The sequence below is a fragment of the Tenrec ecaudatus genome, chromosome 17, assembly GCF_050624435.1.
Source record: "Tenrec ecaudatus isolate mTenEca1 chromosome 17, mTenEca1.hap1, whole genome shotgun sequence".
In the NCBI taxonomy this organism is placed as follows: domain Eukaryota; kingdom Metazoa; phylum Chordata; class Mammalia; order Afrosoricida; family Tenrecidae; genus Tenrec; species Tenrec ecaudatus.
In genome coordinates this window covers 9,416,258-9,992,973 of record NC_134546.1, presented here as the reverse complement: position 1 = coordinate 9,992,973, position 576,716 = coordinate 9,416,258, and the positions used below count along the sequence as shown (strand labels likewise).

Genomic DNA, 576,716 nt, shown 5'->3' with positions numbered 1-576,716 from the left:
CAAAAACTGGAAAAGAAAAACACCGTTATTTTCTTTCCATTTTCCCACAAACTGATTTTAAATTTTAAGTTTTTTTGACACATAATTCACATATTATACAATCCAGTCATTTAAATATATTTTTAAGTTGTGAAATATCACCACAGCCAATTTTATATTTATTTCATCCCTTTATTCATTATTACTTGCTCCCCATTTCCCCCTCAACCTTCCCTACAATACCCTAAGAAACTTAATCCAGCTACTGTCCCTATAGATTTGCCTATCCTGAATTTCAAATAAAGAAAAATATTATTTTAAAAAACAATAAAAAATAAAAGATAAAAACATCAGTTGAAAAATAAGCAGAAAATACTAAACATTCGAATGAATTTAAAATGAGTAAAAAGGGAGATCAAATGAGGTGTTAAATTTCAGTCTAATCACATCTACTTTAATTCACTTTCCAATGCCCCCTATCTGAAAGTGAGGGTAGGCACATCCCTGGTCAGTGGTCAGAGGGAATATACTGGAGGCTTAACTTATGTGGGGGGCACAGTTTCATCCTTTTTTCTCAAAGGGGCGAGTGAGTAGGCTTGAACCACAGACCTTGTAGTTAGCAAGCCAGTACTTGGCACACTGCACAAGGATTCCTTTCAGTATAGTACTCTTCTTTTGTCTTTAAAAAAAAAAAAAGAAAATACAAAATAAACCCACTGCCATCAGGTCAATTCCAGCGCATAGTGACCCCATATAGGGTTTCTGAGATTCAGAATCTTCTTTTGCCCACAGAGTGACTGATAGATTTGAACCATTTACCTCGGGATTAACAACTCAACACTTTAACCCACTGTGCTCCCAAGACTTCCTCAAGGCACTCAGCTAATAGAGACATTGATGTATCAGTTTAGGTCTTAGCCAGAAATAGGAGGCATTCTTAAAGCACTATGATTCAAGGGAAGGAGGTCTTATTTTGTTAGTTTGTTTCTATAATCTATGAGACCATTTCTTAAGCCTTAAAAGGAAGGAAGACAACACAAAGACAGAGAAACATCATCCCGATGGGGTCAAAATGGTTACATTTTGCACAAGATGATCACCTGAGAACACAGATGGGTTTGATAAGAATTCTGTAGTAAACTAGGGCTGAAGGTGTTCCCAGGCCCCACAAGAAGCAAGTCCTGTAGAAGCTACTTGATTGTCAAAGGAATGACAGCCAACCCAAGGCGACCTTACTCTCTTCTCTCCCCACTGGCTGCTGCCAGGCTCCCCATTGGCAAAGGCCAACAGGCAGCCAGAGGTCAGAGAGCTGCTGGGAAAGGGCGGAGTGTGATGAAGAGGGACACAAGGATTTGAGAGTCTGCCTGGTAACCAAAACCCATGCTTTATGCTCAGAGCTTTAAGGATGAAGCAGCTGCTCTGGCAGGAGCCTGACATGATGAGGATCCTGCCCACTGAAACGAACACAAGCCCAGCCACACACACTCAAAAGAAATTGAGGACATTGTCTTAATGCACAAATCGCATAAAGGAGTCAGAGTGCAAAAAGATAAAAAGAAATTTGCCCACCAACTCCAGAGACAACCATCAGTAATGATCTCTTGTGCGGTATCCTTTCAGATATTTTCTGTGCATATAAATGCAGATAGATTAGGTTCTTGTCAGTGTGAATACAATTAACATCCCATATTCATATTAGCATGAATAAAATTCCTCGTCTTATTCACTTACAAAAAACATATTTTGGAGATCATTTTATATAAGGCATATCAATCTTATCTTTATTTTTATCATTTTATTGGGGGTTCTTACAAATCTTACAACATTCCATGCATCAATTGTATCAAGTCTATTTGTACATATGTTGCCATCATCATTTCCAAAACATTTTCTACTTGCATTGTGTTGTACCTAATAGCAATTCTTCTGCATTTGATCCCTTTGTGACCAGTATATGAATATTCCATTGAAAATATTCTTGGAAAGAATGAGAGAAGGGTTTTTTGTTTTGTTTTGTTTTGTTTTCAGAATCATACTCCCATCCTGGTTTCCTGCCTCCAGTCCTGACTGACTCCGCCCACTTGGGACCTGGAATGCCCACTTTGTGTTTCTAATTTATTTCCAGAATGTGGGGCGGTTCCTCCTATTTTCTAGTACGGCTATGTATCTTAAATGTCTTCTTTCTCTATAATTTTCTATGATTGCCAGGCACAGTTCCCTGGTCCCACAAAGTGTGAAGTTAAGGTGCCATGCACAATGCTTTTGGACTGGGATTTGAAACTCAAAAGCTCTGGTGGAGGACCCACAGCAGGCCCCACCCTCTGTGACAGAGAGCTTGCATACAAATATGTCTCCCTCTTCAGGGAGTTTATAATCTTGTCGGTGAGATAAAGACATGCTCAATAGTTGGCGAGGCTTGGGAGGGCTGTTTTGTTTATCTGGAGACCAGGAGTAAGGAGGCGATTGTGGAGATCACCTGTGTTAAGTAACACCCAGGCTAATGCACACGCCCACACATATGATTTTTTGAAGTCATCCATGTTAAAATTGGCCTCCTTCAGGACACTCAGTAGAGTATTTAGATGTGCACCTTTTAAAAATTTACTCACTTTTAACATTCTAATGTATTTGATTGATTGCTGGACCTGTCTCACCTGCTAGGAATGCTGCAAATAAGAGTCTCTTTCATATCATTAGTCTTACTGAATTAGTTAGAACACCTAGAAACAAGACAATTGTCTCAGGTGTGAGCAGTTAATGCAGACTGTTCATTCTCTCTCTCTCTCTCTCTCTCTCTCTCTCTCTCTCTCTCTCTCTCTCTCTCTCTCTCTCTCTCTCTCTCTCTCTCTTTCTCTCTCTCTCTCTCTCTCAAATCTACGACCTCTGAATCTACGACCTCTCAAGTCAGATCACAGCTTGCTGCCCCGGAACAGAAGAGAAGGTCAGGAGCCAACAAGTGGAGGGACGTGAACTGGCAAGGCGGGGATGGGAGAGAGATTTCCCTCCGTGTTTAGCATACTGATACAACAAAGAACAGCAATAACCATATTTGGATCTGATAAATTAGGCTGTAGGTTCTTTGGAAAAGAGTTACTGTCATGGGAACACCCAGGGGCCAATTCTACCCTGTCCTACAGGGTCGCTATGAGTCAGCATCAACTCTGTGGCACTGAGGTTTATTATTGATTTGGAAAAGATTTCATATATCCATCTAATCCTCAGGGTGTCAGCTGTGAAATTCCTATTCCTAGGTTCCCCTCCCCCTCTACCATCCCCCCCCCCTTGCCAGTTCACGTCCCTCCACTTGTTGGCTCCTGACCTTCTCTTCTGTTCCAGGGCAGCAAGCTGTGATCTGACTTGAGAGGTCCTAGATTCAGAAGTGAAGATGGGGCTGATCTGAGTCGTGTCAGACCTGGACCTCAATCAGTGGCAAGTAATTGCACTTTCCTCTGAACTCAGCATTTTATTTAGATTCTGAAAATGACAGTCTTAAAAACACAAATGCCCTGTATTATATCATATGACCTTCTAGTGTACACGTTCCTTGAGTGAGGACTCTCCATGCCTGATATATTTTTGTATTTTTGAAAAGCTTTACCAGTTTAAATGACACCAAGAAGCCCTTTAATAAATAGGTGACTATTAATAGGTGAATGTGATCTATAGAGTTGCTCACTCCTCTCTTCAGCCAAGGCCCTGCCTAGCCAGGCCCCCACTTCTTTTCTGTATTGATAATAATGCTATTATTATCCTCAGTGGCACAGAAAGGTGAAGTAGCCCATCTGGGAACAACCCGAGGCAGAATTTGAACCCAGGCACTTGGAACCCAAGAGTTCTTCGTGCAGTACCCAAAACACCAATGCTCAATAACCACCCCCTTCTTAATGTTAGTCTTCAGCCTCGTTCTCTTGTGAAACACACTCAGACACCACATCCACTGCTAAATTCCTCCAGAAGACTTGTTCCTATGTTGGTTCTGCGGACGAGCCCAGCAGTCCTTTGCAGAGTAAAGGCATGGTTGAGAAGCTAGGGAAACATGGTCAGACAGAAATACAGTCACATATGTATATCATATTATATATACATATATATGTATTCTTATGAAATTACTACTCTATATTTTTACTTTGCCTCTACCCCTATTGCTTTCAAGAGAGAGAGTGGAAAATCCTTACTAACCAAAAAAAGAGTTGTCATGATCTGTAATGATCTATAATGACGAATTATCCACATGAAATATTTTCAACTTTGGAATGAAATTAGAGAATCCAATCACTTGTTGCCCACAGTCATGGCCTGACTGATGAGTTTGGTGTCTCAGTGGGTAGTTAGGGAAAGGGCCACAGATGTTCCCCTCATTAACTGGGTGCTGAAAATTCACTTACATTCTAGAAATATATAAGGAAGGTTCAAAAGTTCATGTGAAGATTGAATTAAAAGATAATGAAAATGGTCTACAAACTTTTTGAGGTCCCCTGGTATAGACTCATCCTAAGAACACTTAATACTTTTCATTTGTGACAGCAAATACAACTTGTTTGGTTATGTACTTGATATTTTGTATCTTAATTCATTCAACAAACACTGAGGGCCTACGATGTGCCAGGTGCTTGTGTAAGTGCTTGGGATACGCTAATGCACAGTTCGGTAATGGTTTTGGTGTTGGAAATCACATTGTAAACCTATCAGTTGAAAGCTAGGTGTTTGTATCCAAGGGTAACTCTTGGAATTTTATGACGACACCAAATCAGGCACTTTTCATTTTCAGATTTCAAACAAGTCCTATGTGCCACAGTCCCAGCAGGTGGGAAGGTCCACTCTTAGGACACTTAGGACTCTGTTTTAGGAGATCCTATCATCACTCTAGAGAAAGCTAAGAAGCCAAGTTCATCTGAATTGTGGCTCTAAATCTTTTCACGATCAAGGACCCTTTTAAATAAATAAAAACATTGTGTTGCTTGATATGAATTCCATAAATTAAATGTCAATGGATTTGTTTTCTCCTACACATACCATTTCTGATTCTCTAGCTGTTGTTGTTATTGTTAGGTGCTGTAGCGTCCGCTCTGATTCAGAGTGCCTGATATTCAAAACTCTGCCCGGTCATCCACCATCCTCACAATGTTGCACTGGTTGAATGCATCGTTGCAGCCATGTGTCAACACAATGATGTCTCTTTCTAGGAACTGGTCTCTCCTGATATGTCTCGCCATCCTTGCCTCTAAGGAGTCTTCTGGCTGTACTTCTTCTAAGACAGGTGTGTTTCTTCTTTTGGCAGTCCTTGGGACTTTCAATATTCTTTGCCAGCACCATCATTCAAATGCATGGATTCTTTTTCTGACTTCTTTATTCAATATCCAACTTTCACTTGCAAATGAGGTGACTGAAAATACCATGGCTTCAGAGAGGCATTCCTTAGTCCTTGGTGACATACTTGTCTTTCAGCACATTAAAGACGGCTTGAGCTGTAGATGTATGCACTGTAACATGGCCTTTGATTTCCTCACTGCTGTTTCCAAGAGCATCCATAGATCCAAACATAATGAAGATGTTGGCGACTTTAATCTTTTCTTCATTTATCATGATGCTCTCTATTGACACAGTTGTAAGGATTTGGATTTTCTTTACCATAGTGGTCTTTGACTTTTATCAGCAAGTGCTTCAAGTCCTTACTTTCATCAAGCAGAGGTATGTCATTTGCATGTCTTTGACTGTTAATAAGCCTTCCTCCAATCCTAGTGCCACGTTCTTCATATAGACCAGCTTCTCATATTATTTTTCCCCATACAAATTAAGTAAGTATGGTGAAAGGATCCAACCTTGTATCCCCTTGTCCTGTTCAAATGACTGCCTTTTGGTCCGTATATAGGCTCCACAGGAGTAAAGGCAGTGTTCTGGAGTTCCCATTCTTCAAAATGTTATCCGTAGTTTGTTATGATTCAAACACCCAAATGCCTTTAGAGTCAGTAAAACACAAATAAACATCTGATATTCTCTTTCATTCGCGTTCCATTTAACATCAGCAATACTACCTTATTCCATGTCCTCTCCTGAATCTGGCCTGACTTTTTGGCAGCCCGGCCAATGTGCTACTGCAGCAGTTTTTAAATTATCTTCAGTAAATTCTTATTTTCATGTGATATAGATGGTATCTTTAGATAATTTATGCATACTTTTGACTCCCCTTTGTTAGGTTGAGTTCTTCAGAGAAGCAAACCCAGGACGCTTATGTATGTACATCAAGAGGGATGTTTATCTCAGGAAAAGAATTTATATGAGGAGTGTGACTCCCAGAGCTGCAGAGAGGCTAACCCAGTCTGGCTCATTTCCGTAGTTCAGTCGCTGGACTAAAGGCCCTTCCTGGCTCATGCAGTTGCTTGGCCAAGGAGCCAAGGATCATGGAACCAAGGGCCAAGATCAGGTGGTGACTGTGGTGACTGTGGAGCCTGCTAAGGTGCCTTACGGCAGGCTGCAGGCAGGGGCAAGTGGCAGGCCATATTGGGCAAGGCTAAGTCGGCAGCAACCAGGAGCTCACAGTGGTAAAAAGAAAGCCTCATGGCATTCACTTTCATCTATATCCAGTGAGCCACACTCTGAAGGCATCAGCAGGCTGTGACTCTGGGGAAGCCCCCTACCAAACTGCAACAGGTTGACACTAACCCATCACATCTTTCATTGCAATAGGCACAAACATGGATCTCTTCCAGTTGGCTGGCCAGGTAGCTGTCTTCCAAATTTCTTGGTATAGAGAGTGAATGCTTCCAGTGCTTCATGACCTTGTTGAAATATTTCAATTGGTGTTCCATCAATGCCTAGAGCCTGGTCCTCCTGTAAGTACCAGAAAATCTCTAGCAACCTACCATGTATACCTACCATGTGTAAGCCGAGTTTTTCAGCACATTTTTAATGCAGTTTTTGTGGTTAAAAATAGGTGTCTCCCCTGAGATGCTCACCTTCCCGACATGATCGCTGAAGACAAAGCGGGTGCATAAGTGAATGTGGTAAAGAAAGCTGATGGTGCCCTGCTATTAAAAGATATAGCTTGTGGAGTCTTAAAGACTTGAAGATAAACATGCGGTGATCTAGCTCAGAAGCAACAAAGCCCACAAGGAAAAAGCACGCCAGCCTGTGTGACCATGTGGTATTGATGGGATAAGGTATCAGGCATCAAAGACCAAGAGCAAAAACTCATAATGTGAGTGAGTAGGGGGTAGTGCGGAGTGGAGGTCTAAAGCCAATCTGTAAGCAATTGAACATCTCCTTACTGAAGTGTAGTGGGAGAAGATGGGCCAGTCAGGGTACAGTATAGCACCGATGAAACATACACCTTTCCTCTGGTTCTTTAATGCTTCCCCACCACCACCCCCACTATCATGACCCTAATTCTACCTTACAAATCTGGCTAGACCAGAGCATGTACATGTGTATAGATAAGAGCTGGAAAAACACAGGAAATATAGGAAAGATAAACTCCTTGGAATCAATATTGAGAGTAGCCATACTAGGATAGGGAGAGGAAGGTGGGGGAGAAATGGGGAACCGATCACTATGACCTATCTATAACCCCCTCCCAGAGCGATGGACAACAGACAAGGGGGTGGGGGGAGACATCAGACAGTTCAAGACATGAACAAATAATAATTTATAAATTATCAAAGGTGCCGCTGCTGATATTCAGGTTGGCTTATACCCAAGTATATATGATATATATTTGTATATCTGTATCTACATTATCTATCTGCATATACATATACATATGTATACACATAATACACATAGGTGCATATGTGTATATTTATATATGTAGATGTATATATACACAGATATATATGTATATATTAGGTAGCAAGATAGGGAGTTGTTCCTCTACATACCTAGAGGTCCCCTACATGAAGTTGGAAGCCGATAAAGGGCATGCACAAATTCAAGCCCTTGAGCCAGGAAGGTGGTATACCTTGGTGGGCCCCAAACTAGGCCAGGTGGGCTTAATCCAGCCAATGGGATCAACCAGTACAGTGGACCATACCTCCCAGCCACAGGCTCCCCAAAAGCTGGAACCTGGAGATGACCGCCTTCTTTTCCAGCTGCTCCTCTGAGGTCCTGCACGGCAGGGCTGCAGTTCGTGCGGTCTCTCTCTCTGGACTCAGGCCACTACGTTTGTGCTCAGTGCCATGCTTGTGTTCAGTTACTGTGACGCCCGGAACTTCTGTCCTTTAGTTTAAAACCCCCACTTGGATCTCAAACTAGGCTTTGGCGCGAATTCTTTCTTGTGCAAAGCCAAAGACCGAGGTATTTCCCACCCGAGGAATCTAACATATGCGTGTATATGTACATGAATGTGTATGTGTATATTCGAAGAGGACTATAGAACTGGAAAACACACGTGGGCATGTTAGATTCCTCGCGTGGGAAATATCTCGGTCCTTGACTCCGCAAGAGAAAGAATTCATGCCGAAGCCTGGTTTGTGAATCAAGTGAGTTTTTATAAAGAATAAAAGAAGTTTCAGGTTTTCCACAGGCCCCCTCGGGGCACTTCACACTCACACTGGAGTCCTGAGGCAGAGAAATCACAGCACAGCTGGCTGAGGAGCAGCTGGGAAAGAGCGGGGTGGGCTCCCATTTCTGGCTTTTCAGGGCCCTCTGCTGGGAGGCATGGTGGACGGTACTGGTTGACCCCATTGGCCGGATGAAGCCCACCTGGCCTAGATTGCAGCCCACCCTGGTGTAGTGGCTTCCTGGCTCCAGGGCCTGAATTGCCGCATGCCCTTTAGCCTTTATTGGCTTCCAGCTTCCTAGGCATGGATGGGAACAACCCCCTATCCGACTACCTAACAGGCTCAGGTCATATTTTAATCAGTACCCTGATATTGTGCCAACTCTGCCATCCCATAAAGCCCTAGTTTTGGGTGGGTAAAAGGTAGCGTGTGATTAGGGGGGTGAGGCTGCTGAAAAGATGGTGGTGGTCTTAGTCATGTGAGGCTTTTAAGCTGGCCCTGAACGGCAATCACAGTAGAATTTGGTCGGGGAAAAAATTCATCAAAGCTGAAAATCAAACCACTCGAATAAATATTTAAAATTCTTCCTTCTTTTCCAACATCCCATACTTGGCTGTTGTCTGAGATACCTGGCCTCAGCTCCTAACTAAATATTGCCACCAGATGGACATAAGCTCTGCCCTTAACTCTCAGATTTGGTTCCTCCTCCTGGATCTCATCTTGGTTTGACCTCTGCAATAAGGGTTTGCAAGACTGACTCTGTAACCCACTCACGATGCTTCCCTCCATGTTCAGCAGGACATGTTTCCCCATTACCTACCTTTGTTACTCATCAGACACACCCTTCATGTAGCAGGCTGCCAAGTCCCGGTTTCATAAGACACGACCCAGGGAGTTACCATTAATCCTCCATGTAGCTCCTGCGGCCTAAAAGCCACTACTATTTCTCCAGAATTAATCTTAAAAGGATGGATAGGCTTGGGGGTAATGTGGAAGTCGATTCCCCCTGGGGAGATACTGGACACCCTCCTTTCATCCTGAAGATTTTTTACACTGGTTTGAAGGCTTGGGGTTTATATTATTTTAAAAACTGCATTTCAGATGTACTGTTGAGATAGATTCTTTTTATTTCCTTCCTGAGAAAATCCTGTTATTATTTTTTTATCTTTGCTTTCCAGACAATGATGATGTTTTTTATTTTCTTCAAAATGAACCGAACGAAAATTTTCCTTTGGAAATAAATTCCATCATACTTTATTCCCTGTTTCCTAGGTCATGTGTTTTTCCGAATGACTCAATAACTAGCTGAGAACTCTGTTAGCAGCTCCAAAGGATGATGCACTATCATTCTCCTTAAAGCCAAAAAGCTGAGCTAATTCTTTCAGGCCTGAGGTTCTTACTGTCAAATGATAAAAACTGAGTGTGTTGCATGATTTTGGACTGATCAGCAGACTTATCGCAACAACCCAGCCCTCTGCTACACCCAAAAGAATTTCCAGAGACTTCATATTTCAATCACTATAACCTCTAAACTGTAAAAACCATAATATGAGTGTCATGAAAATTATTTGTTATTCAAAAATGTATGTTTAGCATCTTGTGTTTGTACAGACTGGGTGGCGTCATCGGTTAAATGCTGGGTTGGTAACCTCAAGGTCAGCAGTTGGAAACCACCAGCTGCTCCGTGGGAGAAAGATGAGGCTTTCTGCTCCCAGAAAGTCATATTGGCTCAGAAACCCATGGGGGTGGTTTCATTTTGTCCTGGAGGGTAACTATGAGTCAGAAAATGCCAAGTAGCTAGGTCCACACAGGTAGCAGAGCCATAGTGTTTGCCTCTGTATAGGCAGAAGTCCTGGAAGGGAATGCCACATTAGCCCTGGATGTGTTGACAGTTCCCCTCTTCAAAGAAGGTTTGGGTTTGTTCAAAGTCTAGGAGTTTCAGATACAACAAAAGGATGAGGATTGCCACAGGGTTTAGACCGTGTAGTTTTCTCACACCAACCTGTGTCTTGTTGCAGAAATGGGCAATCTATTGCCTGGTCTTGGATCAGCAGCCAGCCTATTGCTTCTAGTCCATCCCCTGAACGAGTTTACCCTGACTCAGGAGTCTTAACCCATCTTTCACATCTGGCAACTACCCTACCAGCATATTCTGGTAGCCCCGTGCCCTTTCATTTCTTGTGACTTACACAGCCTCATATGCCACAGACTCCAAACTTTGAGGACAATGAATTCCCCAGGACCTCACACAACTGCCACTAGAAGAGGCAACATTGGACCACAATTCTGACAAGATCAAAATGAAAGTCAGAATGAAACCAAAACAGGACAAAATGAAGCTAGAATCCTTTAATAATTCTCAAAGAGGTCAACACAGGAAGGATGAGCTCAACATTTGAGAGGAGTTCAGCCCAACCAAATCCCAAACATTTGTGGAAGTGGCTCTTTCAACAGGCAGGTGCTGATACCAGCACTCCCGTTTTCCTTTCTGTTGGGGCTGCTGAAGAGAAGGCTCCTTCAAAACCCCTCCTACCGACTCACCAAGTTCACTGGGGCTTCCGTTAAACTTAAAGAATTTCTGGAAGGAACAAAACAATCCAGGATTGGGTAGTACGTTGTGAGGATTTACCAAAGTACTGCGATGAGCGTACATTTCCACCAAGCTTAAATAGAGCCGTGATCTGCATGGTCGGCAGTTCAAAACCACCAGCAGCTCCTTGGGAGAAAGACTGGCTTTTCTACTCCAGTATACAATTACAGTCTTAGAAACCCACAGGGGGTCACTATGGTTTGGTTTGGTAAAAGCAGAGGGTCGAGGAACTTACAAATCTGATTGGCATTGACAAATCCATGCTTTCATAGGCACAAGACAATGGAAAGACCTCTTGAAATTATTTTGCTAATCATAAAGTTAGAGTTTGACAGCTTAGTTTATGGATCTTTCCAGAGGCAGCCTGAAGGGATGCTCTTCCATGGAGCATAATGTGAGAAGAAGCGGGGAGGTACTGGGTGCTTGTAGGTTTCCTGAGGTACGCGAATGAGCTGCTCAGAATAAGCAATAAACAGAAAACCTTTTAAACGGAGCCTGGCTTGCATCTTTGGCAGAAGCCTTTCCTTGTACCAAGTACTTCATTCTTTTGAGTTCTTTCCCAGTATTTAAAAAAAAAAAGAAGAAGGAAATGGGGGGATGTCAATTTGATTAAAACATCAAATTGCTATCAGAATGAAATTAGAAGATTATGTTCCTTCACAGAGTGCTTGCATATTATCACAATATATTAACTGGGCTTCCAAATGTGGGCAGCCTATATTAAAAGGCTGAGCATGAAATTGGCAATTAAAATAAAAATGCGCTGCCATTAAGTCAGTTCTGTCTCACAGTGACCCTATTGGGCAGAGCTTCCAAAGCTGTAAAACTTGACAGGATCAGAGAGCCTCATCTTTCACCTGCAGAGCAGCTGGTAGATTTGAACTGCTGACCTTGCAGTTAGAAGCCTGATTTATAATTCAATATGCTACCAGGGCTCCTTGACTGACAATAAAATACCCTGAAATCCTAATTCCAGAGTTATTGCTGGTTCACTGTGGGTCCTAAGTCGTCCATTGCTGCTTCTTTGCCTCGTTCAACCCTTTGCTCTGTTAGAATGTCAAAGTAGAATAAGAGCCACTTGAGGAATTCTTGGTTAGAGCATCAGTTTTAATACTTTCTAATAAAGTAATTGGAGGGCAGGGGATCAATTGTTTCTCTTTGCTTTCTGCCCGTCCCTCTATTCATACTCTCAAGCAAGGGACTGTAAGTCCAAAGAACAAAAATGATTGTCCTTGGAAGAAAGTAGATGAGCAATTGAAATATAGCCTGATGTTTTTATATTTTTATCCAGATAATAAAAGCGACCTGGTGGTGTCGTTCTTTGTGGTCCTAAAAGGGTCCTTGGGAGCCAGAATAAACTTGAGGGCAGTGAGGTGGGTTTTTTTTTTTTTGGGGGGGGGGCGGAGTTTACCCTAGTATGATAACACAGTTCTTTTCTAACATTAGGCTGCCCAGTCATCTAGATGATTGTAGTTGACAATAGAGTGCTTTATAATGGGGAGAAGAACATCACAAAGTTAATCTGATGGACTTGAAGAAAAATAGTAATGGTGAAGCTCCTTTTCTTCATAGCACAGAAAATGCATGCGGAGTGAAGATGAGCTTCCTGCAGGGAGCTTCAACTGCTTGAAAGATTGTTTCATCGAAGAGAATGGCTTTGCTCCTTATCCTCACTGAGGTTAGGACGAGCAAGCAATCGGGAAGGAATTACATCAGTTACAGTGAAATCTGTACAGGCAGTGAGGTCTTAAAGATACTCGAAAGAGAGTCATTTTCTCTAAGAAGAAGAAAGATCTTGAAGCATTACAACTATCCCAGAGCTGCTCAGGCCTCAGGGAACATAAAGCCCATACACTTCCCAGAACAAAGGTTGCCCACATGAGTGTGAAATGTCTCCTGATGATTCGGCATCCGCCCTTAGTGTCTTATTGCAGTCTCTTTCGATGCCTGCAGCCAAGAATTTCCCAATGCCAACACATTAGCTGTCACTGGGCTCATCTCCTCTTTCCTCTGGGAAGGGGAAACAGCTGATGGTGGGTCACCCATGTGATGCCATTCGGCTGTTAAATTCCTCTGCCATTGTTTCCCTCTTCCTTCCCAGCACTCACCGGGTCTGTTTCCCAAAGCCTCAATGATTTCTTTTGCCCCCTCTGATGACAGGATGAACGCCTGACCACCCCCCACCCCCCTACCCTGAGAATTAGAGAATTCTTGGGTTTATCTTTACACTAAGAGTTTAAATGTAACAGAACAGCTGAGCAAAAGCAGGTTATTTTTCTTCAGCAGATCACCAATCGCAAGATTTCCTTTCATAAAAACCAGCATATCAATTTTCTATTGAAAATACATTTTAGTGAAGCATGAGAGAACAATTAATCCCAGCTCTGTGGCTGTCAGAGAGATGAATGGCTTTTCTATTTTGAAATAGTTGCCAACAGATATGAGAAGCCGAGTATAATGTTCTATCCTTGGTGAGCTGTCAGGCTTTTCTTTATGAATCTGGGCTGCTACAGGCAGCTAACGTCGGTCGCTTCCCATTGTCAGGAGCGCTTGCAAATAGCTGTGACTCTCACTGTGACTTAGTAGATCCGATGGCCTAGGACTGAGTCATAGCCCGAGTTGCACAGTCGTTGGTGTGGGGTACATCATGTTCTACATTTCTCGTCTGAAACAGAAAACCTACAGCATCACGGAGCACAGACCCGCTGAACCTCAAAGCAGAGATTTCTAAAGAACCAAAGGGGGCAGGTCAGGGAAGGACAGTGAAGGTCTTTCAGCTAACTGACCCCTGCTCCTGCACAGACAGAACCAGAATATGCTCTGGGCAGCAACAGCAAAACATAATACACAGTCTCCCTACACTGTCAGGAGAAGAGACCTCAAATCAGTCCCCAACCTTAGTTAAGATGTCATCATGGTGTGCTTTCGGTCGGGGGGTAGGGGTTGGGGAGGGTGTTGTGTTTTGGTTTGGATTTTTGAGACGCTCACACTCAGCACCGATCTATTGCCCCTTGGCTGTGTTGCTACTATGCTCAAGCCTAATTAAGAAAATTGCTTTACGTGAACAAGCCAATTCTAATGAGATTTATTCTGAAGAAACCCTGCAAAAACAGTCTAAGGTTAGCAAAGCTCTGTTTGTGTTCCTTTCTTCCTGCAGGCAGGAGGATCAACACTTTGAATCTTTGACTAATTTTAGCAAGCTAATTACCATTTAATTATCACTTAGGGAGACATCTGCCTATTTTCTCAGAAACTGCTCCTCTGTCGTGGACGAAATTGTTCTCAAAACTAATCTAATTTGCCTATTATAGAAATCGACTAGACTTGAAAACAACCACAAAATTCATGCTGTCAGTTCCATTTTCTAAATGCTCCTTTAGACACTGCCTTTGGGGACTGGCATTGAAGTTGGAGGGAGGCCCTGGCTGATGTACATAACCCTATCCTGCAGTGACAGTGGCAGGCAATGGAGGACACAATTCACCCCCTCTTTAACCCCATGTTTGACCAAGCCATAGTGGCCACAGTGCATGATGGGATTACAACCATAGCATAGTTACAGTAGAATAAACTAGAAATAAAATCCTACTCTTTGTTGGAAGTTTTGTGCAAACGAGTGTAGTCCAGATAATGTGCTCAAATGGCAGAGCCAGAGAATGAGCTCATCCATCATGCATCTTGCCGTGTTGTAATTCGGAGTCGCTCTTCAGAATGACAGCGTTCTTATGGTCCCAGCAGTGTGGTTGCCAGAGAGAGAATCTCTAGACAGCCCGAATCAGAGGAACGGTTCCTTGGCTGCTAGTACACGCTGTCTATAATAGTCCAACCCTGATCCCTGACATTACGCTGCCCAGGTCACATGATTTTGCAGAAGATGACTTCAGGTTTAAGTGGAAAGGTCAAAAGAGGACAGGGAGGCAGGGCAATTTGGAACGACGCAACTGGGAGCTTGGGCCAGATGGCAAAAGAAACAGTCCAGGGGGAACAGACCACGTGAAAGGTCACCGTCTGCAAGCTGAGAAAGATCCCTCTCTGACGCTGGTTGTCAGGTGTCACTGAGTCCGTTCTAATTCCTCACCCTATGCAGAGCACAGCCCAGCCTTAATGAGCGCTCACAGACTCCTGAGCAGAGAGAGAGAGAGAAATGCCTGTGGAGGAACAAATTTCCTCAAGTGGAAATTTGACCCCCGTGATACATAATTGGTAGTAGCAACAGGAGAGAGCCTGACCCTTCATGCTTCTAATACATTCAGGCAGATTTGTCTCGTAGCAGAATTTATATTCAGATATTACATCTTAATCTCTCTCTTTATCCCAGGTTCTCATCTTAAAGCATTAGGCTAGTTAGACACTGAAAGTTGATTAATATTCTCCAAGGACATATGAAAGTAGTCCATATTCATGTCTCAGTAATTTATCTGCTTGAGCTCATGCAAAACTCCTAATAAATTATTTTTTATATTTAATAAACCATCGGGAGATGCAGCTGACCAGCCTGGCTCCACATGAAGAGGAGATTATGCTTTCAGCTGCACCTAGGCCCTTCCTTCTCCACAGAGCGGAGGGCAAGTTCTTGGCCAACAGGCAGGCTCGCATAACTAATGAGAGTTAGTTTGGCCCCTAATGAGATCCTAAATCACACTGAGGCAAAATAGGAGTGAGAGTGTCACATCAACCCAGGAAACCCCTCCAAATGATTTGTCTCTAGCACAGGGGAAGTGAATTGCAGGAATCTCAATGAAGAAAAAAAATCTATAAATGTTGTCATATCCACCTCATTCTACATTCTGATCTCGGCAGTGTCGGGGAGTTTTGTGGAAGGGCAAGCCTAGCTTCTCCTGTGTAGACATCCCAAGGTCAGGAATGCATTGAAGCTTCTATCAGTTAGCTTCTATCATAGGGTTTACTTAATCCTTGAGAAGTCATGTGTGTCACCCATATGTTCCCAGCTCCCTACTCTGTGACCATAGTAGGAAATATCCTTCCATTTTCTACCAAGATTATCAAGATTAACTACATTTTAAATTTACTGGTAATAATCCACATACACTCAAACCGAGTTCTTTCATGTTTTTTTGTCTGACCTTCTCTGCTCGATGCTTTTACCTTCAGGAAGGCCCTCCTCTGATGGGCCCAACACTCCTCCCTGCTGCCTATTGTTCTAAAGAGAGAAAAACTATCCCCTCTGGGTCCAAAAAGAATAGCCGACTTCCTGCTTATTGGTGGGGCAAGAATGCAGATGCAATGCTTTCAGCCCTATCAATGTTTTCTTAGGTGCCATCAAGTTGATTCCAACTCATAGTGACTCTATACACACAACACAATGAAGCAGGGCTTCATTCTACACCATCCTCGCAACTGTTCTTACGTTTTAGCCCATTACTGCAGCCATTGCGACAATCTGTCTAGTGTGATGTCCCTTTTCAAGTATGATGTCTTTGTTTCAAGGACTAGTCCCCCCTGATAACATGTCCAAAGTATATGAGACAAAATCCCACCATCCTTCCTTCTAAGGATCATCTGGTTGTACTTCCAAGATGAAATTGTTTGTTCTGGCAGTTCATGATCTTGCAATACCTCATCCAACACCATAAATCAGATGCATCGATTTTTTCTGAGATATTTGATTCTGAGATATTCACTGTACAGTTTTCACATATGAAGCAATTGAAAATACCATGGCTTGGGTAAGTGCACCTTAATCATTAGAGTAATACCTTTGCTCTTTAACACTCTAAAGAAGTCTTGTGCAGCAGATTTGCCTAAGGCAACATGCCATTTAAGTTCTTGACTGCTACTCCTGTGAGCATTTATTGTGGAACCAATTAAAATGAAACCTTGACTATTCAAATTTTTCCCCACTTATTATGATGTTGTCTATTGGTCAGTTGTGAGAATTTTAAAAAAAATATTGAGTTGTGATCTATATGGAAGACCGTAGTCTTCCATCTTCATTAGCAAGTGCCTCGAGTCCTCCTCAAGTCAGTAAACTAAGTTGTGCCATCTGCATGTCACCAGGTGTTGAAGAGGCTTCTTCAGATCTCAAGTCCTCATTCTTCTCCATATATTTGAGCTTCTCCAATGATTTGCTCAGAACATACATTGGATAAATCTTTATGCACATCTTTCCTGATTTTAAGCAATGCAGTCTCCCCTTGTTCTGTTCACACGATTGTCTCTTGGTCTCTGTGTAGATTCTATATGAGCACAATTAAGTGTTCCGGATCAATGTGACCACAGAAAAGACCGAAGCGCCCTAACTTTGGGAAGTATGGCAACATTACACCATTTGAACTTGCATGATTGGGGCTAAGGGATACCCACTGGTCTGTTTCTTTGAAAAGCACACGTGTTCCCACCATCAGCCACCGTGGGAAGTAAATAAACCCCAAGGAGGATATAAATTTAAAGTATGGGCTGAAGAAGGAGGAACCTCACCTTTCTCTGAATTGTAAACCCATTTGGTCTTGAACGCTAGTTCTGATAGGAAGAGACGTACTCAATGTAATTGAGAAAAGTTTAGTAAAGGACTATTTTCAAAAACATGGTCAGGATTGCAGAAATCAACAAAGGATAATGCAAATGTCTGAGTCCACAATGGGAGCTGTTACCACCTGTACGTTTCCAGGGGGGAAGTGGTATGTGTGGAAAGAGGGGTTTATCAGAATGCAGAAGGTATGTTGAGAGCTGTTGTGTTGTTGATAGGTGCTGTCCAGAGGGTAGGGTCGGGCACAGCAGGTGGACAAGGCTTTCTCCTGCAGAGCAGCCGGATGGGGTCTAACAGCAAGCCTTTGGTTAGCCGCAACTGTTCAAGTGTGTGGATATCACCGGGGCTTCTTGTCAAGAGACTTCTGCAGATAGCTTCATCCAATCCGGAATTCTCTACCTCTCTTCTCCACATTCCAAGCTCCTGCCACATGACGCTCCCCACTCTCACAGACCCAAACCAACCAGACCAGCCTGCCAGGGCCCGAGCAGGGAGAGACGAGTGTCAGAGAATGCCGTATGTCAGTGGAAGAATGTCCTCAGTAGACTGATATGCCTGATTTCTGCCTCTTCTTTTCACAGTATGCTCTCTATCACGACTTTCACAGACCCACGAGCCCTGGGCGTTTGTGTCAGTCTTCACGCAGCAGCAGCCTTTCTCTCTAGACCTGAGCTCCTGCTAACGACCTTTCCCAGTTTCCTTAAAGTAACTAAAACGGCAGTCGCTGAAACTGCCTGCTTTATTCTAGAAGCAAGAAGCCGAAGGTAAGAATGAAAAAAATGTGCAAATGCAATATTGCGCACTTTAGGAATACTAAAGTTAACGTGAAATTTAGGATGAAAGAAATTACAGCACTGTCTCAAATTTAGAGGTAGTTCATTATTATTAGAACACCACGAATTCTAAACCACCACTCATTACAGGTTTGGGGATGAGGTAGTTAGTTAATTGTGCCAACCTGGCCAATAAGCACATGTGAGATTAACTGAAGGGAGGAGGGATAAATGGCTCAGTGACCCTCACCTTTCTAGTTTTCGGGTCTCTTGTTTTGTGATGGTCGCACCAGGGTGTGGCTGCCTTAGCCAGTTCCCTGATTTAGCTTGCAAGGCTCACTTCCTGCATGACATCCCCAAGGAGAAGCCACATGGACCTGGCCCCAAGCAGCCCTGGGTGCTGGAGCAGCCATGTGGAGACCCCTTGCTGAGATGCTTACACATTCACTGATTCGGCTTTCCTTTTGCAGTTGGCTTCATAGTGTCTGTTTTGTGAGATGGCAGAGGACTTTGTGGATTGGTGCTGGACATATGGGTTAATGTGTTAATGTTGGACTTGTGGGCTTTGGCAGTACTGGGTTGGGATTTTCTCTTGATTTTCACTTAACCTTTATATAAAACTCTCTCTTATAAATGAGTTTCTGTGGATTTGTTTCTCTAAAGTACCCAGACTAACACAGGGGGGGATAGACATTTTATAACTTTTAATATACTTTTGATGATTCAAAATTAACTGGGAGTGTGCTGTGTAGCCAAATCAAATGGCACTCGTGACTAGAAATGAAATGTGCATGGAACTAATCTCCAAATAAAATTCTAATTGTGATAATATCAACAAATCCTGAAAAGTAGGTGAGAGTGAGGATGGAACAGAAGGGGCAAGGCAGCTAGATCTATCATTTATTCATTGTGAATACCATATTACTCAAGTATAAGCTGACCTGAATATCAGTCAAGGCATCTAATTTTACCACAAAAACTGCATTAAAAATGTGCTGAAAACCTTGGCTTATACACGAGTATATATGGTAGATAGTTATTGCTCTAGGGTTGATTTAAAAACATAGGCTTGAACATGTAAGGGTAAGATTGACCAATACAAGGAGAGAAATAAAAACTTTTTAAATACTAGATGAAGTCTAAATAGAATGAGACTTACCATCAAACAAAATCTAAGAAAGGAAAAAGATTGCAGCAAGAAAACAAAATATAACAGTAGGAAGACCACATTTCTTCCAAATTACTCTTCTATAATTCATCTTTGGCTGCTCTCGATCACTCCATCTGTGCAGGTGATCTACTCAGATTTGACCTTGGCATTGTCGCTGACCTTAGCCATTCCCACCGCCACCCCTTGAGCCTGTAGTAATGCAAAAACTTTCATACAGCATCTCTTACCTACATCTCGCTCACAGCAATCACGGTAGTGAGGTCACACCCAGGACCAAAAGCCTTCTGGAACTACTTACCAAATAACATCCACTCTTCTTACTTAGTTTTTGACACCTGCTACAATATAAATAAATCCGCTTTGGACAAGAGGAGCCCAGGAGGCATGATGGGTGGCTAACTGCAAGGTCAGCAATTCGAAACCATGGGTCGTTCTGAGAGGAAAAGATGTGGCTTTCTACTCCCGTAAAGAGTTAGTCTCAGAAACTTACAGGGGCAGTTCAGCCCTGTCCTATAGGGTCGTTGTGAGTCAGCATGGACTCGATGGCAGTGGGTTTGGTTTGGTTTGGGTCTTGGGAAGATGATAGCCAGGATGTTCCCCTGAAAGGAGGGTAGCAAGACTCAATCTTGCAGACTTTGGACATGTTATCTGAAGAAACCAGCCCCTGGAAAGGGACGTGATATTTGGCAACAGGTCAGCACAAAAAGAAGATGCTGAATGGAGAAGGACTGACACACTGGCTGCAACAGTGTAACAAATGTAACAACAATCCCAAAGATGGTGACAGAATGGGCAAGGTTTTTGTTCTGTTGTACTATGGGGTTACTGTGAGTCAAAACTGATTCTACATTATTGCTTCTCAATCTTCCTAATGCCATGGACCCTTTAATACAGTTCCTCATGTTGAGGTGAGCCCCACCCAACCATAAAATTATTTTCGTTGCTACTTCATCACTGTCATTTTCCTACTGTTATGAATCGGGCAATCCCTGTAAAAGGGTTCTTTGACCCCCCCCAAAGGGGTCACAACCCACAGGTTGAGAACCACTGTTCTAACACAGCATAATAGGACCCCAGATAACTGTGCTTCTTTAATTTTAAGACTCATTACTTAAAAACATTTAATCCAACTCCGCCATCAGAATATATGTTATGATTGATTGAAATCATGGCATCTCAGGGTCAATATAGGTCGTGTTCCTGGTTTGCCTTCATTATATTATGGATTTCCGGTGGCTCTGACTCTGAGCAACCTTACGCACAACAGAATGAACAGTTGCCCAGTTCTTTGCCATCCTCACAATCTGTCCCAGGTGTGAGCCCATTGTTGCAAACACCGTGCCAATCTCTCATTGAAGGCCTTCGTTTTGTTGACCCTTGGCTTTACGAAGCCTGATGAATCCAGGAGCTGGCCCCTCCTGATAACATATCCAACACACATGAGACATAGTCTTATGTTTTCTCGATCCCATCTCACCATCGTTGATTCTGAGCAGGATTCTGGGTTTACTGCTTCCGACACTGTGTATTTGTTCTTCTGGCAGTCCCTGGCACATTTGATATTCTTCACCAACTCCATAATTCAAAGACATCGCTCCTTCTTTGGCGTTCCTTATTCCCTCTCCAGCTTCGACTTGTGCGTTAGGCTATTCCAAACACCATCATTTGGAGCAGGGGCACTTTAGTCATGCTTGCTCTTTCACTCCTAAGAGTGATCTTTTGTAGGAAACGGTCTCATGCAATAGAGTGAGTCCTTGACTGTTGCTTCTCAGAACGTGGCGTGTGGATCCAAGTGAAATGAAATACTTGAAAACTTCAAATGTTTCTCCACTTGGTTTAATGTTATTCTTTTCTTTATGTTGAGTAATCTACTGAGGACTGCAGTTTGCTCTGCACCGAAAGCACTGCAAGGCTTTTTCACTTTCAGCATGCATAGTTGTGTCATCTGTATATTGCAGGTGGTTAATGAATGTTCCTCCGGTTTCTTAGATCATTTGCTCAGCATACAAATTGAATAAATTTGGTTTCTCGCGTGGAAAATACCTCGGCTCTTGGCTTCCCACATGTAAAAACTCACGCAGAAGCCTGGTCTGTGATCCAAGTGAGTTTTTATAAAGGACGGAAGAAGTTGCAGGTTTTACAGTCATGGGACTGCACACCCACACGTGGTAGCCTGAGGTGAGAGAGACTGCAGCCCAGCCAAGGGGAATGGCGAGGAAGATGAACAAGGGACCGGCAGTCTCAATATTTGGAGCCTTTGGCTGGGAGCCGTGGTTGAAGGGATCAGTTGACCCCTTTGGCGGAATTAAGCCCACCTGGGCCTAGTTTGGGCCATGCAGGTGTACTTACCGCCCACCTGGCTCAGGCTTGAATTGGCACGTGCCCAGCAGTCTTTATGGTAGGCTGAGGCTCACCTGGTTCTCCACAGCAACCTCCTGTAGTGGTCTTCTAGGCATGGAGAGGGACAACCCCCCTGTCCCTAGCCTTCCACCTAACACAAGCTTTTTCTAATTTCAGACCATGCAGTATCCTTGTGTCCTAGTCAAATGACTGTCTCTTGGTGTATGCGCAAGTTCCGCACAACCACAATGAAGTGTTCTGGAATTCCCATTCTTTGCAATAGTTGTGACACACACAATGGTTGTGACACACATAGTTGAATGCCTTGCATAGTCAATAAGACACAAGTAAACATCTTTCTGGTATTGTCTAATTTCAGCCAAGATCCATCTGATACCAGCAATGACATCCCTCATTCCTTGACCGCTTCTCAGTCTGGCAGTTCCCCATTGTTGTTCTGCTGCAACTGCTGTTTAAATTGTTTCCGTGGACATTTTACTGTGACTGTGACACCGGAGCCAGTTAACTCGGTCCTTGCCAAAACCTGTTGTAGTTTATTAGTGGCTCTGTATTAAACCTAATTTCCTCTTCCTTTATGTAATGGCACCCACAATGGAATGGCTGCAAGGGGCGGTTGTGTAATTGAGGGGTAAAATGAAAGAGACATCAGACAAGCTATGGCATGTAATTGCTCGCCTCCCAGACAGCCATGATCTCAGCAGCCAGGTCTGTGCAGAGAGAGAATATCTTTCTAACCCAGGCTTGTATACACTTAGGTGGCACGCAAGCCCCCTAGTTACAGGAAGCCACATGCGTAACAGGAAGGGGTTGTAAACTAGGCATAAGTGCGAGAGGAAGGGAAAGGAGGTAGGGGTGTCCAAGTAATAGGCAGGGGAGGCACTGGGGGCACACATGTGATAAGATGGGTGACCCTAGATTCAAGATGGCAGCCTAATCTTGGCCCTCCCTGAGTTGGCTTGACCTTGTCTTTGGGCTCTTTTCCAGGGGAATAATCCACTATCCTTATCAACAGGGAGTGGGCCCCACCTAGGGTGGGACAGACAATAGGGTCTGATTGTTCTAGATCAGTGTTTTTCAACCTTCCTAATGCGGTGACCCTTTAATATAGCTTCTCATGTTGTGGTGAACCCCCCAACCCTGAAATTATTTTTGTTGCTATATCATAACTGTAATTTTGTTACTGTTATAAATAGTAATGTAAAATTCTGATATACAGGATGTATTTTAATTGTTACAAATTCAACATAATTAAACATAATTAAAGCATAGCGGTTAATCACAAACAATATGTAATTATATATTGTGAAATATCTATATGTTTTTCGATGGTCTTTGGTGACCCCTTTGAAAGGGTCGCTCTACCCCCAAAGGGGTCTCAACCCACAGACCGCCAACAAGTTCAAAAGAAAACGTTTTATTTCCTGCACAGGGACCGTCAGCCCTCTTGAGAGGATACTGACATCACCTGTTTACTTTTCCAATAGTTTTTATACTATTGCAACGTGCAGGTTCGCAAGCAGAGTACAGAAGCAGGATATTGCGGTTAGCCATTCTTAGTCAAACAATAACTGCTCTCATCGTTCTTCCAAGCTTTCTGAACATACATTTCCTTTGGCACATTCCTGCGCTTGTCAGCACAGCCTGCCTTTCTAATATCAGCTAGTTCATTTATAGTTCATGATGGCTTCTGTCAGCTCAAAATGGCTTGACTCTTGTCAAGGCTGTTTAAGATTTTCCTAGAGCTACTACATAGATGGCTGATAACCCTTAGGGAGATAACCTCCAAGCTATTGACCTCCAAGTGTCTAATCAGTTGACCACGTGTTAGCAAGCCGCATCTTAGGTTTGGCATGTAATATGGGGGCAACCTGGGGAATGACTTTTCTGTGCCCCACAATGGCGACTCTCATGGTCTTTCTCCCTTTTAAGTTAGCTAATTCTCTGGCTTTAGGCAATGTACCAGCTCTAACCTTTCTTTATCTGGCTATCCTAAACTTTCACTTCATTTTCTTTGATTTCCTGTTCCCTAAAAACTTCACCTCCCTCAATAAATCTATTAATTAAAGGTTTCACTCTGTCTCTTGTCTATGAAAGACCTTACGATAAAGATGAGTTAAAGAACCAAAGGGGAGAGACGTGCTCAAGATTTCTCAAATTGAAAGAATGTGGGGGGGGGGGAGATCAAGACTCAAGTTATTGAGGGACTCAATGGGTAAAATATTGAATGATACAGGAAGTATTAAAAGAAGATAGAAAGAATGTACACTCGCTGCTTCAAAAAGAATATTCAACAATGTTAAGCGGTAGCTTATGATCAAGAACTGATGTTAGTGAAGGAAGAAGTCCAGCTATTATCTCCAAAAGTGGAGTCCTTGTCCTGGTGATTGAGTCCAGCCAATAATCACCCCACACCTAAGAGGGACAGATATATATGGCAAAGTCCTTAGTGTTTCCTCATTTATAATTTCATGGTGTTTTTATATTCAGATTTTTCTCTTATAAATGCTCATTACAGATTACATACAAGTGGGTTCTAATGTTGGCAAGGAGAAGGGTTGACAATAATAAGGAAATACAACAGGGGAAAATTTAGTTTCTCATTTATGTGTCAAATGCTGGCCAGCCATTGACTGGTTAACTTTTACTGTCTTTCCACACATCAGTAGGCTCAAGAGGTCATGGGTTAATTAGCAAATAAAGATTCCAGTTAACACTCCTATGCTTTGGTCTTTGCTGGAGTTGAAGTGGGGCTGATAATGGGTAGACTCATTGTTCCAGGTTAGAATGACTTACATTACAAAGGTTCCCAGTTTATGGTCTGTGACCTTCATACAGCCTTCTGTGGAGGCCTTGGGGAAAAACAAAGATTCAGGAATTGACAAAACACCAGTTGAAATATTTCAACAAACAAATGCAGCACAAGAGACTCTTACGAGTCAGTGCCAAGAAATTTGGAAGACAGCAATCTGGCCAACTGATTGGAAGAAATTGCTATTCGTAACAATTTCAAAGAGAAGTTACCTAAATAGAATGCAAAAATCATTGAACAATATCATTAATATCATATACCAATAAAATTTTGCTGAAGATAATTGCAGAAGTACAGAGTGCTTCAAAAATGTTGTGGGAAAACTGAATTAGCCGATCATTGGATTTTTCCAGAACTTTTTGAAATGCCTTTGTACATTGACAGGGAGCTGCTGAAAGTCCAAACTAGATTTAGAACAGGACATGGTATGAGGGGAATCACTGTTGACGTCGGATCTTGGTTGAAAGCAAAGAATACCAGAAAGCTGTTTACTCATATTTTATCAACTGTGCAAAGGCATTCAAATGTGCAGATCATAGAAGGATAATCCCACACTTCCTTATGTGCTTAACTTATATATAGACCAAGAGGTGATCATTTGAACTTGGCGAGAGGATACTTACTCTATGGTTGAAAATCAGATAAAGTGTGTTCTAAGGTTATATCCTTTCATCATACTTACTCATTTGTATGCTGAGCCAATAATCTGAGAAGCTGTACTGCATGAAGAAGAATATGGCATCAAGATTGGAGGAAGCCCCACTGACAGCCTGCAATATGCAGATGACACAACTTTGCTCGCTGCAAAAGACCTCTTTAGATTTTAAAGAGCAAAGATGTCTCTTGGTTCACTAAAGTGTCAAACGCAAGCCATGACCATTTTCAATTTTTGAACATGCATGTGAAATCTGAACAGTGACTAAGGAGGGCTGAAGAAAACTCGATGCCTTTGAATTATGGTGTTGGCAAAGAATATTGAATGTCCCAGGGGCTGCCAGGAGATTAAATAAGTGTTGGAAGAAGTATAGCCAGAATGCACATTGGAAACGAGCATGACAAGACTATGTTGGGACATGTTCTCAAGAGGGATCGATTCTGGCCAGAAGTGGAAGTTCACAGAAGCTTCGTTAAGTAGAAGGTCCGTGAAAAAGAAGACCCTCAGTAAAATGTATCCACAGCGTGGCTCAAACAGAGCAACAATTATGGGGATGGCACAGGACCAGACAGGATTTGGTGCTGTTCCACATAGGGTCATTGGGAGTCCACACCAATTTGCTGGTCCTGGACAACAGGAGTGGCTGCTATGTGGGCACAACCGATTGTTCCTTTTACTGGGAGCAGCCATTCGTTGGAAAGGCCAACCTCCGAAAACTGTAGCTGTATAATCTCCAGCTCTGACACCTTGACGTTTCTCGAAAGGGTCAAGGTATGAGGAACTCTAGAGCCTTCATTGTATTCCTCAAGAATCTCAAGAACTCCTCCACAGGAGCTTACAGAGAGAAATGGGATATAGCCCTGTATTTTCCAGCCTGGAAAAGAAGGCTACTTCATGATCTGTAGCACATTTCCCACCCCCCACCCCCCCATCACAACTACTCTGGAACGCTTTGAGGTTATATGTACGCATATTTGATGTGACACATTCACAGGAACTTCTCCCAGCAAACTTCAATGGCCACAAGAAGGTAAAAAGTTTATTGAAGTGTGCTCTTGCTATAGCATTCTGTGACTATACTGAAAAGGGCTTGGAAAGTTCTGCAGAGTTCTGCTTCCTAGGGTAAAATCCACTTTCTAGAAAGACCTCTGTTATCCAACTTTCCCCTAGGCTTTAGTCTCTATCACCAGAGGGAATAAGTTGGCCCAATTCTGAGGTCCCTGCCCGTTTAGACATCACAGCCAATATCAGCTCTGTGCCATACTCAGCTCTCATGTCCCACACATTGGTTTTATGCATTAATAAGATTGAAGATCACTGTTCTCTTATGCAAAAAGCTTAGCATACTGTGATCTGGGTCTGTCCTCTGAAAGCTTTCCACAGGATGCACTTGCTCTCCATCATCACAGCAGGAGACTTTGCATAAAGGTCAGGATTGTTGAGCTGATTCTGTCCAAAGAAACGGGATTTTAAAAAATGTTTATCTTATTAAGAAAGTCACAAGTGCTTATTATAGAAACCGTTTAAAATCATACCCTTAGAGGGCATGTTTCCTTACCATCATTTTTCTCTGGATCTATAGCCATATTATTTTTTAAATGTTTCTTTGAAATTGTACATTTCAAATGTCTTTTATTTATTTGAGCTTGCTTTTCTGCCTTAATAATATTGGAATATCATGATCATGTCCTTTGTTATTATGTAATAGCCACATACAATCTAGAACCATCCTATCTAGATTTGAATCAAGCTCATGAATGTATAAGCCATCACTCTGTCACTCACTGTGTGCCCTTGAGGATGTCACTTAATGGAAAGATGTACTCCATATCCCATTCCTGAAAAGTGGTATAATGATTCCTGCTTCATGGGGCTGTTGTGGTCAACATTTGCAAGGTAGTTGGCATGGAGTCTCGCTTGAAAGAAGAGTTTTATAGTGTCTACAGAACCTATAAATACAGAGAGAATCTACAGCTATTGTGATAGTTGAATCTTTTTGTGCCAACACGGCACCTGTAAGATATGGGTGGGGTTTACCTTGTCAATCAGGTTGCAGCTTGATGACCTCATTTGGAGGTGCCACTGAGATAAGTGGCTATCTGGAGGCAGGCCATGCTGAGACCTGCCAGAGCTCTGTGATGCTTCCACCGCCATTGGATCCACAAGAGTTTTCACTGGCCAGTGTGTGATCTTCCTGCATTCTGCATCATTGCATGTGGCTTTGTGAGTCTGAAGAGGGACTTATGGACTAGTGTCAGACTTATGGACTTGATCTAGACTGGGATGTTTGCTTAATGTATAATTACTTCTTGTGGTATAGCTCTCTCTTACACATATATGAGTGTCTCTGGATTTGTTCCTCAAGTCAACCCTGCCTAACACGTTATGGTACCTGGGGAGTGGGGTACTAGAGAAACAAATCATGAAGATGGACAGTGGAGGCTTGCCTGATCTCTGTCTGCCCTGTGGTAGTTTTTCTTCTTTGGCTAGCCAGGGGCCAGATAGGCTCACACTGTTTACTCAAACTATTTTCTGTAAAGAATATAGGAAGTTAAAGGTTTAATTCTTTTCATTGGTTGTTGCCTTTGGTTTTACCTGTCTTAAATGGTGAAAATGAACACGTTAAGTGTAAATATTGAGCTCAGGGGGTGAAATCTCCCTCTCAAACTTCTCTGAGACCATGCTGCCTAGTCAAAATGACTGACAGGAAGCCCCGCCCTGGTTTGATGCAGCCAGAGGTGTAAGCCCATATTGCATGGGAACGGGATAGTTTAGAAAAGGATTGCATTTGACTGTTTTAAGAATTGTGCTTAGGATCTAGCTGTCCTAAAATCACAATAGAATCACGGTACTCAACTGCATCAGTACAAGACAGAATCAGATTTCAACGTGAAATGTCAAGAAAATTTTGCACCTGAGCTCAAACAAAGCATTGGAATCAGACCCAACGCACATGATTTTTGTAAACAAAAGCAGTTCGAGTCTCCGTCACTTGGCCTTAGTTGGTGTTGTTAGTATGTGTTTAAACCTTTTGTGGCTGTGTTCCAAGCATTTTGCTATACTTTTCTTAGTTTTTTGTGGCTTTCTGTACTGTTTTCAGATAAAACGCATGGGTCCTAAGGAAGAGGTTTTTTTAAAAAAAGAATCGTCATGATAGGAACTCGTTACTCGTGTCATTGTTGTTGATGATGATAATTTAGTAAATCCTTTTAGAAAACAGTTAAGGAAACGCCAACAGTAGACCACATTAGACAGATTCTTTTTTAGAGAAAGCCAGCCAGGTCCTGGTGAAAAAAGGCAAAGAAGGGGGGAAAAATCCTGAAAAGCAGCTACCAGTTGATTTTTTGGAAGGGGATCCCCTTTCAAACAACGACTCTCTCTCCAAACCTCCTCTCCACATCCGTGTCCACAGATCCAGATCCTCATCAGTTTCAAGATGTGGACATACTGTAGTTTCAAACAATTTTAAAAGTTGTTTCTTGTTTAAATTATATTCTTTAACTCTGAACTTATTTACTTTGAAATTTCTATGTAAAATTTTGTATAAAAAGGCAAGGTTAGGGTAAAAACTCGGTGATTGAGAATGAATTCATCCTTTTTGTTATTATGGGAAAAATTGATTCAGAACTTGACTGCATCGCATCTCAATGCTTCTTCTTGAGCGGTTTACTGCTTCTTCTCCAATGGATTAGCGTTGAGGTCTGGGGTTCTACTGTATATTGACTTCTTCTACTTATTTTATTGATATAATGTGTAATAAAAATGCTGGAGGACTAAGAAAGAGAAAATAAAAGAAAAAATGATTATTGGGAAGTATGAAAACAGAGTTTATTAGCCACTGCCTCCAGCCATTAAGTTGAATCTTTAAATGGATATAGGGCATGCCTGCAAAGAAGATTCTGAAAAGATCAGCCCCACCCAGTACCTGAGTGTTCCATACATTTGCATTTGAAAAGATTTGCTGAAAGAGCTGTTGGTAGACTGAAGAAGAAAAAGGAGCCATTTGGGTCTTTTAAAATTTTGAACTAGGGGTTTGTGCCTGAAGGTAGAAAATTTTAGAGCCATGAAGAAACTCTCTTCTCTAGGACTGAACTTTAAAGAGAGCCTGTGGGCAGCCTGAAAAGCCTGTAGGTGACCACCTGGGTCCACTTGTTGAGTGGAAGTAGGAGAAAAGCAGCAACAGAGAGACAGGTTGAGTTTGGCCACTGACACTCATGGACCTGGTTCACAGGGACTAGAGGCAAAGATGAGCAGGTTGGCTGCTCTGAAGCTTAGAGATTTGTGTGGAACTTGATCCTATGGCATGACCTAGCCCAAGGAGGTTAGGATTGTTGAGAATTTGTGACAGGGCCCATGGTCAAAAAGGCAAGGTGGCAAATGGGCACCCTGGTGAAGCTAAGCGAGGCATCCCGCACTGAAATGACCATAACCCAGTCAGATGAAGATAAGATTTTTGAGCCTGTGAATTAGTGCATATTGTTATTTACTTTATGGACAGCCTATATCAATTTGACTTTGCTTATGGATGTAGACTCACAAGGTTCCAACTGGAATAAAGATTCTCCACATCAAAGAACATGCTTGTATGCTCATAGCACTGGGTTGATGTATATGGACAGTAAGAAATTGGATACCCAAGACAGGGAGGATAAAGACATGAAGTGGCTGGCTTACAAACTTTCATAGTTGGGAGAATGTGTAGATTTATAAGATTAAGATGTAGGTGTTCACATAACTGCAGTTGTTAGGAATAGAATCTTTTTGTTTTGTTCACTGATAGAGTATTATGTATAAATGGGGCTAGCACATTTTTGGTTGTATGCATTTTAATTTTATCCTGTTTGGTGTAAATATGATGTTACTATTGCCCTTGTATTAAAAATTATATATGGATAAGGAATTGTGTAAAGGTGCCAAGTTGGCAAGGGGTAGACTGTGATAGTTAGGGTTTTTTTTGTGTGTGCCAACATGGCACCCGTAAAGAAGATATGTGTAGAGTTTAACCTGTCAATCAGGTTGCATCTTGATTACCTCATTTGGTCATCAAGTGGCTCTCTGGAGGCAGGCCACTCTCTCTCTCTCTGCCTTCACCTACCTGTTGGTGAACCATGTTGAGAGAGCTCTGTGATGCTTCCACCACCATTGGAGCCACAAGACTTTTCATCCACCGGTCTGTGATCTCCTTGCATTTTGCATCATTGCATGTGGCTGTGTGTCTGAAGAGGGACTTATGGACTAGTATCAGACTTATGGACTTGATCTGGAATGGGCTGAGATGTTTGCTTGATGTATAATTATCAAGTTGACATGAAAGTATGTAACTACCAAATACATATATAAACAAATTCACTGCCATTGAGTGAATTCCAACTCACAGCAACTCTATAAGACGAGTAGAACTGCCCCTGTGGGTTTCTGAGACTGTAAACTTGAAAAGATCAGAAAGCCTCACTTTTCTCCTGTGGAATGGTTGGTGGTTTAGAACAGTTGAGCATGTGGGTTATCAGTCCAATGTTCCTTAGCCGATCTATAGGTTGAGGAGATTCTAGACCTAGAAGGACTGCATAGCGCAATGAGGACAAAGTTATGTCAGTGCAAACACTGTCCATGAGCAACCCTTGTTAGGGCGACAGTGACTCATAAGATGACTTATATAATCACCTACTTCAGGGTATAGGTCAAATGCCTAGTTTTTACTGTGTTTTTATATGCATCATTCATTAACCTCCAGCTTCATCCTCAGCCATTCCTGGGAAAAATTGCATAACCTGATCATATCTTGGAGGACCCAGCCCTCCCTGAACTTTGGAGGTATGACTTCAGTAGGTTACTTGGAGGAGGCTCAGAGTTTCAAGACTCTTCACTGCTCGCTTCTTGCCTCACTCGCAAGAAAGATGTCAGGCGAGGGATGAAATTCAGACGTATCAAGAGAAAAAGTTTGAACAGAAAGAGTAAGTTTATTGAGGGGATATTTTGCAAATGAAGTCCAAAAGACACTTAGCTAGTTTAAAAGAGCTGGCAAAGCATAAAGTTGGACCATATATTTGACGACTGGCAGACTCCCCACCAAAGGCTGGCTCTCTGCTATTGGCTGGTTCTCTGTAGCACCCCTCCTCCTTTCAGGTATGCATATTCTGTCATTCTATCACCCGGGACCCCAGACTTCATGCCGTGTGCTCTTGCCTGAGACCCCAAATTTAAGAGTCTATTCAGTCATTGTTGGGGCTGTGTGAACATCCTATCTTTCTTCCCTGGGCCATTCGTGATCTCAGATATCTCTGGTCTCTTCCATTGGTAAGGAAATGCCTCCTATTCTGCCCTGAACCTGCCTTTGTGCTGGTTAGGCGTGTGCAGAAGCCTTTCTCCATTCTCCAGTTTAAGATTCCTGCCAGTTTCTTTCCCTATATCACCTCTTCTCCCCTTTGCATTTTCTGATCAGCTAACATTCCCCACCTCCACCCACATCCCCAAGGGGCTGGCAATTGAGGGGCAACGATAATCCTTCTGTAACTACTTCTTAGAGAACATGGACGTAGAGCTGAGCTGTTTTGGATGGCCCCGCTTCTGTTCCCTGACTGGGTGAGGGCATGAAGGGAGACCATGCCGCAGGGAGCTGGTAGCAGCTTGACCTAGTGGGCTGAGCAGCAGACCGGAGTATGATGGCTGGGACAGAGCAGACAAAGGCATTAAAACATGAGGTCCTCAAAGAAGGAGGAGAATCATGGAGGTCAGGGGGCCCACGCAAGGTAGTAACCAGGAACCCTGTGACCCCATATATGACTGGGAGTTCCATCCGTGTGCAGCTTGGGCCTTCAGTGCTGGTACTCATGCAGGAACGGGCAAATGTGGCCGGTTTGGTTATGCAGATGCGGCATTCCTTGAGCACACAGACTCTGCGTGGAGAACTGTTGCTAGGGAATGCATTGATCTGAACCTTCATCGTGGGTAATGAATCGTGAAGTTGGGGTGAACAGAACAAAGGTTACCATACATTGTTCCTGCAGAGACCAGGGTAATGGTTCCAGCAGAGGCACCCATCATTCCTGGCAGATCACTGATCCCTAATAGAAGGCAGTGTCCTGGCCCTGCTCCTGATGAAGGGAATGGGCATGAGGGTGGTGGCATTAGCAACAGACATAGGCACAGCATACCCGGAGTGCAAAGCCCTGTCCAGTTGGCTGGTAGACATTGATAAGCAGAGATGCCACAGACAACATAAATTCCCTCTTGGGGAGGGGGCATTCCGATGTGTGGTATGTGTTGGAGTGGGTCTTCCTCCTCTGGCCCAACCCAGAGGTCTGTTTCCAAAACGCAAAGGAGGCTGCAGTTAGAGGGCGGGAGAAGGGAGTGGTGCAGTGAGAGGAGTTGTCGTGTCAACATTCCCCAAACATGACATGCAGGGTAGCGTCCATGAAAGCTTTTACTTATGAGCTGCAAGAAATCAGGGAGCAATGATCCATTCTAATGCTTCCCAGTTAGCGTCTGCCATCAGGGGTACACGTGCGCACCCTAGAGGCCTGCCTTGGCAAAACCATTCAGTGTCATTCTGAGATGATGCTTAAGGGAGGGGAGAAGGGGTGGGTCAACTCCTGACAGAGGATCAGGGAGAAAGGAAAACTTCCCACTGACAAAAAAATGCATGTCCGCCTTAGCCTTGCAGGGTAATCGCTTAGGGTTCTGACTGGACAGCCATTTGTGAAAGCGGAGTAGAGACAAAGAGGGGCCTGGACTTGAAGGACAGTGCCAGTATCAACCAGCCCTCCCTTCTTTGTGGTGGATACTTCTATATCCTGATGTCCAGATGGGGTGGAGTAACACATGAATCCTTATCTGACCCAAAGTCCAAAGGGGACTGGCCATGCTTCCCCAGACAGGCCTAGGGCCTCTAATCATATCCAGCATGAGTCGTTGTAAGAGATGTTTGCCAGCAAATGAACTGCTGACTGTAGTGGGGCAATCAAAGGCGATTTAGCTGATGTAGGCACCATGCAAAGTAACAAGAAAATCATCGGATAGGTTAGACTCGTCTGGCCTTTGAAAAAATACTCGCAGGTCTTCCAGTGGCCCAGTGATTGCCCTTGAGCGCATCATTTCAGTTTGTGCAGGTGGGCAGGTTTCCCTCCGGAATGGTGGATCCTCTGGTCATTCCTGAGACTGGGAAGTGTGACTGTAAAGGCCCTCTCCAGCACTGGGAGAGTTGAGATACTGGATCTACTAGGATACAGGAAAAAAAAAAAAAAAAGGTATCATTTAAGTCCAGGACAGAAAACCACTGTGTTTGGAAGGGGATCTGACCCAGAATAGTGCCGGGGTTTGGCACCACGGAGCGCACAGGAATGACTGCCTCATTAATTACCCTGAAATCTGGAACCATCTGGTGGTTTCCACCCTCTTTCCTAACTGCAGGATTGGAGTCTTAAAGGGAACATTGCAGATTAGTAGCAGTTTATGCTTCAGGAGTGTGTTGACAATTCCCTTCAATCCTTCTCTGGCTTCAGGGTGGATAGGGTATTGTCTCCTGTTAGGGAAAGAGGATCTTTGCGTCTGTGTTAGTCTGAGTACTTTAGAGAAACAAATCCACAGAAGTTCATGTATAAGAAAGAGTTTTATATAAAGGTTAAGTGCACATCAAGAAAACATCCCAGCCCATTGCTGCCCAAGCCCTCATGTTCAACATTAACCCATATGTCCAACACCAATCCACAGAGTCCTCCTCCATCTCATAAAACACACACAATGACACCGACTGCAGGAGGAAAGCCGAGTCAGTGAACGTGTAAGCATCTCAGCGCTGGCAGGTGTCTCCACATGGCTGCTCCAGCACCCAGGGCTGCATTGGGATAGGTCCATGTGGCTTCTCCTCAGGGGTGTCTTACAGGAAGTGAGCCTTGCCAGCTGAAGCAGGGAACTGGCTAAGGCAGCTGCACCTTGGTCTGACCATCACAAAGCAAGAGACCTGCGAACTAGAAAGGTGAGACTCACCTAGCCATCTATCCCTCCACCCTTCAATTAACCCCACATGAGTTTATCAGTCAGGTTGACACAATTAACTAACTCAGAGTTTAATCATAATAGGTTGGGCATAAAGCGCCCTCCTTGGAATTCCAGTTGTCCATACCTGAGTGTTAAGCTGGTCATTCTTATCTATTGTAATTTGACTTAATTCTCTTTGACAAATAATGCCCTATATGGGACAAATGGTCTTGGGGATTAGGTATTGCTGCTGCTCCCATGGATAAATACTATTTTGGATATGTGCAGCCTTGGCAAACAAACAGTCAAGGCCTTCCCTCTACTCCCCTCACTCTCAGAAGTGGTTAAAGCCTCTGGAAAGATTAGATTAACATCTTTCTAAGACAAGTCAAAGGTTAGGGTTATCTTCCTCTATTCCTTAGTAAACTTGCTGGGGTCATTTGTAAAACTCCCTAGTTTGTCTTTAATGTTTATTAAGTCCTGTGTGGGAACAGGGCTTGCACCCAAATTATGCCACCTGGTCCTGGGGTTTCTCTTAAAGGAAAAAGCTGAGGATACCTGGCCTTGGGCAACAGCTTAGGCTCTACCTGCCTCGCAGTCTTGCTTTTCCTGGGACATAAATACTCTGGATTAGGATGTGTTAGCTCTGGAGCTAAAGGAGCTCTTGGCTCTTGGGGTCTCACATGGGGAAACTGGGAGCAGGCTTCTCTTGGGTTTTGAATTATTTTTTTCCCAAAGTCTGCGAGAAGGCAGCATCATTTTACCATTCTTTCACAGAGCTGTGAAAACCTGTATAGGAAGGACCCCTGTCAATTTCCCTTGCGTTGTGCAAAGCAAGCCTAGTTGTAAAATGGTCTCATAATTTAGACTACCATTTTCTTTTCTCTTTTTTTTGGCCAGGAGAAAGCAGCTTTATTTTCAGTGTCAGGCTGGGGAGTGGCCGGGCCCCAGGCAACTAGCGGGGCACAGCACAGAGCTGGAAGGGGGCTGGGGACACCATGAGGGCATAGACACCATGGTCGCTGGGCAGGGGTTGTCCGGGGAGGGCACCGAGAAGCTGAAGCGCTGCAGGAGGCGGGTGAAGAAGAGGTAGACTACCATTTTCAAGCATACTTTCCCAACTGTTTAATTTATACTGAGGCCAAGGTGTGTTGCAAAAGAATGTAAGTCTGTTTCTCTTTAGAGTCTGAGGATCAAATTTGTCCCAGTTTTTAAGAATCCATCCAAAGGCGTATGTGAAGGTACTATGTTTTGGTTTCCCATCTGAAAAAGAGCAGAGAAGATGATAGAGATCTCTAGCGCTCTTGACTTCTCTACTATGTTAAAAGTAATCTTCTTGGAAAGAGCAGCCTCTCCCCAAACTGGGCTTCCAGAATTAACCAGGCCATCCTGGGTAGCTCCCTCCTCACCTCACCTCTTACTCCCAGAAGGAAACTATTACAATACCTCCTCACAGAGTGAAGAGCCTTAGCCCCGATCTACTGCTAATTCCTTGGAGGTATGGGAGTAAGTGAAGAGAGATGACAGGTCAGAAGACCTCTTGCATAACTTCTGGGATTTACAGAGTGCCAACGCAGTAAAGAGGATAATTCTCATAAGACCCAACTTGGTATCCTGGCTTTATTTGTCTGAAACTTGTGGGGGGGAAATCCTACATCTCTTTACAAATAGTTTCTGGCTGCTTTCACTAACTCAGTTCTGATTAGCAGCAACACTGTAGGGCCAGACAGACCTGCAAAAGCTCATGAGAGTACCAAGCCTCATCCTGATACCATGGAGTGGCTAGTGGTCCCAAACGGCTGACTTCACCGTTCCCAAAACATAGCTCACTAATCCACCAGGGCTCCTCACCTATGGTAAACAGACAAGCACCCCAATCGATAGAAAGGGTATATCTTAAGTGAAGGCCAAACCCATGAGTGTCCCTTCCCCTACCACTTAACAAAACACAACACATTGTACATGCATCCTACAGGATGTACAAAATTGTAGATAGAGCTGCCAAGGATTAAGAGAAGACGGTAGTGTGGCCAGAGCTGTCTGAGGAGCTGGGTTAGGATCAAGGGAAGCAGAGACACTCTGAGGTGGCTAAATGAATACTAACTCCTCCCCCCCCCCCACTTAGCATATTTCAGAGACAGAAGCTAGTGACATTGTAGACTGGGTCTGTGTTCTGTTTGTGAATAAGACTGCCAGAAAATGTCACTTTTCCGGTGAATAAGTTTGCAGACAAAGGCAAACCACATTCACAAAAGTCAGTGGGAGTTGTCTTGTTTTGGTTTTTTAAGGCACATCTTTCTCCCTGGCTCATGAAGGAACAGACCCGCCATCTATGTCCATGCTGACACAGCAATAGCACCTCTACTCTCTGCATTTAGATGATGGTGCTGGTGAAGCCTCTTGAAGGCTCCAGGGACTGCCAAAAGAATCAACACATCTATCTTGGAAGAAGTACAACCAGAATCTCCTTGGGAACAAAGATGCAAAGGCTTCATCTCATATACTTTGGATATGTCAGGAGAGACCAGTCCCTGGAGAGACTCACCATGGTTTGGTAAAGTGGGGCATTGAAAAAGAGGAAGACCTTCAACAAGATGGACTGACACAGTGGGGGCATCAGTGGGCACAGGCATCAGAACAACGGCGAGGTTGGCACAGGGCTAGGCGGTGTTTCCTTCTGTTGTGCATGGGTCGCCAGGAGTCAAAAGTGCCTTGAAAGCACCTAACAACAACAACAACGCTCTCTGTCTGCATATATCTTCTTTGGTTTTCTTCCCTTTAGATTTTTCCTTCCCTCCCTCTCTTCTTGCTCTTTCTGCTTTAGTTCTACTTCTACACACACACACACACACACACACACACACAAATCCTCTTCTTCTGGTTTAATTATCTGCTTACACTTTTATCTTGCCTCACTTGCTATCTCTTTCTGTGAGTCCCTCTCCTACTGAAATATACTTCCAGGTTAGCTACTGATCCTCTTAAAATAAATTTATTTTAAGTCTATTGATCCTCTTAAAATACATTTTTCTATTACAGTGATACCTTGGTTGTAGAATGGCTTGAAGTTTGAACTTACCACTACTTGAACAGCAAAGTTTGGGGAGGGGGTGTGGAGACAAACAAACAAACCTGCTTGTTATCTGTAACTTTGTTTGATAGTCAAACTGAAAAATCTGACTTGAGAAAAACGGTACAGGCTGAGAGTGCATCACTGTGTCAAGATTCTCATGACAGACACAAAGGGGTGATGCTTCAGTGTAAGCACTGCTCTTGCTGAGACAACACATACTGCTAGTTTTAGTGCATCAACACACTCATCGTTGTGCTGTTACTGTTTGTTTGCACTTTATATAAAATGCCGTAGCCATGTCTCAAGAGAATGTTAGTGACAGTAAAGCTAAGAGGAAAACCCCTGGGAATCATGGGCGGGTTAAAGAAAGAAATCATTGTTGGAGACATGGCTAAGTCCACATGATCAACAGTTTGGGGGCCAGGGGATGTGATTAAAGTGGCTAAGTGTAGGGAAAGTTGTGAAATTGTTAACCATGAAACAAAGATCTCAGACCATCAAAGAGGTTGAAAAGTTACTGTGAATTTGGATAAACCAGAAATAACTTATGGCAATAGTGTGTTCAAGACAGTGATAAGCAGGAAGGCTAGAAGTTTGCATAGTAAATTTATAAGTGTAAAGTTCTGGACCTCAGAGCCAATTATTTAGTTTTCCATTATTTCTTATGGGAAAAATATGTTTGGTTCTCAAACTTTTCAGTGTTCAAACATGAATTTGGAATGAATTGAGTTTGTATTTTTTGTATTTTTGTCTATCAAGATGGACCTTTATGAAAACTATTATTGTTTTTATTTTATTCTCTCGCTTCCCCCCCCCCCACCTTTCCCACTTACCCCTCATTTCTCCACCATGTCTTCTGGCTCCTATTAGACTCCTCCCCCAAACTCAAAAGAGCTTCCTCCTATGACTCAACGCAGCAGCTAGTCACGGATAATGACCGCACCACAGGGCCATCAAGACAACGATGAACGGCGGTACACCCAAAAAGTCAAGAAAAACACACCCAAACAACTGAAAAGCACCCCAACTCAATGGAGAACTGTGAAAAAGGAACCCCAAATTAGGCAACAAGGTGAAAAATCCTGAGGAGTATAACCACCCCCTTACTTGTACATTTTTAAAAACCACATTGAGAGAGGAGGTTTAACTTCAGCTGAAGTCAGTTTTTCATAATGCAGGGAAGAAGGAAAAGCCGGACCAGTCTCTGCTATATAACATTGTTCTGTGGTCACTCCAAATCAACAGACACTTACAAGAGTGCATAGTGACCATTACTGAAAATTCAAGCCAAGAGGCCCTGGGGGGCAGGCGTATGTCTAGATCAGAGAAGGCAATCACACTTCTGTTGGTGGGTCAACCAGGTAGGGAAACCTGTCATTGGCAAAAATGCTTAACATTACTTAATATAGACACCAAGAGAATACACCCAGCATTCTGTTCCTAATGGACGCTTTTGACCTAACTTTTGTTCAGCCTTTGATGACCCGGGCCAAGTGCTATAGACAATTGAGACTAGATTCCATCGTTTTGAGGTGCACAACATCTTTCAGAGGCCACAGCAGAGGATCAGATTTGGAAGCCCCACCAGTAAACTTGTTTTTACCTTAAACTCACCTGTGGCAGGTTTAAGGAACTGAAATACTTTCTCAGACTTCAGGCTGAACCGCCCTAGTGTGAGAAGAGGCACATGACCGCTATCCCAAGGTGATGGAATTGGCGCTCATTGGACCTTGGTTCAGACCTCTTGCTTTGAAGGTACCCAATGAGTGGTTGCCCAGGACCGCCCTACATTTCCTATGTTCGTGCTCTCTTTTATTTTTGAGGACATGCCTTAATGTAGCAGCCATGGTTCTGCCTTGGTGCATGAGTGTTAGTGAAAGTTTTGCCCTGTCTCCCACCTTCATTTTTAGGTGAATGGTACCCAGATATTTAAGCTTTTAATCTATACAAGTCTGCTTATATAATTTCCTTTTCTCAACAGTGTTTTGGATTCTATACCATTGGCTAAATTAATGTCACCATGGATAGAATTACCTGATACCCCAGGAAGTTGATTGATAATGTTCTCTTTCATAAAATGATGATGATGATCTCTAAAGTGAGCCAGAGACGTATATGAGCCATAGTATATACGAATGGATTTTGAGCCTGTACTTAATCTTTGCCTTAATCTAAGAATAATTCATTCTTTATGACATGACTTTGCTCTGTACTTGTCCTCATGAAGAGATCACTGGAGATGTGGGTGCGAAAGCAAAATGTGGTGAAGAAATCAGATGGTCCCTAGCTACCAGAAAGAATAACACTTGGATTTTAAAGGCTGTTTTAAAACAAGCAGCCATCTAAAGCAGCTGTCAACTAAGTCCACATGGAAGCAGCACACCAGCCTGTGTGGCTTCAGGATTGCAAATAATAAAATTCATAGCCCAAAGAGAGAAACAGTATTAGAGCTTACAGACACCTGGTTTCCGAGAGCTGGTCGGGATGGTAGGGAAAGCCCCACATGGATTAAGCCTCAGGTGAATCCCCTCTGCTCATAGACCTGGGATGTGGATAGCCTTGGTATCAGAGAACATTGTGATGTGAATTATGAAAAATTTAGTTAGGTTAAAATGTAACACCTTATCATTTGATCTCCCTTTTGAACTATTTTAAAGTTATTTCCTGCTTTCTTTTCAATTAAGGTTTAACTCTGCTTTACTTGGTCATTGTTTTGTTTCTTTGGGGTTTTTTTGTCTTTATGTTAGTTTTTTTCTGTATAGGAAATCCAAGATAGGGAAATTTATAGAGAAAGTAATTGGATTAAACATTTCCTAAGGCAATGATTCTCAACCTTCCTAATGCTTCATCCCTTTAATAATCCCTCATGTTGTGGTGACCCCCAGCCATAGAACTATTTTTGTTGCTACTTCATTACTGTAATTTTACTAGTTATGAATCATCATGTAAATATCTGATATGCACAATGTATTTCATTGTTTCAAATTGAACATAATTATAGCATAGTGATAAATCACACAACAATATGTAATTATATATTGTGCAATATTTATTTCTAATGACAAAGAAATGAAATGTTGTCTTGAAGCAAGGTATAGCATGGGTAAGTCTTCACACCAGGTACTCGTATGTGGGCGCATCTGCATGTGGGCGGACCCTCCTGGAGACGCGTACAGGAGCGAAGTCTCAGTTCCTAAAACCATCGGAAATCTGTATTTTCTGATGGTCTTAGGCGACCCCTTGTGAAAGGGTCGTTTGACTCCCAGGTTGAGAACCGAACCGCTGTGCTAAGGGCATGGTAGGGGAGGTTGGGGGGAAACGGGGAGCCAACAGTGAGGACGAGAACGAAGAAAACGTTCGGGAATGGATTGTGGTGACGACTGCACAACTCTTACTGCGATGGAACTATTGGATGATAGGTGAATTCTGTGCCAATAAAATCTTTTTTTATTAACCTCAAAATCACAAAAAGCCCCCAAAATCACAAAAGAGACTGGGCTTTCTGGTTGGAAGGAGGCAGGGGCACCTTGAGACAGTGACCCTTTGTCTTTCTCCGGGTCTGGAACGGAACTCACCCACGTGGCTCACTTTTCAGCCACACAATAGACAGATTTATCGGGTGAACTCTGAGATGCGTACACCTAGAAGCAAAGGCTGTATGAGCTCAAAGGGCCGCGTTCGCCTGCCCGGCAAGTTCAGGAAGGCTGGGAAAGCAGGCGGGTAGGAACAGGAAGCCTAGGAGGAAGTGAGATAAGTAGTGGAAACTTGCAGAGCTGCAGTCAGTGAGCTGAAGCCGAAGGTGTTCACGTGCTTGAATGTAAACCCGATGATCTGCTCTGTGGACCTTCACCGAATTCGGTGTACATTTGATTTATCTTTTAGAACTCCATTTCAGTTCCTTTTCTGTGCTTCCTTCTCTTAAAGGTGGAGCGCTTCTGCTAAAACTATTTAGATTAACAAGTAGGCTCTGCCTGTACCAGGAATCAAATCCCAGAGGCTCTGTGTCGTGACGCATTTTCAGTGTACAGAGATGAGTGAAACTACTTCCTGCTTTCCCAGCAGCTTCAAAGTCCTGATTTAGGAACCCGCTTTATTTGGAGTAAAATTTCCAAATCAAATTAAAAATTAAATTTAATATCCTTTCAGTTAAACAATAAGTACATGTCCTACAATGCTCACAGAGAAGGAAGTGTGTGGGGGGCGGGGGGTGGCATCCATATGAAAGAAGAATCTCTCAGAATCTACTCTGGGAATTCCAGCTCTGAATTCTGATCCCCCTCATTTTTCACTGCTTCGTATCCCTAGGCAACTCGCTTCAATGTTTACTTTTCACACACTTAACTGAATTGTCTAAATTGTGATGATTGCGTAATCTCTGTGCTTTGGTTTCCTGATCTGAAAATTAGAGGTGGGGAGTGGTGGGAGGCGGGTAACAGTGGTATCTGCTTCACAGGGTTCTTTTAAACGAAATCATTTACACTTGTACAGTGCCTAAAACAGCGTGCTCAGCACATAGCAAGCACTCAACAATCATCAGCTATCTGAATAAATGACTAAAACAAGGTGGTTGTAATTAATAATGGTTATATTGTATATTGGTTATATTGAAACTGTAATTATAAAATAACATGTGAGGGGCATCAACAAGTTCAATCATTAGGGGGCTTCAACAAGTCAACAGAAACATGGAATTGAAAGATAGTAACATTTTCCCTAAGAGTCCTGGTAGCGTAGTGGTTAAGCGTTGGACTGCTAACTGCAGTCAGCAGTTCAAAGCCAACCAGGCCCTCCGTGGGAGAGAGGAGGTGCTTTCTCATCTCTTAAAGAGCCACAGTCTCAGACACGCACAGGGGCCTTTCTACCCCATCCTATAGGGTCTCTATGAGTCGGCATTGACTCGGTGGCAGTGAGTTTGGTTTTGGGCTTTTAACATTTTCCCTGGAACTTTTTGAAGCTCCCTTGTGTTTAAGAGTGAAGGGATAGGAGTGCATCTCTTTGAGCTGTAAAGCATTGTGCGAGTATTTCTTTCCCAGAGAGATTTTTCCCCCTAGAATATTGATAATATTATATATTACTTCAAAACCAAACCAAAACTCACTGCCTTCGAGTCAATTCTGACTCACAGGGACCCTATCAGACTGTGGAACTATCCCTGCGGGTTTCCCAAATTGTAACTCTTTACGGGAATAGAAAGCCTTGTCTTTCTTCCTCGGAGAAACTAGTGGTTTCTTGTGGGAATCCCAATGGCTAGCAGCAGAATGAGTAAACACCACACTATCTGGGCTGCTCTGTACGACTAACTTTGTACTTTTTAATTTAAAAAAAAGTAAGACCTGTTTAAAGGAGATTTTTGTTTCCCATCTTTTTTAACTGTTTTTTTAAAAAACTGACTTATAATTCACATATCACATAAGAATACATTAGTTCAAACATATTAAGAAGAATTGTACAATCATCAAAAAAACAGAGTTTAGGACTCTAATTTCCCTAGACAGCACATTTATTTTATATCTGGATAAATAATATTTGTGGATATTCCTGAGCTAGATTTTCATTGTTTGGGAGGTTGTACTTGAAAATGGAAATTCATTACAAACAACCTGTTCTTGATATTTGTGTGGTGAGTTACTTTTGTGTGTGTGTGGGTGAACTTAAAGTAGAAGCTGGCAATAACAGTTTTATGATGAACATCTTGTAAAGTATTTGCTTCTGAAAATTCGTCAAAACCTTTAACCTGCTTAGCAAGTTAACAAGTTAAATATTTTTAATACCATTCAAATTTTTATGGTTAAAAAGCAAACAATTCTCATACTATCATACCCGTGGTGTCTCTCTCTCTCTCTCTCTCTCTCTCTCTCTCTCTCTCTCTCTCTCTCTCTCTCTCTCTCTCTCTCTCTCTCTCTCTCTCTCTCTCTCTCTCTCTCTCTCTCTCTCTCTCTCTCTCTCTCTCTCTCTCTCTCTCTCTCTCTCTCTCTCTCTCACACACACCAGTGTAAAAAGATAAACACAGGTGCAAGTCTTCAATCATTTCAAGTATTTTTGTTTTGCTTTTGTTGCTCAGTGGAGCCATCTGCTGGCCATAGGTGTGTTTTAGAGACTATGTCTCAGTACATGTAAAAGTTCTTATCTGAAAATATAGGTGAAGTCTCTAGGAAGATCAAATATTCCATAGAGGTAGGAATTTGTGACCAACCAAAACATGCATACAGTGTTCTTCTAGATATTGATACTGAGAGCAATGTGGTATAGTATAATAGAGAAAACAATTAGGCCTAGAAAATGGCCAATTCCTATTTTTGGAAATTGTTTTATTCATTTTCAAACTTGCAGCTGATCTACGAGGGGAACACATGCACTGTCGTCTTAAAAATGAATAACAAAGTAAACGAAAACCAGCGGCAGAGTCAACATCACTTTTTCTGCCCAAACTTGTGAACCCAACCGATCCCAAAAGAAATCCTGATTCCCAGGAAAATAGTATTTTTTAAAAACCAAACTCACTGTCATCGAGTTGATTCCGAAGCAGAGAGACCCTTTCCAGGCTTTACAAGGCTGTAACTATTTACCTGAGCAGACAGCCTCATCTTTCTCCCGTGGAGCAGTTGGTGAACTGTCAGCTGCGGGTACCCATTGTGAGGTATGATTGTTTGCATTGGTTGCTTATTATAACGCTAAAATGCTATATATTTGTAGGTTATTCATATACCATGATTCCCCCCGATTTGATGTATAGTACTGGAGTTCTGCAGGTGCCATGGGCCAGGTATTGGGCTGCTTTCTGCCAAGGACCAGCAGCTCCCAGGAGCAAGATGAAGTGTTCTAGTTCCATACAGAGTTACAGTCTGGCAACCCCACAGAGGCAGGTCTGTCCTGTCCCACCAGGCTGCTAGGAGTGGGAATCTGCTCCACATGGAGGCAGTGAGACTGAGGGTGGGTGAGGGTGTTTCCACGACGTCCAGTGTGTGGATCATAACAAACGAGGACTAGCATTGCAAACAGTGGGATTCCAGAACACTTCCTGGTGGTTGGGCTGGACCAAGAGGTAATCCTTCCCACAGAAATGAGGAGATGCTGCATGGCTTGTTCTTGGGGTGTGGGGGGAAAGACCCCAAATTCAAATATATTTCATCAAGATCCCTTTATTAAGTCTTAAGCAGGACAAAAAGAAGACAAAGAGAAAAATGAATCATCAGCATGAGAGAGGCCATGAGCATGAGGTTAACATGGTGTCCAAAGGATTCACAGCCACAGTGCCAATTACATAGAATGTGGAAAACAAAGGAAATTGTCTCCAAATCATCCTGGTGGCAAATCGTACCAGGCTGCATTATGGAAACCGGAACGGGACCGTGACTGTGTCAGAAGAGGACTGCAGATTAGAAAAGCCCACAAGGGTTTTCCTAGGGTCCTCTGACCACCTTGGTCAGGATATGGCTCATGACCACACCATCCTGGTACCCAGTTTCCATCAAGGGCACACCCAGGTCAGCCTCCGAGGGCAAGCTCCAGGGTAGTCGAAGCAATCCACTTTGAAACATTTTTAATCCACTTTATCTGAGAGCAAAGGATTTTATTCATTGTTGGTCAATGATGGGGGCAGGGTGCTGTAAGATAGATGTGGTGCTGATTGTGCAATTCCCCCTTGATATGATCGAATGATTAAACTATTTGATGGTATGATACTTAAATTGTGTGCCAATAAAACTGTTGAATAAATAAATAAAAGATTTTAAAGAAAAAAAAGACAGAAAGAACTCAACGAAGGCTGATTTAGGGATTTAGGTCTCCCATTGTAAACCACACTCCTCCACAAACTTCACTCATTCACTGCCATCAACTCTCAGCGAGCCTACCAAACAGAGTAGAAGTGCCCCTGAGTTTTTGAGACAACAAATCATTAAGGGAATAGAAAGCCTCTTCTTTCTCCTGCAGGGTGGCTGGTGGGCTCCAACTGCTGACCTTGAGGTCTGTAGCCCAGGGTGAAACCTAGTGCTCAGAATTTAGCCTAATGCAGGGATAAAATCAAGGAAAGGTGTGCATCAAGGTGGTATTCATTCACCAGATTTTTTCAATCAGTCTCCCCAGCTAATAATCCTAGAAAACAAACTCCACCAGGATTGAAGAAGGCCCATTAGTAACCTACATAGGCACCCTTGCTTGCTGAAAGAGGACTTGAAGCATTTACTGATGACAATCAAAAACATCAGTCTGCAGTATGGATTACCCTTCAACGTAAAGCACGTAGAAGTCCTGGCAACTAGGACAACAGGCAGCATTATGATAAACAGAAAAACAAACAAACAAAACAACAGCATGTAAACTGTCAAGGATTTTTTTTTGTAACTTGGACCCACAGTCAATGCTCATGGAAGCAGCAGTTACAAAACTAAGCAATGTATTGCATTGGGCAAACATGCTGCACCAAATCTCTTTAAAGAGCTAAAGAACAAAGATGCTTGCCTTGGGGGGTAACCTATGTCTGACCCAAGCCATACTATTTTCAATCACCTCATATACAAGCAAAAGCTTTGGATTATGGTGCTGAGGAAGAATATTGAATACCATGGTCAGCCAGAAGAATGGACAGCTCTGTCTGGAAAGAAGTACAGCCAGACTGCTTCTCAGAAGCAAGGGCGGTGAGACTTCTCACATACTTTGGACATGGTGTCAGAAGAGAGAGGATGTCATGCTTGGTGACATGGAGGGTCAGTGAAAAAGGGGCAGACCCTAGACAAGATGGAATGATATAGCAGTGGCAACCATGAGCTAAAACAGCAGTTGCCAGCACAGCCCAGGATCAGGGAGCATTTCGCTCTGTTGTACATAAGTGAGTCGGAGCTGACTCAATGTCACCTACCAACAACAGTTGTGTTTCTGTGCCCAGTCTCTCTTATCATATCATATGTGTTCCTCGATGTAACTTATCTGGGTAGATATTTCTATGAATTCCAATCGTTTGTTCTTAACAACTCTGCAATGACATCCTGACAGAGAATTTTTACACACGTTCATAATTAGTACCTTAGAACACTGTGCTCAGAACAGTTAAATCCATGCGAGTAATGCTTAAAGTTTTTGCTGTGTGCTTCCACAATGCCGGGGCTCAGAGGGATGCTGCCCGGGTGTGCAAAGAGCCGAGCTCAATATTCAGGTCAGTGCCCGTCACTCGACCTCAGTGTGTCTCACTTTCCTCATCTGAAAAGTTATGCTAATGAGAATTTAACAAAACCTCTTTAAAGGGTTAAAGAGCAGAGGTGTCATTTTGAGGGTTAAGCCATTTTAAACGAGCTTTTACCTTTCAAACGAGTTTTACAAATGATTTCTCCCTAACCAGCTTCATTGGAAATTGCTTTGCAGATGAAGTCAAAGGACCTTCTGGAAGCACTTGGAGTGATGCAAAACAGACTCCACAAGAGGAAGGGCCAGATGGTCCACCTCTTGGCAGTCTATGGCTCAAGCCTCCTTCCGTCAAAGGGATTTTGTGGTACTTACATAATCATTTGTCAATTTGAGGATGAAGAGTGTAGGGGTGGAGTCTAACCTCAATCAGATCATAACCAATCAGACCTCTGTGTGGGCATAGCCTTCTCCTGAGAATTCTAGGAAATCCAGTATTTTCCTCCTTGGAGGCAGGATAGACTCTCACTCACTACTTCTCTCCGTGGGAGACATTGCAGCTGACAAGACACATGGAACTACCCTAATGCCCTGAGCTGGACAAGCCACATGGATGCAACCAGACCTCTGAAGATGGAGAAGCCACAGAGAGACCCCTGCCAGTGCTGCGATGCTTACAACACCACTGGACCCAAAAACTTTCTACCCACTGGATTGTAATCGTCCTGCATTTGGGCTTCATTGCATGCGTTTCTTGAGTCTGAAGAGGACTTTATAGATTGGTATCGGACATATGGGCTAAAAGCAGACTTACGGCCTCGGACAGGACTTGGTTGGGATGTTTTCTTAATGTACAATTGCTCTTATATATAAACACACGTATGTGTGTCCATGGATTTGTGGCTCTAGTCCACCTGGACTGACACAGATCTGATTCACACTCATGCTCCTGTTCTTGACATCTTTGAGCACTATTCTAGGGTTTCCAATAATGTCTGAATGCAAAGGTGAGAGGTTCATGCAGTAGTGGCATACTGCTCACCTCTTTTGTTAACTTCTCTTTGAAAGTCTGGGTTAGTCATCTTGTAATGGTTTTTTCATGAATTTTATTGTTGCTTCCATATAGTAGCCGCCTCCCCCCCCACACACACAAACACAAAATAAAACCCACTTCCATCAAGCCAATCCTGACACAGAGGGAGTCTATGGGACAGAGCAGAACTGTTGCTTCCAGTTTCCAAGGCTGTGCATCCTCACAGGAGCAGACTGCATCCTCTTTTTCCCATTGAGTGCAGGTTGGATTTGAAGTGGCCCGATGGTACCATCAGTGCTCCTTTCAGTGCAGGGCAGAGTGCTGATACCATCAATTGACCCCTTTGACATCGAAGACCGAATAGAACCAAGCAATTTCTGGGAATCTTTATTTTGTATAGGAGAATGGGTGGTGCGGTGGCCATTACATCATCTCATGTCAACTTGATAAATAGAACCATAGGCGTGGAGGCTAGCCTGTCAATCAGGTCACAAGGTAACACCCACCAGGAGGATTCTGGGAAGATCCTCTTTTTCTCCGGTGAGGAGGGCCATACTTGCCCTCTGCGTTTCCCTTTTCTGTTGAATAGAAATACTAAGGGGTTGCTTTAGAAGCCATGTGGAGACCTGCACCAGAGTTGAGATGCTTCCACCACCACAGGATCCATAAGACTTTCTACCCACTGGCCTCTGGACTTCCTGCATTTGTCATCATTGCATACATACATTGAGTGTATCTTAAGAGGAATTCATAAACTAAACATCAGACTTATGGGCTAATATTGAACTTATGGACTTGAGCTGGGCTGGGATGTTTTATTGATGCATAATTGCTTCTTGATAGAAAGTTCTCTCGTAGACATACATGAGAATCTCTGGATTTGTTTCTTTAGTCAACCCGGACTAACACAGTTGCTAACCCAAAAGTCCGTGGTTCAAACTCACCAGCTGTTCTGCAGGAGAAAGATATGGCAGTCTGCTTTTGGATAAAACTTCAGCCTTGGCAACCCAATGGGGCAACTCTGCTCTGCCTGTAGGTTTGCTATGAGTTGGAATTGACACCACAGCCCCAGCCCCGGGAGTTTCATTTGGTTTTACTTGTCCTGACACTGAGCAGCTGCATGAGTAATTCTGAATTAGCCAATAAGCACAAGACTGTTAGGGGAAGATGCTGGGTCATAACTACTTTTTAAAAGTGCCTTTCAGTGGATAAAATAGCACTGATGCCTCATTTCCTTCCTGAAGTTAGAAGTTTGGGCCAGATGATTTCAGTTCTGTGAATGCTTCTGCTTTTTGAAGAAAAGTGTATAGAGAAAAACAGAGCAGCTGTTCAGAATACCTTGGGTGGTTTTTAAGACCTATGATGTTGCTTCGAACACGCAACACGGATTGCTTTTCTACTTTCCACAAAGTCCTAGCACAGGCGTGAGCGTGGCTTATAAGTAATCAGTCTGGAAGAAGAAGATGAAAGAAAACCCATTTATTGGGAGATATGCTCTTTGCAGGCAACATGTCCTCTCAGCTGTATGTGAATTCTACACACAGGTTTGACAAACAGCAAATAAACCAATCACAAATGGAAGAATGAGGCCTAAGGAAGCTATGAAGAAGCTCCAGGTCTGGCTGGCCAAGAGCCAGTGACTGGCTGTTCAGCACCTATAGCCATCTTTGGGTTTGTTAGTCACCCCGCGATTCTACTCCTAGGTATATACCCTAAAAAATGAAAAGCAGGGACTCAGCAGATACTTGTCCACCACTGTTCACAGCATCATTCACAACAGCCAGGAACTAGAACAGCCCAAGGGACCATCTGGGGGTGATGTCACCCACTTTGGGAAACTCTGGACAGCAACATTTCTCCTTGGCCGGCAGCCAAGTCTCTCTTTCAGGTCCTCAGTCTCTCAGCTCCATGGTGGTTTGACTGTCGCCTCTGTAGGCCAGGAAGACTGCTGCTCCAGCTCACAGTCTCCCTGCTTGGCCTTTTGTCTCCGCTCCATGGTCTTCTCTTTGGCTCCATGGTCTTCTGCTCGGCTCCATGGTCTTCTGTTCGGCTCCATGGTCTTCTGCTCGGCTCCATGGTCTTCTGTTCGGCTCCATGGTCTTCCCTTCTGCTCCATGGTCTTCCGTTCGGCTCCATGGTCTTCTCTTCTGCTCCGTGGTCTTTGTGCTGAAATTGGTGTCTCTTGCCTCGGCCTCTGCCACTTTAGGCAGAGAAATATCTCAAACATGCTCTGCTAGTGGCTCGTCTTCCTTGATGGTCCCTCAGATTCTGTCTGTTCTTGCTTCGGAGATAGCTCTCTTATAGCCAAGAGAATGACAATTGAACTGACCAATCCCCTCTGTGAGTGTTTCACACAACTTATTTGCATAGTCCCACCCAGTCATTTGGTGGGAGTTACAATGACATGGATAGAATTGATAAATTAAGAAATTTCATTGGACATCCTCTCATAGAAGGGTCACAAGGAAGGGACGAGTCAGCCTGGGTGCAGTGTAGCACCAACAAAACACACAACATTCCTCTAGTTCTTTAATGCTTCCTCTCCTGACTATCATGACCCCAGTTCCACCTTACAAATTCAGCTAGACCGGAGCATGTACTCTAGTACAGATCAGAGCCCTCAACACACAGAATTCAGGTCAGATAAACCACTCAGGAAAAATAATGGGAGTAGTGATACCATGAAGGGGAAGGTGGTGGAGAGAGGGAGAACTGATGATGGCAATGCTCAATGTATAACCCCACAGCCCCCCAGGAGGCCGAACAACAGAAAAGTGGGTGAAGGGAGATATCAGACAGTGTAAGATATAATAATTTATAATTTATCAAGGGTTCATGAAGGTGGGAGGGTGTGGGAGGGAGGGGAGAAAAGAGGAGCTGATACCAAGGGCTAAGGTAGAAAGAAAATGTTTTGTAAATGATGATGGCAACATATGTACAAATGTGTTTGATAAAATTGATGTACGGATTGTTAAAAGAACTGAAAGAGCCCGCCGTAAAATGATTTATAAAAAAAGAAAGAAAGAAATTTCAATTCACCCCAAAACTTAAACATGGGTGAAACTTGAGGGCATGTTGAATAAAATTAAGTCAGACAAGAAAGAACAAAAATGGTGTGACCCTACTTATATGCAAAGCCCAGAATTGGCAGGTGCCGAGATAAAAGTTGATTTGTGACTACCGTGAGCAAGTGCAAGGGTATTGCTTACAAGATGCTGAGCTTGTGTTATGAGCGATATAAAAATGATTGAAATGGATAGTGCTAATTGCTGAGAGTAATTAGTGTTACTGAATTTCACAGATCCAAATGATTGAAATGACAAACATTTTGTTAGGTGATTTCATGAAAATACTGATTATGGATACTGATGTTTCAAGAGGTGATTAGGTCATGGCAGGTTGTATTCGCTGAGCTCCACTGCAGAAAACAGAAACTAGCTCTTTTCATAGGAAGATGATTAATACATTGACTTAGAAACCCCAAAAGCTTCAAAGTCCCTGAGGAAATTGTTGGCTTCATGTGCACTCGGCTGCTGCCACCACCACTGCTGGCTCTAGAGCTACCCCGAGTCTCTTAAAATAGGCACGCTCTGCATCAGATCCATCACTGCTCGTGAAGCTAGTGACTTATCACTGAAATCTTGGCACAGAAAAAGCCAGTGCTTCCCTGCCTGGCTGTGGTTACCAGCAGAAAAGAGCAAAAGACACAGCAGAAAGGCATTCACCTCCCTCCTGTGTACCGTCCAGATTAGACACAAATGCATCTGATTCACAAAAGCTAAATCCTATAGGGTCATAGCTGGGGAAAGTGGTTTCCTACTTTCCAATGTCAGCAATGCAACAGAGTTCACGAAAAGAAATGTGGAATGGATATTCTGTGATCCCATTGACCTTATTGACCCTGCAGATCAGGGGCCAGGCTGGTGCTGTGGTTGAGCACTCCCCTGCTAACTGAAAGAGGGTTTAGTCTTTGGGTTGAGCGGCTTCACATGTGTGATCTGTTCCCCTCCTCCAGGGGCACATGAGGAATCCTGGTGGTGCCTTCCAGGAAGCATCGCTCAGCCTTTCTAACTCACCAGCTGCTCCGCGGGAGGGAGATGCAGCAGTCTGCTCTGGTCAAAATGCGCAGCCACTGAAAGCCTACTGAGGAATTGATTTGAGATCCGTAGCTTTGTTTTGGGGGGGCAGGTCAATCATTGGAGGCCCCCTTTGATGTGATTGAACGATTGAACTGTTCCGTTGTCTGCTGTGTGAATGATGTGCCAATGAAACTGTTGGAGGAAAAAAAAATCCAAGAAAAGAATTGGAGGTCAAATTCTCTCTTGGAGTAGGTTTAACCAGAATGCTCTTTAAAGATGAGTTTGGCAAGACTTTGTCTCACACACTTTGGACATTTCTTCAGGAAGGGTCTGTCCCAGAAGAACATCATGCTTGGGAAGGGAAATACCGTCAACGAGATGGATTGACACAGGGGCTTGCAAGTGTGAGCTCAAACAGAAGCAATGGCTAGAGTGGGTGGACGTTGCTGTTGTGTATAGAGTCGCTCAGAATCAGAACTAACCCAAGAGCACCTAACAACAGCAAAAACGGGGCATTAACATGTGACGAGGTGCAGGATATTAATGTAGTCTCCAAGTACGCAAACGCAGATAGCTGAGTAGGTAGAACAGGGTCACTGTGAGCAGGAACCGACTTCATGGCCCTTGACAACAACTGACAGAGGCTGAAGATGGATGTAAACGTTCCATCGGTTCCCTGGCTCTTCTTGCAATTTGAGATGCTCTGTGGTAGTTACACAATTTCATGTCAACTTAATCAAAGAATGCAAGGGTGGAGTTCAGCCTGTCAATCAGGTCACAACCTGAAGATGCCTCCTTGTGGGTGTGGCCCAATCATGAGACTTCCGGGAACTTTCTCTCTTCCTCCCTGGAGACGGGACACACACACTCTCTCTGTTTCACCTTCCTGTTGAGGAACCATGTGGAGACCTGTGCCTGCGCCTATTTGCTTCCATGGGTATTGGATCCACAAGACTTTTCACCCACCGATCTGTGATCTAACTGCATTCTGCATCATTGCATGTGTTGCGTGAGTCTGAAGAGGAATTTATGGTCTGGTATTGGACATATGGACTAAAATATCAGACTTAAGGACTTGATCTGAACTGGGTTGGTATGTTTTCTCAATATGCAATTGTCCTATGATATAAAGTTCTCTCTCACACGTATATGAGTGTCTCTGGGTTTGTTTCTCTTGTCAACCTGGCCTAACTCATGCCCTTATAAAATAGCTCTAGCCAGTAAGGTGTAAGCAGATATTTGAGTATAAGATTCAAAAACGTATTGGAGTAAATCAGTGGATGGACGCAGCCTTTTGTCTCCTCTCTTCCTGCCTAGAATTGAATGAAGGAGCCCTTGGAAGATAATATAGAGACTGGCTCTTATCTTAAAAACTGAACATTAGCGAGGGTTCAATTTGCAATGAGAAAATTTATAGATAAAAAAGATGGATGTAATTGGAGCACAGAGGACCCTCCAATATAGGCACTCCAGGGCCCCTACCTTTATTAGAGATTTACCATATATGCGTGAGTAGAAGCCAGGTTTTTCAGCACAGTTTAAATGCAGTTTTTGTGGTAAAATTAGGTGCCTTGACTGATATTCGAGTTGGGTTATACTCGAGTATATACAGTAAATACCTTTCCTGCATGTAGCCTGTAACTCATGACAGGATTACACAGTGAGACGGTTCACAATTCTTTGAAGGTTTACAAAGAATCATGAACACATCAGCCAAGTTATTCACAGATGGGAGGGGAGGATAAGGTTGGAAACATGAAGTAACTGATAAGTTTGCAGACTGCTGCCTTCTGCAGCTTTAGTCAGGGAACAGGAGGCAAGTATCCATTTATCCCAGGCAGACAGACAGCCCAACTATTGCTTCGTCAGCTCCCATGACTGAGCCATCAGCATTCTCCCATGGCCATGAACGTGGAAGGTGGTGGTCCTCTTCTGTTTGCCTAAGGAGCAAACAGCTTTAGCCTCGCAAGCTCTAATGACAGAGTTCTGATCAATAGGTTGCTAACAGAAAGCTTGGTAGTTTTAACCTATCAGCTATTTTGAGAAAGACGTGACAGACTACTTCCTTTAAGATGTACAGTCTTAGGACCCTCACGGAGCAGCCCTACCCTGTCCTATAGAATTACTATGAGTCAGAATCAGCTGAACACAGAGGAAAGTAGTGGCTGGAATTAGAAGGTAATACAGAGACGCCCAGTCATTTTTTGCTTATAAGAATGAAAACCAACAAAGAACATTGGAGTAGAAAGATAGAAAAACATTCTACTAATAAGGTTGGAATGGAAAAATTGATTGGGCAGCTGCACATCTTCCAATTATCTACCTTAAATGTCATATTTTCTGAGAAAACTAACCTCCTGAGCTTTGGGGGTCTTTTTCATAGCTCCTAAATATAATTGAGGGCTCAGGCGTTTTCTGTCATTCTACACCAACATTGTTGGTTTGTTGGCTTTCATCTTTATTAAACAAATGAGCCCGGTTGTTGGTCCAAACACACCAACCACTCCATGAGAGAAAGGTAAATCTTTCTACTTCTGTAAAGATTTGCAGTCTCAAACCATCAGCAGCAATTCTTTGCTGTCTGATAGTCACTAGGAGTCCAAATCAATTCCATGTTGATTTGGTTTGGGGTTGAGTATTATTGGGTAACCACAGGAATAGGATGATTATGAAAATCAAATGGTGTAACTGATGCGAGAATGGGGATTTGATGATTCGGTGGTAGGTTTCTCATCATCCATGACAATGTACTATATATTCAGTTACCACTCGTCTGTCATTGGAAGCTTACGTGTGGCGACCATGCTAAAAGTAGGTTTCAGCAGCAGCTCAAGACTAAGATTGGTGAGAAAGGAAAATCCACCAAAGAGGAGCCTATGGGTTTTAATAGTCCCTTCCACAACTGATTGATTATGGGGATGGCACAGGACTAAGGTGGCCATTGGCCAGGAAGCAACCCAACAGCAGCTACTAACAGCATGTAAAAATGTTTTTTAAGGACAAAATGTACCATAAAAAATATTTGAAACATCAAGATATATACTCAGCAAGATGTATGTGTCAAAATTCATGCAGAGTCACCCACATACTTACCCTATATATTGCTTTTTGAGCCTTCTTGAATTCCCATATTTATATTCTGTTGGTGAATTCCCTTTCATATCTCCCTGAGTGACAACTTCTCTCACTTAATAGTTGTCTAGAGATGCCCTTATTTTACTTCATTTTTATGAATATCTTCACTGGGTGTATAATTCTAGATTGGTATAATTTTCTTTCAGCAAGGTATCACTCCATTTCTCCTGACATTTATTTTTATGTTGAGAACTCAGCTGCCAGTTTAATTTTATTGTGTTCTGCTCTTTGCAGGTAATATGTCTTTTATTCTCTAGGTGCTTTTAAGAGGTTTTTGTGATTTTTTTTCTTTCCTTTCTGTGTCTTTGAATTTTAGTAGTTTTGCTCTGATGTGCATAGGTGTGGTTTTGGGTGGCAGGTTGTACTTTTTTTCTTCCTTGTAATTTTTTTTTCTTCTTTTACATTTTATTAGGGACTCAAACAACTCTTACCACAATCCATACATATACATACATCAATTGTATAAAGCACATCCATACATTCCCTGCCCCAATCATTCTCAAGGCATTTGCTCTCCACTTAAGCCCCTTGCATCAGGTCCTCTTTTTCCCCCCCTCCCTCCCCATTCCCCCCTCCCTCATATGCCCTTGGTAATTTATACCTCGTTATTTTTTCATATCTTGCCCTATCCGGAGTCTCCCTTCCCCCCTTCTCTGCTGTCCCTCTCCCAGGGAAGAGGTCACATGTGGATCCTTGTAATCAGTTCCCCCTTTCCAACCCACTCACCCTCCACTCTCCCAGCATCGTCCCTCACACCCTTGGTCCTGAATCTTCCTTGTAATTTTTGTTTGTTTGTTTTTCTAGCCGTCGAGCAGCATGGACATATGATTCAAACTCTCTCATCAGTTTTGGAAAATGTTCAGTCAGTATTTGCTTCTGCCCCATTCTATCTCTTACTTTCTCTGTGGAACCAATTGCTTATGTATTAGAATGTTCACAATAGCATTCATCTCTGACTGTCTGTATTTTTCATTTCTCTGTGACTGTCAACTTCAATTATCAAATTCTCTTCTGAATTGTCTTCCAATTCACCAATCCTTTTCTCGTTTTCTGTTAAAACCGTGTGAACTAAAAAACTCACAGCCACTGACTCATAGCAACCCTGGAAGACAGGATTGAAATACCCCCGTGAATTTCCAAGACTGGAACTTTCTGCAGGAGTAGAAAGCCCTGTCTGTATTTCATGGAATGCCTGGTAGTTTCGAACTGCTGACCTTGTAGTTAGCAGCCTGATGCATAACCCATAAGTTGAGTTTCAAATTTTGGTTGCAACTTTCCATTTGATTTTTAAATAGTTTCTAGTTCTTTATCAAAATTCTTCTTGTTATTTAATTCCTTGGTCATTTTACTAGGTTTATTTTTCAGCTGATAATTTGAATATCTACATCTTTCATGGATATATTTCTATTATTTACTATATTCTTGGTTGGCTAAGTCTTCTCTTCTTGTTTGCCTTGTTGTTTTTATGTTGATGAGCATTGTGTATGAAAAACTAGAGAGAATTTGTGACCCTGGATGATGTGATCTTTTCCACACAGGATTTATTTTTGCTCTGAAGAGAACTAGGCTAGCAGCAAATAGTCTAATCCAACACAATATTGGAACTAGTAAGTGTTTTCAGTTCTTGTAAGGCCATACTTCTCAGCCTTTGATACACAATAGAATAACTTAGGACGATCCTTTTAATGCAGGTGCCTGCACTCTACTGCGAAGATCTCATTCTATTGGTCTGGAGTGTAGCCTTGCTGTGTGTGTGTGTGTGTGTGTGTGCGTGCGCGCTCGCTCACAACTTTGTTAAAGCTTTATTCTGAAGTAATTGTCCTTGTACAGGTGATTGCAAAGGAATGTACTGGGACAATCCCATACACCCTCCTCACAAAGCTCCCCTGCTAAATGCCAGCATCACACACAACCATGGTGCAACAGCAAAACCAAGAAATTGACCTTGACATAAACCAAATCTAAATCTAAATGTATTTAGATTTCAGCAATTATGTGGGTATTCACTGGTCTCTCTCTATAGTTCTATGAAATTTTGGCACATAAATTGTCTGACATAATCACCATTACTATTGTGATACTCAGTTATACTATATACTGTATATACTTGAATATAAGCTGACTCAAATATCAGCCGAGCCACCTAATTTTACCACAAAAACCGCATTAAAAATACGCTGAAAAACCCGGCTTATACTCGAGCATTTATGGTAATTCCCTCGTAATAGCCCCTTTTTAGCCACTCCTAGTCCTCCCTTCCCTCCCTAGCCCCAGGCAACCACCAAACTGTTCTCCATCTATAATAGTTATTTCATGATTGTCATATTAATGCAGCCAGACAGAATATAGCCCTTGACAGTGACTCTTTTTACTCCATACAATTCCCTGTATATATTTTTAAATTACGGGCTATTGCTATCTCTTCAAAGCAACCTATGTAATTATAATGTACACCCAAGTTACCACAGATGTGGGCTAGGTTGGTTCTAGTTCATGGTTACTAAATTTCAAACAAAAGCCTGGGGAGTTTTCCAGGAGCACTCCGTCTTGGTAGGTTTTTTCCAGCCCACCTATCTTCCCCAAACTCATGCTAAAGTTCTGTGCACTCAACCATAGCTTTCCCTTGCAGGGGCCGCACATGCCTTGAGGGAAAAGGGCGCCACATGCTGAACAACCTTCTCTAGGCTTTTTTTGGATCCTCGCCTGCCTGGCAAATTCTTACTGTCTTGGCTGTCTTTTGATGCCTTTGAACAGATGTTTATTTTATATTTATCCATCTTATGTAATTGTTATCAGTGCCGGGATTAGGTTAAAATAGCCTAGTCAGCTATTGCCAGAGGAAGAACTGTACTGAATAATATATTATATATTAATATATATTATATAATGATATATATATATATAAATAAATGAAAACATTGGATCTTTCCATGCCGCCAGAATGGTGCACATAAATGTCATGGCTGACGCTCTCAAGAGCATCAGTAATGCTGACAAGAAAGACAAATGCCAAGTTCTTATCAGGCCGTGCTCCAAAGTCATTGTCTGGGTTCTAACTGATGATGAAGTTCGGTTACCTTGGCAAATTTGAAATCATTGATCACAGAGCTGGGAAAACTGGAGTGCACCTCACGGGCAGATTCAACAAGTGTGAGTGACCAGCCCTAGATCTGACGTGCAGCTCCAAGATCTAGAGAAGTGGCCGAATAACCTGCTCCCGTCCCGCCAGTTTGCTTTCATGGTGGTGACGACCTCCGCCCTCATCGTGGACCACGAGAAAGCCAGGAGAAAACACACGGAGTAAAACCCTGGGCTTCTTGTACTAGGGATGTAATGCATCAAAACAAATGAAACGCCTAATGGACAAAAAATAAAATAAAACAATGGGGCTAGACTAGTAGAAGACAAAAGCCCACTGCTATTGAATCCAACGCAGAGACCCTGTAGGGCAGAGTAGAACTGCCCCCTAGGATTCTGATGACTGTCAGTCTTTACAGAAACAGATGGCCACCTCTTTCTTCTGTGGAGTGACCGTGGGTTCCAACCACTGACCTCTCAGCTAGAAGCCAAGCATGTTAACCACTGCATGAGAGGCATGAGGGAAAGTTAGTTGTTGTTGATAGATTCTGTTTTTAATATTTTAATTAAAATATAAAGGTTTTAATACTTGTTGTATTCAAATTATAAATTGGTCTGTGCTATATTGGACAGTGCCTTGATGTTAAAGCAAGTTTTCCATTTATGTTATCATAACATTCTATGTAATCAAGTGATCTCATTCTGTCTGCCTGGCCTTCAAAGCGAAGATGGCTATTTCCTAAGGAAGACAAAAAAAAAAAGTCAATTGAGTTTTCCAAATGAGTTCCTAAACGCGTAGTAGAAATAATGGGCTGGAAATCTTCTGATCTGCAAGATTTCATTCTTGTTAAAAGAGATGATTTACGTTCATTTCCACGCTAGACTCAAATAGCAAAAGCCAGACGTGAAGAATTAAGCACAGTTCATAATAAAACTAGACTAGAAAAGAATGCATGCTCACGTATAATAGCTGTCTTTTTGTCAAAGGGAACAAACAAAAGGAGGAAGGAAGGAAAGAGAGTTTGGACAGCTGTCAAGGATGGGAGATTCGAGAAGGGAACAAACAAAGCATAGACTCTGCTTTAGAATCATTCCCCAATCTGCTCCCCTGGATGAGCCACCCACCTAGAGTTAAGACCCAGATGGAGAGCATGTGATAGAAGCATCCAGAAAAACGTGGGGGAATCCCAGCCAAAGAGACTGTAGAACTCTTACTATAGAAATCCTAACTCCAATGACTTGACCAGGTTTCTGGAACCCACTGCCTGCGTGGTAGATGAGGTAAGTCTGTTGACCAGAGTGATGAGCAGGCAGATGGACCAAAGGGACGGTCTTCGTTATCCAGCAGTGGCATGACAGAAATATCACAAGTCGGCGACTTTAATAAATAAACATTTACGCTCTCGCAGTTTCTCAGTGTAGGGACTCTGGGTCCAAGTGATGTGTTCTGCTCCTGGCTCTTCTTGCTGGGTGGTCATCAGGTTCTTCCTTCTCTGTTCACTTCCATCTTCTTTTATCTCCTATAAGATAGAAGGTGATTCTGGCCACACCACACAGAAACTCCCTTTGTATCTAATCGGGCCTCTGATCTGAGTAAAGGTGTTGTAGTCCAACCTCAATCACCTTATCATGCCATGCCATGTAGGATCATTATAGTAATTGCCGAATTGCATCCCTACATAATTGCTAAACCACTGAAAACCATGGTTCAGAGTGTTGTTGACACATTATTTTAAGGGGGAGGGGCACACAATTCAATCTATGACAAGGGGCATTTGGCAGAGAGCCAAAGAAATCTAGGGTAGGTTTCAGAAGGCTCTCCAAGGCCAGTGGGGGTGGGTGGTAGAACCAGTTATACAATGATGTCGCAGAGGCTAGCACAACAACAAGATGCCCTGCCCAAGGCCAGGGCCTCTAAGTAAATTAGCTGACATCTGCCCCCTTGCAGAAAAGTGGGTAGATTCAGCTCTTGTTGTTGTTAATTGGCATTGAATTGGTTCTGAGTTGGCGATCTGTATGTGCAGAGCAGAACTGCTCTATTGAGTTTGCAAGCCTGTGGCCTTTCAGTCAGTTTCTAGTTCTGCCTCCTGAGACACCTCTCAGTGGTTTTGAAGCACCAACTTTTTGACGAATAACCAAGAACTTACCCACTTGTACTACCCAGGGTCTCCACCTCAGAGTTATGAGTTTGAGGTTTGGGGAGGTTTTTTTGGTAAATATTTGATCAACAATAAGATCATAGATTTCATCAAATATGTACCCAAAAGAAATACAGTGATATATCAGTTGTTAAACTCATTCCAAATTCATGTTCGAATGTCAAAAAGTTGGAGAATTGAACACATTTTTTTTCACAAAAGAAATCATGGAAAAGCCAAATAATTGCTTCTAAAGACTTCAAGATCACACTTATAAGTTCACTATGGAGGCTTTTGGTCTTCTCACATATCACTGTCTTGGAGACCCTATGCCCATCGAGTTGTTAACAGTAACTTTGCAACCTCTTCAATCATCTAGATCCGTTGTTTCATGCTTAACGATTTCACACCATTCACTACATAAGACACTTTAATCACGTTTTTTTTAAAGTGTTGATAATGTCAACTTGGTCATATTGTAGTCAGCCAATAAAACAAACAAGTGACAACCTGACTTAAATTTCGCAATGATTTCTTTCTTTAATTGGATCGTAGTTCTCACAGTTTTCTTCTTCGTTTTACTGCTGATATCACTAACTTGGTTTGGAGCCACTGAGAGTATATTTTATGCAATTTCTTTATGTGCAAAGACAAGCACAATGACGGATAGTTTAACACACTAACACAAGCACTCTATGGGGGTCTGAGCGAGAGTGGCATTAAGGTTGAAGCGTCGTCCTTTTATATCCAAGGGGAGGCTTAACTTGTGGTTGGCCCACTATTGGTTCATACAGGTTGAGATAGGTAACGTTTATTGTGCCAGCATGGCTAGTGAACACATGTGGGATCAACTGAAGGGCTTGGCGAGCCTCGCCTCTCTTGTCTCTCGCTCTTTGATCACCAGACCAGTGTGTGGCTGCCTTGCTTGTTCTTTGCCTCTATTTGCAAGCTACACTACCTGTGGGACTCCTAACCTGTGGACTATGCCACTGTAATTTGATGTTCCTTCAAAACCTGCTTCACCACACAATTAGAATTTACATCTCTTGAGCTGGGGACTTTCAGACCCTGTCATCTGGCAGACTGTTGGTGACCTACCTGCCTTGCTGTTTGCTGCCTGTGCCCAGAGAGCTTGAATTGCTCTACAGAGGACTGACTACCTGGCAGCCCTGAAGACTTGAAGGACTGCCAGTGTCTCACAACTGCCTCATGGGAGTGAGTTGCACTGAGCCATTTGTACTGCTTTATAGATTAATTAACTGTTAATTAATTAGCTGTTTGTTTCTATCTATCTAATTATTAGCATTCTGGTTTTGTTTCTCTAGAGAACCCTGTCTAACATACAGGTTTTTACAAGTCAGATTTTCAGCTGTACTCTTGAGCAAAGTCACAAAAATGGAAAGTTTGAGCATGGAGCCATTGGCAAGCGAGGTCTCACTGTAGTCTTAAACCAAACTGGCTGAGTTGAAGTGAAGCAGCAGGATTTCTAGCATCAAAGAAAATGAAAAACCAAGAACCCAATGGAACGTAGGGATAGCATTTCTGTTCTGTTAAACCACTGGGATACTCTTCATGATTCTGCATCTTTACCTCTGGTAGGAAAATGTGATGTTGTCAGGAGAGACCAGTCCCTGGAGAAGGACATCATGGTTGGTAATGTGGAGGGTCAGTGAAAGAGAGGAAGGCCCTGGGGGAGCAGGATTGACACAGTGGCTGCCTCACTGGGCTCAAGCATAACAATTGTGAGAGTAATGCAGGACCACACTGTTACATTTATTAAAAACTGAAGGCATGGCTGTAGGCTGCACTCTGAGAAAACAGTTCTGCTTTATTTTTATATGGATTTATGATGAGATGTGCAAGTATCCAATTTTCTGATGGATCAAGTGAGAATGTCCAGAATCTGCAGCAATGGCCGGACAGATACGGCTCCCCTCATATCATTCCAAACTGGCTTCTTCACACAAAGGAGATCGTTCAAAGTCAAGTGCTTTTGGAAGAACTGGAGAGCAGGTACTCGTTGCCTTGCTTAGGTTAAGCCCTTTCTGTCTAGTGGAATTTGAACACTAAAACCAAGCGTTATGCCTGGAAAAGTGGTCATCTGCTTCCCCATAGAGATGGACTAAGGGAGTATCCACAGCTAAAGTCAAACCCTCTCCCCAGAAAGCTCATCCACTTGACCCACAAAGTCATACCCAAACACAGTGAAGATTCTCCAAATGTAACTGAGCAAGCATGGGCAGGGCGTCAAAAAAACATTGGTAATGGGGCTGGGATTTCCTGCTCCTGCTAATGTCTAATTGAGTTAGTCTGGGTTCTCCTCTGAGAAGCAGGCATGAAGTTGATATCAAACAGACATGGATTTGCTTTGGTGTGGGGGTGGGGGAACAACCTGTAGTAGAAAATCAGGAGGGAGATTTAAAAAAAGGATTTGGAGAGCCATCAGTTCACCGCATAAGTCTGACTTAGGTAAGAAGGCAAGAGAGAAAGAAGATGAAAGGACCCTGCCTTGTCATTTAGTGCAAAGAAGGTTCAGCAAGGCTGCTGGGGAGTTCTTGAGTCAAAATAGCTATCAGAAGCTCCCTATGTCTCTTGAATGCGAGCTTGCCTTAGATCCATACTGCACTCAGTGAGTGTCTGGGAGCAGCCTTTGGGAAGAAATATGTTGATGGATTTCAGAGTACAGGAGGTAGGACCTTGCTGCATTAGGCTCCCAGTAGTTGGCGATCTAATTGGCACATTCTCACAGCTACATGGGGATGTTGCTTTTGTCAGGTGTTAGGCGACGTTTGCGTCGGCACCAATTCACTGTGACCCAGTCTAGGGCAGAAGCAGCATTGCCTCATCACGAGAATGCTGCCAGCTGAGGGAAGAGAATCCCAACTGCCCTCCTGGGCACTTTGAAGATGACTGCTGTTAGTTGCTATGGGCTACTGTAGTTGCCCTAAAAATCTCAGCGCGGAACCTGAGAGAGGATGGGAATAAAGGTCCCATCTGGGCAGTGGGTTTTGCCTCTGTCACTCCTGGTGGCACAGCACTTAGGTGAGTGTGTAGCAGTGCTAACAACACCTTTTATTGGTTCCTCGGTGACATTTTCATGCTTTTAATTTCCCTATTTCTCCTGTTCCTAGTCTCCTTTCTTTTTTTTTTGTTCCTCCATATTTTTTTTTCTTTCTCTCTCCTTTCCCATTTTACCTTCGGTTTGCCTAACATCTCCTAGAGGTGGCTGACCCTGCCTGTTTACAATGTTCACACAGTCCAAAGGTCAGTGAGATTACTAGCTCAAGACGCCGTTTCTGATCAGAACCCAAACCTTGATGTAAGTTGATGCAGGGGCCAATGAGAACATAGTCTCCAGCAACTGTGGGTGCTCTATCACTTTCCCCTCTGTCAGAGCTACTTTTTATTTTCTGTTTTTCACATCATCTCTGGCCTGGCTCTCCTTCACATACACTCAGTCCCACCCAAGCAGGACCAGACTTGGCATTCGAACTCAGGAGGTTTGAAATAACACAGAAGTCACTTTTCCAGTGCAGTTGGTTCTGGTACTTGCCACTTCCTAAGCTGGACCGGTCTAACATTTTTTTTTCATGGTTCAAACTCTAGTCAAGGATCAGGTATATTCTCCATGGCAGCCATCCATGGGAATGTCAGCAGAGGGGAATGGGCCATGTAGCCATTGCTAAGGCAAGGTCAGACAGGACTGGTGTGCAGCAAGGTCAGACCTGGAGCAGAACCGCAGAGAAAGGTTTGGCAGTATAAACTCCAGGCCTCATGAAAGAACATTCAGAGACTCAAGATTCGTAAACCACCGTCAAATTAGGGCCTTTAAACAGCTGTTCCTCTGGGCGAGAGCAATGGGCCTCTCTGCCCCGGGCCAAGTCTTATGTCCCCACCATCACACGCCGCGCCCTCTGTGACTGAGAGATCAGAGACACTCGGGTGGAGATGGAGTTACGCATTGGGCTGCGATCTGCAGTTGGAAACTACCAGCCGCTCTTCAGAAGAGCGACAGGGTTCATAGTTGCGGTCTCAGGAACTCATAGGGGGCAGTTCTTCCTGCACACGATAGGGCAGCGATGAGTTGGAAACAACTTGATGGCAGAATTTGTATGTTTGGGTTTAGCGTGTAGTAACTTTAGTACCCATTTATGACTCGTGGCAATAATGCCTAATTTATTTTCACCATGGTCTTTACTAACTATACCTCATTTAATCCTCACAGCCGACCTTACTGGGTAGGTACCATTATCACCCCCTTTTTACAGTGGAGAAACATGAGGTTTGCAGAAGTTCGGAGCTTGCTTGGACTCGCACGGAATGGAGGCTCCACCAAGCGCCTGTGCACAGGGTGGCCATTTCCAACGCTCAGAAAAGGAGCAGCAGCGTCTCAAACCTGGCAGAGCTGGCATGCTATAACACAGTGCCAAGTGTTTGAGCTTTTTAAATGCATAGAACAAGAGGAAATACATATTTTTTAATTAAAAGTTAAACCAAGTTGAATCAGATTGTTTAAGTTGCATTTACACATAAAGATATGGTGTTTTTAGATTAAGTATTGCTTTGCACTCACTGCGCTCTTCTTTATTTCAGGCCACATTTCACTCTTATTTTCTAGAGTTTCAGTGGAAGGGCGAGAGAACAGAATCCTAATCTTTTGCCCAGCGTGGATCTTGGGAAACCATGATCTACTGCTTGGGTAACCATTATCTACTTCCAACCAGGAAAGTACACACATGGTCGCTGACCTATGAGTCCTGGAGAAATGTACCAACTAACTGCCAAGTTTTGAGACTTTGAGGTCATTATATGCTCTTGACCAGGGACTGGCCAAAGGGTATTGGCACCAGTTTCCACGGGCTAGGCTTTCTCTTTTGAGGAAGGCAGGTGATTATAGAAAGAAACTAGTATCGCTAAGATCATACCGCTACCAATTTAAGGGTGATACCCTAAAACTCTCTGCCTATTAGAACCACTACTGCTCTAAGTGAAGGCCGATGTCTAGGCGAAGGAGGAGTGCCCTGGGGGAAACACCTGAGGAGGCGGGGCGCTAGCGCAGGAGCAGTGCTGGGAGAAACGTACAAGTGTGGTTCAAAAGCGCTGGAAAATGCTCCCTTATCTCTGAACTCTATTTTCCCATGAGATTTTGAAGTGCCCTTACAATGCAAGCCACAAGGATGAGCCATATCTGAATTTTTATCATCTGCATGATTCCATTTAGATACTATCCCAAAGCACATCCAAGGCAACTACCGTGTTAGCAGTCAGGACAGTTAGGATCTTTAGGAAGGGTGGGACATTTGGGGTATGGGAAAGATTTTCTTTCTTGATCTGGGAGATGGGTATACAGGTTTTTTTCGGTCGCACGCACAATTTTAAGTCCTCTAACAGCTGGATGATTTCAAACTTTTTGTGGTGAATTGGGTGAAAGTTTACAGAGCAAATAATTTTCTCACTCAGCCACTCATACATATTTTGTTTCATGTCACTGATGGCAATTCCTACAATACAACATCTCTGTCTCACTTCTCCCATTTCCTATTTGCATTCCTTTCTTTCCTCACTCTACTGCCTTTAACTTGCCCTTGGGCAAATGCTCTCCTTTTGTTTTCAAATGGGCAGTAGCTCTCAGAAGTTCACATCTCCCTAGTGTCATTTTTCCCTCTATAGATCTGCCTATTGTTTGACTGAAAACTGAAACACGGGATGAGTTTATTTGCAGACCTGCAGGGTGAATAAGGCCATATTCTCAGGGCTTGATCCAGTTTCTCTGACCAGTAAGCCTGGTCTTTTTTATGATTTTGAGTTTTGTTCCACATGTTTCTCCCACTCTGCCCAGGAATTTCTCACATGATCCTTTTCAAAGCAATTGGTAGTGGTAGCAAGGCAGCATCTAGTTTGTCTGCTCTCAGGGTAATGGAAGCTGAGATCCATGCGGCTCATGGGACTAATTGTTACCACATATCTTTGACTTTCTTCAGTCTTCCTTGCTCTAATGGGGAGAGACCAATAGTTTACCTTATATGACCATTCACAAGCTTTGAAGACCCTTGTTGCTTTTCACCAAAGTAGGATGTAGAACCTTGTCTTTGTGGACTATGTTATATCAGTTACCTTGATATTCCCTCAAGATCATGGTCCAGCGCCTGCCCCCACCCCCAGAAGAATTTGTTTCAAAGGACAACATTGAATCTGCAGCTCCAAGAGAGGGACATATCTGATCGGAGCACACGGGAAGGGGGAGGAGGAGAGAGTGGAGCACATTCTGGCCCACCAGGCCCTGAGGATCATGACCCCAATTAGAGCAGCCAGTCCACAGAGAGGACCACATGGCCAGCCCCACTATGAGACATGACATCCCTCACTGACCTATGGCCCTGCAGGGGCCGGAGACACAGTGTGGGAATTGCGCCCGACCTGACCTCACCACACCGAGGCAAAGCACTGGGGGAGTGCAGCGGAACAGCAAGGGAATGGAGCGGCAAGGTCCCCACGGAATGCTGAAAGTGGACTTTGGGGCCAGGGCGTGGTGCCCCAACAGACTGGACTGGAAAACACTCCTAAAGGCCAACAAACAATCCTTGAAATAACTACAAGCATTTTTTTCTTGATGTGTTGTGTTTTGTTCTTTGTCAGTGGTTTGTTGTTGTTTTGTTATATACTGTTGTTTTGTTTTCCTCTGTCTTGTTTTTGTGCATGTCATTATCTCCACAGGTCTGTCTAAATAAGATAGGCTGGATGAACTTTCTGGAGTAAAAACAATGGGACCGACAGTTCCGGGGGACATGGGATAGGGGGATAAGGTAGTGGTGTTAACAAGCCCAGGGACAAGGGAATAACAAGGGATCCAAATTGGTGATGAGGTGGGAGTGGCAGGCCTGGTAGGGAATGATTAAGGGTAAGGTAATGAAGAGGTATAGCTGTAACCCAAGTGGGGTCGGAGCATGATAGTGGGGCAGGAGGAAATTCAAGGGAAATAGAGGAAAGAGCTAGGAGGCAAAGAGCATTTATAAAGGTCTAGACAAAGACATGTACATATGCAAATATATATGAGGATGGGGAAAGAGATCTATGTACCTATATTTATAGGTTTAGTATTAAGATGGCGGAAGGACCTAGGGCCTCTACTCAAGCACTCCCTCAATGCATGAATACTTTCTTCTATTAAATTGGCATTCTGTGATGCTCACTCTCCCGACACAACAGCTGAAGCCAAAGCGGGTGAGTAAGCAAATGTGGTGAAGAAGGCTGATAGTGCCTGGCTATCAAAAGAGATAGCGTCTGGGGTCTTAAAGGCTTGAAGATAAACAAGTGGCCAACTAGCTCAGAAGCAACAAAGCAAACATGGAAGAACACCCCAGCCTGTGTGATCACGTGGTTCCAAAGGGATCAGTTATCAGGCATCAAAGAACAAAAAATCATATCATTGGCTGCACACCTCCATGATACGATCACCGAGGACAAACGGGTGCATAAGCAAATGTGGCGAAGAAAGCTGATGGTGCCCGGCTATCAAAAGAGCTAGTGTCTGGGGTCTTAAAGGCTTGAAGGTGAACAAGTAGCCATCTAGCTCAGAAGCAACAAAGCCCACATGGAAAAAGCACACCAGCCTGTGTGATCACGAGGTGTCAAAGGGATCAGATATAAGTCATCATCAGAAAAAAAAATCTTACCATAGTGAATGAAGGGGGAGACCTAAAGCCTATTTGTTGGCCGCTGGAGATCCCCTCACAGAGGGGTCTAGGTGAGGAGATAAGTCAGTCAGGGTGCGATGTAGCACCGATGAAGAATACAGCTTTCCTCCAGTTCCTAAATGCTTCCTCCCTACCAACTACCATGATCCAAATTCTACCTTGAAATCCTGGATAGAGCAAAGGATGTACACTGGTGCAGATAGGAGCTGGAGGCACAGGGAATCCAGGGCGGATGATATCTCCAGACCAGGGGTGTGAGGGGCAATACTGGGAGGGTAGATGGTGAGTGGGTTGGAAAGAAGGAACCGATTACAAGGATCTACATGTGACCTCCTCCCTGGGGACAGACAACAGAAAAGGGGGTGAAGGGTGACCTGGGACAGGGCAAGATATGACAAAATAATAATTTATAAATTATCAAGGGCTCATGAGGGAGGGGGGAGCGGGGAGGGAGGGGGAAAAAAAGAGGACCTGATGCAAAGGGCTTACATGGAGAGCAAATGCTTTGAAATTGATGAGGGCAAAGAATGTACAGATGTGTTTTACACAATTGATGTATGTATGGATTGTGATCAGAGTTGTATGAGTTCCTAATAAAATGTTTTATTTTAAAAAAGATCATGGTCCAGAGCCCCAGACCCCAGTAACTCATTCCCTCAAGATTTTTGGTTATGATTAAGAACTTTTCATAACTTTGCCCTCCATTTGCTCTTAATATATTCAAGGATGTTTTTAAAGTACATATGTAGAAGTATCCCTTATGAAACTTTTATAGCTATATCTATATATATTCATGAGTATACATACATAATCTCATTCTCCTTCCCACATCTGTTAAGCTATATAACTATCTATGTATCCACTCATTGATTATTGTTATTACTGTTATTGCATATAATAAGTACAACCAGAATACTTCTTAGAAGGTACAAGGGTGAGATTTTATCACACATACTTGGGATAGGTCATAAGGAAGAACCAATCCCTGAAGGGCATCATGCTTGGTAAAGCAGCCCATCAGTGCAAAAGAAGACGATTCTCAGTGAAACAGCTCCTATCACCTTCGTTGCTTGCACTCCTCCCAGTGTCTTTGTTTGCCTTGATCATTTCTAACCTGAGTCCCCCCTGTATTGCCCACTGTTTTCTCCTTCCCCAGGTAAATATGTGTCTGCCTTCTAGTTAGTGATTTCCCCTCCCTTCCACTCCGCCCTCTGGGAACCATCAAACAGTTTTTGTTTTGTTTTCTGTGAAAACCTTTTCTTGACTTTTTACAAGAGTGGTCTCATGCAATATTATCTTTCCCCAATGGCCTTATTTCACCAGCAGACTTCCCTCTGGGTTCTACCATATCAGGATGTGTTTCTCCGACTTGTTACTCCTTAACATTTAACAACCATATTTGAAGAAGTATAAAACTGAGTAGTAAAATTGATTATTCAGCAAAGTTGTTTTTCATAATACATTTTATTTTATCCAATATATTCATAATACTACAGTTTTAACAAGTAGCCAATATGGGTTATTAATGAGGTACCTTACTTTTAAAAATCAGATCCTTTGCAGTGTAAGATATGACAAAATAATAATTTATAAATTATTGAGGGTTTGTGAGGGAGGAGGGTGTCCCAACCCATGGGAACTTCAGCGCGGACTCTGGAGGAGGGAGTGGGAATTGGGAGGACAAGAGACATGAGAAATGGAGACAAGACAATATCCTGATCAAATCTCATTTATTGAGTAAAAAGCTACAGCTGGGGAAAATAAATAAAAGTGTTTTTTAGCAAATTGTAACAATTTTTCTGGAGGATAAATATTGTTCACCAATCCACAAAATCCAGCAAATGCTAATTCCCATGAATCACAACTTTCCCATAACCAAGAAATTTGGGGTCTGTCATAGGGTATGACTATAGAATTAGGGTCTTTTCCAAAATATATAATGGACTCAGATCGACCTTTCACCACTAATTCAGCTATGTCTTCAAAATAAGGTTTTAGAGCTCTTTTTCTTGAAGAAGGTAAATATACCCACAATAATGGTCCTTCCTGCCATAACACACCAGTAGGTATGTGAGGAGTGGGCAAGATGTAAAAATACCAAGGTTTACCATAATTAATGTACATAATTTGTTGTTCTTGAATACATAAATTTACTAAATTTAAAGTTTGTTCTGTTAAAGGGGAAATTTCCCGAGTAGAATTTGGATCAGGATCTCCTTTTAAAATATCAAATAAAGGCTTAAGCTCTCCAGTACTTATTTTTAAATATGGTCTAAGTCAATTAATATCTCCTAATAATTTTTGAAAATCATTTAAGTTTGTAAGTGATCTTTTCTTATTTCTGTCTTCTGGGATTTAACAAAACCTTTTTGTAAAATATGTAAACCATGCCTTTTTAATGCTTCTCATCATAAGTCAAAAATAAAGAGAACTATATTTTGGTCCCTATGAGCCATCAAAATATCATCCATGTAGAGTATGATATACACCGATGGTTCAGAGGTTCTTACTGACTTTATAGCTGTAGCTACAAACTTCTGACATAAGGTGACGCTATTAGACATTCTCTGAGGTAAAACCTTCCACTGATAACGTTCCATAGGTTTTAAAAAAATTAACACTAGGAACACTAAAAGCAAATCTTTTATAATCTTTGGGGTCCAAGGGAATGGTGTAAAAACAATCTTTTAAATCTATAATGTTCTTTTATGTACTGGCTAGAATAGCAGAGGAGGAAGCGAACCCAGGCTGCAGGGCTTCCATAAATTCCATAGTATCATTAATCCTCCTTCACTGTTTTTCCTTGCAAAGCAGCTGCTATAGCAAGCCCCTGAGTAAAGGAAGGTTCAGTGTCTGAGCATAGTCTGATATAATCAAACAAGTTGCCCTTTTTTCTAAAAGGTCTCAGCACTGCCTGGCAGGCAGTATTTGCATTTTTAGAAGCCAATTGTTTAATTTTTTAATACAATTCCTGATTTGAATTAGACAAAGGGATAAAAAATTAGCACATACTTAAAGGTTATATAGTCTAGAAATGATGTCAATATTTTCCTTGAGAGAGTAGTTTTGTTGGTATAATTATATTTTAAATACTCAAAAAAGACTTAACTTCAAGCAGTAATAAACACAAGCAAAAGTGAGTTTATCCTTAAACTAAACATTAAAAAAACCTCTCCGTACATACAAGTGAAAGTATGTAATACACACACATGCGCGCGCACGCACACACACACACACACACTTTGTTCACAAAAACAGCTTATATCTGCTGTATTTTGAAAACTCTCAGGAAACTCTGATTTCCACAAGTAATCTCCTCCTTACATACATGCTTGACCCAGCTGTTTCTAGTCTCCTGCCCAAAACACATTCTCTCCTATCGCTACTTCTACTAACTCCATAGTAAAATGAGCCACCAGGACCATATTGAGAACAAGCAGATTTTGAATCCTTTAGAGTTTTGAATGGAATAGGGCGAACATTCACCCCTGTCTTTGAGCATTTTGGGTCCTAACTGGGTAGCACCCTGAAATTCCTAAATCTACTCCCTGTTCTGTTGCTAATGATTCATACTCTTGCTCCCAGGCTAATGCCTTTGTTTCATCCCAGCAGGACTCCTGAGTCTCAACTCTCAGGCTGATGCTTCTTGCAGTGGCAAAAATTCCTAAGTCCTCATCATAATAATGTACTGACTCATCCTCTAACTGCTCCCCATCGCCAGGACCAAGGGATTCCTTCTGCTCGCTTTCAAAGCCTTCAAGGTTACGTTTCAGCAGCTTCAGCTGTGGAGGGGGAGGTGCAGAAGGAACTTTTCTTTCAATTTTGTTTGAGCATGCAAACGAATTATTCTCACCCCAGAGTCCCTCGTGCTTAGGATCCAGGCTATCCCTAACTAAATTCCACAGACTAAACGTGTCTATGGGAACCTTATTAGGTCCATTAGCAGTATAGTAATCTTTCAACCGTTGCCCTATTTTTTGCCAAGTTACAATATTTACAGTTCTGTCCTCAGGAAACCAAGGAAATATCTTAACCACAAAATCTAAAAACTTCTCTAATCTTTGGTACCTTACTTTTGTTCCTCTAACTTTTAATATATTTTGAAGCATATTTGCATACATACATTTACTAGAAATCTGTCCCATAATCTATTACTCCCAACTTTTCACCACTTACCCTTAATTTTCTCTGTAAAGATTCATGGCCTTGCTACTCATTGGTGTCCGTCACAGGATCCTCGGTTTTCAATCACAACTTTTAACCTTTACTTCTCGTGTCTTTAAAGCCTCTTTCAATTGTTTCACATAAATCTGATGCTGGCTTAATTCTTGTCCCATATTCAGGTGCTTTTACTCACTTTCAGTCTCGGCGCGGCAGGCTCCCGCTGTAGCCAAAGGATTTTTCTTTCACTTTTACTCGCCGGCCTCCTTTTGCACCTTCTTCCTCACGGTATCCCTCGTTGAGCGCCAGATGTCCCGACCTGCGGGAACGTCAATGTTGACCCTGGAGGAGGGAGTGGGAATTGGGGGGACAATAGACACGAGAAATGGAGACAAGACAGTATCCTGATCAAGTCTCATTTATTGAGTAAAAAGCTACAGCTTATATGGGGAAGAAAGGAGGGAGCAGGATGCAGGTGCTTATCTAAAGAACATCACACCATGTTTCCTTAAGCTTTACAGGCTGGGTACTTCCCAGGAATGCTGACCACAGAACAGAATCGTATAGACAGATAGAGACTTCCTTATCTATGTCTGGCAAGCTAAATGTGTCAAACACAGCTGTAGTGCTCTGTCACGTTGGTTGGGGTGGAACAATACCCAGAGTTCAGGCTAATAAATTCCAAGTAATGACCGGGCCTCATGGCTCCAGACAGGAGGGAACGGGGGGTGGGGGGGAAATGAGGAGCCAATGGCAGGGCTTACGTGGACAGCAAATGTTTTGAGAATGATTAGGGTAACGAATGTACAAATGTGCTTTATGGAATTGATGTATGTATGGATTGTGATAAATAAGAGTTGTAGGAGCTCCCAATAAAATAATTGAAAAAAAAGAAAGCTTAAAAAAATTTTAAAATTAGGTCCTTTGAAACCCAGCATGTATTTACTTACAGTACATTTCAATATAGATTAGTCTCATTTCAACATATTGTTATTGGTATCCATGCAACTGTAGAGTCCTAGTGAGTGGATTAACCTTGATGTTTCCAAGGTCTGTGATGTGCTGCACAGTTACTCAGTTCTCGCCACATTTTTTCCCATCTGGTCTCAGATCGAAATCCTTCACTCACTGTCTTTTGTTTAGCATAGAGCTACTTTTATCAGGAGGGAAAAACAATCCCCAAATCACTGTGCTAATGCTTCTGTTGTCAGGGATCATCATTGACATCATTGAAAAACAAAGCTTAAGTCTTAACAATAAAATGCATAATCCACTAGTGGTTTTCATTTTATGCATCTAAAGATTTATCTCAAGAACAACACTACATTTTCATGTATAGATATGTATCTATAGTCAAAGAAAAAACTATCCCATCAGTTCTGTGGTGAAGTGAAATTGCTTAGTATGGCTCTTTTGTAATTAGAAAGAATTCTTTTATAATTCCTTTATCATTAGAAAGAATTCTTTCTAATTCCCACCCAGTGAATTGATGGAAGCGTGTAAATAGGTATCGTGGACTCTAACTCTGGGACTGGTCAGCTTTGCCATTCTGCAGGTATGAAGAGTGGGCATTTCAGAAGCAGGAAGAGGCATCCCATGGTCAACAAGAAAAACGAACCACCCAGCAAAGCAGGTACAAGATCCCTGGCTGAAGTACCAAAGGCAGCAGAGGTCCAGAGGCTGTAGCACCAAGACCATGAGACAGAGCAGAGGAGCCATGAATGAGACCAGAATGGTGTGTTTCTAGGCCCACAGAATAAGGCAGAGGCTAAGGGCCCATGTGGCTGAGAGGCAAAGCACCAGGCCGAGACGAGGGTATGGACGAAAGAACTACAGCCTCCTCTTTTTGTAACCTATTAGCATCGCTAAAAAACTTCCCTAATAAAATGTAAAAGAAGAAAAGAGGAGAAAAAAAATGATTAGGGCAAAGACCGTACAGATGTGCTTTATACAATTGATGTATGTATATGTATGAACTGTGATAAGAATTGTATGAGCCCCAATAAATTGTTAAAATTAAAAAAAAAAACTTCGTAATTGTGCTGTGAGCTCTGTGTGACCACCTGTGTTAGTCTGGGTAGACTAGAGAAACAAATCCACAGAAACTCATATGTATAGAAGAGAGAGTTTTATATAAAGGGTAAGTGCACATTAAGAAAGCATCCCAACCCAGACCAGTCCAATGCCATAAGTCCAACATTAGCCCCTATGTCCGACACTGATCTACAAAGTCCTCCTCAAACTGACAAAACACACGCAATGACACCAAATGCAGGAGGAAAACTGAATCAGTGAGTGTGTAAGCATCTCAGCGCTGGCAGGGGTCTCCATGTGGCTGTTCCAGTACCCAGGCCTACATTGGGGTAGGTACATGTGGCTTCTCCTCAGGGATGTCTTGCAGGAAGTGAGCCTTGTCGGCTGAAGCAGGGAACTAGCTAAGACAACTGCACCCTGGTCTGGTCATCAGACAGCAAGAGACCAGAGAACTAGAAAGGCGAGACTCACCGAGCCATTTCTCTCTCCACCCTTCAATTAATCTCACATGTGTTTATTGGCCAGGTTGGCACACCTCTGCAATGACTTATTGAACTGAGCAGAGAAGTCAAGTGTTATGGGAGGGATAGCTTGGGTCCGAATAGGGTAAAGAAGAATGGAGGGTGGATTTTCTTTTGTGGTAGAAAGTTGTTTCCTTGTGAAGGGTGTGGAGGTACACTACACGTTTCCTTGGCTGGACTAAAGCAAAATCCTGAAAAGCTGGCCAGAGAACAATGTGAACTGAAACATTCCATCCTGCGATTGTTAAAGGATTGGTTTATTTGGACGGAGAGATAATTTTGTGTTGTCTTTTTGTTTCCTGAGGATCCTGAAATAGAAATGCTGTAGCTAAAGGAATAGTGGAAGAAGGGGTGCTAGAGAAAGTGAGAGACAACCCCTGAGTTGCAGAGAGAGAGGACCAGGGAGGGCAGAGATGCCCTGGTTGGGGGACTGGGCCGTGGGCTTTAGGAATGGATACTTGACAGCTCATTGTAGGTTGTGTCCTATTATATGCTATTGTTGCCATCTACCTATAACCCCTAAATCCTAAAAAGAAAAACAACCAACGTGTTAGTCAGCATAATTTAATATCAGACTTGGGTTAGCCTTCCCTGGCGTTGGGAAACCAGGTTTGGAAACCAAGAAAACTAGCGAGAGAGCTTAGCATCCTGGAGAAGCATTAATCAGAGAAAAGGTATGTCAGGTGGTAGTCTTGGATGGAGTTCACAATCTGTGGACATCCCCTAGGAACCCTAGAAATCTACAGGAAAAGGGCTGAGTTTCTCGCTACATACTGTGGGCTCAAAATATTTGTGAAAAAATTAAATGAGAAGGTAATGGGTGTCTAGAAAGGCAAATAACCTTGCCCTCAGACAGAACACATTGGAAAGTGGATTAATTCAGATATAGTTAAGTTAAAATTTCATATTTTATCATTTATTTTCCTTTTGACTTCTTAATTTGTTCTAATACATTCTGCTTTCTTTTGGATTGATCAGTGTGTGTGTGTGTGTGTGTGTGTGTGTGTGTGTGTGTGTTATTTTGTTGTAGTTTTGGGGTTCTTTTTCTTTGTATCAAATCCAGGATAGGCAAATCTATGGAAACAGTAACGAGATTCATAATTCCTTGGTGTCATAACAGGAGAGGTTGGGGGGATGTGCAGAGCTAATAATGTGTACAAGACTGAAGAAAATGTTCTAAAAATTGATTGAGGTGATAATTGTACAACCCTTAATATAATTAAATCACTGAATTATATGACATTTGAATTATATGTCAATAAAGTATAGAGCTTGGGGGAAATAAATAAAGCAAAATGTTTAAGTTATAGTTTTAAAAGATCAGTAAAAAAACAAAATGTAGAAAATGGGGGGAGTAATTTTCCACAGAAACTTTGAAGCTTGCTCATATCCTATTAGAGTAACAAAGGAATGGAGACATCTAGTTGCACTAGGCTGAAATCCAGAGGGTTCAGCGATGTATGAAGTGAAGCCAGCAGCTCTTCTAGGGCTGTCACGGAACCGATCCAAGGACAGTCTCCCTGCTCCTCCCCACCCTTCACCTGACCTTGAGAAAGATACGCACAGAGGAAGAATAAGCGTATTGTAGTTTCATGGGAAGAAAATCTCAGGGAGGGACCACCAGAAAGTGTCCTAACTGATCTGGGTGTGTATAATCTAACCCCATCCCCACCCCCGGCAAAGTAACTGGAAAACCAAACAACAAACCCTACCAGCGACTAGCTGTTCTTGTTAAGATGCAAGCAATGCGTCATTTCAGTGTTCTAGCTACTGAGCCAACAGTCAGGGTTGTTTGTTCAGGCTTTCCTGTCACTCTATTTGCAGTGTGAAGCGCTCGCTTCTCCCGGACACCTCGGTCAGCTCTGTCCTTCCCTGGAGGGCAAGTCCATCACCAGCTTCATCCCATGGTGAGTCCACCGATATGTAAACATCACTGGCCAAATCTTGGATACAGCCAAGTTGGTGAAAGACCACACACAAAACTAGACCACACATAAAAAAGAGGTCTCTTTTCTGAACAACTTGCTGGAGGTGTAATGGACATACACTAAATACATTGCACTAACTGAAAGTGTGTTAGTGGTTAACTGTGCCATTGTGTAAAGTGTGTTATTTGTGTCATTGTTAATGACACAAATCTACGCTCCTGAAACCCTTACTGTCATCAGGACAGGTACCCCATGTTTTAACAGAGATTCAGGGATGTTTCCAGGAGTTGGCTTCTTCTTTTTTAAATCATTTTATTGGGGGCTGATACAACTCTTATCACAACCCATACATCTATCCATTGTGTCAAGCACATTTGTACATTTGTTGCATCATTCTCAAATCATTTGCTTTCTACTTGAGCCCTTGGTATAAGCTCCTCATTTTTCCCTTCTCTTCCCATCTCCCCTCCCTCATGAACCCTTGATAATTTATAAATTATTATTATTTTGTCATGTCTTACACTGTCCGATGTCTCCCTTCACCCACTTTTCTGTTGACCATCCCCCAGGGAGGGGGTTATATGTAGATCCTTGTGATCAATTCCCCCTTTCTACTCCACCTTCTCCTTATCCACCTGGTATTGCTACTCTCATTATTGGTCCTGAGGAGTTTATCTGTCCTGGATTCCCTGTGTTTCCAGTTCCTATCTGTACCAGTGTACATCCTCTGGTCTAGCCAGATTTGTAAGGTAGAATTGGGATCATGATAGTGGGGAGGTAGTGGGGAGGAAGCATTAAAGAACTAGAGGAAAATTGTGTGTTTCATCATTGCTATACTGCACCCTGACTGGCTTGTCTCTCCCCCGCAACCATTAAAAAAGGGAATGTCCAGTTGCCTACAGATTGGCTTTGGGTCTCCACTCTGCATTCCCTCATTCACAATTATATGATTTTTTGTTCTTTGGAGATGGTTTCTTCTAGTCAAGGATCTTGTTCAATGAAATAAGTGTCCTAACTTTGGAATGAGAAGCCTCTGTGCTGTGACTATTTAAGCTCAGGATTGGGTGGATCTGTTGGGTTCTGTCAGTGGGCATTTTGATTCCAGTGGCAATTCTCTCTAGTCTGCTACAGAGAATGTCCCACTCTGTGGGGGCGCTGAGTGTGGACACAGTCACACAAGATAGGATTCCTGGTAGGGTCCCAACATGCTTATTAGCATGGGCTCTCACGCTATTAAGAAGATGGATGTGGTGTGGTAGTAACAGGAGGAGAAATGGAAAAAGGGCCAGAGCTGAGAAAGCGTGGCAGTCGTTGGAACTTCAAAAGGCCCCAGCAGGTCAGGCGGCCCCCCCTCCAGGAGAATCGGTCATTAGCATGCAGGATGGAACTGTTTTCAACCTATTGATGGGAACAGGAAATGTGGTCCTGCAGGCACAGGTGAGGAATGACTTCACCAAAGCAATAGGGGAGTTCAAAAGGAAAGAAAACATTTCTTTCAGATCGGTGTGTGATACCTACATAGGAAACCAATTCCATGTTCTTGGGAGTCTTTGCTTCCAGAGGGTCTCTGTTTCTGATAAGGAGCAACTGGCCTTGGCCAAGAGAAATGAAGACACATTAGCCAAGGCGATGACACCGACCTGCTAAATCCCAGCTCCTTCCCGCTGTACCGCTCCAAAGCTCGCTTTGAATGTGCAGTTATTTGAGCGTTTGTGTTTGTGGGCAGAGGAGAGGAAACAGCATTGCATGCTGCAGGAGTAAAAGTGTCTGAAGGGCTCTCGTACTCATTTGAATAATATTAATGTTCAGGAGGGAACCATGGAAAGCTCCTTAGTATCTAAAATTACCTTCATGTTGGAACACAGTAGCTTCCGTGTAATTTCATGGAGTGGCAGTCACCATGGCAACACCGGCGCATGTTACGCAGCTGTCTGCCCAAAGCCAGGGGTTGTTTTAGAAATCCCCCATTCCTCAGCTGGCCTGAGAAATCATACCACCAAACCCTTACACTTCTGCTTACACCATCCGTGCTTGGTTAAGCCGCACAAGGGTCTGTTTCCCTCGAAATCTCCAATCCTCTTCCACAGGGAATTATCTGTGCTAATTCCTCCCATGTCTTCCCTGAGTCCATCCCCATGGAAATGTCTATAATCTGTGTCTACCAGCATCATGCCATTGAAGTTGTCCTTGTCAGATCTCCAGTAACCTCTGAGTTGCTAAATCCCACTTTGTTTTCAGCCCTCATCCCTTTGACCTTACGGCAGCAATTAATCGCTGACCACCAATCCTTCCTACCTACCTAGGAGTTGCTCTTGGGTCAGTCTGTGTGTGCAGGCTAGACCTGTGCTCCGTGGGTCTTCAGTGAATGGGCTTTTGGAAGTAGATCACCAGAATTTTCTTCTGAGACGCCCCTGGACGAACTCAAATCTCCAATCCTTTGGTTAGCAGCTGAGCGTGTTAACAGTATACACCACCCAGGGACGCCCCGCCATTCCTTAGAGCCTCTTCTCCCAGGGCCTTGCATTGAGAAAGTATTTCCTTTGATTGCCTGCCAGCTCTCCGATAATTTTTCCCCCTATTCCTGTTTTAGTCTCTTCCTTAGAAGTATTTCCTACAATTCCATCATCGTTCCCTCCCAGCAGAGTCTAATAGAGTACAAGTTTGGTTATTCGATCTCTGTACGGAGTGACATTGGGCAATGTATTTCATTATTCTGTGATTTCATCTCTCCAATGCTCAGCACATAGTCATCAATACATGCCTGCTAGAATTAATGCTTTCTCGCACCACCTCTTTTCATGTCCATGAATCCTCTCTCAAAATTTCAGCTTCTGCTCTTATATTGGACATTTCTCCTTCCTTTGGACCATACTTAATACCTTTCTCCATTTTAAAAGCCTCTGTCTCCTACTACAGGCACCAAATTGATAGTCACCTTTACAACTCCCCTGACGTTAAGACACTGGCCCTTGTTTTAGGCCCCACTACTCAGGGACCCCTCCTGGGAAGCATTAGACTGCTAACTGCAGGTTGGGCGATTCTAACTCACCAGCCGCCCTGTGGGAGAAAGATGAGGCTACCTGCGCCCAGAAAGTTTACAGCCTCAAAACTCTTATGTGGGGTCCCTGTGGGTTGGAATCAAGCTGATGGCAGAGGGTTGGGTTTGGGTGCAGTGTGTTAGACCCACACGGGACTGAACTGAGAACTAGTGAAGGGAACTGGGTCTCTTGGGGAAGCCTCTGTTGGGGGTAGAACAGCAGGGTCAGTGTTGCCAGCAGTAAAGAGCAGAGGTCAGTGGAAGCACCCAATGCCATGTGATGTCAGTGTGGGTGGCCCCCTCCTGCAGTGTGATGTAAGGGTTGTTTCTGGCCACCGAGTCTCATCTTGGTAGAGATTCCGTGAACCATCGCTTCATGATCTTGAATAACATGTTTTCCTGCTTAAACTAACCAGGGTGGTTGCGGTGGTTTGCAGCCAAACACTCGGATGGATTCAGCTTTGGTTTTGATGCCCGTTTCTTTTTTTTTTTTTTTTGGCAGTTTAAAAACCTTTATTAGAGAATCAGCCACTAGTTTTCATCCACGTTGACGGTCTGTAGGTTTTTGAAAGTGGTGATGGGCATGTAGGTGACCAGTGTGTAGAGCTTGTTTGGGGAATCTTCATCCTTGTTTCGTTTCCTGGACAACCGCACACGGATGCGGTACGGGACGTTCCTGATTCCTTTGGCCCACACAGCTTTGTTGAGCCTGGTGTCGATTCGTACATCTGGTGTCCCCATCTCCTTCATGGCAAACTTCCGAATCTCCTTGAGCGCCCGAGGGGCACGCTTCTTGAAGCCCACGCCATGGATACGCTTGTGAATGTTGATGGTGTATTCCCTGGTCACGACCTCGTTGATGGCCGAACGGCCCTTCTTCTTCTCACCGCCCTTCTTCGCGGGAGCCATAGCGCCGGGACCAGGCTGGAAAGGAGTGATGCCCGTTTCTATACGATGACTCTCAAATCTTATATACCAAGACCTCTGCAGCCTTTACAGAGGGTTTCCTCGGGACCTCTCCCCCTGGATGTTCTAAAAACGACCTGGAGAAAAGCATGGGTAGAACCAAACTTAAAAGAACGATCATTTCAAACCCCCTAAAGCGTATTTTCTTAGTTAGTGGGATTGCCCCATGCCCACATGCCCCTGAAGTAGGACTGGGGTGAGTGTTGACATAAGAGGCAAATGCCCTGCCAATTTCACACACTGGGGTTCCTATAGAAAGCAATAAAAAATGCAGGAAGTTAACAACATAATTATTAATTAAAATTCCAGTTCTAGTTGTTCTGTTATAGCCTTAGAACCACAAATATTTTTACCAAGCTAGAAAGTACAAGCTGTTATTACAACATCCAGTTACTCTATAACCTCTCCTCAAATGTTTTGGTCACACAGCACACAATTTAGAAACCTCAGTCACTCTAGCCTACCCCCTCCTTCCCCCGCCCTTGTCCCTCAGGCAGCATTCAGTCACCAAGTCTGATCCTAAATCTCACCTACAAATATCAGAACCTCCCTCGGGTCCTTTCTCCATTTCTGTTGCCATGTGTCAGACAATCCTCCTCTGCCGTATGATTCGATTTCTTTTCCCTCTCTCCTCCCTCAATCTGGGGCAGGCTTGGAGCAGACACATAGAAGTCTCTCTTAGTTTCCTTCCAGTGAGAGACTCCACCGGGGAACAGGCTTTGGGCGATCATATGGTCTCACGACTCTTTCTGGTCCAAGTATGAACAGAACCTTTAAAGAATTTGGCATCATCATTTTGGATAAAATTATATAGGAGAACTATTAGTTAATAGTGAAAAATCTTATCTAGTTACCACACAGATTTTTTACTCTCCCAACTGCAGAAATTATATAGAAGATTATAAGAAAAGCCCCAGAAAGCAGTCAGTAGATTGCTGAACTGAGTTGTGACCCAGAAAATGACCAAATGAAAACGCACATGATGTACTACAATCAGAGATGCTGTTCACCTCCCTCTGGTGGTAGAGTGGTTACGCACTGGGCTGCGATTCACTTGGTCGGCAGTACTAAACCACCCGCAGCTCCTTGGGAGAAAGACTGAGCCTTTTCCTCCCGCCAACACAGGGCAGTGGGTCTGTTCTTTGGTTTGGTTCACCTGGGGTATCTTGTGGCTAGTGCATATTTGGTCTCTCAACAGCATCGGCATCTGTGGGGAAAGGTTTGCCAGGCCATGTAATGTCGTATAAAGATGGGATGTTGATATCCTACTAATGAATGGAAATGTTGGGAGGTAACTTTAACTGGATACTTACTATTGGGATGCAAATCTCCATGAATATTTGCACATTTCTGCACTACCTGAGCTCCCTGATCAAGGAGCACTGGCTTGATGGCATGACGAGCCTGCCTTGGATCGCTCTGGAAAGAGGTAGAGGTTTAACTACCCTGGGACTATGTGCCTCGCTCCCCAAAGGTGTTTGCTCTTTCGTTCCCTTTCCCTCTCCCTTTCAAATCTCCCTCTCTCTTTCTGGAGAGGCTAAGCAGATCTTCTAGAAGCCTCATGTACAGCTACAAGTCTCATACCTCTGAGGTTCCTCTTCTATCGTACAAAGATGTTATCTGTTCTGGGTGACATTACGCTTTCACCATGTCATCCTGTGGGAACTGGGACCAGTGGGAAAGTGCTGTGTGAATGCTAACTGGTCTGTTCTCTGGCCTAGAGAGCTCTTTTTTAAGTCAGTACATACATATGACATATAGCAATATGTAGCCCTCACATAACCTCAAGTCAGGGGATGTCTGGATAGGTGCATAGCTTAGTTCTTAAAGATAGTACTTTACCTCCTACTTTGATGAGTAGTGACCGGGACCTTACAGAAGCCTACAAGCCCCATCTAAGATATAATTATTTGTCTCTTCACATCCAGAGCAAAGAAGAGTGAAGAAAATCAAGGATTTAAGAAACCAATTAGTCCAAAGAACTAATGAGTCACACAAACCTCTTCTATCCTGATAGCAGAAGAACTAGATGGTACCTGATACCACCATCAATTACTCTGGTCCAGATCACAGTAGAGTGTCCTGCTCAGAGTGAGAGAAAAATGTAGAACAAAATTCAAATTCATAAAAATGACCAGACTTCCTCCCAACCCTGTGGATATCTCTCATAATATCCTTGAAAAGTGGTATTCCGTCTGTGTTTAGCATTTGTATGTTTATGCAGTTATTGTACATTTCTGGATCAGAATAAAACCAGTTGCTACTCTTTGTTTTCCTCTTCTTTATACAAAATTCACCTTAAACTGTTTCTTAGTTTGAGCTATCATATTCTAAATTAGTTTTACAATGTAATAAATAATGTTTACTAATTAAAAAAAATGAGTAGGGAACCAGTGGAGAGGTCTGGGAGGCTGGCCCCAGCACCAAAAATTAAGTGGATTCCTGCCCCTCCCCCAAGAAGAATTTGTTTCAAAGGACGACATTGATTCTGCAGCTCCAGGAGATGGACATATCTGATCAGAGCACATGGGAGCAGATGAAGGGGGAGGAGGAGAGAGTGGAGCACAGCCTGGTCCACCAGGCCGTGAGGATGATGTTCCTGATTAGAGCAGCCAGTCCACAGAGAGAACAACATGGCTGGCCCCACTATGATACATGATGCCCCTCAGTGACCAAGGGCGATACAGGGGACAGCACCGGAGACACAGTGTGGGAATTGCACCTGACCTGATCCCACCACACTGAGGCAAAGCACTGGGGGAGTGCATTGGAACAGCAAGGGAATGGAGTGGCAAGGTCCCCAGGGAATGCTGAAAGTGGACTTTGGGGCCAGGGCGTGGTGCCCCAACAGACTGGACTGGAAAACACTCCTAAGGGCCAACAAACGATCCTTGAACAAACTACAAAAAAAAAAAAAAAAAGACTTGATTTACCAGTCCCATAGAGACTGGTGGAACTGCAGCCAAACAAGAGCCAACCTATGAACAAAATCATCTACGAGAGACATGCTCTTGAGAACATTTAACCAGATGAGGGTGGAAAGACACACATTGTATTAGTCTTTTAATATAAACTATTCAGAATAGGTAAATCCCTTCAAACTTCTAGTATGCTTGTAAATTGGTCATTGGGGGCTGGGGTGAGGAGGAGAAATACGGCACAGCTGCGTAATGAAGCGAGGGTTGTTGTTGAACTACATCGAGGCGATAGTGGCACAGCATGGTGATTGTATGAAATACAATTGTGTTGTCATCTTTAGGGTGGTTACGTTTATGTTACGTGAATTTCACCTCCTTTTTTAAAAAAAGAAAGGAAAATGTCTCAAGTAGTATAAACGATTCTTGACACTTTTCAGTGGGACAGCTGGAGTTCAGAAAAGTAGCTGTTTGCCCAAAGTCAATATGGTGGGTAGCAGAGTCGGCTTGCAAATACAACATTCAACACTAATGTATAGGCACTTTGTGTCCTAATATGTTGCACTCTGCTTCCTTGTTATGACTCATAACACGTTGATGTTGTTAGGTACCTAAGAGTTGTTGTTGTCGTTGTTAAATGCCCAAGAGTTGGTTCTGACCCATAGCGACCTTGTGCACAACAGAATGAAGCTTTGCCCGGTCCTGCACCATCCTCACAACTGGTTCTCGGCTTGAGCCCATTGGTACATCGCAGTGTCAATCCATCTTGTTGAGGACCTTCCTCTTTTCTGCTGCCTCTGTTCTTTACCAAGCATGAGGTCCTCCTCAAGGGACTGGTGTCTCGTGACAACAAATCCAAAGTACGTGAGACTAAGTCTCAACCTCCTTCCCCTAAGAGCATTATGGCCATACTTCTTCCACAACAAATTTGTTTGTTCTTCTGGCACTCCATGGTACTTTTAACGCGCAATTCCAATGCATTGATTTTCCTTCGGTCATCTTAGTCTTCCTTAGTTATCCAACTTTCACAAGCGTATGGAATTCACATGCAATTGAAAATACTATGGCTTGAGTCGGGAGCACCTTAGCCCTCAAAGTAAACTCCCTGGTTTTCAGTGCTCCAAAGAGGTCTTAGGTGGCACGTGTATCCAATGCAGTGCGTCTTTTTATCTCTTCGCTACTGCTTCTGTGAGCTCTGATTGTAGCTCCAAGCAAGATAACACCTTTGATAAGGTCAATTTTTCTTCATGTGCCATGATTCATCTTCTTGTTCACTCCCACTGCCATCTACTCAATGTTGACTCACAATGACCTCCCATGGGTTTCTGAGACTGTAACTTACAAGAGTAGAAAGCCCAGTCTTTCTCCCGTGGTTGTTTTTCTACTCTCTGACTCATGGAAGCCTTATATATAACAGAATAAAGCATTCCCTGGTCCTGCCCCAGCTCCATGATTTCTGCTACGTTGGAGCCCATTCTGATGTGTTTGTGTCTGTGTCATTGAGAAAGGAGCACTGGAGGTGCCGTGGTTCTGCGTGGGCTGCGATCTGCATGGTCTGCAGTTTGAAACCACCAGCAGCTCTGCAAGAGAAAGACTGGGCTTTCTGCTCCCATTATCAATCACAGTCTCAGAAACCCACTGGAGTAGGTTGCTCTGAGTCAGGAGGGACTGGATGGCAGAGAGTGTTTGGATCCCACGGAAGGTTGTTCTCAGTTTTGCTGACCTTCTGCTGAACCAACCCGATGTCCTTCTTCAGTGAGTAACCTTTCCTGATGACTCCTCCTAGGTTAGCAAGACAAAGCCTCACCATTTGTGCCTCAAAGGACCCTTCCGCTAGCTGTGTTTCTTCTAGGACAGATTTTACAAGAGATTAGAAAAAAACACCATGAAAAAAAAAAACACCATGAAAAAGCAGATGTGGCTCTACCATTTAATGAGGCGATGAAGGAGAAGAAGCATTAAATAAAGCAACAGGGAGTTTCTGAAATGTCCCCCAACAATCCTCCACTCCAGGCTCTCAGGCCCTAATAGAATCCTATCTCCTTGTGTGTGGGCTGGACCTAGTGAATGACTTCTAATAAGTAGAACACTGTACCGGGATGGGCTATCACTTCTGGGATTGTATTATAAAAGACTACGGCTGCCTCCTTGCTAACTGTCTCTCTCCCTGGGGCCCTCCCTCTCTTAGTGGCACTCTCTTTTTGATCCTCTTGTTTGCTTGGCACCGTGATCCAAGATGCTTGATGGAAAGATCCATGTCACAGGGAAGCCAACAGACACAACAGCATCAAGAAACAATCCCAGCCCTGCGAGGAAGTGAATCTGCAACAAACATTTTTAGTGATCTTGAGAGAAAATTCTTCCTCGTTGAGTCCTTACAGGAGAGACATTCCTCAAATAATATTTTGATTGCAGCCTTATGAGAGACCATCTTGCCTGTGCCAGATGCCTGACCCATAGAAACTGGGAGATAATAAACGTGTGCTGTTTTAAGCAGCTAAGTATTGAGATGATTCAATACACAGAAATAAATAGCTGGGGGAGCTAGGGGGGAAATGAGGAGCTGATACCAAGGGCTCAACTAGAAAGCAAATGTTTTGAGAATGATGATGGCAACAAATGTACAAATGTGCTTGACACAATGGATGGATGGATTGTGATAAGAGTTGTATGAACCTCCAATAAAATAATTTTTTAAAGAAAGAAATAGCTCATAGTCACATATATGAATATATAACTAAAATGGTGATAAGTGTTATGAAGTAAGAGTAAAGGATAGAATGAGAGATTACAACTGGGTTTCCTACATTACATTTAGGTGTACAGTTTCCTCACTAAATGGAATTGAGTTTCATTAACTCTAAGTAGTTAGATGGTTTTAAGTAGAGATATTCAAGGAAATTGTTTCAGTAATAATTTAAACATGAAAATATTCTGTCTATGAAGAGGTTTCATTAAACTCAACTCCTGGACCTTTTAAAAATACTGAACATTATATTCAAAACCAACTATTTATTTGATACAATGAATCTTTGTTAAGTCTGATCAACTCTGACTATGCCATTGAAGCACAGAAGTAGAGAGAGAATAGGTCAGAATTTGCTATTGCATCTGGGGCCTATTCAGGAAGCTTTAGGTTTGGAGGCACCAGCTTCACAGCATCAGACAAAGAAATGTGTCTTAGGGGGATGATGAACTAGGAGGTTGAACTAGGAAGCTCAAGACCAGCTGGAATTGACACCGTTATTTTCCCATGCTCACATCGCTTCTCTTTTCCTCATGACACCATCACATCCCTGCTCTTCTCCCCTTCTGTGCAGTGTTTCCAGAGCTACCAGTCACAGGGTTTGGAATTCCCTTAGCCCTAAGGAATAGGTCCAATCAGACTCCTTCCATGGAATTTTTCAACCCAAAGCTGACAGAGGGGCTTCTCTCTTTGCTCTTTGGTTCGTGAATTCTAAGAATACAATCCCACATGAACCAGCAAGGTTCGGGCAGGGGATCCCAGGAACTTTGACTTCCAGCCCTGACTTAAACTGATCAAGGATTTTTTTTTTAACATTACATTAAAAAAAAGGAAAAAGAGGGGAAATGTAGACAAATTAACTCCCAAATATCCAAGCTATAGCTTATTACACTGCTAGAGGAAATGGCTGTATTCACCTTTGGAGGCTGGAACGCTTAAGTTATATTAAAAAAATCCAAAAACACATCTTTCAGTGGGTCTCTGGTTGTGAAAAGGTTAATCTAAAAGGAGATGGAAGACATTATTGTGTATGGCATGATTATTTTTGAAAGGCTGTCTTTATTAGGGCCAAAGCGATGTATCTGTAAAGTTATAGAGATTGTCAGGATGATTGGAATTGCTGTATTCTTCAGCGAGAAGTTGGAGTCCTGACCATGAGGACACAAACTGGCCCTACAACACACTCTGACCAGGAGACTGAGCATAATTCATATAAAGGGCCATTAGTGGATACAGTGAAAATTCCTAAGTCTATATTCAGTTGTATCTAATTGGTTTTTTTTCCTTTTTCTTCTAGGCATTACCATTTCTTCCTGTCCTAAAAGTCTCAGTCCACTCTGGTTAGCCATAATAGCCTCTCTTCTTTTGGTGAAGAAGTTCATCCACTTGAACTGGCATTGTCAGCAGCAGCCCAGATGGATGCAGGAGTTGTGGAGAGGGTCGCTGAAACAAAGGAAGCCGTGGATTCAAGAAATCTGGCCTGCTAAGGTAATCGACTAGATTAGTTCACACATGTGCACCCTGCCAGAACGTCCAAGAAATGCTCAGACCAGGAAATCTGATAAACCAGTAGACATCATGCCATCACACAGGGGAAGAGATTCTATCAATTGTTATTTGGGCATTTAAAGGAAGGATGGGCAAACTTTAGGAATGACTAGATTACATGCATTTTCTGACTTGTTCATAATGTGTTGATTTTATAAACAACTGTATGAAAAAAATTATAAATTATCATGGGTGAGGGAGGGAAGGTGGGAGAGGGAGGGGAAAATGAGGAGCTGATACCAAAGGCTCAAGTAGAAAGAAAATACTTTGAGAATGATGATGGCAACAAATGTACAAATGTGCTTGACACAATGGATGCATGTATGGATTGTGATAAGAGTTGTACAAGCCCCCAATAAAATGATTTTAAAAAAAGAAAAAGAAAAATTAGGACAATAAAAATAGAAATCTTTAAAAGAAAGAAAGAAAGAAACAACTCTAAATGGTATTGCCAAAGGCCTCTTTTGATCAAAATACATAGTTCGCTCTCTTTTGAATAGCTCACCGTTTTCTATTCTCTGCTGTCGATGTTATCTAACTCACTCCTTTCTGGACCCAAGTGACCTCTCGGCACGGTCAGCGCAGATCGGGGTCACGCATCACTGGAATGGCCTGGCAGGGTACAAAGATGCCCACGAGCGCACAGATCCCTGAAGGACTTTTTTACCCTGTGTTTTTCTGGAACGCATTCTGACTATCCAGGGCGAAGTTGATCTGCACTTTGGACCCTCCTCTGGCACTATTGCAGGGTGTATATGAGGCAACTCACCCCATGCTGTTTAAAACACATACCAGGCTCTCTTTTTTTTTGCCAACCATCAAAATCAGAAATCATGTGAAGTAAGAATGAGTAAATGGACATGTATAAACCATTCAGGACTATGGAAGTAGAATGGGGTGTCCAACGACTCTGGACCGTAAGGTTTTTGAAGTGGGAAAAACTCAAAAATTACAAACTGTCTTTTATCGTCTAGAATGTTGCGGCTGTTAGGTGCCGTCCAGTTGGTTCCAGAAGCACAGGGCAAAGCACTGCCCTGTCCTGTGCCATCCTTATATAGCCGTTGTCATGACTGAGCCCGTGGCTGCAGTCACTTGTCCAGGGTCCTCCTCCTGCTTGCTGCCCCTCAACTTTATCAGGCATGATGGCCTTTTCCAGGGACTGGTCTCCCCTGTTAAGACGACTGAAGTATGCGACATCTGCCCTTCAAGGAACATCCCTGCTGTGCATCTTCTCAGTCAGATCTGTTTGCTGTCTTGGCAGTGCGTGAGGCTTTCGGTATTCTTTGTCAGCACCGCCATTCAATTTCATAGTTCAATCCTTCCTCGTCTTCCTTACTTAATGTCCAACTTTCACATGCCTACGAAGCGACTGAAAATACCGTGGCCTGGGTCAGGTGCGCCTGAGTCCTCAAAGCGACGCTCTTCCTCTTCGACAATTTAAAGAGTTCTTGTGCTGTGGATTTACCCGGCGCATTGCATTGTTTGATTTCTTGGCTGCTGCTTCCATGAGCCTTGCTTGTGAATCCAAGCAAGATGACATCCTTGACAACGTCGGTCTTTTCTGTTTGTCACGGTGTTCTCTACTGATCTGGTTGTGAGGCTTTGGATTTCTTTACCTTGAGATGTCACCCTCACTTTCAGCAAGCAAGGTGGTGTCATCTGCACATTGCAAGTGTTTCATAAGTTTTCCTCCCATCTTGATGCCTCATTCTTCTTCATATACTTCAGCTTACATGTCGACAAAGTTTCTCCTTTGCTTTCATAGTAAATGGCATCATCCCAGCTGCTCAGGCCAATCAACCTCTACTCAGCCCCCATCTCTTCCATCCCACTTCCAACCCATCTGTCAAACCTAGAACTCCACCTTAAAAATACAAGTGAACACCATAGAACAAGCCCTTAATTCACATATCCTCTTTGTTTTTATAGTTCCTGGTTTCTAATACCGAAATCACAGATGTGCTTATCTATCTCTTGAGACAACTTTGGGCAACTACGTGTATATAGGAACTTCCATGTATACATTCCCAAAAATTCCGGATAGAACGGTGTATGGGAAAGTCTTGAGTTATATTTTAACTATAATTCATCAAAGTTACATGAAGTTTTTTTTTTAGGAGGTCACTGATGGTCAGCCACGTGTTACTGAGTGCCCTCTTGAGTGGTGTTGACAATAGGAGAGCAGTACAGTGCCACTCGGTGTCAGTCCTTCAGTTCCCTTTAGACACTTACTTCTAGTGCATCACCACAGCGGGTCTGATCATTTCCTCAAATGGCCCTTTCTTCACCCAACTTGACCCAACCTACCTTCTGCAACTCATGACAAATCAGACCTGCTTTAATTCACTCTCCTCTGCCGTACTTGAACTCCTTCAGGCTTCCAACCTGGCAGGTAGCAATAGTTCATTGCAGGTCATAGCCTAGTAATTGTTACTGAAAACAATTTGCCTGCAGGTCTTTTACAAAAGGTTCTATTGTCACATGTTATTTGTCCAAATGCATTGTGTGTTAGTCCAGGTAAACTAGAGAACCAAATTCATAGAGACTCAGATGTGAATAAAAAAGTGGGTTATATACAAGAGAAACTGTACATTCAGAAAGTATCCCAACCCAGTCCAGTACAAGCCCATAAGTCCGATATTAGCCCATATATCCGATACCAATCTACAAAGTCCTCCTCAGTCTTATGAAACACATGCAATGATGCCAAATTCAGGATGATTACAGGCTAGTGTGTAGAAAGTCTTCGGATCCAGTGGCGTTGTAAGCATCTCCACGCTACCAGGGGTTTCTATGTGGCTTCTCTGACCCAGAGGTCAGCATCAGGGTAGGGCCACGTGGCTTCTCCTCAGAGATATCTCACAGGGAGTCAGCAGAGAGAGATAGTGTCTCCCACCTCCAAGAAGGAATACCAGATTTCCCAGAATTCTCAGGAGAAGACAATGCCCACACTAAGGACTCATTGGCTATGATCTGATTGACAGACTAGACTCCACCTCTACACTTTTAATCCTCGAATTAACAAAAAACTATATTAACTACCACACATTGTAAATAAAATCTTTTTGTTATAATGTTCAAACTGTAGAGTCCATTGTTTATAAATCAAATTACTAGATTGCATGCAAGAATAGTGTTAATCTTTTGAAGATCAGGAAGTGATGTTTTAAGCACTTAAAATCCTAACATAGTTTAATACTGATAGCAAGACATCTCATTGTGTTATAATTTTCTTTAAGAAATTGCCTTGGGCATCAAATGTACAAATGTGCTTTACACAATTGATGTATGCATGGATTGTGATAAGAGTTGTATGATCCCCCAATAAAATTATTAAAAAAAGAAATTGCCTTGGGCATCTAAGACCCAGAATAAAGCCATACCCAAGGTGAATGGGGGAAGTCGGGCATGGACTGGAGACCCAATGCCCATCTGTAGACAATTGGACATCCCTTCACAGAGGGGTCACAGGGAAGAGATGAGATAGTCAGGGTGCAGTATAGCACCGATAAAACACACTACTTTCCTCTAGCTCTTTGGTGCTTCCTTCTCCCTACTATCATGACCTCAACTCTACCTTACAAATTGGATTAGACCAGAAGATGTACACTGCTACAGATAAGAACCTGAACATAGGGAATCCAGGCTAGTAAACCCCTAAGGGTCAACAAGGAGAGTAGAGATACCAAGAGGATTAGGTGAGGGGAGGGGGAAAACGGGGGAGTGATCACAGGGATCAATCTAGAACTTCCTCCCAGGGGTTGAATAACAGAAAAGTGGGTGAGGGGTGACAGAAGTTGACGTAAGATATGGAAAAAATAATCTATAATTTATCAAGGGTTCGTGAGGGAGAGTGGGTGAGGGAAGGAGGGGGAAGAAGTGGGAGTTGATATCAGGGGCTCAAATGGGAAGAGAATGCTTTGAAAATGATGATGGTGGCATATGTGCAAATGTGCTTGACACACTGGAAGAATGTATGGATTGTGATAAGAGATATAAGAGTCCCCCATAAAAGTATTTTTTTGTGTCCTTTAGTCATTTATTTAAGTGCAACCATCCAGGAGGGAGTTTAGATCTTGTTGAAAGCAGCCACATCCATGAACTGCACATAGTCTTCAAAAGCAGTTATCTGTTCTTCCAGCATATCTGTACCGACTTTGTCATCTTCAACTACACACTGTATTTGAAGTTTTTTAATTCCATACCCCACCGGAATGAGCTTGGATGAGCCCCAGACCAAGCCGTCTGCTTGAATGCTTCTGACGCACTCTTCCAATTTTGCCATATCGGTCTCATCGTCCCACGGTTTCACATCGAGTAAGATGGAGGACTTGGCAACAAGGGCTGGTTTCTTGGCTCTCTGTGACTCACACTGTGCAAGGCTTTCTTCTCTCAGCCTCTTTGCTTCTTCACTTTCCTCCTCATCATAAGATCCAAAGAGATCAATGTCGTAGTCATCCTTATTGTCTGCACCGCCACTCCCTGTGGTGTCTTCCACATTAGTAGGGCCATACTTGCCCAAAGCTTTCTTTACTCCTGGCAAACTGGCCTTTTCCTTTTCGTACGACTTGATGTGATTATACCAACATAGGGCATGATACAAGTCAGCGGGTGGAGGGCCGGAGATTGCTTCAAACACCGCCACATCTGCTTGCGATGGCACATACCCCTCGATGTAGCTCATGTCGGCCAGGTAGTCATTGAGCACCTGAAGGCCAGCAGGGCTCTTCAAGTCTCTGAAACCCATGGTGCCGGCTGGACCAGGTGGGCGGCAGCGGAGGGAACGGCAGAACGCTAGGAGATGGGACAAAAAGGGCCGCGAAAGGCCAATAAAAGTATTTTTAAAAACGCAAAAAGCCCTAGTTAGGATATGAATGGTACTATGGGCTGTAAACATTCTGACCCTTAGGTCCACAGAGACTCAGAACAAGTGAAACTAGAAGTTAATTATCAGAATAATTTTTCCATTTTTCATATTATGGTGTCTGGATGACTTATTATTTTACTCTGGAAAACTTTACTTTTAAATGATCTACTTACTACCCATATTGTTGCAGCTCAACTTCTAGCATGCAATAATGCATTATTCATAACAATTTGCCTTCATTGTTGTGGCCTTTATTCTAAACTGTGGGATTGAAAACAACCCAATTCATGCTCTCATTTCAAAATATGCAAAGACAATCATGTTCATTACAGACAGAAACAAATACCCACCTCTTTTCAAGAAGAATGTTTAAATCACTCCAAATGTTACACTCACGTTCCTAAGTACCATGAAAGCCAGCAGAGTAGACAGTCACATACATATTTAAGAAGCACATATATATTTCTTTCCCCATGAGGGATTTCACTTTCTTCCTTTTCTTCCACAGCATGAAAGCCAGGAGGTCCTGAATCTGAGTGGACTGCACTGCCAGCCCACAGTAGGAATTTGATTCATGTTTGTTTGAATAAGTAAACCTAACATATGGAGGAAAAAATTGTTCTCTCAAAAGTGAAGCAGAATTTAAAATGTGGACATAGATTTCAGTAATCCCAGAATAAATGCAAACCAAAGGGAAGTAGAAGATGACCACCTATTCTCTGCATCAGTAATAATTAAACATCTGGCATGCCAAAAAAGAAATTGCCTTGGTCATGTCCATATGTAAATATATTTATATATGAGGATGGGGAAATATATCTATGTGCATATATTTATAGGTTTAGTATTAAGGTAGCAGATGGACATTGGGCCTCCACTCAAGTACTCCCTTAATGCAAGAACACTTTGTTCTATTAAACTGACATTCCATGATGCTCACCTTCCTGACATGATTGCTGAAGACAAATGGGTGCATAAGCAAATGTGGTGAGGAAAGCTGATAGTGCCCTGCTATCAAAAGATACAGCGTCTGGGGTCTTAAAGGCTTGAAGATAAACAAGCAGCCATCTAGCTGAGAAGCAGCAAAGCCCACATAGAAGACGCACACCAACTTGTGTGATCATGAGGTGTCGATGGAATCAGGTATCAGGCATCAAAAAACCAAGAATCATATCATTGGGAATGGGGGGTGGTGAGTGTGGAGTGGGGAACCAAAGCCCATCTGTAGGTAGCACAGAAGAGTTGCAGGGAGGAGATGAGCCAGTCAGAGTGCAGTACAGCAACGATGAAACACACAACTTTCCTCTAGTTCTTTAAAGCTTCCCCCCGCCCCCCACTATCATGATCCCAATTCTACCTTACAAATCCAGCTAGACCAGAGGATGTACACTGGTACAGATAGGAATGGGAACGCAGGGAATCCAGGGCAGATGATCCCTTCAGGACCAATGGTGAGATTGGCGATTCCAGCAGGGTGGAGGGAAGCTAGGGTAGAAAGGGGGAACCAATTACAAGGATCTCCATATAATCCCCTCCCTGGGGCATGGACAAAACAAAAAAGTGGGTAAAAGGAAATGTCGGGCAGTGTAAGATATGATAAAATAATAATCATTTATAAATTATCAAAGGTTCATGAGGGATAGGGGAGGGAAGGGAGAGGGGGAAATGAGCTGACACCAAGGGCTCAAGTATAAAGCAAATGTTTTGAGAATAATGATGGCAACAAATGTAGAAATGTCCTTGACACAATGGATGGATGGATGAATTGTGATAGGAGTTGTACGAGCCCCCAATAAAATTATTTCAAAACAAAGCAAACCCAAAAAGAAATTGCCAGGGGTGTGGGTTGAAACAACTTTACTTGCTAAAATTAAAGAGGACTTCAAACACTTACTGATGAAGATCAAACTCTTCAGTGTGGATTACACTTTCATATAAAGAAAATAAAAGTCTTGAGAACTGAACTAATAAATGACAACATGGTAAACAGAAAAAAATTGACATCAAAGACTTCATTTAACTTAAATCCACATTCAACACCCGTGGAAGTGACCGTCAGGGAGTCAAATGACACTTTGAATTGAATGTAAATATCTCCGTGACCTCTTGGAAAATCAGCTGGAACCAATCTCCTTAAACTATTAAAAAGCAAAGATGCCACTTGAAGGACTTCAGTGTACCAGGCCCAAGCCAGGGAATTTCCCATTGTTGCATATGCATGCAAAAGCTGGATATTGAATAAGGAAGGCAGAAGAATTGATGCTTTTGAATTTGGGCAAAGGAGAAAAGACAGTACTATTAAATGTGCCATGGGCTGTTAGAATGAACCTTAGACAGGAAGGTGGCAAGACTTTGTCTTATTATGCACTTGGAATAGGTCACCAGGAGGGACCAGATCCTAGAGAATAACATCATGCTTAGTAAAGCACAGGGTTAGCCAAAAAGAGGAAGACCTTTAACAGCATGGAGTGGCATAGTTACTACAATAATAGGCTCAGACATAGGAATATTTGTGAGGAGGTACAGCCCTGGGTGGTATTGCGTTCTATTATATGAAGGGGCTTCGAAAAGTTCATGGAAAGTGGAATTAAAAGATAATGAAAAATTCCCACAAACTTTAAAAAATTCCCTGGGAGCGATGGTGGTGTCGTGGTTACTAGTGAGGCTGCTCTCCACGTGGTTGGCAGTTCAAAACCACCAGCAGCTCCACGGGAGAAAGACTGGGCTTTCTACTTCCATCAACAGTAACAGTCTTGGAAACCCACAGAGGGTCAACTGTGAGTTAGCATTGTCTCATGGCAGTGAGGCTGTGCATAGAGTTAATTATGAGTCACGGTTCACTCACAGGCACCTGCCAACTGTAACAATGGATCAACAGGAGTCCCATTGTACACCTGGCTGCTAAGTAAAAAAAAAAAAACCAAAAAAAAAACCACATTGGAAACTCCATTTAAACAGTTCCCCAGAAGAAAGAGCTCATGATCTATTTTCAAAAAGCCAGCCATCAAACCCTGCAGGTCATCGTTCTATTCTGACACTCACGGGGCCCCCATGGGTAGGGATAACCTTGACAGCAATGGTGGTGGTAGTGGGTGGGTTGGTAAGAAATGTGTTATCATTTTTTCTAGTTCACAAACAGTGGAGAATAAGTTCTTGCTGTCTTTGTGCAGACTGTTTGATTTGGGGGAATACATTGCTGACATTAAGTAAGTGGAAAACACTTTCCACTGATATAGTTCCAATCTGTTCCCTTCCAGCCTCTGTTCTTGTCATGGCCATGGTTTCTTGCCTAAAAGATTATAATTGTCTTCTAACGGGTCTGCTTTCACCCTGCTTTCCTCTTCCCCAGAGTCTCGTCTCCCTAGAACAACCAGAGTGACTTTTTAAAATGTAATTCAACCCAGAACTTGTTAAAAACTGTCCGCGATAACTCCCAACCATATTTAAAATAAATCAGCCCTTACCATGGCTTGAAAGTCCCCATATCATCAAGCTTCCCCTATCTCCCAAGTGCAGTTTTCAGCACTGTCACCAAGTTTCTATTTGCCCTTTCACATCTCTCTGCAAGCCTTCCTCCTTTCTAGTTGTTTGTGGTCTTTGTCTCCTCAACCTAGGAAGCTCATCAGACTCTATTTGGGGTTCTCCTTCCTGAGCCCTCGATCAGCAAATTACCCCCAGAAAGGGAGCCAGGACAATCACGGGGCACATCCTCTTGCATTAACCTTTTCTTGGGCATCACAGCGCTGCCATTGCCCATTATTCAACACTGAAAACTATTGTTTTGTTTTTTGTCTAATTACCTTTTTTTTTTACATCGAGTGAGGGAAATGAAGACCTGTAGAGGTTACTCCTTTTACAGATCACAGTGTTACATTCAAGCTCTATTGTCAGACTTATAATTATCTGTGTACTGTTTGGCTGAGAGCAGTAGGAACCCAGGTCTGTAGCCCATGCTGAATTAGACATGGTTCTTAAATCAGGTGGTACGGGCAGTTTCTCCTGTGTACAGCTAGGAAACTTGATCTTTAGAGCTAATAGAATCCCACCTCTAAATCCCTCTCTCTCCGGGCTCTTGTAGTTGCTATCCTCTCTAGTCTATCAAAACTATTTTCTCAAAGAGTCTAATACAGTTTAACAAAGTTCAGGCCGCAACTAAAGGAAGGGAAGCTTCAGTGGCAGGATAGTTCAGCAGATGGTAGAGATTTTGAGGCAGACAGGGGAGCCATCTGGTGGGTTCTTTCTACATAGTTGCTTGGTTAGAGATACAGAGACCCTCTTGATTTCAAGTGATTCCTTCCTTCCTTCAAATAAAAACACACCTTTGTTTCTTTGGATTGAGCTCTGCTTCTGCTGAGGGCTTTTCTGCTTCTGAGTAAAAGTTCAAGTGTTTGAATTTCACAAGGATTTATGAATTGCATAAGTCTTGTGATCTTTAACCGGGACACATGCTCATCCTGAGTATGTGCCACCCAAGTTGCTGGATACCACGTGCCAAGTGCTTTACTTAACTGGAGTGTGTGTGTGTGTGTGTGTGTGTGTGTGTTGAGGAGGGCAATTTTTAGCAGACTCATGCTCTGTCCTCTTCCTTGTCCTTGTCAGACCTTCAAGGAAGCAACTATGAAAATTCTATGCCAGTGACCGTGTGAAAAATCATTGGGGTCATTTTCATAATTTTCACAACAAATGACCCTAAAACTTCCAGCACTGAATTCACTGGTTGACTAGACTAGAGGCCGGCAAAATTTTGAGACAGGAGAGCCAATCCTGTCCCTCCTCACAGTTTAAAAATTATTCCAAAACCATAAATATATTTTTACAAATAAATGAAATCACCATTATATGAATAAAATCTTTCCATGTTTTTCCATTTTGCTTCAGAGTGACATGTACATACCTAAAGAGCTGCCATCGGCAGACCCCTGGGCTAGACTAGGGGTTTGTTTGCTCTCTATCTCCCCATGGAACCAAGGCATATTCGGCAGTTTATAATCCATGAAGAAAGTTATTAAAGCTTCAGAAACATATATCCAGATCATAAACTTGTAAAAAATGTCAACCTGAAACAAATATTGTGCTTATGCTTACCCGTTTTATCCATTCTTCATGACAGGTCACACACCACTTCCTATAAGAAACCTTCTCTGAAATCCCTAGCCCAAAGTGATTTCTCCTGTCTTCAACTTAGCACTTGCCATATGTTACCTTTATTTTAGAAAGTATGTCTTCTACCCACTAATAGAAAAAAATATTGAATGATGGAGGAATAAGCAAAGAAGGTAGAAGGAAAGAATTGGTTAGTGCACAGCCATTTCAAGAGGAAGCCTGTGGTCAAGAAGCTATGGTATTGAAGGAAGACAGTCAAAGTGAACTAGAGACTTTGGCAAAGAGCAAGACGTCGGGACCTGATAGACTATCAGTTGAGATGTTTCAATAAATGGACGCAATGTTGGAAGCAGAAGAGAACCATATTTGTGCCCATTCCAAAGAAAGGTGACTCAAGAGAATGTGGAACTTATCTAACAAGATGGTTAATATCACACGACAATAAAATTTTGATGAAGATAATTAAAAACTGCTGCAGTTGTACACCGACAGGGAGCTGCCAGAAATTCAAACCATATTCAGAAGAGTACAGTGAACTGGCAGATGCTCAGGATGGATTCAGAAGAGGGCATGGGATGAGGGCTTTTATTGCTGACGTCATATGGATCTTGGCTGAAAGCAGGGAATACCAGAAAGATGCTTACTTGTGTTATATTGACTATGCTAAGACATTTGACTGTGTGGATCATAGCAAACTATGGATTACATTTACAAGAATGGGAATTCCAGAACACTTCATTGTGCTCATGTGGAACTTGTACATGGAACACGAGATAGACCTTTTTTCCCCCTCACAAATAACAATTTCATTAAAATTCAGCCACCAACTTCAGTTCTCTTCAGTACCATAGAAAAACATCAGTCCCAGGCTAGGCAGCAGGGCTGGGCAGAGAGGAATGGGGTGGGGCTGGGCAGACAAGCCTACAACTGCAAGGAGTGTTCCTTACACAGAGGGCTTACTGATACCCCCCCACCCACACCCCCACGCTAGGAATCTGGGTGATCTACTTAGTCAGGTCTTCCCCCAGGAGTCCCCACGTTGGTGACACAGAGATGTCACATATGTACAGTGAGGTCCAGCTGCTTCACTGGTCCAGTAGTCGGAGTTCTTGATCAGCCAGTGGAGGGTCCCTCCGTTTGTGCAGTAGCTCAGCGTCACTTCTGTTCATTTCTTGGTGACAAGCCAGAAGGAGAGGGTTTCCTTTGGGATTGCTGTGCCCCTGAGGCTGAGTGGGGAAAGGGGACGCGGGGAGCGGAAAATCCCAATTTCCAAGGAGAGATTTCTGCGCTCTCTCCTGTTAGTGGTGACTCCGACATGAAAAGGTCTTTTGTTTGGCTGGACTTCTGAAGCATCTCCAGGCCCTGGCAGTTCTCCTGCAGAATTTGCCACGTGGACTGAAAGCCTCCCAGCAAGCAGCAGAGGTCCGTCTGCCTGAAATCCTGGGGCTCTTCACGTTGCTGGCAGGTCTCAGAGCCTCCCCAGGCTGCCCCAGGGACATGGGAGAGGGTCTCTCCATCCTTGAGTCCCAGGTCTATGTTCTGGGAGCAGGGGTAGCCCCCCACCCAGCTCCTCAGCTCAGTGAGCTGGACAGAGGAGCCCCCTGTCCAGCATGTCCACTGCATTCCTCAGCTGGGGGGGAGGGAGGGGAGACGGGAGCGGGGGCGGGGGGGGGGCGGGGGGTGGAGTCTGGGTTGAGGTCACAGGACTGCAGGAAGCCGGGCGCAATTTCGCAGAAGAGGGAGCTGTGGGTCTCCTTGATGGTCCACTGGCGCCAGTGTGTGTTGTGGTTGGCGCTGGTGCAGGCACAGAAGGGTCCCAGGGTCTGGAGGTGTGCCGGCCTGGGCTGGTGGCTGTGGGGGAGCAGGTGAGGCCCGGCCTGCTGCACATGTCGTTGTCCTCCTTGCTGCAGGCGGGCCGGCGGGAGCCCTGGTGCTGCTGGGGCAGTAGCTGATTTGGTGGCAGTCCCATTCTGCTGGCCGTTTTTTCTTCGGTGACCTCGGACTTACCTCCGGTTCTTCACTTTGTCTGCAGGGTTTCGATCTCGGGGTTGACATGCAGCTTGTGGTCGTTCCAGGCCCGCAGGAACTTGTACCTGAGCCGGTCACACCGGACCGCGTCTGTTCTCTAGAATGTAGCACCAGTATGTCCCTTTCATAGGCCTGCCCCCCCCCACCCCCGCCACCCCCAGCGTCTTGGTCATGTGGTCATGCTGATCTTGGCGGGCAGGGCAGTGGGGCAGTGGGGAGTGCCGGGGGCAGAGGGGGCAGGGATTGCTGCCTGGTAAGGTTGCAGGGCTGGGGCACATCCTCCGGGCCCACGTGGGACACCCCACCCTCCAACTCAACGGCCCCCAGTGTATGGAGCTGTTCCTGGCCTTGGACTTTTTCTTTTTTAATACTTTTATTGGAGGCTCTTATATCTCTTATCACAATCCATACATTCCTCCAATGTGTTAAGTACATTTGCACATATGCTGCCATCATCATTTCCAAAGCATTCTCTTCCCACTTGAGCCCCTGATATCAGCTCCCCATTTCTTCCCACTCCCTCCCCCGCCTGCCCTCCCTCATGAACCCTTGATAAGTTAGAGATTATTTTTTCCATATCTTACATCAACCTCTCTTGCCTCTTACCGGCTTTTCCCTTATTCATCCCCCTGGGAGGGAGTTCTAGATTGATCCTTGTGATTGGTTCCCCCTTTCTCCCCCACCCCCCACCCCCTAATCCTCCTGGTATCTCTACTCAACTTGTTGGCTGTGAGGGGTTTATCTATCCTGGGTTCCCTGTGTTTTGACCTCTTGTCTGTAGCAGTGTGCATGCTCTGGTCTAATCCGATTTGTAAGGTAGAATTGAGGTCATGGTAGTGGGGGGAAGGAAGCACTAAAGAGCTAGAGGAAGGTTGTGCGTTTCATCAGTGCTGTACTGCACCCTGACTGGCTCATCTCTTCCTGTGACCCCTCTGTGAGGGGATGTCCTATTGTCTACAGATGGGCATTGGGTCTCTACTCCATGCCTCACCCCATTCACCTTGGGTGTGGCTTTATTCTGGGTTTAGATGCCTGATACCTGATCCCATTGACGGGGAGGTGAACAAAAGAAATATGGACAGTGAAGAAGGAAGGCCAAAGAAAAATTTATGGCTTTGAATTATGGTGTTGGTGAAGAATACCGAATATAACATGGACTGCCAGAACAAACAAATATATCTTGGAAGAAAAACCTCTTACCGTACATACTCATGTATAAACCAAGTTTTTCAGCACATTTTTAATGTAGTTTTTATGGTAAAATTAGGTGCCTTGGCTGATAGTCGGGTCTGCTTACACTCGAGTATATACGATATGTCTTAGAAATGAGAATAGTGTGGAATGTCATCACACCTGCTTTGACCATGTGGGACCAGTCGCTGGATAAGGACATCATTTTGGGGACAGTGAAGGATCAGCATTAAAATAAAAAGGAGGATGACCCTAATGGGGTAGATTAACACAGTGTCACCATTGCTTTCCAGCAGAATCAGCACCGTACCACAGGGGGAGGGCTGGGTAGTTTTGTTCTGCTCTGCATAGGGTAGCTGTGAGTCAGAACTTACTCAGAGGCACTTAACAACACCTCCAAATATTTATTGTTTGTATTTAGACACACGTTAACATTCTAATGAAGCGGCTAAAATTACGATTCACTGTTGTGGCTTTAAAGAGAGAAAAATATTTCTTACACAATATTGGGGAGATACTAAGCAATCCCAGCCAGCAAGGTGATTTTGCTCCCCGTGGCCAGAAAGAAAGGACCTATATTGTTTTTGTTACTTCAAAAGTGTTGTCTTTGTCTGATCATACTCCCATAGTTTTATCTAGGTTTTCGTGAGAAATTTCCAGAACTCTGTTAGAACAAGCCCTCTGGATTACAGCCAGTTCCACACACCCAACTTGGAAAGGCATTTTGCAAAGTATTTGAAAGTATGTTTTTCTCCCACCAACAATGCTACCACTGTGATCACGTGGCTTTGCACCATAGCAATTTGACGGCTCCAGGGCCTGTACCGCCTAGTCTACACGAGGTCTGGTTTCTTTTCCATTCTCTCATCCTCCCTGTGTTCCCAAAGTTGGCGATACTGCACCCATTTGGGCTACTAGAAATATCCAGGAGGACTAACAAGAGGTCTGGTTTCTTTTCCATTCTCTCATCCTCCCTGTGTTCCCAAAGTTGGCGATCCTGCACCCATTTGGGCTACTAGAAATATCCAGGAGGACTAACAAAAGCAGAAGCCTTCATTTAATCCTGGATTGTGGGCCATACTACAAAGTTCTTAATGTCCAGGGGAACACTGGGTTGTTGGTGTGTTTGTTTGTTTTTTGCAGGAAAGACTAAGTATGTTTGGGAACCTATGGGCTATCTTGATATTGGTTTGTAGAAATTCAAAGAGAGGAGTCAGCTATTGTTGAATATGAAGTTTTTATGTCTTCATGGTGGATTGATCCCTTTGTATTATTAATATTCCCTTGTTACGTCTGGTGCCCATTCATCTGTCAATTTGTTGTGCTGTGGTGGTTTGTGTGTTGCTATCATGCTGGAAGATATGTCCATAGTATTTCAAATACCAGCAGGCTTATCCCTGGTGAACAGGTTTCAATGGAACTGCCAGACTATGAACAGATTATGAAGAAGAAATAGGCCGTCCACTTGTGAGGGATTAACTGCTGAAAATCTTATGAATTGCAGCAGAACATTGTCAGATATCATGCCAGAAGATGAAACTCTTAGATTGGAAGGCACTCAAAATACAATTGGGGAAGAGCTGCCTCCTCAAGGTAGAGTCAACCGTAGTAATGTGGATGGAGCAAAGCTATTGCGATCTTTGTTTGCTGATAATGCACAAATCAAAGTGAGGAGGGATACTTGTAAACATTCATTAATGGAATATATAGAATATGAATCTTTGAAAATTGGAATTCTTCAAAAATTAAATAGAATAAATAAAGATCGATATCCTGTGATATATAATGAGCTGAAATGGAGTAGTAGTGAGCATTTTGAATCTAACAATCATGTGGTTTACTCTTCTGGGAGTTGAAAACTCAAGAGAAATGGCATGCTGTTTGTGACAGGATGATATCTATACACCTTTAAGGAAGACCAGTTGATACAACTATCAATCAAACATATGCAACCACCACTAAGACAGTGTTGAAGAAATTCAAGAATTCTACCAACTTCTTCAATCTGGAATTGACCAAGCATGGAATGAAGAAACAGTGATAATTCTTGGTGATTGGAAGGAAAAGTTGGAAACAAGGAAAGCTCAAAAGTTGGAAAATATAGCCTTGGTGATAGAAACAGAGGTGGACATCACTGGATAGACTTTTGCTAGACCAACTTTGTCATTGCAAATATGTATTTCAACAACACAAATGGTGGCTATATACATGGGCCTTGCCAGATGGAATGCACAGTAATCAAACTGAATACATCTGTGGAAAGTGACAAGGAGCTCTGGTAGTATAGTGGTCATGAACTGGGCTTCTAACTGCAAGGTGTGCAGTTCAATACCACCAGCTGCTCTCATGGAGAAACAGAGGGCTTTCTATTCCCAAAAGTAACATTCTCAGAAGCTCACAGGGGCAGTTCTACCCTGAGCTAGAGGGTCGCTGTAAGTTGGCATTGACTTGATGGCAGTGAGTGGGAAGAGACAAACAGAAAGCTCAAGTTCATCAGTGGAAACAAGGCCAGTCAATGACTGTGAGACGATCATCAATTGCTTATGTAGTCACTCAGGTTAAAGCTGAAGAAAATGAAAACTAGACGAGGGCCAAAATATGACGTTGAATATATTCCACCCGAATTTAGAGACTATCTCACTTTGAACACTATTGACTGGAAATTTGATGCATTTGTGGGATGAAATCAAGAATATCACACATGAAGAAAGAAAAAGGTCATTAAAAAGACAGGAAATAAAGAAAAGGCCAAAGTGAATGTCAGAGGAGACTCGGAAACTTGCTCTTGAAGGTAGAGCAGCTATGGATTTCAACTCAATGCACAGAAAACAAAAACTCTCACAATTGGACCAAAAATACAATATCGTGATAAATAGAGAAAATATTGAAGTTGTCAAGGGTTTCATTTTACTTGGATCCACAGTGAAGGCTCATGGCAGCAGTCATCAAGAAACCAAAAAGCATATTGCATCGGAAAGGCTGTTGCACAAAACCTCTTTAAACTGCTAAGAACAAAGATCTCACTTTGAGGACTCAGCTATGCCTGAATGTTGCATCTTCACATGCCTCAGATGCACGTGAACGTTGGACATTGCACAAGGTAGACTGAAACGGAATTGAATTATGAAATAGAATCCCGATGCTAGCAAAGAGTATCGAAAGTGCCAAGGACTGCCAAAAGAACAAACAAAATTGTCTTGGAAGAAGTACAGCCAGAACACTCCTTAAAGGCATGACTGGTGAGACTTTGTCTTCCATTGTTTGGGAAGGTTGTCAGGAGAGCCCAGCCCCTGGAGAAGGACATCGTGCTTGGGAAAGCGGAGGGGCAGTGAAAGAGGAGAGCCCTTCAACAAGAGAGACTGAAAGCATTATCCAAAAACAAGGCTCTGTGGATTGATGGAATACCAATTGCAATGGTTCCGTAAGCTGATGAAGCCCTGGAAGCATTCACCCATCTATGCCAAGAAACTTGGAAGACGGCTAGTTGGCCAAATGAATAAAAGAGATCCATGTTTGTGCCCATTCCAAAGAAACATGACCCAACAGAATGCTTAAATTACAGAACAATATCATTGATTTCAAATGCAAGTAAAATTTTGCTGACAATCAACTAACAATGGTTGCAACAGCCAGAGATTCAGATTCAGAAAAGGACATGGAACAAGGGATGTCATTGCTGATGTCAGATGACTCTTGGCTGAAAGAAGAGAATATCAGAGGGATGCCCACTTGTGTTGTATTGACTCTGCCAAGGCATTCATCTGTGTGGATCATAACAAACTATGGATAACCTTGAGAGTAATGGGAATTCCAGAACACTTCACTTTGCTCCTGGGGAAATTATATGTGACTCAAGAGGCAGTTGTGCAAATAGAACAAGAGAGTACAGCATGGTTTAAAATCAGGAAAGGTGTGTGACAGGGTTCCTCTTGCCATATTTGTTCAATCTGTATTCTGAGTAAATCACAAAAGCTGGCTTATCTGAAGAACATGGCATTAGGATTGAAAGAAGGCTTATTAATAACCTGTGATATGCCGATGACACAACCTTGCTAGCTGAAAATGAGGAGGACTTGAGCATTGTCTGATGAAGAACAAGGATTGCAGCCTTCAATATGGATTATAATTCAATATAAAGAAGATCAAAATACAACTGGAACAAGAAATAATATGATAATGGAGAAAAGTTTGGAGTTGTCAGGGATTTTGTCTTGCTTGGATCCATAATCAATGCTATGGAAGCAGCAGTCAAGCGGTCAAAAGATGGGTGGCATTAGCTAAATCTGTTGCACAAGACCTCTTTAGAATATTGGAAAGCAACGATGTTACTTTGAGGACTAAGGTGTGCCTGCCCCATGTCATGGTATTTTCCGTTGTCTCCTGTGCATGTTAAAGTTGGACCTTGGATAAAGAAGACAGAGAGAAATAGAGGCCCTTGGATTGTGGCGCTAGAGAAGAATATTGAAAGTGCCACGGATGCGAAAAGGACAAACTGATCCATCTTGGAAGGATGACCAGAGTGTCCCTGAGAGGCAAGGATGGCCACACCTCATCTTACAGACTTTTCCCATGTTGTCAGGGAGACCAGACCCTAGAGAAGGATATCACGTGTGGTAGAGAGGCAGTGACAACGAGGAAGTCCCTTAAGTAGATGGGTTGACCTTGCTGGTGCAACAATGGGCTCAAGCATAGGAACAACTGTGAGAATGGCTCAGGACCCAGCAATGGTTCCTTGTGTTGTGCTCAAGGTTGCAATGGGTCAGAACAGAGGCAATGCGCCTAACAATGACAACAACATAAATTGTATTTGAATTTGGATTTCTTTTCTCACCTTGAACAGACAAAAAGGGCAACATTTGCCCTGAATGAAAAGTAAGACTGCAGGGAAGGAGAGGGAAACCGGAAGTGGAAGTGGGAGGTCCAGGGAGGGATTGGAGAGAGCTCTAAAACCCTGCAGGGCTTAGACCCAGTACTGTGGCATGATTTGTGCATGCATTTTGGGTTGGAATCTAGTTTGCTAGGTGAATTTTCACCAACAGGACAATAATATATTTCATCAGGTACTAAGCATAATGTTAGACATTGCTAGAGAATATAAAATACAGGTCCTGCCTTTTAGGAGTTAAGATGTAGAACTATGCAAAGTAAATAATTCTGGCAGTTTTTACTCAAAAGGACACAATGTTGTGAGGCCACATACGACTGCGATCAAATGAATTAAATTTACCGAACATTTTATGGGTGGTTTGAGGAGAAGCAATCACTCTCTCGAGATGGTGAGACCTGGGAAGTGGGAAGACGACAGATAGATGGAGAAAAGGGGGGAGTGGGCATTCCACGTCTTGAAATTACAGACTTCCAAGGAAGGAAGTTGTTTGGGTAATTTTCTTTGATGATCGAGCTACCCATGATCTAGCATACTGATGCCAGCTTACAACTCTTTTCTGTCCTTCATTGCCTTTTTCTTCTTTCCTAAATGACTACCCAAAAGACATGGATTTGAGAACTGCAAAGGTAGTCATGCAATTGAAAGGTCAGAATCTATAGAAAATCCTCCTGTGAGATATGCTAGTGGTCCTGTTAATTTTACATATTAACATGGATCCGGGTTGAAATAGACCCTCTTTACAACATGCAATTTACAACCAATTTGCCACCAAGTGATTATCCCTCTTTTATCACGAGTAGCTAACATTTTAAAAAATGGTTCTCAGAAAGGGACATGCAGAATGGCATTGACTACCGCCCAAGTGTAGTGCATGAGAAATTGTTTCAGGATGCTCAAAGATCAGCATGCAAAGGATGAAGATGAAGATAATCATGATCCACATGATCACTGCAGTATACAGGTTGTTTTGTTTTTGTTTTTAGGGGAGAGAATAGGAATAAACAACTGGGCAATTGGATTCTTAAGAATAAATTAGTGACCAAGTTCAATGGGACTGTCACTGTGGAAGGGGCACACTGAAGTCCATTTCCACCTACACTGCAGATCATACTATTAAATCCAGAGATGCAGTTTCTCCCTAAGAAGCAAAAATACCAGCCCCACCTTCCTAGTTTTACACTCAGCTGGCTGAGTTTCCATTATAAGCACTTCCTTGAGCATTGGGGGGATCTTCTTCTCAACAGGATGTTGGTGTTGGGCAGACAAGAAAATTGGTGCCATTTTCAACTCAAAGGTGGTTGTATTTGCATAAGCTCCTCTTTCATTTAAATCTGTCTTAAGCCTCACGATTTAATAGCTGTAATGCCAAATACATTTTTAAAACATGAGAGAGACTGTAAGAGAAAACAACCAACAAATAACAGTTTTAACAAACTACATTTCTTTATTTTTTTAAATATATTGTTTGGTTTAGAAGCAGTGTGGTTTTCAAAGTACTTGCTTATATTTTCCGGAAGGATGCAGATATAAAAATGTACATATATACATTTTTTATCTTTGAAAAAGAATAAGAAGGAATGTGGTCCTAATTTCTTCCTCAGAGTACAGTCTAGTTATTTTGATGTTTTTTTAAATCCATGCATAATAAGTTCAAGATAACTCTGAAAAATGTTGAGTTTCATAGCTGAGTTGGAAGTCTATATTATCACTCCAACAAATCCAAAGAACTTGAATTTGGATTCAAAATCCAGTAAATGACTTCTTCCCAATGAACATGGATAACTGTTAGCTTTGGATTGCAAAAGCATGGTCAGTGTGGCACCTCCACACTCCCTAGGCCGCCGCCCCCCCCCCCCCCCCCAGTGTCATATGCAAGAATTGATTGTTTTGAATGGCTTAGTGGGGAATTCTTAAACCCTCCTCTCCTGGTGAGGCTGTAATCCTGGACACAGCTCAGCCTCAGAGGACCTGCCAGTCAAAGCAGGCTCAGTAAGAGGTCCTGGTTCCCATCTATTTCCCAGTTTATTTGTGTTTCCATTTACTCAAGGCCTGTTTTTACTCTTGTGTCTGCTCAAAAATGATTTGCTTGCTTGCTTTTTTTTCAAAACAAAAAACTTTAAAGAGTTTCATCATTAGTATAATTCATTTTTTTAAAAATCAGAGAAATTTTATTGAGTTATCTCAAAGATTTTATTTTTATATATTTTTTCACATGCTCACTAATATCCCTATGTTCATTTTTTATGATTATTCTATGTAGGGAATGCTATGGTTAAGAAATTCTCCCATCTAAGAAGGGAATTGAGCAAATGGCTTTTTTCCAGCAAGCATAAGCAAAATGATCAACTAACTGCCATTATTGGCAATACCAAAGCACTAGAGTCTTAAAATTATATTTATGTAATATTGATTTTTCTTATTATAAGCTCAAGACATAAGGAGTCACACATTAAAATTTTTGTTTTTGCATGAAAAAAAATCACCACATATCAAGCATCAAAGAACAAAAAATCAAATCATTGTGAATGAGAGGGAGTACAGATTGGGGACCCAAGACCCATCTGTAGGCAACTGGACTTCCCCTTACAAAAGGGTCGGGGGGCGGAAACGAGCCAGTCAGGGTGCAGCGTAGTAATGATGAAACATACAGCTTTCCTCTAGTTCCTAAATGCTTCCTCCCCACTCACTATCATGATCCCAATTCTACCTTACAAATCTGGCTAGACCAGAGGATGCACACTGGTACAGATAGGAACTGGAAAGGCAGGGAATCCAGGGTGGATGTTCCCTTCAGGACCAGTGGTGAGAGTGGCAATACCGGGAGGGTGTAAGGAGGGTGGGGTGGAAATGGGAAACTGATTGCAAGGATCTACATATAACCTCCACCCTGGGGGATAGACAACAGAAAAGTGGGTGAAGGGAGACGTAAGAAAGTATAAGATATGACAAAATAATAATAATTTATAAATTATCAAGGGTTCATGAGGGAGGGGGAAGTGGGGAAGGAGGGGAAAAATGAGTGGCTGATACCAAGGGCTCAAGTAGAAAGCAAATGTTTTGAGAATGATGAAGGCAACAAATGTACAAATGTGCTTGACACAATGGATGGATATATGGATTGTGATAAGAGTTGTATGAGCCCCAATAAAATGGTTTAAAAAAATTCACCGTGATAAATTTTCCCTAGACTAGTCTGGTACCTAAAAGGGCGCCTGGTGGCATAGTGATTACATTGGCCTGTGATCCGAGAGGTCAACAGTTTGCAAATCTGTAGCCACTCCTGGGGGAGAAAGACAGGGCTTTCTACTCTGGTTGAGAGTTACAGTTTTGGAAACTCACAGGGCCAGTTCCACCCTGTCCTATTGGGTCGCCATGATGGCAGTGCACGAAGAGAGTCTGGTACCATAGCAATGAATTAAGTGATTTTCTTCTATCATTGAACACAATGTGAGCAGCGAAGTAACACTTAGGTTTCCCTTTATCTGAGCCTAGCCCAATCCTATATGGTCTTATTGTTAGCTGCCACTCAGTCAGCCTCCAACTCATGAAAGCTCCCCTGACACATGTGTAGCACCATACGGATACACAAGCCTCCACTGACAGATGACAGGTAATTGCATCGAGGTGTTGGACCTGGATCTTCTTCACGGAAGGCACTAACCCCCCACTGCCCTTGTCAAAGTTGATTCTAACGCAGAGGGTCCAAGTGCCACAGAGCAAAACTACAAACCCTTTGTGTCACTCAGTACTCCACTGTTGTTAGTTACCATAGAGTTGGTTCCAGTGTGTGTGTATGTGTGTGTGGAATAGAATGCGCCCAAGGTTTTGAAGGCTGTGTCTTTTGGAAAGCAGACCACCAGGCCTGCCTTCGGAGACCCTTCTGAGTGGGTTTTGAACCACCAACTTTTGGGCTAGTTGAGAAGTTCACTGTGCTCACCACTTAGAAACTCCAGCTGCCTCCCTGGTAGATAGGAATGATTACACCTGGGATGGCTAATAATGTCAATCCAGCTCACCAGAAAAGTGCCAGGTATGTTTTGTGTTGTGTAGCGGTTAGAAGGTATTTTTCAAAGTGTGGGTCAAGCGGACTTCTGGGAAGTCCGACATGCAGACCAGATGTCTGAGTATAATCTCAGCCTGGTAAGGTGGAGGTTCAGCATGGACTTGCTTCTGCCTACCTCACCAACTCTTGCTTTGAGCCCTATTACAAAGAGTTCTCTTGGCATTGGGATTAGGTGTGAGCTGTTAACTACAGGGTCCATGGTTCATATCTACTAGACTCTTCTTGGGTGCAGGATGAGGCTGACTACTCTGTAGTAAGATTTACAGTCTCAGAAACTCTGTCTAGAAATCGCTCTGCAATGGAATGGACTTAATGGCAGTGAGTTTAATTTGGTTTGGGTATCCCAGCTCTAGTTTGAGCCAGATTCATGGATCTTTTCTTTTCTGAAACAGGAGTACTCTCCTGTCTCAAGACTTTTCCATTTATTCTTCTCTTCATCTGGGGACTGAGGAAGGAGCCTCTCCTCCCCTCTTATTCTTCAGATCTTAGCTTTACATAACAGCCCCTCATAAAGACTTAGCGAGCCACCAACTAAAATACAAACTCAGACCTAATGAGAAGAGACTTTGTTCTAAATGATCACTGCCAGAGGTTTGGGGGACAAAAGGGACAATGCCTTGATGATATCATCTTTAAACATCTCAAGGATTAGGCCAAGGGTTTTTTTATTATTAAAAAAACAAACAATGCCATTGAATAAATTACTACTGCTGGTGAACTTGTTTGGTAGTCCCTGGATAGTGCAATCATTTTATGTTTAACTTTAAAAACTAGCCTACAAGGGGTCATTGGATCAGGTATCAGGTATCATCAGAACAAAAAATCTTACCATAGTGAATGAGTGGGGGAGTGCAGAGTGGAGACTCAAAGCCCATTTGTAGGCCACTGGACATCCCCTCACAGAAGGGTCTTGGGGAGGAGATGAGACAGTCAGGGTACGATGTAGCAACGATGAAAAATACAACTTTCCTCTAGTTCCTAAATGCTTCCTCCCCCCACCTCCGACTGTCATGATCCGAACCCTACCTTGCAAGTCTGACTAGACCAGAGGATGTACACTGGTACAGATGGGAACTGGAAACCCAGGGAAGCCAGGACGGATGATCCCCTCAGGACCAGTGGTCTGAGTGGCGATACTGGGAGGGAATAGGAAGGGTGGGTTGGAAAGGGGGAACCTATTTCAAGGATCTACATGTAACCTCCTCCTGGGGGGACATACAACAGAAAAGTGGGGGAAGGGAGACATGGGACAGAACAAGATATGACAAAATAATAATTTATAAATTATTAAGGGTTCATGAGGGACAGGGGAGTGGGGAGGGAGCGGAAAATGAGGATCTGATGCCAGGGGTATAGGTGGAGAGCAAATGTTTTGAGAATAATGAGGGCAATGAATGTACAAATGTGCTTCACACAATTGATGTATGGATTGTAATAGGAGTTGTATGAGTCCCTAATAAAATGATTTTAAAAAAAACCCCAAAAAACTAGCCTAAATGTTGGTGTCTTGAACCCATCCTGTGGCTGAAAGGCTGCTTCCACCATGTGCTTCTGCTGTCTTTCCGTTGCAGAACTGGATTGCTCCACCGGGCTGTCTGGCTGTCATATGTTACAGAAGTAGATGAAGAGGCCTTTCTTTTAGTCACCATGAAGTTCCTTTATAGGGAGAAGGAAACTAGGCTAGAACAGATCAGTGGGAGGAGATGGGCTGTGTACAATCGGACAGTAGACCAGGGCATGTTCAACACGGCGGCCAGTCTATTTTCAAGAGGAGGTGGTGAGGAGGGGTTGCATATTGACTCCGGCTGAGGTGGGATCAAAGTTCAGGGTCTTCGGGGAAGGAGAGAAGCTTAACCCCAGTTTGGTTAATAAGTATTTAGTGCCTCTTGACAGTTCAGCTACTCACTTTATGAGGGAAAGAATGGGAACCTGAGGGTCTGTGTTTGGCTTTGTTACAGTCAGCAAGGCAGGATCCTGTCAAGGGGGAAGGGCGGTTCTTTGCAGCAAGCTGTTACCTGAAACACAAGCCCGCACCACACCCATTGCCACGGAGACACTATGGGACGGAGTGGAATTGACACGCGGTGTTTCTCAGGATGTCGTCTTTCTGGCACCAACTATCAAGTCTTTCTTCCACTGAGAAGCTGGTAGTTTTGAACCACCAGCCTTTCAGTTAGCATTCCAGGGTTTATCTACAAAACCACCAGGGCTCCTTAGAATACAAAGAAAAGAGGAGCTTTAAAAAACAAAAAAACAAAACAACTACTTTCTGCTGTTTTCCAGGTACATAGATATAAACTTCACGTTTGTCAGAAACATCGCTACCTAAGTAAATCCTCAACTCTCATTAACTCTGCAGTTTCTTTCAAAGAATTTATTGTACTTTTAAGCGTATTGCTACTTACTTTTCACTAACATTTCCTCCTGTAGATTGCATGTTCAATCTGAAGTTCTATCTACAGATAAAAGTCTTTACTGTCCCCGGGACTAGCATGGTGCCTGGCACAGACTAATCTTTCTCTGTTGAATAAATTAATAAACAGGAGGCTCAGAGTGACTTTATGCTGAAGCCCCTCAGCTCCAGGCTGATGATGGTATTACTGCCAAGCCAGCTGCCAGCCTGAGTGAGTTGGCAAGGCTGGGAATTCAGCCCTGGACTGAAACAAAGAGGATTGTTCTCAGGACACAAACCAAGAGGAAAAAAACAGGAGTACAAAATGATGCAGATAGAGATCATGAGTAGTATTCATGGTATATATCCTATCTCTTAAATGTACAGCATTAAAATCGAGAGTTTGTTAAAGTTCATCAGAAGTCAGTAAGACAGGGAGGCTTGATTGAGGGTATAATGTTGGTGCTCTGCCCAGATGCCTTTTAGCCTACTATGACTCTTCTGTACAGGTTCTTTGTCATTTCCACCCAACAAAGGACATGAGCTTGTAAATAATTCGTGATGAGTCTAACTTGGGGATTGGTCAGTTTTACCGCTCTGCTGGGTTTAAGAGTGAGCCATCTCAGAAACATGCAGAGGGAAGGTCATGACCATCAAGAAGGAAGAGCCACAGCAGGTCCCTGCTTCAAATGTTGGAGGCTTCAGCACTGAGCTCATGAGGCAGAGCACCAGGTTTCCCAGCCCATGCAACAAGACACCACCAAGAGACACACGGCTGATAGGCCAATGACCTATCAACACCCAGAGAGAGACATACCTGCCAGTATGACTGAGAAGAGGCCTTGCAGAGAAGGGAGGGGCGGAGAACTGTATCCTTAACAAATTTAATCCATTAGCTTCCCTAATAAACTCCCATAATTGTGAGTATTGTCTGTGAGTTCTATGTGGCCATTGCAATGGATTGTTCAATCAAGCAGAGGAGTAGGCTATTATGGGAGGGATGGTTGGTGTTAGCATAGGGGAAAGGCAATTGAAGGTTGGAGGCATGTCTTGACTTATGGCAAGTGCCCTTGGGCTGGTGTGGCGTTGTCTTCTCTTTCCCCCTTGTTTAACCAGAGGAGGTCTGATATGGCCCTCAACCACTTATACATCCACCCGCTAACCTCACAGTTCCCAAACTTGGCTGATAATTATAATGTTCTGGGGATCTGTGAAAATGTACATTACTAGGCTCCTCCCTCTAGAGATTCTGATTTGTTAAGTTTCAAATGGTGCCCAGGGATCTGTATTTTCACCAAATCCCCAGGTGATTCCAAAAATCTGTCCCTTGCTTCCGTGAGGAACTCCCAGGCTTGACCATGGCGAAGGATCCTGGCAGAATGCACGCTTCCTTGTTCCTCTTCTTTACCTCTGGTCGTTCCTTTTGGCAATTTCTCTTGGGAATATTGACTTAATAAATTATTAGCACCAGCATTCCAATCCTCACCTTCTGCAGAACTAGTCCTAACAGAGCAGATCAATAACTCCTTGGATTTTTTTCCTTGATAAATACATCTGTAAGGATAGCTAGAGATGCAGAAAAATGCAGACCACGCAGGAAAGAAATGTAAGAGCAAAGGACAGGGAAACATTCGAGTGAACCTTAGCTGTTCCAGTTGTTACCACGTCCAGAGTGGAGGGTATGCAAAGGCAGGAAATGACAAGCAAAGGTGGGCTTGGGAAGTGTCACTCGATGGATGCATGATCACGACAGATTTTGAGGTGATGCTTGGGAGTTTTTTTAAAAGGAACTCAATAGAAAATTGATGTCTTACTATGTGTTTTATATTTATCTTCACAGAAGTCTTGAGATATGATTATTTTGTCCACTGGGTAGATTTAGGAATCACAGCTTAGAAAGGTTATTGAAGAACAATTGAAAGAAGAGCTAGAACCAGGATCTACATTTGTGATCGCCTCATTTCCAAGCCCATGATTGGTCTGTTCATCAGAAAACAGAAGTCAAATTTCACCCTTAAACAACTCACTCTGGGGGGTGCAAATTGTTTCAGGCTCCATGCTCCTAGCACTTCTATTTCATTCTTTCATGATCTGTGATCTAAGGAGTTCCAAAACATACTCACTGGTGTCCAGTCAATTCCGACTCATAGTGACCCTGTTGGGCAGGGTCTAACTACCCGCCCCTGTGGGTTTCCAGGACTGTAAGTGGTTACAGGAGTAGAAAGCCTTAGCTTTCTCCATTGGAGAGACTGGTGGTTTCAAACTGCTGACTTTGTGGGTTGCAGCTCAATGCTAAGTAACGACTACTTCACCAGGAGTTGGGTGAGTTTACTTAAGAAAACCACACAACAGGCTAATTTACACAAATGTATGATTAGACATTCGTTTAATTTTATTGATATCATCTTCTAGTTGTACCTCCTTGTGACTCTTATACAGACTTTCTTTTAAATTCTACATGAACTTACTCTATTTTCATGCTTTCAGTTAGCTTCAAATGTTTGAATCGTTTGTGTTCTTCACTTGTAGCCTACACAAAGTGAAGCGAATGTAATGAAAGAAGCCAACCGGAAGCTTGCTTTTAAAATGTCCTTCCTCCTCTAGATTTCTAGTTTCCCTCTAAGACTCTAAGACAGAGTTTTCTTTTTTGTGTGTCAGGTAAAGGTTTACAGAGCCAATCAGCTGTCATTCAACAATTTATCCACATTTTGTTTCGTACCTTTGATTACGATCCTCACTTATCCACTTCTGAATTGTTTCCTGCTTTTCCATTCCTCCTCCTTTTGAACTTGGTCCTCAGTTAAATGCTGCTCTTTTGATCTCAAATAGTTGAGTGTGTGCACCTTTCCCATGTTTTTGTTCTTGTGTATAGACCTCTTGCTTGACTGAAAATGGAGCCTTGTGGGTGTATTCATTTCCAGCCCAGAAGGGTGATGAAGGGCTAGTGTTGGTGGTTCCACTAATATGTCTTGTCTTTGTCTTTTATGAATTTGGGTTTTCTTCCACATTTTCTCCCATTCTATCCAGAACCTTCTACTGTGATCCTTTGCAGAGACACCATCCAGTCCTTCTGGGCTCAGGGTGGTGGAGACTGTTCACTTGGTCCATGAGCAAGTTCAGTGCACCTCTGATTTTCTCTGTACATCTTTGCTCTGGACGGAGGACACCAATTAATAGTTGCCCTTTATAAGGGAAGTATGGGTAAGGTGCTAACAAAAAAAGCAACTGGTAAAAGAGAAATGAGCAGATACCAAGGGCTCAAGTAGAAAGAAAACGTTTTGAAAATGATGGCAACAGATAAAACTGTGCTTGACACAATGGGTGGCTGTATGGATGGTGATGAGATGTACGAGTCCCCAATAAAATGATTTTAAAAGGAGAGAGAGAACTGTACTTTGCAAAGTTCCAGTGTCAAGTATTTTGATAGCTCTAGTTGGGTACGAGCTGTAATGCTAACTGCAAGGTCAGTGGTTCAAACCCATCAGTTGCCCTGTGGGATAAAGAACGGGCTATCTGTTCCTTTAAAGCCTCAGAAACCCTAAATACTTGCTAAGTTGGAATCAACCCGATGGTATGGTTTTTGGTTTTAGTCCTGGTATAGAAGAATTTGGAACAGATAACGCAATACTGGGAACTTTTCTTTAGAAACAATATTTTTTATCAATTCTATTTGAAAATTTTGTTTCTAAAAATTTACAGCTTTGGAAACCCACAAGGGCAGTTCTACACTAGACAGTACCCTAAACTCAAAGGCGCGCTGGCAGTAACAGGCGATTAAGCCCTTAACTGCTAACCAAAAGGGTCAAACCCAACACCTGCTTCACAGGAGAAAGATGTAAGCCTGTCTCCATATAGATTCATGGCCTTAGAAACCTCATGAGGTGGTTTTACTGTTTTACTGTTCTGACTTGGAGCCAGAATTTGACCTGAGGGCAATGGATTTGGTGGTTTCTAGAAATTTTGTGCAGGACTCTTGGTAGCACACTGGTTCAGGGCTTAATTAACTGAAAGGTATGGGGTTCAACCCCACCAGCTCCTTTGGGAGGCAGATGTGACAATCTGCTTCCAGATTGTAGCCTCAGCAACCCTGAGGCAGCTCTACTGTCCGATAGGGTTACTGAGTCAGAATCAACCGATGTTCGTGGGTTTTTGGTTTTGCAGACCATGATGCAAAGATGCCAATCTGCCCTCACCAATGACCATTTCTGATAAGCTCATATTGAGACCAGTTAGCACTAACAGACATTTCTGCGGGACTGGCTAGTGGTTAGTGGTCTTTTATCTGTCATAGATCACCTCAAGGGAAGCCTATCATCTTTTCATCTATCATGAAAAATGACTATCATTTCATCTGATGGCATGAAACTTAACAAGTATTATCTGTGCTGAGCTGGTTCCGAATCAGTGCCTGCTCCTGCGTCGCCCTCACACGCGCTCTTGATATCTACAGCCTATTTTGTCCTGACCCAAGCCATGGTGGCTTTCAATTGCCTCATAGGCACGTGAAAGTTGGACACTGAATAAAGACCGAAGAATTGATGCATTTGAATGGAAGTCTGGAGAGTAACATTGGCAGTACCATGGGCACACTTGATCTATTTGGAAGAAGTATGCCAGAATGCTCCTGAAAGGCGAGGATGGTGAGACTTGATCACACATTCATGTGCTGTCAGGAAAGACCAGTTCCTAAAGGACATGTTTGTTAACCTAGAGGAGCAGCCGGGGAAAAAAAGGCCCTCAAGGAGTTTAATTGACACAGTGACTGCGTGGATGGGCTCAAGCACAGGGCCCACTGAGGATGGCCCAGGCCCTGGCAGTGTTCGTTGTTGTACACAGGGCTGCTACGAACTTGATGGGATCCAACAACCTATTTAATAACCAGTGTTTAAACTACTTACAAAGCAAGAACCTTTAAGATAGGTATTTAACTGCATAGTGTAGATTGTGTAAAAATATGCCGAATGAAATAGATTCATGATCCCAAGGTAGAGTTTACAGTTCTATTTAAAAAGAGAGATCCAGGCTTTAACTTGTAACAGTTTTCACCATCGCCTTTGCCTGGGCTTATTTGAAAATACCAAACCAGGCACTCTCCTGCCGCCACCTCCCAGGCATGGCCCAGGGCTCCGCTGCACTATGGCAGCAGCACGACACAGCACCCTGGACTTCTCGCTCTGCGCCAAAGCAGTTGGCGAAACCGTTCTCAAAGGCCTGCAGTCCATTTTCCAAGAGCAGGGAATGACCGAGTCGGTGCACACCTGGCAGGACCATGGTACTTAGCAACCTACACCAACAAAAATGGCAGCTTTGCCAATTTGAGAATTTACCCCCACGGACTGGTATTGCTGGACATTCAGAGCTACGACAGTGATGCACACGGCAACCAAGAACTTGACAGGCTTCTGAACAAAATAGAACGAATGAAAGAACTGAATCAGGAAAGTTCTGCGAGGGTGAAGTGATTACCCACCCATTGTTCGAGGGGGCCCATCGACAGATATTGGCCCACTGCCGACGGGCGCCTGGTGGAGTATGACATCGATAAGGTGGTGTATGATGAAGATTCACCTTATCAGAACATTAAAATTCTACACTCGAAGCAATTTGGAGACATTCTCACCCTCAGCGGAGATGTCAATTTGGCAGTGACTTGGCGTACACCCCGGCCATTATAGGCAGTGGAAAAGATTACACTGGCAAAGATGCCCTGATTCTGGGCGGTGGAGATGGGGGCATCTTATGCGAAACAGTGAAACTGAAACCAAAGATGGTCACGATGGTAGATATCCTTTGTTGTGGGATAGACAAGTCCTCCAACGGCGTCCTTGTATTGTCTTCCTTCTTTTGTCTTAGGGCTTAGATTAATGCCACTACAGACGTATAGCCCAACGTTTTCTAGAGACTGCCTTGTCTTTCCACTTAGGCTGTGTGTGTTCACCAAGAGGCAGATATATGGTAGCCAAAGATTAAAGTACACGTAGCCTTGACACCGTGACTACTGCTCAGTGATGGCTTTAGTGGCCTTCCTAAGCCATTTCATGTGAAGAAAAAAAATGCCGTTTTGAGGGTCTTCATTGGAAAATATAAAATATCTCATTCTTTTTTTCTTTCAATTTATGGTACTCCATATAGTATTACAGAACTTTTATGTTTGTCTGAAGAGAAAAAAAAAAGTAAAAACCAAACCAAACCAACTCCTTAGTTAAGTTTGGACGTGTGTTATTTTGTTTTCTGATGGGAAAATAGTCAGAAATACTAGGTAGAGTCTGAGTCATTTTCATTTGAATATATATTTTTATTTAGAATGCAACACTGATACCATGATGATAAACGGTCACAAATCTGTGTCAAGAACACGTGATCCCTAAAATGTGAATTTTTTTTCTCCCTACAAGTACTTTAAGTATAGCTTTATTATTACTTGGTACTACAGTCAAAGACGACATTTAGCTTCCTCAGCTTTGGGGCATTTAGTAACATGATGATTGTCTAGTCAGGCAGTGGCAAGAAATTCAAAAGCACTTTCTTTTTCTTCTGTCAGTTCCTTTGCAGTAAGATCCATCTTCTCACGTGAGAAGTCATTGATATGGAGACCCTCAACAATCTTCCAGGTCTTATTCTGTTTAAAAAATAAACGCAAATAGAGCCATTTACAATTAAACTAGAGGTGAATGCCCAGTAGGGTGCAACTTAAATGGTAGTAAAATCTAGGTTTATCTGAAGCAGAATTCATATCCAAACCTTAATTAACTTAATGGATAAGTGAAAAACACTCAACGCTTGAACATAGAGCACGCTGAATCTAGGAAAAGCCATTAAATAAGGTTTTAATTGGTGAGCAAAATAACTATTTCACAGGTATAATAAAGAGACAGTACTTAAATCCACAGCTTCATTCAGAAATAAAAGTACTAAAAGCAACTGTGTGGGGCAGGGGGGACTAGGGGCAACGGGGCTTTCTACTCCCATAAGCTGTTAGTTTCAGAAACTCACAGGGCAGTTCTACCCTGCCCTCAAGGGTCGCTATGTGTCGGCATGGACTAGATGGCAATGCATTCGGTTTGGTTTGGAGCTTTACGGGGAAGAAGTGAAGCTTGCTTTCCAGGTTAATTTCAGCATTTTAGTCACCTGTAATTGCACGTCACATAATTGCAAAGCTGAGAAACCTGTCTTCCACATACACCTGAAGCTCAGGCACATACCTAATTTAGCCAAGGGACCACCTGCTAGGCTAAGTTACACCAGCTTCCTTAAGAAAAACATGTAACTACTTTTCTATAAGGGAGAAAAAGCCCAAAGCCCCCTCCTTACCTTGATGACGACGGGGAATGAGTAGAGCAGATCGTCAGGGACACCATAGGAGTTTCCATCAGAGATGATTCCCATGGACACAAACTCGCCCTGAAAACCACAGTAGTAGACATTCTCCCAGTGCACCACAACTTGCTTACAAGGACAAATGACTCCGGAACTAACAGACTTAGACCTGGTGACACTCTTGTGCGTGCACACCTTTGTAAGGGTGTAAGGAAACATCACCAGGGACAGGAGAAATTTCACGGCTATTACCCCATTGCACCTTCAACCCACAAGTGAAGCAGGCAGGAAAAATACAACCCTCACTTATTTGTGAGAAGTTGTGGCTCAACATAGGCTTTTAGGAATAAAACAGTCACCACGATCATGTGCCAGGCTCTGGGCTACATGGTTTTCATATATTATCACAATGAAGCCCACAATGCTCTGAGGAAACAGATCAGAGGGATAAGCAGCTTTTCCACGGTTCTTGGGCTGTAGGCAGCTGAGATGGAACGTGAGAATAACCTGCATGCCTGAGAGTAGCCTCTGCCAATCACCGAGTGCTCACCTCTGGGGTTCCAAACCAGATGTCCCTGATGTGGTCACCAATGGCTTTCGCCGCTGACATCGCACTGGACAGCTTCCGAGCTTTGATGACAGCGGCGCCTCGCTGCTGCACGGTCTGGGGTGAGGCAGACAGAGGCAGAGCATCACTTGATATGACAGAATTTTTCATTCCAAGCTGATTTGGGGATGGGGGCTAGGGCTGTGACCACAGAGTAATGCGCTCCCTCCAAAATGATGCAATCACCCAATGTCAGCCTCACTAGCCTCTTCCCAATATACTGGCCAGAGAAAACGAGTCACCCCCACACCAGAAGTCTACCACCCCACCCTTCACACAAGAAATGCATCTCTGTGGAAAGATCATCGAGGGCGAGGGCCCACGCTCATTGTTCCACTTGGACACTCCTTAGGGATTTGCACACAACGGATGAGGCGGGTCAGTCAGATCAGACCACTGCTGGCTCACTATGAGAGAACCCTCGCAACCTCTAGGCCTGCCCTCCTGGAGGAGCCTCGCCAGTCAGTGGGGTGGGGGGCGGAGGGCCAGCTCGAGAGGTCTGTATGTTGTGTTGTTATGGGGCCAACTGGTCTTCTTACCGAGACAAAGTCTCCCTTGAGCCAGCTGTCATTTTTCAGCGCTTCGTAAACACCGACTTCCTTTCCTTGCACCTTCACCTTGGCATGGTTGGCATCTGGATACTGAGTCGAGGAGTGGTTCCCCCAGATGATGACATTCTTTACGTCTCGAGCAGTCACGCCAAGTTTAAGAGCAAGCTAGGTAAGTTAAAACAGGCTTTAGACAGAAGCTTTATTTCAAATTGCGACATGTTTTTGTCCTTAACGCAAAATAAAAATCCCACCGGGGACTCTCAGGAAAAAGCAGCTTAGCAAATGTCAAGTCTTTTCGCCTTCCCGGCACCTCAGAGCTGAACAGTTTCAGAAATACCTTCCCAGACTTTTTGAGGCCCCCTCAGATAATCAATTCCCAGTCAAGGAAGAAGTGTTTATTTATTAAAAAAATTTTTTTTCTAGCTGAGATCTTTCATCATCTTCCAGTAAAAGTACCTTTTTTCTTCAAAGGAATTAAGGTCTTTCCTAAGAAACAGGACTGGCCTCCCAGACCCATCAGTGATGAGGGCAGTGGTCCAAAGCACTGGGGAAAGGAAGGTATGGCTGGTGCCGGACGTTGTGGCGACTCCAGAGGGTTCCATGACCACCTCAAGTTTGAGAAAGCCTGGGAACCTTGCCTGATTGAGCAGCATGGCCTCTGAGCTTTGAATGGCCCTTGGGATTGTTGTCAATTTTTCTTACCCCTTGGAGCTTGGCCGACTTAACTAACTTCTTGACATGTTTAGCTGAGACTCCAAGGGGTAAGAAACATTTATAGGAATTAATATTTGGCTCTTAAGTGAACTACTTAATATTAAACATGGAAACAGTATCAAAAAGATATAAAAGTTAAAAATTCACATTTGAAAGGGAAAAATGAAGCAGAATTTCACACACACCGAAAAAGCCCAGCTCCCTGTTTCAATAGTGTTCTCCGCATTTGACAAAAATAAATTACAAACCATCTTGGAAATCATACAAGTGGTATGACTGGTGCTAACCACTAGAGGAAGGGAACATTAAGCAAGTACATTTAATTAGCTTCTTGAACGTGAGAGAAAAGGCTGTAGCGTGCAATATCCCAAAGATTGAAATTAGCATTCTTCTTACTTGAGCCATAGCTCTGTTATGATCCAGACGAGTCAAGCAACTGAAGTTCTCCTTGGGGATGGATGGGGCTGACTTCATGGCAGTCAGGCAGTTGGTATTGGCTGGGTTGCCCACAACGATAACCTAGGGGGCAGGGGAGGGGCAGAAGAGTTATAGCCAGTGTACAGATTGACAAAACCGTCTTAGAATATGACTTAAAACCATGAACTACTTGCGTACGTGCTGAACGTGCAGTGTTATCAGCGTACACTCAAAGTTGTGGTTGATTTGCTAGTTCTTGGCCTGACTGTGGACAGTAAAGGGTTCTTTAGTTCAGCCACCATTACTTACAGGAGCCGCTTCCCAGGGGGCAATGCCCACGAGCGAAGGGCCGCGGCTCGCCATTTTGCTGCATGCCAAGACAGAGAGAGGATTTGTGTGCTTGTCACAAAAGATAAGCCACATGCGTGTCTAACTCAGACTTTGAATTCACTTGCGGAATTTTCACTTTTCTAACAGTGGTATGCAAGAGATGAAAGTTCTAATTGAGCAACTTACTTTAGGGATATGATTTGCCTCAATGAGTTAACAGTGTTTAAGTTTGCCCTATCTTAAGAATCACTTGGCAGATTAGTGAAAATACAGTTTATCAGGGCCCTGTTGCCCCAAACTTCCTATTGAATCAATCTTTATAGGAGAAAAAGCACGTTGGGATATATGTCTTTTAATCCTAAAAGACATTGGAATATGGATTGCGCCTTTCAGGCCCTGAAAATCTTTTTAAAAACCCAAAACAAAAATAAAAGAAAAACCCTTATTTTCAAATATCGTATGTAGTTGTGTATAAGCCGAGTTTTCCAGCACATTTTTAATGCAGTTTTTGTGGTGAAATGAGGTACCTCAGCCAATATTCGGGATAGCTTATATTCAAGTATATACGGTAATTTCCAACAGACACTCTACAAGTACATTAAAAAGGGCTGGCTTCTAAATCTCCTTCCCGTGGACTGTTTACTTTCCTCTCTAGTTCTGTGTGTGTGGGCGCGCTTGAGAGTAAGCTGCAGACATGCCATTCCACTGCCCCTGAAGACGCCAGTGTCTGTGGATTACCGTATAAGCAGTACTACCATTCTAAGCAGCCTGGGTTTTACGAGTCCAAAACCACTTTAGAATTTGTTCTAAGCAATCTGTAGACTCATACTCAACTCATTTCTATTATTTTCTAGTTAGCAATTACCAGAGAATAAAAGCTAACTACTTAAAATGAAGTCCGCAGAATGGGATTGGTGGGCGGTGTAAGGTAGGTGACTTTTCCACCTAAAACAGAACTTTAAATACTAACAAACATTCCATAAAGTAGAGCGCTGGTCACCTTAACTGACTTCTTTGCATATTTATCCAAGGCTGTCCCCTGGGATTTGAAGATTTTCACATTTGCTTTCAGCAGGTCTTTCCTCTCCATGCCCTCCCTTCTTGGCATGGAGCCCACGAGAACGGCCACATCCAGGTCTTTGAAGGCGACCTCCTCCTTGTCAGTTGTAATGATATCTAGGAGCAGGGCACAGAACAAGCAGAGCTACTCAAACACCTGTGCCTGAGGTTTGCTATTTCAGACTGATTCTACCAATTACTTCTTCCACTAGGTAGTAGCAAGCATTCACCTTTCTATCAAATTAATAGACGTTGTAGGAGTCTAAGAACAAAAACTTTTACATGTTGGTGTACATAGTCTATACACATACATACAAGCTTGTGGAAAATTGAGATTGATCATGGACTTTTCCTACAAACTTTTGGAAGCCCCTTCGTATTACCCACCGCAGCAATAGAAATGCCAATAAATTAATTTTGCTTTTGTATTTCAATAATGATCACGATTTCAAAAAACTCGACAGCTATCTTTCCATAATCATATGTAATGCAAGGCATGTGATACTCTTCAAGCCATAGTTGTTACCCATATTAATTACCACAGATCACACAAAATAGCAACCAAGTCACCTAATCTCTAAATTACCGTTACTTTAAGGCTGTAACACATGAAAAACAAGTGTTCACTGAGGAGTTTTGTGTCAGGGATTAAGGCTGAAATTTATATGCATTTTCAAGCTCAAGCTTTCCATTATGCAGATGAAGACACTGAGGTATAGAGTTGACCGAGCTGTCACTAAAAGCTCGTGAAGCTGTAATATGGCCCAGGTCAGTTCAGAGTTTAGGGCTATACCGCAGTAAGTATTAGTCCATTAAACACACACCCCGTGCTTTCTGCATAAAGAATATATATCATCTCTTGCACTCTCTCCCGGATACTGAAAGGCCGTGATGTGGGTCCAGCTTTCTCAGTGGTAAAGTTTTAAGGCAGCGGAACTTGAACAGACACATGCAAAAACACCATCTGGGGGAACAACAATCTATTTTGCTCCTCCTTGGCACCCATCTTCACTTGCTGACTCTGTCAGAGTCACAGCTGTCCCCCAAGGTCAAGCCGAGTATAATTTGGGCCCAGTAGGGACAGCGGGGGTGAAAACTCAAAGTGAGAAAGAAATGTAAGTGGGAGACAGGAACAAAGAGAAAGCTGCTTGGGACAGAGTGGTGGTAAAGAGCCAGCAGGACAGCCGTAGCAGAGTAAGGTATTCATTTTCTACACAACCAAATGCTGTCCATAAGAGATTTTTGTGACTGTCTATTGAACAGCTTTATGGCTCCTCTTGGAAGTGCACATATATTATTGCTTTGTGCAGACTTTTCAGATTGCATTTACAATCAATCTCTATCAAAAGATAAAGACCACACATGAAGGCAATACCCAGAGAAAAAAGAGCCCAATTCATTTGTAACTTGACTTATCTTTTAATTAAGTCTTTCAATCAAATGATATTAAAAACATTTGTTCAACAGTTCACTGATTTTCAAAGGTGCTTTTGCTGAATTCTAGGGGGCTTTCTCAGAGTATGAGGTGTAAGAGGGTAAGGATTTCACATTTCCTCGCAATGGGAAGGCTACAGAGAGGAGCTGACCGATTTCTGGCCTCAGTGCAGTTTTACAGCTCCAGACACCATTGGAAAAGATGCTTCTGCTCCCATGTGAACAGACTATGTAGCATTCAATGTAGACAGCTCCAGGGGTGTAACTCCTGTGCAATAGTACACCCAACATTGCTCAATATTATACTGAACACAGAAATTCAAGTGTGCAAGTATTTTGGGGGGAAAATGTATAGCTGTTTGTTTGCCTGGCACTGGCTAATTCTGGCCTTTATCTTTACATATTCTTGGTAAACAACTTATCAGTTATAGTTAAAAAAAATCCCAAAACAAAGTCATTTTATCAAATCGCTAAGTCAGAGGCAGATAAACCATTCTAATGTTAAAAGCCGAGTTTTTACAAAGTGCTAAGTACTGTCAGATCCTTCCCCCTCCACCCCCTCTTCCCCCCGGCACTCACCTTTTAGGAGGGGAAGTGCACAGTCTTGCAGCTCCATCAGGACACCCTCCAGGACCCCCATCATGGGGGGGATATCCAACAGCACGAGGATCAGGGGCTGCCAAGTAGCAAGGACAGCACCTGTCAGTGTAGGCTACGCCACTGAGTCACAGAGTTTTTGTTTATTGTGTATGTTTCCAACTGTATGTACAGTTCCAGTGGTGATCCACAGTAAGTACTGTGCGTGACTACTGAAGGGCCCATGCATCCAGCACAGCACCTCCCAGGGGGAGGAATGGCAGCCAACCAGCGATGGCATGCTGGCAGGCACAGTGCGAGAAACCAGCCACACGGAAACCTGAAGGCAGTCATGGGGGAAAACATCAAATTCAAGCAGCATGCCCCAGCTTGCTCTAGATGCCAATAGCTGCCTATCTGGCTTCAGCTCATGAAAAGCTAAGTGTCCAGAATGAGGAAAGAGCATAAGTGAACAAATAAATATATATAGAAAAACTGTAGACCGTCATGTCCATGCACAGCAATCACAGCTACTGAATTGGGCCAGGAGGGTGGGTGCCTGCTTCCTATCAGAAAGCAGAATTGCCTGTTTGGGGCAATCTGAGGCTTAAGACCATGCTTTACGAAGTTAGCACTAATGCAGTAACTCTCTATCCCACCGAACAGCCCCGCCTCTAATGAGAACTCCCTCTGACACCCCTGTCCGATGTACCAAGTAAACTGAACCAGTCAGTGGAATAGTTCTGCTTTGCAACGCGTTTTCAAGGCCTTGTGGGGTGCACACAAAGGCTTTGCCAGCTTCTACTGAGGGCAATTTGCCTATTACATTTATTGAGATTAGCCATTCCATTGCCGTTTTTGTAACGTGTTTGCAATTCTAATTCTCCCTCTAATAACAAAGGAATTACAGATAGTTGCTCCTACCTGGTCTTTACCAAAAACCGCGCCATTTCCAATGCTGTACAGCAGGGAGTATGCAATCTGACCCGCCGCTCCAGTCACCAGCACTCTGATTGGTTCCGACTGCAATGAAAGAATGCCAGTAACATTTTAACACCACAAGGAGAACGAATAAGCCCTTGCTGAGTGGATGCAGGTTTCTGGTGAGCCCGCATGTGTCCAGTAGAGCTGAGCTCCACTGAGGTTTCAGGGATTGATTTTGGGAGAAGTGCTTTGCCAGGCCTTTCCTGTGCTTTGTGTCGAGGTATAGCTGAACCACCAACTTTTCAGTTAGAAGCGGAGTACTTAACTGTGTCACCCATGGACTCCAACATCTTATTACAGATTACTCTTCTACCCAGAGATATTTGGGATTTTTCCCTAAGAAGACAACCACATGTTAACATTCGTGAACATTTTTAAAGTCTCTTTAGCATGTAGCTCAGCAGAAAGCTTTCTCATCGCCTTGTCCCAGGGAAGAAAGCACGCACAAATCAACAGAACTTCTTTTGGATGATGCAAACTTTGGCTGCAGATTTAGGTGTGTTACTTAACTCAGGGAGCTAAAAATGCTATCCTGAATTTGCTTACATAATCTTGTCCACATTACGGGGGAATATTTTACCACTAAAATAGAACCAAGGAAGTTGCTAATGAACATTATGTGGTGATAGTTTATTACAGAGCAAATCCTGGAGGACACGTAAAACCCAAACGTAAGGCAACTGAGCTGAATCTGACTCACAGTGACCCTAGACAGGGCTTCTAAGCTGTAATCTTTACAGGAGCAGATAGCCTCATTTTTCTCCTGGGGAGTGGCTGGTGGGTTTGAACTGCCAATCTTTTTGTAAGCAGTCCAGTGCTTACCTAACCACCAGGGCTTCTCTGGCAGCCAGCCACTAATGTCTTATAACTCCTATTCTGTCACCCACCTTCTCATCTGCTGAATAGAATCCTTTACGGGTAGGACGAATTTAACAGTGAGTTTCTATGCACATTGAAGTAGTTTTACCAAAGCAATTATTCTTCAATTTAGCTGTTTTAATTAATGTGATAGCTAATATTAATAGTAATATCTAAAAGCAGGGTAGTTTTAAGGGCTGAAGCATAGAAAGCACGAGACCCATAGGTTCCCTGTAGCACAGACTGTGACTATCTTCAAAAGACCCTGATAGACAGTGGTTTACCATAAAAGCCCTGGTGGTCTGGTGGTTACATATAGGGTTGATCAGCAGTTTGAAACTACCAGTACTCAGCAGGGGGAAGGCAGCGTTCTACGGTTTTACCCACAGGACACTTCTACTGTTCTTACAGGGTTGCTACGAGTTGGCATTCACTGGATGGTACTGAGTTTGGTTTCAGTGTTTTTGTTTCATCTCCACTAGACTGTGAAATTCCTTGGAAAGTAATATCCCTTTGCCTCAAATTTGGACTCGGACACACTGCTCAGCAAATATTTGCTGCATGAGTGATGGTAAGGTGACAAGGAAAACAGCAAACAATAAAAAACCAACAGATGCTACTTTGCTAAAAAGAAAATGGGATACAATAAATATTAATCTTGAAAGGTTTAACCTCTCAGAAAGTTAGGTAGATAAATGGTTAGAAAAGATGAGTGCCCCCCTAAAAAAAGAAAGACGAATGTCGTCAGTTTTAGGGACTAAAAAGATGTGCAAGTCTATCAGTCCTGAGTGAAGGGGCTGTGGTCAACTGATGAACGGCTGCTAATTCCACCTCAGCAGTTTGTGTACCTTTGGGCAAACTATTTTCACAGGCAGGCAAGTCAATCTTTTGAAGCATGGTTTGAAGATAAAACAGACAAGGAAGTGCTTCCTTTGTTGTTGTTTTTCATCTTTCTTTCCACTGCAGTTGCAAAGCAGCAGGGTGCGAGAACCCCCCTGGCTTCTCACAATGTTACAGTGTGAACACAGGTTACTATTCTTTGCTCAGATCTCTGGGCAGTTAGTTTGCCAAGATCCGAAGCACGAATGTCTTTGCTCTTGGCAGGGCACTAATGACCTTCCTACAGATGCAAGCTCTCTGCTTTGCGCATGTGCTAAAATCTCAGTGGTTAAAGCTTAAGTCCACATTCTTGTCCTGTTATGCCACAGCAAGACTCAAGCCTTTTTACCATGCTATTTCTGTAACAGAAAAGACATGCAGTTATCATTTGGATTCCTTTATCCCAGTCATTCTTGTATGACTCCCAATGGGCACCATCAAGGAATTCACCCCTTAAAAAAACCCCACAATGCTTTGAATTGATTTTCAAAAGACAGCTGACTATTCTCAACCTCAGTGCTGCCCCTACAGTCTCTCAAAGGGAAGGAGGGGTGAACCATTTGAGCAGCCAAGCAAGAGAAGGGCTGCGGATCATGCGGAGTGTCCATGTTATCTGTAGTGGGGTGACCTTCCAGAGGCCGAGGCTGGCACTGACCGAAAGTGCAGCAAATGCAACACAGGAATCAGGGACCCCAGGACTTCTGTGACCTTGGGAAAGTCATGGGACCTCACCAAATCACATTTTAATGTTAGGGAAAATAATCTCCATATTCCCTTCTAGTTTTAGAATCCCCAGAGTTTGCAGGCAAGGAATAAATGCTGATAACAGTTGAGTTTGTTTTTGCAGTAAGAACTTATTACTTAAAATTGTCCCAACCTGTGGGAACTTCAACGTGGACCCTGGAGGGGAGGAGTGGGACTTGGGGGGACAAGAGACAGGGGAAATGGAGACAATAGCCGGATCAAGTCTCATTTATTGAACAAAGGTTACAGCTTATATGGGCCAGGGAAAGGGAAACACTCGTTGCACATGTAAATTAGGCTACTTTGGTGATGGACCAACCAGGGAGTTCGGGGGAGCGCGCCCTGCCCGTGGGTCAGTAACGGCTTACAGTCTTCAACCAGGTATGCGAAGTGGCATGTTATGCAAATCAAGTGCAGGCGCTAGATAGGGCGAAGACAATCTTTTACCCAATCAAGGGGAAGCAGCATATAGGTGCTTATCTAAAGAACATCACACCATGTTTGCTTAAGCTTTACAGGCTGGGTACTTTCTGGGACTGCTGACCACTAAACAGAATCATACAGACAGATAGGGACTTCCTTATCTATGGCTGGCAAGCTAAGTACATCAAACACAGGTGCAGTGCTCTGTCACGTAGGCTGGGGTGGAAGAATACCCAGAGCTCAGGCTAATAAATTCCAAGTAATGGCCGGGCCTCATGGCTCCGGACAGGTCCCAATAAATTCCAAGTAATGGCCGGGCCTCATTGTTCAGGACAGAAAATAAAGTGGATTTTCAGAATGCTTTGATTTGGGGTCTGTGTGACACAATATGGTAAAATGGAGTGTGTGGAACCCTTGGGCCATACCATATTGAGTAGCAAGAAACAATCCACATTCTCTTTCCAAATCAAAACCAAAACCATTGCCATCAAGTATGAGATTGTACATCTCCACAGGAGCAAACAGCCCCATCTTTCTTAAGAGAAGCAGCTGATGAGTTTGAACTGCCAATTTGGGGATCAGTAGTCTAGTAAAAGGGCCATAATGGCGCCTCCTCATTGTCTCTGGGCTTCAATAATTTCGTGATTTTAAGATTTGAAGTGGAGACCTTTAAAGATCTCATTTGTTTCTAAAATAATAAAGCCTAAGGTTTTCTGGTAAGATCTTCTTTCTTGCTAAAATTAGGGGAGAACCCACTGAAACCATTTATAATTATCTAACGAACACAAAGGAAACCTAAATTTAACACAGGGCCTCCTTGTAAAGGTGGAGGAAGTCAAGCATTGCCTTGAAAGCATGCATTTTCAGGTTCTGAGAAATTTCCAATTCATTTACATTTCCCCTCGCTCCATCCATAGTATGAGACAATGGAGGAATGATAGTCCAAATAAATACAAACACTGCAACAATCTTCTCTCAGTCTGAAGTCAAAGGTCACCTTCAAACTGTGTGCAGATTATGCCTACGTCAGAGTCTCCCCACCACCCCCACCTTCTCCCTTTCAGTAGAGACAAGGAGAGCCAGATCTCACAGGCAAGATGGTTACATTATATTACACTTCAAAGTCGTGCTCCTGGAATTCACGACATCAGTAAAGAGTATCTGCACTAGATAGATAGCTCGTGATGTGGTCGTTCCAAAAATAAATAAATATATAAAACCCCGGCTTTGCAAAAAATTAACGAATAGGTTTAAAATAACAGTTTGCGAAATTAGATATGGCGGAAACACATCTCCAAACGCAGATCGTAATCTACAGCACCTGGTAAGCGCTACCTTTACGGGCTCTGGCCTTCTGCTTCCAAGGACTTTGTGAGAAAAAACAACAACTAATATAAAACATGGTAGGCTTAAGGCACGGCAAAAGAAGTGCAGACCTCCCCTGCCCCAAGTATCAAACCCAACGTCCTGAGGAGGAGACCCGCAGGCTCGTTTCTCCCTGCCACGCAACAGAACTGAAATCAAGCTTCTCCAGCTGCAGTGAGATCTCCAGAATCCTTCGAAGAGTCCCCCAGATGGAAATGAATCCCTTTCCAATTACTAGGTCACTGCGACCGTCCCCAGAGAATGAACAGGAGACTCCCAAGGCTCCGCTCTTCCAAGAGCGCGAAGGGTCACGCCTTGCACAACTGCCTCCCCAAAGCACTTCAGTGCGAGAAATGCCAGAGAAGAACCCGTGCACAAAAGGTGGGCAAGAGCCAGAGGCTCACACTCACCATGATTGGGGACGGCGAGGGCATTTTTCCACCTGCACAACCAGCCGCCGGGAGCCAGGTCACCTCTACCACCGAAGCGTCTGGAGGAGCGTGAGCGGTGTGAAGGAAGGAAGGTCTCGGCTCCTGACCGCGGCGCCTTCTGGGCACTGTAGTTTACGCGGCCGTGGTTCTGGCGCAGTCTTCGAAGGACTTCTGACCCGCAGTAAACTACACTTCCCGAAATGCTGTATTCCTCCGCCCTTCTTCCTGCGCCGTTCATCTATTGCAAAATAGTCCCCGCAGGCGAGGACGTCTTCTGTGATTGGAGGACGATGATCAGCCGGCGGTTTGGGCTCAGGAGGAAAAGTCTTGCCTGAAGGCGCCCATCTGTAGGCGGAACGGGAGGGGTGTGTAACTGGAGGGAGGAAAGACGAACAGCATCTGTTAGTAATTACCCACTTGCACGTAATTGAGACGTTTAGGCTCCACCGAGGTGTAAGAAATAAAGAGGACTTCCGCTGCGTAAAGCTTACTCGACCCGGAAGCAAATCCGAAAAAAAACCAACCCTTGAACCTGTATTCACTCTGTAGGGGCGGGGGAATTAATGAGCCAGGAAGCCTGGACGGCTTCACCTGTTGCTAAGCGACGAGGCTAGAGAGCGCGGACTAGTCGGCACCCGGGAGCACCTGAGGAACTCTGGCAGAAGCGCCTGCTTCAAGGCCTAGAAGGACCAGAAAACGCGCTGCGCCGTGCTGGATCCTGGGGAATCCTCCATCCTGGGCATCATCCAATAACGACTTAAGGGGGGTTGCAGAGCTGCCCCTCTGAAGCGACCTGGGACTGTTCGTCTTCCCATTTCGGAGGTAGGCTCGAGGGCAAAGGGGCTTCTTTTAACCGTAGAGCTGGGTTTGGAGTTTTTTTTTTTAATAAACTGAAGCTCATCTAGCTGGCTGGGTGACAGCTACGACGTAGGGTTGCAAGCGTGATGCTTTGAGTGTGGTACCCTGACAGTTACGTCCCTTCGCTCTAAGTTGCAGCTTTTCCAAAGTTACATCAAACTTGTTTCTGGAACATCTGCTTTGTGGGATGTGAGAGCCTCGAATCTAATTTTTTCTCTAAACTATGTGAATATTGTCACTTTTGTTTATTCTTTTTTTGGAAATTGGATCCACTGTAGACCATCCTGATCTTTAAGTCATGCCAAACTTGAATTTGCCATGGTCTACGACTCCAGCTGATTAGATAGGAGACACTGGGACAAGAGGCTCAGCTGCTACAACACTGTAGGAGGTTTTTCTTTTGAATGTATACCTCCCACGAGACTTGTGCACACACACTGAAATCCTGTTTCATCTGAGTAGTAGTAGAAGGAAGGTATGATGCTAGCGTTGTGGGTGAAACATTGGACTGCTAGCTAAAAGATTCGTGGTTCAAACCCACCAGCCACCCTGTGTGAGAAAGATGAGGCTATTTGCGCCCCCAGCCTCGGAAACCTTATATCAAGCTTTGGCGATGTATTAGATATCATCGGTAAGAATTGTTCCATTATTACTGGTCAATGAATACTGGGTGATATGTCCCCCCACCCCTTCAGTTTTACATCCAAATTTTCTATTGTGAGAAAAGCAATGACTTGTTTTCCTGCTTGTTATGTCAATAGCATTTGTCATAACTGGTGACAGACTTTAAAAATTACTGTGGTAACGTAAGCCGCACAGAGTTTTCTGTTCTAAACAATTTTAAAGGTACAATTCAGTGGCATTAATGATACTCAGCATATTATGCTACTATTGTTAACCACTTCCAAAAGTTTCACTTCAACCCAAACAAAATCTCAGCACCTCTTCAGCAATAATTCCCATTCCCTCATCCCACCAGCCCATAGCAGAACCCAAATAAACTCACTGCCATTGAGTGGGTTCCAACACATAGCAACCCTATACAAGGGTTTGAGACTGGAAATCATTACCAGAGCAGCCAGCCTCGTCTTTCTCACGGAGTGGCTGGTGGGTAACCACTGCCAAAAATTGTGATTACCAGTGCAACGCCTAACCCACAGCATCACCAGGGCTACTTCTCCACCAGTCTGTCAAAAAAGGACATGTAGGAGGGAGCTTCTGAAAGTCTGTGGGAAAAAAATGCCATTGTCTTTCAATTCTTTTGTTTCCACAAACTTTTTGAAGACCCCTATTACATGGTCCCATTTAATGCGAAAGTCTAGATTAAGCAAATTGTCTTTGAAACTCCCTCATATTTGTCCTTTGGAGACAGGTGTATTTTATTCAGCATGATGTTTTCAAGGTTGTAATAGCATTTGTCAAAAGTTCATTTCTCTTTAAGGCTGAATAATGTTCTTTTGCAGGTGTTTGTTACATGTTATTTACCCATTCATCCACGTATGGGCTTGGGTTATGTTCATCTTTGGCTCTTGTGAATGAGACTGCAGTGAACAAGGGTGTGCATGTATCTGTGGAAGTGTTTTCTTTCAAATATTTTGGGTATGTATATCTAGGCTGGAATTGTCAGGTCACATGTACTATGCTTACATTTTTGAGGAAATGACAAACTTGCTTCTCATCAGGGCTGCACCGGTTTATATTCCCGTCAGGAATGCACCAGATTCCAGTTGCTCCACATCTTCACAAGGAATTGTTACTTTCGGTCTTCCTTCTAATGGTCTGAGGTGGTGTTTCGCTGGCTGTTAACCTAAAGGTTGGCAGCTTGAACTCCCACACGATGCAATGGGAGAAAGGTCTGGAGATTTGTTCTCGTCAAGATTAGTCTCAGGAAAACCATAAGGAGCAGTTCTACTCTGTAGTTGCTGTGACTTAGAATAGATTGAATGGCAACAGGGGTAGGAAGAAGGAGTCTATTCTGGTTGAATTGCTACTTTGTCACCAAACAAACCAAAAGGTTTGCATCCACCCAGAGGTCTGCACCACAAAATCCTGATGATTTGCTTCCCCTACATCAGCTATTGAAAACCCAGTTCTTTTTCATCTTTTCTTTCTTTTTTCCCAAGACTCTGAGCCCAGTTCTATTGTGACACACAGGGGCCACCATGAACAAGTATTTTAATACCTAAGGACCTTGGCCACCACTTTTCTGCCAGTTTGTGGTACTGTGGTGGCTTGCGTGTTGCTGTGACGCTGGAAGCTATACTACTGGCATCTCAAATACCAGCAGGGTCACGCAAGGTGAACAGGTTTTTGTGGAGCTTCCAGACTCAGAGCAGAGTATGAAGAAGGAATAGGCTGCCCCCCTCTGAGTGATTAGCTCATGAAACCCTTTTGAAGAGCTAGGAAACATTGCGAGATGTAGTGTGGGAAGATGAGCCCTTCAGGTTGGAAGGCACTCGGAAGACCACTGACGAAAAGCTGCCTCCCCCAAGTAGAGTCACCCTCAAAGGTGTGGACAGAGTAAAGCTCTTGGACGCTCGTTTACTGATGAACATGACTGAAAATGAGGAGAATCAGTTGCAAATATCTATTTATAATTAGACTGTGGACTGTATGAAATGGGGATCCAGAAAAATGGAACATTGTCCAAAATGAAGTGAAATGCACACATATCCATATCCTAGGCGTTAGTGGGCTGAAATGGATTCATAATGATCATTTTTGAATCAGATAACCTCCGGTTTACTATGCCAGGAATGACAAGGCCAAGACAGATAGCGTCATGAATTCATCATCAAAAAGAACATTTCACAGTCTATCTTGAAGTACAGTGCTGTTGATAGGCTAATAATAGCTATCCACCTACAAAGACTAGTTAATGCAACTATTAAAACTTACACACTGACCCTAAAGCTAGAGATATGAGATGTCTAGCAGTTTGTGATACTGATAGACAGGGTCCTCCCAGGCAAGAAGAAGCCCATTTTTGTCTTAATCATTGTCTTTTTTTCGGGGGCGTGGGTCATCACTACTCTAGAAGAACCCAATTAACAATAGCAGTGTGCCTACAGATGTTTATGGAAAAATAGAATTAAAAGGCAGTGGACTTTTCCCACGTATTTTTTTAAGCCCCCTGTCTTTAACATTGCAGTTTTAGATCTGGAACCAGACACCATCAGCAAACTGGTTGAGAAAGCAGAATCCATGCCTGTGTGGCCCTGGGCAACATCTGTGCCCTCTGTTGTGCTGGCATTCTCTGAGTAGATAGAAAAGCATGTGTCATGTGGTGGTCTGGAGAAAAGCATGTGTCATGTGGTGGTCTGGAGAAAAGCATGTGTCATATGGTGGTCTGGAGATAAGCTCAGACCCTACTGATTGCCAACCCACTGCCAGAGAGTTGATGCTGGCTCACAGTGACCCTATTGGACAGGGTAGAACTGCCCCTGTGAGTTTCTGAGACTGTAACTGCTAATGGGAATAGAAAATCCCTCTTTCTCCTGAGAAGCGGCTGATGGTTTCATACCATTGACCTTGTGCATCACAGCCTCTACCCCACCAGGGATGACTTGACCCTACTGATCGTGGGAGTGAAAATGGAGAGGTTTCCTTGTGGTGTCTGTCTATTCAATATGTACAGCAGGTCTATACTCATAGGTACTTTTTAATGAATTATTACAATGTATGTTTTATTTGTATATGCGTGTATGAGTTCTTTTAACAAATCTGATAGGATTTATAATATTTTTAGTTTGGTTAAACAAACATGCCTTATATAAATCAAATTTCAAAATAATTGCCATTTTCAAGGAGAGGAAAGAATGGGATGTTCTGAGGAAAAACCCCAAGGGGGCTTTAATAAGTTGGTGTGTAGAGAAAATGCAGATATTCCTATACATATATGTACACATACATGCTTTAAATTTTGGGCTTTTTTTTAAAAAGCTAAGACTGTGTTTCAATTCATTTATTATATTTTTCCTATGTGTTCTCTATCCAGGTTAAGAAAGAACATTATTAGTCTCTTATTGAAAATTATGTGCTTGTAGATACATGCAAGCATACCTATGTGACTGTGCATGTCACACACACACACACACACACACACACACACCAGACTTCAAAATTTTGAGGAAAGATAGAATAAAAAGATAGTGGTAATGGATAGATGTATGGATTGTGATAAGAGTTGTATGAGCCCCCAATAAAACGATTAAAAAAAAAAAGAACCTTACAAGATCAGAAAGAGAAAAAGATAGTGGTATTTTCCCACAAACTTTTGTAAGCCCTTTGATATTCACTCTTGTGTATATAGATATATTTTGATATTTAAAAAAGAATGTCACGGGAAGAACAACAGAAACCATGGGGGAAGGGAGACAGCGGTCAGTGTAAGATATGAAAATAATAATAATTTATAATCTATCAAGGGACCACGAGTTTGGGGAGAGCAGATGATACCAAGGGCTCAATAGAAAGTAAATGTCTAGAAAAGAATGATGGCAACCTATGTACAAATATGCCTGACACAATTGACGTATGGATTGTTATAAGAGTTGGAAGAGCCCCCAATAAAATGATCTTTTAATTTAAAAAGGCAATAAGAAAGAAAAGAATGTCACATGACTTATTTAATGCTAAAATATCAGTAAATGTTTCATCCTAGAGATTATGTAAATTTCTTGTGTCACTGCAAATGGCTTTGCTTCACTGCCATTAAGCCCTGGTGGCATAGTGAGTTACACATTGGGCTGCTAAACCCATGGTCAGCAGTTTGAAACCACTGGCTGCTCTGTGGGAGAAAGATGAGGCTTTCTACTCCCATAAAGATTTAAAGTCTTGGAAACCCATAGGGACAGTCCTACTTTGCCCTATAGTGTTGACATGATAATTTTCCTGCAAATGTGCCTAAGTATGCCCGTTGTTTAAAAAGAAATGTGCATGTTGAATTTGAAATGGTTCAATTTATGGTTCATGAGAGGTGAAGGGCATGAGAAGATCTAGACTTTGGGCAGTAAAGAGAGGCATAGTGCAGGGGCAGCGTAGGAGGAGTGGGAGATGAAGAAATGAATGTGTAAAATGATAACATGCAAAATGGTAACATACAACAGATAACATTCTGAAGTGAAGGCTACAGGCAAGAGGGGAAATCTCATCAAACATGTTCATCTACATAATCTGTCTTATACGATAGCCAAGTTACTGCTGTTTCTCAGATATGCCCTGCTTATCTATATTTTCATATAGGCTTTATCCCCAACTTGCAGTCTCATCCCCTAGGTCTGCCTGTTGAAATCTTGGCCATTCCACCTGGCTCTCTGCAAATGCTTCAGCTTTTATAAAGCCCTTTCCACACTTGAAGAATTTTATTAACCTTTGTGGAGGGGAAATTTCAACCACACATAGAACAGTCAGAAGTTTCTCAGTCTAACATCCATCATTAGCAATTAGCATGTTGCCCCTTTTTACTTATGTATTTTGAATATTACACAGCAAGTTGGGCCCTCATTCAACAACTTTTGTACAAGTTCTTCTGTGACAGTGGTTATAATTTTCAGTGTCAGCCTTCCCATTCTTCCCATTCTGTGTGTTCCGTTTCCTTTGACCTTGTTCCCCTTCCTCTCCTTGCCTTCTCACATTTGTTTTTCGATAACTGCTGACCGTTCAGTCTCATTTACTTAATTGTTTATCAGAGCACATGTGATAGTGTTTGTTTCATAAGTCAGTCTATTATTTTTCTGAAATATGACTCCAAGAAATAGCTTCTGTGCCAAGTTCAGTGGGTAGCTCAGAGCAATAGTTCCAGGGATTTCGCTTGTCTCTATTGACTCGGTAAGTCTGGCCTTTTGTAGGAACTGAATTTGTGTGTGTGTGTGTGTGTGTGTGTGTGTGGCTAAAGAATTATGTACAGGTGCCAAGGAACTGAATTTTGTTCTACATCTTTCTCTACTTCTATCCAGGACCTTCTAGGTCAGCAGTTCTCAACCTGTGGGTCACAACCCCTTTGGGGGTCGAACAACCCTTTCACAGGGGTCGCCCGATTCATAGCAGTAGCAAAATGACAGTTAAGAAGTAGCACTGAAAGGAATGCTATGGTTTTGGGGCTCACCACCATATGAGGAACGATCAAGGGTCACGGCATTCGGAAGGCTGAGAACCACTGACTGAAGAAGCTGTGTGGCTCCTATGGGCTGTGATTTGGCCTGTGGACTAATTTCTCCTTTGAGTCTTTGGCTTTCTTCATTTGCGTTTGCACCTGTGAGCAGTGACGGACTCTCTTTGCTTTTAAATTTAGCTCCCTGCTTATCCCTCCCTGTTGCATTAAAGAAAAAATACAGAAAAGTTGAAAGCATGGTATCGTGAATATTCTTCATAGAACTTAATAGTTCGCTCAGGAGACAACTATACTGGCTATTTGTAAATTTCATGTGAAGAATTTTCTCGAGAGGAGGAGAAGGTAGGTAATAACTACTAACTGGGGCACAGGGGCTCCTCAGCTTTAGAACAACAGCTGTTACCTTCAACACGCTCAGTAGCGGCACCATCCAGTGATGGCCTCATGGCAAACAAGGCCGTTACTTGTTCATGGAGGCTGTTAGCCACACCTTCCCTGTACTACTCCTGGCCCTTCCTCTGTTTCTTTAGGCGAATGGAGACCACCTGCCTTGCTTTGGACGGCTGCTTGCAAGTTTTTAGAACCCCAGTAGGAGGTAGAACAGAAGCATGAAACATGTGATTAGGCCAATAACATGTTTAAGAACTGGAATGTCCCATGAAGCCATGACCCTAAACCTCCAAACCAAGGACCAAATCTTCTGAGGTATTCACCTGTCCATAACTGGTCTCCGCTGCTGCTGTTTTTTGCTTTTAAAAATCATTGTAAATATATCTGTAATTCAGTTTTTGCCAGTTCAGCTCTTTACAGATGTGCATCTTATTAAGAGCAGTTAGAATTGGCTGTGAAATCCAACCCTTAATAAATGTGATTTTTTTCCCCCCATCACAATTAACACCCCTTCCTATTTTCCCTTGCTTTTGCCCCTGGCAATTGCCAATAAACTTTGGTCTCTATACATTTGCTTCTTATTTTTATCTAAGAAAAGTCACGCAATGTTTGCTCTTTCGTGAATGGGTTATGTAATTCATTATAATGTATTCTAGCTCAGTCTACATTGTAGCATTATCAAGAGGGCATTTTGCATTAAGTAGCAATGGATATGGGTTCCAGTTTCTCCACAGTCTCATCAACTTTTTGTTTTTTTGTTTGCTTGTATTTAAAGCTTAGCCATCCTGGGAGTGAAATGCTATCTTGTGGTTTTGATTAGCTATCTCTCTGATGACAAATGAAGCTGAGCATCTTTTCATATGTTTGGTAGCCATTTAGATACCTATCATATCTTTGGTTAAATATGTATTTAGGTTCGTTGCCCATTTTATGATTGGGTTGTATTTTTATTGTTAAGTTGTCACAGTTATATATATATTGGATTCTTGTAGGACATATTATTTCCAAAGATATTCTCCTAGTTAATAACTGTCTTTTCACTTTTTTTTGGTAAAGTATTTTGCCAAGTGAAAGTTTTTCATTTTTATTATATCTCATATTTTTGCCTTTTGATTTCTATGCTTTTGCTATTATATTAGATAATTTACCGTTGAAAGTTATTCCCAACAATAATGCTCTTGATCTTTCTTGTAAGTATTTTGTGGTTTTAGTGTCCCTATATATGTATGGCATGAGGCATGGATCCGGTTTCATTTTTCTCTTTTGGGACTCCAGTTCTCCTAGAACCATTTATTTTTATTTTTTTGAATTGGACAATGTTTAGTTGTGTATATATCTATATATATTTAGGGTTCTTTTTCTTTTAAAATCATTTTATTAGGGGCTCATGCAACTCTTATCACAATCCATACATACATCAATTGTGTAAAGCACATTTGTATAATCATTTCCCTCATCGTTCTCAAAACATTTGCTCTCCACTTAAGCCCTTGGCATCAGCTCCTCATTCCCCCCACTCCCTGCTCCCCCTTTTCTCATGAACCCTTGATTGTCCCGACCTGCAGGAACTTCAACGGGAACCCTGGAGGGGGTAGTGGGAATTGGGAGGACAGAGACTTGGGAAATGGAGACAAGACAATAGCCTGATCAAGTCTTGTTTATTGAGTGGAAAGTTACAGTTTATATAGGCCAGGGAAAGGGAAACAAGCCACAGATGTTTCCCTGAGAACAATAGTGGGGGAAGCAAGTTGCAGATGTTTCCCTGAGAACAATAGTGGGGGAAGCAAGATGCAGGTGCTTATATATAATCATTACACACATGTTTACCCAAGGTTGCGAGCAGAGTTCGTTCTGGGAATAGTGACTGCAGAACAGAATCGTACAGACAGATAGGGACTTCCTTACCTATGTCTGGCAAGCTAAGTACATCAAACACAGGTGCAGTGCTCTGTCATGTAGGCTGGGGTGGAAGAATACCCAGAGCTCAGGCTAATAAATTCCAAGTAATGGCCAGGCCTCATGGCTCCGGACACTTGATAATTTATAAATTATTATTTTGTCATATCTTGCACCATCTGACGTCTCCCCTCACCCACTTTTCTGTTGTCCGTCCCCCAGGGAGGAGGTTATATGTAGATTCTTGTAATCGTCCTAGAACCATTTATTGAAGAGGCTCTTTCACCCCACCAAATAGACCCTTGAACTTTTAATTATGTTCCACTGGTCTAATTAACTGTTATACCCATAATACCAGGATGTATCGATTAGTGTAACTATGTAATATAATTTAAAATTACAGAGTGTGAGTCTTCTTTCTTCTTTTAACATTGCTCTAGCTATTCTTGGCCTCTTGGCTTGTGTTGAACGTATAGAGTATGACTGACATCTTAACAATATTCCCACCCATTTATTTAAGCCCCCTTCCAGCAGTACTTTATGTTTCATTGTCTAAAGCCTCACAATTCTTGTTAGTTTATTCCGAGGTATTTTATTCCTTAGATGCTATTGTAATTGATTTCCCTCTTTAATTCTGATGAGAAGGTTGATTTTGTTTGAGGTTACTGTTTATTAATTTCTGAAGTTTAAAACAATCTGACCTATCTTGAAATTGGTGTGATTTCTTCTCCATTTGGAAGTTTGATAACTATACTATTTATTCCCTCCTTTTACTTCATAATTTTCTTCACTTACAAGTTGTTATCTCTGGTTTTCTGTTTTTAGTCTGGATTTCTATTTGCTGTTTTTGTATGGTTTCTAAATTTTCATCTCTCTTCTTAGTTTGTTTTTGTAGCATTTTCCAGAATCCTTTTAAAGTTTTACCGGTAGCATTTTCCATCTTCTTTCAATCCATGGGAAGGATTTGATAGCCATTTTCTTGCTTACCAGGTAGTTCTAATCGCCCAGGGAGGTGTTTTGCTGTATATTTTGGTCACTTGTTTTTCTTTCTGTGAGCAAACAGGAATGGTCTGTTGTGTCTGAGACATTGTAGCACTGTTGTATTAATTGATGAATGTGTGCTGGTGTGCGCTTAGGCACTCACCACCTGCCTCCTGTGAGCACGTGTGCATTTCTCTGTTCCCTGCTCCTGGAGCACAGTGGAGGGAGGATCTAGCTGTTCTCTGCTGCCTATGAGAGATCAGGTGGTAACCTTTACCCAGTGAGTAGGCTGCCCGAGATACAAGTGTGGCTGGGCTGTGTGAGCATGACTTTTGTCTCCAGTCAGGTGGGAGCCAAAGAAGCAAAGCAAAACAAGACAAAAAAACTTGCAAAAAGAAAACAATAAAGAGGAAGAAGAAGAAGGAAAAAAAAAAACAAGCAAGGGAAAGCAAGCAAACAACAGCAAGAGAAAAAATAAAAGAAAAAGGATAAAATACTTTGCTTTCATATATTTTCAGTGTTTCTACTAAAACCTAAAGACAACTTACTTGCTCATTCAGTTTACAATTTTAGATAAAATATTACCTTCTAATATAATTGACAAAGATAATTATCAGTATCAAACCAATAGCCAAACAAAATTGACTTGTTTTATGTCAGAAAAACTTACTTCTTTTTAAAATGCATAGTAATTCGTCACTACTCATTTTTTAAATCATTTATTGGGGGCTTCTACAACACTTATCACAATCTATCCATCATGTCAAGTACATTTGTTGCCATCATCATCGCAAAACATCTGCTTTCTGCTTGAGCCCTTGGTTTAGTTCCTCATTTTCCCCCTCTGACCCCATTCCCCCATCCCTGATGAACCCTTGATAGTTTACAAGTCATTATTATTTTGTCATATCTTACACTGTCCGACGTCTCCCTTCACCCACTTTTCTGTTGTCTTTCCTCCAGAGAGGAGGTTATATGTAGATCCTTGTAATTGGTTCCCCCTTTCTACCCCACCTTTGCTCCACCCTTTCGGTATCGCCACTCTCACCACTGGCCCTGAGGGGTTCATCTGTTCTGGATTCCTTGTGTTTCCAGTTCCCATCTGTACCAGAGTACATCCTCCGGTCTAGTCAGATTTGTAAGGTAGAATTGGGATCATGATAATTGGGGGTGGGGGTGGGGATGAAGGAAGTATTTAGGAACTAGAGGAAAGTTGTATGTTTCATCGTTGCTACACTACACCGACTGGCTCGTCTCCTCCTCGCGACCCTTCAGTAAGGGGATGTCCAGTTTCCCACAAATGGCCTTTGGGTCCCCACTCTCATTCACAATGATGTGATTTTTATTCCTTAATGCTTGATACCTGATCCCTTTGACACCTCGTGATCTCACAGGCTGGTGTACTTCTTCCATAGTGGGCTTTGTTGCTCCTGAGCTAGGTGGCTTCTTGTTTACCTTTAAGCCTTTAAGACCCCTATGCTATATCTTTAGATAACAAGCAGCTTTCTTCACCACATATGCTTATGCACACATTTGTCTTCAGTGATTGTATTGGGAAGGTGAGCATCACGGAATGCCAGTTTAATAGAACAAAGTGTTCTTGCACTGATGGGAGTAACTGAGTGGTGGCCCAATGTCCATCTACTACCTTAGTACTAAACCTATAAATATATGCACATAGATTTATCTCCTCATTATAAATAAATATATTTACATATGTACATGCCTGTATTTAGACATCTACAAATACCCTTTACCTCCTAACTCTTTCCTCTGTTTCCTTTTACTTTCCTCTTGTCCCACTATCATGCTCAGCCTTCATTTGGGTTTCAGCATTTCCTCTTGGTTACATTACCCTCGCTCAAACCCTACCAGGCCTCTTACATCCTCTTTGCCATCAATTTTGGATCACTTCTTATTTCCTTGTACCTGGGTTTGTCATCAATACTCATTTTGAAGAATATTATCAAGCTGCTGAGAAATGAACTGTGAGATGTGTTTACAAACAGTAAGCTCAAGATAAAAATGCTATGCAGATGAAGAGATCAATGAAGATGTGGGTGCAAGGTGTGGTGAAGAAACCAGATAGTGCCCTGGGGTCTTCAGGGCTTGTCTTCCAACAAGCAGCCCTCTAAGCGAGGTGTCAGCTAAGCCCACATGGAAGAAGCACACCAGCCTGTGTGATCAAAGGATTATAAATAATAAAATCCAAATCTGAAGGAGGGAACGATATCAGAGTTTAAGATATCGATATCAGAGCTTAATGATATCTGGACATAAGGTTTGCAGAAGGCTATAGATGACCATGAACACCCAAGAAATCATTTGCAGGGTCCCCACCATGATTTAAGCCCTGGTGAAGCCCCTCTGACCACAGTTGAGGGATGTGAATAACCATGTTACCAGACAGAGAGCATTGTAAAGTTGATTATGGTGGTTGTAGTTAGGTTAATATGAAACACTTTTATAATTTGATCTCCCTTTTGACTCATTTTAAAGTTGTTTCAGCGTTTAATATTTTCTCCTTTATTTTTGATGAAAGTTTTTCTTTGTTTTATTTTGACGTTGTTGTCAGGCCTTGTTCTTGTTTGTGTCTTGTATGATTTCTGTATATGTAATCCAGGGTGGGTAAATCAATAGGGACAGTAACTGGGTTGATAATTGACTGGGAGCATATCAGGGGAGGTTGGGTAGAAATGGAGAACTGACAACAATGAATATGAGATGATGTTCTGAAATCGATTGTAGTAATGATTGCACAAATCTTCTTAATATGATTGAATAAGTAAATTGTATGATACAAGAAGTGGATACCAATGAAACTGTTACAAAGTAGTACACAAAAAGTAGCACCTGGGGGAGGAGTGGGAGAAATGAGCTGATATCAAGGGCTCAAGTAGAAAGAAAATGTTTTGAAAATGATGATGGCAACCTGTACAAATGTGCTTGACACAATGGATGTATGTATGGATTGTGATAAGAGTTGTATGAGCTCCCAATAAAATGATTTTTAAAAACCCCAAATAAACCAGCACCTTGGCTTTTAAAAAAAGAAGCAGGGATAATAAAACACCAATTTTAAAACAACATAAAATAATGATAATACTGTTTCTCACTATTAAACTCATAATAAAGTGATTAAAATGGGCCTAAAACGAAAAGAGGAATATATGATAGAAAGGAAGACATTCCTTCTGTTGATGAGTATATAGATGAACATCAAGGTCAACGATACTGAGCTTTTGAACGTTAAGACTTATGTATTTAAAAACAAAAACCAAAACCCATTGCCATCAAAACCCACTGCCATCATATGCCAACTCATAGAAAAGCCCCTTTGGGTATCTGATACTTCTAAATCTCTCTGGGAGCAGACAGTCTGCCTCATCTTTCTCTCACAGAGCAGCTGATGGGTTTGAACTACTGACCTTGTGGTTAGTAGTTCAGTGGGTAATTTGATATGCCATCAGGACTCCTTCGAGAATCATGAATATGAAAGAGAAATACATTGTTTTGTTAGACTCTGTAGACTTCACATTCAAACTTTTCTGATGATATTAGTGTTTCTGGAGGAAAGTATGAATTTCTAAAAGCTAATTGGGCCAACAGCTAGCCTAATAAAAATACTAATATTTTTTATTAATAGAAAATAGAAGCCATGTTAGAAAATCAAGATAGAGTATATTATGGAATAAATATTTCATTACATGATTGACTATAATCAGTGTGGCTCACATTAATTTTTTCCCCTTATTTTTATTGGGGGCTCTTACATCTCTTATAACAATCCATACATTCATCCAGTGTGTTAAGCACATTTGCACATATGCTGCCATCATCATTTTCAAAGCATTCTCTTCCCACTTGACCCCCTGATATCAGCTCCCCATTTCTTTCCCCCCTCCCCCCCTCACGAATGCTTGATAAGTTATAGATTATTATTTTCATATCTTACATCGTCCCCTATCACCCTCACCCACTTTTCTGTTATTCATCCCCCTGGGAGGGGGTTCTAGATTGATTCTAGTGATCAATTGCTCCTTTCTCCCTCCCACCCTCCCCTAATCCTCCTGGTATCTCTACTCTCCTTGTTAGCCCTGAGGGGTTTATTGATCCTGGATTCCCTGTGTTTCAGGCTCTTATCTGTAGCAGTGTGCATGCTCTGGTCTAATCCAATTTGTAAGGCAGAATTGAGGTCATGATAGTGGGGGGAAGGAAGCCCAAAGAACTAGAGGAAAATTACGTGTTTCATCTGTGCTATACTGCACCCTGAGTGCCTCATCTCTTCGCTGTGACCCTTCTGTGAGGGGATGTCTAATTGTCTACAGATGGGAATTGGGTCTCCACTCCATGCCTGTCCCACCCATTCACATTGGGCATGATTTTGATCTGGGTCTTAGATGCCTGATACCTGATCTCATCGACACTTCATGATTACACAAGCTGTTGTGCTTCCATGCGGGCTTTGTTGCTTCTCAGCTAGATGGCCACTTGTTTATCTTCAAGCCTTTTAAGACTCCAGATGCTGTGTCTTTTGATGGCCGGGCACCATCAGCTTTCTTCATCACATTTGCTTATGCACCCGTTTTGTCTTCAGCGATCGTGTTGGGAAGGTGAGCATCACAGAATGCTGAATTGTTAGAACAAAGTGTTCTTGTGTTGAAGGAGTAATTTAGTCAAGGCCCAATCGCATTAATTTCTTACTGAAGATTGACCATAGCACCTGGGATGTTGGTTCCCCTCCCTTTCCTGCCATTCTCTTGGGGAGAAACCAGTTTGCTGTCCCTTTCTCTTACAGAGGACAAAACCGAAAAACTAAACTCACTGACACAGAGTCAACTCTTACTCATAACAACTGTATAGGACAGTTAGAGCTGTTCTTGGTGTTTCCTGCAGGAGCGGACTGCCTCCTTTCTCCTGTGGAGCCACCGGCTGGTGGGTTCCAACTGCTGGCTTCATGATTAGCAGCCCAACCGGTAACCCGGTCCATCACCGGGATTGAGAGTGAAGACCAAACCACTCACTGCCCGAGAAGTGACCCGATAGGAGAGGGTAGAACTACTCCTGGGAGTGTCCTTGACTGTAACACACATACATTCTCTTTTAGAATAAGCACCTGTAATACATGTGCCAGGATGGGAAGATTTATTAGCTTGTTTGAGCTTTGATTTTCCTCTGGTAGATGTCCAGCTCCTTCCAGTCTAGCCACACTGGCCTGGCCTCAAAGCGATAAGCCAAGAAGCTTTCCCGCTGGAACTGTACCTCCAGAAGTCTGCTGATTTTTACATCCTTTTTCCTTTCATCATATTTCTTATGAATTTTCATGGATCGCTTTTTATTTAATACCATTTACTCTTCAGGAGTCAGTTTAGGGCCCCTTTTTCCGAGCCAAGGACAGTACATGGTGGCAGGACCGGGTGCTGTCAATGAGCACGATGCAGTTCTTCACCAGCGTCTCGGGCCCGACCATTTCCGTGTTGGATGTGTTGTAGACAACAAAGATGATTCTTGTTTTGCGGGTACCACACTTGGCACCCCAGGGGCAGTTCCCTACATCCAGCCTCAGGGCCTGGTACTTGTTGCCCCAATCTTAGTGTTGGCAGCAGGGCATTCAGCATTTACTTCCACTTCTTGTGGGAGGGCATTCTCTTGCCCCCTCCGCTCCCTCCCCATGTCTTGCGGCGCTTGTGCCAGTGATCCAGAGAGATGCTTATCTTCGCTGACTGGAAAGAACCTGCAAAGCCTCACGGTCCAGTTTTTGTCGACTGTTATTCTTTGACAGAGTAGAAAGCCCCATCTTTCTCCTGAGAAGCAGCTGGTGGTTTCAAACTGCTGACCTTGTTGGTTGGGTTTGCCACCAGAGCCCCAGAGAGTAGGGGTACATTATTTTTCAAAGACTGTTCTCTGAGTTTTACTTTCTACCCTGAGCACTTACTAAAAATTTCTCCCACAGTTCTCCTGAGTTTTCCTAGCAGCTGCTAAATGAGTAAGAGGTTCTCCCATGTTACTGTTTTTAAAAATCTCATGATTTCTCCCCTCAATATAAAACCAAATTAATAGAGCGAGAGTTTTCATAACCAGCGTCCTCACTGTATTTGCACAAGACACTTGTTCCATACTTCAGGAACACCACAAGCACGACATATATGTCCAGCCTTGTTCTCTTTAGAGTGAATTGCTCTTATAAATCAGATTACGGAACACATTAGCAATAATTAGTTTATACATTGTCTTTCATAGGTAATATAATACATTGCCAGAAAGGATTTTTGGTCAGGTAGGCGTATCAGTACATTTTAAACCATACAAATAATAAGGTTTTCTTCTCTTCTTAGCCTCCTTGGAGAACTTTGCCTGGTAATGACTGATGTCAGGTATCACAGTATGTCATTGCACTTTCATTGTGAGTTGGACGTTCCAGGTGGTTTCTGAATTCATTGTTAACATTTGTTTTTGTCAGGGCAACAAACAATAGAGCATTAAACTGTCATGCTCCCTTTAGAGATGTACTTACAATTTTTTTGTCAGCTCAGCATTATTCAGGTAATGTTTAATTCAGATTGCAGAAAATATCTGAAATACCAGTATAACAACATCCAACTGAGAACATTAAAGGAGCATTAAATTTCAAATCCCTGAAATAGAATGTTGGCTTCTGCAGCCCTAGGAATTTTGGAGCTCCAAAGATCTTAAAACACGTCTACTGTATATAATTATTTAACCTCATGTTAAATTTACCTCTAGCTTATATAAAATTGGTATGCATCTAGTAAAACGTCATTCACCTTGGTGTTTTCTTTGGTGAAGTACAGTTAAACTTTAAAGCTCTTTTATGTAACATTTTTGTTATAATCTGATTCTTTTTTGAAAAAACAAAGTAACATTTAGAAAGCAATCTAGCAATGCCTTTGCAATTAGTTTAAGTGGCTGTGTGGTTAGAAATAAATGCATTACTATAACACCCATGTAGTTAATATATAGCCATGTCAGATAATATAGTGTGATTAAAAATAGGACAATTTTGAAAACAAGATTATAATAGATGAAATGAATCAGAGGTCAAATTATTATAAACATTTTAAAGTTAAATTTTGTTTAGGGTCAGCGAAAAAGAGGAAGACCCTCACGGGTTGGATGGACACAGTGGCTGCCCCAGGGGCTCCAATATTAACAATGACTGTGAGGGTGGAGCCAGGCTCAGCAGTGCTGCTTGCTGTTTGTTTCAACTGTGAGTCACCACCAACCTGGAGTCACCTAACAACAAAAACACACAGTTAGTTAACTACACAAATGAAAAAGGTTAGGCTTAAAAAAAATCATTTTATTGGGGGCTCACACAACTCTTATCACAATCCATACATCCATCCATTGTGTCAAGCACATTTGTTGACAACATCTGTTGCCATCATCTTTCTCAAAACATTTGCTTTCTAGTTGAGCCCTTGGTATCAGCTCATCATTTTCCCCTTCCCTCCCCACTTTCCCGTCTCTCATGAACCCCCAGTAATTTATAAATTATTATTTTGTCATATCTTATACTGTCTGATGTCTCCCTTCACCCACTTTTCTGTTGTCCATCCCCCAGGAAGGAGGTTATATGTAGATCTTTATAGTCAGTTTCCACTTCAACCCCCCCTCACTCCACCCTCCTGGTACCGTTAGGCTTTTAAAAAATACAATAATAATATTGGGTATCTTAGAAATTATTTTGATGGTTTAGATGGCAGGGAGAACATTTTTGAAGGTATTGTGAAATAAGCTCCAAAATGAACATTCAGTATTTAAAATGTGATTATTATATTCACTTCAGTTTGGGTCTTAAAGCTAGTAATTCCAAAATCAAAGTTTAGTTATGGCCAAACCAAAATAGTGCTTGTAATTTAATTTAAGATTATAGCCAGAGTGAGAGCTACTTTATGACTATTTCTTATTATTTTTGTACATCCACCATTATTCACATCCCCACAGATTCAGTAATAGAATATTTCATTACAGCTTTCAAGAACAGTGAAGTTCAGTATTCCTGACAGGATGAAAGTTGTCAAGTTGCCTTTACTTGTCTAGAGGTGGAATTGGGCAGTCTGTTGCTTGGACCTCCCATTTAAACTTTATTTTAATTGGATAAAACCTTATTTTTTTTGGATTCTTTGTGATAATCCATGTTTCCAAGAGTATAAGCTTTGTAACTGACTTTTTTTTTAATATACTATCTCCACTGTACTTTGAGAAAGTTCCTTTAAGCCTTAGTTTATCAGTAAAATGGGGATAATAATCTTGGGTGCCCATAAAGTCTGGGAATGTGAATAGATAGAAATATAGTTTATTGATGTTAAATACACAGTTAATGTTCAATGATATTACATAATTTGTCCAAATTTTTGTTTTCCATTAACCTTAAATAGTTCCGTGTTCTAAACTGTATTCCAGACATTGAACAAAGTGGAGTTCCCCCCACTTAGTTTTATTGGCATAAAATTCACATATTCTACAATTCAAGAGTTCATTCACATGAAGAAGAGTTGTACAATCATCACCAAGTTAATTTTAGAACATTTTCTTCATTCTTGTCCTCTGTATTCCAGTTCCCCATTGCCCTCCAGCCTCCCCTGTCATACTGCCAGTGAGCCGTTACTGCGTTACTGTGGGTACTGTCTGTGGATCTACCTAGCGTGGGTCTCACAGACAGAAACCCATTCAAAACAAAACCAAGCAACAATAAGAAAGTAAAACAGATAAAATCTTCAATTGAAAGGAAGCAGAAAATATTTAAAAACTACAATAAATTAAAAGGGATCACAAGGGAGATCACATGATCGGTGCTCACTTTTAACCTACTGCATCTTCAACAGTGAATCTAATTTAATACTTATAATAACTCATGAAATACTAGTGTCAAGATTTTTCAGTTACAAGTAAGATATTACTAGTTGGGTACATGATAAGGAGTTTTTCTCTTACATTATGCAGAAGCCCAGAAGTAAGGTGGGTCTGGTGACTCAACTATTGAGGAAAAATCTACAACAATGGGAGACTTTGAAAAGATGCCCGAGGCAATTAAGATCCCCTTCATGATTACAAACTGTCCTTATTGTCCTTTTTGTTGCTAGGAAGGAACCCCATTTAAGAAGTCTTCACCAATCTCCACCTTTTCCCTTGCCTAGTAATCCTGTTGGGTGGCAGGGCCGTGGTGGTGGGGAGAGACATTATTTCCTCAGTGTTTCATGTTCCTTCAGCATATTTCTAGGAAAGGAGTCAGCAAAGGTCAACACATGCTATAGCTCCTATAGAGCAGTGATACATTGTATTTAAAATGACAGTTTATTCAACAAATTAGATTCCCATCAAACAATCTTCACACAGATTATTCAGTGATATTGATCACACTTTCCATAATGTGGCCTCGTTCTCATCTGTTTCCTTGTGGTCCTGTCAGTTCCAGCACTCTGGTTCCTTGGCCGTCATCTTTTCATCTGTGCTTGAGAGGAATCTTTGCCCATGGTTCATGTAGACTTTTTTGTCTGGATGAGTAGAGATCAACAGGTGTGTTTCAGATGGCCACTCAGGCCCCAGATACCACTCACCAAGCTAGGAAGTGGAACATAACTTTAAGAACCATGTAATGCTAGTTGGCCAAGATGCCCCAGGAAACCACTCCTGCATGTTTGGTTATACTTGAGAATTGTCTGTAACTGTGCACCCTGTGTCATTGTATGTATGAATATACATGTATATCGTCACATAGATGCATATACATGTACATAACACACAAAGGGATCCTGGTGGTGCAATGGATTAAGCATTGGGCTACTAACTGCAAAGTCAGTGGTTCAAACCCACCAGTCAGTCTTTGGAAGAAAGTGAAGCAAACTGTTTCCATAAATATTTACAGTCTTAGTAATCCTATGGAGCATGATAGAATTTTGCAAAACTAAGGACTTCTTCGTGACACAGATGACAACTATGCCCATGGACTTCTACAGATGGAAGATACAGAAATCATATGGACTACATCTGTGGGAAGAGGCAATGGAGAAACTTAATGCAGGCAGCTAAAGTGAGGTCAGGCTGACTATGAAATTGACCATCCACTTGCTCATATGTAAGTTCAGGTTGAAGAAAAAGAAAATTAAAAGAAGTCTGTGAGGGGAATCCAGCCCCTAACACATCATCACGGGTCTGGTAGGCACAATTATACAGCGATAATAAGTAAAGATTATAGTAAAGTCATAGAGAGCATGATAGATAGAAGAGAGATTGAAATAATGGAGTCGGACACAATTCATGGTAGCAATGCTCACCTCAGCCACACTTGTTGGTCCATGTGGAGAGAGAGAGATATTTAATGCTAACCAAGGCTTTTATATTTTCTGGGGACATGTAAGTCCCCTAATTACAGGTGAAGACATACGTCACAGGAAAGGGTTGTGCTATAGGTAATACAGTAATGGGAGGGGGGTGATCTAGGGGCATCCATGCAAAAGGAAGAGGAGGGATTGGGGTACACATGTCGCAAGATGGGCGGATCTTAGATTCAAGATGGCAGCCTAACTTTGGATGTCACTGAGCCTGTTTGACCTCTTCCCTGGCTCACTATGGAGACCATTATCAGTAGGATGTGAACTCCACCTACAGGAACCAAATTGAGGCTGCAAGCCTTTAGGGAGAAATAGCCCATTGTCCTTAACAGCAGGGAACAGGTCCTACCTAGTTTGGCAACTGACTGTCTTCAGGGAGGATGTCTCTAAGCATCTGACCTCTCCCCCTTCTCCCCCCATGTGTTAGCAAAAAGTCTCTAATGTTTGGCATGTCTTTGGGGGAGACAAAGCTGGGGAAAAGTCTCTTTATAATCCCACAGAAGCCCACAGAGCAAAAATATAACCTTGATCTTATCTTACCTGAATTTTGAAAACATCTCCAGAACAGATTTGACCCAATGAAAATTAATCATAGACAATATGATGAGCTATGGGATGACATCAAGAACATCATACACGAAGAAAGCAAAGGTCATTAAAGACAGGAAAGAAAGAAAAAATTAAAAGTGAATGTCAGAAGGGACTCTGAATGGCTCTTAATCTCAGAGTACCTAAGGCAAACGGAAGAAATAATGACGTCAATGGATTGCACAGAAAATTTGAAAGGGCAGCTCAGGAAGACAAAGTAAAGTATTATGATGAAATAGCAAAGCCCTGTAGTCAGAAAACCAAAAAGACAAGAACATACTCAGCATATTTTTAAGCTTAAAAGAATTGAAGAAAAATTCAAGCACTCACTTGTGCTAAGAAATTTGGAAGATAGCTAACTTTTTGCAACAACACAAACAGCAAACATACTTGTGGAGCAGTGACCAAGAGGAGAGCTCTCGACAAGGTGAATTGGCACAGTGGCTGCAACGGTGGGCTCGGACATAACAGCAGTTGTAAGACTGGTGCAAGTTTTGTTCTGGTGGCCATAGGGCTGCTATGAGTAGATGATCCTGAAAGGCGCCTGACAACAACAAATACCTCATTTGGAAATAGGTTTTTCTTTTGTTAACGAAGTGATACCAGAGTTGGGTGGGTCCTAAGCCGTATCACTTCTGAGTTATAAAGAGAACAGAACAGGCACAGAGTCATACAGCAGAAAGAAACCACATGAAGATAGACACACCAGGACGATTTGTTTGTAACCCACGGTTGCTAGAAGCTACGGGAAGCTAAATTAGAGAAAGAAGGTACTCCCAGAGCAGCGGTTCTCCACCTGTGGGTCGTGACCCATTTGGTGGACCTCTTTTATAGGGGTCACCTGATTCATAACATTAGCAAAATTACAGTTGTGAAGTAGCAACAAACATAATTTTATGATGGGGGGCTCGCTGCAACATGAGGAACTTGCAGAATTCGGAAGGATGAGAACCACTGCCCTGTGGCCACACCCTGAGTTCAGATTTCGAGGGTTGCTGTAAGACTCAACTCGATGACACCAGGTTTCATTGTTGTCTTCTTAAACTCGGAGAAAGCACATTTCTGTCTTTAAAGCAATCCAGTTGGGGCACGTTTTGTTACGATTGCGCTAGTTAACTGCTGTAACAGCACACAGCCGCCATCACAATCCACCTTCAGGACTACACCACTGCACATCGAGTGTGAAGTCCTAATCCTTCTGCTTCTATCCTCTTGATCATCGCGTTAATATTGTGATAAGTTTTGCTTTATAATTCTCCTACTACGTTGTGGCCATGATTTTTCAAGGCACAGTACTATTTCTTTTCGTGGACTATCTTGTAGCTGGCTGTTCTCATAGTGGTGTCGGTACAGAGTGGTGACCCTGCAGTGGTTACTGTGGGTATAGTTTGCAGTAGGTGATAGCTACATCTTAATTCTTCATCCTGCCAGAGCTAAGCCCTGCTCTCTGTGTACGAGGCATAAACTTAAGTGATTTACTTTCTGAATAGTTTTCAGAATATTCATGTTGTGATATTTATTTAAATATATTTTAAATAATGATAATGCTGAACTTTGGCATAAAGCCAAGACAAAGGTTTACAATTGTTTAATACCTGTGTCATTTCACTAAAATTAGCACAAAACTATAACTGTTCATCAAACCTACCCTAAAATTGGGCCTAATTAGTAGGTATAATATAATCCAGTCTTATATTTTTCTGTTGTTTCAGCAGCAGCATTTAGTGTCTTTTTTAAGGAGCTACTCAGCGCTTCTGTGTAGGTCAGCTCGATACCTCCCCCTAGGGGGGTGCTGGAGTGATGCAGGGGAGGGGGCTGCAGAAGCAGATAACCTGCACTTTGTCCTGGATTATGGGCTATATAGAACAAAAGAGTTTCATTGCCTGGGAGGGACATTAGGTCAAATGCGTTTGGGAACTTGTGCTGCTCTGATGGTAATGTGCAGTTTTGCCCTTGAAAACATCCTGTGTTGGATGATACCTTCAGGACCAGGGGTGAGAGGGAGAGTGGGTTGGAAAGAGGGAACCGATTACAAGGATCTACATGTGATCTCCTCCCTGGGGGACGGACAACAGAAAAGGGGGTGAAGGGAGACGTCAGACAGGGCAAGATATGACAAAATAATAACTTATAAATTATCAAGGGCTCATGAGGGAAGGGGGAGCGGGGAGGGAGGAAAAAAAAAAAGAGGACCTGATGCAAAGGGCTTAAGTGGAGCACAAGCTTTGAAAACGATGAGGGCAATGAATGTACAGATGTGCTTTACACAATTGATGTATGTATGGATTGTGATAAGAGTTGTATGAGTCCCTAATAAAATGTTTTTAAAAAAATCCTGTGTTGAGTATCGCATGTTCATGTGTTCTTGCTATTTAATATGTCTAGGATATTAATAACTAATTGTTTAAAGTACAATATTTAGGTTGATTCCATGTATAATTAAAAAATTTAAATACATTAACATTTCACAACATAGTCTATGATTGGGATTAGGACTGTTTGTGTTTGCTGTTCAGATAATCAGTATAATATTTGCTGTTTGGATAAAATTCCGTTTTTCATATCAACTATATTTGTTTAAAATTTTAGAGGGTATGTGCTGGGGAGCTTGGGAAATTTGTACTAAATGCAAAATTGTTTGATTATTTTCAGATATTGAAAATGTTAAGCATTTGGGGGGGAATCTCACAGACTCATCTGACTACTAGATTTTGTTGGTTTCCATCCTTTAATTATATTTCTTTTTCCTGTCATAACTAAAACAGTAGATCACACATCATCTCCTCCATGGTGCTTGAAATGGGATAAAGGCAGGAAAAGCGAAATGATATGCTTTCTTAGCTCTTCTCAAGAGGTCATAAAACGATCCTATTTTCTTTGAGTAGACTCTCCCAAATGATAAACTTATTTCACAAGAGGAAACATCTTTATTTTAAAGTACAGTACTTTCCTTACACATTGTGTGAATTGTTAAGTGTGTTGACATTTAAAAAGCTGTCTGACTGAAGCAACTATGTACAACAAGCCCAGGCCAGCCAGAACCACTCGGGGGAAGGATATAGATTTACTGAGGTTGAAACTAGTAGAAGGCAAGATTACTCTAGAGACATGAAGTCTGGGTTTTGGCTTCAGGAAATATCATTTTTGAAATCACTCTCTAGGTAGGATTAAATATAAAAATTTAAAATATGTATCTCACATGAATTAAGTTACCCTTCTGAATAGAACTTATGGGCAAAGCATCTTCAAAAAGCACTGTTTGAAGTTGCTTTAAGAGTGTCTGAAACATAACTGTCGAGCGGCCTTATAGTCAAGGTTTAAAAAGAACATGGTTTCCCCTGGGTTCGAACATCGAATTTTATCATAATAAATTGCCTGTGATGAAGCTATTAACTGATGATGGTGAACCAGTTTCTAGTTGAAAATAATAGCATCACTACTGTATTTAAAATAAAAATAAATTATTGGTGTTAAAATATAAATTACATTCCTCAGCGTAATGTGTGACTAGGTAAAGAGTGGGATTTGTAGTTGTTTTTCGGATTTGTTCTAAATGATGGAAATGACCACCTTAATGTTAGGACCATTGTAATTTTTACACACCCTTGATGTTGCTGTCCAATCAGCCCCCAACGCATGGTGACCCTACCACAGACTGCGGTGAGCTATTGGGTTTTCCCTGGCTGATTTTCAGAAGACCATTAGGCTCTTCCACTGAAACCTTTAACCATCACAGACCGGTGCGGGCTGCACCTGAGAAGCTTTGGTGGGAAATGAACTTGGGTCTCCCACATAGAAGGTGAGAATGCTCTCACTGAACCACTATGAACTGTTTCTACTCAGACTCAACCAAACACCCTGTCATCCAGTCTGCTCCCATTCATAGTAACCCTGTAGGGGTCCTAATCTTGTCTACGCGATGTGACCTTATGGTTGAGAGCAGCAATGTCTAGGATATATGTAATGTAGAGAAATAACCATTACATCAATGTCTTCAGTCTGTTTAGTTATACAACTGTCTTTCTTGTCAGCATTCTTTGGCTATATTTTTGAAGGTTGTGTTAAAGAACTCAGAGTTGGACTTGATGCGATGGTAGTGAGGTGTTTTTGTTTTTTCATGGTGTAACAGGAGGCTGTCTGCCCCTGTAACCTCAGGAACCCTAGACAGATAGGGTCACTATGAGTAAGAATCAATTCCATCGCAGTGGGTTTTCATTTGGGATGGCACAACAGTTAAGCATTCAACTGATAGCTAAGAGGTTCAAGGTTCAACCCCATCTAGGGGTACCCCAGGAGGAAGACGTGGATATCTGCTAAAATAAAAAAAACCATACACAACTGTCTTGGAAGAAGTATAGCCAGGATGCTCCTTAGAATGAGGATGAAGAGACTTCATCTCCTGTACTCTGAACTTGTTGTCAGGAGAGACCAGTCCTTAGAAAGGGCCCCCGTGCTTGGTAAAATAGACGGGCAGTGTGAAAGAGGAAGACTCTCGATGAGATGAGCTGACACAGAGACTGCAACAATGAGCTCACACCTGGCCATTGTGAGTGTAGAGAAGGACCAGGCACTGTTTCCTTCTGCTGTATGCAGGGTCACTATGAGGTGGCACCTACTCCGTGGTACCTAAAAGCAACAACAGGAAGTGCTTTTCAGAAACCAGGCACAGCCTTCTGGTAGAAGCAATTGTCATTGCTTCATTGTTTTTAAAAAGTGAGAGCTTAGTCTATCATATTTTAAGTTGGGCATAACTTTAACTCCAAAATAATTAGGAACACTGAACCCAGAAAGATACAAGAAGACAAGAATGTCCTAAGAGGGAGCTTCAAGAAGTCCTTGAAAAAAATACATTGTCTCATAATTCCATTTTTCCACAAACTTTTTTTGAAGACCCCTAATATTTTTTATAACACCTTTTATAAAAATTCATAATAATTAATTAGAAATACTGTACCAAATAGGTTAGACATAGTGCACCAAGTAGTACAATGGCCGATTTAATATTTGGTTCCCCTAAAGCCACATGGCCTTCTTATTTGGTGGAATAGAAAGTATGATTGACCCCAGGCTCTCAGACTCCTAAAAGGATATCTTCAGGCTGAAGGAAATGTAGCAGATGCAAAGTTGAATCTTTAGGATGGAATGGAGCTCACTGGAATGGTAAATATGTGGGTACATAGTTTTACTTCTCTCAATTAAAAAATACTTATGATGGTTTAAGGTAAAAATTCTAATATTGCCTTGCTCTGTTTATGGCATATGTAAATCTGTAGTACATATAACTCACTACTGTGCAGTCAGTGATGACTTGTAGTGACCCCCTATGGGTTTCCAAGATGATAACTATATATGGGAGTATAAAGCCCAGTCTTTCTCCCATGGAGCTGCTGGTGGTTTTGAACTGCTGGCTATGCAGATTGCAGCCGAATATGTAACCACACCACCACCAGGGCTCCTTGTAATATATATAGTGATTATAATATCAAGTTTGAGAGGGAAGATTACAGGATTCCTGAATTTAACATAAAGTGGAATAGTATGTACTCTTAGGAGACGGAAAAGTGAAGGAATGTGTGTTATTATTCCTAGAACAATCCTTAAAAAATAACTCAGAGAGGGATTTAAAATATGAAATCAGCTGCTTTCAATACGCTGACCATACAGCTGAATCCATATTTCAAAGAAGAGTTACTATGATTGATTTGAATGATCAGATATTCAAACAGAAGATAACTTTTAAATGGTAGGATAAATAAAGCTAGCAGCCTATAAAGGTACTGAAATCATTCAGAAACTCCCTAGTAAGAAATAAATAGCTCACACTTATTGCGTTTCCCTTATGTGTTAAGCACTGTGTTAAACTCTTTACATATATTGTCCTATTTTTACAAGCATTTATAGGGCAGTGGCTATTATTATTTTCATTTTACAGAAGAGGGAAGGAGATAGAGAGGTGTTAAATTTAAAATTAAGTCCCACAGCTACCTGCTAATCACCAAGGCCAGCAGTTCCAAATTCCCAGCAGCTCCTCTGGAGAAAGATGAGACTTTCTACTTGTGTAAAGCGTTACAGTCTCGGAAACCCACAGGGGCAGTTCTACCCGGCGTGAGGCAAACGAAAAGACCATGGCTTGGCTCAGGTGCACCATACTCATCAAAGTTACAGATTCACTTTTTTAGATTTTTAAAGACATCTTTTGCAGTATTTTTCTTCTTTTTATTATGAAATACCAAAAATCTTCCAAATCCCATTTCTATTGTCTTCAATATATGGGTGTCCCAAATCAATTCCAGGGCCAGATAGCACCTCTTACAATATGACGGGGCTTCAAAAAATTCATGGTGAAATGGAATGAATATATAATGGAATTTTACTAGAAAACTATAGTTTACAGCAGGACTAGGAAATATGAGGGAAAAGTTAGGGTGGCAGAGAAGAACCAGGCTACTCCTTGATAGGAAAGGAAATGAAAATTTATTGGCTATTTTTTGGTTATCAGGCTCATAACATTCTGCACATTTTTATCCTCTGCCATTTTCCTTGATGATATGCAATTATATTTTCCAACTTTCCTTTTTAAAATAATAAAGCACTTTCCTTTTAAAAAATCATTTTATTGGGGGCTCGTACAACCCTTACCACAATCCATACATCCGTCCATTGTGTCAAGCACATTTGTACCTTTGTTGCATCTTCATTCTCAAAACATTTGCTTTCTATTTGAGCCCTTGGTATCAGTCCTCATTTTTGCCCCTCTCTCCCCGCTCCCCCTTCCCTCATGAACCCTTGATAATTTATAAGTTATTATTTTGTCATATCTTACACTGTCCAACGTCTCCCTTCACCCACTTTTCTGTTGTCCATCCCCCAGGGAGGAGGTTATATGTAGATCCTTGTAATTGAGTCCCCCTTTCTACTCCACCTTCCCTCCAGCCTGCCGGAATCGCCAATCTTACCATTGGTCCTGAAGGGATCATCTGTCCTGGATTCCCTGTGTTTCCCATTCCTATCTGTACCAGTGTACATCCTGTCATCTAGCCAGATGTGTAAGGTAGAATTGGGATCATGATAATGGGGGAGAGAGGGAGGAAGCATTTAAGAACTAGAGGAAAGTTGCATTTAAATGCAGAAAGCAGATAAAAATTTGATGTGCATAGATGTTTATGTATGTTCATGTTTATACTGCATCAAGTCAATGAGATTAATCATGCTTTGATCAAAGCTAATTTGAAAATGAGGGTTATAGATTGCAATTGTGATCTTTGTCTCAGTACACAGTGATTTCTGAGGTGTTTTTAGTTGCTTAATGTTGAGAATAAGTAGTGGGAAATGGCCCTACTAGTAGACAAGGGATGGTATCAGAGATACAACCACATTTCCACCCCTTTTCCTTCGGTCTCTCGCATGGTTATGACTAATAGACACCTGGCATGGAAGACTTGTGAGATGGTCTAGAAGGTGTTTCTGAACTGCCCACGCTATAGTACGGCACACCCCACCTCAAGCCCTCCTCTTTTTTTCCTTCTGGCTTTAACAAATTTATTTTCTCAAATTTAGGTAGCTACAAGTCCAGATTCAGAGTGCTGGCTCTAGAGGGAAGGCCGTTTTCTCTCTGTCAGCTCTGTGATAAGGTCCTTGTCTTCTTTCAACAAATGTGGGCCTGGAGTCCCTTGGAGATCTCTGTCTGCCTCAGCATCAATCTTCCCCTTTTCCTAAGAAGTTTGCAGTGCTCTCTGTCCCAAGAATAGTCGGTCTCTATCAGGTAGCTCTTTTGGGGAGATTCTAACTGAAATGAAAATATGCTTGCAAGCCTCCTCTATCAAGATAGAGCAGATACCAAAGACATGAGAAATTTTAGGGGCAATTGCTACTAGCCAAATGATTGATGGTTCAAACTTACCAGCCACTCTGTGGGAGAAAGATGTGCTGGTGTGCGTCCATAAAGATGTCAGTCTAGGAAATCCTGTGGCGCAGTTCTACTCTGTTCTAAAGGGTAACTGTAAGTTGGAGCCCACTCAGCTGCAATGGATTTTGTTTGTTTGTTTTTTAATCAGCAAATAGGTTGTGCTAGATTTGCTTGTTTTTAATTTTAAAACCAGGATTTTTGCTCCTGTATATGGGTGATGAGTTTAACCCATCTATCCCTTGCCCCACATGAGTTAGCAAATGTTTGCAATAAGAAAATTGGGTGTGGGCTGCCAGTATCAAAGGTATAGGGGGAAGAAGTATAAGGTCAGAGGACATTTGCAATCTTTAGACTCTCCCATCTGGTTTTGACACACGATATTGCTTCTTTGAAACTTCTCCCTCTAATTGGATCTTGTTTTTCACCCTCTCTTTGGTGACGTAATCTGGATCAGCCAGATGTAGACACATGTAAAATGATACACAACATAAATGAAGCATAAAGGCAAAAGTCAAAGGAATGCAAGTATACCATTCACTCCGCTGAAGAGCCAATGCTTTGGAAAGCAGTTATGGGGTCCTCCCTAATGTCGTTCTCCTTATCCACTTACGATAGCCACGGTCCCAAGTTTTTACTTCATCATTCTCATGCATTTCTCCATATATTTCTTATTTAAATCCTAAAAAGTATGTTCTTTAGTTGGAATCATTTAAAAAAATTTATAAATGGAACACTACTATAGGTCTTTCTGCAGGTTGCTTCTTAACATTTTGAGAATCATCTATGTTGTTATACACTTTATCCTTTATTCATGATCTGTATTCCATATGAATGAACTTTAGGTCTTGTCCAATTTTTTAGTCTCGCAAATGTTTTTATTAGTTGCCGCCAAGTGGATGACAGTGAGTGAGTGAGTGAGTGAGTGAGACTCTGCTGCACGATGTGCCTTCCCCTGTGTCCCCGCTAACCGAGAGACTCATGAAGTGCAGTGCTCTTTAGAGAAGGGAATTCTTCGGAAACCTACTCAGTGCTTTTCATGGTTAGAGATTTCTTCATTTTTCCTAAGTGAGTTATATTACCGTGGAACTTGTTTCCTTATAGTTTAGGGAGGACAGTGGTTGGACCAGCTCTGAGATTTCTGTGCAGTATTGGGAGTGTTATTTAACTCTCCAGCTCTCACTTAATTTTGATATTTGTAAGTTTATATTATGTAAAGCCCCTGAAATATGATAGATACTTAATAAATGTAAGTTATCATTATTATTCAAAATGGAGAATGCTAACATGATGTTTTTTGGGAAACCCGTTTGTACACTTGAATTCCATAATCTCCACTCCTATCCACCTCAAAGCTTAGCATCTGATTTTTCATCCATATTTTATCTAAATGAATTATATCAAATTTCTGTTTGGCTTTGTTTTGTTTCTAAATAAACAACTACTTGGTACCTTGTGTGTTCATGCTAGGCAAATCAGCCTGGTTCCTGTCCTTAAGAGACTACTAGGGGAGAGAGAACTAAAATAAACGTGTATTCAAATACTGGGTCTCAAAGGATAACTAGCACAATGAAAGGAAAGAGCAAGGACTCTGGCGGTAGCAGAGGTAAAAGATGTTCAGCTTAAAGGTTGAGGGAAAAGCCCCTTTGAGCAACTGATAGTTGAACGGAAACAAAAGCAATGGAGGGAGAAGAGTGCTTCCTCTAGAGAGTTTCATGGGTGCAAGATAAGCTGCTGTGATGTGTCAAGGGTAGGAATGAGTGTTGAGGACTAAGAGCCTGGAGAATCTGGAGCTAACAAGCACGGTGGGAGAAGCTGGAGAGAGATGTATAGGTCTTGTTGCACAAAAAAAGGGCAAACAGAAGGCATTGAAATATTTTAGGTTAGAGAGGGGCAGGATCCATCTTAAAGGATCTTACGGTAGTGCAGAGAATATGGTGAATGTAGATTAATTAGTAAGCTTTTCAGGTTGTTAGGGTGGCAGATCAGATGATGGTAACAGTGGCAGTAAAGAGAACTGGGCATTTAGAAATAGAATAGGCAGGCCTCCGTGATGGTTGTTTATACCCGTATTAGTGGTGAGAGAGATTCACAATAGAAGTCAGTGCCTTTTTAAAATATAGATTTAGCAATGTAGGATTGATAGAGGGGGTGAACAACTTAGTCTGCTGTTAATAAAATTACTAGAAATAAAACATAATTCAAGATTTAGTTTTTAAAAAATCTGAACTATAACAACTGCTCCCTTGCAATAAAAATATTTTTTTAATACATAGCTATCAGGAAAAAACTTCTGGGTTTTTGGGTTCCCCCTCATATGTAGGTCTAGGATAAAGCCGAAGAAAATTAAAACAAGGCCAAATTAGGACATTTAGTTTACGCCACTTGAATTTCAAGAACATCTCAAGTAGAGATTTAACTCATTGAACACTAATGACAGAAGACCTGACGAGCTGTGAGAGGACATCAAGAACATCATCCATGAAAGAAGCAAAAGGTCATTCAAAAGACAGGAAACAAAGATAAAGATCCAAGTGGATGTCAGAAGTGGATGTTACTCTGAAACTCACTCTAATTCTAGAATGGCTAATGCAAATGGAAGAAATGATGAAGTCAAGGGATTGAATATAAAACTTTAAAGAGCAGCTTGAGAAGACAAAGCCAAATATTATGATGAAATGTGCAAAGACCTAGAGTTAGAAAACCAACAGGGAAGAACATGCTGAGCTTAGCTTAAACTGAAACAACTGCAGAAAAAGTTCAAGCCTACAGCTGCAATATTGAAAGATTTTATGGACAAAATATTGATTGATGCAGGAAGCATCAAAAGGCAATAGAAAGAATACACAGACTCACTGCATCCAAAAGAACTAGTTGACATTCCACCAGTTCAAGAGGTAGCATATGAGCAAGAACCAATGGTGCTGCAGGAAGAAATTCAAGCTGCGCTGAAGCCATTAGCCAAAAGCAAAGCTCCGGGAATTGGTGGAATACCCAGTGAAATGTTTCAACAAGCTGATAAAGCACTGGAAGGATTCATTTGTCTATGCTAGAAAGTTTGGAAGACAGCTCCTCGGCCAACTGACTGGAAGAGATCCATATTGGTGCCCATTCCAAAAAAGGAGACCCAACACAATGCTCATATTGAAGGACAATATCATTGATATGCACACAAGTAAACTTTTGCTGAAGATCATCCAACAACTGTTGTAGTGGTACATTGACAGGGAGCTGTCAGAGATTCACACTGGGTTCAGAAGAGAATGTGGAACGAGACAAATCAGTACTGACATCAGATGGATCTTGGCTGAAAGCAAAGAATACCGGAAAGATGTTTACTTGAGTTTTATTCCACAACATTTGATTGTGTGGGTCATAACTAACTGTGGAAAACTTTGAGAAGGATGGGACTTCCAGAACACGTCCCTGTTCTCATGAGGAACTTACCTGAATCTGGAAGCAGTTGTGCAAATGGAACAATAAGGAAAAGTGCGACAGGGTTGTATCCTCTCAGCATTCTTATTCAATCTGCATGCTGAGAAAATCATCCGAGAAGCTGACTTATATGAAGAAGAATGTGGTATCAGGATTGGAGGAAGGCTTATTAACAATCTGCAATATGCAGATGACACAACCTCCTGATAGTGAGGAGGACTGGAGACACTTGATGAAGATGAAGGATTGCAGCCCCAGTATGGATTACAACTCAATGTAAAGAAGATCAGAATTCTCACAACTGGACCAATAGGTAACATTGTAATAAATGGAGAAAAGATTGAAGTTGTAAAGGATTTTGTCTCCCTTGGAGATACAATCAATGCTCATGGAAGTAGCAGTCACGACAAGTTGCATTAGATAAATCTGTTGGACAAGATTTCTTTAGAATATTGAAAAGTAAGGATGTTACTTTGAGGACTAAAGTGTACCTGACCCAAACATGGTATTTTCAATGGTCTCAAATGCTTGTGAAAGTTAGACATTGAATAAAGAAGACAGAAGAAGTGATGCATTTAAATGCTGGAGAGGAGTACTATGGACTGCTAGCAGGACAAACCAATCTGTCTTGGAAGAGGTATGACCAGAGTGCCCCGTAGAGGCAAGGATGGTGAGACTTTGTGCAGCATACGTTGAACATGTCAGGAGGAACCAGTCCCTGGAGAAATACATCATATTTGGTAAAGTAGAGGGGCAGTGAAGAAGAAGGGGGCTCTCCAGGAGATGGACTGACACAGTGGCTGCAACAGTGGGCTCAAGCACAGGAACAATGGTGAGGCTGGCGCACGAAGGGGCAGTGCTTTGTGTGTTGTGCACAGGGTCGCTATGGGTTGGAACCGACTGCATGGCACATAATAATCAAACAAACATGAATTGGAATAGACTCAATAGCAATGTTTTTTGTTTTGTTTTGACTGTCCTTAAAATGCTAGTCCATCTAAAAACTATTCTTTTATGTGGGATATTCTTCCTGTAAATTTGTTGTCAAACTAATGATTTGGGAAAATATTCACTTGAGTTTAGTTAAAAATTTTATATAAGCCCTGACCTCAATTTTTCCCCCATATGGCCAAAAAAGTATCCCTATTTTTGGAAGGCACCCTAATGAGCCCAAGACAAGTAATACTCAGAGAACTTGTCCTTAGCCATCCACTGATTAAACATGTTTTGTTTGGAATAAACTCAGGTATGTATAATGCAACCCTATTACCAGTACTTTATTACTTAACTTGCATATTAATCCATGCTTTTCTTAAAGTAGGAGAACTCTAATGGTGTAATACTCCCATGTTGGGCTTCTAATTACAAGGTCAGCAGTTTGAACCCTCCAGCTACTCCATGGGAGAAAGATGAGGCTTTCTGTCTCATTAAGATTACAGCCTTGGAAACCCAGAGGGACAGTTCTGTTCTGTTCTGCAGGTCACTGTGAGTACAAGTTAACTCAATGGCAGTTGAGTTTGAGTTCTTTTAAACGCAGTTGTATTTTCAGTCCTGCATTTATAGTAACAAGTACATAGGATTCCTACTGTAGAAATCCACAGTACTCACCTCCACACCTCTGTTTTCAAACAAACTCCTGTAAGCTTTCAGGGTTGCACTTTTTAATGGTAGTATTTTAACATTTAGTAATCATCCCATGTTCAGCCTGTTCATGGTCTTCGTGCTTTAGGAGAAATTCTATCCCATTTTGTTTTTGTCATTGTACACATAACATGTCTTTTTGGCCTATAACTGCATACATACACTAAATTCTGGATTGTGTTAGCTACTCTTAAAGCACTGGTTCTCAACCTCTGGGTCACGACCCCTTTGGGGGTCGAACGACCCTTTCACAGGAGTTGACCGATTCATAACAGTATCAAACTTACAGTTATGAAGTAGCAATGAAAATAATTGTATGGTTGGGAGGGGGGCTCACCACATCATGAGGAACTGCGCGGCATTAGGAAGGTGGAGAACCACTGTCTTAAAGGGACTTTGACTAGGCCTCTTATTTCCTTTTTGGTTTATGAGATCCTTGGTAGTGTCTTCAGCTTATCATCAATGCTCTGGCTAAAAATAGTTAACCCTGGACTCTGAACCCTTTGTTAAAAATAACAAATGGTATTTCCTTTTGAATAGCTCTTGTCCATTGATGACACTTAGCAAGGTCAGTGTCACCAGTGTTTATCCACCTCATGGGTGTGTTTTAAAGGAACCCTAAGAGTTTCTAAGTGTTATCATTCCTTGACTGGATTATTTAAAAATATGTGTTCCTTAATATCTTACTGGTTTTACTATATTTTTCTAGTTGTTGTAAAAGTTAGCATCATAGGTATATAATTGTCAGCTTTGACAGTCTCTGTCTCAATGGATTTTGCTAATTTTTAGGCCCATTTCCAAGTTTGTGTGTGTGTTTGTCTTAATAAAAAAGAGTTTTTCAGAATAGTAACTATTAACCAACTCTTTTAACACCCAGAATGTCTTCATTGAACATTTGGTTTTTAATATATCTAACCAGTTAAATTCTCTTTAATAGAGAGCCCCTTGTTCATTTGCACTCAAATTTCTTTTTTTTTCTTTTCCTTCTTGCATTTCATTTTTTTCTTTTTTTAGATTTTATTAGGGACTCATACAACTCTTATCACAATCCATACATATACATACATCAATTGTATAAAGCACATCCATACATTCCCCGCCCCAATCATTCTCAAAGCATTTGCTCTCCACTTAAGCCCTTTGCATCAGGTGCTCTTTCTTTTGCACTCAAATTTCTACCCTCAGAGTATTACATGTCTTTTTTTCTTCTCCCAGTTTTCTTTTTTTTGAGAAAAAAAATCACTTATCTCACGAGTGGGTACAAGTTGTCTTGTTCATTATGGTTGTCTGCATTTCCCAGCTACTATTTCTTTTTCAATTACTAGAGCTACATTTGAGATTTCACAAGTTAAGAAAAAGTAGAGAGTGTCCCCAAAGTCCTAGTGCAGTTTTAAACTTTAATAACTTCAGGAGTGTATGTGGTACAAACTTATTAAAACCGTCCATTATTTTAAAGTTTAGTAACTTAAATGTTTTTTATGCATATATAGTTTTGTGAATTCTTTTTTTAATCAGAAAATTATTTTAATAGTTATAAAACATTTTTTACACAATCAGTATAAAATAGTAATTGATAGCTCCGTAATTATCAGGATTACTCATGGTTGAGGTCTTGGCTAAGTGGGTCTGATATCAACAAAAGTCTTGGACTGTTGGCTCAGAAATCACTCTAGGAAGCCCACCCTGCTGATGTCTGCCGTGCTTAGCTCTTGTGAGATGGCCCGGTCCTTTAACAAGCAGTCTCTCTCTTTCTCTATTCTTTCTTTGGAGGCTTGAAGTGAATTCGGCAGCGTTCATTAAACACCTTCCAGCTCCTGTCATTTACTACTTCTTCAACATTCAGCTCTAACTGCATCCATTTCAACTTTGTCTGTTCTTTTCTAAGTTGCTTTAATAACGTTAAATCATCCAAATTCTTTTCTCTCTCTTCTCGGAGGTTTGTTACTACTGCTGAGGTCTGAGCTACACAGTTTTTTATGACTCTGTCCCTACTGGAATGAGCGACCATCAACGACTCATAGAGTTGTTTACAGGTTTGGCTGGCATCAATTTTTCCCTGCAAATGAAGCTGTTGGAACCGTAGTGTTTAATTCATGTACTATTCTGTCATCAATCGTCCTCATCTCCTTGAGTAATTCCTGGAACTCGGCGAACTCCTCGCAGTTCACACCGCCACTGGGCGCCGCCATATTGGACGAGCGCGAGGCCTCGTGTGAATTCTTAGTAACAGATTTTTGTTTTAATTTTTTGTTTTAGTCCTTCTGATCAAGTCTACAATTACTACTGTAAAAGGAAATTCATTTCTATTATAAAAGGTTCCGCATAGACATTTAATTCGTAACTGGATGAAAAATTTAAGGACACTAGGCATAGTTCTTGCCAAGCCTGTGTCTCGGAGATGACAAGCAGAGAGACTGTGGCTGAAATGGAGAGGGCATTGGCATGGAGTCCCCAAAACATACTCTGTGCATCTGCTGAGTTGGCTATTCCAAAAACCACAGGGCACAGAATTCTAACAGTGAAACTCCAAAACATGCCTACAATATGTTCAAATTCAAGAAGTTAGACCTCTGTTAACTAATGAAGTAAAAAACCCAAAACTCCAATCATATTCAGGACACTCTGACCTTTCATAGTGAAGCACCTTTTCACATACATGGTAATGTCCTTCACAGCTGCCGTGCTTGGTGTATGGAGAATCTTGGGAAGTTTGGCCACGCAAGATTCCCTAAAAGCTAATGGCTGCTGTGCCATTGAGGAACCTTGCTCTGTTGACCGCCTCTTTTTTTGGGGGGGAGGGGAAGACTTAACTCTCATATCATAAAGTTCGCCTTTTTAAAGTGTACAATTCAGTGGTTTTTAATACACTCAGAAAGTTGTGCAAACCAGGGAATCCAGGGTGGATGATACCTTCAGGACCAGGGCTGTGAGGGGTGATACTGGGAGGGTAGAGGGTGAATGGGTTGGAAAGAGGAACCGATTACAAGGATCTACATGTGACCTCCTCTCTGGGGGACGGACAACAGAAAAGGGGGTGAAGGGAGACGCCGGATAAGGCAAGATATGACAAAATAATAATTTATAAATTATCAAGGGCTCATGAGAGGGGGAAGCGGGGAGGGAGAGGAAAAAAGAGGACTTGATGCAAAGGGCTTAAGTGGAGAGCAAATGCTTTGAAAATGATTAGGGAAAAGCATGTACAGATGTGCTTTATACAATTGATGTATGTGTGGATTATGATGAGTTGTATGAATCCCTAATTTAAAAAAAAGAAAGTTGTGCAACCACTACTGTTATCTAATTCAGAATGTTTTCATCATCTCAAGAAGAAATATCAAATATATTACCAGTCACTCCTCTCTCCCCCACCCCAGTACCTAGTAACCATTCATCTACTTTTGATCTGTGGTTTTACTTAGTCTCACATTTCATATAAGCAGAATCATACAATATGTATCCTTTGATCCTTACATTTTTTGTGAACTTTATTATTATTATTATTAAAAGATCAGTTTATTGGGGGTACTTACAGCTCTTATAACAATCCATACATCAGGTGTACCAAGTATACTTGTATATATGTTGTCATTATTTTCTAGACGTTTACTTTATATTGAGCCCTTGGTATCAGCTCCTTTTATCCCTCCCCTCATGACCCCTTGATAAATTATAAAATATTATTTTCATATCTTACACTGACTGCTGTCTCCCTCTATGGTTTCTGTTGTTGACCCTTAGTTTTGAGGAGTTTAACTTAGCAATACTAAAAATAAAAAAAATTAACTTCATACTGCAGAATTTACACCTGTGAAATAATATCATGTCAACAAATGGAATACCTGTCACTGTAGATTGCATGTGGATGACATTTTCTAGAGGATACTTCCTTGGGCTAGTCACTAGGTTTAAAAACATTTGACTTACCAGTCCCTGTTCAGGGGGGAAAAAATTTACTCAGCATTCCCCTGGGGTAATTAAAAACCTTGTACTTTAGCCCATAATCTAGGATAAAGTTTAGGTATCTGCTTTTGCAGCTCGCCTGGATCGCCCCAGCACCCTTCAGGGGATGATGATATTGCCTACTTGGGGGAAAGAACATTGGGCTGGGATCATTAGAAGTCTTGCTTGTCTTTCTCTGTCTCCATTGCCTGTTTTTGTGAGATTATGCCAAAACTTGTGTATTCACTAAAGTTATGGGCTTAAGACTAGAATTAAAAGGAACTTTTTCAGTTAACAAATCAGTAAATATGTAGGTGTGAGCATGTGTATATGTATTTTACTTGTACATGTGTTTCCTAACTCTGACCCCTGAGAGGATGTAGAAACAGTGGCAGTTTAGAAGCAGCAAACACACTGGGACTAAGATCTTGATTTCTAAGTACCAGTGTATGCACATCTTATTTTATTGAGCGCCACAGGAATTGCACTTTTGTTTTACAAATTAGAGGTTTGGGCAGCCTGGCTTAGGAGTGAACAAGTTTTTCAGTGCCATTTTTCAAACAGCATGTGTTCAGTCCATGTCTCTGTGCCATATTTGGCAATTCTCACAGTATTTCAAACTTTTTAGTAAGGCTATTGCATACTTGATAAACTGTCATGTAGTATAAACATTTTAAAAATAGTTTTATTGGTATATACTTCACACAATTTAATCATTCAATCATAGTATGAAGAGTTGTACAGTCATCACCAGAAATCAATTTCAGAACATTTCTTCTGTACTCAGTGTTGTCAGCTCCGTGACCTCCCGTGTCACACTCTTAGGTAATTATTAACACAGTTATTCCTCTATAGATATACCCATTCTGGATTTCATATACAGAAAATCATACAAAGCACAAACAGGAAGTGAACAAAATCCCTCAAAAACAATGACAAAATAAAACTGAGACAAACCTCAGTAGAAAAAAAGAAAACAGTAAAAACTGAAACAACCCTAAGAGGGGTTCAGAAGGCAGTCAAATGATAGGGCATTCATTCCATTTTAACCCAGCTACATGTGCCATGGACATCCAATTGCCTCTGTCTCACAGCAAGGTCACTCACACCCCTCGACTCTAGTCAGAGGGGTGCCACCAGAGCCTTAGACCATGTGGAGACCCTGCCATTGGATTTTGGGCTTCCACTGTCATCCCCAGCCTTCTACAAACTGGGTGCTCTTAATTCAAGCTCCGATACCATTTCCTCCTTTGGATTTAGATGTTATTATTTAGAATCATTGGATCACACTGGTTCGTGTACTTCTTCCATATGGACTTAGTGGACACGTAACTTAGAGGGCTGTTTGTTTAAAGACTATCCTGGAAGACCTAGAGCCTATTCTCCCTTATAGCTGGATACCATCTGATTTCTTTACCACCCTTTGCAGTAGCACGCATATTTCAGTGATCTCTTCAGGAAGGCAAATCCAGAGTAGGGCCATGTCATAAGATCTAATTGTTTTTAGAATGGGGCTAGATTTAAGTGTGAGTCCCAAATCCATTCATATATCTATGGTTTATGTATATCTCTAGTTCACTTTAGAGACATTATTATCATTTTATAATAGAGAACATTAGAAACCATCTCCTGGAGCATAAGGTAATTCTATTCATACTGTCATTAACTTAGCCAAAAGTATAGAACTTAAAACATTGTTGGCCTTAAAGCATTATCTTTGAAGAGTTTCCCGGTTTGTTTGTATTTTTAATGCCGTTTTGTGTTAAGATTTTTTGTTAATTCAGAGAAAGACTGAGAAAATAGACTTTTAAAACATTTTTTCTTTTTGTGATCATTGCGTATGATTCTTTTTCCTATTAGTTTCACATTTCTCTTTTGTGCAAAAACTAAGGTTGACATCTGGCTTTGGCAATCATTGTATGTTTGATTTACTAGCGTGGGGAATAGCTTACAATGCTGTTTAGTATGCATGGTGTATTGGTGATTTTTAAACTGTGTGCTAACTGCAATAAATTATATGAACTGGAAAAAAAACACCATTGAGAAAAATAAATCATACAAGTATAGATTGACTTCAGGCCACAATACATGAAATGTTGACTTGAAATACATGAAATGTTGACTTGTACAGATTAAAGTCTTCCGTGACTGGAAGGACACTATTTGCACAAATAATAAAAGTTGGTGCTGGGACCAAAATTTCAAACATACTCATTCACATAGGCAAAACTGTGCCTACCAGAATAATATATGCCCTAAGAAAGCAAGAAAATATTAAAATAATAAATATATGGTAGTCCTGGGCCACCATTCATTGGACACCCTCAAAGCAAGAGATCTGAACCAAAGTCTAACCACCCCACTCCAAAACCTTGGGATAGCAGTCATCTGCTTCTCACAACCTTAAGGGTGGTTAAGCCTTTAGGTCAAGGGAATATGTCAGTTCCTTAACTCTGCGACAGGTGAGTGTGAGGCAAAGCCTAGTTGAATTAGGGGAGTTTCTACAGCTAATCCTTTTGTGGCCTACAAAGGATGTTGTGTGCCTTGAAGAACAGATTATAAGGCCCTACTAGTCAATAGCACATGATCTGGGTCACCAAGGACTGGGTCAAAAGTGTCCAATTAGGATCATACCACAGGGAGTATTCTCTCGTTGGGTTCTATTTAAGTATGGTTAAGTGGTTTTTCCCAATGGGAAGTTGCTCCACCCCGTTGACCCACCAACAGAAGTGTACACGCCTTGTCTGAGACATAATGCCCCACTCCCCTCATCTTTTCTTGAATTATTAGTAAGGTTTGCATATCACTGTGGTAGGCCTGCCTGTTCATTTGAGGTGACTTTAGCCCAGTGCTGCATGGCAGCGACTGAGTGAGCTTCTCCCTCTCCCATATCTTGAGAAACTGACCCCAGCTGAGGTGAGGGCTCCTCTGTTGAAGTGGTTTTTAAGATCTACATATAAAAGGCTAGTGGGCACTAGGCAGTCTCTCTACCTTGTTGTGTGGGAGACTGGATTAGAAGATTACCTGACCAGAGAGCAGACGCCTGCCTTCATTGTAGTGCAGTGGGCTCATACAGTATGTGTCCTTTTGTGATTGGCCAACTTCACTCAGCACAATGGTTTCTAGGTCCCTCCATGCCATGAGGTGTTTCATGGTTTCGATGCTGTATTTTTAGGGATGCATAGTATTCCATTTCTTTATCCCATTTTTTACTAATGGGCATTTGGGCTGTTTCCAGCTTTTTGCTATTGTGAACTTGTGCTGCAATGAACATGGGAGAGCATACGTCTGTCATGTTCTGTCTCTTACTTTGGGGTTCATGCCTAGTAAAGTATTGCTGGGTCCTGTGGTATTTCTATGTCCAGTTGTTTTGGTGGCACCATATTCCTTTCCACAATGGTTGCCAAGAGTTAGAAGCCCACCAGCATTGGATAAGAGTTCCAATCTCCTTGAACCCTTTGCAGCTTTTGTTATGTTCATGTTTGAACTTGGGCTATCATTGTGGGTGCAAGGTGACATCTCATCATCGCATCTCCCGGATGGCTAGTGATCATGAGCATTTGCACTATTTTTTCCCAAAAATGTAGAACCCAAATCTAATGGAGGCAATATCAGAAAAATCCACATTAAAGAATATTTTACAAAACATGTGGTCTTTAGAAATATCAGCACCACAAAAGACAATGAAAGACTGAGGAAATGTTTCAATTTGAAGAAAACCAAAAAGACTTAGCAAAAAAATAATTGCAAATCACAATCTTGGATTGGACCCTGAATAACTTTGAAACACTTGATGAAATTTAAATTCCGTTTCTGGTTTAAACAGTAATATTGGGATGATTATTGGGATGATGTTAACTTCATGATTTGATGGTGGCACTGTTGTTATGGAGAAGAATGTTTAAGATTTTAGGAAATATACACAAGTATTGAGGGGTGATGAAGCATCATGTCTGCAATGGTTTAGAAAAATATGTATATGCATACGAGTGTGATTGGATTGTTAAGAGAATGTTAGGGCAGATATGGAAAAATCCTAACAATTGGGGAGACTTGGATTAGGTATTTGTGAGTTGCTGGTACCGTTATTGCAACATTCCATTAATTTAAACTTAGTAATGTTTTTAATGTTCTGTTTTCTTCTAAAGTCGAGTATCCTTATGATCTAACTTAAAATAAGTATCCCACTTATAAAGAAAAAAAGTTTTTAAAGGCTCACACTAATATGAGTTTGAATGTTTGCATAAAATGAATTAATGGAAAAGTGTGCTTGTTATAAGGCTTACATGGGACTTAAAAAAAAGAAGCTGACCATCCCAAATTCATACATTATTTCTAAACAGAGCAGAATTAAGGAAAAACCGTGTCCTGGAGGACAAAACACCTCCAGTCTTCATCCCCTGACCTAACCAAGCAACAGGCCTTGCAGCAACTTCAAAGCTGCCAAAAGAACTGGCTCTGACATGTACCGAGATTGGGGTAGGAGTGGGGGGTACTTCCACACCTTTGAAATGAATGCTTAGTCTCTTAGAAAAATGAAAGGAAAAGGGCGCATCATATTTCATAAGTAGAGTTTAGCAGTTGAAGTCATTCACATTATTCATTTGTGGTCTTGTTACTTGGAAAAACCGGATACAATTCAGTCAAGCCCACTTCTTTTTTTTAAACAGTTTTATTAGCATTTCATGCAAATATCACACAATTCAATATTTCAGTCCTGTCAAGAAGAGTTGTACAGTCCTCACCACTATCAATTTTAGAACATTTTCTTCTTTTTTTCATGGTTAAATCTCTTTTAAAATGAGTTTTGTAATCGCCCTCAGTTCTTGTGCTCCCTCCCCCTCCCACATACATGGTTAGCTCCCTTAATCTTCTGACCCTCCCTATGTCCCACCCCTACCCCGACCTATCCTATTAAAAGCCTTGTGTCAGTTCTTATCTCTGTGCATTTTTTTTGTGCTTCACAAACTGGAAATTCCTACAAAAACAATAAAAAACAAACTCAATTGTTAAGGATAAAAGTAATAATACAAAGATAAAAATACAAATCATGTAAGAAAGAAAAGACCACCATGAATATTTAAAAGGCAAGAAAAGAAATTCTTGTCATGGAACAAGCAAGGAGTACTTGCACCTTGAACAATTTAAGGTTGGGTGAAGAGGGAGGTCAACTGACCAAGTATTCAGTTCAGTCCAGCATACTCAAGTTTACAATGATCTCTAGCTGATATTAAACTGTCTGAGACCCTTGCCTGTGGCTAGGGGGATCTGCCAGCGGCTTAATCTGACTGGATACTCTGCAGATGGGTTCTGGCTTCCCACTGCCCTCGACATAGCCTTTGACAAATTGGGTATTCTCAACTTAGGCTCTGATACCTTTCCCTTCTTCATATTTGGAGTTTGTTATTATTGTCTTTGGATCACACAAGTTGGTGTGCTTCTTCCATGTGGACTTAGTTGACTCCTGGCCTATTGCTGCTTGTTTGAATACAAGCCATAAAGACCCCAGACACTATTCTGATTGATAGCCAGGCACCATCTGCTTTCTTTACCACACTTTGCTTTAGCACCCTTATCTTCAGTGATCATTTCATGGAGGTGAGTAGGGAGCAGGATCAGGTAATCAGAATGAACTGTTCTTGGATTGGGGCTACAGTTAAGTGGGGCCCCAGAATCCATCTTCTTGTCCCTGGGATACATGTGGCTCAGGTTTACTTTGGCAGTCATATTCTGGCAAATTCAAACCCCCATAAGACCAACTACCCCCACAACAGCAACAAACCAAGTAGCAGCCAACAGAACACAAAAACAAAAAGAGGCATCGAGGTAAGAAATAAGCATTGAAGTACTAAACTATGGTGATTCTGGTTCTTTCCATTGGACACCCACCAAACTGGGGGTTTCCCCCAAGGTCCAGTGACTATCACTTCCACAGGCTGGGGGAGGGTCACTCTCTTTCCTCTCCCATTCAAGTACCCCAGTCCTCAGTCCAAAGGTGCAGACACCTTTGAGGCAGGCCTCAGTTCATTCTTCCAGGCCTCTATGGTAAGTCCTTCTGGTATAGCCTCTGGGTTATGTCCTGCTGCCCACAAGGTTCATTCTACTCTTTTGCCCCCTCATGGTGGTGTGGGGAGAATCAAAACCTTACAAAATATTCATTGCGAGTGTCAGTGAACGTCTGTTTGATGCTTTCTTGTCAGTGGTGTGAGGTCCAGGCAGGTTAAACCTTATTCCACACCCCTTGTGTGGTCCTTGGATTTTCTACTGGCCTTTCTTTTCAATTTGTCTCAACTTCGTTGCTTTGTAGGAATCTTCTTCCTTAGTTGCATTTGTCTTTATTTTGTCTTTACTCTTATTTTGGTTCTATTTACATGGGATCCTCTCACCTTTATTTATCCTGTTTGCAATGTTTATTATTCATCTGACAAAACAAACATCCTGGGCTCCTCCATATCGTCCATGATATCGTTGCGTTCATGCTAGTAATCTTAGAGCACATTTGTTAATGCCTATTACTTGACATTGAATTTCTAGTAAGCCTTTTGTATTTTTGTCTTACCTTTTGAGTGTATATCCTTTGTTTTCTTAAGAAATTTATGAATGGCAAAAGATAGCAACTGTATCTACACCTAATTTTCTGGCCATATCTATCTGGATCTTTTTCTAATGAATTATATTTTTATATACACAAAGTGCTTATACTTTAAGCACTTGTTATCTAATATGGATATAAACCTTTTAAAACTTGACATTTTCTTGCTTGCCTAGAATCTATTTAGAATTAAATTAAAATAATTTTTTAATGCATTCTCACTCAAAACTCAGTGCCATTGAGTTGATTCCAACTCATAGCGACCCCAACCAAAGGTCAGGGTTGAACTTCCTCTGTGAGCTTCCAAGACTCTAACTGTTTACAGGAGTAGAAATCTCTTCTTTCTCCCATGGATCAGCTGGTGGTTCCAAACTGATGACCTAATGGTTAGCAGGCCAATGTGTAACCACTACTCCACCAGGCACCTTTAATGTATTGAATTAGGTATATTTTTTATATTGGTATTAACTGAGGGAGGAGGGAAGGAAAAGGACATGCCCACCCAAAGGCTTCATTGGCTGTGACCTTATTGACAGGCTAGACTCCACCCTTTTGCAAGTTGACAGATTGTGTAACTGCCACAAACCACCCCTTGTCTACTTGACACTTTTACACAACTCTTTAGCCATATATAATTTTTAAACAAAACAATAATAAAATCTTATCTGTACCTAACAGAATAAAACTAAAATGTATACAATTCTATATATGCCAAAGACTCATTTAAACATAACATTCTATAAGTGAACAACACAATATTCTATGCCTAAAAATTATAGTTAAGTAACACCTACACCATAATCCTATGAATATATTCCTATTAATATATTCTCCTACATATGAAAGCTTGCAAGCCAGCTACTTCATGCCTTTATCCACCCAATTTTGGGTATCCAATTTCTATACTGCCCACTTACATCAACCCAGTGCTCTGAGGAGACAATCATATTCTTTGATATAAAGAATCTTCATTCCAGTTGGAACCTTGTGAAGTCTGCATCCATAATCAAAGTCAAATCAGGATGGGCCATTCATAAAGTCAGCAGCAATATGCACCAGTTCAAAGGCTCAAAACGCTGAGTTCTGGTTAGCTGAATGTGGCCTGCTTCACTGAGCCTCATCAGAGTGCCCACTGGTTGCCTTGCCTTTAGACCATGACCCTATCACAAATTCTTAATAATCCCAGCTCCCTTGGGCTAGGTCATGCCAGAGGCTCAGGTTTCACAAAACTCTGTGAACTTCAGACCATCCAACCTACTCTTATCTTCTCCCCTAGTTCCTAAAAACCAAGTCCACTGGTGTCAGTGGCCAGACTCAACCTGTCTCTTCATTGCTGCATTTCTCCCACTTCCACTCAACAAGTGGATCCAGGTGGTCACCTAGCAAGCATTTCAGCCCGTCCATAGGCTCCCTTTAAGAGTTCAGTCCTAGAGCGGAGAGAATGATGTTCTTGATGTCCTCCCACAGCTCATCAGGTCTTCTGCCACTGTTGTTCAGTGTATCAAATCTCTTCTTGAAATGTTCTCAACATTTAAGTGGGATAGATTCAATGTCGTATTTTGAGTCATGTGAACTTGTTTTAATTTTCTTCAGTTTTATCCTGAAGTTACATATAAGTTACATATAAGGTATATAATGTTCATGGATTTTAGAAAATGTACACATGGTTTCCAGATGTCTGACTCTTCCAGCTCATCAGGTCTTCTGCCACTGTTGTTCAGTGTATCAAATCTCTTCTTGAAATGTTCTCAACATTTAAGTGGGATAGATTCAATGTCGTATTTTGAGTCATGTGAACTTGTTTTAATTTTCTTCAGTTTTATCCTGAAGTTACATATAAGTTACATATAAGGTATATAATGTTCATGGATTTTAGAAAATGTACACATGGTTTCCAGATGTCTGACTCTTCCAGTTGAGTTTTGAGTCTTTTGATAGAATTTCAGAAGCCTTTCAGAGTTTTCATGTACAGAGATTGAACTATTTTACATTCCCACTAGTGTTGTGTTATGGTTCTGGTGTTATTTTCCGTGCTTTTGATGACAAATGTGTGTGAAGTAGTACCTGACCTCATCAACACCTCATGATCACACAGGCTGGTGTGCTTCATCCATGTGGGCTTTGTTGCTTCTCAGCTAGATGGCCGCTTGTTTACCTTCAAGCCTTTAAGACCCCAGACGCTATATCTTTTGATAACTGGGCACCATCAGCTTTCTTCACCACTTTTGCTTATGCACCCATCTGTCTTCAGCGATTATATAAGGGAGGTGAGCACACAATGGTAAGGTTTTTTTGTTCTTTGATGCCTGATAACTGATACCTTTAGCACCTTGACAGTAACTCTTAAGGGAATAGAAATCCCCATCTTTCTCCGAGAGCAGCTGGTTGTTTCTATCACAGACCAACACTAACAACTACACCTCCAGGACTCCTTGTCATCACACTAAGGGTGAGTTAATTAATGTTTGACCCGTATGGCTGTGATTGATGCTATAAATAGCCAATGACCCTTGGAAGAAAGAAGTTCCCCAGTCCTGCAAGGTAGAATTGCCCTTGTGGGTTTACAAGACTGAAACTCTTTTTAAAAAAAAAATAATTTATTTATTTATTTATTTTACATTTTATTAGGGGCTCATACAACTCTTATCACAATCCATACATATACATATACATACATCAATTGTATAAAGCACATCCGTACATTCTTTGCCCTAATCATTTTCTTTTTTTTTTAAAATCTTTTTATTGGGGCTCATAAGGCTCTTATCACAATCTGTACATACATCAATTGAGCAAAGCACCCTTATACATTCATTGCACTCGTCACTCTCATAATTCACCTTCCACTTGGGTTCCTGGAATCAGCTCGGTTTCCCTTTTTTTCCCCCCATCCCCCTCCCTCCCCGATCCCACCCCTGGTCCCTTGATAGTTTATAAATAATTATTATATCTTATCTTACACTCCCCGGCGTCTCCCCTCACCCGCCTCCCCCTTGCCAATCTCCCAGAGAGGAGGTTACACATAGATCTCCGAGATCGGTTCTCCCGTTCTACATGCCCTTCCCTCCTGGTGTCGCCACTCCCACCGCTGGTGTTGAAGGGTTCGTCTGTCCTAGATTCCCTGTGCCTCCAGATCCCCACTGCACCGCTGTACATCCTCTGGTACAACCAGGTCCGCAAGGCAAGGTAGGATTGGGGTCATGATGATTGGGAGGGGAGGAAGCGTTCAGGAACTAGAGGAAGGTTTTGAGTTTCATTGTTGTTACACTGAACCCTGAGTGGCCCATCTCCTCCTCACTACCCCTCTGGAAGGGGTGTTCAGCTCTCTACAGGTGGGCATTGGGTCCCCATCATGCACTCCCCCTCTTTCACGGTGATGTGATTCTCACCACCACCCCACCTTTGATGTTGGAGACCTGGTCTCCTCTGTCCTTCATGGTCACCTGTGTTGGTGTGCTGCTTCCGTGTGGGCTCGGTTGCTTCTGGGCTAGATGGCCGCTTGTTTGCTTTCAAGCCTTTAAGTCCCCAGACGCTATATCTCTCAGTAGCCAGGCACCATCCGCCTTCTTCACCACACTTGCTTATGCACACTTTCGTCTTCAGCCATTATGTGAGGAAGGTGATCACACAATGATTGTTTTTGTTCCTTTGTATCTGCTACATGGTCCATTCAACACCTTGTATTCGCTTAGGCCGTGTGCTTCTTCTCTGTGGGCTTTGTTGCGTCTGAGCTAGATGGCCGCTTATTTGCCTTCAAGCCTTTAAGACCCCAGACGCTATATCTTTTTTTGATAGCCGGGCACCATCAGCTTTCTTCACCACATTTGCTTACACACACGGCTGTCTTCAGTGATCATGTCGGGAAGATGGGTATCCTGCAATGGCTGCTTAGCAGGGCGAGGTGCTATTGTATTGGGGGATTATGCATGAGGAGGCCCAATGTCCATCTGCTACCCTACTACTGAACCTATAAATATATGCATATAAATCTATTGCCCCCATAATCATAAATATATTTACATATGTACATGTCTGTATTTAGGCTTCTCTGTATGCACTTTGCCTCCTACTCCTTTCCTCTATTTCCTTTCACTTTCCTTCCGACCCATTACCATGTTTGGCCTTCATTCTGGATTCAGTAGTTCCTCTCAGTTACCTTGTTCTTGGTCACTCCCTTCCAGTCCTCCCCTCCCCTCCCTCCTCTGGTTTTGAACCATTCGCTGTTCCCTTGTTCCTGTGTTGGGCGACACCTCCTCCCTTCCCCTACCTCCCACGCTCTCATGTCCCTCCAGGACCGTTGGTCCTGTTGTTTTCTTCTCTCATTATTTGTCCAGCCTATCTTGTCTAGGTGGACCTGCTGACATAGTAATATGTGCATACAAATGGATATGACTTTGACTGCACCCAAGTGGCCCATAAGAACATGGCTTTGACAGAAGCAACATCGACACGCTGATAAGCAGAAAAGCCACTAACATACAAAATTTACAAGGTAAAAAACAAAACAAATTAAAAAAGACTAAGCAAAAGGATAGCAAATATTAAAAGAAAAATTGCTAGTAGTTCAAGGTCCTTTCATTGGCCTTTAGACCATCCTTTATACTCCCTCGGGCTCCCTTTGCTCTGCTTCCTCCGCTGCTCCATTGCATGCCCCCAGTGTTTGCCTCAGTGTGGCAGGGTCAGCTCAGTCGCCCATCCCCCATTGTGTCTCAGGTGCTGTCCCATGTAGGGCCATGTGTTGGTGCAGGATGTCGTATCTCGTAGTGTGGTCAGCTGAATGGTCCTCTCTGTATGACGGGCCCTTCTAGCTGGTCTATTGACTTTGGGCTTGGTGGACCCAGGTGTACTCCATTACGTCCTTTCTCCTTCTTTTGTTTCAGCTTCCTTCTGGATGTGGTGTGGTGGGTCAGTTCCTTTCCCACTGCAGACGATCTATTTTTGTTTTCTGTGGTATTCCCTTCGAGTGTGGGGGTCAGCCTAATTCTGGTTTGGGCCGGCTTGTCATCCAGCCTCTTTGTGTAGACCTCTGTACTTTGCGTTGCCCTCCTTGTTTGGTGTGTCGTGTTGGGGTCCGTATGCATGTTCCAGATCTGTGGGGACACAACCGATACTCTCCCCCGGGTGGGTTAGTACCCTGCCCCGCCCCCATACCATCCATTCAGATTCTCCCCCTCCCGGTTCTCCCTCTCCCTACCCCACTACTCCTTCTTTATGCTGGGCTCTCATGTACCTCCCTAGGTGTGGCCTGTCCTCCCTCCAACTATCTATGCTTCCTCCCATTTATTGTGGGATGGATGTTTATTCTTCTATTTCTGTCATGCTGATTGTACTTACCTCAGGGGACTCATGTTGTACCTGTCCCTTTGGGTCTGGCTTACCTCGCTTAACATAATTCCTTCCAGCTCTTCCCATGAAATAACGTGTCTCATGTGCTCATCGGTGCTTTTCAGTGCTGCATAATACTCCATTGTGTGTATGTGCCAAAGTTTGCTAATCCACTCGTCTATCGATGGAAACTTAGGCTGTTTCCAAGTCTTTGCTATTGTGAATTGTGCCGCAATAAACATTGGAGCGCATATGACTGGTCGTGTTTTATTTGCTGCTTCAACTGGGTATATGCCCAGTAGAGGGATGGCTGGGTCATAAGGTAGATCAATTTCCATTTTCTTTAGGTATCGCCAGATTGCTTTCCACAGTGGCTGTACAAATCTGCACGACCACCAGCAGTGGAGGAGGGTTCCTACTTCACCACAGCCCCTCCAACACTTGTTGCTCTCTGATTTACTGATCTGGGCTAGCCTCAGGGGTGTTAGGTGGTATCTCATGGTTGTTTTGATTTGCATTTCTCTTATGGCAAGGGACTTCGAGCACTTTCTCATATATTTATTGGCCATATTGATGATCTCTCTAGTGAAAGTTCTTCTCATTTCTTTTGCCCACTTCCTTAGGGGGCTAACTGTTTTCCTCTTTTTGCAGGTCACGATGGTGTTGTAGATTTTAGTAATGAGCCCTTTGTCTGACGTGTCATTACTAAAAATCTTCTCCCAAGACTGAAGCTCTTTATGGGAGTAGAAAGTGTCATCTTTCTCTTGTGGAGCAGCTGGTGGTTTCGAAGTAACTTTTTGGTTCTCAGCCCAGCACATAACCGACCATGCCATCAGGGTGCACTTAAATGTCTAAATCTATTTTTTAGAGGTATCACAGGATACCTTACGAGATCTGAGAAGGCATAATGATAGAGACCTAATGCTATAAAATGAAACATAAACGCTAGCAAAAGCAGATTTGATGTCATCCTTCAGTTGCTTAAGTAGGGGGAGCCTTGACTAGTTTTCAATTTGGACTGAAATTTTTATAATTTTCATTTTCCTCCTGCCCCTTCCCTGGCTTGCTCTCTCTTTCTCCCTTTCCACCCCCGCCCCCTCATACATGCACACACACACACACACACGCACACGCACGCGCGCGTTCACTCACTCACTCTTACACATTTTAACACTTAGGACTACTATGCTAAGCCAAATGATATTTGGCTCTCTCCTGGCTTTCAGCACTAGAGGTTGGCAAGTTGGGTAACTGGTATACTTACAGCCAGGGAATTCTGAAATCCACAACCATGACACTCTGCTGCTAGGAAGGGAAAAGGAGTGACTGTCCCAGGTCTCTATAATGAATCCTAAGGTTTCTCAAAGGGATTTGAGTACCTTTCTGTTCCACCTGGGTTTTCCTCTTTCTCTTCAGCCGATTTTAACCTGTAAAGGCAGTGCTGATTATAGTGATTCAAGTGACCACTTTATCATTAGTGTCTGAAAACCACGTAGAGCAGTGATAATGACTTGTAATCGTGTGTGCTTTTAAGTAACTGCCAGGTTAATATTAGGAATTTGATAGAAGTATGGCTTTGTTATTCATGGATACACATTTAAAGAAGTTATTGCTCAATACCATGACAGGATCCTTCACTTTTAAAAACCTGAGAATTGTTCAGTTAGGAAATTACAGCGGTTACGCCTTTCCTTATCTCCAGCTGAATAGCCTTACGGTGTGTCTTGGGATCAATGACAGCAACAATAGCCTATGCTCTTGCCCTCAGCAAGTCAAAGGAGTCATTCCCACTCCCCCACTCTCCTTTGTCTCTGTTGAATTTGATATTTAAACATTCTAAAATTAAAAAGGAATTCCTTTTAAAGTAATATGTACCTAGTTGAAGCACATTTGAAATACGTATTATTCACATTCATCAAAGCACATTTAGAATTTTTAAATAAAAAATGTTATTTAATTAAAATAAAAATTTTAAATGTACCTCAAGATGCTAAGTCTTTGTGTGTTAATTAAGGTAGTAGGTTAAAGTTTGGTTGATTGATGTCTGGTGGTGCTTTGTTGATGATAGTGGTGGTTTTGTGTTTTGTTTTAGCACATGGAGAAAGCTTTACTTAATGGGTAGAATTATTGCCTTGTAAACACTAGGTGGTGCAATTGTGCAAGGACCACACATATAATGAAGTATGCAACTCCCCCTCTCTCCCCCCAGCAACCCCCCTTGGAAGACATGAGGATTAAATTAAAATTCAGGCTGAGAAAACTCTGGGAATAAGAGTTCGCTCAAAAGATTAAAATAGAGTAGATGAATTGGGTCCTCCTATTAATTGCTCTGAGAATCAAATGGGGATGAACCTACCTTGTGATTTTGAACACAAAGGTCTCAAGGTATCTGTATATTGTTTATATTGCATTTTTTAGCTATAAAAAATCTGGTTCCATCTGGTTTTCTACAAATATTTAAATATTGAATTGCTGATTTCATGTAATTAAACAGGCTTACATTCTATTATTTCAAACCATTCTAAAAATGCCCTAGGAGTTGAGTAATTATCTGTAATATTATATTTCATCTTATCAAGTAATTGTTGATCAGTTAAAACTTGAAAAGTAGCTTTCCTCTTGGCACTTTTTGTCTTCTATTATCTGTTTTAAATGAGTCTTGCATTCCTATGTTAGTTTAGGTTATTAAATTATTAAATTGAGTCAGTTTCTATGATGAAAAATAATAATTATTGATTGACACATATTAAAGTAAGGAGAGTAAAGAAATGACAAGATTTCTTAATGGATAGTGACTTTAAAGCCATAGTCTTCATCCTGAAAAGGTTTTGTTTCGATTTTTTAGTATTTTTTAACTTTAAAGTTATTTTCCAATTTGAGATACAGTCCTTTCTGGAAATTAAAAAGAAAGAAAATAATTTGGGTCTCCGTGCAACTTAGTGATTAATATAGTTTTGGTTATGCTCACTTTTAAATGGTTCTAAATATTTTGAAAAGCACAGAATGAGATTCTCTCATCATTTAAAACATCCAGAGATAATCACAGAAAAGTCAGAATCAATTGAAGCGCTTCAGTAGGCTATCATACGCAGAATTACACACACTCTGTGTATAGTTCTAATGCACTGTTTTCTTTCTGTGAATCAGTTCTCTTTTATCGCACACAGAGTCATACAAAATTGATTTTATGCTTGACTAAGGTACCAAAACATCTTAGAGCTTTAAAATAGTTTTTTGCACCTACTTTCTGTATACAAATAACTACAAAAATTATAACATTTTTAGAAATTGAGATTTATGTTTTTTGAAATTTTTTCCCTTTACATTTTATGATTTCTAGCTTATAGTACTAGTTTTTCTTTGACTTTTTAAAAATAATTTTCTATTTTGAATAATATTGTTTCATTACTTAAGAATAAATGATATATTGCACATTTATTTCAGATTATGTTCAAGTTTCTCTGTAAAGTGTGATGCCAGTTAGACTATTACCAGTAATTAACAAAGCATGTTTGAATCGAATTTTTCTTCTGTTTGTGAAACAAAGACGTGTGTGCACAGAGTCACAAACATGCAACCACATATACATATCGGTGACGGTTTGGGATTGTAAACAATCAAGCCATTCCTCATGGCTTATTTGGTGATACATATTTTCATTTTTCATTTACTTTCAATTCTCATAGAAACTTTGGGAATATAAAGTAATTAATATCTCATTTTAAATATATATTTTTAATATTTGCATGTAAGGACATTTTCGATTAAATAGAAACAATTTATGGAATTGAGAAATCACCATTTTTGTAGTAGTTGACGGCTTTTATACAACGACTTGCTGCGCTTGCAGATATATCCATTATCACAATTGTCAGTGTTTAATGGTACCCACGTTAGCTACATTAGCTAGGGAGCTGACTCGCCATGAAAGTGGGAGTAACCTCTAACCTCGGAAATCATTCTTTTAAGAGGTTTGAAACATTAGTGATAGGAAATTTGAATTGCTCTTGCAGCTGCAGTGTTTGTTCTGTGAATACTTAATTTAGTTTAGAGCTATACTTTTCCTTCCAAATCTGCCAGTCTTTAAGAAGCATCAAATTCACTTCAGGAAGGGGGAAAAATGCTTCCTTCCCAGGCTGTATTATTCCATGTGGTAGTCAGGCTTCAAACAATTTCATTTAGGTAACACAGATAGTCTCAAGAACGGAAGCTTCACATTTGACACGCTCTGTTAAATATGTAGCTCATTCTAACCTCGTCCACGATATTGCTAGGCAGGCACTTATTTTTGATAATCCTTTTAATGACTATAACTCAACTTCTTAGTAACGTAGAAGACTGGTAGAGTGTAGAGTGTTTTATGTATATATTTATATGAACAAATGTATGTATATATATTATGTGAATTTGCTTATATAAAGAGTTTGGATTTTGAACTTACACATATATTTAGGTACCAATTTACTTAGGTATTTAAAAATAAACTCTCCAAGCGTTATGTGTGGTGCGCGAGGTGGTATGCCTAGCACATGCATTAAATGAATGAGATTACTATGGTTAATTCTCATGTGCTGACTGAAAATTTAGCCCAAAGAGATTTAAAAGTGACATTAAAAAAGCAACGTGGTCTCATTAGTTTCAAGTTATTAACTAGTATCTATGCCATTGACTTCTCATGACTTATACCCTTTTACCCTTAACATTTAATAATGGATTTCTTTGGTCAGAGTACAGGAAAGAAAAGAAAAAAGCAGGACAGAAAGCCAGCATTGCTGCTTTTAGTACCAACTGAGGCAAAATTAAATCATTTCTTAAATATTTTAATATTGGCTGTTTGATTTTTTCCATATGCTAATATGGTTAGTATGGTTGGGGGAAAGATACTAGAGAAGGGAGGGGAAAAACCTGAAGTACGTTTTCTTTTCAGTGTTATGCAGCTTAAGAATAATATCGGGAAAAAAACATGTAAAAGGTACTTTATTTCACACAGTACTGCATTATAATTCCTGACAGGAAGGACTGTTTATTTGCATGTAGTTTTAAAAAATAACTCAGTATCACTGAAACTCACTTGGGTTAAAATATTTCATAAAACAAAATTAGGCCTATTCTTAACTATAAATGATGATGTTTTAATTAGGGAAATGAAGTAGATGTGATTCACTCTTGTTATTTTCTATTGTGTATTTTACATAAGCAATAAAGTAGAAAGATGATATTAGCATATGTATTTTAAAAATACAGTCTTACAGGTATTTTCTGATTTACCACTAGCATTTCTTTATGCGTGAGGGCTCAGGGGTCAAGCACGGAGCCTATTCCTTAACTGACTGTCAGAGCGGGCATCTGAATGAACAAGCTGCTCTCTTTTTGGGGGACAGAACATACCCAACGATCTGCTGTTAAGATGAACGTCCTCACAGATTTCCTGAATTCCTGCCTGTTTTACAGTCTCAGAACCCCCAGGGATCAGTTCTACTCTGTCCGATAGGGTCACTGAGTTGAAGTCAACTGGGGGCCAGTGGGGTAGGGGTTCATGCATTAGATTAATTTTATTTTCACTAACTCATATACTCTGACTTTATATGAATTTAATAACCAAATTGTAACAGAAAAATAGAATCCCTTTGATGTTTTAGAAGAATGTTGACAAACGACAAATAAGTATATGTCTACTCATTGTTTACAAAAATAGCTCATAAATACTCTTCTTAGGAGAGAAAACGTGTTTCTTCTGTTTCCAGTACAATTGTACAGACTCCCTTTTAGCTTCCTCTTAATAGTAATTCAGAAAATGTTTCAGTATAGTTTGTAGCTGTCTAATATTTTTAAAAAATCAACGAATTCTCATTACAGAGCTCCTGGAATATAATCCTTTAATAGAATTGCTTGGTTTTTTTTTAGAGTGCCAATGAAAATGATGAGATTATTAGATCATTCAGGTATGCTATACATAACACAAGAAATCATATTAATGTCTATATACCTGCCCACCATCCTACCTGTCTAAATAAATAAATGACAATACTTCCTAGGATTATTAATCCGTATTTCTTGATTGCCTCTAAGCAACAGTGTAATTACTGGAAAGAAATGCTTCTGGAGTATACTTAGAGTAGTTAATATGGATTAACCAAAGTTGTATAAAAATTTTTTAAAAACCCTGAAACAAACAAAACAAAAACCCAACAAACTTTAACTATCATTCATGGTGCAGTAGTAATTGCGTACTCTGTTCATTGTCACATACACTCCTATGGCAACAGCTTTGGTGATGTGAAAGCGTTCTGTCTGCTCTCACCCTGTAACCATGTACAGTGTTTACTTTGGCTCTTAACAATTCATCAAGTTGCAACTAGATATACAGTTTTCCACTTAAGTGTATATGGAGAGTGAACTCTCCAAGTAGACAACAAATACTGATTTTCAAAACGTACTACACCGTTGGGGCATTTATTACTTTTCCTGCAATACTATTTTTGCTGTTATGTTTTCTTTAAACATTTTAGGAACTGCTATTGCGATAATATTCCATAACTGTATGTTAAACTTCTAGGATTTGGGTTCAAGCACTGCAAAGGGGAAGATGAGAATGTGTCTGAGAAATAGACACGAGGCTGTGAATGCTAATGGCTGGCATTGTGTTGTTTTGAGACCGTCTGCATTAGCCACAGCTATTTTACAACTGATCACACGAGATTTTTCAAAGAAAAAATAAAAGTGACTGATTTCCAAGAATACATGGTTTTTCTTGTTTCCTCATTAAAAATGATAGCATTCAAACTCTCAGAACCAGTAGTCAGTGAAATTCTATCAGGCTAGTTTCATCTCTTCTGCTACCTTTATTACTTAAAAAAATAAAATAAAAAGCAAGCCCTTGTAGCGGCTGAGGTCTTGTCAGTTTGAAAATGCATGTCAAAATAATATGTGCTTTAAAATATCTTCCTTGAATGATACATGAATGAATGTTTTTAAAAGTGGTGTCGACATTAGTGATTTTGATAGTTGATAGCTGTAAAGAAAATATACAGGGTGATGTCGTGCATTTGAAGCAGACTTATGTTAATAATATATGCTGGGATAGGTGGAGTATGGAAATCAATGACCTAGCTGGGCAACCTTGCTTGTATGCATTTCTCTCCCTTAGAATGCCCAAAACAATTTGTCAAAGGCAAGTTTTCTGTTGTAAAGTGGTGGCTCAGAATATTTAAAAGTGTTAAAAGCTCTAGACTCAAATAGAGTATAGCATTTTAATTCTATGCATTTCTTAGCACTCCTTCTTTCCCTACCCTACAGTATTAATGAACCAATTTATATGTAGTGAGTCCGTTTTTGACATCTTATTTGGGATTACATATAATTCATTTTATAGCTCCACATTTAAGAAAACTTTTTGTTGTGATTTAGGCAGTGGTCTACAGAGCAGATCATCAATTTCATGTCCACAATTCACACACATTTTGTTACATCTCGTTGAATGCAGCCACTCAATTGAGAAGATTTATCACACATGCTCCCTATGTTTCCTGTTTTCATTGCTCTTTTTTATTTCACCCTTCGGAATTTTGTCCTTGGGTGAGTGCTGCCCTTCTATTTATTTATTTATATATTTTTTGGGCACTTAAAAAAATCATTTTATTAGGGGCTCATACAACTCTTTTTTTAAAAAACATTTTATTAGGGGCTCATACAACTCTTATCACAGTCCATACATATACATACATCAATTGTATAAAGCACATCTGTACATTCTTTGCCCCAATCATTTTTTTTTCTCCTCTTTTCTTTTTTTACATTTTATTAGGGACTCATACAACTCTTATCACAATCCATACATATACATACATCAATTGTATAAAGCACATCCATACATTCCCTGCCCCAATCATTCTCAAAGCATTTGCTCTCCACTTAAGCCCCTTTGCATCAGGTCCTCTTTTTTTCCCCCTCCCTCCCCACTCCCCGCTCCGTCATGTGCCCTTGGTAATTTATACATTGTTATTTTGTCATATCTTCCCCTTTCCAGAGTCTCCCTTCCCCCCCTTCTCTGCCATCCCTCTCCCAGGGAGGAGGTCACATGTGGATCCTTGTAATCAGTTCCCCATTTCCAACCCACTTACCCTCTACTCTCCCAGCATCGCCCCTCTCACCCCTGGTCCTGAAGGTATCATCCACCCTGGATTCCTTGTACCTCCAGCCCCCATATGCACCAGTGTACAACCTCTGCCCTATCCAGTCCTGCAAGGTAGAATTCGGATCATGGTAGTTGGGGGGAGGAAGCATCCAGGATCTGAGGGAAAGGTGTGTTCTTCATCGGTACTACATCGCACCCTGACTGACCCATCTCCTCTCCTAAACCCCTCTGTGAGGGGATCTCCAGTGGCCGACACTTGGGCCTTGGGTCTCCACTTTGCACTTCCCCCTTCATTCAATATGGTGTATATATATATATATATATATATAAATAATATATACACACACATATACACACACATATATACATATACACATATATCTAATTTTTTTGCATGATGCCTTATATATGCTGCCCTTTTAATCTCAAGTACTTGATTAGTCTAAAGTGTTAGTACCACTAGTGTTACTGCCCCCCTTATCAACTTGTCTTTAATTTGGCTGAAATTTGAGCCATGGAGATGAGTCTGTTCCAGACTAAGTATCTCACTAAAGACTGTAGTCTCAGAGGTTCCACCATGCTGTCTCATCATTAACCATGATATCTTTTATGATTTTTGGTTTGTTTTACATTTTTCTCTCACTCTCTCCAGAACCTTCTAATGGGACCCCTTTCAGAGTAGCTGGTAGTAGTAGCTGGGCACCATCTCGTTCTTCTGATATTTTCTATGCCTTAGGATGCTCATGGTCTTTGGGGGCAACAGAAAATAAATAGTTGATGAATGTTTTATTGGAAATACAAAATACTCGGAAAGTTCTTATATTGGGATTGGGTTTGCTCATCTATTCAAAATGGTACCTGGTGTCGGGAGAACTTACTAGAAAGCATTTTGTCTAATTTGAGGTCCAAGCATACACAGTGGTTGCCCAAGGGAAGAGTTGGAAAAGAAAGGGAAATGGGGAGTAGCCTAAGAGTGCTTCAGATGGAACAACGTGTACAAAGCAAAGAGGAACTCGAGAGCAGGCATGGCACAGGGAACTGTGCTCAGAGGCTAGGGTCAACCTTTTCATGCAACAGCATGGTGTCTCAGCAGAACTGTATTCCTGGTACAGTTCTGGGGAGCTGTTATGGCTTTTCAGAGGAGTGATGTAGCTATTGTTACTGTTTGGGAAGATTGCCCTTACCTTAGTGTGGAGAATGGATCAGAGGAAGTCAGAGCAGAGGCAATGATAGCAAGGACTTTTTGAGTAATAAAGTGATGTGTGTGTGTGTGTGTGTGTGTGTGTGTGTGTGTGTGGTGGGGGGATATACTTTGATAATAGCAGCAGGGATTGATGAGAAGTAGGAGAAATTGCAACTCATTAGTAACAGCAATAGACTTGGCAGTTGACTGGATATAGAGGTTTGTGGGAGAAGTCATGGTAAAGGTGGCACTCAAGTTTCTGACGTGGGTAACTAGATGCTTCTGTTCTGTGTGACTAGAACCATGGCAGTAGTCTGAAAGCAAAGAATATGTATTCAGTGTTAGAAATGGTGAACTTGAACTTAGTCTGGAATATAGTGTCAAGGTGGCCAGTAGGCAAGTGGTATAGAGCCAGATGCTCAGAGATGGAAATTAGACACCAGGAGCACCTGCATGTGGGTGGTAACTGAATGACGGCAGTAGATGAGTTGCTTTGGAGGGAGAGTGTAAAGAGATGAGAGAGAGAGAGATCTCAAATAGAACCCTGAGGAACCTTAAGACACTTAAAAGATGAACCAAGGAAGAAGAACGAGTTAAAATACTGAGAATAAGCAGTTTGAGAGATTTACTCAGTGCCATGGAGTAAATTCCAGCTCCTATTGATCCTATCTGATAGAGCAGATCTGCACTATAGGAGGAGAAGGAAGGGTGCAGTGTCCCTGAAACTCAAGGGTGAGCACAGTTCAGAAGGTAGTAGGCAGCTGCAGTAGAAACATAACCACAGTAGATCGTGCACACTATAGGGAAAGTACAGTAAGGGGCTATGTGTGTTCAGATGAAGAAGAGATTCACTCTGGCTAGGAAACAGGAATGGTCCACTGAGGTGATGGGATCTAAAAATGACCTCAATGGAGCTGTGGAATGGCTGTAAACATTCTAGGGCAAGGGAACTACACGTCAAAGGCGCCATAATTACAGAGGTGGCACGGTGATGCCATCACAGAGGAGTTCTAGGGACTGTGTTGAAATTAGGGCTAGAAAGTTGATGAAGAAAATGATTAAGGCCTGGTTAAAACTTTATCTGTGTCAATGGGAAATCATAGCTGGCTTTTACAAGATGACTCATACAGTATTAGTTGTTCTCTGATTAGGTTAATCAATCAGTAGGATGTACTGAAGTAGAGGAAGTTTTTAAGAGCGTTTAAATCAGGAATAGAGTAGAGGACCTGAATTAACAAATTAACATCCATGAGGACAAAATTAACATCAACTGGGCAAAAAGTCAACTGAATTTCTCTGCTGGTACATGGGACAGATTGGAGAGGGAGCATTTATTTCTAGTTTGCCTTCTTTCCTATTTCCAAATATTTATTTTCCAAACCATTCAGACCCCCCCTTCACCTTTCATTAGATAGCAATAAGTCATCCAGCTTAAATTGCTTCACCTTTTCCCTCTCTCTCCACCACATTATCAAGAAGTGGAAGGAGACTGAGATTTTTCCTACTTGTAAACTAACACGTTAGACTGCCTAACTTCATGGCTGCTGATATAAAACATGAAACCTCAGAGTGAGAGATGAAGGACAATTTATTACTCATATAAATAGAGTTGCCAGAACACCAACATTTTGCATTGATTTCCCTAACCCTGGTTACCACAGGGTGAGATGAAGAGGTCCAGACACTGGTGTATGCAGTTGATTGCATTACTGAAGGGGAGCCTGGAGCTCAAGGGGACCAGACTTTTTCTAATGGGCAGTAGGCAGGAGGGACAGATGACTTTTGTTATACTGGACTGTTATTGTGCCTGTTCTTTGCTCCATAATGGACACTTATCTCTATTTGTCAAGACTGTTTGATGTCCTTGAAAAGACCGCCTATATATGGCTAACAGCCTCTCGTGATTTGTATTTCTGCGCAAATGTCACTTCTTCCTAAAAGTCTTCTCCAACAGTGCCCATGTGAAAGAGTTCCAGCTCAGTTTCTGCCAATCATCACAGTAGTGTGAGAAACCCATGGAGAATTTCCTCCCAGTGCCTCAAAACATTATTATCCTTATCCTTTCTTCATTCCCATCTCTCTCAGAAATAAAAGTAATTTAGCTTTATAGCTACCCCTCCACCTTTGTTGGTGATTCTATTCTGTCTTGCTTTTTCTAGACTCTTGCTTCCTTGGCTATATCTTCTCTTCACATACTTCTATTCCTCAAATATCTATTAAATAGTTATTATATGACAGATATTGAGGATGCACATAGAGAAAATTATACAGAGTCCTATTTTTTGTGTTTGTGCTAGACCAGATATTCAGAAAAATAAGCAAAGAAGTAATCACAATAAACTTAGTTTGGATAAACTTAGTGGGTGATAGGGAGGGAAAGGGATCTTGGGAGTAAATAAGAGGACAAGAGGTGGGCGGAGGGAGGGAGCACTAGAACCAATCGTGATTGCACACCTCATTTTAAAGGCTGTTTAACAATGGGGGGGGGGTCGGAGGGGATGCTCTAAGATTGATGTGGTGATTATACAGTTCCCCTTGATATGATTGAATGATTGAACTGTTCAATGGTATTATATGTAAATTACATGCCAATAAAACTATTGGGAAAAGAAAAAAAACTGAAACAATGATGGGCACAAACTGGGATGGAGCTATTTTATTTATTTATTTATATTTATTTATTTAATTTTAACAGTTTTATTGACATAATTCATGTACCATACCACTCAATGGTTTAAATATGTTAAAAGAATTTGGCAGTCACCAAATACCACAATCAATTTTATAACATTTTCTTCATTTTTGTATCCATTATTATTATTAGCTCCCCACTACTCTGCAACCTCCCCTGCCATAACCCTAATGTCTCTCTATTTTTATCTACCCTGGATTTCATATAAGAAAATCATTTTTTAAAATCATTTTACTGGGGGCTCGTACAACTCTTATCACAATCCATCCATCCATCCATTGTGTCAAGCACATTTGTACGTTTGCTGCCATCATCATTCTCAAAACGTAAGTAAAATAAAATAAACATAAAGAAAATAATTAAAAAAATAAAACACAGAGAAACCTTAATCTAAGAGAAAGCAGAAGATTTTAGAAATCAGAACAAGTTGAAAATAGGTCAAAGGGCAAAACAAATCATTAATATGTTAAATAAGAACCTAATTGCATCTATAGTAATCCACTTGGATGGAACTCTTTTAGGTAGGGGTTGTTGGAAGAGACTTTTAGAAAGAAGTGGCATTTGCACAGAAGTACAAACCATGAGGTCCATGATGTAAAGACCACAGAGAGGAGATTTTCAAGAAAGGAGAACAGCAAATAAAAAGATTCTGAAGCAGAAATGAGTTTGGCATTTTTTTTCAAGGAACAGAAAGAAAGCTTGTTTTGTGTGTCTGGGGTATAATGAATTAAATGGAAAATGATAAAAGATGAGTTTAAAGAGGTAGGTGGCTGAATTTTATTCCCCCACCTTTAACCTCTGTTAATTCATTGTAACTTTCCCTTTAATATGCAAATATTCTAACACCTCCAACTTTTAAAGAGAAAATTAAATATATGCCTGTACTTCTCTTTCTAGTTCCTTGGACGTGGTGGGGAAAAGATTACAGAATAATTTATCAACATAAATGGGCCACAAAAAAAGTCTGCCATCGGGAATTAGGAGGAATTTCTAAGAGACAGAAAGCAAAAGGCATGAGATTAATTTGGAAAATGACAACCCAGAATGTACACAAGAGGAAACAACTGAATTATCGTAGAGCCTCAGCAACTTTGGGTTCTTGATGTAGATGTTGTTAGTTGCCACTGAGTTCCTTCTGACTCATGGAGACCACATGGTCAGACCGCCTGCCAGCAGGCCCAGTAGCTTTGTTTGCTAGGCCAGTGCCTTTCCAATGCAAATTGCCAGGCTTGTCCTCTGAAGGGGCTCTGAGTGGGTTTGAGAGAGAGAAAGAGATGGAGTGAAGGAAAGTGGGGTAAGATAAATGCTGAGACACATGAAGACTTCCAAAGAAATAGGAAGCAGATGCTAAAGAGACAAGGACCTTCCTTCAGAACCAGTAAGAGAGGAAGCCTCCCCCTCAAGCCAACACTCTGAATTCAGTCTTCTAGTCTACTAAACTCTGAGAAATAGATTTGTTTGTTAATACTTTCTACTGGCAGTAGTTCTGGTACATTATCACTAGATAACCAAGGTCGAAGGTGGTGCCTGAAGAGTGGTGCTGGTCTATCAGATACCCACCGTGGGGGAGCTGTTTTGGAGTTGGGTAATGGGTAGAGCCTGGAAGAACCCTCATGGTTCAGTGGGTTTAGTGTTGGGCCAATAACTGACAGGCCAGCTGATCGAATCCATCAAGCAGCTCCTTGGGAGAAAGATGACAGTTAGCTTCCCAAACCCTAAAGGGCGGTTATGTTCTGCCCTGTAGCATCACAATGAATCATAGTTGACTCGATGGCTTAAGAAACTGTTGGGAGATTTATGAAGGTCAAAGACAGTTCTGGTGCGGGCTAATAAGGCAGTGAGGAAGCCTGTAGAGAAAGTCAAAGTCTCTGTCATCTTTGAATAAAATGTGAATACAATAGAGAGTTGCTAGAAAGGTGGACATCAACTGTATCTCTAGCGAGGCTTTTAAAGAAAATTATGAACATACAATAAAATGATGGAGGAAGAGGATATTTTTTATATGTTGGAAAAGAACTTGGCTGCGTTATGCTCAAATGTTTCGTGGAAGGTAGAATTTGTCCATGAAAACAATGGATATCTAGCTGAGGAGATTTCTAAGCAAGATCGTAAAGGAGTTGTGTGGTTTCTTCTGGTCATTTACAGTAAAATTTGAGAGGAAAGAGATGGACTTAAAAATAAACTGTGCAAAATGAAAGCGGAACTTATGGACTTGGGAAATCCTGTTGAATTAATAAGGACAGATGCCTTAAAGCAGTGGTCTCCACCTTCCTCATGCCACCGCCCTTTCTTACATGTCCTCATGTGGTGGGGACCCCCAACCATAACATTATTTTTGTTACTACCTCATAATTGTGATTTTGCTACTGTTAAGAATCGTCATGTAAATATATGATATGCAGGATGTATTTTCACTGTTACAAACTGAATATCATTAAAGCATATTGATTAATCACAAAACAATATGTAATTATACATTGTGAAATATTTCTAATTACATATAAATGAAATTTTTTCTTGAAGCATGGTGTAGCATGGGTAACAACAATCTTCACGCCAGGTATTCGTATGTGGACATATCTGCATGTGGGCGGACCCACCTGGAGATGGATAGAGGAACGGTGTCTCGTTTCCTAAGACCATCCAAAATATGTGTTTTCCAATGGTCTTAGGTGGCCCCTGTGAAAGCTCATTTGACCCTCCCAAAGGGGTCGCGACCCGCAGGTTGAGAACCGCTGCCTTAGATTGTTCCTCAAGGACTGAGTACAGGATTGTTTAAGAGATTAAGCTTGTCACTGACGGACCTAACCAACCCATCGATTTAGATGGAAAGGAATAGAGACAGGAAAGGACAGAATGCGCTCTCTGTCTCTTGAAACTCTACAGGCTCTACAGCTGCAAATACATGTACTCAATGTAGGTCTTCACTTATAAATATGTTGCAGCCATGTGTACTCATTATTGTAGGTCTTTGTAAATATGACTGACAAGCCAAAGATCATCAACCATTTAAGAAAAATGTTAGCATAAAAAAGAGCCAACATGAACAGACAACTGGTTATAGATGAAATATTTAATTCAAGCAACAGAAGAACACATCAAATATATCCTCATCAATAATTTTTGAGGGATTCCAGAAAACAATGGAACATGAACAGATCACTATCAGGATGAAGTAAGATATAGATATCAAATCGTATTTTTAATTTCATAGCTCTCTTTTAGAAGAAGTACAGCCAGAATGCTTTTCAGAAGTGAGAATGACAAGGCTTTGTTTCAGGTACTTTGGGCATGTTTTCTGGAGAGACCAGTTCTTTGAGAAGGGCAGCTTGCTTGGTAAAGTAGAAGGTTAGTGTAAAAGAAGACACTCAACAAGATGGATCAACACAGTGGCTGCAACAGTGGACTAAAGCATAGCCTTAATTGTGAGACTGGCACAGGAAGAAGCAGTGTTTAGTTCTCTTGATCATAGATAGGGGCGCTTTGAGTCCAAACTGACTCAACTGCACCTAACAACAACAATATATATGAAGGACAGACTAGAAGAATAGATCTAGCTACAGACTGAAATAGTAATCTGGAGCAGAAAACCAAATATTCACAGACTCTGAGCCAAAAGATAAAATGTGAGAGAAATGTTGAGACTCAGAAGGTCAATTTCAGGCTATGCAATAGGATTAGGCAGTAAGAAGGAAAGACTCCCCCTGCCCCCACATCCAACCATCTGGCCTTAGAGAACTTTTGGCACTGCTGGTTGGATTGGGGCCCCCAGACCTGTTTCAACCAGAACATCTCAACTTTTACAAGTTTCATATTTTAAAATGGTTTGCAAGATTTTAAGCAAAAGAGTGCCAAAAAAAGAGTTTGAAATAAATTGATCTGTGGGATAAAGTCCAGGCTGTTGCATTTTATCCAAGGCAAATGATGTGGGAGAGGTAAGTCCAGGGCTGACGCACACTGGGGCAGTCAGTCAGTGTAAGGACTTTAGGAGCTATGTAATGAGAAAGTTTAGAAGAACTTTAGATAAAGTATTCTAATTTATATTTTGACCTTTTAACTCTGCATTATGAATTGGTTGAAGTTTAACAGAGCAAATCAGTGTTCCATTCAATAATCCATACACATTTGTTTCATGATTGCAATTTCCATCATGTAACATCCCTTCTCCCCTTTCCTCCCTGCAGTTCCTAGTAACATTCCTCCTTTTTCCCAACCCCTGAACTTGGTTCTTGGGCAAATGCTGCTCTTTTGATATCAAATGTTTGATTATTTGGAAGAATTTGTACTTCCTTAGTGTTACTGTGCTCTCTCTCCATGGATCTCTCTAGTCTGTGACTAAAGTTTGAGGAATGGGCTGTTAAATTTCCAGACCTGAAAGGTGACTGAGGGCCATTGTCTGTGGAGTTTCACGAGTCTATCCCATCAGTAAGCCGAATGTTTTGTTTGTTTTTTTTAACAGTTATTGGCATCCAGTTGACATATCATACTATTCAGCAGTTCAGTCACATTGAAAAGAGATGTACAGTCATCACCACAATCAGTTTTAAACCATTTCCTTCATTCTCTACTCATCGTTATTAGCTCCCTATTTCCCGCAATCCCCCCAACAGACTGCCAAAGAATCAGTAATCCAGTGACTGTCCTATAGATTTATCTATCCTGGATTTCATAAACAGAAAAACATGGTTTGTAATGGTTTGTTCCACATTTTCCCCTCATTCTATCTAAGATCTTCTACTGTGATTTCTTTCTGGGTATGTAGCAGTGATACGTTCGCTTCTTCTGTTTTCAGAGTAGTTGAGACTGCGATTTGTGTGATCCATAAAATATAGGCTAACAGTTTTTTTGTGGGAAAAATTTGTAGGGGCTTAAAAGTTTATATGGAGAGCTAATTCAACTACCCTGATGGTGTAGTGGTTATGAGTAGGGCTTCAATCCGCAGAGTCAGTAGTTTGAAACCACCAGCAGCTCTGAGGGAGAAAGACTGGGCTTTGTACTCCCCCCAAACAGTCACAGACGCGGAAACGCACAGGGGGTCACTATGAGTCAGCAGTGAGTCAATGGCAGTGAGTGTTTTTTTTCCGTTTGGGTGGAATATGATGATGACCTGGACTGGGGGCGCAGTATGAGTAGTGATGGAAAGAAGCAGGAAAATGGGATCTATTTTAGAAGAAGTAGAGCCAAGAGGGAATAAAGACACGGATGTGGTAGTGAGAAAGACTGAAAACATGGAGGCTTTAGGTTGTTTCCTTCCTCTTGCCCTCTCTCTTCCCTCGCTTTCTTTTACAATTTCAATAGTAAGCATTTCTGTGTAGTCGTGTATTTGAGTAGGGAAAGCAGTTGGTGATAGACTAGGACGCTGGATGTCCTATGGAGTTTGTTATTATGAGATTTTTATCCACATTCAAAGCTTGGTCCTAACATATTTAAAGAACATGAGTGAAACAACATCAGACATTTACAAAATTGTTTTATATACCCTACAGTGAGCGAAGTGTGTTGTGGCAAAATCATGTGCTGGAATTAAATAGGTTTGCATTACAAGTATAAGTCTATTACTTTCCTAATTTATAACATGTGGAGATGACTACATGGTATGGGTGTTGTAAAGTCTAAATGAGAAAATGCACATAGCACACTAAGCACACAGTAGGTGCTCTATGATTAACCAAGAAGAAAGTGTTCTCTTTTCTGGATCAAACATAAAATGAGTAACACTATCAGCTTACAGATTTTCTTAATTTGTGGAGGCTTGGAAATACTTCTGAATAAGTGTAATTTCTACAGGCAAATCACATTTGCATTCTTATGGGTATAATGGGTGGTTTAAATTAGAGAGAGAAATTTAACAACACCCAAAGGGACCCTGGTAATACAGTGGTTAAGCAATTGGCTGCTAACTGAAAGGTCAGCTGTTTGGGCCTATCAGCCACTGTGGGAGACAGCTGTGACAATCTGTGAAGACCTGCAGTCTTCGGAACCCTATGACGTGGTTCTACATGGGGGGTGTGGAGGGGGGGCGGCGGCGACGGAGGCGACGACTCACAGGCGGATTCCGCAGAATGATCAGTATGTTTTATTAATCCCCAGAACTTTGAAATTTCACAATGACAAGCCTAAGGGTTGACTATTTTGTAATTCACTTTTTTGGGGTAATTGATTAGTATTTCTTTGACCTGGAAACTCCTGTTGTAGGAAATGTTCTCATAATATTTCTTTGTTCATTTCTTTCCTTCCATAATTTTTGTTTTCTTCATCAGATGTTGAATGGTCTGGCTGGACCTTTTTATTTCTTTGCTGTTGTTTACATTTTTGTCTGTTAGAATGTGTTTCTTTTTATTTTCTAGGAAAGATACTGTCTTCTAACGCTTCTTTTGAAGGTTTTATGGCAGACTCTTCTATTTTATTTCCAAGAGTTCCTGTTACTATCTTTTTGGTATCACTCTCCCATTCACAGTGGCCTTTGTCTCTAAAGAAGTTACTCTCAGGGCTAATATTCATTTTTATTCTATGGTGAAAGGGGGGTAATTGCCCAGATGTGCTGGCAGGAAAGGGCACCTAGATGCCCAGTATTATTTATGCAGGTTTTCATACAGGCCTCTTGTTTTCCGCCCTAGACACAGCCATTGCTTCAAGAGTACCTCGTACCTCCAGTTTCTGAGCCTTTTTAGGATTCCAAAACAGCTTTTGGGCTGCCACCACATACCCCTGCTAGGCATTTAGTTTTCGCCAATCTATTGTCAGCTAACTCTTGCCCACCTGGTCTCACCTTTCAAAATTGTATTGATATCCTGTTATCTTGCCTCTTATTCTCTTTGTCTAATGAGTTAGTCTTTTTTTTGGTTGTGTTCTTAATCATTTTAGTAAGGAGTAAATTTAGCTACATGTGTTTAATCCATCTTTATTGGAACAATTCACTATTCAGGACATTATATATGTTGCCAGGTCATTTGTAATTGTTCATGTTACCAAAAAACAAACAAACAAACAAACCAAGTGTATTGGACAGGGTTCTCTAGAAAGACAAACCAGATTGCTAGTAATTATATATAAATATATTTATAAAGATAGATATATAATTCAAGAAATAAACCATTAAATAATATACAGATAGATAATACAAGAAATTAACAGTTAAATTATAAAGCAGTGAGACACTAGCAGTCCTTCAAGTTTTGAGAGCTGCCAGTTGCCAGACCCCTTCTGTAGAGAGAGCTGGGCTATATAAACCCAGGCAGCAAACAGCAAGGCAGGTCCCCAACTGTCATCAACTGTCAGTCCCCAGCTCCAGAGATGAACATTCCAATCGTGTGGGCTTAAAGGGACCTCAATTTACAGCGACACAGTCCACAGGCTAGGCATCCCACAGGTAGTGTACCCCTTTAAACTGAGGCACAGAACAACCAAGGTGAGGCTCACCGAGCCATTTATCCCTCTGCCCTTCAGTTAATCCTACTTGTGTTTATCGGCCAGGCTGGCACAATAAACTATAGCACCAAGTAAGTCAATCCATTGACATATGCCCTATCCCTTGACTTTCTTTCTTTTTTTTAAATCGTTTTACTAGGGGCTTATACATATCTTATCCCAATCCATATATACATCAATTATGTAAAGCATGTTTGTACATTTATTGCCCTCATAATTCTCAAAACATTTGCTCTCCACTTAAGAACCTGAATCCCTTGACTTTCATTTGCCATTGATTAGCACCCCTGGTAGTGGTTACTTGTTGGGTTGCTTATCACAAGGTCAGCAGTTTGAAACCACCAGCCACTCTATGAGAGAAAGATGAGCCTTTCTATTCCAGCGACGCGTTACAGTCTAGGAAACTCACAGTTCTATTCACTTTGCAGTTTAGATCACTTTGAGTCCGAACAAACTCAGTGGCAGTGAGAGATTTAATAAGGTATTCTTGATTTAAAAGCAAGTTCTGAGGGGAAAATAGTTTATATTAAATATATATGTTGGTTATAAGATATATACAGTCTCAGAAGTAATTAAGTCGAGCAACGATCATTTTACCCATGGCCATCAGCCAGTTCCAGCTGTCGTTGTTGTTCCGTGCCACCAAGTGGGCTCCAACTCAGAGCAACCCTGTCAACAGCCTGCTCCTGTGCTGTTCTCACAATTGTTGTGTTTGAGCCCATTGCTGCAGCTCCTGTGCCAGTCCACCTGCTGGAGGGTTTTCCTCTTTTTTTTTAACCGACTCCTTGTTTTACCAAGCATGACATTCTTTTCCAAGGACTGGCGTCTCTTAACATGACCAGAGTACCTGAGATGAAGTCTTACCACCCTTGCTTCCAAGGAGCATTCTGGCTGTACTTCTTCCAAGACAGAGTTGTTTGTTCTTTTGGCAGCATGGTACCATCAGTTTTCTACACCAGCACCATAATCCAAACACACTGATTCTTCTTCAGTCTTACTTAATCAGTGTCCAGTTTTCATATGCATGTGAGATGATTGAAAACACCCTGGTTTGGGTCAGTGCAATTTAATCCTCTAAGTAGTATCCTTGCTCTTCAGCATTTAAAGGTGTTGGGTGGCAGATTTTCCCGATGCAGTCAGTTGTTCTTGAGTGCTGCTTTTATGAGCACTGATTGTGGGGTCTGAGTAAAATGACATCTTTGGTAACTTCCGTCTTTTATTCACTTATTGGGATCCACTTGTGAGGATTTTTGTTTTCTTTACATTGCACTGCAGTCCATTCAGAAGGCTACATACAGTCTTTCCATCAGCACATGCTTCAGGTCACCCTCACTTCCAGTAAGCAAGGTTGTGCCATTTCTTTATTGAAGGTTGTTAATGAGCCTTCTTCCAACTCTGATGTCATATTCTTTTTCGTATAGTCCAGCTTCTCAAATTATTTGCTCAGTATACAGCATGGATATGCATAGTAAAAAGATACAGCTCTGGTGCATGCTGCCCCTGACTTTACACCATGCAGTACAACGACTGCCTCTTGATCGCTGTTCAGGCGCCACGTGAGCACAAGGAGGCGCTCTGGAATTCCCGTTCTTCTGGAGGTCCTTCGGTTGGCTGTGGCGCACACAGTGAGGTGCCTCGGCATGGTCAATGAGACACTGGTAAGCATCTCTCTAGTGTCTTGTGCTTTCAGCCAAGTGCCATCTGACACCAGCCAGGGTATCCTTCATTCCACAATTTCTGAATCAGGTTTGACTTTCTGGCAGCCTCTTCGTGTACTGCTGCAGCCGCTTTTACATTGTCTTCGGCAAACTTGATTTGCAGGCAGTATTGATTATATTGCTCAATGATATTATCCAATAATTCCAACTCGTGAATGAACCTTTGTAGAAAAGCATTTGATGGCTTTGAACCACAGAACTTGAGGCACCACCAGGGCTCCTTAATCAGCATCCTATAATTAGGAAAACATAGTAAATACATGTGATTGGATGGTGTGCTAGCCGTTCATTTTCTTTGACTAGGTGCCAGTTTGTACTTTCTATTGAGATTGAGAGTGTATTACTTGCAAGAATTAATAATTTTTCTTTTCTCTATATATTTTTTTGTTCTGGACATGATTTTCTTTGCTGTGCTCTAATGTAATTGTGCTTTGTTTGTTGGTCCTCCTCCACATTTCTAAGTTTAGGACTCCTCTAGGGCAAATACTTGTTTTTCCTTCCACATATCCGGAATGCCTAGTACAGCGCCTGGTCTGGTGGTTGGCACTGAGTATGCGCTCCATAATGTATGTAGCGTTAACGAAAACAATCCTTAGGAGGGGGAATCATGTTCAGTAAACCTAAAATCATTATAACTATTTTCTTGCTTAGGCAATACTGAAATTAGCATACTGATAGTTCTGAAAAGGGAAAATGACAGTCATTGAATCATTATTATGTGCTATATATTTCTAAATATGTTATCCTACTCAATTCTCAATAACTTGTAGAGCATAGGAATCATTAAAAATTTAATCTATTATCTTTCTGGTAAGTCATAATTCTAATCTAAATCTTTCTTGTATTGATTTCTAAATATTGGGTACTAACTTCCTATTGCATTGGAGAATTCTAACATTTTAAGCCCTGATGATGTATCCCTGTGTTAATCTATTAAGGTGAAATTGATCCATTCTCAAGGGGCCCGGGGGGGGGGGTTAATAATAGTTTTCATTTCAATAATAAAAGGCTATTCTTTGTTGGGTTATCTACTTAGGTTCTCCATTCAAACATTGAAACAAAATACCACAAGTATTGTAGCAGTAAGAACACTGTGGCACACCATTCAGGAAAGAAACTAAGAGAGAAGACCAAAGCACAATCTAGATCATTCATTGCAGAATTATTATACATGGCTATTAACATTTTATGAAAAACTTGTCTTAGATATAGAGGAGATGAAAATTTCAGGAGTAAGTACCAAAAAAATAGGCTAGTCAAAATCAAGTAAAGCTTCTCAAAACAAAGACCCTAATTTGTCCAACCATAAAACATTAATAATTTGTGTTGGAGCATACAGAAATCAGCTAAGCAGATAGTACAGAAGTTCTAAGTGTCTAAGAAATACTACTTTTACATCTAGACTTTGTTATTGTTTTAGAGACATCAGTATACTTAGGGACGGTTGCTTTAGTAGTTGAAAATAATCCTTAAATAATATTCCAAAAAATTATCCTAAGAGTAAAATAAATTAAAATCAAAGTTGGCCAGAAAATAGATTCCATCTGCATGTATCACCATGGATAAATTATAGAAGTCTAAACTGACACCTGTCTCAGGAGGGGACACAGAAACATGACCAGAAGGGGCCTTTTAGTGCTGTTTACGACCACGCACCATACTCATCCTAACTGCCCCACTAACAAAGGAACCGGACTTTACCTCCAGTTAAAAGTGCTTTTAACTCTCTATGCCTCAGTTTCCACATTGCTAAACTAAAGGGTTTAGGATCAGAGTTGATTCGTGGGTGGGGTAGGGTGAAACTTATAGACGCTGGAGGAATTGTCATTCCCTGCCCAGAAAATGCTTGTATGCATGTAGATGATACACAGGCATGCACGTACACGCACAATTTAGTATATCGTTTCAGGGGGTTACTGTGAAGATTAAATGACGTAATGAGTATTAGATGTATTTTGTAGACACTTAACAATGTTACTTGCCCTTGACTTCCCCCACGGCTGGGCGTGTTCTTTAGCTTCTTAGTTCTTTTAGAAGCCGCAGAAAGGCGTTCCTTAACTCTCTTTCAGGAAAGACAGATTTTAAAATTCAACTATCAAGTTGCGAGAGATATTCCACTTTTTCATAAGAAGCAGTTTCTTTCAACGGTTTTTATTTTTTCTTGAGGAGGGGTGGCTATCTGTCATCAAAGTGTTGACAAGTGAAATTTGACAAGGTAAGGTGGTATGGCTTCAGGCCACCTAAAAAATTGTCCCTGTCTTCCCAACTTGAAGAGAAAGGATCTCTTTTTTTTCCTTTAAAACTTTTTGCCCAATTCACAACAGTCTTTGATTTATATGCTTTTTAAAGCAGTAACTCCAATTTGACAAATTACTTCAGCATTTAAGCATTGGTTAAGATAAGAGCATTTCAGTGTTCGCTCGTCCTTAGCTCTTCAGGAATTATTCCTGAAATTCAGTTTATTTTTCCTTCAAAGTCACATTTCTATCTATTCAAGTATAGCAACTGTATTTATGGACTTATAATCTAAAATTAATTACCGTTATCACATTGCCAACATTTCTGTTTTTCTCATCTTTTCACTGTTGTGATTAAGGTAGTCAATTCTAAAACAGAATTAAGTCCACATTTTTGAAGATCAGAAAGGTAGGTAAATGTGTTGGGTGGGGGTGGTAACAGAAGATGATTATTATTTGCTTATTATGCAAGTATATCCCCCCCCCAAAATGCTAATATAAACCATTGCAATTATGTTGCATGGTCATGGGGAAACACCCACCTCAACTAAATACAAGTCTCTTTGAAATAATGGAAATTTGTGGGTAGCAAAATATTTAAATTGAACATCAGCAAACAAGATGTTTGTATTAATAGGAACCTAGAAAATGGCTATGTAAAGGTCAGCACTGATCTTTAAATATGAATGAAATTTAATTTGTTGCATATAATGAGTCGAATGAAGAAGAGGAAGCAGGCCACAATGAAGAAGCTATTGATAAACTGTTTAAATGTCAAAACTGCTTACAGCACAGAAAATGTTAAATTGACAAGATCTATTTAACTAAGTGAATTAAACAGTTTGAATAATGCCCTTGAGGATTACTTCCCAAATTTATAGGTATAAAAGGAGATTTATAAAGATTTCCGCCAGAATTTATTTCAGGGAAGTGAAGGGACTTTTCTTTCAAGGCATAGAATTTCTTCTACTCTCTAGTAAGAATGCTGCACAGGTTCACTTGGACACAGTACTCAGAAGTCTTTTGTTTGACCCAGAGATACTGTCCTCTGACCAGTGGTTAGCAGTCATGAGGAACTACCTTCTGGCCACGGGGTTTAGATCTCCTTGGGATTTTTGCCCTGCACCAGTGGAATTGAGTCCACACAACTTTCTGTTTAATGTAATGCCCAGCTTTTTCCTAGACCAGTGCTCTAACTCTTGAACTATGGGGACCATGCCCTGCTTTTTAAAGACGTAGTAGATTCTACATTCTTTTATTTCCTTCACATATAAAGTTGATGAAAATTATTTCTAGGGGAGTATTTCCAATGTACATAGCAAAGGATTAACTTCATTAATACACAAAAGAGAGATAAAGAAGTCAGTAGAAAGATGGGCTAAAGGTCTCATGGGAAGCTGACTGCCCTGTCTTTGTCCCATGGAGTGGCTGATGGGTTGGAACCACCAACTTCTCAGTTAGCAGATGAGTGCTCAACCTCTGTGCCACCAGAGTTTCTTGGTGATTTATAAAAGAAACAAAATTGCTAAAAAAATACATCCTCAGGTAGCAACTTAGTCAATTGGCATAACAGTTCACAAAAACAGTGATCTACATCCTAGTTTGGTGAGTAGTGTATGGAGTGGAAAAAGCTTGCAAGCTGCCATCTAAGACAAGTATACTGGTGTCACCACACATGGAACAAAAGACAAGGAGGGAAATCAAAAGCACAATGATCAAACTAGTCCAGGGGGCAAAGAGCTCACACCAACCACAGCCTCTTCTCACCTGAAACCAGGAGAAAGAGGTGGTACCTGGCCAATTTGACCAGGGACATGATAGAAGGTCTGGGATTGAATGGACAAAATTGTCTAACAAAGTTTCACATTTCTGACAAAGGCCAGACCTACTAGACCAGTAAAGACAGACTACCAGAACTCTGGGACTATTGCCCTACAGTGCCCTCGGGACTTGGATTCGAAGTTATCTCTTCAGGTTGTTTTAGCCTTAACAATAGGTTGCTTTAGGAAATGTACAGTCTCCCCCAGGAGTGAGGCACTCCTGTGGAGCACACATGGGGTCACCAGGGGTGACTTTGGCTGGATGGCAACTTGTTTGGTGTGGTTATCAAAACATGGGGCGTGCATTTGTATTTTCAGAGTAGTAATATTTTTAAGAGGACCCCTGGTAAAGGCTGACTATTTGAACCCACCAGCTGCTCTGTCCCTTCTGTAATGATGGACATTACACAAGTGGGATCAAGGCGGGACAGCTCTAATCTGCCCTGTAAGGCCGCTATGAGTCAGAATCGGGTAGACTGCAGTGGGTTATTATTTGTAAGGCAGACGTTATAAACAGAAGACTGTTCATTAAGTAAGCTATGATTGCGATGCAATCCAACATCTTGCAGCTGTTTACAAAAACAGCAGTGAGATAGATCTGTGTATGTCAACAGTGAGACTACCCATCCATGTTATGGTGTTCATTGGCGGGGAAAGCTGCTGTACATAGAGCAACCTGTCTTCAAAATGAATTATTGTGAATTGAGAGTTAATACATACATCATTCCATAGTTCAATCACATCAAGCAGTACTGTTAAATTGCTACCACAATCAGTTTCCAAACCTTCTTTTTCCTTCTAGACTCATTGACATCATCTCCCTTGTTCCCCACCCCCCCCCATTGTATGCCTCCCCCCACTCACTCCCCGAAACGCTTATTTCTCTATAGGTTCATCAGCCCTGATGAACATCCTGTCTTTACAGATATACAAAACACGTCAGTATGGATGTGGGCATATTGCAAGCATTTCAAGGCCGTCAGGAGGCCACATGCCATTGCTGTGCAGTGGCTCGCTTTGGAGTGGGAAGGGTCACTTGAGAACTGTACATCTTCCTTTGAACACTTCTGTATTGTGTGTAGTTCATAAAATAATAAGCACACTAGTCATTATAATTTCAAAGCCAAGGAAGAAACAAAAGACCAGAGAGAGGACCTAATGTGTTTAAATTTTTCTTTCTTCATTTTATCTACCCCTGTAGGTATTAATAGGTGTGTGTGTATGTGTGTGTGTTTTAATGGACTTTGATATACAATATTTTTAATGTACTGTTTTATGGTTTTGTGTGTTGCTTATATAATTTAATTGCTTTGCGTTATATGCTAAATGTAAAAATAATAATTTAAGGTATTACCTTTTGTCATGTTTAAATACTTGCAATGGATGCTAATTAGCAAGTAAATATGCCCTAATTTTTACACATAACATTTAGTTTGATAAGGTGCCCCAAACTTCTGAACTGATGTAGATTATGCTATGAGTTATGACTTGTGTTATAGGAAAATCCAAGACTTATACTGTATCTTAGAATGAGCTTAGTTTTATAGTTAACCTTTTAATAATAAAATTTGAAAGTTAATGTTACTAAGGGAGATAGAACATTTATTTGCTAGGTACTGTTTGCATCAAATTAAAGGATAAAATTTTCAGCATTATGTGCAATTAATTGTGTAATACCTGCTAATAATGCTCAGCACTTTTCATCTTCAAAGCATTTGACAACATTCATTAATCCTTACAGCATTCCTACAAATATAGGTCAATATCATTATCCCTATTTTTGCAGATGGGGAAATTGAGGCAGAGAGGTTAAATAATTTGGAGTAAGTTTGACACAGCAGGATTAGAACGTAGGCATTTTTGGCTCGGAGCCCAGCATTGAGAACAGTAGGGCCACACCTTTTTTCCCCAGCCACTTAATCTTTGCCTTCTTGATAAAGCATTATTTCTCATTAGACCAGATTGAGGTCATCTCTCTATCAAAAGGTAAAATCACGAAGTTTGGTGACTGTAGGAGGACTGACACTAACAGCAAGCAAGCTTTATTCTTGCCCACACTCTTCTGTATTGTCCTGATCCTTCTTTCTCTTACAATTGGAGAAGCTCTCAAATGTCGGACCTTCACTGTATTTTTTCCTACTGAGACTTTATTCAGTGCCTTTCTTTTCCTTTAGAAAATTCCCAAATGGTTTGTACCACTTGGGCCCCCTTTCTTTCTTTCTAGTTAACAATTAGACACATCTACCCTGATGTTTCCCTTGTACCTCAAAGTTCCACTGTGTCAATAATTCCACTTACTAACATTAGCAGACTCAACGCCTCTTCTAGACTAACCTGTTTCTGTATATTTCACTCCAAGTCCTGCCTTTGAAATTAGGATAAACCAGGTGGGAACAAGTCTGGGTAAGGGGTTCTTGGGAACCAGGCGTGGCCAGAGTGAAGAAGCTGAATCACAGTCGAAGGAAGAGGAGGAGCCAGAGTTTCAAACTGAGAAGCAAGGCGGACATGTAACAGCATCCAGGTCACTGGCTAGGAAGATGGAGGCAGTTGTGAACAGAGAGACTGCACTAGTCCCTACTCTCTACTGGGCACAGCATGATGGAGACCTGCTTGCTCCATGGGGCCAAGGTCAAGGCAAGAGCCACTCTCTTTGCAGTAGCCAGATCGCCCTCCATTAGTGATCATTCAGAATTCTTCTTTCTTCCTCACTTCCACAATTCATCAGTTTCACCCCTCCCACCTCCCCGCCATACACCGTTGATTCTTTCTTCAAAAGATCATTTGACTGAAGGGTAGTTTACATTCCTGCTTCATGTTCATCATCCCATTTCCAGTCCTCATTACTGACCATCAGCCTCACACATTGTCCTGCTGGCTCTCCAACAGGTTGCTTCCATCCGGTCTTCTTTCCCGACTCTATCCCAGCCTCCCCCATCAGTTGGTTCATCTGACTAAAAGGAGCTTCAAAAAAGTTTGTGAGAAAACAGAATTAAAAAATAGTGGAAGTTTTCCCATGAACTTTTTGAAGCCCCTATGTACAAGTCAGAAAGTTTTGGTTTTTAAAAATTATTCCTCATGAGCTGCCTTGTAAATAAGTGACTAACATTTCAGTGTAGTGTTTCCTAGTGTGGCCCTGAATCTTATTCACCAATCCAAATTACTTATTATTCCTCAAATAAGCTTTGCATCTTTATGCCCAGTTTAGGATTTTTCTTGTTGTCTCTCTCACTGACATCTTGTGTCCACTACTTTATATGATCATTTATTTATTTTCAAACCTGAACATTTACTGACAATCTATCTGTAGTCCTTTGTTACTAAATAAGCACTTACTACAAATTCTTTCTTTTTTAAATTTTGTTTTTTAAATATCTAAACTGGATTATGAAATATTTGCTAGTAGAGATCTTGTTTTTTTAAGAAAAAATTGTATTGGAGTTCTGGTGGTATAGTGGGTTATATATTGTACTGCTACCCTCAAGGTCAGCAGTCCAAACTCACCAGGAGTTCCAAGGGAGAAAGATGAGGTTTTCTACTCTGCAAAGAGTTACAGCCTCGGAAACTCAGGGGAACTTCTACTTTGCCCTTTGGGTTTGCTCTGAAGCCAAATCAACTTGAAGGCAATGATTTTGTTTGGTTTTTAGAGATCTTATTTTATAAACCTTTGTATTTGCGACCTACAGTAAAATGCCTTGCACATAAAGTGCTTAACGTGTTTGTGATGTTGAATGGTTACTGAAATAACACAGAGCTCTCTAAGACACAAAAGACTCAAAATGTTCCTTAGTCTCAGCATTTTATTATAAATTCAGCCCAAGACTAAGTTCTTCTTATTTGGAAATTCCTTCATCCTTTTGCACAAAATGTATCCTTTCGTAATTGTTTTAGTGTTGAATATTTTTTAAATGCTTAATTTTGGTAACATAGAATTGATTAAATGTGTTCATATATAAACTCAAGTTTTAATATAATACGATGTTGGAGACATTGAACAAGTTACTGTGAGGAATTTCTTCTTTTATGCACTTTAAAAATTATCTAATGATTACAACAACTAATATAACTAGTCAGTGATTTTTCATGCTATATATTTATTTATTTTTAAAAATAATTTTATTGGGGGCTCGTACGACTCTTATCAGAATCCATACATCCATACATCCACTGTCTCAAGCACTTTTGTACATTTGTTGCCATCATCATTCTCAAAATATTTGCTTTCCACTTGAGCCCTTGGTGTCAGCTCCTCATTTTTTCCCCTTCCCTCTCTGCAGTCCCTGATGGACCCTGATAATTTATAAATTATTATTATTTTGTCATAGTTTACACTGTCCGACATGGTCTTTATTTTTGTATATGTGGATAAATACTCATCAGAAAGTAACTTAGTAACACATTGGTGTGAGGTGCCATTGAGTTGGCTCTGACTCGGAGCCTGGAACGAAACATTATCCATCCTCACAATTGTTCCTCTGCTTGCGCCTGTTGTTGCAGCTGCTGTGTCTATGCATCTTGCCAAGGCCCTTCTTCTGTTTGCTGCCCCTCCATTTTAACAAGCAGGATCTCCTTCTCCAGGGATTGGTCTCTCTTGACAACATGTCCACATATATTTTGTAATTTATACCCAAGTTAGTTTCTCTTAGTTAAAAAACAAAACTTTTATTAGGACTTAATTCACTTTATCATACAATTCAATAGGTTCCCTTAGGCTCCCCTTGAGCTTTTTTTGTTTTTGTTTTGCTAAGATACATCTATTTAAGTGCCTCACTGATGCCATCGTGTCATCTGTCTTTGCTATAACTGCAGCAGTGCCTTCTTTTTGTTATTTCTCCCTCATCCCTCATTGTGTTTACGACATGAGTCGCCCTCAAGCTTCCTACCCTTCCCCAAATAGCTGACTTAGAAGCCGAGAAGATTGCTTGCTATACATTTCACTCCCGTGGCAGAAGACAGCGTTTCTGCAGATTTATTGAGTAACTCACTGCCACTGAGTCATTCATGACTCGTAGTACCTCTACAGGGCAGGGTCGAACTGCACCTGTGGGGTTCCAAGACTAACTCGATGGGAGTGGAAAGTACAGTGGAGTGGCAGGAAGTTTTGAACTGCTGATCTTCCTGTTAGCGGCCCAACTTGTAACCCAGTATGCCAGGAGGGTTCCAATTTAGTAACTGGTCATCTACATTGAGAGATTCAGTGACTAGTAGTCTCTAAATATAAAACAGTGTCCACTCTCCTATAGAAGACAGTCAAAGTGTTAACAAACCACGGGCCTTAGTGCAATTGTTTCTGTTTTGCCCCTTACTTTCTCCAAGCGTGGTCTCTATGGTCACAGTGATCCCTAAGGCTAATAAATATCGCTTACTAGAATGTAACTCATTTTGTAGAAAAGGCTTGTCCTTTGAAATATTCAAAAAATAAAAGTGGAGAACAGGAGTCCCTCATCTCTATTCTCAAAACTCTGGATTTGGGCTATCATACCATAAAGAGCAATTATCCTAAATTTAGGTTGAGCCTAGTTTAAAGAATGCTTCTTTCCTATTCTCATGGAGACCGAGTGTCTGAAAAATGAACTTAGTATCTAGTGGAAAGCCCTTATCAACTACCTCATAAATTTGAGTTTTAAAAGTTGAAAAGATTTACAATGACTGAAAAAGTAAATTATAGGCAATTAAAATTTTTTGGTATAGGTTTGATCTTTCTCGGTCTTTAATTTGAAGAATCCTTTTCCCTATTCCACATTTACATGGACAATTGCTTATGTGTATTTGTATTTCATTTATTCATGCATTGATTCAGTCCCCCCCCCCCCCCTTTTTCTCCTGTGCTTCACCACGGTTCTGCAGCTTCTGCCTCTGTTCTTGCTTTCAGCCATGCAAGTTGAGTTTTAAGCTCCAAAGAAATGCACCAGGGGCAGTGAGTGGAGTACCTTGACTCCTTCTCAGCCCCCCGCCCCCATACTTTGTGAGGCCCTTCTGAATAATTTCACTACTTTTCCAATTCCTGCCCACACCCCTTCTTGAGATACAGAATACAGCATTCTTCTGAAATTCTTCTCTTCCCTCCTTTAAAATAACTATTTGTGCACTAATACAGTATTTGAATAATACAAGCTCAGTCTTGACTACTTCCTCCAGGCAGATTTTTTAAACTGGGAAACGACTTGTCTTCTTTTTAATTGGTGCCATTCTTAAGTAAGATGCTAGATGTTTAAAGGTCTGCATCTTTCAAAAAGTCTGCACAATGTAAAGCTGGCAATACATCCTGAGGAGTAAAAAGGGAATGGATTTGGTCCCCTGCCCCCAGCCCCCACTCCTCTAGTTATTATTTTCAATTTTGCAGATGCATTTACATATTCCATTAATTTTCTTTAATTTAAAAATGTATTTTCCTAGCAGCTATTTGACATATAGGGGGAAATAACATATTTCACAATTTTTACCCCGTATTGCTAATAGCTGACCTTTTGCAAAGTCCCCTCTGTAATCATGTGTATTTTCAGGTGTCTGCAAGAGTTGTCAGGAGCCCTGCTGGCTTTGTGGGTTACATGTTGGGCTACCAATCTCAGGGTTGGCTGTTCAAACCCACCAACTGCTCTGAGGAAGAAAGGCGATGTGCTATGCACTGAGCTGAGCTGCTAGCCACAAGGTCAACTGTTCAAATTACCAACTGCTCTGCGGGAGAAAGATGTGGCTGTATGCTCCTGTAAAGAACTAAAGGCTATGTAACCCACAGGGGCAGTTCTACTCTGTTATATATAGGGTCATTCGAGTCAGAATTGACCTGATGGCAGTGAGAGAATGAGTGAGTCATAAGTGCCTTCTGACACATAAATCCTATAAATTACTGGGCCATCGGCCCGTTCTGGGCACAAAGTTTGCTGAAGCCTGTGGATAACAGTGAGTCCCCACATGGATTAAGCCTCCCCTGAATTCCTTCTAACTATTAACTGGGAAGGAACCCCAGTGGCTTAGTGGCTATGCGGATGTTCACAGAGAGGGCAGCAGTTTGAATCCACCAGTGCCTCTGTGGCAGAAAGAAGGACTTTCTGTTCCTTTGTCTTGGAAACAGGCAGTGCTCCTTGCCCTGCAGGGTCTCTAAGAGTCAGCAGTCTACTACATGGCAGTGTGATTATTCACTGGTTATGTAAATAGTCTTGCCCTCAGGCAGAATACATTTTAGACGGTGAATTACTACCACTCCCCTAACCAGCCCAGGCAGGGGTAGCCTCCCTTGGGGCTTGCCTGGGTGTGTCCTTCATGGAGATTGTGGCACTGGGGTCAAATAATCGTGAGTCATGCCCTGACTGCCCTGATTGGAGGGCCCCAGATCTATCTTGTAAGCTCTTCTGTCTAGCATAATGTACCTGTCTCAGTCATGTTCCCATTCCTGTTTCTGTAGACGCCCCTGCGATGGTGGTGGATTGATCTGTTGCCAATCATGCTTCTCTAACAGTTTCCTCTGCCTTCCCGTGTCCTATTTAGGCCATCCGTTCTCTGTAAACCCTTGAACACCTTTATGACCTTGTGCTAATGGTCTCCTCCATGCAGATGATTCACACAGATGACATATCTTTGTCCTGCTTAAGACAAAGCTCTGTTTAATGTTCTCCTTACATTATATTTGAGATTTGGGGTCTCTTTTGTACTCTAAAACAGCGTGGTGTAGGGACCACTGCATGACCATCATGCCTCCTTTTGCTGGGGGTGGACCTGTTTGGTCTGGTTATCACCAGTCCCCCTGAGTACACGAATCCCACCAGCTGCCAGTTCTGACAGCTTCCTGTTGGACACCACCACCTGCAGTCACACACCGCTCCCCCACAGTTATACTACAGTCTCCCTTGGGGGCCACAAAGGAGACTATAATGAAAACTGAGAGGAGAAAGTTCTTTCTTGTTGTCCCCTAGTTTGTGGTGGGAAGGCAGAACAGGAGAGCATTTTGAGAAATACCTTCTTCATTTATTATCAGTTCTCTCACCACCTCTGGGACCAAACGTGAGTCCTTAGATGCTGAATTGGTAGACAAGCCTGAGTCACAGACTCTACACCATGTTATCCTCACAGTTTCTCCTTGTGTCCATCAGAAAGGCTTTGATCAGGTCTCTGTAAACATTGGTTGCCATTATGACTTTGTGCTGATGTTGTCCTCATGCAGATGCATTTGAAACCTTTGACAAAGCACATCTTGCTTGCTTTCCCCCGAAACCACAGCCTCTGAGTGGATTGGGACTTCCAAACATAGTAGAGATATGGGCAGTGAACCTATCCATTTTTCAACTGAAAACACTTTCTACCTCTTAGTAAATAGCCAAGGAATTTTAGACAAAAATGCATTGTTATCAGGGGAAAGATTTGGAAAATGTCTTATTGCTTAATGGACGTAAATGAAGTAAAATGACTTCAAACAATAGTCTTTTTGGTATATAAATAGAAGTGTAGGTCTTTGGGCTTCATCTATAAAACTTTAAATTTGATTTGCACAATAAAACCTTTTTATGGACAGTTAAACTTCAGGCTGGTTTCCACCCCCCCCACACACATTATATGAATCTATTAACGATTGACTAAACAAACATAAAATTGAAGGATTTTCTAGTAGTCTAGAAATTGATGGCAGCATTGGAGGTCGTATGCACCTGTTTTACCACTTCCTTTTATCTTTATTTTAAATAAAATACTAGATCACTTGCATCCCAAGGCCAAATCCAAATTGACTGCAATTGAGCCATTTCTGACTTCTGCACATGACCTCCCACAGAGGAGTGGGGAATGCCTTTGGGCTGTACCAGGCCTACCATCACGGACCTCACCAAAGAGAAGCAGTTCCAGCCATCTGATTGGGAGTGAGCTCATTAAATGTTGGACCAAATCTAGCAGGGTGACTTTAAAGTTGGCCGTTCCATAGGGCCCATGCCCCACCGTGCTATATAGGGATTTGAGGATGCTAAGTGTTTACAAAAGCAAGACAGCCTCATCTTTCTCCCAAAGTGACTGAAGGGTTTGAATGGCTGACCTTGCAGTCAGTAATCCAAAGCTTATCCAGTAGCCACCAAGGCTCCCCATCACCTTTTGAGTAGAACATTTCCATATACTGCTGCCTTTCCTTCATAAAACAGACACTAAGAGCCTTTTCACTCATGCACTCACTCACTTCACAGAAATCGTATGGTGCAAGGTCAGACATAATGCTTATTACTGTTGCAGCAGCAAGAGCAGTGGTAAGGTACTTGAGTAAAGTGAAAACAAAACCGACTGCCCTGGAGGCTACTTCAAGCATAGCAGCCCACGTCAGGTTTCTGAGGCTGCAGATCCTTCCGAGAACAGACAGTCTCATCTTTTTCCTCTGGGGTGGCTGATGAGTTTGAACCGCCAACCTTGTGGTTAACAGTCCGATGCTTATCCTGTAGCATCACCAGGGGGCTAGACCAATCTGCTGCCATCGAGTCCCTTCTTACTCATAGCAACTTTATATAGGGTTTCTGAGATGGAAGTACACAGCCTCAGCTTTCTTCTGCAGGTGGGAACTGAGGTACCTTCAAAATAATCCGGAGGATGCTACTTTATTATTGTGCCCATTTGATAGCCGGGGGAACTGAGAAGTAATTAATTTTTCTACACTAGCTAATAATTAGAGATCTCAGGATAAGAAACTGGCGCTAGAGTCTAGAATCCACACATTAAGCTACACGGATGCAAAATAAACACTTCACTGCTTATTTTGAAAAAGGAAAAACATTTCAGAACTCACCCAAATGGGTATGGTACAGTTTATTTAATCTAATAAGTAGTCCAGCCTCTTGAAAAGGGTAACTATGAAGTAATAATTTTGAAAGAAGCCTCATAAAGTGAACAGAATGCAAGTCCAAAAAGAGCTGCTTTAGACACAGTCTGAGTAATGGCATCCCCACTCGGGTGCTAGATGACAGCGCTGACAGATAGCGTTCAGTTGGAAAAGCGACTAATGAGCGTAATTGCCCTCTTGCCCTACTACTCGCTGATAACTGCGTGCCACCCTCTCCCAGAGCCGTGCCACCCATCAGCTCTCCTCCTCCACTCCTCTGGACAGTGGGAGCCAGCTTTGGGTTTGGGCAGAGCGCATTTCCCCCTTTAAGTTCTCTTTGAACAAGGAGGGGAAGTGAATTAAGACTAATGTGAATTTTACCCTTGTTATGACAAGCTGTCTCAGTCTGTGTGAATCTGAGTAGACTACAGAAACAAATTCATGCCGTCATATGTGTATAGGAAAGAGCTTTACGTACAAGAGCAGTTGAATATTGAGAAAACATCCCAGCCCAGCCCAGATCAAGTTCATAAGTCCGATATTAGCCCTTATATCCGATACCAGTCTATAAAAGTCCTCTTCAAGTGCACCAGCAGTTTCCCGAGAGAAAGATGAGGCTGTGTGCTTACGTAAAGGGTGGCAGCCCTCAGAAGCCCTGTGCTGTAGCGGCGCCACGACTTGAAATCGGCTTAACGGTCGTGGATTTGGGCTGTAGGGCAAGAAAGAGCGCACAGCTGCAGAGAGTGACGGCGATGGGATGAAGAATGTGTTTTGAGTAGTGGTTGATTCAGAGATAGGACAACTCTCCATGACATTGCATAATAGGCTGGGCTTCAAAGATAGCAGCGCCCACTCAAAGATTACGGCCCAATGTGCTGCTTTGAATATATGTGACTCTCTACTGTCCTGCCACTAATCTAGTCTCTGCTTGAGCTTCCTGACAGGGCTTACCATGCCTCTCCTGATCTCCCATTCCAGGACTTCAGCCTGTCATGTACCCTCTTCTGGTTATGGAAATAAGTCACAGAAATGGAAAAATCCCCATCTGTTCTGATTTCTCTCCATTGGCCATGATAGAGCTAGTTTGATGTCCTGCATTGGAGGGCAAGTAGGAGATGCCCATAAGTCAGTCATTCGTAATCCAAGGACTGACTGTGGTTTAAATTACTCTGTGATTGCTAATATGTAATACTAAAACAACAACAATGACAAAACGACACAACAAAAACCCAACTCACTGCCATTGAGTCAATGCTGACTCATAACAACTCCTAGTGTTTCCAACACCAATTGTTTGATGGGAGTTGTGTCGAACTTCCCAGCCTAACGTATGACCACTACACCACCAGGACGTCATATATGAGGGTTAGTAAAGCAATATTGCTCTTAGGAGCCCAGTGTATGCTGTTGGTAGGTGGGCCTGGCTTGTAGCAGCCCTGTTTATCGCAGCAGGAAACACTGCCTTTTCTCTCACCGTCCTCACCGTTGTTAGGCTTGAAGTTTGTATTAGACTACAAAAGAGACCTCAATCTCAAATTAATTCAAAAACAACATTTATTAAATCTTTTATTAATTAAAAAATCATTTTATTGGGGGCTCTTACAGCTCTTATAACAATTCATACACCAATTGTATCAAGCATGTTTGTACATAATGTTGCCATCATTCTTTTCTAAACATTTACTTTCTATTTGCACCCTTGGTATCAGCTCCTCTTTTTTCCCTCCCCCCCCCGACCCTCATGACCCCTTTATAAATTATTATTATTTTCATATCTTACACCGACCGCTGTCTCCTTTCCCCCACAGTTTCTGTTGTTCGTCCCCCTGGGTGGGGATGTGTCAATCATTGAGATTGGTTCCCCTTTCCTTCCCACCTCTCCCCATCTTTCCTCTACCCTCTTTTTTAATTTTTAAGATGTATCTTTTTTTTCCTTTTTTTAAAACATTTTATTAGGGACTCATACAACTCTTATCACAATCCATACATATACATACATCAATTATATAAAGCACATCCATACATTCCCTGCCCCAATCATTCTCAAAGCATTTGCTCTCCACTTAAGCCCTTTGCATCAAGTCCTCTTTTTTCCCCTACCTCCCCGTCTCCCCTCCTTCATGAGCCCTTGATAATTTATAAATTATTATTTTGTCATATCTTGCCCTATCTGGCGTCTCCCTACACCCCCTTTTCTGTTGTCCATCCCCCAGGGAGGAGGTCACATGTAGATCCTTGTAATCAGTTCCCTTTTTCGAAACCCACTCACCCTCTACCCTCCCAGTATCGCCCCTCACACCCCTGGTCCTGAAGGTATCATCCACCCTGGATTCCCTGTGCCTCCAGCTCCTGTCTGCACCAGTATACAACCTCTGCTCTATCCAAACTTGCAAGGTAGAATTCGGATCATGGTAGTAGGGAGGAAGCATTTAGGAACTAGAGGAAAGCTGTATTCTTCATCGGTGCTATGTCGCACCCTGACTGACTCATCTCCTCCTCTAGACCCCTCTGTGAGGGGATCTCCATTAGCTGACAAATGGGCTTTGGGCCTCCACTCTGCATGCCCCCTTCATTCACTATGGTAAGATTTTTTTTGATGATGCCTTATACCTGATCCCTTTGACACCTCGTGATCACACAGGCTGGTGTGCTTCTTCCATGTGGGCTTTGTTGCTTCTGAGCTAGATGGCCGCTTGTTCACCTGCAAGCCTTTAAGACCCCAGACACTATCTCTTTTGATAGCCGGGCACCATCAGCTTTCTTCACCACATTTGCTTGTTCACCCGCTTTGGCTTCAGCGGTTGTGTCAGGAGGGTGAGCATCATAGAATGCCAATTTAATAGAAGAAAGTATTCATGCATTGAGGGAGTGCTTGAGTAGAGGTCCAAGGTCCTTCCGCCACCTTAATACTAAACCTATAACTGTAGACACATAGATCTATTTCCCTATCCTCATATGTATATTTGCATATGTACATGTCTTTGTCTAGACCTCTATAAATGCCCTTTGCCTCATAGCTCTTTCCTCTATTTCCCTTGACTTTCCTCCTGCCCCACTATCATGCTCCGTTCCCTCCTGGGTTACAGCGATACCTCTTTGTTACGTTACCTTACCCTTGATCATTCCCTACCAGGCCTGCCACTCCCACCTCACCACCAATTTGGATCCCATGTTGTTCCCTTGTCCCAGGGTTTGTTAATACCACTTCCTTACCCCCCCCACCTCCCCTTATCCCATGTTCCCCCAGAACTGTCGGTCCCATTGTTTTTCCTCCAGATAGTTCATCCATCCTCTACCCTCTTGGTATCACTACTCCCATTCCTTTTCCTGGATTAAGTCTTCAAGAGACAAGGATAACACAAAGACACAGACACATCCTCCATTAGCAAGAAGTCAAAATGGTGTTCAAGGATTCTCAGTTGGGGCACTACTAGAAAATAGGGCCAAGATCAAAGTGAATGGTTATACACTCCTGATAAGTAGCCTCTCACAACATCACAATTAGAGTTGGGACTACAGAACCAGGGATGAGCCATGATTGTTACATTGGGACCATACATTGTTAGATAGGAGGACTAATAATATTGGTCCAATACTATCTGACCAAGGCAGTCAGGGCACAACTGCGAGGGCACGAGTCATGAGCATGCGATCCCCTGTGCTATCCCCAGTACAGTGAATTCTATCAAGGATACACCCAGGCAAGCCCCTAAGAGAGACTCCCTCCCTGGGCTGGCTGCAGGGGATGGAGATAATCAACTTTCCAGTGAATTCTACCTTAGGCCAACATTATTTACATCTTTGGTTAATGATAAAAAAATTCAATGGAAGCTTAATCTGTGTGGAGACTCTGCAAATGAATTTTGGGCTGTCACTGCCATCCTTAGCCTTTTGCAAACCAAGATGCTGCGAGTACAGGTTTAAGCTCTACTAAAGGTTTTCAGTATATCTGACAATGTCCCACTGCTACTCAGTGGCTGATTCCTCAAAAAGACACAGGCTATTCCTTATTCCTTCTTCATAGACTGTCCTTAGTCTGAAAGTTCATATGTGCATGGGTTTTATTTGAAACAAAACATGATTAAACATGCTTTTACCATCACTGGATGGCTACAGACGCATTCTCTCAGAAACACACTTGCCTCACTCTGGTGAGAATGCTGTACAAACGAGAGCCCAATCCAACGAGTGACTTCCACAGGGATTTGCTGGGCCAGTTCAGTTGAAGGCCTAGGGGCTGGCTCAAAGGCTATGATGACTGCTTTTTAGGAAAGCCACAGAAATCTTGGTATCGTTTGTCAAGGGACACAGGGCAATCATAAGGGTTTATTACGATGAAATTTTAAGAAAATGTAAAGCCGCCTTGGTGGATAAAAAGGCCAAGAGCCTTGTGCTGAGGAGTTTTCCTCCCCCATCACAACAATGCGCTTGCTTATTCATCGAGGATACAGGGGTGTCCTATGAGAATTTCACTGGGAAACTTTACACTCACTCTGCTATGCCCTGATCTTGCCCCCAAGGCATCTTTTTGTTTCTCAAACTCAATAGATATTGAAAAGGAACACAGTTTGAGTTCCTTAAAATTTGAGCCTCTAAATTGCTGTTTTGATAGGATATAAATGGAAAAGCACAGAATTACTAGGGAAGGATTAGAGAGATAGAAATACTGCCTTCAGAAGTTTAGAGACACATAGATGGAGAATATGTCATAAAGCAGTAGCTTAAAAAATAAAAAAAGCAGTAACTGCACATTTTGATATTTTTGTGTACTAAAGGTTTCCATGATTCTGTAATGACATTATTTTACTGAACCTCACATAATATTTTCTTACATACTATAGTACTCTAGTGCTCTTTAGCAACGAGGATGGTGAGACATGGTCTGACGTCGTGTGGGTGTATGTTATCTGGAAAGACCAGTCCCTGGACCAGGGCATCATGGTTGGGACAGTGGAGAGTATCGGTGAAAAGGAGGGAGACTCTCCATGAGGTGCACTGACACAGTGGGCACAGGCACACTGAAGATGACGCGCCCGTCAGTGTTTTTCCTCCTGTTGTGCTCAGGATCACTGTGAGCTGGTTCAGTGGCACCTAACAACATAGTGTACATAGTGTAGTAGATATATTTCCAAGCAAATATCCGAAAGTTATATAGGTTCCTTTCAGAGATTTTCAAAATGTAATTAAAAAAAATCTGTTTCAGATAGACCTTCTCCCAATCAACCCAAATAAAAAAAGTTCTACGTTATAGAAACATCTCAATTGTATCAATCACTGGAATCCTATTATCAAAACTCTGAGGAAACATAAGATGTACATTTTCACTGCCTTTTAAAAATAATGCATTTAGAGTAGAATATTGGCACTGTCATGGCATGCGGATAAACAAGCTGATCTACATGCTAATGTGGTTTCACACAGTTTACTTTTAAGTAAATGTGTTTCTTATTATAGTAACTCTATACCATTTACCTTACAAATTCAATTTTAATTAGCCTGTTAGTAGATGAGAAATGATGTATATTTGTTTTTCATATTAAAAATACACCCAAAATGTGTTTGTACATCATAACTATTTAACAGATGCTTCCTTTCCTTAAAAATATGCATTAAAAATACTTATATTCTAAATAATTCTAAATATGGTCAGAGCCTTAAAAACTAAGCATATGCTATTCAAAACCTAAAAATATATATCCTTACTATCACATTTTTTCAGTGTGATAACATACAAAATCTAAAAAAAATGATATATTTTTTATTTTATAGAATTTATATTTAGAAGGGTAACCAAGGATACATTGAAATATATTTATTTTAATGAGCCATACCTCAAATACCAGAAGTGGCAAATATCTCTTTCTACTACTTTTAAGGGATTGTTTATTTTATTGGTAATAGAAGATTATTCATTGGTACCTCTCTTTAATTCTTTTTAAACAGGACAGAAATTCCTTCTGCCGTCAGATGTCTTTCTGCTTGACTGAACTGCACCTGTGGTCATTGAAGAATACTTTACACATTGCAGGTAAAAAAGTTCCGGATTACTTTCAATGTTCTTCAAGTATAAGTTACAACATTATACGTTGTACTAGTGATTCTTTTAAGTAAATGTGTTTATTATTGTAGTAACTTTATACCATTCAACTTGAAAATTTTCTTCAGTGACAGGGACTGTATTCATACTTAATGAAACATTCCTTGTTAGAAAATATTTCTTTTTAGTCACTCTGATTAACTTATTTTTCTAGCGTGAATTAGAATTTCAGTTTTGAAAGTGAACTGTGAAAATTAAATTATGTATTGTATTTGTTTTTGCTGCTGATAAACATTTATTAAACTTTCTCCTGTGATTGTTTACAGTAAATTATTCGTATTCATAAGCATTTATAGGCTAGCTAATGATGGAGGCCTTTCAATTGATATTAAAGTAGTATTTTAAAAACCAACATTTTATACATACAAGTAGATGTACTGCTGTTTTCATGAGTTTTGAATTTTACATTGTTCTTGCGACAGTAATTCGTGTTTTATAGTGCTTAGTAATACAGTGTACATTTTATTCGGAAATGCATTTATTTCAAAATCATTTCTTCTTTATTTTTCAAAAGCAACTCTTACAGTATTTAAGAAATTTACTCTATACCTCTGCTAAGAAAATGATTTATCTTGCAAACTAATGTTTGTTTTATAAAAAATGTGACTCCTTAAGATTTTTCCAACATTTTTTGGCCAATTTTATTATAATCATCACTTACCCCAGATGCACTTCCTTTTTTTTTAAACCATTACACGTTAACAAACCAAAACCAAACTCAGTCCCATCGAGTCATTGCTGCCTCACGGCGACCCCCTGTGGGTTTCCAAGTCTGTAACCGTTTACAGGAGTAGAAAGCCCAGTCTTTCTCCGATGGAGCTGCTGGTGGTTTGGAACTGCCAACCATACGGATTGCAGCCCAACTCATAGCCACAAAGGGTGATCTCTTTTACCCTGTTTGTTTTCTGTCATGAGCCTCCGTTCCATACCACATACAGAAAGAGAGGAAGCACTACAAGGATTTCAACCAACGCCACGATACAGAGAAATCCAAATTCACTGCCATGATGCCGCCTCATAGCAACCCCGTAAGGGTAGAACCACCCCTGTGCGTTTCCAAGACTAACTCTTTACGGGAGTAGAAAGTCCCGTCTTTCTCCCGTTAAGTGACTGGTGATATTGAACCTCTGACATTTCTGTTAGGGGATCAATTCGTAACCACTATGCCATGATGTCTGTCCTGACTGGACAGTTTCCAAGATGACTTCAGATATGTATAATTTGGTTGTAGATAGAATTGATCCTGATAGGAACCGTGATCCTTAAAGCAAGTCTGCAGAGTCGATGCTAGTGAATTTTCATTCCTGAACACCATCCTAGTGCTGTCCAGTGCTGCCGCTTTTCCAATGACCCCCTGGCACATCTGCATGCCATCAACTGGCCGGCAATGGGTTTCATTCATGTACACAGAGCTTCTACCTAGCTTCCTAGGGCCTCACATTTAATAGTCACAGATAAGTGAGTGATGTCTCCAAGAAGAAAGAGAACAACACAAATGAGTGGATAAAAGGGTCTCTGAAAAATAAAAAACAGTGAATGGAGCCCTCATGGTATAATGGTTGCACATCAAGGTGCTAACAGTTGGTGGAAGCATCAGACACTAGGATTTCAACTCTGGTAAAGACTAACAGCCTTGGAAACCCACAAAGGGCAGTTCTACTCTGTCATATAGGGTCTCTATGAGATGGAATCAATTAGATGGTAGCGAGTTTGGGGCTTGGAAGAAACAATTCACAGAAAGAAAAATGCAAGAATAGTTTAAATAAAGCAACCGATGAACAGAACATGACCTCTTGAAAATTAAAACTCCATAGTAGAAAAATAATTAATTCAAAATAGTAATATAATTATAAAGCAAGAATATATCACTGCTATTAAACACATAAATTGGCCTAACTACTTTAGAATACAACTTGACACTGTTTAGTTAAATTGGCTAGGGGCTGGTGCCAGCCACAGTGGTCATGCGCGGGGCTGCAAACTGCCAGGCTAGCCGTTCAAAGCCACAGATGGTCCACAGGAGAAAGACTGGTCTTCCTAACTCTAGCTAAACATTACAGTCTTTGAAACTCACAGGGGCGGTCTACCCTCTATGGTTGCTATGAGCCAGAAAAGACGTGATGGCAGTGAGAGAGAGTATGATGGACCACCGTGTGTCTCTCTCTCACACTGTGGTGGCCTGGTGTTGCTGTGATGCTGGAAGCTATACCACTACTATTTGAAATACCAGCAGGGTACCTATGTTGAACAGCTCTCAGGAGTTTCCAGAGTAGGACAGACTGGGAAAGAGGACTTCCTGATCTACTTATGACAAACAGGCCCCTGAAAACATTACAAATTGTCATGGGACATTGTCTCATAGGGTACTGAGAGATGAACCCTTCAGAGTGGAAGGAAATAAATATGCAGTTGGAGAAGAGGTGTCTCCTCAAAGTAGAGTCAGCCTTCATGATGTGGGTGGTGTAAATCTTTCAGGACCTTGATTTGCTAATGTGGCATGACTCATATGAATCCAGGAAAATTATAAGTCATCAAAAATGCAAAGAATGCATAAAGATCGTGTATCCTAGACATTTGTGAATGGAAATGATTATGATGATTTTGAATTGGACAAACATTGGACCTACTATACCAGGAATGGCAAATTCAAGAGGAATGATACATTCATTGTCAAAAAGAAAATTTTAAGATCTACCCTAGAGTACAATGCTGTCAATGATAATATCCACATGCCAACTAGAAAAACTGGTTAATATGACTCTGATTCAAATATATGTACTTATTACTAATGCCAAAGATGGGGAAATTTAGAATATTTACCAACTTTTGCAGTCTGTAATTGATCAAACATGCAATCACTACACACTGACAATTACTGGTGATGAAAATGTGAAAGTTGGAAACAAAGCTGAAGGATCATTAACTGGAAACTACTGACTTGGTAACAGAAACAACCTCTGACATTACACGATAGAAGTTTGCAAGTCCAATAGTGTGTTCATTGAAAATGTGTGTTCCTAACCTATGGTATGAACCTTTCTAGGTATAATACATAGAATTAAAGTGACTGCATCTGTGGGAAGAAGTGTTGGAAAAGCTCAATATCATGGGTCAGAATAAGGCCAAGGACTGACTGTGTAAGCTTCAGTTGAAACTGAAGACAATTAAAGCAAGTCTGTGAGAGCCTAAGTATAGCTCTGAATCTATCCCACCTGAATTTAGATACCATCTCAAACATAGACTTGGCTCACTGAAGACCAGTTAAGTAGTGGGAGGACATCATACATGAAGATAGCAAAAGGTCATTAAAAAGACAGGAAAGAAAGAAACATCCAAACTGGATGTCAGGAGAGACTTTATTCTATTGAACGTAGACTAGCTGAAGCAAATGGAAGAAGTGATGAAGTGAAAGAGCTGAACGGGTATCAAGGAGAGCCTCAAGAAGACAGGTATGGCCATGAAATGTGCAAAGGCATGGACTTAAAGAGCTGGAAGGGAAGAATACGCTCAACATTTTTAAAACTGAATGAGCTATAAGAAAAAATGGAATATTCGGCTTGCAATATGGAAATTGAAGTATTGTCTGGGCAGAGTGATGAATGGTATAAGAAGCATCAGAAGGAGCTAGAAGTAATATCAGTCAATGCACCAAAAACAAACAACCCCATGCCAACATTCAGCCATTTCAGGAGATTACATTATACAGACTACCTTTTGCGCCCAGAATCCTCTTACTGTTTTCTTTATTGAATTACCTCATGTTTGTATTCTTCAACAATATATTATTTAATTTTTGTCTCCTGAAATTCCCATTCTTCCCAATATTATCTATAATTTGGTATGATCCATGCAGTAGAATGTATTTGCCTTTCAATAAAATTCAGGTTAACCTCTTTCTGGTATTCTCTGCTTTCAATCAAGATCCATCTGACATCAGAAATGATGCCCCTCATTCCATGCCCTCTTCTGAATCCATCTTGAAAATCTGGAAGTTCACTGTCAGTGTACTGCTGCAACAGGTTTTGAACGATCTTCAGTATAATTTTGCTTTTTTGTGATATTAATTTGTGATATTAATGATGTTCATAATTTTTGCCTTCTATTGAATCACTTTGCCTTGAAATGGGCACAGATCTGGATCTCTTCCAGTTGGTTGGCCAGGTGACTTCCACATTTATTGGCATAAACCAGTGAGTGCTTGTAGCATTGCATCCGTTTGTTGACACATCTCAACTGGTATTCCATGAATTCCTGCACCCTGGTTTTTAACAGTGTCTTTGTGTAGTTTGAACTTCTTCAGGAACTATGAGTTCTTGATACATGCTTCCTTATTCAATGTCCAACACCCAGAGGAGACCATTGAGGATGCTATTAGCTTGAGTCACCTTAATCTTCAAAGTTTGACAGCCTTGCTCTTCAAATTTAAAGTGTTCTTGTGCAGAGGACTTGCTCAATTAAATACGTTGTTTGATTTCTTGACTGCTGCTTCCATGAGTACTTATTGTGGATCTACACAAGATGGAATCCTTGACAACTTCAATCTTTGCTCCATTTGTGATGATGTTGCTCCATTTACCATTTATGTTTTTGGTTGAATGCAAACTGTTTGTACTCCCAGCCACCCCCCACCATAAAGAGAGAGAATAAAATGTCTTTATTAGTAGCTATCTATGAATAGTGGAAGTTTGGTTCCTTTCTCTTTTTGTGTTTTTATTATTTACTAAATTTCCTGTAATGAACATACATTATTTTTTATAACGAGGAAAACAACTATGTTGAAAATTCAAATATGATAGAAAAAACGAAAACTGCAACAAAACACATGTGAAAACTAAGGAACGAAGAATACTAGAGGGCCAGACTGGGAACTCCACATTGAACTCATACTTTCAGAAAAAGCAGCAGAGAGGACAGGTGGAAATTGTCAACGAATTATTACTATAGCCTATTACTATAGCCTATTCACACAGTGAATGGATAAAGGCTCATGTGAAATTTCAGAACATCAAATCCCAAACCTTTATTACAAAGAGTTAGACTCAGGTTGGCCTCGATCTTTTCAACATTAGCACTGAACATGATGAGACCACAGATGGATGTCTTTGAAAATCAGAGGGAAATTATTCCCCAACTAATATTCTCTTCCCAGCCAGCTCATAAAATAAACTCTCACAAAATTTACCTCCCTATGAGATAATCCCCGTGTTACCAAATGGTATGGTATGGCATGGCATGGCATGGCATGGTATGGCATGGCATGGTATGGTATGGTATGCTACGCATGTTGTATTATAGACCAATAATTTTGTAGGATGTTGGTTGATTTGGATTTTATGAAGTTTCCTCACAAATAGCTGTGGGTTATGTATGTTTGACAGGAGTATCCCAGAAGAGATCCTGTGTTCTCAATGCGCCCATTTGTCACTTTACTGATGATGTTCATGAGTCCTTCATCAAGGTGGTGTCTGCTATGCATCTTCACTGGAAATTTGCACTTCCCCTTGATCATTAATAAACATGTTGTAGGGAGGTATCTTGAAACTGCAAAGAACTTGTCCCTCATCCAACTTTAAAGACATTATTTATTTATTTATTTAATTTCTGTGGACTCAGGTTTTCTATTTTATCCTTTGGTCATATACGCCATTGCTAGCCTAATTTATTTTGATGTTTGAACTTGATGTGGAAAATGGAACCCCCGTCAAACAGTTTTCACTGTCTTTTTGATATGCCCCTGTCAGTATCTAAGCACATCCATGCTTTTTCGTACAACAGATGTTTGGGCTCCTATTATACTTTCCCTGCCTCTCTCCCAGGGTTCAGCTACTTGTCTGAGAAGCATGGCGAGTTTCAAGGGACAGTGGACTCAAGCAAAACTGTGCTCATTGCCATTGCTGTACCACTGCACGCAGGCCCTCCGAGGGCAGAGCAGAGGGAAGATGAGTATGTGTACATGTGCACACACATTTATCCCACAGCCAGTTCTATATCTATAGGTGTATATTGAAAAATAGGGATTCAAACTGGTACCTCCAGTTCTAATCTTCCACCATAAGGTTCATTCTCATTTCCTCCCTTTCTGTATCTGTATTTCTCAAGCTCTGGGACATCCACGACTACATTACCTTTAATTAATTTACTTACTTAATCCATCACCCTATATGCAATCTATCTCCCGTCTCTGCTGCTACTCCCTCTTCTGGATGGGTACCAGGCCTGCCTCACCCGAGTTCTGGCACAACATGCTGGGCTACCATGATATGTGCTTATCCTACTCACCGTGGTCACAAATGCCCTCTCACTCGGCTGTGATACTACAGCCACACCAGCCAGCTCTCTGCGTGAACACTTCACTCATCCTGCTTGGGCCCTGACACTTGTGTGGAGCAGTTGTCCTCTGCCAATAGCCTTCTCATCCTGCTTGGGTGTGGTAGCCTCACTGTGGGCCGGTAGGTCCAACAGGGCACAGAGTCCCTGTGATAGTCGTAGTTCTAGTCTAGATTTGTGGTCATTCAGACACAATGCAAAAATGGATAGACTGATAGCCTGGAGTGTTGTAGGGTTTTTCCTGTGCACCCACTGCCTTTGGTTCTCCGAGATAAAAAAATAACAAGACAGTGTTTTATTCAAATAAACAGATGTACTCAAAGAGTCTATTTTAAAATGTAAACAGTGATTCTAAGGTGTATTTCAAACTACAAATGTTAATTTTAGTGGTTCTGATAATCACCTCCCAACTCAAGAAATTAAATATCATCAGTACCGTGGATGTGCCCTTTCCCAATAATTCCTTGTTAAATATAATATATATTATGTAAAACTTACATGTACCAATTAATGGCATGATGAATAAACTAAGCTTCAACAAATATACATGATTGGTTATTTTGAAAAACAAAATTTATAAAGTTAGTTATGGGAGCAATACAGTTTTTGGAATTATCTTTCAATTTAGAAACCTTGGAACCGTCGGACACTAGGGGGCAGTCTGCACTGCTTCCCCTTCTTTAGAAACAGCTGTGTCCTTGTGTCAGTAACTGAAAAATATTTGCATAGAAGGAAATCAATGTTACTTCCACGAAAGATATTTCATTATTCCTGGATATGGAGAAAACAGGCAGAATTATTTTGTTTTACTGTTTACTGTCAGAACAAGTTCCTTAGTTAAATTGCTCTTAACCTCTGACAAGTCTGTCCTTGCTTCTAATGGTTGCTCCTGCAAAGAATCCAAATTTGAATGGATTTAAAAGCTTTTTGAATCGAAATTCATTTTAGATAGTTTATCCATATTTCCCCTTAATCTTCCCTATTCATTCTTGTATATTTTCCCCAATAGGATGAACCCTACAACCCTGAGCTGAATCAGAGAGGGCCGAGAACACCTAGAGCATTTTCTTCCATCCACAGATTCCTTTTGGTTTTGCTTAGCCATCATTTCTTTCTTTTTAATTAAATCATTTTATTGGGGGCTCGTACAACTTATCACAATCCATACATAAATCCATTGTATCAAGCACATTTGTACGTTTGTTGCCATCATCATTCTCAAAACATTTGCTTTCTGCTTGAGCCCTTGGAATCAGTTTCTCATTTTCCCCCCTCCTTCCCTTCTGCCCCCTCCCTCATGAACCCTAAAATTTATAAATTATTATTATTTTGTCATATCTTACACTATCCAACGTCTCCCTTCACCCACCTTTCTGTTGTCCATCCCGCAGGGAGGAGGGTATGTGTAAATCCTTGTAATTGGTTCCCCCTTTCTATCCGACCTTCCCTCCGACCTTCCCTCCACCCTCCGGGTATCACCACTGGTCCTGAAGGGATCATCCCTCCTGGATTCCCTGTGTTTCCAATTCCTATCTGTAGCAGTGTACATCCTCTGTGCTAGCCAGATGTGTAAGGTAGAATTGGGATCATGATAGTGGGGGGAGGAAGCACTTAAGAACTAGAGGAAAGTATGTTTCATTGTTGCTACCCTGCGCCCTGACAGGCTCGTCTCCTCCCCGTGACCCTTCTGTATGGGGGTGTTTCTTCTAATCATTTAAGAGGAAGTATGGAAGAGAAAATATGACCTTTGATGCCAGTGTTTTATTAACAGGTTCCTCATTCCATTATAGTACATTTTTTTCTTACTATATTGACACACTCTCTAGTACCTGCCTATCTCTAGAACTGTTGAAACTATCTCCAGAGGCTTCTGAGCGGTTTTATTTCCAGCAGCATAAAAAGATTGTTTCCATCCTGCCCCCGCCTCTACAATTAAGGATGGACTGGCTTCTCATTCTCCTGAACTTACGACATTTTGATGTCATTCCTTCCTTTCTTCAGACAGAGACATCGGGATTTACCAGTATTATGACAAGAAAGACCCCCCAGGTAAGCTGTTACACTAAACTAATGTTTTATAAATGCAATGTTCCAAAGCTAGGAAACGTCAGGAAAGCCACTTCAATTCTTTAGAAAAATGCCGAGTTTAACATCTGTTCTGTCTAAAATTAAGTGATATTGAGAAGATGTTGTAGAAGAACATGAAAATTGTCATTTTTCTGCTGATTGGGCTGGTAACTGGGCAATCTATTCCCATTTCTTTACCAGTGTCCCAGTAGAGGGCATTGTTAATACATGGGTCCCCCTGGTGCTGGCCTCCTGGATCCTCATCTGATATCTGAAATAGGCATTTCTGAGTGAATGATCAATTTTCTTTATCTGATTAATCCTGTTAATCTTAGAAGTTTCATGATGGGCCAAAAGGTCTTTCTAGCTAGAGTTACTTCCTGTTTTGGTCTCTGCTGAAGTGGGGCTTGTGTGGGCATCCTGTGGCTGAGCTGGGTGGTTAATAGGCTGCCTTCATGGTTCTGATGACAGACTGAAGCAGCTTCTCTTCTGGGCTCGGTTGCAGTTGCCTTCCCTATCTGATGAGATTGGAAGCTGAGGATATTGGCCCACCTGTTGACCTACATAAGCCTTTCACTGCAAATTTAGGAACCTTCTCTGTGACAGGAAAACATCCAAATTAAGACAGATTTTCCACCCGCCACCTTTTAATGAATGTTGCATGATTTATTTTAGTATGTCTAATTACTTGTTTAAATAAAAACTATACGGTGATATCATAAAAATAATTCCATGTTTTTCCCTTCTTCTCCCCCCACCCTCCCCCCACCAACCAGTGACAGAACATGGTCACTTAGAAGCAAAGCAGAAGCTGGCAGAATGTAAGCTTACTTGAAAAATTTTCTTTAACTATTTTATTAAACAGAATTTTCATATCCCTCAAGTTTGTTATTGACATTCTTTCTGCACTAATAGAAAACCCTATTCCCCACCAAATGTTTCATCATTACAAAACCTATTAAGTATATAAACTTATATGCTTATCTATTTGGTAGGTCTTTCTAATTTAGACGATTAAAACCTCTCCTCTGAAAAAAAAACCAAAAACCTCTGCTCTGTTATTTTTTGGTCAGATGTATGCTCATGTAGCATACATTTCCTTAATGAACTGTGTATATATTGCTTAGCACATTTTGTTAACATTTTAAATCCAAACTTTGCCTAAAATATAAGTTTACCCAATTTAAGAAAATAATATTTGTAATTATTAGTGTTAGCATTTTATTTCCTTTAGTCTTTTTTTTTGTTCCCAGATATATAAGTATGTTATATATGTAATACGGTTACTATGTAATATGATCTTAATGAACTTAAATTTAGATATAGTTAAAACTTTATTTGGGACATAGTTGCAACTGAAACATTACTTTTCTCTTGTTGTAAATGGTCAAACAGACATGTTTAATTTTTTAAAGGACTGGATTTTAGCCACAGCACAGATTTTAAATTTGCATATAATCTCTAAATATTTATTATAAATTATGCTGATGGAACCAAATTAGATGCTGACATATGATAAATAGCAATTACACTATAAAATGTTAATGTATATTTATTGCATTTGTTATGTATGCTCACACACATGCTATAACTTATTTAGAATGATTTTTATGATGAAACAGTTTAACATTCTATTAATTGTTTTTAGGCAGAGCTGACTTTGTTTTTGGCTAATATTGGGAATATATTAAATGCTTTTCTCAGTTAAATTAATTTAATACAAAATGAAGGCTTATCATCATTGAATTGTTATGTATATTTCAGAGAAAAGTATTTAAAATAAAAAGTGCCTGATTAGTTAAAATTTGGAGTTCCTTAAGATTTTTTTTAAATGTGAGTTTGATTTTTAACTTTGTGTGTGCACATGTATATTATTTCCTTCTTCATTTACTCATTTACTTCTGAGAATTTTAAGGTCTGAGAAAGGCATTTGCCAAATTTGGGATTTCTTTTGGATTGAATGTTCAATTATTTACATCCAATAGCTATCAGAAGATAGTATAGAGAGGTCACTCACTGCCAAGTGTTTGATTCACAGACCTAGGAAACTTTCCCAGGGAATCTCAGAGTCTTGCTGGTTGTCATCATAAAATTATGATCAGGAGATTATCTCGTGGTAACAATCCTGTTCCTATGACAAAGCCTTTCAAAAGGCTGTCATCTGTTGATAGAAGTGAAGCCCACTTCCTCTCAATTATGAAGGTGTTTTATTTTAATCTTCCTAAGTCGCACTGCTAAGTAGAGTTTCCTTTTTAAGTCATGTTTAACTAACTGTAATACACGTTCTATTTGCCAGCACGAGATTATCCTTGGACACTCAAAAACAGGCGCCCAGAAAAGCTTCGAGACTCGCTCAAGGAGCTGGAGGTAAGTTTCAAAAATGGCAACAAACGAATCTGTTTTAAAACATCTTTCACCAGCTTTAATTTTTATAAAGGATCAGCTCTCATGGCGATGATAGCTTTGCTTTTGTCCAGCAAGGAGTTCAAAACAGTTGCATCTTTGTGTGGCATGCTGATGTTTTTTTTTGCTTGCAAACCAGAAGCACTTTAACTGATAATGGTAATGTGTACAGCCAACTACACTCTCTCTTTCTCTGTTGTCCTCCAGGAGCTGATGCAAAGTAGTCAGTGTGTGCTGAGCAAATGGAAGAACAAATGTGTCTGTCAGGTAAAAATGGTTTAACAAGCTTTTGCAGTGTTTGGCCAATGATGCTGAAATATGCAGTAATTGGTATTTTTGTGTTGGGATAGGGAAGGGACGGAACTTTTTAAAGGAGCATATGTTTCATAGTTTGAATTCTAGTCATTCTGGAGATGACAGACAACCAGACAGCCACTGGCTACCTTATTAATCAGTATAGTTGTACTGACACTTGCTAAACACAAGCAAACATCTTTTCAGCTGTTATTTTTTTGTTCGAATGTTGTCTGAAAGTTGTGTAAGGTATTTCTGAGATAGATATAATTATGTTAATGCAGATGAAACCTCATGACAAAAGATTGTGTGGCATGCCTCACTGCTGTTTGGGAATACCATGCTTGTGGATCTCAACAAGCAGACTAGAGGTGGATCTAATATGACAAGATGTTTGGTCTTAAAGTCTTTGAATCCTCTAATCCTTGCTGTCTAATATGGTAGCCACTAGTCATATGTAGATATTTAAATAAAAATGCAAGCTAAATAAGGTGAAAGATATATTTTTCACAGACAATAAAATATATAAAAAAGAAAACATTTTTGAAAATTAATACAATGGAAAATCTAGTTTCTCAGTTATACTTCTCACATTTTAATTGCTCAGTAGCCTTAAGTTAAAGTTTTAGACTGTGCAGACAGAACATATCTATCATATGAAAAATTTCCATCACAGGATTCTACTGGAATCCAGAATACAGACAGGGTGAACTAATATTGAATGGGCCTTGATTCAGAACATAATAAGAATCTAATTATTGTCCATTGATCACAACATACTGGATTAATGCCTTAATGTTTCTGACAGGTTTACGAAATACAATTTTCCTGGAAAACTTGTACTTGCCTAAGCTACAAAGAACCATCATAAGCTGGTCTATTCAACAAGTCCCGGAGTGGTGCAACTGGTTTGCACTTGACTACTAACCTAAAGGGCGATTAGCTCAAACGTGCCCAGTGGTGTCACATAAGAAAGGCCTGGTACTTTGCTTCCATAATGATTACAGCCTTAACCCAGTTGGATGGCAACTGCTTCCTTCCAGCCCCTCCTCCTAGTCTGTCTGTGTATGTTCTATCCATAAGTGTACTTAAAGTTGCGTCGGCATAGTAATAATTACTACAGTTTTATGGGACTGCATTTTTGGTATCAATTTAAATTTTTATTTGTGTATAATATGATTTATTTTAGAGCTAACCATTAATATTTGTACTTTAGGCTAATAGTTCTATTTATGAATCTATAATATCAAATTTATAGTAATTATAAACATATGTTAACCTACCATTTGAATATAGACTACCATTTTAGTGGACTCTAGTTTTTTCCCCAGGAAATAGTTAAGTGGTGAGTTATTAGTCCAGAGGTTGGCAATTAGAGTCCACTCCAAAGTACCTTGGGAGAAAGACCTAGGGAAAGATCGCATCCACGGAAAACTTTATGCAATTTCTAATCGGAAACCCCCGGTGTCTCTCTGAGTTAGAGAGCAAACTTGGTGGCAATTGATCGTTTTCGTTCAATTTTTTGTTTAAACAAGGCTGACTTTACTTGTGGAGGTAACCACTCAGCTCCCTCTCCAGAGGCACAGAATAACTATCGTCCAGGCTTGGGAAAAAAGACAAGGTTTCTACTTCCATAGAGTTGCAGTCTCCGAAACCCAATGGGGGCAGTTCTCCCCTGTCCTGTGGGGACCCTATAAGTTGGAATTGACTTGACAGCAATGAGATTTTATTATTATTAATATTATTATTCTTTATTTTATTAATATTATCAGAACTATAATACTTCTTAAATTCCTATTAGACACTACTCAAAAAATGGGATTATAAAAACGTGAACTGCTTGCATAAAAATATGTTTTAGAGTTTAATCCAAAATAAGCTCCAGAAGTTTCAAATGCAGTGCAACAAAAAGGATCACTTTAATGCCATTCCTCACCTTAAAAACAGGCTCAAGATTGTTTTACTGGAGGGCAAGCCTGCCGCCTATAGTAAGGGGTGTGTCGCTGGGCTTCCACTCTGAGCACCACACAGGGTAAGTTGGAACATGTCGAGCTTCTTAAAATATGCAATGGAGAATCCCAATAGGTAATCTTTTTTTGATAGACTTTATTACATCTTCATTTAATAAGCAAGTGTGTAGGGGGAACGTGTAGAGGGATATGTCCCTTTGTTGAGTTAAGTCAACCCAGAAAAGGAATTTCATGATACATGGTAAGACTTGTACTTTGCAGCAATACGACTCTACCCTTTCCATAGGCTTGCGTGCCAGTGAGCCTGCTATTAATGTCCATCCCTGTGTATATTTTGCCATATTATGTATTTTGTGTCATTGAACAATAAGATATTAGTAAAGCAGACTTCTCAATACCAGCATGTTTGTCACATGATCTATTTTAATAAAGGAGTCCTGGTGGTGGAGCGGGTTACATATTGGGCTATTAATCACAAGGTCAGCAGTTTGAACCTACTAGCCACTCCATGGGAGAAAAATGAGGCTTTCTGCTCCTGTAAATATTTATAGTCTCGCATACTACCAAATTTAATAACAAAACCCCCATGCAGCAGAAGACAAAGTAGATGACGGAGGCCTACTAAAAATAAGACTCCTATGTACATCGAAAGACTTCACCAAAAGAGAACCTGTAGACAAGGGGAAATTTTGAGCCATCTATAGAAAACTACAGCATCTCAATAAGAAAAAGACAAATAATCCAATTTTGAAAGTAGACAGAGGACAAAAATAGTTCACCAAAGAAGACAACCATGAAGAAGTGCTCTCTATAGCCAACCATCGGAGATGCAAATCCAAACAATGATGAGATTGAACTTTACACTGGCATTGACAGCCAAGTTCATGAAAACAGCAAATAGCAAATGGTGGAGATGGTGTGGAGGGGCTGCCACCCTCAGAGGGGGCTGTAAGACTATGAAACCACCGTGGTGCTTCCTCACCCAGCTGAGAATAGAAATGGCAGGTGACCCAGGAGTTCCTTCACTTGGTATATACACAAAAGAATGCAGAGCCAAAGCACAAACACATAAATGTGCACCTATGTTTACTGCAGCACTGCTCACAACAGGGCTGCTATGAGTCAGAATATGTCAGGAAATTTGGAAGACTGCTACTTGGAAAACTGACTGGAAGAGCTCCATATTTATACCCATTCCAAAGAAAGGTGACCCAAACAGAATGCTCACACTATAGAACATTGATACACATGCAAGTAAAAATATTGCTGAAGATCACCCAACAACGACTGCAGCAGTACAGTGACAGGGAGCTGCCAGAAATTCAAGTTCGATTCAGAAGAGGATTGGAACAAGGGATATCAAAGCTGAAGTTAGATGGATCTTGGCTGAAAATAGAGAACACCAGAAAGATATTTACTTGTGTTTTATTGACTCTGCCAAGGTATTGGACTGTGTGGACCATAGCTAACTGTGGATAGCCTTGAAAATAATAGAAATTCCAGAATACATCATTGTATTTATGTGGAAACTGTACATGGATCAAGAGCCAATTGTGTGAACAGAACAAGGGAATAAAGGTTTACAATCAGAAAAGTTGTGTGTCAAGTTGTATCATCTTACCATACTTAACTCAATCTGTATGCTGAACAAATCATCAGAGAAGCTGGATTATATGAAAAAGAATGTGACATCAGGATGGAGGAAGGCTGACTAACATTTGTGATACGCAGATGACACAGCTTTACTTGCTAAGAGTGAGAAGGACCAGAAGCACTTGCTGATGAAGGTCAAGGATGGCAGCCTGCAGTGTAGATTACAACTCAATGCAAAGAAGGCCACAATCCTCACAAGTGGACCAGTAGGTAACATTCTATAAAAGGTGAAAAGAAAGATACTAAGGATTGTGTCTTGCTTGAATCCATAATCAGTGCTCCTAGAAACAATAGTCAAGAGATCAGATGACACATTGCATTGGGCAAATCATCTGCACAAGACCTCTTTAAAGTGTTGGAAAGCAAGAATGTTGCCTTGAGGACTAAGGTGCATGAGGACTAAGCCATGAGATTTTCTTTTCTTTTTTGTTAAATCACTTTATTGGGGGCTCGTTCAATTCTTATCACAATCCATACATACATCCATTGTGTCAAGAACATATGTACATTTGTTGCCATCATCATTCTTAAAACATTTGCCTTCTACTTGCTGCTATTTCCCCCTGCCATGAGATTTTCAATTGCTCATACATATGTGAAAGTTGGGCATTGAATAAGGAAGATGAAGAAGAATGGATACATTTGAATTATGGTGCTGGCAAAGAAAATTGAACAATTAATCTATTTTAGAGGAAGTAAAGTTAGAATGCTCCTTAGAGGAAAAGATGGTGAGACTTAGTCTTGAGTACTTTGGACATGTTATCAGGAGAGACATGTCCCTGGAGAAGGCCATCATGCTTGATAAAAGTGGGAAGCAAAAAGAAGAAAGACCTTCAACAGGATGGATCGACAAAATAGCTACATCGATGGGCTCAAACATAAGAATCACTGTGAGGATGGCTCAGGTCCGGGCAGCGTTTTGTTCTGTTGTACAGAGGGCTGCTCTGAGTTGGAACCAACTCAATGGCACCTATCAACAAAAACAGGAACCAGAGCGGAGTCAGCGCATAGTGGGTTATTTCAACAGATACCCTGACGTGCACTCGCCAGCCCGTGTTAGCCACCCCTGTCCATCAGAGGACATCTAGATCCACATGGCGCTATCAGGGCCCTCCTAATATTACCCATCCACGCTTCACTTGCTCGAGAGGAGTCAGCTAGATCTTCCAAAAAGACTTTGTATATTCCGTTCTTATAGATCCTTCTAAAAATTTAGCTTGAATATAAAATTTTCTTCCTTAAATGGCAGCAGTTGACCAAAAATAATGTCATACAACTTTAATTTTTCAAAACTATTTTATTAGGATATAATCCACATATTGTACAGTTCAATAGTTCTATCTTATCAGAAGAGATGTACAATCTTTACCACTTTCAGTTTTGGAATTTTCCTTCCTTCTTTGGACTCCTTGCTATTAGCTTCTCATTTCCCCCTAAACCTCCCTGCTATACTCCCAAGATGTTCTAGAACTTTTAGAAAAGAAGTGAAACAAAATCCTTCAGCATCTCAGTGCTGAAACATCTAATCTCTTAAGTTTTTTAATTTGGCCATTCCACAACTAACATAGATCTCATATCCCCAAAGAAATGATAAATTTAGGACTTGTGGAATTTATTTTCGTTAACGCCCCTTTAAGGAGCTCATTTCTTTCTTTCTTTCTTTCTTTCTTTCTTTCTTTCTTTCTTTCTTTCTTTCTTTCTTTTCTTTTCTTTCTTTCTTTCGCCACACAGCAGGTTTATTGATCAGTGAAGTCAGAGTCCACTGAGGACGGTCCCCCAGCAGGTCTACACTCTAGAAAGGGGGAGAGTACTAAACTTTTAAGGAGCTGATTCCTTCCAAAATTCCAGTTGTTTCAGAATTAGCAGCTGTGACAACATAAGGGGTTCAGGGGATGCAGTCCGATCTCAAATCATCCGTTTAGTCAGCCAATGACTATTTATAGGTTGTCCTCACTCTCAAAGCTTGGTTAATGCTGTTGCTCTGTAACCCGTATATTGTATTGTTGTAAATATAATTCCCTCGCTTGTAAATTCAGAACAGTTTACAAGTAGAACTTTACCTGTGCAGATGTTGGGGGAAGAATTATTTTTGGTAGGTTTTCTGATTATGACTATATCTAGTTTGAGATGCATTAAAAGATAGGAAAGGTAATTCAGAATTTTAGTTTTGCTAGCTACTAAATGCATGTCTCATTTTGAGGGTCCCTACATAATTTTATTAATAGAGCTTTAAAACCTCCTGCCTTGAATATCTTATTTTACAGACTGTTACAGACTGTTCTTAGGGAAGCATAGTTTTAAAACACTTTTAATTTGTTCAGCCTGTGATGGGACTTACAAATTCCTCAGATTATTGTTTCAAGTCAGATTTATATTACATAATTAAAAACAGTATTATCATTAAGCATAAGTACAACTTTGTATATGTTGATTTTTAGATCGTAGTGCTTGAATCATGCATGTATATTTAAAGACTGTCTCTTATAAAAGTATGTAATGTTAGTTTCACTTTCGCTTATTCCTATAACATATTCTGTGCTACCAGGCACACATTTTAAAAGGCAAGAAAATATAGTACCCTGTTTCAATTCCTATAATGAATTACTTGACAAGCAAAACTCGAAGTTATCTTCCGGTTCTATTGCAGATAATTTATGACCTTATGGAACTCTTGTTGGCACGGTTTTCTAGCTTCTGGAATTAATAGCATCAACACCTGATCTTGCCTATCATCAAATTCTGTGAAAATCAATATGATGTCTCCCGAAAATAACAATAGACAAACCATGGTTTTATGGTACAACCATTAAGAATGGCATATATCGACATAGTATTTATTGGCTGCTCCCCATGGAGGCTCTGTAGGAGTCACTAAGAAGATCCAGCCTTGTGCAAAGTCTCTGGAATAGTCTAGTCATGGAGAGTAGACACATGAACCACTAGGACACTAATGATCGCTAAGTTACATGACACCAAATAAAAAGATAGTAGCAGCTAGAGAAAACAGATTAATGTAATCCACAATAGTTAAACATTTTTGAGAAGTTACAACTTTACATAGACTTTAAAGGATATGTAAAATTGGGTTAGGCTAAATGGAAAGATATCCCACCAAAAAGGAATTAAATTAACTCAGGTAATCAAGTAAGAGTCTATGTGGCAGTGAGGAGATGGGCTCGTGATTCAGATGATTCAGTCTGAACAACCAAGTGGTAAATTTGAAAGATAACCTGTTATACTAGGCATTGATAATATATCTTGTAACACTATAAATACTTTTAGAAAAGACAAGTGCTTTATAAAAATTAGAAGAATTTTTAAAAATTAGAAGAATTAGCAGTAGGATGTAAGATAAAGCATGCGAACAGGGGCAGTAAAATCATTTCAGAGTATTAGTACCGCGATGCTACGGTATAAAGAATGTTGAAAAGGCAGCAAAGAAATTTACAACAATAGGTAGAAATTTCCATTTGGGCTATGTTACATGTGAAGCAACCAAATAATCAAATTATGTTATTCGTGGCAATGTGGAACTGGAGCTAAAGGCTGGAGCTGGGATGATGATATTAAACCATTGGGTGGGTGGCCTTATGAGAGGAGTCAAAGGTTCTTTCATTTAGGGGACAATAAGAGAAAATCGAGCCACCAAATGAAACAGTGATGAGGAATTGTAGAAATGTTTGTTTCCCTAAAGATCAGAGGATTGAGAAACAAGGGGGCCTGAAGAAAGGCTAGAAGCATCCTTTGTTCCCTGTTTGAATATTTAACTACTAAGTCTCACTATTGTCATCACCAAGCTATCAACAGGCATTTACTGAAGCCCAATAATAAACCCAACTTCACATAAGAAAAAACATAAGAGCCAAACTCACTGCCATGCCATCGATTCTGACTCATAGTAATCCCATAGGACAGAGCAGACCTGCCCCTGTCGGTTTCTGAGACTGTCCCTCTTTACGGGACTCACTGTGCCACCAGGGCGCCTGTCTTTAGGAGCCATGGAGTTGGTTCTATCTCGCAGTGACCCTGTGTACACAGAATGAAACGCTCCTTAGTCCGGTGCCATTCTCACAGTTGTTCTTACATGTGAGTCCGTGCTTACAGCCCCTGTGTCAGTCTAGCTTGTGGAGGGCCGTCCTCGTTTTGGCTGCCCCTCTGCTTTACCGAACATGTTATCCTTTTCTAGAGACTGGGCATGTTACACTGGGCTTTCTTTATATTAAGGACCATCAGAAATATTGTGGTCTACGGAATCCCTGTCTTCAAGGGCTGACTTTAAATTTTCTGAGAAGCAAAATTAGCAAACAAAGTTAAAGAATAATAGATTAAGTGCTAAATTGCTTTGTCAATCTCACTGCCATCGAGTCCATTCCGATTCCTATGGTTATCAAAATATAAGTAACGTTTTCTGAACTGGTACAGATTGGAGTCATCGGTTAAGATTTCCTAGAGGAGATTGGATTTAAGGTGGGCTTTGATGAGAGGTTATAACTGGAAGAAACAGGAAGGGAAAGGAGGATATTATTGATGGTTAAGAAAAGTGTTTACAGAAGACATATGCCTACTCCTTACTTACTGTCTTGTTACCTAACATTTGTGTTTACAACACAGTCTGCTGCACAAGACCTGTTTAGAGTATTGAGAAGCAAGGACATTCCTTTGAGGAATAAGATACACCTGACACAGCCATTGTATTTTCAGTTGTCTCATATGCATGTCAACGTTGGACAGAAGGAAGACGGAAGAAGAAGTGATGCACATGAATGGTGGAGCTGGAGAAGAATATTGAAAGTACCATGGACTTCCAAAAGAATGCACCGATCTGGCTTGGAAGAAGTATGGCCACAGTGCTCCTTTAGAGGCAAGGATGGCAAGATTTCACCCTACACATTTTGGATGTGTTATCAGGAGAGACCAATCCCCGGAGAAGGACATCATTCTTGGTAAAGCAGAGCAGCAGTGAAAAAGAGGAAGGCCCTCAAGGAGCTGGCTGCAACCTTGGGCTCGAGCATAACAGGAGCAATTGTGAGGATGATGCAGGACCGGGCAGTGTGTCATTCCGCTGTACACAGGGCCACTGTGGGCAGGAGTAACTCTGGCACCAAGAACAACAACAAATGAAGACACAATGAAGACTGAAGAGAATGGATGCGTTTGAATTACAGTTTTCACTAAGAATGTGGTAAAGAGACTGCCAGAAGAACAAACAAATGCGTCTTGGCAGAAGTACAGGGAGGATGCCTCTTGGAGGCGAGGATGGCAAGACTCTCCCTCATGTGCTTTGGACAGTGTTATCAGGGACAACCAGCCTCTGGGGAAAAGATGGCTTGCTTGGTAAAGTAGCAGATTAGCCAATAAGAGGAAGACCTTCAATAAGATGGAGTGACACAGTGGCTGCAGCAGTGGACTCAAAGAAAATTCTGAGAATGGCGTAGGCCCCAGTAGTGTTTTGTTTGTTGTACGTAAGGTCGTTATGAGTCGGAACCAACCCACCACCTAAGAACAGATAGTTCTTAAAAGATCATAGTGCTTAAGGCGAAACCTTTTGTACTAATTGAGCTAAATTATTGTTTGGTTTTAAGATGCTTTCAGGAGATATGTTTTGGTTCAGACTTTAAAGATGCACTCAGAGTAATACCTGCAGGTGTTTATCCACCCTCCATAGTTAAAGAAATTATGGAGCCCGCGAGAATTTGACCTTCTGTTCTGCCTTTCCTCCTTTTATGAGGATTATTTTATGCCATCTATGATCAAAATGTTCAGCTCTGGTAGCTGGGCGCCATTTAGTTCTTCTGGTCTCACGGCAAAGGAGGCAGTTATTCATGGAGACAATTAACCACACATTCTATTTGCTTCTCCTATTCCTGGCTCTCGTACTTCCTCTGTGGCTCCAGTGAAGAAAGACCAATTACTGTGCCTCGAGTAAAAGCTTGCAAGTTTTGTTCGTAAGACCTTAGGCACAGCTAAGTAGGAGAAAGAACAGGAACACCACCTGTTATTAGGCCAGTTGACCGAGAGGTCATGGGAACCAAAGCCCCACGTGAGCTGTTTGGTTTTACATAAGCAGCCACAGCCCTACTCGTTTTTTGTTGTTAATGGTAGTGGGACAGGAGGAAAGCGTAAGGAAATAGAGGAAAGGAGTAGGAGGCAAAGGGCATACACAGAAGCCTAAATACAGACATGTACATATGTAAATATATATATGATTATGGGGGAAATAGACCTATGCGCATATATTTATAGGTTCAGTAGTAGGGTAGCAGGTGGACATTGGGCCTCCTCGCACACACTCCCTCAATACAATAGCACCTTGCTCAGCTAAACGGTCATTCCATAATGCCCACCTTCCCGACATGATCGCTGAAGACAGACATGTGCATAAGCAAACATGGTGAAGAGAGCTGATGGTGCCCGGCTGTCAAAAAGATATAGCATTTGGGGTCTTAAAGGCTTGAAGGCAAACAAGCGGCCATCTAACTCGGAAGCAACAAAGCCCACAGAGAAGAAGCACACAAGCCTGTGTGAACACGTGTTGAAGAGATCAAGTAGCAGACACCAAAGAACAAAACTCATCATTGTGTGATCACCTTCCCCACATAAATGCTGAAGACGAATGTTTGCATAAATAAGTGTGGTGAGGAAGGCTGATGGTCCCCGGCTATCGAGAGATAAAGCGTCTGGGGTCTTAAAGGCTTGAAAGTAATCAAGCGACCATCTAGCCCAGAAGCAACAAAGCCCACATGGAAGCAGCACACCAACATGTGTGATCATGAAGGGCCGAGGGGACCAGGTTTCAAGCACCAAAGGCTGGGGGGGGGGGATCATATCATCGTGAATGAGGGTAGTGCGTGTTGGGGACCCAATGCCCATCTATAGACAACTGGACATCCCTTGCAGAGGGGGAGTGGGGAGGAGATGAGTCACTCAGGGCTCAGTGTAGCAATAATGAAACTCACAACCTTCCTCTAGTTCTTAAACGCTTCCTCCCCCCAACTATCATGATCCCAGTTCTACCTTGCAAACCTGGTTAGACCAGAGGATGCACAGTGGTGCAGATGGGAACTGGAAACACAGGGAATCTAGGATAGATGGACCCCTCAGGACCAGCGGTGAGAGTGGCGATACCGGGAGGGAAGGGGAGGTCGAAAGGGGGAACTGATCTTGGGGATCTACATATAACCTCCTCTCTGGGGGATGGGCAACAGAAAGGTGGGTGAAGAGAGACGCCAGGCAGTGTAAGATAAGATAAAATAATAATTTATAAATTATTAAGGGTTCACGAGGGAGGGGGTGGGAGGGAGGGGGAGGGAAAAAGGGAAATGAACTGATTCCATCAACCCAAGCGGAAAGCGAATTTTGAGAATGATGAGGGCAGCGAATGTACAAGTGTGCTTGACACAATGGATATATATATATATACATTCGTTGCCCTCATCATTCTCAAAACATTTGCTTTCTGCTTCAGCCCTTGGCATCAGCTTCTCATTTTTCCTCTCCCTCCCCGCTCCCCACTCCCCACTCCCTCATGAACCCTTGATAATTTATAAATTATTATTTTGTCATATCTTACACTGTCTGACATCTCCCTTCATCCACTTTCCTGTTGTCTGTCTAGGAGGAGGTTATATATATATCCTTGTAATCTGTTTCCCCTTTCCACCCCACCCTCCCTCTACCCTCTAGTATCGCCACTTTCAGCACTGGTCCTGAAGGGATCATCTGTCCAGGATTACCTGTGTTTACAGTTTCTATCTGTACCAGTGTACATCCTCTGGTCTAGCCGGATTTATAAGGTAGAATTGGGATCATGATAGTTGTGGCAGGGGTGGGGAGGGAAGGAAGCATTTAGGAACTAGAGGAAAGTTGTATATTTCATCGTTGCTACACTTCCCCATGACTGGCTCATCTCCTCCCTGCAACCTTTCTGTAAGGGGATATCTACTTGCCTACAGATGAGTCTTGGGTCCCCAGTCTGTGCTCCCCCTCATTTACAATGTTTGATTTTTTTGTTCTTTGATGCCTGATACCCGATCCCTTTGACACATTGTGATCACACAGGCTGGTGTTCTTCTTCCACGTGGGCTTTGTTGATTTTCAGCTAGATGGCAGCTTGTTTACCTTCAAGCCTTTAAGACCCCAGACATCATATTCTTTGATAGCCGGGCATTATCACCTTTCTTCACTACATTTGCTTATGTACCCATTTGTCTTCAGCAATCATGTTGGGAAGGTGAACATCATGGAATGCCAGTTTAGTTAATATATTTTATTGAAAATATATCTACCAAATGACTTTTGCCTCTTCAACTCTTTGCATGTGTACAACTTATTGAAAACAATGACTATAATTGGTTGTAGAACACTCACTTTAATTAATCTGAGATTTCTATCACTGTCCCTTTTCCCTTCCCTCCTACCCCTGATAACCAATAAGAAACTTTGGTCTCTATACATTTTCTTTTTCTTATCTTCTTACTTAAGTGAGGTCATGAAATACAGACCCCATTGGGATTGCTTTTTTTCCTTGTTGGCTAAGCGTTATTCCATTGTATGTACGTTCCACATTTTGTTTATCCGTTTTGTTTATCCAGAGCCCTCTCTGGGTGTTTCAGTTTCTTCTACCATTTAGCTACTGTGAATGTGCTGCGGTGAAGTGCGGCATGCAAATCTCAGTGTGAGTCTCTGTTCTCAAGTCTTTTAGGTTTAGACCAAGGAGTGGAATTGCCACATTGAACACTGATGAGATTTTTCGTTTGTTGAGGAACCACTGTACTACTTTCCACAATGGTCGTAGCATTTTGTGTTCCCACTAGCAGTGGGGAAGGGTTCAAATTTCACCACGTCCTTGCCAACATTAGTTAGTTCTTGTTTTGTTTTTACCTTAGCCATCTTAGTGGGGGTGAAATGGTATCTCATCGTGGCTTTGATGTGTGTCTTGTTGGTGGCTAATGATGCTGAGCATTTTTCACGTTTCTGCTGCCCATCTAAGTGCCCATGTTCTCTTTGGTGATATGTCTTTCCAAGTTCTTTGCCCCTTTTGTGATTGTGTTATTTATCTATTTGTTAAGTTGTCAATATTATATAGATATTTAAATTAGATTATTGTCACATGTATGGTTTTTGAGGCTTTTCTCCCAGTTGATAGCTTGCCTTTCACCTTTTTTGGGTAGTCTTTTGATGAATAAAATCTTTCAATGTTAATTTTTACATATGATGTGAAGCAATGATTGAATATGTTTTTAACTAACAGTTAAATACTGTATATACTTGAGTATAAGCTGACCGAATATCAGCCGAGGCACCTAATTTTACCACAAAAACTGCATTTAAAATGTGCCGAAAAACTTGGTTTATACTCGAGTATATATGGTAATACTATACGCCGGGCAATGGCTTAAGTGCTTTACTATTAACTCATTTTCATTCCTCATGGGAGGAACACTCACTTTACTCCCCATAACCTTATGCATTGATTACTATAATTTCTGCTTAGAGATGGGATACAAATTGCACACCTAGTAAGTCATGGAAGGATTAAAACCCGGGTAGGTTGGCCTCACAGTTCATGTCTTTGGCCAAAAACTCTTGATTTTCAGCCAAACATAGCCCCATAGAAATATTATATCAGTAAATATGCTTCTGATCATAATGACATATGGAAAACACAAGTTTTCTCATATAACAAGTTTATTAAGGTCATGTGGTTATTTTCTTATCTTCTTACAATGTTAAATTATGGTAAAGGAATAAAAAAGATATACATTTGTAGAATAATGAGCTAGTTCTCCCTCACTGCCATCCAGTCGATGCTGACTCCTAAGGACCCTGAAGGACTGGGTAGAACTGCCCCTGTGGGTTTCCGGGAATCTAACTGTTTATGGGCATAGAAAGCCCTGTGTTTCTCCAGAGGAGCGACTGGTGATTTCAAACTGCCAACCTTGTAGTTAGCAGCCTAACATGTAACCACTGCACTTCTTACCATGGTTAAGTAGGAGTTATTAATCAAATTTTGAAAGTCTTAAAATCAGATGGTTAAGTAGTAACTGACATGGTAGGATAGAGAATTTACTGACATCTGATTGGTTGTAGCAACAGTGAATGCTTTCTAACTTCACCCTCACAAAGACACAGATCACAGAGGCACCAGGTACAGAATGAGAGGTGAAGGAGAAAGAAGAGGACATCTCAAGAACTTGCACGAAGAACAAATGAAATGGGAATTATTTTCTGGAGACACCAAATCATAGGGCTCCTGGAACTGTAGACATGAAACAAAATAGAAGAAATGGTGTGACACAACTGAACATAAGGGGGCGAAGTAAACATCTGTATCTTTCCCACCTCCTCCCTCCCCCAGCAAAAATACTTCCGTCTCTGCTTAACTTGTTTACAAGACCTTTTCTGGAGAAAAGGTACAAAAAGCAATTTGCCTTTTTGTCTAGATTACTTAGAGCCCCAAGAATAGGGGCTCATGTGGGGGCCTAATCCTGACCGAGCCTCAGGAGGTATGACATAATTTATCATGGCCATCTGATGCTGCAGTTAAAAGTGTGGGGCCCTGAAGTTTGGGTGCAGCTTCCTGGTTGGTGACCAGGCCTGAGAGAGGGCAGTGTGTCTCCTCTTGGGCTTAGAAGCTGTGCGCCATGGCCCCTCACAGACCCCACACTGTACCTCTCTTCTTTAACATCTCTGTGTTGTGCACTGACAGCGGTGAGGGAGGGAACACGCAGTAAGGCTGCCTTGTTTGGCCTGGTCTTGCAAGTTTCCACTTTCAACATGATGCCGTCTTAGCACTTTGCCATTGCTCTCAATTGTTGGATAATGTTTGAATTTCACTTCCCTGGAACTGGTTCCAACTTTCACAAGCTTTACTATATAAGAAGTCCTCTCCAGGTTTCCATTACTTTTGATTCCATTTCTTCATGAACTTTCTGAAGCCTGTTCGTATTAAAGCTATTATAGGAGGTCCCTTGTTTCCTGTAAACTCAATGAGTTGTTTCAATGAATTTTAAGACCCAAAAGAATAGTGGGCGAGGGGTGGTGGGACTGGTGAATGGCACAAAATAGAGTGAATCATGTAGATCCCCAACCTTTCAACTACTGTTCTGAAGGGGTAGGGGAAACCCGAGGTTTGGGACTGGGTGGTCTGAAGTGAATGAAGTAATGTGCACTCCCAAGCTTGCAGCCAGTACCTGCTGACTCAACCCTTGGGGGCTGTGGATAAGAGAGAGAAGGAGGGCCCCACTCGAGTGAAGTAGAGGGAGTCATGTGGGTGCCCAGCTCAAAGTTGGTACTACGGACCCAGCCCTGAATTTGATGCGTGGGCATCTGGGATCCAAACTGAACAGGGAAGGGAAGCTGCTGTTTTCTCAGGATGCAGTTGGAGTGTGGAGTAAGATATATTCATTAGAAAATAATTTGGCATCAGAAGTTACCTTCCCTGGACTAGTTCATACAACCCCAGAGCAAAGCCAAAGAATACTGATATTTGGTAAGCCTCTTTGTAAAGCACAGCATACTGACCTTCCTTACAGGGAGGCCCAAATAAAGGAAGCCCAACTATAAGCTTCCAATCAGTTTTTCCCTGGCTCACTTTTAAATGAGAAAAGAAAGTCAGAATCTCATTTTTTTCCCCAGGAAAATTTTCACTCTGTAAGTCTGTGGTCTGTAAACTTGAAGCTAAAACAAAAAGATAATAAAAATAATTTGGGGTAATGCAATACTAACCTAGATTATAATAAATTAAATTAATACCCACAGAAAAAGAAATGGAACTGCTAGATTTTGAAGCAAAAATAAGATGCTCAAAAAGAAGAAGAACCAAGAAACAAAAGGTGGAAATTTAAACTTTGGAATTTATAAATTGACATTGCGCTGAGTGAGGTTAGTCAATCACAAAAGGAGCAAAAGAAACAGAATTTGATGTTTACTAAGTATGAGAAGGGCAAGCAATAAAAGGTTTCCCTGTCTCTCACTGCCGTTAAGTCATTTCCCACTCACAGCAGCCCTTGAGGACCAGGTAGAACTGTCCCTGTGGGTTCCCAAGACTGTAACTCTATGTGAGTAGAAAGCCTCATCCTAAGTAGACAATATTAACTGAGTGAAAGGAAAGATAAATTACTATTAAGAAGAGTGGTTCTCAACCTTCCTAATGCCACAACCCTTCGATGTAATTCCTCATATTGTGGTAACCCTCCAACCATAACATGACTTTCATTGCTATTTCATCACTGTAATTTTGCTACTGCTATGAATCAGGCAGCCCCTGTGAAAGGATCATTCGACCCTTAAAGGGATTGCAACCCACAGGTTGAGAACCACTGATCACGAGTGAGATGGGGGAGAAAATGGGAGGGACCACAGGGCTAAGCACTGGAAGGATTGCTAAGTTGTTTACTGTAAAAAATGATGATCTGATATGTAAACCCCACCTAATTCCCAATAAAAAGTTAAATTATAACATTGATATCCTAAATAGAAAAACATTAATGGAAAGATTAGACTATGTAGGACAAAAGGCAATGTACTGATCAACAGGTGATAGAAAAGAAAATTAGAGTGTCTCACTACAAAATTTAGTCTCTAATAATAATAAAAAAAATTTAGAAAGAAAAGAAAAAAAGAAATTTCCCAGGACTGGGAGATGCATGTTTACAGTAATGAAATAACCCAGATATTCTAAACAAACAATAGCAAGTAATATTTTGTGAACTTCAGAAAACCAAAGGTAGGGAGGTAATCTAAACAGCATTTATAGAGAAGGAAGAAAGAGAGGGAGGGGAAGCATGATACATACAAAGGTTGGGAATCAAAATTATATCAAACTTCTCAAAAGTAGTAAAAGGCGAGAGACAACAAGAATATTTTATCAATATCCTAAAGGAAAGTAATTTTCAACCTAGAATTCTAAGTTACCTCTCAAGTAAAGACACTGTTAGACTGAATGGCTCTCGGAAACATTTGCTTGCTATGAACTTTCCCCAGGAAGCAATTAGAGGACGTGTTACCTTAAAACATCACAATAAACCAAGAAACAAAATTTTCAGCACCTCAGAAGCAGGAATTCCAACCCAGAAGAGTCGGAAACGAAGCCTTAGAATGATAAGTGTTCCTGAGACTGGAGAGTAACTCATCCAAAATGGCATTGGGTACAAGAGTTTCCAGGAGCGGTGTTGGGAGTAAAGAAACATCAGATTATCTGGTGTGTTTGAATGCAGGGAAAATTTTTATTGAGAAGCTACTGGAGAATTCAGGAAGAATTTGTGATAGTTACGTAAAAAATACGAAGTAAATTAAACACAGGGTAGTTATTATCTCCAGGGGAGAAAAAAAACCAAACTTGTACAGGAAAGAAAACATCCTAACTCAATACATAGCTCAGAGGAAACACTCTGTAGCTGCTATAATGTGAACAATTCATAGAAATGTAATGCAAAACTCTAATTTCTCTAAGGACAAGGAACTATAAAGTGAGGAAATAAGATATCATATAAGAGATTAAACCCTACAGTAATAGAAGTCTGGGTAATGATTAACTTAAGAAATAACACATATTGAAGGCATTGCTAGTTGCTTGCTCAGTGTACATTTTTCCTTATGATTGGCTGGGCCAGTGCATCTCGAGTATAATCACCATGCATCTGCCAGTGGAGGCTTTCATGTTTCTAGGATGCCGAACAGGTTTCAGCAGATCTGAGGAAAAGTCTGGTAATCTTTTTTGGATTGATAGCCCTATGGATCACACTGATTATGAGGACGGTACAGAGTCCCTGGGCAATGTCTCGGTCTGTTGTGCAGGGGCTCACTGTGAATCAGGGCCACCTTGACAGCAGCAGCAGCAACATGTATCAGGTCTTCGTTTCTCTTCGTGGGTGGGTAATATTCCACTGTATGTAGGTGTCTATATGTGGACATCCATATCATGGTGTATTTGCAGATTCATTTGTTGACGGACATTTTGATTGTTGCTACCTCTAGACAATGGTAAAAAGTGTTACGATACACATTAGTGGATGAGTTTCTGTCTGCATTCCTGCTTTCAGTTCTTTTGTGTGTATACCTAGGGTTGGGATTGCTATTCAGCCATGTGTTCATGTGTTTGACGAGCTGTCAAAATATCTATAGTGTTTCACATTCCCACCAGTAATGGATGAGGGTTCTAGTTCTTTCATATCTTCACCAATACCCATTTTCCATTTTTTGTTGTTTGGTTTTTGATCACTGCCATTCTAATGGGAGTGAGGTGGTTTCTCATTATGGTTTTCATTTGCATCTACCTAAAGACTAATAAAAAAAGGCGCCTTGGTGGCACACTGGGCTATGCTTTGGCCTGCTAACCCCAATGTTAGCCCTTCTAAGTCATCAGCCATGCTGTGGACAAAGATGAGGTTTTCTGCTCCTATAGAGGTTTTCAGCCTCGGAAACCCCAAGGGGCATTTCTATTCTGTCCTAAGGGGTCTCTGAGGGTCAGAATTGCCTCGATGCAGTGAGTTTGGTTGGTTAGAATGACCAGTGAAGGAACCCTGCTGGTGCAGTGGCTCAGTGCTTAGCTGCTAATTGGACTCACCAGTCACTCCCCAGCACAAAGATGTGGCAGCCTGCTTCTGTAAACGCTGACAGCCTTAAAAACCTGGTGAAGGCACTTCTGCTCTGTTCTATGGGGCTTCTCTGAGCCGAGATCCACTTAATGATAACGGGGTAGAGACTGATGACACTAAGCATCTTTTCACATGCAGGTCATTTGAATATCCTCTTTCCTAAAATGTCTGTTCAAGTCCTTTGCTATTTTTAAAAATTATTATTGTGATGTTTGTCTTATTTGTTGTAAAGTTACATGGCTTACTTTTAGACCATTCTGGCTATTGTAGTAGGAAAGAAATGGAAGCGGATAAAGAATCAAAGCAAGGAGATGTGTTGAAAGGCAAAACAAGGGGGTGGCTTTGATTGGATGGTATTGGTCAAGGAGGTGAGAAGTGGTCAGATTGGGGGTATCCTTTGAGTGTTGAGATGTTAGCATTTGCTGATAGGATCAAACGTGGGATACAGAAGAAATTTATTTGCACCTGGACGAATGGAATTACTATTTACTGAGATGGGGGATATTGGGAAGATCTAGTTTAGGGTAACTATCAGGAGCTCCTAGTAAACCAAAGTCAGTGGTTTAAACCCTCCAGCTGCTCTGGGAGAGAAAGGTGAGGCTGCTCAAAACCCTCTGGAGCAATTCTCCTCCGTCCTCTAGGGTCACTGTGAGTCAGGAACAAGTCCGTGGCAGTGGCTTTAGAATTGAAATCAGGAACTCAAGAAGGCTTGATAGTACAGTGCTTAAGATTCAGCTTCTAACAACAATATCGGCCCTTTGAACCCACCCAGTAGCTTTGCAGCACAAAATATCTAGTAATATGTATTCATTATGATTACAACCTAGAAAACCCATGGACCAGTTCTACTCTGTCACATTGAGTGACTCTGAGTTTGAGTTGACTCAGCAGCACCTAACAACAACATCGGGTGCTCAACTTTGATCATGCGAAATTGGAAATGCTCGTTAGATAACAGAGTTGATTGTAGACATTTGTTGTTGTTAAGTGCCTTCGAGATGTTCTGATTCATGGCAACCCTCTGCACAACAAAATGACACACTGCCTGGTCCTGCGCCATCCTCACAATTGTGCCTATGCTTGAGCCCATTGGTGCAGCTACTGTTTCGGTCCATCTCATTGAGGGCCTCCCTCTTTTAAAAAAAAAAAAAACATTTTATTAGGGGCTCATACAACTCTTATCACAATCCATACCTATACATACATCAGTTGTATAAAGCACATCTGTACATTCCTTGCCCTAATCATTTTATTTTCTTTTTTAACATTTTATTAGGGGCTCATACAACTCTTATCACAATCCATACATATGCATGCATCAATTGTATAAAGCACATCCGTACATTCTTTACCCTAATCATTTTCAAAGCATCTGCTCTCCACCCAAGTCCTTTGCATCAAGTCCTCTTTTTTTCCCCTCCCTCCCCGCTCCCCCCTCCCTTGTGAGCCCTTGATAATTTATAGATTGTTATTTTGTCATGGCCTCCCTCTTTTTTACTGTCCATCCACTTCACCAAGCACGATGTCTGTCTCCAAAGACTGGCATCTCCTGACAGTGTGTCCAAAGTATGTGAGATGAAGTCTTGTTATCCTCTCTCTAAGAAGCACTCTGGTCACACTCCTTCCAAGACTTGTCAGTTTGTCTGTCTAATAGTCCATAGTACTTCCAATATTTTTCTCCAGAAGCACAACACAAATGCATCTATTTTTCTTTGGTCTTCTTTATTCAGTGTCCAACTTTCACATGTATTTGAGGTTTGAAAATACTAAGGCTTCTGTCAGGCGTACCTTACTACTCAAAGGAACATCCTTGCTTTTAAACACCTTGAAGGTGTCTTGTGCAGTAGATTTATCCAATGTAACGTGGTTTGGGATCTCATGAATACTGAGCATTGATTGTGGATCCAAGCAGGGCAAAATCCTTGGCAACTTCAATCTTTAATCGATTTACCATGATGTTACCTGTTGTTCCAGTTGTGATCATTTTAGTCTTCTTTACATTGAGTTGCAATCCACTCTGAAGGCTGAACTACTTGATCCTCATCAGCAAGTGCTTCAAGTTCTCCTCCCTTTCAGCAAGCAAGGTTATGTCATTTGCATAATGCAGGTTGTTAAATCTTACTCCAATCCAGATGCCACACTCTCCTTCCTATAATTCAGCTTCTCTGATGATTTGCTCAGCATAAAGATGGAATAACTATGGTGAGAGGGTACAATTGAATAAGTTTGGTAAGAGGACACAACCCTGTCACGCAACTTTTCTCATTTTATACCATGCAGTATTCTCTTGTTCTGTCTGCACAACTGCATCTTGGTCCATGTACAAGTTCTTTAGGAGCACAATGAAGTGTTCTGGAAATTCCATTCTTCTCAAGGTTATCCATAGTTTGTTATGATCCACATAATCAAATACCTTGGCATATACAATAACACAGTAACTAAGACACATCTCTGGTATTATTTTATTTGAACCAAATCTATCTGACATCAACGATAATATCCCTTGTAACCTGCTGCTTCTGAATCTGGCCTGAACCTCGGCCATTCCCTGTAATGTACTGCTGCAACCACTGTTAGATGATCTTCAGCAAAAATTTTACTTGCATGTTATATCAATAATATTATTCTTTAGGGGCAATAATTTGAGCATTCTTTGGAATGGGTATAAATATTGATCTCTTCCAGTCAGTTGGTCAAGTAGCTGGCTTCCAAATTTCCTGGCATAGACTGCTTCTAGTGCTTCATCAGCTGGTTGAAACATTTCATTTGCTATTCATTCCAACAATTCCTGAAGCCTTGGTTTTGCTTAATGCTTTCTGTGCAACTTGGATTTCTTTCAGCACCATTGGTTCTTGCTCATATGCTATCTCTTGAAATGGTAGAATATCTACTAGTTCTTTTGGGTACAATAACTGTATTCTTTCTATATCCCCCCATTTTACTGGGGGCTTTTATAGCTCTTTCATACATATATAACTCCATTGTAGCAAACACATCTGTACATATGTTGTCATCATCTTTTTCAAAACATTTTCTTCCTACTTGAGCCCCTGGCAGCAGTTCCTCATTTTTCTCCCTCCCTCCCTCCCCATTGTCCCCTTGATAATTTATAAATTATGCTCTTTTTTTTCCTGTCTTACACTGACCACTGTCTCATTTCACCCACTTTTCTGCTGTCCGTGCCCCTGGGAGGGGGGCCATATGTTGATTATTGTGATCGGTTCCCCCTTACTGTCCATACCCCCACCTTACCCTCCTAGTATCCTTGCTCCTCTTATTGGTCCTAAGGGTTTATCTTTTCTGGAGACGCTGTGTTGCCAGCTCTTGTCTGTACCAGTCAGTGTAGGTGTTCTGGTCTAGCCAGATCGGTCAGGCAGAATTAGGTCGCGGGAGGGGGTGAGGTGGGAGAGGGACATCAGTGAATGGAGCATGGTGTGTGCTTCCTGTGATGCTTCCTGAGTCATTCAGCATTCGCTCTAGGAGCTTTCACGATCACAACTCAGGCTTGACTTTGTCTTGCCGTTCTTCAGTTTCACATGTGCTGAGCATGTTCTTCCTAACTCTAGATCTTTGCACATTTCATTACAGTGAAACCTCAGTAGTCAAACTCAATTCGTTCCAAATTTGAATTTGAACACAGAAAAGTTTGAGAATTTAACATATTTTCTCCAAAAGAAATAATGGAAAACCAAATAAATGGTTCTGAGGTTCAAAAATTATACTTATGATTTCACTATGGAGGCTTTTAGCTCTCTTGAATATCACTGTCTTGCAAACACTATCACCATTGAGTTGTTTCTGCTTTATCCAAATTAACAGTGACTTTTAACCTCTTTGATGGTCTGGGTTCTTTGTTTTGTATTTAACGATTTAATACCTTTTGCTACACAAGCTGCTTTCATCACATTCCCTCTCCCCCAAAATGTTAATGTCTACTTCTCAGTCTTTCACTGCCATCGAGTCACTGACTCATAGTAACCCCCACTATCATGACCCCAATCCTCCCTTTCACTGTGGACTAGGCCAAAGCATGTACACAGGTACAGATAAAAGCTCAGGATACACTGAAGTAAGCTTCGAGAGCAAAAGGGGCATAGGGGAAAAGCTACTATACGCATACTTTCCTCGGGTAAGATCAGGTCCTACGGCAGGAGCCAGACCCAATCCAGGGATACATATGGCAGTCAACTGAAAAAGAGGGGAAAAGAAAAATGATAGGTAGTGGGGGATGGGGCACACACAGGAAAGATTCTATGGGGGTGAAGAAGCCTCAAGGAACAAGTGGAGCATTGTGTGTTTCATTGGCGCTGTACTTCACCCTGGTTGACTAACCCTTCCTTGCAACCCTTCTGGGAAGGGACGTCCCATTATCTACAGATGGGTTTTGAGTCTCTGCTCCGATCCCCCTCATTCTCAATAATAAGTTTTTTTGTTTGTTTTGGGTCTTCTGATGCCTGTTACCCTATCCCATCAACACCTCATGATTGCACAGGCTGGTGTACTTCTTCCATGTGGGCTTATTGCTTCTCTGCTAGATGGCTGCTTGTTTGACTTCAAGCTTTTAAGACCCCAGACACTCTATCTTTTGATAATCGAGCACCATCAGCTTTATTAACCACATTTGCATGTGCACTCATTTTGTCTTCACCGATCGTGCTGGGAGGGTGAACATCACAGCTTGTTAGAACAGCTTGTTAGAGTGTTCTTGCATTGAGGGAGGATTTGAGCAGAGGCCCAAAGTCTCCACTTCCTCGATGCATTGCCAAATAAATATATATATACTTATACTAACACCTCTATTTTTATGAATAATATATTTACATAACTGCACACCTATGTTTATACCTCTATCTAAAGCTTTGCTTCCTAGATCTTTCCTGTTTCTCTTTACCTCGCTCCTTTCTCACCATCACACTTGTCCTTCTTCTGCCTCTTAGTGATTCCTCTCAGCTAGATTGCTGTTGCTCCAACACCCCAAAGGATCCCTAAGTGCTCCTCATTGTTGATTTTAATTTCCTAGTCGTTGCCCTGTCTGTGGCGTTGTTTGCTTACTGCTCCAGTCTCCCACCTGGTCCCTCTGGAACCATCAGTCCCATTGCTTTTTTCTTGAACTTGTTTCCCATGACTATCTTATGTAGCTAGGCAAACCAACAATAACGTAGACATGAATTATCTTTTTTGGCAATGAATGTCATGCCATTCCTTTTGACTGTGTCATTCCCAGCATTGTAAATCATAGGATTGTTTTATTCCAAATGTCTAACACCAGTCAAAGAAGTCTCCTGGTGGACAAAAGTGAGTCAGGAGGCTCTGTTGTTCCCCCGGAGAGTGTGGTCTCCGGACGCCCTCAGTCTACCATGCATGCCAGCCTCAGTTTCTCTAGAAGGAGGTCTCAGCTGTGGCTTTTCATGGCCATTACATCCACACAGATATCGATTTTTAAAGTGTGTGTGTGTGTGTGTGCACTTGCATATACACACAAATCTCTGGACTAGAGTAATCTTAATATTCAGCTAACAAGTTTAACACAATGCCCTCATAATTATTCTTTCTTAACCAAATAGCTAATTTCTTTCCAGGAAAAAGGCACTGAAAAACTATATTGTATCTTGACTATTTCAATGCAAAGTTTGCTGCACTCTGAAAATCTAGTACTGTATTAATAGTTTACCCTTTAGAATGTAGTGAGATATAAACTGAGTTTTGGAATGTGTTCATGACAAAAAGAAAAATTACCTTCTCCATAATAATAGATCATTGTATCATCCATTGACATATCCTTCCTGTTCTGTTCATAAATAGTTCTTTCTTCTATTAATTGCTTTCTTTTTTTAAAAAAAAAAATTGCTTTCTTTTTTTTTTTTTGCTTTCATTTTAAACCATTTTCTTAAAAGAAACTCATAGTTCTCTGCTTTCGCCTTTGGCATTCGTGTCTAATAATGTTTTGGAAGCTTCAAAGTATTTTACTACAAAGAAAGTCAATTCAGAACTATGGATTTCCCGATGATATTCAGCTATAGCTAATAGACGTGCAACTCCAAATGGATCCGAAGTTAAGTGATTTCATTCTTTTTGACGTTCTCTTGTGTTTTACAAAGAAGAAACAAGCACATTCCAAACATTCTTCTCTTTTTGAAAAAGAGAATGAAATTTCACTTCCATAGCTAGCTAATGAGAAGACTCAATGTTTTATATTTGAACATTTTATTGGGCTTTTTAAACGTGGAAACTTAAGCTAGGACGTACTGCAAAGGTATAACTTTGTGTTAGATGCATAGATTAGAATAAGTGAGAAAGAAATGTGTGTATAAACTAAGCATCTATGGTTGGGTGTAGGAGCCCAAGAATGTTATAATCCTGATATATGAAGTATGTTATATACATACCAACATATCTGATAAAGAAAATACATCAAGTCCTTTTGGCAATTTATGCTTTTATAACTTATGTCTGTTGTTAAAAAAAATTAACTCACACTATTAAGTGAGTAGATATACTACTTCTCAAGTGGCTGTGAATTTTCAAGCATATATTGTATTTGTATTATATGCAAAATGTTCACAGCGGCTCTCTGAAAAAAGAGAACCTACCTATCCATAGTAGACTCCTAGGTTGAAGGATGAGTCTTCAGTTCCCACTGAGTGATAAGCATGTTGTTAAGTGCCATCGAGCCAGTTCTGACTCATAAAGACCCCTGTACACTGAGTGACACACTGCCAGCCTCACAGTCTTATGTTTGAGTCCACTGCTGCAGCAGCCATGTCAGTCCATCTTGCCCTTTGCTGCCGCTGTACTAAGCATGATGTTCTACTTCAGGGACTTTTCTTTCCTGACATGTCCCACCTATGTGAGACAAAGTTTTGCCATCCTTGCCTCTAAGGAGCATTCTGTCTGTACATCTCTAAGACAGATTTGTTCTTTTTGCCAGTCCACGATACCGTCAACATTCCTCACCAGCTCCATAATTCAAACACATCGACGCTTCTTGGTTCTTCCTTACACAGTGTCCAACTCTCACACACACATGTTGTGCATAGGGTCGTTATGATTCAGAACCAACCTGAGGCACCCGACAACAACGAGGGTGTCATGAGCCCAGGAAGTTTGGGAAGCTCAGCTAGACTTTCGATCCCATTCCTTTTGTCCTTCTCAGGAATATATTTATTTATGGAATTATTTTTCTTCAGTGGATTTTAAGTTACATTTACATAATAATAAGGAACTCTGGATGGAGCCCTGGTGGCGTAGTGGCTATGCATTGATCTGCGATCTGCAAGGTTTGAAGTTCAAAACCACTATCTGCTCCACAAGAGAAAGACTGGGCTTTCTACTCCTGTAAATAGTTAATCTCAGGAACTCAAAGGGGCAGTTCTACCCTGTCATATAGGGTCCCAGTGAGTTGGCATCGACTCGCTGATAATGAGGGGGTTTGTTTGTTTGTTTTAAGGCTCTCTGATGGCATAATTACTCATTGGGCTGCTAACTGCAAGGTTGGAGGTTGAGACCCACCAGTTGCTCCTTGCCAGAAAGATGAAGCTAGACCTAGTAAAATAGAATTAATACAGATATCTATTTAAAATAGTAAGTCTAATGTTATGGAGCCATTATGAGTAGGGACAGATTTGCTGGCAGTGTTGGTTTTTAAAGTCTGACAATGACCTGAGTATAAGAAGTAAGACATGAAACTCTTAGAAGAAAATATAGATGTAGTATATCAATACCTTATTTTTGCCAATAGATTCTCAGAAATTATACCAAAGACAAGCAACATAGATAATAAATATGGAGCTTACTCTAAAATTTTATACATCAAAGGAAAAAGAAAGCCCACAAAAGTGGGAGAAAATATTTGATATTCATGACAGTACCTCCCCAAATGGATTTTTTCCAAAGTCATGTATTTAAGATTTTTTACAAAATAACCGTATCACCTTCAAAGTACTCTCCATTATACTTAATACATTTGTCAAATCTGCTATTCCATTCTTGGTGACATTTTTCAAAATCATCTGTTTGGATGGCTGACAGCACCTCCTTCCTTTTATTCTTCATCTCTTCTACATCTTCAAATTGCTGTCCTTTCATGTTCCTCTTTGTTTGTGAAACATAAATTCACAAGGAGTGAAGTCAGGTGAGTCAGATGGGGTGGGGGTGGGGGTGGCAAGAGAGGCATACTGGATTTTTTGCCAAAAACTGGCCCACTGAGATGGCTGTGTGAGCAGGTGCATTGTTGTGGTGGCAAAACCAGTCCTTCGTATACTCTAATCAGGCCTTTTTGTCACACACTGTTAACCAACCTTTGCAGAACCTCTAAATAGAAAGCTTGATGAACAGTCTGACCTGGTGGAACGAACTCCAAATGCACTATGAGTGGACGTTTTCATCCATTTTGGAAGTTGACAGACATCCAAAATGAGATTGGTCATCAATCCACGTTTTACTTCTTTTAAAACGAGAAAATCACTTGTACACTTGAGTTTTCCCATAGTGCTGTCCTTGTAAGCTATGTTCAACATCACAACAGTTTCTGTGGAATTTTTCCCGATCAAGAAACAAATTAACAAATTTCACAGCCACTGTTAAGCCGGCTATCACAAAAAAAATGCTTGAGCAAAACTGCTTTTACAAAAAAATTCACTGTGACCAGAGAGAACCTTCCCAGGCAACGCCACTGGGTGCACTACCTCAGAGCAACTTGCTAAATGCTCACCTAGCAGGGAAAATGGGTACTATGAAAGCTCTGCTCAGCCTAGCACAATACCATTTTTTGTGGGGGGGGTACCCTCTGGTATGTCAAACCAAAGTTTAATATCCAGTACACATAAAATACTCCCATAACTCATCCACAGAAAAGAAAAAAATTCCAACCCAGTTACAAAATTGGCAAAGGAACACAAATAGACATTTCTCCAAAGAGTACAAATGTCCACTAAGAACATGAAAACATGTGCGAAGTCATTCATCTTCAGAGTAGATAGATGTCAGGTAGTGGTGCTGTACAGCTTTTCATGTTCTGCTTGCTATTTTATATCTTCTTTGGAGAAATGTCTATTCAGGTTCCATGCCCATCTTTGGATTGAACTGTTTGTTTTTTCTTGTTAAATTGTATATATTCTGGGTATTAAATACTTGCATGATATATAGCACAGGTCACCAAAATTTTCTTCCGGTATGTAGATTATCCCAGAAGGAGGCCTGGTGTTGTGGTGGTTACCTGTTGGGCTGCGATCTGTAAGTCCAGCAGTTCAAAACCACAGCCACTCCTTGGGAGAAAGGTGGGGTTTGCCAGTAAACAGTCTCAGAAACTCACAGGGGCAGTTCTACACCACCCTTTAGAGTCATTATGAATCAGCAATGACTCAATGGTAAGGAGTAATGAGTATATAATAGGTTGTCTCTTTACCTTTTTAATAAAGTATTTTTTAAACTTTTTATTGTTAATTGAGAGTTTGCATTTCAGATCATTAGTTTTATATTCAACAATTTAAATTACTTAGCAGGCCTTGCAGTAGCTTGCCCTCCCCCTATTCCTGCCCCTCCCCCCACTTCTTTATCTTGTGGAATATTATCTTTCCCTCTTCCCAGGTTAACACTTGGCCGCCCTCTAGCCTGTTGCTTCCCCTACCCTCCTTTCCCCTCCCACCCCTCTGGCAGCTCTAAAAATCTGTTTCTTTGAAATGAAAACTTTTGTCTTGATTTTTTCTTTTATAACAGTGGTATCATACAATATTTTCCCTTTTGTGGCTGCCTAACTGCACTCTGCATAATGTTTTTCAAATCCATCTGTGCCATGAGGTGCTCCACAGTTTCATCGTTTTTCTTTGTCACTGCAAAGTCTATTATGAGTATGTACCAAAGTGTATTTCTCCATACTTCACTGATGTTTCCATCTTTTGGCTATTGTGAATAGTGCTGCAGTGAACATGAGTCTACAGGTATCTGTTTGTGTGTTGGCTCTTGTTTCTTTTGGGTATATGCTAGGTGAAGGAATAGCTGGATCATATGGTATTTCTGTTCCCAGTTGTTTGAGGAAGCACTGTATGAATTTCTAAGGTGGCGACACAATTTTACGGTCTCGCCCCTAAGGGTTCTAATCTCTCCACACCCTCTCCAGCATTCGTTATTTTCTGGTTGGTTTGTTTTGTTTCGCTTTGCTAGTATGGCTGCTGTAGAATGACACTGAGCATCTCTTTCATTATTGCTGGCCATCTGGATGTCTTCTTTGGTGAACTGTTTATTCAGTCCTCTGCCTTTTTTTAAATTGGATGATCTGTCTTTTTCTTGTTGAGATCTTGCAGTTTTCTATAGATTGCCAACTTTTGCCCTCAGTCTGTAGGCTCTCTTTTTACTATGTTGATGTGCAGAAGTTTCTTATTTTAGGAGATTCCACTCATCTATTCTGTCTTCTTCTGTGTATGTTTTTCATTTTGTATGGTAGTGTGTCTAGGCCGTATATTAGGGACCTTGCGTTTATTCCTATTTTCCCATTGACAATTTTTATAGTTTTAGAGTTTATCTTTAGTTCTCTAACACACCTTGAGTTCATTTTTTTGTATGTGGAGTGTGGTGTGGATGCTATTTCATTCTTCTACAAACAGAATTCCAATTTTTGCGAACACTGTTTGTTGAGGAGACTGTCTCTTCCCCATTCAGTGTGTCTTGGTCCTTTTTCAAAAGTCAGTTCTCTGAAGGTGGATGCGTTTATTTCTAGGTTCTCTACTCTGCTCTATTGGTCAAGGATTTGTCATTGAACCAATGGGAGATTGGTTCGACAATGAAGGCTGCGTGGTGGGTCGTGGGGTCAGGAAGTGAGAGGCCTCCTGCTTTGTTCTCTTTAGTGCTTTACTTGTTCTGGGTCTCTTTCTTCTCCATATAAAGTTGATTATTAGTTTTTCAATTTCTTTAAGGGATAGTGCTGGAATTTGGATTGGAATTGCATTATATTTGTAGATTGCTTTGGGTAGCATTGACATTTTCACGATGCTAAATCTTCTGATCCCTGAACATGGAACATTCTTCCATTTTTGTAGGTCTCTTTTGGTTTCTTGTAGTTGTTCTGTCTCCAGGTCCTTTGTTACTTTGGTTAGGTTTATTGCTAAGTATTTTATTTTTTGAGTGACTACTATAATTAGTATTATTATCTTGATTTTCCCTTTCATAATTCTCTTCCTTAATATACTGGAACCCAATGGATTTTGTTTATGTTGATGCTGCACCTTGCTAAGCTGCTGAATCTTTCATTTTAACAAATTTCTTGTGGAGTCTCTGGGGTTTTCTATTTATAGAATCATGTCATTTGAAATTAGAGTTGGAGTTTTATATAGTCTTTGCCATTTTGGATGCCTTTGATTTCTTTTGGCTGTCTAATAGCGCCAGGTAAGACGTCCAGCCCAATATTGAATGAGAGTAGCAGTCTTCTTGCGTTCCCCTTTACAAGGCAGAGCGTCCCATTTACCCTGCTGCGTTTTGTGCAGGTGCTCTTCTTTGAGTTCAGGAAATTCCCTTCTGTTTCTATTTTGCTTAGTGTCTAAGTCAAGAATTGGTGTTGGATTTTGTCAAATGTCTTTTCTGAATCAATTGATAGGATCATGTAGTTTTCCCCCCTTTGTTTCATTTATAAACCTCTGTCTAAGTTGCTGCTTTTTACCAGTAATACAGTCCTTTGATGTACAGAAGTTTTCATTATGATGACATACCACTAATCTATTTTGTCTTTTGCAATTTAAGAATCCATAATTGAAGATGTAAGTTCTCTTCTGTTTTCTTCCAAGACTTTTATAGTGTTAGGTAGTTTTGATCTATTTTAAGTTCGTTTATATATCTATAGTGTGAGATATATAAGTCAAACCTCATTAAACTGATTATCCCAGAACCTTTCATTAAATAGATTTTTCCCCTCTATGGGATACTTTGCACTCTTGTAAAGATTGACCATAGATGTGTATGTTCATCTCTGAACTCTTGGAGTCTTTTCTGCTTTCTTGTCTTTTTATTGACCTTTTACTTTATGTATCAAGTTTGTTATATCATCCACAGCTTATCAGGCATTCTGTCATTAGTTTTTAATTTTTCAATCTGTTCTTGAAATGTTCTCGAAAACCAGGTGCGGTATATGCAAAGTCATCTTTTGGCTCGCATGGACTTATTTTAAGTTTTTAAGCTTCACCATGAACTTGCCTATGAGCAATCAGTGATCTATTACACAGCCCACTCCTTGCCTTGGCTGGCTGATTATATTGAACTTCTCTATCATCTCTCTCTCTCTTAAAAAATTTTTTTTACTTTTCTTTGTGGAATATAACATATACAAAGAGAAACATACTCTCTACAGTTGCACAGGCCATTGCATCAGAACAGTGCGAGTATCCCAGTAAATCCACTCCCCCATGTGATTCTTCTTCTTCTTCATTCCCCTCCCTCTATAACCCGTACCTGGTCTCATCATAGTTCTTAAAATCTTTTTCCTTGCGTGTGAAAATTCATTTTTCTTCCTTTTTATAATGGTATCATGAAATATTTATATTTATGAAATTGACTATGTTTGCTGAGTATGGTGACCTGTTCTGTCTATGACATCAGGTGTTTGACAGACTTGTCATTATTTTTAAAGAATTTATAATATTCCATTGTTTGTATATACCACAGTCTGTTCCTCCATTCCTTTACAGATGGGGTTTTGATGGTTTCTATCGTTTTGCTATTGTAGAATCTGCTGTAATAAGCAGTGGTGTGCATATGTCTGTTCGTGATTTGTTCTTTATTTGTTCAGGGGATATACCAAATAGAGAATATTGCAGGATCGTGTGGTATTTGTGTTTGCATTTGTTTAAGGAGGCGCCATACTGTTTTCCATAGTGGTTGTACTAGTCTGCAATCCTCCCTGCAATGTACGAGTGCGCCGGTCACTCCAAAGCAACAATGATTATTAGTTCACCGGCTTTTGTGGGTTGGCTGGGCTCCACTGGGCAGTTGTCCTGCTCATCTGTTTTGGTGTCTCGCAGGAAACTGCAGTCGACGGGACTGGAGTCCTGGAGTCTCCACTGGGCTGCAGCCCATGAAAGTAGCTTCTTCACTCACATGTCTGTGCCTTGGTGCTTCATTTATCATCTTCTCTTCCCACAGATATAATCCATTTATTCCTTGTGTTCCATCTGGTTAAATCCATGTGTACAGTCACTGTTTATATTATTGAAAATTAAATATTTGGAATGAAGAAGTTGTTGGTCTTGCAAAGTTCTATCATGCTATCTCCAGCTTCATTTCTGTCATCAAAACCATGTTTTCCAACTACCGTACCTTCCTCTTTAGTTCCAACTTTTGTATTTCAATCACCAGTAATTAACAATGCATCTTGATGTTATGTTTGGCCAATTTCAGACTGAAGAAGTTGATATCACTTTTCAATTTCTTCATCATTAACTTTAGTGATTGGTGTTTAAATTTGAATGTTTTTGTTAACTACTCTTGGTTGTAGGCATATAGATAACATTCTCTCACCGTTCATCTGTCAGTGATGGCTTGGATTCTCTCATCACTCTTTAGGTGTATTGTGATGACTGGCATTGATTCTGGAAGCTATGCTACTGGTATTTCAAATAGTAACAAGGCCATCATGGTGAATAGGTTAGCTTTCAAACCACAAACAGACTACAAAGAATAACTAGGTTGTCCAATTATGAGGAATTAGCCACCGACAACCTTATGTGTAATTGTAGAACATTGTAAAATACAGTGCTGGAAGATGAGGGCATGATGTTGGTAGGCTCTCAAAACAACTGGGGATGAGCTGCCTCCTCAAAATAGAGTCAAACTTAATGATGTGGATGAAGGAAGGCTTTCAGGACCTTCATTTGTTTATGGTACATGATTCAAAATGAGAAAGAACAGCCAGAAACACTCCTCAGTAACCAGGATGTGGAATGTATGGAATGTGAATCTAGGAAAATTGGAAAGCATTAACAATGAAACACAATGCACAAAGATCGATGTCCTGAGCATTAGTGAGTGGAAATAGACTGGTATTGGCCATTTTAAATTAGACAATCTTATCATTTACTGAGCGGGGAACAAGAAATTCAAGAGAAATGGCATCACATTTCAAGATCTTTTGTGAAGAACAATGCAATAGGAATCTTTTTTTAGTAAGAAATTAGTAGAAGATAGGCCAGCCACTTTAGTGTTCTATTTGTGTAAATATTATCTATTCTGTTATATGTGCAAAAGTCTCTTTAAATCATTGAATAATGATCACATTTATTGCTAGATATTTTAAGAGCATCTTCTTTACTTTTGAAAAGTTATAAATACAAATAATCACAAAAAGTAAAAATCACCCATAATCTAAATTTTTAACAAATTATAAGACAGTTAAGATTCTTACTCTCCAGTTGTTCTTTATATTTCCCTGAAGTCCCCATGGTTAGTGTTTGGTGCATTAAGAAAAGATACTTTATTGAATTTATACAAACGATTCCTATATATAAGAATATGCTACAAAATCATAAAAATATGTATTAGGCAAAACTAAGAAAATAAGAAACTATTTTTTCTTGGCCCATCCTCCATACAAGGCTATGTATGCACTAACAGTGGTGTTTTCATTTTTTTTCACCTTTTCCCAAATAACTATCCACTCTTGGGTCTACACATGTCAAAATGGCAGTTTTGACATCCTCAAGGGACTCAAACTGCTCCTTTTGTATGTTTTCTGGATTTTGAGGACAAAAAGAGAATCTGAAATGACAAGAACAGGAATACCCAGTTGAGGGATGGGTTGTGATACGAGCTGTACGAGCCCCCCAATAAAATGATTTTTAAAAAGAGCAGGAATACCAGGAGGAGGTTTCCTAGTGAAGTCTTATAGCACAGCTCTTGTTCCCTTGGAGGGTGAGTAGATGCATTACAATGGAAATGAATAAATATTGTGCAACTTTCCTGGTCTTTTTCTCACCAATGCAGTTTTCAGTTTTCAATTTTTAAAAAAAATGTCTTCATAAGAAGTCCCCTGATTATCTTCTGTAACTCAAGAAAAATCTATCAAAATGGTCCCCAGAATAGTTACTGTAACCTCCTGAGCTGAATGCTCTGTCTTGAATTCATCTTTGAAGTGTCCCTGACTTTCCTTAAAATGCTTAATTAATTTAAAAATGGCTATATTTACTAACTGTTATTTTATGTGGGACAACATTCCCTTAAACTTGTTCCATGACTTCAAGAATTTGGGAAGGTGTCCACTTGCATTTTATTAAAAACTTGATATTAATCCTGATCTCAAAGTAACTTTTCCCAAGGGGGTGAGTGTGTAGTGGTAACATTTTCTTAATTAGGACCTAATAAAATTAAGACAAGTTTACAAGGTAGGGGGGTGGCTTCAAAAATTTCAAGGACAAATAGGATTAAAAACTAATGGAGTTTTCCCATGAATTCCTTTGAAACCTCCTCCTATTACTGAGACTACTTGTCTGCAGCCATCCACAGGTCACAGACCCTCAGTGGCCATCCACTGATCACAAAGGCATACTTAAATATGCATGTATTAATGGAACCATAGTAACAATATTTTTTATTTTATCTTTTGCAAATAAAAACATATCACACTCACTTCATAACCCCAACAAAATGGAATTGTGCTATTCATATATGTCTGCAAGTTTCTTATTAAAATTTCTCCCTCAGTTAATATATCTTGGACTTAGGCAGAAATTTTCAGCCTAATATCTGTTAACTAAACATATCTGTTTATGTATCTCCATTTGTTTTCTTGTACTAATAATGTGCACAATAAAATTGATTTACTGAGTTGAGCAGTGATTTATTAATTCTCAGTGTGAGATGTATGTGGCACCATATACCTTGCTCATTTGTGTAAGGCCTTCCCACCTGATGAATAGATTACCCAAGAGACTAAAGTATAGATAAGAAGGCTGATGGGTGAGCATAGAATTAGAACAAAAGCAAGGAGCTATTCTCACAGGATATTTCTATCAGGTTAAGGTAGCTCTGACTTTCCCTGAGGCTCGGACTATCTTGACAGCTGGCATTGTTCATTTACGTCATTGCCCTGAACATGGTTGAAGACATGCCGAGCAGGCTCCCATGGGGATCCTGATTTGGAGGACTGTGCACTTACCCCTACTGTGCATGGAATACCTGACCAGTCTTCATTCGTGAGAGAAGAGAGCTGGCTGGTCACATTCCCCTTCTTTATATGAGGAAAATAATTCTTAAAATTTTGGAAGTCCTCCTATTTGCCTGACAGAGACATGGAAAACACCTTTATCTACACGGCTAGTACTCTCTTCAAGCCAGCCTAGGTGAGGCTGACTAATGAATAGAGTTTGTAGCAGCCAAAAGTCTCCAGACATTGCCAAATGTCCCCAGGGCCCAGAATCACCTCTGACTGAGAACAACTGGTTTCAAGGGAGAGTGAAGAAATAACTAAGGAAAGAAAGAAACAGAATGGAGTATTGCATGAAACTCAGCTGAAAAGCAAAATGTAAGAATATTCGTTTATAGCAACAGGTGAAATAGCATAGGATTTGTCACCAGTAGATTTGTCTTGATTCCCCACTAATTATAAGAGCTTTACCAAGATGGTGTAGTGGTTACTCGTTGGCTGTGATCCACAAGATCAGAAGTTTGAAACTCCTACCTGTCCTTGGGAGATAAAAGCAAATTCACAAACCAGACCCACTGCCGTTAGGTCAGTGCTCACAGTCATGGGTATTGATTGTGGATCCAAGTGACATGAAATCCTTGACAACCTCAGTCTCTTCTACATTTATCACCATCCAATTTTTAGGATTTTTGTTTTCTTTATGTTGAAGTGTCATCTGTACTGAAGGTTGTAGACTTGAATCTTCATCAGTAAAAGCTTTAAGTCCAGGTTCCTTTCAACAAGCAAGGTTTTGTCATCTCCAAATGGTAAGTGGTTAATGAATCATCCTCTACTTTTGATGGAGCTTTGGGGATATTTTGCTCAGCACCTCAAGAACAAATAAACTCACTGCCATTGAGTTGATTCCAACTCATAGAGACATGACAAGACAGGATAGAACTGTCCCTGTGGGTTTCTGAAACTAACTCTTTACAGGAGTAGAAAACCTTGTTGTTCTCCCCCAGCAGTTTCGAACTGCTGGCTTTGTGGTTATCAGCCAACTGGTAACCACTACGTCACCAGGATTCCTTGTTCAGCATTGATATTGAATAAATGTAGTGAAAGAAAGGATGTATGCTTTGACTTTAAATCATAGAGTATCACTTTAATCGGACTCTTTGATTATGTGTGTACAGGTTCTGCATGATGAATTGTTCTGTAAGTACCATTCTTCCTTTTGTTATATATAATTTTCTTGTGATCCACATAGTTTATTGCCTTTACATAGCCAATGTAACACAGATAACCATCTTTCTTGTATTCTTTGCTTTTGGTCAAGATCTACCTGATATCCCCAGTGACAAACAATACTTATACCATACCTTCTTCTGAATCTGGCTTAAATTTCTGGCAGTTCCCTGTTTTCTTAGTGTGGGTTCTCTATAGAAGCAAAACCAAAACCAGTGGAGCTTGTATATGTATATATCTCAAAGAGATGGTTCATGTAGTTGTTGAGGATGGCCACTTTCTCGTCTCTGGTCAAATGTGGTTAAAGTCTTCTCTTGATTCACTTGGCTGCTTGGAGTGATGAATCTAAGATCAGTAGGTCAGATGGCTTCAAAGGCCAGCACATTCAAAGTTAGCAGGTAAGATAATAGTAGGACACAGACTCAAGTTCAAAGAACCAAAGGTCAAATGATGAGCCAGATGCAGGATCCAGATCTACTTAAAAGCAAGTAAGCTTTGCCAAAGCATCTACATAGAGTGGAAGCAAGTTATATTCCGGGGGAAACTACCATTCAGTTGACTGACTGCTCATAGAAGAGTTGGACAGATATGCAACATCATGATACATACAGAGAAAATTGAAGTTGTCAAGTATTTAATTTTGCTTTATCTACAACCAATGACCATGGAAACAGCAGTCAAGATGTCAAATGGCATACTGCATTAGGCAAATGTGCTGCACAAGACCTCTTTAAAGTGTTAAAAAGCTAAGATGCACGTAACCTAAGTCATGGCATTTTTAATTGCCTCATATGCTTGCAAAAGCTGGACTGGCCTTGGATTTCTGTCTGTGCCTTGGACTCAGCTTCAGGCTGTGGGTATTTGCGCACTCACCCCCCAGGTCTCTGAGGAGATCAGATTACCCTCTTTTCTATTGCCCTGAGTGGTGGGTGGGGGTGGGTAAGGTGCTTCTCGAAGAAGTGCCCCCTTAAAGGGACAGGAGCCTTTGCTGGGGTCCTACCTAGTCTGAGAACCTTGTGGGAACAGGGGGGCTCGCTGTATTTACAGAGGCGAAACATTCCCGAGGGACCCGGGTTAGTGGATGCGCAGACCAGGGGGGAGAGCACAAAAGTAACGTTTGGAAAGTTCTTCATTTGGTCATAATTCAGTGTTTGATGGCACAAGCCTGAAAAACAGGTTATTGGACCACGAATAAATTACTTGAACCTTAAAAAAAAAAAAAAAGCTGGACTGATGAAAAGAAGATCAAAGAAGATTTTAATTATGGCACTATAGAGGAATGGACAAGTTTGCCTTGGAACAAATTTACCAGAGTACTCTATAGAAGCAAGGGTGGGAGGCTTTTTCTCACATCTTTTGGACATGCTTTCAGGGTATTAAAAAAATACCTATTTATTTCTTGTCCTTCTGTTTCTTATTCTTAAGTCAATTTCTTGTACTGAGTCAATTAAATGTTATAAGTAATTTTAAAACTGTGATCACTTTTGTGTCTCTAACAGGTTTTTCTGTATACATAAATGTTTTCTGAGTGAAGAAAGAAATTACAAAAAAACCCCAACATGTTTCCTCTCTTCCAGCAGGTTATCGTTTAAAATGAACAGTGACCCTGCTTCTCATTATAGAGTTCTCTGCTGTAAAATTGTTTGCCTGTCAATTTTAAGGGTTTCTCTTCAATTCATCCTATGGCTCAGTAGTGGCAGAATGGGATTTAAGAAGGTCAAAGGCAGATAGCATTACGATGCTCCTGGGCCTCAAGGAAATTGACTCTCTAATACTTTAAATGCTTTCTCAAGAATTTCCTAGAATGCCCCTCAAGTATCATTCTACCTAGCTGTTTCTCTGCATTGTAGTGTTTCGCACGTGCTGTCTCTCACATGCCTCCGAATGACCTTATTGGATTGGTCTTGACTGTCTGCCCATGATTTAATTCTTAAATCACGGGTTAAACCTGTCGCCCATTGTTGATTTTTAGTGCTGATTCTACGTGCTTTTCCTTTTTATTTCTGTTAAGGTTTAATATTAATCACACAATTGGGGAGATTAACATCATGAGACTATTGAATTCAGTGGAATTGTGATCGCCATTTAAAAGTGGCTCTCACAATTATTTTGTATCAGTTTTTCTTAAGTACTTGAGTTCACGTGTGGGGAATATATACTGATATATATTCATTCAACCATTTCAGTTGTGTTGTGGTGTCTTATATGTTTCTGTGATGTCAGATTTGCCTCTGGTATTTCAATACCACCCAGGTGTCAAGCATGGGAGACAGCTCTCTGCAGAGCTTCCAGACTAAGACAGACTAGGAAGGAGGGCTGGCAATTTCCTTCTGATACAATGGTCCAGTGGAAACCTTATAGATACCAGCAGAACATTGTCTGATATAGTGCCAAAAGATGAACCCTCTGGGTGGAAGACATTCAAAATACAGCTAGGGAAGGGATGGTTCCTCAAAGTAGAGTGACCTTGATGATGTAGATGGAATGAGCTTTCAGGATCTTCATTTGCTAGTGTAACAAGACTCAAACTGAGAAGAAAGTGCTGCAAGCATCCAGTATAGTTGGATATAGAGTCTATGAAGTAGGAATCTAGGAAAATTCGAAGTTACCAAAAATGAAACGAAACACATGAAGGTCAACAGTCTAGGCATCAATGAGCTGAAATGGACTAATAGTGGCCATTTGAGCTGGAAAATCATTTGGCCTTCTATGGCCATTAAAAAAAATTGGAATACCTATCCTGAAGGACAGTGTTGAGGTCAGATAATATCCATGTACCTTCAAGAAAGGCCAGTTAATAGGACTGGGATTCAAACTTATACATCAACTCTTAGTACAAAAGTGAAGAAATTGAAGATTTTTTTACCAACTTCTTCAGTCTTTAACGGATCAAACATGTAATCAGAATGCACTGATAATTTCTAGTTATTGGAATGTAAAAGTTGGGAACAAAGAGGAAAAAGTCAGCAGTTGAAAATTTTGGCCTCTGATAGAAATGAGGTTGGAGATTTCATGACAGAATTTGGTAAGACCTATAACTGACTTGGTCATTGAACACACATGAAGAAAGCAAAGGTCATTAAAAAGATAGGAAAGAGAGAGAAGATTAAAGTGGATGACAGAAGAGACTCAAACTTGCTTTTGAACAGAAAGTAGCTAAAGTGAATGGAAGAAACAGTGAATGAAAAGAGCTGGGCAGAAGTTTGCAAAGGGCTGCTCAAGAAGACAAAGTTTTATAATGCAACGTGCAAAGCCTGGAGTTTAGGAAACAAAAGGGAAGATCACCTGGCATTTTTCAAGCTGAAAGAATTGAATAAAAAGCTCAAACATGCAATTTCAAGAACAGATTTCTATGGATAAAATATTGACTAATGCATAAAGCATCAAAAGAAGTTGCAATACTCTACCAAAATAATTAGTCAACATTCAGCTATGTGAGGCAGTAGCATATGACCAAGAGACAGTGCCACTGAAGGAAGACGTCTAAGCTGCAGTGAAAGCATAGGAGGAAAACCAGGCTTCAGAACTGGATGAATCCCAATGGAAAATGCTTCAATGGATGCATAGCATTGATATGATAGCTACAGTGCTGGAGGTCTTTACTCATCCATGCCAAGAAATTTGGAAGACAATTACATGGCCAACCAACTGCAAGAGATCCATATTTGTGCCCTTTCCAAATAAAGGTGACCTAACACGATTCAGAAATGATTGGACAGTATAGTCAATATCATATCCAAGTAAATTCTTGCTGAAGAGAATTTAAAAATGATTGCAGTGATAATTAATAAAGAATTGCAAGAAATTCAAGCTGGATTTTAAAAAGGATTTGGAATGGGGGATATCATTGTTGTTTTCAAATGGATTTTGGCTGAAAGCAGAGGATATCCGAAAGTTGTGTACCTATTTTATTGACTTTGTTTTTAGGAAGTAGTCCTAATACCCTGACTAAAATCTAAGGCAATTGACTGTGTGGATTATAATGAATCATAGCTAATATTGGGAAGAGTAGGAATTCCAGGACATTACATGTTCTTTTTTTTCTTTCGTAACAAGAATGTAGACTTTCTTTTTTTTATTTGAGTGATAGACCTATCTTGTTTCCTTACTATTTTCATATGGTTTATTATATAACATCTTAATATAAGTACAAAGATTTGGACTTGTAAACATTAAACCTTTTATTTAGTTCATGAACACAATCATATCAAACTTGAAAATCTGAAATTTCCTGTTATGATGGAATTCATCAATGATTTGCTTATGATTTTCTGGAATCTTTTAATGTTGTAATGACATAAAACTTAAATCATTAGATACCGTAACATGAAACCAATGCTACTCAAAACTTAGCCAACAATTTTTTTGCATGAAAATTACCCAAGGTACATATTCTGGAACCATACTTCAGATTTACTGATTACAATCTGGGTTAGGCCCCAACAATATGGACTTTTACCAAAGTGCCTGGGCAATTTTATGCACAATAACATTGAGAAGTAATGCACTAAATACTAGCAATCTCTTACCTAATATGTTGTGATATTTCCTTTCCTAAATTGCTTCTCTGATTACAATCAAGCATCTTTGTTACATCTGTAGTTTTGTATTGAAAGCAATAAAATGGCAAGCTGGTAACTATCTTATCTATTTTTTACATGTAAACTTTACATAGACCAAGAGGCAGTCATTGGAATAGAACAATGGGATACTGTGTGATTTAAAATCAGGAAAGGTATGTTTCAAAGTTGTATCCTTTTACCATATTTATCCAACCTGTATGCCAAGCAAATAGAAAAGCTGTACTATGCAAATAAAAAGGTAGCATCGAGAATGAATATTCATTAACTACTTGCAATATGCAGATGACACAATCTTGCTTTATGAAAGCAAAAAAGACTTGAAGCACTTATTGATAAACTTCAAAGAAGACAACTGTCTACATGAATTACACCTCAATATAAAGACCCACAACTATTCTTATAACTGGGCCAATAAGCAACATTGTGATAAGTAAACCATTTGAAGTTATCCAGAATTTCGTTTTTCTTGGAATCACAATCAACCTGCATGCATGAAACAGTCAAGAAATCATAGGACCTAAAATTTGCTGCAGAAGATCCCTTCAATGTGATGAAGAGCGAGGATGTCACTTTGAGCACTAAGGTGCCTGACACCTTAGTTTTTTTGCCTCGTATACAGGCAACTGCTGAACAGTGGCTACAATAGAAGAATTGATGCCTTTGGATGATGGTGTTGGTGAAGAATATGTAATGTTCTATATAGGCTGCCAGAAGAATGAACTAATCTTTCTTGTAAGAAATATAGCCAGAATGCACCTCAGAATCATGGGTGGCAAGACTTGCACATATAATTAGGAGGGACTAGTCCTTGGATAAGGACATCATGCTTTTTTTTGTTTTTTTAATTGTTCACTTGCTTTTCATTTTTTTTTTTTTTTGCTTTTTCATCTATTCTTTTTTTAAAAAATCAATTTATTGGGGCTCATACAACTCTTATCACAATATATACATACATCAATTGAGTAAAGCACCCTTATACATTCGTTGCCCTCATCATTCTTTAAATTTGCCTTCCACTTGGGTTCCTGGAATCAGCTCATTTTCCTTTTTTCCTTCCCCCTCCCTCATGAACCCTTAGTAATTTATAAATTATTTTATCTTATCTTACACTGCCCGGCATCTCCCTTCACCCACTTTCCTGTTGCCCATCCCACAGAGAGGAGGTTATATGTAGATCCCCAAGATTGGTTCCCCCTTTCCACGCCCCCCCTTCCCATCCAGTGTTGCCACTCTCACCATTGGTCCTGAGGGGTTCATCTGTCCTAGATTCCCTGTGTTTCCAGTTCCCAACTGTACCGCTGTGAATCCTCTGGTCTAGCCAGGTTTGCAAGGTAGAATTGGGATCATGATAGTTGAGGGGAGGAAGCATTTAAGAAACAGAGGAAGGTTGTGAGTTTCATTATTGCTACACTGAACCCTGAGTGACTCATCTCCTCCCCAATACCCCTCTGCAAGGGATGTCCAATTGTCTACAGATGGGCATTGGGTCCCCATCATGCACTCCTCTCATTCACGATGATATGATTTTTTTCCTCCCGCCTTTGGTGCTTGAAACCTGGTCCCCTCAGCCTTTCATGATCACATATGTTGGTGTGCTGCTTCCATGTGGGCTTTGTTGCTTCTAGGCTAGATGGCCGCTTGTTTACTTTCAAGCCTTTAAGTCCCCAGATGCTATATCTCTCGATAGCTGGGCACCATCAGCCTTCTTCACCACACTTACTTATGCACACATTCGTCTTCAGCGTTTATGTGGGGAAGGTGATCACAAAATAATGGTTTTTGTTCCTTGGCGTCTGCTACTTGATCCCTTCAACACCTCGTGTTCACTTAGGCTCGTGTATTTCTTCTTGGTGGGCTTTGTTGCTTCCGAGCTAGATGGCTGCTTGTTTGCCTTCAAGCCTTTAAGACGCAAGATGCTATATCTTTTTGATAGCCGGGCACCATCAGCTCTCTTCACCACGTTTGCTTATGCACATGTCTGTCTTCAGTGATCATGTCAGGAAGGTGGGTATCATGGAATAACCGTTTAGCTGAGCAAGGTGCTATTGTATTGATGGAGTGTGTGCAAGGAGGCCCAATCCCCACCTGCTACCCTACTACTGAACCTGTAAATATATGCACATAGGTCTATTTCCCCCATAATCATAAATACATTTACATATGTACATGTCTGTATTTAGGCTTCTATGTATGCCCTTTGCCTCCAACTCCTTTCCTCTATTTCCTTATGCTTTCCTCCTGTCCCAGTACCATGTTCAGCCTTCATTCTGGTTTCAGTAATTCCTCTGTTAACTTGCCATTGGTCACTCCCTACCAGTCCTCCCATCCCCTCCCTGGCTCTGGTTTTAAACCACTCATTTTTCCCTTGTCCCTGTGTTGGCCAACACCTCCTCCCTTCCCCTACCTCCCACACTCTCATGTTCCTCTGGGACTGTTGGTCCTGTTATTTTCTTCTCACATTGTTTGTCCAGCCTATCTTATCTAGGTGGACCTGCAATCATAGTAATAGGTGCATAGAAATGTGGATGGCTTTGACAGCACCAAAGTGGCACATAAGAACATGGCGTTGACACTAGCAACACTGACATGCTAACAAACAAAAAAGCTACTGACCTACAAAATTTAAAAGAAGAGGGGAAAAAAAGAAACAAAAAGACAGAAAAACAACAACAACCTGTTAGTAGTTCAAGGTCTGTTTGTTGACCTTTAGGAGTGTTTTCCGGATGAATCTGATGGAGTGCCACGTCCTGGCCCCAAAGTCCATCCTTTATACTCCCTTGGGACCTCCTTGCTTTGCTTCCCCAGCCGCTCCATTGCATGCCCCCAGTGTTTTGCCTCAGTGTGGTAGGGTCAGCTCAGTCGCACATCCCACACTGTGTCTCAGGGACTATATGGTCCTCTCTGTACATTGGGCCCTTCGAGCCGTGTTATCGTCCTCTGAGCTTGGTGGGCCAGGTATACTCCGCTCCGTTCTTCCTCCTTCCTTTGCTTCAACTTCCTTATGGGTGTGGGGTCGTAGGTCAGGTCCTTTCCCACACCAGATGATCTATTTTCATTTTCTGTGGTACTCCCTTCGATTGTGGGGGTCGGGCTAATTCTGGTTGGGGCTGGTGCCTGGTCCAGTATCTTTGTGTATTCCTCTGTGCTTTATGTTGCCCTCCTGGTTTGGTGTGTCATGGTGGGATCGTATGCATGTTCTACTTCTGTGGGTTCATAACCAATACTTTCCCCCGGGTGGGTTAGTGCCCTGTTCCCCCCATGACATCCACTCGGTTTCTCCCTACCCCGCTTTTCCCTCCACCTGCCCCACTTCCGCTTCTTTATGTTGGGCTCTCATGTACCTCCCTAGGTGTGGCCTGCCCTCTCTCCAACTGTCTATGCTTCTACCTGTTTATTGCAGATGGATATTTATTCTTCTATTTCTGGCATGCTGATTGTACTTACCTCAGGGGACTCATGCTATACCTGACCTTTTGAGTTTGGCTTACCTTGCTTAACATAATTCCTTCCAGCTCTTCCAATGAAACAACGTGTTTAATGTGATCGGCTGTGCTTTTCAGTGCTGCACAGTACTCCATTGTGTTTATGTCCCAAAGTTTACTAATCCACTCATCTATCGATGGAAACTTAGGGTGTTTTCAAATCTCTGCGATTGTGAATTGTGCTGCAATAAACATTGGAGTACATATGGCTGGTCGTGTTTTATTTGTTGCTTCTACCGGGAATATGCCCATTATTGGGATGACTGGGTCATAAGGTAGATCAATTTCCATTTTCTTTAAGTATTGCCAGATTGCTTTCCACAGTGGCTGTACAAATCTACACGACCACCAGCAGTGGAGGAGGGTTCCTACTTCACCACAGCCCCTCCAATACTTGTTGCTCTCTGATTTGCTGATTTGGGCTAGCCTCAGGGGTGTTAAGTGGTATCTCATGGTTGTTTTGATTTGCATTTATCTTATGGCTAATGACCTAGAACACTTTCTCATATGCATATTGACCATATGGGTCTCCTCCCTAGTGAAAGTTCTTTTCAGTTCTTTTCCCCACTCCCTAGGGGTTTAACTGTCTTCCTCTTTTTGCCGGTCATGATAGTGTTGTAGATTTTAGTAATGAGCCCTTTGTCCGATGTGTCATTACTAAAAAATCCTTTCCCAGTCTGTGGGTTGTCTTTGTCACCCTCTTGGTGAAGTCTTTCGAGGTATACAGGTGCTTTATTCTTAATAAATCCCATTTGTTGATTTCCAGTTCACCTGTGTGTGTACCCGTCCCTATTGCAGTGAGCCTATGAGTTCCCTGGGCCAGTGCTTTGAGGTTAGTCCCAATTCCCTCCTTGATGGTCATGATGGTTTGGGGTTTAACTTCTAGGTCTGTGATCCATCTTGAGTTCATTCTTGTGCATGAGGTGAGGTAAACATCTTGTTTCATCTTTCTATACGTGGATATCCATTGTTTCCAGCACCACTTGTTAAAAAGGGTATCTGCTTCCCGCTTGATGGTTTTGGGACACTTGGCGAAGATCAGTTGTCTATTTGCTGATGATTTTACTCTTGGGCTTTCTATTCTTTTCCACTGGGTTGAGTGTCTGTCGTTGTGCCAGTACCATGCTGTTTTGACCACTGTAGCTGTGTAATAGGCATTAAAATCGGGTAAGGCAAGTCCTCCAAGTGTGTCCTTCTTCTTGAGGAATTCTCTGCTAATTCTGGGTTTCTTCCCTCTCCATATGAAATTGTTGGTCAGTTTTCCCAATTCTTTGAAGAAGATTGATGGTATTTGAATTGGCATAGCATTGAACTTGTAAAGTGCTTTATGTAGGACTGTCATCTTTACTATGTTGAGCCTTCCAATTCATGAGCAGGGAAGGTTCTTGCATTCGTAAAGGTCATTTTTGGTTTCCTGTAGTAGGGTTTTATAGTTTTCCTTATATAGGTCTTTAGCATTTTTTGTTAAATATATTCCTAGGTATTTCAGTTTGTTCTTAGCTACTGTGAAGGCTACTTCCTTCTTAATCCCCTCTTCCATGGCCCTGTCCGATGTGTATAGCAAACCTACCGACCTCTGTTTATTGATCTTGTTATCCTGCTACTCTTCCATATTCCTCTATTGCTGTAAGTACTCCAGCTGTGGAACTTTTGGGGTTTTCAATGTACTGGATCATGTCGTCTGCAAATATAGTTTTACCTCCTCCTTTCCCATTTGGATCCTTTGATGTCCTTCTGCTATCTTATGTTGTTAGCTAGAACCTCCAAAAAATGATATTGAATAGAAGTTGGGACAGGGGGCATCCTTGTCTTGTACCCCTTTTCAGTGGGATTATTCTTGTCTTTTCTCCATTGACTATGATGTTGGCCTTTGGTCTTTCATAGATAGCTTGTATAAACTTGAGGAACTTACCTTCTAATCCTATCTTCATGAGTATCTTGATCAGGAATGGGTGGTGGATGTTGTCAAATGCTTTTTCTGCATCTATGGATATTATCATATGGTTTTTATTCTTTTTCTTTTCGATGTGATGTATAATATTGATGGATTTTCAGATTTTAAACCATCCCTGCCTCCCTGGGATGAATCCTACCTGGTCGTGGTACATGATATGTTTTATATACTTTTGTATTCTATTGACCAATATTTTGTTAAGGATTTTTGCATCTATGTTCATTAGAGATATTGGTCTGTAATTCTCTATACCTGTGGGGTCTTTGCCCTGTTTGGGTATCAAAGTAATGCTGGCTTAGTAAAATGAGTTTGGGGAGTTTGCTGTCCTCTTCTATGTTGTGGAATACTTTCTGGAGGATCGGTGTCAACTCTTCCCTGAATGTTTGGTAGAATTCTACTGTGAAGCCATCAAGCCCTGGAGTATTTTTTGTTGGTAGGTTTTTGATGACCCTCTCTATTCCTTTTTTCACTGTGGTTTTGTTGAGGTTCTTGAACTCTGTCTGAGATCATCTAGGGAGGGACTGTTTTTCCAAATATTTATCCATGTCTTCCAGGTTTCTGAATTCATTAGAATACAAACCTTCATAGTACTTTGTGATTATCCTTTTAATCTCATTGGAGTCTGTTGTTATTGCTCCTCTCTCATCCCTCATCCTGGCTATTGATATTTGCTCCTTTCTATATTTGGTAAGCTTTGCCAGAGGACTGCCAATTTTGTTAATTCTTTCGTAGAACCAGCTTTTAGCTTTTAGCTGCATTATCTTTTGCATTGTTCTCTTCCCACTGGTTTAACTCTGCCCTGATTTTTATTATTTCTTTTCTTTTGGTATTGGAGGGGTTGTTCTGCTGAGTCTGTTCTAGTTGTTGGAGGTTTTCTGTTAACGTATCTGTCATACGCCTTTCTTCTTTTTTCATGTATGCATTTAATGATATCAAGCTACCTCTGATAACTGCCTTTGCGGTGTCCCAGAAGTTTTGATACGCTGTATGCTCATTCTCGTTAGCTTCTAGAAACTTCCTAATATCCTCTCTGACCTGGGCCTGTACCCATTCATGTCGCAGGAGATTGTTGTTCATTCTCCAGTTGGTTGCCCTTGCTTTTCTGGATGCCCTCTTATGAATCTCCAGCTGTATGGCATGGTGATCTGAGGAAGATGTCTGGATAATATCTATGTGTTTGAATTTACTCAGGCTGGACTTGTGTCCCAGCATGTCGTCTATTCTTGAAAAAGATCCGTGTGGATTTGAAAAGAATGTGAAACCCTTTGCTTTTGGATGGAAAGCTCTATAGATGTCTATCAGGCCCTGTTGCCTAATTACATTGTTTAGCTCTCTGACCTGTTGGCTGAGTTTCTTTCCCAGTGACCTGTCTTTCTATGATTGTGGAGTGTTAAAGTCACCCACTATGATTGTTGATTCCGTGATATTTTCTGTCATCTTTTTAATAGTTTGACAAAATTCACCACACCATTATTAGGAGCGTAAATATTCAATATGCTAATTGCTTCCTGGTTTACTGAACCTTTGAGCATTATGTAGTGTCCCTCTTTGTCTCTTTTTATGGTTTGGATCTTGAGGTCCATTTTGTCAGAGTTTAAGATAGCCAACCCTGCCTTTTTGGAGTTACTATTTGATTGGTAAACTTTCTGCCAACCCTTTCTTCTTAGCATATTCTTGTCTGTGTGCTTACGACGTGTCTCTTTCAGGCAACAGATTGATGGATTATGTTTTCTGAGCGAGTCCTCAAGCCTTTTTCTTTTAATGTATGAATTGAGTCCATTGGAATTCAGAGTTATTATCACTATCTGTGGATTCATAGTTACCATTCCCTGTTTTGTGTTTTGGGTCTTTACCTATCTCCCTTCATGTCAGTGTGCTATGTTTGAGTGGAGAGTTTCTATCTTGTCCTCTTTTCCATCTGAGACCCTGTTATCCTGGTAATTGTTGCTGGCATGTTGGCTTCTAGATGGAGATGGCCTATATGGTGGTCTCCTGGTTATTCTTGGTGGAGGTTGATCCTCTGGCCATAGTGAGTCAGCCAGTATATTCCGCTTGGTCGGGTGCCTTGCAGAATATTCTTTGAGTCTTTCCTTGTCCTGGAAGACCCTTATCTCATCATCTAACTTAATGGATAACTTGTCAGGGTACAGGATTCTTGGGGAGGCATTTTTTTTCTTTCAGCTTTTGGAAGATCTTGCTCCATTCTCTCTTCCTCTTCATGGTATCTGATAGGTCTGAGCATATTCTTCCCTTTGCTCCTTTGTATTTGACTCTCTTCCTTTCTCTTGCTGCTCGTAAAATTTTCTCTTTTTCCTCTAAGGTGGATATTTTTACTATTATATGTCTTGGCGTGTTCTTCTTGGGATTTATTCTAGCTGGTGTCCATTCTGCTTCCTGTATGAGTGTCTGGTTCTCCCTTGTTAGGATGGGAAAGTTTTCTTCCAGAAATTCCTTTTCTATCTTGGCTGTTGACTTGTGTGTTGTGTTGTGCTCCGGCAGACTGATTATTCGAATATTATTCCTCTTCATAGCATCTGTCATTGATCTCAGGCTGTCTTCTGTTTCCTATAATTTTCCTATGTGACTGTCTTTCTCGCTTGCTTAGGTCTGTTTGAATGTCCTCGAGATCACTGATATGGTTCTCTGCCTCCTCATGCCTAATCATAAATTCTTTGACCTTGTGTGTGGCTTCTGCTACCTCCTCTGTTAGCTCCTGCAGTTCCCTTTGGTGGGTGGATTCCATACCCTCTAATGTGAACTTCATCCCCTTTATTGTGGACTTCATATTGTGGTTGCTTCCCTTAGCTCCTGTATTGCTCCGAGCAGACTTCTGAAGATTTCCTTCTGTGGAAGATCTGTATCTGTTTTTTCTATGAGAGGCATTGGCTCTGCTACTATTCTTCATCTCTATTTTTGTTTGGAGTCATGTGGTCTGTTGATTTTTCCTTGATCCTTTCATAGGCCCCATGCTTCTGGGAGGCCAGGGTAACCTTATCTGTGTTACTGTTAAAGATTCTTTCAGGCAACTGCCTGTGACCTACTATAAGAATGAGTCAGAATGCTGTGTAGGCAGAGTTCCTTGACGTCTTAGTGACCTGCAGTGGTGAGATGTTTCAGCAACTTGAGTGGGAGCTAGAGCCTCAACAAGTGCCCTCAGGCTGCTTTGACCTGGTTTGTCAGGGTACTCTTAGCAGCCCTTTTTTTGGTTTAGTAATAACATTTTTTTAAAGGTTAAATATTTTTAAATAATTTAAAAAATATTGGGCAGAAAAAGAAAAAATGGAGAGAGGGGAAGAAGGAGAAAGTATAAAAGAGGAGAGAAAAGAAGTGATAACAGAAGTGGAAGAAGAAAAAAAAAGAGACAGAAGGAGAACCTACAGACAAGGGGCAGAAGAGAAGTACTAGCAATAATGAAAAAGGAGGAAGAGAGAAGAGAGAAAGACAACGCAGAAAGTAAAAGAAAGAAAAGAGAAAAACCAGCGTGAGATAAAAGATGTATAGATGTATATACATAAAATTTCCCCTTCTTTTCCCTCTAAGCTCTGGTGATGCCTAATAGAACGTGGAGGTGGGGGAAGCCTCGCTGTCACAGGACATGGTGCTGATTTGGGGTCTGGTGCCGGGGTATGTGGGGGGTGTGGGTAATGCTCTTCAGATCAGCAAGCCTGCCCAGGTCCCTGCAGGCCTGTAGATTTGAGCCTGTGGGCAGAGGCTACACAGGCAGGAGCAGCCTCCCAACGACGGGCCTCCTGCACCGGCAGGAAAAGGCTGGGGCGCTGCAGGTGCTGAGAGCGGCCCAGGCCGCAGCGAAGGACTGGCTGACACCGGGGACCCCACAGGGCCCCTCGGTGGTGAGCGCCGGCTGGAACACTCAGACGGCTCCGGCAGGGACTGAAAAGTCGTGTCCTAAGCTCCCTAGCAGGCTAGGGCGTTTATTGCGTAATCCACTGGCCCTGTGAGCGGCATCGGCAGGCTCCACAGCGAAGTGGTGAGCAGGATCGGACAGCACAGCTCTTGTGGGAAACTGCGGCAATGGCGCTTGTCCTCCACCCAGGCTCAGAGTTCAGAACCACTGACTGCTGGAATCCCCGCAGCGCACCGGGGAGGGCAATGCCACTCCCAAAGGAGTGGAGAACCCTGTCCTTCGTGTTCCTAGTAGGCAGGGGCACCCACTGTTGCGCCTGGCGCTGTCAACGCTGGAAGGGGCGCCCTCAGCAGGCAGACTCAGCGCCCCGGGCCGGGACTACAGGTCTCCGCATGCCCGCCTGAAGTGGCTCCAGCAGAAGCGCTGTGTCGGGGGTAGCAGTTGGATGGGCTATGGTGCGGCTTGCGCCACCAGGAAGTGCTCAGCGTAGATTCCCTGGCCGGGAGTGGAGCGGGCCTAGGCTGAAGGGGGTGGTTGGCGGTGCAAACAGAGTGCCGGTAGGAGGTCCCAGGCAGCAATGGGATGGATGGTCCCCCGTGGGAGTCGCTAGGCAGCCCCCAATGGCCTGCAGGTCAGTTTCCCAAGCCTTGGATGAATGGAGGGTAGGACTCAGGCCCAAGGGCAGATCGCTGCCGTTGGGAGAGGAGAACCGTGGGAAGCTTCCCTTCCTAGTGGGGTCCCATGTGTGGGCAGCTGCTGAGGGGGTACCATGACCGCTGCGCGTGTCTTGAAAGGGCAGGCAAGCGACTCTGGGCTCGGGTCTGGGGATGGAATGGGGCTATAGCTAGTCGCAGCCACTATGGCGGCAGCCTACTGATCCGAGATGTCCCACGAACCAGGTTCTCCATCGCCAAGGCCCCTGCTCAGGACAAATACGTGGGGTGAGGGTGGAGTGCTGTCCCGGGGGGGAATATTTCACTTACCAGACTCCTACCCCTCGGCTACCTGGACTCCAAACCGCTTTGTTTGAAAGAGCTCTCAGAGTATGCGGGTCCCCTGGTCCGCCATCTTCCCAGAATCGGACATCATGCTTTTTATATTGTCAGTGAAAAAGAGGAAGACCCTCAATGAGATGGGCTGACATAGTCACTTCAGCAATGAGCTTATTAAATGTGTCAACGATTGTGAGGCTGACATGGGTTTGAGCAGTGTTTCACCATGAAAAGAACTGATTTAGCACTTAACTAAAACAAAACTTTTAAGAAGCAGTCATCTGTAGTGACTAAACCTCCACTGGTCTTGTTCAAACCTGTATCCTTAGCAACTAGCGTAGAATAGGCACTGTATTGTTTGAAGGAGCCCTGGTGAATTGTGCTGCCCACTATAAAGTCAACAGTTCGAACTCACCAGCCACTTTGTAGAGGAAGAAGGAGGCTTTCTTCTCCTGTAAAGATTTACAGCCTCGGAAACCCACAGGGACATTTCTACTCTGCCCTATTGGACAGTGAGTTCTGATATTGTTTGACTTACTGAATGTGTGAGATTCATATTCTTATGGTTGTTTATGTTTTGAGTGGACTAATGATGCTATATGAGGTTTAAAAAAATCATTTTATTGGGGGCTCGTACAACTCTTATCACAATCCATACACACATCCATGGTGTCAAGCACATTTGTTGCCATCATCATTCTCAAAACATTTGCTTTCTACTTGAGCCCTTGATATCAGTCCTCATTTTCCCCCTTCCCTCCCGTTCCCTCCTCCCTCATGAACCCTTGATAATTTATAAATTATTATTATTTTGTCATACCTTACACTGTCCAATGTCTCCCTTCACCTACTTTTCTGCTGTCCATCCCCCAGGGAGGAGGTTATATGTAAATCCTTGTAATCGGTTCCCCCTTTTTACTCTACCTTCCTTCCACCCTCCTGGTATCGCCACTCTCACCACTGGTCCTGAAGGGATCATCTATCCTGGATTCTCTGTGTTTCCAGTTCCTATCTGTACCAGTGTACATCCTCTGGTCCAGCCAGATCATGATAGTGGGGGAGAGGGGGCAGGGGAGAGAGGAAACATTTAAGAACTAGAGGACTGTAGGCCTCTCACTTATTGAGGTGTGTCTTTGATACCAATACTTGGAAATGTTATGCTACAGGTGGTGGTATAAAAATCCATTTATTAAATTTATTCATTTATATTCTCACTCAAAAAATGGCATAAGGCCTGTGGTGCCTTTACCAACCTGTGAGTCCATAGCTAAGTTACCCACCAAGATTCTGTTTCAGGTGTTAGGGGTACCTCTAGGCCACAGGGCACGTAGAGAGCTGAAACAATAGACCTACTTAGATCTTAATGACTACCTAAGCTGTGTTTTAACAAGAGAGGTAGCTCTGAACTTTTAACAACTCTAAAGGTTGGAATGCCCTAACATTCATCTTTGGGACCTCTTTTTTCTTTCCACTCATTTCTTAAGAAAAGCTTTTCTAGTGGCATAATATTAAATACTTCCTTTACATTGCTTGTGACCCACCAAATATATCTTCAGCCTCCCCTCTTATAACTTGAGTATGTTCACAAGTGTCATCAGTTAACAGGTCCAAGAAGAAACTCTTGATTCCTTGCCATCTAAATTGGCTTCTCTCCAGTGTTCCCTAAGGACTTTGCTTGCACAATGGTTAAGTGCTGGGAACTGAACGTTCCGCAGTTGCAACTTCCCTCGAGTGACTCCAGTGGAGAAATGCCTGGCGACCTGCTGCTGTAAAACTTGCAGCTCAGTAACCCCTATGAGGCAGTTCTGCTTTGTCACATGTGCTTGCTACAAGTTGACATCAATTCAAGGGTTCCCAGTGACAACAACAACAACTTCTGTTGTTTATCTCAGTAAACCCAGTGTCTCAGGCCAAAAACCTTTGGGCCAGTCTCTTCTCCAAACTTATTATTGTGAATTAGGTGAAGGTTTATAGAGCAGGTAATCGGTTTCACATTCAACAACTCATCAAACCTCCCATTGTCTTGCCCTGATTCCATCATTTTCCACCCATCTCTTTCTTGTTGAATATAGTCTTGCCCTTCACCCAAGTTAACCTCTAGTCAGTATTGGGAAATGTTATGCTTACCCACAGGCTGTGGTGTAAAGATGTGTTTATTAGTTTAATTTATTTATACCATATTATTCCAAAAATTGGCAGAAGGCCTGTGATGCATTTGCTATCTTAGGAGCTAATAGCCAAGTTCCCTTTCCATCCCTTCCCCACCCACCCCGATGACCATTAAAAGTCTGTTGCTTTTAAGTGGGTGTTAACAAACCCAGGGACAAGGGAACAACAAGTGATCTAAAATTGATGGCAGGGAGGGTATAGGATGCCTGGTAGGGCTTCATAAAGAGGCAATGTAACCGAGAGAAATTACTGAAATTCAAATGAACATTGAACATGATAGTGGGACAAGAGGAAAGTAAAAGGAAACAGAGGAAAGAACTAGGAGGCAAAGCGCATTCATAGAGGTCTAAATGACAGGCATGTTCAATGTAAATATATTTAAATATGATGATAGGGAAATAGATCTATGTACATATATTCATAGGTTTAATATTAAGGTGGCAGATGGACATTGGTTCTCTACTCAAGTACTCCCTCAATGCAAGAACACTTTGTTCTAATAACCTGGCATTCCATGCTGCTCACCTTCCCAACTCTATCGCTGAAGACAAAATGGGTCCATAAGCAAATGTGGTGAAGAAAGCAGATGGTGCCTAGCTATCAAAAGATATAGCATCTGGAGTCTTAAAGACTTTAAGATAAACAAGCGGTTAGCTAGCTAAGAAGCAATAAAGTCCACGTGGAAGAAACACACCAGCCTGTGTGATCATGAGGTGTTGGCAAAATCAGGTATCAGGCATCAAAGACCCAGACAAAAAAATCATATCATTGTGAATGAGGGGCAGTGTGGCATGGAGACCCAAAGCCCATATGTAGACAATTGGACATCCCTTTACAGAATGGTCGCATGGAGGAGATGAACCAGCCAGGGTGCAGTATAGCACCGTTGAAACATACAACTTTCCTCTAGTTCTTTAATGCTTCCTACCCTCCACTATCATGAACTCAGTTCTACCTTTCAAATCTGGCTATACCAGAGCATGTACACGGGTACAGAAAAGAGCTGGAAACACAGGCAATCCAGGACAGATAAACCCCTCAGGACCAATATTGAGAATAGAAATACCAGGAGGGTAAGGGAAAATGGGGGTGGGAGGGGAAACTGATCACAATGATCTACATATAACCCCTGCCCTGGAGGATGGAAAACAGAAAAGTGGGTGAAGGGAGATATTAGTCAAATATATGACAAAATAATAATAATTTATAAATTATCCAGGGTTCATGAGAGAGGGAGTATGGGGAAAATGAGGAGCTGATACCAAGGGCTCAAGTAGAAAGACAATGTTTTGACAATGATGATGGCAACAAATGTACAAATGACCTTGACACAATGGATGGATGGATTGAATAAGAGTTGTATGAGCCCAAATAAAATGATGCAAAAAAAAAGTCTGTTGCTTTTAGTGTGGAAACTTTTCCTTGATTATTATTTTTTATAAACATAATCTCATACAGTATGTTCCCTTTTGTGATTGCCTAATTCCACTTACCATGATGTCTTCCAGGTTCATCCATGCCATGATGCGGCTAACAAGTTCTTTGTTAGTCTTTAAGCATGTGTGGTACTCCAGTATGTGTCTATCCCCGTGTATACATTCCTGCATGGATGGGCAATCAGACTGCTTCCTTTTGGCTATTGTGGATAGTGCTGCAATGAACATGGTTCCATGTATATTTGTGTTATGGCTTGGATTTCTTTAGGTTATATACTAAATAGATGGATTGGTAGATCAAATGGAATATCCACCCCCAATGATTTGAGGGAGCACCACATTGCTTGGTTGTACCATTTTACATCCCCACTAGGAGTGTATGAGGGTTTCCATCCGTGCATACCCTCTCCAGGATTTGTTGTTTTCTGTTTTGTTTTATGTAACTGTGCTATCAATGCTGAGGTGAGGTAGTATCTCATTGATGTTTTGATTTGCATCTCCCAGATGGCTAGTGAGCTTTTATCCCTTTTTCTTCTTCATGTGTTTGTCAGCCATTCGCTTGTCATTTTTTTTGGTGAACTGTCTGCTCATGTCTTTTGTCCACTTTTAAATTCAATTATTTGCCTGTTTCTTGTTGAGGTTTTGAAGTTTTTCATAAATTTTAGACGGTGGTTCCTTATCTGATATATTGCTTTGGGCCAATCTTGACTTTGTTCTTCCTCTTGTAAGCCACATCCAATCTTCAGCAAGTCCTAGTCAATATTTCTTCAAGATACATTTCAAGTCTGTCCACATATCATATCCTTCACAATTACCCTTCTGGTTCATCATTTTCTGTCACCTGCACCATTGCACCAAGCTCCTCATGGTCTTGCTTCAACTCCTGCCCTCCTGCCTGAACATTCTGTTAACAGAGTAGCCAGAGGGTTCTCTTTAGAACATACAGAGGCTATCATTTTCCTCTACGTAAATCCCACTGGCTTCTCATCCACAAGAGCCAACCGCAGCTGGCTCCTGACCACCTCTCTGACTTCCTTCCCTCCAAATAGCCCTTCACTCGCTGTCCTCTGGCTCCACTGGCTTTGCTGCTCCTCAGTCATTCGGGGCACATTCAAGCTTCAGAGTTTTTTGCACCTGATGTTTTCTCTGCCTAAAATTCTCTTTCTCTAGATATTCATGGGAGGAGCCTTGGTGGTGTAGTGGTTTTGCTTGGGCAGCGTTTCCAAAAGTTGGTGTTTTGAAAACACCGGCTGCTCCGCAGGAGAAAGATGGGGCTTTCCACTCCTTTTAACAGTTGTGTTCTTGGAAACCCACAATGGGGTCGCTGTGAGTTGGCACCAACTTGATGGCAATGAGATATTCATGTGACTTGCTCCTTTACTCAAATTTCATTGGAGAGTCTTAAAATAGCATCTCCCTAGTATCACCCTCACTGTACTTTATGTTTCTCCAGATGGTTTGTTCTAGTAAAACTGTGTATTTATTTGCTGTGCCCACCTTCAAATAGATGTTGTATGAAGACTAAAGAACCCTGATGGCTTAGTACAGTACGTACATGGCGGACTGCTAAGCACGCGGTGGGCAATTTAGAACCACCAGCTGCTCGGGAGAGAGCTGAGGCGTTCTACTCACATAAGAAGTTCAGAGCCTTGGAAACCAACAGGGGCAGTTTCTGCTCTGCCCCATAGACTCTCTACGAGTCGGAATCGACTTGATGGCAGTGCGTTTAGTTTGGGACAAGGGTGCTGAGGGCAGGGGCATTGTCTGCTCTGTTCACTGTTGTATCTCCAGCACTGAGAGCTAGATTATACAGGGTTCCAAATCTACATCTGTTCCCTGAATGTAGGGATCTGTGCCCGCACCTTCCTGTGTGGGCACATAGTCCTCAAATCACTCCTGCTGTCTCCACACTGTCGGTCTGTGATTGTCACAGCACACCCTCCTATTGCACTTCAACATTTACCTTCCCCTTCTAGTCCTTTCCAGCCGATGTTCCATCCTGGCACACTCCTGGGTGGCCTTCCTGTGTCCACCATACAAAATTTTCATTTAGAGTTCATTTCATAGCATGATAACTACTTTTGTGTAGAAAAAGCAGTTTCAACTATGATAACTGGCTCTATCTGGTAAGAACAGAATATAATAATAAAGGAATTAGAGGGTTAGACACATTAAATCCCAAAGTTTGGAGGAAATTGCCAGTGTCTTTAAGAAGATGTTAAATCATCACAAATGGAGAAAGTTAAAGTGGGGGGAAATGACTTTTTCTTGATTATACCTCACCTGGAGTCTGGTAAGTTCAATCTAAGCACAGAAATGTATCTGTTTAGAGATGGCAAACAATATGGTGAGAGACTGTCTTCCAAGTAATGGTTGAATCACAACAATAATTATAATTCACCCTTAACCATGTTCCAGACATTGTTCCAAATACTTTTTGTGGTTATTTATTTATGGTAATCTCCATCCTATGAAGCATAAGTGTTGTCTCCATCTCTCATATGAGCAAATATGAAAGGTAGTTCCTTCCGGGTCCCATGGGTAGTAAGTGGTAGAGCCCATGCTGATTGGTTGTTACCTTCCACAATCTAGAAGAGAATGCTGTGGAATAAAGCAAAAGCTACTGGCAGGTTTCTTAGGAGGCAGCGGTAGTCTCAAACTCAGACTTACCAAAAGACCGTAAACCAAAACCCACTGCCACAAGAGTTGATTCTCACTCACAGTCAGCCGACATATGGTTTCCAAGAACATACATTTGATGAGTAGAGCAGTTTATTTTTCTCCTGCAAAGTGGCAGGTGGGTTTGAACCGCCAATCTTGTGGGGAGCAACCCAACCTCATACTTATGTGTCTCTAGTACCTTAAAGAGAAGAGTAAAAATACTTTATTGAACTTATTTGCTTGTATTATTTGCTTGTATTTCACCTCTATTAACCTATTTTAAGAATTATTTTTTATTTACTCTTGGACCACCAAATTTAGATTAGGGCTTGGCATAGAATTGATCTGCATTTTTCACTGAATGAAAGAAAAGTGAATGTAAGTGGTCCTTAATTTGATTATAACTGTACAAGGGTAGAACAGTTTTCTGTGAAGTTCTGAGCTTCTGGTCATTGGCAGTATTCAAATACTGACTGCATGAATGCTCGAAGGATGTCCCAGAAAGGGCTCTCTTGCCATGTGGAAGTGGAAGATTTGACTCATTGCCTTCCAACTATGTAATATCTGATCTTATGCTAAGGCAGTAATGGTTCTCCAGGTATTTACTCAGCACCTCTTCTGTGCCTGGCATTAAAGCTAAAAGCTAAAAGTGGTCGAGCCAGAATCCATAGGAGCTAGGAGACAATGGATAATTAAGAAAAGAAGTGCATAATAATGTAGGTGCAAAATTTTAGTACATAAAAATACATAGGATAGGAACAATTGTAGAGATGTTTTGCATAAAAGAGAATTGGGATTTGGAAAAGGTGTGGGTGGGGTGGGGTGGAGTTATTAAAATGAAGGATGATCCTGAGCTTGTCTGCCGAGGAGAGGGAATTTGGGGAGTGAAGACCGTATGCTATGGTGGAATTACACCCCCCAAAAAAGTAAGTATTTGCCATCCATGTACGTTGTAGAGCTGGGTGTAATTCAGCAGAGATTAATCTGTGAAGTATTTTGGAGCTCTTGGAACAAGTGCACCTTCCTTATTAATCTCCAAACCAATAAAGATGACTCAGTTTTTCCCCCTCGCTCTCTTAGGGCACCAGCAGGAAATGGGACAGCCCATGAAGCCTTGCATTTCACGGGGCAAGGGAGCTTTCAGGGGACTAGGACAAGGATTCTAACCTTTGTGTACAAAAAGGCCCTTCAGTTTCCTTTCTGACTCATGGCCCTGTACTCCATTAGGGGGAAGGGTGGTCTTTCTGTGCATTTTCCTGGCCCTCTCCTGCTGCTCGATTTTCACACAAGTCCTAATACGTCTTGACACAGAATCCTCCTCTCTAGCTGGGACATGATGTCCAGGTGGGTGGGGGATTCCCCTGCTATGTTTGAAATCATAGTTGTCTTTGGATTTGGCTGGCATGTTCATGATTAGTTTACTGACAATTGAGTTGGTTTCCCCAACCCCTTTTTATACCATATGCTGTTCTGTGATTCATCAGCTTTGAGTCTCTTGCCTTGAAGGTGAAACTATTTCTTCCAATGTTGCTATTTCATAATCTCATAGATAACAAGCATATGCATATGCATAGTTCTTTCAGATGTTTTAAACATTTGGAGATGAATGAATTGTGCTGCTACAAATGGAGGGGCCCAGCAGAAAAGAAGTCATAACTGTGTTACCAGTTATCTTCTGCAGGAGATGGGGTGGATATTGATAGTGATAAGAGCCTGGACACTTTACTGTCTTCTCTATCTCCTTGTTTCTGGTATATCTATTTATGTTTTTTACACTGTTAACAGTTTATCTTAATTGCCCTGATTATATTAGACCAATTAAGAACTTTATTTTTGGACCTATGTGAAGTTTAAATTCCAAATCAACCCTAACACTAGCTGTTTATATTGTAATGGTTGCAACTCTCCTATATTTAATGTGTGACAATGGCTGTTCAAACCTCAAGAAATATTATTTTATTTTTTACATAAATAGTAAACTTAAGATCTCATAAAAGAACACACTATGTTTTCTGGATCCAAAACAAAGCCGTCATTTTTTAATGGTTATTTTCTAGTAATTAGAAGATTAGATTCCTAATTAATATGGACTCAATTCTGTTTCTGTATGTACCCAAACCGAAATCTCTACTGTCAAGTCAATTCCAACTCTTAGTAACTCTGCAGGCCCGAGAAGTGCCCTTGCTTCGTGACTGCAAGTCTTCCTGGGGGCCGTGGCCATATCTCTCTCCGTGGAGTGGCCGGTGGGTTCAAACGACCATGTTGGTTTCAGCCGAGTGTTTGGACCACTGTACCGTCAGAGCTGTGTTTGTTTCTGTGTGTAAGTGGCATTCCTCAGTGCACTTAGTACCTCCTTTTACTCAGAATGGCAACGATGAAGGAAATGTTATCATTTCTTTAATGAATACCTGCATACATTATATGCTTAGAGAGATTATTTTGAACAGTCTCATTTTCTGCACCTCCCTCCCCTTCCCCCCCCCCCCCCAATCCCTTTTACCTTGTTTTAGCTCCTCTTTGGTTCAGGTGTGCTGGTGTCCCTAAGTCTTTCTGGACCGCAGCTGGAGAAAGTGCTGATTGACAGAAGCCTGGTGGGGAAGCTCATCTCAGACACCATCAGTGATGGTAATTACCCCCATTGTGCAGACAAATTGCCTACATTAACAGTGGAGCAGGAGAAATAGTGTGTCAAAAGGTAGACTAAGTATTACCACTGGGGACTTGCAAGCACAACAAGTAATTGCTTGTAATAGCATAGTTACCACCCTTGGGACCAATACAAGTTTTGACTAATATTTAATATCAAAGTTTTTGTCATGTCAAGCATTAGGCTTAGTCTCTGAGTGTTTTCAACACTTTAAAAAGGGGAATTTTAAAAAATGTATTTCAAAAGCAGTTGATTGTGTTTGTGTGTTTGTGTATGTGTGTACCTCCAGAATGTGTTCCCTGTTGTTGACATTTCAGATACTTTTGCATGCAAATGGATTTTGAATGCATACCACAAGCATGTCTGTCAACACAGTCATGAGAAAAACTCTACTTTGGCCACAGGATGATTTTTAAAATTTTTAAAGTTTATTTTATTTTAACTTTTACTTAACCCTTTATTGACATGAAATATGGCCTCAGGCTTTCGATTGATTTAAGCCAAGGCAGGGCCTTCTATCAGCCACCTTGACTTTCCCTCAGCCACTTTGATCAAACAACATGGTTTCTTCAAGAGAGGTTTAAGGGGTGTTTTTGCCCCCTTAGTTTAAATTTACATTTATTGCCATCTTATTATCTATCTATCTATCTAGCCATCTTAGACAGAATTAACCAAAGATAACTTCTAGGAATTAAAACATTAACTTTCCTTGGAATTTTTAAAAATCATTTTATTGGGGGCTCGTATAACTCTTATCACAATTCATACATCCATCCACTGTGTCAAGCACATTTGTACATTTGTTGCCCTCATCCTTCTAAAAACATTTGCTTTCTACTTGAGCCCTTGGTCTCAGCTCCTCATTTTATCCACTTCCTCATGAACCCTTGATAATATATAATTATTATTTTGTCATGTCTTACACTGTCTGACATTTCCCTTCACCCAATTTTCTGTTGTCCATCCCCCAGGAAGGAGGTTATTTATAGATTCTTATAATCCATTCCCCCTTTCTACCCCACCTTCCCTCACCTTCCTGATATGGCCACTCTCATCACTGGTCCTGAAGGGTTCATCTGTCCTGGATTCCCTGTGTTTCCAGTTCCTATCTGCACCAGCCAGATTTGTAAGGTAGAATTGGAATCATGATAGTCGTGGGGAGGAAGCATTAAGGAACTAGAGGAAAGCTGTATTTTTCATTGTTGCTACACTGAGCCCTGACTGGCTCTTCTCCTCCCTGCAACCCTTCTATAAAGGGATGCACAAGATGATTTTCTGTCACCAAAGAGCCACCCAAACCGATGAATAGCAATTTTTGAGAGACCTTAGTCTGTATTTTCAACATATACAAAATCAGGGCCGCATGTACTGACATAACCTGGATTCTATCAGGTGTCGCCACCATCAGTTTAGAATTGGGACACAGCACCAAATGAAAAAGATTGTATGCCAGTTATTGGGAAGGAAGGGTACTGACATAAAGACTGTGCTGTGTGGCAGCATAACTATTTCAGTGAATCCAAAGAAACCTTAAAAGGTTCAGTTATTTCCAATTTATGGATGAAGAAACTAGAGCTGAGATACTAGAGAACCTGCCAAGGAAAATGACTGAGCTGGGATTTGAAACTAGGTGTGTTAATCTGGGTACTTTAGAGAAACAAATCCACAGAAACTCATGTATAAGAGAGAGTTTTATATTAAAGTTGAGTGCGCATCAAGAAAACACCCCAACCCAGTGCAGGCCAAGCCCACAAGTCCAACATTAACCCGTATGTCCAACACGAATCCACAGTCCTCCATCTCACAAAACACACACACAATGATGCCTTCTTCAGGAGGAAAGTCAAGTCAGTGAACGTGTAAGCATCTCAGCGCTGGCAGGGGTCTCCACATCGCTGCTCCTGCACCCAGGGCTGCATTGGGGTAGGTCCATATGGCTTTTCTTCAGGGATGTCTTGCAGGAAGTGAGCCTTTTAAGCTAAAGCAGGGAACTGGCTAAGGTAGCTCCACCCTGGTCCAACCATCAGAAAGCAAGAGATCAGAGAACTAGAAAGGTGAGGCTCACTGAGCCATTTATCCGCCCACCCTTCAATTAACCCCACATGTGTTTATTGGCCAGGTTGGCACAATAAACTAACTACCTCACCAGGTTTGGGCCTGCAAAGCCCATTTTCCGTACACTACACTGAATTTTTGAGATAATGTTCTTTTATGCATGGTAAAAAGGTGCAGGAACAGATTGTGCTATCTTGAAAGGTGGGCAGTTGTCAGTATCTTAAATTGAATAATCAAAGGACAGAACTGAGGTGAGAATAAAGAAGCTTGCCATTGCTGTGTGCTCCTACTTGTTAGCCACCTTGGGGTGAACCAGGCACAATCAGACTCTGCCGGGGGGCTGTGATTAGCAACAGTACAGATGGTAATAAACGGGGATAGGTTGTCAGGATGCCACTTCCTCTTCCTTGCAGCTGTGTGGTGTTAAGGAAGTGCCGCCCCCCCCCCCCATGCCCGTGAGAGAGGGTCCATGTCTGTATGTCTTGTATTCATGTGACACAGAAAATAGTGGCTGTGATGGTTTTGTCATGTTGGTGCTCCTCCCTGAGCCAGAAAAGGAGACTCCCAGCACGGTTCGTGTCTCTGAGTTCTCTTTTTCTATGATTCTTTTATTTAGACCCCAAATAATACACTCTCATGGGACCTTAATACCAATGTGCTTGCTTTCATGGCGGCATCCAGATTATCTCTTAATTGTGCATGTAGCTCCTCCACTGGTCCCTGCTTGCATGGCCAGGGGTGTAGAGTAAAGAAGACATATAAAACCGACAATGTATACAGTTTTAATACTAGCAACAATATAAAGCATTTCTCAAATTCCCTTGAAGTGATTTTGCCAACTGGATTCAAGAAAATCCCTTTATGTAATCCATGAATGTTACCTCGACTTGTGTGTTCCAGAAGAAGTAAAGCGACATAGTGTTTTTATTAATCTTCATTATAAAATACTAATTTACATAATGTACCTACTGGGCATAAAATGCTTTATTTCATTTCACGTGTATGTCCTCAAAAGAAGGTACATTGATGTAAATGTTTAAATTATTTTTTAAAATGACTTAGGTACAGAACACTAATCTGTATTCCCTAATAAATCCAATTTATTCTCACCTGGTTTGTGCCATATAAACACAGGATCAAATACTACACACAAATAAAAGTCAATGTTTCCATCTCTACATTCAGGTGTGAGATAGTCTTTAGTTTATGTTTTCTTAGGCCTGGTTCCCCAAGTGTTCCATCTGCTTATTGTCCCCAAGAATGTGGAAATGGTCACAATCAAATCTATGTAGGATTAGATTGATGATGATTCTTTTCTCCTAATTTTCTTTAATATTCTGGTCAGAAGTTGTGGGAATTAGGAGACTTCAATGGTTTCCATGTACTATAATATGAAAATAGCTTTTTATACACTAGTGGGGGTAAAATATGTGAATTATTATTTTCCTGGTAATTTGGTAATATGAAATTCTCACTAAATAATTGTTTTTCAGCTCTTCTCACAGACAGTTTTATCATCTTATCATTTCTGGCACAAAGCAAACTGTGTTTTATTCAGTTTGCCAAGAAGATCGGTTCTCCAGATGTAAATAAAAGACTGGAAAAACTGTCAGCCATGGATTATAAGGTACAGATTTCAAGTGACAGAGTGTAGCATTCAATACTGAAGTATGCTAAAATATCACAAGTTGGTGTTATATTCATTATTCTTAATAGCGCTGGATTTCAGAAAAACCAGAGTTGTTGTAGTATTACATTTGACTCACTGGAAACAGTAACCAATCTGAGAGTCTTTTTCATTCTCACGATGGAGGTCTAACACTGGAGTGTTTGACGGTGTTTATAGAAAAAACACACAAAAGAGGCAAGTTATAGTTTTGAAAATGGTTTTCTCGCTAGTGGCAGTAGGCACACTATTCTCATTCTCCTAACACCCCATGTCGTCTCTGTCCAGGTAGGAATAGCTGTTCTGGTTCCATTTCACAAGGAAGAAAGAAGGAAGAAGGCGCTTTCAAAGGTTAATAGAAAAGTGTAATCAACAAGGACTACCTACTTGCCCCACTCCTGGCCCCCACCCCCCATATCTGGAGAAAATGCAGAGAAACCATCTCTTCCACTTGTGGTCTCACCCCTCACTAGCTCCACGCCATTTGTCTACTTGTATCTGAGACTTTGCATCTGCTGGGGCAAGATGTAGATTTTAAATGAAGTGTTTTAAGTTTTGCCACATTACATTTTACCTTGCTTGGAAGACATACTCTGTGCTAGGATGAGGATCTAATACATTTTCCAGGCTGTTTCAGTTCAAGGCCTCTTTTCAGCGATGACTTGTGTTTGCAAGATTGATCCAGCCTCTGTGACGTGGATTTGAGACAGTTCACTGTTCACTGGGAACAGAGCTGATACACAGCTCCCTTCAAAAAAGATACACACATATGCCAGACAGAGAGAATCTATAGGAGGGGCAAAGGTTTTTAGAAGCCAGCTTTGTGGCTTGAAACGTGTGTGTGTGTGTGTGTGTGTGTTTGGGGGAAAGTAGTATTTAGCCTAACTATTTTCCCTTTGGGATTATGTCTCATTATGTGGTAGTGACATGCAGAAGATTTCATTTTATTTAGTAGAAACATTTCTTATTTAAAAGAAAGATTTTTTTAATATCAAAGAAAATATACCCAATAAGCTTTTCATTGTGGAAATAACTGAAACCTTTTTTTGTCTCTCAGCTTTGTGGAGCTTTTATAAAAATCTGTGTAATATTGATTTTCTTTCCTTGGAAATCACTGGTTCATATGAATTTTATTTAGGTGTTAGCCTTCCTAATCGGGTGCTGTCAGAATGGCTGACGATAGATTGATTTGAAAAGCGATCTGTTTATCTATTTACTGGTATTGGTCTTTAACATGCACCAATATGCATTAACTTAAGCCATTTAAAGTAAATATTTTTAGTAACAAAAACAATTTTATGACCGATTTCTCCATTTCAAATGTGATGGATAGCTTGGTGTAAAATCCTCTCGTCTGAAGAAGAGTAATAACCCTTTAGTAGGAATAGAGCTAAATGGTCAGATGTTGTCTTTTCTTAGAAACTAACTAGAAAATAGACCTGATATTGGGGTCCTTACACTTCACGTCAGGCAGTTAGTTACTACCTGCTCACGTATTCTTTCTGCCTTCAGATTTAGAAACTTCAGGACATAGCCGTTCTACGTTGTTTTTATAAATTAGAGAAGTAACTCATTGTCTTTTGTAAAACACAAAAGATTTGATTGGATTTTCTGATTTGGTATTTAAAATGCACTTCTCTAATACTTACTTGCAATTATCATTTGTCCATAGGCAGGATATTTTAGAAGCTTGTTCATTTCACTTGCCCATTGGCCATCATGATAAAGTACTGATGCCATTATTACTCATAGGAACCATGGCATTTCAGGTAACATAAATAGTTTGCGTTATGCAAAGATGGAAGATGTCAGTTGCTAGTTTTCACTCTTATTTTTCTATCCAGAAATTTTGTACGAAACCTATTTAGGTGTCAAGTAGGATATCGTAATGTATGTGTTTTTTCAGGATTTACCCATCTAATTGTGGTACTGCCCTCAAACAAACACATGGCTTGTTCCAATATTGATAGTGGGAGTCGAAATATAAAAATTTACACTTGAGAGCTTAAGTACTTCTGTTATTGTCCATTTGGATTTTAAAACAAGGAAGTGGTACAGACGACTGTCATTCTGCTTTCCTGTGCAACAACACCATGCTTTAATTCTCTCATAATGAAATAATTTTGACAGCGCAAATTGTAGAGTAAAAATTCTGAAACGACTGAGCTTTCACACATTTACCCGTCTACCTTTTAAAAAATCCAATTCCATTTATTTAACAGCGAAGGGAAGTGCAAGGAGTTAACTGTTTACCGTGAGAGAACAACACTGGTAATTACTTTGATTTCAGTTCCTTGTGATGAGCATTCAGAGGATGAAGAGGTCAATAATATGATGGCCATGCAAATAGAAAAGGGTTCCTTTTGACCATATTTTTTTAAAAAGCAGAGGATTATTAAAGCATTAACCTTGATTTTAATGGCCTTGGTTGAGTGGTGAGATCACAATTTGGATGAGCCTGATTATTTACTAAATACAATACATAAATGCAACGGGTTCTTAACACCCAATGCACTCTGGCATTATCGCATTACTGCCATCCTTTGTTGCCTTGCAGACAGGAATATGAAAGCAATCTGTCATGTAGTGAGACTGGCTCCAGAAGCATTTCTCTGATAAGAAGACCCCCTGCCCTTTGCTAGTGTCTGGTCCAGTAGGCTTAGCCATGCGCTTAATCCCCAGAAAGTGGTTCGATTATTGCTGACCAGCAATGGCAAGATAGTTTGTTTTTTTTTTTTTAATTCCAAGCTATCAACCTTCCATTAATTCCTTAAGCAGAAATACGGTGCAATCTATATTTCCTTGGCATGTGTCACCCAGATGGTGCCGTGCTTATGTTTTCAAATAGCCAGGTTCCAAAATAACATAGTTTGAATAATAAATTCTACAAATCCTTCCTAAGAAAGAGAGGCATAATTCTCTGAAGCTGCCTAGACTTTTCCGCATGATGCTGTGGCTTATCCCTTTTATGCAGAATATATGTGCATATGTCTCATATATTCCTTAAAGAAATATTTGCCTCAAGGTGCTGTCAGTCGTTCGTGTGTTATGTCTTAAACAGTATTCAGACACTCTTGGTCAGCAGTACAGAACTTGTCATTTAATACCGCTGGTCTGAAGTCTGGTGTAGCTCGATGCTGTCGGACAACCACGACTGTACGTTTTGGTATTGATTGGATGTACTCGAGCCAATTCCTCCCTGACTTACATGTCTCCTTTTCTCCTCCTCTGATAAAAATGGAAAGAGTTTCGAACATACATCTTTTTTATACATGTGTCAAATGAATTGGGTAAATTCTGACATCTCCCTAGGAACATATTTAATGTGCATTATTTACTTGCATTTGTCTCCACTTACAGACCTTCTCAATTTTGTCATATTGGGGGAGATTTTTGCATCTTTTAAGAGAAATGCTTTTCTTGTTTTTAACCCATTTTCTTAATTTTCACCTGTTAGATTTCCTATTATGAGATACCTGGTCCCATGAATAGGACAATCAAGCGACATCTAGCCATCAGCTGTACCCAGGACACAGTGCTTTGCTGGTGGCCCCTGGACACTGATGGTGCTTGGCCTTGGACCCCCATTTCTTCCGAGAAGGACAGAGCCAACCTACTGCTCCTGGGTCACGCTCAGGGGAGACTGGAGGTAAAACTAAAACAAATGTACACATTATAAGGAGGAGCCAGTGGAATAAGATGATGACTATTTTCTATCCTGAAATAAAGTTTGAAAAGTAAATTTTCAAACTGAATCCCACCCCAACCCCCCATAAAACACTCAAAGAAAAGGCAGTGCCATCTACAATGGGATGTGAAAAAGAACCCTATCTGTAGCTGCCCGGGCAGTTCTGAGGCTGGGTGGGGAGCACAGGGTGCGAACCCTCACTTGGCCACTCTTTGCCCTCGGGCAACTCCTCGTTTGAAAAGGGACCCCTGAAAACAACTGAGTTGATCCGCCATTGGGAGAAATGGCTGCACGCAGTGAACCCCAAACCACTGCTCATGATTGTGATTCATACAGTCCTCATCGTGAGTACTATCCTTCTTGTTTGCTCAGGATTCCATGCTTGCTAAGACGTTGTTATCAGTCAACCTCTTCACACTTCCATCAGCCAGCTCACAAACTACAGTCACCAGCCTATTCTTTGCAAGACCTTGAGGTGTCAAGCCATGGCTGGGACAGGAATACACGTCTGGAGAGGCCGTACAGCGGTGATCTCACTGCAGGAGCCAGTCTAGGGCTGGAGCACCGAAGGGATAAATCTAGGGGGTGAGGACAATGTGTCCAGGCTGTGTACTCCCAGCCGTGACTCTGTCATGCATCTTTATGTGTGAACTTTCATGTAGTCTCCGCTTCCGCAGTACTGTGACTATGAACGTCTGTTTTCTCTTGAGTGAGCCGTGGGAGGGAGCATCTTAAAGGAGCTCCTTTCTCCCGCTTTCTCATCCCCTTTAGTTCCGACCTACATAAAATAAGATGTTCCTGTCTTTGCTCCAAGCCTATTATCTTTTAGTTGTTAAGGAGTTTTTCCTAGAATTATTATTCTGAGATACAGTGACTCATTCTTGGCTTTCTGTAGCCCTGCATACCTCTTCTGTTTCCATAAACTTTGAGGATGCCTTTTAAGACTGACTAGTCTTTCTTGGAAACTATTTTCTTTGGAAATCCTCTCCGACTCCTATAGATACTGTAGTTTCCTTTTGCTGGAACTTTCCCAATTCTGCCGCCATGACTAAAACCACCCGGACTCTCTGTTAGTGCTCACAGTGGTTTTGTGAAGTTACGGCAGTTCTATTTCTTACTCTTCTTCATGCCCATCACCTTGTTTCCCTTCAGTTCCGAAACTCACTGAGCAAAAACCACTTCATCAAAGTGATGTATTGTAGCAAAGCGTATTAGGTAGAATTCAATGAAGTGTTCTGTCCTATAACACAAGTACAGATAGATTCAACCATAAGTTATACTTACCCAATGTCCTTTTATTGAAAAAGAATGCATTACATGAAATGTGCACTTTCCTCAGTGGGTGCCATGAAGGCCTACATGCCCTGGTGTCATCTAGATCATGGACCTAGGAGCTGGACAGACCTGGTTTTACCTATTGGGTGGACCACACAGACTAAAACCTGTGAGAACCACAACTCGACAGGACTGCCTTGTTTTTCCAGATCTTGAAAGTCCTCTGCCTTTGACAGCATATCACTCTCTATTAACAAGCCTGCCTTCCAAACACCGAACCAGTGTACCTTCTCTGGCAGGTTCCCATCTGACACAGACTCTACAGGTTTTACTATATTAACTGTGTTGACCTTAATCAAGCCTGATCGCTGTAACTTTCTGCCTGCTTCTAGTTAATCCTCTGATCTTGGATGAGTCACTTACTTTCTCTAGCTTTTGTTTCCTATTTTTTAAAACAATGAGTTTATACCAAAACCGTGGAAACCAGGTTCCTGCCATGGAGTTGATTCTGACCCATAGCAGCCTATGAGATGGGGTAGAACTGCCCCTGTGGGTTTCCAAGACTGTGACTCTCTAGGGAGCAGAAAGCCTCATCTTTCTAAACACGTACCCCATTACAACACCAGATCTCCTTGGATTTAAACCAGGTAAGTGTTTATCTGAATATTGAAGGAAAGATCTAATTTAGCATTGCCCTGCTCAAATGCTGAAAGGAAATCTGAAGTCAAACACAGCATGACCCAGAAAAGCCACCGTGATTGACCCTGACCTACCTTTCCCGTGCTTTTCTTTCCGTACACAAATCATTGGTTTAACCAAGTACATTTACTCCCTATCTCATTATATACCATCCCCTCCATGCCTGTGAGAATATGTTTCTACCCAAAGGGACCTTCCTTCTCTCTTTCCACATCGTTCAGTAATTATTGAGCGTGAGCACTGTGTAGTATGCTGGGGATTCAGAGATGATTAAGAAACCGTCTTTGCAAACAGATATGAACTTAGTTCCGTGAGCTAATGAGGTAATAGTGCTATGAGTAGAATGGGAGAGTAAGTCGATATGGTAACTATTGCTGCCAGGGTTCCGGTTCATGCATGGCGTACACCAAACATGTCTCTGGGGTCAGGGCTGGCTGCAGACAGGTTCTTTGCGTAACACACTTGACTTAGTCTCATTAGGGTTCCTTCAAAAAAGATCCAATCCAACAGTGGCTTCAGAGGGAACCTGCTGGGGCCAGTTCAATTCAAAGCAAAGAGGTCAGCTCAGAAGTTTATAGAGACTGTTTTTGGGGATGGCAAAGAGATCATCTTACTAGAGTTTCTTGAAGGACACAAAAAGGCCACTTCAAAAATGTAAAACTCACTGCTATGAAGCTGATTCTTACTTATAGTGACCCTGTGGGGCAGGGCGAAACTGCCCTGTGGGTTTCAGCAACAGTAACTCTTTTTTCAACACAGGGATGTGCTATGAAGAAATTTTAAGAAGACATAATACAGCATTGGTGGGGAGAAGAGATCATGAAAGTGACACCAAGAAATTTTTTTCATCCTGGTAATGCATTGCTCATTCTTTAAAGGCCAACCTATGAGAATTTTAGGGAGAAACTTTCACCTTCTGTTCTGCAGCCCTTCGGACTGTATTTTGTCCCTAAAACTCAACATTAAAAGGAACAGGATTTGAAACTCTTGAGGTGAGGGATAGATGAGTGCAGAATTCTTGAAGGAAGGGCTCGAGACATAGACACACCTCTTTCAGAAGTGTTTGGACTTAGATGAAGGCTAAGTCAAGAAACAGTAGCTTCTCATTTTGATATTCCTGTGTAATAAAGATTTCTATTTTTTGATAACAATACTTTTTTATGCATCTGCATTTAGTTAGCTATAGTGGGAGCCAGTGGTGAGTGGTTGATTCTCCTCTAGAGAGATGGTACTGTTTTGTTAGGTGCCATTGAGTTGGCTCCAGCCCACAGTGACCCTGTACACAGAAGAATGAAACGCTGCAAGGTCTTGTGCCATCCTCACTATTGTCCCAATGCCTGAACCCATTGCTACAGCCACGAGTCAATCCACCTTGTTGAGGGCCTTCCTCTCCTGTGCTACCCCTCCACTTTCCCTCTCCAGACACTGACCTTTCTTGACAGCATGTCTAAAGGATGTAAGATCAAGTCTTGCCATGCTTGCCTCTGAGGAACACTCTGGCCTTACTTCTCCCAACACAGATCTGTTTGTCCTTTTAGCAGCCCATAGTAGTTTCAATATTCTTTTCCAGCACCACAATTCAAATGCATCTCTTCTCTGCTTTTCCTTATTCAGTGTCCAACTTTCACAGGCACATGAGGCAATGGAGAATACCATCACTTGAGTCAAGTGCACCTTAGTCCTCAAAGTAACATCCTTGCTCTTCAATACTCTAAAGAGGTCTTGTGCAGCAGATTTGCCTAATGAAACTTGTCTTTTGATCACTTGACTGCTGCTTCCATGAGCATCGTTTGTGGATCCAAGTAAGACAAAAGCTTTGACAACTTCAAACTTTTCTCCATTTATCTTGTTGTTACCTATTGTTCCAATTGTGAGGACTTTGGTCTTATTTACATTGAGTTATAATCCATACCGAAGGCTACAATCCTTGATCTTCATTAGCAAGTGCTCCAATTCCTTCTCACTTTCAGCAGGCAGACATGTTATCTGTATACATCAGGTTGTTAGTAAGCCTTCCTCTAATCCTGATGCCCATGTTCTTCATGTAATCCAGCTTCTCTGATGATTTGCTCAGTATACAGATTGGGTAAGCATGGTAAGTGGAAACAACCCTGATGCCAACCTTTCCTCAATTTAAACTATGCAGTAAGCCCTCGTACTGTTTGCACAATTGTCTGTTGATCCGTGTGCAAGTTCCTTGGGAGAACAGTGAAGAGTTCTGGGAATCCCATCCTTCTCAAAGTGACCCACAGTGACCCATAGCCAACGAAACACAAGTCAACATCTTTCTGGAATTCTCTGCTTTGAGCAATGATTTCCTTGTTCTATGTCCTCTTCTGAATTCAACCTGAACTTCTGGCAGTTCCCTATCAATGTACTGCTGCAACCGTTGTTGGATGATCGTCAGCAAAATTTTACTTGGGTGTAATATCAATGATATTGTTCTACAGTTTGAGCATTCTGTTGGGTCACCCTTCTTTTGAATGGGCATAAATATAGATCTCTTTCAGTCAGTTGGCTAAATAGCTGTCTCCAAAATGTCCTGGTGTAGTCTAGTGAATGCCTCCAGTGCTTCTTCAGCTTTCTGGACCATCGCAATGGGTAGACCATCCATTTCTGGAACCATGTTTTGGCTAGTGCACTCAGTGCAGTTCAAACTTCTTCCTTCAGCACCACTGGTTCTCGCTCATATGCTACCTCCTGAAATGGTGGGATGCTGGCTAGTTCTTTCTGGTACAGTGACTCTGGGTGTTCTTTCCATCTTCTCTTGATAGTACTGAGATGTACTAGAACTCAACTGGTATTGAATGATGATTAAAATGGCTTATAATACATTCAAATATTAGGTTGGTCACAATTTTACTTTTAATATTCTCTTTAGTTTTGACATGAAGCCTATCCTAGTTATGTAGTAGTGTGATTTGCTTTTTCTTTCCCACCATCCTGAATATAGTTGATAAAACTCATTCATAAAATATCTTTGTGTGCTATCTTTTAAGGAGGGTAGATTTTTCATCACTGATGTAATTTTTTAAGGACTGTTTGTTTTAGAGGATTTTATTTTTTTCTTGAGTTGTTTTCCATAATGTGTGTTTCTAGAAAAGTATCCATTTTCTATAAATATTTGAGTCTATTTTCATAAAATTGTGTATGATACTTGCACATGACTTTTCACTCACCAAGGACTGCAGAGGCAATGCCCCCTTTTCAATGCTGAGATATAAAGACATATCCTTCATTTAAGGGGGAAGTAGCTTTTGTCTTAGGGTTTGGTCCTCTAGTTATTCTTTCAAAATTAACTCTTTGGAAACATTTGTGTAGATTTATTCTTCAGATTCTCATGTGAACTTCAGTATGCAAAAGGTGAATGTTTTTTGGAAGAAATATCTAGGGGAATTGTTGTTTTTCCTTTTGTGGAAGAAAACAGTTGTCTTCAACTATGAATTATAATAAATGTTTTAAAAACCCGGCATTAAAACCACAAGTCTTTTAGAACAGTGTTCAGGCAATTCTCTTTTTATTTATTTATTTCTTTTCTTTAGTAGCCAATGAACTTCTAACTGACCATCAGAATGAAAGATGCACTGTGCTGTTAAACTCCAACTACAACAATAGCAACCCTCTAAGGAGAAAATGTAATCTTGGAACCTATTAAACTATTCAGTTATTTAAAAAAGCATTTCCTATCCAGGTTCAATCAGAAAAGATATGCTTTTCTTTGACCGGTTGCAGAATTCCAGAGCAGTGGTTTCTAGAACAGGTCACACGCACTCGAGTACCTGAGGAGTGTTAAAGAGGGGCATTCACACCAGTTACATTCGAGTCGGAAGTCGTGAGAGGAGATGGCACCTGTATTTTTTAAAGGTTCTCCAGGTGAGTCTCATATTCACCCAAGTTAAGAACCATACTTTACAGCAAACTTCAAAAAATAAAAATTGTATGATGGTCTTTTTTCTTTTCTTTTTTTACTTGTATAACAGACCACGGAGAAGATAAAACCCACAAACTGAACCAAATGTGAGTTTTACTAGCAGATTTTAACTAGATAATTGCCTTACTGAGCAGCTTTGCAACAAATAAATAAAGGACACAGACATGAGCTCTCTGACTGCACTGTCTTTCAGAGGATGACTTTTTTAAACATAAAACTCATTACTTTATTTGTTTTACTTCATCTGTGTTCTTGAGGTTACCTGTGGATATTGTATCTATGTGATGGGCAGATAATGGTGATGGTGGATAATGATTATTTTAAAAATTTAAATCATTTTATTGGGGGCTCGTACAACTCTTATCACAATCCATCCATCCATCCATTGTGTCAAGCACATTTGTACATTTGTTGTCATCATCATTCTAAAAACATTTACTTTCTACTTGAGCCCTTGGTATCAGCTCCTCTTTTTATCCCATCCCTCTATGCTCCCCCCTTGAGCCCTTGAAAATTTATAAATTATTATTATTTTGTCATGTCTTACACTGTCTGATGGGATAACCATTTTTAAAGTTTATTTTATTGATATTAGAAAACTACAAGTCTCAGGGCATATCTTCATTAGAAGCTCCAAGCAGAGACAGTGCTGTAATCTAGGAAAAAAAAAATTTTAAACATAGATAGTAGTTAGTGTACAGAAAAAAATGTTTACTAAGTAAATTCATGTAAAATAAATTTTAATGTTTATTGTGTAGATGACCACATAGACTATGGTAGTCATTCTCATTTGAATTTCTACATTCTCTTCATATTTCCTTTTGGAAAGTCATGACCATCTTTCAGGACTAATTTTACTTATTGTCTGTCGATAATGTGATAACACACAACTTTCCCTTCCCTTTGCTTTTGTACTTGAGCAGGTATCTTAACTTTTTAGTTGCAATGGATTTCATAATGCTTTCTGAGTATGGTGCTAATTCAAGGTATCGCACTCACAAAAAACACCTGAATTTAATAGCCAAATTAATAAAGACCACATAAACAGAGCTATCGATCTTTTTTAGATTTTATATTTCTTTTTAAAAATTTAATAAATAATTTTATTGGGGGTGCTTACAGCTCTTATAACAATCTATATATCCACACTTGTGCATATGTTGCCATCATCTTTTCAAACTGTCATGAACCCTTGATAAATTATAAATTATTATTATTTTCATATCTTACACTGTTTGCTATTTCTCTTCACTCATATTTCTGTTGTTCCTCCTCCATGGGGTGGAGGGTGGTGTTATACATCCATCATTGTGATCATTTCCCCCTTTCCCTTCCCTCATGGTGTCGCTACTCCCATTATTGGTCCTAAGGGGTATCTGTCCTGGATTCCATGTGTCGAGAGCTCTTATCTGTACCAGTGTACATATTCTGATCTAGCCGGATTTGTAACTTAGAACCGGGGTCATGATAGTGGGGGTAGGAAGTTTTAAAGAACTAGAGCAGTGGTTCTCAACCTGTGGGTTGCGACCCCTTTGGAAGCCAAACGACCCTTTGACGGGGGTTGCCCAATTCATAATAGTAGCAAAATTATAGTTATGAAGTAGCAATGAAAATAATCTTATGGTTGCGGGGGGAGGTCACCACAACATGAGGAACTATATTAGGAAGGTTGACAACCTCTGAGCTAGAGGAATGTAGTATGTTTCCTCAGTGCTATACTGCATCCTGGTTGGCTCATCCCTTCCTTGTGGCCCTTCTGTTAAGGGGACGTCCCATTGTCTACAGATGGGCTTTGGGTCTCCACTCCAACCCTCCTTGTTTGCACAATATGATTGTTTGTTTGGGGTCTTCTGATGCTTGATGCCTGATCGTGTCAACACCTCGTGATCACACAGGCTGGTGTGCTTCTTCCATGTGGGCTTTGTTGTTTTCCAGATAGATCACCACTTGTTTATCTCAAGCCTTTAGCTATTAATCTTTTAAAACTTCTGTCATGAGTTAAGGTTTTGCCATGAGTTAACCTTCAAAATTTTTGTGATGTGTTCGCTTTGATAAGCTCACAGAGATCATTTACTCATAGTAATTATAACCGTTTTTTGCAATGATTAGCATGCATGTCAACAATTGGGAAAGTTAAAAATGTGAAATTTTTAAGATAGCGTAATTTGAAAAAGAAGCCTTCAAGAAAGCATTATAAATCCATTCAACTTAAATGCCAAAATAAGAGGTTAAAAGAATTGCGACTAGGGTTGCAGTTTATACATGCATGAGTTTATCCCCCAAAAAATATGTATCCTGGGTTCAGCAGATGGCTACAAACAAATTCTCTCAGAAATACACTTATCTTAATCTTGTTAGGGGGTATCTTCAAAGAATTTTAGAAATTTATGGTGACTTTTTGGGGGGATTCTGGAAGAATCATGATAATTTTTCTCAAAGGACCCAGGATAATCACCTGGACTTCTTCTGAGGAAGTTTTAGGAAACTGTAAAATTGCATCGGTGAGAGAAAAGGCTAAGAAAGTTATGCAGAAGAATCATTTTCCATCACAACAGTATACCTGCTCAATCTTTGAGGGTCAAAAGGACTGTCCCATGAGGATATCATTGGGAAACTTTACCCCACCTACCCTAAACCCTTCAGAATTCTGAAGAATAATCACAGGGGCTTCTTCTGAAGAAGTTTTAGGAAATGATAAAATTGCATTGGTGAGGAAAAAAAGGCTAAGAAAGTTATGCACAAGAGAATATGAAAATAGCAACCACATGGTAGTCTTCAGTTGCCATTTATTGGAAACCCTTAAAGTTGGAGCTTTGAACCAAAGTCCAATGACTTCCAAATCTATAGCCTTGAGATCGCAGTCATCCACTTCTTCTCAACTAGGCAATCTCAGCCTTAAGTCTGTGGAAGTGTATGAAATCCACGACAGGTCAAGTTAGAGAGACAGTAATGGGATTAATAGTGTCTTAGGGTTGTGGGGAATTAGGGAGCTCATAATAATGAGTTCAAGTGTGAAGAAGATGTTCTAAAATTGATTGTGGTCATAAATACACAACTCTTTTAAATATGTTTTAAACATTGAATTGTAGTATATATGAATTATATGTTAATAAAACTGTTTCCAGTCTTTACAACCTTAAAAACCCACAGGGCAGTGCTACTCCACCCATAGGGCCATTATGAGTTAGACTCCATTTGGTGCAGTGAGTCTCATTTGGTTTGGTCTTGAGTTATGGTTTTTAGTATGCATTCCCTTGATTTGGTTTTCTTCTTCATTTTAGCCATATTTTGAATTTCCTTCTTTGTCACTTTCTCTCAAATCCTTTCTTTCATTCTCCATTTCTCTTTGATTTAATAAAATCTCTTCCTTTCAAACCTCTTTCTTCTCTTCAGGCATCATCTGTTCCATTCTACTTCAGCCTTCATTTCTGAAATATTTTCTTTTATTTTTAATTATTCTGAGTTCTGCCACCTCATTTTTGGGTTCTTACGATTCTGATTTACGTTCTTTCATTTCTTGAATAATTTTCTTAATGTTTTTATTAATTCATATTGAAATAGTATGTTACAGTTTTAAGCTGTTTTATGTGCCTGTCTTTCTGGCATGCTTTTGTTCTTTGTTAGGAATGTTGTGTCTTGGTTTCCCCTTCTTACATTAACTTTGATATACTCTTCATATGTTTGTGTTGCTTGGTCTCAAATTAGTCTGTTTGAACCTTTAGAAGGAGGGTGGTTCAGGCTAACTTTTCTAACATCACAGAGCCACCTCTTCTGTGGTTCCCATGTACTATGCATGAAAAATGTTTGGCAGCTTGCATTCTGAAATTTCCTTCCCATGTTGATCTGGGCATTCTCTTTGCTTTCTTCCCTTCTTGTCTCGATCCCCCTCTCAGCACTTTTGCTTCCATGTGGGGCCCTGTCCAGGACAGAGCTCCGACTGCTCGAGCTCTTCCAGTGCTTCCTACCACAGGCCTGCTACCCTCCCCTGAGATTCTGTGGCCACAAGTCTTCTCTGCCCCAGGAGCCTCTCTTAAATTGGCCCTCCGTGCTTTCCAGTGAACACCTGCTGAGTATTTTGAAATTCTCTAGGTAAGAAAAAATTTTAAATCATTTTATTGGGGCTCATACAACTCATCACAATCCATACATCCATCCATTGTGTAAAGCACACTTACACATTCGTTGCCCTCATCATTCTCAAAATTCGCCTTCCGCTTGGGTTCCTAGAATCAGCTCCTCATTTTCCTTTTTCCCCTCCCCCTCCCTCATGAACCCTTAATAATTTATAAATTATTATTTTATCTTATCTTACACTGCCCGGCATCTCCCTTCACCCACTTTTCTGTTGCCCATCCCACAGAGAGGAGGTTACACATAGATCCCCGTGATCAGTTCCCCCTTTCTAGCCCCCCTTCCCTCCCAGTGTCACCACACTCACCGTTGGTCCTCTGGGGTTCATCTGTCCTAGATTCCTGTGTTTCTAGTTCCCATCTATACCGCTGTGTATCCTCTGGGCTAACCAGGTTTGTAAGGTAGAATTGGGATCATGAAAGTTGGGGGGAGGAAGCGTTTAAGAACTAGAGGAAGGTTGTGAGTTTCATTATTGCTACACTGAACCCTGAGTGACTCATCTCCTCCCCACTACCCCTCTGCAAGGGATGTCCAGTTGTCTACAGATGGGCATTGGGTCCCCATCACGCACTCCCCTCATTCACGATGATATGATTTTTTCCTCCCGCCTTTGGTGCTTGAAACCTGGTCCCCTTGGCCTTTCATGATCACACATGTTGGTGTGCTGCTTCCATGTGGGCTTTGTTGCTTCTAGGCTAGATGGCCGCTAGTTTACTTTCAAGCTTTTTAAGTCCCTGGATGCTATATCTCTCAATAGCCAGGCACCATCAGCCTTCTTCACCACGCTTACTTTTAGGTGTGTTCACAACCCAAAACAGCTTCCTTCTGTTTTCTTCTATACAAATGCAGGGATCGGGGCTATTGCTGGCTTCTTCTTACCTGCTTCTATCGAGGTTCACTGAGAAACTTGTCACCTACTTCTGTTTCAGATGTCACCCTTGGGTTTGTTGTTTTTGCTGGGGATTCAGAAAGATTTGAAGACTATGTATCCACCACCACTAACAGGTCAGAATCAGGCCTGCTGTGATTCTGGTGATGGCAAACACCTGTAGTTTCAAACAGCTCTTCCGTGTGTGGCATTGACACTACAGTGGGTTGTTCTGTAGGCCGCAGGATTTTCCTCATAGAAACATATCGGTTGCTAACTTCCACATACGAAAGCATATGCATAAGGAACCATTTATATTTCCTAGCAGGTATGCCAAGGAGCCCTGGTTGAGTGGTGGGTTATTCTCCGGGCTGCCAACAGCAAGTTTGGTCGATCAACCCCACCAGCCATTTTGCAGGAAAAAGAAGAGGCTTTCTGTTCCCCTAAGGATTTCCAGCCTGGGAAACTCAAAGGGGGCAGTTCTACTTGGCTGTGAGCCAATGGCAGTGAGTTCGGTCTGTTTTTTGAGTAGATCAATCTGTCTCCTTTTTAACTTTTATACTGTTTACAAATGGCAGATTGTGGAAAGCTGTCAATTAATTAGATAAAATATATTTGAGCACACTTGTCATTTATTGTTTCAATAAGCAGAGATGTGGAACAACAGATCACTGGCATCCACTCTTGAGAGGACAGCTAATTAGTAAACCATGGTGCAGGGAGCCTGGTGGCTAGTGGTTGCATGTTGAGCTGCAAACTGCAAGGTCGACAATTCTAAACCACCAGCTGCTCCCTGGGAGAAAGACTGGGCTTTCTACTCCCATAAGCAGTGAACAGTTTCGGAAACTCACAGGGCAGTTCCACCCTGTCCTATTGGGTCACTGATTTGGCATCAACTCTATGGCAATGAGTTTGGTTTTGGTTTGTTGGAAAGCAACTTGGCCATAGCCAATATGATTGAAGGTGTGAGTCTTCATTTGTACTAATTAGACACCTACATACAGTAGAGTAGTGCCTGCAGCAGTGTGTACAATAACAACAAAATTAGGAACTGCTTAAATAACCACCAGTAGGAGGAGAATGTGGTGGATTCCAAGGGCAGGCTGCTACTAAATGAATGAAATAAAGGAATTACCGCATGATTAAACCCTGAAAACATAAACTGACCACACAAATCACAGCTTGGCACAGTGTCATCATGTTCACAGAAAAAATTTAACACATCCAAGGCAATGCTGTGGGCTGGTCAGGGATCTAGACTGACATCAGGACTGATAAACAGAATTAGCAACTAAGTTGTTTAGAGAGGGTGGAAGGTTATGGGTTCTGAAAAGCATCACTTGTATCAGTGGTATTTTATTTCTTAAAAAAAAAATTTAAATCTAAGCAAGAAGATAGATAGTATTCCAAAAAGTTGGTTTGCACATTTATAATTTTTTTTCTACTTCTGTGTATATTTTGAAGGTTTCATATTAAGAAAGTATAGATAAAGCATATCCTTTGTTTCCTGTTCCTAACATTTTCTACCCAAAAACTCCAAACCAAACTCACTGCCACTGCACTGATTCTGGCTCATAGCGACCCTACAGGAAAGGGTAGAACTGTCCGTCCCCCCCACCCCCCACCTGTGGGTTTTGGAGACTGTTTCATGTCTTTCTTCTGAGGAGCCAGCTGGTGGTTTTGGAGGGAGAAAGTCCAGATTTCTGAATGAGTTCTCCTGGTGCTAAGCTCAGAGCCTTAGATAGCTTCATAGTCTTTAACTGATCTGGCCACCCACTGGTGAAAACCTTCAGTCCAGAAAAGACTACTCATCAAAAAAGTGTCCCTGAAAAAGAGTTATAGCAAGTATCCTCTTTAGCTGGCAACACGACGATGACAGTGTTGGCGGTAGAATCTGGAGCTGTCTCCAAGTCTTGGTGATTGCCGGCCAGCATTCTTGTGCTTCTTAAATGTAAGGGATCTCCCAGGGAGGAGAAGACACCGCCCTCACTGAGCATACCCTCTCTGCTGTGTGCTAGCCCTGCGTTTATGCCTCGTGGACAAATCCTGCCTACTTTTCAAATTTAGCTTTTTAAGACTAAAAATAAAATAATCTCTGTGATGCTTTTCCCCCCGAGTACTTCCAATTTTACAGATGATGGATTTAAACTTGACTGAAATATTTCACCTTAGGAATGATACTACCAGCTTGCCTCCTTTTGAAACTGGGGAGTTTCATTCCTTTGTGGGTTTTCCTTTATCTTCTCTGCGGCTTTTTTAGATGAAAGGTTTTCAGTTCTCATCAATTCTTTATCACATAAAAAACTAAAACCCACTGCTATCAAGTTTGTACCAATTCCTAGCAATCATTTAAAAGATTTCCAAAGCAGGAAATATGTACAGAAGTAGACAACCTCATCTTTTTCCCGAGGAGAAGCTAGTTAATTACTGGTTTGAACCACTCACCTTGTGGTTAGCAGCCAGTACTTAACCCACAGGGCTACCAGGACCCTTCTTTATTACATTTTAAAAAAGAACCAAAAGAACCATGACCATCTACTAATGGCCTGGCATAACAAGCACCCTTCATTGGCCATAACTCACATTGCCCACCCTTCGATTTAGCTAGCACCCCGGCCCATGATTCTGGTCTCTCCTCTCTGTGCCTCCCTTTGCAGGCTGCTAACCGCATGGGGGTGTTCCCTACCTTCCCGCTGGCTCTGTGGGAGAAAGTGGAGGCTATCTGCTCTGCCCCCGTCAAGAGGGACCACCTCAGCAACACTATAGAGCAGTGGTTCTCAACCCGAGTCCTTCCAGGAGCAAAATGACAGTGATGAAGTTGCAACACAAATCATGTTATGGTTGGGGGTCACCCACCACACGAGGAACTGTAGGAAAGGGTCGTGGCATGAGGAAGGTTGAGAACCACTGCTACAGAGGGTCGCCATGTGTCAAAATAGGCCCAACAGCAACGGGTGTTGTTTCGTCTGTTTTCTTGCCCTGCTGGTTATAATGTGCCTGGTTGTTCACCAAAAGGTCAATTGTGGAGACCCATCAGCCAGATTGCAGGCGAATGCTGCATTCTATTTTGGGGAACATTGTAGTCGTAGAAACTCTATGGGGACATTCTGCCCTGTCCAGTATGGTCACTGTGAGGCAAAATTGATCTGACAGCAATAGGTTGCTGTTTGGGTCACTGTCTTTAGAAGGAGCCCTGCTGGTGCTGGGATTACGTGCTTTGCTGTTAAAGGAACGTTGCTGGTTCCAACTCTGCCAGTGGCTCCGTAGGAGGAAAGATCATCTGCTGTCTGCTCCCAGAAAGATTGTTGTTTTTGTTGTTAGGTGACGTCGGGTCAGTTCCAACCCACAGCTACATTACGTACAACAGAACAAAACCCTGCCCAGTCCTGCGCCATCTCACGTGTTCTCCCATTGTTGCAGCTGCTGTATCACTCCATCTTGCCAAGGATCTTTCCTCATTTTTTTCTGCTCCTCTGCTTTCCCAAGCATGATGTCCTTTTCCAGGGACTAGTCTCTCCTGACAGCACGTCCCAGTGTGTTTCACCATCGTTGCATCAAAGAAGCATGCTGGGTATACTTCTTTTAAGACAGTGTGGGTTTGGTAATCTGTGCTCCTTTCAATGTTCTTTGCCAAAACCATCATTCAAATCCATTGATTCTTCTTTGGTCTTCCTTATTCAATGTCCAACTTTGTTGTGGAGATGAAGTATTTGAAAATGCCATGGTTTGGGTCAAGAACACCCAGGTCCTCAAAGCAGCATCTTTGCTTTTCCACATTTTAAAGAGGTTTTGTGCCGTGGATTTACCCAATGTAACACATCTTTAGATCTGCTGACTGCTGCTTCCATGAGCATTGATTGTGATCCAAGTAAGATGAAATACTTAATAACTTCAATCTTTTCTCCATTTACCATTGGTCTAATTCTGAGGATTTTGGTTTTCTTTACATCGAGTTTTAATCCATATTGAAGGCTGCAATCCTTGATCTTCATCAAGTGCTTCAAGTCCTCCTCACTTTCATTAAGCAAGGTCGTGTCATCTACATATCACAGGTTGTTAATAAACCTCCCTCCAATCTTGATGCTGCATTCTTCTTCACCGAGTCCAGCTTCTCTAATTATATGCTCAACATACAGCTTACTTGCTCAGCATAAAGATTACAGATAAGGACACTTTATGGCCCAGTTCTGTTCTGGTACGGGGATCACCATGAGTCAGAATCAACTAGAGAGCACATAGCAACAAGAATATTGTCCAAAGTATGAACATTTCAGGGTTTCATACTTTTTTAATCTATGTAGGCTGCCAGAGGAGGGCAAAAGGAGAAGAGCATTCCTTTCACCCAGGGACCTCTCGGGCCGGCCATGTTCTATTCCAAGCTGCTACTTTCCTGAGAGGGCACTAGTTGGTCCCTTGGAAGAGGGAATCATCTTGGACCAGGGTTTCATACTTGAAGCAGGTCATGCCACATTATCTGTCTCTTCCCCCCCCCCTTCCCCTAATTAGCTATTCTGTTTCCCCACTGAAGGAGACTTGGTGGCCTGGTGGGTTATGCCTTGGCTAGGCCAGCAGTTCAAACTTCCAGCTGCCTGTGGAAGAGAAATGGGGCCTTCCACTCCCATAAAGAGTTATAGTTTCAGAAACCACAGGGGCAGTTCTACGCTGTCCCGGCTATGCATGGCTTTGGGTCTGCAGCGACTCAGTGGCGGCCAGTGTGGCTCTTCCCCTTCTCGCTTTTTGCCTGTTCACTCTGCTCCTTTTATTCCATTCTCAGCCACAAGCAGTTCCACCTGAGTTGCCAACCACCAGGTTCTAAAACTTAAGGTCTGTTTAGGAATCCTTAAAGGAGCTTTAGATATCAGAATTCACCAAATCTGAGGAGTCCCTGAACTGAAGATAGGATTAAGACCAAGCACCTAGTGAAGGAAGGGGACTCTTGACCTTGAAGTCTGCAGAGGATGATGGGGGCAGGCCTCATGGAAGGTGACCATCATCTTGACTGATTACATGAGTGTCAGCCACCTGGGCCATGTCACTGGGTTTCCTCTCTCTCTCCTGCTTTCCTCCAGGGCATTGCCACTTAATATTCCTCCCTTCATCACACACCATATTTTTGGTGCCACTATCTCATCATCATATCCTGGCCTGGATAATCTCACCATGAGTTCTTCAATCTCTGCTCATTTTGGAAGGGAAAGCTGCCTGCGTAAATATGAAGTGTCTTAGTAGGTGCAAGTTTGGGTTTTTTAAAGTCTGTACTACTACTTTGCATTTCTCCCATTAACTACTTAAATAGATTTAATGTTTCAGCTTTTGGTTTTAAGTGTGACACTACCAGGGCGTCTTACAGCTAGAAAACATGTTAACACACTTTTCTTTCATAAAGTCTTTCAGCCAATAGGACATGGTTTAAAAAAAAAAAGTTTAAAGGCTGCTGAAATCCAAGATGTAACATTTTGCTTTGGTTTTCTTGCTCCACGACTTTAGCAGTTTCCTAAAAGAATTAAAGGACTGGATTTTCTTCCCCTGCATCTCATTTTTCTTACCCTGCTCCTCATACATAGTTATGCAATGGGCTGCTAACTGCAAGATCAGGAGTTCAAAACCACTCCTCACGCGAGAGATAAGGTTTTCTACTCCTCTAAAATTTATAGTCTCCAAACCCACCGCTGTAGTTCTACTGTGTCCAGTAGGCTCCCGATGACCCAGAATGGACTTGACGGGACTGAGTTCAGTTTGGGTTTTTGGACACCTCATTGTTATTACTGTATCTCATCTTTACTAATGACGATTGCCCTGCTTTGCGATACGAAATTACTTACATCAGCCGTTCAGCTGAACTCTCAGTCCTCTTTTCCTTTATATTTTAAAAAAAGCAAAACCTTAACATCATGTTTCAGTAGCATCTCAGTACATTCCTTGATTGAGCTAAAAGCTTGCCCTAAGGATCTGTTCGTTGTCAAATTATTTGTAAGCTTGTTCTGTGTACAGATTTACTGTCACTGTGTCCTTGTTCTGGCTCCTTGTTGTATTTTGTTAAAGTACATGATCCATTTATTGTGACAGAGGACATATTTGTTGTTTTCGTAGACTGAACTCTTTATTTTAGTCATGGGGGTTATCTTAAAAAAAATCACTTCATTTTGAATTTAAATAAATTTGATTAATCCTGCAATGAAGTATGAAATTTGTGCTTGTCTTTAAAATGTACTCAATCAATGGTGTTTACTTAGCCACTAAGCCAAGTACAGTGCTAATATTGTAAATCAGATCAATTTAAAATCAACTCCCCAGCTTTAGCTTGTCTGTGATTTGAGTTGCTTTCTAAACATGCCCGTCTGAAACTAAATATCAGCTTTGTATTATGAATAACCAAATTTAGTTTTTATTTAGTATCCATATCTTCCATCCATTTTGTTACCTGTTTCCTTACCTCGGTATCCAGATCTTTCTCCTCAGAAATTACTGTTCGGAGAGGCTAACCCCCCAAGACCACAGAGCTCTCTATTGATAAAATTCACTGCCATCAAGTACATTCTGTCTCACACTGACCCCCAAGGAGCAGCTGGTGGGTTGGAATCAGAGATTTTTCAGTTAGCAGCTGGGTCACTGCACCACCAAGTCTCCTTCAGTTGTCCCAAATAAGGGTTCCAGCCCGCGTGTGTGCTGCTCCCACTGTTCAGCGCTGCTCGTGGTTGTTAGTCAGGGCAAACCCAGCTTGGAATTAAATTCTGAACCCAAGCATGTGAATTACGGGTTAGTTAGTTCAGGTATTTTGGATGTTCCCTAATAACTCATGCCATTCTACTTGGGGTCATGTAAGTTGACATAGGAGCCATGGTGGCATAGTGGATTCTGAGCAGAGCTGCTAACCACCAGGTCAGCAATGTGAAACCAGCCACTTTGTGGGAGAATGATGAGGCATTCTGTTCCTTTAAAGATTTAAACCCACATTCCAAAGTCACTGCCACGAGTCACTTCCAACTCATAACAATGCTATAGGACAAAGTAGGACTGTCCCTGTGGCTTTCCCAGACTGTACAGTTTTAGGGAATAGAAAGTCTCATCTTCCTCTCAAGGACTGACTGGTGATTTTGAATTGCTGACCTTGCAGCTAGCAGCCCAAGGTCTACCCAACTACCCCACCCGGGCTTCTCAGAAACCACAGGGGCAGTTCTGCTCTGTCCTAAAGGGTCACTCGGAGTCAGAATCAACTCGCTGGCAGTAAGTCGGTTGTTGTTGTTGTTTTTCGATTCTTAACATGATACAATTGTCAAAAGAATACATGTAATGTCACAAGAGAAATTTTCCTTTTCTCTTCTATAAGCAGATACAAAAGCTAGCAATGCTGTTTTGCATTTTGATAATTTTTGTATTGAGAAGACAGTATTTTTTTGTTGGGCTCATCTTCAAAATTTAAATACACACACACACTTGGGGGGTACCCACCACAAAAAAAACCCCAATAAAAGCTTTGCTAGGCAAGCAACGAGAAACTCACTCTGAGTTGATACACTCAGTGGCATTGCCTGGGAAGATTCTCTCTGGTCACAGTGAATTTTTTCGTAAAAGCAGTTTCACTCAAACCTCATTTTTTGTGATGGCCAATTTAAGAGACCAGCATGTGGCAGTGAAATTATTTCCTGCTCAGAAACTGTTGTGAAAGTGAACACCGTTCACAAGGATGGCGACAGGGAAAAAAACTCAAGTGTGCTAGTAGTTCTCTCATTTCAAAAAAGGTGAACTGTCCGTTGATGACAAACTTTTGTTCAGCTTACAGTAAACACGAGGCATACAAGCAGAAGTCAGAACCAAAGAGAGGGCAAGCTTGTAGGTGAGGTGGTGGCTGAGGTGGGGCAGGAGAGGGAGCTGGAGAGCAGCTGGCCTGGAGGTTGTTCCACGGCCTCTATAGCTAGCAGGACCAGAGTATGACTTTACAGAGGAAGAGCGGAGACGCCTGACACAGGACATGGGCAAAGTGATGGAGCTGGTGGGCAGTGCAGCTCTCCCCTAGAACTCAGAGTATGAGTCAGGGTTCTGGAGGGAGTATCACTGTAAGAATTTCCAAGTTAGACCACAGCCCCACCCCAAACCTTTGCTCAAAACATGCTTCCCGTTTCTTAATTAGAGAACAGGCCAGTCCTTATAACCTCCTAAGAAGAAGTCCTGGAGCTCGGTGGTTAAGCACCCCGCCGCTCATCAAAAAATTCCATGCTTCCAACCCACCAGCTGCTACACGGGCGAAAGAGGTGGCCGTCTGCTTCTGCAGATCTCAGCCTTGGGAAGCCAGGGCGGCGGGGCTCCCTCTGCCCTATACGGCCACCATGAGGGGGAAACACTCAATGGTGGTGGACTGGGGAATATTTTTTGCTTTATAGTTCCAGGAACCCTGGAACCACAGTGCCTCCACAGCTCACCCCTCACTTCCTTCGGATCCCTGTTGTCCGAGAGGCCTCTCCTGGCTCGCTGTCAGTCACCCTGCCACACCGCTCTCCCTTCCCTTGCTTAGTTTCCTTCATAGTCTGACCCCTGGCGTCCGCTCTACTTGCTTGTTTGTTGCCTGGTCCTCCGCGGCGTAGAGGATGTGTTTGCTCCACTAGGACACTGCCTGGTCCATGACTGGTAATCAGACATTGGTTAGTCAAAAGGAAAATCTAGAACAGAGAGATGGCTGTGAGGGAAGGCAGGGGCTGATTTGGGGTGCTATAGGATCTTGGTTTCCAGGCCGGGAAATAAGGAAGTTCATCCGTCACTGGGTAGCATTGAAGGGTTGAACAGGTTAGTGGGAGTGGAAGCATCTCATTTCAGGAAGATTAGTTTGGCAATGATATGCAGGATGGCTATTTTTCAAAAAGATGTTGACCCGTGTGAGTTCTCCACCCCCACCCCCAAATCCAGCAATCTGGAACATTGCTCTGTGTGCTTTGTTTCTTTTAAAATACCTTTGCATTTTGAAGTAGTTTGGCTTACAAGAAATTGCTAAAACCAAACAGCAAATTCTTTTCATGTACTCGCTCCTTAAACAAGTGGACTCACTGCCATCAGGCCCATTCTGACGGGTAGCAGCCCTGTGAATCTCCGTGACTGTCAATCTTTACAGGAGGAGAAAGCCCCATCTTTCTCCTGAGGAACAGCTGGTGGGTGCGAACTCCTGACTTTGTGGTCAGCCCCCCAACTTGTAACCCACTATGCTCCTAGGGCTCCTGATTCGTTGTCCCTAGCATCCCCAAATGGTCATGCCATACATAACCAGAGTGCACCATCAAAATCAGGATAATGGCCTGCGGACAAGATCATTAACTCAAGTACCTTTTTTTTCTTCTTCAGATTTCATTAAATTTTATATGTACTTTGTGTGTGTCAACTGTATAGTTTTATGGTATTTTATCATGCATGTACATAGTTGTGGTTGAATCTATTCAGAGACTAGAACTGCACTCAAGAGGGTTTTCAAGGATATTGACTCAGAAAGCCAATCGCCAGACCTTACTTCAGAAGCACATCTGGGTAGGTTTGAACTGCCAACCTTCCGTTAGTGCAGCACGTACCCTTTTTCTTTTTAATGCTTCTGTATCAGATTTTGATGTTTTTGACAAAGTAAGTATTAGAAAATCCCTTTTCTAAAACTGCTTCCCAGGTTCTGGGTCCCCCTTCATTGTCATAAGAATAAGCTGAATAGCTCCTCTCTCTCTGTTTCCCAGCCTGTGAGTTTCTTGTAGGTAGGTAACTGTTCCTTTGTACACAAAACATGCTGTGAACTTTCATTTTACCAGTACTGACAAGTCTTATTATTTACCAGGCCCTCATTTTACATTTCATTCTTCTAACTAGTATATTTCCATTATTATATTTCCCATTTAATCGTGTGTCTACTTAATAACCCTTCATGTCCTTTCTGATAGTAAAATATTCTACAAGACTACTAACCCCCCAAATCAAACCAAACCTATTGCCCTCAAGTTAATTTCAACACATGGTGACCATTTATAGAGTCTCAGAGGCTGTAAATCTTTATGGACACAAACAGCCTCATCTTTCGCCCAAGGCGTGGGTGGTGGGTCTGAGCCTCTGACCTTGCAGTTAGTTTCCTGAGAATGCCACTAGGGCTCCTAGACCATTCACAGAGTTCTGAAATTGCCTTTGCGAACTCATTACTACTAATTAGAAATACTTTGCCCATGATTTCAGGATTGGTAAGGGTGATAGAAAAAAAAGATTAACTAAATTGATTCAAGCCTTTTATTGATGCTTTAAAAAAATCTAACTTCTGATTTTTGAGATATTTGCTAAGCACATTATTTTCCTAAACATTCATATCATTAATTTGTAACTGTTGTGGGGCATGCCTCTTCTGATTCTAGTGGCTTGCAGAATAGTATCAGCAGTGCTTTATGTGCTGTAGGCCTCTATGTGCTGAGCACACACCTACAGGCCGCCGATGTTTATGGTGGTCCTTGGTGGTCCGCAGTAGGGAGCCAGATGAGTGTGCAGACCTATGGACGAGGATGACAAATGAAGAAAAACAGACCTTCTCTGAATCTACGTGATGCATGTCTTACAGGTCCTGAGTTCTACCCGCACCGAGTGGAACCCACTGGATGCTCGCTTCGGCACCAAGCAGCCTTATCAGCTGCTCACAGTAGAGTGCTCCCTCCGTGGAGACAGTGAGCCCATGGTGGACAGCTGTGTTTATGAGTGTGTTCAGAACAAGATCCAGTGTATGTCGGTCACCAGGATCCCACTGAGATCCAAGGCCATCAGTTGCTGCAGGGATGTTACTGAAGACAAACTGATCTTGGGCTGTGAAGATGCTTCGGTTGTTCTTTACGAAACTCACCGGGGAGTGACGCTCTTGGTCCAGGCGGAAGTTTTGCCGTCATTAATAAGCTGCCACCCAAGCGGCGCCATCCTGATAGTTGGCAGCAACCAAGGGGGCCTGCAAATTTTTGATATGGCTCTGTCCCCTATTAACATACAGCTCTTGGCTGAAGATCGCGTACCCAGGGCAACGCTGCCATTCAGTAAATACTTTGATGTCTCCAGCAGTCTGGTTCAAATGCAGTGGATTACCCCTCAGGTGCTTTCGTGGAAGCCTGAGAGTGGGTGCACTTACAATCTCCTGTTCCTTAGGTTTGACCGAGGACCGCTGGGTGTGCTTTGGTTTAAATTTGGTAAGTCAAGGAAGTTGGTGAGTGAGTGAAGTGTTTATGGTTCTGACATAATTAAAGTAATAAAACTGTTCTGGGAATGCAGTCCTTCTATTTGCATACTTACTCCCACACAGATGCTTGTCCTTCAAATATGTCATACACGAGAGTTTGTGGAAAACTCCATTATCTTTACATTCTATTTATCCATGAATGTTTTGAATCAGGCTCTGGGGATGGTTTTCTCAATGCAGAGGGAACCTTAGATATTAGAGGCTCTGTGAACTGCAGGCATTTGTCCATTGCCATGATTAAAAATCCAGAAGTTTCAAACTTGCTACTTTCCAAAACAAAGAGCCTTAAAAAAAAAAAACCCAACTTCTAAACACCTCCCCCAAGCCCCCAAATCCAGTAAGTTAAACATTTTTGAGTTGGAGGAATATAATGCTTTTTCTGAAAATAAGTGAATTCTCAGATTGAAATTATGCAAGGAAGGAAAAGCAAATAGTTCAAATTCACTGCAACTATTTGTAATTTTTGTTTGTGGCTCTTTACCTTTTAGATAAAAATATTCAGAAAATATCATGAAATCGGAAAAGTGTACATTAATATTGCCCATTTCAACCAGTATACTTTTAAAATGAAAATCATGGTGTATTTGTCTCATGTAAACTTATGTTTTGCATTATTGGCTGCACCTTGAGATATGTGATATTATTTTCATGCTTTTATATAATTTAGCATTCTTGAGAGAACCTCACATAAGTTTAAAAAAGATTTCAACTCAGGCACATGACAGCTACTTGAAAACATAGAAAAGGAAATGCATTTTAAACTCCTTATTGGATTTGACTCTGAGGTATAGAGTTTGATGTATTTCATGAAATTATAGTATTTGTTAAATAATGGCCAATTTACTATTTGTTTTTCATCGTTTTTTAATGGATCCCCTTTCCTCTAAAGTTGATCACATGGGGGGTGGGATCCAGTAAAAATGATTGGATTAACCTGGAAGATACAATGGATGTAATGTGAGGGCAGTGTTCTTTCCACTTCATAGAAATGCAGCTGAATCTATTCATAATCTTAATGTTGTCTAAGAAAAACTGTTTTAAATCTCATTTATTATGAGATAATCCAGTTCTACTTTGCCCAACTTCATGTTTAACAGTTGTATGTCTCCATACGCAACACTAATTAAAGTGGATGTTTGATGTTTCATGTGTCTGTTAAGACACACACAGACACACGTGCTTGAGAATGTGCATGCATGTGCACATGTGCGTGCGCAAGAGTGCACCCCCTCCCCACCTCTAAATTACCCATTTACCTGTCAAACAGAAGGCTGCCTGGCCACATATACCTAGCTTTTCTGTAGTCTTCCCTTGTGGATCTACTCACAACAGCTTTGCAAAAAGCACAGCTTTCTCTCCCTATCTCTAGCAGTTTGCTTTCTCACTAAAGTAAACAGGCTCTCCCTTGTAGGGATTTAGAGGGCTTCCTGCTAATTGCCAGCTTGTAAACTTAATTGGACTGTCTCCCTGGGCACTGTTCCTAAATCAATTAGGCAATGAGTTGGCTGTCACCTCCTTTTTCCAAGAAGGTCTTCTGGAAGAGAATTAGCCAATAGAAGTCAAGCATTCAAATGAAAAGGTGGTAACTCCTGCAACTGACATTTTATCACTCAAGTTTTACTTTTAACATGACTTTTAACTTTAACAGGATTGAGAACATTTATAGTCCTATGGGCTCTTTCTTGAAGATCTCAATATGGAGGGCGTTTCCAACAGTCATTTATAAATTTGTGTTTCTCATTTTTAATTTATTATAAGATTGATGTGTATTACAAATGATGTATTTTTCCTTAGATGAGTAGATGCTTTGGAATAGTTGATTCCACTAGTAGCTCTTTCTTTCTTTGAAGAAAACCCTGTTTAAAGAACAGATTTTCTTAGGATGTGCTCAAATACATCCAAGAAATTTTAATATACTTCTTGAATTAACACAGTGCTGATTCTGGGCATCCATGTGGAATTTTCATGTATAATTCAAGTGGCTGCATATATAAACAGGTAGTTGCATGTGTTGTTTCCCCACCAGAGAGAATTTATTAGATTTTTTTTCCAGATGCTTGTTATGCAAGCCTTTGGAAAATTTGACATAAAAGGTGTAGCCTACAGTTTAGGAAACTGAGAGACATAGATCATAGTTTAAAATAGAATGCTGTCACATATCAACATGTCAGCAGCTGGTGCCCATATGCTGAGAGTGTTGGAATTTGACTCTCCGATGAGGTCTGTTATTGTCACGTTGAAGAAGAACTGTTCCAGGGCTGGAGCTTCCATTCTTCATCCTGACTGGTGGTGGCACAAGGCATGGTCACAGGGGCATTAAAAGTCCCCGCCACTGTTCTTAGACAGACACCGAAAACAGCCTGTCCTCCTGAGGAGGGCGCTGGAGGTCAAGAGGTACTGTGTTCTGGAAGACAGTCATATTGTCACACACATAAGACTGAGACTTAATTTAAGAGGAGGCCCTAATTATCCCGACTGATTAGAGCACTTCCAGTGTCTCCTTTACCTTTTCTGACCACACCTGCTCTCTTCAAACTCACCTGCTTCTCAACAGAGGAGGCCACCTTTTTCATTAGAACATTCTTAGATTCATCTGCTCCTCACCACCCCACCCATCACCCAGCCAACCAATCACTGATCTAGCTCTTACTATTTCTCAAAATTGTTTCAACTACTCTATAGATCCTGTACATTTTTATATAAAGTTTGGAGCTAGCTTATCCATTCCTATAAAAAAAAACACCTGGCAAAATTTCGATTGCTAGTGAATCCAATTAGATGTACAACCTATAGATGACTTTGGAGAGGGATGAGATCTAGTCTTCCAATTCATGACTATGATATCTCTCCCCATTTACTTACATCTTCTTTCATTTCTCTCAGCAATGTGCTGGAAAATTTAAATATAAAGATCTTGTACATACTTGGTTAAATTTGTTTCTAAGACTTTCCTGCACTAGGGTGCTATTACAATTAGTATTTTTAAATTGTAGAAGTAAAATTTTAAAATACTGACCAGGTGTCTTGACCAGGGTATCGTGAAACCCTGTTACACCCATGTCTTTGTACTAGGAATTTTTTTTACTTCTTCGGAATTTTCTACACAGATGATCAGGAAAGCTACACATTTTCTTATCCAATCTGTATTCTTTTAATTTATCTTCCTTTATTGCACTGGCCAGAACCACTGTTGAATATATGAGGTAAGAAGATCTTGTACTATGTTGTGTGAGTTCCCGTCCATTCCAAGATTTTGGAGATACATTTTCTTCAGTGGATGTTATCAAATGCGTTCTCTGCAGTTACTGAAATCACTCTACAGTGAAACCTGTGAGAGCAGGGACGTTGGCAAGGACGGCCATGTTTTCCGCCTTTGACAAGGTGTGGCCCTACCACTTTTCTTTTGCAACTTTTCATGGAGATGATGTAAGTTTTCTTTCTCTGCCACGTTTCTCCCTTACACAGGTTCTGGCCTTTGCAGATTTTACTTATGTAAATAAAGTATACACACTCACAATATATATGTACTCAATGCATAGATAGATATTTTTTCTATTTCTTTATGGTAAATGGTGAATTTTATTGATTCGTTTGGATTTTATATGTTTAAACAACCTGGATTTCTGGGAGAAATCTTACTGCTTCCTGACTTCTTATCCTTTTTGCATGTTGCTAGATTTGCTAATACTTTGTTAAAGATTCTTGCATCTCTATATGAGAGAGTATACACTGGTCCTTAGTTTCTTTTCTCCTGTGTTTCTCTGTTTTGGGTATCAGTGCAAAGCCTTAAAAAATGTTTTTCAAGTTTTCCAGTATACTTTCCTCACATTCTCTGGAAATGTCTTATAGATTTGATGCTATTTCTTCCTTAATGTTTGATAAAACTTACTAGTTATGTCATCTGGACCTGCAGGTGTGTGTATGTGTGTGTGTGAATGCACACATTGCACACTATTCTATTATGGTCAGAAAACACAGTCTATATGATTTCAAGACATTGGAATATATTGAGTCTTCTTGTTATTACCCAATATGTTCTCTGTCTTACATGTGCACATAAAAAGAATGTTAGATGGAGTGTTTTACAAATGTCAGTTAGGACTGATTGGTTGATAGTGTTTAAGACTTATATCCTAATTGATTTCTATTAATATCTTTTCTCAACTAGTGAGAGAAAAGGGCTGAAATTTTCCATTATAATTATAAATTTTACTTTCTCTCCTTTTTGTCAATCTTTGCTTTATGTATTTTAGAACTCTGTTATTAAGTACCTCTAGAATTGTTGTTTTTCAGTCTGCCTTGTTATTAGGGTATAGAATTATAAGTTAATTTACTTTTATTTCAGTACAGTAAAAATGCCTGTCTTAGTTATCTAGTGCTGCTACAACATAAATACCACAAGTGGATGGCTAAGAGGCTAGGTCCAAATTCAGGGTGCTGCTGGAGAGGTAGGCTTCTCAGTCAACTAGCTTTGGAGGAAGGGCCTTGTCTCCGGGGCTTCCATGTGTTCTGGCATCAGTCTCTCCCTGGGTCCAGGGGGGTGTTCTCCACACAAGAACCCCGGGTCTAATGGACGCACTCAGTTCCCAGTTCTTCTTTCTTGTTGGTAGTCAGGTTCCTCCTCCTCCATTGCTCACTTCTCTGTGCTGTGTTAGATAAAAGGTGAAGCAGACCACTCCTTAGGGGAAATTCCCATGACTTTGGATCAGGCATGTGACATGAGTAACTCAACTCACTGCTGTAGAGTCGATTCTGACTCAGAACAATTTTATAGGACTGAATAGAACTACCTCTGTGGGTTTCTGAGGCTGTAAATCTTGACCGGAGAAGAAAGCCTCATCTTTCTCCTGAGGAGTGGCTGGTAGTTTCAAGCTGCTGACCTTGCAGCTAGCAGCCCAGTGCATAACCCACGACATTACCAAGGGTCCCATTACCTGAGTTAGAAAAATCAAACTCACTGCTGTGGAGTCAATGCCAACTCACAGTGACCCTGTAAGAGAGGGAAGAATTGCCCCTCTGCGTTTCTGAGACTGTGACTGCCTATGGGGGTAGGAAGTCCGGTCTTTCTCCCTCCGAGCAGGCTGGTTTCGAACTGCCTGCTTCTCAACAAATGCGTTCACATTCCTGCTAAAGATGTAGAGACAGACAGCAGATTTTTGGTAGTTTCTGTGGCCCGCAAAAGTCCTACATGAGTTACTGTGTGCTGCCAAGGAACTTTGATTTACGAGGACTTCCAGTGCCGACTGCAAGCTCTGGGGGCATTTGGACTGTAGCTTTTGTTGATTTTACTGACACCAAGAGAAGAGGTAACTTTTACTGCTCTGTATAATTAGGGCAATTCTCCAGATTCTCTATCAAGTTGAGTCCTGTCAGATACTAGCAGAAGTCCTCATTTTGCGGTGACTGACGTTAGTCTAAATGATCTTAGCCTATCTCTTATAAGCGTATATATGTGAATCTAATAGATATGTTATCGATATACTTAAGAATGGAAACCTGCAGCTGTGAGGATAATGACAGTAATAAAAAGAACACTTGCAGTCATGTTTTGCAGTGCTTTGTAGCTTGCAGTGTAATTTCAGATACCTTCCCTCAGTCTGGTTAACAGTTGTTTGTGCTGAGAAGTTTCGCAGTCTCAATTCCGGAAACACGTTTGATTGAAGAAAATAAGACTTGTAGTCCACCATTTCATAATATTTAAAAATTAAAATCTACTTAAAAGTCTTAGTACTTATTGCCATTTAATTATGAAAATGGTTGGTTTAAGAAGAAGCTAGCCAACTTAAAAAAAAATAAAGTGAAACCAGACCGGGGCGCCCTCCTCTTTGTTTTGTGCTCTTGGTCTTCTAAGATTAGTAGTGGATTTTCTTAAATAGAGTCGTGAATGTGTTTATATTGAACCAAGATACTTGGCTGCAAGTGTTTGCTGTGAAGGGGTCAGTTACTTCAGTAGAGGAGAACAAGCTGGCATGTGTGACTATCAAGAGACTTCCTTCAGAGCTCAGTGAGAAAACAGTCTTCAAAGCATTCATATAATCACATCATTATTCATGATATTTATCATGGTACTTTCCTCCCTATTCTAATGAATCCATTTTAAGAGTTAATTGCATGGGACTGAAGACGAGGTATGCTGGTGGCATAGTGGTTAAAAGTTGGGCTGCAGACTGAAAGGCCAGCAGTTCAAAACCACCAGCTTGACCTTGGAAGAAAGATGAGGCTTTCTGCTTCTGAAAATGCTTTTAAAACTTGAAAACCAACCAGGGCAGCTCTACTATGCCCTATAGGGCCATTCTGAATCAGAATCAACTCGATGGTAGTGAGTTTAGCTTTTGAGTTTAGAAGTCTGGGTGCAACTTAGAACTAATGACCCTGTCAACAGGACTTGTGCTAGCTCAAAACTTTGTCTTCAGATGTCTGGAAGATAGGCCTAGATGACCGACAAGAAACACAGGGTTAGCGTTTGTTATTCACCTAAAAAGACCATCCTGTGGTGTGTGTAAGTGTGTTTTCCCTCTTAGTTTAGGCAATTTTGTTATGTGTTATGTAAATGAATTAAGTGCTGAAGGATAAACATAAACTAGATGGAAGTGGTAGGTGGCGTTTGAAATGAACATTTAGTCACAGTCATGTCACCTGTGCCCCCAAATAGCCCACCTTTTTGCACTGTTGCAAGACGTGAATGGTTTTTACTTTATGGAAAAGTTAACTCTGTTGTTGTTATTTTACTTTTTATTAGAAAGGTTGACATGATTTTACATTTGGGTGGCAGGTATCTTGGCCCAAGGCCAGCTGAGCCTGGCGGACATTATCTTCCAGTACATTCACTGTGACGAGATCTGTGAGGCTGTCAGCATCCTGAGCAGCATGAACTGGGACGCCGTGGGCCCGCAGTGCTTTGTGGCCCTCAGTGCCATTGTAAACCATCTCCTTCGACAAAAGCTCACTCCAGAAAGAGAAGGTCAGACTTAAATAGATTTTTTGAATGGCTTGTGTATATGTGTGTGTGTGTATATGTGTGTGTGTATATGTGTGTGTATATGTGTGTGTGTATATACATGTAAAAAAGTAGGTACATGAAGTACATTTTTATCATAACAGTTTTTTATGTTTAGTTAAGTTTTGGAATTATGTTATCAAAGATTAAATGACCAAAATATTAATAATGCTATATTAAAATAGAAATGAATACTTGTATTTGTCAACAGAGAGCAACTTTCCTGTATATGGTTATGTTGGAGCTCACAATACACTCATTGTACATTTGAGGCTAAGCTCGTGTGTGGAAGATGCTCAGATTTCAAACTTTGATCAGGAATTTCATGTTCTCACTGGAGTCTGGTCGACAAAAGACTGCAAACAAAGATCCTTATTGCTCCTTCACTTTACACAGCAACATATTTCTCTTAGACTGTAAGCCTTCCACCCAGACAATAGTCCTTTCCATTCACTTAAAATACGTTTTTTGGTGTGTGCCAGATTTGCAGTCCAGGCTGCTCCTTCTTTTGTTTCAGCTCTCCCAACTTGAAACTTGCCCTCATTCCAAGAGCAGCACGATAAATATTTAATGTTAGCTGAATGTGCTTTTTGGATGTCGCCCAGCTCATCTGTGAACATTCCAGTGTTTCACCAACGGAGAAAGACTGACTGGGCACTGTGATTGGTCCACAGCAGTTATTCATTGAATATGAGTTGAAAATAAAAATTAAGAGACCACTCCATCCAAGATTTGAGGGGACTATGTAGCACCTTAATATTTCTTGCTGCGCAGTTATCCCAATTAATTAGTTCTTAGTATTGTATGGCCTCGAAATGGGGTACATACCCTGCTCCAACAAAAGAAAGAACATCTGAGATGGTCTACACTATGTAAACTTTCAGTGGAAGAAACAGGGAGAAAATAAAAGACTGGTTCTCTCTGGGGCCACTGAGGAATTGTGAGCACCCTAGTGAACCTATGTTGTAAGATGATTGTGTTGTAAGAAAGATTATTATGGACTTCACAAATGGGAGTTATCAGATTTCTGCCTCAGTAAAAGATACTTTAAGGAGAACCTACAGGGGAGATAGAGAAATAAAAAGCTTGTATGAGGCTAGGCTATTAAATTTTTTTTTAAGTTGGCATGATGCTGGGTTATCAGAATATATACGTTTTAAGTGGGTATGTCCCCATTGCCCTCCTACCCCCACCCCCACCCCACCCCACCTAACCACCCCATGTGACTGCACAACACATGTCTAAACATTCCGCATTCTTCTCTGTTGAGAGTTACTCTGTCTGCCTCGCAAATTTGACATGGTAATTTGTTTTCCTTTTATTAGTGGGCCCCAGTGAGCTCTTTTATTTGTGGCAGTGTTGTGCTTATCTTTGAGATCTTCATTTCTGCCTTAAACATCAAGCTGGGCTATCTAATGAATCTATATCACTGTGCCGGGAGTTATGAGTAGTCCATGTCGGCTTCGACATTTCAGATGTGAGGAACATGCTGTCAGGAAAACTAGCAACGGCAAAAGCATCAGGCTGGTTTTCACAATAGCATTGCTGTATTCAATTTTAATCCAAATTGACTGCTGCTTTGAAAGAAAATACCCCTAAAGTTCATCTTACTTTGCTGTCTAGATTTTAGATTAAAAAAAGAAAGAAATTACCAACAGCTTAGCCAAGTCCATAGCAATTACTCTGATGAGGTGGTTAATATTTTCAAACCCAAATATGCCTAAAACGAAGAGCTCGGCTGTGAGGAATTGTTTATTCGGTCCATTGCAAGTAGCCTAAAACAAAAAAGAAAGAAACCAGTGAGGTCTTACTGGGAACTGTGGTGTTCTCATGCATACTCATACTCTCTCCCTATGGTAATGACTTAACTTCCAGGCATTTCTGGGAAGAAGCACAGCCCCATAGGTATCTCTTGGTATAATTGCCAAGTGGCAATGTGAGCCTTTCCGCCTCTCTCATCTAAGAATGGTACCTGAGATGCCAGGTATTTAATGTGGCCACAATCTCCTGCCCACTCTGGTTTATCAAAACCTGCTCTCCAACCTTTCGTGTGTAGAAAGGTGCCAGGTGGTTGACAATAGCTAGCATGCCATCCTCTCCATGAGTATTAGTTTGCTTTCACGACGGGACAAAACCAGCATCTTGTTGATTAAAACAGGACTGAGGGAAAATCAAGGGAATGCTGCTATTGATTTTATAAAATAATAGAGTTACTCTAATCGGGCTACTTTTGCCTTTCTTCCTTTTAAAACATTTCTGCTCTCCTGATTGGGATTCACATTAAGGAAAGGTTGGGTTTTTTTCCCTCAGCTAAAAGGTGCAAATGCTGAGCACAATGTGAGTTGCTTTTATGGGAAATACTAGTTCAAACTGTGCTTCTCGGATGAGTCACCATTTTAATTACCCGTTTGTGGTGAGAGGTTGGTTCATTATGGATTTCTTCAGTTTTGACAGCTTTTCGTTGCTCAGAGTCATTGTCAGCTTTGCCTCAAGTGAAAGTTTACACACAGGTTTATTTTTGTACCATCTGTCATATTTTAATTTCATCTTTCCTGCAACAAGCTCACATTTCATCTGAGTTGGAAAAACCTGACTGACTGCAAACATGAGTATTCTGTTGTAATTGAAGGAGTCCCTCTTGTCTCCGTGCTGTTTTGTTTGAATTCCACAGCACAGCTAGAGGCAAGCCTTGGAACTTTCTATGCTCCGACAAGACCACTCCTGGATACGACGATCCTGGAATATAGAGACCCAATCAGCAAATGTGCAAGGAGATTCTTCCACCACTTGCTCAGGTGAATGCTACCTTCGGATTGATTAGTGTCGAACTAATTATCTATTGTAGAAGCCATCTTCTTTAAATAGAATGTTCCAGAATATGGTTATTCATTCTCCAATAGCCCATCCCCTAAAGGCAAGGACAATCTCTTGAAAGTCTTTATTTAATTAGTTCTCTCTTTCTCTGTAACTTATTTTAGAAGCATATAATTGAATATTGTTCAGAGCTTTTCCATCATCACTTGAATATAATTGTCCCTTTATTATGATAGCAGAAAGACTAGCTATGTAAAGTAAATTTTCAAATATAAACTTGATCCACTCCTAGCACTAGAGAAATACTGTAATTTTAAATGAAGCTAAAAACATGATTGTCATTGGCTTGCTTTACTTTGAGAATTGCTGGGGGAAGATCGGTCCATTGTCCTGTAATATAAAGTGACAAGTTGCTTACCTCCACTGTGTCTCATTTTCGCCTCCTTAAATGAGTGTGATACATTCCTTAAACTCTAGTGGTTACATGGAAGAATGAGATACTAATGTCAGGAACTTACTCTGAGGAAAATATTGTAGAAGTTGAGGGCCAAATATCTACAGCATATCCCGTTTCTATAAAGTTTGAAAGCAAGATGGATGGATGGGCAGCTAGTTAGTTTAGGGATACGAATGTAGTAATACTATAAATAAAAGGAAAAATGATTCGTGCACAATTTAGGATAGTCTGGGGTGAGTGTTGAGAAATCCAGGAACAGGCACATGGGAGTCTCAGTGGTATTAGTAATGTCCCATTTTTTAATATGAGCGGGCTCTCTTCAAGAGTCCTTTAGATTGCTCTTCTTTTAATTGTATGTGTACATTTTGTTTAGTTTTGTCTGTTACAAATTTTACAACAAAAATAATAGAAATTTCAACTCCAGATAGCTAAAGAGAAGTACATCAACAAATCTACTGTATTTTATTTTATTAATAATATAATCTGACAAAGTATTTTACTCTTTCAAAGATGTTCATGTAAATTTCTCCTTTTTATGTAGAACAACCCTGTTAAAGGGCTACTGTCATTGACAAACGGATAAACGGATAAACTGAGGCAAGGTTAAGAGGCTTCCTTGGCTCCAATAGCAAGCTACTGGTGATGCCAGGTCTTAATCCTGATTCCTGATTGCCAGCTCCTGTTCTTTTCTGGCGGTTTTTTTTCTAGATTTTTTTGGTGTCATATTTATTTAGAACTTGGGTCTTTGCTCTCATTTGCCACTATTTTGGCTTCTCTGTAACTAGATAAAATTAATAAATCCATCTCCTGCCAAAAGAGTCCGAAAAGATAACACTAGTGAAATGGATGCAGAGGGCCCTTCTGGCCAGTGACCCCTGCTGTCCCTGTGGCCACACTCCTTTTATGGAGCAATCTGTTTCTGTACAACTATCCCCCAGACGCCCCTCTTCGACTGCCACACACTCTGCCACCGTGCAAGCTCTCGTTCATTGAGCTTTCTCAGAAGCAGTTTTTGAGTTCTTATCACCTGGAGGGCAATCTTTGGCAAGGTGATTATTCTTATTGTTTTTATTTGACTAAAGCTTTTTGCACAAGGTTACAACCGTAATAGGATGCTTTTCATCAAAGTATACTAGCTTTTTCCTGGTTTGTTTGGTTTTTTTTTGACTGTTTTACTACTGGGTCAGTTATAATGAGTTTTTATTTGTTCTTCTTTTAACAATAGACTGTACTTAGCATGGACCCTTGCTGGCACAGTGCTTACAAGCCTGGCTGCTAACCGAAAGGTCAGCAGTTTGAACCCACTCCCTAGCTGCCCCACCTGAGCAAGCCGCAGCAGCCCACCTCTGTAAAGACCTCTCTGCTCCGAGCCTGTGCAGCACTTGTGCGCTGTCCAATAGCATTGCTATAAATCAGGATCAGTTAAATGGCAGTGGATTTGTTTGTGGGCTCTTTTTCGGGGTGTATGGAGTACACATATATCCGTACCAAGGACACTCTGGTGGTGTAGTGGTTACGAGTCGGACTGTGACCCACATGGGTGGCAGTTTGAAAACACCGCCAGCTCCGAGGGAGAAAGGCTGGACTTTCTGTTTCTATGCACAGGTACAGTCCTGGAAACCCACTGGGGGTCTCTGTGAGTCAGCAGTGACTCAATGGCAGTGAACTTTTTGAAAATACCTATCACTATGAAAAAGGAAAATGAAATAAGACAGTTTAAGTTAGACCAATTCTTCTTCTTTATTTTTTTTAACCTGCTTCCAGGAAAGCCTCCTGCTCAGAAAGAACAAGCCAAGTGTCTTTATGTATTTGTGTGCCGCTAGGATTACATTACCCCCTGCACTTTTGCTAGCAAATTCTTTACTACTCTGGAAAAGTTATTAAATAGTACAATAAATTCTAAAGGGTAAGACCAGCACAGAAAATTTTAAATGAAAATGCATCCTAATTTCATTTTTACTGGTTAATACCATTTAGATATTTAGAGGATTCTCTTTAAATTTGCTTGGGTTGTGTGTGTGTGTGTGTGTGTGTGTGTGCGTGTGTGTGTGTTGTGTGAAGCAAAGGACTGATGAAGATCTTCAGTCCTGAAAATTTTAATGTGTTCACATGGACTTTAGGTTAAATTCAAGGACAAAAATGTGGCTTCTGGAAAATGAATTCTCTGTTATTGCTAGTATGTATACTCTTAATATCGAAGTAGCTCCGATGGTACAGTAGGGTAAGCCTCCGGCTAGAAACCACAAAGTTAGTTGTTCAAATCCACCAGCCACTCTATGGGGAAAGGGTGAGGCAGCTTTGCTAAATTAAGTTTCGTAAACCCATTGCCACTGAGTAGATTTGAACTCACAGCAACTTATTGGGCAGAGTAGAACTAACTGCTGCTGAGAGTTTCCAAGGCTGTGAATCTTTATGGGCGCAGACAGCCTTAGGTTTCTCCTGTGAAGATAAGACGCCTTCAACTTAGGTCCTTGAGGTGAGCTGGCCAATATATGTAACTCATTACTCCACTAGACAGTGATTTAGTTACCTATCTGACTCTATGAAATTGAATCATTTTCCAAAACTTCGGAGTAGGGAAGTATTACAAGAAGTAATAGTGTTGCGGTTATGCATTGGGCTATGATCCTCATGGTCAGCAGTTCAAAACTACCAGCTCTCCTCAGGAGAAAGACTGGGCTTTCTACTCCCATAACTGGTTAGTCTTGGAAAGCCACAGGGTGTCACTATATGAGTCCGCATTGACTTGATGGTAGTGAGTTTGAGTTGTTTTGTTTTTGAGTGCTTTATTATAAATGTATAAAAACTATAATCCCCCCCCCTATGATGAGTCAATCATAGTGACCCTATGTAGGTTGTCTGAGAAGAATCTTTATAGAAGCAGAAAGCCACGTCGTTCTCCAAGAGAATGTCTGGTGGGCTTGCCTTGTGGTAAGCAGCCTAGTATTCGCCCTCCATTGCCACCACTGTGGTTGGTTCCAACTCATAGTGACCTCGGGACAGCGGAGCAAAGCCCTGCCTGGTCCTGCAGCAGCCGTGTGGTTATTCTGTTTGAGCCCATTGTTGAAGCCACTACTGGCCATCTTTCTTGTCAAGAGTCTTCCTCTTTTTTTCTGTCCCTCTACTTTACCAAGCATGGTGTCCTTTTGCAGGGACTAGTCTCTCCTGACAACACGTCCACAGGACATAAAATGAAGTCTTGCCAACCTCACTTCTTAGGAATATTCTGGCTTTACTTAATAAGAACTCCTAATATTGATTAAATAAAATTTAAAACTTTAAAAATGAGCATGCCATTTATAGAAACTTCCTTTACTAATAGAACTATAAAATATTAATGACTAATCTATTTTAATTTTATTTTTCCCTTTTGGTTATAGAACTGTTGTTTTCTGACTTAAATGTTGTTATGTGATTGTGGCACAGTAATGCTTTCTAAATGCTTATAAAATCGTAAGAAAAATGTTTGAACAGGCAGCTTTATTGCCTAGAAAGAAAATATTGTATTTATGCTGAAGTATTTATGGGGAATTATACAGATGCCTGCCTTTGCAATTAAACAAAGAAGATTGATGAATTGATGAATGGTAGAAGGGCAGATAGATAGATCAGTATATGATAAAACAATCATAAAATGATAATTGTAGAATACAGGTGGTGTACAAACACTCTTTCATCTTTGTTGTATGTTTTAAAATTTCTATACTAAGATGTTGGATAAGATGTATATATGTTACTTTGGAGCCAATATTTATACTTAAACTTTAGAAGAAAAGGTGGTGTTTTGGAAGTGGTTCTTGGCTGTGCAAGATATATATATATGTGTGTGTGTGTGTGTGTTTTATAACTAAACTGTTTTATAACTAAAAGACTTGTTAAACACTTTGATTTCAAAACAGCTTACTTAGTGATTCTTTCTAGTAATTGACCATATATAGTCAATAAGACAAATGAAAGTATTTAAAATAATGGATTTTTTTTTTAATTAAGGAAATTTGCAGGGGGGGGGGGAAGCCCTTAGCAACACCTAAAATGCTGGATAATATATTAAAAATATTTGTGTAAAGCATGGTTGAACTGGCAGGAAGCTAAGAGAAACAATCAGAAGTTGAAATGACAAAGGTGCTTGATTCCACAAGAATAAGCAAACTAGAAATTTGCCTTAAGGTCATCTGCTGACGCCTGGCAGAGAGGCCCTTTGTTTATAAAAGCTGTATGCTCAGAGGTGGGAGACAAAGCCGAGGGCTCAGGCTGAGAGGGAGTATGGATCAGAGCTCACCACAGGAATCTGGCACCCTTGGAGGGCACCGGGCTCGCTGAACAAGCTGCAAGGAAGGAAGGTCTGAGATGTGAGAAAAAACTGTGGACAGAAAATAGTCACCCAAAAAAGTTACAAACTTATTGCAATCTAGACAAGAATTGATTGTATAAAATATTAAAAATAGCATCTAATTCGAAGGACTTAAAAATTAAGAGAAAATCGAATCATGAACCACAGCAAGATATACATTAGAAGGGGAGTGAAGAGAGTTAGGGTTTTATAACCCACCCACTCTTGCCAACTTTATTTCGACTCACAGTAATGCTGCAGGGAAGAACAGAACTTCCCATGGGGCTCTAAGGCTGAGAGCCTTTCTGGAAGCAGACTGACATCTCTTCTCCGTCGAGAGGCTGGTAGGTTTACACCACTCACTTACAGGGTAGCAGGGGAGCACTTAACAACTGCCTTGCCAGGTCTCCTTAAATCATGAAAATATTTTTATATTGTCCAAGAAGGTGATAAACATACAACTTTGTTCTAGATTTTAGGAAGTAAAATACACATGGTAGGCTTTCTAGGGCACATTACTAAAGGAATTAGAAATATAGAGTACATAGTTTGCAAACAAGTAAAAGAAAATGTTCAATGAAGAAAAGAAAAGTAACAGAAAAGAGATAAGAACTGGAGAAGGGATACAGTAGAAGGTGAATATGAAAAAAACAAACAAACCCTTGAAAAAGTAAATATACAATGAGGTAGTATAAATGAATCCAAAACAGTCAATAATCATCTTCTATGTAAGTGGGCTAAATCTTTCACTTGCTAAGATTGTTAGGGCAGATTTGTATTGAAGTACAACTAAGTCTTGTTTATAATGAACATTTAAAACATAGTATATTTAGAAGCTAAAGAATAGAAAGGAATTTTGTCTGAAAGAGGTACTCCAAAGGAAAATGTATTAGGGGGCTTCAAAAAGGCTAGAAACTTTTTAAACCTCCTTTTATCATTACAGTAATATTATACAAATAATCTTGAAAGTAAGATCACTAGGGGAGATCAGTAGAGATAAAATATAATTTACTAGGAATATACAGCTATATTAAATGATGTAGCCCAGTGTCAAACTACATCAAATGAAAATTGACAAATCCATCATAGTGAAAAGATTTTTAACTCTTTGTTTATGGTAATCAATAGATTACACAAATACAATATTGGTAAGTAAATACAGTATTTGAATAACACATTCAAAATGTGTGAGATAAGTGGATATGCATAGTGTATAATATCCAGTAATTATAAACTATATGTTCATCATAAACCTTCTTGAATTAATCATATTCTATTGGTTCCCAAACTTTCTGGCCTACCACCCCCTTTTCAGAAACCAAACCAAACCAAAAAAAACCCCCTACTCAGTACCCCCTTGTTAATGAAAAATGTTCATACTAGAACCCGTAATTGAGGATTAAATGTAGGTCTCTGCTCTTGCAGCTTCCCAGTAGGTTCCAGCACCCCCAGGGGGCAGGTAGTACAACCCACTTTGGGAAACTTTGCTCTCTAGACTAGAACATCTCTAAAAGTTTCAAGTAATGAGTTTGATTTCTTCAACTATGAATTACAACTTTAGGTTCTACATTACCAAGCACTGTTAGAGCCAGGAATATAGAAAGGGCAAAGCAGTACACCACCAACCCCTGCTCCCCCACCCCCAAAAGTGTAGAGTTGTAGAACTGGCATCCCAGTAAAGAAAGCAATGCACGAGTTAGGAAGTATAATAAACAGTAAATCAGGTAGAAAAGTGTACCACGAAGGAGAACAAAGCAGGGTCAGGGCCTAGAGAGGCTTCGGTGGCAAGGTGAGTGAAGTGCAGTTTAAAACAAGGTGGTCACGGCCGTCTTGACGTTGTTGGGGATCCACTCCACGAAGTAGCTGCTGCTGTTCTTGTTCTGCACGTTGAGCACCTGCTAGCCCACCTCCTTCATGGACATGCGGCCCGGAAGTCGGCCGTGGCGCGGGTCGCAGGCAGCCATCAGGTTCTTGGCGTCGAACATCTGCTGGGTGAGCCCGGGCGCGGTACTGCTGGCCGCCCCGGCTGGTCAGCGGCGCGAAGCCCGGCATGAAGAAGTGCAGGGGTGGGAAGGGCACCGTGTTGACGGCCAGCTTGCACAGGTGTCAAGATGTCAGCCATCTCTGAGCACTTCACCACCATGTCCCCGCGCAAGGCCTTCCTGCACCGGACACGGGCGAGGGCAGGGACGAGATGGAGTTCCTAAACGAGCTTTATATATCCCAGCAAGGAGGCTATTTGACTGGAAGCGAGTAAGTAAAAGACAGAATGATGCGACATGGGTCGGGAGGCATCAGGTGGCTAGATCAGGGAGGGATTTCACAGCCGTTTGTAAGGGAGTTGGATTTCCCGTCTTGGATACTAGGGAGAGTCCCTGGATGATCTTGGGAAGAGGCATGGCAGGATCAGTGGGATGGTGTGTTGAGAATAGTCTGGAGGAGGTCAGAGGCAAGGAAACCGGTTGGGAGGCCATGGCAATAATCGGATCAAAAATTATAGCTGTTTTAGAGAAATTTGGCAGCAAAAGGGATGAGTACAGATTGATTGGATTTTGGACCTAGTTAGGAAGTTTTGCTGACAAGGGTTGTTGTTATAAAGAGATGTACGTCAAAAATGTCTTCAAGAATTTTCACCTGTACAATTAGGAAAATGGAGTTGACATTGACAGGACTTTATAGATTTCAGATACACTAGCTATGTGAGAAGAAAAATCAGGTGTATGGTTTTGAAAATGTCCAATTTGAGTGAGGAACAGGGAGAAGAATTCTGGATAGTTATAAAAGGAAATACATAGTTTTAAATGCTGCTTATATTAGAAAATAGAATAAAAATGAATAGGCCAGGAAATTTATAAATGTCGTTAAAGTCAGAAAAAGTAGAAGGAAAGCAATAATAAACATCAGAGATTAATATACCAAAGCAAAAATACAAAAAGGACTAATTGACATGACTAAGAGGACTTGATGCAAAGGGCTTAAGTGGAGAGCAAATGCTTTGAAAATGATTAGGGCAAAGAATGTACAGATGTGCTTTATACAATTGATATATGTACATGTATGGATTGTGATAAGAGTTGTATGAGCCCCTAATAAAAAGTTTTAAAAAATAAAAATAGAAAAAGAATTCAATATTATAGAGGTGGATCTAATAGATTCTCTGGATTTTTAAAAATTTAAATAAAAGAAATGGTATTAACAATTATATGGTAACAAACTTGGAAAATTTAGGTTAAATAGAAAATTACTTAGGAAAACAAAAATGGCCATAGCTGACTAAAGAAGAAATGGAAGACTTGAATAGCCCTAGACTAGCGTCTTTAAAGAGTTTAAGGTACTATTTAATATTTTTTCCCCACAAAGTAAACTTTGTCCTAGTTGTTTTGAACAAGTGAAGTTCTATAACATTTCAAGAAATAGTTAATTCTATATTCCTATTTTTCTGTTTAACTAGGCCTGTTTATTTTGTTAGACCAGTATAATGCTGCTACTAAAACCATATAAGAACAGTACAAGAATAGAAATGACAGGCTGCACTAATACATGAACATGGATGCAATAGTTCCAGGTTAACTATGAATACACAATTCAGTTTATATAAAACTATGGAAGGTACAGAAAGCCTATATATCACAACTAAGTTAGTTTTTATGCAGGAATTTAAAGTTGCTTCAACATTAAAATTATATTAAATATGTACAACATTAAGAGTCTAAAGAATTACTTTTACAAACTGAGAAAAGGAATTCTTAAATTTGATTAAAGATATCTTTAAAAAATAAAATATATAACCTAAAACACACCAGACCCAGTGGGAAAATGTTAAGATGTGTTTTAGAAAGCAAGATAAAACTAAGGATGGAAATTATCACAATTTATATTCAACATTGTACTAGAGGACCTAGGTAAAACAATTAGAAGCATAACAAATGGACTGAAATACAACTATTATTGTTTACAGATATGATGACATAAAATGCAAACAATTATGAAAATGAATAAGAAATGTAACAAGGTTGCTAAATATTAAGATCTAGATGTTAAATTGAGGGGCCCTGCTGGCAGAGTGGTTGAGCATTGGGCTGTGATCCATAAAGTCAGTGGTTCGAAACCACCAGCCGCTCAATGGAAGAAAGCTGGGACTTCCAGCCCTGGTAAAGAGTGACAGTGTCAGAAACCCACGGCAGCAGTCTTACCCTGTGCTATAGAGTCACTCACTGAGTCACCATCAACTTGAAGACAGTGAATGTGTTTGCTTGTTGTTTTACTATGTTAAATTCATTTGTACTTCTAATTTACCAACATTTAGAAAATGCGATTTTATTTCATTTTTGTGTGAAAATATACATACTTGAGTAATTAATTTTTCCATATATCATTTTTGTTTAAGGGGTGAAGTGAGGGTATGCTTTTTACTTGTTTTCCCATGTGAGTAGCAAGCTGTCCCAGACTAATGCTCATTCATTTGCAAAAACAGCTCCTTCACATATATTTCACTATATGAGCAGGGCCTGTCTAGAGCTCCTTATTCTCATCTACTAGTCAACTTATCTATGACTGCATGAGTACCGTACTGTGATCATAACTAAGGCTTTAAAATAGAAAGCTGTACTTAGTATGCCACATTCTTTTGCTTGGTTTTTCTTCTCAGCAGTCTCAGCTATTTTTAAACCTTTGCTCTTTCATAGAATTTTTTAGAATAACCTTGTCATATATCATAAAAATCTCAAAAAAAACCCAACTAAAATAAATAAATAAAAATCTCATTGGGATTGTAAATGGAACTGCATTGAGTCTCTGAATTAGTTTTTACTGACTTTTTGACTACCTTAATCTTTTTATTTTCTTAGTCACAGTTATATCTTTTTTATTTAAATTTAAATAAATATTTTATTAGATTTTCCCTATGTACTTTCATACTATAGAAAATACTATTTTAAATTATATTTTCTCATTACAAGTTTTCCAGTTTTGCTTTTTCTCCCTTCAAAGCTCCAGTTCTTTTGTTTTTTATATCAAGCACATTTATACATAGTTGCCACAATGAATTTCCAAATATTATCAGCTATTCTTTTTTCCCTTCCCTCCCCCACTCTCCCACCCTCATGGACTCCTAATAAATTATAATTGTTTTCGTATCTTACACCACCCGCTACCTCCTTTTGTCCGTGTTATTGTTCATCCCCCTGTGGGGGGGGGAGTTATATGTCATTGTAGTCAGTTCCCCATTTATCCCTTTCTTCCCAGTGCCTTCCCCCAATAATCACGGTATATTGCCACTCCCACTGCTGTTTCTGAGGGGTTTATTTGTGCTGGATTCCATTGGTCGTGAGCTCATATCTGTTCCAGTGTACATGCTCCAGTCTAGCCGGATTTGTGTGGTAGAACTGGGCTTCTACCTTGATAGTGGGGGCAAGGAAGCATCAAAGAACTAGATGAATATTGTGTTTCATCAGTGCTGTCCTGCACCCTGGCTGTCTCACTCTTTCCTTGTGATGCTTCAGGGAGGGAATGCCGACTATCCACAAATAGGTTTTGGGTCTCCACTCCTACCTCCATCATTTGTATCGATGTATTTGTTTGTTTGGGATCTTCTGATGCCTGATCCTTATCACATCTACACCTCATGATCACACAGGCTGGTGTGGTTCTTCCATATGGGCTTTGTTGCTTCCCTGCTAGATACTTCCCTACTAGCTTCAAGCCATTAAGATCCCAGATGCTATATCTTTTAATAGCAAGGCACCATCAACTTTCTTCACCACATTTGCTTATGCACCCATTTTGTCTTCAGCAATCATGTCAGGAAGGTGAGCATCACAGAATGACAGGTTCTTGCATTGAGGGAGTACTTGAGTAGAGACCCAATGCCCATCTGCTATCTTACTGCTTAACGTTTAAATATATGTACACAGACCTATATTCCTATCATTTTATGTTAATAGATTTACATATACACATGCCTAAATTTATGCCTCGATAAATATCTTTTGCCTCTTAGTTCCTTTCTCTATTTCTTTTTACTTTCCACCTGTCCCACTATCATGTCCAACCTTTATTTGACTCTCAGTACTTTCTCTCTGCTACATTGCACTTGATCCAACCCCATCAGGCACCCCAAGCCCTCCTTGCCATCGGTTTTAGATATCTTACTGTTCCCTGTCCTTGAGTTTGTTGGCTACCTCCTCCCGTTCTCCCAATCCTCCTCTCCCACCTCCCGCCAGAGCTAACAACCCTGTTATTTTATCCTCATGCTGTATGGATAGTCATGAGAAAAAGAAATAAAAAAGATTAAAAGAGGGAAAACAACACACACACACACACACACCACACACCACACACCACCCCCCCCCCCAACCCTATAAGTAGTTCCAGGTCTGTCTGCTGATCCTTCTGAATGTTTTCCAATCTGGTATAGTGAAGTGCCACTCCCTGCCCACCAATTCCAAGGTCTATTTTGGGGATTCCTTGCATATTTCATTGTTTTGCTCCCCTTGTTCTGCTGTGCTCCCTTTGTGTTTTGCTGCGGTGTGGGGGGATGGGGGGGTGGGCGCGGGGGGTGCTCAGAGCAGGCATAGTTCCCACATTATCTTTAGTACTGTCCCCTGAAGCTCTGCGGGTCAGTGAGGGGACATCCTGTCTCATGGTGGAGCCAGCCCCACCGTCCTCTCTTGCATTGGCGGCTCCATTTGGCTGCTCCGAGCAGAATGTCATCCTCCCCTTGGAGGCTTGGTGGGCCAGGTTGCGGTTCTCTCTGTCTCTCTCTCTTTCTCCCTCTCTCCCTCTTAGTTTGCGCCTGTGTGGTCTGGGCAGACCCACCACTCTCCCCTGGTTGTTTCTTCAGTGCCGTCCTCTGAAATGTATTCTTCTGAGGATGCGGTCCACATAGCCAACAGGACTGGGCCTGGCTCCGCAGACCTTTCTGTTAGTTTCCTGCTTCGTGCCAGTATGTTGTCCTTGTGGCTCTGCGTTCCAGGTTGCAAAGCTCAAGTTTTATCTTTGGCAAAATGATAGTAGTTTTCTTTGAAGGCATTTCCTTTAGCCATCTCTATGTGCCTTAGCAGTAATCTTTCCCAGGACCTGGGAGGTTCTCGAGGAGCACTGTTGGCATAATTGTTATTAATTGGGCTATTACCCACATGGTCCAAAGTTCAAAAGCACCAGCTGCTCCATGGGAGAAACATGAAGCGTTTATTTCTGTAAAGAGTTAGTCTCAGAAACCCACAGGGTCAGTTCTACCCTGTCCTGTAAGGTTACTATGAGTTGGCATCAACTCAGTGGCAGTGACTTTGAAATTTGGAGGAGGTTCTTGAGATGCAGTCAATTAATATGACCCTTCTAGCCATACTTCCTTTTGTGATGTATATAATTCCTTAGGTGGTATATATAATTCTGAACTCTATGTCTGTAACTATAATCCCATTCTGGAGGGAATTCTCTGCTATGCCACATGGAGCCACACTGATGGCAGCCACAGCCCTGGAGATGTGTCCACTGCCATTGGAACCACAGGATTTTCCACCCACTGGCCTGTGATCTTCCTGCATTCAGTATCGTTGCATATGCTGCATGAGTTTGAAGAGGAATTCATGAGCTAATATCAGACTTATGGACTCATATTGAACTTACAGACTTGATCTGGACTTGACTGGGATGTTTTCTCAATACACAATTGCTCATTGATATAAAGCTCTCTTAAGCACATATGGATGTCTCTGGCTTGGTTTCTGTAGTCTACCCGGACAACACATCGAGCATATTTACTGCAAAAGACCTCTTTAATGTTCTCAAAAGCCATTTTGATGACCAAGGTACAACTAAACCAAGCAGTGGTCTGTATCATTGCCTCATGTTGCATGGGAAAGCTGGACAATGAAAAAAGAAAACATGGAAAGGATTGATGCTTTCATATTGTCGTGCTGGTAGAGAATACTGACAACACATGGACTTCCAGAAGAAATAAAAGGAGAATGCGCCTTGTCAGGAAAGATGATAAGATTCCAGCTTGCTTACTTTGACCCATCATCGGGAAAAACCTGTCTCTAGAAAAGGCCATCGCTATGGTAATGTGGAGGGTTAGTAAAATGGAAAGCCCTCCATGAGATGACTGACGCATCACCACACGGTCCTCTCACACACACAGAGTCATGAGTGTAGTGCAGGATTGGACAGTTTCTCTTTCTCTTATACTACTACTGCCAGTCAGGGCCTACTTAACGGCACTAACGACTCCAGGTACAAAGGGGATTGAAAAAGTTCATGGAAATATTCCTATTTTCCCATGAACTTTTTATGTTATATCCTGAGACCAAATTTCCTTAAGTGGATTACCCAATTTGCAATCATTCGTGTTTTTAAGTTCTTGGTTGTCGTTGCTGTTGTAACTTGACCTTAATCAGTAAGTGCTTCAAGTCATCTTCATTTCTGGCAGAGATGGTTGCGGCGTCTGCATATCACAGACGGATAATGAGTCTTCCTCCAATCCTGATGCCGAATTCTTCTTCAGAAGTTTGGCTTCTCGGATCATTTGCTCAGTATACAGACTGAAATAGTTTCTTAAAGCCTTGAATTTTAAGTATATGAAGTTGGCTACCTTGCTGCTTTAAATATTCTTTCTTTGACTTTTCATTGTTATGGATTGAATAAGTCCCAAAATATGTGTCCACTTGGCTGGGCTGATTCCCAGTGGGTGGGCAGTTATGTAGCACTGCAACCTTCCCCATGATGTCCAATCAGTATAAGCAGATTAGGGGAGTAGGCAACATCCTTATTCAGGTCAGAGACTTGATTGAACGCAAGGACAACTGGCCTGGAGTGTTGTGGCCCGCATCACCTTTATCAAGCAAGAGATAAACAGAGCGAGAAGCAAGCACAGAAGACCTCCTACCGCCAAGAAAGTGGAGCGGAAGTGGAGCACATGCTTTGGACTCCGGCCAACATATTCTGAAAGGAGACAAGGATCTTCCCCAAGAACGAAGAGAGAGAGGAAGGTTTCCCTCAGAGCCGGCGCTCTGAATTTGGCCATCCTAAGCGTTCAGAAAATGAACTTATGTTGGTTCAAGTCACCCGCCTGTGGTAGTTCTGTTGTAGCAGCACTAGATAACTTAGATAAAGGTGGTGCTTGCCTACACTAACTGTGTATGTGGGGTATTTGTATTTATGTGTGACTTATGTGATCTGTGCTTGTTAAAGCTAAGAGCTTTATAAACATGGTCACGTTTAATCCTCACATTCCAATGTGTAAGGCTATCTTATCCTTGTTTTACAGATGAGGAAACTGAGACTTAGAGAGATTAAGTAATTTGTTCTACAGCACACACACTATGTGGCAGAACCAGAATCGCAACTTGTGTTCATCTGGCCTCACACCCCATGTTCTTCACCATCACACCACTGTAGAAGGAGCCCCGGCGGCAGATCTAGCATTTCTCTTTGCTCGAGGTCTTTGACAAAGCGTTCTGAAAACTGACCAGGATGAGCATCATCTACATGCAAGAGCCTCCTACAAACAGGAAGGTTTTGTTGGAAACTACAGCTGGAGATACTGACAGACTTGTGGGCAAAAGCACCGAAAGCTTGCAGAAATACTATTCAGCTTTATTTGGAAGCTCATGACAACGCCCATTTTCTCAGAGCACTGCCTGGTTTTATAGTCCAAGGGGGAGACCCAAGCACAGGAACCGGTGGAGATGCTATCTGTGGGGCCCCATTAACAGATGAATTTCACTCTCAGTTGCATTTTAATCATGAGGACTGGATGCCACGGCAAATGGCAGCCAATTTTGTTTTGATTTTGTTTGTTTGTTATCACACTGGGTCGAGCAGATAAACTTAACAAAAAGCACAGCATCTTCGGCAGGGTGACGGGCACACAGACTATATAACATGATGCGACTGACAGAAGTAGACATTGATGATGAAGAAAGACCACGTCATCCACACAAAATTAAAAAGTGACATCATTCCAAGGGAAATGAAACAGCCAAAGAAAGAGAAAATGTAGGAGGAAGTAAAGAAATAAAAACCCCAAGGCACACAAACGTTCTTACTTTACTCTCATGGGGAACAAGAAGAGGAGGAAGTAATTGGAGTTAGTCAGAGTGTGAAGGGAAAAAGCAGACGTAGTCCTGACCTGCTTAAGGATGATCCCCACCCCAGTTCTGCCCCGCTGTTGGAAGGGACCTCCATGCGGCAGGAGATTCAGAGGGAGATGGAGACGATGCAGATAGAGTCGATGACTATATGGATGGTGATGAGAAGAACCTGATGAAAGAAAGAATCGGGGAAAAAACAAAAAACAAAACGTAAGGACCCCAGTGCAAATGCTACACGGAGGAGTGGAGGAGAAATCGGTGAGTCGCAGTGAAGAGCTCCGTAAAGCGGCGAGACAAACGAAGCCAGAACTCTTAGCAGCAAAACAAAGAAAAGTAGAAAACGCAGCCAAGCCAGCCGAGGACAGACATGAAGAGGAAGAAGCTGCTCCAGATGGGGCTGTCACAGAACACAGAAAAGAAGAGTCAAAAAGACGAAGCTTTGAGGAAACAACAGACAAAAAAGGAAACTTCCCGGGATGAGCAGACTTTACTCTGCTAAACCGGTTTCAGTCTGAACTCACTCAAGCCTTCGCTGAAACCCCTGAAAGTGGGACTTCTGGAACACAAGTAGAAGACGACGAAGGACGGGCATCACACGGATTTCAGTTGGAGGGGAGAAGCAGAAGAGTGAAAGATGCAAGCGTGCGAGACTCAGACACACCTGACATGGATGGTCCTCGAGCCCAAGCTCCCGAGAGGAGGAAGAAAGAAGACGAAGTGCGAGCAATGGCGATTAGAATGAGCTGGAAATGTGCCTGCAATAAGCGGCCTTCAAGGCCCTGTTGTTCCCAACAGAGCATCACTTTGGGGTGTGAAATATTTTTTTAACTTGTCTAGCTTGAGAAAAAAATATGTTATCTTTGTTTGTAAATTGCGGCACTGCGTTAGCAAATGCCTTTGGTTGCTGGCTGGTGCTCATTTTTTCCCTAACTGACCTTTTCTATTACTAAGTCTGAAATGAAATCACCTTGCTTCCAAAGGACGTGTTAACCATTTCCAGGCTGTGCAAGCCTTTTGGTGTCTTTTAACCATAAAATACGTGAAGGCGTCCTTTTCAGCTTTTGTAAGCTCTTCAGAAAAAGAGAATTTCGGACTACCCTCACCTCGTCAGCATTCTGCTACCATAGTGCTAACTTAAGTATAATTTTTTAAACTATTTAATATTTTTTAAAAGATTATAGGCTTGGAAACCAATTCAGACTCTGTCCTGAAGAGTCTCCGAGTCAGAATCAACTCAACAACTGTGGGTTTGGTTTTGGTTGCCTTTGAGGTGATAGCCCTGCTGTTGAGAAAACTTATTTTACTAAGAATGCTTCCTTTTAACATAATTTTTTTTTAAAAAACTCTCAAAATTAGTAGGAGAGGCCTGTTTTTTTTGGGGGGGGGAGGGGGAAATCACAGAGCAGATGAGAATTCCTTGTACTTTCAAGGTTCGTCGGGATCCTTTTGACCCTGGGTTCTATGGCCCTATGTTTCTCAGGCTTCTTCAAGTAGAAAATCCTTAAGTAGTTCCATCGACTTCCCTTTTTCTGTTTCGTGGGTTCTGATTTCTTCAATTCAAAGTGAGCATCCATGGTGGCATATCAGTGACAAACCAAGAAGAATGGCTATATAGTGTAGTCTCAAATAATGTACAGCAGGGTTACTCTGACATCGTTAAAATATTTGTCATCACATCGGGCTTCACAATCCAACTCATAGCAACTGGACAGGGCAGAGTAGCCCCCCCACTCCCCCAACGTGAGTTTCCAAGACTGAATCTTGCTGTGTCTACATAGTCCTTACGTAGTGCTAGGATAACAGACTGCTGACGGGGAGTGGTCCTCCAGTTCCTTTACTGAAGAGGTTTACATACTTGTGGCCTGTGGGTTCTAGCCTAACCTTTTGGTCACAGTATTGCCCAAAGTGGGTAATACTGCCCCAGGAGGGGTGAGGGGCTGCTAGACTGACCAGCGGTTGGGAGCCTGCACAAGCAGACACCTACACTTTATCCTGCATTCTGGGCAATAGTACAAAAGTTTTTCATGGCCAAGGGGGCACCAAGTAATTTTTTTTTCCTGAAAAAGTGAGAGTAGGCCAAATCAATTTGAGTATCTAGGAAGCTATTGAGTGCTTTACCCACTGTGCCACCTGGGCTCCTTGGCACAACCATTTGTGTCATTCAGATGAGCTTCCTGAATCCCTCTAGTAGGATGTGACCATTGATTAGAATGTAGCTATTGGAGAGCTCTCTGAAGTCAGCACCCTAGCTGCATCAACTCACGTCACCAGATCAGCCATGAGGTGCTGACTTCAAATGTGTGCTAGCTGGCTATTAAAAATACTTAAATACTTGCAGAGACTCTAAGGAAATACTCCCCTCACCAATCTCCCCTCCCCCCTCCCCCCTTCCTTGCTGTTCAAGACACTGCATGCCTTGAGACCTTTACTTTGACTACAAATGCTAAGGCTGATAATACAAAAAAGAGTCAGCAAACTAGAACCTCCCTCCTGTTTTTGAGAAGGGAGCGTCATGGGACCACAGCCAAGCCTTTTGTTTGTGCCGTGTTTATGACTGCTTTAGTGCCACAGTGGCAAAGCTGAATAGTTCTGATATGGCCCCACGAGCCAAAAAATGTTTATTATCTGGCCCTTCACAGAGAAAGTTGCTGACCCTTGATATAAATTGATGACAAGAGATACCTATAGTTGTTTGGAACATGCAACCTGAATGCAGAAGAAAAGGGGAGAAACACAGACAAGTCCCATTTGTGTCAATTACTTTGAACAAGGGTTGTTCTTTTCTTTGTAAATGGACTTCATGGCACAAAAAGTTGGGAGTTCCAATACTCTATAATACTAATAATATGGGAATGAGGGAATTTTGGCACACTGAACATAATAGAGATGACACACGACCTAGGTGTGTCCTCACAGTGGTGGATTTGGCCCACGGCTGAGAACACTAAGCTCCTGTGCGTCAGTAGGCAGTGGAAGATGGTGACAGGTTATAAAGAGCTTCCAGCAGTGTTGAAGAAATGCCAAAAAGACCTTTCTGCCTACCAGGCTCTGGATGCTTATTTGAATAGCAGTAATCCTCAAAGTTAAGACATAGCTACCCTCTTTCTGAAATAAATTATTTTTATTTAGAGGTTATTATAGATTTATATACAGTTGTAAGAAATAATAGAAGGCGCGCATAACACCCATTACCTAGTTTCCCCATTGGTAACTCTTGCAAGACTGTACAAGATCACTTGGTCAGGGTACTGGGTTAGGACAGGCAAGATACAGAGTTCCCATCATCTTGAAGATCCTTCCTGTTTCCCTCTGAATAGCCACACCCACCACCTCCTGCTCTCTTCCCTCCTTAGCCAACAGCAGCCATTCATCTAGTTCCTTTTTTTCTTTCATTTCAAGAACACTATGTAAATGAAATCATATGTATTTACCCTTGACTTTTCCCCATGCAACCTACTTCTCGAAAGACCTCCAGTTAAGGGGAAGAATGACTGAAAATGCTTTGAGGACCCTGGGGCGGGGAGTGTCTTTGGTGGTATGCACGGAATGGGCCACATTGACCCTGGTTTCTGGGTACATCCTGGGGATGCAGGCCGGGTGCCATGGAAATATGGGACACTGAATCCTGGATCTTCAAGGTGCACAGTATGCTACAGAGGCTGCATCAGTGAGATCCCATGCGGAAATTCCACTGGGTCAACTGGACTCTACCCTATGCACACTTGTAACCTGAGAACTTAAGTTGGAAAATACATAGTGTCTGAGGAATCGGCAAAGCTGCACCAAGATTGTTGAGCTGTTGGTAGACGGACAAGCATGATCTTGCTACATCGATGCCCTAGAGTTTTATGAAGATATTTATTATCCTGGCAAACCTGTGAGTGACATTCTCAATGATTGTCATTGTAAATTTTCCTGACAATTATCCCCCATTGTTTGTGTAACTATAGTCCAGCCACGAAAGGATTGATTCTGTACTGGTGAATAATTCAATTACGGTGATATGGAGTTAGTCTACATGGGCCCAATATCCTTCTCTCAATTCCAGGGGCTAATCAGAAATACTATTAACAGAAGATTGTGATGCCCCGGGGGAATGATTGATTGGACTCTCTACCACAAATTAACAAGGAGGTTTTGAAAGGGAACCAAAGGAAGATAAACAAAAAAACATAGATGCAGGAATGGGTTTAGGGCTTACACTAAATGCTAGCCCCAACTTAGAACAAGGTCTTAAATCATGGCCGTGCTTTATACTCGCCCTCAGGAAGGGACCATAGAAGATAATGGGTGCTATAGCACAATGTGGCAAAGAAATTAGATGGTGCCCAGCTATCAGATAAATAGCCTATGGGGTCTTAAAGGCTTATATCCAAACAAGCACCCATCTAAGAGAGATGACAACTAAGTCCACATGGCAGAAGCATACTATCATCAGTCACCAAAGGAAGAGCACACCATCATCAGTCACCAGAGGCTTGTAAATCATATAATCTGAAGTCGAAGGAGGGATTAGTATCAGAGCCTAAATTATGAGACCCCCGTATGCAGAAGGTTATGGATGACAGTGGAAACCCAAGATTCATTTGTGGGAACTACATAGGAAATAAGCCTCTGATGAATTCCCTCTATCCACAACGAGGGATGGGAGGAAAGTAGTTACTAGAGAGAGTGCATTGGAGAGATGAATATAGAAGATCGAAGGCATAAATCTGACTTGAACAGTTAACCACCTCTGATGCACACTGGATCTGATCTGGTTTTCAATGTTTTCTGTATTTTTATATTTATTTGATTGTTTTTTCATATTAGTGTGTGTCTCAGGGGTCTTATATCATTGGGGTCGGGTCACCATTTTGAAGTTGTGTTACAGGTTTTTCTGTTTTTCAGTATATGAAATCCAGGATTGATGAGCCTATAGGGACAGCAAGTGGAATAAGAGGTTGGGGTGGGGCCAGGTAAAAGGAAGATGATGTCAAGGAGTCCAGGAAGAAAAAGAATGTTCGTATAAACAAGAAGCCATCTAGCTCAGATGCAACAAAGCCTACATGGAAGAATCACATCAGCCTGTGTGACCATGAGGTGGCGCAGGGATCAGGTATCAGGTATCAAAGAACAGAAAATCATATCATTGTAAATGAGGGTGAGTGCAGAGTGGAGACCCAAAGCTCATCTGTAGGCAACTGGAAACTCTCTTACAGAAGGGTCATGGGGAGGAGACGAGCCATTCAGGGTGCAGGGTAGCAACAATGAAACATACAACTTTCTTCTAGTTCTTAAATGCTTCCTCCCCACCCCCACTATCATGATCCCAATTCTACCTTACAAATCCGGCTAGACCAGAGGATGTACACTGGTACAGATAGGAACTGGAAACACAGGAAATCCAGGACAGATGATCCCTTCAGGACCAGTGTGGTAAGAGTAGCGAGAGTGGGAGGGTAGAGGGAAGGTGGGGTAGAAAGGGAACCAATCACAAGGATCTACATATAATCTCCTCCCTGTGGATGTACAACAGAAAGGTGGGTGAAGGGAGATGTTGGACAATGTAAGATATGACAAAATAACAATGATCTACAAATTATCAAGGGTTAATAAGGGAGGGGGAAAAATGAGCTGATATCAAGGGCTCAGTAGAATGATGATGGTAATGTACAAATGTGCTTGACATAATGGATGTATATATGGATTGTGATAAGAATTATACAAACCCCCAATAAAATGATTAAAAAAATGTTTGGAATTGATTGTGGTACCAAGGGTACAATTCTGCTTGATGTGATTGAACTGTATGTAGAATGATAAGATATGTGTATTAACTCCCAATTAATAATGAATTGTAAGAAATAATAATGACTGAATCAAATGAATCTTGGCATTTTAAATACAATTAGTACCTTTAAAGAATAATTCTTCTGAATGTGAATGTCAAACATTGAAATTTTTCCAATTTGACATTTTTACCCCTTTTGCCACTAATTGACTTCTTGCAAAATGTAAAATTAATATGACTATGTTTTAAATATTTAAACAGATTGAATAATTTGTTTTATTAAATTGTCCAAATTTATGTGAAAAAAAATTTACCATTTTGGTAAATCAGATGTCCAGTTTTACTCTGCCCGACAGGATTGCTATTAGTCAAATAGACTGGATGGTGGTGACTTTGGTATGTCACTGTATTTGAGGTGAGGTTTTTTTTTTTTTAATCATTTTATTGGGGACTCATACAACTCCTGTCACCATCCATCCATACATCCATTGTGTGTCAAGCACATTTGTACATTTGTTGCCCTCGTCATTCTTGAAACATTTGCTTTCTACTTGAGCCCTTGGTATCAGCACTTCACATTTTCCCTCCCCCTCCCACTCCCGCCTCCCTCATGAACCCTTCATAATTTATAAGTTATTATTATTTTGTCATATATTACACTGTCTGATGTCTCCCTTCACCTACTTTTCTGTTGTCCACCCCCCAGGGAGGAGGTTATATGTATATCCTTGTAATTGGTTCCCCCTTTCTACCCCACCTTACCTCTACCCTCCCACTATCGCACTCTCACCACTGGTCCTGAAGGGATCATCTGTCCTGGATTTCCTGTGTTTCCAGTTCCTATCTGTACCAGTGTACATCCTTTGGTCTAGCTAGATTTATAAGGTAGAATTAGGATCATGATAGTGGGGGGTGGGTTGGGGGAGGAAGCATTTAAGAACTAGAGGAAAGTTGTATGTTTTATTGCTGCTACACTGCACCCTGACTGGCTCATCTCTTCTTTGAAACCCTTCTGTAAGGGGATGTCTACATGTCTACAGATGGGTTTTGGGTCCCCAATCTGCTCTCCCTCATTCACAATGATATGATGTTTTGGTTCTTTGATGCCTGATACGTGATTCCTTCAACACCTGGTGATCACGCAGGCCGGTGTGCTTCTTCCATGTGGGCTTTGTTGCTTCTGAGCTAGATGGCTGCTTGTTTACCTTCAAGCCTTTAAGACCCCAGATTCTATATCTTTTGATAGCCGAGCACCATCAGGTTTCTTCACCACATTTGCTTATGCACACATTTGTCTTCAGTGATCATGTTGGGAAGTTACCATCACGGAATACCAGTTTAATAGAACAAAGTGTTCTTGCATTGAGGGAGTACTTGAGTGGAGGCCCAATGTCCATCTGCTACCTTTATACTAAACCTATAAATAGATGGACATAGATCTATTTCCCCATCATTATATATAATTATATTACATATGTACATGCCTGTATTTAGACCTCTATAAATACCCTTTGCCTCCTAGTTCTTTCCTCTATTTTCTTTGAGTTTCCTCTTATCCCACTATCATGCTCAGACTTCCTTTGGGTTTCAGTAATTCTTCTCGGTTACATTGCCCTTGATCAATCCCCACCAGGCTTCTTATACCTTTAGGAGTGTTTTCTGGTCAAGTCTGATGGGGTGCCAGGCCCTGGCCCCAAAGTCTATTTTTGGGACTCCCTCGGGCCTCTCTTGCTCTGTTCCCCTTGCTGTTTTGTTGCACGCCCTTAGTGTTTTGCCTTGATGTTGTGGAGTCAGATGGGGCGCAATTCTCACACTGTGTCTCCAGTGTTGTCCCCTGTAGGGCTAAGGGTCAGTGAGGGATGTCGTGTCTCTTATTGGGCTGGCCATATAGTCCTCTGTGCATTGGCTGCTCTGAGCAGGGATATTGTCCTCAAGGATTGGTGGGCCAGGATGTGCTCCACTCTCTCTTCCTCCCCCTTCATTTGCTCCCGTGTGCTCTGGTCAGACATGTCTCTTTCCGTGAGCTGTAGTAGCTTCTGTGCTGTCTTCTGAAGTAAATTCTTCTGGGGGGAGGGGCAGCTAGCTGTCCACATAGTTGAGATTGGGGCTGGGCTTGAGATGAGTTTTTATAATTAACATATAACATACAACATGAGTTATCTTTTTTAATTCACTTTGTCAATCTCTCTTTTACTTGGTGTGTTTATGCCACTTTTATTTAATATGATTATTAATACATAGGGCTTAAGTCTACAATCTTTTCTTTAGTTCTTTTCCTTTCTATTTCTTGGTTTTCTGTTTTCCTATGGGTTCCTTAAACATTTTAAAATTTATATTCGAGTGATCTAGATTGGTTTATTGAGATAAAATTCATAAAATATAAAATTCCCCATTTAAGGAATTTTCAAGTGTACATTTCAGTGCCTTGGTATATTTCCCATACCCATGATCTACTTCCAGAACATATTCTTTACCAGAAAAAGAATCCCCACAGTCATTAAGCAGTCATTTCTCATTCCTCCTCCTTCCTGGTCCCTTGAACCCACTAAATTGCCTTTTGCTTCTATAGATTTACCTATTTTGAACACTTCATACAAACAGAGTAATATATAATGTAGTCTTTGTATCTTTATTTTTTACTTAGCCTGTTTTTAAAAGAATAGTCCATGTTACAGCATGTATCAGTACTTAATTCCTTTTCATGACTAAGTGGTATTTCATTATATGGAGATAACGTTATGTTTATTCATTCACCAGTCGATAGAGCTTTATTTTCATATTGTGTCATTTATGAACAATGCTTGTATAAAGTTCATGTAAGATATCAGTTTTCTTGGGTACATAACTAAAAGTAGAATTGTTGGATCATATGATGGAAGAAATTCAAGCTGCACTGAAAGCATTAGCCAAAATCAAGACTCCAGGAATTATTGGAATACCAACTGAAATGTTCAACAAGCCGATGCAGCACTGGAAGCACTTACTCATTTATGCCAGGAAATTTCTAAGACAGCTACTGTGACTGGAGGAGATCCACATTTGTACCCATTGCAAAGAAAGGTGACCTGAAAGAATGCTCTACTATGAACAATATCATTGATATAATATGCAGGTAAAATTTTGCTAAAGATCATCCAACAACAGTTGCAGCAATACCTTGACAGATAACTGCCAGAGGTAAGGCCAGATTCGGAAGAGGATGTGAAACAAGGGATATCATTGCTGATGTCAGATGGATCTGGGGTTAAAACAGAGAATCTCAAAAAGATGTTTTCCTGGATTTTACTGACTATGAAAAGGCCTTTGACTGTGGATCATAATACACCCTGAATAACCTTGTGAAGAATGAGAGCTCCAGAACACAGCATTGTGCTCATGCGGAGCCTATGCACGGATCAAGAGGCAGTTGTGCCAACAGAGCCAGAGAATACTGCATGGTTTAAACTCAGAAAAGGTGCGTGATGAGGTTGTATTGGTTCCATCTGTATGCTCAGCAAATGAAGAAGAATGTGGCATCAGGACTGGAGGAAGCCTTATTAACAACCTGTGATAGGCAGATGACACAGCATTGCTTGCTGAAAGTGAGGACTTGAAGCACTTACTGATGAAGATCAAGGACGACAGCCTTCAGTGTGCACTGTGACTCATTATACAGAAGAACAAAAGGATAAAAGGTGGAAACTGTCAAGGATTTTTTCTTGCTTGGATCCACAATCAAGGCTCCTGGAAGCAGCAGTCAAAAGATCAAACAATGTTGCATTGGGTAAATCTGCAACACAATATCTCTTTAGAATATTAAAAAGCAAGGATATTACTTTGATGACTAAGGTGCACCTGACCCAAGCCATAGTATTCTCCATTGTCTAGTATGCATGTGAACGTTGGACATTGAGTAAGGAAGACTGAAGAAGATTTGATGCCTTTGAATTGTGCTGGCTAGGAATACGGAAAAGAACCATGGCCTGCTAAAAGCACAAGCTGATCTGTCTTGGAAGAAGGCTGGGCAGAGTGCTCCTTAAGGCAAGGATGGCAAGACTTCATCTTACATACTTTGGATATATTGTCAGGGGACTGCAGTCCCTGAAGAAGGACATCATGCTTGGTCAAATGGAGGAGTAGCAAGAAAGTGGAAGGCCCTCAATAAGATGGATTGACAGTGACTGCCACGGTGGGATCACACATAGGAACAATTTAAGATGGGTTCAGGGCTATGTAGCATTTCATTTTGTTGTATATAGAGTTTCTATGGGTTGGAAACCAATTCCATGGAACCTAACAACAGCAACAATAATATAGTAGCCCTGTGTTTAACCACGTAAGAATCTGCCAGACTGAAGATAAGGGTACTAAGCAAAGTGTGGGGAAGGAATCAGAATTGTGTCTGGGGTCTTAAAGGCTTGTATTCAAACAGTCATCTAAGTGAGGAGTCAATTAAGCCCACATGGAAGAAGCACACCAGTTTGTGTGATCCAAAGATGACAATAACAAGATCCAAATATGGCGAAGGGAAAAGTTTCAGAGTTTAAGTTGTGAACACCCAATTTATAGAAGGCTCTGGAGGACAGTTGGGAGCCCCAAACCCATCTGCAGAGTATCCAGTCAGATTAAGCCAGCCTCTGGCAGATGCCCTCAAGCCACAGGTAAGGATCTCGTACAGCTTAACTATCAGAGATCATTGTAAACCTTATTAAGCTGGATTGAACTTGATACTTGGTCAGTTGACCTCCCTCTTCACCCAACCTGGATTTGTCCTAGGCTGAAGTTTTTCTTGCTTGTTCCATGACAAAAACTTCTTCCCTGACATTTTAAATATTGATGGTGGTCTTTGTATACAATTATTATTTTATCCTTACCATATTATTTTGTTTATGTTTTTTATTGTTTCTGTTCGGTTTCCCAGTTTGTGAAACACAGAAGGAGTATATTCACAGAGATAATAACTGAAGCAAGGGTTAATAGGGTCGGAGGGGTTGGGAGAGGGAGATAGGAGGTGACGAGATTTGGGGCGCAAACAATGAATGCCAGAGTGGGAGGGAGCACTAGAATGGATTATGATTATGCAACTCATTTTAAAAGCGATTTAACCATACAAGTATATGATATGTGGATATTATATCAAGAAAACCTGGGGGGGGTGAACAACCAGATTTGACCAATGGTTAGCATAGGTGAAGGGGAAAGGGTTGTTGCATAGGGGGAATTGAGTTTATGTCACTGGTGGTAGAATAATTTGGTAAAGGATCTCAATAGTGGCTGTAAAGCACAAAGAAGATAATCAGTAACACTGTTCTATACAAGTAGAAGTAGTGGAATTAGAGAATGTTCTGTTGTGTATTTTTGACAGAACTAGAAAAAAATACATGAATAACAATGATTATAAGGAAGAAGAAAGTGTTCTATAATTGAATATGATGACAATTGGACAACTCTTCTTGATATGATTGAATTACAGAATTGTATGACATGTGGATAAAGTACTAATAAAATCATGAAAAAAAAACACGCCAAATGGCCAGACTGTTTTTCTCTCCAAATCCTTGCCAGCACTAAATATCTGACTGTGTTACTGTAGCAATGCGTGTAGGAGGGTAAGTAAATTACATTGTGACTAGGGTTCCAATTCATTAACAATATGTCTCTCTGATCAGTGAATAGCCCCAGACAAGCTCTCTCTGTAGTACATGCAGGGCCCTGAATTCTTTACTTTGGCACTTCTAGCGAAAGTCTCTAACTCCACCAAACAACCTTTCTGGCCTGGGTCTGGTAAGAAGGTGTGGGGAGATCAAGATAAGATTCACCTGTTAGTAATTGTGGACCAGATTCCCGGCATTCCAGCCTGCTTAATATAAAATGAGCCCTCAGAAGCAGGAGGAGGGACCTTACTACCAGCAAGAACCAGGGTTGGGGTGTTTCCGGTCAACCTTAGTTCCCTGCCCAGTGCATTTCCTGGATCCAAGAAACAGCAGTGGAGCAGCAGCAGAACCAGGAGCCAGAGCACGCCACAGAGTGGTGGACTTCCCACCCCACGCAGCAAGTAAGGCTGAGTGCTGTTGTGCAGGAGGCTAGCTTGTGGAGTGGGGTGCCTCAGCACTGACCCAGAGGGCTGAATTTGCTGACTCACGGAGGTGAATGCCCTCAGGTTGAGGCTTCCAGTGGCGTGAGGTTTGCCCCTGTGGGCATTTATGAGCAGACCTGGAAGAACTCTGTAACCTGTCCTGATAAACAACTACCCTGAGCATTTCTCCTGGCATTACAGCTGGTTAACTTCCTTAACAAAGTCTTTAATCGTGACTTTTGTCTGTGAGTTCTGTGTAGCCATTGCAATGGACATTAGAACCCAGAAAGGTAAAATAGGGAACATTAAGACAACTCCGACTTTTGTCCTAGTCTTGTTAGGGTGCCTTCAGAAACATCCAATCAAAGCCCTGGCTTCTGGGAGGGTCTGCAGAGTCAATTAATTCCAAGACAGAGAAATCAGCTCATAAAGTTATGGCAAGAATTTTTTGAGATTTCAAAGGGTTAGTAGTTTTGATAGTTTATTATATTTTTGGAAGGACATAGGATGATCGTGGGGGCTTTTAGAAAAGTGAAAATTGAATTGATAAGAAAAAGGCCAGGAAAACTGTGCGGAAAAAAATTTTTTTTCTATCAAAAAAAGTCAGCTGATGAGTCTTTGCGAATAGCAAGGTTGCCCCATCCACCATACAACTCTGGTCTTTCCCATTCAAACTTATATTTATTTCTCAAACAAACAAACAAAAAACATTCAAAAGAAGCATAATAAAACCACCTTCTTTTTCAGTTAGCAAATTTTAGTTATTTGAAGTGCTATGTTTTGTACACATTCATGCAGAACAGAAGCACAGCATTTTCTCGTCTCTTATGCTATTAGGACAGTTTTCTCCTTAGAGAACTTTTTATGTATGATTTTTTTTTTGTCTCTATCTGCTCCAGAGTCCCAGTGAGACGATGTTCCCCTTGATAGTGTCCCACATCATTCTTGGGCTCTCTCCGGAGTCCCTTTTGTTGTTGTTGTTTTTTTATGGTTTCTCATCGGTTGTAGTTAATGGAATTGTTTTCAGACTCACTAATTCAGCTCCATTTCTTTGATTCTATTTCTCTGTTCTTTTACACTGTTGTCTACTTCTGTTATCTTATTATTTATCTTCTAGAATTCTATTTGGTGTAGGGTTGCTAGTCTGTTTTCCTTCCACTGTTCTTGCGAACAAATCTTCAATCTATTGTAAATACCTGAACTTTCGGAATTTGATTTCTGGTAGTCTCAGGGCCTTTTCTGCAGACTACTCCTTTGGATTGTGTGTTGTTTGTGCCTGATTTTCTTGGGGGTGGGGGTGGGGGTGGGGGCAAGGGTGGTGTGTACCATGATTGACTGCTGGTTCAGAAGCATTGTAGCATAGCTTCTTCTGTTGTAAGGACTGCTGGTTGATGTAGGATGCCTGCAGAGTTCCTTGCCAGGCGGAGGTGGGGAAGACCTCTTGATGTTACCCACACCCCCAACCCCCTTGTGGTAGAGGGTTTCATATATTAGTTAGCCATCTTGAACCGGAAGCCAAAATTACTTGTTGACATACAAGATGCAGATTCTTTGGAGAAAGGTTAGAGAGGTGGAATAAATCTAGATAGAGGATATGCCAAGCTTCCCATCTCGAAACTTTTGTTTAATAAAGGTTCCTATGATTTTGTAGCAATACCTCCATATGCAGGTGGGCTTCAAAAATTTTGTGGGAAATGGAATTAAAAGATAATGGAATTTTCCCACAAACTTTTAAAAACCCTCTCATGTGAAGTGATAGTTCATTGTGGCTTCGATATGCATTTTCCTAAAGACTAATGTTAGGCAGCTTTTCATTTGCTTTCTAGCCATTTATATATCTTTTTTGAGAAATGTTCAATTTCTCTACCCATTTTAATTGGGCCTTTTGTGTGTTATTGAGTTGCAAGTATATGTTTACATTTTCTAGGGGAAAAAGTCCTAATCTGATACACAAATTTGAATATTTTCTCCTGTCTTATGGATTATCTTTTCACTTTATCTGATGGTGTTAATGTGCAAGTTAATTTTTTTTTTCTTTTTTCTTTTTTAAACATTTTATTAGGGGCTCATACAACTTTTATCACAATCCATACATATACATACATCAATTGTATAAAGTACATCTGTACATTCTTTGCCCTAATCATTTTCTTTTTTTTTCCTTTTCTTTTTTTACATTTTATTAGGGGCTCATACAACTTTTATCACAATCCATACATATACATACATACATACATCAATTGTATAAAGCACATCTGCACATACCCTGCCCCAATCATTCTCAAAGCATTTGCTCTCCACTTAAGTCCTTTGCATGAGGTCCTCTTTTTTTAAGTTTTTAATTTTTATGAAATCCAGTTTATCTCGTTTTTTTTTGTTGCTTGCGTTTTTAGTGTCACATTTAAGAAACCTTCACCTGTTTCAAGGTCACAAAGATTTAACTTCTGTTTCTAAGAGTTTTATAGTTTTAGCTTTTACATTTAGCTCTTCATCCATGTTGACTTAATTTTTGTACATGATATGATAGGGTCAAAATTAATTTTTGTATGGAGATCCAAGATTTGTTTTTAAAAATATAATCTTTAAAAAATATATAATTTGTTTTAAAAATATAAAATATATATATGTTATATATAAATATAACACTGAATGTTTTGGGTACCCTTACTAAAAATAAGTTAGCATATACTTGTGGATTCTCAATTTTATTCCATTGATCTGTATGATTATCCTTCTGCTAGTATTATATCCTATTTTGATTACTATCTTTTTAAAATCATTTTATTGGGGGCTTATACAACTCTTATCACAATCCATACATCCATCCATTGTGTCAAGTACATCTGTACATTTATTGCCATCATAATTCTCAAAACATTTGCTTTCTACCTGAGCCCTTGTTATCAGTTCCTCATTTTTCCCCTTTCCTCCCCATCACCCCTCCCTCACGAACCCTTGATAATTTATAAATTATTAGTTTTTTTCATGTCTTACACTGTCTGACATCTCCCTTCATCCACTTTTCTGTTGTTCATCCCAGGGAGAGGATTATGTGTAGATCCTTGTGATCTGTTCTCCCTGTCCAGCCCACCTTCCCTCCCCCCTCCCCCCAGTATCACTACTTTCACCACTCTCACCACTGGTCCTGAGGGGTTCCCTCTGTCCTGGATTACCCATGTTTCCAGTTCCTATCTGTACCAGTGTACATCCTCTGGTCTAGCCAGATTTGTAAGGTAGACTTTGGGTCATGATAGTGGCGGGAAGGAAGCATTAAAGAACTAGAGGAAAGTTGTATGTTTTGTTGGTGCTATACTATACCCTGAATGGCTAGTCTCTTCCTTGTGACCCTTCTGTGAGGGGATGTCTAGATGTCTACAGATGGGCTTTAGGTCTCCACTCCACCCTCTCCCTCATCCACATTGATAAAATTTTTTTGTTCTGGGTCTTTGAGGCCTGATACCCGATCCCATCAACACCTCATGATCACATGCGCTGGTGTGCTTTGTTGCTTCTTAGCTTATTTATCTTCAATCCTTTAAGATCCCAGATGCTGTATCTTTTGATAACCAGACACCATCAGCTTTCTTCACCCCATTTGCTTATGCACCCATTTTGTCTTCAGTGATCCTGTCAGGAAGATGAGCATCACAGAATGCCCAGTTACTAAAGTGTTCTTGCATTAAGGGGAGTACTTGAGTAGAGGCCCAATGTCTGTCTGCTACCTTGATACTTAACATATAAATATATGAACATAGATGTATTTACCTATCCTTATATATAAATATATTTACATGTGTATGTGCCTATATTTAGACCTCTATAAATGTCCTTTGCTTCCTGGTTCTTTCCTCCATTTCCTTTTATGTACTTTCCTCTTGGCCCACTATCATGTTCAACCTTCATTTGGCTTTCAGTAATTCCTCTCGGTTACATTGCCCTTGATCAGACTCCCCAGGCATCCTACACCCTCTTTGCCATCAATTTTAGATCACTTGTTGCTCCCTTGCCCCTGGGTTTGTTGGCATCCCTCATTCCTTTCTCCCATTTCCCTTTCTCCCATGTCTCCGTAGAATCATCGGTCCCGTTGAAAAAAACATTAGTTCGATCAACAATTTGTTTCTTATGTCCAGGCAAGAAGCCCTGTAAAGATGAGCTTGCCTGCTTCCTAAAAGAGTTAGTTTCAGAATCCCAATGGGACAGTTTTACTCTGGCCAGTAGGGCTGCTATGAATAGGGAGCAACTCAATAATCATGAATTTGGCTATTTTGGTGCCAGGCATGGAGGCAGGTGTGAAGAATACAGCTCAAAGCTATACATTGTTTCTACTCAGCACGTAGAATGGCCATTAGTGGTCAGTGGTCAGTGTCCGGATTTTCTTATTTATACATTTCTCATAATCATTAACTTGGCCACAATATAGTACTGCTTAATATTGAAGTTTTTTTTTTGATGATCCATTATTTAAGTATAAGGTCCTGGTGGTGCAGTGGGTTAAGCTAACCTGCTAGCTCCTCCATGGGGTAGGTGAAGCTGTCTGTTCCCACGAAGATTTCCAGTTTCTGAAACCCTAAGGAACAGACCTACTCCGTCCTACAGGGTTGCTGACTCAATGGAAGTGAGATGTAAATCTTTCTGAGCTATTCCTAGTGCAGTTAATTTCCTTTTCAGACACTCAACTATGGTGAACTTTGATCCTTTCTAATCACATACAGGTGATTAAGCTCAACTTACATTCCCCTGTCTTTCCATTTCTTCTGTCTTGAAAACAAACAAAACCAACTTTACTAAGCTCTGCTAGAGAATTGGAGGAGGGACCCTAATTTAACAGATTTCCTAAATCCCATCCCCGACCATTAAAGTGGCTGAGATATCCCACCAAGACCATTGCAATTTATCATGAGAATTAGCTTTATTCTAAATCAAAGCTGTGACCTGCATTCCTAGAGCAGACTGGGTGTAGTCACTCTGACTGGTTTGTTCTAGAAAACCTGGCTTTCTTGTTAGGTTTCAATGATCCTCAGCCTAAAAGACCTACAGCTGGAATGGAAGAAACTGTTGAGGAAGATGGAAATCAAGAACGGGATCTGGTGGCTGGGTGGGCATCAAAGAAGTGTGGACAACAGGTGTCAGGGCCTGCCACCAGCATTTTAGTTAACATCTCTTTACTGCCTGTGCCTGTGTTCCGAGATAAAGGGAGACCACTGAGAAGCAGCTGAATAGTCAGAGGTTAGTAAATCATGAAGGTTTTTCGTGGGAGGAGGAAATAATGGAACTTATTCACTGTATGTAGACATAGAAGGGAAATCAGCCTTAAAATGATACATTTGGTGTAAAGTTTGAGGGTATTTAAAGCTCTTTGGGTATCAGTGAAATGGAAAGAATATAGACAATGGAACTTGAAAGTCAAAAGTGTTTGGGCCAGGGAGTGGAAGCTGCTTTCTTAACTGGCTCTATTGGATGGATACACTTTGGCGCAAGGCCTCCAGTAGGCAGAGGCTTCAGCTGTCAGATACTGAGCACTTACATTTCCCTGAATCATCAGGACAGAACTCACTCCAAGACAGGCTTCTGTTATGCGACCCTTAGTGCTAAGGTTTCATTTTGTGTTGCATTGCTTTTTAAGGAAAGATTCTTAGGAATGCTTTCATGGGTGTTATTTCTCTTGCATGTGAGATAAGTGTTATTGTATGAAGTACAACTTAAAGAGCTATCACACAAACTAGGAACCGAGATGAATATTGTGTAAATTAAAATGCAGTCATGATTTGAAAAAGAGAAATACTTTATACTTTTTAATAAAAAGAGCTAGTACCTTAGCCAGTTTTCATTGGTTGAATGTGCACTGACCAACTAGGCAGTAGCCAAACAGCTAAACCCACTGCTAAAAAGTCAATTCCATTTCAGTGAGCCTTTAGGAACCAGTTAGAAATGCAGGTAGCAGTCCAATGCTTAACCCAGTACACCACCCAATGGATTCTCACTTATAATGACCCAATACACGGTTCTGAGACTGTGCGTCCTAATGGCAGTAGACACCTCCTCATTCTCTCACTGGTGGATTTGAACCACCAACCTTATAATTAGCCACCCAGAGCCTAACCCACAGTGCCACTACGGCTGTAGCAGGAAGCAGTACTTCATTTTATTTTTCATGAAGCAATTTTTATTTCATGTTAAACCCTCCTGTGTGTGTGTTCCCTCCCCCCTATCCCTCGCCTCATTCCCACCCCCATCCCTGGCTGCCTCATAGTCATCAAAGTCTTATCTATTGGTGGATAAACCACATTTTTTCCTTTCACTTGTGACACTGGTGGTATTAAATGTTTGCTTTGTAAGATTGAATGAGTTTGCTAAGCATAATGTTCCCTAGTTTTGTCCAAATGTTGGGGTGTTTAAGAGCATGACCATGGTTTTTGACCGAGGCCTAACATTCCATAGAGTGAATGTCCCAGAGCTTGTTAATCCATTCCTCTATCGTTGGAATTTTGGGGGGTTTCCATATTTTTGCTATTGTCGAAATTCCTGCAATAAACATAGGTTTAAATGTATCTGCCCTGTTCTTAATTTCTTTGGGGTACATACACATAGAAAGATTGCTAGCTCATAAGGTAGTTGGGTGTGCATTTGTTTAAGGGAGTGTCATACTGATGTCCCTCTGACTGTACAATTGTACAGTTCCACCAGCAGTGTAAAAACCTTACTATCTCTCCACATCCTCTCCAGTATTTTTCAGTTTTTGTTTTATTGAAGTTTGATAATAGTTCATGTAGATACCCTTATAAAGAATTGCTGCTACCTTCCAAAGTAAGCAGTTTGTCACTTCAGGCTGGTGACTGCCAGCCCTCTCGTGGTGGGAGGCTAGGTTCCGGGTCTCGCCGCTTTCCCACCTTCGCAGTCTCTTACTCCAGGCTTGCTTTTGAACCCAGATTAGATCAAGAACACTGAACCATGTTCAGGCTTCCAGCTGCTGTCTTTTCAAGTACTATTTTCTATGAGCCGCCAAATGTATTCAGCCAATAATTAAACATCTGTTCCATTTGTACTTTGTTGTAGTACAAAAAGTGTCGCTTCTAATGTGTCAGCAATGGTTTCATGTTGATTTCTGAAGCACATGTATTTCCATATATTAAGTTGTCAGTAATGATCCTATAAAGTAGGTTGGACTAGAAGATTATATTGTTTTCATCTTTTAGATTAGAAATAGGAAGCATGTGAAAATGTTAAGTATTCACACCAAGTCAGCATCTTTTTAAAGTAAATATAGACACTTAGCATTTTCTATAATTTCAACATACTTAATTACTTAGTCAAATTTCAGAGTAGGAAAGGAGGAAATGCCTTTAAAGGTATATAAATTGGTTATTTGCATTTGTGTAAGAAAACAAAGCATTATGGAAGCCTCATACATTTCCTCCTTATGCCTTATATAATACTATCCAACTGCTGAGAAATTCCCAAAGCTTTAATAGATCCCTACACAAAATAAGCGTCAAACTTAGGGCCAAAATGCAGCAGACAGACAAAGCTACTCGTTCTACCACAATTGCTCAATGTGCCTTATACAGTAGACCCTTGATCATCTCTGGGGTAAGGGGCACCAGCCTCCCTCCCAGATGACCTGCCAACTTCACTAATAAAGCCCTTAACCACGAATTTTGTCTGTGAGTCCTGTGCGGCTGTGGCAATGAAGTACCAAACCCAGCACAGATAGTGTCATGAGGGGAACTGCTGGTGTCAGAATAGGTGAAGAAGAATGGTGGAGGCAGTACATGTCTGACCCTGACCTTGTGGCCGTAGGGAAGCCACCTTCCATGCCATTTATGTAAGTACATAGACTCATGGAACAGTCAAGAAATAAATTCAGTCAAGAAATAAATTCATCCACTGACAAACACCTGGTCTTTGACAAAGGGCCAAGAAACATGAATTGGGAAAGAGAGCGCCCCTTTAACCAATGGTGCAGGGAAAATCAGATCTCCCATCTATGGGAGAATGAAACAGGACCCAGACCTCAGCCCACATACAAAAGCAAACTCAAAATGAAACAGAGAACTAAATGTCAATCCCAAAGTTATAAAGATCAATGAGAAAATGGGCAAAACTTAAGGACCCTACTGCAGAGCATAGGAAACACACAGACTAAGAAAAACAAGCGATGACTGAGACCTACTAAAAAGAAGACACTTAGGTAATCAAAATAAGTCACCCAAAGAGTAAAAGGTAACCTGGGGTGGGGGGATCGCTAGCAGTCATACAACAGATAAGGGACTAATCTTTCCAAATTACAGAGAACTGCAATACCTCAATAAAAAAAATTTTAAAGAACCAATTAAAAAGTGGACAAAGGACTTGAACAGGCAGTTCACTCCAAATGTCATCCTTTCACATGGTATATATGAAAAAAATGCTCACAATCATTAACCCCAAGAGATGCAAATCAAAACAATGATATCACCTTACACCAACAATGACAGTCCAACCTAAATAACAAAAGCTGGTGGGTTGGTAAATATGTACAGTCATTGTGGGAAGTGTTCTGGCGCCATCTCAAAAAGCTGGGATAGAAACTCCACACGAGCCAACAATACTTTTTACCCTAAAGAACACGAACAGACATATGCACTCCCAGGTCCTTGGCAGCATTGATCACGACAGCAAGAAGCTGGAGGCACCGCTCAAACACCCTATCAGAAGAACAGCTAGAGAGACCATGGAGCATACACCCAATGGTGGAATACTATGGGTCACTGAAATCAATCATAGTTCTAGATCATTCATGCAATTTAGACTAGATCATTTAAAATACTACTACCTTCTGGAATTCTAGCGTTGCAGTTAAAGTTTACTTTTCATTTGAAACAATTTTCTAGTTATCACTTAGTTGTGGGGTCTTACATTTCATCTCGTCAAACTTGCATTCAAGTCCAAACCACTAATCAAGCCCTCTGGTTCCCCCGCTGCTCCCACTCCCACCCCTTCCCTTCCCCACGCCTCGCAGGCCGCTGTCCTCTATTCCTCCCATGTCAACACCAGCCCATTGCCCCATCCTTCCTTTCGCAGCCTAGTCATTCACAGACACATTTAATATGAATGATCAACACATAGAAACATTCTTTCCTTTTAGATTTCTTTTTCCAGGCGTTTTAATAAAAATACAGTGGGATTGTTTGTTTCAAGTTTATAGGAATATTCTACTTTAACTACTTTGAGTTTTGATAGTTTGTATATTTTGAGGAATGGGTCGGTTTCTTGTAAATTGTTGATTTTATAAGTGTACTATAAAGGTATCTGCATCCCCTTGAGCTTTAGCTGGATCCCTCAGATTTTAATATTTATTAATTTGATATACTTACTCAATGTGAATGTTATAATCCCAGATAATATGTGCTACATTAATATAAATCTGGCTACTCAAAAGACATTAGCTTTATAATTATTTAAGCAAGGTCAGTTTTCTCTTATTTGGTTTTTATATTTCCACCTAAAATTAATGTTAGAGAACATCTTTTTAGTGGGAAGTAAACAGATGGTGTAAGTACAACTGATTAATTCTTTTTTGGGTAACTCTTTCCCATCCCTCTCCTAATCCTTTGACTTCCAATCTAGAGGAGGCTAAGCTTCCTTTGGCTTCAGAGAAGTTAGACTGTACAGTGTTCTGTTGTATCCGGCTTCTTTCACTCGGCGTATCGTGTTTTCAAAGTTTATCCATGCATTGGCATGTAGCACAACTTCATTTTGCTCCATACCTGACCAGTGCTTTGTTGTGTGACCTGCATAGTTTGTTTACCCATCCATCTGTTGAGGAGCACTTAAAAATTGTTCCCATCTTTTAGACACCGTGAATAACTCCAGTGAGCATTACTGTACATGTGCTCTTTTTTAATACCTTGAGTATATTCCCAGGAGTAGAATCAATAGGTCATATATCTTCAGCTTTTTTAGACACTTCCAAACATTTTCAACAGCATCTGTTTGTTATTCCTCCCAGCACTGCACGAACATTCTGATTTCTCCACATTCATGCCAACACTTGTTTTCTGTCTTGTTTTGTTCAGTCATTCCTGTTGAGTGTGATGTGGTATTGCATTGTAGTTTTGATTTTCAGTTCCCTTATGAGTAAATACTTTCAGCATCTCTTCTTGGTCTTGTTGGTTATTTGTATATCTTCTTTGGTGAGATGTCTTTTCGTGCCTTTTGCACATCCTTTCATTGGATTATTAACCTTTTTTTTGAGTTTTAAGACTTCCTCTTAAAATCTGGACTTCAAACCCTGACCCAATGTATGGTTTTTATCCTTTTTTCAGTGTACAAGTCTTTCAACTTCCTGGTTAAAATTCTATCAATTTATTTTCTAGATATTGTAAATGTAATTGTTTTCTTAATTTCCTTTACATATTGATTGCTGCTGGTATATAGAAACAAGTGACTTTTGTGTGTAGATCTTTTCTTTCTTGTGCAGTTTCTCTGGTTAGAACTTCCAATACAGGATTGAATGGCAGTGGTGAAAGCAAGCATCCTTGGCTTATTCCCAATCTTGGGAAACTTTTCGGCCTGTCACCATTGAGTTTGATGGTTGTTGTAGGTTTTTCATAAATGCCTTTTGTCATGTTGAAGTATTCCCCTCCTGGTCATTGTTCGCTGGGAATTTTAATCACGAAAGAGTGTTGCTCTTTATCAAATGCCTTTTCAGTGTCAACTGGGATTTTTGTGTCTTCTTCCTTTATTTTAGTAATGTGGTCTATTAAACCTCATGCACAGGTATTAACCATACCTGTCAGGGGAACCTCCTTGTTACTGTGATCCTGAACATGTTTCAGTGGAGCTTCCAGACCAAAGCAGGCTAGGAAAGGCAGGCCTCGTGACTGATACGTATCAGTCAATACAAAACCTATGGATCACTATAGTTCAATCTACAACTGATCATGGAGAAAGCGAAGGACCAGGTAACATTTTGTTCTTTACATGGACTTGCCAGGTGTCAGGCTGACACAGCAGCTACCGATAACAACGTTTTCAAGGTTCTCCCATATTATAGTGTGTACATCTTATATTTTTATGTGGAATAAGTAGCATCGTATGAACATAGACCACATTTTGTTTATCCACTCATCTGCTGATGGACACTTGGGTGGTTTCCACTTTTTGACTATTGTGAATAAGGCTACAGTGAATATTGGTATACTGCTTGTGTGATTGTTGAGAACTTTAGACTGTTTGTCAGATTTCTGACCAGGTTAGTTGACAGAGTTAGCTCTGATAGAGTTCCTTCTGACAGGTTTAGTTTCTTTTTGATGTTCTAGGATGAGAGAGCACAGCTTCTTATGCCACCTAATCAATGGCGTCATTCCCCCACATGAGAACTAAGATAATAAAAAAGATAGGAATTTTGATTGGGGTAGTTTATGTGACCATATGCATTTGTCTAGTGCAGTGGTTCTCAACCTTCCTAATGCCTCTATCCTTTAATACAGTTCCTCATGTGGTGGTGACGCCCCCCCCAACCATAAAATTATTTTCCCTGCTACTTCATAACTGTCATTTTGATACTATTATGAATCGGGTGACCCCTGTGAAAGGGTCGTTCAACCCCCAAAGGGGTTGTGACCCACAGGTTGAGAACTGCTGGTCCAGTGCCTCAAATTCTTAATCTAAAATTCTTCCTCAATAAAGCTGTTAGCCGTCCCATCAGCTGGATGTCACACTGTGGTGGCTTGTGTGTCGCTGTGATGCTGGAAGCTGTGCCACTGGCACTTCAAATACCAGCAGGGTCGCCCCTATTGAACAGGTTTCAGATGAGCTTCCAGACGAAGAAGAGACTAGGGAGAAGGAATGGGTGGCCCACGTCGGAAAGATCCCACACTGCAAACCTTATGGGTAGCTGCAGAGTGTTGTGGCAACAGCGCCCAAAGATGATGAGCCCCTCAGATTGCAAGGCACTCGAAATAGGACTGGGCAGGAGCTGCTTCCGACCTTGGTGAAGTGAGTAGAACACAGCTTTTGGAACCTCCACGTGCTGATGGAGCACAGCTCAAAATGTGACGAGACCGCTGTCTACCTTCATAAGTGCTCCAAAGGTGCTGTGTACACGTATAAGTCTAGGAAAGCTAGGAGTGGAAACTGGAACGCAGAAAGCTCAATATCCGAAGCATTAATGAATGTTTTCTCTCACGTCATCTCTCAGCTTAGGATTCCTACTCGTTAAAAGGACTTTGGCTGATTCATTGTTTTTATTTTTATTTGGGGAGGTGGGTGGAGAATACAGTCCCTGGTGGTTTCTTTACTTTCGTTCCATCACCCAGTGATACAGCGGTTCTCCACTTGTGAGTCGAAAGACCCTTTGGCAGGGGTCGCCCGACTCATAACATTAGCAAAATGACAGTGATGAAGTAACAATGAAAATAATGTTATGGTTGGGGGTCACCAATGCATGAGGAAGTGTATGAAAGCGTCACAGCATTAGGAAGGTTGAGACCAACTGCTTATTTTATGTTTTGGTTCATCAGCTGTCTACTTTGACGGTCCCCTTGGTACTTCATGATAATGTCTGTCGTTACCTTCCCTTAGAATAAAGACTGCATCCTTACTTATCCCTCCGAATCCTACTGTGTCTATATTCAATTGATTGTTTACATAGTTGCTAAATTGATATAATAGTAAACATGTTAGACATGTTAAATTTGAAATGCTTAGAAATAAGATTTTTGGAGCTCAGGAGAGAAATGGGTCCTAGAAATGTCGATGGGTGAACTGTTGATATAAGGTATAGCTTCCCAAACTCACTTGGCCTACTGCTCCCTTGTTGGGGAAAAAAAACGAAGAAGAAAATAGTCGGTGCCCCTGACAATCAATGAAAAACATTTGTACTGTAACCTATAATCCAGAATAAAGTGTAGGCATCTGCTTTTTCAGGCCCTTGGATCATTCCAGCACCTTCGGGAGTGCAGTCATTTCCTATTCTGGGAAACACCGACACACCGTATGTGTGAGTGGTTAAGATCATTGGGGACATTGGAGTGGGTGAATAGTAGTATAAAAGAAATTAAAGGATTAGGCAGAGCAAATGAAGTAGGAAAAGAGACTAAGAAGATACAATCTAAGAAATTGGAGGGGGGAAAACAGTCTCCACAGGCAAGGTAGGAGAGAGAGGTGCAAGGAAAATCAGTTTTCATCATCAGAGGCAGCCACAGGGCCCACACGATGAGGATGGGCGAAAGACAAATACCTGTAGGTTCTATCATCAGAAGATGAATGATTGTCATTGCCAGAATGGTTCCCGTGGAGTGAGAAAGAAGGCACAATGGCAGCAAACACATGGACAAGTTGCCTAACGTGCCAATGCTCCCCCCTCCTCGGTACATCCCGCTTTCTTTGACTGTAGAATTAACTGCTACGCTCTGCAGAAGGATGCTTTTCACTCACAAACTAAAACTGGCTTCGAAGCTCTGATAGGCCTGAAGGATTGGGGTAGACACTGCAGATACTAGTCAGAAGGCCAAGGAAAGACACAGTGTAACTGTCCCCACAGAAAATATGGAATTGGTACAAATTGTACAAATGTAATGTTAGCAAGCCTTTGTTTTAGCTATTGCACTATGAAATTTAACAATGGTTAAATATTCTATACATATTCTTTCAAATCTCTATTACACTTTCCACCACCGTATAATGCTGTGTGCTATATGGGGGAGAGAACAGAGAACAACTTGGTTATTAACCTTGATTTTAGAATCAGAAAGCCTGATCATTGTATCTCTGTCAGCTCAGCAATTGAACAAAATAAAAGTCCCTTGCCTTTCAAAGCCCTGTGCATCAGATGTGTGCATCAGACGCTTTTCTCCCAAGCCTCATGCAAGTGCTATTAATTTGAACTGGTGCTTACCCACATGTCTGCCTAAAATGAAACTCTCACAAAGAAAAATCTCAAGATCTTACTTTGGGAAAAGAGACTACAATTGTGGAAAAAGTACAAAAGAACTTAAAAAAAATTAACATCCATTTCTATTGTCCCTTAACAACAACCTAGGATATATTTTTCAAAAACACCGAGAAGAGAGTTTTGTACGAATGCAACATTGGATTCACCTTTTTTCTAAGAAACACAAAATATATAATTATATGATTTAACAGCTTTAGTCCTTCTATATTCCTCGTACTTTTGACATATAAGTCACAGTAAAGTAGGAAGTTGTCAGAGAAACATGCTCTAAGCCAATGGTTCTCAACCTGTGGGTCGCGATCCATTTGGGGATCAAACAACCCTTTCACATGGGTTACCCGATTCATAACAGTCACAAAATTACAGTTATGAAGTAGCAATGAAAATCATTTTATGGTTGGGGGGTCACCACAACATGAACTGTATTAAAAAGTCATGGCATTAGGAAAGTTGAGAACCACTGCTCTAAGCTGTCTCCTCCCTACAGTCAGCTGTGTCCATGCCAGGCCATGCTTAAGACTCCGTGTGCCCTGTACTTAGCTCTGCTGATGATTCCTACCTAGAAAGAAGACTGCAGCAGGCTCAGTCACAGCTGTTTAAAAATATTATTTCATATCACAAGAACAGGAACAAAAATGTGAAAGTATGGTACACAAACAGCTCTCTCTTTTTATATAGTTTCATACATAACTAATAAATACCATTTCTTTTTGTCCTGGTAGGTACCAGCGATTTGAAAAGGCATTTCTCTTAGCGGTTGACATTGGTGCCCGTGACCTGTTTATGGTGAGTCATTCCTAGAGCTGAATTTGTGCCTTCAGTTCTAAGGCTGAGCAAGTTGTCAGCTTTTGTGCCCATGCAAAAGGGTTAGTGTCATTTCCAGCCTTAGACACATGGTGGGGCAGGCATCCCTCCATCTTGGCTTGCAGCTACGCCTCCGTGGAAACTGGTCAATGACCATCTAGTATTTTTTGACATTTTCCTTGCCAGAGCCCAAATGATTTTTTTATGTTTTCTAAGAAGAATTTCTAATTCTTGAACTCTTCTCATCATGTGCCTTGATATGAGAAGATGACATCTTTCTCTCTAGTAAGCTTAAATGTCTTTCTAATCCATTCCCTGAAGAAGTACCGCTGCCGAAGCCAGGCCAGGGCAGAACTTATGTATGAATCTTAAATATGCTCAGTTTGTTCGTTAGATTTTGGTGAGAATAAATTCCGGCTGTTCTCACATGCAGAGAGGACCCAGGAAGTTATACACATAGGTGCACTGATGTCCTCTCATGTATGAACTATGGAAAAGTGCAGTCGACCCGCTCCTTACAGGTCCTTGGGTTCTACACCCTGGTCTGCTGTAGCATCGGGTACCCCAGTGCAAAGGCTGGGTTTCTTTTTCTTTTTTAGCCACCTGCGTATCTGGAACTGGGGCAGACAGTCTTAGCCATGCCTACACCAAATAAAGCCCTCTCTCGCAAGTGTGCACACTCCCATTCTCAAAAACACACTGGCCTGACATGGCCCAGGCAACGCACTTCTCTGCTGCTCCCTGTCGGTATCAGTGTGCCGTGCTTGCTGTGGTGTTGAACTGTCGTGGGTAGATCCCAGCTGATTCAAACTTGCAGTATTTCAAACTCCCTGATGATTCTTTTGGTACAAGTGACAAAATTAGGGACCTCGTGCACCAAAATTGGCTCGATGGCAACTAATGGTGGTGCCACTTTGCTGGTTTGAATGGAAGCACCCACAGAAGGCTGAGTTTCTTTGCTGGTTTCCCAGCACATTATGCCCGTGCTGGATGCCACTGATGTCATAGAAACAAAAGTCCAGTGCTTCTTGAAAACAAGAAACACTGTGGGAAGATTTTACACCCAAATCTTTTGCCAGCAACGGCATTTTGTGGGTTAAATCAAGCTTTGCTGTTGTAGATGTTTGATATATAAAGTCTAAATTCAATTCAACACCAGTTGTGTTTCCATTGATCATGAAAAACAACAAAACTTAATTTCTTTCAAAAGTAGGAATTTGTGTTATTTGCCGTCTGTTTTGTTGTCTCGTTGAGCAACAGGTTAGTATATAAAGGGAAGGTATTACTAGTATCCTTAAAATCTTAGTAGACATCATAGTGTCTAAAATTTAATTTCACTACTTCTTATATTATTCCCCCCCCACCCAACCTAGTGACTTGCTCTCCTCCAAGCCTCTCTCTCCCACATTACAAGTAAAACCGACTTTTAAAAACAAGCATGGTTTTCCTACAGCTGTCCCTCGACATAAATTTTCAACATTAGAGAAATACAAAAAAAGTTCATTAAAAGTAGAATTGAAAAATAGTGGAATTTTCCCATGAGATTTTTGAAGGGCCCTGAAGTTGCTCTTTTTGAGCACCTATTAAATGCTGCCCTGTGTGCTTTAGAGCCTTGTGTCCCCATCCCACCACTCTCCAGTTTATGGAGACGGGCCCTGGGCTTTCTAAAAGCAAATTCCCCAGTCTACACAGCTGGACCTAGTGTTGTACTCTGAAAAATCAACCAGTGAAAATCTTCCTGGTCATGACAGTCTGACCCTGAGGGGTTTTTCCACGAGCTGGGGCTGACTGAGTGGCTGCTGGTGACAACCACACAGACAGGCCAGTCAGTGCCAGGATTTTAAACCCATAACACACCAAGAACACCTATGATCTACGTTCTAGACTTGCTTTTTTGCAAATAAATAGTAAGACTTAATCTTGAATGTTTCCTGTGGAAAGCACCTAAGTGGATTATAAAGAACATTATCTTAGTCACAAATAAAGCTAATCGAATAAATAAATTTTGAGCGAACACTGGAGAGAAAAGCCCAAATAAGTAAGCAAGTTCTTTCAGGCAGGCCCGCAGGATATGTTTGGAACAGAACCACAAGTTAGAGAGCCACTTATTCAGTTCTCTCAGCAGAAGGATATTTGTAGATAATCATGTTTAAGAACTGAACACCCTGGTTCCTAGAAGCCGTCAAGTCCGTTTTAACTCATAATGACCTCCTGTTGCATACAAGGGGACAAAATATTTGTCCCTTCTGTGCCAATGTTTGATGAGTCCATTGTTCTGCTGCTATCCATAAGGTTTCAAAGGCTCATTCCTCAGAAATAGATCACGTCTTCCTTCTTCCTAGCTGTCTTAGTCTGGAAGTTTCGCTGGGACCTGCTCACCAGGGATGACCCTGTGCTTCGGGGAATCCCGATGGCAGTTTCCAGCATCACAGCCGCATAAACGTTACCGTCGTGTGAAAGGTGGCAAAGCTGAATAGGGCTTGCCTGAGCGATGCTGCGACCCTTAAGATGTGTGCATGTGTGTGCGCGTGTGTGTGCGCGTATGTGATCTTTCTAAAAACTGGTGATGTTACCTGCTTTATCTTTCCAGCTTGCTGCGCATTTAAAACAATGAGCTCTTGCATTATAACAGTGGTGGTGGCATTTTGCAGTGTGCTTATACCATGCTGTGTTAGTCCGGGTGGACTAGAGAAACATGCATGGAGACACACATGTGTATAAGGGAGAGGTTTATATACAAAAAGAACTGAACATTCAGAAAGCAGCCCAGCCCAGTCCAAGTCCATAAGTCCAACACCAAACCATAAAGTCCTCTTTAGACTCACGAAATACATGCAATGATGCTGACTGCAGGATGATCACAGGCCAGTGGGCAGAAAGTCTCTGGATGCAGTGGCGTTGTAAGCAGCTGACTGCAGGATGATCACAGGCCAGTGGGCAGAAAGTCTCTGGATGCAGTGGCGTTGTAAGCATCTCAGCGCAGGCAGGGCTCTCTACGTGGCTACTCCGGCTTCAGAGATCTGGTTGCATCAGGGAAGGTCCATGTGGCTTCTCCAACTGAGGGCACTAGTGTATTTCCATGTGTCTTGTCAGCTGCAGTGTCTCCCAGGGAGTGACAGAGAGAGAGACACGTGTCTCCCGCCTCCAAGGAGGAAGTACCAGATTTCCCAGAATTCTCAGGAGAAGGCCATGCCCACAAAGAGGCCTCACTGGCTATGGTCTGATTGACAAGCTAGACTCCACCCCTAGACTCTTCATCCTCTAATTGACAAATGATTGTATATCTACCACGCATGCGCACAGAGAAATGTACAACTCCCAAATGCACCCTTCAGAAAAGTTACACCCGCGTGTAAGCACCACCCAGGACAAAATCTAGAGTAAGCCAAAGCCCCAGAAATCCTTCCTGTCCCCTCCCAATAGTCAGCCCCCGTAGCAAAGAACTGTGAGCACTGTTTGTACTAGTAACATACGAGTTAGGTGACTTTTAACTGGTTTTAACCTCATCACAGTATCCTTTTGTATCAGGCTTCTTTTAATAATGTGAGATTTATCCGTGACGTTGTCTGTAGCAATAGTTCAATTAACTTTAATGGCCTTGTACACAGGTACAGATAAGACACATGGAATCCAGGTCAGATAAAAACCTCAGAAACAGAAATGGGAGTAGTGATACCAGGAGGGGAGCGGGGAGGTAGGGAGAGGAGGAGAGGAAGGGGGAACCGATTCCAGTGATCGCCACCACCACCCCAGGGGGACGAACAACAGAAACCATGAGGGAAGAGAAATGGCGATTGGTATAAGATATGAAAATAATAATAATTTATAATTTATCAAGGGGTCACAAGGATGGGAGGGGGAAGGGAAGGAAAAAAAGAGGAGCTCGTAACGGGTTCAAATAGAAGTAAATGTTCAGTAATGATGGCAGCATACGTAAAAATGTGCTTGATACACTTGGATGGATTGTTATAAGAGCTGTAAGAGTCCCCAATAAAATGATCTCTTAAAAAATTAAAACTTTAATGACTATATAGTAGTCAAATTGTTTGAATATGTGATCATATATTTTTCCCTTTTCTGTTGATGGACACTAGGGTGGTTCCTATTTTTACTGTTTTGGATAAGGTTCCTTTGAATATTTTTGTATATGGTGGCATAGTAGGTTATGCATTTGGGCTGCTAACCACAAGGCCAGCAGTTCAAAACCAACAACCCACTCCGCAGGAAAAAAAGATGAGGTTTTCTATTTCTATAAAGATTTACAGCCCTGGAAATTCGTGGAGACAGCTTGACCCAGTTCTATGGGGCTACGATGAGCTCAAATCAACAGATCGTATTGAGGGTTTTGAGTATGTCTTTTATGTACATATACATGTGCATGTAAATATGTACTTCTCCAGGTAGGATCAAGATGAAGAATAACTGGATAATAGTGTGATCATGTTTGAATCTAGTAGACACTGGCAAATTGTTTTTCAAAGTAATTATGCTAATTTAATTTTCAAACAGTGCAGGAGAATTTCCATTGATCATATTCTATATAATATTAGTACTGCTAGGATTTTTATTTCTAGCTGTTTTGGTGGGTGTGTAATCTTGTTCTTTGGCTGTATTAATTTCCATTTTCCTGAAGATACCTTTTTATATTTCCATAGTTGTTTATGATTCATTTTAATACATGTATTCAACTCTTTTTTATTAGTTTAGATTTAATGCATCTAACATATTCCATATTTCAATCACCTCAAGTAGAATTGTACAATTGCTACCACACTTTCCAATCATTCTTTATCTACGTGGACTCCTTGACATTGTCTCCCATTTACCCCACCTCCACCACTGTAGGCTCCACACCAAACCCCTTATTCTACTTGCTGTCCCTATCTTGGGTTTCACATACTGGAAAAATGGAAAAGCATATGATACAGCTTCAAGGGGGTGATCTTCATTGACATAACTCCTGAGAGATATACTCTACTATGAATAAACAACACCCCCCAAAACAACCAAATAAAACAAAACCCCCAAATCCAGAAAATTTTGGGAACCAGATCAGGTCCAGCATGCATCATACAGAGGAAGTACTGACAAAATGTTTTCAGGTTAGATTTATGCCTTTGATCTTCCAAGCACTCTGATTAGTAACCACTTTCCTCCCATCCCTCAATTTTAGACAGAGTTTTCTAGAGCAGTGGTTCTCAACCTTCCTAATGCCGTGACCCTTTATACAGTTGATGTGGTGACCCCCACAACCATAAAATTATTTTCATTGTTCCTTCATCACTGTAATTTTGCTACTGTTATGAATTGTGGGACCTTTGTGAAAAGGGGTCACGACCCACAGGTTGAGAACCTCTGCTCTAGAGGCTTATTCTCTATAGTTCCACAAACGAATCTTGGGCTCCCTCTGTCATCCATCGCCTTCCGCACACTGGATTCTCACAGTTTAGGCTCTGATCCTGATCCCGCCTTCGACTTCGGGTTAGATGGATTCCAATCCTTCGGTGACTGATGATGGTGTGCTGCTTCCATGTGGACTTAGTTGACATCTCTCTTAGATGGCTGCTTGTTTGGAGACCAGACGCTGCTTTATCTGATAGCTGGGCACCATCCTTTGTCACATTTTGCTATATGTGTTACTTCCCTGAGGACGAGTATCTAGCTGGGCCATGATGTAAAAACTAGTTGTTCATAAGTAGGAGCTAGGATTTTGTGGAAGCCCAAAACCCATTCCTGGATCTATGCCCCTTTTTTTTTTAATTTTCTGTAAGTTGGGAGTTAATACCTATGTCATATTATTCCATAGTTCAATCATGTCAAACAGAATTGTACATTAACTTCCATAATCTGTCTCCAAACATACATTTACTTCCTGGACTCCTTGATATCTCCCCTTTATCTCCCCCACCCCTCAAAATCCCAACCCAAACCCTGTTCTATAGGCTTGTGTTCTCCCTATAGGCTCAACGTCCCTGGACTTCATTTACTGGAAACCAGAAACAACCACTTTAAGAGGGTGACCCCCGCAGTGGTGCTGCACCTCTGAGATACACCCTAATACGAACAAGCATAATCAGCAGCACAGCCTTCACAGGTGGCCAGAATAATAAGTAGCTTAAGACAGCATACAGGGCATTGATGCAGCAAGGCCTTGCTTGTCTGCTAACCAATAGAACACCACTCTTAGTACAGCTGCCTTCTGCTCCCTCAGACACCACGTGTTTTCCAGTTTAAGTCCTCAGGGTACAAGTGCATCCGAGGTAGAATCCAGTTCACCCTGGGGAGTTCCCTCTAGAGCATACAATGTGCCCTGAGAGCCAGGATTCAGTGTGCTAGAGGGCCATGACACCCGGCCTGGGCTCCCGGAATACTTCCAGATGCCCTAGTTCAAGGTTGCCTACCTGCTGCACACCACCAAAGACACTCCCCTTCTAATACCCCCCAAAGCATCCTCAGTCACTCCTCCCCCTACCTGGAGGTCAGCCCTCCTTCCCCTCCCCCCAACAGACGTGCACCTGTGTGCCCCCAAAAGTGACTGTTCTCACTCCCCTCTCCTGTGCTGCCTCTCCCATCAGTAAAGCTTCGTTCCTCTGCCAGGGCCACCTCCCTCTCTGAGGGACCTCGCCCCAGATCTGCAGGGCAGCCACTCAGCAGACAGCATCCCCTCCACTTGGACCATTGGATCCCCGCTGTCCTGAGCCGCCCTCCAGTCAAGTGACCTACACTATAATTCCCAGGAGTGGATGACATGTGGTTCATTGGCACTGGTCCAGCTCTTTACAAGGGTGTCTGGTCCCCAGCCAGAACTGGATGCCCTGCAAGCTTGAGCTTGTGCCCGTTCTGCCTTTTCCTACTGCAGTGGACTCAGACAGTATCTATCCTTTGGTGCTTGACTAACTTTACTCACCGTAATGAACCCTTCACATCTTGAGGTGTTTCATGGTATCATCACTGTTTTTCTGGGATGCATAGTATTCCATTGTGTGTCTATACCAGGGTTTTTCAATCTACTGTTCTATTGATGGGAATTTAGGCTGTTTCCAGCTTCTGATTATTGCGAACTGTGCTGCGATGAACATGAGGAGCAAACGTCTGTTCATGATCTGTTTCTTTCTTTTGGGTATATGCCCAGTACTGGTATTGCTGGATCACATGGTAGTTCGTTGCCATCTGTTTAGGTTTGCTATATCTATCACCTTCCATAGTGCCTGCACGTACTTACAGGTCCACCAGATAAGAGTTCCTATCTCACCACACCCTCCTCAACATTTGTTCTCAGTTTGTTTTTTTTAATTAGGCTACAGTTAGGGCCTTAGGTGGTATCTCACTGTTTTCACTTGCATTTTGGGTGTTTTGTAGTCATTCGAGTGGCATCCTTTGTGAATTGTTGGTTCAGGCCTTTACCCACCTCTCAGAGGGCTATTCATTTTTTTCTTGTAGTAAACGTAAAATTCTGTAGATTTTAGTAATTAGTCCTTTGTTATATCGTTGCTAAATAGTCTTTCTCAGTCTGTGGGTACTCTCTGTGTACTCTTTTAATGAAGTCTTTTGTATGCATGAGTGTTTCATTTTTAATAGGTCCACTTATCTAATTTATCTTCCCCTGAGTGTGTTTCCTTTGTCATTTGTGGCAGCCTGAGCGGTTCCTGCACTAGGGTCCCAGTGCTCTCACTGATGATCCAGAAAGCTTTGGGGTTTACCTTTAGGGCTTTGATCTACCTTGAGTTTGTTTTTCTGCATGGAATGAGTGATACATGAATCTTTTTCTTTTTCTGCAAGTGGATACCCAGCCTTTCCAATGCCATTTATTGAAGACGGCATCTGCTTCCCATTTAATGTGTGGGCCTTTGCCAAAAATCAGTTGTCTGTATGGGGATGTTGTTATTTCTTGGTTGTCTGTCCTGATCTGTTGGTCCAAGTATCTGTCATTATACCAATACCAGGCTGTTTTGACAACTGTGGCTGTAGAGTAAGTTTTGAGGTCAGGTAGTGCAAGACCACTTACTGTGTTCTTGAGGAGTTCTTGACTATCCTGGGCGTATTCCCGTTGCATATGAAGTTGGTTGTCAGTTTTTCCATATTTTTTTGAAGAATTGTGCTGGAATTTGGATCGTGATTTCATTAAATTGTTTGATTGCTTTTGGTAGTATTGACATTTTCACAATATTGATTCTTATGGAATATACTTCCATTTGTGTAGATCCCTTAGGTTTCTTGTAGTAATGTTCTGTCGTTTTCTTCATATAGGTTTTTTGGTTATGTTTATTCGTGGGTGTTTCAGCTTCTGTGAGGCTATTGTGAATGGAAATGATTCCTTGATATCTTTTTCTGAGTTCCTATCACTGGTATCTAGGACTCCTGCTTGGTAATCTTGTGTCCTGCTATCCTACTAAACTCTTTTGTTTCCAGCAATCCTATTGTGGACCCCTTCGGATTCTCAATATATAAAATCATATTGTCTGCAAATAGCAAAAGTTTCACTTCTTTTTAGCTAATTGTACACCCTTGATATCTTGCCGTTGTCTCATGGCATTGGCTAGGACTTCCAGCACAATGTCGAATAGAAGTGGGGAGAAGGGACATCCTTGTCAAGTCTCCTCATCCCATGGAAATATTTTCAGCTATTCTCCATTGACTGTCAAATTGGCAATGGGATTTTCATATATGATTTTCATTGTACTGAGGATTTTCCCTTCTAACCCTGTCATCTTGAGAGTCTCTATTAGGAATGGGTGTTAGATGTTATCAAATGCTTTTTTTTTGCATCAATTGATATGCTTATATGGTCCTTGACCTTTTCCTTGTTAATGTGGTGGATTATGTTAATTGTTCTTGAATGTTAAACCATTCCTGCATCCCTAGTATGACTCCCACTTAGTTGTGATGTATTTTTTTTTATATTTGTTGGATTCTATTAGCAAAATTTTGTTAAGGACTTTTGCATCAATTTTCATGAGAGACGTCACATCAGTCTATCATTCTCTGTCCTTCTGGGGTCTTTGCCTGGTTTCGCTATCAGGGTTGTGTTGGCATCATAGAATGAGTTTGGGAGTTTGTTGTCCCTCCTTACGTTCTGGAAAGGTTAGTGTAGGATTGGTGTCAGCTCTTCTCTGAATGCTTGGCAGAATTCTCCTGTGAAGCCATCTGGACCAGGGCTTGATGACCTTATGTACTTATTCTTTTGCTATGGGTCTGTTCAAGTTCTTAATGCTCATATGTGTTAATTTGGGGAGATAGTGACTTTCCAGATATTTTTCATGTTCTGCAAATGATTGAATTTGTTGGAATACACTCTTTTGTAGTATTCTGTAATTAATCTTTTTTATTTCATTAGGGTCTATTGTGACTTCCCCTGTTTCATCCCTAATTCTAGATATTGATATATCTGGCCTTTATTTTCCTTCAAGATTACTAGCAGTTTGTCGATTTTGTTGATCCTTTCAGAGATTTAGTTCTATTGTTTATCTGTTTTCCAGTTAATTTATCCCCCACTCTAACATTTATTGTTTCTTTTCTTTTGCTTTTCTTATGTTGTTGGCTCTGGTCAAGCTGCTGGAGTTGCTGTGCTTAAGTGCTGACCATAATTCGCTCCTCTTTTTTCATGTGTGCATTTATTGCAATAAAGTGACCTCTGATAACTGCCTTTGCATCCTGTAGTTGTGGATATGTTGTATTGTCATTCTCGTTGGTTTTTAGGAGTTTCCTAATTTCCTCTCTGATTTGGGCTATTTACCCCTTCTTTTTTGAGAAGTGTATTATTCAGTTTCCAAGTGTTTGTCTTTGTTTTCTTATGCTTTCTACTGTTGATTTTCAGCTTCTTTTTTTTTTTTGGTGGGGTGGGGGTGGGTTCACAATTTATTTCTGACACCCACGACCTTCCTGCACCAGCACAGGCAACACCACATCTTTTCCATTAAGTACTCCCTCTATCCAGGATTCATGCCATCAGAAGTTCTTGGAGATGACGCCATCTGCCTTTGCCAGCCAGAGGATGGAATCATCGGACTCACCCATCCTGCGGATAGCCCTACAGATAGTGTAGGTCTTAAACTGGCTGATGAACCTGCCGGTAACCTTTTCAACCTTGGCCACGTTCATCTGGATGGATGCGTGGTCCTTGGTGCCGACGATGCAGTTGCTGGCAGAGCATTTTTGAGGCATGTATATTTCCATGAACTCGCTGGCATCATTCTGCATGTTGGGGCCGGGCCTGAGGACATCAAGCCCAGTGCGAGCAGAGAAAGGCTGATTTTCAGCTTTATGGCACTGTGGTCGGAGAAGATGGTTTCAATAAACTCTGTGTTTGAATTTTCTCAATTTTGCCTAGGGTCCCAGCATGTGGTTTATTTTTGAATATGAGACATGTGCATTGGAGAAGAATGTGTATTTTCTTGCTGCTGGTTAGAGAGCTCTGAAAATGCCTAGGAGGTGTAGTTGTTCAATTTTGTTGTGCAGCTCTTCAGTTTCTTTATTGAGTTTCTTACCTGTTGAGCTATCATTCTTTGAGAGTGGTTTGTTGAAATCACCTACTATAATTGTTGATCCAGTGACTTCTCTTGTCATCTCTTTGACAATTTGGTTGGATCTTACATTGGGCACATATATTTTTATTATGTTTATGGGTTCTTGGTCTATTGATCCCTTGAGCATTATGTAATGCCCATTCTTACATCTTATATCATGTACCTTGAGGTCTATTTTGTCAGAGATTAGTATTGCCACCCTCCTTTTTGTTTTCTTTTGCCATTAGTTTGGTAAATTGTTAGCCATCCTTTGACTCTCAGTCTATTTTTGTCTGTGAGTTTGAGATGTGTCTCTTGAAGACAGCAAATTGATTAATTTTTTTGTCTAATCCAGTCTACTACTCTTTGTCTTTTAATGGGTATATTTAAACCATTAACATTCTGTGTAATTAAATCTAAATGAAGATTAGTTGCTGTCAGCTCATACTATTTGTGTTTATTATTTTCTTTTCTTCTATGTAGGGGTGTGTGTGTGTGTGTGTGTGTGTGTGTGTGTGTGTGTGTGTGTGTGGTTTCTGCATTGGATCTGTAATGCTTGGGGTACTGTTTTCAGTGTATTGGTTTCTGAGTGGTGTTACATCCGGTGGTGGTTTCATATTTGTGTGCTGCAGTTGTTTTCTGTCCATAAAGAACCGGAGATTATTTCTTGCAATGCTGGTTTTGTTTTAACGAATTCCCTGAATGTTTCCTTATTTGAGAAAACTTTACTTCTTCAATTTGATGGAGAGCTTTGCTGGAAAAAAGATTCTTGGATTGCAGTTGTTGTTTATCAAATTTCAGAATACATTGCTCCAGTGTCTTCTTACTTGTGTGGTCTTTGTGGAGAGGCCTGAGCTTATTCTTATCTGTTCACCTTTACATGTGACTGCTGTTTTCTCTGTAGCTGCTCTCATGATTTTCTCCTTTTCTTTGAAATCAGATACTGTGGTTCTATATGTCTTAATGTGATTTGTTTTATTTGGTGGATGGGGGGAGGCGGGGGAAGGCTAAAATAACTTGTGTTCTCTATGCTTCCTGAATGGTTCTCTTTTGTGATCTTAGGGAAATTTTCTTCCAAGAAATCTTACTATTTTAACTGTAGGCGTATTTATTTCTTTTTGTTTAGGCATGCCAATAATTTGAAGATTGTTTTACTTGATGGAATCCCACATCATCCTAAGGCTTTTTTCAGATTCTTCTGCATTCTTGTTTTTCTCGTTTGCTGTTTTCTACTTGGTTATCTTCAGGATCACTCATTTGGTTTTGTATTCCATTCTGTTGTTGAGATAATTTGCTGTTTTCTTCTTCCTGCTACGTCATTCCTAACTACTGGATTTCCCTTCAGTGTGACGATTTTAGTATCTCTCTATTTTCATTAGTTTTCAGTATTGATCCCCTAATTTTGTGTATGGCACTAAACAATAATAGTCTCATGCATTCTTTCTCTGGCAGTTCAAGAGCTGCTTCTTTTGTATAAACAACTGCGTTTGGGTCATCTTCAGTAATTGACTTTTATTTCTTTAGATTTTTTTTATGGTAGCTGCTTGTTGGCTGTTTGTGTGACATCTTGATTGAGCTGAAGGTGGTACATAGTCTTCTGGGATGAGTGGGGAAGAGGAGCTGGCTCTTTAGGGGAGAATCATACAGGTGCTCTAAAACACATTGAGTGTAGGTGAGGTGTGAGTGTTAGTTGGGTTAGTAGGTGAATTAGGGTATATGTGCTCAGGATAGGTTTTAAGTGGAGGTATTAATAATAGGAAACCTTCCCATTAAGAATAGTAATTTTTATTGAGTTGTATAAGAGGATATGGGAGATGCAATTTTACTTGGTAAGTTCAAGAAGAGAGAGAGAGAGAAAGAGAGAGAGAGAGAGAGAGAGAGAGAGAGAGAGAGAGTGTGTGTGTGTGTAGGGAGCAGGTTCCAGAGGTTATGGTGGTTAGGGTAAGTGAGGGATATATTAAATCTACCAGAGTCTCTTATCGACCTTGTATATGATGTAAGGAGAGTGCAGTCTTTTCCTTATTGTGCTTATAACAGAGGATTCCTGCACAACTCAGAACTATCACTCTTTACATATTGTCCTAGAGTGGAAATGGACTATTAATAGTGGATACCCCACGAAAGAGGGGCTTCCATTCAGAGGGTAATCTGGTAATGGACTGTGGACTGTGTTCCGCAGGGCACCTAGCCTGTGGGGCAAAGCTGCATAGAAACCTGAATATGCTGGGTTCTGGTTCCTCTGATGGGGTAAGGAGTTTTGTGTTTCTTTTCTCAAAAGAAAATTAGTAGCAAATATAACAACTTCCTGGAGCCCACTATACTGCAGTGTCCAGCCATGCCTCTGTCTTCCTGGTGCCTGTGTCAGATCCCCTCCACCTAGCTGGGGCTCTCTATGTGCAGAACCCACCCCCACCCCCCTGCCACTAGGAGAGGGAGCTGGACCATCACCAAGTATTACCCCTAATGTAAGGTGACCAGATTTTAACATTGGTAAAGTGGGACACCATTGAGAAAACTCAGATCCTGGTGAAATAGCCACATGGCAGCCGAAAACCATATACCTACCATAGCTTGTCGTGCATTCTTTCCAAAAATTTGGACTTTTTAAAAAAACGTCACGGGATGTGGGAAAAATTGATAAAAATCGGGACTGTCCTGCCAAAAGCGAGATGACGTCTGGTCACCTTGCCCTAATATGAACTCTACTCTGTAGGCTGCCACAGGTTCCAGCTTCTAGGGTCTCCAGGAGTCTATTTGGGCTTCTGTGGGATGCCCCCAAGGGATAGACTGCCCTGGGCCATCTCCCCTCACTGGTGAGCCACCAACTGGGGGGTCGGCAGGGGGTGAGGCGGTGTGTGAAGAGGCCAAGAGTTCCTGCCCACAGACAAGGGAAGCAGAGCACAGGCAGGTGCTGTGAAAGGGGAACACGTGCATGATGAGCAGGGCTGTGCTCTCCGTGGGAAAACCAACAAAAGAACCCCAGGGCACTGTGAGACCCAGCCTCACACTCCAGTTCCCCAAGGTGGCCTCCTCACCCATAAATCTGACGATCACTCAGTGAGCGCTGTACGTGGGCGATCATACACTGGTGCCATCATCCTGGAAGTCCTCATGAAAATCCCTTTCAGTGACTCCGTATGCTCTTCTCTGTGTGGAGAGTGTGCTACTCCGTCACCCTCCTCCATTGGCACTCTCCTGTGGCTCTATTAAAATTTTTTGCCTACTTTTTTATTGGGCTTTCCAGCTTTTAATTATTGAATTTTGTAGGAGTTATTGATAATGTACTAATTCATATCAATAATGTATACACATTTTGTTGTCGTTAGGTGTTATCAAGTTGGTTCTAAGTGATCGGGACCTTATGTACAAGAAAACAGTGTCCCATCCTTCCTCACCTTCAAATGGCTATCATGTGGGAGCCCATTCTTGCAGCGACTCTGTCACTCTCTTTCCTTGGGGCCTTCTTCGCTTTCATTGACCTACACATGATGTCCTTTCCAGTCACTGGTGTCTCCTGATCACATTTCCAAATTACTTGAGATAAAGTCTTATTGTTCTCCCTTCCGAGGTATATCTTGGCTGCACTTATCCCAAGGCAGACTTGTTTGTTCCTTTGGCAGGACACAGTACTCTCATTATTCTTTGTCAGCGCTGTAATTCAGATGCACCGATTCTTCTTCAGTATAATTTATTCAGTGTCCAACTTGCAAGTTTGTATCAGGTGATTGAAAATAGCATGGGATGGGCTAGACACATATTAGTCCTGAAAATTACATCCTTGCTCTTCAACATTTTAAAAAGGTCTTGTCCAGCAGATTTCCCCAGTGCAGTATGTTACCTTGTTTCTTGACTGTGGCTTTCAAAAGAATTTAATACAGGGTAATTTAAAAGTATGCCACAACGCCACGATTTTGTTAGATACGATCAACTTGGGTCCAACTCATAGAGACCCTATATACACTGCCCAGTTCTGTGATACTTTCCCAATTGTGCTTATGTCTGAGTCCATTAATACAGTCATGCGTCAATCCATCTTGTCAAAGGTCTTCCTTATTTTTACTGCCCTATTGCTTCACTATGCCTGATGGCTTTCACTAGGGACTGGTCTCTCCCGACATGTCCTACATATGTGAGATGAAGTTTTGCCATCTGTGCTTCAAAGAGGCATTCTGTCTGTACTTCTTCCAAGAAAGATTTGTTTGTTCATTTGGCAATCCATGGTGCATTTTTTAATTCGTTATTTTTATTTTTTAACAGTTTTATTGGTACTTCATCCACATATCATGCAATTTAGTAGTTCAATCATATCAAGAAACGTTATATAATCATTACCACACTCAATTTTAGAACATTTTCTTCCTCCTTGAACTCCTTATAAAATGGTATATTTAATATTCTTCACAAGTCCTGTAATTCAAATGCACCAATTCTTCAATCTTACTTATTCATTGTCTAATTTTCACATGTATATGAGCCAATGGAAAATACCATGACTTGGGTGAGGTGCACATTAGTCCTCAAAGGAACAATTTGTTTTCAAATCCCTTAAAGAGTTCTTGGGCAGCAGATTTACCCTATTTAGTGTGTCATATGATCTCTTGACTGCTGCTTCCACGAGAAGTGATTGTGGATCCAAACATGACAAAATCCTTGACAATCAACCTTTTCTCCATTTATAATGATGTTACCTATTAGTCCAATGGTGTAGATTTTTTGTATTCTTGGCATTGATTTATAATCCATATTGAAAGCTGTGATCTTTGATCTTCATCAACAAGTGCTTCAAGTCTTCACTTTCAGGAAACAAGCAAGGTTATGTCATTTGTATATCACAGGCTGTTAATAAGCCTTCCTCCAATCCTGATATTACATTCTTTTTCAAAGATGCCAGCTTCTCTGATTATTTGCTCAGCATACAGATTAAGTATGGCGAGAAGATGGAACTCTGACACTCACCTTTTAAAAATTTTAAATGGTGCAGAATAGCGTTGTTCTGTTTGCACAACTACCTTCTGATCACTGTACATGTTCTGCATGAGCACAATGTAGTGTTCTGGGATTCTTATTCTTCTAAAGCAACGGTTCTCAACCTGTGGGTCTTGACCCCTTTGGGGGTTAAATGACCCTTTCACAGCGGTTGCCCAATTCATCACAGTTGCAAAATTACAGTTACGAAGTAGCAACAAAAATAATTGTATAGTTATGGGGTCACCACAGCAAGAGGAACTGTATTAAAGGGTCGTGGCATTAGGACGGTTGATAACCACTGTTCTAAAGGCTATCTATAGTTTGTTACGGTCCACACTGTCAAATTCCTTAGCATCATCAATAACATGCAAGTAAGCATGTTTCTGGTATTCTCCGCTTTGAGTCAGGAGCCATTTGATATCAGCAATGATATTCATTGTTCTACTTCTTCTTCTAAATCCAGCTTGAGAGTGCCCAGGCAATGTATTGCTATAAATGTTGTTGGATGACCTTCAGCAAAATTTTGCTTCCATGTGATATGAATGATATCTTGCTATAAGTTGGACATTCTATTTGGTCACCTTTCTTTGGAATGGATACAAATATGCATATCTTCTAGTTAGTTGACTGAATAGCCGCCTTCCATATTTCCTGGCATTGATGAGTGCTTCATCAGCTTGTTGAAATTGGTAGTCCATCAATTTCTGGAGCCTTCTTTTTGGCTAATGCTTTCAGTGCAGCTTGGCCTTCTTTCAGTACCATTGGTTCTTGTTCATATGCTGCCCCTTGAAATAGTTTAATGCCACTTGTTCTTTTTGGTACAATGACTCTGTGTATTTCCATCTTTTTGATGCTTCCTGCATTGTTTATTTTTGCCCATAGAATCTTGCAATGTTGCATATCAAGGCTTGAATTTTTTCTTGACTTCTTTCTGTTTAAGACATGCTGGATGTGTTCTTCCTTTGGTTTTTCTAACTCTAGGTCTTTGCACATACTCCATTATAGTATTTTACTTTGTCTTCTCAAGAAGCCCTTTGAACTTTTCTATTCAGCTCTTTTGACTTCATCATTTCTCCTGTAAGTTCTTATTCTGACTTCTAAAGGTCATATAAGTCCTTCTTAAACAAAAACACCAAAATATGAGGTTCTTGGTTCGTAACATATCCTCCATCTAGGTGTATACACTTGTGACGGTAGTTTCCATTTCTAACCCTTTTCCATTGAATTCTGCAGTCTTCGTTTTTACACCATGTGAAAAAACAGCAGTTTGGGCATAGTTAAGGAACTCAAATAATGTTCCTTTTACTTGATCTTAGAGATTGCAGAACAAAAGTAAACCTTAATTGGCAATATCAGGACTTTTGGGCGAATGGGAGTAAGGTTTCCCAATGAAATTTTCCTTGGGCATCTCTTGCTACCCTTAAAGAATGAGCAGGTGTATTGGCATAATGTGGAAACATTCCTCGGTGCATTTTACTGACCTTTTCTCGTCAATATAGTTTTTAGGTTTCTTAAAACTTTTTTCCTAATAACTCCCTGCGATCATCCTGGGTCATTCAAGAAAAAAGCTATCAAGATGACCATTACCACAACTCATTCACTGCCCTCAAGGCTCACTTGATTTCTAAGACTGTAAACCTTTCCCCCCCCTCTTTTTAAATCAGTTTTATTGGCACTTCACCCACATGTCATGACTGTAAATCTCTTTGGGGGCTGACAATTTCATATTTCTCCCTCAGAGCTGCTGACCTTGCAGGTAGCAATTCATAGCCTGACCCACAGTGCCACCAATGTTCCTTACTTGAAAACACACAAAAACCTGTCACCATGACCTTCTGAATGGGCCCCCTGCCTTGAATTCAAACTGTTCCAGAAGATTCCCTTGGAAATCACGGCTTTCATTGGATGTGTTTTTAAGGCACGCTAGCCACCCACTTATCACGGAGTCATGTTTAAACGTGTTCTGTTTGGAATAAACACATGCATGTATGAACTGGAATGCTAGTAGCGAACTTTTTACTTTTATATGTGTAAATCCTTTTTTTGGAGTGTTATATGTTGCAAATGCCTTTTGAGCTTTAAGGCTTAATTTTTCATGCTATTAATCGTTTATTTTCTTAAATATATGTTACTTAGCTTTACATAGATCACTTTATCAGTCTTTTCCGATGGTTAGTGTTTTATAGCTATAGAAAAATATTTTCATACTCCAGATTCCTTTAAATATTGCCTACTGTCATGTTCTAGAAACTTCATTATTTTTACTTTTCACATTTAAACCTAAAATTCACCTGGATTGAGTTTTGGAGGGTGATCTGAAGTTATGGGTAAAAAAGTTTTCTGTCACATACATGTCCTTCTTGTTAACCCAGAACGTTTTCTTGAAACCATTGCCGTTGCCCTCTGCTTGATGGGGCCACTGTTTTTGTAATGTAAGTGTCCATATATGTCTTGCTCTATGACTTGACTCCGAATCCTTTCACCAGCACCAAATGATCTTAATTATAGTAACTTTATAATGGACTGATGTCTATCAGTAAGTCTTCCAACTTACATGGCTGAAAAATTCGGTTCTTTTTCTAACATCTCAAGATTAATGCTTTTAAATCATTGGCTTTTTAGCCAATGTCTACAGTGTAGACATGAGACTTGGACATCTTTTTTTAATAAATCATTTTATGCGGGCTCATACAACTCTTATCACAATCCATACATACATCAATTGAGTAAAGCACCCTTATACATTCGTTACCCTCATCATTCTCAAAATTTGCCTTCCACTTGGGTTCCTGAAATCACCTCATTTTCCTTTTTTCCCTCCCCCTCCTTCCCCGCTCCCCCCTCCCTCGTGACCCCTTCATAATTTATAAATTATTATTTTATCTTACACTGCCCGGCGTCTCCCCTTACCCACCTTCCTGTTGCCCATCCCTCAGAGAGGAGGTTACATGTAGATCCCTGAGATCAGTTCTCCCTTTCTACGCCCCCTTCTCTCCCGGTGTCACCACTCTCACCGCTGGTCCTGAGGGCTGCATCCGTCCTAGATTCCCTGTGTTTCCATATCCCTACTGCACCGCTGTGCATCCTCTGGTCTAACCAGGTCCACAAGGTAGAATTGGGATTATGATAACTGGGAGGGGAGGAAGCGTTCAAGAACTAGAGGAAGAATTTGAGTTTCATTGTTGCTACACTGAACCCTGAGTGACTCATCTCCTCCCCACTACCCTCTGCAAGGGATGTCCAGCCGTCTACAGATTCATTCATGGTGATGTGTTGTTTATTTTCCCCGCCTTTGTTGTTTGAAACCTGGTTCCCTCGGCCCTTCATGATCACACATGTTGATGTACTGCTTCTATGTGGGCTTTGTTGCTTCTGGGCTAGATGGCCGCTTGTTTACTTTCAAGCCTTTAAGTCCCCAGACGCTATATCTCTCAATAGCCGGGCACCATCAGCCTTCTTCACCACACTTAGTTATGCATACATTCGTCTTCAGCGTTTATGTGAGGAAAGTGATCACACAATGATGGTTTTTGTTCTTTGGTGTCTGCTACCTGGTCCGTTCAACACCCTGTATTCACTTAGGCTGTGTGCTTCTTCTCTGTGGGCTTTGTTGCTTCTGAGCTAGATGGCCGCTTGTTTGCCTTCAAGCCTTTAAGACCCCAGACGCTATATATTTTTGATAGCCAGGCACGATCAGCTCTCTTCACCACGTTTGCTTATGCACACGTCTGTCTTCAGTGATCATGTCTGGAAGGTGGGTATCATGGAATGACCGTTTAGCTGCACAAGGTGCTATTGTATTGAGGGAGTGTGTGCAAGGAGGTCCAATGTCCACCTGCTACCCTACTACTGAACCTATAAATATATGCACATAGGTCTATTTCCCCCAGAATCAGAAATATATTTACATATGTACATGTTTGTATTTAGGCTTCTGTGTATGCCCTTTGCTTCCTACTCCTTTCCTCTATTTCCTTACGCTTTCCTCCTGTCCCACTACAAAGTTCAGCCTTCATTTTGGTTTCAGTAATTCCTCTCAGTTACCTTGCCCTTGGTCACTCCCTACCAGTTCTTCCATACCCTCCTTGGCACTGCTTTTGAACCACTCATTTTTCCCTTGTCCCTGTGTTGGCCAACACTTCCTCCCTTCCCCTACCTCCCACACTCTCATGTTCCTCTGGGACCGTGGGTCCCGTTATTTTCTTCTCACATTGTTTGTCCAGCCTATCTTATCTTGGTGGACCTGCAGATATAGTAATATGTGCATACAAATGCAGATGGCTTTGACAGCACCAAAGTGGCACATAAAAACGTGGCATCGACAGCAGCAACACCGACACGCTGCCAACAAAAAAGCTACTGACATACAAAATTTAAAAGTGAAAAAAAAAAAAAAAAAAAAAAAAAGACAGGGAAAAAAAATTCGAGGTCTGTTTGTTGGCCTTTAGGAGTGTTTTCTGGATGAGTCTGGTGGGGTACCACGTCCTGGCCCCAAAGTCCATCCTTTATACTCCCTCGGGATCTCCTTGCTCTGCTTCCCCCCGCTGCTCCATTGCACGCCCCCAGTGTTTGCCTCAGTGTGGTGGTGTCAGTTCAGTTGCACATCCCCCACTGTGTCTCAAGTGCTGTCCCGTGTAGGGCCATGGGTTGGTGAAGGATGTCGCATCTTGCCGTGGGGCCGACTGTACGGTCCTCTCTATACAATAGCCCTTTGAGCCAGGCTATCGTCCTCTGAGCTGGGTGGGCCCAGGTGTGCTGCACTCCGTTCTTCCTCCTTCCTTTGCTTCAGCTTCCTTCTGGGTGTGGTGTGGTAGGTCAGTTCCTTTCCCACACCAGAGGAACTATTATCATTTTCTGTGATACTCCCTTTGATTGTGGGAGTTGGGCTAATTCTGTATTCCTCCATACTTTACATTGCCCTCCTAGTTTGGTGTGTCATGGTGGGGTCCGTATGCATGTTCCAGTTCTGTGGGGACACAACCAATACTCTCCCCCAGGTGGGTTAGTGCCCTGTTCCCCCATACCACCCACTCGGTTTCTCCCCACCCTGCTCCTCCTTCCCCCTACCTCACTTCTCCTTCTTTATGTTGGGCTCTCATGTACCTCCCTAGGTGTGGCCTGCTCTCCCTCCAACTAACTGTCTATGCTTCCACCCGTTTATTGAGATAGATGTTTATTCTTCTATTCCTGGCATGCTGATTGTACTCGTGTTATACCTGTCCTTTTGACTCTGGCTTACCTTGCTTTAACATAATTCCTTCCAGCTCTTCCCATGAAATAACTTGTTTCATTTGATCGTCCATGCTTTTCAGTGCTGCATAGTACTCCATTGTGTCTATGTCCCAAAGTTTACCAATCCACTCGTCTATCGATGGAAACTTAGGCTGTTTCCAAGTCTTTGTGGTTGTGAATTGTGCCGCAATAAATATTGGAGCGCATATGACTGGTTGTGTTTTATTTGCTGCTTGCACCGGGTATATGCCCAGTAGAGGGATGACTGGGTCATAAGGTAGATCAATTTCCATGTTCTTTAAGTATCGCCAGATTGCTTTCCACAGTGGCTGTACAAATCTACACGACCACCAGCAGTGGAGGAGGGTTCCTACTTCACCACAGCCCCTCCAATGCTTGTTGCTCTCTGATTTGCTGATCTGGGCTAGCCTCAGGGGTGTTAGGTGGTATCTCATGGTTGTTTTGATTTGCATTTCTCTTATGGCAAGGGACTTTGAGTACTTTCTCATATGTATATTGACCATATGGGTCTCCTCCCTAGTGAAAGTTCTTTTCAGTTCTTTTCCCCACTTCCTTAGGGGGTTAACTGTTTTCCTCTTTTTGCGAGTCATGATGGTGTTGTAGATTTTAGTAATGAGCCCTTTGTCCGATGTTTCATTACTAAAAATCCTCTCCCAGTCTGTGGGTTGTCTTGTCATCCTCTTGGTGAAGTCTTTCGATGTGCACAGGTGCTTTATTCTTATTAGATCCCATTTGTTGATTTCCAGTTCACCTGTGTGTGTACCCTTCCCTATTTCAGAGAGCCTATGCACTCCCTGGGCCAGTACTTTGAGGTTAGTCTCAATTCCCTCCTTGATGGTCCTGATGATTTGGGGTTTAACTTTTAGGTCTGTGATCCACCTTGAGTTTATTCTTGTGCCTGGGGTAAGGTAAACGTCTTGTTTCATCTTTCTACATGTGGATATCCATTGTTTCCAGCACCACTTGTTAAAAAGGGCATCTACTTCCCACTTGATGGTTTGGGGACCCTTGTCGAAGATCTGGTGTTATGTGCTGATGATTTTACTCTTGGGCTTTCTATTCTTTTCCACTGGTCTATGTGTCTGTCGTTTTGCCAGTACCATGCTCTTTTGACCACTGTAGCTATGTAATAGACATTAACATCGGGTAGGGCGAGTCCTCCAAGTGTGTCCTTCTTGAGGAGTTCTCTGCTAATTCTGGGTTTCTTCCCTCTCCATATGAAATTGTTGGTCAGTTTTTCCAATTCTTTGAAGAAGATTGATGGTATTTGAATTGGTATAGCATTGAACTTGTAAAGTGCTTTATGTAGGACTGTCATCTTTACAATGTTGAGCCTTCCAATTCATGAGCAGGGAAGGTTCTTCCATTCGTAGAAGTTGCTTTTGGTTTTCTGTAATAGGGTTTTATAATTTTCCTTATATAGGTCTTTAGTATTTTTTTGTTAAATATAGTCCTAGTATTTCAGTTTGAATCCTACCTGGTCGTGGTGGATGATATGTTTTATATAAATTTGTATTCTATTGGCCAATATTTTAAGGATTTTTGCATCTATGTTCATTAGAGATATTTGTCTATAATTCTCTATAACTGTGGGGTCTTTGCCCTGTTTGGGTATGAAAGTAATGCTGGCTTCATAAAATGAGTTTGGGAATTTGCTGTCCTCTTCTATGTTATCGAATATTTTGTGGAGGATCGGTGTCAACTCTTCCCTGAATGTTTGGTAGAATTATGCTGTGTAACCATCTGGCCCTGGGCCTTTTTCCTTGGTAGGTTTTTGATGACCCTCTCTATTTCTTTCTTCTCTATGGGTTTGTTGAAGTTCTTGACTTCTGTCTGAGAAAATCTAGGGAGAGACTGTTTTTCTAAATATTTATCCATGTCTTCCAGGTTTCTGAATTCATTAGAATACAAACCTTCATAGTACTTTGTAATTATCCTTTTTATCTCATTGGGGTCTATTGTTATTGCCCCTGATTCATCCCTCATCCTGGCTATTGATGTTTGTTCCTTTCTATCTTTGGTAAGCTTTGCCAGAGGAATGTCAATTTTGTTAATTCTTTTGTGCAACCAGCTTTTAGCTGAGTTTATCTTTTGCATTGTTCTTTTGTCTTCCCTCTGGTTTAACTCCGCCCTGATTTTTATTATTTCTTTTCTCTTGGTATTGGAGGGGTTGTTCTGCTGAGTCTGTTCTAATTGTTGGAGGTTTTCTGTTAACGTATCTGTCATATGCCTTTCTTCTTTTTTCATGTATGCATTTAATGATATCAGCTACCTCTGATAACTGCCTTTGCAGTGTCCCAGACGTTTTGATACGTTGTGTGCTCATTCTCGTTAGCTTCTAGAAACTTCCTAATATCCTCTCTGATCTGGGCCTGTACCCATTCATGTTGCAGGAGATCGTTGTTCATTCTCCAGTTGGTTGCCCTTGCATTTCTGGACATCCTCTTATTTATCTCCAGCGTTATGGCATGGTGATCTGAGAAAGATGTCTGGATAATATCTATGTGTTTGAACTTAATCAGCCTGGACTTGTGTCCCAGCATGTGGTCTATTCTTGAAAAAGATCCGTGTGGATTTGAAAAGAATTTGAAACCCTCTGCTTTTGGATGGAAAGCTCTATAGATGTCTATCAGGCCCTGTTGCCTAATTACATTGTTTAGCTCTCTGACCTGTTTGCTGAGTTTCTTTCCCAGTGATCTGTCTTTCTCCATTAGTGGAGTGTTAAAGTCACCCCACATGATTATTGATTCCGTGATTTCTTGTTACATATGTTTAATAGTTTGCTTGACAAAATTCTCTACACCATTATTACGAGCGTAAATATTCAATATGTGAAGTGCTTCCTGGTTTACTGAACCTTTGAGCATTATGTAGTGTCCCTCTTTGTCTCTTTTTTTTCTCATTTAACATTTTATTAGGGACTCATACAACTCTTATCACAATCCATACATACATCAATTGTGTAAAGCACATCTGTACATTCATTGCCCTCATCATTTTCAAAGCATTTGCTCTCCACTTAAGCCCTTTGCATCAAATACTCATTTTCCCCTCCCTCCCTGCTACCCCCTCCCTCATGAGCCCTTGATAATTTATAAATTATTATTTTGTCATATCTTGCCCTATCCGGCGTTTCCCTTCACCCCCTTTTCTGTTGTCCGACCCCCAGGGAGGAGGTCACATGTAGATCCTTGTAATCAGTTTCCCCTTTCCAAACCACTCACCCTCTACACTCCCAGTATCATCACTCACACTCCTGGTCCTGAAGGTATCATCCACCCTGGATTCCCTGTGCCTCCATCTCCTATCTGCACCAGTGTACAACCTCTGCTCGATTTAGACTTGCAAGGTAGAATTCGGATCATGGTAGTGGGGGGGGGGAGGAAGCTTTAGGAACTGGAGGAAAGCTTACTGACTCATCTCCTCCTCTAGAACCCTCTGGGAGGGAATATCCATTGGCTGACAAATGGGCTTTGGGTTTCCACTCTGCATTTCCCCCTTCATTCACTATGGTAAGATTTTTTTTTGGTGATGATGCCTTATACCTGATCCCTTCAACACCTCGTGATTGCACAGGCTGGTGTGCTTCTTCCATGTGGGCTTTGTTGCTTCTGAGCTAGATGGCTGCTTGTTCACCTTCAAGCCTTTAAGACCCCAGACAGTACCTCTTTCGATAGCCGGGCATCATCAGCTTTCTTCACCACATTTGCTTGAGGTCCATTTTGTCGGAGATTAAGATAGCCACTCCTGCCTTTTTGGAGTTACCATTAGATTGGTAAACTTTCTGCCAACCCTTTATTCTTAGCATATTCTTGTCTGTGCCCTTACGATGTATCTCTTGCAGGCAACAGGTTGATGGATTATGTTTTCTGAGCCAGTCCTCAAGCCTTTTTCTTTTAATGTATGAATAGAGTCCATTGGAATTCAGAGTAATTATTACTATCTGTGGATTCATAGTTGCCATACCCTGTTTTGTGTTTTGTGTCTTTACCTATGCCCCTTCATATCAGTGTGATTTTGTGTTTGAGTAGAGAGTTTCTATCATGTCCTTTTCCATATGAGACCCTGTCGGACATCTTTTAGTATCAGTTATTGATAATATGCTACTTCCGGAAATGATTGAATGTTGACCAATTCTTTTTGCCTTAGTGACTCTTTATATTCCTTACATCTTCTTTTTATTACTTCCTACATCACCCAATCATTAAAGAGTTCTTAATGTAGAGTAGGCTCTGGTGTATGGTTTACAGAACAATACGTAATATTATTCTTTAACAAAAGAGAAATCTGTTATGAACAGTGACTATAAAAAGGAGAACAGGTTAAAGTAGTACTCGTATTCCATTTACCTCTTATTTCACTGCTGGTTCCATGGAAAACACATATGTAGGCATAATTGTCAGTTTTCACACTGATAAATCTTCTAAAATTATAAGTCTGGGAGGGTAGAGGGAGAGGGGGTTTGAAAGGGGGAACTGATTACAAGGATCTACATGTGACCTCCTCCCTGGCAGATGAACAACAGAAAAGGGGGTGAAGGGAGACATCGGACAGGCAAGATATGACAAAATAATAATTTATAAATTATCAATGACTCAGGAGGGAGGGCGGAGCGGGGAGGAAGTGGGGGAAAAAGAGGACCTGATGCCAATGGCTTAAGTGGAGAGCAAATGCTTTGAAAATGATGAGGGCAATGAATGTACAGATGTGCTTTACACAATTGATGTATGTATGGATTGTGATAAGAGTTGTATGAGCCCCTAATAAAATGTTAAAAAACAGATTATAAGTCTGATATTTTCAAACCTATATCCATCTTTGGAGACACAAAGAGGTAGTACTCAAGGTGTCATGTGAATAGGTAGATGTACCATTTAAAAAAATATCCATCCCAAAGCTCCTGCCCTATATAAAGTATTATATTGTTTAAAGAATTTCTTCTAAGACTCAAGTATAGAGAAGTGACGATATCAATAATGACAAACTACTTTAAGATACAAACCATGAGGGGAGGAGAATCTTCCACCTCCAACGAACACAAATTTCTTCGTCTTCCCCTTCCACAGCAAATTGCTTTAAAACTGGGCATAATATATGATGTAACCTTAAGCATTAGCCAACAAACAGTATAGGATTGTGGTCCTCAAAAAACAGGACACACAAAAAAGGAGCTACGTGTGCAGTTCCCAAAGCAGAGACCAGCTGTGTCACTGAGCTAATAAAAATATAAGAGTTCAGATTGCAGGATAAAGAGGTTGATAAAATGTATGGGCAGACTACCAGGAAGTGGGAATCTTTGTGGAGAGGGTGAGCCTAGAGGTCTACAGGGTGTTTTACTTGCATCCTTGGCTGAGCTGTAAGTGAACAAGCCCTATAAAACTCACTTCTGTCAGCCTGAGTTGCACAGAAATGTCAGAGGTTATGCATAGCTAAGCAATGCTGGATTTTTGGTTCGGACAACGTAAAGACAAACAAATGTCCTGGATATTTCTGTGAAATTCTAGAAATACTGTCCTTTGAAAAGAAACACTCTGAGATTATATACAAAGGTAAAATAGATCTGCCTTTAAATAGAATAAAACCAAGCCCCATCAAATTATGAAAACAAAAACCCAGTATTTAATGCACTGTCCCGCCAAACCCTTTAAAGAAAGACAATGTAATCTAGATTCCCTACATGTAATATCTGTAATATACAACAAACAATAAAATATCAATAGGCATGTTAAACAGAAAAATGTGATCCATAATCAAGAGAAAAAGAAATCAACAGTAAAAGACCTGAGATGACACAGATGAAGTGAGCAAATGGCTTTGGCTCAGCTAATATTATTATGTAAAGATATTTTAAAATAAAAGATTAATATGAATATAAAGTAAAAGATGAAGATTTGCAACAGAGGTTTAGAAGACATATTTTAAAGAGTCAAATAGAAACTCTTGAACTGTTAAAATTGTTGAAATATGAAATAAAAATTCACTAGATATACTGAACAAAAGATTGTGTATTACAAAATATAAAGTGTCAGTGAGCTTGAAGACCGATAAGTAACATGGTATTTCAAAAATAGAGTTTCAGTGGCTTTTCTGACAAAACCATGTTGTCTCAAATATGTGTAATTAGAATTTGCTGAAAATCATTTCTCTTCAGATCCAAGAAGCACCACTAACTCCAAATCGAAAAGAAAAACAAAACAATATTCTGTAACATTACTGATACTTGCTTTTCTATATGAAGAAGTGTTGCCAAGGGATGTCTGTTTTCCAGGGATTTCTAGTGTGAATGCTATCTGTGCACATGTTAATATGAAAGGGTTTTGTTTGTTGTTAGCTTTTCCCTGTTTATTTGAAGTACTTTGTGATCAGTAGTCCTATGTTAGCAGTGAGTATACATTGTCTCCTTAGCCAATCAAATGTTAAAGACTACTGGGGTCCTATTTTAATTTTTAAGTAATTGTGCATCTACTAAGTCTTGATCGAGGTTTCAAGAGTGAGTGCAGTGGGTTTTAGTAATAGACATCGTGATAGGTTTGGAGTTCCCCAGGAATAAAGTTCATAGTTAATTGTTGAGTTCTAGTACAACTGATCATTTAAAATTAAACGTAAAAATTTTTATTGTGTAAGTATCATTAGTAAACCAGGACAGTTCAATTCAAACATGAATTTTTTATAACTAAATTCTAATTCAACAGTAGTATTTGGGATTAAATCATATTTATTTAATGAAGTAAAACTGGAAAACATTTACTCACACCTCATCTAAGCACACGCTAGTCAAAACACTGATAACCAAACATTAAAAGTCTTTAAATATTCAGAAAAGAAAAGCACATTACATAAGAGGGGTCAACAGGTTATATACTTAAAAAAATCATTTTATTGGGGCTCTTACAGCTTTGATAACATTCCATACATCGATTGTATCAAGCATATTTGTATGGCGGTTGCCATCATCATTTTCTAAACATTTACTTTCTATTTGAGCCCTTGGGACTATCACTTTTTAAAAATCATTTTATTGGGGGCTCGTACAACTCTTATCACAATCCATACATACATACATTGTGTCCAGCACATTTGTACATTTGTTGCCCTCATTATTCTCAAACATTTGCTTTCTCCTGAGCCCGTGGTATCAGCTCCTCATTTTCCCCCCTCCCTCCCCATAACCCCTCCTTTACAAGCCCTTGATAATTTATAAATTATTATTATTTTGTCATGTCTTACACTGTCTGATGCCTCCCTTCACCCACTTTTCTTTTTTCTGTCCCCCAAGGAGGGGGTTATATGTAGATCCTTGTGATCAGTTCCCCCATTCTCCCCCACAGTCCCCTCCTGGTATCACTACTCTCATTATTGGTCCTGAAGAGTTTATATGTCCTGGATTCCCTGTGTTTCCAGGTCTTATTTGTACTAGTGTGCATCTTCTGGTCTAGCCGAATTTGTAAGGTAGAATTGGGATCATGATAGTGGGGGGAAGAAGCATTTAAGACCTAGAGGAAAGTTGCATGTTTCATCGTTGCTACATTGCACCCTGACTGGCTTGTCTTCTCCCCATGACCCTTCTGTAAGGGATGTCCAGTTGCCTCCAGATGGGTTTTGGGTCCCCACTTGGCACTTCCCCTCATTCACAATGATATCATTTTTTTGTTCTTTGATGCCTGATACCTGGTCCCTTCAATACCTCATGATCACACAGGCTGGTGTGCTTACATGTAGGCTTTGTTGCTTCTGAACTAGATGGCCACTTGCTTACCTTCAAGCCTTTAAGACCCATGTCTTTTGATAGCTGGGCACCATCATCTTTCTTCACCACATTTGCTTATGCACCCGCTTTGTCTTCAGCAATCATGTCGGAAGGTGAGCATCATGGAATGCCAGTTTAATAGAATAAAATAGAAAAAAGTGTTCTTGCATTGAGGAAGGACTTGAGTGGAGGTACAATGTCCACAGGTGATAGAACTTATGGTTGAGTTCTTACCAGGAAAAAAATGCTAAAAGATAATGGAAAAACATCTGTGTACTGAAATAAAATCTCACCATAAAATTCTATATCCAGAGAAAGTAATCTTCAAACAGAGAGTGAAATAAAGACATTTTTTAAAACTGAAAACAGAGAGATCTTCATCCCAGTAGATCTGCAGCACGTGAAAAGTTAAAGGAAGTTCTTCAGTTAGAAAGAGTATAATGTCAGATGGAAAGTTGGGATGTACACAAAGGAATAAAGCATTCTTGAAATGGTAAACCATATACGTGAATGAAAAAAAGCTGTTCCTCATTTTTTAATTTATTTAAATGCTAATTACTTAAAGCTAAAACAATTGTAAGGCTCAGAGCTTTTTACCTTAAGTAATACAATATTTATTTTAAGCAGACTGTGATAAGTTAATATTTTTTGTTATAAATACCTAGAGTGGCAGTTCTCAACCTGTGGGTCACAACCCTTTGGGGGGTAAATGACCCTTTCACAGGGGTCACTCAATTCATAACAGTAACAAAATTTCAGTGATGAAGTAGCAAAAAATAATGTTATGGTTGGGGGTCACCACAACATGAGGAACTGTATTAATGGATTGCGGCAGTAGGAAGGTTGAGAACCGCTATCCTAGAAGAACTTTTCAAAAGTAAATAGAAAAAGTAGACCTTTTAAAAAGCCAGTAGGAAAATTTTTTTTAATTTTCAAAACCAAGGCAGGAAAAGATGCCCAAAAAAGCCAAATAGCATGATATAGTGCATTTAACTCCAGTGATAAAAATAATTACATTTAATTAGAAGTAACTCTTGGCAAAGAATATTGAATATACCACAGACTTCCAGAAGAACAGTCAGTCTTTAATAAAACCAGAATGCTCCTTAGAAGTGAGGATTGTAAAGCTTTGTCTTCCTTATTTTGGACAAGTCATCAGGAAAAAACAATCACTAGAAAAGAACATATTTGGTACTATCAGCAAGAATAAGGGGAAATCTCAGTGAGATGGATTGACACAATAGCCACAGTGGGCTGAAATATATCAAAGCTCATGAAGGTGGCTCAGGTCAGGATAACACGTCAGTCTGTTATATACAAGGTCAGGTCACCCTGCGTGGGAGCCAACTCTGGCAACTAACAATAGTAAATATTATAATGAAAAAGCAGTACTTTCAATTTATTAAGCCAGAGATTATCAGACTGAATTAAAAAGCAGGACTTAATTATATTCTATATATAAGAAAAACATTTGAATGATAAGGAAATGGATTGAAAATTTAAAAATGGAGAAAATATAACATGCAAACAGGTAAGTTGTCTTCAAGAGAAGGGAGTAAAGTCAGTAATAGAAAAAGTCATTCAAGAAGATACAACACTAATGGGTGAAGGGAGACATCGGTCAGTGTAAGACATGAAAAAATAATAGTAATTTATAAGATATCAAGGGTTCCTGAGGGATGGAGGGGGAAAATGAGCTGATACCAAGGGCTCAAGTAGAAAGAAAATGTTTTGAAAATGAATATGTGTTTGACACAATGGATGGATATATGGATTGTGATAAGAGTTGTAGGAGCCCCCAATAAAATGATTAAAATTTTTAAAAGATACAACACTCCTAAATGCTTACATTCAAAATCACAGCTTCAAATACAGGAATAGAAAACTAACAAACCTCAAAAAGAAAAATAGAGATATATTATAGTTCAACAAAAGTAAAGACTATCAACCAATTTGACCTAAGGTAACATTTATTGAACCTGTAACCAATCACTGGAGAATTCACGTTCTTTTCAAATGCATGTTAAATGTTCCCTAAATATGTACCATATACTGACCACAAAATAAAGCACAGCTGATTCAGAATATTGAAACATGATGCCAAAGGAATTATCAATGTCCTTCAGATATCTAGAAAGTTGCCAACTATTTGAAAATTAAACACTTATTTAAGAATTCTGTGGGTTAGAGAAGTCACAAGAAAAGTTATACAACTTAATTGAATCGCAGTAAAAATACAATGCTTTGCAATTTATATGACAGTTATACCCATTGAATAAAATATCTTCCATGAACCATTACTCATACAAGTTGGTAAACTCTTTGAGGGCCTTATTTTCATTTTGAATATTCAGATAACCTCTCTAACCTAATTAATTCTATGGTATAAAGGCTACTCAGTTGCCACCCAGAATTGCTTCTCTGGCCCCATGTTTGATGGCATAAGAAATAGTATGCCTCTGAACACTTTCATGTTGGCATCTCTAACTAACGCTGGCCATCGGCATAAAGCCAATTGGAATGTCAACTCTTCCATCTGATAATTCTATAAAAAGACTAATAGCTGTCACTGCCCAGCCATCTGTGCCTGCCCTTGGCATGGTTCATTTGGGTAGCTTGTCTGTCGTTGGCATGAATTTCGTAGGAGAGCTTACATCTGCCACTCCTAGGCACTTGATTGGTGATCAAGTTGACACAAAATTGCCTCCTTGGCTCTCTTTTTATATAGTTTTATATCTGCTAACTTGAGGAATAAGACCTCATAAAACATATATTTAAATGGTGATATTAAATACTATGAAAATAGTATTCTCTGTTCCTATTGACTAAAATCCAGCTTAGATCTAAAGTTCAAATTGCCCATTCAAAGAAGAATTAACTTTGAAATGAAAAGCTAGGAAATAAAAGTTTGAATATACATTCATGAAATATGTATATTCTTTTCTAAGAAACATAATAACTTTCACTCCTGTGCCAACCCTAGAAATAATGGAATGTGTGTGTGATGTATTCATAATTATGAAAGTAATTCAACATATTAAAAAAAGGAATATCTGATAGACCAGGATCTGTGAGAAATCCACTGAAAACTATAAAACAAACAATTAAATCAAGGAGTAGATTCTTAATTCTGAAAGGAGAATACACCCCTCAACCCACAAAGTTGAGAGCAAGATTGGATGGTCTCCATTCCCTGAGAAAGGGGATAGTAAGAATCAGATGTTTTCCTGGGCAAGGAAGGGTGCATTATTGGGGTTCTCCAGAAGGAAGGTGGGTGAGTGGAGACAGGTAAGACTGTGGTGTAGATACTGTTTAAATCCTAATTGTTGTAAGAGAAAAAAAAGTTGTGAGCATGTTGAGAATTCCAGTATACTGATCAGAATAAAATGGGTGGTATAACTTTAAATTAGTAGAAAAAACACAACAAAGGAAACTTTGTGTGTTATAAATAAATATGAAGAGAATAAAATTATGCAGTTAAAAGCAGAGACCATAAGGTGTCTGTTTGTTTTTAATATCCAGATATGTTGCATATAAAATATATTCAAAACCCAAAATGGCATTGCTGCTAAGTGCCATAGAGTTGGTTCAGACTGCTAGCAACCCTGTATACAGCAGAAAGAGCTCATACAGCTCCTATCACAATCCATACATACATTAATTGTGTAAAGCACATTTGTACATTCCTTGTCCTCATCATTCTCAAAACATTTGCTCTCCACCTAAGCCCCTGGCATGAGTACCTCATTTTGGACCTCTTTCCCCACTTCATGAACTCTTGATAACTTATAAATTATTATTTTGTCATATCTTTCCCTGTCTGCCATCTCCTTTCACCCACTTTTCTGTTGTCTTCCCCCCAGGTAGGAGGTCACGTGTAGATCCTTGTACTCAGTTCCCCCTTTCCAACCCACCCACCTTCTACCCTCTCAGTATCGCCACTCACACCACTGGTCCTGAAGGGATCATCCACCCTGGATTCCCTGTTTCCAGTTCCTATCTGTACCAGAGTACATCCTCTGGTCTAGCCAGATTTGTAAGGTAGAATTGGGATCATGATAGTGGGGGACCTTCTCCCATTTAGAACCTAGAGGAAAGTTGTATGTTTCATCGTTGCTGTATTGCACCCTGACTGGCTTGTCTCCTCCCCGAGACCCTTCTGTAAGGGGATGTCCAGTGGCCTACAAATGGGCTTTGGGTCTCCACTTCGCACTCCCTCCCCCATTCACTATGATAAGATTTTTTGTTCTGATGATGCCTTATACCTGATCCCTTCGACACCTCGTGATCGCACAGGTTGGTGTATTTCTTAGGCAGGCTTTGTTGCTTCTGAGCTAGATGACCACTTGTTTAACTTCAGGCCTTTACGAACCCAGATGCTATATCTTTTGATAGCCGGGCACCATCAGCTTTCTTCACCACATTTGCTTATGCACCCATTTGTCTTCAGTGATCATATAAGGGAGGTGAGCACACAATGATAAGATTTTTTTGGTTTTTGATGCCTTTGGCACTTCGTGATCACACAGGCTGGTGTGCTTCTTCCATGTAGGCTTTGTTGCTTTTGAGCTAGATGGCTGCTTGTTTACCTTCAAGCTTTTAAGACCCCAGACGCTATTTCTATTGATAGCTGGGCACCATCAGCTTTCTTCACCACATTTACTTATTCACCCACTTTGTCTTCAGCGGTTGTGTCGGGAAGGTGAGCATCATAGAATGCCAATTTAATAGAAGAAAGTATTCTTGCATTGAGGGGAGTACTTGGGAGGTCCAATGTCCTTCTGCTACTTAATACTAAACCTATAAATATATGCAAATAGCTCAATTTCCCCATCCTCATATATAAATATATATTTATATGTACATGCCTTTATTTACACTTCCATAAATACCTTTTGCCTCCTAGCTCTTTCCTCTATTTCCTTTGACTTTCCTCTTGTTCCACTATCATGCTCAGTCTTCATTTGGGTTTCAGTAATTCCTCTTGGTTATGTTACCGTCTATCACCCCCTACCCAGGCCTCCTACACCATCTTCACCACCGATTTGGATCACTTGTTTTTCCCTTGTCCCTGGGTTTGTTAACACCACTACTTTTCTCCCCACATCCCGCTCTCCCATGACCTCCAGAACTTTCGGTCCTGTTGCTTTCTCCTCCAGATTGTTCATCCACCTATTTTACTTAAACAGACCTGCGGAGATAATAACATGCACAAAAACAAGACAGAGCAAAACCAAGCCACAATATACAACAAAACAACAACCAACCAATGACAAAAAACATAACAAGAAAGAAAAGCTTGTTGCTAGTTCAAGAGCTGTTTGTTGGACTTTAGGAGCATTTTCCAGTCCAGTCTGTTGGGGCACGATGCCCTGGCCCACAGTTTACCTTCAGCATTCCCTGGGGACTTCGCCACTCTGTTCCCTTGCTGTTCTATTGCACCCCCTTAGTGTTTGGCCTCGGTGTGGTGGGATTAGATTGGGCACAGTTCCCACATCGTGTCTCTGGTGGTGTCCCTGGACGTCATTTCTCATAGTGGGGCTGGCCATGTGGTCCTCTCTGGGGACTGGCTGCTCTAATCGGAAACATCATCCTGACGGCCTGGTGGGCCAGGATGTGCTCCACTCTCTCCTCCTCCCCCTTCATCTGCTCCCATGTGCTCCGATCAGATATGTCCCTCTCCTGGAGCTGCAGATTCAATGCCGTCCTTTGAAATACATTCTTCTGGTGGGAGGGGCAGGTGTCCACGGAGTAGTTGGAATTGGAACCCGCCCCCCAAGCCTCTCCCTTGGTTCCCTACTCCACGCCAGCATGTTGCATTTACATCTTGGAGCACTGGGTTGAAGTCTGGTCCCTCTTTCCCTGTGGAGATATAAACAATACCCTCCCTTTGGGTGGGTTAGTGCCCTGTGCCCCCGCTATCCATATCTTTTTATTATTATTTTTTCCCTTTCCCCATCTCCTTTTTAGTGGCTACCATGTGTATCCCTGTATTTGGTCTGGTCCCTGCCATACTGCCTGGTCCTCACTCCAGGAATGTTTGCATACAGTAGCTTTTCCCTATGCCCCTTTTGCATTTTTTTTAAAGCTTACTTCAGCAGACCCATGTTGTACTTGTCCTTTTATGCTTGGCTTACTTCGCTTAGCATGATTTCCTCCGGTTCTCCCCATGCAGGATGTGCTTCATACATTCATCGCTGATTTTTAGTGATGTGTAGTACTCCATTGTAAATATGTACCACAGCTTTTTAATCCACTCGTCAGTTGATGGAAATTTGGGTTGTTTCCAACTCTTTGCAGATGTGAACTGTGCCATGGTGAACATTGGAGCACAGATGTCTGGCCTTGGTTTGTTTCTTTCTCCCCTTTCTGGGTATATGCCCAGTAGGGGGATTGCTGGATCATATGGTAACTCGATTTCCATCTGTTTGAGGTATCGCCAGATCGATTTCCATAGTGGCTCTACATACTTACAAGTCCACCAGCAGTGGATGAGGGTTCCTGTCTCCCCACAGCCCCTCCAACACTTGTTGCTTTCTGAGTTTTTGAACTGGGCTACCTTTGAGGGAGTTAAGTGGTACCTCATTGTTGTTTTAATTTGCATTTCTCTTATGGCTAAAGATTGGGAACATTTTCTCATATATTTGTTAGCCATTTGGATTTCTGCCCCTGTTTAGGTCCTTTGCCTTCCTCCTCAGTGGACAATTAGTTTTATTTCCTTGTTGGAAGCTAGCAGAGTATTGTAGATTTTAGTAATAAGGCCTTTGTCTTATATGTCAGTTCTTAGGTTATTTTCCCAGTCCATGGACTCTTGTATTACTCTCTTGGTGAATTCTTTCGATGTACACAGGTGTTTTATCTTCAGTATATCCCATTTGTCAATTTGTACCTCCTCGGTGTGTATGTCTCTCCCTATTTCTGATAGCCCATGTATTCCCTATTTCAAAGATCTCAAGTTGGTCCAAATTCCCTCATTGATGGCCCTAATAGTTTGGGGGTTAACTTCAAGGTCTGTGGTCCACCTTGAGTTTACTCTTGTGTATGGAGTGAGATAAGGGTCTTGCTTCATTTTTCTGCATGTTAATATCCATTTTTTCCAGCACCACTTGTTAAAGAGGGCATCTGCTTCTGATTGGATATTTTGGGGGCTCTTATCAAAGATCAGTTATCTGTATGCTGATGATTTTATTTCTGGCTTGTCAGTTCTTTTCCATTGGTCTGAGTATCTGTCATTGTACTAATACCATGCAGTTTTGACAATTGTGGCTCTATAGTATGTACTAAAATCAGGTAACACAATCCCTCCCAATGTGTCTTTCTTCTTGAGTTCTCTGCTAATTCTGGGCTTCTTCCCTCTCCATATGGAGTTGGTAATCAGTTTTTCCATTTCTTTGAAGAAAGATGAGCGTAATTGTATCGGGATGGCATTAAACACATATAGTGCCTTAGGCAGAACTGACATCTTGACTATATTGAGTCTTCTAATCCACGAGCATGGGGTATTCTTCCATTTGTTCAGGTCACTCTTGGTTGCTTGTAATAGTGTTCTATAGTTTTCCCTGTATCGATCTTTTGTTCTTTTAGTCAGGTATGTTCCTAGATATTTCAATTTTTGTTTGGCTATTGTGAAGGGTGCCACCTCTTTGATCTCCTCTTCTGTGGTCTTATCCGATATGTAAAGCAGTCCGATGAACTTCTGTTTGTTGATCTTATATCCTGCCACTCTGCCAAACTCCTCTATTGCCTCCAGTAATCTTCTTGTGGAGGTTTAGGGATTTTCCATATATAAAACCATATCATCTGCAAATAATGATAGTTCCACCTCTTCCTTCCCTAGACAAATATGTTGGTTGTCTTTTCTTTGCCTTATCCTATTAACTTAAACCTCCAGCACTACCATGATCCGAATTCTGCCTTGCAGGACTGGATAGGGCACAGGTTGTACACTGGTGCATATGGGGGCTGGAAGCACAGGGAATCCAGGGTGGACGATACCTTCAAGGACCAAGGGTGTGAGGGGCGATGCTGGGAGAGTGGAGGGCGAGTGGGTTGGAAAGGGGGAACTGATTACAAGGATCCACATGTGACCTCTTCCCTGGGAGAGGGACGGCAGAAAAGGGGGGGAAGGGAGACTCCGGATAGGGCAAGATTTGACAAAATAGCAATCTATAAATTATCAAGGGCTCATGAGGGAGGGGGGAGCGGGGAGTGAGGGGGTGGGGGAAGAGGACCTGATGCAAAGGGCTTAAGTGGAGAGCAAATGCTTTGAAAATGATTAGGGCAAAAAATGTACAGATGTGCTTTATACAATTGATGTATGTATATGTATGGATTGTGATAAGAGTTGTATGAGCCCCTAATAAAAGGTTTTTTTTTAAAAAAAGAGTGGGGACAAGGGGTAACCTTGTCTGGTTCCCTTTTTCAGTGGGATTGTTAGTCTTTTCTCCATTGACTACCACATTGGTTGTTGGTTTTTCATATATAACTTTTATTGTCTTGAGTTTTCATTCCATACCTATATTCTCAAGTGTCTTTAACAGGAATTGGTGTTGAATGTTGTCGAATGATTTTTCTGTATCTATTGATATTATCATGTGTTTCTTATAGGTTTTCATGTCAATGTGATGAATAATACTAATGGTCTTTTGTATGTTGAATCATCCCTGCATCCCTGGTATGAATCCCACTTGGTCATGGTGAATTATTTAATTTATATACTTTTGTATTCTGTTGGCTAGTATTGCGTTAAGGATTTTTGCATCGATGTTCATTAGGGACATTTGTCTGCAGTTCTCGATTCTTGTGGGATCCTTGCCTGGTTTTGGCATCAGAATTATGCTAGCTTCATAGAAGGAGTTCAGGAGTTTGCTCTCTCTTTCTATGTTCTGGAAGAGTTTGTGTAGGATTTGTGTTATTTCTTCTCTAAATGCTTAGTAGAATTCTCCAGTGAAGCCATCTGGTCCAGAGGATTTTTTTGGTTGGTAATTCCTTGATAACCCTGTATATTTCTTCTATTGCTATGGGTCTGTTGAGATTCTTGATGTCCATAGAGGATAGTCTAGGGAGGGATTGTTTTTTCAAGAATTTTTTCAAGAATAGTCTAGGGAGGGATTGTTTTTCCAAGAATTTTTGAGGAATTGTTTTTTCAAGGAGAGTCTAGGGAGGGATTGTTTTTTCAAGAATTTGTCTTCTAAATTTTTTAATTCATTGGAGTACAATCCTTCATAGTACTGTGTAATTATCCTTTTTATTTCATTAGGGTCTGTTATAATGTCCCCTCTTTGATCCCTTATTCTTGCTATTGAAATTTGTTCCCTCCTTTCTTTGGTTAGGCTTGCTAGTGGTCTGTCGATTCTGTTTAGCCTTTCAAAGAACCAACTTTTAGCAGCATTAATTTTCCCCATATTTTTCTTATTTTCCCTCTCCTGAATCTCAGCCCTGATTTTATTATTTCTTTTCTTTTGAAATTAGGATTGTCCTGCTGACTCTGTTCTAGTTGTTATAAATTTTGTGTCCGCATATCAATCATGAGTCTCTTCTTTTCTCTGGTGTGCATGTATTTCTATGAAACTAACTCTCATAACTGCCTTTACTGTGTCCCGTAAATTTTGTACATTGTGTGCTCATTCTCATTGGTTTCCATAAGTTTCCTAATTTCATCACTGATCTGTGCCAGTATGCACTCCTTTTGCACTAGAGTGTTATTCATCCTCCAATTGTTTGCTCTTTTCTTCGTCTTCTGTTTGTTGATTTCCAGCCTTATGACACAGTGGTCAGAGAGAGAGGTCTGTATGATATCAATGTGCTTATATGTATGTGGATTCGCCTTATGCCCCAGCATGTGGTCTGTCTTCTTATATGTGCCATGCGGGCTTGAAAAGAATGTGAAATTTTGTATTTGGATGAAAAGCTCTGTAAATATCTATCAGGTCAAATTGTCTAATTGTATTGTTTAGATCTCTAGCCTGCTAGTTGAGTTTCCTTTTCCTGTGATCTATCCTTCTCAGAGAGCAATGTATTGAAGTCACCCACTATAATTTTTCTTTTTTCATCCCTTCGAGTGTATTGTTGACACATTCAGAGCATGTCTCATTCGTAGAATATATGTTTACAATCCACAGTGGTTCTTTGTCTACCATTCCCTTGAGCATTATTATATAGTGTCCCTCTTATCTTTTTATGGTTTGCATTTTGAGGTCAATTTTATCTGAGATTACGATTGCAACCCCTGCTTTATATGAATTGCTGTTTGCTTAATATGTCTTTCTTCAGCCTTTGATTCTCAGCCTAATTTTGTCTGTAGCTTTGAGATGTGTCTCCTGTAGGCAGCAGATTGATGGGTTGTGTTTTCTAAGTCAGTCTGCTCGTCTCCATCTTTTAATACTTAGGTTCAGGCCATTGATATTCAGGGTTATTATCTCCATCTGCAGACTCTATGATGTCATCTTACACCTTTTGTGTTGGGCGATTTCCTACTTCCTTTCTCATTAGAGTATTGTGCATGTGTGTGTGTGTATCATTCTTGACTTCTTTCCATCCTTAAGCCAATGCTGTCTTGGGATCTGTTTTCTCTTTGTTGCCCTCTGGATGAGGTTGTTCTATGTGTCTGTCTCTTATTTATGCTTGGTGAGTGTTGTTCTTCTGCCCACACTGGGTTGGAAGAATTTTTTGTAGGGCTGGTTTACTTCTAACGTATTCTTTGAGGTTTTCCTTGTCTGGGAAGACTCTTACTTCTCCATCTATCTTGATTGATAATTTTGCTGGGTAGAATATTCTTGAGTTTGCATTGTTTTCCTTCAATTCTTGGAATATGTTACTCCACTCTCTCCTCTTCATAGTTTCTGCTAATAGGTCTAAGCATATTCTTATTTGGGAAACTTTATATGTTATTGGTTTTTCTTTCCCCTTAGCTGCTCTCATGATTTTCTCCTTTTCCTCAAATTTGGATAGTTTAACAATTATGTGCCTTGGTGAGGTCTTGAGATTCGGTCTAGCTGGTGTTCTTTCAGCCCCCTGAATTGTTGCCTTGTTTTCATTCATTAAGTTATGGAAGTTTTCCTCCAAGAATTCTCTCACGCTTGTTACAGATCACTTCTTTGTTGTGTCTTTCTCCAGTAAGCCAATAATTCTAATGTTGTTTTGCTTCATAGCATCAGACTTAGGTCTTAGGTTTTCTTCAGCTTCTCTGATGATCTTATTAGATTTTTGTTCACGTTTGTTAATGTCTACTTGGCTGTCCTCCAAATCACTGATGCGGTTCTCTGCCTCCAGTCAATCCTCGAGGTCTGTGTTTCTGCTACTGGTTTTTGTTATCTCTTCCCTAAGCTCCTGTATTTCCCTTTGGTGTATGGCTTTTATCTCTTCTATCATTTCATCCTTTTTCGGTATTGTTTCCCTCATATGCTGTATGACTCCAAGCAGCATTTTGAAAATTTCTGTGGCAGCTCAATGTCTGCTTCTTCTATGCATGTAGTTATGTTCAGGACATCTTCTGCCATTGCATTTTGTTTCTCCTGCTTTTTCATTGAGGTTGTTGGGGATGATGGCTGTTTGCGTTGTGTTGTTTTAGAGGAGCCAGGTGCCATTTTCCAGGAAGTCGAAGAGCACTGGCTGTCTCTGGGATATTTGTAGGAATGCTTCTTAGAACTACCTACAGCTAATTTCAAAATGGAATTAACCTACCACTTTATCCTCCAATTATCTCCTGAAACATTTAAAACATAGTTTGTGTTCCAGGATATTAAAAAGTCCCACTGTCTTCCATCTGGTGATGTGTCTTATGTGTCTACTGTAATCTCATTTCCCACCGGTTTAGCAATCTCTTTAATTATCTGTATTTGCTATATTCCAAAATAACTTGCTTTCTTAGTATTTTTAAAAGTTACCAATTAGATTTTAAATAGTTATTCACTTATTTTAATATATATATTGCTTTGATTCGTTGACCATGTTATTGTCAAATTAAATCTATTAAAGTGTAATTTGAATACAAAACTCACCATTTTTAAGTGAATAAATCTCTGGGCTCTATTCTGCTCCATGGATTTATGTCTGTGCCAGTAGTTCTTTATGTGATGTGATTATATTCCCCTGAAGAACATTTGGTAATGTCTGGAGACATTTTTGGTTTTCAAAATGGAGGATGGGATGCTACTGGCATCCTAGTGGGTATAGGCCAAGGGATTCTGCTTAACATCTTACAATCCACAAGACAATTCTCTACAGCAAAGCATCATCTGGCCTGAAATGTTTATAGTGACAAAGTGTAGAGATGTTGATCTTTATTTTAGCCAACATCACACTGTCTTGATTACAATGGCTAGATAGTTAACTCTTGGAATCATTTAGTTAATTTTCCAATTTGATTCTTTCACAAATTATTTTGGCTTCTCTAGACGCTTTGAAGTTGCACTAATTTTAAAATCAGTTTGTTAATTTCTGTTAAGTATCTAATTCTATTAAATATTCTGATAAACAAGAAAGCATTCAGTCTTACATTCTTACGAATATCAGCCCTCCTGTATCAGTATAAAGTTGATGTTTTTACATGTAATAAGAAATATTCCACCTCCCCTTCTTCTCATCCTGTTTTTTCCCCTTTCTAGAAGATTATGCACACAATGAGTATTATTTCTGCTTTAAATATTTGATAGAATTTGCCAAGGAAAGCAGCTGATACCAAGGGCTCAACTAGAAAGAAAATATTTTGCAAACGATGTCGACATACATACAAATGTCCTTGACACAATTGGTGTATGTATTGTTATAAAAGTTGTAAGAGCCCCAAATAAAATTATATATATGAATATGAACTCTCAAACAAAACTTTTGCCAAGGAAATCATCTAAATTTGAAGTTTGTGGAAATTTATTCTTAATTTTAAAAAAATACTTTGATTGGGGGCTTTTACATCTCTTATCACAATCCATACATTCCTCCAGTGTGTCAAGCACATTTGTATATATGCTGCCATCATTTTCAAAGCATTCTCTTCCTACTTGAGCCCCTAATATCAGCTCCCCATTTTCCACCTCCCCCACCTACCCTCCCTCACGAACCCTTGAAAACTTAGATTATTTTTTCCATCTCTTACATCACCCTCCATCTCCCCTCACCCACTTTTCCATTATTTAACCCCCTGACAGGAGGTTCTAGATTGATCTATGTGATTAGTTTCTCCTTTCTCCCCGCCCTCCCCTATTCCTCCTGGAATCTCTACTCTCCTTGATAGCCCTGAGAAGTTTATCTATCCTGGATTCCCTGTGTTATGGGATCTAATATGTAGCAGTGTGCATGTTCTGATCCAATCCAATTTGTAAGGTAGAATTGAGATGATGATAGTGAAGGAAGCACCAAAGAACTAGAGGAAAGTTGTGCTATACTGCACCCTGACTGGCTCATCGCTTCCCTGAGACCCCTCTGTGAGGGGATGTCCAATTGTCTACAGATGGCCATTGGGTCTCCACTACATGTCCCTCCTCCCCCATTCACATTGGGTATGGTTTTGTTCTGGGTCTCAGATACCTGATCCCATGTACACCTCCTGATCACACAGACTGCTGTGTTTCTTCCATGTGGACTTTGTTGATTCTAAGATAGATGGCTGCTTGTTTATCTTAAAGCCGTTAAGACCCCAGACGCTGTATCTTTTGATAGCCAGGCACCATCAGCTTTCATCACCATATTTGCTTATGCACTCAGTTTGTCTTCAATGATTGTGTTGGGAAGGTGAGCATCACAGAATGTTGGATTCTTCAAACAAAGTGTTCTTGTGTTAAGGGATTACTTGATTGGAGGCCCAATATCCACCTGCAACCTTAATTCTTAACATATAGATGTGAGTAATAGTGTTAGTCCCCTCTCATGATATATGTATTTACTTATGTACATGCTTGTATTTAGCCCTCTATAAATGCCCTTTGCCTCCTGGTTCTTTCCTCTATTTCCTTTTTACTCATTATTTTCACCGTTGACTAATTGTGTGTGTTGTTCCAGTAGTCCAGTTATTTTAATATTGGTCTTCCTCATAGCATCAGACATGGCTCTCAGGTTTTCTTCAGCTTCTCTGATTGGCTTATTTGATTGTTTTTCCATTTGTTGAGGTCAGTTTGGTTATCCTCTAAGTCACTGGTGTGATTCTCTCCCGCATCAAGTCTGTTGGCAAAGTCTGTTAATTTGCTACTGGATTTTGTTATTTCATCCCTTAAGTCTAGTATTTTCTTAGATGCATTGCCTTTCTCTCCTCTATCATTTCTTCCTTTTCCTGTATTGCTTCTCTCATATCCTGTATGACTCCAGGCAGCATTCTGAAAATTTCTTTCTGTGGAAGGTCAATGTCTGCTTCTTCTGTGCACATTATTAGGTTCTTTACATCTTCTGGCACGGTTTTCTGTTTCTTCTCCTTCTTTTGTTGAGGCTGTTGGGTTTGGTTGCTGTTTATGTGTTATTTTAGTGGAGTCCAGCACCATCTTCCAGTGTTGAAGGATCCCTTGGCTCTCCCTTGGGGTACTCGTATGAATGCTTCTACAAACTACCTACAGGAAGCTGCACTGGGGAGTAAGGTTCAGGCTACTGTTTGATCTTCCTGTGGTTTCATTCTTACCTTAGCCAACCAGTATGCCATTACTTAAGAATGTGTATTGGATACTCCTCTCACAGGACACTGATCAGGTGGTTGTGGGCCCACGAGGGTGGTGTTTCACTGGCTGATCTCTAAGTAAGCCATAGTGGTATGTCTCAAGGTTCTTAGAGCACCTCTGTGGCATGTGGTGCTTCCTTCTGCAACTGGAGTGCCGCAGAGGGCATGTGGTTGTACCCTTCTTGGTGTAGAGCATTGTAGCTGGCAGGCGGAAGTACTCTAGTTGGAGAAATTGCTGTGGAGGTTGGGCATATGTTCCTTGAGCTACATGGAGCACCAGAGACGGTGGGCAGGAATTCCCCAGTCACTTGTACAGTCTTGGGGTTTAGGCTGGAGGTCCCCCAGCAATTTGAAGGGGAGATCACCCAGCCACTTGGAGTATGTTGGAGGATGGGTGTGATTTTCCCCGCTGCATATAAAGCCAACCAATGCGGGCAGGAGCTCCCCCAACTGGGACATCAGCATTGTCCTAGGTGGAGGGGAGTGGCTTGGAGGCCAGTAGTAGCTTGTGAAGGGAAAGAGAGGGAGTAGAGAAGAAAAATAAAGGAGAAAACAAAGACAAGAGCAAAAATTATTTTAAAAAAAACACACAGAGAAAAGTTCCAAGACAAAACAAAAGTAAAAACAGTCAAAAAAGGGAAAACAGAATCTGCTGAGACTGTGGCGGGAAAGAGAGAAGAGATAGAAGAAGATGGGGAAAAAGAAAAGCAAAAGAAGAAAAAGGTACAAAATGAAAAGAAAAATTTGATAAAGAGATAGCTGAACCCTGTGCCGTACTGTGTGTAACACTGTTTCATGACAATGTGCAGCCCTGTCACGGGGCAGACTGTAGCTCTCCCCACTGGGTGGGTGGACTTGCCCTAGGCAGAGGGTAGGGGGCTGGAAACCAGCAGTAGCGTGTGAAAAGAGAGGGAGAGGAGATAAACAGAAAAGAAGAAAGAAAGGAAAATTAAATTAAAAGAAGGGTGAAAAACACAACTGTGTTCACTAAGATCGACTATGGTGGGAAGAGAAAAGAATCTGAGAAGAAATAAAAGGGTAAAGAGATAGCTGAACATTGATTGCCTGAATGTGCGTCTGGAGGGGTTTAAACCCTGCCCCAAGGTGGCAGGTTGGTGTGCCCTTTAAGTACAGGGTCCCACCAGTGCTGGGCAGAATTTCCAAAGTTGGCGAGATCATCACAGAGGCCAAACTGAGGTTTCCTCAGCAGTGTGGAGAGCTGTAGAGGGCTGTCACTGCTGCCTTGTGTGGTGTGAAGCACTCCCACAGAGGGCAGGCTGGAGTTCTCCCCTGCTATTTGAGTTGAGTTGCCCTAGGGGGAGGGTAGTGGCTTGGAAGCCAGCAGTATAGTATGAAAGGAAAGAGAGGGAGAAAAGAAGAAAAAGAGGAAAAAAAAACCTAAAAAACTGGGCCCGTTGAGACTGACTCGCAGTGGGAAAGATAGAAGGACCAGAGAATAAGGAGAGAAGAAAAAGAGTGGTAAGGATGAACACAGCTTTCCCCCAGATCCTGGATGCTTCCTCCCCCCAACTACCATGATCCGAATTCTACCTTGCAGGGCTGGATAGGGCAGAGGCTGTACACTGGTACATATGGGGGCTGGAGGCACAGGGAATCCAGGGTGGATGATACCTTCAGGACCAGGGGTGTGAGGGGCGATGCTGGGAGAGTGGAGGGTGAGTGGGTTGGAAAGGGGGAACTGATTACAAGGATCCACATGTGACCTCTTCCCTGGGAGATGGACGGCAGAGAAGGGGGGGAAGGGAGACTCTGGATAGGGCAAGATATGACAAAATAACGATGTATAAATTACCAAGGGCACATGAGGGAGGGGGGAGAGGGGAGGGAGGGGGAAAAAAAGAGGACCTGATGCAAGGGGCTTAAGTGGAGAGCAAATGCTTTGAGAATGATTGGGGCAGGGAATGTATGGATGTGCTTTATACAATTGATGTATGTATATGTATGGATTGTGATAGGAGTTGTATGAGTCCCTAGTAGAATGTAAAAAAAGAGGACAAAAAAATGATTAGGGCAAAGAATGTACAGATGTGCTTTATACAATTGATGTATGTATATGTATGAACTGTGATAAGAGTTGTATGAGCCCCTAATAAATTGTTTTAAAAAAATAAAAATTAAAAAAAAAAAAAGAGTGGTAAGGAGATAACTGCGACTAGATCACCTGCCTATGTGACTGGAGGAGTTCCAACCCTGCCTCAAGGTAGCAGGGTTGTGTGCCCACTTGGTGTAGGGTCCCTCAGTTGTAGGGCGGAATTACCCTCGAAGGCAAGATCACAGCAGAGGCCAGACAGCTGTTCCCGCAGCGGTGTTGAGCACTGGAGTTTACTAGTATAGCTACCTTGTGCTGTATGTAGCACTGCAGCAGGAGTGTGTGTGTGTGTGTGTGGGGGGTGTTCCCTCAGCCCTGAATAGGGCCCCAGGACAGGCAGGACCTTCCCAGATGGTATAGGATCACAGAAAGTGGGCATTAGCTCCCCCCCACCCGCTGGGCTTATTGTTCTAGCTGGTCCCAGGATGGCTGACTCCCTAATAGCTCAGAGGTGTGTTCCTCCTCCCGTTCCCCCAACACACACACACACACACACACACACACACACACCACCCCCCCCCCCTCCGCCCCGTCAGCTGGAATTGGATTTTTATTCTGAAAGGGAGGCTTGCTCCAAGGGGTCTTTGTTATGTTGATAGCCTCTGGGCTCTGTAGCTAACTTCTAGCCTTCCTTAGCCTGGGATCACTTATTATGCTAATATATGTTATAGGAATCCTTCTACCAATTGTCATAGAGTTAAACAATGAGCCAGGGATTTGCAGTTTTTACTGAGAAAATATTTTCTGTCTCTTTTTTTTATATTGGGCTTATGAGGTACCCTGATTTGGGGGGGTGTCACGCTGACCCCCGGAGGGGGATTTGCAGCTTATCAGAGAGGCTGTTTTCCTCTCACCCAACTGGAACTGAATTCGCCCCCTGGACTATGACTATCTGCTTATTTTCTGCCTCTCAGCCACCTGACTTCTTACGTCTTTTCAATTGCTCCAAATCTATGACTACCCACATACCCAATCCCCAGGCTATGAGCTCAAGGCAGTTAACAGCATGGGGAGCTCTGCTATGGGGTCCTGTGACGAGCTTTCAGAGGTTCTCCTCCTGTCTGGGATTATGTTCCCTTTGGGGCATCAGCCTGAGGAAATCTCTACTCACTGCCAAACTAGGGCTCTGATAGTTGCTCAGCCGGAGCCCCAAAGCCCAGCACACCCAACCTAGAGTGATTTACCATGTTCTCTGCTCGCTTTATGAGTTGAAATTAAAGAGTGGGGTTCAGGACAGACCCCAGTACCCTGATTTTAATTTCAGAACTCCACTTCCCAGTCTCCTTCACTTTACCTCCCAATTTTCTGGTCTGGCAGCAGGAGCTCCAGGTGGGTGCATCTAACTAGATGCCATCTTCTGCCGTCTCCCCTGAATTCTATTTTTTAAATGGACATTTCAGATGGCCTGTTCTCCCCACTTCTCTGTACATGATGTGTCATTTTCCTAGGATTTTTTTTCCCGGCTCCGACCCTGCCTGAGTGCAGGATTTCTTTTAGGATTTTATCTTTGTTAATAATTTTCAACAATGTAAATGTTTATTTTGCTTTAAGTGTATTTATGTGTGGTGTTTATAGTGTGTTTTTTTTAGTTTCTATTATGGGTGAATAGTTTTCATCATATTTGGGAACTCTTCATCCACTATGTTTAAAAAAATTAGTTCTGCCTTCTCATTTTCTCTGCTGAGCCTCTTAATTTCTCTTAAGTTCTTGCAAGCTCTGCTTAGTTCATTCAGGTTGCTTTATTTTGTATAGCTTTTATTGTCTTCAAGTTTACTGACCTCTTGTTATGAGTGTCTAATTTGCTCTTAATCCCATTCAGTGAATTTTCCATTTTGGATCTTGAATTTCTAACTTCATTTTGATATTTTCAAACCTTCAAGCTCTCATTATATTTATATTTTCCTGTAAATTCATGTGCAACTATGTATCACCCACATGCATACTTTGGAATGGCTGTGTAAAGTGCTTGTCTGCTAATTCTGTGACCTATGTCAATTCTGGGTCTGTTTCAAGAGACTAATTTTACTCTGGTTAGGGTCACATTTCCTTTTGTCTGCTTATATCTAGGATTGTTAATGGAAGCTAGACTTTATAAATTTTAAGTTGTTGTGTGCTGGGCTTTGCTTTATTCTTTTAAAGAGTATCCAGATGGTAATGTTTTTACACCTATCGTTCACCATGTTTTCCCTGATAGTTGACTTATAGTCTTTGAGGATGACCTTGTTAGTACAGCTTCTTTGGCTTCTGCGGTGCCAGGAAGCCCCAGACATGGACACAACCATATCATTAAGAAGTCTTAGTTGTTGGGGGCGCAGGGAGTGCAACAATTAGGGAAGAATTTGCATGAAAGAGGGACCGGGTGACCTGTGACCTCAGAAAACTGCTTGAGGTTTAAGTAAGTCAGTAATTCAAACATCTGTGAGGCTTCAGGAGAAAGTTAAGCTTGGGGAAGAAGGTGCAGGCACATATTCTCCAACAGCTCAGAGCCACACTCCTGTCAGTCCTGCAGTGCTCAGAATCCAACCTGAAGTCCATACCACCCAGGTGCCCAGCGAGGCACCTGACCCAGAACCCACTCAAGCTATGGAACCCAAGGCCTGCATTCCCCATGCAGCCTGGTGACACAACCAGAACTCACAGGGCTCATTGCTCACTATGTTTCCAGGAGTCTGATGGAAAATGACACAGACAGTAAATAATTCTAGCTGTATGGGTCACAGTCTCTACTGTTACTATTTACATTGGCCATTGTAGCTCAAAAACAGCTAGATACCATATGGAAACAAATGAGTATAACTGTGTAAATAAAACTTTTACAAAAACAAACAAAAAAGCAATTTTATTTGCAAAAGCAGATCATAGGCTTATCTAGGCTCATGGATTGTAGTTTACTTACCTCTTTCACAGTATTAACTGAAAATAATTTCAGAGTATTCCAGCAAATATTACTATTAGTATAATTATGAAAATGGTCTAATATCCCTTTACAGTTTCTTCTTCATTACATAAGAGTGAAAGGTAAAAACACCCTTGTATAGCTCAAAAGAATTTGAATTATCTTTTTAAATGAAAAAAATCGAGTTTTTCAAAAAAGCATTTTGCGTGGTTATGTTACCATTTTGATATATGTGCATTTGCTTCATACTGTTTACCGTTTTCTTTATTTGGGGGCCTCTGGGTGGCTCAGTTAAGCACTGACAGCATACAGCATCCCAGCAGTCAGGGGAGCACCAAAGGTGTAAACTGGAGCTCAAGGGGAGAGGTAGTGGTTTAAGCAGCCCCTAAATACCCTCCGCTCACCTGCCAGCTTGCCCTCCTGTGGTGGCCTGCGTGTGGCTGTGGTGCTATAAACCATGCCACCAGTATTTCAAATAGCAGCAGGCTCACCCATCATGACTGTGCTCCGGTGGAGCTTCCAGACTGTGACCGGAAATGGACGAAGGAAGAGGCAGGCCAATTCTGCAGAGTGGCCACTGAAAGCTTTATGAAAAGCAGTGGAACATCGTCTGATACAGTGCCAGAAGATAATCCCTCGGGTTGGAAAGCATTTAAAAGACAATTTGGGAAGAACCTTCTCCTCAAAGCTGAGTTAACCTTAAAGACATGAATGAAGCAAAATCTGCAGGACTGTCTTTGCTGAAAAGACAGGATTCAAAATGAGAAACAAGTGCAAACATCCATTCATAATCAAAGTGGAATGCGCAAAGTATGAATCTAAGAAAATTGGAGTTCATATAAAACAAAATGGGACGCCTACAGATCCACTTTGTGAGCATGAGGGAGCTGAAATGGACAGGCACTGGCCATTCTGAGTGGCAATCGGATGATTTATGTGCAGGCGTGACCAATCCAAGAGGCCTGGCCTCACATTCATCCTCCAGAAGGACATCTCAAGATCTCCCTTAAAGGACCATACTATGTCATAGGATAACATCTACACGTACAAGGAAGACCAATTAATATAACTGTTCCTCCAACTTCATTATTCTAGTATGATAATATGTGACAATTTAAGTGAATTCTTCACTCGGTAACATGAAATGTAAATTTTTCTCATCTGTGTTTAATTTTTAGTGTTTTGACCTAATATAGGCAATATTGAGATTTTAATGAAAATATTAAGAATTGGTTAGTAAAACTTCTGTTTATATTAATATAACCATGAGATAAATTAAAATTATTTAACATAATTGTTTTCTTCTCAAGTCAAATAAGAAAAAATAATTTATTAATACATTACTAATATCACTTGAAATAGAGAAGCATGAGTTTCAATACCTCAAGGGCCATTTTGGACAAGTTCTAAACCTATAAACCTATGAGTGAAAATTAGAATCACTCCTCAATTTGAACTCATTAAGTATCACAGAGAGGCTAAGACATGCAATTTTAAATATGTATAAGCTATTATGTGTTTTGTAAGTGCTTCTATGTCTCATACAAAATGAGTTTCCCCCAAATCTTATAAGAATAAAAAAATTATAGCATTAATATAATAGTTAGCTATAGCTATCAGTGATTCTCTATTCCAAACTGTGAATAATCTATTCAAGGCTTTTATCTTTAAATATTTTGTGTTGTGAATTTTCATACTTGTTCCAGTAGCACATTCAAAAAAAGTCATCTTAAAAAGTGAATAATAAATTTTTGTTGTGCTATTGTTGGGTTTTTTTGTTTTTTAGGTCTTAGACTATATTTACCAGAGACATGTAAAATTGAAACGTGGATAATGGCCAAAGACTATCAGTGTTTGTCATCTTGGGTTTCGTGTAAGCCACTTTCACTTAATAGTGCTAAGTGATGATACTAATATAAGTCAAAGTGGCAAATAGTAAACTATAAAACTGTCATTGAGAGTGACAGAAACCAAATGATTCATTCTTCTTAATCGTTGAAATCATGAAAGCTTGCCTCCAAATTAGGAAAACATTTATACCTAGCATTTCTGAAACCATTACCACCAGCTAGATAACCCTGGCTGAATGTCAACAAGGGTTGGGATTTATCAGCGTGACAATTTTCAAATCTGTTGTCACCCAGGTCGTCCATTTGTATTTGTTAGATGCCATTTCAGCGTCATGCAATTCATGCCCCGAAGAGATTGGGACTGTACAAGGTCACAGGGTCTCCTGGTGCCTTCCTGCCAGACACATGATTGTGAACATCTTAGGTTCACTACTGACGATCCACCTGGTTGGACATCTGCCCAGGAGCTGAAACTGACATGATTTGAAGAACACTTTAAGGAAACAAATGCAAAATTCGGAGCTGGAAAAGGCCTGTATGCATAAGGGGCAATGGACTTTGTGCTTCATACCAAATTCCTTTTGATATCTGGCACACAGGAATTAATGACTCTTCTTTTTGAATTAAATAAATAAATACTAAATTTTACTTCAGAGTCAGGGAAAAGGCAGGATTAGCCTGGGCGTGGCCTTTTGCTGTCCATTCAATGAAGTCTAAGTTAATGTTGTTGAAAGAACTTGTCTGACGCATCGAATAGACTACTGCCTGGTCGTGCGCCATCCTCATACTCCCTGTGTTTCCATTCGTTCTTACAGCCACTGAGTCAGTCCATCTCAGGGAGGGTCTTCCTTTTGTCTCCGACCTTCTCCTTTACTAAGCATGATCTTCTACTCCAGGGACTGACCTCTCCTGATAACACGTCCAAAGTACATGAACTGAAGTCTTACCAGTATCACTTCTAAGGAGCTTTCTGACTGGACTTCTTTCAAGACGGATTTGCTTCTTCTGGCACTTTAATAGAACTTTCAGTATCCTTCACCAATTCCAATGCATCAAGTCTTCTTCATTCTTCCTATTCACTTTCCAACTTTCATGTGTATGTAACAATTGAAAATACCATGGGTTGAGTCAGGTGCACCTTGGTCCACTTTTTAAGTCTTTCATAGATTTGCCCAATGCATTGTCATTTGGTTTCTTGACTGCTGTTTCCAGGAGCTCTCCTTGCAGATTTAAGTAAAATGAAATCAAATATTATCTTAATATTACATACTGATTCATTTGTGAGGATGTCTGTTTTCAGTGCATAGAGATGTAATCCATACCTGGTATTGTAAGTCTCCGATCTACGTTAGTAAGTGCTTCAGGTTCTCTGCTTTGAGCAAGCAAAGCTGCGTCACCTGCTTATTGCAAGCTGTTCACAAGCCTTCCTGCTGCCAAGCTCTGCTTCATGTAGCCACCGCTGGACTTCAGGCTGGAGCTCGAAATGGTCTTCTTCAAAATGAATGCGACATCATTCCTCTTCGAATTGTCCCTCCTGGCATAGGTGATCATTTGATCATCTAATTCAAAATGGCCCGTACTCATCCATTTTCGCTCACTAGTGCTTAGGACTTCGATCATTAAGCGTTCCATTTCATTTTCTAGTAGTTTTCCATATTCCTAGATTCACAGTTCATGTATTCCATATTCCTATCACTAACGCATGTTTGCTGCTGTTTCTTCTTCTTCTGAGTTGTGCCACATCAGCAATGAAGGTTCCAAAAAGCTTTGCTTGCTCTCTCCATGTTACTAAGGTCAACTCGGCTTTACGGAGGCAGCTGTTCTCAAACTGAGGAGTGCATCTTCCAGCAGTGCTCTGCTGCTATTAATAAAGTTTTCCGTGGTCAGGGTTTTGTTGTTGTTGTTGTTTTTCAGAAGTAGATTTCAAGGCCACTCGCAGTTTGCAGGCTCCACTGAAAGCTGCCCTCCTGGGTGAACCTGCTAGTATTTGAACCACTGATGACATAGCTTTTCACAACACAGGCACTCATAAGCCACCACAGTCTGACAAATGCATGGTGACAGCATTTATAAGGCACTAAGTATTTGTGGATGGAAGGATTTCAAAATAATAGTAGTGGCAGTAATAGCAATATTAACAAAGTAATATGTGTCAGACATAAATACTGGAGACAAATATCTGTAATATTCCTTGGATAGTGCTTAGTATAAAATTTATTGAAGAATCTCAAGTTATAAAATTGCACCAAGGAGAGAAGGTTATCATTTTCTGGAGGGGAAAACGAGCATAGCAAATATTTTGTTAAAAGCTTGTATTAAAAAAAAAACACTTGAATTTCACCCCACCCCCCCAGTGGCCTAGAGTACTTGATTTAATTAATTGCCTTTAGTTATAGCTGTAATCTGCACAAAAATTTCCTTGTACTAGGAATAGAATAAACCTAAGTGTACTAAAATACCAAAAAAAATTTTAATCTACTTTGTCTTAAAATATGAACAATAACTTTCTTTTTTTAAATCTCTTTTGTAACTCAACTGAGATTAATTTTGGATTAATCCTTTATTTTTCTTTTATTTCCGCAGGACATCCATTACTTTGCACTAGATAAGGGTGAATTGGCACTAGCTGAAGTGGCAAGGAAAAGAGCTAGTGACATTGATGCAGAATCAATAACCTCTGGAGTTGGTAAGAATTCATGCTGGGTTTTTCAAGTATTTTTTGTTCTAATCTATTTTTTTCAGTACTATTTCTATTTGTTTTTAAAGCATGGTTGGTTAATTTGAATTACCTTCTTTTTTTTGAATTACCTTCTTTTTTATAGGCAAGGTATCTTTAAAATATAAGAACGAAGCCTTCACAAATAATACAATCTGGATATATAACTTGAAAGTCTGTTGATTTGAAAATTAATAATATTACTTATTTCAGTACTACTTTGAAAAGTTACTTCAGTCACCATTTAGTAAAATACACAGGACACTGTTCATAGGATGTGGGGGGAAGTTTGTTATCATTAGTGCTGTCATTGAAATTAACCAGCACAGGAGCTCCTATAGTCCTTTATTTATACACAAACATGTCACATTTAAAATGACGACTCTCTTCCATGGGCCGTCAGTGTGGGGGTGATTGCCTCTGCTAGCAGGCACTGGATCCTGTCATGGGCGGAAACTCTGGGGCATGTGGTGTGGCCACGAGTCAGAAGCAGCGCCATGACACACAGCAGCCGTCCTTCTAGTGCAGTCATGCAACGAGCACGACTCCGAAGCCCAGACCAGATCTAAAAGAAGGTCCACTAAAGCTTTAAGTGCAGAATAAGACCGTTTTCTTAAAACGATCCTATCAGCATAAGCTTCCTTTTTCTAAAGTCATTTTATCTAACGTTACCTGACCTGTGAGTATTGACACGGCCATCCTGATAGTTCCTATTCTGAAATCAAGCAAAATGACCTCAGAATTGTAATTGATTCATTTCTCTGTGGAACTCCAATGAACCAAAAATGTTTTGATAGTATTTCCACTTCTTAATTTGCACAAAAATATTCTAGTGAACCTCTTTGTTGTGCCTTAAGAAAAAAAAAACTAGTTGTAGCCAAAGGGACCAATTGTAGGCTTTGTTCGAACCTTTACCACTAGAGAGCCTAATCTGACAGGTGGCACTGCAGGACTCAAAGCCACTCTGCCGGGCTGCTCTAAACCTGAACGCCAGGCTTGACCGTTCCCAGTAAGCTGCGTCCATCTCCTGCCTCATCCTGAGAGTTCCACATTGATAGAACCCACGCGGCCCACAGCTCGCTTTCAAACGGATGCCTAAGGGACCGTCGACATTCAGTGTCTTAGTCACCTAGGGCTGCTGTAGCAGGACACCCGAGCTCTGCAGCTTTAACAAACCTACATTCATTATCTCAGTTTAGGAGGCTAGAGGAAGGATTCTCTATGTCATTTCTGAAATCTAGTGAACTTCGGCTCCTGAGAAATCTTCATGTGACTTGGCATCTCTCTGCCCAACTCTGTTTGCCTGCTAGCTTGTTTCACGTCTTTCAGATCTCAAAAGATACTGCTCACTCAACAAGTAGGACTTAACGGCTAGTGAGCATAGGGCTATGGAAGGTGCAACGATTGGTCTCTACCTGTCGAGGAAAGAAAGTGATGAAAGTTGAAAGCCACCTGGAAACAATGAAGCCAGGTGCTCATGAGCCTCACAAACTTCAGCCTCCACAAGCCTAAGAACAGACCAACCAGTTGGTGCCCTGCGGCCACTCCCAACTGCTCTGAGGGAACGCATGAGAAGACCCTGGAAGGAGCTCTGGTGGTATATGTAGTAGTTACGTGTTGGGCTGCGAGCCGTAGGGTCAGCAGTTCAAAGCTGCCAGCAGCTCCTCCAGAGAAAGAACTGGGTTTTCTACTCCAGAAGTGTCTCAGAAACTCACAGGGGTTCGCTAGGAGTCGGTGTTGACTCAATGGCAGTGAGAGGATGGAGTTAGGAGAAAAACTTGGAACAACAAAACTCTGAATCATCAAGTCCAAGCTTACTGGTCAAATGGAAACTAATAGCTCCCTCAAGACTATGGCCCCTGGTCACCTTTCAGGGCTGGAACTCAACTCCCCCCATGGTTCAAACAAACTTAGATTGAGAAGGGGAACAAAGACACTAATGACTTCTGTAAGCCTTAGAATAATGAACTACTCGAGATCAAAAGGAGAAGGTCCCCACTCCCCCAAAGTGGGAGGGGCTAGTGAGATAATGATGGGACCTTGTGAGGACTTCCTGGGTGAGGGGGATGAAACGTGGATGAATTGCTGAACGTAAAACTAACTGGTGATCTGCTCTCAATTCACAGTAAGGTTTAAAAGAGAGTGACTTAGACATGCTACATTAATCCTGTCCCATTTAACATAACCCCAAATTCCCACATGGGATTCTAACCACAGGAATACTGTATATATTCTTGTATAAGCCAAGTTTTTAAGTACATTTTTAATGCAGTTTTTGTGGTAAAATTAGGTGCCTTGGCTGATATTCAGGTCGGCTTATACTGAAGTATAAACAGTAGGGTTATTTTTTTAATAACATTTGTTTTGGGGAGAGAGGGAGATATGATGTGAAATTACTTGGTGTGATTCTTCTATCCATGTCTTTGTAATTCTTGCCAAATGACTGGGTGAGATAATGCAAGTAAGGTTTGTGAAACACTAATAGAAGGATTGGTCAGTTTTGTCATTCCACTGCATATATAAATGAACCATCTCAGAAGCTCACAAACAGGAGAGAAGATCTGACAGCCATCAAGATATAAGAGCCACCAGGGGGGTGGGTGGGGGTGGGGGTGGTGTGTGTGTGTGTGTGTGGGGGGAGAGAGAGAGAGAGAGAGAGAGAGAGAGAGAGAGAGAGAGACATCCCTGTCTGATGTGTCAGAGACAGCATGGGCACCAGAGACTGCAGCAGCAAGATCCTGGGAGAGTACAGACAGCAACACCAGGGCGTTGGGGCCAAGCAGCAGACTTCCCAGCCGTGGAACAAGGCAGAAACTGAGACTGCACGGCTGACAGGCTGATGGCCAAAGAGACATGTCTGCCAGTATGGCTGAAAGAGGTATTATAGGTGAACTGAATCCTTAACATTTTGTAAGCTGGTAGCTCTCTAATAGGAGCCCTGGTGGCCTAGTGGTTATGCATTGGGCTGCAATCCACAAGGTCAGCAGTTTGAACCTCATAGCCACTCCTGGGGAGAAAGATGGGGCTTTCTATTCCCATAAACAATTAAAGTCTCAGAAGGCCACATGGGCAGTTCTACTCTGTCCTCTAGGGCCACTATGAGTCAGCATCGACTCAATGGCTGTGAAGGTTTTTTCGTTTTACTTTCCCTAATAGGCCCAATAATTGTATTTCCTGTGAGTCCTGTAAGGCAAGAAATTATTGAATCAAGTAGAGAGCCATGAGAGCTGGATGATTGGTATCAGAATAGGGTGCAGATGTATGGAATGTGAAGGCATGTCTGACCTCTGGCTTGTAGCAATTGACCTTGACCTGGTATGGAGGTGGGCTCTCCTTTGTGTGACTCAAGGAAGATAAGCACGCCCCTATGATTCTTCCTCAGGGGAACACAATTCAATACACAGCAGTCAGTATTAGTACAGTAGTAAATAAGAATAGCTTTGACCTAACGCTGTAACTTGTGACTTGCTAAGTATTTGATATACTTCCTAATATTAATAGGTAATATTTATTATGGGCCAAACACTATTTTAAAGTACATGTTTAATTTTAAAGTACATGTTTATTATGGCAACCCCAGGAAACTATTACCAACTACATGACTTAAAAATGAGTTCTGGTAGCAACATGTGTTATGGTTTGGTTGCTAACTGTGAGGTTGACAGTTCAAACCCATCAGCCACTCTCCCAGAGAAAGCTGAGGCTGTCTGCCCCTGTAGTGACTTACAGTCACAGTCAAACCAAAAGCCACAGTCAAACCAAAAGCAAACTCACTGCCACACGGCAATTCTGACTTATAAAAACCATCCAGAGAGAACATACTCCTTTGAGTTTCCAAGACTGTAAATTGTCTGCTTTTGTAATGATTTACAATCTCGGAACCTCATCTTAACTTAATTACAACTGTAAAGATGCTATTTCCAAATAAGGTCCCATTTATACCCTGCAGGTATAACTGAACTAATCCTCATAGCTCAGCTTCAGTCAAACGATAGGCAGGTTCAGGGTTAGGATTTGAATGTAATTTTTTGAATCACAATTCAGCCCACTGTAACAACTATGTGAAGTAGATACTATTTTGCATTTTTTATGAGACATGACTTTGAAGGAAACGATGAAATCATATCATGTTAGTAGAAATGTTGATATTATGTAACTGGGATATAAGTATTCTCTATATCCCTCTAGCCATTTCAGAAAACAATATTTAAAAAACCAGTTACTTTTCTGAGAACTTTCTTCAGTCATCCCATATTCTGCCTTTTCCACTAGACTTTAGAGTAACAAATACAGTAGAGGCAATCTTTGAAGCTCTTTACATTATTATAGGTGAAAAAAATATTAACACAAGTAACAGAAAAGTAAAGAAATTCTACTCCACTAAAATCTAGTAAACTTTCTTACTGATTTGGAGTAGTTCCATATAGCTTATGAATACATACTGACATAAGAATCACAAATGCCTTCTCCCACTCCGATTTAATTTTTCCCTTAAGAGTGGCTTTTCATGAAAAGCATTCTTTATGATAATATGATTATGTTAGTCTGGGTACTTTAAAGAAACAAATCCACAGAAACACATATACAAGAGAGAGTTTTACATAAAGGTGAAGTGCGCATCAAGAAAACATCCCAACCCAGTGCTGCCCAAGCCCACAAGTCCGACATTAACCCATATGTCCAACACTCATCCAAAGTCCTCCTCCATCTCACAAAACACACCCAATGAAGCCAACTGCAGGAGAAAAGCAGAGTCAGTGAATGTGTAAACATCTCAGCGCTGGCAGGGGTCTCCACACAGCTGCTCCAGCACCCAGGGCTGCATCGGGGTAGGTCCATGTGGCTTCTCCTCAGGGATGTCTTGCAGGAAGTGAGCCTTGCCACCTGGCAAAGGTAGCTGCACCCTGGTCTGACCATCAGAAAGCAAGAGACCTGAGAACTAGAAAGGCAAGGCTCACGGAGCCATTTATCCCTCTGCTCTTCAATTAACCCCACATGTGTTTATCGGCCAGGTTGGCACAATAAACTACCTCAATGATTTAATTTCAGATTTTCCTTAATGATTAGGTTTTTGTGGGTGTGTCTTATTGGAGAACTCTCTATTCTAAGGCCTCAGAGAAAACCACTTGTTTTCCTCTAAAACAGCGGTTCTCAATCTGTGGGCTACCACCCCTTTGGGGATTGAATGACCCTTCCACAGAGTTCGTCTGATTCATAACAGTAGCAAAATGACAGTTATGAAGTAGCAACGAAAATAATTTCATGGTGGCGGGAGGTCACCACAACCTGAGGAACTGTATGAAAGGGTCGCAGTCTTAGGAAGGTTGAGAACCACTGCTCTAAAAGCACTATTTTTATATACCTTTCACATCTATCCACACTGCATCTGAGAGTGAATTTTGTGTGTGTGTGTGGGGGGGGGTGGGTGGTAGATGTGTTGCTTGCAATGACTACACAGAACTCACAGACAAAATTCACGATTAAAGACTTTGTTAAAGAAGTTATCCAGCTGTAATGCCAGGAGAAATGCTCAGGGTAGTTGTCTATGAGAACAGGTTAGAGTTCTTCCAGGTCTGCTCATGAATGCCCACAGGGGCAAACCTCACTCCACTGGAAGCCTCAACCTGAGAGCATTCACCTCAGTGAGTCAACAACCCTGTGTTCCTGAATTAATAGCCCCAAGGCACCCCACTCCAGTAAAAGCCTCTGCTGAAGCACTCACCTCAGCTCCACTCGCAGGAGTCGGCAGCCTCGCTTCCCCAACTAAACGCCCCGAGGCTCCCTGCTAGCCTGCTGCATGGTAGCACTCAGCTTTGCTGGCTCCCTGGGTTGGGAAATCCATGACTGGGTCCCAGGCTCTGGCTTCCCATTCTCCTTCTGCTCCTCTGTTGTTCTGCTACAAGGGTTCCAGGTCTCTTTGGTAGTGAAAGTTGTTCAGCTTTGCTCTTTAAGACTGTCTGGGCCATTCTCATCTGGGTCGTGCCCCATCAGCAGAGACCAGCTGGGAGAGGATATCATCAGCGAATGAAGCCCCCAAACCTTGGTTCCATCCCAGTCATTCAGGTAGACTCTTCCAACCGGAGGGGCTCATCTCCTGGCACTGTATCAGATAATGTTCCAGTGCTATTCATCAGGTTTTCAATGACTAAGTCCTGAGAAGTGGACCACTCTTTCCTTCTTCCAAGTCTCTACTTAGGAAGCCCCTCTGAAACCTGCTCACCATGAGTGCCCCTGCCGACATTTGAAGTGCCAGTGGCACAGCTTCCAGCTTCACAGCGACATGAAAGCCCCCGCAGTAAAGCAGACTGGCCGACGACTAGGGTTCCAATGCTCTAAGGTTCTAATACTGTGGATCTTGGTGGGGGTAGACAGCATCATCATTCTCCCATATGACCAAGAGAACGATCTCAGAGTCAGAGCCGTGCCCAAAAGATAGGAAAGCAGCAAAGCAAACAGCCATATGTTAACCAATGTCCGTTAGAACACTGTTCACAATGGCACAAAATAAGAATTGAAAATGTCCTTCAACTAATCTTTTATCATTTGATTAGGGGCTCATACAACTCTTATCACAATCCATACATACATCAATTGTGTAAAGCACATCTGTACATTCATTGCCCTCATCATTCTCAAAATATTTGCTCTCCACTTACACCCCTGACATCAGCTCATTTTTCCCCCTCCCTCATGAACCCTTGATAATTTATAAATTATTATTTTGTCATATCTTGCACTGTCCGATGTCTCCCTTCACCCACTTTTCTGTTGTCTGTCCCCCAGGGAGGAGGTTATATGTAGATCCCTATAATCGGTTCCCCCTTTCTACCTTCCCCTCCTCGACCCTCCCAGTATTGCCACTCTCCCCACTGGTCTTGATGGTTTCACCTGTCCTGGATTCCCTGTGTTTCCAGTTCCTATCTGTACCATTGTACATCCTATGGTCTAGCCAGATTTGTAAGGAAGAGCTGGGATCATGTTCGGTGAGGTGGCGAGGGGGAGGAAGCATTTAGCAACTAGAGGAAAGTTGTATGTTTCATCATTGCTACACTGTCCCGTCAGGCTCATCTTCCATAAGGGGTAGTCCAGTTGCCTACAGATGGGCTTTGGGTACCCACTCTGCACCTCCCCTTGGGTGGGTTAGTGCCCTGTTCCCCCTCTACCCATGGCTTCCCCCCCCCCTTTCTTTTCCTATCCTTTTTAGTTGGCTGCCTTATGGATTCCTGGATTGGGTCTGGTCCCTACCATAGTACCTGGACCTTTCCCTGGGAATGTTCATATACAGTAGCCTTTTCCCCTAAGCCGCTTTTGCATTTTTAAGCTTACCTTAGTGGACTCACGTTATACTTGCCGTTTTTTGCTTGGTTTACTTCACTTAGCATAATTTCCTCCAATTCTTCCCATGCATCACTGTGCTTTTTAGGGACGCGTAGTATTCCATTATATGTACGTACTAGTTTTATAATCCATTTGTCTATTGATGTGGGTTGTTTCCAACTCCTTGCAATTGTGAATTATGTCGCGATAAACACTGGAACACAAAAGTCAAGCCGTGGTTTGTTTCTTTGCTCTTCCGGGTATATGCCCAGTCGGGGGCTTGCTGGGTCTATGGTAGCTCAATTTCCATCTGTTTTAGATATCGCCAAATTGATTTCCATAGTGGCTGTACATACCTACAGATCCACCAGCAGTGGATGAGAGTTCCTACCTCACCACAGCCCCTCCAACACTTACTTTCTGATTTTTTTAATTGGACTGTCTTTGTGGGTGTTAGGTGGTATCTCGGCTTTAATTTGCATTTCTCTTTAAGGCTAATGATTGGGAACATTTTTCTCATGTTTCTTGGCAATATTTCTGCCCTTGTGAAACTTCTGTTGAGGTTCTTTGCCCACCTCCTCAGTGTGCAATTAGTTTTGGGGTTTTTTTGGTAAGCTAGCAGAACACTGTAGATTTTAGTAATAAGGCCTTTGTCTGATGTGTCATCGCTAAAAAGGTTTTATCTTCAGATATCCCACTTGTCACTTTGTCCCTTTTCTGTATTCGTGTCCTTCCCTATTTCCGATAGCCTGTGTGTTCCCTGTGCTAAAGTTCTCAGTTGGTCCCAATTCCCTCATTGATGGCCCTAATAGTTTGGGGTTTTACCCCAAGGTCTGTGATCCACCTTGAGTTTAGTCTTGTGTATTGAATGAGGTAAGGACCTTGCTTCATTTTTTCCAGCACCACTTGCTGAAGAGGGCATTCATTTCCAATTTGGTATATTTTGGGCCCTTATCAAAAATCAGTTGTCTGTATGCTGATTTTACTTTTAGGTTTTCATTTCTTTTCCATTGCTCTGAGTCTGATCATTACTTCTAACAAATAAACAACATACCGATTTGTAATACTTTTCAAGAAAATCTGTTTAGAGGAAATATGGGAAAAAAACTATAAGTACTCGATAGTTCATGCAATTTAAATTGATAACATTTGGATTTTCTAGCTTGGTAATTTTTTTCTTTAGACAGCATTGTTTTATTTTTGGTTTCTCACTCTTTTATACAGATAAATTCTATAACGTCCATATCCATCAAGGATGTTATCTGTTATACAACTTGGTAGGAGCAGTTACAATAGATCGTAAAAACTCATATCTGTATCCGTAATGCTTACAAACAAAACTAAGGTTAAAAATTACTGAAATCAGTAAGAACTTTAAAATAGTCTGTAGTGTTTATACTTTGCAGTGTAACCAGAGGAGAGATGGTAAGAGCTAAAGGAAAAAGCATCAAGAATGAGGTGAGGTTCCGTATGGAAAATCCCTTTGGAGAAGCTTCATGTACTATCAGAGCATGTGCAGGGCAATACTGTACAGGAAGGCAGTGTAGCTTTTGTTGAGCAAAAGCAACTGTTCGATGACTTTTAAACTATGTGCTCATTTCAAGAAGCCCATTCTGGAATCACCTATTCTTGAAATAATGTGTTGTTAATCTCAGAAATAAACTTATTTATTATGCTTGAAATGAACTTGTATGCCATTAAAGACTCCAAGTCCACTTCAGCTTTACTTCTCCTCTTTTAGCCACTCAGACCAATATTTAGATCTGAGGGATAAGGAATCTGGAGGTCCCCCCTCCATGTAGCAATTTTTATGTGTGTGTGTGTGTGTATAGATATATAAAATGTTGTATCCTCCATTTTTTTGTTATGTTACCCCCCTCTGCTACCTCCCTTCCCTGTTCATCCCCATCCCTGGCCTATTTGTAGTCATTAAAGTCTTGTCTATGGATGTATAAATCACATTGCTTTTTTGTTTTCCTCACAACAATGGTGATATTAAATATGTATCTTTGTAAGATTGACTAAAGTTTGCTAAGAAGAATGTTTTTTCCATGATTTTTGGTGTTTAAAAGTTTTATTTTTTATTGATGCATAAAATTCCATAGTATGAATGTCCTAGAGCAATGGTTCTCAACCTGTGGGTTGAGACCCCTTGGGGGGGGGGGCAAACAACCCTTTCACAAGGGTCGCCTAATACATCCTGCATATGAGATATTTACATTATGATTCATAACAGTAACAAAACTAAAGTTACAAAGTAGCAACAAAAATAATTTTATGATTGGGGATCACCACAAAATGAAGTGTATTAAAGGGTCATGGCATTAGGAAGGTCGCGAACCATCATCCTAGAGTGTCATTCCCCTATAGTTGGGGCTTTTTGGTTGTTTCCATGTTTTTGCTATTGTGGAAATTGCTGCCAGAAACATAGGTGTACAAGGTATATTCTTAATTTCTTTTGGGTATATACCCAGTAGAGAGATTGTTGGATAATAAAATACTTGGACTTGTATTTTTAAGGAAATGTCATACAGATTTCCATAATAGTTGTACAATCCCACCAGTAATGTAACCAAAACCCAAACAAGTCAATAGTAACTCAAAGCGACCCTATGACAAGGTAGAACATCCCAGTGAGTTTCCAAGACTGATCTTTTTCCCAGCTAGCACACTATTGGTTTGTAACTGCAGACCTTGCGGATTGCAACCCAAAACATAACCACTAAGCTATCAGGGCTTCTTCCCAGCAATGTAAAAGTGTTCCTATCTCTTCATATCCTCTCCAGTACTTGTTTGTTTTATTGAATTTTGCCAAAAGTGTCAGTGTGAGGTGGTATCTCATTTTAATTTGTATTTTGCTTATTGCTAATGACTGAACATTTCTTCATATGGGTTCTTAGCTGTCTGTATGTTCTTTGGAAAATTGCCTAGTCATGTCTTGTACCCATTTTTATGGGATTATTTGTGTTTCTCTTAAGATGTTGTAATTGTCTATAAATTTTGGAGATTAGCCCTTAAACTTATTATTACTGAGTTTTTTTCCCATTCTGTGGGTTCTCTGTTGACTTTTTTGAATGCAGTCTTTTGTTTGTGCATAAATGTTGCATTTTTAGTAGTTCCCACTTTTTCTTCTGTAGTTTGAATATGTATCATTATGTGTGGTAGTCTTGTTTATGCCTTGTATTGGGATCTTTTTTTTTAGGATCTTTAATTTTGTCTCTATTTTTAATTTATAGTCTTTGATGCATCTTGACTTTGGTTTTGCATATGGTATAGAGCAAGGGTCTTAATTAATTCTTCTGCAGGTAGAAAACCAGTTTTTCCAGCACCATTTGTTGAAAAGTTGTCTCTTGCCCCTTAATGGTTTTTTTTTCTCTTTATAAAAAATTAGGTACTTGACTGTATTTTTGGGTTTCCTATTCAAATCCATTGGGCCTCATATCTAAGGTCTGGTATGGAAAGGCCTACTTTGTCTTTATTTTTGTAATAGTGTTTAATTTCTCCTAAGTTTCTTTCCATATATCGTTGGTCATTCATCTTTCCATCTCTGTGGAAACATTATGGAATTTGGATCATAATTTCAGTTTATTTATAAAGTATTTTTAGTAATGCTGACTTTTTCCACATTATTTCTTTTTCTTTATATAAATGTTTTGGGAAATAGGTAAGGTCGCCCTTTATCACCACTTTTATTCAATATAGTTCTGGAAGTTTAAGCGACCCTAAGACATCAAAAAGAATGTGAAGGTATCTACATATGCACCGAAGAAATAAAATCTCGTTATCTGCAGACAACTTAGTCCTATATATAGAAAGACCCCAAGGATTCCATTAAACAATTGCTCAAACTAATTGAAAACTTAGGTAGCATAGCAGGCTAGAATATAATCATAGAAATCAGTTGGATCCTTGTGTAAGGATGATGAAACCAAAGAAGATTTTAAAAGAACAATACTATTTACAGTAACTATATAAAAGATAAAACAGGGCTAAATCTTGTAAAGGAAACAATTTTAAAGATTTATAAAAAGTGGTTGATGGGTTTACAAAATGTTGAAGAAAATTTTTAGTTTGGACTCTAGAGCTAGAGGACTTGCATTTGAATAAGTAGTTTTACTACTGACAGTTATGAGACCTTGGGGAAATTACTGCGCCGTGCCTCTGTTTACTTATCTTTAAAGGATACTAATGGTACCTATTTTGGGGATTATGACTGTGTTAATAATACGCTTTTAGCAGGATCTGGAAAATATTAAAAGCACAATGGCGGTTAGCTATTAGGTGCTTTTATTTATAAAGCTGACTATAAAATGGACGATATTAACAGATTTATGAGGCGTTCATTTGCTCTTCCTGACTGTGCCATAATTCCTATTTATTTAAATTTTGACATTCGATATTAAATATGGACTCTAATAAATCACCCATGTCAGGCGAGGAGGAGGAATGGACATCCTATAAGATTTTCCTTCAAACAAGACTGCATTTTTATAGAGGCGCCCTAATGCCATGGTGGTTATTGCACTGGGCTGCCTACAGCAAGGTCAGCAGTTTGAAACCACCAGCAACTCGTCCAGAGAAAGACAGGGCTTTCTTATGTAATGGATCACACTTGGAAACTCACAGGGGCAGTTCTACCCTGTCGACTAGGGTCCCTGTGAGTTGGCATCCACCCAATGGCAGTGAGTGTTTTTACAGTTTGTCTTGCACTACAGGTTTATGTTACTGTAACCTGTTAGGACTACACTGGGCACGGCACAATTACCGTACTACAATAAGAGACCAGAATGAATTTTAAAAGACAGAATTTTATTTCCTTCTCACACAGTAATCTTGGGATGGATTCCAGAACTGGCATGACATGCTGGTATCAGAATCCTGGGCTGCCTTGTGTCTTGTTTCGTCATCTCAGAGGACAGCCTCTGTCTTCATGGTTGAAGATTTGCATCACAGCCTATAGAGAGGAGGGACAATAAGAAAGGCATGTTCATTTCCTTTGGGGGTATAAGCCAGGAGTTCTCGTGTATGATTTCTCTCACCATACACAAGTCAGTCACAAGGCTACATTTAACTGTATGAGGGCTGGGAAATAAGCTTAATGTGGTGGGCAAGTGCCTAGTAAAATGACTGTTAAAAAAGCAAAATGAAGTATATATCGGAAAGATTGCTAGAAGTTGGTCTATTACAATGAGATTAGAATAAGAGTATTTGGGGGAGGGGTGCTAGGAAATAAATTTATAGAATGCAGAAAGTTTACATGTACATTTTCATATGAAAAATTCTTTACAAATACATTATATTTACAACTACCCAAATCGCACTACCTCTCGATCAGTTCTGAGGAGCAGCCAGTGAGTTTGAACCACAGACCCCGTGGTTAGCAGGCTACTCCTTATCCCCACAGCACCACCAGAACTCCTTCTTTCAAAGGCATGCAGCACATAGTATTTTCCATATACTATGCTCCAGACAGAAAGGAGTGTGACTTTTTAAGTTGTCATCTCCTTTTTAAAATTATCTTAACCTTATCTGATACAGAAACCTATCCGTGCTTATTGGAAAACTTTAGTGCGTTTCATCTTTATGCGTATATTATTTAACAAAATTGGAATCATTTTATCTTCTTTTGTTATCAATGATATGATGTGACCACATTCCCTGTTGAAAATCATTTAAAACCTTAATTTTGTTATCTTCCTAAAATACCTTTTTTAATACAAAGCAGATATTATCAAACATATCTAGTAGATGAGAATTGAGTGGAGGGAAATATTTGTTCTAATACTTTAATAACTAATGTATCTTATTATTCCCATAAAACGTTTATAGCTTAATTTGAAAAGTTTTTAATGCTGGAAACTATGGCTATTTAACTTCCTACAGTATGCTTTTGAGAGGCTATTTTATAGTTGACTTAACAGGCGTATTCATGCCAGCCTGCTTTGGGCTCCACCTTTATTGTGTCATGATGTCTTGTCAGACTTGATCTATACCTTCCTACCTTAAGGCATCTTTGCCTAAAGACAATCTTAAACCAGTCTTTGATGTGCTTATAATTATTAAAGGTTTACTTTGCTGCTTAGGCCTCTATGAAACTGTATTACTGGTTTAACTTAAAAGAGACATGTAGTTTTTAGCAAAGTTCTTGCGAGTGCTGCAATGATCAAACTTTGTTTTTTTTCTTTGTGTAACATAGGGTCAATCAGGGGTGTGGCATGTTAAACAATACCTAATGACCCTAATAGAGGTCTTATTAAATGAGGTATGATTTTTGTGGTAGAAGCTTTCTCCCATTTAAACAGCATCTTTAAATATAGAACATTTTAAAACCCACCTAGTCAAAGCTTCACCAATACTACTAAACAGATACAAACATAATTGGGCTGAAGCTGCTTTTATTCTCCCTTCCAGAACAGAACTAAACATTTCAAACCTTATTCTCTCTTACGTAGTATACTACCAAGTTCTGTGTATCCAGGAGAGAATGATGGCCATTTCAGGTTTTCTGCCTGTAAATAATATGCTTTACTATATAATATGGAGGGAAAATCAAAATGATTGCTACTAGAGTTCCGGGTTTCTTTAAAAAAAACAAACAACTGTTTAAATATGTTGGAGATCTGTATAGGGTTACAGACTTGTTATCTGGGTAATAAACTAGTACATTAGGGTAGTTTCTAAAAAGATCTTTCGTATCTAATTTTTATCAAAACACAAGTGCAAAAATCACTGGAGCTTTCTAACAGTTTACAGAAATGCTACTTCCATAAAGAAAGAAACTAGTAGAGGTCTGGAAACTGGGGGGAGGGAATGCATAAAGATCAATGTCCTAGGCATGAGTGAGCTGCAATGGACTGGTATTGTCCATTTTGAATCATATCACCATATGATCCACCATTCTAGGAATGACAAAGAGGCATTCCATGCATCATCAGGACATTTCACGATCTATCTTGAATAAGCATATCTATAGAGACAGTCACTGGATTGATTATTCTTTGTGGGGATGGCAGGGGAGTTTGGGGAGCTAATAACAGAGTCCAAAAATGAAGAAACTGTTCTAAAACTGATTGTGATTGAACTACTGAATTGTATGATTTGTGAATTATATGCCAATAAAACTGTTTTTCAAAAAGATCCTGAAGCAGAACACTATGATAGGAGAATATCCATCTAAGGAAGACTAACTACAATTTTTAATAATTTATATATGTCATTGATGTCAGAGACTGAAAAATCAAAGTATTTTTACCAACTTTTACAGTTTGATGAAACTCCAAGACTCTGTGGTCTTTAGCTATCCTTCAGGCCTAGGTCTGAGCTCACTCTCATGTCTCCATTGTCAGCTATTTCAAACATAGGTACAAAAGGTAAACAGGGGTGGCAGCAGTACGTTCCCAGGAAGCTGCCAGAGGTTCAAGGCAGATTCAGAAGAGGGTGAGGAACAAGGGATATCATTGCAGAAAGTAGGGAAGACCAGATAGATGTTTACGTGTGTCTCATTGACTGCGCCAAAGCATTCAACCGTGTGGATCATAACACACTTTGGATAACCTTCAGAAGAATGGGAATTCTGGAAGACTTCATTGTGCTCATTTGAAACTTGTGCATGGGTCAAGAAGTTGTGCAGATGGAACAAAGGAATAATACTGCAGGGTTTAAAACTCAGGACAGGGTTGTATCCTTTCACCATTCTTGTTTAATTTGTATGCTGAGCAAAGAATCAGAAAAACTATTATATGAAGAAAAGAGTGTGGCATCAGGATTGGAGGAAGGGTTATTAATAACCTATGATATGCAGAGGACACAACCTTGCTTGTTGAAGGCGAGGAGGCCCTGAAGTGCACTTGCTGATGAAGATCAAGGACTGCAACTTTAAATTGAATTGTGATCCATAATGAAAGATGATCAAAATCCTAATCACTGGAACAACAGTAATATGTTAAATGGAGAAAAGGTTGAAGTTGTCGATAAGGCCAGAGTGCTCCTTAGAGGCAAGGATGATGAGGTGTCGTCTCACATAATTTAGACATATTGGCAGAAGAAACTAATCCCTGGAGAAGAACATCATGCTTGGTAAAGTGGAGGAGCAACAAAAGAGAGCAAGACACAATGGCTGCAGCAATGGGTTCAGGCATAGGATCAATTATGAGGATGGTGCAGAACTGAGCTGTGTTTCATTCTCTCATGCACACAGGGGTCTCTATGGGTCAAAACTTGGAACAACAGCAACAAGGTATATAAAAAACAGATGCACATACCCCTTAGAGCAATTAATCACTGGAGATCAAAGGCAAAGTTCAGAAATGAAATTGGGAAACACAAGAATTTGGATAAGTGATGTTATATTTGTTATATTGTAGGGGTTACAATCAATGACATGACACAAAATATGTATTAATGGTCAAATGGGAAACTGATTTGCTTTGTAAACCTTCACTGATTCACAATAAAAATAAGAAAAAAATTACTGATGTTGGAATGTGAAAATTAAAAATAAAGATCAATAGCTGGAAAATATGGCCTTGGTGATAGAAATAATGCTTGAGATTGAATGATAAAATGCACAATAATCAAATTGACTACATGTCTGGAAAAACTCAGTATTATCAATTAAGAGTTCAAGTTGTAGTTGAAGAAAATTAAAACAAGTTCAGGTGAGCCAAAGTACAGCCTTGAGTAGATCTCACTTGAATCAAGAGACTAGCTCAAGAATAGGTTGGATGCATTTAACATTAATAAAAGACCATATGAGTTGTGGATATCCTACATGAAGAAAACAAAAGGCCAACAGATTGTAAAGAAAGAAAAGATCCAAATAGATGCCAGAAGAGACCCTGAAAGTTGCTCTTGAATATAGAGTAAAGTGAATGGAAGAAATGAATTAAAATTCCTGAAAAGATATCAAAGGACAACTTAAGAAAATATAAAGCATCCTGAGCATGTAAATGTAGGGAAGAACCTAACGGGCATTTATCAAGGTGAAAGAGCTAAAGAAAAATATTCCAGCCCTAAGCTGCAATGTTAAGTAGTCCGAGCTGCACTGAAGGTAACTGCTGGCAAAGGGGCCTCCGGGAAATAACGGCACGCCAACAGCGATGTTTCAACAAACAAGAGCAAGGTGGAAGCGCCCACTCACCTATGACGAGAACTTTAGGAAACAGCTATCTGGCCAAGTGACTGCAAGAGATCCATAATTGTGTCCCTTCAAAGAAAAACAATCCAAAAGAAGGTAGAACATTATCAAACAATAGCATTCATGTTACATGAGTTAAAAAACTGTTTCAGCAGTATAGTCGACAGGGAACTGAAAAATTTAAACCAAATTCAGAAGAAAATATGAAATAAGATATTACTTTCTGATGTCAGGTGAATTTTAGCTGAAACAATAGAATACCCAAAATACACGTATTTTTGTTTTGTCAACTATGCAAAGGCATTTGTGAATTATAATAAATTATTGATTACATTTTGAAGAACAGAAATTCTAGAATTGTGCTTATTAAACAAGTCAAAAGTACAAGTGAACAATGGATTTCTTACACAGAAAAACCTTTTTTAAAAACCTCACTCAAAAAAGCAGAAAATATATACTAGAACAAATTTAAGTGCATCATCAGGGAGATCAAATGATGGAGCGCTAAATTCTAGCCTAATTGCATCTGCAACAATCTACGTTCCAGTGCCTTCTGCATGACAGCAAGAGACTGTTCACATCCCAGCCTGGCCCTGACCAGAGAGGATGCACCAAGGGCTTAATCCACGTGTATTTCCCCTTCACTTTTTTTTAACTGCAACAGCTTCAAAATGGGTCAAAAGATCAGATTAGATGATAAGGTATTACATTAGGACCTAGCTACATCCGCCCGCCGTGATCAGCTTTACACTGCTGTGTGATGATGGGCTATTCCCTCAACTATGAGCAGAGGGAATTCACAGGAGGCTTAATCCACTTGTGGACCCTGCAAATGTATTTTGGGCTTGAAACTGTATCTCTTTACAGAAGTAAAAAGCCTTTTCTTTATCCAGCAACTGGAAACCTTGGAGTTAGTAGTTCAAGAGGACACCCACCATACCCCCAAGGATCTTAACAACAATAGAGTCCATACTACATGTTATCTTTTGCATTTATAACGCAGTTCTAATTCAACAGAATTCTAGACAAGCCACATACAAGTAACTTTACCTTGTCTAGGACCTTTTGAAGTACTGGAGTACATCTCAAATCAGATGCTAAGCATTCACTGAAATACCTGATTTGTATTTAGATTTCATAAAACATGTAGGTAATTAAATAAAGTACGGTACTAAGTTTTTCCACCCATTCTTAAATTTCTATAATTACTAAACGGAGTATGTTTATATTTTAATTTGAAAATTCAAATGCAGTTCCTTAGTCACATATCATGTTTCAAGAAAAACTGTCACATGTAGTGCTACTTTACAATACTGAGTGCTCAGAGAGGTTCCCTGAAGCTTTGGCCTTACTCTGTCCCAGATTAGGCATGAAGTAGTGTAATTTAGAACTCAACGAAGTCGACACCTTCATTGCCTCTATTCTCTGAGACAATAAATAACTTTGGAATATGGGTGGGGTAACAGTTGTAACAAACTAGTTGATAGAAATTCTAATTGCTGTAATCATGAAATGACTCACATATGGCAGGTGCCATTTTTGTCATATCCGGTTGCTTAACAACTAATTCATCAAGCTATATCTACATTTTGAAGAGCTTAATCTTGTTAGGTGCTATAGCAATAAGTGCTAAGCAATTACAGCATTTTTCATCCTTGAAAAGCTTTATAAATAGTAATAAATCTGATAACATAGTCTGTCACTTTTTCTAGAAGTGAATTTATGAGGCCAAAGAGGCCCTTTCTGTTCCATATGTTCAATACATTTGCCATATATTCTTTACTACAATGTACGTAATCCAAGTATTGATGTCTTATCACTAAGTAGCAATATAAAAATAATATACTCAATGCAATACTTTTCTGACTCCTAAATACCATAATCAAGTCATTCAACAGAGAAAAATGGTGCTGCTTCATGTTTTTGTTGCCTGGAAATCTAAAGAACAGCTTTGCTGATTAAATAAGATATTTAAATCCCATTTTTATAATCCATGTTAACCTTTAAAAATAGAATAGTGCCAGAGAATAAGGAAGCCACTCACTAGTTAAAAAACAAAATAAAGCAATTGCCTACCATGCATTAGCACATATTATTTGTCAGTAAGATTTTTGTTTACTATACTACTTTTTTGCTATTTTCCAGACAAGGAAAGAGTTTCCATGCCAAAAAAAATTGCTATTATTTTTTACTCCAAATCCCAGACACTGACCTCTTTGTCATTATGCTTTCTAAAATTTCATTCTACTGTTTCCTGTATTTCTCGCTTTGGAGAGAGGAGGTTGACTACTTAATTTTGTTTTTGTTTAGTTTGGACATAATTCTCTAATTAAAAAAATAGTAAGGAAAGCTTTATCTTTCTCATAGTTTGTCAGATGACACTAGCAGTGCCAAAAAGCAAGGTCTTACACCTGTCACCGTGCAAGAAAAGATCTTTGACAATGCCTCATACATTCGAGCCTCTGCATGGCAAACTGACCAGTTAGAACTCTTAATGTGGAGCTGAATCTTTTTCATTTCAATTCTGACTTAAGCAATCAACTCCTTCTCTTAAATAAATAGAACACTTCTGCAATCTTACCAGTCTTCAGTGACTTTGGTATTTTGATTTAAAACTTTTATAAATATCCTATCAAAGTATGAAATAGAACATTAGACATTTAGAAAATTTTATTGGTATTAGGTGCCATCGAATTGGTTCCAACCCGATGCGTAACAGAAGGAAACACTGCCCAGTCCTGCACCTTCCTCACAACTGTCCGTATGCTTAAGCTCATTGTTACAGCCACAGTGTGTCAATCTGTCTCCTCCTCGAGGACCTTCCCCACTTTCACTGCCCCTCTCTTTATCAAACATGATGTCTCTCTCTCAGGACTGGTCTCTCCTGACAGCATATCCAAAGATGTGATGTGACTTCTCCCCATCTTGGCCTCTAAGGACCACTCTGGCCATACTTCTTCAAAGACAGATCCGTTTGTCCTTTTAGCAGCCCCACAATTTCAAATATTTTTTATTCAATGGCCAACGTTCACATGCAATTTCAGCAAGCAAGGTTGTGTTATCTGCTATCATTAGGTTGTTAATAAGCCTTCCTCCAATCCTGGTGTCGCATTCTTCGTAGAAGCCAACTGCTCTGCTTCTGCTCAGCAACAGACTGAATAAGTATGGTGAGAAGATACAACTCTGTCACACACCTTTCCTGTTTATTCTTGGCTTTCACAAAGATATCTCTTGTTCCAAATCCTCTCTGAATCTGGCTTGAAGCACTGGCAGCTCCCCTTGTTACTGCTGCAACCATTGTTGGATGATCTTCTGCAAAATTGTACTTGCATGTGATATCAATGATATTGTTCTATACTTTGAGTCACCTTTCTTTGCAAGGGGTACAAATATGGATCTTATAAAATCAGTTGAACAAGTAGAAAATTTCATTAATGTACCTGAGTAATTTCTATTAACGGAGTATGTGTATGGTGATTTTTCCTTAGGAAAAAGTGTTTCTTCACACATTACCTATAATGCATCTGAACTTCCATGTTAGCAAAGAAATCAGAAATAAGTGTTTAGAATAATTATCATAATTCACCCTGATTTTGATAATACTTTTTGTGTAACAAATGGTATGTTAATCCATATACCACAAGTACTTCACGTATAAATTTTCTGGATAATGGTTACTCTAGTACAAGCCTGAAGTTACACAAGTCCCACGTAAGAGGGCCTTTGCAGTGCCAGATCCACCAGCTTACACAGATGTGCAAGAACGAGAGAGAAAGATAAGCATACTGTCGCTGATAAAAATCTTCTCCTTACCTTGAATTAAAGATACTAGTAAGTATATAGGAAACCTGCAAGATGCACTGTATGTTTAATGAAACCAAAACTCTGCCAGTGGCAAGTCAGTTCTAATTCAGAAGGCCTGGGTAAGGCTTTCCAAGACATTTCTTTACAGGAACAGATGGCTTCATCTTTTCCCAAGGAGAAGCTGGTGAGCTTGAACCTCTGACCTTGTGGTTAGCAGCATCAGGTCTCCTTGTAGTAATGTAGTACATATCTAAAGAGTCACAACATATTTATTTAAGCAGAAGAAATTATTGGCAAATATTTTCATGCTAGGTGTGTGCATACTAAGTTTATAACCCAGTTCTTCTGTTTATTCAATGTTAAGTAACCTTATGAGACAGTGACATGCTGACAAGATGACTAGGGTCAGGAATTTTAGGAAACCTTGGAAATGGTACCTTTAAAGATAATTTAACTCTTGAATGACTCAATTACCTTTCTACTTTTTTAGTTGACACCTTGTATTTTCATTAAGAAAGGAGAATTTTTTTTGAGATTTTGTTATAAATTTGATACATATCATGTGAAAGAGCTTCAAAAAGTTTGTGGAAAGAAGTAAAACATAATAGATTTTTTTTCCCCCACAAATTTTTTAAGCTCCCTTGTCTATCCCTCAGGACTCTGCCCCACCTCCTGGATCCTTAGACAAGACACAAAATTGAAACAATTAACAAACCCACTGCTATCAAGTTGAGTCTGACTCAATTACCCGATAGTGAGTTTGTGGGGAATGAAATCTTTTCAGGAGTTGACAGCCTTAGCATGCTCTCAAGGAGTAGGTGGTGGAGTTGAACTTCCAGCTTTTCAATTATCTGTCCAACACTTTGCCCACAATGTCGCTAGGGCTCCACCCATAGGAACCCAGAAATATGCCCACACAATTTATCTCCCAGGAAAGGGAAAAACAAAACAAAAAAACAACCAACTGAGACTAAAGTTCTGCAAAATCAAACCTCCAGTATGGATCAGTCATACAATACTTGCAAAACCAGTAATTTGTGTCACATCTCCATTTGTTCCATTTCAAACAATTATATGGGTCCCCTGAGTGCTGCTTGCACTGTCAGTGGGAAATCAGTTGCCCAATTCACTACGGGAGCAGTGAATTCTTTAATGTAGCTCTTCCAGCCAAAGTCTCTAACTCCACCAAAGGACCTTTACCTGCAGGGGTCTGGCTAAGAATGTGGGGGAAGGTACTGATAGGATTCACCTGGGAATAATTGTGATCAGGATTCCCTGCAATGCCATCCTGTTGTGTATAAAATGAGCCCTTTGAGAAGCAGGAGGAGGGATTTCATTTCCAGCAAGAGGCAAAAGTGAAGTGCATCCTCTGGAACTGAGATCCTTGCACACTGAAACTCCTGGATCCAAAAAACAGTCATAACATCAAAGAAGCAGAACCAGAAGCCAGAGCATGGAACAGAGTGGTGAACTTCTAACCTATGTAAGGAGTGGTTTATGCAGGAAGCTGACTTGCAGCATGGGGTACCTCTAGGTATTTATTTGGGGGAGCTGGGTTTGCTAACCCGCAGAGCTTGAGCTGAATGTTTCCGGGTTTAGGCTTCTAGTGGAGTAGTATGCCCCTTTGGGAGCATGTATTGGCAGACTTGAAAGAACTTGCTAACCTGTCGTAATAAACAACTCTCCTGAGCATTTCTCACTGGCATTACAATTTAACTTACTTAATGAACCCTTTAATCATGAATTCTGTCTGAGTTCTATGTAGCCATTTCAATAGATATTAGAACCCAGAGAAGTAAAAAAGAGAATAAGGCAACACAACCCCACAATAGGAAGACATAGTGGTACTATATGTTTTGCCAGTCATGAAAGGACTAAGTAAATAGTGTTTAGCAATTTGTAATATTTATTGGTTTTTTGCTTCCTATTGTCTACCAAAGAATTGAGTTCAAATGCTTATATGCTCAGGGGAGTCTTTTTTTACTCTGTGGGGATATCTGCAGTGATATCTAAAGTGATCGCAGCATTGGAGCAATCTTGGGGTTTCTCAAGGTTTGGAGTTCCTAGCAGACAGATAGATCTACTTGGAGTTTGCACATGTATTTGTTGACTCCAGGGCTCCTTAGCTGAATAATTAGACCTATAAGATAAACAATAATACGAGGAAGGTACATTTTTTAGAGCAATCCAGTATATAAGATAAGGTCAGCATCTGCCCTGAGACAAAGTTAAAAAGGCAGCAAGGGGACAGGAAAGGATGAATGAAAAAAGGAAATACAAGGAAGATGTGGGATAGATCCTGTTACATTGTGGGGATTATAATCTATGGCATGAAACAAAATGTGTAGGAATTGTTCAATTAAAAATTAATGTGCTCTGTAAACTTTCACCCAAAACATAATTACATTTAAAAAATAGGCATAAAGCTCCTTGTGAAGCAGTTTTATCTCCAGTCTTCTGGGTAACTGCCTTCCCATATTATAGCAGAGGAGTTCAGGTTTAGTTTCTGGAGAGTCTGAAAGAGAGACTTTAATGTATGTCAAAGGATGATTAATGCTGTGTCCAACTAAATATTAAAGTCTAAGATCCCTAGTCTTTTCCTCCCTGAACACTGGCGTTCATAGCACACTTTTCTGGTAAGAAACTTTACAGGCCCCTTGACACTAGTCTTTCAGTGTTGGAAACAACATGGAGGTCACATCTAACCTCTGGGTACTGATTGCCACAATGAAGAGGTCCTACACGCCTCCATCTTCATTCCTTTTAAACTATTCTGAATCTAACCAGCCCTCTGTAATTCTTTGCAATGGCCACCCAGAGCTCCCAAATGATGCTCACAAGCAGGAGGTTTATTAGGAAGTTAACAGCAAGAATCAGGAGTTGTAACAGGTACAACAATTGTAACAGGTTACAATTCAGGTAAGAAGTTCTCAGGATATAGTTGTTCAGTCAGGAAAGTATTTTTGCTGTGCCTGCAGCTATGCCTCCCTCTAACTCTCAGCCCCTTGCTCTGCTCTGGTAACGTTACAAAGCTGTTTTATGGCTACCCATTAATGCCCCCAAAGACGTGCAACTCCACTGTAAGCCTAAAGGCACTCAATGCCATTTCACATGAGTCTGAAAATTTAGCTCCCACAATTAAGGGCCCCAAAGCACCCCACTCCACAAGCAAGCATCTTGCCCTAAAGCACTGAGCCTTATTTGCTCTTTGGGTAGGGAAGTCTTCCAACTCTGGTTCATGCTCTGGTGCCTAGTTCTGCTGTTGCTTCTCTTCTCTGTCAACACCGCCTCCTGGATCAAGGAGGCTCACTGCACAGCTAACTCATGGTCAAAAGGGTGTGCTTCACCCCTGGCTGTTTTGCTGGTAATGTGACACACACCCACACCCCTACCACCTCCACTTTCCTAGTTTTAAGATGGCACTCATGCATAAACCTATTAATAGTCACATAGATTAATCACAATATCCTATCAGAATCTTCCCTCACCTTCTTACCCTGACCCACCAAGAAAATGAAGGTCATGTGGTAGGAGTAACAAAGGTTGTGGATAAGAAAACCATCTTAAATAATTCACTGGAGTCTCCAGAAAACCATCGAGTAGATCGGGCCTCGCTGGAACCAGCGAGGCCCCCCAGAGCTCCACCTAGTTCACAGCATCAAACCCCGCAACAGCAGAACAACGAGGCGGCAATGGCCAAACCCCAGGTGGCTGTAGCGCCCGTATTAATGTCCAAGCTGTCTGTCAACGCTCCCAAATTTTACCCATCAAGTTATTCTTCTAACTATACCGAATCCTATGAGGATGGTTGTGAAGATTATCCTACTCTGTCAGAATATGTTCAGGACTTTTTGAATCACCTTACAGAGCAGCCTGGCTATTTTGAAACTGAAATTGAACAGTTTGCAGAGACCCTGAATGGCTGGGTTACCACAGATGACACTTTGCAAGACTTTGTGGAACTCATCTATCAACAAGCCACATCGATCCCAAACTTCTCCTATATGGGAGCTCATCTGTGCAACTACCTGTCGCATCATCTGACAATTAACCCACAGAGTGGCAACCTCCGCCAGTTGTTACTGCAAAGATGTCGGACTGAATATGAAGTTAAAGATCAAGCTGCAAAAGGGGATGAAGCAACTTGAAAATGATTTCATGCATTTGTCCTTTTTCTGGGAGAATTGTATCTTAATCTGGAGATCAAAGGGACAAATGGACAGGTCACAAGAGCAGATATTCTACAGAATGGTCTTCGGGAGTTACTGAATGCCCTCTTTTCCAAACCTGTGGATGACAACTTAATTTGTGCAGTAAAATTACTCAAATTGACAGGGTCAGTTTTGGAAGATGCCTGGAAGGAGAAAGGAAAAACTGATATGGAAGAAATTATTCAGAGAATTGAAAATGTTGTCCTAGATGCAAATTGCAGCAGAGACGTCAAACAGATGCTCTTGAAGCTTGTAGAACTACGGTCCAGTAACTGGGGTAGAGTCCATGCAACTTCCACATATAGAGAGGAAACACCTGAAAATGATCCTAACTATTTTATGAATGAACCAACATTTTATACATCTGATGGTGTTCCTTTCACTGCAGCTGATCCAGATTACCAAGAGAAATATCAAGAGCTACTTGAAAGAGAAGACTTTTTTCCAGATGATGAAGAAAATGGAACAGATTTATCGGGGGCTGGTGATCCATACTTGGATGATATTGATGATGAGATGGACCCAGAAATAGAAGAAGCTTATGAAAAGTTTTGTTTAGAATCAGAGCGTAAGTGAAAGCAGTAAAGATAAGTTTCAGCGTATCAGATTTATACAACAGTTTAGGTATGGTGATTTAGCAGAACACAGGAAAGCAAGAAAACACATCACACGTATACCAAATTAAGGATATTGAGTTATGTTACTAATGTATGCAACTTTTAATTTTCTGTAACACTCTCTGCCAAAATAAACTGTTCCCTATAACTTAAAAAAAAAATTCACTGTACTGAAGGGCCCCAACGTGTTAATTCCCTGAATTACACTAAATGAAAATTCTCTCAATCCATACTCTGAGTTTCCAATTCACAATTTTAGCCTAACACTTGAACTACTAGCAGATGACCAAGAATCATTATATTTTAGAAAAGTCACTAATAAGTTAATTGAGAGTGCCTCCTCCTCCTCACAGACCCCCATGCCCTACCCCTGCAACCAGAGGCTCCCACCTACTCCCCAAGCCCCTGTGCAGCCTCACCCAGGTGGAACGGGCAATGGTGATTCCCATGCCACTTGCCCAGGACCCACTGGCCACCCAGGAACCAGTGAGAATACTTCTTGCACCCACGTTACCTGCCAGGCAGATGCATATCTCACCAACATCAGTCAAATTCTGACAGGCACAAACTACAACTGCCCTATGACAAGCAGAAGACCCTTGGGCCTTCATTTAATGACCACCCATCACAGAATAGTTACTGCTGGCCATCTACCCTAACACTGAAAACTATTGATACCTTATTAACTACCGAAATGTCAATTCTTCCACTAACAATGGGCTTAGTCCATTTGAGGAACACTTGCTCACAGTGCATAGGAAGAACTCCTCCTTCAAACTCCTGAATATACACTGCACCGCAGAGGGAAAAAAAAAACAAATTATATGAAAAAACTGGATAAGGTGGTTCAAACAAGTGAGCAAAACAAGGGTCAGAAAACCTTCATGAAAAAGAAATAGAGTCCGGCCAGGAAGCGATGATATACCTAGGTGGGCTTTACACCTGCATTGGCCCATCTGGGCCAGGTGAATTCAATTTGGCAGATGGGGTCGACCAGGATTGTTGACTGTGCCTTCCAGCGGAAGACCTGAAAACCCAGAATCCAGAGCCTTGTGGCTCTTTCTGCTTCTCAAGCTGCTCCTCAGAGGTCATGCAGTGATCTCCTCTGGCCTCAGGACTCCACGTGCGGGTGTGAGGTGCCTGTGTAAACTTGAAGCTTATTTTACCCTTTCTCCTTTGGATCACAAAAAGAAAGAAAAAAAGAAAAAGAAATAGTAATGAACTTATCAGGTATGACAAGGAATTCAAAAGACTTTTAACCTTATGACCTGGATAGAGCAGAAATTTCTGGGCCTTGGTTTTCCAAACTGTAGTACCTCCAATTGAAAATGAACAGCTACAAAAATCCATTCAGTATCATGATTTTTTTTAAAGTATGAGTCTACGAAAACTGATGTCACTAAAGATTAAATGCAACACAAAGACTAATATTTAAGACACTGAAGAGCTGAAATGGACTGGTATTGGCCACTGAGTAAATTAGACAATTGATATGGTTTGCTAGGCCCAGAATGACAACTTGAGAGGATGGCATTTCATTCATCCACAAAAGGAACAATTTAAGCTCTATCTTAAAGTGCAATGCTATCTGTGATAGGATAGTATCCATATGCTTACTGCTTAACGTGGCTATTAAAATATGGGCACCAACCCTTATAGTGAATGATAGAGAAACTGAAGAATTAAACTTTCTTCACTCTAAAATTGATATACCATGCAATGAATCAAAATGCAAAAATAAATTCTGGTTAAAATGTACAAACTATAAACAGAGCAATCAGCATTCATTGAAAAATAATGCCTTGATAATATAGAATTTTAACAAGACCAATGACACATTCATTAGGAATAGATATTTTCAACAGAATACAGTGACTATACACGTGGTCCTTACCAGATAGAACGTACAGGAATAAAACCTGTTACATCTATGGAAAGAGACGTTAGAGAAGCTCAATACTATTAGCTAAAGTGAAGGGTCAACTGTAGAAAAAAGATTGCTGTGTGCAAAAGAACAAGTCCATGAGAGCCAAATACAACCTCGAATCCCACCTAGATTTTGAGAACATCTCAAGAACATATATTATGCACTGACTACTAATGTCCGAAGACTGGAATAGTTATGGGATGACATCAAGAATATCATATGAATAAAAGAGAAGGTAATTAATAAGACAGAAATTAAAGAAAATAACTGTCAGACAGGATATAGAGGGATTAGAGCTCTCATACACTGCTGGTGGGACTACAAATATGTACTACTACAGTAGAAAGAAATATGGTGTTACCTCAAACAGCTGGGTATAGAAATGCCGTACAATCCAGCAATCCCTCTGCTGAGTATAAACCCTGAAGAATAGTCAGCATGACTAGGTGTATGCACACCCATATTCATTCCAGCACTGTTTACAACAGAAAGATGTTCACTTAAAAAGAATAAAGAAACTTTGGTATATACATACAATGGAGTATTATGTATTGCTAAAAAATAAAAAATCCAAGAAGCACCTTATGGCATGGATTAACCTGGAGAACATTATGTTGCATGAAATTAGTCACAAAAGCAAATATTGTATGAGACCACTGTTATAAAGGGGGGTGGGGAGACAAACACTTTCATGCCAAAGGGAACAGATTTTGGAGGTTCACAAGGAAGGGAGGGCAGATCAGTAGACTAGAGGGCTGACAAGTATTAACTTCGGTAAAGGAAAAGATAATCTATAAGAGAAAAAAGATAAATGAAGGGGCAGGGGAAGTTATTGGAGGGGCGGTGCTAAGTAGTTTGAACTGTTGAATATAAAACTTATGATCTAAAATGTAAATGCCAACCTATTTCACAATTTAAAAAAATTTTAAGGCATTTCATAAATTCAACACTTCTTCTTTATCAATAAACATAAATAAGTAAGATAAGGAAATCCCTCAATAGAATTAAGGGCATAGATGGGAAAACAACCAAAACAATCAAGTCGATTCCAACTCATAAAGTAGACCTATTCTCAACTCAGAAAGATAGCAAGCTTTTCTCTCTGTGAACAAGAATGAGCTATGGATGGTCTTTATCACTATTGTTATTCGATATTATACTAGAAGTCCTAGATTAAACAATGTGAGAAAATAAATGACTCAAAATTAAAAGGATGTAGTCAAACTATTCTTATTTGCAGATGGCATGATGCTATTCGTAGAAAATTCCAAAGATTCCACAAGAAAGTTACTGGAACTAATAGATTCAGCAAAATGGCAGAGTATATGATGCACATGTAAAAATCACATGGTTTCCTCTATACTAACAAGGATTCTCTAAGAGATATCAATAAAACATCATTTACCATAGTCCTCCAGATAATAAATAATAAAATGGCAAGGAGTGAACCTACCCAGAGACACGAAAACTATCAAGTTGTCAAGTGCTATCAAACACTGCCCGACCTTGCCATCATAACAAAGGTTACAGACACTGTGCCACTGCATCTCCTTGAGGTCTTCCTCTTTTACACTGTCCATCTACTTTAACAAGCAATGATGTCTTTTGCAGGGACTGGTCTCTCTTGATAGCATATCCACTGTATATGAGGTGAAAAAATCTCAGTATCTTCACTGTACTTCCTTTGAGACCGATTTTTTTGGTCTTTATAGCAGTCCCTGGTACTTTTCAATATTCTTTGCCAGCACCATATTGATTCTCCATTTTCCTTACCCATTGTCCAGCTTTTGCATCCATAAGGAGTAATTAAATAAACTGGTGTCTTAGGCTGGGTTCTCCAGAGACACAAAACCAGTGGAATACACACATACACACACACGGGGGTACCCCGTCTAAAAGCAGATTTTTCTCTCCCTCAAAGCTATTTAATTTTTTTTAACAAGACAACCTTACCACCTTCAGAGTACTCTCCATTACACTTAATACATTTATCAAATCTGCAATTTCATTCTTAGAAACAATTTTCAAACTCATCTGTATGGATGGCTCACAGAACCTCCCTCGATTTTTTAATTCACCTCTTCTACATCGTCCTTTCATGTCCCTCTTCATTTGCAGAAACAAGGTCACATGGAGCAAAGTCAGGTGAGTAAGGTGTGTGAAGCCAGAGAGGCATGCTGTGTTTTTCCAAAAACTGGCACAGTGACATGGCTGCGAGCAGATGCATTGTTGTGGCCAAATCAGGCCTTTTCTGTCCTACACTATTATACTATCTTTTCAGAAACTCGCAGTAGAAAACTTGATTAGCAGTCTGACCTGGTGGACTGAACTCCAAATGCACTACAAGCCGACATTTTCATCCATTCGGGAAGTTGACAGATGTCCAAAACGAAGTTTGCCATCAATGGACATCTTACCTTTTTCGAAATGGGAAAACCACTCGTACACTTCAGTTTTTCCCATAATGCTGTCTGTCCTTGTACACTATGTTGAACATCACAGCAGTTTCTGCGGCATCTTTCCCCGAGCTGGAAACAAAATTTCACAGCAGCATGCTCTTCTCTTAAATCAGCCATCACACAAAAAAAAGGTTCCAGCAAAACTGCTTTCACCAAAAAACTCACTGTGATCAAAGAGAACCTTCCCATGCGACACCACTGGGTGCACTAACTCAGAGCGAGTTTCACGATGCTTGCCTAACAGGAAAAATGCCTATAAAGAAAGCTCCTGCCAGTGGAACTTTTTCCTGTGTTTTGTTCATTTGTGTGTATGTACGTATATGTGGGTGTATGTATATATGTATGTATATATAGAAAGAGAGAAAAAACAATTTGTGTCAAGAAAATGACTCACAGTTATAGAAGTGGCAAGCTCAAGGTTACTTCTCACTCACGGAGCTGTGGGGGAAGATGACAGTTGTGTAGTGGCTAAAGCAAATTGATCCACAGTTGATATATAAGAGGGCAGGTTGCTGATGAATTCCCAGGATAGGCAGGCAGTACAGAAGGCCCATGGCTCAAGCCTGAAGAGCCAGAAGTTAGAGAATGAGCCAGAAGACAGATAAAGATTTAACAAAAACCAAGCAAGCTTGTCCAAAGTGTCCATTACTATAGGAAGGTCATATAGCCCCCAAGGAGATTTCATTTCAACTGATTGGATAAGAACTGCTTACTACTGAGTGGCTTCTCATAGTAAACCCACTGTGAAAATTACTGCAGTGTGTTAGATCAGATTATGGGTAATCACTAGATCTTAATTGCTAAACAATCCTGACAAAGCTAAGTGGACACAAAACTTTAGCCATCACACATGACTTGAGTCAGGAGCATCTTAGTCCTCAAAGTGACACTCTAACATTTTTTAAAGTTTGTATGTAGCTTATTTGCCCAATGTAATACATTGTTTTATTTCTTCATTTCTGCTTTCATGAATAGACCGGATTCAAGTAAAACAAAATCCTTGACAACTTCAATCTTTTTTTTTTTAAATCATTGTATTGAGGGCTCGTACTACTCTTATCACAATCCATACATACATTCATTTGTTGCCCTCATCATTCTCAAAACATTTGCTTTCTACTTGAGCTCTTGGTACCAGCTCATTTTCCCCTCTCTCCCTGCTCCCCCCTTTCTCATGAACACTTGATAATTTATAATTATTTTTTTGTTATATCTTACACTGTCTGATGTCTGCCTTTACCCACTTTTCTGTTGTCTGTCCCCCAGGGAGGAGGTTATATGTAGATCCTTGTAATCTGTTTCCCCTTTCCACCATACCTTCCCTCCGCCTTCCCTGTATCACCACTGGTCCTGACGGGATTATCTGCCCTAGATTCCCTGTGTTTCCAGTTCCTATCTGTACAGTGTACATCCTCTGGTCTGGCCAGATATGTAAGGTAGAACTGGGATCATGAGAGGGGGGGGGAGGAGAGAAAGTACTTAAGAACTAGAGGAAAGTTGTATGTTTCACTGTTGCTACACTGACTACACCCCTGACTGACTCATCTCCTCCCCACGATCCTTCTGTAAGGGGATGTCCAGGACAACTTCCATCTTTTCTCTCATTATCATGATGTCTATTGGTCCATTTGTGAGGATTTTTTTCCTTGTTTAGTTGTAATCTATACTGAAGACTGTAGGCTTTGATCTTCATCCCCAGGTGTTTCAAATTCTCCTTGTTTTCAGCAAGCAAAGTTTTCATCAATCCTGATGATGACATATTCTTCATGTAATCCAGTTCCTTGTATTGTTTGCTCAGCATACAGATTCAAAAAGCATGTTGAATTATACAGCCCTAATGCACACCTTTCCTAATTTTAAGCCATGTCCTAGCCCATTTTTCTGTTCAAACAACTGCTTCCATGTACATGTTCCACAGGAGCACAATAAAGATTTCTGAAATTCATATTCTCCCTGTTATTCATAGTTTGTTACGATTCACACAGTAAAATGTCTTTGCATTGTCAATGAAACACAGGTACCTTTCTGGTATTTCCTTTCAGCCATGATCTATCTGATGTCAACAATGACATTCCTCCTTTTGTGTCCTAAGGGTGTCTGAGTCAAAATCAAGTCATCAGCAGAGGATTTATTTAATTCTGAAAAGAATTATAGGATCCATTTCTTGTGAGCTTTTGGTCACAATGTTTTCACCAACCAATCAATATATAAACTTAGGTGTACCTGTGAAAAACACCTTATTTGCTTCATTAATATTGAACTCATGGTCTGCAGTTGTATAAGGCACAGAATACATTTCTCACCCTCCGGTCCACTACATCACTGGGCTTGGAGCCATTTTCAAAAGCAAAATCACACACACACACACACACACACACACACACACAAAAATATGAAAAACCAGCAATGCCCCCTTGCAGTGTCCCCTTGCTCAGCCTCAGCTGGGAGAAGTACCGCCCATTTTTCTCTTCTTCACACATCTGTGAGTGACCCCAAAGTACCACAGATGTTGATTTTAGTACTACAGGTTTATTTTAGAGAGTAAACAAATTTTCAGTGTAGAATCTGTTAGAGAAATTGTATGTACATATGCTTTGTAATATTTTCTAGATATGTAAAGGTCATTATATGGAAAACTAGGGGAAAGGAAAACAAGTACTTTAAAATCAAAAGTTTGTTAAATGATCATTTTTATGTACATTATCCCAGGTAAAATGATGCAAGAAAATTCTACTCTCTTAGATGTGTTCTCTCCTCGGGGACTTGAACTTCAATCTGGGATTTTCAAAGACTGATATGGTTGCAGGGTCTTTTTAAAGCGTTTGGGGACAGGGCTGATAAAGTGTGGTTTTAGTTATTGGCATGTCTGTGTAATAAAGCATGTAGGAAGCGTGACTGACAGGCCAGAAGTATGAATGAGGAAAACTTATGCTTATGTCTGCTTCAGTGGCTCTTAGCCACACCCTGCTTGTAAATTATAAACTGTCATTCAATGTAGCACAGTGATGTTTTAAACAAGCCAAGCTATAGCAGCTCTACTCCTTTTGTCTTAATGCCTAAAGGTAAATTCAGGAAATGCTTCTACGTTTTAGCTCATAAAAGCATCCATCTGCAAAAAGCTAAATAACAAACTGTAATAGTAAAGGGAAATGCAAAGATGATTTGTGATATCATTCATACATACATTGTGTATTTGAACAAGACATTGTAATTAGCTAATTCATCTTCATTATAGGCTAGCCAGTATTTCAAAGTGAGGGCAAAAAAATATTTTCTTAGTTTGATTAACAGTACACACTGAATCAAAGTTGCCATTACTATCAAAACCTTCGCTGAATAACTTTACTATATTTTATAAACCATGGTACAATCTATGCTTCAAAGTTATCTTCAAAGCATGCTGCATTTTAAGCAAAATTCCAACTATACTGTAAGATATTAAATGAAGAAGCAAATTATGTGTTCATAACATCCTTTCCTAACAACATGACAATTTTGAACTGAAATAAATTACTATATATATATATTGTAGTTTATTGGCAATGATACTCAAAATATACTTTTAGAATATAAAATTATAGAGACCTGGGATGTAGTGGTTGAGGGAGTCAGCTGATATCCCAAAGCTCAGCAAGTCAAGCCTACCAACAACTCTGTGGGAAAAAAGATGTGGCAATCAACTGCCATAAATATTTACAGCCATGAAGAAAGCTGATGGTGCCTGGCTATCAAAAGATATAGGGGTCTTAAAGGCTTGAAGGTAAACAAGCAGCCACCTAGCTCAGAAGCAACAAAGCCTATGTGGAAGAAGCACACCAGCCTGCGTGATCACGAGGTGCCGAAGGGATCAGTTATTGGGCTTACCTCCATAAGATTGTGTGCTTACCTCCATAAGATTGCTGAAGACAAAGCAGGTGAATAAACGAATATGGTGAAGAAGCTGATGGTGTCCAGCTATCAAAAGATATAGCATCTGGTGTTTTAAAGGCTTGAAGATAAACAAGTGGTCATCTAGCTCAGAAGCAACAAAGCCCACATGGAAGAAGCACACCAGCCCATGCGATCACGAGGTGTCAAAGGGATCAGGTATCAGGCATCATCTGAACAAAAAATCTTATAGTGAATGAAGGGGGGAGTGCAGGGTAGAGACCCAAAGCCCATTTGTAGGCCACTGGACATCCCCTTACAGAAAGGTCTCGGGGAGGAGACAAGCCTCCCCGCACCCCTCATCATGATCCCAATTCTACCTTGCAAGTCTGGCTAGACCAGAGGATGTACACTGGTACAGATAGGAACAGGTAACACAGGGAATCCAGGGTGGATGATCCCTTCAGGACCAGTGGTGTGAGTGGTGATACTGGGAGGGTAGAGGAAGAGTGGGTTGGAGGGGAGTAACCGATTTTAAGGATCTACATGTGACCTCCTCCCTGGGGGACAACAACAGAAAAGTGGGTGAAGGGAGATGTTGGACAGGGCAAGATATGACAAAATAATAACTTATAAATTATCAAGGGTTCATGAGGGAGGGGGAGGGAGGGGAAAATGAGGGGCTGATGTCAGGGGCTTAAGTGGAGAGCAAATGTTTTGAGGATGATGAGGGCAATGAATGTACAGATGTGCTTTACACAACTGATGTATGTGTGGATTGTGTTAAGAGTTGTATGAGCCCCTAATAAAACGATTTAAAAAAAGAATGTCTTCCTCATAAAATATATATATATATATATTTACAGCTCTGGAAGCCCTATGGGATAGTGATAGCAACCAAGTAGGGCAGAGTAAACCTATCAGCTTAACAACTCGTGTGAAGTTTGTGTTTATTCTTAAAATATTAACTTTTCTCAAAACAACTCAAACAGCCTAAGCGAAAGTCCCCACAGTCTTCGCCTGCCTGACCAAAAACCTTACTCGAAACAATATTTATGGTTTGAGTTTCATAAGCTAAAAATTCAAATGCCTAACTTTTAGTTAAATTTAAAAATGTCAAAAAAATTTAAAATGTCTTCATAATTTTACCATGAATTATTAAATTGAATTCTAATTGCTGTCAACTTTGAGGTAAAAATTGTGTAATTGCTTAGCATCTTAGTGTTGAATAGTGACACTTGTGATTTTTGTTTCTGAATAATACACCATGGATGTAACCTTAAGGGGCATTAGGTAATCTAGTCTCTTTATCTGTGGATCTAATTGTGAGACCCTGAGGTTTTCTTTTTCTAGGGGGACAAAGCTATGTCTCAGAAAGCCTATTTATCTGACAAGTAAGAAAAGATAAACACCTGTAAGTTGATGTTTAAAGCCCAAACCAGTTTTGAAGTAGAAAGAAAGGGAACACTAACAGTTCAAATTTCAGTCACTTTTCGTCAAAACCCATCAATGTGTGCACTGGTCCATTAATTATGCGGCCCAACCCAAAATGATATGTTAGTCTTCCTTCATACTGTAGGATGACAGTTGTGAGGTTAAGATTTTTGTTCAAGAACTAGAAGATTATTTCAAGTACTTTATTTATGGGTTTCAACAATTTACCTAGGTCATGAATGAAAATGAAATACTCCCCTAAACGAGGATCAAACCAACTATTCTCTAAATCACTGTCATAATCAAGATAAAAGGGAGGGAGGATAAATTTTAAATTATTATTACATTGGCTTAAACTTTTCTAATTGCTGAAACATTTAAAACTAGATATCAGTACACTTTTACTCTAAGGACCAAACTGGAAATATTTTAGGCTTTTTCACACTACTCAGTGCTGCCACTGGTACAAAAGCAGCCACAAGCAACTTAAGAATGGGTGAGCAACCTGTGCTCCACCAAAACGTCTCTGTGGACACTAAAATACACAACATAATAATCATGTGCCTTCTGCCTTTTTCAATCATGAACAATGTACAGTTCATTCTTAGCTCTTAGGCCATTAAAACAAAAGACAACAACCAAATGCGCAACGGGCTGGATGTGGTCCTCCTTAGGAGTCATGGCGCAGCTGGATGGCAGCTAGCAATAGCATAATTTTGAAGCCCTACTAAAGGATTATTTTGGTCTTTGTTTTATGTTTTCTTATATTTGTTTCAAAGGGAAAACATATGACCAAGATAATGAATTTTTAATCTTATTTAAGATATTTGAGACCCTATCAATGACTTCTATAATAGAGTGGCAGTATTAACATTTAAAGACCAAATGGATGTTAGAAGCAGCTCTGAAACTTGTCAAGACAAATGATTTGGTTACTGTTTAAGCAACATCAGGTGAGGTGTGGTCGAGAACTGGTGACCTTGAAGGAAGAAGCCCACACTGCACTGAAGGCCTCAGCAAAGCCACAAGGCTACAGGAATTGGCAGAATACCAATTGAAATGTTTCACAAACCAATGCAGTCCTGGACATGCTCAGTCATCTATGCCAAGAAATTTGAAAGACAACTACCCAGCCAGCCAAGTAGAAGAGATCCATATTTGTGCCACTTAGAAAAAAACCAAGGGCTGAATTTTGTTTGTTTTGGGGGTTTGGAAGGCTCTATCACAATTGAAAAGTTCTAGAGACAATCTGACATCGCTAGGGTTTGGTGTCATCAGTGCAGAAAATCTCGGAGTCACCACCCTATACCCACCCCCGCCCCCACCCCCATGCACTTCATCCCATACTAGATTATACAAAATCCTTACAACAAAGAGCAGATGTATTTTTTTGCAAAATCTGGAATTATAAGTTGCAACAGTAACTAAAAACCTTTATATTCTTTTCTTTTAATTACTACTTCATTTCCAAGAATTTTATTGCTATTCACTAATGCTACTTACCACAATATTGTAGCTACTACCAGAACTTGTGACAAAACCAGCAACTATAAAAACGCTTGCAGCAATAAACCAATAGCCCGTGCTTATAGTTCAGTATAGAAGCCAAGCAACTCAAAGAATCATTATCATTGGGTGACCATGATAGTTCTGATTGGGGATCATCAGAAGTTTCAAGGAGCAAATTAGCATAGAGTTTTAGCCATAGAGGTATTGATACATGCAAACTAGGCTTACATTATGGTGTCACCCTCCTAGAATACTATCACACCTCACCTCTAGTTATGCCAGTAGAGAAAGATAATCACTACGGAAAAATCAAGGGTATCCCTAGCAACCAGTTTGTATTCCCTAAATAGCTTTTGTCCCACCAGTGCTCTTTGGTGCAAAAAAAGACCCACTCTACATTTGAGATATGAAATGTTATGAGCCAGAAACATCTTGTCATACCAGAAAGTCAAAACAAATCTGGCAGGGATTGAATTATATCCCCCAAATTATATATTGCTAATTCTAACTCCATACCTCTGGATAGAATTCCATTTGGGAATCGAGCTCTCTTTGTTATGTTAATGAGATCATAAAGGTGTCAGGTGTGTCCTAAACCTTCACTTTTCAGATTAAATAGTAAACTAGGCACAGAGACCCGGAAACAGATGAGGGAAGATAGCCAAGAAACAGAGGAACAGACCCTTCTCCTAGACTCAGGGCCTTCTCGCTTGTTAAACTATAAACACTGTTTGTTAAAGCCACCCACCCATGGCATTGATCACAGTAACACTAGAGAGATGACGGAAGCTATCCTTTATTAGTGGCATGACATGTCTAAAGGGACACAAGCACCAACTTGAAGAAGGTCCCTCTGGCTAAAAATTGGGATACCCTGAGCATGACTACAGATAATCACTGCAGTGATTAAAGTATATCCTTCAGATTAAAAGTTCATAATACTTTTTAAAAGAATTGATTATCTCTGGAAAAATCCCAAAATTAAAGCCAAAAGCAAGCATTCCTACTGCTTATAGGAATTATAGGTAACCAGTAGTTGATGAGGGAACATGTCTCCTTATGTAAGTATTCCAGCTAGTAAAAATGCCTGTGTTCACCTTATTTTTGATAAGTTGTGGACACTGACTGATATTTCTCCCATCATCTGTTAGCTGCCTTTACCAGTCTAAAAGATAGAAAAATATTATTTTCCTTAAGATGGAATGGAGAAATGTTGTCTTTGGAGTGACAATAAAAGAAGACATGAACTAAGCTTAAAAGTAGAAAAAGTAACAAACTCACTGCCATCAAGTTGATTCCAGCTCACAGACACCCTCTAGGACAGGGTAGGGCTGCCCCATTGGGTTTCGAAGACTAACTCAGGAGTAGTAAACCTCATCTTTCTCCCAAGGACTGGCTAGTGGTTTTGAGCCACTGATCCTGTGGTTAGCAACCCAATGCATAACCCACTGTACCACCAAGGCTCCTAGAAAAAGGAGTAATGTTAAAATTTTCAAGATCTGAAATAATTTATTTACATGAATATTATCTGTAATTTTCTCAAGCTGGTACTTTGTCAGATTTACGAACCACTAAGAGATTTACCTTTCAATCTTCTGTTAGCTGTAAGTAACCAAACCAATTGCCAATGAATCAAATTCAAATCATGGCTATGCGAATTCATGACAATCCCAGTATATCAAAATAGAACTGTGCTCCATAGAGTTTTCAGTGGCTTATTTTTCAGAAGGACACCACCACCAAGTCTTTCTTCGGAAATGCCTCTGAGGGGACTTATGCGCTAACATTTCAGTTAGCAGCAAGGATAGGACCATTTGCACCAGTTACTTTAAGAAAAAAAGGCATAAACCGGCTTACTCTCATTCTGTTTCTCCACATTGTAATTATTTTCAGAAAAGCAGTGACTGAAATTCATCTAATTCAAAAGCTATCTCCATAGAGTTCAACAGAAATTCATTGATATATATAATTATATATATATAATTCTAAGAACAAGCCTAATAAATACACACACACACACACACACACACACACCAAACCTTAACACTTCTTAAAAGGTTATGTTTGGGGTTTTCTGAATTGTCTCAAAGATAAATATGAAGAGTTTTTATGCACAGTCCTTACTGGGTCTGTGTTCCTTTTAACTTAAAAGGCTTTATTTTATAATTGCTCTGTCAATATCAGCATTTTCTGTATGTTGTGCAATGTAAACAAAGAAACCATCAAATGGCTTATCTTGTACTTTTCAACTTGTTTATTTTTATGCCTCTAAAAAGCTGTATTTTTATTACAAGAGCAGCTGCTACTTTGTAAATATTTTAATGGCTTCTGTTAAGTAGAGCTGTCAGTTTAACAAACAACATTATAAAAGATTTTCATTCTTCCATGTGATTGCACATCTCAAAATGTGTTTCACTGTGAAAATCCTTTGGAGATTTTAGATTGGAAGGGATATCCCCTTTGAGGGCACAATGCCAACAAAAGAATAGATAGATGTAAAGAAAAATATACAATACTACCAAGGAAAGAGTGCCAGTTCTTTTACAAAACAAATGGATAACAGCAATAAATTATCTTAGGTCACGTTCAGAGTTGTTGCAATGGAGCAGCATGGGCTTTGGAGCCAGACATTCCAGGTGTGAACCTTGATTCTTTGCCACTTAATAGACATTGACCTTAGATCAAGCCAACTAACCACTTTGACCTTCAGTTTCTTCGTCTACAAATAGGGTAATAATACTACCTTATAGTCTTATGAGGATTAAATATAATACAGGTACAGAGCCTAAACTCAATTATTCACTGTTTTACCTTCTAGCAACCAGGGGTCTTCCAATCAATCTGTAGACTTGGTCTTTTACATTTGTATTCACCCAATTTACCTCTTCCCCTCTTTCTCTTTTTCCTGCTTCATTGGCTTCAAAGTAAGAATATATTTCACTGTTTTGAACAAATGAAGAAATAGGGAGCTCAGAGATAAAATTACATGTCCAAGATAACAGATGGTTCAAAGCACAGGTCAGGATCCTGGTCTGCTGGATATTTTCATTCTTGCTGTGAAATGGAATTTGGTACCGCTTAAGGAAGGAGCCCTGGTAGTACAGTAGATTAAGCTTTGGGTGGCTGCTTGTAAGGTGGTGGTTGTAGCCTATCAGAAAGAAAAATACCACAGTCTTCTCACATAGATTTACAGGCTCAGAAATGCGATGGGGCAGCAGTTCGACTTTGTGCTATAAGGCCATGTGTGGGTGGATTCATCTTAACGAGCACGTATAAAAGAGTAGAAAAAAATAGTGGAGACAAGCAAAGGAAAAGAGTGTATAGGGATGTTTTCTCAGAGTAGAGTTTAGCACACTTTTTTTCTAAAGGAGCAGAGAGTAATCTTTTAGGTTTCATAGTTCATATTGTCTGTTGCAGCTACCTAACTTTGACATTGTAGCATAAACTCAGCTTTAGACGCTATATAAATGAATAAGTGTAATGCTGTTCCAGTAAGGCAGCGGTTCTCAACATGTGGGTCATGACCCCTTTGGAGGTGTCAAACACCTCTTTTACAGGGATTGCCCAATTCGTAACAGTAGCAATATTACTGTTATGAAGTAGCAACGAAAATTTTATGGTTGGGGATCACCACAACATGAGAACTGTATTAAAGGGTAGTGACATTAGGAAGGTTGAGAATCACTGCAGTAAGACTTTATTTAGACACTGAAATTTGAATTTCATATAATTTTCATGTTTCTCAAACTATTCTTCCTTTACAGCAATTCATCCATTTAAAAATATAAAAATCGTTCTATGATCTTGGGCTATACAAAACCAGGTGAAAGGTTTGTGGCCCTATTTCAGAGCAAACTCAATGCCTAGAGCTTGAAGATAAGTGGAAGAGCCATTCAGAGTGTTGTCCTGGAAACAACGGGAATACAGGACTGGGATAAACTGTGGTGTACTGATCCCATTACAGGAAACGGCAGCCATTCTTGCCTAACAGGATGCTGGTCTAAGGAAATAGTTGCTGTTGCCAGAGTTCTGATTTTTGTAGAGCCAGAATACCATATATTTTAAATTCAAACTAATTTTCAACACTGTAGGTCATAAACACCTGTAAACTGAACTTGGCACATGGGTTAATACCTTAAAAGCTTTGTTCTAGAAGGAACATAAAATAAAACAAAATTCTAGGTAACTCCCATTTTCTGGCAAGCACTTTCTCCAATTAACTGTATCGCTCAAATCCTTAGCCTATCTGCCAATCAACTACACAAGGGTGACGGTGAAACCACAGGCCACTCAGGCTGTAACTACTTTCTACCTCATTCTCTACCCCACTCCACTTCTGCCTAAATTATGAATTTTTGTAGCTTGATAGTTTAAGACCTTATGCTTTGTTGACTAGGTGTCTCTAAAGTATTAGTTATGCCTAGAATCCTCCCTATAATTAAGTAAGCTTAATATTATTTTAAAAATAAAACCACAATGTTATAGCCTAATACTATAATTTAAGTCTATAATCTAAGACTTAAAATAATGACATAAGTAATGTCAGAATAAAGAGACCATTAAATTCCATTTTAATTGTTCTCTTGTAGAGACCCTTACAAAATTGCAGGTATGGTAAATAGCTTCTTCTGTGGGTCTTTCCTTTCAGAATCAAGGACACATGATGTGAGGATATTCTTAAGTATAAAGGCTATAACATAAGGCTTTTAGCATATTTCTAAAATGTTTCCCCTTCTGTGTTATAACTGTTTCTTTCTCCGTTAGGTCAGCATTGACTCAATGGTCGTGAGCTTGCTTTGGTTTTCTCTTCTCCTTACCTGCTGTCAAACCATAACCTCATGACAAAGATTACCGTGTATACTTGTGTATGAGCCGAGTGTCCCCTCTCCCAATTGTAAGCTTTATTAGATACTTAGTGTGCAAAGCAGGATCAGCAAAGCTCAAGATACAACTATTTTGGTCAGGAGCACCTTTTCTCAGCTGTGCCCACAGACAAGTTTCGCTCATCTTTGGCCTTTTATCCAAACGACCCCCTGGCCTCTACCATGCTTAGGCAAGTAATACAAAGTGTCTTTAATGTGCCAATAAATGTCCAAAGAGTATACCATTCCACCATAAACCTCAGCCCAACGGTTTCTAGCTCTACGGGTTGGCAACTCTAGATTCCCATATTAAGTGCCTGTAGGAACCCACTCTACCAGAGAGTCTCCTGCCTAAACGCACGCAGCTTTACTCACTCTGTGGCCTGGGTAGCCTACCACTCCTCTCTGTCTTATGCTCTTGGTTTTGGTGCCTCTGATGCTGCTATTTCTCCACCACTTCACTGCTCCAGCTTGAGCATAACCACCCTCTGTCTCCTGGATTGAAGAGGTCGAAGGCAGCAATCTCGGAGTCCAAATGGCAGGATTCACTCTGGCTCTTCTTTCTTGGTGGTTGGTTGATTCCTCATTTCTGCTTGAATTAATCCATCATTCATGGTTCCACAGTTGGCTTAGGTGTAGATCAAACATTCCATTCCAGGACATGTGCTTAGTTGGCCACACACACCCCAGGTTTTTCACAAAACTTCAGAGAAGATCTCATCTCAGCTCCACTTGGTAGTCCACGTGGAGATGGGAGACCAGAGGGCAGAAGATGGGGAGGGGAAAGGGAACAGGGGAGTGAGGATGGGGGAGAAGAAGGGGAAGCTGACCAGAGGCCAAGGGCTAAGCCTAGATTTTCAGCACATTTTAAATGCAGTTTTTGTGGTAAAATTAGATGCCTTGGCTGATATTTGGGTTGGCTTATACTCAAGTATATAAATTAAGTCTTCATCTTACATTTTCCAATCAGTTAATTTGAACAAACTTCAATAAATTCTTGCTTATATGAATGAACAAAACCAACTGTCAAGTCTGAAAATGGTGCCCTCTAAAAACTCCATTGTATGGGTAGAGATTCATCCATAGTAGCTTCCACATATTTTTTTAAAGAATAAGAAGCGTAAGTATACCAACAGAACATGTAATGATATTGTGGAAAAGAAATAGGCTGAAACACTGCTACAAATACTTTTTCATCCTTAAAATAGTACTAACTAATCTCTGAAGAGAATTTATTACAGAAAACTGTTGGGGAGACAATTCACATTTTATGTATCTTGTAGTGAATGTGAAAGTAACAATAGGAATGGAGGGGGTAAACTCAAAATGAACATAAAGTAATCTTTGGTTGCCAAGGAAAAAAATAGTTCCTTAAATGCTAGGATTAAATATATATATATATTTAGTTTGAGGACGCCTTGTCAATTATATATATATATATATATATAATTGACAAGGCGTCCTCAAACTACGGTGTTTTGCCCCATTTTTTTTACTTACAAATAAGATATGTGCAGTGTGCACAGGAATTTGTTCATAGTTTTGTTTTAAACTATAGTCTGGCCCTCCAACAGGTCTGAGGGACAGTGAACTGGCCCTCTGTTTAAAAAGTTTGAGGACCCCTGTAATAGACTATATGATCCTAAGGATTTTTGTGGGCTTTTTAAAGTAAGGCTTATGTTTTTCAAAAAATTGAAAGTGGTTACCCCCACCCCAGAAGTTCATGTTTCCAACCATTTTTAAGCATTGCCCTCTCAAAGTTGGTAATATGAAAATTTTCTTGTAAAATCTCTGATCTGGAAACAGCAAACTCCCTGAACACTTTAATATGCTAACTGAACACAAATGTTAGAAAATATATTTTCTTTTCAAAGCATTTACTGCAAGTGAAAAAGTAAAATAAATAGTAACTTAATATTTCAAAGAAGTCTGATGGCACGATGATTAAAGCACTCTGTTTTAAGATCGGGAATTTGAACCTATCAGTGGCTCTGCGGATTCAAATCTGATGACCTGTTTCAATAACAATACAACCTAGAAAACCTGAAGGGGCAGGTCTATAAAGTCAGAAGTGACTCAATGGCACCTAACAACAACAACACAATGTTTAAAGGAAATACTCAGGTAATTTGCTAATAACAAAGGAATCTTTGAGTAATATAACCCCAAACACACTGCTATCAAGTCAATGCTGACTCAGTGTGACCCTACGTAGGGTTTCCCAAACTGTAAATCTTGTTCTGGAAAAACAGTTGAGAAAGTGATGGTTTGGTGGTAGAATTCTTGCCTCCCAGATGACCAAGTTAAATTTGCAGCCAATCCACTTCAAGCTTGGCTAACATGTTACCATCAGTTGAGCATGCATTATTTTTCATTTCTATTATTTTAAGTTGATAAAAATTGAGAGTTTTATAGACCTTTGTCCTTTCATACATCAGATGAATCAATGATGGCTTAATTGGGAGCTTGTACAACTCTTGTCACAATCCATACATACATCTATTGTGCCAAAGCACATTTGTACATTTGTTGCCATCATTCTCAAAACATTTTCTTTCTGCTTGAGCCCTTGGTATCAGCTCAGTTTCTCAGTTTGGAAAGTCTTAAGGATTATTTCTTTAATGTAGTTGGGCATAGTTAGGGAATACAGGAGACCCAAACTCAGTACCCAGTATTGACTGTGATACCACAAACACAGCCACCACTTGCCTGCCAGTGGACGCTTATATATTGTTAGGATTCTAAGCAGCTATCGCAGAGCTTCCATATTGAGACAAACGAGGAAGAAATGCCTACAACTCTACCCCTATTGACTCTGTAAGTCAATGAAAACACTGTGGATCACAACTGTCCAGTCCACAGCTGATCATGAGGACGGTACAAGATGACCGAGCAGCTTCTTGTTCTATCGTGCGTGTTGTTGTTGTTGTCATCAAGTCAATTCAAACTTAATGGGCATCGAGTTACCATAACTTAGGGTCCAACTCACTGACTAATAACAACAAACGCACTATAAATGAGAAAATTATTTTAAAAAATTTTTAAATTTTGAAACAATAATTTTTCAGTTATCAAATATCCCTGACCCAAGTGCTCCATCATCAGGTCTGTGACTATAAGTTTTCTATTGTTTGAAACATAAATTGACCAAAAATAATAATAAAGAAAAATGTTTTAAAGAGATGTATGGAAGTTTTCTGTAATCCTTCTTATGTAATTATGGGAATAACTATATTGGACTCTTCATTTTTTTTTTTAACAGAACTCCTGGGGCCCTTGGACAGAGGGGATATGCTAAGTGAAGCTTTTGTTGGTCTGTCTTTAGCCTCTCAAGAAGAGACACTTCCAGACAACCTTCCTCCGTCTGATTCAATCCAAAAATGTATTTTTCAACCAAGTACACTGAATGGCTCTTCCAACAGGTAAGATATATTAAAAATTTTAAATGCTCCATCATGTGAATAATCTTGCAATTGTGCAAAGTGCACTGCAAAGTAGATGATTGCAGAGTCAGTTACATTAAAATTTAACATTAGGGCTCAAATAGAATGTAAATGTTTAGAAAATGTTGGCAACATATGTACAAGTGTGCTTGATACAATAGATGTATAGATTTATGACCCATAAGAGCACCCAAATAAAATGATCTTAATTTTTTAATGCCTTATCACTTTACTTCCCTTTTGACTCATTTTAAATTTGTTCCAGTTTTTAATATTTTCTGCTTTCTTATCAATTGAGGTTTTCTGTATGTGAAATGTAGGATAGGTAAATGTATGGAGATAGTAACTGCATTAGTGGTTTCTTGGGGAGATGGCAAGCAAGGTTGGGGGGAAGTGGGAAACTATTAACAATTAAGTCCAAGAAAGAAAGTATTCTAAAATTAATCGTGGTGAGATTGTACAACTTTTCTCAATATGATGAAGTACTGAATTGTACGATATCTGAATTATATAGCAATAAAACTGTTAAAAAACAATAAAACAACACTGGAGTATTTTTTAAAAAGAAAATTACTCCATAAGGACAGTATTTAATATTTCACATTAAACAATTTTAATGTCCCCTATTTAAATGCAAACTAATAGGTAAGTTAGATATTTCCAAATATCAAGAAGAAAAGTGAATTTTCTTATAGGTATCCCTTGGTAGTTTGTATTACTTTTTTCTCATGTAAGGACAAACATTGGAGAAAGAAGAAATGTAAACAGAAAAGTCTTACAATGAATGCTGCTGCAGGCCAAAATGAAATTAATATGCTGAACTTGATTTCTTACTGTACTGTTAAAATTTAGGATTTTTAGATTGCCTTGAATATTATTAATGTTTACGAAGTATAGTTTGGGTTGATTCATACTATTCTATTTCCTTAATGTAAAAAATAATAATTTAAAATGGATTCACCTTGTCACCATGGATTATGAATATAAACACACACAAGTGTTTTAGAGTATTAGTGTAGTGGTAGTTATTGACAGAGGCATCAAGTTAGTTCGGACTCATAGGAACCCTATCTATGCACAACAGAATGAAACACTGCCCGGTCCTGTGCTAGCCTCTCAATTGTTGCTTAGTCCACTCCTACTACAGCACTATGTCTTTCCATCCTGTGAGTTCTCCTCTTTTTACTGACCCTCTACTGTCCTAAGCATGATGTCCTCTGGGCATATTATCAAGAAGGATCAATCCCCGAAGTCCCACACCAAACTCTTTTTAAAGAGTATTCTGACTTGATCTTCCAAGATAGATTTGTTTGTTCTCTAGAAATTTTTCTTCACCAACATCAATTCTTCTTTGGTCCTTCTTATTCATTGTCCAGTCTTTAGCATGCATATGAAATTACTGAAAAGATCATGGCTAGAGTTAGACCTGTCTTAGTCCTGAAAGTAACATCTTTGCTCTTCTAGCACTTTAAAGAAGTCTTATACAGATTTGCCCAATGCAAAAGTCTTTGATTTTTCACTGCTGCTTCCATGAGCATTGCCGGCAGAGAAACAAGACTTGAAGAGAATTACAGAACATTATTATAAGAAACCAAAAGAGGCCTATATAAATGGCGTAATATTCCATGTTCTTGGATGGGAAGTCTCATCACTGTGAAAATGTCAATACCACCCAAAACAGGCTATTAATACAACACAATTCCAATCTAGATCCCAACTCCATTCTTTGGAAAAATGAATTCACTCACTGACATTGAGTTGATGCCAACTCATAGTAACCCTATTGAGCAGTGTAGACTACAAAGACTGTCACTATTTGGGGGAGTAGAAGGTCCCATCTTTCTCCCTCAGAGCAGGTGGTAGTTTCTAACTGCAGACCTTGCAAATGGCAGTCCAACAAGTACCCACTGCCCCGCCAAGGCAATTACTAACTTTATGTGGAAAGAAAAGAGACCCACGATAAGCAAAGAACTCAAGAAGAAAAAGACCAATAAAATGATTTTAAAAAGGAAGAATAGAAGTCCTCTCAACTCAAAATCTATGATATAGACCCAGTATTCAAAACAGCTTGGTATTGGAACAATTAAAGAGGCACACAGACCAGTGGAACAGAATAGAAAACCCAGAAGTAAATCCATCCACCTACAATTAGTCTTTAACCAAGAGCTAAAAACAAACAAACAAACATTAAATAGGTTATATATAATCTCTTCAACAAATAGTGGGGGCAAAACCTTATCTCCATCTGCAGAAGAATGAAACAGGACTCACATCACACCCAAAGTACAAAAATAAACTCAATCAAAGACATAAATCCGAGACCTATAAAGATCATCGATGAGAAGATAGTAACAAACGTAATGACCCTGTTCTAGGCATGGACATACTAGCAAATAAAATGAAAGAAGCACGCACAGCAGAAGACAAGGTTTCTGGGACCTGCTGAAAATAAGACAATTGTGTGCATCAAAGAACTTCATCAGAAAAGTAAAAGGAGAACCCACAGACTGGGGGGAAATACTTTGTTAACAGCATAATAGACAAGGAACTAATATAAAATCTATAGAAAACTAATACTTCAATAAGAAAAATGTAAATAACTCGGTTAAAAATGGACAAAGGACATGAACAGGCAGTTCACCAAAAATGTATGAAAAAAATGCTCATGATCATTAGCCATCTGAGAAATGTAAATCAAAGCAATGATGAGCTATCACCTTAAAATGGCAATGGTACCCACCTTAAAATAAAATAAACAGAAAACAACAAATAGTGGGGAGGGTACAGAAAGATTGGAATGTAAGAAAAAAAAGATTGGAATGAAGTGTCACACTGCTGGTGGGTCTGTAAATATGTACAATCACTGGGAAAGTAATATCGTACTACCTCAAACAACTGGGCACAGAAATTCCACACAAACCAGCAAAACCTCTGCTGAGGATATACCTAAAGTACTACGAGCCACAGCATGAACAGACGTACACACTCCCATGTTCATTAAAGCACTGGTCATAAAAGCAATAAGTTGGAAACAGGTCAAATACCTAATCTGTATTAGAATAAATAAACTTTGTTACATAGACATAGTGGAATACTACCCATTGTTAAAACCACAAAACACCTCATGACATGGATGAACCTGGAACACATTATGCTAAGTGTAGTTAGGTAATCATAAGAAGATGCATATTGTATAAGACCAACACTATAAGGATAAAAAACCAAGACACAGGCTGGTATACCAAGTGGTACAGATTTTGAAGGTTTTCAAGGTAAAGGGGCAAGGGAGGGAAGATGAGACAACAGACTCTAGACAGTTGACAGGTGTTGACTTGAGTGAAAGTGAGGTTGGAGGTTCACAAACCACAAGATGGAGAAGAGAAACCAGGGGAGGCGGGAGGAGGGGCTTATGAGTGGTTTGAACTGTTGAATGCAGACATAATGGTCTGAAATGTAACCTCCCGACATAATTTTGATTCATAAATCAAAAGATCCTTTTTAAAAAGGCAAATATACTACAGCATAGGTATAGTCTGATGACTTTGGTGATAGAGAACATAAAACCAGTAGAGCTAATTAATTAAAATTTTGACCAAGATTAAAAAATAGAAAGCAAAAAGATATACAAAATAAAAATTCAGGTTAACCTATGACTCATGCACAAAAAAAATGCAAAATGGATTAACAGCCTAAATATGCAAACTAAAACCATAAAATCCAGACAAGAAAATGCTATATTCAAAATTGTTCTTATGATTGAGCCAACCTCAAAAAATAGGTAAACACAATCTAGTACATACATACAATGGACAAATAGGAGAAATAGTCTTCATATATGCTTGAAGATATGACCACAATCGGTCAAGCAAAACAATTATTTCATGATTAAATTATATTAAAAGGAAATGCAAATTTACAAGGATCAAATTTATTCATACTTACCAGGGATAGACAGAAGGAAAAACTGGTGTTAAGAGTGATAGAAAAATGTCCTTGACTAAGGACAGGACTGCAAATCTAATTAATTTAAATTCTTGTCAATATGCAGTATATATTGTAAAAGGTTCAATTGGCAAAACTTAAGTTAGATATATTTATAAAAACACATGAAAAACAGCTGTTTAGCTGATACTAAGGGCTCAAGCAGAAAGCAAATGTTTTGAGAATGATGATGGCAACTAATGTGCTTGACACAATAGATGGATGTATGGATTGTGATAAGAGTTGTATGAGCCCCCAATAAAATGATTTTTTTAAAGGAAAAAAAAACCCAGCTGTTTATGTACACTCAAATACTTCATGGACTTTACTTCCTTAGTTTGGAAGTTTAGGGTCATAGTATCCTGGGACATCACAGTTAATCTTCCTAATAACATGTTTTATGTTTCTGTTCTACTAGTTCATTTGGAGTGCTGGGGCTTTTAAGAGTTTGTAAGCTCTGGATAGAGCAGAGGTTGTATACTGGTGCAGATAGGAGCTGTAGGCACAGGGAATCCAGGGTGGATGATACCTTCAGGACCAGGGGTGTCAGGGGCGATACTGGGAGAGTAGAGGGTGAGTGGGTTGGAAAGGGGAAACCTATTACAAGGATCTACATGTGACCTCTTCCCTGGGAGACAGACACAGAGAAGGGGGTGAAGGGAGACTCCAGATAGTGCAAGATATGACAAAATAACAATCTATAAATTATCAAGGTCTCATAAGGGAGGGGGTAGCGGGGAGGGAGGGGAAAAAAAGAGGACCTGATGCAAAGGGCTTACATGGAGAGCAAATGCTTTGAAAATGATTAGGGCAAAGAATGTACAGATGTGCTTTATACAACTTATGCATATATGTATATGTATGGATTGTGATGAGTTGTATGAGCACCTAATAAAATGTTTTAAAAAAAAAGACATACCACCTTAAAAAAAAAGCTTGTAAGCAAACATTCAAAAACACAACAATGTCTTTATTCACGTGGAGATACAGAGGAAGAAGAGTTGGGAGAGTCCACAGGAGGACACAGAATATATGGTTACCTTATATATTTGAATATAAGCCGACCCGAGTATAAGCCAAGGTACCTAATTATTACGTGGGAAACCAGAAAAACGGATTGACTCGGGTATAAGCCTAGGGTAGAAAATGCTGAAGCTATTGGTGAGTTTCAATAATCAAAACAAATGAAAATAAAATTACTAAAAATTGAGACATCAGTGGGGTAATGTACTTAAATATTTATTTTAAATAAAAAACATAAATAAAAGGACAAGTCACTTAACATTAGTAAACCAGCACAGTAAGTGGAAAATCGGTTCAACAAAAACAATAAGGCATCAACAATGATACCTCAAGAGTACTATTCCCTGCGCTCAATCAGCAACCAAGCTAAAATGTAGTTAAAATCCTTCAAAACTGGATTCCTCATCATCGTCCGTATCCCAATGCAGAGCTTCAGCTGGTGTGAGGTCATCATAGACACTGTCCTCACTGAGGTCGCCGTCATCACCATCACTGCTGTCATTTTCATACAAAGCAGTCTTCACTGCCATCCATAGCATTACTAATACTACATTTCTAGAAGGCACCTCACACCTTGTCTTCTGGAATGTCTTCCCATGCATCTCGAACCCACTTTGCTATTAACTCTATGTCAGGCTTAATGAGATTTCCTCCTTTTGTTAGTCAGGCTTGACCAGATGACATCCATTCATGCCACATCCTTCGCACACGGTCTTTAAAAGGCTTCTTCAAAGATACATAAAGAGGCTGCAGTACAGATATAAGCCCACTTGAAAAAAGGGCTAAAGTAACTTTACTAGATTTTGCCAAATTTTTTATGTCATCCAATAGGTGGGCTCTAAACCTATCCCAAACAAGTAATGATGGCCTTTTCTTTAAGGCTGCTCCTGGTCGTCGGTTCCAAATTTCTTCCAGCCATTTTTTGGTTCCGTCTTCATCCATCCAGCCTTTAACATGTGCATGCACAGTAATTCTTGGTGGGAAATTGATCTTTTTAGGGAATGTCCGTCTTTTAAAAATAATGACAAGACACAGCTTAATTCCATTAGCCAAACATGATAGAACTGTAAAGTGTTTTTTTTTTTTCATTTCCTGTGGCTTTGAGACAAATGTTTTTTTCTCCTAAACTTCCCACAGTTCTGTTGCTTAGAAGATCAAAAGTCATGGCAGTTTCATCCACATTCCCAATATCTGCCAGGCTATAATCACCAATCCTTCTTTGTTTTACAATAAATGACTGGAATGACATAATTTTTTCTTCAAGGTCTTGTAGCAATTTCTGGGAAATCTCTGTCTCAAACCTATTAATGAAGTGGGTACACCATCCTGCTGATGCAGCAAATTTTTCAAAGCCTGGTGCTTTATATTTGTCATCCTTAGCCATTTGTAGAACACGTATGTGGATTCCCATGCGTGTTATGCAGTAACCATTTTGACGACACTCCATAACCCATTTATGCAATTCACTCTCTAGAACCCCATAAAAAGACGTTAAACCACAACAAGCTTTTTTAGCTTTTGGAATCTGTTCCAAGTCAGCCTTCATTTTCTGCCACTCCCTCACTTGCTTTTTGTCAACACACAATTCCCTAATTGCAATACTGTTATTGCTCTCTTCTGCTCTTGACCCAACCTTCATTTTGAAACCAGCCTCATATGACCAGTGTTTTTGTTTTGGTTCAAGAGTATCCATTTCTAATAGGATAAAAAAACAAGACTTTGGAAAAGAACTTTCATGGTAATGCTCACCCTACCCCACACCCTCGCCATGTGTTAGCGGGGAGGTGAGGGGAGTCCGTGCAGGCGGGGGATGCAGGATGTGAATTAACGCAGAGCCTAGAGGGGAGAGATGGAGTGAAGCCACAGACACATCCTTACCAGTTCAGCTGTCAGCGTAAGTGACTCACTACGGGTGCTTCTGCGAATCGGAGCCTTCCACGTAACAGGACAGCTCTGATTAGTTAGGTGTGAGTAAATAAACATTTAAAGCCCTGCAGTGTCAGTGGGGCTTTGAATGAACAGTGGAGGAATGGCAATCACCCATGAGATGTTACACCTCACTGGGGTACCACTGACCCATGTATAAGCTGAACACCAGTTTTTCAGCACATTTTTTGTGCTGAAAAACTCGGGATATACAGGAATATATACGGTAATTGTCTCCATAGACAGCTACCTCTTTTGTCATGAGACAAAAAACAAAAACCTGGATTAACCTGGCTACTATTACTGAACATTTTGATGAAATATTCTATAGAATAATCTTCATCAACTCTGGTGCCCCTATAGAACAGGGTAGAATTTCCCCTATAGGTATCAGAGATTGTTACTCTGTATGAGAGTAGAAAGCCTCATCTTTCTCCTCAATCTTGATCAAAAGGGAGAAAATACGTAACAGAATATAAAATTATCATGAACTCCAAAATTTTCTTGAGTCATAGAGGGTAGCTGAACTGAAACTTCTGAGATCATCTTTAAACCTTGCACCAAAAATATCCCTTGAAGTCTTCTTAAAATTAAAGAACAGTTTAGCTTAACTAGTAAAAAAGGTCTACCTTCAGCACTGTACTTTTTAATATGTGGAATAATATGATTGTATTTATTGTTGTAGATACAGATATAACCTGGTATCACCAAAGAAGTATTCCACAAATACTGGCCTAGTTAACAATTTGTCCTCTTAGATCTACATCTTTCCTATCAACTGTTTATGTACTTTCAAAGTATACAAAATCATTAACAAAAATTACTTATTGGGTGGCCTTTGGCAAAATTAATAAACTGAACTAATTTTAATTCAACATGATGGAGTAATCAACTGAAAACTAGTTCTGAATAGATTGTATTGTACTTTGGTTTATAAAAAACTTACTAGCATAATGAAACATGAGGTCTGGGATGTTCAACTTCCTTTTTACTTACTGTTGCAGCCTTCAAGACTTAGGGAAAGTGCCTAGCATGTAACAAATGCTCAAGAAATATTTGTTAAGTAAAAATTATTTTCAATTGTAAGAATAAATAGGATGTGGAAAGATATATTCACGACTATGTGTAGAAATAGGCATTCTAGGTATACAAAATAATCAGTGATTTCTAAATTTAAGCAGTTCAGACTTCTAAAGTACAAATTATTTCTTTAAAAAATCATGAGCTTCTCATGTTTTTTACTTGGCTTTTTAAAAATTATACAAGTAAAAGAAAAGTCTGTTTATTAGTGTTGAAAATCACACAGGGAGAGGGCAATATATAAATAAATTATTGCAGCAACAGAATAAAAATTTATACTTAGTAACTAACTGTCCTAATTGCTGTGTTTCAAATAATTCAGCGTCTCTGGTTGCCTCAATTTTCTCATTTGTATAAGATTTAAAATCTTGTATTGTAGAGAAACTTTGTATTTATAAATTTATTTATTTTGATAGTTGTCATGAATTAAAACCTAAGAAACCCCAACTGAAATATTATCCTGCTAAGAGTCAAATTTCAGTTTTATTTGATTTGACTTGTATCTAAGGAATTTGCCTTTAAGTAGAAACAAACAAAAACTCCATCTACTGGAAATCCTTACATGTCTATAAAAAATATACTATAATGTTTGCTGTCTATAAAACAGAAAATTGTCAACAGAATGCTTGGCAGTAAACTTACTAGGAAAAACTACAGCCTATAATTCATGAAGATTGGCTCAAAACAAACTGTCTTTGCCAACAGAAAATCTGACAATTATTTTGTTGTCTAATTTGGCTCAGCCTAAATTGACCCTGTTTATTCATCTCAGTCTTTTAATTCTTGATAACTTGGCATAAGAGAAGAACATATGGCATATGTCTAGGAGTCCATTTTTGCATCTTAAACTAAAATAAATGGAGGATATCTTGTACACTTCCAGTGTGCCGAGCTTGTAAGATAGCTTTAGTATGTATTCAATACAACTGGTTCAATTCTTATTATTTTTCACTCAGCACTTTGCTGCCTATAAAGCTAGAAACTAACCATAGACATGCTTTTCTAAACCTTAGATATATCTAAAACTGGCAGGTTTTAAACATATTTCCAAAGAAGATAGACAACCATAAGCTCTCTTAAAACACAAAAACTAATGGGTGCCAGAAATTTGACAGCCTAAAGAGATCACCTTTTTCAAGTTTTCACTGAACCTTAATTATCTGTAGTTTAGAAAAACTGACCAAGGTAATATAAGATAATGAAATTTAAAGAGCAAAAAAGACTACTTCAGTTTTCTCTCTAGCCTAATTTGGTCACCAGTAAATATTCTTTTCCTGACTCTCTAAAGCTTATTGTGAAAAAGAGTTGCATTTTACTTTGGCTTTAATAGAGCCCAAGCAAAACTTTGAGGAAAATAACTGCTTTGTTGATATACAGTTCTTAATGGAATTACAGTTTTCTAGAACAAAAATCTGAAATCTAGAAAAAATTCCAAATTGTTTAAATGTTAAGAGGTGGCTGAGGGGCTGGCTCCAATCCCAACTATGTGGACATCCCCCCTTTCACTGAAGAAGAATTTACTTCAGAGGACAGCATTGAAGCTACAGCAAGAGGGACAAATTTGATCAGAGCACACAGGAGCAAATGAAGAACGAATGGAGCACATCCTGGCCCACCAAGCCTTAAGGACAATATCCCTGCTCAGAGCAGTCAGTGCACAGAGAGGACCATAGGGCCAGCCCCACTACGAGACATTACGTCCCTCATTGACCCATAGCACTATGGGGACAACACTGGAGACACAGTGCGGGAATTGTACCCTATCTGACCCCACCACACCTACTCGAAACGCTAAGGGCATGCAACAGAACTACAAGGGGAGCAGAACAATGAAGTCCCCAGGGAATACCAAAAATAGACTTTGGGGGCAGGGCATGGCACCCCATCAGATTCTACCAGAAAACACTCCTAAAGGTTAATAGACAGACCTTGAACTATTTATAGCTTTTCTCTTTTAATCATTTTTTGTTTTGCTGTTGTTTTCTTTTGTTCTGTCTTGTTTTTTTGTGCATATTATTATCTCTATAGGTCTATCCAGATCAGAAAGGCAGGATAAACAATCTGGAGGAGAAAACAGGACCAAAGGTTCTGCGGGGTACATGGGAGAGGAGATAGCAGAGGGAAAGGAAGTAGGTGTTAACAAACCCAGGAACAAGGGAACAACAAGTGATCCAAAATCGATGGTGAGGAGGGTGTAGGAGGCTTGGTAGGGCTTGAACAAGGGCAATGTAAAAGAGAGGAATTATTGAAACCCGAATGAAGGCTGAACATGATAGTGGGACGAGAGGAAAATAAAAGGAAATAGAGGAAAGAACTAGGGGGCAATGGGCATTTATAGAGTATAAATACAGGCATGTACATATGTAAATATATATATATATATGAGGATGGGAAAATAGATCTATGTGCATATATTTATAGGTTTAGTATTAAGGTCACAGATGGACATTGGGCCTCCACTCAAGTACTCAATCAATGCAAGAACACTTTGTTCTATTAAACGGGCATTCCATGATGCTCACCTTCCCAACACAATTTCTGAAGACAAAGTGGGTGCATAAGCAAATGTGGTGAAGAAAACTGATGGTCCCAGCTATCAAAAGATCTAGCACCTGGAGTCTTAAAGGCTTGAAGGTAAACACACAGCCATCTAGCTCAGAAGCAACAAAGCCCACATGGAAGAAGCACACCAGCCTGTGGATCACGAGGTGCCAAAGGGATTAGGTAGTAGACATCAAAGAACAAAAAAATCGTATCATCATTGTGAATGAGGGAGAGTGTGGAGTGCCCATCTGTAGGCAACAGGACATCCTCTTACAGAAGGGTCGCGGGGAAGAGACAAGTCAGTCGGTGCAGTGTAGCAATGATGAAACATACAACTTTCCTCTAGTTCTTAAATGCTTAACCACCACCACCACCACCACCATCATGATCCCAATTCTACCTTAGAAATCTGGCTAGACCAGAGGATGAACACTGGTACAGATAAACCATTCAGGACCAATAATGAGAGTATCAATACTAGGAGCATAACGGGAAGTTAGGTAGAAAGGGAAACCAATTACAATGATCTACACATAACCCCCTCCCTGAGAGATGGACAACAGAAAACTGGGTGAAGTGAGACGTTGTATAGTATAAGACATGACAAAATAATAATTTATAAATTATCAAGGGTTTGGAGGGGCAAGGCGGCATGGAAAGAGCGGAAAATGAGCTGATACCAGGGCTCAAGTAGAAAGAAAATGTTTTAAGAATGATGGCAACAAATATTACAAATGTGCTTGACACAATAGAAGTATGTATGGATTGTGATAAGACTTGTATGAGCCCCCCAAAAATGATTTAAAAATTAAAAAAGGAGTTGGGTGTTTTGATAAAGAATACATTTTGTTTTTTTAACTGTCATTAAAATATGAATTCATCTATGAAGTCTAATATATACTTGAACTTTGCATTTTAAAGCCTTCAGTGTCATTAGCAGACTTCATGTGTCTTGTGCTCTTCTATTTGCAGTCTGTTCCTTGTACCAGAGAAAACCTACTGGAGTAGTAGGTCAGCCAATAGGCTACTAACTGCAGGGTTAGCAGTTTAAAATCACCAGCTGACAGAAAAAGATGAGGTTTTCTGCTCCCTTAAAGATTTACAGCTTTGGAAACCCAAAGGAGAAGTTCTACTATGTCCTCTAGGCTCACTATGAGTCAGAATTACTTTGATGATAGTTACTGTTAAGTCCTTTTAAAGTTTTTTCTCCCACAAAGCTCACAGCACTTATGCTTCATAGCTTAACATTTATATACATATATACCATGGCATTTCAATTACAAAAGTTCCTTAGTAACCAAGTATTCATTAATCTGACCCTAGCACTATGAATTTATAGAGTGTAAAGACGTCAAATATGAAATATTTAACTCAATGTCCACTCAAACATCCCTCCCAAGTTAATACTAGCGTTAATCTCCACCTGTCTACATACACACTTAAGTCTTTTCCTTGTCAGATTTGTAACATCCAATGTTGCAATACAAACACTCTTCGAAACAATTGAAAATCTTATTCTCACAAAACGTACAATAGTTTATGAAATCTAAGAAATGTTAAGAGAACTGAAATCTATGCAAAACTTTCGAAAATGGTGTTAAACTGCTTACCTGAAAAAGAGAAATCCTACAATGATGATTAAATAAAAATAATTTTAAGAGAAAACTTGATAAAATTTTTGAATATTTTTTGATACAGAAATTATCCTTTTTTATCTGTGTGCGGTGAATATCAAATGTGAAGTTAATGTGATATTCTACAATTTGGTAGAAAAACTAGGGCCATTTCCCTTCCCACAAATTAAATTTACTCTTCTAAAAAAGTATGCAAAACTTAAATTATAACATTGATATCGGTCTAATGTGCTTTTACTTTGTTTTTAATGAAATATCACTAATTACTATGATTTCTAGTCCTGTTTAACAAAGTTGTATTGACACATAATTCACATTCCACATATTTCAATTGCTTAAACATATTAAAGAGTTGTACAGGCATCACCATAATTTTAGTACATTTTCTTCTTCAATGCACTCATTATTAGCAACCCATGTCCCCTCAATTTCTCCTCTTATAAGCCTAAGAAACTATTGACTCAATTCCTGTCTCTATAGATTTACTGATGCTGGACTGCGTATAAAGAAAACATACTTCGTTCCTCACCTGGGACACCAAAAAAGAAAACATACACCACCCCCCAACAATAAAATCAAATACAGAAAAACCTTAAAAGAAGAAACTAATAAAAACTGGAACACATTTAAAATGGGTCAAAAAGGAGGCCAAATGATAAGCTGTTCAATTCTAGCCTAACTACACAACTGTATTAATCCGCTTTCCAATGCACTCTGTCTACTGCAAGCATAATCATATCCCAATAGACGGGGAATTCTCAGAAGGCTTAATCCAATGGATTTTGGGCTTTCACTGTCATCCATAGCTTTCTGAAAACCAGGTGCTAAGAATTTAAGTTCTAAATCACTTCCTTCCTGCAGTCTTGGATTTTATTATATGCAGTCCTTGAATCACACAGGTTGATGTGCATCTTCCATGTGGACTTAGTTTGACACAGAACTTAACTAGATGGCTGCTTGTTTTAAGGCAAGCCTTTAAGATCCTAGAGGCTATTCTTTCTGATAGCTGGGCACCATCTGGTATCTTCACCACACTTTTCTGTAACACCAATATCTTCGTGTTCTAAGGAGTTACAATTAAGTGCAAGCCAATTTGAATTAATTTTAAAGTTCCCCCCCTTTTCTATTGCAATTATCCTTCCTGCAGGTATGTAAAAATAATTAAATCTTCAGTGTGGAAATCAAACATAGACCATTGAAATCAAACTTTTTTTAGTCATTTTATTGGGGCTCATACAACTTTTTTAAAAAACATTTTATTAGGGACTCATACAACTCTTATCACAATCCATACATATACATACATCAATTGTATAAAGCACATCTGTACATTCTTGGCCATAATCATTTTTTTTCTCCTCTTTTCTTTTTTTACATTTTATTAGGGGCTCATACAACTCTTGATCACAATCCATACATACATCAATTGTATAAAGCACATTTGTACATTCGTTACCCTGATCATTCTCAAAACATTTGCTCTCCACTTAAGCCCCTGGCATCAGCTCCTCATTTTCCCCCTCCCTCTCCTAATCCCTCTCCCTCATGAACCCTTGATAATTTATAAATTATTTTGTCATGTCTTGCACTCTCTGATGTCTCCCTTCACCCACTTTTCTGTTGTCTGTCCCCCAGAGAGGAAGTTGTATGTAGATCATCATAATCGGTTCCCCCTCTCTACCCCACCCTCCCTGCATCGGCACTTTCACCACTGGTCCTGAAGGGATCATCCGTCTTGAATTCCCTGTGTTTCCAGTTCCTATCTGTACTAGTGTGCATCATCTGGTCTAGCCTAATATTTGTATGGTTGAATTGAGATCATTACAGTGGAAGGGGCAGGGGGGAGGGGGAGGAGAGGACGCATTTAGGAACTAAAGTTGTACTTTCATTGTTGCTACACTGCACCCTGACTGGCTTCGTCTCTTCCCCACAACCCTTCCATTAGGGGATGTCCAGTTGCCTACAGATGGGCTTTGGGTCCCCACTCTGCACGCCCCCTCATTCACAATATGATTTTTTGTTCTTTGATGCCTGATACTTGATTCCTTTGACACCTTGTAATCACACAGGCTGGTGTGCTTCTTCCATGTTGGCGTTGTTGCTTCCGAGCTAGATGGCCACTTGTTTACCCTTCAAGCCTTTAAGATCCTAGATGCTAGATCTTTTGATAGCCAGGCTCCATCATCTTTCTTTACCACATTTGCTTATGCACCCACTTTGTCTTCAGCCATCGTATTGGAAAAGTGAGTATCGTGGAATGCCCGTTTAATAGAACAAAGTGTTCTTGCACTGAAGAGTACTTGAGGGGAGGCCCAATGTCCATCTGTGACCTTAATACTAAACCTATAAATATATGCCCATAGATCTATTTCCCCATCCATATATATAGATACACACATATATACATATGTACATGCCTATATTTAGACTTCTGTAAATGCCCATTGCCTCCTAGTTCTTTCCTCTATTTCCTTTTACTTTACTCTTTGTCCCCCGCTATCATGCTCAGCCGTCACTTGGATTTCAGTGATTCCTCTTGGTTACATTGCCCTTGATTAAGCCTTAACAGGCCTCTTACATCCTCCTTGCCACTGGAAATCAAACATTTCTTTGTTATCATAAATCCCCATTAAGGTTATGTCCTAAGTTGGGCCTGAGATATCCTGGGCACTACTGCCATGTAAGACTTTGTTTTTCAGATTAAGTCGATTATCTATGGTTCAGGGTACAGTGAAAATCTGAACACCACTTATCAGAGATAAGCTGCATATCTGGAATAAGGGAGAAATTCACATCATCTGAGCATTCTCTATGTTTAGAAATCAAAATTACTTTGCTTTTATTAGATATGTCTGTTTATAAATTTGGGGAAACATGTTTTACATTCCAAATAATGCACACTAATGGTTTTGTAGACTTTCTATTACATCACATTATGAATATATTTCAGCCAAGCTAAATTGGACCGTGTAATGCTTCATTAAATTCTATTATTAATTTAATGTTTTAAAATTCCCTGATGAAAATTACCTAGACTACTACTTAGTTATTAAGGGTTATAAGATATTGATTTTCTGACTCTATCATTCTTTCTTCATTTACTAACTGGCATTCATTTATACAGTGAAAAAGTTCTCTATCAACTATCTGCCTACTCTGAAATGCAGGGAAAATGCTTGATGTTTAACTTAAATTTATCAGTTGTCAGAATGAAATGAATTAAGTGTTCTGTCAGTGACTATTTGGAGGAAGAGAGGATATATTGATTTCTAAATGATTTTTTTATGTTTCAAATCTACTTTGGTCATAATTCATTTTGATACTCCAATATTGTAAATCAGCATAAATTTGGGCAGTTTGTATCAAAAGTCTTCACCTACCATACTTTGTCACTTTCATAATATATAGTGATACCACTGTTGTCTCACTCAATGAGTTCCAAATTCGTTTGAATACCAAAAAGTTCTATTTCCCATTAGAAATAATGGAAAACCAAATAATTGATTCTGAAACCCAAAAGTCACACTTACAAATTCATGATGGATGCTTCTAGCCTTCTAGCATATCACTGCCTCTGATATGCTATTGTCACTAAGTTGTTTCAAATTAACAGTAACTTTTCAAACTTGTCTAGAGTTCTTTGTTTCATTGTTAAAGATTTCACAACTTTTGCTACATCAGTCACTGTAATTATAATTTTCTTTATTTTTAACCACATTTTTCCATGAACTTTTAAATTTTTAGAAATTTTCATTTTTAAATCTGGCCCATTTTCATTTGGATTGCTTATCTTTTTAAATATAATTTTATTGTGGGCTCATACAATTCTTATCACAGTTCATACATACATACACCCATTGTGTCAAGCTCATATGTACATTTGTGGCCATCATCATTCTCAAAACATTTGCCTTCTGCTTAAGCCCTTAATATTGGCTGCTCATTTCTTTTTCAAAAACTCTTCATTTCAACTTCAAAACTCAAACCCAATGCCGCGGACTCAATGGTCACTCACAGAGACCCCATGTGGGTTTCTAAGACTCATTGTCGATGGGAGTATAAAGCCTAGCCTTTTCCCCTGGAGCTGCTGGTGGTTTCAAACTACCAGTTGTATGGATTGCAGCCCAACATGTAACCACGACACCACCAGGGCTCCACAGCCACATTGTATTCAGTCGCCAAATCAGACAAGTGACAACCTGATTCAAATTTTGCAATAATTTCTTTCTTTTATTCTATCTTAAGAAGAGAGAAAAAGCACACTGCTGAATGTTTTAACACACTAACACAAGCACAGTATGTGGTCTGACCGAGAGCAACACTGAGACTGAAGCATCAGCCCTTTGTGCCCTGGGCAAGACACAACGTGTGACTCACTCTCAGCCATACAGGTTTTATCATGTCAGATTTCAAATTGACTATCGAGCAACGTTATGAACAAAGATTTTTTTTAACTTTGCTTTCGGTTGGTGAAAGTTTAAGCTTTGAGCTGTTTGACAACCAAGGTGTCACTATACACAGGAATAGCCAGCAGATTGTGATGATAAAAGTGAACTTACATACCCATTGAGAAATAAAGAAATCAGTGTAGCCCAAACCAGCAGTCCCCAAGTTTCAAATGTCTAACTTATGGACCACTCCTACTTGTCCTTTTTGCGGGGCATGTAACTACTTCTGTTGTGGCTGACAAAGTGACACAAGAACAGATCAGAATTTTTACAATTTGGGTCATTCACCATGCTCAGTGGGATAATGGGATAAATCATTGAAAAAGCTTCCAGTCTCACACTAAAATAAGCTGTAAGAACCACATACATGCTACAGAGGACAGCACTAAACCTACAGATTGGGGAGAGGGCCTGACCTGCCACGCCCACACAGAAGCAAAATAAGAAGGAAAAAGTGTGTGTGGTTCTAGACCCCATATCGGCACACCTAGCTCTAAAGACGATGTCCCTGCATGGAGCTGCTAAGGCACAGAGATTGGACTGCAAGGCCAACAACAGCTCGAGGCATGATGCTAGAGCGGACCTTGACAGAGGACAATACTGGGGACACTTGGCAGGGAGTGAGTCCAGTCGGAATCCCCCACAGCAGGGCGAACCAAGGGAACATAACACAAGCAAAGCAAAGCCACAAAGCCCCTGAGGAGCCCTCAAAATAGGTTTCATGCTAGAAGGGGGCAGTTCCTGGAACCCCCCAGAGCAGTGGGGACATAGTCATAAAGGTCAGCAGACAGACCTGGAATTATCTATGCTTTTTTAGGGGTTTTTTTGGTTAGCTGTTTATATATATATATATATACACACTTATAAATTCTTTATATTTCTTTTTTTTTCCTCTTTTGGTATTGTCTATGTTATTGTTGGTTTGCCTCCCTTTATAAGACAGGCATGGGGAAGCAAGCCTGAGGAAAAAAGCAACAGAGCTGAAGGTTCCAGAGGGAGTTAGGAGGAGGAGGAGAAACAGGAAGGGAGTGGTGAGAAAACAATGCCATAGACAGGGGAACAACTTGGGAATAAAATCAACAATGAAGAGGACATAGCAGTCTGGGGTATTGGAGCAAGAGCAATCTAGCTAAGAGGATTTACTAAGAGGCAGAAAAAGAATGCGCATGATGGTGGGAGAGGAGGAAGATAAAGGGGAAACAAAGTAAAGATGGAGGAAGCAAAGCAATGGATAGAGGTATAAACATAGGAGTATATATGTGTAAATACATTAATTCATAAAAATAGAGGTTTGGGCCTAGGTACATTGAGGAAGTGGACAGACTTAGGGCCTCTGCTCAAGCTCTCCCTCAACACGAGAACACTTTGTTCTAACAACCTCGTATTCAGTGATCTCACCCTCCCAACATGATCGCTGAAGACAAAATGGGTGCAACAAGCAAATGTGAAGAAAGCGGAGGGTGCCTACCTATCAAAAGAAACAGCGTCTGGGGTCTTAAAGGCTTCAAAGTTAAACAAGTGGCCATCTAGCAGAGAAGCAACAATCCCACATGGAAGAAGCACACCAGCCTTTGCCATTATGAAGTGTCAATGGAATCAGATAATCAGAAAACCCAAAACAAACGAACAAAAACATTGCTGAGAATGAGGGGGATCAGAGCAGAGACCCAAAACCTATCTGTAGGTAGTGGGACACCCCATCACAAAAGGTCGCAAGGAAGCAATGAGTCAACCAGGCTGAAGGGTAGCACTGATAAAACACCCACTAATCTTCTGGTTTCTTGAGGCTTCCTCACCTCTCACTATCATGACCCCAGTCCTGCCTCTCACTGCAGGCTAGGCCAGAGCATGTACACAGGTACTGTAAGAGCTCAGGGCACATGGAATCGAGGTCAGATAATCCCCTCAGGTACAGAAATGGGAGTAATGATACCAGAAGGGGAGGGAGAAGGCAGGGGAAGGGAGACAGCAGTCGGTGTAAGATATGAAATAATTTATTAAGGGGTCATAAGGGGAGGAGGACTCAAATAGAATGTAAATGTTTAGAAAATAACAATGGCAACATATGCACAAATATGCTTGATACAATTGATGTATGGATTGTTATAAGAATTTTAAGAGCACCCAATTAAAATAATCTTAAAAAACAAACCTCATGCACATGTATATAGTTGTACATTGAATATGGAAGAACAGGAAGAATTGATGCATCTGAATTATAGTGCAGGCAAAGAATTGTGAAAGTGGTATAGGCTTCCCAAAGAACAAAAATATTTCTTGGAAGAAGTAAAGCCAGAATGCTCATTAGTGGCAAGGGTGGCAAGATTTGTTTCATGTACTTTGGACATGTTGTCAGGAGAGACCAGTCCTTAAGAGAAAGACTTCATGCTTAGTAAAGTAGAAGGGCAACAAAAAAGAGGAACACGCCTGACTAGATGGACTGACACAGTGGCGGCAACAATGGACTCAAACCCAAGAACAACTGGGATGGTGCAGGACCAGTCGGTGTTTCCTTCACTTGTCCGTAAGGGTCTCTGAGTTGGAACCCACTGGATGGCACCTAAGGGCAACCACACAGCTGTCCTGTCTGACCTACACATTCTTAAAGACACAATTAGGAACAAGTGTCATTCACGACTCATGGATTGATTTTAATACAATAGTATACAGCAATTAAAGATCAGGATTGTCAAGTCTGGTTCCAGGTAAGATAGAGTAAGCACCATCTTAAGGCTTTCATTCAAACAGCTAAAAGTCCTGGGCAGAATGCATAAAGTTAGCCTTCTGAGGACTCTGAAAAGTAGGAAGCAACAGGTAAAATGGAGATGAAGACCATTAGAATCGGAAGTACCCCTAGACTGCTGTCAGGTTTACCAAGTTTTTCCCTTTGATTTGCCACACTACAACCAGCAGGCAGGTGCAGCCATAGAAGTATGTGTTTAGATAACAAAAAAGGAGCTTCAAGGAACTGGAAAGCACATGACGAAATTAAAGATAGGAAGGATCTTAAGAAATCGATCCTGTGACACTGTTTATAAACTTCAAGGCTTACACGAACCTGAATATGTATTTGTGGAGTCTAAACAATGCGTTTAAGACTGAGATCTAAACCGATAAACTACCATTGTGGTCATAGATTCGCCACTAGGTGGCACAAATGCAAATCCAAATAATATTTTAAGACTAAGACTGGAATCAACAGCAGACAGAAAGTGCATTGAAAATTGTACTTTTTGCCCGGTTATCAAAAGAGATAGAGTCTGGGGCCTTAAAGGCTTGAAGGTAAACAAGCGGCCATCTAGCTCAGAAGCAACAAAGCCCACATGGAAGAAGCACACCAGCCTGTGCGATCACGAGGTGTCAAAGGGATCAGGTATAAGGCATCATCAGAACAACAACAAAAAAAATCTTACCAGAGGGAATGAAGGGGGAAGTGCAGAGTGGAGACCCAAAACCCATTTGCCGGCCACTGGAGATCCCCTTGCAGAGGGGAGGAGATGAGTCAGTCAGAGTGCGATGTAGCACCGATGAAGAATACACCCTTCCTCCAGTTCTTAAATGCTTCCTTTCCCCCCTCCCCCCACCCCAACTATCATGATCCGAATTCTACCTTACAAGTCTGGATAGAGCAGAGGATGTACGCTGGTGCAGATAGGAGCTGGAGGCACAGGGAACCCAGGGCAGATGATCCCTTCAGGACCAGGGGTGTGAGTGGCGATACTGGAAGGGTAGAGGGAGTTGGAAAGAGGGAACTGATTACAAGGATCTACGAGTGACCTCCTCCCTGGGGGACAACAGAAAAGGGGGTGAAGGGAGATGTCAGACAGTGTAAGATATGACGAAATAATGATTTATAAATTATCAAGGGCTCATGAGGAAGGGGGCAGTGGGGAAGGAAAGGAAAAAAGAGGACCTGATGCCAAGGGCTTAAGTGGAGAGCAAATGCTTTGAAAATGATGAGGGCAAAGAATGTATAGATGTGCTTTACACAATTGATGTATGTATGGATTGTGATAAGAATTGTATGAGCCCCTAATAAAATGTTAAAAAAAAAAAGAAAATTGTACCTTAAATCTAACCAGGTCAACCCCTACTAAAGCAGTTATCAACATTTGCCAGAGGATTTATACAAAATGAAAGCTCATAACTTAATATTCAATGTCAATGATACAATCCAAAATTACTTGTCATATGAAGAATCAAAAATTTTGATAACAGATAATTAGATGGAGAGAAAAGAGCCCCCAAAACTCTTGAAATAAAAAAAAATCAAAAGTCTTAAAAAATAAATAGAAAATATAAAGAAAAAACAAATAGAAGTATTAGTATTCAAAGATGTAACAAGAGAAATTTAAAACTCGTTGGGTACATTCAATAATAATATAGAGTGGAGCCAGTGAACTTGAAGACAGATTAATAGAAATTATCCAATCTGAACAGCAAAGAGGAAGACACATTTTTAAAGTATACAGGGCTATGAAAGAATGTGATAGTTAAGGTTTTAAGTCAACTTGCCTGAGTAAGGACTCGGTGGCTTGTCAGTTAAGATGCCATCACAGTCCATGATGAAATCTAACAATATATTCACCTTCATGGTGACATCTGGTATGAGTAGTGAGTACACTGAAAGGGTCATTGGCCTGTTTCCAATATATGAAGGCACTCAGACAAAAGTTTGCTTGCTTTTTGCTGGGTCTGAATCCTGAATGTGGTTCATCACCTGGCCTCTGGTTCTTTGAACTTGATTCAGCGGCTTGCCTCACATCCTGCCAATTCTAGGAATTGTCAACAGCTTACATCTTACCTGCTGACCTTGGATTCATTCACCTCTGCAGCCAGAAGACCATTGTCTTGGCCTTCCAGTCTCAGATTCATCAGGTCCTGAATAAATCGAATGGAGCCTCTATCCTAACATCTAACCCACAGATTTGGAATTTGCCAGCCTGAGCAACTGCATGAACCACTTCCTTGAGATAAACCTCTATGTGCATATACATAAATAAATTCCACTGGTTTTACATCTCTAGGGGACCTAATCTGAGGCAGAAATGGCAAAATGTATATTATCTTATGTGGCTTTCATTGTATGTAAATGTAATATACAAGAAAGCTACAAAAAATACAAAAGTCTCACAACTATTCTAGATTATAGAAAAGGATGAAAACCGTCTGAATTAATTCTTTAAAGCAAGCATAAATCTGATAACAAAACCAAAAGAAAATTATAGACCAATGTCTCATGAACATAGTGGCAGAATTTCTCCACAAAATAGCCAATAGAATCCAAAAACGTATTAAAATTACATCATAATCAAATGGGATTTATACCAGGCATGCAAGGATGGTTCCACAGAAAAATCAATGTTGTCTATCACATAAACTAAAGGACCACTTTGATGAAGAAAATTATCTAACAAAATCTCGCACCCATATCTGGTAAAAACTAACAAAACAGGAATAAAAGGGAAATTCCTCAACATAATTAAGAATATATATGCAAAACCAATTGTCAGTATTAGTCTCAATAGAGAGAATAAAAGCATTTCCTCTGCAAAGGGGAACTAGACAAGGATACCCTTTATCACCAATCCTATTCAATTTTGTACTACAAATCTTAGCTAGAGAAATAACACAAGAAAATAAAATAAAAGGCATCCAATTAGGTAAAGTAATTTTTTCCCTATTTGGTCCTATCCTATACATAGAAAATCCCAAACTCGGCAAGAAAGTTGCTGAAAATAATTTAAAGATTCAATAAAGTTAAAAGTCCAAGATCACCATACCAAAAAAATTAAAGGACGAAAGGGCATCAGGAAAGTAATGCCATTTCCATGTCACCATGGTTACACATTGGGCTCCTAATCACATGCCAGCAGTTCAAAACCACCCGCGGCTTCTTGGGAGAAACACTGGCTTTCTACTCCTGTAAAGTTATAGCCTCCGAAACCCACAGAAGTAATTCTACCCTCTTCTATAGAGTTGCTATAAGTTGGCACCTACTCAATGGCAGTGAGTTTTGAGCCTAAAGATGAAATACTACAAAATATTACTACAAGAAACCAAAGAAGACCATGAAATGAATGTTCCATACTCATGAATAGAGGATTTCAGAGTATGAAAATGTCCCCACTCCCCCACTATCATGACCCCAATTCTACCTTACAAATCCGACTAGACCAGAGGATGTACACTGGTACAGATAGGAACTGGAAACACAGGGAATCCAGGACAGATGAACCCATCATGACCAGTGGGGAGAGTGGCAATACTGGGAGTATGGAGGGTGGGTGGGTTGGGAAGGGGGAATCGATTACAAGGATCCACATATAACCTCCTCCCTGGGGGATGGACAACAGAAAAGTAGGTGAAGGGAAATGTCAGACTGTGTTAGATATGACAAAATAATAATAATTTATAAATTATCAAGGGTTCATGAGAGAGAGGGGAGTGGGGAGAGAGGAGGAAAATGAGGAGCTGATGTCAGGGGCTAAGTGGAGAGCAAATGTTTTAAGGATGATGAGGGCAACTAATGTACAATGTGCTTTACACAATTGATGTTTGTATGGATTGTGGTAAGAGTTGTATGAGCCCCCAATAAAATGATTTTTTTTAAATGTCAATAGTTCCCAAAGCAATCTCCATATATAATGCAATCCTGGTACTGAGCACCAGATGGGAAAACTAATCACCAGCTATATATGGAAAGAAAAGAGACCCCATAAAAGAAAAGCACTACTGAAGAAAAAAATAAAATAGGAGGCCTCACACTGTGAGTCGAAACTCTCTACACAGTGATGACAGTCAAAACGGTTTGGTACTGGTAGAGAACAGACACAGCAGCCACTGGACAGAACTGAGAACCCAGAAGTAAATCTGTCCACCAATGGACAGATGATCTTTCACTGCTGGCCCAAACTTATCAAATAGGGAAGGGATAGTCTCTCTGATAAGTGGTGCTGGAAAAATGACTTATTCCGGAGGTAAAAAAAAAATGAAGCAGAACCGCTATCTCACACTATGTATAAAAACAAACTCAAGATTGATCAGATACCTAAATATAAAACCTAAAACTATAAACATTATCAAATAAAGAATAAGGAAAATTTTAGGGTATCTAATACATTGCGTAAATGTTAGCGATACTCAAAAAGCATGTGGAACAATTGAAATAAAAGATCATGAAAATTTCTGAAAAACTTTATAAAGAATCCTCAAAAATTATCAAACATAACTGAAACATATATAACAGAAAATAAAATAGATCATATGCATAAGTGCCTAATTTTTAGAGGATCTCAGGCAAAGAGATTTTACTGAAAGAATAAAAAGAACACAGAGACTTAAAAAAATGTTTTTAGGCAATGACACATTATGCAAAAATTTATAGAGAACAACACCTCAACAAGAAAAAGGCATATAATGCAATTTAAAAATGGGTAAGAATATGACAAAACAATAATTTATAAATTATCAAGTGTTCATGAGGAAGACAGGAGGGCGAAAAAATGAGGCACTGATGCCAAGAGCTTAAGTGGAGAGCAAATGTTTTGAGAATGATGAGGGTAACAAATGTACAAATGTGCTTTACACAATTGATATATGCATGGATTGTGATAAGAGTTGTATGAGTCTCCAACAAAATGATTTTTTAAAAATGGGTGGAAGACATGAATAGACACTTCAACAAAAAACACATTCATGTAGCCAACAAACACATGAACTCTTCACTGTCATTCACCATTCAAGAGATGCACAATTTAAAAAATTAGATTAGATCTCACCCCAACATTAATAGTAATATTTTTTTAAAAAACAGAAAACAAATGCTGGTGAGAGTGGCAGTTCTAGAACTTCCTACACAACTGGTGGTATTATGAAGTAGTGCAGCCAGTGTAGACAGCAGTATGGGAAAGAGGGACCAGACTTCAACCTGGTGCTCTAAGATGTAAATGACATGCTGGCATGGAGTAGGAACCAGGAGAGAGGTCTGAGGGGCCAGCCCCAATCCCAACTATATGGACAGCCTCCCCTCCCCCCAGAAGAATTTACTTCAGAGGACATCACTGAAGCTGCAGCTCAGGGAGAGGGAGGACATGTTTGATCAGAACACACAGGAGCAAATGAAGGAGGAGGAAGAGAGAGTGGAGCACATCCTGGCCCACCAAGCCTGGAGAACGATATTCCTGCTCAGAGCAGTCAAAGCACAGGGAGGACAATATGGCCAGCCCCACAAGATATAACATCAGTCACTGACCCATAGCCCTACAGGGAACAACACTGGAGACACAGTGTGGGAACTGCACCCAATCTGGCCCCACCACACCAAGACAAAACACTAAGAGCATGTAACAGAACAGCAAAGGGAGCAGAGCAAGGCAGTCCCGAGGGAATACCAAAAATAGATTTTGGATTATGTATGGATTGTGATAAGAATTGTATGAGGCCCCAATAAAATGATTTTTTAAAAAGGAAAAACAAAACATGGAAACATTAAAACAAATAAAAAAGACTTTGGGGCCAGGGCATGGCACTCCACCAGACTCAACGAGAAAGCACTCCTAAAGGTCAACAAACAGACCCTGACCTATTTACAGGCTTCTCTCTTTTTTGGCATTGGTTTTTTGTTGTTGTTTTGTTTTGCTCTGTCTTGCTTTTGTGCATATTGTCTCTGCAGGTCCATCTAGATAAGAAAGGTTGGCTAAACAATCTGGAGGAGAAAACAATGTGACCGATGGTTCTGGGGGACATGGGAGAGGGGGAGGTGGGGGAAAGTAAGTGGTGTTAACAAACCAGGGACAAGGGAACAACCAGCGATCCAAAATCAGTGGCGAGGAGGGTGTAAGAAGCCTGGTAGGGCTTGATCAAGGGCAATGTAACCGAGAGGAATTACTGAAACCCAAATGAAGGCTGAGCATGATAGTGGGGCAAGAAGAAAGTAAAATGAAATAGAGCAAAGAACTAGGAGGCAAAGGGTATTTATAGAAGTCTAAATATAGGCATGTACATATGTAAATATATTTATATATGGCAATGGGGAAATAGATCTATGTGCATATATTTATAGGTTTAGTATTAAAGTATCTCAATGCAAGAACATTTTGTTTTACTAAACTGGCATTCCATGATGCTTACCTTCCTGACATGATCATGGAAGACAAAGCAGATGCATAAGCACATGTGGTGAAGAAAGTTGATGGTGCCCAGCTATCAAAAGATATAGCGTCTGAGGTCTTAAAGGCCTGAAGATAAACAAGTGGCCATCTATAGCGCAGAAGCAACAAAGCCCACATGGAAGAAGCACACCAGCCTGTGTGATTACAACATGCCAATGGGATCAGATATCAGGCATCAAAGAACAAAAAATCCTATCATTGTGAATGAGGGGGAGTATGGAGTGGGGACCCAAAGTCCATCTTTGGGCAACTGGACATCCCCTTACAGAAGGGTTGCGGGGAGGAGATAAGCCAGTCGATGCAGTCTAACAACGATGAAACATACAACTGTCCTCTAGTTCATAAATGCTCTCCCCTCCCCCCATCATGATCCCAATTCTACCTTACAAATCCGGCTAGACCAGAGGATGTACACTGGTACAGATAGGAACTGGAAACATAGGGAATCCAGGATAGTTGCACTCCTCAGGACCAGTGGTAAGTGGTGATACTGGGAGGTAGAAACAAGGTAGGGTAGAAAGAGGGAACCGATGAAAAGGATCTGTATGTAACCCGCCATCTGGGGGACGGAAAACAGAAGTGGGTGAAGGGAGACGTTGGACAGTGTAAGACAACAAAATAATAGGAATTTATGAATTATCAAGGGTTCATGGGGGACGGCGGGGAAGGAGGGGTAAAAAGAGGAGCTCATACCAAGGGCTCAAGTAGAAAGCAAATGTTTTGAGAATGATGAGAGCAACAAATGTACAAATGTGTTTGACACGTTGGATGGGTGGATGGATTTTGATGAGAGTTTCATGAGCCCTAATAAAATGATTGAAAACAAAAAGTTCTAACTTAAAATACAATTTGATCCAATAACTCCCACTATGAGGTATACTTTTATATCTTACAGAAATAAGAGCAGTAAAGAGAGAAATTTATGCACACCCATATCCACTGCTGAACTATTTACAATGACAAAAAAAATGGATGCAATCAAAATGTCCATCAACAAAAGAATGACCAAAACTATGGTACATATTACTATTGCAATATAAAAGAATAAAGATGAATCTGCAAAGCACCTCATAATATGCATGAACCTGGAGAACATGAGAGTGAAATACTCATTAAATCGAATAGACCTCAAAAGGGAAATTACTATATGAGACTGCTATTATAAAAAGTCCAAGATTTTCACACAGAACCAAGGGAAGGGAGAATTAATCATGACACAGAGGAGTAGATACATACTAGCTTGAATGAAAATATTAAAAATAAAAGTTCAAGCAGTTAAATGGGGGGACTATACTTAAATCTAAACATATCAATAATATGTTAAATGAAAATGGATTCAAAATTCCTATTAAATCAAAGAGGTTATTGGCATAAAAAATTTAAGAACATGATATACTTACATATTTTACTTAAGAAACTCAATTCAAATATAATGACACCTAAGTTAAAAGTGGGTAGTAGGTTACAAATTGACCTGCTGATGAGCCATAAGGTCAGTGGTTGGAATCCACCAGTGGGTCCACTGGAGCAGATGAGGCTCTTTACTTCTTGAAAGATTTAAAATACTGAAATCCAAAAGGGGAGTTCTTCCCTACCGTAGAAGGTCAGAATTGACTATGGCAATGAGTTTTAAGGGAAGAGACAAAAAAAATTAAAACATTTAACTTCTATTCCAAAGAAGCCTGCAATCACTAATTAAAATGAAGTAGTTTTTAGAGCAAAGAAAATTATCAGGGGGAAAAAAGAACATCAATTGTATAATGATTAAAAGATATATTTACCAAGTAGATCCTATATGTGCATGCATATAGAACCTAGAAACAGTACTTCATAATACACCATTATGGATTGAATTGTGTTCCCCACAAAATATGTGCTATATATCCTAACCATTATACCTGTAGATGTAACCCCATTGGGAATGCACTTTTCTTTCTTATGTTAATGAGACCATATCAGGATAGGATGGGCTTTAAACTAATTACTTTTGTGATTAAAAAGCAGATTAGAAATAGAACAAACCACCAATTGAATTTAATTGGCTTTTATAAATGGTCTTCTCAAACAATTCAAATGCATATGAACAAATGCCATGACAGGCAATATTCTGGGTCATAAAATAAACCATAACAAATTTACAAAACAAAGCAGAAAACATATATGCTTTGACCATAATGGGTATAAACTAGACATCAATAACCAAAAGATAGAAAAATCTTCCACATGAAAATGTAAAAAACATACAGCTCATCCATAAATCAAGAGGCAGTCTCAAGGGAAATTAGAGGTTAAAAATACAATGTTTCAAAATGGGTAGAATGCAGCTATATCAGTGCTGAGTGATTTCTACTATACCCTTAAATGCTTGTGTTACAAAAGAAAAAAAGAAATATATTAAATCAATTGTTGAAAGCAAACTAAATCAGAACAGGAAAAGAAAATCAAAGTAGAGGAAAGGAAATGATAAAGGTAAACTCATAAGTAAATGAAATGGAAAATAGAAAAATAAGAGACATCATTGAGATCAAAAGCCTGGTTGACTGCTACGGTGATATATGCACAGCACAGTTTCACTTAATTGAAAACATGAAGCATGTTGAAATGACAAACGTTTTTGTTACACAAACACCCAACTGTCATCCAGCTGATTCTGACTCACAGCAACCCTAGACAAGGCACCCAGCGCTTTAAATCTTTATAGAAGCACAAAGTCACATCGTTTCCCTTGGAGTGACTGGTAGGCTTGAACCACCAACCTTGCAGTCCAAGGTTACTTGACAGGGTTCCTTTTGTTACATGTATATTTACAAACCCTACATACACAACTAAGGTCAGTAAACTGAATAACCACCTCAGAGAGGAATGAAACTCTCAGAACAATCAACCATGAGACCAAAAAGCTAGCCTCAAAAGCAAAAACAATCATGCCATCGAATCAAAAAAGGCAGCATTTGCCCTAAAACAAATGTCAGAACAGGACAGAAAGAACAGTAAAAACGGGAAATAGGGAAGAAGGGGAAGAGTGCTGCTACACTGAGGGAATCACTACGAATGTCACAAAAACAAATGCATATCAATTGTTGAATGGAAAATTTGCTTTGAAAACTTTCACATCAACAACAACCACCACAAAAATTATTTTAACCAACTTACCCGTGATGGATAACACTGATAAAACTAGTCAGTGGCAAAAAATACATAAAAAGATAAAAACTATAGGGTAGAAAGGGGGGACTGATTACAGGAATCTGCGTATAGCCTCCTCCGTGGGGGAGGGACAGCAGAGAAGAGGGCGGGGGGAGACGTCAGAAAGTGTAATATATGACAAAATAATAATATATGAATGATGAAGGGTTCAGGAGGGAGGAGGGAGGTGGGGAGGGAGGGGGAATATGAGCAGCAGATATTAAGGGCTCAAGTAGAAGGCAAATGTTTTGAGAATGATGATGGCACAACAAATGTACATATGTGCTTGACACAATGGATGTATGTAAGGATTGTGATAAGAATTGTACAAGCCCCCAATAAAATGTTGTGTTTTTTAAAAAGTAAAGATGATCTATGTCAAAAATGAAAGAGGATCTTAACTGAGTAAATATGCAAAAAATTCTATACATGTGCATGTGTCAATATAGTTGAGATGGACTAATACCTTGAAAATTACACTTCCACAAAATATAACACTATCTGAATACTCAAGATTGTTAATGACATTACAATTGTAATTTAAATTTTAAAAATTAAAATACCTTCTGTAAAAGAAATTTCTAGATTCAGGAGATGACTAACTTTACTAGTGAATTCTACCAAATATTTAGAGGAAAAAAATATCATATAAACTCTATTATAAGCCAACCCGACTATCAGCTGAGGCACCGAATTTTATCCCAAAAACTGCATTAAAAATATGGTGAAAAACTCAGCTTATACATGAGTATATATGTTACACCTATTCTACATAATCTTGACTAGAAAATAGGGGAAAAAAGACTTCCTGATGCATTTTCAGAGCCTACCATTAATTAAAACAGAATATTAAAAAATCCTATAGACTAGTATCCTCCATGAAAGCAACATTGTCAACAGAATATTAAAGAATTTAATTCAGAAATGTATAAAATAATATACCATGATTAATTGGGGATCTATTTTAGAAATGCAAGGTTCTTTGAATATTCAAAAATCAATGTAATACATATTAATAGTTTAAAAATGAAAAATTAGGTGATCAGATCAACGAATGCAAAAAAGCATTCAAAGAAATTTAACATCCATTCCTGATTTTGAAAAATCTGTCAAAAAAACTAAGAAGTGAAGGGAACTTCTGCAACCTATACAAGAATCTTTAAAATAGAGGGAAAAAAATAAACTATAGCTATCAGATGGATCTTGACTGAGGGCAGAAAATGCTACAAAGATGCTTATATTTCATTGACTATGCACTTAACTATGTGGAACATAACAAATTATGGATAACATTGCAAAAAATTCCCATTCCAGAACACTTAACTGTGCCCATGTGGAACCGTGCATAGGTGGAGGCAGTCCGTTCAAAATCAGAAAAGGCGTGTGTCAGGTGTGTCTTTCCACCACATCTATTCCATTTGCATGCCAACCAAACAATCTGAGGAACTGAACTACATGAAGAATGCAGCACTGTGATCAGAGAACGGCTCTTTAACAGCCTGTGGGCTGCACATGACACAACCTTGCTCGCTGAAAGCAAGGAGGACTTGAAAGCTGATGAAGATCAAGGATTGCACCCTTCAGTATTGATTACTACTCAATCTGTAAAGAAGACTAAAATACAACAACAAGACCAAAATTAAAAACCTTTGCCCTTTAAATGTCACTGTTAAGACAATAAAAAGGCAAAATATTTGCATATCAATTATATCCAAAATATATGAAAATACCCAAAACCCAACATCAAGAAAACAAACAACCCCGCTGGGCAGTGTAAGATAAGATAATAATTTATAAACTATTAAGGACTCATGGGGGAAGGGGGAGCAGGAAAAAAAAGGAAAATGAGCTGATTCCAGGAACCCAAGTAGAAGGTGAATTTTGAGAATGATGAGGGCAACGAATGTATATGGGTGCTTTACTCAATTGATGTATGTATGGATTGTGATAAGAGTTATATGAGCACCAATAAAATGATTTATTAAATTAAAAGTAAAGAAAACAAACAACCCAATTAAAATGAGCAAAAGACTGGAACATATATTTCAATAAAGGGATACCATAAAACAAATGCTACTATCAAGTCATTTCTAACTCAGCGACCCTATAGGACAGGGTAAAACTGTACCTGTGGGTTTCTGAGACTGTAACTCTTTTCGGTAGTAGACAATCTCATCTTTCTCCTATGGAGCAGCTAATAGTTTCAAACTACTGAATTTAGCAGCCCAACATAGTACCCATCATACCACCAGGACTCCTTTCAATAAGATCTATAGATGCAACATATGCACATGAAGCAATACTCAATATCATCAGCCATTAGGGAAATGCAATTAAAAGCCATCATGATGAGATACCTCTGAAAGGCTGTTAGGATGTCTGTAACAAATACTAATAATACCAAGTACTTTTGAGAATACAGAATGATATAGCCATTCTGGAAGTAGTGTACTGTTGTTTTCTTATAGTGTTAAATATGTTTACTGTATGAGCCAGTAATCCCATGCCTAAGTATTTACCCTAGAGAAATAAAAATACATGTTTACACAAAACCTGCACATGCTTTTAGTAGCTTTATTTATAGTCACCAAAAACTGGAGAGAGAAATAAATATTCTTTAGATAGGTTAATGGATAAATAAACTGGTATACATATAGTGGAATCCATGTACTAGGTTATCCATTAACCCATTGAAGGTACAACCCATTGTTACACAACATGATTAGGATGAACTCAATGGCATTATAGTAACTGACAGAAGAAGGTCACAAAGAATATACAGTATGATTCCAATTATACGACATTCTCAAAGTCAAAACTGTAGGTCTGGAGATGCAGTGGTTGCTAGGTGCAAAAGGGTAATGAAGGGGTAACACTGAAGGATAGCATGAGGGAATTTTATGGCGAGCTGAAACTGTATTCTAATTATGGTGGTAATTATGAATCCAGTCAGGTGCCTACCAGTGGTCCCACCCCTGGTACAGAACCAGACAGCACTTTGTTATACCTTTGTCCTCATAATTCAGAGCCAACTCGATGGCAGCTACCAACAACGCACGTTAGAATCATAGACAATTCATAGATCCATAAACTAAAACAAAGTCCATTTTAATGTGTCATCATTTAAATTAAAATATCCATATATCTCATAACATGATGACATAAAATTTCATTGTCTCAAAAAGTTCCTAATAATAAAAAGGTGCATAATACTAAGTAGTTAACTAAATAGAGGAATGCTCTGATTATGTTACTGATCTTTTTCTGAATTTTTAATATTTTCTGTACTTCTATATATTTTTAAAGATTGGAAAATAAAGTTTATTAAATAAACTTTTACCATTCAATTTTAGAATATCTAGAAATGCAAAGCATTATATTTTGGTTCTGAATTTTTAAATTTTTTCTGTACTTCAGTATATTTTTAAAGTAGGAAAATAAAGTTTATTTAATAAACTTTTACCATTCCATTTTAGAATTTATATTTTGGTTCCAAATTTGTTACATAAATCTGTGCATGAGCATTTGTAAAATATTGTTTTGGTACATTAAAATTGAAGTTAACTAATTTTCAAAATGTCCTGTAAAATATTTAATGGTGCTTTCCAACATGATCACTGAAGACAGACATGTGCATAAGCAAACAGGTGAAGAAAGCTGATGGTGCCTGGCTATCAAAAGATACAGCATCTGGGGTCTTAAAGGCTTGAAGGCAAACAAGCGGCCATCTAGCTCAGAAGCAACAAAGCCCAGATAAGAAGCACACAGCCTAAGTGAATACAAGGTGTTGAATGGACCAGGTAGCAGGTACCAAGGAACAAAAATCTTCATTGTGTGATCACCTTCCTCACATAAACGCTGAATACGAATGTGTGCATAAGCAAGTGTGGTGAAGAAGGCTGATGGTGCCTGGCTATTGAGAGAGATAGCGTCCAGGGACTTAAAGGCTTGAAAGTAAACAAGCGGCCATCTATCCTAGAAGCAACAAAGCCCACATGGAAGCAGCACACCAACATTTGTGATCATGAAGGGCCGAGGGGACCAGGTTTCAAGCACCAAAGGCGGGGTTGGGGTGGGGAAGATCATATTGTGAATGAGGGGAATACGTAATGGGGACCCAATGCCCATCTGTAGACAGCTGGACATCCCTCTCAGAGGGGTAGAGGGGAGGAGATGAGTCACTCAGGGTTCAGTGTAGCAACAATGAAACTCAAAACCTTCCTCTAGTTTTTGAACGCTTCCTCCCCCCAATTATCATGATCCCAATTCTGCCGTGCGGACCTGGTTAGAGCAGAGGATGTACAGCGGTGCAGTAGAGATCTGGAAACACAGGGAATCTAGGACAGATAAACCCCTCAGGACCAGCGGTGAGAGTGGCAACACCAGGAGGGAAGGGGGTGTAGAAAGGTAGAACTGATCTTGGGGATCTGCATGTAACCTCCTCTCTGGGGGATGGGCAACAGGAAGGTGGGTAAGGGGAGACGCCGGGCAGTGTAAGATAAAATAATTTGTAAATTATGAAGGGGTCACGAGGGAGGGGGGAGCGGGGAAGGAGGGGGAGGGAAAAAAGGAAAACGAGCTGATTTCAGGAACCCAAGTGGAAGGCAAATTTTGAGAATGACGATGGAAATGAATGCATACGGGTGCTTTACTCAATTGATGTATGTATGGATTGTGATAAGAGTTGTTTGAGCCCCAATAAAATGATTTACTAAATTTTAAAAAATATTTAATGGTGAAAGAATTAAAAGCAGACTTCATGGTTTTTTTTAATTAGGATGGTGTTTAAATGACTATGGTGTTGAAAGGTTCCAGGGATTTTTTTTCCGTATGTTTTTAAAGTACTGAAGAGTAGTTTTTCATTATTTTCAAATCTATATTTTAACCCTGTAATTTTCCTCTTTAATACTTTTTCCCGTTAATAAAAAAAACCCAAATCCATGCACTAAAAGACAAGTAACTGACAGAAGGTGTGAACTTGAAAAAGACATCTGTGCTAGATCTTCGATGACTAACACCTGTAGTGCAGAAGGTAAGTGTATACAAGGTGAATGAAGTATTCAAAGTATAAGAGAAAAACCAAGTTATAGATTGCAAGAGTTTCCAGTAAATTAGCAAAAGTAGAAAACCTGAGCATTCCTAGTTGGCATATTTTTAGAGAAGAGCACTCTTGGTTGCTATAACGTAATATACCAAGTTATTTGATTGTAGCAAAGACTAAATTTTAATGAACATATAATTCATTTGGATATCTTGCTAAAATGTTGATTCTGATTCAGGAAGTCTTGGTTACAGCGCACAATTTCAATTTCTGAAAAGCTCTCGTGTGATGCTTACGCTGCTCACTTCTAGTCAGGCGCAGAGGATCAATATAAAATACGGCGTGACTCCTGATTAATTCAGTAAGAAACACAAGGCAGCCATGTAATGTACACTTTAAAAGTGATACTAGAAAAGAAATCATGACAAAGTAATAGAGCAGTCACTTCTAGCTAAGATGGTTAGCTGAGCATGTGTCCTTCAAATATAGAATTTCAAAATTCAGAAGAAATGACTTATGAAATCAGAGACAGAAAGTACAAATAATACACAAACAGCTGTCTGTTAAGAGGCACAAGTAATTAACATTTGGGTGTTTTCATGGTGTCCCTAAAGATATCGACTAAAGAGGAGCCTAGATGGGCCCACTCATTCTTTTGCCCTTTTTATCTAAGAAAGGTACAATTCTTGTTAATTCTTGTTAATTCTTAGAGACTTTGAAATGCAAAATATGGAAGAAAAGGAAACAGAAGCTCCTTGTAGAATTAATAGTTTGTATAAGGTCCAGTGCTGCTTCCTAATCTAGACGGGAGCATGTACATCGGTAAAGGCAAGATATAAAACTCACAGCACATGGAACCCTGTAACAGGAATGGGACTAGAGATACCAAAAGGGTAGGGGAAAAGGGGGGAGTGGTGGGGAAGGAACGGAGCACTGATCACAATGAATGGCACATAACTACACACACCTCAGCCAGGGGGAAGAACACCAGAAATCAGAGGGGAAGGGAGACAGCAGTCAATGTGAGATTTGAAAATAACAGTCTATAATCTATCAGGGCCATGAGGGTTGGGGTAAGGGGAAGAGGGACGGAAGGAAGAAGGGCTGATCCCAAAGGCTCAATGGGAAAGTAAATGTCTAGAAAAGAATGATGGAATATATGTACAAATATGTTGGACACAATTGATACATGGATTCTAACAAGAGTTCTAAGAGCCTCCAATAAAATGATTTAAAAAAATAGTTTGTATAAGGAATTTTAGTCCCAGAGAATGCAAGGAAGGAGACATAATGAGAGCAGTTTCAACATCTGAGAGAAGTAGATGAGAGAAAATTAATTTTTAATAAGTATTACTATAATATATGTAATCTTTATGATATCTGAGAAATGGATTGAAGAACTTGAATTATTTTTAAATTACTTTTGATTCTGGAATTGTTTTATTTAGACAATAATAGTCACTTACTGGACTGGGGAGTTAAAGTTTATAAGCTTTTGAAGTCCAATGATGCTTATGTGTAAGCAATTAGCTGGAGAAAACAAAGGTAAATTATGGGCCAGATTGTGTCTAGCTAGGTTTTGGTGTAAAACCAAATACTACAAGTGTTTTCAATAAATAGTGATTAGACTTTGAAAGTTATGAAGCAAGTGAGTGATATAACCAAGTGTATGATGTGAAAATATTAATTTGGTGACCTCATCCAAGTTGACTAACATGAGAAATGACAGGAGAAAGTAAATACCAAGTTTTTAGAGTAGTTTGGGAATAATCTTAAGTGGAAATACTGATAGTGGGAACAGGCTAAACTTGAGAAAGACTATACTAAAAGATTTAACATGGTATGATTCTATCATCTAAAATTCAGCAGATATTATTGAGTACCTTTAATTTTACATAAACTAAACAGTAGAAATACAGAAGAAGGGCCTATCTGAACATTGGTTTTCATCAGAAACTGTGGTAGAAGAATCATAGACTGCTTTGATGTGTTCTCCACACTACCCCTAATGCTAGCTTTACTCCACCATCTCTACCCTATCTTATTTTCCACTATTGCACAATTTTTACCTGTGTCTACTTTCTCTTCACCTCAAAGCTGACATGAGCTTTTCTACTCAATGCTTCCAATATATTCACTTAAAAATCATTTTATTGGGGGCTCTTACAACTCTTAAACCATTCCATACATTAATTTTATCAAGCATATTTGTACATGTTGCCATCATAATTTTCTAAAAACATTTACTTTCTATTTGATCCCTTGGTGTCAACTCTTTTTTCCCTTTCTCCCCCTGCCCTCACCCTCGTGACCCCATTGATAAATTATCAATTGTTTTCATATCTTACAATGACCACTATTCATATATTATGCCCACCTTTCGATTGTTCATATCCCTGTGGTGGGGGGTGTTATATGTCAATCATTTCAATAGGTTCTCCCTTCCTCCCCTTCTCCCTACCCTCCTGGTATCACTACTCCCATTTTTTCCTGTGGGGTTTATCTGACTGAGATTTTGTGTGAGCTTTCATCTGTACCAGTGTACATGCTCTAGTCGTCAGAGCTGAAAGGCAGGACTGGGTCATGATCGTGGCAGGTGAGGAAGCCTCAAAGAACCAGAGGAATATTGTGTGTTTCATCAGTGCTATACTGCACCTTAGTTGACTCATCCCTTCCTTGTGACCCCCTTCTGTGAAGAGATGTCCTATTGTCTACAGATGGGCTTTGGGTCTCTGCTCCAACCCTCTTTGTTCTCAACAATGTTTTTTGAGGGGTCTTCTGGTGCCTGCTGCCTGATTCTATCGACACCTTATGATCACACAGGCTGGTGTGCTTCTTCCATGTGGGATTGTTGCTTTTCTGCTAGATGCCTGCTTGTTTACCTTCAAGCTTTTAAGACCCCACATTTTACTTCATCCACTAGCTGGGGAGCACCATCTGCTTTCTTCACCACATTTGCTCTGCATCCATTTTATTATCTTCAGCGATTGTGTCAGGAGGATGAGCATCACAGAATGCCAGGTTGTTAGAACAAAGTGTTTTTGCATTAATGGAGTTCTTCTGCAGAGACCCAAAGTATGTCCACCTCCTCAATGTATTTCCATATAAATATATGTAACCTACGTCAATACCCCTATTTTTATGAATATATTTACATAATTGCAAACTTATTTATACCTCTATCCATAGCTTTGCTTTCTAGATCTTCCCTGTTTCCTTTTACCTTCCTCCTTTCCCACCATTATGCTCGCCCTTTTTCTGCCTCTTAGTAATTCCTCTTAGCTAAATTGCTATTGCTTCAACACCCCCAGGATCTCTACGACTTTCTCATTGTTGATTTTAATTCCCTAGTTGTTCCCCTATTACACTGTTTGCTCACTGCTCCCCTTCTCCAGCTTCCGTCTCTTCCTTCTCAGCAGGTCTGATGCTTTCTACCCAGGCTTGCTTCCATATTGGTAGCCAAAACAACAAGAGACAAAACAAAAGAATGAATAAAAACAGAAAAAGAAGTAAAACTAGCAAAACCAAAAAACCATACTTCATAATTCCAGGCCTGTCTGCTGACCTTAATGACTATCTCCCCACCTGTGACCTGATTGACGGGCCAGACTCCATCCCTGTGCTTATTTATCTAGTTGACATGAAATTATGTAACTACTGGTTTGTTTTTGGTTTATGTAATCTATAATATCCCACATTCAGAAAAGCTTTTGGTGGAGTCGTGTATTCTTTTGTAAAAGACTCCAAAGTGTTATACTGTTACGCACTCTCTTACTGCTATTAGGAGCAAATCTCAAAAAGAATGTCAAAAGTAACAACAGCAAACACTTCCAATGTTACAAGAATTTTGCTAACTATTGTAGAGGCCCTGCTAATGTTAGCTATCCTCTGCTTAAGAAATGAATACCACTCAGTTTGTATGTTGAAATATAAATAAATTCCATCAAAGGAGAAAACAGAAATGAATATGTTGTTGGTGGTAGGTGCCACGAAGTCGGTTGTGGCTCCTAGTTGACCATATGCACACCTGAGGGAAACATGACCCAGTCTTGTACCATCCACACAACTGCCGTTGTGTTTGAGTCCTCTGTCATCTCATTCTGCTGCCCTTCTATTTTACCAAGCATAATCATGTCCTTCTTCATGGTCTTTCCTGATACTACGTCAAAAGCTCACCATCCTCATTTCCAAGGGCCAATCTTGCTATACTTCTTCCAAGACATATTTGTTTATTCTTCTAGCAGTCCAGGGTTCTTTCAATGTCTCTTGTCAGCTCAATAATTCAAATGTATTAATTTTTCATTGGTCTTCCTTACTCAACATCCAACTTTCACATGCACATAAGATAAATGAAAATACCATGTCTTAGGTCAGGAACACCTTAGTTCTCAAAGTGACAACCTTGCTCTTCAACACTTTAAAGAAGTCTTGTGCAGCAAATATGCACAATACAATACATTGTTTGATTTCTTAACTTCTATCTCCATGAACATTGTGGAGCCAAGCAAGGTGAAATCCTTGACAACTTCAATCTTTTCTCCCATTGTCATAATACCTATTGGTAGAGCTGTGGGGATTTTTGTTTTCTTTACAAGGGGTTGCAAACTATATAGAAGGCTGTAGTTCTTGACCTTTATCAGTAAGTGCTTCAAGACCTCAATGCTTTCAGCAAGCCCAGTTGAGTAATCTACATAATGCATACAGTCCTTCCTCAAATCCTGACATCATGTTCTTGTACAAAGTCCAGCTTCTTGGATTGTCTGTTCAGCATACAGATTGATGAAGTATGGTGAAGGGATACAACCCTGATGTACCCTTTCCCTGATTTTTAACCACATAGTATTTCCTTAATCTTTTTGAACATCTGCCTCTTGATCCATATACAGGTTCCATGTAAGCACCATAAAGTGTTCTGAAATTCCCCTCTCAGTGCTATCCAGTTAGTTATGATCGACTCGGTCGATGTCTTTGCCTAATTAATAAAAAAACACGTAAACATCTTTCTGGTGCTGACTGCTTTGGGCTCAAATCTATCTGACATCAGCAATAATATCCCTCTTTCCATGTCCTCTTCTTAATCTGGCTTGAATTTCTAGCAGCTCCCTGTCTAGGTACTGCTTTTCAAAGCATCCCTTTCCAAGTACTAAGATATAGTCAGCAGATATGTTGCTGAGAGCAGATAACAAATAATTATGGCTTAATAGATTCATTCTTTCCTATCAAGACTAAAACCGGCTATATAAAACTTCTCAACCCAGTTTCCTACCACAAATTAGCCAGGACAATTAAATAAATTTTACTTGTCATATTAATCCTAAGGCATTACTTTAGGAACAGAAGTAAAATAGACATAGCCTACTCATCTGATTCCTGTATAAACATTAGTCCTAACAGATGTGTGAGAATAGTTCTTTAATATCATTGTGAAGCCTAGTAATTGCTTCATAATAACCAAGAATTTTCAGTTTTAAATTTTTTAAATAAAACTTTCTTTAGGTTACAATTGTTTTAATATTTTTTACTGAGGAAATTAAAATTTTCCTAGCAAATAATTTTTATTAGACTTCAGGATAATTAATATTGTGATCTTTTATTTTAGGAGAACTAAAAGAAGACTACACAGAACAGGTAACACATTTTTTTCCTACTGCTTATCATTAGACACTTAAATTTTAAGAGAAAGTACATTGCATGTGATTATTTTACAATCAACAGATGTTATCTACCTGAAAATATCCTTCTAGGAAACTCTTTGGCTTTTCAGTGTTTCCGAATGGTTTTTGGTTTCATAAAAGGTGAAATGTCAATTAATGAGAAACCTTGTTCCGGACATCCATCAGCTTCCTGAAGGGATTGAAAATGTTGACCAAATTCATGCACTTGTGCTCAAAGACCAACAACGGACCACTGAAGAGATGGGGAAGTTATTTGGACTATCTTGGAACTTGGTACAGCAAATTTTAACAGAAGATTTGGGGATAAGAAGAGCTGCTTGCTGCCTTGGGTTATGGTTGTCCAGGAAAAAGAGCATCAAGTGAAACATGCAGTGCTTTGAAAGAACAGCTCAGCTCTGAAGCAACCCAGACTTTTCCCCCCAAGGTCATTACATCAGTCAAGTCAGTGGAAGACATCATCGTTTCCTCACTCAAAAAAGCTGAAGTGAAATCAAAGATCAAGACGATGCTCATTTGTTTTTTTTAATTTGGGGGTGGATAGTGCATTTGGAGTTCATTCCACCAGGTCAGACTCTGTGAATCAAGTTTTCTATTCAGAGGTTCTGAAAAGATTGTCTGACAGTGTGCAGCAAAAACGGTCTGATTTGTGGCAGATGGAGAACTGGTTTTGCCACCACAGTGCATCTGCTCATAAAGCCATCTCAGTGCGCCAATTGTTGGCAAAAACCAGCATGCTTCTCTTGACCCCCATACCCTACCTGACCTCGCTCCATGCGACTGTTTTATTTCCTTGAATGCAGAGGGACATAAAAGAACAGTGATTTGATGATGGAGAAGAGGTGAAAAAAAAGAAAAGTGCTGTCAACCATCCAGATGAGTTTGAAAAATGTTCCCAAGGATGGAATCACAGATTTGACAAAAGTATTAAGTGTAATGGAGAGTACTTTGAAGGTGGTAAGGCTGTTTTGTAAAAAAAATTTAAATACATAGCTTTGGGAAAAAGTTCGAGTTTTGGGAGGTATCCCCTCATATGTAGTAGGGCTTCAAGTACATGGAGTTGTTATGATAATTACCAACATCATGGTTTCAGTCGATTCCTTTTCAGTATACCTATGTACATAGATTAAAAACTGAAACCATATTGTTGACTTGTTCGGAAGCAAACATCCCATATTATATATGTAGTTGGATATATATGAGGGGATACCCAAAATAAACATGCTCATTTGCTTTTTTGATGTGAGGGGGATAGTGAATTTGGACACCAATTCCACCAGGTCAGAATGTTGATCAAGCTTTCTATTTAGAGATTCTGAAAAGATTACGTAACACTGTGCAACAAAAAAAGGCCTGATTTGTGGCAGACAGGGGACTGGTTTTGTCACCTCAACAAATCACCTGCTCATGCAGCGATCTCAGTGCACCAGTTTTTGGCACATAAAAAACCCAGCATGCCTTTCTTGCCCAACATACCTGACTCACCTGACTTTACTCTGTGCAACTTGTTTCTGTGAATGAAGAGGAATAAGAAAGGACAGCAATTTGACTAGTTGCAGAGGTGAAGGAAAAAAATGAGGGAGGTGCTGTCAGCAATCCAAACAGATGAGTTTGAAAGATGTTTCCAAGAATGGAATTGCACATTTGACAAACGTATCAAGTGTAATGGAGAGTACTTCGAAAGTGATAAAGTTGTTTTGTTAAAAAATGTAAATACATAAAAAATGAGGAGTAAATACGAGGGGCTCAAATAGAAAGCAAATGTTTTGAGAAAGATGAGGGAAACAAATGTACAGTAGTGTTTGACACAATACGTGTGAATTGTGATAAGAGTTATACAAGTCCCCCCCCAAAGATTTAATTATTTAAAAATGTAAATACATAGCTTTGAAAAAATTTCTGGCTTTGGGGGGTAACCCCTTTTGTGTGTGTGTATGATTAATTTGATAAAGCTTGGTAAAATTTATAAAATTTAAATTCCTACGTTTATATTTGTAAAATACTTGTTAAAGAAAATCATATATTGTCAAAACTTTATAGACACACTCTCTTAGATACACAAGTGTAGATGAGAGCTAATCAAGAAACTGTCATCCCCTCCAAAAAGTAAAGAATTGAGAGCAAGGGCTCAACTAGATATTTGTACACCAATAGTCACTATAAAATTTTTTACCACAGCTAAGGCCCAAGTGTCTATCAATAGACAAATGGAAAAATAAGATGTGATCCATACAATCTGATTATTAGATGTTACAAAGAGGAGGTGAAGTTTTGATTGATGATCCAACAAAGATGGACTCTTGAAAATATCATGCTGAGTGAAATAAATAAAACACAACATGACACCTACTCTATGATCCCACTTACATGAAGAATGTAAGCATGTCAGAAGATATATCCAAGGTTGCCAGAGTGTGGAAAGAGAGTGGAAAAGGGAATTCTTAATTAAGAGGTACAAAGTTTCTGTTTGTGGTGGTGAAGTAGTATTGGAAGTAGACTGTGGTGACAGGTGCACCACACTGATTATAATTACTACCACTGAATTTGCCATTTAAAATGGTTAAAATGGTAAAATGTATGTTGTACATATTGTACAATAGCATTTTTAATTACAAAAAATAAATTGATTTCCTAAGGATCTTTGTGAGTTTTTTAGAGCATTGCTTATCTTAATTTGGTAATTGACAGTCTTTTAATTCAATTACTATTATGCTAACTTAAATTCAGATTAACATTAACTCACACACTTTAAATTCGGCACTCTACTTTATGAATTATCATTAACAGATAAAAGGAAAATTAATACAGCCAGTCGTTGCTTAAAAAGCGATTTCTCATTCAGAAGTTTCATACATACTTACATTTTAAAGTAAGAGTTCTTTGTAGAATATGTATGTCTTCATGTCACTTTGTTTAACTAATTATGAAATAATTATTGATAGCATTAAGTACTTAGTATATGGCTGACACTTGAAATGCTTCAATTCAGTTAATTTTCACAATAGTCCACTGGGGTGAATACATTACTATTAGTTCTAGATTGTGGTCTTCCAACATTGGTACTATTGACATTGACACAGATAATGCCTTGCTCGTGCATTATAGGACCGTTAGCAACATCCCTGGCTTTTATGACATTTTTGGCAAATGCCTTGGAGAAACTATTGATGGAATTATGCACATCAAAAGTGATTCTTTTAAGGACTTAGAAGGAAGTGAGGAAAGTTGCATCCAGAGAGAGTGCACAAGGCAAGGAACAGCTGCAAAAGAAACCAGGAGTAACAGAACCAGACTTGTAGGAGATCACTTCAGAGTTGACCACAGAGCAAGACAGCCAAGTACCTTCAGGCAGGAGGCTTCCCAGTGGAGTAGGATCCCTCCAAGAACTTGTCCACAGATGTAGGCTTTCTAACCCATCAAATGACACAGCTGAGGACCTCTGAGCCAAGGCTTAATAGCGGAGTGGGTGCCTCTGGGCACTTAATCAGTATAAGCAGGGCAGGTGCCAGGCCAGCTGAAGAGACTCAAGGGTTCAAGGGAACCGGCACCTTCTGAGTTTTAAAGAGACTAATCTTCACTGGCTCAATTGGAGCATATGGGGCTTCCAATCACATATTCTAAGTGGGGGATGAGGTCAGATCCTCTGCCCAAAACTGAGTGAATATGGCCTCTCAGAGCTAGCAAGATGGGGTTTTTCTTTCGGTTGGACTAGAACAGGGCCCCCAAAACAATGGGAACAGAGTTGTCATCCAGTTAGGCCTGGATAGCAGAGCTAAAGTCCTGGGTCAAGGGGCCTCCACCCAGAATGCAGAAACTTTGGCCAACATTCAGATTCTAGAGCTTAGAGCCCACTGCCTAAACTGTTCCAGAGAAGAGAGCATCACTGTCCAGCCTTGAGAACCAACATACATCACTCTGCTGGGCTTCTCTCTTACTTGATGCCATGCATCCCTTCTTATCCCTTCAATCTCTCCCATTTGTAATCGAAGTGTCTACCTTGTGCCTTTTCTACTACTGTACTTCAGCAGTAGGTAATCTGTATTCTAAATTCACAGGTATTCTAAATTCACAATTTGCTGATCATTCTTCAAAGATAGAAATCAATTATTTTTCACATACTTCCTAAGAGACTCACTTCTTCAGGTACTCGTATAACTGTTTTATATACAAGACCAAGTTAATATATAAACAAAGGAAAATTTTATTTAAAGTGAAAAAAAAAAGATGTTGACTATCTGAGAAGTTTTATACAAATAAAAACTGAGCATAGCTCTGAATTTGAAATGGCTAAGGCAAAAATACATAAGGCCCTGGATGGTGCAAAAGGTGTGTGTTCAACTACTAATGGAAAGGAAAAATTGGACATGTGAACAGCACCACAGAAGAAAGGCCTGCCAATCTGCTTCCAGAAAGATTACAGCCAAGAAAACCTCATGAAGTTCTACTCTGAGGCATATGGGGTCATTATGAGTCAGACCTTGACAGCAACAAATGTTGTGTGTGTGTGTGTGTGTGTGTATTTTAATGGCATAAAAAGGTAAACATTTACTTTGTGAAGAGTCCTGGTTGCAATGCAGTGATTTAATATGGCTCTTCTAGCGATAGCCTTTGTAACTCCCAACAATCAACCTTCTTTTTCCTGATGAGTATGGGCAAAAATGTGAGGGAACATACTGACTGGATTTTGTGATTTAGCTGTGACTATTAACAAAGTTAATAGTGATTGCCATACTGTTAGGTATAAAATTAGCCTATACAGACGTAGGAAGGGGGATCTCACATCCAGCAAGAGAAAAGAGCCAGGAGTGAAGTGTGTCCTTTGCATCCCTCGATGTCTTCACATTTACTCTCCTTGATCCAGAAGACAGCTTTGAAGCAAAGAAGAGCAGAGCAGCAGCAGCACACCCAGGAGGCAAAGCCTGGAGCAAGAGTGACAGTCTTTCCCAGCTTACAGAGCAAACAAAACTGAGTGCTTTGAGGCAGGTTGGCTTGTGGAGTGGGGTGCCTCTAGGCACTTAATTGGGGGAGCTGGATTTGCTGACCCAGAGAACAGGAATTGAGTGCTTTGGGGTTGAGGCTTATAGCAGAGTGGCATGCCCTATGGGAATTTAGTGGCATCCCTGAAAAAGCTTTGTAACACTGCCCAAGCAGTGCAGAGGCCAGGTCAAGTGGCTCAGGGCCAGAAAAATGCCAGCCTATAATGTGACAGAGAAGAAACTGTCCTGACAACTTCAGCCTGAATACTTCTCACCTAATTGTAACCTGTTAACACCCCTAACAAACTCCATAATCTTGAGCATTGTCTATAAGTTATGTGTGGTCACTGCAATGAATTATCGAACCAAGCAACAGAGGTAGAGTGCTGTAGGAGGAACAGCTGGTGTAAGAATAGGGTACAAAGGGATGGAGGGTGGCGGCATGCCTGACCTCTGCCTTGTGGGTTGAAGCTGGAAGAGGTCAGATGTGGCCACCACATTGGTTTTCTTCAGTGGTATGAAAGAAGGAACACAAAATGGAGCCTGGTGGTACAAATAGTTAAGCACTCCATTAGCCAAAAGATTAGATGTTTGAACTCACCTTGAAAGACAAGTGAAAAACAACCCTTGAAAGACAAGTCTGGTAATCCGCTTCTGAAAACAATATGAAACACTTTTTCTTTGCATGCATGGGTTCTCTACAAGTTGGAATCAATTAGATAGCAATGAACAGCAACAACAATAAAAATGTATAGGCAAACTACCTCCGTTCCAATGTTTTGGGGTTTTTTTTGTTTGGGGGAATATTTTTCCTAATTCCTCATTGCTGCCTACCTCTCTATACTTGGTTCCCTCATGTGAGAGTATATCTAATTTAATAATACTATAGAACTGTTATATCAAATTAGGAAATGTGACAACAAACTCTAAACATTGTCATTATCACTGTTCCTTTTGTCTTATTATTTTTAATATGAAAAGTATAACTTTTTCTGGATAGAATCTTTTTTAGTATTGAATTCATACTCACGAATGCTGAAAAGCAGTGAGCATGTCTTCAAGTATGCTTTTGCAAAAGACAAAGAAATCCTGATCACATTATTTATACATTTCCTGAAAAGCTAGCAACCTAACTCACTGCCACTGAGTCCATTCTGAATCATACCAACCCTGTAGGACAGAGTATAACTGCCTTGTGGGCTTCCAAGGCTGTGCATCCTTATGGGAATAGAAAGCCTCATCTTTCTCCTGAGAAACGCTAAAGTTGCGGGTTTAGAACTACTCACTTTGTGGCTAAAAGCCCACTTCACAACCCACCAGCCACCAGGGGCCTTGAAAAACCTGAAGGAAATATACTAAATTATAATTCAATGAGCACATTTTTGTGGAATGGTGAAATGACATGATCTAACCGCATTCCTTTCTGATGGTCTATTTAGTGTTGTAGTTATTGGGGTATATAGCTGTCCCTTATGAGTACCCAAAGCTTCAAGCCAGCCTTTGGTAAGCATTAGGTTGTAATGAATGAGTTCACATTTTCTAGTGACTGTCAAGCACCAAAACTGAAGTTGATTCTTTTAATCCTACATGATACCAAATATGCAAACAGGAGTTGATACTCTGTAATAAATTTGATCAGCGGGACAACTACTCAGGAGCGAATCTGTCATCCACAGTAGAGCACTGGCATGCTTTAACTGGCTGCCAGAAAGGGCAGGACAGCAAACAAGAGTTACTCAAAAAGCAGCCCGGGGACCTCATGCTGTTAGTGCACAAGGAAGCTACATGTAAACACTTGATATAAGAGAACTATATTCTAACATCAGTTGTGCCACTCAGTGAGGGGATACGGACAAAGCACCTGACCCACATGAGCGACAATTTCTTCATACATAAAATGAGAGGATTTCAAAACAGACAACTTTAAGGTTTCCTTTATCTCTAAAATACTCTACTTCTGGTATTTAATTATTGTTAAACAAATCAGACCTTTTTTGAGAGATCAGCAGTAAAGGTACAAAGAAACTTTAATAAAACAATGAGATCACTTACGATATTTTTTGTTTTTTAATCATTTTATTGGGGGCTCTTACAACTCCTGTAACAATCCATACATCAATTGTATCCAACATATTAGTACATATATTCCATTGTTCTTCTCTAGACATTTACTTTCCATTGAGCCTTTGGGATCAGCTCCTCTTTTTCCCCCTTCCTTTCTACTCCCCCAAACCCTCATAGCCCCTTGATTGTAGATTAATTATTTTCAAATCTCACACCAACCGCTGTCTCCCTTCCCCTCTTGTTTCTGTTGTTCTTCCCCCTGGATGGGGGTGTGTGGTTATGTGGCAGTCATTGCAATCAGTACCCACCTCCCTCCCCACTTCTCCCCTCTCTCCCCCCTACTCTTTTGGTATCTTTATTCCCATAGCTGTTCCTGGGTTCCATGTGTTGTGAGTTTTATCTCTCACCTAGACCTATGTACATGCTCCCATCTACCCCAGAATGGGAAGCAGCACTGAGGTCATGATAGCTAGGGGGGAGGGGGAGTAGGAGGCCTCAAGGGATCAGAGGTATATTGCTTGACCTATTAATGCTCTACTGCACCGATTGACTCATTCCTTCCCTGCGACCCCTCTTTAGGGTATAGTCCATTGTTCATAGATGGGCTTTGGGTTTCCGCTCCATTCAAGCCAATGCATTTGTTTGTTTGTTTACTGTTTGTTGTGAACCATAGTCTGGTCTGGATGACACTACATGATCTCACCGGCTGTTTTGCTTCTTCCATGTGGGCTTGTTGCTTCCACTGTTGGATGGCTGCTTGTTTAAGTTCAAGCCTTTAAAACCCCAGATACTAAATCTTTTAATAGCCGGGCACCATCCTCTGTCTTCATCACATCTGCTTATGCATCCATTTTGTCTTCAGAAATCGTGGGGGGAGGGAGGGCTGTTCTTGTATTGAGGAAGGTATGAGGTGTATTTTTTTTAATTGTATTAAGTCAACAACAGGTCACAAAGCAAACCTTAACTTGTCTGCAGACCTTGCTTATGAAAGTCTGTGTACATTTTAAAAGAAAGTGACCTGGTATCACCCGACATTAGGTAACAGTAATAGGGTGTGGCTCAAAAGTGCACTTAACCATATGTAGAAATCAAATGAGGCACTGAGGAAAACTCTTTTGTTGCTGTGAATTACTACAGGAATTAACATGTAGCTTCATTCAGTCAAGGGTGAGCACAGCACATAATAAAATGAAAACCAGCCTCCCTTGGAACCATAACTCCCTATATTACCAGACAAAATCACCTCCTACCAAAATGGAAAAGAAGCAAGTGATGTCCTATTTCTGCTCACCAAAAATAAATTAATTCAAGTGAAACCCCATCTATTTAAAAATGTTCACGCATAATGTCTTAGTTTTACAGTATTGCCTTCAAAAGCTAATCACCACTAACAGGCAAAGTACCAACTCAACAGTTTATTCAGAGGCCTAATGGTGGTCCAATCAGTTTATTTCTGTGGACTTGTACCAAGGAAATAACCCTAAACTCAAAATTGTTTTATGCTGAAATATATCCATCAGTTATTTACAAAACTAGATGAAGCAGGAAATTATATAAATTAAAACAAAAAAGTATGAGTTAGTAAAGTTCTATTTGATGGAATAAAATTATCACTAAAATAAAAAACTTCATAGGCACATTTATGTGTCTAAACTGAAGAAAATATAACTATGTATATGAGTACAGCTATGATTTTCTTTAAAAAAAGGATATACAGGAAAAAGACTTTCAAGCAAATACAGTAATATATTAAACAACCATTTTATATGACTGATGGAACAATGGGTAAATACAGTTTACTGTTTTCCAAATTTTATTTAATTACTGTAGTTTTCATTTATTAAATTCTTAAGTATACAAATACTTTATCCCATTAATTTTCAAAATACTCTCTAGAAGGTAAATAGAAATCAAGCTTATTTAATCTAAAATAAGCTAGCTTGGAAACCTCGGAAAAGCTGGAAGAAAATCTTTCAAAAATAGAATGGATTTGAAGCAAGTAAAGAAAGATTTTTTTTTTAAGTCCTGGGAGTTCCTGGAGACGGTAGGAAAAGAAAGTAATTTGCCTAGGCTTTCTTCCTATTAGTGACCAAGTGTAAAAATGAATGCAAGTTTCCTGATGCCCATTCAGGGGGTACCGAACCTTGACTGGCCAAGTGTTTTGTTTTTTGTTGTTTTGGGGGTGGGGTTTGCCAAGTGCTTTTTAAAATGCATGTGCTTATGTTTTTTATTTTTTAATTGAAAGCTACTTAAACCCCTGAACTTGCCAGCACACACACATAAGCCCTAGGCAGGATTAAATTACTCATTCTTCTTGTTACCTGTTTTTCCAGGGTTTTTTTTTTTAATCGGTGTACATCAGGATCCAAAGGCACATGTATACATATATTCCCCTTACCTTGCACCTCCCTATTTTCTTTGACATACAATTACTTAAAATAGTACAAATTCATTGATTTTCTAAACTACCTTAGTTAAAAAAACTAAATATAATTTCACCTATTCTTTTAAGAACATTATCTCTACAATCTTCCACCTTTACCATTTCAACTTGAAAACAGATTATCTTCAAACTTTCAAAAACATACACACTGTTTTATTTTTCAAATATCACTCGCCTTTAGTTTTACCTTCTAGCATCCTCCAATATCAGACTTTTGTCCTAAATATTTTATTCTTCTGAATTCAATCAAGATGGAAAAGGTATGAAAGATGGAAATAACAAAAATGGTAAATGGATGAGGCCCTTACATCTTGTGATTTCATAAACTTTCATAAAATGTTCATTAAATCAGGATCTTTTGGTGTCATGTGAACCATTACCATAAAGGTCTGGATCCAATAATATATATAACACCAAAATGAAAAAGCATTGCCACTAGGGTTCTAGTCCATACCAAACTGTTTAAACATGTTTCTGCAAACAGTGGACGGCTACACACTTTCCTCAGGAGGGTTAAAGTGCCTTTAAAAAGTCCAATCAAAACACTGGCTTTGAGGATGATCTCCTTAGCCTGTTAAAGTCAAGGCAGAGATACAAGCTCAGAAAGTTATCATGATTGTTTCTTAAGATTCCTAAGGTTGACAGATTTTCCTGATGGACACAGGACACTCATTGAGGCATACTATGAAGATGTTTTAAGAAAATGGAACACTACATTGATGAGAACACAAATGGCGATGTAAAGTAAAAGGAGTTGAGAAAACTGCATTGATGAACAAAATAAGAAGCCTCTCACTTCTCTAACCTCAAGACCTTTTACACAGCCACAATAGTTAAAACACCCTGGAATGGGTACAAATATAGATACACATGCCACTGGAACAGAATAGAGAACCTAGAAATAAATTTGACTACCAACAAACAACTAACTGATCTTAGACAAAGAGCCAAAAAACATTAAATAGGACAGACATAATCTCTTCAACAGATGGCGTGGGAATAACTGCATTTCCATTTGTAGAAGAAGGTAATGTCTCCCATGTCTCACTGATGTACAAAAATATGCATTCAAGATGGGTCGAATACCTAAATGTAAAATCTCAGACCTATAAAGATCCATGAGAAAACAGGGACCAACTTAAGGGCCCTATTACAGGCAAAAGCATTAACAAATACAACAAAGGAAGTACGCACATGAGAAGACGAAATAGATTACTAGAGTCTACTAACAATAAGATATTTAGGTTTATCCAAAGACAGGGAGGATGAATCATAAACTGAAAGCCTTGAGAACAAAGGGAATTCCAGAACACTTCATTGTGCTCATGAGGAACTTGCACATGGATCAAGAGGTAGTTGTGCCAAGAAAACAAGGGATAGTGTATGATAGTTAAAATCAAGAAAGTTATGTGCCAAGAGTGTATCCTCTCAGCATACTCAGTAAATCTATATGTTGAGAAATAGTCTGAGAAGCTTATATGGAAAAAATATGGCATAAGGATCAGAGGAAGGCTTATTAACAACCTGTGATATGCAGCTATACAACCTTATTTGCTGAAAGTATGATTTGAGGCACTTGAAGATCAAGAATTGCAGCCTTTAGTATGGATTACAACTCAATGTAAAGAAGGCCAAATTTGTTACAACTGGACCTACAGGTAACATTATGGTAAGTGAAAAAAAATATTGAAGTTGTCAAGGATTTTGTCTTGCTTGGATCCAAAATGATTGTTCATGAAAGCAGCAGTCAAAAGATCAAAAGACAAGTTCAATGGGCAAATCTGCTGCACAAGACCAGTTTAGAGAGTTGATAAGCAGGAAGGTTGGGGCCAGAACAAATCCAGGGGTACATATCATATGGTAGCCAACTAAAAGGGAGATAAGGAGGGGGGAAAAAGATATAAGCGTGTGGTGGGGGAACAGGGCATGAATCCACCCAAAGGGAGGGTATTGCTCATATCTCCACAGGGAGAGAGGGACCAGACTTGAAACTGGTGTTCCAGAATGTCAATGCAGCATGCAGGCATGGGGTGGGTAGCCAGTAGAGGGGGGTCTGAGGGCCCGGCCCCAATCCCAACTCTGTGGACACCTGACCCTCCCCCCTGAAGAATTTATTTCAGAGACAGCACTGAAGCTGCAGCTCAGGGAGAGGGACATGTCTGATCAGAGCACAAAGGAGCAAATGAAGCGGGAGGAAGAGAGAGTGCAGTGTATCCTGGTCCACCAAGTCTTGAGGATGGTATCCCTGCTCAGGACAGCCAATCCACAGAGAAGACCATCTGGCCGGTCCCACTATAAGACATGACATCCCTCACTGACCCATAGCCCTACAGGGGACAACACTGGACACACAAGTGTGGGAATTGCGCCCGATATGACCCCACTACACCGAGGCAAAACACTAATGGTGTGCAACAGAACAGTAAGGGGAACAGAGTAAGAAAGTCCCCAGGAGCCCACATTGATTAAGAATTCAGTTAATTCCCTCAGACCATGTACCAGGGATGGGAATGGCCTTGTGTCAGATTGAGTACATTATAAGGTAGATTAATGCACATGAAGTTAGGTTAAAATTGACACTTTGTAATTTGATCTCCCCTTTGATCTAATATGTACTCTAATTTTTAATATTTTGTTTTGTTTACAATTGAGGCTTTTCTGTTTCATTCTGTCATTCTGGTTGGATTGGTGTTTTATTGCTTTGTTTTGATTTAGTATCTTTTTCTGTATATGAAATCTGGGATAGGAAAATCTATAGAGACAATAAATGGATTAATAGTCTCCTTGGGGTATGGCAAGTTAAGTTTGGCATGTAGAAATAGGAAGCTAACAACAAATACAAGGAAGAAGAAATGTCCTAAAATTGGTTGGTGATAATTACACAAATCTTAAATATATGATTGAAATGTAAAATATGTGAATTATATGTCAATAAAACCTTTAAAATATGCTTGAGGTAAATTAACTTTTTCTCTGTTTGGATGTGATTCTAATTTTATTATTTTTATTAAAATAAAAATTAATATTTTAATAATTTTTTGCAGGAAATCGGAGCTAGTGGATCTCTCAAAATAGTACACTTTGGTCTGGTGTGAATAAGCAGCTTTTTTTTCTTTACTTCAAAGAAACATATCTTCACCATACTAATTGTGGAAGTTTATGTCAAATTGCACCTGTGTGAAATGCAAGTGTGGAGTCCAACTTGTCCATCAGGCAGTGGCCTGATGATACCCCTTTGAGGTGTAGCCTTTTTATAAGAAAGACAATGGGAAATTCTCTTTCTCTCTCTGCTCCTTCACTCTCCCCCCTTCCTTGCTGGGACTCTGTGTCTGCCTCCAGGGGCGGCCCTATGTCGGCCACTGACTAGGGGAACCAACCTGGGAGCTGTGGAAGCCCTACCACATTACCACTGACCTTGGATCCAAGCAAAGCTGCACTCACCATCCTGTGCTCTCTCTGCCTCTACTTCATGTTTCTGCGTCATCAGCCTGCAGCTACATGAGTCTGAAGAGGGTGCTGGCTCTGACTTGTGTTGGACTGGGCTGGGATGCCTTCTTGATATAAAATTACTAGTTAATATAAAGTTATTTCTTATACATATTAAAGAAAAAGAAACATGTCTTTTCATATCTAAACTTTTTCCTGGCCTACTACTGATTTAAAAATCTCCATGCATGGATGAAAAATAAGAAAGACAATATTTAAAAAGCTAAGATTTTAAAATTCAGAGCTCAAACTGTGCATTATTAAAAAAAACAAATAAGCTGACTGCCATCAAGTCAATAGCAACCCTACAGACTACTGTTATTGCTCTGATTAATAAACTGTCCTTTGTGTCAGACCCAGAAGTCATGTCTTCTTCCATCAATATCCATGAAAATAGAACACAGTAATGTGTTAACTTACAAGTATGGTAAAATCTCATGTTCACAGTTTTTTACAACTACAAAGTAGGAGGTTGAGGATATTTTACAATTAGTAGATATTTACAATAGACTTTTCAAATACTGTGTACAAGTTAAATTATACAGTTAAATTTTAAATTTTGCAGTTAACTAAATTGGAGGCATTTATATTTTTCCTTAACCTCTATCAGAGGATACGATTTTTTTAAGTGGAGATGCAGCTCAATTTAGATTTCTTTTTCAAATGGACACCACTCTGAAGACAGTTTTAGTAATGCATGGTATGCAAGTCACACTGAAAAGAGATGCAGACTTGCCAGCAAGTTCTTATTTTTCTATTCCCATCTTTTATCACACAGATTAATCCAAACAGATAAATCTAAAGTTAACTAAGTTTTATCATATGTTATCAATGTGGTGATATTATGTCTAGATTTTCTACTATATAGTCATTAACCCATAGTACAGGCTACATTTTCTAATCTACCATATCCTTCTGCAACTAGATGAGAGGCTGGTAGAAAAGTACAATACCATTTCTATGTCGGTAGGCTATAAGAAAAATAAACAAATTTGTTACCACCGAGTCAGTTCCAATTCATGGATACCCTATAGGTCAGAGAAGAGCCCTGGTGACACAGTGGTTAAGCACTCAGGTGCTAACTGAAGAGTCAGCAGTTTGAACCCACTAGCAGCTCCCAAGGAGGAAGATGTAGCAGTTGCATTCCATAAGGATTTACAACCTTGTAAACCCATGGGGCTGTTCGACTCTGTCCCATGTGGTTGCTGATTCCGGGTCAGCTCTATGGCTTACCCTTTACAGAAGCAGACTGCCACATATGGAATGGCTGTTGGGTTCAAACTGCTAACCTGTCAGGTACCAGTGAACCACTGTAAACTGAGCACTTAGCTACTCTGCCACCAACGTTCTTCAGTAAGAGCATACTCTATACTAAAAAGTGAAGATGTTGAGAGATTAGACATAAAAATATAGATATGAATAAACTATATTGTTCTGTAAGATATTTGCCAGTTACCTAGATTAAAATTTCACAAAACCTAGCTGTTAAATTTCCCCATTTCCTTATTTTACATGTCTCTAGAAAAGTTAAATTAAATGTACAGTAAATCAAGTTTATCTAATAAAAAGTATATTATACTTGAGATCTCGAGAGTATCATGATTTATAAAGGTTTTTTTCTTGATGGTCTAGAACCCAGGTTCAAACCTACCCAGAAGTGCTTTTTAAAAAATAATCATTTTATTGGGGACTCTTACAGCTCTTATCACAACCTAAACATACATCCATTGTGTCAAGCACATTTGTTGCCATCATCATTTTCAAAACATTTTCTTTCTACTTGAGCCCTTGGTATAAGCTTCTCCATGCCCTCCTCCTCCACCCTCCCTTGATAATTTACAAATTATTTTGTTCATGTCTTGCATAGACCGCCAGTCTCCCTTAAACCCTGGGAGGGGTTCTATGTAGATCATTGTAATTGGTTCCCCCTTTCTTCCCCGTTCCCTCCTGGTATGGCTACTCTCATTATTGGGCGTGAAGGATTCATCTGTCCTGGATTCTGTGTTTCGAGCTCTAATCTGTCCCCGTGTGCATGCTCTGGTCTAGCTGGATTTATCAGGTAGAATTGGGGTCATGATATTGGAAGGAGGAAGCATTAAAGAACTAGAGGAAAGTTGGATGTTTTGCCAGAAGAGCTTTGCTTTTGAAGTACGGCTCGGTGATCTGCTTCCCAAAAGTCACAACCTTGGAAATCAAATGGAACAGTTCTACTCTGCGCACACAAGGACAGGAGTCAGAATCAGCTCAACAGGAAATTCCCACCACCACTACCACAGTGCTAAGACAAAGAGTAGTACCTTCGCACTGACAGGTACACAGCTTCTCCTTCAGGAATTAGCCCATGAATTCCTTTCACTATTTTCTAAAATTCTCAGGTGTCAAATAGCTTCCATAATTCATATTGATTATGGAACTATAAAATTACTTGCATATAGCTTTATTACTAAAACAATATGTGAGTACCTAAATATTCTGGTTTACTGAATGGCCAAAACTGAATCACACATTGTTCTCACTGAGCATCTACATATTAGTAAAGTTTGTTGAGTTGTTATGTGCCAATGTGTCAATTTCAACTTATATTGAAACAACAGGACAAATTAGAATTGCCCCACATTGTCTCCTATGCTGTAATCTTTATAGAAATAGTCCTGGTAACACAGTGGTTAAAGTACTCTGATGCTAATTACAAGGTACACTGTTTTGAACCCACCAATTGTTCTCTAAGAGAAAGATCTAGCAATCTGCTTCCATAAAGATTTAGTCTTGGCAACCCTATTGGGTTTTTCTGTTGTTATGAGTCAGAATCCACTCAAACAAAGTGGATTGAATTTGATTTTTTAGCACTTCTTTATGGAAGTAGATTACCTATTTATTAGTCCTATAGAGCTGTGAGTTTCAAGTTGTCAACTTTTTAGTTGGCCACTGAACACTTTTTATCATTGTGTCACCAGAATCTAATAATATTAAACCCAATGCTACTATGTCTATTCCAACTCATAGTGACCCTACAGAACAGGATAGAACACTTCCCCATAGCAGTATCCAAAGCTGCAGATTCCTAGGGTAGCCGATGGCCACATCTTTTCCTGGGAGATGCTGGTGGATTCTAACAATTGACCACTGCGCCACTACAGCTCTCTTAATAAAAGATTCATACTATCACATGTATAACTATTGTTTTATTTTAAAAGTACAAATTATATTGTTTGACAAGATTTATGTGATGGTTTGTTGTTGCTGCTGCTGTTGTTGTTAGGTCCCATAGAGCAGGCTCTGACCCATAAAGTCCCTGTGCACAACAGAAGGAACACTGCCTGATCCTCTGCCATGCTCACAGTTGTTCCCATGCTTGAGCCCACTGTTGCAGCCACGGTGTCAATCCTACCCTTGGAAGCCTTCCTCTTTTTGTAAGGATGGCGAGACTTCTTCTTACATACTGTGGGCATGTCAGGAGAGACCAGTCTATGGAAAAGATCATGCTTGGTAAAGTGGAGGGGCAGTGAAAAAAATTCCTCAAGGAAATGTAATAGGTAACTTTACCTTATTATATGACTGGAACAGCTGTGAAAAGAATTCCACTGAAAACTGCACAGATTAGCTCTCTGCTTAAAATAATTCCAAAAAAGAACTGACTTTTAGCAGTAGCTAGATTTTGCTAAGAATATCCCTGGTTTTCCATAATCCAGAAATATAATCCTAGTTGAATAGTCACCAATTTTTTAAATCATGGTTTAAAATACAAATTTTTAATTCAGATTTAAATTTTGTTCTGCTATTTAATAACCTATTCTAAACTTTTCAAATAAAATCATTTCCTTTTATAACCTCACAATTACTCTAATATGAACTAAATGTAAGTATTCTTCATGTGCTATATAAAAAAGTTTAATAAGATCTGGTAGTGCTATGGGTTACGCATTTAGCAATTAACCACCAGGGTAGCCGTTCTTCAAATCCACCAGCCTCTCCATTGGAGAGATAGGGTTGGCTGATCCCATAAAGACTAATAGTTTCAGAAACTACATCGCAGTGGTTCTCCACCTGTGGGTCCCAACCCCTTTGGGGTCAAGCAACCCTTACACAGGTCACCTGATTCATAACAGTAGCAAAATTAGTTATGAAGTAGCAATGACAATAATTTCATGGTTGGGGGGTCACCACAACATGAGGAACTGTATGAAAGGGTCGTAGCATTAGGAAGGTTGAGAACCACGGCTATATAGGATCTTAGGGGTTGTAATTGACCCAATGGTCATGGGTCTTTTGGTATATGAAGTTCATTAGCATTTCTAAATGTTTGTATTCAAACAATTATATTCAAAGTCAACATTTATTCTGTCAGTGACCTATTTGCCTAATCTACATTTAAAATGTTTTCATACAATGGAGAATAAAAAATCTGTTTTAATGTTTAAATGTCCTTTAAATATTACTCAAGTATACATGAATTTTGAGCCATAATCCTCATACCATAAGAGCTGTATCCACTTATTCATGCTCTATCTTACTATTTATCTATGAGTATATGATTTTTACTTATTTAACTGAAAAACATTCATAACACAAACAGTAATTCTCCCATAGAAGTAACTATTTTAAAGAACAAATACTAGAACAGGTGCAGACAGACTAGAATCCTTAACTGCCGAGGGACTGGAAAAACGATCCAGCGCTGGGGAAAGCCCTATGCGCTTCCTCAAATGAATGGGAACCCAGGAATTCCTTTACTTGGTGAGTACTCTACAGAAGAGGTGAGAGAAGGGAGGGAGCAGGAGAACTGATTGCACAGCTCATTTTAAAGGCAATTTAACCATGGGGGGAAGTGCTCTAAGACAGATGTGTTGCTGGTTGTATAACTCCCCTTGATAAGACTGAACAATTGAACTATGCAATTGTATGATATAAAAATTACATGCCAATAAAACTGTTGGAAAAACAAGGAAGTACAATCCACAACAAGAGCAGATATCAGCACACACATGTCCATCACAGTACTATTCATAAAAACAGAAAGTTTGAAGTAACCTAAATGCCCAACAGTGTAGGAATAGAGAAATTAACTCTGGTACATGCTCACAGTGGATTAATGTAATGCTAAAGAATCATGATGAAACTGAAACCCTTCATGCCCTGGGTGGACTTGGAGAACATGCTGAGTGAAGTCAGTAGATCATAAAAGGGCAAATATTGTATAAGGCCACTGTTATAAAATAAAAGCAAGATAAAGGTTTTCAAAGCTAAAGAAAAAGACTTTGCTGGTTACCGGGGATTAGAGGAAAAGGGAGAGAAGGGGAAGCAATATGCTAGGGAGGGTAGACTGGTGTTAACTTGGATGAAAGAAGATAATATTCTACAGGAAAGAGAAGGAGACAAAAAGAGGCAAGGGGAATATGTCAAGATATTGAGAGGCTTGTCAAATTGGTTAATTTGTTGAAACAAAAATGATCTGATATGTAAAGTCCCACTTAATTCACAAAAGGTAGTTTTTCTTAAAAAAAATCAACTTTTTTTAAACAAAAATTTGATTTGCACTTAATGTTGGAAACAATGTGACTTTTATAATGAAAATCCTTACTCAGTGAGTTACACCAGTAAAGAAGGAATAATCCAAATAGTATTTAATAGCACTATTTTACTACTGAAACTTTCCCCCCATGAATCTCTGTGAAATTCGGGGGGGGGGGGCACACGGGGGATTGTTTATTAGGTATACTTAAATTTAATTTGGGGAATTATACAATAACTTGTTAAAAAGAATAGTATTTATCCTACATAAAATAATGAAATGTGTTACTTAACCATTGAGCTTTTTTGCTGAATTGCAGCCATATTTCTGCCAGTTCAAGTGATGATCTATATATGAGGGATTAATCTGACACAAGACGGTGAAGCTTAATCCTTCAGTATATCATAATCTATTTACTCTGCATGCTAAGAGGATTTCAGATTTTAAAATTATACAGGAAGTGATGGAGGAATGTACATAGAACAAGAGTGATTTTCCTAAAATCTAAATTTTATAACTATGTATCATAAACTGACTTTATTTTTAAATGTCACATACATAATTAACTTTAAAGGGTGGAATGGCACTCATTTGGCAAAATTTATAAAATAAATAAAATCTTTAATATTGAGATTCATTATGGAAGTGCTATGTTGAAGTCATATCACTTTATGAAGTTACCACTACAAAGAGAAAAGACAAGCTTGCGTAACTTACAAGGGGAATAGAAGATACATCAGACTGAAAAGAAGATCCCCTTGCTTTACCCTTTTACTTTGCAATTATTCACAATACATAGAGAAATAAAAGTATGCATGACAGGTACCAGATGTGCAATAATTTCCTGCCCTGCTTACAATCTTGGAGGTGTTGAATCCCTTATACCATTTGACCCTACTCCTTTACTTCCAACCATATTCTCAAACCACAGATGAATGAAGCAACCCAATTCTCTCTTTCTTGGGGACTTGGAATTAGAATATGGACACAGAATTTTGTCACGGTGGACCAGAGCTCATGGTCTCTGGGTCTGATGCTATTAAATTTTGAGGTCATGATAGACGATATAAAAGTAAAGGTGTAATCAGGGGACTTAAAGAACAAAAAGAGAGAAACAACATGCAAAGAAATATAACAAACCAGCTGATCCCAGAGAGATGTTTCCGTGAGGCTGCCAGCAATTGAATGCAATTGCTTTGAAGATACAACTTTCTCACCCTTTCTTCGGGTCTTTTGAACCTATTTTTACTTTTTAAAATTTTCCTATTTTTACTTTTACAACCAGATGTGCCTTATTATGACAATGAGTCACAAAAGTATTTGATACAAAGTTTTGCGAAATAAAGACTTTGAAAAACATGACAGAATGAAACAACACACAATCTCTTTCGAATTCTCGACTACCAGTAATTGCTGCTAGCTGCTCTTTCAAGGAGCACTGGTGGTACTGTAGGGAAGCAAGTATTGGATTGCTACCACCACAAGTTGTCAGTTCTAACCTACTAGCCATCCGAAGGTAGAAAGATGTAAAGACTTATAGCTTCAGAAACCTTATATAAGGTCATTGTGAGTTGGAATCAACTCAGCAGTAGGGTTGTGTTCTCTCTTTAAGCCGCCTTTTCACCCAATTTCTGACATTGCTTTTCCTATTTTGTCACACAGCTACTCAAATAGTTGTGGTCCCTAAGTAGCCCTCCAGGGATGCTCCACACGGTTTCCTGTGCTAGGATAGCCCAGTTTCTCAATGGCTACAGGTAGTTTTTGTGCCTCTAGGCCATCATTAATATCATGTGCAAGTGAAATTTTGCTGAAGATCATCCAACAACAGATGCAGCAGGACAGGTGACAGGGAGCTGCCAGGGGTCCAAACTGAATTCAAAAGAAAACATGGAATGAAAGATATCATTTCTGATATCCGATGGATCTTAGCTGCGAGAAGAAAGTACCAGAAAGATGTTTACTCTTATTATCAATACTATATACAATGTTGCAGCACATAGTTTGTGATGTCATTTTTCTCATGCCAAAAACCTCTCAAAATAAAGAACAGATATATAAAAATACAAAAAAAAAGACGTTTACCTGTGTTTTGTTGACTATGCCAAGGCATTCAACTGTGTGAATTTTAAAAACAATGGCTAGTCTTGAGAACAATGGGAATTCCAGAACACTTCATTGGACTCATGTGGAACTTGTACATTGGTTAAGAGGCAGTTGTGTGAACAGAACAAGAAGCACTGCATGGTTCAAAATCAGGAAAGGTATGCACCAGGGTTGCATCTTCTCAGCATACTTATTCAATCTGAATGCTGAGAAACTAATTAGAGAGAACTGAATCATACGAAAAAGAATGAAGCATCAGGACTGAAAGACGATATATTTACAACCAGCAATATGCAGATGATATAACCTAGCTTGCTGGAAAGTGAGGAGGACTTGAAGCACTTGCTGATGAAGATTAAGAATTACAGTCTTTGATATGGATTACAACTCAATGTAATGAAGACCAAAATTTTCACAACTGTACCAACAAGTAATATAACAAACAGAGAAAAGACCAAATTTGTCAAGGATTTTGTCTTGCTTGGATTCACAATCAATGCTCACTGAAGCAGCAGGCAAGAGAACAAGTAACATATGCCTTGGGCAACTCAACCTTCCTAAGGCCTCAACCTTTAATACAGTTCCTCCTGTTGTGATGACCCCCCAAGTATAAAACTATCTTCATTGCTACTTCATCACTGTAATTTTGCTACTGCTATAAATTGGGCAACCCCTGTGTAAGGGTCGTTTGACCCCCTGAAGGGGTCACGACCCATAAGTTGAGAACAGTTGCTTTAGAGGGTTGAAAAGCAGGGAGGTTACTTTGAAGCCTAAGGTGCACTTGCTTAATCTAAGATATGGTTATTTTCAATCACATCATATGCATGCGAGAGTTGGGCATTGAAGAAGGAAGACCAAAGAATCCATGCATTTAAAGTGCAGTGAGGGAGAAGAATACTCCAAGTACCACGGTGTGTTACACCTGGTGGACTAAGAAACAAATCCAAGGACACTCATGTATGTGAAAGAAAGAGCTTTCCTGATGGCCCCCAGCTATTAAAAGATACAGAAAACAGAATTACAATGAACAGATCTAGTGGATGGTGTAAGATACAGCAACAATAATAATAAGATATAAAAATGAGTTTCCCTGGGGCGTAACATGGGGGAGGAGAAAAAGGGGAGCTGATATCAAAGAGTTCAAGAAGAAAGAAAATGTCTGAAACTGATGGTGACAGCAATTGTACAATAATGCTTGATGTAACTGAATTATGGAATGTTACACTATCTGTAAGAGCTCCCCCCAAAATGATAAATAAATAAAAGAGCTTTATGCCAAAGAGTAATGATACATTAAGAAAACATCCCAGCCCAAGTCCAATGTTAGCCCATAAAGTCAAATACTAATCCATAACTTCCTCTTCAGACTCAAATAGCCACTTGCAATGATGCCAAATGCAGGAAGATCACGGGCCAGTGGGTGACAAGTCTTGAGGATCCAGTGGCGGTGGAAGCATCTCAGTGCTGGCACAGGTCTCCATGTGGCTGCTCCAGTTCTCCGAGTGTGGCTCCTCAATAGGAAGGTGAAGCAGAGAAAGAAAGTGGGTGACCTACCTCTTCTGATGGCAGAATGAAGAAAGAGGAAGTTTTCAGAATCCACATGGAAGCATCATCAGACTGTGACCTTATTGACAGGCTAAACTCCACCTTTATACTTATCAGGTTGACAAGAAATTATGTAACTACCACACATAGACGGCTAAAAGGACAAACTGATCTGTTGTGGAAGAAATACAGGAAGAGTGCTCCTTGGAAGGAAAGGATGGTGAGACTTCATCTTCCACACTTTGGACGTGTAGTCAGGAGAGACCAGCCCTGGAGGAGGTCATCACGTTTGGTCATGTGGAGGGAAGGTGAAGAAGAGGAAGGCCCTCCCTGAGACAGATGGACACAGTAGCTGCATCAGCGGGCTCAAGCACAGAAACAATTGTGAGGACGGTATAGGACTACGCAGTGCTTCGTTTGTTTCTGTGGGTTGGAGCCGACTCAATGGCACCTAACAATAACAACATGTTCCATGCATCTAGTCAGTATTTTATTGTGTTTATTAGAATATCATTATCTTCCTAACCTCAATAAAATATTAAGATTTGAAGATATATCCAAGTATTTTATTTTCACTTCCACATTGTCATCATGGAACAGGCACCACTTATGGACTCTGGCGTTCACTTCTGCCTACCAGAGCCCCTGTAGCTGATGTGGTGTTAGGCGGTAAAAGAAATGAGTCTCTTTGAGGTTTACAAGCCTTGCACCAGGGTCAAGCTTAGGAAGCAAAGCACAAGATTTCTTCACTGACTCCTCCTGGTAGCCCCGCATGTTGATGCACAACCATTTCAGCTGGCCTTACCCTCCATGTCCTCAGAAATTTTATGTCAATGTCCCTGCCCAAGAAAATAAGTCCATCTCTCCTCTAACTTTAACTTCTCCTTCACAGGTAAAGGACGAGGCCAAAAGTATTGCTATAAAATCATAGCAATCTTTAGGAACTGATACCCAGGAGATCAAGAAGAAAGGAAATGTTTTCAAACTGTTTTGGGAGCAACTGTACAACTCTGCTTAATATGATTGAACTATGGAATAGTATAATGTCTGGATTACCTCCCAGTAAAGTGGTTTTGGAGGAAAATTATAGCTATCGTTATTAAAGTTTAAAAATGTGAAGCTATTATTTCTGACCTATCCTCCTGTACCTATCCTGTACACATCTGAAAGCAATTATTTCCATCTAGCCCTTCCCTGAAATAATTATTCATTCTTTGATTGACACTACATCAAAATGGCAACTTTGGTATCCTCGAGGGCCTCAAATCACAGTCCTTTGATATATCCTTTGAATTTTGAGAATGTGAGTAAGTCTGAGGGACAAACAGGGATATAGAGTAGATGGGGTTAGGTTTCCCAACAAAATTATAGGGCAGCCCTTGCCACCCCTGAAGGATGAGCCAGTGCATTGTCATAATAGCAAACAAAAAACCATTGGTGCATCTTTCCTGACCTTTTTCTCATCAATACATCATTTAATTTTCTTAAAACTTCCTAAGTCTCCATGATCATCCCCCGAACAGTTGCCATAACCTTATGACCTACTTTCTCTGCCTTGAATTTAACTGACTATACAGATTCCCTCAGGAATCTTATTTTTAAAGGCACCATAGTGAGACTAAGAGAAGCATATTATTGAGAGAATTTGTCTATAGCCATCCACTGATCACAGAGGCATATTTAAACACATTTTGTTTGGAATAAACCCATGAATGTATGAGCTGAAACACCAGTAGCAATACTGTTTTATTTATCCTTATGTATTTCAAAATTGTCTAAAATTTTGCCCTTCCTCTCAGGAAATGCTGAACATTATTGTACAGATGCCATTATGAGGTAAGAACATCTGACAGTATTAAGACTTGGAATGTGTGAATGTTAACTTGAAATAAATAAAATTATCAAAAGTTATAATAGCTCAAGTGTTGTCGTCACCCTCTTATTAAAAAGCATTTACCTTTATTAGGGCAGCTTTAAAAAATGGATGCAACTAGTTTTTTGTAACACACACCCTAGTTTCTGTGGGTGTGAGATAAGTCACAGTTTAAGACTGAGATTTTGGATCTTCTATAATTCCAACAGCCATATATCTGAATTCTGGCACTACTTTAGTTATAAATATCCTGCCAAAAATAATGATACAAAAACTGGCAGAGGTACTGATTTGTCTGTCAAGAAAATCTTTTCAAGATAATATAACATTTTAAAATTTCCTAGTCAGCACTTAAAACTTTCAAATGTTTCTAAGCAAAATAGGTTGATTAACATGAACTACAATTTAGTAGCAGCAAATTCCCAACCTTTTATTATACCTTCACAAATGATTAAGACTCCATTTAATAGTTTAATAAGATATTAAAATTCACATGTAAGAGGTAAGCTCATTGGTGTTGCTGCTGTTAGGTGCCCTTGTGTCAGTTTGGAGTCACAGTGACATTAAGAGTTGAACAGAATGAAACACTGCCCAGTCCTAAGCCATCCTCAAAATCTCTGATGTGGTTGAGCCCACTGTTGCAGACACTATGTCAGCCAATCTCCTTAAGGGTAAATTCCCCATTTTTGTTGAGCTTTTACTTTACCAAGCATGCTCTTTTCTAAAATACATGAGACAAAGTCTCACAATTCTCCTTTCTTAGGAGCATTCTGACAAAATAAATTATTCAGTCTTCTGCCAGTATGTTTAATCTTCTTAGCCAAAACCGTAACTCAAAGGCATCAGTTTTTCTTCAGTCTTCCTCACTCGTTAGCATTGGTATGCATATGAAGCAACTGAAAACACCATGACTTCATTCAGGCACACCTTAGTGCTCAAACTGACATCTTTGCTTTTTAATACTTTATAAATGTCTTTTGCAGAGAATTTGCCCAATGCAAGATGTTAAACTTCATGACTGCTGCTTCTATGGGCACTGATAATAGATCCAAGTAAAATTAAATCCTTGACAACTTCAATCTTTTCTCTTTTTATCATGATGTTGCTTATTCGTCTGGTTATGAAGATTTGTTTTCTTTACTTTTAATTACAATAAAGCCTACTGTCTTTGATCTTCAAAAGTAAATGCTTCAAGTCTCTGTGTTCAGCAAGCAAGACTGTATCATCTGCACACTGCAGGCTGTTAATGAGCCTTCCTCTAATCCTGAAGACACATTCTTCTTCATTTAGTTCAGCTTTTCAGGTTATTTGCTCAGACTGAGTAAGTATGGTGAAAGGATACAACCCTGACATGCACTCTTTCTGACTTTAAAACAGGCAACATCCCCTAATTCTATTCAACTGTTGCCTCATACTCTATGTACAGGTTCAGTATGAACCCAATTAAGCATTCTGGAATTTCCCGTTCTTCACAATGTTATACACAGTTTGTTATAGTATACACATCAAGTACCTGTACAGAGTCAATAAGACACAGGAAACATGTTTATGGTATTCTCTGATTTCAACAAAGATCCATCTGTTATTTAAGATATAACTGAGTTTAATATAAATATGTTTTAGTAATTCACACACCATAGTTACACATATTACCTATTCCTCCCCACCCCTGGCCTCAATCTAAAATAATTTCCAGATATGATAGGGGTCTGTAACAGTTTTCAGCCAATTAGTAATTTTGAACTTGGACATGCTCTGAGGTGGTCTTGAAGTAAACCATAGAGGTCAGAGGGAATTTAGGACTGTAAAAAATAAGCTACAGCCTGCCTTTCAGATTACAAAAAAAAAAAAATCAAAACCCAATTGCTCTGGACATTTTATTCCATTTATCTCAGCCATTCAGACAACAAAATTGACCATTCTCATTCATCACTGATTTGGTCATCTCACATTCCAGAATACTGTTGTTGGTGATGGTAGGTGCCACTGAATTGGTTCCGATTCATAGCAAAAGTCTATGTAAAAAGAATGAACCACAACCCCAGTCCTGTGATACCTGCACATTATTCTGTTTGGTTCCATTATTGTTGTAGCCATTCTGTCAATCCATCTTGTTGAGGGACTTGCTCTTTTTCATTGACTAGTTTACCAAGCATAAGGTCCTTTCCCAGAATTGGTTCCTCCTGGTAACATGTCCAAAATATGTGAGACAATGTCTTGCCATTCTCCATTCTAAGGAGCATTCTGTCTGTACATCTTCCAAGACAGATTTCTTGTTCTTCTAGTAGTGCAAGCTTTCAGTATTCTTCACTAATACCATAATTCAAATGCATCAATTCCTTATTGGTCTTTATTCATTGTCCAACTTTCACATATAGATGAGGGGGTTGAGCATAACATGGCTTGGGTCAAGTGCGCCTTACTACTCAAAGTGACATCTTTGCTCTTAAATACTTTAAACGTTTTTTTGCAGCATGTTTGCCTAGCATAATACGTTGTTTGAATTCTTGACTGCTGCTTCCATGACCACTGATTGTGGATCCACCTAAAATGGAACCCCTAACAACTTCATTTTATTTTTCTCTGTAAATCATGCTGTTGTTTATTGGTACAATTGTAAAGACTTTTGTTTACATTGAGTTGTAATCCAGGTTGAAGGCTGTAGTCTTTGATCTTTATAAGCAAGTCACTGAAGTCCTCCTCATTTTCAGCAAGCAACTTGGTTTCATCTGCATATCACAAGCTATTAATGGGCCTTCCCCAAATTCTGATGCTAAATTCTTTTTCATATCATCCAGCTTCTCCAGTTATTTGTGCAACATACAGATGGAGTAAATATGATGAAAGGATACAACCCTGAGGCCTACCTTTCCTGATTTAAAATAATTTAGTATCCAAGTGTTGTGGAATTCCCATACTTCATAATTTATTATGGTCCACACAGTTAAATACCTTTGCATAATAAACAATAAAACACAAATAAGCTTTCTCCTGTATTCTCTGCTTTCAGCCAAGACTCATCTGAAGTCAGCAATAGTATCACCCATTCCATATTCTTTTCAAAATTGACTAGAATTTCTGCCAGTTTTTCGTCAATGTACTGCTCCCACCATTTTTTATTATCTGTTTTTAAATTTACATGCATGTGACATTAATGGTACTACTTAATAATGTCTTCATCTTGTTGGATCACCTTTCTTTGGAATGGGCATAAATATGAACTTCTTCCAGTTGAGTGATCAGGTAGTCGTCCCTCAAATTCCTTAGCATCCACTAGCGAGTGCTTCCAAAGTTGCAGCAGTTCGCTGCAGCATTTCAACAGGTATTCTGTCAATTCTTGAAGCCTGGGTTTTCACAGTTGATACCTAAGATTACAGTTCTGCCTATCAGTAGTTTATACAAAGGGGCTTTACAAAGTTCATGAAAATGTTCCATTATTGTTTAATTAGATTTTCCATGAATTTTTTAAGCCTCCTTAAACAGTCTTCCATGGAAGATTTTTTTTTGTTTGTTGTTGTTTTATTTTTTTAATCATTTTATTGGGGGCTCATATAACTCATCACAATCCATACATACATCAATTGTATAAAGCACATTTGTACATTCGTTACCCTCATCATTCTCAAAACGAGTTTTTTTTTAAGTGAATAACATACTACTCTGAGGAAACAAATCCAGTCAAATATTGATGGATCAACTGACTCAAAGATGCTAATGTAAACTTTCAGAAAATAATAGTAAGCAGAAATGAGGGAAACAGTCATCAATCATCACATAAGTTTCATCACCCTAAGGATTACTCTAACTCAATGTAACAGGCCTATTGCTTAAAGGAAAGTTCAGTTTGCAGCACAGATTTAGTTGTAGCAGATGTAATCACAACAGATTTTTATATTATTCACAAATCATCCTTTATTTTTTACATTCATTTGTAAATCAATGAATATGAAATCATGACTAAATATTTATAGCATTAAATGCTAACTCAAGTTGCCATATGTGAACAAATGAACAGCTCTATGAATTGGATAACCTATGTCCCACTTGGCCAGGTCACTCTGTTTACACCAGATATCCAGGAAAAATTGTTAATAGCATTTCTTTCCACTCTTGAAGTATGGGTGATATATTACACAGCACCATTAAAGATGAAGCTGACATATAGGAAATCTTTATAAACTACATTTCTTATTGTTGCTTCATGCTTATTTCTAAGTTACAAGAATACCCATTATATTCGAACACCCAGAACTGCTCACACTTTCAAGACAGTTAGAAATCACCTCCTAGTGTTTGGGTGCTTTGGGGGTGTCCCTGAGCCTACATCTGCCTCAACATCTTGTCACCTGCTTATCAACTCCATCCTATTTTTATCCCATAGTTTGTCTTGTTGTTTATCTCATGTTTCCTCATTCAAAGCAAGTTGATGAGAAGTATATCCCAAATATGAAAGACAATTATCTAAATGTGGAAGATTCCACTTTATAAAAAATAAGCTTGAAACCATGGTTTTATTTGGACAAATATGGTAAAATCAAAATTACTTGAATTCATTGTCTATTTTTTTTTCATTGTCTATTTATATAGCACACAGGCACTTAGCTAGGCTCTAGGGGTAAAATGATGAACTATCATATAAGAATATGTGTTAAACATTAACAATAGCTAACATTTTTCAAACATATGTGCCACACACTCTTCTAAGCACTCACACATGCTCCCAGCGACCTTATGAGGTAACTGCTATTCTTTTCATTTTACAGAAAAATAAGCTGAGGTTTTGGGAGAGTAAATAACTTGCAAAGGAGAATTCTGGAATCCGTACTCTCAATCATTATTCTGCCATTAAGAGTATTTACAGCTAGGCCTTTGGTGATCCAGGGTCTCAGGAATGCCTAACCGGAGACCTGAAGTTTCAGTAAGAATTTGGTATATATGGGTATAAATAAAAATATTAATTACACATTCCTAATAGACAGTGCAGTATTTGCAAAAGGTCTGCAAGTAAGGAAAAAGCAGACTGCAATGAAGGAATTTCAAGCAACTGAGTAAAGGTAAGACTTAACGTCCATGGTAAGTTGCCAAAGATGATACTGGGGTATTACCTATAACAGATAGAAGTTTTGTGTGAGTTTTCTCCATTGTGAAATAAACCATCTGAAGCGCCACTACCTTCAAGTTGATTCTGACACACAGGAAACCCTAGAAACAGGGTAGAATTGCTCCTTTGTTTCCGAGACTTTACATCTTTACTGGAGAAGACAGCCTCATTTCTCACCTGTGGAGCAGCTGGTGAGTTTGAATCCAGGTCTTCTGGTTAGCAGCTCAGTACATATTCCATTACACCACCAAGTGACTTAAAACAAACAACCATTTTCTTATTTCTATTTCTGGATTGACAGGGTCATGTAGGTTTGTGATGTCACCTGGAGCTGCAGTTATCTAGGAGTTTGATGAACACGGAACATTTAAGATGACTAACTTATGGGTCTGGCATCTTGGTGGGGACACCTGAAAGGCTGGGCTCACTGGGATGGTGGATGTCTGGGTCTTTCTCTCCATGTAGCCTCAGGCACTATATCCATGTGCTCCTCCTGTGGAGTAGCTGGACTTACTTCTTTTCCCTTTGGAGCGCCCCAAAGAGAAAAATTTGGAGCTATCAGGCATTTTTAAGAGTGAAGCTAGAGATAATTCTCTGTCACTTCTGCCACATTCCTTTACTTAAAATGAGTGAAGGGGCTAGCTCATATTCAGTATGGGATGGGACTATAGAACAGTACAAATTCTGGGAAAGGCAGTTCTTCAGAGGTCATCTTTACATACTAGTACAATAAATATTATACACAGTAGAAAAGCTGGGAAAATAAACAGATGAAAGATTATTGTAATAAAGCAGATTAGCTTTTATACATATTTAAATTTAAGATATAGAAAGGTACATAAAATTAATAGCTTTTATGTGATGAAATTAATTTTACACATGACAATAGGAGTTGAGGAAGAACCCATGGGATGACTCTCTGGTTTCCTTTATTGTGACCTTGGGTTAATAAGGTTATAATTAACTGATAAAAGAATAGAATATAGTAACAGATGTGATGGCAGAAGTATTGTGATTTGTCAATTAGACAGATAAAAATGAAAGCGAGAGTAGATAAATTACCTAGACAAAGTGTGTAAAATGAGAAGATAGGCCAGGGTGGGAGTATAAAGGAGCGTCAATATTTAATGGACAAGAGAAAAGAGGGAGCAACCAAGAAGACAAAAAAGAAGTGGCACATTGAGGGAGAAGGCGACACAGTCAATTGGTTTAACATGGTTCATAAGGACATGGTTCTACATTCTAGTTGGGTTAGTATCATCTGGGATCTTACAAACTGACTGGCCATCTGACATACATACTTGTCTGGAGCAAAAGAGAAAGAAGGAAACCAATGACTCACAGAAGAAACTAATCTACAGGGCTGATAACTCACAAGAACCACAGCCTCATCTATCCTGAGACAAGAGCTAGATGGTCCCTACTGCCATCAACAGCCATTCTGAACAGGCACACAGTAGATCGTGCCATATTGAACAAGAGAACAAGCCTCAAATTTCTAAAGAAGGCTAAATGTTCAGGGCTGGTAGAAACTACTCAACTCTCAAATCAAACCAATTGCTAACAAGTCAATTCTGACTCAGAGCAACCCTACAGGGGCAAGATAGGAGTGCTCCCTACCCCTTGTATAAGTTTTTACGAGAACAAAAAGGTTCCTCCATCTCCTGAGAAGCAACTGATACACCTGAGCTGCTGACATTAGAGTGTACAGCCCAGCACATGATCCACCCTGCCACTAGGGCCTCAAAAAAATGCCATCTTGGAATCTTCAAGCTTGGAAATGAAACTTTTCCCAGATGCCACCTGTTAAATAATACACTGGCATATAAGGAAATAATATCAACTATGAGTACTATCTTCCTTTAAATATGCATACATGAGAGACCAAATGGTCAATATTTACCATAAAGTTAAGAAGAGAGGTCAGTGGAGGAGGATAGCAGAGATGCCAGATGGAAGGAAGCAGACCACTAGAACGAAAATAATGAGAATGTCAGCACATTCTGGAAATACAATCAATGTAAGTGAATAATATGTATAGAAATGGTTACATGGAAAACACTTTGCTCAATATTTTGAAATTAATTTTAAAATAATTTAATTTTAAAATCTTAATTTAAAAAATAATTTTAAAAGCAGTAGCAGCATAGAATAAAACGGGGGGGGGCAAAGTGCCATAAATACCAAAAAGAAGGAGGGGAAAGAGGGGCTGATATTCAACGTATGTGCAAATTGTGCTTGATGCAACTGATCTATAGATTGTTATATTAAAGCTGTAAGAACCCCAATAAAATGATTTTTTAATGTTACGAAAATGATGGCAACATATATAAACATGCTTGATACAATTGATGTATGGATTGTTATATAGAAGCTGTAAGAACTCCAATAAAATCTTAATAAATAAATAGAACCCCCCAAATCTAAGAAGGGTGAAAGTGTTTCACAGGACACCAGCAGTATCAAATTCTATCAACCAAAATATGGAACACAGGAAGCATCAAAAAAAGACAGGAGGAATAGAGTAACTGTAACAAAAAATATGCAAGCATTTCAGGAGGTAGCACATGATCAAGAGCCAATGACATGGAAGGCAAAAGTGCACACGGCACTGAGGGCATTGCTCCAAAAAACGGCTCCGATAACGGATAGAACCCCAGTCAACATGTTCCAACAAAAGGATGTAACAAATGGTGGCACTCATTCATCTACACCAAAAAACTGGCAAGATAGCTACCTGGCCAATTAACTGGCATGTTTTGTTTTTATTGTAAAAAAACAAAAATAGGTGACACAACAGAGTGCAGAAATTATCCAAAATATCATTAATATCACATGCCAATTAAAAATTGGCTGAAAACAATTCAAAAACGGTTATAAGCAGCACATCAACAGAGAGCAGCCAGAAATTAGAGTTGGCTTCAGAAAAAGATGTAGAATAAGGAATATCACTACTGATAACAGAATATCTGGATTGAAAGCAGAAAAGGCCAGAAAGATGTTTTATTGACTATGCCAGAGTATTATAATGTGTAAATCCTAACAAATCATCAATAACATTGTGAAGAGTGATAGTTATAGAAAATGTCATCATGCACCTAAGGAACCTATATGTACACCAAAAGGTCAGTCTTCCAAACAGAACAAGGGATTGCTCTACAGTTTAAATTCAGGAAAGGTCTGAGTCAGTCAGGGTGGTATCCTTTCACCATTCTTCTTCTATCTGTGTGCTCAACAAATAATCTGAGCTTCTGAACTCTATCAAGAACATAGCAACAGGATTAAAGGAATAGGGAAGACTCATTAACAACCTGCAATATGCAGATGATGCACCTTTGCTCCTTAAAGACAACTTGAAGCACTTAGTGATGAAGATCAAAGACATTAACTCTGTGAAGAAAATAAATATCCACATAATCAGACTAATACGCAACATCATAATAGAAAAAAGATTACGGTTGTCAAATATTTTATTTTACATGGGTCCATAATCAATGCCCATGGAAGCAGCAGTAAAGTAAAACGTATTGCATTAAGCAAATCTGCTGCAAAAGGTCTCTTTATTGTGTTAGAAACAAAGATGTCACTTTGGGGATTAGGTTGCACAAGGATTATGACACAAGCCATGGAATTTTTTTAATGAAAAATTGGACAATGACCAATTTAAGGTCATTTAAGGAGGACCAAAAAAAAGAGTAATGCCTTTGAGTTATGGCATTGGAAGATAATATTGAAAGTACCATGGGCTACCAGAATAAATCTGTCTTGGACGACGTGAAGCCAGAATGCTTCTTTAAAAGATTTCGTCTCACATTGAACATGTTATTAAGAGAGACCAATCTCTGGAGAAGGACATCATGGTTGGTCAATGAAAGAGGAGACCCTCAACATCGACTGACCCATTAGCTACAACAAAGGGCTCAAACATAACAACAGTGAGGACGAGGCAGTGTTCTGTTGCATATAAATCACTATTAAGTCAGAACTGACTAGACAGCATTTAATAATATTAAATACCAAACATGCTCTGGTGGTGCATGGGTTAAAGTGCTCAGTTACTACACACCAAAAGTCAGCAATTCAGATCCACCAGGCCCTTCATAAGAGAAAGATATGCTTCTGTGAAAATTACTGGCTTAGAAATACTATGTAGGTGTACAAGTAAATGTGGTGAAGAAAGCTGATGGTGCCCGGCTATCAAAAGAGATAGTGTCTGGGGTCTTAAAGGTTTGAAGATAAACAAGCGGCCATCTAGCTCAGAAGTAATAAAGCCCACATCGAAGAACACACCAGCCAGTGTGATCACGTGGTCCCAAAGGGATCAGTTATCAGGCATCAAAGGACAAAAAATCATATCATTGGCTGCACACCTCCATGATACAATCGTCGAAGACAAATGGGTGCATAAGCAAATGTGGAGAAGAAAGCTGATGGTACCCGGCTGTCAAAAGAGATAAGTGTCTGGGGTCTTAAAGGCTTGAAGGTGAACAAGCAGCCATCTTGCTCAGAAGCAACAAAGCCCACATGGAAGAAGCACACCAGCCTGTGCAATCATGAGGTGTCAAAGGGATCGGGGATAAGGCATCATCAAAAAAAAAAAATCCTACCATAGTGAATGAAGGGGGAAGTGCAGAGTGGAGACCCAAAGCCCATTTGTCGGCCACTGGAGATCCCCCTCACAGAGGGGTCTAGGAGAGGAGATGAGTCAGTCATGGTGCGCTATAGCACCGATGAAGAATACAGCTTTCCCCCAGATCCTGGATGCTTCCTCCCAACCCAACTATGATCCAAATTCTACCTTCCAAGTCTGGATAGAGCAGAGGTTATACACTGGTGTATATAGAAGCTGGAGGCACAGGGAATCCAGGGTGGATGATACCATTAGAACCAGGGGGTGAGGGGCAATACTGGGAGAGTAGAGGGTGAGTGGTTTGGAAAGGGGGAACTGATTACAAGGCTCTACATGTGACCTCCTCCCTGGGGGACAGACAACAGAGAAGGTGAAGGGAGACCGGCAAGATATGACAAAATAATAATCTATAAATTATCAGGGGCTCATGAGGGAGGGGGGAGCAAGGATGGAGGGGGGGGGGGAAGAGGACCTGATGCAAAGGGCTTAAGTGGAGAGCAAATGCTTGGAAAAGGATTAGGGCAAAGAATGAACAGATGTGCTTTATACAATTGATGTATGGATTGTGATAAGAGTTGTATGAGCCACTAATAAAATGTTTAAAAAAAAAAAGAAATACTATGTAGAAGTTCTGTCCTGTTGAGTTGCTACAAATTCAAATCAACTTGATGGCAGTGGGTTTGATTTGGTGTTATGTCTAAGGCACTGCTAGAAGCTAATAATAAAAGGATTAATTTTTTTAAGTCCTTGTCTTCCAAGGCTACACAATCTAGCAAGAGGGGCAGGTACATAAACAACCATAAAACAATTTAAGTGCTGCAAGAAAGGTAAGAGCAAAAATAACTAATTCTATTTGGAATGATGCAAGAAGGAATAGGATTTTCCCAGTGGGAAGAAGTAGGAGACGGACTACTCCAAGCAGAGGGAGCAACATGAGAAAAGGCACAATGAAAATGCACAACCCCCCCAATAAAATGATTTTTAAAAAGAAAAAAATGCACAGCTTTGTGATGCTCACCCTCTCAACACAATTGCTGAAGACACAATGGGTACATAAGCAAATGTGAAGAAAGCTGACGGTGCCCGGCTATCGAAAGAATCTGAGGTCTTGGAGGCTCAAAGAAAAACAAGTGGCCATGTAGCAGGGAAGCAACAAATCCATGTAGAAGCAGCACACCAGCCTGTATTGTCATTAAGTGTTGACAGGGTCATGTAGCAGGCATAAGATCCAAAACAAAATAAACAAAAAAATTGTTGAGAACGAGAGAGGGTCGGAGCAAAGACCCCAAATCCATCTGTGGACAATAGGACATCCCCTCACAAAAGGGCCACAAAGAAGGGATGAGCCAACAAGGGCCCAGTATAGCACCGATGAAACACACACTATTCCTCTGGTTCTTTGAGGCTTCCTCACCCCCACGATCATGACCCCAGTCCTGCCTTTCAGTTCTGGCTAGATTAGAGCATGTACACTGACATATATATGTAAGAGCTCATGACACCTGGAATCCAGGTCAGATAAACCCCTCAGGAACAGAAATGGGAGTAGCAATACCAGGAGGGTAGGAAGGGGGAATGTGGAGGGAGAAGGGTGAGTAAGGGGGAACTGATAGGAATAATTGACACATAACACTCCCCCCATCATCCACAAGGGGGACGAACAACAGAAACATGGGTGAAGGGAAACAGTAGTCAGTGTAAGAAATGAAAATAATAATTTAGAACTTATCAAGGCATCAAGAGGGTGGGAGTATGGGGGAAGAGGAAAAAAGAGGAACTGATACCAAGGGATCAAACAGAAAGTAAATGTTTAGAAAATGATGGAAACTTATATACAAATATGATTGATACACTTGATGTATCCATTATTATAAAAGTTGCAAGAGCCCCCAATAAAATGTTCTTTTTTAAAAATGCAGCTTCTCTGAGAAATAGTAAGTAGCCTGTTATGGCTAAAATACTCCTGCAGAGTAATGGTAGGAGATATGTGAGGGATTTTGAACATTCGTTAAAATAATAATAATCCACAAAAGCAGGAAGGAGAAATGACTTGTTTCTTTGAAAGAAAACTCTGTGGTTATGTGAATGGCTAACAAGAGAAGGCAGATAGAAGAAAGGCCATGAAACCAATTAGAAGACTATTGTACCAGGCTTGGGTAGTAATTGTGGAATTGAAGCAAATGGGCTGAATGTATTTGAATGTGCTGGAGAAGTAATATCACCTGAACATGATGACCTCTTGAATGGTCAATGTAAAGAACGATGACTCAGATGCCACCAGGTATTTGGCTTGAGTGGTTATTTGATCTGAACAATAAAGGTGTCAGCTCAGTTTCTCAGGTTATCTCTAAAACATAAGCAGCCCTGTGGTCAGAATAAATTGTACAAAGTCTGCAGTTCAAGACCACTAGCTTCTCTGCGGGAGAAAGAAGTGGCAGCCTGTTCCCATAAAAATGTACAATCTCAGACACCGAACGGAGTAAGTTAGACTCTGTCCTACAGAACCACTGTGAATCAGAATGGACTTGACAGCAATGAATTCTCTAGTCTCCAAGATAGTGTACACATATTCCTCATTTATAGTTAGGTTCCACCAAAGATCAAGGATGTTGTGTGAAAATGGAGGATGGTCACAAGAGACCACAAAATAGAGGATGACTACACATCATTATGTCACTGCCAAATTACATCCTTACAAAGGGCCAAATTATGTCAACCCACCGAGAATCATGAGCTCGCCAAGTTGACAAAGAACCTCAGCCATCACAGCAAGGCTTACTTTCACTTAGCACTTCCATGTTCGTTACTGTGCAAAAATAGCTATTTTACTATTGGTGGAAGTTCAAAATATCAAATGAGACACAGGAGAGAGAACGGAGGAGTAGGGGCAGCAGAGAGGCTAGAAAGGCTGGAAAAAGAGTTCCAGCTAAGGAGTCTAGTGAGTATCAAAATTATAGACTTTTGGAGCAAAAATGACATCTGCAGTCAGGTGAGCAGATGAAATTTCAAAAAGAAAAAGGAACCATTGACAAATGCTGTCCCTCAAAAAATAAAACAAAAAACCGCATTGCACTGAGTCATAACAACCCTCCATGAGTTTCTGAGACTGTAACTGTCGAGGGGAGTACAAAGTCATCCAGTCTTCTCCAGAGGAGCTGCTGGTGGTTCCAAACGGCCAACCAAGAGGCTCACAGCCCAATGCATAACCCCTACACCTACCAAGGATTCTTTCCAAAGAAAAAGGCAGCAGATAAATATTTAAAGCAAAACTTTTATGTCAATCCTTTTATGTGAAAATATATGAGATCATGAGGTAAGGTTCTCCTGAATAAGACATACAGAAAGTGCCAACCACAACAGAAAAGATGAACAAATCTAGCTATATAAAAACTCTTATTTTAAAAAGAGAGTGGAGAACATTATGTTCAGTAAAGTTATTATATATATAATTTCACAAAGCCACTGTTAGGAAGGGTGAAAAAAAACATCAGATTGTCAAAGATTTTAATTTAATGTACCACCAAGCTTTGACAAAGATACCGAGCAACTATAATTTTCGTGCATTACTTGGGAATGTAAACTCAAACACTCTGGAAAACTGTGTCATTACCTAGTCAAGTTGAAAGTATGCACCCCCTATAGCTCAGAAATTTCATTGCTAGTAGCTTCCTGTGTGCACCAGGATACACAAAAACACGGTCAGACCACCATGGTATGTAATTGCCCCAAACTTGAACCTCACTGATCCATCAACAGTAAGACAAGACTCCACTGTATTCCATAGTTGGAGTCAATTCCAACTCACAGCAACTTCATGGGTCAGACTTGAACTGTGCTCAGTCTGAAGAGTTATAAATAGCTGTTTGTTTATTTTTTCAGAAGGAAATCACCAAACTTTTCCCCAAGATATCTTTGAGTAGACTCAAACTACCAACCTTCCTATTAGCAGCCAATCCCATTAACTCATTGCATAATAAGTTTTAACTTAATTAACTGCCCTCCAGACGATTACAACTCTCAGAAATCCTTTTGGGAAAAGTAAAACTGCCCTTGGGGGTTTCCAAGGTTTTAAATCTTTCTGGGAACAGAAAGTCTCATCTTTCACCAGCTTCTGGTATTTCAAAATGTTGATCTTGCGATTAGCAGGCCAACTCATAACCCACTATGCCACCAGGGTTCCTTAGATAAGCCACATGCCAAGGAAAAAAAGTCACAAAAATAAGGTAATAGGATTCTACCAATAAAATCCAGAAGAGACACAGTGAAGCTATACTGTCTTAGAATGTACATACAAATGGTTTTATTTGGAAAAGAAATACCAGATAAGCAGTAACTGAAAAACAAGAGTGGTTACCTCTAGAGAGACAGAAGAGATTATGATAGGCAAAGGTTATCAAAGGAAATTCTGGTATGCCAATACTATTCTACTTTTTGTCTTGGGAAATAGCAGTTATATGGTGTTTAGTACATAAGCATTTCATAAAATGTACATGTAAGTATTATGGACTCTTAAGCATACTTTAAAAAATCATTTTATTGGGGCTTTAACAGCTCTTATCACAATCCATACATACATCCATGTGTCAAGCACATTTGTACATATATTGCTATCATCCTTTTCAAAACATTTTCTTTCTACTTGAGCCCCTGCTATCAGCTCATTTCCCCCCTCTCCTTCTCTCCCTCCCTCATGAACCCTTGATATATGTTTTGTTTTTTTCATGTCTTACAACAACCGCTGTCTCCCTTCACTTACTTTTCTGTTGTCCATCTTCCTAGGAGGGGGTTATATGACGATAATTGTGAAGGTTCCCCCTTTCTCTCCCCACTTTCTCCTTTTCTCCTGGTATCACTACTCTCCTTATTGGTCCTGAGGAGTTTATGTCCCAGATTCACTGTGTTTTGAGCTCTGATCTGTACCAGTGTACATGCTCTGGTCTAGCTGGATTTATAAAGTAGAATTGGGGTCCTATAGTAGGAGGGAAGGCATATTTTATAATTTAAATTTTTCTCCACCCCCTATATAATTTAAATTTTAATGAACAAAACTTTAAAGTGATCTTACAATCAACAAGAGATATGATGGTGAGAAGTAATCAAAATGGATCTTGATTCTAAGAATACTTTCAAGAGATGGAGAAACTAGCTATGAAAAACTGAGGGATGGTGGGGCGTTGAGACACTCTGACAGGCTCTAGGGGTGGAGTGGGCAAGAATTTTTTGGTAGCCTTGAAATATAAGCACAGGCAGTCACATCTTCTGTCTCCACACAAGGTCTGCCCCGAATGTCTTCCCCTATGGCAGTTCAGTGTGTTACAGGTGATCTTTGACCTGGTGGTGAGTCTACCTGCTGTGTCCTCAGAACCCTGTTTCCCTCCCTGCCTGAGCCTAGGGGGAGGGCTGCACAAGAAGGTTATGTGACAGAGTGTACCCAGAAGTCATGTCACTCAGGTTACTTAATCTTCTTTCTCCATCTGTTTGATTTGACCCACCAAGGGGAAAAGCAAAAGACTTCCCTTTAAATCAATCAAACGACCCAGAACAAAAAGTCACAGAAAGGTGAAAGAGGGGGAGTGCGGAATGGAGACCCAAAGCCCATCAGAAGACAACTGGACATCCATCCCCTTACAGATTTGTCACAAGGAAGAGATGCAGTCAGGATGTAGTATAGCACAGATGAATCATACAACTTTCCTTTAGAACTTTAATACTTCCTCCCCCCCCCCACTATCATGACCCCAATTCTACCTTGCAAATCCGGCTAGACCAGATCATGTACACAGGTACAGATCAGAGCTGGAAATCCAGGACAGATAAACCCCTCAGGACCAATGAGAGGAGTAAAGGGGGAACCGCTAACAATGATCTACCTATAACGCCCTCCCAGGGAAATAGACAACAGAAAAGTGGGTGAAGAGAGACATCAGCCAGTGTAAGAGATGACAAAATAATAATTTACAAATTATCAAGGGTTTGTGAGGGAGGGAGGAGTGGGGGGGGGGCGGGGGGAGGGGAAAATGAGGAGCTGATACCAAGAGCTCAAATAGAAAGCAAATGTTTTGAGAATGATGAAGGCAACAAATGCACAAATGTGCTTGGCACAATGGATGGATGGATGGATTGTGATAAGAGCTGTATGAGCCCGCAATAAAATAATTAAGTGATAATAATAAATCAAACCATCAAAATGGCAGACTTTCCATCACAGTTTCCATTTTTGTGTCATATTTTTGCAAACATTCAAAGGCTAATTTTAAATACAGGTCTAATCACATCTTTCTCCAGGAGTCCCACTTGGTTTTTAGGAAAAGTTTTATCATCATAAAAAAAAAGAGAAATCAAGCAATCATGATATTAATCAATTTTGTAAATTCATCTAAGATTAATTACTTTAAAATCTGTTTCAAGGCTGGTGATGGGACTTCACTCATTCACCAATGTTTGAGTCCGACCTTATATCAGGCACTGTGCCAAGAAGTAGGACCCAAAGAAAATGCACTTCTACTTCTTACACTTCTTGGACCCCCACTGATTTCTAATTGTGACTGGATGAAAGATTTCGCTAATTTATTGTTGGAATGCAATCTCACGGGAAAGTTTTTCAGCTCATAAATTCAGATTTAAAGGTATGCCAGAATGATCAACTGTTATGGGCTATACCTCAACTGAGGAAATAAAAGGAGAAAATAGACCCTAGAGGTTTTCTCTCCTCCAAGTAAGAGCAGCAGCAGGACAACCCAAACCTCACTGCTGTCAAGTCCATTCTGACTCCTGGCCACCTGCAGGGCAGCGTAGAACTGCCCTGTGATTTCAGAGACTAACTCTTTCTGTGGTAAGTAGAAAGCCCCAGTGGTTTTGAACTACAGACCTTGAGACAAGTAGCCTAATACTTAACCCCTATGCCACTAAGGCTCCTTTTAGCAGCAGTAATAGAGGGTTTTAAAAAACTGAAAAAGTAAAAATACAATTTAAATAAGATTTTCACACTTTACTGTTCAATAAAGAAACCTGTATGTATAGAATGATGTGATCTTTATTATCCAACCAGTTTACCAATCAATGATTTTCAGAGCTAACATGAGATGATTTACGCCCCCAGAACAAAGGTTTTAAAAACCAAGCTATAAGCCTCAAAGACCACTTTAAGCAAGACATTCCCAAGTTAGAAGAGGTAGGGGCACAAGAGTGTCTAGATTAACTGTTTATAAGTAAATTAAGCCTCTTTTACATGATTCATCTCATGCCAGTTCCACATATACTCTGTGATTTCCCCTGAATCAGAACCCCTGTAATGAAGACAAGCAGTGTCCAAAGAACCATAAAAAAAAACTTCAGCTGCAGCTAGAACACATGAAGAGTAGCGACTTCTCCCTAACCAACACACAAAGGATTTATAAATCAATTTGGAAAGTCAAATACAGTAAGAAGTTAAAAGGAGGAGACAATATAGGTATCAAACTCATCTTCTCATTGGATGCTCTAATAGTTCCTGCCTGAAAACTCACTAAAATGAGACTTAATAATTGATTCTTAGCCTAATAAAGGTAAGAATTCAGTTACCAAAACTCAAATTGCACAAGTTAAATTCAGCCAAGGCATGTTTTGTTGCTCACATGTCAAATGACAGTAAGTTTTTAATTCACCTATGTTAATATGCTGAAGTCCTTATGTAGTTGCTATCCCCACAGAAGAGGATTTGAATATGAGCACAGCATACCCAATCTGACTGCCCCTGCTAACTATGTAACCCCAAGTAAACCCCTCTGACCTTCACCTACCATCGCCAACCCCCGAAGCCTGAAACAGATGAAAGAAAACAGGCAACGCATGGAAAACAAAATTTCCTCAACCCACTGCAAATACTACAAGTATGTTTTCTTCACTTTTTATTTTAGAAAACATTTTAAACATACAAAAACAGAATACAACAAAATCTTATGCATCCCCAGCTTCATTGACTATCAACTCAATGCTTTTCTGATTTGTTCTAGACTCAACCCACTACTTATCTTCCTCTATCAATTTGAAGTAAATCCCAGACAAAACACCATGATAGATAATTTACTGAGGGCTAAAATCCATGGTCTCTTGTTCTGTGAGTGTATCCATATGTACAACAAAGAATTCTACTAGAAATCTGGATTTGAGAGCCAAAGCAATGAAATCCTGAGTAGAATCTATGGCTTTGAGTGCTATCAAATATCCATATTCAAGAAACAAGATGATAGTTACACCTGGTACATTTTCATAAGAAACATAATTGGACACAAAGCACAACTGTCCCATCAAGAAAGAAAGTGGATGACTTAAAAGCCTACAGAACTCTTCTATCTCATAATTTAAAAATATATTCCAATATATTAATAGTTACTTCTCCAAGAGATTTAAGAAAATCATTAAAATATATTCACGTATGTAACATCAACTTTGTACACTGACAGAACGAACTGCAAATCCACTTTTCCAAGTATATGTAAAAACTTGTTGCTTCATGAATCTTACTATTAAGTGTATGTAGTCATATTATTTGCTATGAGTATATTATTTGTATATATATTTCATAACAGCATTTAATTTTAAAAAGAAAATAGGATTTTACATCAAAATAGTTATGAGGCATCTAGAGTTTTGAATACATAACATTTATGTAGTGAAAACATATTATAAGCCTTTTATACACATAACTTGTTGAATGAGACCATTATGCTCACATTTTACTTTTTAACCTGTGCTCAAACTAGTTATTTAAACTCCACCTCAATCGTGAAAGAATGAATTCACACACTCAAGTTTCTTAAATCCTAATTTTACCATCCACTTCCAAAGCAATTTTAACATTTCCTACAATTGTCTCCATAGGCTATTCTCTCAATATTAACCTTAAAAAACCCAAATCAAGGATTTGTGATTTGGGCGATAGAATGTACTTTTGTCCCCTTGATTATATCCCTAATCAAGTAAAGAATCTGAAGAGGTTAAGAAAAGTATAGTTTTTAGAAGCATAATAGATTTTATCATTGAAATTTTGTTGGATCATCATTGATGAAACTGCACACAATTCCTTAGTTGATCAGGAAAACATTGTAAACACTTGATATTTGAAGTAATCCTAGAAATGTAAATGGCAATTCCATAAAGGAGAGGAATGTGCACTTCCCTTGAGAGCACATCATGTATTCCTTTGCTTTTTTGTTTTTCCGTTGGAAAAGTGGGTGTATTTAGAAGTAGTTTCCACTTTGGCTAAATTGTGTGACTGCCACTTCATCTAAGTTACTAACTAACGGTTTCTTGGCATATATTTATGACTGGTGAAGAAATAGCCCTACTGTGTTTTAAACACAATCCAATTCCGTTTCAATGCATGATTAAAGAATCATCAGGTGAGAAGCATTTTCTGTGCTCCTCAAAAACAATTCCAATTCTTTTTTTTCTTTTCAGAAATCAGTTACTATCATCAGGAAGATTAAAAGGCACCATTTCTTTTCTTCTCAAGAGTCAGCTACTGAACACAGTCAAAAATTAAAATCTAAATAAAGCTTCTCATTTAAAAAGAAGTATCCTCTGATACCAAACCACTGACTTAAATAGATTAGTTGTTGAAGACAACAAAGATGTTTTCTTGTTTCCAACTAAGCAGTCCATTGCTGTTACTTTGTATACCTCTTTAATTTGGTAGCTTTTTTACTTAGAGCATTGTAAGAGTCTTGAATATAAATATTTTTTGTCAAACTTATGAGATTTTTGAAGCTTATTTTGGATATTAAAATGTATAGGGAAAGGGAGAGAAAGTGTGGAAAATACAGAATAACTTATTCAGAACTTGTTCAGCTTTTAATTAGGGAATCTTATAAAGATGTCTTGTTGCTGTTCTTAAATTAATTCTCTATCAGAAGCCAAGTGATTTTTTAAACTTCTGAATAGTAATGATACAGATTCTCTTTACCAATAATGTATATATTAACTATATTTATATACCAGATGCATTTCATTCCTGGCTCTATAAAGAAAATCTAGTGCCTCATTGCTTAATGATATCATTAATATTAATTAATTCTGCCAGCCTCAGTGGTGAATTTTCTATTATCATAACTTAAATTAAAAAGAAAAACACCGCACCTCAGCTGTAGAAAACGGCTGTTTTTACAAAAAATACATGAAAAATACTAGCAATTTCTTTTGACAGACAAGAAACGAAACCACTCCACTTTCTGGTCGCTGTAATTTAGCAGACATAAATTTGCTGGCATTCAATATTTGAAGTTTTCAACTATTTTCATCCTCAATTAATTTTCCTTTCCCGTTTAATACCTTGTCCTTAAAACTATTCCCCCCCCCCCCCCTGAAACACACACGTTCACCATTTAGGGAATTCTCTCCAATCGCCCCAACAAGCCAGGGGTACAAGATACCTGGAAAGCCCGGAACAAACGCTGTGACTCCACTTAGACCTTTTCACCGCTTCACAAACCAACGCAGCGCCATTGAGATACTTGGCAAAAGCCGAAACTCCTTTAAAGTCACACACATACGGGCTCATCCTTTCTACTCCTCAAGTACCTCGCCCTCAGCCGGTCTAAGGACAGAGAGTGAGCAGAGGGAGCGGCGGCGAAGAGGGGACCAAAGGGCGGGGGTGGGGGGGGGGGAATGGCCGGCGGTTGGCGTCTACTGGGCGCTAACTCTCGAGCTTCCCAGGCATCTCCTAAAAAACGCCTGCTACTTTTCCAAAGGGGCCCGCGAACGCCGAAAGCCCGCGACCAGCCTCTCCTCCCAGCTGAGAAGGGTAACAGGTGGCCGCACGCGCGCACTCGGCCCCGCCGAACCCGCGGGCTCCGCTCACTTACCGAGCTCCGGCGTCGGCTGCCTGGGGGGCCGCGAGGCCCCCCTCCTCGCTGCGGGGCTCCCGTTTGGCGGCGCCGCCGGCCCGCCAGAAGCACGTGCCTGTGCTTCCACGACGCCGGGCCGCCCGACTGCGCAGGCGTCGAGACTTGCGGGCGCTGGCGGGGCCTAGGGTCGCCCTGGTGTTCTGACCCGCCAGGTGGCGTCTGGCATGCCCAGCGGGTGTGGGGCCGGACAAACCAACGAGGAAACTGAGGCCCACGGGGGTGAGGGGGAGTCGATGTTCTGGCCTGGAGGCCACGCGGTGGTGCGAAAGGGTGCAAAGCCAGGTCTCCTGAGCTCAGGCACTGAGCAGCGGGAGGACTCCGTGGAAACGCCTTCAGGGAATGTGGGCGGGAGCAACCCAGCCTCTGGCTTTGGCCCCGAGTGGGCCCACTTAAGTGCATCCGGCCCCCTCCCCCGCAGCGCCGGCCCGCCGCCCGCGCGTGCGCTCTCCGCACCGGAAGGCCAGAGCGCCCCCGGCAGGTGGGGCTGGACGCTGCGTTTGCCTGGAGGCACCGCCCCAAGAGGGAGCTCACCGGGACATACTTGGCTGGGCCCCGCGCCCGGACCCGCGTCCCGACGGGCGGCCTGGCGCGGCCCGGCTCTGGCCGCCGGCCTCAGGCCTGCAGGGAAGGCTGCGGAGTGGAGGGCGGTCCGGCGGGTCCGAGGGGGAAGCACGTGCGCGCGAGCCGGGCCCGGGAAATCCGGAGCAAGGACGCGCCGAGAAGCCGTCTCTCCAGCCGAGGCTAGAAGGCCAGCGACGTGGCACATGCGGACCCCGGGGGAAGGGTCGTTTTCCAAACCCGGCCTGACGCTGCATCCTTGAGCCTCACAAGGAATAAGAAGAATAAGGGGGTTGGGAGTCACTGCGCAGGGCACTTTTCGTTGTTTCCATATTTCCTGCCCGCCTGTGGTATAGTCGAGGTGTCAGACCAAACAGCCCGCGCAGCTCCGGGACCCGTTTTCCCTCAGGGCGAGGTGGACCTGCCCGCAGGACCCTCCGCCCCAAACCGGGACGTTTCCTCCGCGGCCAAAGTGAGACACGCGTCCTCGTCGACTTTGCCACGTTTCGTGTTTGTGTGGTAAAAAAAAAAATTGACAAGTTAAACAAAGGTGATTTGGTTACGCCTGACCAGAGGCTGAGGGTTCAAGGGACATTTTAACACATGCAGGGGATGACGCGGGTCCCCTAGGCACGATGAAGCCCCCTGGGACAGCTCAGTAGTGCACAACGTTGTCCGCTGCCAACGTGCAGGACAGGACATGGATGGGGTTTTGGGTCTTCTCCCCGCCCCCCCCCCCCGTCGTTTTGTTTTCTTTCCTTTTGGGCTCGGCTCTGAAGAGCATTACTGAAAGATCCTTTCCCGCCTCTTTACCCTCTTCCCTTCCCCCTCTTCTTTCTCGTGCAAGCAATTAGGGGGAAGAAATCAGTGCCAGGTTCCTGCACCTGAAGAGAATGGAATTGCTTAGGGGATTGAGTCCTGACACCTGTCTCTACTGGAGATGGCAGAGGGGGGTGTGAGGTCAAACCGCCTGGGGCGAAGTCCTGCGTTTGGGGACTGGGCATTCCCCAAGAGATTTTTTCAGGGGACTCTTCTAACCACGCCCTCCCGCTGGGCCTTTTGGCCCCCTGTCTTCGTGCGGGTCATTAACATGGGAATTCTTAGCACCAGGCTTCCCTTGCTTCCCCCCCCCCCCCGGCCCCACTCCTGACCCGGACCTGGGGCTGGAATCAGAAGAGCAACGCAGACAAATCGTTCATTAATTTGCATTTATTTTCGGGAAATAATGTAGATAAACGAGAAGAAGTGGTGGGGGAGGGGAGGGAACTGCCTTACATTTCAACAAGTAATTTGTGATCTTCACATCGGACAAATCAAATTTACAAATTACTTTCCCACCTACTGGACGAAGCGGCCAAAGCCAAAACTGAAACAACAGGCGCGCGAGCTCTCCGCAGATTTCGGAGAGTGAAGGTGCACTAAAAACTCACTAGACAAAACAGGGTTCTTTAAAGAGCGAATCCGACAAGGGAATTTGAACTGAGGCTTGGGGCCTGGGTTTGACGTCTGTCTTAACATAATGTAGGTATTTTGATTTCGGTTGTAGCTTGTTTGGGGTCACCAAACCACAACCGTGACCCTGCACTTACAAGGGGAAAAGGGGCTTGTTCTGAAACCCCTGTCCAACCTACCTCCCACCCCGCATGCCCTGCCTCCACTGTCACCTCCACACTTCCAACTCTCCCAATCCTCGGGGGCCAGCTTCCTGGAATCAAGCGTTTCTCTTTAATAAATACACCACCAAGGGAGGAGTTGGGGAGAGGACAGAACGGCTTTACAACTAAAAAACGTAAAAGCGCCATCTTTTGAGGAAGATAGGAAGGGACAGAAGGGAAATATTTTTTGCTTTTTATATATATGTATATTTATGTATATATATATGTATACTGTATATATCTTAAAGTTCTGTTTCCTGGGCGCTAAGATTTGAGATATGCTCAGTTTTCAACAGCAACTAACAAGTTAAAGTGGTCCCTGGAACGGACCAACAATGTACATCGTTCCCGCAGCGGTGGAAGAGCGAGCCAGTTCCGAGAGGGCAGGGGGGGAGGGGGGGTGGACGCTGGCTTGCGCACTGGGGGGATGGGGAGCGCTCCCGCAGGCCTAGCCCCAGCGCACCCTGGCAGGAGGGGGAGGGAGAGGGATCACTACGTAGCTCAGGCCTGCAAGTGAGGAGTGGGGGCCCAGGGCAGCTGAGAGGGTGGCAGTCTTCAAGAAACACTTAGTGGTTTTTGGATTTGGAGTGGTGTGTGTGGGGAGTCTGGGTGGGACAGAAACACGCCAGTTAGTGAATCCAAGCGTCCAGAAGAATAAATAAAAGTGTTGGGCTCAAACAGCGGGTCAGAACGAAGAGCCCTGGGAGACTGCAAGTGCATAACTGTCCAGAAAGACTGGGAGGGGATCTGTAGGAAGTTCAGTGGGGAGTGGGGAGGGGAGCACCCAGCTCCAGCTCAGAAAACAGGTGGGTTGAGCCAAGCACCAGATCCCCATTAAGGGGCGGGCAGGCGGGTGGGTTTGCACATCCCCCAAGCAAATGACACGAAGATGGGGGGTGCGGGACAGCAGTGCAGGCAATGGGCATCTTTTGGGGACACAAAATTAAAGTTCTGGAGAAGCCAAGGCGGGCGGTGCAGCAGCAGCAACAGCAGCAACAGGACGGGGACCACAGCGGGCGAAGGTAGTTGCGTTTCTTCTCTTCCTTCCACTCCTGGGCTCACAAGACCTGGAACCGCCACGAGGCTTGATCTTTATAGTCCAGGCAATCGGTGGAGTTGAAGTTGAGTTTCCAGGCGGAGGAAGCAGTGGCTGCGCCAGGCTCCTTGTAATCCAAGCAGTCAGCAGAGTTGAAGGCGAGCCCAGAGCCGCCATAGCCCTGGTGGTGGTGGTGGTGGTGGTGGTGGTGGCCCGAGGACTGGCTCAGCGGGTGGTGTGCATGCGGATGGTGGTGGTGGTGGTGTCCCGCCATCGAGGAGGGTGCCATGGGGCTGAGTTGGTGTGGATGGTGATGTGAGTGCATGGGTGTTAGGTAGGAGCTGCAGTCCACGCCACCGAAGTAGGAAGAGGAAGGCGCAGGGTAACCTTGGCCATAGCTGCCGCCCTGGCCGTAGGACATGGGGTAGGAGGCGGCTGCCGAGGCGGCGCCAGCGGCCACAGAGCGCTGCATGCAGGATGCGTTGCTAGGCGCGGCCAGGGGCTCAGGCAAGGACACCGATGCTGGCGCTGAGCCTGGCGAGATGGAGGCCGGGCTCCAGATGGACGAGGCAGCCGGCGTGCTCAGAGAAGAAGCGGCTGCCACTGCCGGGTTCCCGCCCAGACCGGCCGCTGCTGCAGCCGCTGGGTTGGCGGAGGCGCTGGACGCTGAGCTGGAAGACGAGGCGGAGCTGGACACAGCGGGGGGCGTGAATTGGCCACTGCTTTCGGAGCCGGAGCTCTCCCGCACCGGGGAAGACTTTTTCTTGGCCGGGCGGCTCTTGGTCCCGCTCCCACTCTGCTGCTGCTGGCGGCATTTGGCGCGGCGGTTCTTGAACCAGACCTGCAGCAGGCGGATGGGGGAGAGAAAATCAGCAAGGGTTGGGGAGGGAGCCAGGTGGAACATACTGTTCCCAAGGTTCTTCGACCCACTTTTCCCTACAGGATAAGGAACACAGCCCTTTCCTAGGGAGAACCATCTCCAGACCCTGCCCCCAAGTTCCCAGCTCCCTGAAGCCCCAATCCTTCTGCTCCAAACAAACAAGAAACTTAAACTCACTGCCATCTGACCCAGACTTTAGAGCAAAATAGTGTGTGTGTGTGTGTGTGTGTGTGTGTGTGTGTGTGTGTGTGTACTTGATCCGGCCAGAGGTTCAGCTGAACTTTCTCCACTGGCTGCTTCCCCTTTGCCCCTTGGGAGCCTGCCTCACCTCCCCTGTCTGCTAGAGTGAGGAAAAACGAGAATGAGGAGCAGGCTTGGAGTTGGGGCGGCTTCAAGTCAGCAGCTGGCCCTTGACCTGAGTGGGCAGTGAATGCTTTGTAGGCGAGCAGCAGAAGAACTGGCAGGCTGACAGAAATGGAGCTCTTGGGGAACTCAGGAAGGAAGTCTAGGTGGGATTTTGTAGGGTTTCTGGGCTCTAAGTAGGGAACCAAATGGTGTCCCATTTCATGAAGTTTTCATGCCTCTCAGAGGACACAAGGCAGAGGGCATTCCTGTTCCACTTGTGAGCCTTCAGGGAAAGACAGGATTAAGGCTCTTAAAATTCGCAGTTAGAGTCGGAACAGTATTTCACAGGTCTCTGGATCATAAGAGGAGCCCTGATGTACAGCGTCTGGGATGCTAACTTAACATGGGGCTCTTGGAACCAACCCACCAGTCTCTCCAAAGAAGAATGATATGGAGCAGTCCACTTCTCTGAAGACGGCACCCTTGCGAGCCCTTTAGGGCAGTTCGTTTCTATGTTGCAAAGTCGCTAAGAGTCAGAATCCACTCTAGACCAGTGGCTTTAGTTTGGTTTTATTAAAAAAGAAAACCAACAAAAACAAAAAACCAGAAACCTCAAAACTGGATTTGGGCTGGGTGCCCTGGGGACAGAGGGAGCATCTAAATAAACAAGCAACACAGCCCGGGTTACCATCCTTAGGCAGGATTCCCAGGGTGGAAGGCAAGGGAGAAGGCGAATCGAGGCCCTTGAGGCCAGTGGCCAAGTCCTGAGGCAATCCTAGAGCAGCAGGGGCAAATGTCAGCCCACACAGGAGACCTTACATTTGGGAGCCTCATCTTTCTGTAGTCAAAAAACAAACAAACAAACAAACAAACCCAAAAACGCGCGCGCACAAAAACGACTCTAAACACGGAAAGCACTCCAGGGCCAAGGGCTCTACACCATTTTCTTTAACTTTGCCCCTTCTTCTTGGCCAGAGCCCAGCCCTAGGGGGACTGTGAGAGGGGCCGCTGAGCATGTGAGGCCATCCCACCCCACCATGCTCCCCAGGCTCCCAGAGAACCTTTGTCATCCAGGGCTTGGTCCGGTCCGGCCAGCCCTGCGCCCCACTGACTGACTCTTGGAGCCCCCGTGTGCGCACCTGGACTCTAGACTCCGGCAGGTTGATCTTGAGCGCCACCTCCTCCCGCATGAAGATGTCAGGGTATCTAGTCTTTGCGAAGAGTGCCTCAAGCACGTCGAGCTGCGAGCGTGTGAACGTCGTGCGCTCCCGCCGCTGTTTCCGCGGAGTGGCTGTAGGGACACGGGCACGCAGGGGCGCCTGGGTCAGCGGCGTGGCCAGGCCCCGCGAGGGAACTGGGGCGGATCCCCCCACAGATAGTCCCAGAACCGAGCTCTGAGTAAACGAAACCCTCCCAGGGGGGATGAGCTTGACAGGTCACAAGTGGGAGAAAGTGTCTCCAAAGCCCCAAGGCCGCCCTTTCCAATCTCACAGGTGGGGGGGGAAAAAAAGGAGCAATGCCCCTTCTACCAGGGCCCCTCCCGACACACAAGTTGGCCTAGATGAGGGAGGGTGCACAGAAACAAGACCTGAACCCCCTCCTGAAGGTGGAAGCGGCAAAGGAAACCCAGGGTTCTGCTCAAGAGAGTTGGTACAGCCACAGGTCAGGACACAATTATACTTGGAAGGAGAAACACTCTCCCCTGGCTCAGCCTTTAGATTCCCAGAAAAGAAGTTAGGCCACTCTTCCTTACAAGTTAGGGATCCTCCAAATCTCTCCTCCGTTGCCAGTGGAAAAGGTTGATTAGATCCACAAAAATTATAGCCACTGGAAGGAAAAGAATCCGCGGGCACCTGCAGCCCGAGCAGGTAGAGGCAGGGTGCTCTAGTGATCAGGCCAGAAAGGCACACTTGCATTTTAAGCCGCAGAGGCAAAGGATTACCTGGGCCTGCTGGGCCGAAGCCCTAGGAGAAGGGGAGACTGAGATCCTGACTGCTTTCAAGGTTTTGGTGGGAGTAGCGGGGTGGAGCAGGGAGGGGGGTGGTGGTGGTGGTGCTCACCCGGGTAGCCTACAGAGGGGTGCAGTAGGTCCATGGCTGGCCCGGCTAGGCCCAACCCGTTCATGCCATATGGGGGTTGTTTGAGGTAAGACATCATGCTAACAGCCGGGTGGAGGCGCCCCGATGGATCCAGGGGGCTGGGGCCAGGCGCGGTGCGGGGATCCCACCACCACGACGTCAGTCCTGCGAGCTCAGTTGTGTCTGGGGGTCCGGCCTATGGAGATAAGATACACACAAAAACCGTCAGTTGGAGGGTACTAGGAAGCCAGGTGCCTAGGAATGTGGGGAGAGAGGCCACAGGCTTCGGAACTGCACAGGGCTCAGGTCAACTGGGTTCCCAAGGGCCTAAGCCCTGAGACCACAGCTTTTTTTTTTTTAACTGAACTTTTCTGCGTGGACACTGCCTCTCTCCCGGGCTTAGGAGGAAGGCACTGGCAGGAAGGCCCTGCGAATGAGCTGAGGTTAAAAGTAGGGCCAAGTGGAAGACGACTTAAGGCCCTAAAATCAGGTAGCTGGGCCTCAAGTCTAAACTAAAATGTTGCGTCTGGCAAAAAACGCCAAGTCTCCTGCTGAACTAGCAGACGTTCACATAGCACCCTAGCCTCACGCTGCCCCAAACACGAAGCGTTATATTGTTTGTTTGTAATGTTTTGAAAGCTGGACAAAAAGATGGGCCCTCTTGAGAGCCAAAGTGAAGCCCTGCGTAGGGCGAGCTGCACCTGGCCTCTTGGTCAACTTAAGGAGCTTGGGAAGCTCCATTCTTTTCAAGGTTTCTGCAGTCACCCCGCAGCTGGCCTCTATGCCTAGCCTGGGAAAGATCCCGCTTCCTGCAGGTAAGTGCTCAGGTCTCAGAGGCGGCCAGAAGGGAAAAGGGCCTCTGTAGAGGTGTCCATTCCAAGGGGTTCCCAGGGGGTGCCTCTGTGGCAGCCTTCGTTGGGGGCGCGGGAGCGGCCTTCCTTCTGCTGGGTCCTGGCTATGGGCAAAGAGGCCTGGGCTGCGTGGAATGGTGACCTGCTGTGCGCTCCAGAAACCCAGGGTATCCCGAAGACCGGAGTGGAGCCCGTCCCGTGCGCACCCCTTCGTCTGTCTCCCCGCCGCCCCAGGACCAGAGCGAAACTAAACAACTAGGCCTCAGAGGCGGCGCCCGCCGGCCCGCGCTGCCCGCTCCTGGGAGGTCCAAGCCTTGCTTGCGCAGCTGCCCCAAGCCGAGGCGCTCCGCTCCGAGTCAGGAAGGGGGTGCTGGGAGGGAGACTGGGGCCCCGGGGCCTGGTGGCTTCATCCCGCTTCGCGGGAACTTAGTGAAGCAGGCCGTGGGAGCTGGGCTGGGAAGTTCAGCGGAAGAAGTTGGAGCCCGAGAAACCCTCGCCCCGGGTCCTCCGCGACCCGGGCCAGTTTGCTGGGCGCGAAACCACTGGGACTTTTGGGCCGGGGACAGGGGCCGCCGGCAGCACCGTTTTCAAAGACTTTCGGCAAACTTTAGCACTTCGCTTAGCTGACTTCGGAGGAGGCGGGGAGGGGGGAGGGGGCGCGGGGACGTAACCCGCGCTCGGGGGCCCTTCGCGCCCAGAGAGGGGTGCCGAGGCGGTCCCCCGGCCCCGCCCCCAGTCTGAGCCCGGAGTACGAAAGGACTCACTGGAGGAGGGGGAAGCCACACGGGCGACGCTCTCCCCGCGTCCTGGGAGGCCGGGTGCCTTGCTCCTTACCTGCCCTCAGCTGCCGCGGCCGCTCACCATCTACCTCGGGCCCTCACCTAGACCCGCGGGGCGGCCAACCTGCAAAACAGAGGGGCGCGGGAATCACCCGCCGGCCGGGGCGCGGCTGCGCTGGGACCCCTGCTTGCTTTCTTTTCCCAACTTCCCTCTCCCATCCCGCTCGCCTCTCCCCGAGGTTCCCTGTGTGTCCCATCGGGTTTCTTTTTATTGCACAGACACTTTGTTTGCAAAACCCCCACACGCTCCCGGGACGGCGGCTCTCCGGGGCTTGCGCCGAGGGGCCACAAAGGGGGGGTGCAGGGGTGCCAGGGGCAGAGTTGGGAGGAGGCTCGGCCGCGGCGCGGAGGCGGCGGGGGCTAGGGAAGTCTTGCAGAGGCACTTTGGCAAACTAAATAAATCAAGCGATTTACCTTGTCGCAGCGGCTTGTCTTGCTCGGTTGTTTAGGTGATTGGAAATGTAGCCTGATGAAGATTGATCACCTTTCTACTGCCCTCCCCGGGTATGTGAACGCGAGGCGAGTGCGTAACGGGGCTAGGCTGCCAATCGGGGGCCCCGGGCGGGCTGAGTGACAGCGAGCCGGGCAATGGCAGCTCGAGCCGAGGGTTACCTCTGCGCGCCCCCGCCCTCCCCCGCCCCCGCCCCCCGCCCGCGCCGCCCGCCAGCCCGCCCCGCCCCGGCCGCGCGCTCACTCCGGGACGCGGCTGGCACACGCCGCGCGGAGCCACGCAAGGAGGGCGAGCGCCACGCCGCAGCACCGGTCACAGAGGGGCGCGGGTCCCGGGGCCTGTCCCGGGGGGCCCCGTCCCTCGCCCGCCCTCTCGGCGCTAGCGAGGGAGTGGCGGCCGGGAGGCGATGTGCCGGAGAACCGGTTTCTTCGCTCCCCGGCGCGCCCACCCAGCTCAGCGGCCGGCGTGTGGGTGCGAAGACTCAGGGGCCGCGGGCCGGAGGAGCGGCGCGGGCCCCCAGCCCCTCTCGCGGCGTCTCCTTCCCGGCGCCGTCACCCGCTGAAGGACGCCGCGGGCGGCTCGTGCCGGTGCAGGCAACTTTGCTGAGCGCGGGAAGAGCTCCCAAAGCGCGGCTGGCCTCCCGGTGACAAGCCTCCAACAAAACTCGGGAGCCCCGGAATGGCACCCGCAGGGGAAACGCCGCGCGTACCTGCTTCGCCGCGTTCCGGGGCCCCCACCCCATCCACCCCAGGGTGCTTTTAGGGTTTAAACGCTTCCCGTGAAATGTTCGAGCTCAGCGCCCCTGCCCTCTCTCCCTCGCACACTCTGCTGAGTCCAAAGGGTCGGAGAGGAAACTTTCTCGTGGCCACTCGGTCGCTCTCGACTTTCTCCGTTTCATCTACCGGGGAGAGTCTGGTGGGAAACGGGGCCACGGGCCCCTGCCGTCCATTTCCTTTCCATTCGCCGCCAAAGTGGCCTCCTTGAGGCGATGTCCCCGGCTTGTTCGTACTGGCGATGGCCCTTTCCCAGTGGAACAAACTTCTCAGACACGTCCACCGAGGTGGGGAGGGGGTGGGGGGCTGTTTCCACCCCAGCCTGGAGCCAGCTCCTTCTTTAAATAGCACCTCCTTTTAAATCTTAGGCACGACTTTACTCCTTTTCCAAAAATTCCTGCCCCATCTCTCTGATCCCCCTAGCCCGCCAGGCAGAGTGAAAAGTTTGGACAGGGGCGTCAGGCCGGGTTCAGGAGCCCAAGGGCGCCTTGAGGCGGGGGGGACCGGCACTGCCGAGTCGCGGGGTCGAGCCCCGTCCTCAGACTGGGCGCTGGGTGAGGAGGAGGAGGAGGTGGGAGGACAGCCCCGCTGAGTGAAAGCCCCCCACCCCACCCCCACAGCCGCTCTTCAAAGTGCTTTTCCCCTCCCCCCAAGCGACACTTTCCTTTGGAGTCCGAATAAAATACGGTAACAGAATATGATGGAGGGCACACTGTTTCCTTAACTGCTTCTCAAAGAACCCGGGAGATCTTCTTAGGACCTTTAATAAGGCTTTGGTCGGTTCTTTTGTTGATCTCTCAAAATCAACTCCTTCTAATTGAAGTTGGAGCTGAAAGCGAGCTAATGTTCAAAGAAAGTGGCCGCCAGACCAACGAAATTACATTTTTTTAACGACGAGGGAGCATCTAATCAAAGGGGCAGGGAAGGAGGGGTGGGAGTAGGGGGACTAAGAAGGAGAAAAGGAGGTTTCTACAAGACCCTTCTCTGGTTCACAAAAGTCAGCGGCACGGGCGCTTCTCTCCAGAACAAAGACACCGCTGCCCATTCACAAAAGGGAGAGAAAGCTGAATAAAGGAACGAGAGAAAAGGAAAAACATGAAGGGGGGAAAGGCTTTAAGAGCCATGAAGCTGTGCAGAGCACGGCGTTGGCCCCGGTGCGGACAGTGCCCGGGCTCGCGCAGGGCCCCGCCGGGTACAGCCCACTGCGGTCCGCGGTCAGCAGCCCGGGTCCCGGAGCCCAGAGACGGGGCTCAGTCTCCAAGAAAGAACAGACAGACATCCCGCCGCCAGTTCCGGGGACCGGCGCGGGCTGGAGCTCGCTAGTGGGGGTGGGGGGTGCAAGCGTCCTGGAGCGCGCACCGGCCGCGTCCCACTCCATAGCCCGGAGCTTGCCACCCGGGCCTGCGCTGTGTGCCCGTGTTGGCCCGCCCGCGCCAGCGCGTGTGCCCTCGCCCGGCCCGCAGCCTCAGCTTCCAGCTGCCTCCGGCCCCTATTTCGGCGGCTGCCGCAGGTCCGGGCCGGCGAGGTGGGGAGGCCCCCTGCGCACTGGAATGTGCCCGCGCGGTCCCCAGGGCCAGCCGCGCCGGTAGTCGGGCGCTGACGGTTCCAGATGCTGCTGCCGGTTTCGGGGGGAAGTCGGGAGGTATCAAGTAGCACAGATTTTTTTCCCCCTAATGAGAGTATTTATCTAATCCCAAATTGCAGGCGAATTTTCTTAATGCTCAGCCCATAAAACCTCGGGATTAGGAGGAGAAAGAGAGTGGGGTGAGGGGAGAGGGAGGAGAGTGAAATGGGAGGGAGCGAGAGAGAAAGTTTCCAGTGTGCGGTGCAGAGGAAGGACTGAGGCGGCCATCGTCCAGGCGGCTAATGTCCAGGTGGGAGAAACTGGGCCAGAAGCTGCGGCCCTGCCAGCCAGCCATGTCCCACTAGGGACCGAGGAGCGGGCAAGAGGGGGAAGCGCCGGGGGAGGGGAAGCCGGCCCAGCTCTAGGCCCCTGGGCCAGGGAGGGGGCAAGGAAGCTGGGGTCCCCGGGGCTCCGACCCGCGCCCAGGTGACCTCGAGGTCCAGCCAGGCTCTAGACTCGGGACGGGTTCGCCTCCGGGCCGAGGGCGCCTAGCGGGAGGCGAACGTCCCGCACTGGTCCTGGGGCTGTGCCCAATCCTGCTGTCTGCAAAGGTCCTCTTCCATGGCGACCTCCTGGCCCTCTCTTCGCGCAGCTCAGGCTTTCTGGGTCTTAGCCGGCGGCATCCTGGGCCGAACGCAACGAAGTCCGGGCGCCCGCCGAGCGCCCTTGCCAGGGGCCTGACCCCACAGACCCGGGGGCCTGCGCTTCGCCGCCGCTGCGGGGCTTGCGGGCGCCACTGGGCAGCCCCAAAGGAAGCCCCAGGAGACCGGTCAGGTGGGGCCCAGACACCCTAGCTAATCTGTGGCGAGGTCAGGCTTGGCAAGTCGGGTACGTCTAGCGGGATCGCCCCTCAGTGAAGCCCATCCGGAAGGAACGCACCGGAATCCATGTAGCACACTGGGCGGGTGGGTGACTTGGATTGGGCGATTCCGCGCGGCCCTTCCCTGGGGTTAGATTGAGTTTCTGAGCTTTCCCCAGAGCACCGCAAAACTAATTCCCGATTTCACTTAAGTTGCAGTAACTTTTCAAAAACTTTGCTTAAAATCATTTTCTTGCGGTAATCTTACTGTAGCAATCAGCATTTTGAGATGCTTGCAATTGGGAGTCAACTGTATGTTTCCAAAGGCACTTAGTGAATTGTATAATGTGTAACATATATAACACTGCATTTGTTGTTTTTGTTTTAGGCTAAAGGCTAGTGAATGTTTTTCTTTAAATCTTTAGACTTGTTGAATGAGCTTTGTTGGGGATCTCTCTATGGAGGACTCCCCCTACCTCAGCCCCCTATAGCCTGGAATTTCTTGTGTAAAATTCCCTAACACACACACACACACACACACACACACACACACACACACACACGCTGGTTCCCACAATAAATCTCTCCTATAATCTTGGCTCCCACAGACTTGATGACTTACCCTGAGACCTCAGTGCAATACTACAAATAATCAAAAACATTAACATGAAAATTCACCTAGATATTAGCATTTTCCAGTGAAGTGGAATCACACATCCCCCTCCCAATCTTTAATAAAATAGATGACCATTTTTCTGGATGATAGTTTAAACTGCTTAGGAAAATATGACTATGTGCTCTTCACTTCCAATCTGTGTGTCAGCAGGGCCCCTTTGGGGATGGTGTCAACTTATTCAGCTCCAAATACAACCAGAGGACTGTTTTTCACATGAAAACCCTTTAAGGACACACAAACTTCCCTTCATTCAAAGTGTCAAGTTTTCATTTGAAGAACGTAAAGTCAGTGTTTAAGGTAAGAAAGTTTCTGATTTTATTGAAAATTTATATATGACTCAGTAATAAATAAACAGGTAACCATTTATACACACACACAAAAGAGAGCTATGCTAGAGAAGAAATATTAACTGGGGGATTTACTCCTAGTGGCAAGACAGACTTCTAACAATACAGAATAAATATTACAGCATTCTTGAGCCAATGTTGAGACCGAATAAAATGTAGGAACCAAGCTCTATGTAATAAACAATTATCCAGAGAAGAAGATGGCGCATCCTCAGATGATAAGACTGTCTTTGTAAACTGATGCATGTCCATTAGTCCCACCCCACAGCCCAACTTCAAATCCCAGGGCACATTACAGGACTAGCCTCTGTCAGAGGCAAGCTCTATTTATCCTTACACAGTGAAATGCCAAATAACTGCAGAAAACCCCACTGGTAAATAGAACACAGTTTAATAAGTAGGTTGAGTATGATCTAACGATAAAATTTAGGTAGCAGAGTAAGTGTTACATATGGCAGGTCTGGGAAAAAAATCATTCATGACATTTTCCTTATACCCTTTTACCCCCCTCCCACCATTATTATGCTATTAATGACAACAACAAAATGTTTTCAAATTTCCCTCCCATAAAAACATGAAGGAAAACAATGAGGGGAATGGTGGGTCATGTTTTCCTTTGGGGGAACAGTTTCTTGAACATCCATCCCCGGTGCCCCTCACTCACAAGGTGTCTGTGCAAATCAATTTCACATGATTCCAAGGAAACAGACGCTAACTCACAAATCCTGAAACCAAGCTGTTATGCAGTTGTGTATCTGATCTAGAATGGCAGGGGAGGGGAGGAGGTGGTGGGAAACAAGTGCGATCCGCAAAACCAAAATTGTAAATCGACAATGAGTTTGACTTTGTCTGGTCTGGGGCCCCCAGAAGCTCCAAGGCTGGGAGAGTTCTGGTCCGGCCCTACTGAAGCACACATTTCTCTTCTTTCTTGGCCATCTTGCCTTTGTTTTGCTCTAGAGTTCGCTCCAAATGCTCGTCTTCTTCTTCGGCCCTGGAAGTCAGACAAAAGGGAAACGAAAATGAGTTTTTCTCAGTGGAGGGCAGGGCAGCGCTCCCCGCTTCACCTTCAGAGTCCCAGCGGTAATGGGGAGCTCAGGGACAGCGAGAGGCTGACACTGCCCGCTCAAGACCTCTGGACTGAACTTCCTACAAACTTCGCCACCACTCGGCAGGTGGCCAAGCCTCAACCCCATCCCCCAGCCCACTACTCACTGCTTCTCCTGGGCGTCCAGGTCCCTGACGAGCGCGTCCCGCTTGTTCACCAGGGTCACCAGCTCATCCAGCAGGAGCTGCTCGCGGCGCTTCTGGGCCTCGGTCTTCTGCCAGTCTGCAGAGGTGGGAGGCTCGCTCGTTACCCACCAGCAGGGTCTCCGCACACCCGGTCCCCGCACCCCCCTTCCCGCCTTTTCCAGTCTCCCTGCATTTCCCAGCAAACCGTCATGTGAAGCCACTGTGTGGTGTGTTCTGGGAACTTGGCCGCGGTGGCGAGGACGACACCCCTAAAAGACCCGACTTTCTGTAAAGATGTCCTGCAGATGGACCCTGCGGGCCAGGCCAGGTGTGAGCCGAGCCCGTGGCCCGAGGTGCGCAGCGGAACCCGAGCGCCACGGAGGGGGCGCCAGGCGCAGGGGGCGCACCTCCCAGCGAATCTGCCGGGAGCCTCGCCTCCTCTCCCCGCCCCCACTCTCCCCCAAACAGCCCAGTCTTCACTCCTTGCCACGGCGCTCGGTTTTAGCAGTTGGATGTATCTCACACTGGGCGCCATATGCTTCACAATAACTTTAAAAGTAGTGAATCGGCTAATTAGCATTTTTCTTTGAAGTAAAAACTAAATTTGCTCTGCAATATTCCACTGCAGCTCTCTCTCGATCGCGTTCGCATCACAGCCAGTTTTCTTTTGGAGAGCTTGGCTGGGTGGCTTGAAATCAAAGCACTTTTGCACTGGGAAAATGACATTTTCTTTTTGAAACCCCGCGCCACAGAGTTGGAAGCCCGGACGAGGAGGGCTCTGTCCACGGGCACGGGCCGCTTTCGGAGGGTCTTAGGCCCCAGCCAGGTAGCTCCTAAACTGCGCTGGTCTAACCATTTCCTTCAGATGAGCAGCAGCCTCGTTGAACAGAAACGACCCAATCGAACATTTAAAGCACTTTTGAAACCAAAGCCAACTGCTCTCTGGCCAGACTGTAAGGGCTCGTAGCTGTCAATCACCCCCCAGTCTACCCCGCCTCCCTCATTAGGAAGGTAAACAATGAAAAGAAGTAGATGATGAAGCCGATAGCAGAACAAATGAGGACCTAGAGGGAAACAGGACACCGGCTTCAAATCCAAACCAAATCCAAAATCCCCCCTCACAGCCAGGGGCTCACGCAGTGTCCTTCCCGCCCCTCCCCCAGGAAAGGCACTTTCCAAAAAAACAGAGGGAGCGCAGGCCTTTCGGTGCCTCACTTCGCCCTCCATTGCCCTGGGCAATCACGTTAACACTCACTAGGCTGGTGCTTATTCAGATAAACCTAACAATGCTCACCACTGGTTACCATGTGAATCTTCACAAACCACACAAGAATGCGCTGGTTCAAATCTCCCCGACCCCCTCCAAAGCAGAATTTATTCAAGAGAGCAAACTGCTCAGCAGCTTTTGAAAGCAAACGGTGCCGGAGGGAATTCCACCTCGTATCGACAATTTAAAATAGACGCGTCATCGTGCAACGACGGGTATAATAGCAGAATGATGGCAAAAGGCTCCCAGGAGTTATTCAATTCTATCACTAGTCGTTTAAACCATAAGCTCGAGTATATCTGTATCCACATACAGATATAAAGAAAACATGCCATTTATTAGTGGCCTACAAAACATCTATCTGCAAAACACAAGCACGCAAAATAACTTCACCATTTCAATCTTAAAAAGAAGTCAAATGCAGACATGTAATGAAATTACTATGGAGAGTTTATTTTCTAGAGTTGAAAAAATAAAGCCAACGGAAGAAAATCTCTTCTCCCCCATTTATCCTTTGGATTTAAGAGAAAATGAGGTCAGGAATGCTGGAAATTTTTCTTATCTGGTTCTTGTTCTTAATCAGCCTCATTCTACAAAGCAGCTAAATTAATAGGCTCGGAGGCTGCAAGGATCTGAAAGGTTCTCTGGTCCGATTTCGGGAACTGTCATTTTACAAATACTCAGAGAGAAGGACTGGTACATAAAGACAAACCTATCACTCCAATAATGTTGAAGAAGATCGGGTTTGATTACTATTAAACTTTCCATTTCCAAATTCAAGAACTCATTGTGATCTTAAGCTTTGATTTGTAATTCTTTATTTTCAAAATATTGTGATGAGGTTTGTTAATTTTATTTTACCCAAGTAAATTCCCTCCACTTTTCACTCAAAAAACTGTAACTTAATTATAATTTCATACAACATAAATTTAACCAAGCATCAAAAAAATTGTATTATTTAACAAAGATGAAATAAAATAGACACAAAATTTCCTAATAATTGTTTCGTTGAACTTGACAAATCACTTTCAAGCCTTTAACTAGTAATTACAAAGAAAAGACTTTCTTTAATATTGAAAAAAAATTAGGAGTTTAACAATATGGATGAAAGGAGAAGCTCGTTTAACATATGAACTTACTCATAATTTTAATAACTGTTTCTCAGCTCAATAATGGTATTTTCCATAACTGTAACACAAAATTTAAACTAAAACTACTTGGGTAATTTTCATCATCTGAGTCAAATTTAGTTGAACTTAGAATTTAAAATGTTCTAACATCAGTTTATAGGATTTTTCAGATTCTGTCATTATCTAATTTATATCTCTGATGGGTTATTAAGTCTATTGTACAGGAAATAGTTATGCACAATTGCCTTGTACTCCCACAAAATGACTTTGTCTTTGTGGTAGCATTCTTACAGTGGGACTAAATTATGTCATTTGCATGTATTTGAGTGTTAATTTGATAAAATGAATTAACTTGATTTTTGAAAACATAAACAAATTCACTATTACCTTTAAGTTTGATTAAGATTCATACTGAATGTTCAATCCTGTTTCTAAATCTAAAAAAAACCCTCTGTTAAGAAGCTTCATCTAGATGTAATGGCATGTTTTAAAAGCTGCATATAAGTTCACATGTTACCTGGTATGCAATTTAAGACAGGATTACTCATATTGAATATCAGTCACAGCTAGTTAGCTACCCTGACTGGGTTGGACAAACTACTATGTGGGTTCTGATTAATTTAAAGACGCTAGCGTACTTTTGCTATAAAAGCTATATCCTCTTGCAACAAATAGGATTACGTTTTGATGCTGTATTTGAGCCAATGTATTGAAATAAAGAGATCTGTTAATGTCCATCTGCACTGAGCTGTTTTGTTAATTTAAAAATCTCCTTTTTCGATATAGGGCCAATTATTTATTCACTGATTCAGTCTATTTGCTGATGTTGATAATTACTTTGAAAAAGGGCAAGAGAAATACCTATAAACACTTTAATAGAAAAGACCCAGAGTTCTTGTAGTGAACCTCCAACCTTGCCACTATAAATAAGCCTGGCACTTTGATGGAAATTAACACTAGTTTTGTAAAGAGCACATTGGGGGATTGCAGTCAAGTCTTATCTTTAGTTCCAGTCAACTAGCAATCCTGAAAGAGTTGGCCTCATCATCAGAGCAGGCCATTTGATAGGGTTCTACTGCTGCACCTAGTCAATCTGTACAAGACTGTGGCTGTGCTGCGTAACAAAGCTAAAATAGATTTACAAATGGGCTTTTAGGGGATAAGCTCCTCCACAGGATTACATATTGATTTTAAATATAAAAAGCTTATCATATAAACCATAACTACAAAAATAGTGAACCTATGCATAAATCCTTTTAAAAGAGCACCCACTTCAAACTAAGCCAAGAATAAATCAAGATGTACAAAATCCTAAAGAAGATCCATTTCTTGTGCAGCAAATGAACATACTACTTTTTAAAAGCCCACCCCAATGTGTGGAGAAATGAATTTATCTTTCCTGAGGGGGCATTAAATAATCTGGAACAAAAAAACTATAGGAAGAGTATCCAAGAGATGTTTGTTAGCTTGAGGAACCCTGCAACTTAGCTCAGCAGAACGCAACTCCTGCTATGAAAACACCTCAGGAGAAAAAAAAGGGTGTGTGTGTGTGTGTAAAAAAACAGGCCAAGGTGATTATGAATTCTCAGAAGAATGGATATATTGAATTTTTTTTTGCTCTCACACCAAGCTGCTATTTGTCACAATGTGCTATAGCTATTAAAATTCTGCACTTTCCTTCCGATAAGTAGTTTCAGCAACATGTTTATATGAGAAGATCTGTTTTTTATCATTAAAATCATCGTATGGTTACTACATGGAAAGGATGGGAAAAGAAAAGTGGAATGAACTTTGAAACAAAGAAAAGCAAAAAACAACCAGTGTTGCCTATTCATGTGTTTTACAGCCGTGTTTTAACACTCCCAAAAGGCTATTTAACTGCATGTGTGTTCCCTTCTAAGAGGACACAGTCTTCACACCGCTGGCCATCCCGAGGGTCTGTCCCTCCGTCCCTCTGTAGCACAACCAGCTCTAGTGTATTTATGTGGAGTCAACAGGCTGCCCACTTTCCCAAGTCTCTTTTTCCCTCAACCAACAACTGAAACTGGCTGAGAGAGTTAAGACAAGGTCACATGTGAGACAATGATAGTAATTAAGAAAAGGGAACCCAAACCAAAAAACCAAAAACAAAAACCCTAACAACTGTAGTAAAGGTATTTTTAAAAGAAAAGCATAGTTTACCCCTTTTCTCCTTAAAAGCCAACGTTCTGGTGATCTATTAATTGAACAAGGAATGTTTGATGATTTAAAATTGGCTAGCAGTGCAGAGGAGCCTGAGATCTTTTATATCACAGCAGAGCTCTTCCTTGAAGATCGGTATTTGGAAATAAAACTGAACCAGTATCTATCTGCCTTGAAAGCCAGCTGTATTGTATCAAGCTGTATTTTGGGGCCTTTTTAATTGATTACACATAAGAGGGTAAGTTAAAAAAAATTAAAGAATCCCATGTGTGGAATATAATGTATACCAAGTCTATAAAGACTAGACTGTGTAATGGGGAGCGTATTTGCTGTACCTCTTGTTCAATGGACTGTTGGGTTCTCCAATTTCTTTTACAGACCACACTATGACTACAAAACTATACCAAGAAGAAAAATCACACTTACAACTCTTGCGGACTTTATTTCAATGACAAGAGTCACAGAATTTCTTTGACAAATTTATAATCACTATCAATGATATATTTTGAAATATTTGGGTCACCACTGAATAGCTGCATGAAACCTTATAAAGTAAATCTGAATGCTAAATGAAGATATACAAATGTTGTCAACTATAGTTATCAACTGAAATTATGGATATAAAAGTAAACTATATATAAAATTTCCAGAAATATGTAAAACAAGTATCCATTTTCTTTGACAGTGCTGTTTATTAAAATATTTTTTAAAAGATCAGGCTTTACTTGGCTTTCTCTCACAAACCCAAATTTCCAGTTTCAAAACTAATTAGAATTGACTTATTATGGATCAAGGACCTTATCAGGTGAAGAACGAAATTACCATGGACAATCAATGGGTTAAGAGGTCAATGTAGAATAGGAAAATCAATTTGCACTGATTAGACAAAAGGCTCATTTTATAGAGCCCAAAGGATTAGTTTTTAAGCAGACATCTTTGAACTATAAGAAATTTTCAACTAAGAGGTGTAAGGAGAACAAGAAGAAGAAGCACCCAAGACTTTAAAAACAAATGTAATAAATGCTGTTGATGTTTACTTATCTTATGAACTATGGTTATGATTACTATAAAATTCATTTGAAAGCTTTATGAAAAGTGTGGAAATACTTCATCTATCTCTTCTGTCAATCTCTGTCTAGTCATGAGTCGTCATCATAAGAAGAATTATAGTGGTCTGACTGGTGACTTATTTCAGTGTTGCCATCAATGAAACACTAAGGTGAAATTTAGAATCTCTGAAAAATCAAAATGATAAATCTTTTCCAAATTTCCCCAGTAGACAGCTTTAAATTATATGTAAGAAAAACATAATTAATTCTTCTAATTCCTTATATTTTCCATTTTATGAACATTTAAACTTACTGAACCAAAATTTAAGCCAGTTTTGTTCTTAATAGCCAGTATAATGCTCATCTGAGCTGGAGTTCTTAGATTTATAAGACAATTGTCGTCCGCCGTCAAGGCATTTATTTGCAATGCCAGTAGGTCCCTAGTCAGACAAGACCTGGTGAGAGCAGATGTTTATGACACTCTTTTAAACCTCTTGGACTGTTGACGCCTTGAATACCTCACCCCACCTTAGCATGTCTTACCTTCAATGGCTAGCATGGCTCGCAATTCCCGGTTTAGCAGCTCGTACCTTCGTTCTAAGTCATGCTCTTTTTCCCTAGGCAAGTTGCAAAAGTTCATCAATATGCTAATTACTAAATCATTAAACACTTACAAGAACCTTTAGGTTACATTGATTTGAGGGCTCATAGCTGACTTTTCTCTTTGACTTTAAGCTACTCCGAATAAATGATACACAAGCCTCAAACCTTCCTCAGGTAGACTGTTCACTAGTGCTGTTCTTTCCTCCTTTGATCCTAAATTGCACTGAGCTGTATTTTAATCTGCAGAAAGGTAATTTCATTCTTCACTACTTCTTGTATTCAGTACCAGGGTTGAGGCTGTTTTGGGGTGAAACATTATTCATGACTTACAATGAGCATTTTTGTCTAAAACTTTGTGTGAAATGACTACAAGACACATAAAGTACTACCAGTGCAAACTTAAGAAACAAGTAAAAACTCAAGTTTTGGTTTCTTACTAATTCATCCAGTTCAGGAGTAGCAGACGTTACAAACTAGTTTCTCAGTGAAACAAAGCCTTTGAGCGGGCCTGCTCCTTGCCACACTAGGTGGCAGACTCTGAGAGTGCGTCCAGAGCAGCCTGAGGAGCAGGAAGTCCTGCAGGGAACTAAACACCGAGGAGGAGGGATGCTTCCAGTTGGTCTAGGCTCTGTTTTACCATCATTCTTGTTAGACTAAAAAGGTCACTTCTGTTTAAGTCACTGATCTTTAATTCTACAACTTAAGGTTTCATCACCGAAAGAAATGCAAATGTACTTTTGTCCTTAGGAAGAGTGACTTATTTTTGAAATTTACAATTGAGTATTAAAGAAACGTCAGCTTTGTATTTCATCCCTTCTGACCCTAAATACAGACCAAACTTCCTTTTCTTGGCAAAAGTGGTTTTATATTTCTTAGGCAGGAAACTCTTTATATTTATTGAAACTCTTTATAATACAAGAGGAAAACATTCTTTTTTTCCTATGTCTCATTAATTCATTATAAAATTCTTACAGTTCTGCTAAAAATCAACTGTATGCTATGTTGGATTTTTATATAAAACATCAAGTCTCTAAGGAAAGAAAAACAAATAAAGCCTAGTAAATATAAAGCCCCAAAGAAAGTACATAACGAAATGCCTACGAATCACCAGTGTTGGAGGACACACAAGCATAGGGGAAAGTACTTACAGAAGAGAGAGCTGGTTCATTCTTCTTATTAAGGCATTTTTCTTGTTAACTAACATAAACCATTCCTGCATCATTGCTTCTTCTTCTTCTGTATTCCTTCCTATTATTCAAGAAGAATTATCTATTATTATATGACAGTTCCAAGACAAATAATAGTGTAGTAAACTTTATTTTTAAACATAAAAAATATCATTCTAAATATATATCTATATATATATATAGCTCTAGCTGCCAATAGTACATGTTTACACTACCATAAGATTAAAGTCAAAGGCTGAAAAAAGAAATCAGTATTTAAAAACATATAAGCCAATCTCCCAAAGCTGAGATTATTCAGCATGCATTTTTCAGAGCCCTTTAACATACCTACAGATCATATTAACACTAAGCACAGTAAACAAGTGTTCCACCTTTTAAATCCTCCCCAGAGGCGGACTTATTATTATGTTTCAATGAGAGACTCGTGGTGCTGACAGACATATGGTCATGATAAAAAACAAGGAAAACATTAAAAATCATTATGAGAATTATAAGACTAGCAGGAAGATCAGA

General features: G+C 40.9%; 5 protein-coding genes, 1 non-coding gene and 6 pseudogenes across 11 annotated transcripts in view; 4 read left to right on the top strand and 8 right to left on the bottom strand.

Annotated features, from left to right (window-relative positions):
- Positions 1-79,852: 79,852 nt before the first annotated feature.
- LOC142430237 (large ribosomal subunit protein eL31-like) lies at positions 79,853-80,250 on the bottom strand. Its single transcript, XM_075535271.1, has one exon. It carries the CDS (start codon positions 80,228-80,230, stop codon positions 79,853-79,855), a length of 378 nt encoding a protein of 125 aa, XP_075391386.1. The 5' UTR covers positions 80,231-80,250.
- Positions 80,251-91,527: 11,277 nt separating this feature from the next.
- LOC142430275 (elongation factor 1-beta pseudogene) lies at positions 91,528-92,296 on the bottom strand (annotated as a pseudogene).
- Positions 92,297-117,164: 24,868 nt separating this feature from the next.
- On the top strand, positions 117,165-117,888 carry LOC142431001 (spermine synthase pseudogene; annotated as a pseudogene).
- A 433-nt stretch (positions 117,889-118,321) lies between these two features.
- MDH1 (malate dehydrogenase 1) lies at positions 118,322-131,077 on the bottom strand. The gene is made up of 9 exons (XM_075535190.1): positions 130,697-131,077; positions 125,958-126,056; positions 125,037-125,133; positions 122,965-123,140; positions 121,614-121,736; positions 120,492-120,668; positions 119,896-120,009; positions 119,340-119,429; positions 118,322-118,647 (listed from the first exon to the last, which is right to left on the bottom strand). Exons 1-9 carry the CDS (start codon positions 130,718-130,720, stop codon positions 118,522-118,524), a joined length of 1,026 nt encoding a protein of 341 aa, XP_075391305.1. The 5' UTR covers positions 130,721-131,077; the 3' UTR covers positions 118,322-118,521.
- On the top strand, positions 130,972-523,510 carry WDPCP (WD repeat containing planar cell polarity effector). 2 transcript variants are annotated; one of them, XM_075535188.1, is made up of 18 exons: positions 130,972-131,539; positions 221,669-221,753; positions 230,151-230,198; positions 230,993-231,037; positions 232,513-232,583; positions 232,827-232,886; positions 292,130-292,244; positions 295,815-295,948; positions 299,445-299,636; positions 321,141-321,750; positions 328,573-328,761; positions 331,469-331,592; positions 372,976-373,039; positions 425,605-425,707; positions 470,143-470,302; positions 504,271-504,350; positions 509,959-509,987; positions 522,559-523,509. In XM_075535188.1, the coding sequence occupies exons 2-18, from the start codon at positions 221,693-221,695 to the stop codon at positions 522,607-522,609; spliced, it is 2,136 nt and encodes a 711-aa protein (XP_075391303.1). In that variant the 5' UTR covers positions 130,972-131,539; positions 221,669-221,692; the 3' UTR covers positions 522,610-523,509. The 2 variants fall into 2 exon arrangements, with proteins under 2 accessions (XP_075391303.1, XP_075391304.1); XM_075535189.1 differs by lacking the exon at positions 504,271-504,350 and having other exon boundaries at positions 522,559-523,510.
- Positions 166,460-167,065, bottom strand: LOC142430658 (protein MIX23 pseudogene; annotated as a pseudogene).
- On the bottom strand, positions 314,873-315,016 carry LOC142431193 (small nucleolar RNA SNORA67). Its single transcript, XR_012780738.1, has one exon. It is a non-coding gene; the product is annotated as a small nucleolar RNA SNORA67 (small nucleolar RNA).
- Positions 345,870-347,317, top strand: LOC142430962 (spliceosome-associated protein CWC27 homolog pseudogene; annotated as a pseudogene).
- On the bottom strand, positions 383,003-383,254 carry LOC142431083 (small ribosomal subunit protein eS21 pseudogene; annotated as a pseudogene).
- Positions 449,645-450,790, top strand: LOC142430722 (polyadenylate-binding protein-interacting protein 1 pseudogene; annotated as a pseudogene).
- A 34,405-nt stretch (positions 523,511-557,915) lies between the features above and the next one.
- Positions 557,916-561,275, bottom strand: OTX1 (orthodenticle homeobox 1). Of its 3 annotated transcripts, XM_075535911.1 has the most exons (6): positions 561,179-561,275; positions 560,745-560,752; positions 560,258-560,437; positions 558,559-558,734; positions 558,409-558,474; positions 557,916-558,378 (listed from the first exon to the last, which is right to left on the bottom strand). In XM_075535911.1, exons 1-6 carry the CDS (start codon positions 561,273-561,275, stop codon positions 557,916-557,918), a joined length of 990 nt encoding a protein of 329 aa, XP_075392026.1. The 3 variants fall into 3 exon arrangements, with proteins under 3 accessions (XP_075392026.1, XP_075392027.1, XP_075392025.1); XM_075535912.1 differs by lacking the exon at positions 560,745-560,752 and having other exon boundaries at positions 560,258-560,409; XM_075535910.1 differs by lacking the exon at positions 560,745-560,752 and having other exon boundaries at positions 557,916-558,734; positions 560,258-560,409.
- Positions 561,276-567,509: 6,234 nt separating this feature from the next.
- EHBP1 (EH domain binding protein 1) overlaps positions 567,510-576,716 on the bottom strand; it is a 345,289-nt gene continuing 336,082 nt past the window's right edge. For all 3 annotated transcript variants that reach the window (XM_075535992.1, XM_075535993.1, XM_075535990.1), the window contains exons 20-23: positions 576,165-576,264; positions 574,957-575,030; positions 568,769-568,883; positions 567,510-568,547 (exon numbers count right to left, since the gene is read on the bottom strand). In XM_075535992.1, coding sequence (XP_075392107.1) covers positions 568,457-568,547; positions 568,769-568,883; positions 574,957-575,030; positions 576,165-576,264 — 380 coding nt within the window. In that variant the 3' untranslated portion in view covers positions 567,510-568,456. The remainder of the gene's footprint in view (positions 568,548-568,768; positions 568,884-574,956; positions 575,031-576,164; positions 576,265-576,716) is intronic.

Bases quoted from the DNA above. Each gene is read 5' to 3' on its own strand.
- LOC142430237 (XM_075535271.1), bottom strand. From the start codon at position 80,230: ATGGCTCCCGCGAAGAAGGGCGGTGAGAAGAAGAAGGGCCGTTCGGCC.
- WDPCP (XM_075535188.1), top strand. From the start codon at position 221,693: ATGTCTTTCTGCTTGACTGAACTGCACCTGTGGTCATTGAAGAATACT. The intron at 299,637-321,140 runs GTAAAACTAAAA...CATGTCTTACAG, and splicing joins ACGCTCAGGGGAGACTGGAG to GTCCTGAGTTCTACCCGCAC. The intron at 321,751-328,572 runs GTAAGTCAAGGA...TTTGGGTGGCAG, and splicing joins TGTGCTTTGGTTTAAATTTG to GTATCTTGGCCCAAGGCCAG.
- OTX1 (XM_075535910.1), bottom strand. From the start codon at position 561,275: ATGATGTCTTACCTCAAACAACCCCCATATGGCATGAACGGGTTGGGC. The intron at 560,410-561,178 runs GTGAGCACCACC...GTGTCCCTACAG, and splicing joins CCCCTCTGTAGGCTACCCGG to CCACTCCGCGGAAACAGCGG. The intron at 558,735-560,257 runs GTGCGCACACGG...CGCCTGCTGCAG, and splicing joins TGCCGGAGTCTAGAGTCCAG to GTCTGGTTCAAGAACCGCCG.
- MDH1 (XM_075535190.1), bottom strand. From the start codon at position 130,720: ATGCCCTCGCCGTCCCCAATCATG. The intron at 123,141-125,036 runs GTGAGTGCCGGG...CCCTGCTCCTAG, and splicing joins TGCACTTCCCCTCCTAAAAG to ATATCATTACAACTGACAAG. The intron at 119,430-119,895 runs GTGAGCACTCGG...TGTGGTTTTCAG, and splicing joins TCTGGTTTGGAACCCCAGAG to GGCGAGTTTGTGTCCATGGG.